The sequence below is a fragment of the Lineus longissimus genome, chromosome 2, assembly GCF_910592395.1.
Source record: "Lineus longissimus chromosome 2, tnLinLong1.2, whole genome shotgun sequence".
Taxonomy (NCBI): domain Eukaryota; kingdom Metazoa; phylum Nemertea; class Pilidiophora; order Heteronemertea; family Lineidae; genus Lineus; species Lineus longissimus.
In genome coordinates, this window is record NC_088309.1 from 24,464,489 (window position 1) to 25,003,303 (window position 538,815).

Genomic DNA, 538,815 nt, shown 5'->3' on the forward strand with positions numbered 1-538,815 from the left:
AAGTTCAAATGCACTGAACTGTATTTAATGGAGTACATACTCGACTTTGGAGAGCCTACTCCATGTCCTTCAAAATGTGTGTGACATCAATAAGGTTTGTAGTTTGAACAGAGTCGTTTTGTGGGGTATCTGTCGATTTTGATGTACCCATCTCAATCAACTGGGCATTTTTTGTGTCTGCTTCAGATTGTGAGGCGTCTTGAGACTTAGGATCTGGAAGATTGGGTCTCCAAAACGCCCACCATTTATCTATTAGGGGGACGTCGGGTTTCTCTTCAGTCTCTGTGTTTGTCGTGTCGAGAGTTGGAGAATGAGCATCTGAAGTCTTCTCTTCACGATCTTCAGGTGCCTGACTGCACCCCTGGTTTATCTGCCCTGTGTTGTCGATATCAACAGTGTGATGCTGGGACATGGGCTCCATGAATTCCTTTGGTGGGAGACAGACCATCAGTTCGCTGGCAAAGACCATCAGCATGATACAGCAACAGAAGCAAGCTGTTGCAATAAACTCGAGGAATATGCTGGTGTAGAATACGGCCTGGAATGAAGAAAAAATAGACAGATGCAGAATGCTATGCTGAGGTCAACCAGGGCTCTGAACTAGCTGCAGATGTGGTGGGTCTGCGGTATCAACTTTAACTTTAACTTTAGCTTATTGCATGTACTCGGTATGAGTTTGCTGAGATAACTTTAAGTTAAAGTTCCTACAAAGCTAATAATTTGTTTTAGACAACCAGGCCTTTGTGTGAACAAAAGTTTGGTCCTCGGGAGAATCAGTCTTGCCTTCCCTCGATGACGGATATAGAAACAAAAGGCTTCAAATGTACAACACATTTCCAGGACTTGGTCTCTCTGTCACAACCGTACGAGGCTTTACATGTGCTTACCCATTTGTTCTGATGTTTAGCAATGGCTAATCCTCGCAAGACAATCTGAAAAAGAAATGAATAATTGCAATATCGAAGATTGTTGCCATTTGGGGACCGACGAAACTTATGAAGACAAAGTCACAACCAGAAGGCAAGTCTAGGCGCGTAAATTTTTGGTTCTGGTTCGTCTCCGCTAGGCTCTTCATTTCTCAGATGCGCAAACCTCATGAAGACTATCATTTGTCTTACCTGTGCTATAGTCATGCCAACAGCAAGTGGGCACATCACCAGCATAGCAATGGCAATACCTTTCGAAGCAATCTTCGTTGTGGCGACACACCAGCGCGTCTGGTTGAACCCCGCAATACACCCAAGGATTCCAACGGTCAGGGAGACGACGAAAGCAACGCCGAATTCAAGCTCGCCGATGCCAGGGCTCAAAGGGACAGGGGTGACCATGAGATTGGTTATCGCTGCGACGATCAAGATGATCCCGGGGATTTTCGAGACGGGGCTTATGTGTCGCCGTGGTTCATTGTCTATGCCGGAGAGATGAGATCGGGCCCGCCAGCACGTGAATATGACCCGCCCCACTTGTCGTATTAGTGCGATGGTGGCTAGAAAGCACATGGCAGCCACGAGGACGAGGAGGATGTTGAGAATGTAAACCAGCTGAAAAAAAGAACGGTGGCAATAGGAAGAATCGTGTTAAACTATCAATTTTGCACTTTAGTTATCAAATGTTTAAGGTCCTGCTGATATGTTAGCCCACATTTTCCTATAGGCATGGTAGTAGCCCGTCTTTGAGCTAGATTCCAAAGGTAAGTCAGATTGCACCTGGCAGCAAAACTATTGTCAGTTTATTTGAAGAGCTCCGTCGAAAATTTAGCAGCGGCATCAACTGACTTGGAAAGGACTTGGCCGTAACAATAAATCGTACTGTACTGTCATTTTGTATTTCACTCACCCCATCTTTTGTGTGTCCAAAATTTATGTTACATAACCGGGGCACTATCTGAAGAGAAGAAAAGTGAGTGACTTAATAAGAATCGACCAATCGACACTTGTAAATGGGCCGATATGTTTGTATCGAAAAACAAGTTTCTTATCATCAATTTCCGAGGCCAAAATGTTGCAAACGAACCCTTAGACATTTCAGATAAATCTGGGAATGACCTTTAAAGGCCCTGTTCCACTCAGCGTTTTCCGCGGCGGTCACTGCGACGGGAACACTTCACTCGACCCAAGCTGTTATTTGGTCTTTCAGTTGCATGTATTGCTTTTGTCCTGTTGGCAGTGAATAGCGACCAAAATACCCCCTGGGACCGACGAATGTTGTTTTCCCGTGGCAGCGACCACACTGGAAAGCGACCTAGTGGAATCGTATCAGAGAAACTTACCTGAGCAACGGCCATACCAGCTACCAGGGATGACATAATAGCACACGTGATGCCGAATCCATTTTGTCGCCTGACATTTTTCTGCGGGAATCCGACCAAACAACCCAGAAGGCCTCCACTGGCATACACAAGGAAGGCTACGTAAAACTCTATGGCATATTTCCCGACGTGGACAGAAAAAGAAAGGCACAACATATTTATTGTGGCCGCCGTTATGAGAAGTCCGCCCGGTATCTTGGCACTTGGGCGGTAGAAGTCACTTTTGTATCTAAGTACCAAGACTTCGTTTTCGTTGGTTCCTTGTGATGGAGGGTTGATAAAGGAAGGCTGGCCATTCGCGAGTGCTTTGATATTTTCAGTTGTGGTTTGTGGCGGGTCGGCATCACCATTCTCCCCTGACTTCGAATCGTCGTCGCCATCGTTATTTCCTTCTGTTTCTGTTTCCTGTCCCACATCATCTGCGCCATCTTTATTAGTTGTATCTAAAATTACAAAGCGCCTTTTGATTTCGCACCAGAAAGGCCAATCGCATTGGAATACACAAATTACATTTTGTGCGCATGTCGGGGAAATTTCCCAACTTATACCCGCGATTTCCAGGCCCCGAAATCCGTATACATGTATATTGTAAGCTCGATAATTTCAAGATGGCTGCTGGGTTCGCCATCTTTGATTTCGAATCGCGAAGAATGAGAGTAGACTAGACTACTGATGGGCCGGAGATGGGCTTATGATTGATGATGCCAGCGAGTACGACGGTGGTGTAACAATTATGTACGAGGATGAGCGTCCATCAGAGTCCATTTTACATGCGCTTTCAAGTGTGTGCTATTGATGATCACGAGTTTCTATAAAAACCATACATCGTCATACAATAGGGAATGCCTAGTTTTCTTCGGTGAGTCCAGTAACGGAATCTACTACGTCAAACTCAACTATTAAAGGTGGATAATCACTCACCCTTTTTTGTATCCTCTGGATCCTCTTTCATCCCCAGTAACTCGCGTATCCGCAACATGATTGAAACTGCGTGTTATTCAACTATACCATTCTAATGATCTTAAAAATCAAACAAGGCCTGTGGATACATGATTGGGAATATATTTCTCTGACGTCTGTTGAGACACTTGACCATCTGGTAAAGTTTCTGAAATATGCGCGCTATGTTTTGATACACTTCGGGGGGAGTGCCAGATCAATTTGGTCTATACTCAATGGCACCTGCACTGGAACTGGATAGGCAATTCAGTGGCTCTGAATTGCCGTGATTACCTTAACTGGTCACTTTTATTCACGTTGACCTTATGACAATGGGATGGACAGCATCTGATTTTTTATTCTAAGAAGGTTCTTTTCAAACGCGCGATATGCCAACCTCTCATTGACTGAGTGCAAAAAGGCCTATACAAATTGTATTGAATCAAACCTTACTACTATATATGTTAATGTAGTATAAAGAATGATTTAAGGCTAGTCTTCATCATTTTCCACTCAATGTGATGTGTTTCTCTCTCCCGCAGTCATGTCAAGGTGTATTCCGTCAATCTCTTGTTGGAGAACGGTAGAAAGGGGAAACCTTTTCACCTGTTCTCCATTTCTGAGTGTTTCACGACAACAACCAGAGAGAGCTAGAGGGCCATGACCTTTCGATAGTTTTACACAACAAGAAATTATTGAATTAGAGTTCCATTTTCAAATAGTAGGCCTTTACAACCATCATTCTCTTCAGGTTATTTTCACGGGCCTATTCATTTGTGGTCACGAAAGGGTAGGCCTCTCTCGTCAATTTCCAATTTGACTTCGCCCGCTATTGTGCTGATAATTTTTTGAAACACCTTCAGAATATATTGATTTATTCGATGAGGCTCAGAAGTAATGCAACGTAGCTCGTCTCCCCGCCTGTCTCTCGATAACCGCGATACGACGAAGGCATCGCTATTTTCAAACCGTAATTTGATTGGCTACGAGTGCGTTTCATGGATACTTCGTCCAGTGAAGAAAAGAGAAAAGATCGCCACCAGCATCAAACGTCTCAAGGTAGGCCATGTGACAATCAAACTCATTTCAAACAAACCTCTTTTAGAGGATGGCCTTTGCTGAGACCCGGTTCGTTGTTCATATGGCGTTCGATGTTTGTCACGGTCATTTAAAACAACTTTAAAGAGTCGTCTCATCTTTTTCCTCATGACGCATTCCTTTGGCTTTATATTTCGTCTTTGATGGTAAACTCTAAGATGGTAAATTGATATTGGTTCTTGTACTTTGCATTCTTTATTTTCATGTATTATGTTTACAAAGTGTTTTCTTTTATGGTATATATTGATAAACGATGTCTTATGCGCTTGTGCATCATTATGTGCATCCAACAATGATATTCCCCTGAATCTAGCTGGAGTCTTCAAATAGAACTAGGAACTCCCTCCGTCTTTGTCGCGTCCCCTTTCCGCATCGATGTTTCGTCGGAAAATTCCCCCATGATTCCGGCGAAGGAAGCAGGTGTGACGTTTTTGAGTTTCTCTACCAAGCTACCAGGCTATATATCAAGTCGCCAAAGGTTATCGCTCTCTTTTGAGTGTGCCTTTATCGGTTTGACATTTTCTGCGTCTCTGGTCATAGTAGTGCGATAATGGATACAACAATAACAACATGTTTCTCGATATTGAGCTCTTTTGTGAACAGGAGCCTAAAAGCTAAAATCACGGAAATGCTGACGAATCTCATGCATCTGAAGATCATTTCAGATACATTCTTTTATTGTTTCACGCCACCTTTCTATGACCTGTTGACGATAACCCAGCCGTCGGGTCGGGCAAAACCGAAAACATTTCAGTGTTAGTAAATATAGGATCTCTTGAAAAGGTACCACGAAAAGCATGAAGCTACGTTAGTTTCATGATCTCAGCTATTTAGCAGAAATCAAGATGTTAATATTCAAAATCGAAAGTACACACTTGTATAATTGTTTTGTGTGTCATCTATGTATTAACAACGTATACGTCGCATCGCCAAACGATTTGGTGTACCTCCGCTGTCACGATGCAGAATGTTATTTAATTTGATAGTTGATCGATGCTTAAATTATTAGTAGGGGAATCCTAATTGTCTGATAGCGTACTTTTGATTGACATGAATGTGATTGGATGTTCGTCGACATGCGTAGCGCAGTGGCAATGACTGTGGTATTGTGTTCATGCATACACTAGCGTACAATTCCATACATGCAGGAAGAAAAGTCCATTGCTCTTATTCTTTCGTTATGCAGGGTACGTCTAGCTCTCGGGCACGTTTTTCGTGTATCGGTTTACACCGGTGGCATTGTCCACCCTAAGTGACGTTGAAAAGTATGACCATTGGACAAATCTTCCTACCTGTAACCAATAATATGCTTGCGACTCGCTTGTCTACCGTGATATACATCTAGCAACAGCAACAACACATTGAAAGTACCAGCTGCCCGTCACGAATGATGTACATCAGTGCAACGAAAATGACACCCAACGTTAAGAATCATCATTGCTTTCAGGCCTCTTCGTAATAACCAAAAAGCCAATTTCATTCAAGAGTGAAATAAGGTTTTCTTGTTTTGGGCCGACAAACAGGCCCTGGGGGTTAATGCAATAATGTGAGTGAATGAAGGACCATTGTGGCTCACATCAGCGCATCATCAAACTTGTGACAGGTTGTCAGGGTTTCTTGGCAATGTCACACTCCAACATCAAGAAGCGTCGGAGGCCATTGACGATATTTATGAGAGAGTCTTCTCCCCCGGATGAAACTAGCCCTTAATTTCATAATGAATCGATAGATATCCTTATTGTGAAAACCCTCCTGAAGCTGTGTCGTGTTTCAAACGCAAGACTTCTCACGTCCGCTAAAGAATTATTTTGTAACCACTGCGTGGGAGTGTATCATTTCCCCTTTTTGCAGATTTTCGAGGGCTTCCTTGGAAATAGCTACGGTGTTTCTCTCTTTGCACCAAAGCTAAGTTTCATTGAATAAACCTCCAGACAACAATTACACAGATAATGAACTAGTTATCACAGGCTTTGGTTCGAGAACACGGATATGACTGCGATGGGCGGGATCAGATCCGCATCGAAGACAATCGTCCGCCGCTGTGACCCGCACGCCATGTAAACGAGCCAAATTGTCTTTATTGTAAATTGTCTTTATTGGAACAGGTGGGTTTTTTCAAAGAAAACCAAGATGAATACCCAGTCTGAGATTGCGACTAACAAGTGCATGTAAATTGTACTATTGTTAGCTCCGAAGGCAAATGCGTCACATTGTCATATTATCCGAATTGGAGTCAATTCTTTCGGGTTCCTTCGGATTCCTGGTTTTCTAGAACCTTTTAAATGTCAAAAATCTAACCTGAAAACTCTCTTCGTCAAAAAAGAAAGGTGGGATCGGTCTTTTATGCAGCCTAACGATATTTTAATACATAAATACATGTATTGTACGTTCTAAAGAGAATAGCAGAAAACACTCTCAACATTTTTTCCTCTGTAGTCCTATAGGCATGTCAATTAGGTTTCAAAATACAGCTAATTTGGATAATGTTGATATATCAGTATTGACACTTGGTTCGTTAATAAGTGCATTATGTTCGAAGATAAAAATTAAGTGGCGCATATAGAATATAGATTCGCCTGGAGTATAAACGTCAGTCAGACTCGACATTTTTCATCCGACGTACAACTCGTAATCGGGCATAGAACTGAGATTATTGTCGTTTTTGTTTGTATTTCGATAAATTGATTTGGACTTCAACATTTTTCATCTTTCAGAGTCTGTTCAAAATTCTGAAAATTTTCAAAGTCAAGACTACAATGGCCTCTCTTACCTTGGGCAACTAAAACTTAGGTTACCGAAAGAACAATAATACGGTCTTCGCTCAGTAAACGTCACGTTTTGTCAGCTTTTTGTGACATGCTCATGTTGTCGGGTCATTGAACAACGAGCCGTAAACACATCCAAGAACTGTCAGATCCGATACTACGTGATTCCTGACATTGAGCAATTATCTTTCATCATCATGAGCAGGACACTGACGGCTAGACATGAATGGAAAAGTCTCGATATCCGCTGACAGAGAGTTTCAATGGAAGGCTGTCCCTTGCGCGATAACATCATCGAGCTGATTGTAGTGATCACATTCGCATCAACAGCCAACGGAAAAACTCTCCGAGTCCATCAACAACGAGAAATTGACCTAATGGAATTGGCACTTGGCATGAAAGGACATTATTAAGGGCATCGGAGAGGTCCTTCATCGCACTGCACCACTCAGAAGAAATCAGAAGTGACACTTTCGATTGTTTTCAGGAAATGCTAAGGCTCGTTGACGGAATAACTTGGATATTATGTGTTCGTCAAACATACGAAATCAGTCTACGTCGAAAGTGTTGACCATTGGCTTAATACCAAATTATTATTTTTTTGTATCACCCGCATTTTTACGATAACCTCTACCAGAAATGCCACTTTCACTGTTCAGAAAATGATTCCATGTTTATTAAAATGACTATGTATTACTATACCAGTCTCTGAGCATCTGAGTCTCTGAGCCTCTGAGTTCTCAACTGACCATTGGATTACTATCGAAAAGTTATCGAAACGAATATCCAATTCTTGCAATGTATTCACAGGTGACTATGTTGGATGCTTGAGAAAGCAGACTATTGACACAATTGGAAACAGGTTCCTGTCCCCAAGGCATCTAACCAGCCATGTAATGACACAAAGTAATTGGTGATTCAAGAGAGGAATTGAAATGCTCTTTGATCTAGGTTTCAATGCCCACTGTAAGAATATCTCAGTGACCAGTTAATAAAGGTAGGAAACACTGTATCAGTGGCCTGTTCAAGGTAGGAAATAATGTATCATTGACAGATAAAAGGTATGGGAAACAATGTATCAGTGACCAGTTTAAGGTGGGAAACAATGTATCAGTGACCAGTTTAAGGTAGGAAACAATGTATCAGTGACCAGCTTAAGGTAGGAAACAATGTATCAGTGACCAGTTTAAGGTAGGAAACAATGTATCAGTGACCAGTTTAAGGTAGGAAACAATGTACCAGTGACCAGTTTAAGGTAGGAAACAATGTAGAAAAAGGTAATACCTTGGTGCAAGATCAAACCACTCTTGGCGTCGGAGAAGCAAAATATGAACCTTCTATAGTCACGAAACGAGGCCATATAGAGAATTGGAAGGTCGAATGGGCAGGGCGGTTAGAGAGACCACGACTTTTCAATAGAAAGCATAGAAAAACGTCGTGTCAATCTGACTTTTAGCGTTTCCAAATACAGAGGGGGGGGGGGGGCCCTCCGAAACGAAAACACTCAAAAACATTACATCGGGAGTTCTTTCTGACCACAAGCGTTTTGTGTATATCAATATCCGAAGACCCTACAACATGACAAATAGGTTTATTCCCTTTAGCGGACACGTTATGCTAAATCACTCGTTTTAACGGGACGGACATTACCCACATGGTGTCATCATCTCCTGATTACACTCCTGGGTGCTGAGTTGATTAGAGGATCTTCCGCGTCTCAGAGACCCTCGTCTCACTAATTCAAACGTAACATCCAATCACTGATGATGCTCCCACGAAACTTGCCCCATAAAGATACATGTACAGCCTAAAGAAATAGCCATTAATGAAATGGATCGCCATCATGTAGTCACACAGTCACTTTAGGGTTCTATTTTGAGAATTTGATTGAAGTGAAGCTACGTGTAACTACACGTACGTACCCACCTCTTGACTGAAAAACAGAGTAACGTGGCGAATTGGTAAAGCGTGCCAATGTAATGTATCGGTGTAAAGCGTCTCGCAGAAGAAATATTTTCATTGCAGAAACATGCGATAACTATTGCATGCAGACAAACATCTCTCATCCGCAGTGATCCCGCAGGTGCCCTGAAAAAGTAACGGCCATCGCTCTATGCGATTTACCTGTCTTACCCGTCAGTCTAAAAGAAACCCACAAAAAAACACGCCAAAAAAAACTTTGGCGCGGTTGTTTGAAAACTTGTTGCCGGTAGCTTACACAGTATGTTGACTTGTCATTTTATGAACATTTATGTCTCCTATGAGACTTGATTAAAGAAACTGTAGACTGCTGAGAGACACAAAATTGAGAGGTAAGTATACATGTGTAACATCCTTACAATATCCAATTCTACAGGAGGGATTAATTGAAAACATAAAAATGTTACAAAATAGATTGATGGAGTAGGGCTTGTGTCATCGGCGCGGCGGTGCAAAATTGATGATATCATTGGGAACACTTAAACAGATTTTAATGAGGCTTTTCGTTCCGTTTCCTATTAGTATTATCCGGTGTATTGTCATAATTGAAATAAATGTCACTGTTTTCCGAAGAAGAAGTTCTGATAATTTTCCCAGTTCGACGGTAAATCACAGGATTTTGCAATTTGAAGGGTGATCTCACTCACCTGTATGGAAGTACAGTAGTTACATTTTGGACGTTTTCGAGGCTCATGATGCTTTTATTTCATTTTAGATAGTCGAACTGATCTAGTTTATCAATCCTTTATAAAAGCGGTGTCTAACGGCAAATTCCTTGGTGGGATTTTCCGATCAATCTCACCGCTACGCAATTGTGTGGCATTTTGGTGATATTACCGATCCGACTGAATCGAAGCATGCAGTTTCGAAGGGCTGGCAAATTGACGGAACAAGCAATGAGAAACTGCGGGGGAGTTTATTGGAGCACGCGGAGATATTGCCATGGCTTGTTAGGCAACAGTGATATCGAATTACCACCGATAGCCTCGCCGGCAAGTCTGATGCCAGGCTTAAAAATCCGTCATCAGTATTCTGCGTAGCAGGTCAAATCGCTGAAAGAACGAACAGCATCTTGGAATTCTATGACAGCACCGTCTCCAGCCCAGGCACAACTCGCAGCATGCCTGATTGACTGATCAGTGCAAAGATCTAGATGAAAACGAGTTCACAGTCATGTCAATAATTGTTCGGATGCGACTCGAGCATCGCTTTCCATTCGAGTACTTGTGGACGATCAATCATATTTGACATCGAATGGGACACCAATAAGTAATCAGGGATAACATCGGTCTCGAGATCATAGCCTCGCACCGGAACCGATTTGTAATATCATACTGCTGGTGAACACAAACCGTGTTTTATTTGTCAATTTCATCATGGCGGAGGGTATATCAAAACAGATATAGAATGATTGAATCAACCAAAATACATTGTATAATTTGGTCCATACTTTCTTGTCTCGGTTCATCCATCTGTCGCTGAATGGCCCATCGTATCATATTTATCTGCAGTCCGTTGTTGATGAGATGTGATGGAATTTCGGAATTGGTTTCCGTGTGATAAATCTCACATTTCATTCATACATGTATTTTCGATTGGTCTGTTCTCATCATAGTTTCCAATATTGACAACACCATTTCCATTACTTGTCATAAAGTGTCATCGAGGCTTGCGGGCGTTGTTCTCGAGTGCCTGCATTTGTTCATCCTCGCCCCGAGTGTTCCTTCAGGAACTCAAGTAAAATCGTTTGACTGGATCTAATTCTAAAATGGGCCCCAATGACACTGTTCCTGCGTATTCTTGCTGATGCAATCCCATCGCTTACATTGATGATTTAGTGAGCATTGCTTCAGTTGGGCGAGCATTATACTTGTAGAACGCCAAATCACTGACCATGTCGGATTTGGCCATTACTTTGTACTACATAGGTGGTGGGAATCAGTTGCCAGTTTATAAATGTGAACGAAATTCAAGATGGCTGCCAAGCTTCCTTGTTAGAAAGGTGATAAAGCTGATTTCCTCAAGGAAGCATCCTCTGATCAACCCTACAGCCACAAACTAAAGTGTCCTCACCAACAGGACAAAGCGACCAAAGCGTGATACACGAAAGCAATCATGTACCGCAGCTGGGCACACTCCGGTTGTCCATCTGTTTACCTCTTTATCACTTGCACAGGATTCTGCATTACTTTAGCTGTGGGGTTACTATCCCGAGTTATTTGATCAGCTGTCATTGTGTTGACTTCATTAGAAACGCTGCGGTACTCAACAGGTCAATGACCAAATACAATGCATCAGAGAAATTATTCTCTTTCCCCTTGGTATGTGATTGGTTTCCCCTTGAATGCTATATTTGACACAAGGAATCTGCATGAATTCTGGTCACACCATTTCCCTCATCATACGTTTTGTTTTGTCGCAACGAAGCTGTTCGTGTACATCACCTTATTTCTTCGTTTAAACAGCATGATTCCATTCCATTCCATTCTTTTCTACTGTCTTTGGTTTCTACGAAGAATTTCATCGAAGAGAACCCGCAGGTCTCGACATCACCCAGAACACAATTTTCCCGCTTCAAGTCCATAATCGGTTTGTAACTACTGAAAGCTTCCCTCTACTCCCTTCCTCATCATTAATGAAACAATCAAAACACAACAATGAGAAGATGAAGATTAACTGGAGGTAATTCAAGGGTATTAAGCTAAATCTCCCCCAACGTATGTCCGTCGTGATTGCCTTTAACCGTCTGACTGTCTGGCATATCGGGCTGACCACAGGTGGAAGCTACAAGTAGTCATTCAGCAAAATGACGCAAAAACTCGTTAGCCTGATCAAGTGAGTCAGGAGAGCATCAAAGTTGGCTGAACAGAAAATCAGAGTCAACCATACTTCTCCCGCTGTCTCGTCAGATGGGGAATAACTATAATTATTTTCCCCTTACGACTACATTCAGCTTGCACCGCCGGCGTTGTCAAGTAAGTAAATAACCAAACAACCTATCCCGCACCTGACAGCCATGACAGGTGAAAATTACTCCGAAACTGTGACTGTTTGCGGAGAATCATCATGATTGTGGTGTCCCCGGGGTTTCATGGCTCGTCGATTACTACGCTTCACTCTTCCAGGCGATTATGATCGATTGTGTTCATGGGGGGTGTTGGAAAACGGGTCCGTCTTGGGAAGAACAGTGAGCAATGCAGAAACATCTCGCATTCACTTGCACTTTTTGGGGGGCTACTTGTTTTTCACCGCATTAGCTGTTTCGCCTGACCACAATTTTGGTCAATCTTTGGCATGTTTGGTGAAGCCATCACTCCGCAACCACTTATTTTGGAGTTTGTTCCCGACCACATTTGGCAGTCTACATTGTATAACCACAATGGCGGCTCCTTGGAAGAAAAGAAGCAGATATTCCGATTGCCCTTTTCTTTTTTCAATTTCTTTTGATACCGCATTTGGCTTCCAACACAATTGACGCTGAGCTCCTTGGAAGAACAGAAGAACGTACAGCGTTGCACTTCGCGGCGTTAGCCTTTTTTCTTGTCATATTTGGCAGTTTTTAATCGCTTTGGCAGTTGAAATCTTTTTCATGTATTTCATGCGATGTCACCAAGTCAGCGTTCTCGACCTTCTCACTTCAACGCCGAACATTCCACACGACTTCGAAACACGAGCACACTTTACACACTACGCGTACATGTATATCTACACTGTACATCTACACTTACTTACACCGCTGGCGGCTGTTTCAGGAGGGTCTACAAGTCTCTTGTATGTATCAAATTAGGAGCAGATTAGTTTCGAAAGTGCCAGAAATATATGTTAAAAGTATTTTCATTACTTAGTCAAACAACGAAGTGGTGTTTTTCCGTTCAATTATCAGTCATATAGGATGAACGACGGCTTCTGTTGTAAGAACTTGTAACGTGTCATCGGAGAGATGATGGCATGATCCAAAGGAATGCCAGTGACAGACGAAGTGTGCGTTGTCCATGTCTGTTTATCTCAAAATACTAACTCTTTTGATACCTTCCGGTCAAGACATAAAGCTACTCACAAGCTACATGTGTCTGGAGACAAGATAGTAATGAAAATGTCATAAAGTATTTTGTAGTTGCTTTGGCATCTCCATACAGCGAGGGTCTCTACAACTCATGATAGCGTTGTGTTAAGACGAATCGTTGCTTGGAGTCTGACTCTATTTCCAGACCATTTTGGCCTCGAAAATATCACTACTGAAAGCAAATTGAAATGTATTTCTTCTTCTGATTAATTTGTGATGGAAGTTGTAAGGTACATGTATATATAAGTTCGTACGAGAGAGATCAGCTTCTGAGTGCTTAGCTACACTCTATGTAATATAGCTATGTGAAAGCTCTTCGAATTTCTATTTGTTTTTGGCACCAAAAAATTCCCATCTATTCTCGTTACGTTGACTTTACTCGGCACTTCGGAATTCACCGAATTTTTGCCAATTGGTGAAAATTTAAAGCGCATCTTTCTCAATTTATTCCATTCGAGCATCACATGCATTAATCCTACGAAATCGGCGATCAAATATTAATACAAAACATTTTAGCGAGCTGAGCATAGAAAAACATGTTGTAGTTTTTAAAATGACGACAACAACCCCTCGTCGCACTTGTAGATGTGCATACCATTCTTCGATGTATCGTAGATCATCGAAAACATGGTAAAACAGGGCTGGCAACCGTGATGCGATTGTCAGCAGCGCCATGATCATGATAATCAGTGTAACGGCAGCACTCGGTGATTTCTCCGACGAATCACTTCCACTGCGTCTAATCGCATCCAGAGGAAACCAAAGCCCCACTGTAGGAATGATGTAATAAACTAGATATGCAGAGAACTTTCCGTAATACACTCTGTAGACCCATACTTCGTCGAATCCTCTTGCTTCTGTTGGGGGTATGAACCTGTCCCCGCAGGGATCGAGAATGAATGCAGTGTCTTCCATGAGGATTAGAGGGCTATGATAAAGCACGTTACAAAGAACCAGTAGCAGTAGAGCTAGGTAGCTCCTCCGGATTGAGAACTCCCCTTGCTTTGTGCATTCGATGTAATATCTTTCCACTGCCAAGATAACGACAAGGTACATTGTGAGTGTCGTCATGAACCAATTCAGGGCATCGATGTATCTGTAATACACGCGATAGAATTGCATATAACTTTGAAGCACTGCAGAAACTTTGTATATCTCCGTTAAAGTAAATCGCGATAAAAACACTAGAAGTGACAATGCATCTGCAAGGAAAATGACCCTGAACAAAAATAAAGTCGAACATCTTCTTGTCAACTTCGAAATTATGACAAAACAATAAGAATTACCTATTATACCAAAGACGGCGAGAGTCAAGGTGAAAGGTACGGCAAAAATAAACATCAGCAGGTTTTCTGCAGATTTCATTGTATTCATCTGGATGGTGTAGTTGTAATAGTCACAGTGTATATGTTGGTAATAGAGTACTGTGTCATTTGCCATTTTGAAAGTTTTTCTCGGTATGCTCAGTACACGAATATATTTGCTTCAGAAAGGTCGTATAGAGTTATTGTTAACTATGAGCCTTTACTCGAAGATGCCTGCATTGAAATTCTGGTGATGCCTTCCTTTTGTTCACACCATCGTGGCGCGATCATTGCAATGAATCTTTGCCGAAATCGCCTCCCAGTGATGAAGTAAATGTAGAAGTTGACAAAGGAGTTCAGGCTTGTTATTGAGTTAATAGCTTTTGATATGTCATTGGTGATGATTCTGTTGATGTTTACCTGTACTCCGGGAATGAATTGGTCAACGACGGTGATGACGTCAAGGGTCAACGCCGGAAGCTGAAATATCAGAAACATAAACACGATGAGAATTACTCGGACTGTAATCCCTTTGGCGTCCTTTTCCTTTTTTCCACCACCTGATGTGAAGATGGTTGACTTCCTCATCGCCAGAATTAAAAGCGTGTTAAAAATGATGAGAATTAGTAGCGGTAATGCCAGATTGAAGACGTAGTATGAACCGAGGACGTGTAGAAACATATAGTAGCTATTATACTTTGCAAGGTTAGAATACGTCAAATGTGGTCTTCTTCTACCTGTGCACGGGTCCCATTTTAATTCGTAGCTAAAAGCGAACCATTTGGGGAAATTTAAGGCGAAATTTACACAAAGAATGAACAGCACTGCAAGCCGGGCATTGCGTTTGGTACAAATTATTGGCGCTCGAAAGGGATGGCATATTGCAATGTATCTTTCAATAGTGATGACTACTATGAGGTGAAACCCCACTCCGCTTGCACCCCATATGAACGAGTTGATGTATCTGAACCAGTACTGAAATGACTCAACGTAGGGTTCTAACAAACGGACACCAAGGTACGTATAAAATGAAATGATTGAGTGGTACAGTGAGAACAATATCAGCACGAATGAGTCCACAACTGCGATTGTCTTAAAGAGAAAACGTATAGAAGAAGGTCGCATCTCGCTTCCTAGAATCACAAAGGCAAATGCGTTACCAGCTAGACCCAAGACTGAAATAAGCAGTTGCACTGGCCCTTCGATTGTGAACCCCACCACTTGTGATGTCCTAAGTGGATGCGCAAAAACAGCGTAACCTTGGCATTGTACGTAGCCAGAGGTTGACAGATTGAGCGCCCTAGGTGATTCCTCGATCCCTATCATTCTCCTGTAATTGTACTAGCGATTGTCTGCGAGCTCAGTGTTTCCTTATCTGATCAAATGTTCTCAAAGGCTGAAGGACAGCTTACCAGTATCGCTCCGAGATATTTCGACAGCCGATCATTAAAATAACCAGCTGGTTAAAATTGATGACCGAGCTTTTCAAAGTGCAGCAGACCCCAGTTATGTCATCTCCCCTGAACACACAAACGCACTTTGAACAGTAAAGTTGCATAATGACAAGAGTAATATGAATAAGTTTTAAATGACATTCCAAAGCAGGATACGTGCACGCCTTTTAAAGACATTTTCAGCACATTAAAAGTCCGACCGCTCAAATCCATCGTTCAAAAGCCAAGAAATGAAATTAAATTGAAAGCTGATCTAATCTTAGAACTGACATAATCCTGGAGACATGGTTCGGTTTGATTATATATCCATCGTTGAATCATGTAGCCATATTTTGAAAATAAAATTGAAAGGAGGTCAAATCTCGTAAAGATTGCCGTTTTTGACACAGTTCATGTAACGGATGGACTCGCAGATCCTTAGCTTGGGCTGTAACTCCTTTTCATCAAAATGAATATTATAGGTCTAGATCAGCCTTTGTATTAAACCCAACGTAAGTTCTAAAACGCACTTTCGAAAAATCCCGAAACTTCCACCTTTTTGAAAATCTGTTCAGTTCCCAGGGAGTTTCTCACCAGTATAAAGGATTCGACAGAAGAAGCAAAAACATTCGGATCTTATAAATAATACGCGTACATATCGATGATCATTCGAGACCTCGTCTTCTGATGCTGATCAATCAGACTGACGTTACACAATGGGGTTTTCCATTGTTTGATCAGGCAATTTAGCATCAACTCTCTTGTCTATTTCGAGCATTCTATTAATGTTCAATGCTGAAAAGTTACCTTTATTTCTCTGTTGAACGTTCCGAAATAGAATCATGTAGCTCCCAGAATATCAGAGTATTGTAAACTACACGTGTATAAGTTCATAAGTTCAGATGTACAGAGGACAGTGCAACCAACTTACGGTAGCAACACAGAGGGAAAAATGTAATACAGAGAGTGTATGTACATGTAGTTTAAAATAGTCGAGTTGCATAACAAAATTGACAAACATCTCAAAGTAGTCATTTGGTGATGGCCTTTGAGTCAATGATTGACGTACAGCGCGAATTCCGCATCCCTGTCAAGGCATTTCCAGGAGGGTAATGGTAACGCAGGTAGTTAACCTTCAGGAAATGTAATTGCTTTCTAGGGGGATCCTTGTTCCGGATCAAGCACGGTTAAGTAGCCAATAAGGTATAGCAGCGACGATTGGGCCATGGGTGTCTTAGGGACCCGGAGGTGTCACATTATCTGATGGGAGTAACACAGTGAGCTTTTTCCGAAGCTACGTGAAACAGATTGTGTAAGTGTTGTTATACCTTTGGGTTGAGAATTCCAATACCAACTGATGGATTCAGTAGTCTCAAAGATTATCATCAGGGGGATTCTTGTTGCATGAGAAGGCTGTGTCGATTGAACTTTGTGTGTCAGCAGGGCTGGAGAGGCGGATTATCTATTGGGTGCTTTGCGAGCCGAAACGAATTACATCAGTGTTGTAATGCCGTTGTGTGAAGTTCGAGACTGCAAAGGTTATGAAGGCAACTCTTGGTTAAGAATTCGTGAATATGGTGTTTTTTTCCACCTTAACCTTGAAAATTGAATCAAACAATACCACAATAAGTATCTTTTCTTGAATACTAAGTCTTAGAGGTTTTTATCAATTAATAAAAAACCTCCTATAGTATCGAAGCATCTGTTAATTTCACTCCATTATCTCTTAATTGCCCGAAAGGCGGAACATTAAAATGTTCCGCCTTTCGGGCTATTTACTTTCAATGACATACCCTTGGCACTGATGCAACACACTCAAACCTTGATAAAGTGAATGCCACATATTGGAAATGGTAATAGAAGTCAATGTAAAGTTACTTAACCGCCGGAAAGTTAAGTACGTCATACAGAGGTAGCTACTTCATATATGATATCGGAGGCGGCACTCTGATGGCGGCAAATGGGTGTAGCCAAAACCTCTGAGAGGAAGAATGGGACCTTTTTAAACCATTAATGGATCGTCTTCTTCAGCGTTCGCTCTGCACTTGGAGGTTTTAGAGCGTTTTTACCTGCCACTTCGGTTAGGCATCAACTGGGTTTGTTGGTCAGAGGCTGATCCTGGTAAGGACCAGATGAGGAACCTCGGTCTTACGTTTCATTCGAAAGACACAGCATCTTCCAGTTTGCTGCAGACAGAGCTTTCTTAGATAAGATGACACCAAATAAATCTGATAACGCAAACGAAAACTATTTTAACAGCAGATTGTAAATCAATAAAACCAGCCAAACGATAATTCAACCTCCGATAAAACGTGCCGCAATGGGTCTTTAAAAATCGATCACCGGAGAAGAATTTGAATCACTTAAACAAGTAAAATCTATCTGGGATGATGATTTCTACGTCTGAGATCTCTCGATTTAAACTCTCCTTAAGATAAAATGTCTTATTCAGCAGCACTTACGTTGGATTATCATCTTTTAAAAGGGAACGTCTTCGTCCTTGCGCAGTTAAATCGATTGTTCCCTCTGAATCAATTCCATTGCCCATTACGTCTAACTTAAATGGCTTCTGAAGACTAATAAGCATCTAAGTTAGTTATTACAGTTGGTGATTTTAAAAGCCGTTTAAGTCAGCCATTGTTTTTTTCTCTGATTCGGTTGAGCCACAGGCGTTCTCCAGTCATGCCAACGGTTACAGACCTTATACATTTTCATTCGTGTTCTATGTGCAAATGTGCGTGTACGTCTAATATTCATTAAAGATTTGTATCGACTATGAAAAAGCACGCGAATTACCCGACGAATATCTGTTTCGGACGAAATTGCTTATCTGTAATAATTATGTCACACATGTACATGTACATTTACCTATCAGAGACTGTGCAATTTATTTTCTTGACAGATAATCAGTGGAACATGTCATGAATTCAATATACATAACAAGCTATCTCATTTTGATACTGGTTTTTAAATATCCGTTTTATAGGACAGATTGCATCATCAATCATCTCAACAAATTATGCAAGACAACAAGTAACAAGTCTAGACAAACATGACGAAGCGTTTTCGCATATCATATACCGCAGCTACATGTAGAATGGCAGAGTTTAAATGAGTTATCGCTTTTCGTTTGAATTTATGAGCTCATCACCGTCCAAGTACTATTTTGCTGCCTTGCATTGCTTAACAGAAATCGCCTGGCCATTAACGGGTAGGATCAGTTTGGCGGTGGGAGAGATGAATACTCAATTCCACACTGGTTTTGAAGCCAAAATTTATTTGGACCTGATTACTTCTCGAAATCATCGTCCATTCGACGAGCTCTGTACTGTCATGTCCGTGCGCTTGTCAATGATTAGAGCTTGTTGTGTCATTTGCGTGCTGCACCTATCATACGCAGACCCTCACACAGGGTGATTCTATCAGTCATACTTTTTTTTCATTAGCTCCACTTTGACATTAGAGATAGAAAAGATGAAAGATGGGTGATGGCAATAAATGTTGACATGTTGTTGGTGGGCATATTCAATTGCAGGAATCTGTTCACAATTAATTTTTGTTAACCTCTTTCCATAGAACCCTTCCTATCCTTCTGACATCAACCTCTGTCACCTCCTCGGTAACATTGTTAAGGATTTCGCATTGAATCCTAATTGATTCTGACATTGCTGCAAACAACGATTTCTGCAGAGTTGCAAAGATAATTCCTGACACTTCTCAACCCATAATCTGGTTAAGCGGTGGTTCGATATCTTCTCCCGATTTCTCGCGAAAAGTGATATATGATGGCCATTATGCCAGGCTAATTGTGTGGTGGTTGTATAGTGGCTATGATTTGCTTTGTTGCATCTGATATTGAAAAACCATTGCATTATAAGATTTGATCTATCCAGTATTCAAGCAAAATCTTCGCTTTGTTGGAACGGCATCTGACATGGGATTGCCATTGCCATAACTTTAATGTGATCAATCCGAGCAGAAATTTTTCGTTGCCGGAATGATGACATCTGATATTGGAATGCCTTTGCTGTAGCATTTTATAAAATACTGTAAAACTGCAAGAAGAACAAAAGCTGTCATGTAACTCGGACATGGAATTATGCACAAAAACCACGAATATCGATGCCGTTATCCGCTGTTGACGCCAGTGACCAAGTAGAAAATAGTCCATTGATCCAGTCGCTGCAAGCCATTCGAAAAAAATGATATGGACATCATTTCCGGTCAATATCAAACTGATTCTTTTGGGTAACATTTGTGGGTTTCGTCGATCATCACCATTACGATTAAGACGTCAGTCACATATAGATGCTTTGATATTACTCAGCGGTCGGGTCGCTTTTGATCTCCAAGTCGAGATAAAAGCTTCCGAAATAACTTTTTTCTCAAGTTGTTTAATGGCTTGATATCTTTAGCGCTTACAAAAAGAAAGGTTGCTTCTGTGTTGTTGGTCGTATATGTCTGCCGTCAAGCTCAATGTACAAGATTCTTCGACCATAACACCGACCTTCACGGAAACTGTTAATTCCCCGAGACAGCTTGTAAAGAGAAGCTCCTCGCTCTTTAATCACCGAACACGATCTCTTTTTGGGGATGTTTGGAGTAGATCGGGGTCGCAGCGTCAATGTTTGCCTTAGCATCAAGACGATATAAGAGTAAGCGGGGAATGTGGGGTGAATGGCAGTCACCGTCTTACTTATATCAGTCTTAAGGTCTAATAGCCTTCATATGTGCAGTATACCACTTTTAAAGCCCTATAGGATAATATGAAAAGTCAAGGACTTAGTGCGCCCCTCTTTAGGCAGGATCCCTTCACAGACCGTAGTCTATTCAGTGTCCGCTAGGGCGCAGAAATTCGGTCATTCATGGAACTCTGCCAATTTGCTCTCGCAATCGGTGTTTGGATTATGATTATGATTTTGCTTGTGAAACGCTGCTAAATACAAATGATTTTTTTAGTTATGTTGGCATTTTATATCGGGGTAGTTCAAGAATTTAAATCAATTTATAATAATTTATAATAATTAGGGCCTACAACTAACCAACGGCAATCAAATATGCGACTCCGAGGAGCTACCCGGTGACGAGTGTGCGAGATGGTTGGTGACGAGATTGGTAACTACCCCGCAAAATCGGCGCCATTTTGAAATCAGAAGTGCGACAAGAAAAAAATCTTTCTTGGTTTATGAATTGGATTGACCAAATAAGGAAAATATTTCCCCACGTGTATAGCTTACGCGCGCCGTAAAAGGAACAGTCAACACAGTTCCTGCATTGGAAGTTTAGTCCTCCATTCTTTATCGGAAAAGATCTCCAGCTATGGATGATGAAGTACCATTGGTCACAGCGTCATGACCTGCTTTAGCATCAAGCTGATATCTGGACAAGAGGGAAATTGCAGTTCGATGCAGGTTGTTGATAGTCGCCCATATAGGGCTTGGCCAATACACCAAATATCAGTATATAGCCATCATGACTGACCCGCAGGACAATGTCTTTATGAGATGGTCCACAAGAAGCCATTCGCCCGCTCTTCGAAGAAGATCTCTGGTGATGGAGTAGGTAGAGGTCATCACAGCGACTCAGTGTTCGCCAGTATCAAAACGAGTTGAGTGCAGGAGTTAATTAGCTGTTAATGGTCAATAATATTGTGAAGGGATGTAAATGGGCTTGGGGGAAGTATGTCAATTGACAAAGCTGCTATATTGAAATCAAGAAAACTGCAGCATTATCACTTGGCTTATTTGACAACGAGTCCGACTGAGCTGTCATAAAGTCATTGAATACAAAACCAGATTACTCAAATCTAAATTTCGGTTGGCAATAATTCTAAATTTTTCACTTTAAAATCATTGGATGTGTCTTTGGGGAGAGAAAGTTTCCATAATCCTGTTGAGAAACCTTAAATGTTTCATCGATTCCCAAATGTAGGCACACTGTCAACCGTGTTTATTTCAGAATCCGATCTGTGGTAATCAGCTTATATGTGATCTTGTTGCAAAGACATGCCCTTTACCCAAGAGAAAATAAAATTTAACAAAATACATGGAGGTTACAATGTTAAGGTAGCGGAAGAACGCTGTGTACAAGATCGAGGCACAGCTGAATAGAAAATCTGCACATAAGATAACTTATTGTATCCTCGTGTTGCAGTCGCTTCGATGCATTTTCCAGATCGAAGGATATTTTCTTTGCCAATACAGATTCCCACTACACCATTAAGTCACAGGCACGTCCCAATCAATCATTTACAGCAACCTGCAGAACATGATCATAAACACTGGCCATCAAAGAGTAAAAAGTTTATAATTTCTTTTGCAAGATTTGGCAGTTTGCCCTATACCAGTCACCCAATAGCAGTCACCCCTTCAGAGTCGTAATATGCAACCAATCCTTTGCTAGTCTCTCATTTTATCTCAAACTGTCCGTCAAGTGGTACTAAATTCTATCTGAACAGGTATTGAGGAATAGGCTGAACTCATTACGCTCTTGATGTAATCGTAAATTGGCTGGTTGTCCGGCAAGTGAAGAATGACAAAAGAAGATAAAGGCTCAAACAATTTATGCCTGCAGCAGATATGATGGACAATCCAGATACTGTTTGAGCGCTTGATTAGTGCACTCTGGTTAGTGCTACAATGTACAACGTGTAGTCCATAGTGATCATCTCCATACTTTGTCCTTTCAACAGCGATGCTCAAAGATTCACTGTTCAACGTCGAACATGTACGTTCAAATGCACCTAAATCAGACCCTAAACTAATGATTATCCGTTGGAAGCCTGGCATGATTAAGGCTGATTAATTTCCCTTTCCTTCGTAATTCTAGTCTAAATGGGCGGTTTGGTCGATATCATGTGACTGTCATTTAGATGAATGTTAGACGGAGATTCTTCTTCAATCGCTTCGCTGCTCGCATGAGACATTTAAGCTTTGTATGCACCAGCATCCCGACCGTCAAGGAAAACCCTTCCTCTTTATTGGAGTAATAATACATCAAAAGGAGTTAAGTTAAGTATAAGTAAGTAACTACGTCGATTGTCATTGATCACATTAAGTGGAATTTCGCAATATAAATACGCTTACACGTAAATATCATTATCATTATATCAATGAAACTGGAATTAGCGTCATCCATAAACACGTTTGAAGACGGCAATGAGGCGACACCTGCATATAGTCAGTGTCCCACATTGTGTGATTTACAATTTCCGCAACCCGGGTTGTTTCCTTTACATGTATGTCAACGGTATCTCTCTGTCTGTATTACTAATACATGACTGTGTTTAATGGAATACATTATGTTACCTTAGCCAAGGGTAATTTTTTTAGTAGGGATCCCATGGTACGGCCAGTATCTCCGGCCGAAAGATGTAGACCTATACTGATATTTTCTTTCGTCTAAATACAGTTTATCAATGATACGATGGTTTAACCTTTAATCAGATAAATAAGGAGATTTAATTCAATTTGCATTCACTGTATATGCATGTACTACATGGAAATATCAATTTCGAACTGTTAAATTTGAGATGGGATGGGAAACCAATTAAATCAAAACTGACATGTCAGCCATGCGTGGCCCGTTCGATAGCTGGTGTGATAGTGTCCTTTGTTATCAGGAAGCAACTTGAGTAATGATATAAGTCTGAGAGGACAACACATCATTGATCTCATGTAGACATCTTGAGAAGTTACTTAGCTAATGCACTTAAGCCGATCAAGCATGTATATGGATGGGTTCAGGTCGTATATATTTGAACGTCATCTCTAAGTACCATAGTGGCACTTTCCACAGTTTGTAGTTTGCTCGCTAGTGCATCATGCACATGATTCAGTATTACATGGCAGTGTTTTACACGTAACCTATATACATGTACGATATCACCGAATTCGTATCGCCTTTTTCAGGGTATTCGAAAACCCTGGATCAACAAACACTGGACTGGACTGGACTCAACGTCACTGCTCACCATCGCCTGCATCAACATGGCGACAACAATGTATTGAGAAACGACGGGGAAATGGGACATGGTATCCGTCTATGCTACACTGTGCATGATATGTGCATGCTATGTACATGAGTGTAGGCGATACACTACGATGAATTATCGATATTATCAGGCCGGTCCGGTGGCACACATCTGCCAATTTCATCATGTTAATGGCGTGTCAAGACCCACAAATCACTCAGATGTCTAGAGCAGGCACTTGTACATATTTCTGTTTACATAATACATAACTATACCTATTCTGTCGTCGCCAATTATCGTAAAAACTACGATAAAACCCGGGCGACTTTTCGGGTGACGCCATGTTCATGATGTTGATGATGGAATTAGGCGGGAAGAGATTCGGCAGGGTTGTGGGAATTGTATAACTTTAGAAAAATCCAGGTGGTGGAGGGCGCTGAGTCATAGTCCAGTCCAGTCCAGTCCAGTCCAGTGTTTGTTGATCCAGGGTTTTCGAATACCCCCTTTTTCATGTATGTTGTTTTGTATTACATATAGCCAATGCTAGCTTACCATCGGTATTAGGTTTCGGAGTCCATATTTATTCCATCTGATTGAATAGTAGAAGTCTGTAGAAAGATGAAAGACGCCGTACCCGAGGTAGGCATATGGATGATACCGCGAGGAGAACGTCTACGGGGGACACTTCCAGTCTTTGCTACCCAACCCATCTCGTCTGTGATCCCTCTCCGGTCAGCCGGCCCATCTGCCCCGCCCGCTTGACATTTCTCCCAGGAACCTGTTATATTCCGAACAATAACCAATATAGAAAGAACCTGGTTTATGCAAACAGTTTGCAATTACACTGTACAGCAGCTACTTGTGTGATATTGACTGACTGCTTATTTCGCCATGGTATCTGATTTATGATAGTCTGGGGAAGTGTTGGAAAGAAAATGGCCAATTTGAAGAGCAGGAAAAACAATCGTTATATTTTATCCAGAGATCTACAAGGCACATGGAACAAAACATAAAGAGTCTCTTTTTATCTCAATAGCGAGTAGCAGATCGAGAAAGGCTTCCGTATGACGTATCCGTATCGATTTGCGTATGAAGTACATTGTACATGTATACTAGTGGTATAAATAACTTATGGAAGTTTTGATAGACCTTTTTTCAAACTTTTCGCAACAGCACTGGTGTGTTGTTGCAGTTGCGGCTATTAAGCCCCAGGATCCCTAGCATCGCGACTTTTAATTCGCGGATCAAAACCTTTTCTCATGAAGATTTAAAAATGAAATTTGGCACATTTGAAGGGATACGCGTACATTTTGTACTTGAAAGAGTATAAAGAATTATCAAAATTCAACCAGAAGAAAAAAGTGCTGTGCGGAAAATGTCAGTTCCAATGCACAATGGCCATTTGCTTTGCACGAATACATAGGGCCTTGACAATAAATTCGTTACCATGGCTTCTGATCCTCCTGAGTCCCAAAATTACATATAAGAAAAAAAACCCGAGGAAATCGGCCATGTAGCTTTCGATTAGCGGCTAACGGGAGGCGGATATTTACTTCTGAAGTCGACTACAATTACCTTCATTTCTGATTTCAGCAAACTTGGTGACGTGATTCAAGTATAATTGCCTTACTCAAGATTTCTTGTGCCAGACAATTTACAGAGACTGTTTACATACTCTACCCAAATCAGGATCTTCTCAAGGACAAGTATTTCAATCTTTGATGATGTGATTATTGAAATGGCGAAAATAGAGTTTGGCACGACTGACACATCGGTCGTGACGGGATCTTATGATAGATCACGTTCACCTCTTATCCGGTACCGCGTATCAGTACGTTTACCCTTTCTTCACCAAGTCCATGTACCACATCTGGTCATTCTGATTTTGGAAACAGACGCAATGGCAATGTTCATTATACATGTAGCATGTGATCAGTTAAGAAACAAACGCAATGGAAATGATTGGTATAACTTATGATTAGTTTAGAACTTCTTCTGTAAGGGAAAATGACTTCACTAATATTTTTTTCACTTGTTTATTTTCTGCTCAAAATGAAGTAATATCATCAGTCTCAAAACCTTTTTGGCTTTGAAAATTGTTCAGAATTTCGAACTGACTCTCGTGAGTCGTCGTGCTACCGGGGTTCCACCGTAACTCTCCTCTTTTTTTCATCTTATTCCGTGTTGCGTCCTTTTTCGCGCTGATAACATTGTAACGCTGACGGCATGACGGCATGAATTCGCGATGAGGTTTATTCGAAGCCCCTACTGGTCACGTTTAATAGCGTGACATGCGGCATGATTGAATGGAGCGTGAGTCAATGAATCAATGGAAATGGTTACATGACATCGGAAATAGGACTCAATAAGGGGAAGCCTTTTTTGATGGATTGATGCGTATTGAACGAATTTTATATTGGACATCGTAAGGATCATTACCTACAGCAGCCATAGAATGTTTAAAGGTTCTCTAGACCACCTGTATGGTTTCGCCGTATGATCAAGACTGAGACCTACGCATCATCGTAATTACCAATCCGTATGTCTGAACCTTTTTCTCTCAAAATCTCAAACATTGTTCAAACTCTTCCCCTCGTAGGTTCGCCATCTGTTTCGATCTTTCGGCAAGGAAAATAGCTTCTGATAATACCATGCGTTCGGATAAAATAGGAATTAAATGTGCAGTACGTCCTTAGTACCGGTGTAACATCTGTGGTTGTTTCCCATGTGTCAGTGTTTCCAAACAATAGGCAGCTAGAGAGACCACGACTTTTCAATAGGGGGATACACAGAAAAACTTGTTAATCTATTTTTGAGCGTTCCCAGACAATGAGGGGAAACACTCAAAAACAGAAACACTCAAAAACATTACACCGGTATTCGCCGCGTCCTTCCATTGTGATGACAGCAATTGAAATTGGTGAAAAGTGCATGTTGATCTTTAATCCAGGTCAACCAGTAATTCCCATCAAGCATGGAAAGACCAGGTTAACTTAAGCATATTTATTTCTTTTCACAAACTAACTTTAATACTAAATTTGAAAACATGAAAAATAGCTTGTACATGTATACTGACCGATTGATTTGACCGGTGAAGCGTTTAACGTCGATGAAACGACAAAAACTAAATGCTACCGGGTCACACACTCAATATGGTTTCAACAAATATCAAAACAAATTACGCGGTGCACCCGATATTGTAAACAGAACGGTGACAGAATACTGATGGGCTCTGTGTTGACATACTAGCGGAGATCAAATAACCACTATAATCCCCATATCCCCCTCAATGGAATGTCGGTATTTTCATGCCACGATAATAGGATATTTTGGTTTCAGTTGTAATTTGTTTGTTCGTGATCACGGTGCGTGTGATGATCTGAATACCCCCGTAAAATGATATCGATCACTAATTTCCGATAGTAAAGGCCGTGCGAAATAAAAGGTTGGTTATTGCATCTTATTTTCAGGAAGGGGAGGGGAGGAAAGCTAGGGGGGGGGGGGGTCTCTCAAACATATTGTGGTGATATTTGTTTGAAGAGATCATTGTGGTTCTTATGATAAGCAATTGACAATAAGTGGTGCATGGAATCAATTAAGGTATGATCGTTCATTGTTTGTTGATGGTGATTGAATTTGAATTGTTAGCAAATAGAAAGCAATATGTGTCTGTTTGTATTGCTTTTCTGCAATAGCTTATGGTCAAATATCCGATATAGCTACGGAATGATTATTCTTTATCATAATGTCATTGCATCATATCATCATTTTGCATTCAAGTGCACGACGTGGTGGGATTAGAAAAGCTGGAAAATACAAATTCAAAGAGTAATCTGTACTTTGCGAGAAGCTCCTAGGCACTTCACCAAGATAAAATTTTTATCTGCTTAATCTTATGATTCGACATGACTCGACGGAAATTTGCAAGTTGTTGGCTATGACTACATGCCAATAAAGGTTCTGAAAAAAACGGAGAGTGCTTCAAATTGGTCATGTTGACACCTCCTTCAGAGGGGCTCGGCTCATCACTCTTACTCCTACTTACAATTCTGCCTTCAAAGCTATCTCTCATCCTCGGCAATAACCTCACGCTCCGGCTGCTTCCGTTAACAGGATTTTCAGCTCGCTCAAAGGAAGATTCAGACTCGACCGGAAACCCCAATCTCACTTTACAAGCGCGACAAAGACAATTGGCGACATGTGATGTTTTGTACATTGGAAACTGAGGAGTTCGTGTTTTACCGATTCAAATATCAAGGCAGGATGGGTGTTTGTAATTCATTCGCAACGCAAACGTAGTATCCCAAATTTATTCATTGAAATCATTTAGGAGATAGTGAGTATATTTACCGACTGACCCTCAAATCATTCATTTGTGTTCGAGTGGTCGGTTTGACAATATACACTGTATAGTCCCCCAACCATAAATATCATAGGGAATTCTTCCAGTTTCGCGAAAAGAATACGTAAACAATGTATTGCATGTAAACAGATGATTTTCCTCGCTAGAAGTACACACAATAATATGAACACAGGGGAAATCTTCAAGTCGGCTCTAATGCCCACGTATATACACGCATACATGTCTACACCTACGTTAGCTTACGCCCTATCTAGCTCATTACTTGGCAATCTTCTTTTTCGTTGCTAAACAATCGGACATGCATGCAGCCAGAGTGAGTTTTTAAATCGTTGCACAATTTTCGACATGTTTATGAAGGTATCTAACGCTCACGACGAGGTTGGATATACCACTTACCAGGACGGTATGAGCCAAGTACATTTTTTTTGTGGACAATTTGGGCGATAGTGCTTGTATTGCCTTCTTGGTCGTAGCATCGTCACTAAAATTCCATCAGCAAGCACAAATGCTAGAAATTCAATTACATTATTTGCAGTAATGCAATTTTACAAGGGATGAGTGACACATAGAAAACTTGATTGCCCAATTTACGTGATCAAGGGCGATCGTATCGTTGTGTCACTTCTTCTATTTCTTTAAATTCGAATCGGATCCATACTCATACTTTAGAAGTAAGTGTTGTTGGATGAGATAGAGTATGCATTTGGTGAGGATGCAGGGTGAGGTAGTGGAATGCTCTGGGACATAACTGGAGAAAGAAGCAAACACCCTTATGGCGTTTATTTGCCCACGCCGGTTTAGGCCTAACAACCACCCTGAAATGTGTTTCGTCGGGTTCGGTGTAATCAGGATTTGCCCAGGCGACCCTTTGATAAGATGTTTAACAATGGAAATTTAGGCCAGCAGGGCGAGCGGGCTTTGTTCACAGACAATAGTCCGTGATTAGGCATGAATTCGCTTGACTGTGAGGAAAGGAGCATAATAACGTAATGCTATCATGGTCTACAAAAATGGTGTTATGAACATTCTGGAGGGAGGGGTGGGGTAATGTTATTTCTCAAGGTAGCTGAAAGTGACGTGGCACAGTCATCGCATCATTCTCCATTATGATCCTACGACATAGCTGTTGCTGACAACCAAGGTCTTTGTGACGGCAACAGCCCTCGGTATTCGAGACCAAGGTTGAGAGGACAGTTGACTTTGAACAGAGATTAAATCTGGAGGATAACTTCGGATTATATCCTGCGACAAAGTGAGGCTCAAGGACCTGCAGTCGAAGCTGAATGACAGGTCATCAATGCCAGTCATCTGCAAGTAGCTTTCGTCGTAAGAAGGCGCGCGAATCGGGATGGGTAATCTTGTGTGGTTCTGCCGAGTCCTTGAGTGATCCTATCCTAGCCTTGGATTTTACCTTATCTTCTTGATAACAATCGTGATTAAAATGGCGGTGACACAATTGATGATTGTCAAAAGCCACGATCGATAATTCTCTTTTGCAGTCTGGCTTGGTATTGTTTGAAGTGATTACACCAAAGGAAGGATATCTACAATGTGGACGGGTGAATTCTTATCATCTGACAATTTACCCCATTATGTAGCAACTGAGAGGCCGGAATGACATTGAAATACAGATGCTACAAATAACGGTTGAATATCCTCGCCGTACACAAAAGCAAGTGGCAGGACAAAAAGTCTTAATTTCAATTTGACCGTATACAGGCAATGTGCGTAACTGACTGTTGGTAACAGATGGTCTTGAGACATTTTGATTTATGAAGAATCTGATATGAATTGATGAGCTTAAACCTTGTATTCTTGTTCTATCGACTTGTTTCTGTGATGGCAGCGCTGATGCTCTGTTTTTATTGCCAGTGAATGTGCTGGGGCTTTGTGACAGCTGCGCGGTATATATGCATACTATAATGGGGAGGTGTTCCATCAAGGCTTTATTGAAAATACGAGTATATTGATAAATATCACATACATATCACGCTGATAACGTCCCAATTCTGAACAATAAAAGGCGTTATAGACAATGTATAGTTGTATTCTGGGTTGAAGTCAGACTTTCTATATCAACCTTTAATTATTATTGTCTTGTAAGTAGAGTCGCTCAGTAGAATGTCTGAAACGGATCCAGAATACAATTACATATACCCCCTCGGGTACTGAATCGTGACTTTATATACATGTAGTATGCATGGTGACATAGATAAAAATCAGCAGCTTAGTTTTATATCTATTACCGGAAAAGTGAAACTATCAGAAACATTACCAGTGCAAACCTGTGTGCTACCTTATCACTTAATGCATTTCATCCGTGCATTTTTTATAACTTTGCAAATCTCGTCACTTCGAAAGAGCAAAATTCTCAGGTTGCCTCTTTCAATACAATTCTAAAGATGCCGATTACCGCTACTTCACTGAACCTTGAGAAGTGACAAGGATTATGATGAAATTGAGGTGAACACTACATAAAATGTTAAAATTCCCTCCGAATCATTCTCTCTGAATTTTATACATTTTGTCAACGCGTCGAATTATCTGTCACTACCTGAAGAATTTTTTTTTAAAGTCAAATATTTCATTTAATACGCGAATATCTGGTGTAGCACGGATTCCGGCTGCTATAGTTTGCAATTAATGAAGCTGCGAAATGGAGTTTCACATTCCAAAGAAGGTGTCTGACAGGTCTTTACAATATTTCTTCTATCTATCTGAACAACTTCACTTTTTCCTCAGTATCCTACTCAAGACTTTTACATGAAAGTGGCATGAATAACTATCTATCCTACTGTGCTATCATGTGCAATTATATCTGAAAGTGATGCAAAAAGTGATACTTGCTTTTAAAACCAAGCAAGGATTCACGCTGCAAAAGTTAAGTACTTGTCCTTGGAATATAATTGAACTAGAATTGCTATTGAGATGTCACATACTTGTGAAGTGATTTGATTATCTTACCTTGCAACATAGCATGACTTCGCATCATTCACTTCCAGCGAAATACCGACAGCTGTGTTTAAATTGGTGAGTTTATTTGCCGTCACGAATTCTGTCTTTAAAAAACCCAGCATTTATCGCATCACGCCTAACTTCGCCATCCCGGTCGGCACCTTACCTTCCAGAATGGAACCGGGCGGCGAATAGTTTTCTCGCGAGAATTCCGATCAATTTATTTTTATACATCATTTTTTTTATTCTAAGCTGTAGCAGACCACAAACGTTGGTTGTTAATACTGTCATGTTGATGATAATGCTACGTGTAACCTAAAAAGTAGAAGTATCCTTCTTGATATATTTGGAATTGCTTTTGAGAGTTGAATGATGCACTCGCCATATGTGTTCATTATCTCGCCTGGAAACGTAGCATGACTTGTCGTTATACAATCAACGAACTAATGACACCTGTCGTCCACCAAAATCAGCCGTCACAGATTTTTTTTATCGTGTTAGGGCTCCGCCACAGCAATTGCCATATAAAGAGTACAAATACTTGTCCCAAGCTTTGATCATCTCGCCTCACAAGACAATCATTACTGAATCAGCTAAATAGTGATAGCTGTCCGTCGTGACGAATTCCTGTCCTCACAAAAAAAACTCAATCGTGAAAGTGCCACGCCCTATTACCTGCCGTTAAAGAATCAAACACCAAGTTACGGCATACATCAAAGACTTGCTTGTTTTTAGAAGAACAAAAAATTACTTGAAAGGCATTAACTTTCAGCTAGTTTGTTCCAATATGTAATACGATTAGGAACCTAACGGATCCTGATCTCGTATTGCTATGTTTAACGATCCTGTCTCTAATACCCAATTTCCCCGTAGGCTAGGGTACGAATATTGAAGTCGGAGAGACTAGTATATGCAGAGTCGCTTCAAAACTTTGTCTACACTTTTGAATACATGTAGCATTAATAACAATAATGCATCATGCAGCTTTATAGCGCTTTGTTTTAGTTTGAACACTGTAAATGGTAGGCCATTCTTCGTATGTTCTTTGAATAACGTCAACTGCTGGCGTTTTAAAAATTAAGAAAAAGAGAAAAAAAATCTATCGCTCAGGGACCATGGCAAATATGAAGCACAAGACACATCACCAGATCAGGTTTAAAAAGTTGATGAAAATCTCGTTCGTTATGTCAAAGGGTATCAAATTTATGTAAGGGTGGAGGAAATTTGAAATGCATGGTTGAAGGATCGAATATCTTGCTAATTTCCAGTTGCGCAACGCAGGCAGGCAGGCTTTGAGGTTGTTTAGTATTTGCATTTTTTCAAAGGGGAACATGAGCCAGGGGTTTCTAATTGGTGATCTCCAGGTGCACGTATATTATCTTATATGCTCATTTTAGAGAAAGTGTCTGGTGGTATGACTTTGTGATAAAACTCTGACTCGAACGAGCGAGAATAGTGCCGATTGTCAGAAACTTAATCGGGCCAAAATTGACACTCGTGAATAGCCTACATTTATCTTTAAACTGAAGAGATACATTACCAGACTAGACATTTCCTATATTTTCAATTGTCCAGAATGATAAATGAATTCGAAATACGAGATTTCCGATTCTGGTGGCAATTGATCCAAACCGCAGAACGAAAATCAACAGTATCAAAACTGATCCAATATAGTCGTCTTGAGAAAGTTTTCAAATAAAAAATAAATAAATAATATTGTTCAAATCATGACTAGAACAACAAAGATGTTCTTTTTGAGACAAGGGAAAAGAATTGAAGTCTAATTGGTTGCTCTGCATTGAAATACATAGAGTCTGACTCGAAACAACGGTATAGTCACTGGATACATCGACGCGGCAGAACTACATCTTATTTTAGCGGGATGAATTCCATGCACGCGTTCCAGGCAATTTCCAAGTGATCGTGCTGAATTAGCAAACACGATTGAACTTTAGTGACTAAACGAAGTATCATCATGATAGATCGGTATAAAGAAATCGCGCTCTTTATGTTTTTGTCATTCATTTAGAATGAAATATTGCTACTACATGTGTTTATATTCTCTGTCATGGATTTTATCATCTAATGAAACGCGCCTGCAATCGCGAAAGTCCGACACACCGAGAGCGGATAAGCGTAGCAATGGACAGTGGAGGCATCAGTTGCAATTGTGCGTTCGTGGTGCGCACATCGCTTTATAGTGTCGGGTTGATTAGAATCTTCCTCGAAGAAGTTCGTTACAGAGGAGTTAACAATGACGATGATGCGAGTGATAGCAGAAATTTAATTGACTAATGTAACTTGTAATTCAATCTAAACGATTTGGAAGTATCGTTCGCTGATGTTCTTTTGACTTTTTGTGATTTATTTGCACCTTTTATGAAATCGTTAAGGTGTATGTTTCCAAGTTGAAGGCATTCATACGTCATGTACGTTGTGATTTTCAGAAGTCAAGCGAGGTAAGTCATAGGTTTCTTTCTTTCGTCCTATATGTATGTACAGTTCAGCATTCGACAGCACAAATCATGATGAAAAATATCCATTCATGAGCTGACGGAATCTAAGCAATTTCTGAATTTCCGCATCCACCGACTGAAATTATTTGGAGAGGTGCTTAGTTTTTGCCTCTCATTAAATTGATTGGCACGACCAACAACTCATTTCAAAAAGTATAGAGTATATGTACATTGTACATTGTATGATACTAGATCGGGATTGGTCTTAATGCAGGGTTATTTGACGACCGTTCCTTGACCAGACAAAGCTTTGACTTCGTCAGTTTTCTACGCATGCTGTCTTGGAGGGATACCTTGCCATAAAAAAGAGACCGTATTCCGAAAATACAGATCCGTCCGAAGGTGGAAAACTGTGTCGATTTTTACTGTCAATAATGACACTCGGTGATTATTACCTCGTGTAATCTGACATGAACTGTCATCATGTTCATACAGATTGATGGATCAGTCTTTATTACTTATGAATGAAATATCGTGCGCAACAGGGGATATTGAATTGGAACGTCCATAACATCTCTCGGAAACCGGACAAAGAAGATAAGTATTCATCTATTTTGTTGGGTGGCGATGATGACAGAAAGTCGATATCAATAACACCAAAGCGATCGGATTCGACCTGGAGCAAAGTTGGAACATGCCAGTGATTAGAGTCCGGCATGTATATACTCTGGTTTCACCGATATGAGACTGGTTCAAGATGAAAACTATGCACATGGTCGTTTGAAACATTTATTTTTAGGATTGCAGTCCATTACTTTAATTGTTCGCCATCCGCTTACGAGGAAACGCCCTGATGCTAAGTGTACAGAGTATATGACGGATGCTACATTACATGTACATGTATATACGGATAAGCGCATCCCCTGTGGTTAACTGTGCAGCGTAAACGTAGATCGCTTCATAGCTTCGAAGGTGAAAAACTATTGGACAAAACGAAGTAATATCAGTAAACATTGGCATAATTTTTTTTACACCAAATAAAAAACAGGTCAGCCATGTCAGCCATGTCGCTGTTTGTCAAGAGCCGACTTAGTCAGTGTGATTCCATCTTAACGAGCATGCGTACATGTATCGAGGCGTATGCCTTTATTTGCTTCCCGTCTAAAGCGACAAACCGTACTGTTATTAAAATCTTGATCGCAATGTCATTGGGCCATTTTCCGATAAATTAATCTGCTAAGAAGCCATACAACTGACTGATCATTTTCGATTTAATTTTAGATATGATTTAAAAACGATTGATGTTAAACGCGGTGTTATGACAAGACGCGACAGAATCATGCGGTACTTTATTGAAGCTGGCCCGTTGCTAGGAAATAGTGACTACTCGTGGCCACCTATCGGGAACTTTGAAACCAAAATACGTCAAAATATTAATTTTCATTTACACAGCTGTGCGTACTGTACGGTGTGGCCAAATTTGCCTGTATAATGTGCTAGTGCCAGGGATCCCACCGACGTATGCTTCATGAACATCAGCATTGAGTATTTCAAGATTGAAGCTCTATAATGGCCTGTTATTTTTGGAGCTTCCCTCTTGTTTTCAATCAGCGCACGCCTTTTTCAAACGTTGGCATGTGCTGTATACTGTATCTCGATCACAAGCGTAAGCGATACGGTACATAATAGACGATTGTGGACATTGCTTGGCTTCTATGACATATAATCATATAAACGATTCATGGGCTCAAAGGGGGAATTGATACATGACGAATGAGAGATTTGGCCGACATGGTTACAAATGATGCAATATCCTCCTGGTTATAGAGTCAGATTACTGGGAAAAAAGGTTTCGATATTCTTATGCCGTTGATGAAACCTTTTATCCTCTACCATCGGCCCATGCCGGCTCAGGCTATAAAAGTATCTTATTTAGAATAATATTGAAAATTGATCAGCAAAAAGTATGCCTCACGATACATTTTGGATCGTGTATACGACACGTAGCATGCATGCTATACTGCTCTTAATTAATCTCTTGGGTCTACCATTTCACCTCGCAAGAAGCTGATTTTTACAACATTTCTTTTTTCAAAGGGAAGTAATTCTCCCGGAGGTTGTACATGTTTTGCTAACATACGCCGTCCTTCAATTAAAATCTATTATGCGAGAGGTTCGCTTGAATGGTGTCGGGTAGCTTGTGATGAAATTTACATGACGTGAAACATCTAGGTGTTCAACGCTGTAGTCTCACTGTGTGCATTTCCAAAACTTAAAAACATACTTTTTTACACTTTGCCTTTGAGGTTTGACATATACAACTATGATATATATACAACGTAAAATCGTCTGGTCCGTCTCTATATACGTCAACATTGACAATCGCGGTGTACCAACGATCGGCCCAAATGATTGAGAAGGCGAGGAGCATATGTCGGGTCCCACGCCCATTTATTCTCAACGTGATCGCGGGGAAAATGAGAGTTTAATCGCTAGTGGTGTCGCTCATGCTGGCAGGCGTGCTAATGGCTCTGAGTGTCTGAACCAATTTGAGAGATCCTTTGTCACACTATCTCCTCAACTTGATAGGTCTACCAAATAACGCCATCATGGAACCTCAGAAAGTGGTTGCATCTTTCACCCGAGGCTTTCTATTTCCTTGGTCGCTCTTCGAGAGTTAGACTGCATGCTGGCGGCGAGCGGCGACTACTGTGATCAGTGTTCATATAGGTCTCCTCTATTTCTAGCATTTGCACTATCATTTTTAGCATCCATTGGTCTGTCAAAGAGCATATTGGTGCAGGGATGTTCCAAGGTTGCATACCTGCTCTTCAAGTTATCCCATCGTTATCTTAATTTTGATTGGCACATGCAGCCACGAAGGAAAATTCAGAAAATGGACTTGATTTTGAATTTCTTATGTGTCGTTGGAGAACTCACACTTTCCTCCCGAATTGACTCAATATTTAATGTGGAAAAAACATTGTTGAGAGCTGCGTCTGCAAACTACATTGAAATGTTTATAAAGAATACCGTAAATCCTGCGTGTTTACCTCAAAGGTAAGCAGTTAATCTTGGATTCGATATCGATGGCTCTTAGCTATCGCACACCTGTAGTCCTGAGGCTAGTATGGTATCGACCACGGCTAAAGGTGAGCATTTCAAAAAGAAATTCGAAGGAAGGAAATGTGTTTTTCCGAATACATGTTACTGAATTTATTCCAAGAATAGTCCAATATCGTCCGAGTTTTGGTTCCCCAAAATAAGTAATCTTCTTAAACGGATCCGCCCAGCATCAGCCTAGCCCATTTAAAAGACAAAAATGCAGGAGTTCTATAAGCCTTTTTGTTCGTGGTCCAAGCATAGTGGCTTAACTGAACTTTTACCAAGACCCCCTCCCCGAAGATGTGAAATCAAATGCTATCTTCTGGCTAGGAAAACCAGGCAAATAATTGTGCGAGCAAAAAGCATTTGGCTGAGCTCGCTAAACTTTTTCATCGCCTTGGCATTGCCTTTCGAGATGGATATTGAAAACAGCGGAAGCCTTATTGAATCTGCCCATGTTCCATCAACCAATTGATTTTTAATAGCAATAACTTGAAATTAATCCGACGACGGATTTCAGTTATTTTTGTCTTTAGATAACATTGGTGATACTGAATGGGAAATGTTTCAATACGCCTCCGATTAACTTGGAAGTCAATTTGCAGAGTGAATGGCTTCAGCTAAATTCTCCGCTTTTTGATTCAGTTAGTTTGTAGTTATATTGGGATACAAAATCTATTGAAAGAGGGAAGAAAGAAATTAACCAAAGCATAAGTTTTGTTTTCGAAGTTGGATCAAAAGATATGCCACGTTTGATATCAAGTCAGCATGATATTTAGAACATACACGTGAACATGAACGATGTTTTTATGTTAACCCATTTATTCCTTTTTACTGAGATCCCAACCCAACGAAAATGACAACAAACTGTTGTTTCCGTTCATTTCCGTTCAATCCTTTCGAAAAGAAAAGCATTTGGTTTGAGTACAGCGAGGCATCTCAGCCAACACGTCCCAGCATTACATACAACGTCTCTGTTCCAAGACATTCCGAGGCAATTTACACTGTGTTGCCTGATAAGATGGTTGATTGATTGTAAGCTAGCGCGATTGACCTGCCTTACGTTCTGAGCTGATCTTGATTCCATTGCATTCACCCGGTAAGGTTTACCACACCAAAGCATATCGGATGCTCCCCGGTAAACGTCACGCCTTGGCAGCACTAAAAAGTGCGCAAACCCCGTTAGAAATTTCCTGTTGAAAAAAATGCTGCGTGTTTGTTTCCTTAAGGTAAACGGTGTGCTTGTGGTGCATTCTAAGAAGATGGCTTGCCAGTCTATCTGTCAAAAGAACCTTAACTATATCTTCTCAGAGAAGCAAGGGGAAAGATTGATTGATTCAAGCAAGAAGCAAATTCAACCATGTTCACTTCTTTTTTGGCTTTGGGATTCAAACAGTAAAGGTGGCTTTGAATTGGATAGAGCAAATAGACTGCATTAATGTACGTCACATGGTAACAGGTTGACGTTGAGCCATCTATCCTTGTTCACTCATCATGCCTTCATGGTTTGTGGTTCGTTGAATGTGAAATTAGGTCAGTGTTGCCTACGGGTTAAGTACGCCAAGGTCATAAAATCCTTTACAGTAGAACCTCCCTTAACGGACACCTCTCTACTAAGGACAGCACTTGTCAGTCCCGAGGGTGTCCTTAATAGAGAGGTTCCACTTAAATCTTATATGTGCGTCGCGGATCGCATCAAGAAACATTCAGACTTGATAAGTTGACACCTGTCCGTGATGGCTATAGATTTAGGTCAACGTGACCTGGTTTTCAGGTGTAAGTAAGTAAAGGTTATATACAAATTTTAAAATATAGAAAACAGTAAGCTCACACCTGTATGACAAGTACACTTCGTGCTGAAATTTGCTTGTCTCCGCCTCTACATTCACTGAGTGTTTTGAAAAAAATTCTAGATTGACAGATTGTTATATGAAACAGTCACTTTCGAAAAGTGTGAACAAATAAAATTGCCATTATCACGAAACAGTTTTTGACTGCGGGATAGCAATTGAGCTGTTCAAAATTAAAAAACAGTTTGAGTTTTTGCTGAGACATAACATTTCATATTCATATTTCCCCGGCTTATTTTCAGGGTTCTGTTTTGACGCTTTTAAAAGAGGTATTGACTGTACCGGGGTATTGTTGTTGCATTCAAGGAATTTTATTAAACCAGCTGATAACATTTAATTAAAGCCACTACCAGCAAAAGATGGAACAAAATTTCTGTCGAGATTTTGAAGGTATCCGTTACGCACATGCACATTTAGGAATGGTATGCGCACGTGTTGCATGCGCAATTGGATACTCGGATTAATACTCCGATTCAGCGTCATTAAAAATAACTAAAAATTTGAACCATGCCATCAACCACGCTCGCTTCTGTTGGCGTAAGTCAAAATACACTATTTTGCAACCAAAACATGCTTGCCACTACGGTATTCACGGAAGACATGGGGGGGGGGAGCGGCATTTTTATACTACGAAAGAATGCCCATCAAAATCTACATTTCGGAGGAAACCGGATTATACCGTATGATAACCGAAGCGTGAAACAACCCACTTATCTTGCGCACTCGACCAAAGATCCGTCTTCGTTAATTGTTGACAGCCTTTATGGATATTCAGAATCCCGTGTCACTTGACGGATGAGATCAGTTACGCCAGTCAGGATCTCATGTCAAGTCAAGCCAAAGCGAGGACAGCGCGGTGTGGTGGATGGTGGGGGACCTTGACACAAGGGCGAAGACCGCGAGGTTGCTTTGGCAAACTCTTTAGACTGCCTGTTATAAAGATTGGGATTGGATTGACTCGGTGAGACCGTGGTGGGGAGGGGGTTTGGCGGCGAAGGTCACAGAACTGTCAAGCACTTCACGAGTGTGACTGTAGCTCAATGAATCGCGCGTAGTTCACTGTAAAAGCAGTTTTTCTTCTTCTGCCTTCATATTTTTGTTGACCATCATATCCTCAGGTCGTGCGCCGAGATAATATCAGCTATTCACCGCTAGTCTTCAGCGGTTCCCGATAGCTTTGGTTCCAATCACTAGTAATTTGGCTCCGGTCAAAGCTGTGTCTTTTCATCAAGTGACAGCAGAGTCTGCTCTGGTCGCCAGGTCCTCATTTGCAAGCAGTAATTACTTCCGCAAAACAGAGCGGGAGTACCGACTTACGCGACATGTCAAGCATGTGCACCAACAGTCGTGTATTCTAAAACACCTGGATTTTGGTGAGAAAATCAATAACCTTACATGTAGTTTTGTATCAATTCCTTAGATTTTAAAACTTGTAACGGTTTCTTTTTTTCTCTTGAAGAGAAAATCGCTGTGAAGGTCGTCAGATTATCGATTAAGGATGAGACCCATTGGAAATGGATTTAGATATTTACAGGAGCCGAATGAACCGTTCATAGCGTACAGTGCAATTACTGCATGTATATGCAGCCAACGAGTTGTTTTTTCTTCACATTCTCCACTGTACATTAAGCACCTCTATTGTGCATACAAGTCACACGAAGACTACTAACGCTTGCCAATAATCACCCTTGAACGTTTCCTGTTCTAACGAAGAGTGCGCTGTTGCTGCTTTCACCAACCGAAATTTTTGAAATATCTGAAATGTCCACATTCCAGACCCTGCGTAGTTTTTTTATAAAGCTGCTCTCACGTACGCATACAAAAATAATAGATTTTCTTATATAAACACCACTGCGGCCCCAAATGATATGCTTTCTTCTGACTAATTTTGTAGGTTTATGCCCAGTCGTTCGGCGATAATGGTATATAATTGTAGGCGTTAATAGTGCCCAAAGCAGCGGGTATAGGACAGGCAAATGGTCGCCTCCCTCGGCCATCCCTGCATGTCTCGAGGGAAAACAGTTAAATGGCAGGTTTCGTGAGGACTGTGATCATCAGTGGCACATCGTAAACCACTAATACGTTCTTATTCTTATTGGAAAACAGGTCCATTACGCCTAACTCCCAGCAAGCCTTAGGTCATTTTGTGTCAATAAAATGCTATTAACTGATTTACCCCACGATTTTACAATTCTCAATATCTGATGCTGGTCAGAAGATACCATCATGTCCGGGGAGCACTTGCATCCAAATCTCGGCTGCACAAATGACGGCATGAAGTCGACTGAGTTGCAGTTGTATATTAAGTCGAAGATCAAGTTGTTCGGGCAAACAAAGACCCCTCAGCAAAGGATTCTATTGAACGATCATAGCCTAAGACAAGTTTCTCTCGCTCTGAATTGATGAACAATAGCAATAGAGTAACTATTAATCAGTTGACATTGCTATCAAAGCAGTTAATCAGAACCCAGTCGACTTTTCAAATTACCGAAAATCATGACCTTGATTTATTCAAATCTACTCTCGTTAGGGAAATGAGCATCGAATCGGATGTTGTTACACCAAGTCACAAAGAAACTTTCCTAACTAGCTTGTGTCAAGTCTTCATATAGCTCCATCTCTGATGCTTATTGCCTTGATAGGAAGGAGCGTTCTAATAGTGTAAGACAGTTAATTGAAAATACCAACAACGGAGAGAGTCTACTAAATCCCCGAAGGCTGGCACTATCAATTTGATCTATGTGGCAAAAACTGCATGCATGCAACCGCGAGAAATAGATCATTCCATATCTTGGATTCATGGTTGTTAACACTAAAAGAAATTGGCATGTCGGAAGCTTCCATTTCTAAAGAACAGATTTAGGACAAAATGCATCATGTTCATTTATCAAGTAAACAGCCATATCGGTCGATATAAATAGCTGCTAGTTCCGCTGGGCGTCGGATTATATGTCACCGTTAGGGATTTATTTTCAGTGAGCACTGACCGTTATTCTTTAATGAAGAATTTATGTTCGTTATTATGATGGTTTGTTGGAGAAGTTCAAGAAGTCAGGGTATTCATCAAGCAGAATCAAGAAGAAAAAAAACAGATAGGAGAGAGACAATCACCATATGTCTTTCAGGACAGGCCGCTGCAGATTTAAAGCCAGCCTGAAGAGGATGAACATGGCCGAATTAGGAAGGTACATGTACCATGCAACGCACATTTAGATCAAACGCCAGATCATGTGCTGCCAACTCGATCCGGGACACCGAGAGGCTGGCCACATTGGTCAGTTGTCCAACCTCATGAGTTTATTCGGAACTATTTCACTACCATAACATATTTCACTTCAGATATTCAGATATTTGCGCTGGTTACTATGACCTACAGTTTCATTGGTCAGTGTCTGAATGGTAATCGACTCTAATTGCTGGATGATTGGTTCATAGGATCATGAATAAATATCACACTCCAATGTTAGCATCTAATCTGACGCGAGGCACTAGAGGCTGCATTTCCTTGCCCATATCACTTAATAAGCTGACAAAGAGCCGTTGTCCGACTCTAACCGAGGTGACAAGCGGATGTTATCACGTATTATGGTTCCACTGCTTCTGATCAGGGGCATTAGAGCGAAATAAGTACCGGGGAGATAAAACAATGTACGCCTGTCAATAGCCAATTCGTGTGCCAAGTGTGCCGTTTTGAAGCAATCTGCTTTTTTTGCGGATGACATCTCAATAACTGGCGACCATCACGTAAAAAAAGGGTATTTGCACTATAGAACGGCATTCATGCACCTGCATTCAAGTATCATTGTGTTTAAACAAGTAGTTTCTGTTGCTGCGACCTGCGATGTAGCCATGCCAATATGGGGACGATTCCCGAGATTTAACCAGTCGCTGTCGATAGAAATCGTTCGTTTCCTGACCGAATTTGGTGTAAAAAATGAATTCTAAATGTGGTTAAGTAATGGCAAACTGTTAGAAGGACCTCTTCAACCGACACAAATATGCTTAATATGATTAATTCTCGATTCACCAAGAGAAGCCAGAAATTCATGCGTTTTGCAACATCAAGAGGCCGGCCATTAATGTCGGCGTTATCGTTGCTATTGTCGCCGGTAATGTCCTGAAGCTATTGTTCATTACCCATTATTTCCAGCACGTCCATTGTTGATGGATTAGCAAAACAAAGAAATGGTGCAGCTCAAAGCTGACCAGCATGGAAAAGGCAAAATAACGAACTGTCACAAAGCTTAATTCATGTGTTTTTGAATAACCGGGCTCTGGTCTCTATGTCTTTTAATGTTTCAATCCAATCTAAAATCAGACTTCTTCAATGTTCCTGATACTTTGACATTTCTAAATCATATCGTGTCCATGAGCCCCATCGTTTGTATTGGCTCAGATAAAACTTACGCTTGAAATTGACCTTTGCTTCGGCCAGATCTTGGATGTCTTGCATTTTGCTATCGTATTATTCTTTGTCTGACATTTTATCTAAAAGGAATTTCATGATACGTTTTCAACTTAAATATGCGGTGTGTTAGCTAAAGAGCCTTTTTTCATTAGCAGGCAAATGTCCTGCCCGTCAGACCTTCTTTGATGGCGAATTGGATAAAACATGAGGGAGTGAGATACATATGACCTTTCGCTTCGGCTATAAGAACGGTCAAACTTTGTGTTCTAGAACACCTTATGTAAAATGATATTTAAAAATAGATAAGCTGCCGAGATGTGTGAATATGCTGCAAATACCATTTCCATATTGGATATTTCAAAAGATACTATTTTTATTCGGAAATAGAAGTTAGCGAAGTTTCTAAAACCATTGTCGAATTACAGTTAATTCTTAAACTCAGCGTAGAAATCTTGTAAGTACCACATCTCATCCAAGAAAAAACCAATAACCTTTATCATGCCCAACTAACACCTACATTTATAGATCGAGGATCGAGTTTTTCCTCCATAAAAGAAAACAACGCTTTAAAAGCGAATGGTGCTATCGGAAAGATGAACCAATAATACTTGTACGAGCGTCAAGTTCGTAGTGTAAGGTAATAGTACTATGTGGTGTAATGAAAATGCGCTGCTTAAAAACCCCTCTCCGAATCTAGAAAACCCAATTACTTATATTTTTAACAATTTCATTTCGCTTTGAAGATGTTGCAGAGACTCTGATACACACTTAATCAAGCTAATTGCCTTATGGCGGTGCATATAAGCTGCAAAGCTTTCGGTGGCATCTACGGAATGCTACATTATGGAATCGTATTGCTAACCACTCAGGTCATTTGTTCTGGGAAGCAGACCAAATCGCATAATTCTTTGATGGATATTATAAGTTTTTGTTCATTCTTGAAATCTTTTCCCGCTAGCTCTAACTGAAAATTACCCTGGGTACCCGACTCACGTATCACAGGCCTGCCTTTGCGAAAAAGTTTTCTCTCAAGATAATATTTGAAATGGGTAAAATGGTCATGAACTCGTCATTCATACATTTAATTCTTTATGGCAACGTGGATGGATTGCATGCCGGGTCGGGATTAGATGCAGTGAATAATGACCAAACTTGAAAAAGGGGGTTACCGTCGCTAAAGGAGACACCGGTATGCATGTAAACTATAACTCAAAAGAAAGGTTACAGAATAATGCATACCAAGTACTCGACTGGTGGCACGTAATGCAGTTGACTCTCTCTGTTATGAAAAATTGTCATGCTTCGACCGATGCTGATGGCGATGGACGAAATAAACAACGACTAAGGGCACGAGAACGCACAATTATGTTTGTCCTTCGACTCTAAAATCTCTTAAGTGCTTATTGCGTATTCAACCGAGAAACCATCGGCTTGCTAATGCGATTTTATGTCCTGATTAAACATCTCGGCATGTTGTGGAGCCACGGGTGATAATATCCATAATGCTGGATAGGTCATCCGTTATGGTAATGCTGTGTATTGTACTGGTTCCCTTAAAGCTCGCCAGGGTGACTATCGTTATTAACCTGGTGAGTTGTGTGTGGATGCAGGGCATCCTGCCACAAGTCAGGAAGGAGATTATATATCACTGTTTCTTGTCAAGACCAGGCGCCATTCAGATCAAATCGTAAACGTGGTTGTGCACGGAGTCAACAATATGCGATCGAAGACAGTTTCTGTTGGGAAGATTCGAGACTCCGGTGGAGATAATGGCCTCGGTCTTCGTCCGCCGAGTGATTACTGTGTCAAATCGTGATTTGGTGACTTTGACCGTTGGAGCACCGTATGAACCAACTGTTTGGCCATGCCTTAATGAATGATAGCGGTCACAGACGCTTATAATCCAGTAGGCTATACTCATTAGAAAGTGTGCTGGTGTATGATATATTCTTCATTTCCGGACAACCCAGTGTTTGTGACCACGAAGCCCCACAAAGTCAATGAATACTCTCCTCTTTCCATTACCGCCCTCTCCCTGTCATTGGGAAGATCGATTATCCGTTGTCTGTAGAAGTCTCACCGGTAGCAATATAATGTCATCATTCTGTCGTTATTCTCTCTCCGATGTCTAATTTGGACTTTAGACAGTTCATTTCCTCTGAAGATCGGACAGTGTGGTGAACCAGACACATCCGTCCGTTTTCCTTGGTTTTCATGACGCCATGTTTTTGTTGTTGTTACGAACCAACATAAACATCATGGAGTATTGAGAGAGACAGCTATGGGTGCATCCGAGACATACTTCGTCGGCAGTTGGTCCTAAACAACTTTAAGGCAAAATACAATGTTGACCTTAATACTTCATCTCATCTCTTCCCATCTTGTTTTTGTCACCGAAAAAGCCGTTAGATTTGATTTCGTAGGAAACATCCTTACTTCCATCGGGAGCTCTAAGGGATCATGAATGCACCAAGTGTCTAATGCTACCAGCCTCCAGACTGCGTCAAGTGTTTACGCGACTTCCATCAATGTCAAGACGCACTTAACGTACATGCATCGTCTCACATGTACAATGTAAGATGGGGATGAAGAATTGGTTGACGGCAAGGCTGTTTACTGTTATATTTTTGCTGAGACAACATACGTCATCTTGAAGCTAGGGGTTTTAATTCACGCAATTCTGATTTGCCCAGGTGGAAGCGAGCAGACTGTTAACGCTTACCCTTATTGTCTGGCCAAGATGGTAAACGTGTACGTGTACAGTTGATTCTTAGTAAAAAAATTATGCTCAAAAGCAGAAAAAAATCTATGAACATTCACAGCGTTGGCAGTGCTTAGCGACGACTCGTTCCACCTAGTCTAACGATATTCATGCTTCGACAGGTCAAATCACCCGTTTTAAGCAAATACCAGGTGTCAATTCAAATTTATTCGCTTCTTCAGCGACTAAGTTTCTGGAATGTGATTTTTTAAATTTTTTTTGCAAAACACCAGTGCTGTGGTTTATTATTTCCATCATGTCGTCTCTTGCTTGCTTTTGTTGCGGCGGGTCAATCCAGGGGCCCCATCTGAACCCTGAAATAATTGTATTGGTCGTGTTTGGTGTTGTTAATGGTTCTAGGAGATCAATCGATAGTTAGGTCAGTAATTGTGCGTCCATTCTGCGAGGCGAATGAGATAATGGTTGCATGAGCTGCGTCGTCTTGGGAAGTGGGTCTGATATATTGCCAATAGCGCTCAGACAACAGTTCCATTAGGTGCATATTAGGGACATCCTTCGGTCCATTAGGGCAAATGGACCGCTAAACTACTAACTGCGAGAGAAAGAAAAGTTGCTTTAATCAACCCAATTTTGGAAGAACATCGTCTTCGAATATGCACATTTGGCACCGTGAAGTGCAAGCTGAAGTCATATCGATTTCTATTCTGGGGGGGGGGGGATTGCAGTTGCAGGGACCTATATTGAGGACAGAAAACGTAGTTCCGGAAATGAGTCTGTTATTTGCATGCAGTAACGATTTTCATGGACAGTGGTGTTGTTGATGATGACGATGATGATATGATGATATGCTGATAGTGATGATGATGATGATGATGATGATGATGATGATGATGATGATGATGATGATGGTAGTGGTGGTATCACCCGTCCTGTCTCCAGACATCACACTAACATCTCAATCTTCATTATTCAGGAGTATATTAATCTAGAAGGCGCCATTGTATGCCAAAGATGTCCAAGGAGAGACAATAAAATGATTCAAGATTGCAACAAATCGCGCGATCTCGCACCTCAAAGCCTACACTCATCCTGAATACTGTCAATAAACAATGATATAAGCAATTGCCATGAATCGGATATGATTCCGTATGGATCATATGCATCATCATCATCATCATATATCAAGAAAATAACTTTATCGGCCAATATCAATCTGTTCCGGTCGTGCTTGGCGATATGTCTTAGATTGGCCATTTAATATCCTGTTGGTAGCAATAAAGTAGACGAGTGATTCTATTACTAATTCCGATTGCTCCACCTTGTGATTCTGTTACAAGAATTATTGATGCTGATTGTTATACTTTTATTCATTATTCATCATTACCGGCGTTGTGACCCTAAAATTGTACTTGTGCCGGAGCTCCACTAGCTACTGGCCACCAGAGTGTTGGATCGTTTATTAGCCCTGGCATACATTTAGCCACCCCCCCCCCTGTAAAAGGAACCATGGCTTTCAATCGCATCCCTCTTTGTCGCAGCCAGCAGTGAGGCCAGTAATGTAATATCTTTACACGAAGACCGAGATAGGCACAGTCCCTGAGACACAGCTGAGGTAACTGTACACGCTGAATGCAAATCATCTAAAGTTATTTCAATATTCTATAGGAAGACCTATTCTATATCTAATTCGTTGAGAAAGCGGTAGAACTCATACAACAGCACAGATGAGCCAGCTGTTGCGTTTGTCAGCCTAATTCAGTAATTATAGAATATCAGCCGAGTCCCAAACCGATTGTCACGAAAACGAACAAGCTGCATCGCGCGCATTGGTCGCTAGTTTGGTGTCGCCCGTATCTGATCAGAGACGGCTTTCGAATTCATCCACAAAACCGGAAAAAAAGAATTTAATGCCAGCTTTATCATCTTTATTATTAAGTCCATGCTATCAGTTAACAGTGGCTATCACGCACTGCGGTGATTAATCAACAAAACAATGAAATGGACTGCTCAAGCTGCTATGAAGGAAAGCAAGAATGACAGCAGTGTTTTTTTTAATCGAAAAAGGGAATTGATATTACAGTTTGTTTTTAGAGATGAGAGAGAGTCTAACTTGGGAAACACAAGGAAGTCGAGTAATCTTAAACTTTATGGCGATAACACTTATTTTCTTCATTGGGATTGAATCGCACTGAATCAAATAACATATGGGCGGGAAAGGATGGAATATTATGGCGAGACTACTCACTGTCATCTCTCCCACATATTCAGCTGGCTTTCGTGACAAATCCATGCACGGATTGTGACCCCGACAAAGAAATATAATTAGAACTCTAAATAAGCTTCACATGTACGTGCCGTATATATTGCAGGGGGCTTTTGTCCAAATGCCATCATAGATGATATACGGCACGTGCCAGTGAAATTCTAAACGGGCAGACAACCTTTACCTAATCCTTCACTCCGTATATAGATCGTCTAACTTTTTGCCATCTGTGTCGTATTTTCATTCGCTGTAAGAATCCATTTTCTGATAATAATGCAACATCCTGTGGCTTTTCCGTATAAGAACCTCAGTATCATCTTCTAACTTTAGCTTTGGTAATCACACTCTATGTGTGTCCATCGGTATTCGATACAGATTATGGCTTTGTGATCATATTTTCGGTCTTTTTCGTAGTACATAAGACGAAGAGTCATATAGCTTCACTTCTGCGGGTGCATCTTTTGTGTCTACAACAAAAGAATTTTTGATATTTTCTGCGACTCAGAAATATGAATCCGATAGCTCAAAGGAGTTTAATCAACCGGCACCAAAGCTGCGGCAGATCGTTCTTTTGATGAAAAAGAAGGCTTTGTCATGTTGGTGAAAACGCCCTTTTCATCCGGCCTATCAGTGTAGGCTGATGGTTTGCACTATCAGCGTTACTTCAAGCTGGTGATATTGAATAGAAAATATTTTCAATCTTCTCAAAAGCTTTTCACACTGCAGGTGCTTTTTGCGCTGTGTGTCTCTCTTTGAGCAACCGCCTTGTGATACTGTGTGATATGTCATTGAATGTGTTACTCGTAGTGCATGGCGTGTTTACCTATAAAACAACCAGTGTCTGTATTAACAACTAAGCCAATTTAATCTCGAACCGCAAGGAAAATCATGACGTGTTATTCTGAACAAACATGTTGATTCATAATGATGGTACTATAAAAGTCAACACAGCTGTCGATGATACTTGTGTATTGGCAGCCATAAAATGTTCGTGTCGTATCTACTAAAAATGGCAAGAACTTAATGATATGCAAGATTTTTCTGTTGTTTTTTAAAGTAGCTGGACGACAAACGAGAAATGAATCTCGGAAATGCATTTTATACGCTTCCTCGACTTGAGATCTCCGAGTAAGTAGATTATCTGTTAAGTGTTATGGTCATGTCAACGCGAAGGAAGCTCTACCCTCCTTCAGAGTTCAGACGCATTTCGAATTGTACAGTTTTTTTTCAGAGTTTGTAGTTCTACTTTGTAGATTTAGCTTAGAAAGCGAATCCAGTAATGAGTGTAGGGTAGTTTGAGAGTGTATATTCGGGTGATCCGCTCGTGCGGTCGTATGTACCAAACCTCGGTGGCCCAATGTCAATACGGACTCAGTGGTTGCGGATCGCTGGCATCTGCGAGTCCCACTCCAACCTCAGCTTTGAGGCTACATTGTAGTCCTCTACGTTGTAGAGTTGTCCAGCTAAATCTTCAATCTCAATTTAAATCCTCATTGCATCGAGCCATTTTTAGACTTGATTACCCTTAACTTCATCACTCAATTCTGATCTAGCAATATGATTGACGACGTCCCACTCGGCTACCAACTTGTCAACCGATGCAGGTACAATAGCATAGTCTCGATTGACTGGTGTCTCTCCTACTGACTGGTTACTTTCATCATTTATTAAGGCGTAGTCGAATGCATTCCATCATGGAATTAGCTGTGATAATCAACCATGACCAAACAAACAGACCTAATGGGTTTGCTTAGGCAAAAATCCGTAAACATTGTAGTGAATGATGGTTACTGTGACGGGAAGCTGATTCTGTATTCAGACGGGAACGTAATGGTGGTTTTTACTCTTACGTGATTAATGTTGTCTAAAATTTACGTGAGTTTAGCTAGAGTACGTAACCAATGTTCTTGTAAAAGAACGACCGTGGGTAGCCGTTTGGATGGAAGAGGTAATGCATAGGTTTCAAGGAAAAATCACAAAATGATGCCAAGCTGCTTCAGTAATAAAATGATATACTAAGTATACTGCATTAATGTACATGTATAATTAAAGAATGTAGCCGTCAAATGGTAAGATACACACCGAAAAAGTCCATTCCAAAATATCAAGGTAAAATAATATAAGGAAAAATAACAAGGTCCTCTCTTCAGGACTCGAACTCACGACCTCTGGTTTTATTTGCCAACACTTTTATCCACAAAGCCACTGGGCTGCTCGAAATGCCTGTCGTTTTATAGGCCTTTATAGAATGTGCAAACATTTGTGTGTAATCTTTGTTCAACATCTGTGAGCGGCTTCCAGTGGGCAACTGCAGGAAGAAAGTCATTTTTTCTTTGCTGTGCGTGATTATCTATGAGGAGTCTACGTTTTCTCTTAGCAATGTTCACCTTTGTCTTGGTGTCTTCTTCTATTACATGTACTTGAGAAAATTGCTGGTTCATCTATCAAAAATAAAGCATAATCGCCATTCATATAAGATATATTTGCTGGCAGCAGTTCACAAGAAAGCCCCCCTAGCTCAGACGGTTAGAGCGTTCGTATTCTCAGCCCGAGTTCGAGTCCCTTCTGTCCGAGTTCGAATCCCTGCAGAAGATTTTAATTTTTTTTTCTCTTCCAAAATTCTCCGAGACTGTCCGCATCGTCCTGTGGCTTGCTGGTTTGTGAAATCAAGCGCATCGAAGCATTGGAGGTCTATCATGTTTCAGGCCGTATTCAGAAGGACATTTCGATCGTTTGAATTTCTTACTACCGCCGAATGGGACGCTCTGGTTTTGTGCTTGCATTTCAGTTTTAATTGAAATGTTATTCAGCGATTCAGAATACAAGGACGCTCATCCGGGGCACCTCTTTTGTATACACATCGCCCGGGAGTATCGAACTGTTTAACTCCATCAGGTGGGAACACTACAGGAGTTTATGTTCAAACACCTCTTCGAAAGTAATCACTATCCATAAAACATGTCCCATTGGCAGAGATGCTCATATCACTATTGACTGGTACAGCCTAGGGGAGTACTGTCCCTGATGTCAAGAGTGATTACTCATTGACGTACGAGACACTATATCAAAGGAAGGCCTTAGGGGACATTGTCGTACCTGTTTAAAGGTGAGCTCCTCAAAGAAAAGACACGCTGTGAATCTTTCTAACTATATCTCACGAAAGGTCTAACAGTGTCATATTTGACATCGTCTCCGTCATGTCCGCAATTGGCAGAAGATCGCTAGCCGTTCTAGCCCAATTATAGTGTCTCGATGATCATCGCATAAGGCCTGCACTCTTAGGAATAAAGGTTTTTGAGCTTCTGCGCAGGGTATTCAGCCAACACAAATATGCAGCCCGTATCATTGCAATGGGTCGCAGCAAGAGTAAAGTATTGACAGGGGCTTAGACTGGGGTTGCAAATATCAGCAGATAAGGACCGCTTCTCCAAGGATTGCTTTTTTGCAGCATCGAAATACATGTACCTCGATTCTTATTCAGATTGAAGGAAAATGCTTAATCTAGCAAACCAGCGTTTGATAACTTTTGAAGCTGTAATTGATTGCTCTTCAATTTGAGCTCAAAATTAGCGAGTTATCTCAAAGACCCAGTAAGAGGATCGAAAATAAAATCATATACACCTTCAAGGAAAATGGCCAGCCTTTGCCTTCCTGGGTGTGTTTTTCCTCATAACAATCAATTTCTTAACCAGAACACCAATGCAGACAGTATTGTTTCCTTAAGCTGTTACTTATACAGTTAGGTCGTCGTTATCGGGTTAGAGGATAATATCGTGAAGCCTTCCCAATAGAGATGATAACCATTATTTCCTTCACGTTTATCGTTAACAGATTAGGCAAACAATGAACGGAGTAACATAAGCTGACCAACAGGATAAAGGGAATATCAACCAGTGTAAAACTAAGCTTGATGGTGATCATAGGCGACAAGCAAAGTGTTCAACCGTGATGAAGAAGTGTTATGTTCAAACTTTACCCGGCAAATGGATCCTGGATCGATTCGAAATAAGACTCCCTTATTGATGAGGCAGCACACCGCATGCGATCTTTATGAACTGCGTGTACTCTCCCGATCTATCAGCATACTGCAACATCTAAACCGTCAATATGGAAGACTTTTAACCACTATCCATTTCACTTGTCTCATAAGATGTCTGAAGATGAATAGAATATGCGATTGGATCAGAAATATCGCTAGTGAATCGATTCATCGGAAGACAAACTCAGAAATATTTGTGTGTAATCGATTTTGGAACAAAACATCTTTTAATGAGGTAAAGCGAGGCTTTTTGCAATGATTTGTTCTCGAGTACGCCGGTTTAAAGGTAGAGAATGCCACCCTGGGAAATCAGTGATGGTGACCAAGATGTGTGCCTTTGTTGTGAGACAAGTTGGAGTTGCATGTACAACTTTTTCATTTACATTCAATATTGACCATCATGCCCTCAAGGAATCATAAAGGCGATGGTCCAGGGCGTTCACCCAGCGATCCCCACAGCTTTGTCGTCCTTTATGCTCCTTATGGCCACGAAATACATTTCATAGTATGGTAGCGAGTACCTTTTACTTTAGTAAATTACAACACGATAGACATATTGACTAGACGTCGCGTGCGAAACACACTTGACATTTGATCCTTCAGCTAGAATGGCGACAAAGCCAATCAGTTTGAAAAACCTCTACCATTACCTTGTCGCATGACTTGGAAGCAATAAATGTAATAAGTTGACCACCACAGTCTAAGGGGCACTCTTTTTATTAGCATACATTATTATACACGAGTCAAGGTGTCGTAGGGAAGCCCAGGGGAATGTGACAAAATATGTTCGTTACCTGTCAAAAACCATACCCTTAACCATAAAGAAGTCCTCATGCCTCAAGCAATTATCAACGCATTCTATACGTGACGAAAATTACCTTTAAAAAGCGTAGGAGTCGTCTTGTTGATCGAAGGAGAATGCATTGTCTTCTAGATGATGTACATGTAGTTTGCTGCCCCTGAACAAAAAAGGTATTGGAAATGCCTTATACATGTACATCACTATCTGTTAGTAACTCCGATAATTCCTTCAACATGTTCTTTTTAACGCTTCGCCGCCTAACCAAATGCTTCGCAATTCAACCTTGGTCATGGCCACGCAATCGAACTATCTGAGGATATGATATGATATGTCTGAGAAAAGTACCATCATTAGGGGCGGTCATCTTGTCAATGACTTTAAGAGAAATTGTATGCTACACATGTCCTGGGCTTGATTGGTCCGTGGCACCATGGATAAATCAATTCGTCATTTGGAGTAAGTTAGTGGCCTAATATCAGATTAATTCGCCGTGTGTTTCAATTTAGCTTAGAGTAACCGGGCTGGTTACGCTAAGAATTTAGCCATGACGAGAATACATACGTGTAGTGTCGGTCATACCGGCAGGGGAGTAATGGACAATGTTTTGACATTTGGATCATTTGTAATGGCATACCACGTACAATATACCTGTTCATTCACCAGCAGGCGAAAATGTTTAGTCGACCTGAATAATTTGACATCCCATGGGATGGAAAGGGGCGAAGAAACTGAGACCATTCACTTCTTTTAAACCCCCAAATCACCAATTGAGGCGACCGTTTTTCTGGTCGTGATCAGAGAATCATTGAATTCATGAAGAACATAAGTCATAGTCGACCGACGTCCGTCCGGTTTCGCACCGTGACAATTGAGAGCTTCAGGTGCCAAAGTTACCGAATACCTGATATTTCCTCCTTGACACTGGAGTGATTCCTTGAAATTATGTAACATGCCCCTTTGTTATATTCTAGTTGACACTGGAGTCATTCCCTGACAATTCGTAACATGCATATTTTTCATGCTATTCTACTTGACATTTGAGTCATTACTTGACATTACGTAGCATGTCCCCAGTTGTCTCAACCAGGTCGCCTCTAATGTCAAATCTATCAGGCTCTCATTACAAACATTCTTACAGATTTAATCTACCGTTCTTGTGCGCCCGATAATCAGTCGCCGGATAACTAAAAGGTGAGATCAGCGAATCGATCTCACTGCTTACAGTCTGTAACGTGGCGAAATAATCTCAATCTGTAGCCGATCAAATTACGCCGTGTTTTCTTCATGGTCGACTGGTCTATTGAACATCCCGATGGCGAGAACCAATTTGATATTTCATTACTGTGTCAACCCCAGCCGTCAGAGACAAGCTGCTACAAGCGGTCCCTCCTCCGCTTATCAAATCTAACAAGAATATTCTGCTGCTAGAGCTGTAACATAATCGGTAGCAGTGTTAGATAATATACATTTTTTTTCTATTTTGATTAAGAAATATAATTTGCCTAATTGGTATCCACGGTTGAATTTCGTTGAAAATAAAAAGATTGTCTCGTCAGCGTATTGATACACGTATCAAATATAACGCGTAGACTTTTTTTACGAACATGATACATGATTGTGTAGAGTTTTGCGGAACATTGCACTTCATAATTGCCTCGCGCTATGAATAAAAAGGAAATGATTGCTTACATTCTGTCATGTTCGCATGCCCCGTGCGATTCAAGAAAAATCGCGTTTACAATTGCGATTGCGTCATACATCGTACATGCAACGGTGCGATATGACACCTAAATTTCGTCATATTTCAGGGAATTAAAAAAAAAATTCATGGAGGGTTTCTCTGAGACCTAGGACCTGAGAATGCGGTGGTAAAACTTAGTCCTCTTAATAAATGTTTCAAATCTGAATTTCTTTGTGTATTGCAGGAGACAAATCTGCCACGATTCATTATCTTCTACTGTTGGAATGAACCTCATGGGCTCCAACTGTTCTCATTCCGCTATGTCTTCTGGCTATTCCCTAATACTCTTGATTTCAGGTGAGAAAACAAGACTTTGATAAGACCAAACGAACGGTAGGCTCAAGGCCACATCGGACATATACTTTATCTCTTCAGCTGATGAAGAAACAGACAACCAGACAACCAATCAAGCACATCTCCAATTTTGAAATGTAGTTCAGAAACTTTTGAGTTCTTGCAAAATTCGTAATTCTTACCGAAGCAAGAATCTTTTTGTGCAGCTTGATGTTTCCGAACCACTTTTCATGATGAACATTAGCACAAATGAGTTTCCTGAGAGGCACTTTTTTCAGATTATGTGGCATAATCTGAGAAAGTTGTTGGCCCATCGATTTTTTTCCAAAAGGTTAAATTGGTGATAGAGGTGTGCATTTACGTTCTAAATTTCCTTTGTAGGATGATGTTCGCAAAATAAAGCAGAGGCAGCAAGATGAACGAGACTACGTTTGGTACAATTTCCGATGACGTCAACGCCACTGCAACCGGAAATGGAGTGGAACCGGTCTTCAGTCGATATAGCTGGACGGAGTTCTGTAAAATACACGCACCACTTGCAATATACGTCGACCAATGGGTGACGCCCATTTGGTACTTCATTGGAATATTTGGAAATATCTGTTCAGCGAAGGTGTGGATGGAGAAACGAATGTGCCATAACAATTCATCAGCAGTTTACCTAGTTGCGCTGTCAATATCTGACCTACTGGCGTTACTGTTGCACATTGTGCAGGAACTACAGTACGCTTGGGGCGTGAATACCTTGCATCATCCCGTGGTTTGTGAGGCATATTTCCTGATATACTTAGCACCGCAATACCTATCACCGCTTCTAGTTTTAGGATTCACAGTCGAGCGATGGATTGCTATATGTCACCCTTTTTCCCGGGAAAGATTCTGCACGGCAGCACGGGCCAAAAAAGTAGTTTTTGTCATGATTCTGTCCACAATGGCGTTAGGGAGTATTCAGGGGTACTTCTGGGTTTACGACACAAGTATGAACGCTTGTACAGTGAGGAGGGATCTTAACAATGGTGAAGGTTCCTTATATTCAATTTGGACATGGATAGTTGAAATGTTGATATTCGGTGTAGTGCCCCTCGTGGTCCTTCTCTTCAATATCTTAGTCATTTTAGAGATAAGAAAAATAACTAAGATGGCGCGGATTGTTGGTCCGGACAGCGGGTCCGGCAAAAGTGCCGCCAGTACCATGATGTTATTGGCCGTTTCCTTTTACCTAATATTCACGGTGCTACCTACTACCATAGTGTTCGTGTTGGAGAGTACAATACCATCTGGGAATGATACACTCACTGACGATCAGATACGAGTAGACCCGACCTGGCAGGCTTTCATCATGTACGTTACATCAAGGAAAATCATTGATGAAATATGCCTTTCACATTTCGCATGTAATATCTTTTTGTATTGTGTCACCGGGAAACTATTTCGGAAAGCACTCGTTGATGACGTCAGACAAATGTGCCTTTCTGATGAGGCAAAGACAAACTACGCTGAGGTGAATGGGGGCACAGTGGGTAGGACCACAATGATGACCAAGGTGTAAGATTTTAGGGAGAGATCACATTAATAGTCGTTGTACCAAAATTAAAACTAGACGCTGTCGTCGAAGGCGAAAGAGAGATAAGATGAGGTTCCATGCAGTCAATGCATGGCTGTGATAACACTTTTCTACATACTTTGAGTTAGTTTTGCATATGTCGTTGTTGATTGGACATAAAGTAATATTAAAGTACATGTAAGCAAGGCTAGTTTTGTGACTATCAGAGTTATAAAAATGGTATTAAGTGAAGAAGCATTAGTAACAATCTTTGACATTGACAACGGGGCCTCTGCAATGTCTGCATCGTGAATTTATCTGTTCCAATGTTTTCATTGGACCTGGGCCATCAAAAATGTCATTATCATGCCTTTCAGTGACGTAGTTGCCCTTTTCGTATGGCTTACTGACAGCTTAATTATTGTTACTCTAGCATTGTATCAAAACGATCAAAAGTACACGGTAAAAGTAGCATACGCCGGTGTAGAAGTTTAAAATGTCCTAGGATAAAATGTCCGGGAACAAAGGATTCTATTATGCGCTGAGCTATTGACGGTCATTGCCTCTATAGAACCATATGCCATAATCTGTCAGAATACAATAGGCCCGGACACTTTTTCCAGGGGGGACACTTTTTACTTTTACACCGGGTTCTATTTGTCATTGAAGCAGAACAATTTGTTTCCGTGTTGTGCCGAATTGATAACACATATACGTTTTCTGAATTACTAACTCGCTTCGATGCTCATCCTTCACAATAACTGCATGCTTTGATTGTATCAAAGTCTGGTCTACATTTGTATCATACTATCAAATAAAGAATTAAAGATTTTGATTAAGACGTTGTTAGGCATACAGTGAAATATGGTGACCCGGGTCATCAGTTCTGCCGTAACCGACAGCTCTAGATAAGGGCTGATGGAACCTTCGATTTGTGAGAGTAGAATGATTCACTTTCTCTATTGGCACATCGGGGAACTTTGTGTGAATGCTGAAGATTCATAGAGAGACAGCAGAACAATCCTGAATCTAGACTCGTCAGACAAGGAGAAGCGTTTGTCCGACTTTCCTTCTTTCAAGATGTTGAAGATAAATGTTGGTGTGCTATAAACACCAAAGTTGGCGGAAATTGCGCTGGATACTGGACATGTTGTTTCGACAGAGTTAACTCACATGCCCCACCACAACTCATGAGCTCCGGCGGAGGGACTTAGTCTGTGGTTGGACACATCCTTTGACGAAACAGATTTAGTCTGTAACGTTGGTGGTAGGGGCAGTGCAAGTCATTACTTTGCCGACACTTCCTTCAAGTGGTAATTGTGTTGCTTGTTATTTTGCTGTCAGTCAATTTTACAACCATGAGGTGATTAATGGAACAGCAATGACATGAACTATCAAGAAGATACCTTTCTATGATGGGGATGTATTCAAGTTAGTTTCAGGTAGGTTGGTGACAGTATTGCTTGTGATAACGTGACGTTTTTCGTTTAGCTACGATATTGTTATAGCGTAGTTTTGTGGAAGTTTTGTACTATGGCCATAAGGAACCACCCAAGTCCCTTGAAGATGCTATGTGAAATCTCAACATACAAGTGAATGTGCATTCGTTGGAATTCTCTCGAGAATACTGTTTATGTTATCTCGAAAAATGGGTACTACAGAGTGCAGTCGAGTCTGTCTTCGCCTCTAAGATAACGAGGATCTGCTGATATTCATGCGCCAGCTAAACGACTTATCAGTAAGAATAGCGGACATCTCATGACAAGGAAGTGTCAGATGATTTGTTTCGTCTGTTTCTTGTTTAAAAAAACCTGTCGGTTTTAAGGATATCTACAACGGTTGATGAGAAACTACCGATTGTAGCTCAATAGCAATCTATCTTGACTTGTGATAATTCTACCCAGGAACAACAACAGATATCATCTACCTTCTAAATGTTTTGGCAACAAGAATTCGTATACCGCGTCAGTCTTGACACTACACACATACCAGTTATACCAATAGCTTTCTACCAGTGACAAACACCTTTATAACATACAAGTATTTCATGGAGTTGATTCTATATTCTCATAATGCTAGCGAGCAAAGAATATTGAAATACTATAGCTTTAGAAGTATGATGTTTTATGGACTTGGGCCCCCAACCTGCGCACTCAAGTCATAGTATATAGCTTCTTTGTCGTTCTGTGTGCCAGAATTATGATTGGTTTTATATCATGTTGCAACCCACTTAGTTCTTTTTTGTCAAGCCAATGGATATCAGCAGTAAAGCGGAGTACATCAGTGTATATCTCATGTGTTCGCTCTTTGGTACGCAACGTAAACAGACGGCCTAAGCAACAACATCACTCATGTGTGTATCAAATCAACACTTATGCCGATAATCTTTTTTTAAAATATATTTTTGATTATGAATCTTTGAATTTGCGATCAAGGTTCACGCCATTCATCATTTCATCAGGAGACACTTTTGTCACTACACAAGTATTTCGTCGATCTCTACATAGGGCAATGTTTCGCCGAAGACCATATCTACATACTTAATAAGAAGGATTAAGAAATCTTTGAACCAAGCTAGTACAGAATTAAAGGCTTGCACATTTAACAAGCTTTGCTAAACCTGATCACCCCACCAGGCAATACACGTTTTATTGATAGTCGTAACTACTGGAACATTGTGCGAAACGAGTCGGAATTGTAATAATGTTTGCATGGTAGAAAACCATATGGAATACTGTTTGACCCATGCTATTAAAGTTTTGATATTTGGCGACAGTGCCTTGGAAATACATGTACATGTACCATAAACAAATACTTTGTATGCCCGTCTACAGTGTGTCCCAGTAACAAAAATAGTCATTCTTTCAACTCATACGATGGACATGTCATCGGTACACCTTAACCATTAATTTCAAGATAAGTGTGATATTTTGTGAATAGGGGAGAAGGATCTCATCTCTTAAAGGTTAATTTAAAAACACAATTTCAGTGTCAGCACAACTTGTACCAATGATCCTTTCCATCAGTAAATTGACATCAGTCTTCGTGATGAGTTTTTGCAGCAAAGTAATTTATCTGATTTGCCTCAGCGAAACGCCAGTGGCTAAAGCTAAATCTACATAGATTCCAACTGGTTAATCCAGTATCAAAATAGCTTTGCATTGGTCTAAATTTGATCATAAAAAAGGCAAACAAAGTTTCATATACTCCCATCAACATATTTACTAAGCGATATGAAAGGCCAACACGACTTATCTGCGTCATAAGTTTTTCTTTGAAAAGCTCTATGAGGTACATGTCCCTGTGGTAAATTTCCGGCCCTTATTTGATCTGACCAGATTATGCGATTTATTGCTCGTGTTTTTACTAATCATTGTAAATGTGTCATTGCATGAAAATGTGTTCATATGACATTATATTCACTACTATATATGTACATGAAGTACTATGATACAGCATGTCATACCGGTATTCCTTTTTCCTTACTAAATTCAATACCATTTTATCATCATGGTTACAAAATTATAAATCAATAGGGAAGAGGCCAAATTTTTCATTCTTGGGGGACGTGCAGTGTGATAACACGTTATCAATGGCAACACTTAGAACTGAATAATGGATTCCGTCGAAAATAGTTTGCTGGTACAGTCGCATCAAGGGATTCGACAACAACAACTCGTCTGGATCCAGATAGTGTTTTCGAAGATCTTTCATCGAATGGTTTACAATTAGTGTGGGTGGAATTAACAGCGGTTGGTGCTTCCTTTCGCACCGTGGGAATTGATGGCTGGATGCTTGGAGGTTGAAACGTGATTAGAACACTGACATCCTCCCCGCCAGTCTGACTGAACCGTCGCAATAGATACGCTCTTCAGCAGTTCATTTCCACAAGGATTGAAACAAGGCAGTTTTAATTACATCCACGGCATTTTGTGATTAGTAATGTAGTGCTCTTATACTGATGGAAACTGCCTTGTTAATCGTACACATTGGTTTTGATCTGGATAGAATCACCGGCATATCTCTTACCAACGAAAATAATGGTGGGACAAAAAGCAGTTTTGAAGTGATAGCGAACGCGATGGGCAAACGCTCTCGTTGAATGGGTCTTTACATTGTGTTACCCTACGTCACGTTTCTCTTTATATTTTTAGATCTGTCCATTTGGAGATGTCGACAAGATACCAGAGTACTGAACAATCAATACCAAGATGAACGGGCCGTCGTTTACCACGAACACGATCCTACGGGATCCCTTCCTCATCAAGCACCTGAACGAGAACCAATTTCGAGAAAACCTCCACAAAGGCTTTCTACAATTCACATTTCTGATTAAACAGGTCTATGGTCCGTTTACACCGGAACCTGTTTCAGAAGAGGAAGAGGAGGAAGAAGAACTGCCACCCAAACGCAAACTTAAACGTCTTTCAAAGGCCTGGGTTTCTCAAAGTAACGCGAGCAAGAGAACATCCAGCAGTATATCATTAAAGGAGAAACACTGGAAGGCGATGCTACTACTAAAATACAAAGGTGCTGATAGTAAGGGGAAGAAGGACAAACTTAAGGATGCAAAGAACTCGACAAAGGGTGCAAAAGGTCCGGTTAAACTACCAAGTATCAAGAAATCAAAACCTGAGGATGCAGCGGACAAGCAACGCGTTCGATACGTGTTTCGGTATTCGGAATCGTTGGATCGGTTCAAGCAGCAGAAATACGAGGATGTACTGCTCTCAATGGGTGTCAACCCAAACTCGGTTGATATTTCAAAAATAGACTTTACGGCAATTGATGACCCGGCGCTTTTGGAAGTCAATCTTGATTGGTGCAGAGTAGGAACTTTCGTTGAGGATGCTGCGCGCCCCGTGACATCATACCAATCACAGTACGGTGACGTCGCCGAGGCGGATAAGTTTTCGGTACTTTTCGGACAATCTCGGGCACCTTCGCGGAAAAGTGTCATCAGCCTTGTGAGCGAGAGGAGTAACTTGGGTCTAGAGACGCCTGTCAGGCAAGTGGGTTGCGTCCCACGTTTACCACCTATCGGAGAGAAGTAATATTTCTGCCTGAAGGGACGTTATCCGCCGAGCAAAATCTTTCTGAAAGTCCATATCATTTTTAGGGCTCTGGTCTAATAGCCCCTCTAACTGTTCACGCCATCTGAGGACTATTCTCATGAACATATCAGGCGGCGATGTGTGTAAGTGAAATATTATGTCTCAATCATAAAAAAACTCCTTGAATATTTTGACAATCGTGTCGTGCTAGCTAGTTATTAATTTTCGCCACGTCCGTGCCCGCACCTGAGACCTTTTTCGTGCATGTTATTTGTAGAGCACAGTTTATCTGCACCATTTTTTGGAGTATTTGTTATGAAATAGATTTCCTGAATAAAGATCTTTTTAAAGCTTTTTTAAAATGCCTAGCTAAAATGTCAAGACGGAGCTATGACAATTGCAAAAGACCGGACGGCACAGCTTCCACGAGTAATGCCAACAGCAATGTGTGGAACCACGGCGGATGGACAAGAGAAAGACATAGTCCCAACCTAAATCTATGTTTTGGGATACTAACCAGCTGGAAGAGTCAAATCAGTGCCCTCAGGTTAGAGAGAGGTATCCCAACCTGTAAGCTATATCATCATCCCACTTGAATTAGAAGACAAGCCAGGTCACATCCAAAAGCCCAGGCTTGGAATAAAAACCAAATGAAAGAGGCAAATCAATATCTTTTAACGGGAGAGAGGTACCCCAAAATTGTCGACCATCGGCATCAGACTGGGTCTTAGAAAGACAAGTTTACATTCAAAAGCTCTGGCTTTAAATGATAACCAGGTATAAGAGTCAAATCAATGTTGTCTCGGGGCTATAGATCAGGTACCCCCACTATATCATCATCGTTATTGGGTATAAGAAAGACAAACTAAAATCCGAAGTCTATTAACTGGGATGATAACAAGCTGTTTAGCATTCGCAGCGCCATCTCCTAAAAAACCCATTTGACAACGTTGTGCGAATGTCCGGCGACGAATTCACAATCTACTAAAGTTAATCAACTATCATCATCAGATTGGTCATGAAAGACAGTGTCACTTCCTTAGTCTACGGTATGAAATGAAAACAAGCAGCTGGAAGAGTCAATAATCAATGTTGTCGATTAGTGCCGCCAACAAGTCCACTATCATCAGCAGATGACAAATCTCACGCTTGGAATAATAACCAACTGGAAGAGTCAAACCAATATTGTCCTAGAAGGGAGAGGTCACAAACCTGTCAACATTCATCATCGGACTTAGTCTGAAAATGACAAAGTCACAACGTCGACCGATGGCTTGGGAAGGGTAACCAGCTGATAGAGTCAAATCAGTGTTGTCAAAGCGGAGAGATGTGACCAAACTACTCAACTATCATCATGCGACTTGGTCTGAGGAAGACAAATTCACATCGTCGACCTACGGGTTGGAATGATAACAAGCTCTCACAGTCAATGGGTGATAGAGTTACATTCCCTCAACTTTACTAATCAACTATCATCATTAAGCATGGTCTGAGAGACTAAGTTTAATGCTGAGCGATCGCAGCGTCATCTCCTGTGGAACTCATTTCACAACAACTTTGTGCGAATGGCCGTTTTGACCGGCGACGAACTGACTAAGAGTATAATACCAAAGCCAATCAACTATCGTCAGACTTGGTCTACGAAGACAAAGTAACAACTTGCATCTATGGCTTGTTACGAAGATCAGCTCGAAGAGTCACCAAATCAATGTTGTCGTAGTAGAGAAAGGTACTCCCAACTTCACAACTATCATCATCCGGCTTGGTCTTAGAACGACAACGTCACATCCAAAAGCCAGCTATGGCTTGGAAAGATAACCATCTGGTAGAGACAAATCAATGATGTACATGTAGTACCCCGAATAGCTCGTCAACTCTTATTATCAGACTTGGATCTGAGAAAGACAAGCTCTGTCGTGGACTGCTGTAAGAGTCACACGATGTTGTCTGATGGCTAGAGGTACCTAAAACTAATCAATTCTCATCATCAGACATGGTCGGAGAAAGACACGAGTCACAACCTGAACAGCTTATCAAATGCCGTGTTTCGTGTGGGGCGATTCCAGCGCCATCTCCTGTAGAAGCGACGACGTCTGTGAAATATAGTAATCATACTTGGTCTTACATTGTAGAAGACTGCAGTGAGTGTCACATCCTAAATATACGGCGTTGGAAAGATTAACCAGCTAGAAGAGTGATATCATGGTTGCCAAATTGGAAAGATCTTCACCCATCTAATCAACTACCATCAGCGGATCTACCCTAAGAAGGACAAAGTCGCATCCCAAAACTATGCCTTGGATTGTTTAACCAGCAGAAAGAGTCACATCACGATTGTCAAATCGGAGAATGGCGTTAGTGATCTATGGTGGAGGCAAGTTTAGTAGTGTTCGGACGTTACGGACGTGTCCGCATATTTGTACTGAACTCCAGATTGTTTCCCTCGGAGGGTGCGCGACGCTGCCTGCAGCAAGTACCTCGCTCTCGAGTTGCACATGACGCACATGCTTCGGCCTTACTTGACCCGTCAGCTTTAACTAATCAATAAGGAGAAGCTTGGAGGAATCCATGCCTTGCTATTAATGCACCTTGTAAATTTTGTTGGTCGAATAAATATTCATATTCATATTCATATTCATATTGGATACAGTTGCCAATTGAGTGACTTGTCCAGTTGTACATGCATTTACATGTATAATAGGCAGTCATCTTTCTTCAATGTCGACAAAAAGAAGTAATATGCGTATACATACATATATTATATACAAGCTTTCTAATAGAGCACAATGCAACATTGCCTTGGATTTTTGTGGTGCTCCTGCAGGGATAACGAGACGACCCCTTTCCCCCACATTATTCATAGGAAAGACTGGGTCTTGAACACAGAAAAAAACCCATGTCAAACTTGAGGTATAAAAATGTCTTTTCAACTCGAAAATTTGAAATGAAAAATACAATTTTTAGCCTTATCCATCTCTAAGATACCGGAGCCGCTTGATTTTCTTCTGTTTCCTCTTAGTGCTGCTCAAAAGGGGCGGCAAAACCAACCTTGTCCCTTCGGGTAAGCTATGCTGTATCCGTTTTATAGTGTCAGTTGCCGAGATTGTGTCTTCTGGCGTCTTGTGTTTCGGTTCGCGCATAATTTTTATATTTATCACCATTTTGTCTTTAGAAGAATCAAGATCTCTGACGATCTCAATGTTAGACACAGATGCATGACTGCTTGAAAATCTGTCATTTTCTTCAATACTTTCCTGGATATTTTCTAGGATCGATGAGACTCGGTTCTCGTGCGGGGTTGATTGAGGTTCATACGGTGTTTGCTTGCACACAAAAATGCTATTTTCCGGTATTACGTTCAGTTCAGTCGTTCTGACTCCATGGCGTTTTTGACGCCTTTTATTTTTACGAATGTTCATACGGGACAAGTTGTGTTTCCTGGTGTCCCAGTGTTTCTTTAAGTCATCTGGTTTTGGTGAAAGCGGGACAGGATCTGGGTGTTTCTCCATTGTGTCAACCTGCAACCGACGGCCTTCACTATTTCTAAGGGAAGCCGAAGTGAAAAACTGTTCCTCGAGTTTTTCTTGTTTGGTGTGTCTCTGTTGAGTCAGTTTTGCTTCATTTGAATGATCTACACCGATGGATTTTTGACTCTTCCTATTGCTCAAATTTGCCGCATGGCCCCTACTATCTAAAACCCCTTCTTCTTTGACATCCTCTTGCTCTGACGGCACCAGTGCAGTGATTACGCCTTTGAAGCTGGTCTGCCTATGTCGTCTATCCGCATGATGGACCTGACGCACCTTCAAATGTTTTTCAACTGCAGACATAGTAACAACACACTTCTCCTCTTCTGGCTTCTGCAATGTTTCCTCCTCCTCAACTCCTTTTTTCGAATCATCACCGTTTCTAGAATTGTCAGTGTCCACTTTCCTTGATGTATCCTTGTCATACCCGATGTCATCCTTTTGTCCAAGCACATAAGAGGTACCAACCTGCCAATGTTCTGCCTGATTTCCTTCACGCCAAGCCTGTTTACCGCGTTCAAATTCCTCCGGGTGCTTTCTCCCTCGTCCCTTCTTCGGCCGTTTCGGCTGATCTTTGTGACTGGCCATATTGTTTCTAGAACCAATATCCTTATCAATTCCCAATCTGTCCTTATAGAAGCCCATGCATGTATCGTTAGACCTTGAGAAATGCTCACGAAGCCACTGCACCCTCCGATCTCGGTTACTGAGCCGCGGTAAACTACTTGACCGAGTGATATGTTGCGCAGTCACCTGCAAATCATTCCCAAACTTGCCCGTACTTTGCATAGAATGTCTTTCAGAAGTCAACTGCTTTACCTTATCCGTGTAAGCAAGCATGGACTGTTTCAAGCGATTCACTTCCCGTTCTCGCTGGCGATGTCTTCCCTTGTCAGGGTCGTCATGATCACTGATCTTTGGTCGTGGTGCAGCCGTGATGGCGTATCCTTGATGCTCACCATCTCGAAGTGCGGCAACTCGACTTGCTACTGACTGCGCCATTTTAGTTCCGGTTGTCTTGCACTTTAACTGTCTAGGTCGGGGAATGTCAACACTCTCCGCGAATCAAATGAATGCTTTTCAACGGAGTGATTGGTTTCATGATTCTGTTTACTTTCAGCGGTCATTGGCCGTGCGAATAACAACTTCCTTATGTTTGTCCCCGAATTGCAGGTTAGCATCCCGTCTAGAAAAGGTTTATTCCTCAACGAAGATATTCGCCAGTTCGAATTGACATTTGATACGTTTCGTTTTTCGACCAAAACAGCCCGCGGGTCGGCTTTCTTGTACTTGGTAAATCCAGCGACGAATATGAGCTTAGTTGAATCTGCGTTGGCCAGGTTGTTTCAAGTGGAAAATATCCGTAAGGGAAAACGCGAGCTTTTTCCTTGCAGTTCTCACCACGGGGCCTTCTTGTCGTCAAAGCAGGAAAACCCTACTCAAAGCAGTTTTTAAGACGTTGGTCTACTCCTTTAGCTGCTTAACAGCTAGATTAAAGTTCCTGTTACTATAATTGATCGGTATGAAATCCTATATCCTATATCGTTAGTAATCGTCTTAGTTTTTCTTGACCCTGTGTATTGGAACAGTTAAACTTATCCCATCAAATGTTATGGCTGATTCGATCGGGCATTGATGAACTCTCTTAAACTTTGTCAAACTGAAAAAAAAACGATAACAGAATTATTAAGTGTTGCGCAGTTGTAACTAATTTGAACGGAACGAAGATAAGAGTAAGGTTATGCGTATGGTTCTCATCAAAAACTTACGCCAGCCGTGGATGACAAGTGCTGACAGTATGAAGCCCTGCAGTCAGAGGGCTGGCTCAACGGAACGGCTGGTGCCTATTTCGAATGTCGGTATCCTCTATCCTTCGTTTCAAGCGTACAGAAATGGCCCGATCGGAATGGTAACTGTTATGAATATATTGCCAAGATATTCAGTGCAATATACCGTCTTTATCTTAATCCTTTGGCTCTACCACAATTTTCTGCCCTAACATAAAAACGGTTACAAATCTCAATCCAATTAGTAATATTATTGTCAAAGTAATACGCTTATTCGGTCTGAGGTAGGCCTACCTGCGTAACCTCCTAATAACGTTGCGGTAAGCCTTCCAAAACAATATGGCAGCCAGTGTCAATACGTTGGTGTTTTTATTGGTGTATTTTCAAGACCTCAGAGCATACGGGAGCATAGCAATATCAGGTTCCAAAGATACTTCTTGGCGATACATGTTGTTAATTTGGAAAAATAGTTTTGATTCGCGAATTAGAAGTCGCGATGCCAGGCATCCTGGGGCTTGATAGCGGCAACTGCAACACCCCAGTGAGACAGTTGGCGGCGAAAGAACTATGATTTATTGCTGGCATAGGCCCTCCAAGTGGCAACCACACAACAAAAATTCTCAAAGTGTTCAACATGGCGATCAGAACCTTGTGTGAAATAAAATTCGCTCTATTTCACACAAGGTTCAGATCTCCACCGCTTGGCTATGAGACGCGAAGAAAATCTCCACCTCAACAGTAAAGCCTTGGTGGTTCAACGGTTAGAATGCTGGACTTTCGATCTGGTGGTCACGGGTTCGACTCCCCATGAATTCATTACATTTTTCTCTCTTTTTTCTCTTCATTGTGTTGTTTTTTTTATTAATTCTTGTACATATATTATCATCATTATGATTATTGTTAATAATATCATTATTGTTTTCATTATAATCGGTACATGTACTTTTTTCTCGTCTCATTATTAGTTGTTCTATGTCGTATTGAATTTTTGTGATCTTCTTTATAGGAGGAATAAATAAATATATAAATATACATTATGATTTCGAGGCACATGCATGCTTGCACAGTCTTAAAACTAACCCAAAAGGTGTATGTGAGATTTAGGTTTAATAGTACCTCAATGGGTTGGCACGATTACAGATGTAACGGTAAAGGCAGACCAGACTGGAAGTAATTTGTCATTGGTATCTTATTTCTCAGTTGTTAACTTTCATGTTTACACCAATTTTAAGTTCGTAAAGACATATGAATGAATAACAAGAATAAAAACGAAATCCACCTGAACCAAAGTGCTCAAGTAATATGTGAATAGACAGAGGGTCGTATTCATTACGACTGGAGGTATGCGAAGCTATAGGCTCCTGGCGAAGAGCAGAAGGTTTCGACTTCATCAGTTACCACGGTTATGAAACGTTATTTGTCTATCTTTCAATTGCCTTTCTGGAGAGACAGTGAGATTATTTCTTACCTGAAATTTGCACCATGATGGGTTTCATAGGAAAGAAGGACTTCACCTAGCGCCTGAACACCGGCGTTCCTCTGCAGGGACTTGGAAGAAACGGAACGGTAAAAGGCAGTAGCGAACAGTTCGACTTGAACTCCGAATTACTAATCCGTCGCAATTTTAAGTGTTCACCAATATAAATAAAGCACATGTACACCAAACAGGGAAGAAGCCAGAATACGTAGAAAATGATAATGCGAACACGTAGGCCCTTGGCATGCAATTAAGGTTGTTAGCACAATTAAAGGGATATGCCTTTTAGTTCTAGCACACTGGTGGCCTGGTGACGCACCAGAGGCTTTACATGAAGCTAATGATAAAGGTTCATGGTTTAAACTCCCCTGTAGAGCTTTCTTGGGCCATGGATCCATGCACTGATGGTTTAAATTGCCATCCCGCTAGGAGTGCTTACAATGATATCTTAATGATCAAAGCGGCACGCTTGAAAAAACCTCGGGCTTTGACAATCCATATTTTTTCGCTAGAAGGAATTTACTCAATGTGACGCGATAATTTATAATGTGGGACCAACATGACCAAGTATACTATCAATATGCAATTACCGTCTTAACATATCAACGTGGAGACATTGATTGGAGGGGTATCTATACTTCCCGATATCAAATGTCCAAGACACGTAGCGACTAGTATCAATCATACATTGTACTTGCATGACGAGACTTCTCCGCAATGGACTAGATCCAGGCTGTTTTAATACATACACTGCAACTGTGTGTATTATTAGAAGTCTCTCAAAGTTTCGACTGTCGCAAATACGTCAACAAGTCTATTTTGGTATGGTTTTAATCACGCGGGGACAAGGAATTGATACCGAACTTGAGGTGTTGTCTAACCAAATACCACTGTCGACATGTACAGGGGCAGCCGTCTTCTGAAGAAAGAAGCGTATGCATAGGTCCGCAAAGGAAAATAAATTGGAAGTGATTTGGCAATAACATTTTTTTATTTCGTCTCTAAGATAACATACCATTGTCAATTTTCTTTCCTGTTTCGTCTCTAAAGTCATCATACATGCAAAAAGCATAATACAAGAGATTTAGCACATTAACATCAGCCCATGCAGCGTATACTGGTATACATGTATGTACCCGACCGGGGTACTATCTCGCCCAATCTCGAATCATAATCATGTACAAATCATACATGCATTGACACTGTAAAAATCTAGATCTATTGGATCGAAGAAGCATTAACTAGGAAAATCATCACATTCCACGTTTGAGATCATCATTTGTCATTGTCCACACTGTTCTTTTAAGGCACATAGAAATTCGATGAGAGTACTCGTGCAGAGTAACCCGCCAACTGATTATGCACTGATCATGAAAAAGCCACGCTCTGCTATTTACCAACGATATATCATGGTGGATATATACATGTATAGTACGTTCAACAAAACAATCTTCGTCTTAAGCGCTGTTTTCAAAGAATAATACAATTGGAAGATGCCAACGCAATAATGAGGCAATTTTCTTCCATTTCGTGGGGTGGGTAAACACTTATGGAAGGTGCATCAGGCCAGCAAAGTATAATACTTCACCATTAGCTTTTTGGAAATTCTCTTCTGTGACATAGATTCACTCCGCCCTTGTCGCTTCAATCTTCGCACCACCCAAATGTCCACCTTTAAAAAGGTCGACCACATTGTTGTAGAAGTCTTGTTGGTTCATGTAAGTCACCTCTCCGTAGACCCTGGCGTGGCGCGAACTTTCTTCCATATAGGCGTTGGCACGGCCCTGGACAAACTGTAACCAGTCCTCGGTCACGTCCTCATACTGAAAAAGGCTTTGGAAGATTAAAACTCAGTTTTCCCACTTGGTGCAGCCGTTTTGATATTCGTGTGGAGACAACAGGAGATCACGACCATCGTGTAAACAGGCCACCTCACGACTTTCACCAGAAGAAATGCTTGGTGCCTTGAGACAAGTTATTCTCTTGGGTTTTAAGAGGAGAAGCCATTTTGACTTTTCGGAGAAGCACAACTCGGCGTCTGATATGAACGGAAAATATCCCCTGAATCGTACCCGATTGGAATTTTTACGATATGCAACTAATATGACTAAAATGTGTATTTTCGAGCAATACGATATAATTATTTTTTGTGTGCTTGTGCTGATCTCGAGTGCTGATGGAACTAATGGTGAGTTTTCGCAATTCCCCGAAACGCCAAAGCGTGTCATTGTTCGACATCTTGATCAGGAGCTCGAACAATGGGATAGGCGTTCGCGTTGGCGTTTCGGGGTCTTTGCGAAAACTTCCTAATACCTTGATGTTGACAAAGCCGGCAACTTTCAGCGCATCTTCATACTGTTCCTTGGTGGGCAGCTCGCGACAGAACACAGAATGAGCAAGCACATCTTTTTCGTCGTCGGTAAAGGGAAACTTTGCAAAGAAATCCTCTATAAACCTTTGAAAAAAGGGCACATGTCTTAAAAGACTGCTGACGAAAAAAATGCTAGTATTTAACAGAAAATGAAATATCGAAATCAATTCGAAATCAATTCGAAAGAATGAACGCAAAAATAAATATTGTTTTCACTTCCGCGAAGTCACCGGTACAGTATGCTTAAGGTACCTGTGTGATTCATCAAACATGTGCTTACAATCATAAACGTACGAGGTTTTGATGCAATACCATAAGTCCGTAAACTAATATACAATATACAAGATACGTCATACTTACATTTTACCTCCAGACTTTAAATTTTTACGACACACGTCGAATAAAGATGCCTTATCCGGAATGTGAAGAAAGACCAGCCAGCTAACCACGAAATCATACCCCATCTCGTCTGAAGGGACAAAGAAAACTGATACGCAAAGGTTGAGTATTGTGAATTTTTCACTTTAGGCCAAAAAGACCCCGACTGCCGCCTTGTGGCAAACAGCGACACAAAGCTTAGAAATGGAAATACATGTTCATGTTGGCCACGGTCAGCCCAGCTTCAATGGACCACCCTGTTCATCATCAAAATGCAATGTATACACAAACAAACGTTTCTCTGAAAATATATTTCTTTTCAAATTTTACATAAAAATTATGAAATCCCTCAGATCTTCCGGATTCTATATATTCTTTAATGGCCGTTGTCTTTATAGATTTCATATCCACGGCACATATCAACGATTTTTTTATTGGGTATGCTTACTGTACTTCATGCATTACGTACCAGGTAAATCTACCATTATGTCTCCACACTTATGCGTCACTCGGTCAGCAAGCCCACATCGCTTCGTTAGGTCTTCAGCCACTGCATTCAGGTCTTGCTGCAGGTCAAGGGCCATCACCTGGCAGTTTGTTACCTTTGCTAAATACCTTGCTGGGCCTCCAATTCCAGATCCAACATCAAGAACTCGACTTTCCTCCCTGAAAAAAAAGGGTCTAACATACATGAAGTTTAATAAGATAAATGACGCAGAAAAGAAATGACTAGCCTTCATGTCAACGTCATTAGCTGTTTAGTTTGTGAGCAGAGAGGACGAACACTAACACTTGATGTCCTCAGGGTGGGTATATAGAGGGCCTGAACATAATCCTCAGACACACATTCGACACTCACGTTATGCCTAAACTCTTGATGGCCTCATCTATAGCCTCGGTGCCATGGTAGTGATACTGATCGTATTTGGAGACGACGTCAACATCTAGCTTATCACCGGGACCGTATGACAACTGCAAAAGACAAAGGGATTTTATTAATACCACATACTTGCTCCTCATATAAACATTGACCATTCATGTCTTATATGAAGAAGGAGAATAATATTGTGGATGCAATAACGGTGTGGTCGGAAAACTGTCCAAGAACGGGTGTCATAGGACAAAGGATTTTGTAATGCGCTTTCAATGGCCGAGGTATTGAAGGTTTTTGGTTTCTATAGAACCATAAAGGAATAAACCAATTGCCTTACCTCAGCAAGATCTTTGTAAATTCTATGCACATCCTCATCTGAAGAAAGAAACCCAGAAATATCTTTGAACTGTAACTTGTGTTAAGGTAAGGGTTACCGTCGCATTTTTGCCACTTTCACAGACTTTTTTGTCTGTTACCATTGCCGTGAAAATAAAGTTATCGAAATGAATAAAACATTGCCTCACGATTGTGCAGCAGTAAGTGCCGAACGAGATGGCCATGGTCAATCAGTCACACTCGGTGTCCCCAGCCCCATGATTCCCAAACTTTCACTATCTTCCGTGGGTAAAATGACAAATTGCGCGTTCGAATCTATAAAATGAGACCTACATTTGAAGCAAAAAAAGGACATCCAATCACTTACATAATTTCATTTCCTTTATTCCCTTTTTTGTAGAATCCATATTTCCTGTTACTTGCGGAATCAAGTTCTAGACGTACACTTAGCTTGCGCTGCTGAAAACAAGATAATGAGTATATACTTATAAATCGTTATAGGTCACAAGAGATTACGAACTTAAGACCGGTATACAATATATGACGTGTCAGCGATGTCATCGACCGAGAGGTCAGATAATATAAGAAGGTTTTATTCTACCACCAAGAACATTAAACGACTTTTCGAAATAATTTTGTTGCCGATGCAGTCGCAGTTCTTCCATGGGATTGTTCAACTGCCGTCGAAACTGCAGATTCGAGTTTTGTGGTCTACTCGAGCGGTCTTGGCCTAATGCGAAAAAATAGTAGAGTCAATTTGGGCCCGGCTTTGCCCCCCCCCCCACCAAAAAGATACCTGCGGGCGCTACCTTTGACATCATTCTGTACGTAAACCTTTGAAAAAGAGTTTTCAAGAATTTGGACCAGTAGGCCTACATACAGCTAGCAGCAGTCTATGACCGCAATACCACATGGAGCTATAAAGCCACTATAACGATAGACAAGGCCATGTACCTTCCATGCTTTCAGCAATAACCATGAAACGGGCGCCAAAGGTAGACACACAAGATAGAGAAGCATATGCAACCAATGGTAAAAAAGATGCACCGCGAAAGCAGGCTCTTACTGCAATATGTATACAGGCTTGAAGAAGCATTTACCTCAGTTTTTACCATTACATCAAAAACCGTCCTTCTTTTCTGATATCACACACAGTTTCTCTTCAATAAATACAAATTTGACAATCACTGCAATTGCTGAACGTCACGAAATTGTGTCCTATTTATGTCTGTAGAAAGCACAGAGGCCTACAAGTCGGCGTGAGGCCTACGTATGCAATGGAAATAATGAAAATCCATTATATTGCTCATGTGTACCACCTATTGTTTATTGATCCGTGTAATCTAGGTCGTCTGCTATCGGCCTAAGTGCGATAATGCAGCGCCAACTTTGAACGCAGCAAAGACACTTATATACTTCGGGGTAAAGGGTTGAGATAGTAATTTTGAGCCCCTTTAGATCCTTATCTTGAGATCTCACCAATTTTAAGCCCAATGGTGTCGACATGGGTATCAAAATGAAGCTTTTTGCGAGTGCCGCCGGGTGAAACAGTTTTTAACCACCTGAAGTGCCCATGAAGCGCGCAGGAGGAGGTCAATGATACCACTTTTGCCGTCCCTAGGGGTCCCGGCGGGGTCTTTTTGGGGGTCCCATTTCTGAGGTACGTGTCATATGTGAAACTTACCGCGAAAAAAATTGAAATCGGCACTGACCCCGTATTACCCAAAAAACAACTGTTTTTCCCATCGCTCGATCGCTTCTTCACATTTTTTATATTTAACCCATGGCCTTAATTGTTGGGAGGTCAAAAACAACGATATCCCGCGATCTCCTATGAGAGTGTTCAGGCTTCAAGAGGCAGAGATACGTGTATATACTGGAGGATAGGTTTTTATTATCGAATACAGGTTACCTATCTTGGCTATCTATAAAAGACTGCAAACACTGAGAACAATGTAATATATGTCAATTAGCCACAAAGGATATAGGACGTCATATCACATTGTAAGGGGCCGTAAAGTTCCTTGCCCAAACAGGTTAAGTTGACCTTTCCTATATGAATGCGGTTTATGTTCATGTATATACGGACATGACGGCGAGTCACATATATGCAACTGCCCGCGATAGTATAGGCCTGTGTTACGCCACTTACGTGTTCTACACACCATAAGCACCATGTACATATTCTTATGAAACTTTGCATGATTGTAAGTTCATTTGAACGAGCTGTGACTTAGGACCGGTACGTATTCCCTTTGCATTATTTGCTTGATTCTTGCTTCCCAAGAAGACCGCGCGACCACATACCATGAAACGATTCAAGCTGAACAGCCACCTGTCGGCCTAAACAGGAATATTCCAATGTTGTGCACAGTACACTGCGGTCTGCTCTGGTTGAACCTGCATGTAACATTAGCAACATCCTAACGGCCGTTTGAAAGTCAGATTAATACATCGACAACACCGACATGCCCGAGAGCTGCATCATCGATTTGTTTGAAACGGTTTTGAGGACATCTAGGGATCATGTACACAGCTGGTTCAATACACCTGCGTGTTTATTCATGTAACACATGCACGTATTTGAAAGCCGGCCTCCATTAGAGTTACTAGTACAAACCGTGGATACAAATTCATCACTAATGCTTTCTCGTCAGTTTTTTCTCGATCCTTATATGGTAAATGTTGATAACCACTGAAGAGGACGGTAAGAAGCGGGGTTTGTGACAACATTTTTATTACATTATATTCATTGGCCACTTTTCGAAAGCAGAAATGTGAATTGTGAGAAGGTGTCTGTGAGCTCCGTGTCATTTGAGGTTCAATGGGATTTTGCAGTTGCCTTTAAACACTTTGGTATTCAGATCCGTGGTACTGTCAGCTTTATTTAACCATTGTTATCTCAATCTTTCTGAATGGTTTTTAGTTGCTTTTGCGACTGAACTCCTCTACATCAGAACATTCGCATGTAATTTGTGGATAAAGGCTTTCGTTAAATAGAAATAAGATCTCTAAGATACACTGTATAGAGATCAACAGTGTATGACGGTAATACACTGCTAACAATATTGTATGCGAATCAGGATAAGCATGCATCAAATGATTCATTTCATTTTGCTCCTGGGTATTTTGAGCAGGCCGGTGACGTCCATGACGGGGGTTGAAGATAAGCCGCGCTACTAATCCCGATGCGTCGACATAAGCCTAGACAAATTTGTGCCAGTGTGGTATAATTGATAAAGTCCAGGTTCGTTCCTACCAATTTTGGGATTTAAACAGGATTTCCCATCATGAAAATACATACTACATGCTGAATGTAAGTCGTGTAGACTGTTGGAGGAATCGGGAAAATCTTTAAAAATCGTGGATAACTCACTTTCACATACTTCGTACTCCGTTGCCCGTAGCTCTTCGTTAGAAAACCTGCCTGATGAGTACGTGGGCTACTTTTGTTGATAGCGCTCTTCAATTATCATTGTGCGAAGCCCCATTTTAATATTGCAATTCAGTGGTCGTTCAATGCATTTACTTCGCCAACACCTGACGGGGGCCAACCACTAAATAATGCATCCGAACGGCTATTAAAGAGCAGTAATTTACATGACAACATAGAAAACCTGTTCTAGATTTGTTGCGGTTTGTGTCGGAATGTGTGTATCACTACGGAGTCTATCGTTGTCCCCATATCGGAGATAGTGTCGGGAGGCCGTTCTTCCATTTTGATGCGGTAATACAGACATATATAATTACAACTTTTTGAGTGGCTATTTGGGAAGAAGGTTTGGCAGTAGGGCCCATTCGTCTAATCTCAGCCCCCGGTTCAGATGCCCGGAAAACGAATATTTCTATATCGCTGCTTGTTCTAATACTTGTTTTGGTTTGTTTCAGGTGATGGACGGAACAGCTTCTATCATCGCGATAGTGGCTACCATCCTCGCGGCTCTGCACCAGATAGGCGCAAGACGTGTCTTGCTCCTCCCAGGTCCGACAAAGGGGCATATTAGTCGCCTGGCATCTATCGGAGAAGGTTTGGCAAAGCGTGGACACCAAGTAGTCGTAGCCCTACACAAGGATTTCAAATGCCCAGAAAGTGCTCGGAAACTGGGGGTGTCTGTCCTGTATTACGGTCATCATGGTAAAATGAATCACGGTGCTGACAGCAATCACATCTACCATAACCACTTCCTCACAGAAACTCTCCATAACGAATTCCGCCAACTGGAGGGAGCGATTTGGGACAAGGCGTTTGAAGCGTGTACCTCGGTATTAAGTGATTTACCCCTATTCAAGAAATTCAAGGCTCTTAATCTCGATTTTGTCTTAGTAGACGGTCATTTCGCTTACAGGTGTTTGTACATTGTACCTCATAAACTCGGGGTCCCATACGGTAGTTTTACCGAGGCACTGCCCACGGACCTAGTTTCAACCTTAATGACAATTCCGTCCTTTCATCCGCACCAAATGTCCATGGACTGCAGATCGCCTGATATGGACTTTCACGGACGATTCAAAAATAGTGTGGAAATGATCTTGGGCGCGTTGTATATTTATTTCAAGACAGAAGATAATACTTACAGACAGTATTCACAGGACAAACCTTACGTTTCTCTCAGGGAATTGGCTGAAGGGACCCATCTGTGGATTCTCGACCTTGATCCCTTGCTGGACTTCGCATATCCCGCCATGCCTAATGTTGTTTACAGCGGTGGGATTAATTTGAAGGTACAGCCTTTGAGTCTGCCGCCCGATCTGGAAGAGTTTGCTAATAGTGCAGATGATGGTCTTATCGTCGTTACATTTGGAAGTGGACTCCAGAATGTCCCAAACCACCACGCCGACAAAATGGCGCAGGTTTTCGGGAAATTGACGCAAAAGGTTATTTGGCGCAATCAGGGAAAACCGAACGTGAAACTACCAAAAAATGTGAAACTCATGGACATGATTCCTCTTGAAGGTCTATTGCATCACCAAAAAACTAAGCTTTTTATCAGCCACTGTGGTCCCGGAGGCCAAAACCAGGCAATCTTTCATGGTGTTCCGATGCTTGCGTTTCCGGTAACTGGTGAACAGCTATACAACGCAATGCGTTTAGAAATCAAAGGCATCGGTATTAAGTTAGACTTCTTAAACTTCACGACTGGGGAGTTTGAGCGAAGTATTAGAGATATCATTGAGTACAATACGTCCTACTCTACAACTGCCAAATTTTATTCGCAAATGTTAAAAGATAGACCGTATGACGTCCATGATACTGTGATGTATTGGCTCGAACACGTGATGCAGTATGGCGGCGAACACCTGCGCAGTCAGACTGTTCAGCTCACTTGGTACCAGTTATTGCTCTTCGATGTTAGTTCTGTCCTTGCTGTGGCGGTGATTGTTATCTCAATCGCCACGTTTTTCTTGATCAGGATACTTTGTAGGTGTTGTTACCGGATGAAGGCATTGTTAGATCGTTTTGCGGATGAGAAAATAAAGATGGACTAATACATATGTAATCAGACGGGTTTCTTATTGTTCCGAATTGTTCTCAACAGAATGTGTCCCGGCGTTCTGGTTGTGACTTTGTCCTTGTGACATGACCATCGGAATTATACACACCACGGATTCTCTGTTATAGTTTACAGCAAAGATAGAACTGTTCGCTCAGAGTTCGACAAAAGGGGAAGGGTGTACAGGCATGACGCTGCAGGGTTCGCATTCCCACCGAAGCCACGTGGAAAGCCTCAGCAAACCTCACTGCTAATTGCCGCTCGCAAATTGCAAACCGATTCCGCATGAAATAAGGACGACGAAGGACTGTTTCTTTCGAAGACCTCAATTTGAATTCCATTCTATCCATTAGATGGCGTCGATGATGGTCATGCTTTAAATTCAACAAAATTCAGAGTAATCTTAGTAATTATAGAAAATGAATACAATGTGCTATCGTTATTGTCCTCTGGGTTGATAATCATAGGTTAAAGCTAAGTGTTCAATTCCCAAAAACAAGGAAAGGTTGGTAGTGTATACTATGATATGTCAATTAATGACGTCGGTGATAATTATGTAACTTGATAAATTTGGATAATATTGCATAACGGGTTAAACCCGCTTCTTAAAATTTATCAAAAGCTTTTGACGTCTGATGATCGACCTATTCACGGAATGGAGAACATCTATCTTACGAGAAAATCCTCCTATTTATCATACCCCATCAGTGATATCAAATTAATCAAAGATTCTTCGCCGTAATGTTATGATAAAGACAAAATGCAATTGTTTTATGAATGCAAAATTTGTATGTAATATCGTCCCATATTATTATCCCTCACATGTTTGCGAATGTGATTGATTGTTGGACGAAGTTTGAAGTGAGACACTCTGTATGTGTTTTCGTGTCAATCAATGAATCAAGACTTAAGTGTCTGAACGGTATCTTTCGATTGATATACCATCAAGTTCATTAAGAAGACTTGACTGAGTTAATTTTAGATGATAACGCTTACTTATTCTGTTTCGGATAGGTCAAGGTCAAAATCATCAGACAATAGGGTAGACTTTGATAGCCCATTTGCTCTGTATTAACTCTCTGATGTTCTTCTTGCTCTTTGAAAGGCCTGGCTATGATCTTATAGCGCATTGCATTTACTTGGGTCTCATATGCATCCGAGCGCTGATACAGCAGTAGACGAAACAGGAAAAACACTAAAAAACACGCGGTGTTTTGTAAATTGTTTAATTTTAATGGAAAATAAACTTCGGTAGAAAAGAAGCATACATGTAGATGATGAAATAATATTTACACAATCATATTTACGTAATAAAATGCATATCTGTGTACATGTTTATTTATCAACAGCCTACAGCGGTGTATTTGTCTGTTTTCGAATAGGGTATCGCATATGCCAAAGAATCTCTCAGAGAGTGACCAAAAGATACAGCATGCAGGAGATGATTCCGGTTTGCATAACTTGGCAGCGGCAACATGTCTTACTATTTGTAGTTTGTCATTCTCAAGGTTTAGTATAGCTCTATTGCATTGCTCTCTTAGGTAATGCACAACGCCATATACATGAATATCGATATGCTAAACGTGTCAGTTTAGCTACCATCCTTCAGTAAAACCATCGATCTTCATGGTGTATATTTATAGACAAGGTCACCTTCAGACTACTGGCGATCGCACGCGACTGACCCGTGATGGGCGTCAATCAATTACTTTTGGTTGATAACGATAGTAACTACGTGTCATCTGGCTGAGAAGAACTGGCAAAACAAGTGATCAGTTTTCCCACAATAATCGGTTAAAGAAGTAAATAAATTTAATGACATGTCCCGAGAATATTAACTTTGTAGCAAAACTGCACCAACATGATGTCAAACGTAACAATTTTGTACCGCTTGACCCTTGATACCAGCATTCACGTGCATGTACATTTAGTTGCACTACGTATAAATTATAGGTGATATACAAATGTCCATCCAGTCTGAACTATCACTTTTCAAAGGGCACATTGTATGTTTATCAACTTCAATATAGTTTGTACACCGCCGTAGTGTAGAGATTCGAAACAGTGATTCTAAAGATTTTGAATGATTTTAGAGGGAAATCCACCATCGGGATTTCGTCTGCATTGCAACACGTTTGCGTGGTCCTTTATAGCTGGCCACCACGTGTCTAGTTGACCGACAAGCGACTGGACTCGTAGGGGTGCCGCTAACAAGATACATCCCGTCACTGCAGACCATGGCCAGACGTTAGCGGAACCGACTGGATCGCAACTTCAACGTTAAACCATTACATAATTTCAATCACGGTGGATTCCCCGCTATGGTTTCTGAATTTACTATTGGTGATAGACTACATGTATTTCAACAATATTCTGATAGGTTTTTTTCACACACAATGATGTAATTGGTACGAAAACGGGTAGTACGTACATGTACATGTAGCAGCTATACCGGATATGTAACAAATGAATCGTTATCGCCAAGAAAATTCAGAAACCAACAACTTCACAATAAATAACATGAAAACAAAAGTTTTGTTTTTTAAATCGAATGACTTCGCAAAATTTGCATTGATATTTGCTTGCTTGCATCAGCGGGGCTCCGCATCGCTTACGAATTACGATGTACGAAAACAATTTAGTTGTATTCGACGAATTCGTTGTATTTGTGTATGAAATCTGTTCCACAAAAGAATTCGTTATTTGCAATCGTACATGTAGATCATGAAAGATGCGGAGTTTCACTGTTATGTTATACCCATCACGAAGAACCGTTGTCGAATTTGCCGTGAACAAGTAAATTGGAATTATGAAATCACATAGACCCTCTGTCGAACAGAGGGCCCGAAAACAGAAATAAAATTAGCTCAAGGTTTCAAGATTATCTCGGAATGATTCGTCAATCCCAAATACTTAATAATATTCAGCTCCCAAGTATTTTTTTCATCAGTATAGATTTCGAGTTTAATTTCATTTTCCTTCTGTTCGCAGCAATCGACCCCAGCCCAACTTACACTACAGGTGATGAGATCCTAAAGCTACACTTTATTTACAATCATCAGTTTTACTGATACTTTAGTACAAACATATTTTTCCCAGATTATCTGGACAGTTAATTCTGTGCTCAATATTATTTTATTTTGCCGCATTTGGTCATAACATGATTACCAAAACAATATGAATGGACATACTAGTATACTATAAACCGATGTATAAAGAACTTCAAAACAAACGGTTCGCGACGAACATCATAATTTACTTAAGGACAAGTTCATTGTTTTCAAACATTCATTAACCTTTTTTTCGAGCAGAAGTACTGTTCCTCTTCTGATTAATTTTACAGATAACAAATAACTATTTTAGCACAAGAGATATTTACTTAAAAGTTAGCTTCAGAAAGCGATAGAGTTCAGGACAAATATTAAGACCATTATTCTTGTCATATGATTGTGACAGACAATAATATTGATTGACATTATGACAAGATAGTGTCGGTTTCGGGCCAAAAATATCATGACTTGGCAAACGAGAGTCTATGATAAGATTCCTAACACTAATGCCACCGGTTATCTAAAGGTCAAATATTAAACGTTAAGTATACATTACCGTAGTATAATATTCAAGTATCGCGCATTTTATGCGACTTGTGACATTAACTTCAACCACTACTGCAGTTGTGATATATAATATGCTTATCCTGAATGACAAAGATTTCTTCAGCCCTCCCGACACCAAAACTACGATTAACCCTCTACAGCTCACCTTAACCCAACTATAAGCCACAGTGTACCGCGCTAGCGGATAATTCTACCATAGCTTAAGCTCACATCAAAACTATTTGCATTGATACGCGTGCTACATTATTGCTGCCATGCGAGATACAAATACTAGTACATCATATATAGTAAATAGTGTAAAATTGCATTGATATGTTGTGACTCGTGTCTTTTAAACAATGGTCTCCGATTCCAAGTTTGCAATATATTTATCTCGATTAAGAAAGTATGAACCAAGACATGCTCGTTGCGGAATCTTTGTTTTAAAATTTACGTGACTGCTTGCTTAAATCGGAATAAAGCAAGCCACCTTAAGTGAAACGTTCATTGCATTGACTGTGCTTCTTGAGCAACAGAGTCAGTCTACTGGCCGGCGGAAAGTGACTCTTGATTCCCCATCACATGGGAAAGTTCCGCAGTCCTCAAAGCCGCGCCAAAGAGAGTTCCAGATTACCAAATCATTCTCTAATAATCGTAGCGGACCCGCTCTTCTTCGATTTCTTGTTCACGTCGTCGGTCCGACCTAAACTTCCTTTCCCAGTAGCTGGCGGGCAACTTGGGGCAGTAGTTGGTCGAGCACATCAGACCATGGTGGCTGCAGTAGCATATATGGCACCCATCGGTGAATTTGTGACCTGGAACGACAAGAAGGAAGATGCATGAGTACAAGTGTCTTTATGACAACATATTTGCAAGTGACCCGCGGCAAGAAAGGGCGACGCCCAAGGCATGTCAAACGGAGGACGGTAGTATGGGCGGGATGAATTTTTTTTAGTGCAGGGCCTATGTTTGGACAGCATCTGAAAATGTTTCACTAACAGAAAGGGCGGCGAAGAGATGCTTACACATACATACGTGTACTATAACTTGTTACAACATTCTGACTGTACAAGGTGGTTTGAACCGGTTTGAACTAACTCGCGCGACATTCAAGAGTAAATTACTTTTAGTTTGGTTTTTTCAACGCTTATTCCCATTGATTGCATCGCACTGAGATGATCATTCGATAAAGGTGTTGGATACGATCAGGTCTCATGATGCTTCGAATAACTTCGTTCACATTTTAGGTCACGTTTTCGAAGCAAAGTTTAAGTGCATAAAACAATAAAACAATAAAACAATAGAAAGTATAACCCAAATTCAATAAGAGCAGCAGATAAAGAGTTCAGAGCAAATTTATCAATCATTTTATTGGCCTTAATACAATTATTAATATTATATGTTATGTAAACTCAGTAAGTGTGTCTGACCCATTCCCGGGCCCATCTCGCCTGACAAGGTTTGATGGGACAATAGGGCGAACTTAAGTTTGAACGAGGTCGTTCGCAAACCATCAATAATCTGCCTTAATGGGGCATTGCCACGGCCGGCCGCCTCCCGGCCTGTCAAGCGACTGAATACAATTGTGGCAATGCCTTTCTCAACAAGAGCAAGAGAGTTACAAAACTTCCTAAAAACCATGGCAGAAACGATAAATACAGAACCAATTTGATGACTCTGAAATGCAATTACACCAATTGTCGCACTGCTCTTTCCGTAGGCGTTCGGTTATCGTGTAATCATTTATAAAACGGCTCTGCGGGTGTGCCATGCGTCAGCCATGTCAGTCAGCGCGTATTCGTTGTCAAAACGATTTAGCGCCGTCATTATAGTAACGTTGTTGTTGTTGTTTAGCATTGTAAAGTGGAGAATACAACTTCTACAAAGAACTTCAAGTGGCGCTTAGACAGTATTTAGGGATAACTTGTTGCATGCCAATTTTGAATTTTGTTTTTGAAGCGTGTTGAAAGCAAATATAATGGAACTGTGTGTGAACTAAACTGTAGAGTCAACGACTTAAGTTCTAATGTTGTCACTCATGCGTTGGTGTGTCCTAGGAAATGGCCACTAAGTGATCAACTGGTGCCTCTTGTTTTCTTATTATTCTTCCTTCTCGGTCATGTACAGTATCAGACAAGATCAACTTCTTGACTTTGAGTTCCAGTGGTAAATGGAATGAAAAAGCGCTCCAATTCTACTAAGAAACATTAAAGAAATAACATATTCAACTTACCAGCCAAGCCGTGTTCTCTGCAAAGCAAGTTCGTCAACTTGATGGCTTTGACATCAATGACTTCATGGGTGACTTCTCCCGATGAGCTAGAGGTCTCGTAGCTGACGCCCAAATCGCAGTTCTTCACCGTGCAGAACTCCATCCCTCCTTCGCTGCAATGACACCTATTGCATCCATCCCTGTACGTCTCGCCTGGGACTCGGCCACCTGGACACATCAGGGTTGATGCTTCCTCGAGTTGACTCCTCAGGTCGCGTTTCTGGATGGGTGACCTGCAGGCCCGTCGTGCGCACACTGGTTCGACGCCGCGTCTCAAGGGGCATCCACACGTATTACAGCCTTCGTACCATATCTCCCCGGCGTTGTCACTATTGCATGTTGGCTGCACCTGTCCGCGGGTGTCAATGTTATGATTGTGGATTGGGTTGGGTAAGGCACGGCGACTTCTCATACTTCTTGCCTTTCCCTCCAGCAGCCGTTTCAAGTCCATTGCTTGACAATACCCGAAGACGACCAGGACCATTGCGATCAAATACAGCTTTCCGGACATCGTGAATATTTTCTGCTCTCGAGATGGATAAGAATGAAATGAAGTTTCCTCCTAAATCAGGAACAGGTGATTAGTCGGTGAAAATCGGAGTCTTGTCAAAAAGTTGAAAAATCGGACAAGTTAGAAACTGGCTCTGTCAGTGTTGACACTCCTGTGTTTACAATTTCGCGTGTTTACTAAATCTCGTTTGTTGATATTCTGAGGCTCATTCATTCATTCACGAGTTAAATACCTGACGTCTGCCTTACCGCGCAAAATAGTGACACCCCATTGGTTGATATTGTTGTGGATCACTTGACTACCAGAAAGGGGATTTGCTGTATGTCCCCCTCCTTGTGTAGGAATACTAACTTGGTCGAAAGAGCGACAAACACTTGCAAAACTCATGAGATTTCTCATAAAGTTATAAAGAATGATCTTTAAAACAATTATGTTTGCCATTTATTGTTTCCCCAAATACGAATCCCTCTGCCAGACACCCCTACACAACGATATAGTTGAATTTCGTTGACTCGTTTTGACCAATCAAAACTTACAGCGTAAATGGGTCAATTCTATTTACATACGCAGTCATGTGCTTTTCCGGCTAAGTTCATTCATGGAAAGAAAAAGCCTCTCAACAATATTCTTGAAACATTGCCAAAACTCAACACAGAACGCGCGTGACACAATCAAATAGTTTTTATAGTTTTTTTACGTCAGATATTTTACAATTTTTAAAAGAACGATTGATTGACTTTTTCCTTTCCGTCACTCAATAGGTCAAAGTTCAGTTTCTAAATCTTCCTCGTCAATCTTGTAAATCAATGCATTAAAATAGATGGACTATGAACAGCAGCTCAACAAGGAATTCTCACCGGATTGATCCGTTCAGGGTGTGTCTGTTCCCTACACCAAAATTCATAAACAAAATGCTGAATCACGATGAACATAAAAGAAGCAATACAATGTATGACGAAAATTATGAAAATGTCCCAAACGTTTTCTTCAAGGGTCAGAATCATAACTTTACAGTGAATTAACCTTCTATAATTTTCAAGCTTTGAAGCCCTACAATGTAGCTCGCACAGTTAACACAGATAGCAAGGGATCGTCAGAAAATAATTCTAACCGCCCTGAATTTGGACTGAGTCATTTGAGTGCAGGGCGGCCATCAAGCATCCTTCATCAGTCATCCCAAGAATGCGCGATATCATTGAAACGCGCGCCAAACACACCAGGGCCCAGTTGATCAAAAGCACAAAAGACACGTTATCCTTAACGGTTACGTTAAGTATCCTAATGGACGTTATCTCTTTCAGTTATCGCATTAGAATTTTCATGTTAATTAAGACTTAACGGCGCCGTTAAAGCTAACGTGATTTTGAACAACCCAGCCCAGGCCTGCTAGGTTTTTGCTTGAATGTACATATACATGTACGTACGCACCCAAGAAAACGCAACTTGAACGATTTCTTTTACAGTCGTCCATGCACTATAGCTCATGTTTTTTTATGACTTACAATTGGTACACAAAGCAGTCTTCATGAAGGGTTCTGCCAATGTTTTGACTGGAAGTTAATGAGGCATAAAATGTAACCGTGCAGTGAATATCACACACGATCCAGACGTCACTAACGATGTATTTTAGATATCAGTTCTGGCAGAGATCGACCAATGATCTGCATGGTGGAGGGTGTATTACTGTTAGTGGAATTCGCAGGCCAGGGACATTTAATTGTCAGTGATTTCGAAAACAATGCATATCTGTTTTTATCAGTTCGTCCATACACAAGTAGTTCTAAAACAAGTACATCTTTCAAAAGTATTCATCGCATGCTGACCACAGTTGTGATGTTGCGATGTTGTGATGTCCCAGAATTTCTAAAATTCCGGTTAGATTTATAGCCAATGTACGCAGTGTTTTGCGGTCATGACCTTCGTCGAAATAGTTTCCCTTACAAATGAGATTCCATTCTTGCCATGCATACCACTATACCGTCATGATTTATAAATGTTATATACTTTATTACAGGTAAATAAAGAAGAACGCCTTTATTACATCAGTTCACGAGTGTGGTTGTTTTCGTGGTGAAAACTTTAAAACATCACTTGGAGAAATACTGGGAGCCAAGTTGTTGTTCTGATTACAGTTTGCCGCTATCTGGCCCTCAAAAAATAAATGTTGATTGTTCACCGCCGAGGGCTTCGAGACACAACACATAGGTAATATTTACGTAACAAGTTAACCAGCCAATCATACGCTAGATTATTTATCTTGCCAAATATTGCCATGATTTAGTAGGAACATGCTAATCTAGCGTCGACACGGAAGGTGTTGAGTTCATTCAAGTCGTTGCTTCGCTCAATATAATGTACCTTATTCACGTCTGCGTTCGAATTCACTGGTATCGTAAAGCCTTTTGATAGCTATAAGCTATTCAGTCGTAAATATAGGATTCCTTCGTCATTGGCCCTATATGAGGCACACCTCCAAATCTAGGGGCACGACCTTATATTTCAATGTTTGTATGACAGCGATATTTCCCACGCTTATCCAATCAATGATTGAAGATTCTCGCTTTGAAAAAGTTTATAACTTTTATGGAGCTGGCTTTTACCCAACGAAAATACGACCAACACTGCATACGCAAATTATCAAATTGGAATATTGCTATCATTACCAGAGGGTAGATTTATGGGTTGTACAGTAAAAATCATTCAAAAACAGATCTTACAATAAGATTAGCAGATTAGCAAATGATGGGATGGCGGTCGAAACGGCAGCCTCAGCCAAGGGTGTATTTTGAGGCCATCATTGTTTACTACGTTCATCAAACCCGGAGTACTGAAAGCCCCATGCTGATATGGACCCCGTAGCATTTGAAGGGAGAATTGGTTTCAGCAGCATTATGTTTATTTGCTTATGACCTCGTGATTTTATCTTTAGAGTGCGAATGGTTCACAACGGGTTTTAGATAAATTTTCACCTTGATATTGCAAGCGATGGCGGTTGGTTGTTACTATAACAAAAACAAAGGGTTTGTCTCAATCACCGATTGAGCACAACTGGGCCCAGGCAACTCGACAAATCTACATTCGTTTGATGACCAATTTTTAGTTACTGGTCAGGTGGTGTTTTTTGGTGATAAAGTGTTAGATGTATCAGTCAAGATAACAATCGATATTGCTTTAACTCATCATCAAAATTACCCTGAACGAGAAGACCAAAAATATTGTAAACGTTCTCTTCAGTTATATTCACCTAAAATTTAATTGTATTTCATGTTTCAACTGCATGAAATAATCTGAGGAGCAGTTGTTCGAGAACTGTCCGTCGCAAAAGTTGGTTCGAAAAGTTTATGGTAAAATCTTTAAAAATGTCCTTTTACCAGTTTAATCACTAACAAAATTCTCCCACGGCGATGCAAGTATTTTCTTTCAGGCCTTTTTTCGCCTAAGAAATAATAGTGAAATAGGGTAAACAGTAAACGAACTCATTGACATTTAGATTATGCTTGTTCAAACTGAGAGTCATTGGATATCGATAGTCCTCTTTCAAACTTTTCAAATTCCGTTTTGCTGATGCAACCTTCATTCCCACTCTGAAGAAAATGAATAAGAAAGGCATTTAATTTATATCATGTTCCTCTCACGTGATTGGTCTCTGCACTAACCACCGCTTTCTTGTTTTTTCTCACGATGTATATGATTTTATGCCTCATTCTAAAATTTAGAGAAACTCCATAGGGGTAAAGAGGTATTCTGTTGTTGCCGACAGAGATATTTATTTTGAACATCTGAATATGGTGTAAATACCAGCTGAAGTAACATAAATTCAAAACTATTAACAAAAATTGAATTTTTGAGTAGTTGCTTAATGCTTCCTGGCCCACATTTCTTCGCTGCGTTCGGCAAGATGGCTTGAACATGGATCATGAAAAAAATGGATGTAGCCTAGTTTCTGCAAGAGGGTTTTTCATTTCTCAGTAAAAAATGTACTGGGTGCATAATTTATTTTGTGTCAACCGAAAAATGCGCAAAGGTCTTTCAAAAACTCGCAAACCTTAATTTCTAAGAGTAGAAGCTTTTCATTCACAATCCAGTACGCATGGTTTTTCTAAAATAAAAAGTTTTAACCTTTGTATAATTGGAAAGAGGCAGACGTTCATTTATCGAGACTCAAGACAAAGTCCCTTATCAACGTTCTCAGGTCAGGTTATGATAATAAAACTTGTTTCTCGAGAATACGGCATTCATTCTTTAAAAAAAGTTTTCTCTGGGGTGTGTGTTGTTGGGCACGATGCGTGATACCCCTGCCGCTCTGCGACTGGGCGCGGTCGGAGTGCTCATTAGCATTATCATGCAGGATGATGTCGAACTTCCCGAAAATTTGCCTTCACATAAATTATATCCTGGCATTCCCCCAAGTGCCTCTTCACCAAAGGTGTACATGACGTTCCTTTCTGTGAACTTGACGCTGACGAAAGATACTCCAGATTCAGTCCCCTCTAAAATTGTGTCGACAACAGTCTGAAGTGCCCGCTTAAAATTCGTAAACTTTAAAGGCAAAAAGTGAGAATAATTTAGATGTCACAAAACCCTCTTGGCACCAATGTTACTGGGTTAGGAGGGCTTCCCGTTCAAGCATTATTTTTTAGCTTTTCCGCTGAAAATTCGCACCTGGTGTTGGCAGCAAACCAGACCAAAGCCCTTGCGATTCAGTGCCAGTGGTTGACATAATCAGTCGTTCATTGGAGTAAACATGATAGCGGGGACATTATCGTGGCCTTTACCTAATATTCAACCAAGAGAAACTTCATGGCAGTGATTCTCCTGATGCTATATTTTTGCTGAATTACTCTCGGTCGTCGCAAATACTGCATTAGCGATTCGAAATCACCAAAAAGCAATTAGTTCAAGTATATGCGTGTAATGTTATCTTTTTTTAATCCGTGCGGTTTCAGCGGAATGTTTCGCGATATAATGAGCGGAAAATACCAGATGATGATTTTTTTCTGAAGTGAGCTTACATTCATCTGTTTGGCAACAAGAAGTAATGTGAAAGTCTGGCCTGATGCCAAGAGTGTGCGAGTTTGAACCCATCAAATATTTACAGTTACGTGAAACAGGGTCAACAAATATCAAAACAACGTATGTACATGTATATTTTCTTCGAGATTTGCGTCGAGAAATGGACATTCGCCAATTAATTGACGTCAGAAAGGCTAGTGTGAACCGGCCAGCATTTGTATCGTTTTTGGTATACTGTGCCAATAATGGTGTTTGTAAACATGAAGAAGATGAGTGTATCGCGCAGGAATTACTCACGCCGTAATAATACTTTCATTATTTACTTGAGTCAGCACCACATGAGAGAGGGAAATGAAAAATATTGTTATGAATATCATAAAATGAATTGTAGTTTCTTCCACTTTATACTTCGTTCGACCGCACTTAACGGGTTTCAATGTGGTACCTGGAGGTGCTGGAGGACATAGTCTATAATGAAACACTTAGAAAAAATATGGATTTGGGGCAGGTATTTCCGATTATTGAATGATATCGAGTTTTCCTTTAGAACTGCCCGCATAAGTCTTTGTACCAGATCTTGGCACCTAAGATGATCATCTATCAAAGGCGGCTGGGAGCGAAGTTGACCCTTGGCATTTGAAGACAGTGTCAGCGCAAAGAAAAAGGAATTCAAAGAGTGCTTGTCGTGCGCACAATAGTACTAAACCGCGTTCGGTCAAGTCGGGTGGAACTTTTCCATACACGCATAGTAGATTACCTTTATAAGTAAGTTCAAGCACCGTTTGTCCCCTATTCTCGACCGAATTTCTCATTCATAAAAAGTTTATGAATGGCAACGAACTCTTTAAGATCAGTCTGGGCATGCGTATTGCCTGGGTCACCCGTTCCCGCCAACTTGTTCCTGGCCATTTGCCAAGCTGTCTACGTAAATGGACCCTGTGACTTGAGCCTATTCTGTCTTCAAGATATGAAGTCTGTAGAGTGTCTGGCATTCCGCCACCGCCCCGTAAAAAAAACAACAACTTTGACAGTCAGAATGTTTATCAACATTAGGATGAAAACACAACATTTTCTGTTTTGATTTTGAAATTTGTTTTGATGAACCATATATTTGGTGTTTTGTGGTTGTAAATTTATAAAGAAAACAACTATAAAGTATTACATGTGGTATCGTTAAGACAGACTTGGAACGCGCGCGAGAATGTTAGTGTATACCGTGATATTCGTTCCGTTGCGGGCACACGAAAGGAAAACGCCTTCCTCTCGATTCTTAACCTTTGTTTGCCTGTCAGACGATGCAGACCACCAAATATTCATTCAAAAGCATCCGACTTTTTCTAATTAATGTAATTAAATTTGATTATTTTATTGAATTTTGAAAGACACTTGTTCCACCGACATGACTTATGGCATTCACCCGATGTTTTCAGCATTGAATCCAAGGTAAAAAACTAAGTAAGTGGTAAGAGGGCCCACTATGGATGGCAAAAGGGTCAGACAGACGGTCACCCCTTTAAAGCTTACCCAAGCAATCATCAGTAAAATTGCATTAAAAGTTCGATTAAGTATCCCATTCATGGACTTCGTGCTAGCGTACCAGACTAAGCACAAATACAAGCTTGTGATTACGAAGTCCCTCCTTGACAACTTTTAAATCTAGGAGTTTTTTCTAGGAACGCGGTAGGCCAACTTATTGTTTCCGCCACAATCGGATCAGGCGTGTGGTGCGTACGCATCCGATCATCGTGGGACACACGGAAAACTACTAAGTAATATATTTCTCCATAACTGTTGTGGATCCAATGCTAGCGATCAACCCATCAATCCTTTTCCACACGATTCCACGTTATATCAGCCGGTGTTAAATGCAAAACTGGGCTAACAAATGTTATGATATGACATTCCCTCGTAACCAAGTTGCACCCTGAAGGATGCTGCACTGGTAGTTGACATTTACGTTTCTAGGAATATCACCATTGACACAGAAGTTGGTGAATTGTGGTCAATATAGTATTTCAAGTGTGCAAGTACGGCGTTTTTACGAAAAACGAAATTTCGGACCCAGTGTTTAAATATAGGCCAGCTGAACCTGACAAGTAAGAAAATTGGAATTTTTTTGATAATTTGGGGTTTCTATTATATCTAATGCACCAATTGCAAAAGAAATAGATATATGTATGTACAGCTACATGTAGGGGCTTATATCAATGTTTTAAAGAAAGAGACCAATAATATACATTATCACTGAACGCGCCTCGCTGTCCCGTCCAAATTCTTGTTCATAATCATATTGACCGCTCACCCTTACGGGGTCACGGACCAGAGTCATTTTTGAAATGAAAGGCTTATCTGTCTGATGTCTGTGAGCGAAAGTGCACTGAGGTAATGCCTGTCATAGTCAGTCATCTGACTGTAATTTTTGTGACAGATCCAATCAATCTACTTTACATATATATATCTTATTATACGCAGGTAGGATTTTTTCAGGACGCGTGTAAATAGAAACTTGAATATGTGCCAGAGTATGAATTGTTATAAAAAAGGTATTAAAACGCAAAGCCACGACGCTGTAGTGTCTAATCAAGATGGATCATACTACGGTAAAACGGAAAAAAATGACTTTCATAATGCAGATATGTTGTATGACGAAGACGCTATTTAACAAACTTGCAAGTATACTCATGTTTTTTGCGAAAGAGAAAGGCAAGAGAACACGATTTAGATCTCACCTGAAATAAACAATAACTTTACACAAGGTCAAAGGACGTGTTTATGTTCATTATTGTTATCATCATCCTCATCATAATATTTTCTTCAACGTCATTTGTTTCTCTTTATAGCGAAAAAGTGATGCAACATTCAAAACAAATTGTATTCAGATTTTTCGCCCGAAAGAAATGTCCGTTGGATTCTGCGCGCACTGACATGACTGATGCCAAAGAGAAAGAACGGCATGTGAACGAGTTTATCTCGTTTTTTTAGAAATTTATTCTGATGATAATATGGACGTTGTATCCAAACATGGTTCAGTTTATTTTTACCCGATATGATATTATTTTAGGACTAGACAGTAACCGGGTGACCTATTTCTGCAGGACAAAACCTTAAATGCACTTTTCGTTCCCGCCCGCGCACAATTCACCTTGGCCCAAGTTGTGCAGGGTGGGGTAATCTCGGACGAAGGTGGCGTTATGAACTTGACTTAAGTAGTTTAATGCATACCACTCAGAAGCAGAGGCCGAGGTTGGGCAAAATGGCCGCCATGGATGTCTGTGTTTACAAACAAAGCAAAATGTAAATAGGAACCGACACTGTGGGGTTGTCAAGAAATGACTGCGATATCATTCAGGGCGTTTCTAACCCCTTTGTTGCTGGTTACTATAAATACAACTTATCCTAAACCGAACATTGTATAGACCATGGGTTTGGCCTGGTTCAAATTGAAGTGCATGTGTCCTTATTGCATCAGATTCGTCCTTAGTTGCCAAACGGCACTACGTGGGGGACCAGCTCGTAGCCTATTCAACTGGACTCCTACTATTGTTCGGGGCCAGACAGGGCTATTGGCGCTAAGTTAAGTGCCCCAGTTCTTAGCAAGCAAGAATCCTTTCACTCATATTACAATGTCTGACATGAGATGAGACATGAGATAAGAATCAGATCGGAAGCTGATCTAGACTCGGGTCGATGATTGCATTGTTTGAGGAATTGGGCTATTGGGGTGAATTCCATGGACTCTACAGGGTGCCAGTTTCTTTACTTTACTCTCGGGTTTCACACGAATCTATTTAAGGACAAAGTTCCCTTTTGTTGTGCATGGTGGTGACCTTAAGTTTGTCCATCTCAAAGACGGTGTCGACCCTTGATGTCTTATTTGACAATTCAACTATGCGATAGGTTTCAAAGGCTTTAGCCACTTCAAATAAGGGGTCAGATATTATTTGGGCGCAATGAATCTCATAAAAAAATGTCCACAAAATGGATAAAATTGGGTCGAATCGCAGAATGCATTATCGATCCTTGACGGTTATTTTCCAGACCAACACCTCGGCATGACAACACGTTCCTTAGCAACACCAAATAGAAACACAAATAACTGTAGAAAAGAACAATGATACTTCTTTCAACCAAAGTCGGTATATTGTAAGCAGAGGAATACTGTCTCCACTTCCAATCAAAAGTGTATATAAGTTAAGCCAGCAGCAGCAGCCGCCTTGCCGATTTTTGTCAACGCCACAGTTATATATTATCGCTATTTATGTCTGCTGCGTCCGTCAGCTGGCGCCTGAATTTTGGTCCCTGTGCCGATTTGATTGGGCAACACGAGCCGTGGCACTGACTTCTGTGGTACTGAGCGTGGTGCATAACCAGAGACCTGCCCATCACAAATATACTTGCTGATTTTGGTTTTAGCCGATAAAATTGGCTTTGCAAGGAAAATGGTTTTGTATGTTTCCGCTGGCGTCGGCAACAAGCTATTAATCCTTCCTCCTTCCTTTGTTTTCATGCCACGACGTAACAGTAGAAACTATTGAGTGATGGCCAAGCATGAGTATTGAAGGACTTGAATCTGTGCAGCAATAAGTGACAAGCTAAACTGTTCTTGTACTTCGATTATCGATTTACAGTGCCCAAATGCCTCGTTTCCAATGCTGCCATCTATCACGTACGACCGATTCCAAAATACATGTGGACATCATGTGGTCGTTCTGGTTGGCACACCAGATTCCTCTGTTTCCATCGGACAATAAAGTGACGAAGTTATGAAATCCTCTTCTTATATAGTTTTTAGATGGTAGATATAAAGGCATGAAGGACAGAGAAACATCTTATTATCTTTTGGCCTAACAACCTGCAAAAACAATAAGGTTCATAAATCGAAACTGACCAAAACGACTGTCTCAGAATGTGAACAACTGACAATTAATAATCTCCTACTTTCCTTTCTTACTATCATTCACCCAAAGCGCCAAAGACATGGAATGTTCATGTGATGATGCCATTAATACGCCACAACAACATGGCGGACCCCCAGAAAGTTACCCTTCTACATTACTGTAGTTTATTGGAATGTTCTCCATCGACTTATCACGTTAAAAAACAAAACAAACGCACGAGTGGCATGAATCTGATTGATTTTCATTTGGCCTTTATAGGTAGGTCTATGAGCAGGACAAGCAGAAATGACATACGTATCACAAAAACATACATGTATACACATGGATAGTACATGTATATTCATAAGAGTACAGTCATGCAGATGGTATTCAAATCTGTACTTATTTGCGTAATTCGCAGATAGTGTCTTTATCAAAAGGGACACTTAAACTTTCGTATTGCAGGTTCGAGGCTTTTATTGTGTAACATTAAATATCACAACAACCTATCTGGCGAGATCTAGCATAATGAGAACTTTCATTTCCCAAGCGTGATCGGAATAACTCTTGAAAACGGTTTTGGAATAACACGATGAGGCTCCGTATTCCTTTCCTACCACTTTTGATAGCCGCTGCTGTGTGTCACGGAAAGTCGTCTCAAGGTTTCGGCCACGTCACGAACGTGAACACCTCATCACAGTGGCTGCTATCCGGCAGTGGAAAAACACAAGTGTTGAAGCCTATTGAGACACGTAGAGAGACGGTAGAGTATGTTAGCCATGTTAAACGGCATCATTTGAGTGGTAGGCACCGGTTTCTAGAAGATGGTGAACATGATGATCAAGGATTTCATGCCAACCACAATGGATTTTTCTCGCATATGGGACACCGAAATAAGTGGACTGGGCGACTTCAACCGATTCCTGCGGCTGAGATATGCAGGGTTAAATCGGACACGGAAAAGCGTTACCACGATGGGTGCAACTGGTGTAGATGTTCAGGCATCGGTGAGGCAGCCTGCACAAAGAAGGCTTGCCCTATGGTACCCCATGGCCACTTACTTTCTCGACCTCGTGTCGTGTCTCCCACCGTAGCTTGCAAGCAGAGGCGTGACTTCAAACGAAGGTACTTTGATGGGTGTAACAAGTGCACTTGCGTTGGTTTGGGAGAAGCACGATGCACAAAGAAGGCTTGTTCGGAGGTGATCATGAACCCATATGCATTTGACACGACAAAGGCCAAGATCATGTGTCGTGGAAATGCGCAGCGGTTGAAGATGTATTACGATAGTCCATGTCGGAGGTGCTCCTGTGTGTCGAATTCAACTGCTTGGTGCTACGATATTCATCGTCGTCACTGTGTGAAGGACAAGGATGAAGGTGCTAAAGGATATCGTCTGCGCGCTGTGGAGAAGAAGATTATTCGAGTGAGACGCTCGTAATCATTCCTAAAGAGCATTGCTGGTCACTTGACGAGCTTGATCCAAGCTCCTAACCACGTGCAAGTTTTTGACAAGGCTCAGCTCGTCGACACTTTTCTTGTTAACTACTTGACTGCTGTAGCTCTCACAGCAGCTCTCATAGTGGTCATCGTCCGAGATGTTGCTTTAAACATGACAGCGTGATCGCTGTAATAGCTCTGGCTCAACGAACGCCTGCCTGCATGCAGTAGGATAATTATGTCAGAGTCATAGATTGCAAAGGATTGTGTATACTTTCAAATTGGACTCTCGTTTGTCATTGAACTGGTGCTGAACGTGATATGTTTGGTATTTCTTTGTGGCTTTCAGATTTGGCCGTGCTTACATTGTACAGGTAGATGCTATACATTAATTTTGAAATTGTATTGGACAAATAGAAATCATTCATTACTGGAACTATTGTTGAGGTTAGTGACGTGGATGATATCTCGATTAATGAACCAGTTTAACGTTTACTACTGTGCATGCCCAACGACGTTTTTTTAAAGACAAAGCTACTCTTCGGCAAAAACCCATGCAAAATCGTTAATTTAAAGGCAAAGCATTCTTCCAGACTTCACTTTAGATGTAGGAAAAAAAATGTGTAAAAGACCTTCGAAGTTTGCCAATTCCATAGGCTGCAGGCAATTGGTTCACTTGGCACTACCACTTGGCTTGTGCATTGCATCGCCTCGTTTTTGACACAGTTTAGGCATGTGTAGTGATAGCTGTGGACACGCCGTTTCCCCTCCACCCTTGCCCCAAGTGAACTTGCAGGAATGGCGACAGTTGATTATACACGGCATCTGTCAGATTGACTGACACCAGAGATCGAGCATTGACCTCTGTGCATGACAGGCAAAGAGTAAACGTGTTACATGAACGCAACCCCTAATGCGAACCCAAGTATGGTACCATAAGGTGGGGCAACACATATGCTTCATGTATGTGTGGGAGCATGTGGTAACAAATTATCCAAAATTTGCAACCAGGTGGTAACATCCCCGAAAAGATATGATTTTAAATATTCATGTATTATCTGCCAATGCAGTCATGTTCGTTTCATATTAGCGACTATATTTTCATGGACATGGTCAGAGTTAATGTGGGGGGTTCCCAGTTTCTCATCGGTGCGTGTTTCCTCTCTCGATACCCCGACTCAACCCTCTCCCTGGCGGTCAGCGAGAACAGAAACTACGATGAGCTGACGTCGTGTTATGTATTCGACAGGAACCCAGAGTTTTTTAACTCGATACTGGATTGCTATCGGCTTGGTCAATACCATATTCCACAAAATGGTTGTGCTATGAGCCTGAAGGTAAGTTTTACTCATTGCCAGACCCGTAAACCTTATCTTGAAATGACATTTCTCCAATGAGATTTGGTTCGGAAACTATAGATGCCTTTGGTTAATATAAACGCCTTTGGCAACATACAACCTGAATGTGGGGATTTTCGTGATACATGTAGATTTGCCAATTGTGACGTTCATAAGAGGTATGATGTGGTGATATTTTCTGTTCATTTCTGGTGTCAGTTCAACTGTTTTTAAAGGTTACCAGAGAGCCACTGCTGCATATCATACACCAAATCCCCCCTCATCTCCCTACTCAAACATGCATATGATCAGGAATGCGGCTGAATGAATGAGGATGTCAAAGCTGAAAGAAATGCACAAACTACATGTATCCCGATCATATTTCAGGCGGACTTTCGATATTGGAAGCTTCCCTTGGATGCCATTTCTCCATGTTGCATCCGCAAAATACTAGAAGCCGAAGAGGAGGCAGCTACTGTTACCATCTTGAAGGCAGAGATCGTTGGCCCACTGCAGCAGTGCAGGAAGGAGATGGAGTCATCCAAGGGATGGCAAAAAATCAAACTACAAACGTGGATGTTTATGGAATACCCAAGATACTCCGTGTTTGCCAAGGTATAAGAGTCTGGGTGGCTAGGGCAACGGTCAATGTTCATGTTAACCCTATACCCCCCTCCCCACAAACACACACCAAAACCAACGCTTTGTCGAAACTTTGCATCTCCATCGGGCCCTTTACCTTTTTGTGAATACAACAGCTCCTTTAGCTGGGAGAGTAGGGATGAAGTGTTTCCTTGTGGTCTCCCCTACTCATAGGTCCCCGGCATACGGAGACGCATACGCCGAGGTCAAACTCAAGATTGGAGAGCTGGCCATCCCCGAACATTGGCATCAAAACGGGACACACCCGGCACCAGGTTTGGCACCATGCATGTGTCTAGCTCTATCTATCCCGTTAAGCCAATGATCCTGCTTCTGTTTCAGATTTGGAGCATCATGTACGCCGTTCTCGTCCTTATCTCCTGCATCATTCTCGCCCTGCTCACAGACCATAAGGGAGGCTTGTACAATCCGGAGGAGCTCAGCGAAGTGAATCGTCACAGATGCCTGTACGAAGACTGGAGGAAATACGTAGGCAGCCAGGCAATTTATTGCAATTTCGTTGGAGTCGTCCCACTTCGGATACTGGACATATTTGTGAACCTTATCTTCACGGTCGATTTTGTCGTGCGGCTCGTCGTGTCCCCCAGCAAATGCAACTTCTTCAAGAATTTCATGAACTGGGTTGATATCCTGACCATCGTTTCGTTCTACGTTGCTTGGATTCTCATGGTCATAGGGAATGCTGTTTTGATTGAGGAAATGGGGACCGCTCTTCTGGAAATCGCTGGAGTTTGCTTCGCAATCCAAACGCTCCGTCTGATTAGGCTTCTGAAGATTTCTCGTTGGGTGCTTGGACTGCGAGTATTTGGGTTGATTCTAAAGCGTAGCGTGCACTGCTTACTTACAATCATTTGGTTATTGGTAATGGGCGCAGTGTTCTTTGCATTCGCTGCCTACATAGTTGATATAAATTCATCATCTAAAGGGGATGGTCTTCCCCGAGTTTACGAAGGATTGTACTTTGCCCTCATTACAATAACCACGGTCGGCTATGGTGATGTTCTGCCGACGACCATCGGGACCAGAATAGTAGCCACTGCCTGCGCCATATTTGGCATTATTCTGGCCGGTCTTTCCATCCCAATACTTGGTAGTAGCTTCAACCTCTACTTCGGTTATATCTCTCAGTATATGAAGGGTGAACAAAGCATTACCATAGATTGGCTCGGTTATGATGTCCCAGAAGAGGAGTGCGATCTAAGGCACTGCGATGAGATTGATGAAGAGGAGGAAGATTTCGGTACAAGCCAATGAGTGTGGGCGAGACTGCTGCACCATGCACATTGCCTGCGTTAGCAGCACAGACGCCAATGAGACGGGCTTACGGGCATACGGGCTGGGTCTCAATTAAAGAGCATCGCTTTAGTATCTAGAGCTTATTAACTTAGATAATGATTAGTAATTTAAAATATTGTTTCAATGGCTTGAAGATGTGACCTATCACATGCATGGCGCATTCTCAATATTTTCTCTTGCAGGGCAGGCAGGCGGTGTTCATCAGTAACATCGCGCCTTTTTTCGTCGCTGTTTCGTCGTTTTTCATGTTTTTTGGTTCGTCGTTGCGGAACTTCGCCTCACGGCCGCTAAGTTCCTCTGTACATTTTTACATATGATTTATTTTCTGATGGAACCCTTTCATTGTGAGAAGTATTCATATTTTTTCAACGATGAATAAATTACAAACGTAGACCATGACCATGTCTCCTCAAATGAGTTTTTTAAAAAATTGCAGACATTCGGCATTATTGTAGTTTCAACTGGGGACGGAAAAAGACGAGTTTCGTGATGAACCGAATTTCACCACTTGCAGTGTTATTGTAGGTAGGCCCATCATGTTGAATGTCATTAATAACGGCCTAGGTCAACTACCAATTGTATGTTTGTGTTGCGTGCGTTGGGTTGATATAACGGGTATTAAGATAATGATAGTTATCTTGTTTTTTTTCTGATCACATCGACTATAACACACATGCAAGGTGCTAACGACAGTAAGCAATCGGTTCATATGGATCACATGGGGGTTTCCTTCAGGACATTCTCCACTGCTTCTCGTGTGGTTTCGACAGCTAGAGCAGAGTGACAGAATTTCACTGGTACTAGAAATGCATAGGTCGGCACTGTTAAGAACTGTGCTCGCAGTAGCGTTAACTTGCATCGGACTAAATATCGTGTGGATTTTATGGAACAGAGACCAAATTGGAGGTAACTTTGACTCAGTATTCTTTTGATATTCACAACTTTTACCAGCGCCATTAGTGGTCTTCGTGTATAATGATGTTGTCATTTGCAGTTTCTAGACCGTATATGAATCAACATTACAGACGGATGCAATTGGCTGCGTATTCATGTGCGCCTTCGACCGTATAATGATGGTGATGATGATTAGCGAATAACTCTAGCGCAACATCTGGCATTGCTGTACCATGACAGATTCGTCCAGTAGCGTTTTTTTAGATAACATAAGTGATCTTGAGTCATATTTAAATCTTTGTTGTTTTTAACAGGTTGGAAATACAGATACAGAAGTTCCTACATACATGTAACGATGTTTAATGCAGATCTAGAGAAAGGGGTGGATAAAGTAAGTACTTCAAGTTGGTGTCGTACTTGTATTGCCAGGCCGAGAACGGGCGGGTTTTTTGGGGTCTGATGCACTGCCACGCCCTCCTCTTTCGCAGGCAACCAATACTTCTTTTGTAGGCACTGGAAGCGCGTAAAACGCAAGCTTGTGACGACAATTTCTCAATGTCCTTCCCGGGATGACAGACTGCTTCCGGGCAAGACAACTGGGTTTATTAGAGGGTATCTACCATTCTACTGACTCACTCGATGATCATGATAACCACCTAGGAAGCGATCAGTGTCACCAATAGTTTGTTATCGCCAACATTTCCAAATCCTGTAAAACTTTGCATTTTCACCCTTATGGTGTAACTTTGTCACCCCTTGTAATATCTACCAAAATGCAGATAAGATAGGTTATCAAACAAAATTTCTATTTGGATACATGACGTGTTGATAAAACTCCCCAATGACAATGTGCAGTGTTCGCACGATATTTTATTTTGAGTGGCAATGTTAGACTGTTTTAGGGGTATTGATTTAGCTGTTTTTTTCGCGGTGAAAGATTTAAGGATGAATGGAATAGCCGTATGCCTCGGACCACTAGAATTGAGATTATGGAGGTCATCAGTCTTTTTCTGAAACCCCGATGTTGAGTGACAGCAGATTTGCCTTTAATGCGGGCATCCGACAACTGTTATGCTCCCCTACCTGAAAGATGTTCGGCGGGATCGATAACCAAGGAGGTCGGTCTGCCACTAACGGATTGATAACTTGCACACATACTGATTTCCTCCTTGATTTCAGATAAACAACCACGAAATTCCGGATAGATCCAACGTCTTCAAAACACGACAGCGAGTCGTAAGTCATCATTGCCAGTTTGAGTCAAAGACAATGTTTCAGTGGCAGAACGCCTCGTGGCGTCCAGACGTCAAGAAATACAGTCACATATACATTGATGATGAGCACAAATTTCTCTATTGCAAGGTCCCTAAAGTCGCCTGTAGCAACATGCTTCGTCTTATGGTCGGGCTGCGGGGTATAAATGACTCGTTTAATTTACGACCAGCGGACTTCTGGCCAAAATCAACGGCGCTGTTAGGCCGGCTAAGCCTCGTACCTCTCGAAGAAGTGAGGCAGAAACTGCAGCATTACACGAAGTTCCTGATTGTGAGGGACCCTTTTGAGCGTCTTTATTCTGCTTACCGGAACAAACTGGGCCCGAAGGGCCAACCGCAATTTTTTAAAAGTTATGGGAGACCAATTTTAAAGAAATTCCACCGAGATTGGACACCGGAGAAAATCAAGGCAGGACAAGGCGTGTTATTTCATGAGTTCCTGCAGTCTGTCCTAGATGGTGCTGAGAATGAACACTGGAAAAATTATCATGATTTGTGTTTTCCATGTGAAATTAATTACAATATCATAGGAAAGTTTGAAACGTTAGAAGAAGATGTGAACTATTTTCTAAAACAGGTTGGTGGAGATGCTATAACATGGCCATCTCGGAATTCCAGGTACAAGATGCTGCCTACGTCAGAAGTAATGCGAGAAGGATTTAAAAATGTCACCTTTGATTTGGCTGCCAAGATCGCTAAACTATATCGAAATGACTTTGGGTACTTTGGTTATTCGCCGCAGACGACATTCAAACTCCTTTCTGATCAAGAATAGCTACAACTAGAAAGATAGGGGGCGTGTGTGCGTGCTTAAGTTAATTACCCGAAGACGTTTCAGGCGGAGGACGTTTCGACCGTGGCCACGGTGAAATAACGAAGGACATATTATGCGATATGAGCCGCGTGACACGGTTATGAGGAAAAACACCTTCAACACTCGTTATATCACGGGCCGGGGGCTTGTCAATATTTTGAGAGAGTAACGCAAATGATTGATGTATATGTATATTTGAAATTATTTATTTCACACGATACCTTGATAAACAAACTACAAACTTTGATATGCGTACCTATTTATATATATATACACATTGATTACAGCATAGCACCAGATATTGGACGAGTTGCCTTGTTTTGATATAATTCGGTAACACACTACTGCTCGTGTATTGCACCCGTAATGACCCCCCCCCCCCCCTCCCCCCCTCATGCATTCTTAGCAAACGGATAAACGACGACTGTCCATTGGTATGGTGAGAAAAAACAGTTTACATGTATCCACATTTGGTAGAGCTGACGTTATAGACGTGTTGGTCGGTTGCGAAATCACATCGCCATCGACATGCATGTGTGCATACACAATGTATTATCGGACTATCACTTCGACTCAGTCACTGGCCTTTTTGTTTCACTGAAATAAGAAGAAACATTGATTTAAAAAAACCTGCTCGTGTAGAGGTGTGATACGTCCTGGAAGAAGTAAGGCTCTGAAGAGTCATACCGAGAACAGATATCATGTGCAATAAATCATATCCTGATGGAATCTATCAGTAGTAAAAGTATGAACATTATACATGTATATCGGATGCTTTATTCCTAAAATATCATTGCTGGAAGAGCATAATTGCATTATAACGCTTTTGAAGTTTTCTAAGAAAACACGACCTGTGCAGTCCACTGTCGTCGGGTTATCTTACCTACGGTAGGATTCGTTTGGCCCCGGTCATCTACGCTCATGACGTTTGCCACGGCCACTGCCTCCAAAGGTGTGACAGGTTTATAAGGAAAAGTGCTACTTTTCGGTCGAAGTACAACTGTGGCACCACCTTTAGGCTGTCTTTCAGGATCCTGAAATGAAGTTCTTGTTACAGTTGAGGTTCTAGATGCCTTGGTTACCCGCCGATAGCATGAAGATTTCCTTTCAAAAGCTATTTCTCCATGAAAATGCGAACAAGCCATAGAAAGATGAGGCAGTGGACGTCGCAGCAAACTTGCGCTGTCGGCTCTAGAGATCTTAGTGTTTTAACCGTTTGCAACTTTGCAAACGTTGTACATTATTGTTTCAGATGAAGACTAGATGCAATAAGAATAAACGTAGACGTGAATACGTTTGCGTATAATTACTGACAGCCGGCACGGTACTGGTTGACGCTGCTATTCTGAAGACGGCGGTAGTATTTTCATGGGAGTGACATAAACGCGATAGTATCAGTGTCCAAACACGACTATACCCCAACGATCAAGGAATCGACGGAACAGTCTTGAATACCTACCACGCTCTCATAGCGATGCATCTTGGTCACTCGCTCCTTAGCGGGCTTCTCCCCACCTAACCAGTTACTGAGCCGTCTCTCAAGATCACTCAGTACCGGGTCACTCGTCTCCACGTCATAGAATGCGTCTTCACCAATGGTCACTCTCTCGGACACTCGGGATAAAGTGACCCGGTACTTATTGTCACCTCCCTGGACAAAACTAGACGAGTTGACTGGCGGCATGAAGCGGGAATGGGAAGAAGTCTCCTTTACTTGCTGTATGGCCTTGCTGCGTTTCTCCCGGGCTTCCTCCCGCTTTCGTATCCGGTAGAAAACTGTCCCAGGGCCGAAGAGATCTATCAGAGCACCTCTCGGCGGAAGCGTGAACGACTCCATTCTAGCTCTTCGCAACTCTCTCTGAGCATGACTAAGTCTATCGTCCCGAAGTTCCTTCCCCCGTTTAATGACGTATTTGAAAAGAGGGACAACATTCTCTAACGCCGGGTTCATTCTGCTTTGTGCTTTCAGCGCCATGGCGTGTTTTATTTGGTCTACTGTCTGCGGGTTCCGCCGCACTAGCAGCCTCTCCCAATGTTTCATTTCAAGCACCAATGCCTTTGTTCTTTGGTTGCATACGGCCGTTTGCATGAACGTGTCCATATCAAGAAGGACCTCCATATCACCTGAAATGAAACGAGCTCGATGGTTCATTGGAGCGAAGGAATAACAACTGTCAATCAGTGATGAAATGGTGGATGTCGTCCTGGGTGCCGACAAATGGTACCCAGGTTCGAGATCGACTGGACAATAAGCACCCTGGGTGCCATTACACTAGACAAACAGCACCCAGGTTCTTTTTGCCTGGCTTACGGATCTTAGGGACGAGGACGTTTCTTGCAATCTCGTTTTATCTCGCGCCGTGGTACTTGCGGCATTAGCAGTGACGCGTTTTTTTCTGTTTATTGTTCTTTTTATTTCGCGCACTGCTAATGCCGCAAGTCCTAAGATCCGTAAGCCAGGCAAAAAGAACCTGGGTGCTGTTTGTCTAGTGTAATGGCACCCAGGGTGCTTATTGTCCAGTAGATCTAGAACCTGGGTACCATTTTTCGGCACCCAGGACGACATCCACTCTTTCAACATCAGTGATTGCCTCATCCATGGATCAAACACACATGTGATGTTAGGAAAAGAGAACGGAAAATGTAGTGTCGAGATCATGCAGAGAGGTAGAAGAATGAGGGCCGTTGTAGAAGAGTTAAAGTAAAACATTCTCTCAAAGCTGGCCTTTGATCGTTTCTAAAATACACTCTGACAAGGATGAGGGAGGGATGAGGTAGAAGAATCAAAAATGGAAGTGAAAACTGCCACAGAAATAATCGAAGCAATACAGTTGAGTGCATGCGTTTTCCTCATCGAGGCACGGATGTAAACATCCGTGATGTAGGCGAACTTCTTGCGTTTCCATGCTGTGATGTCTTACCTACAGTCAGAATTCCAAGCTTGATAGATGCCATGCTGTGAGAAGGAGGAAGAATCCGGAGGACAGAGCAGTTAGGATCGCTGAGGAGTCCATGACGTTATTCTACCAGAGATATTCAATTTTGTCCTCACCAAAACGTATCTCTGATGACGGACATTAAACATTTTGGTTTGATGTTGCCCCCCCCCCCCCCCCCCCCATGCAGTGAGTCAGTATGGGTTTTTGATACCGATACAAAATATGCTTCTTACTAGTTTTTAAGAAACAGTCATAGTTAGCATTTAAATGAAACTTATCGATAGTTTCTGGGTAAATTAACAGTGATAGAAAACAGAATAGAGGACATCGCAACAAACAACGAAGATTATCCTTTAATTGTCAGGTATATGTATATTTAGATGAAATCAGAAACTGTTGGCACCGCAATCGCAGTAAAAGAGAAAATGTGATGTCCCGTATCGCCTTCATCACAACCGATTATCATGAAACATCTCTTAAAAAATACACAAATGTACAGTTCCTACAATTAATTTTGATTGGGTAACACGGTTTAATTAGATGCTATTTAGTATAGCTCACTGACTTGTCAATTAAATGCAACAGAAGGGGACATTTATCAGCAATGAATCTGTGTATTCGGCAGCTCAGCCTAGAATACAAGCTTGCTTTCATGGCCATCACCGCCGCTCGGTTATGCTTTACGACCAATCGGTCAAAAGTCCGCAAGTCCAAAACAAGAATTTGGCTTGTTTGGTAGCATTTGGTTGAATACATGTGAGAGCCTAACCCCATGAGAAGTTCAACGTCCCCTGTAAGGAGAGAAAAGTAAGACTAAGCATGCACTAAGACTAGAAAGAGTCAGACAGACAAGCATGCAGTGCGATGGAAGCTGCCCGATAGAAAGGGTAAAAACTAGTCCCAACTACATGTACTTCACAAGAGCCTGCCATAAGTTAACGAAGGTTACAACAATGAAATTGTTACAGAAACCGACGGTAGTCGTCGCTTATAAGTAAATCCTTGTACAACTCTCTGTAGACACTGCAACGTTCTTGTTCTTCAGTTCACGTTATGTTGTTTTCATTGAACTGTTCTTTACCGGAAGTTCCAAATCAACGTTGTGTACTTATAAACCCTTTTAAACTTTCGAAATTATATTTTGATGTTATACTTCAAATGATGCCAGAAGCCCGCCTTGTTCGTCTCTCTAGAGGGCAGGGAGTCCAGGGAGAGACAAACAATGTTCATTTTTTGCTGCAAAACAATTTGACAGGCTCCATTAAGATAAAAGAACCCCTCATATTTAAGTTTCAATTGAACAAGCGTTCACTCTGACGTCAGCAATAGGAACTTTTAAATGTAGAGAAAGGAAGAGAAAATGAAAAGTCTAATTGCCATTGCATTCATTGGAGTGACTTTTGTCACCGACTGTCTGGTTTCTTTGGCAATTACAATACCTAGCCGTCCAAATACCGTCAAAATACCCAATAACCCCACAGTCTGATTAATTTGATAAAATCTTGAATGATGTGTCAAAGTGTCTTTTGTGGGCAATCAATTAAGTTAACCTATCTTCACTTTTCATGACATACTTTAATTACCTCAATAAAGCGAGGAATTTCATTACACGCGCCACCTCCCAACCATAGAATTGCTTTTAATTAAATTTTCATCATATTGTAATATAAAATCCCTCCATGTCTGACCAAGTGAAATGCCAGAAGTTCATCAGCAACGTCCAGTTCTGCTTAATATTGTCGTGAAGGCGTTAAAATGCTTTAAATTGAACAAGTAAAGTACTCAGGAATTTAGCAAGTGCTTAATGGTCAACCGTTTCTTACCAATAATTTCATTTTTGCCCAGTAAACAGACATCCAACTGTCTCTTACTTCCAGATGCTGATTTTCGACTCTGAGCATGCGCTGCCGCGGAGTTCAACCGCGTTCGCTGGTATTCCGATTTTGTACGACCATTGCTGAAATTTAATAACATAAATATAATATATCGCTGTTTGTTGTCACTCGTAAAAAGGATTAAGTGTTACAAAAAAGCCTGGAAACATTATTTTAAAGGTACACCAGCATACTTGGACAGTTCTAAAATCATTTCTCATCCCATAGTTGAAAAGTTACTACTGTACATATGCTCAAGTGCTTTGTTTCGTGATTTTTCCCCCCTATTCTACACGCACAATCTTAGAAGTATATTCCTAAACAATATTCTTTTGTCTGTGTGATTTAACACCTTTGTGAAAGCGAAACAGATACCAGTAATCATGGCGGTGCCCAATCGATTTAAAATACTTGAGCAGTGACAGCGTTTCGGTGATAATAGACCCGTCCAATGTTTTGTGAATGGGCGTAGGCGTGCATTACACCCCTCTCTAACGTAAGAGGAGAAAGGATTTGGGCGAGTCTATTGTGGACCGTAATTGGTAATTTATTCGATCGGGCACCGTCATCTTTAGCTTATCGTGACGTTGTGTTTTCCAGTCATAGCAATTGCCTGTTGTGGACACTTATAGATTTTATTCGAAATCCTACCTGAGCAAATGATAGTAGGGACTGTAATAAAGCATGTAATGATAACTTATAACTAAATTAAATTTTAAACATTTCCTGAATACACCAGTATGTAATTTGTGCTGCCAAGCAGAACTTATATGACGAATGTACTTTGTTAATGTATGTATATGTGTATGAAGTAATTATGAACCAGGGTCATTCGCCACTTTCCTCAAGCAGCAAGTTGGGACTTCCGGTCAGTCTGACCGATCAGTAGACATGTAGTTATCTTCCTAGGTATCAGCCCTGGAAGCATGTTGATTGCCAAACTGCGACCGGTAGGACTACCTTGAGGAAAGCGTGTTGTACCAATGACAAAATTTGTCATTGGTACAACATTTAATGTTTCACACTCAATAGGTACCTAATAAAAAAATACTCAAGCAAAATAAATTCAAGTGAACCTAAGGTACATGTTCACACGGCATTACTTACTTTTCTGGAAATAAATCAGAATCCTTGATTTTGTTGATGGCGTTTTCCTCGTACAAATCTGGATACTGTAAGTGGTGCATTGTGGGATTGACTGTGACCTTGACCTCGCCACTAGAAATGAAAATATCGGAGCGTCATCTTTTCTGCACGGTGTATAGATTACAATAGATAAGGTAGTGATTTTGAAGGGTGCAATTCAAGGCACAATGGTGTATACAATGTAGGCATATGTATTTCATTGAAGTATATGACTCTGAAGATGTTTTATTACAACTTATATTTTGTGTAAAGTACATACATTGTATTTCATACATAAAGGACTAAATGGAAATTTTGAAAATTTAAATTTTGTGTTCATGTAGTAATCATTTACAACAAACCAATGTGCTTACATGTAGGCCTACTTGTTGTCGCCGAAAGCTCAATGACACTCGCTATCGCTGAAATTTCATAGTCCATGGTCAATTAGTTGTAGGTTGATGTCAAAAGTAAAATCTCACCTTAGAATGAAATATACATCAGTCACCGGCTCGCCTTGTTTGGCTATGACTGTCTCATATACGTACGTCTCCTTCCTAAATGCCATGGCTAACTGTTTCTTGTACCGAGGTGCCCAGTTCGAGAAGAACGGATTCGTGGCTATAAAGTTTGCCTTGTCCTCGAACTCCTCCTGCAGCACGGACTTGACCGACCGGTTATAGAGTGCCCGGTCTATGCAGATCAGATCTGTGTGCTCATCTACGACGATTGAGGCAGTACGGATACAGTCTTCACTGAGCAGGGCAACCTCGCCGAAAGCGTCTCCCGGACCTGTATCAAGAAAATATGGTTATGCTACTTGTTTTCGTTATACTCGCACTTTGATATGACACGCCGTTACATGTATACCTGTTGAAGGTGTATCCAATGTTGTATCTTCGGTGTGAGACACCCCTCCCATGCTGAAAAGCAGGTGGCTCACCTGGAACTTTTTTGGGAAGTCATACAGGTCTCTTGTACGATAGGCAGAACTTGGTTGTGTTACTATATATATTGGAGCATTACCTAAACTACAGACGAATGTGCCAAGTTTTGACCTGTCGGAACATCTTCTAACGTCATCATCAATGTCCGGTTGGACGAAATGCTGGGCCTGTTCGCCGTAAGATTCGTCGCCAACATCAGTTAATTTGGCATACTTGATGTAGATGGTTACTTTACCATGCAAGGTGATGTAAAAACTGCAAAAGATTTAGAACATGAATAAAATTACGTCGCTGATCACAGTGAAAGGGCTCGAAATAGAGCAAATGAGGTTCATATTTTGGATAGACGAAGTTTGTAGCTTTGCATTTCAACTTGGGAGACATCATCTTGAACTCCCATCACCCCCATTCCTCTTATGGTGCAATTTCGAGAGCAGGTTTCTTGACGACTGCGTGATTGGCATGCACAAGTATATACTACAATAATTGCACACTGAGTTGACAAATTCTCAAACTATACTTGAGCACCTTTTTACGTTGAAGGCTGTCTTCGAATATGTTGTATGTTATGACAAAGCAACGCTTCTTCCGGTTTACCGACACAAATGTCAGTTTCAGCGTATAAGCATAAGCTGACGACAATACCGAAAGGTGAAAATGAGGAAGTTCAGCTTTAAGTCGCATGACCTCCTTACATAGAATCTTCATGCAATGCAATTCCCAGCTTAAACTTTTAAACTTGGGATTTGATTTCATCAATATTACCTATAATTCCTTCATGCTTTGACATGTCATCCAATCAGCCAACAAGGTAAATATGTTTTATTGATTGATTTCAAATATGTACTTCTAGGTCTTGTTTGTTTGGCACTGGTCTAAGCTTTTAGGGCCTATTGGATGACAGAAAATACACACAAGTAACACGCATTCTTACTTAGTCGTCCACTGTTTGGAGAGATTTGCAGACGTCCGTTTGACAAAGGGCCCTTCTGCTAACTAACCTGAACTTTATCCAAACGAGGACGACACTCAATCGCTAATATTCACAAATTGATTTTCATTAGAGCAATTGCCATATAGCAGACATGGTAGAAAAAGCCAACCAGAGTGCTTTGCCTGGTCCTGTGCCCACTCGTCTGATTTTTCCTCATCAGTCATCAATAAACCTGTCCAAGAAATTGCTCAAAAAATTGAATTAGCATTGTAGTCGAGCTTGAGTTCAACCTGAGATATTCAAAGGTAAAAAATGCACAGCGACAAGTGAGCAGGCATGCCAGGTTGGTAATTGATACCAAAGAAATGACTCCCCATGCCGTTAACGGGCTTCTCTGCCATTCAGCACGACATGATTCTGAGATTGTACTTCCGGTTCCACCCGTGACAGCATGTTCCTTTCAGGGACCATGTTCCAATATGCAAATGTGATTGTAGACATGGAAAGGTTAGGTAATCATGTGAATTACATTGGCCGTTTGGTTGTTGAAACTGGAAATTGCAATCGGTGGGCCATGATAGACAGGAAGCACAACATGTAACCCTCCCCCGGCATTAGGTCTACTCTGCAAAAGTCTGCCTAGAAATGTGTTTTCCCCCCCCCCCCCGAGTATTTTGACCCCTTCCCCTATGTGTAATTCACTTATGGCTCTTTAAGTCAAAGACAAGTCCAACAGAACAATATAATCCGGAGGAAACGTCATAGAAACTGAGTAACATGACATATGGTTACTGATTACTTTTAGACGACGCCATAAGCAACAAGTTTCATATGCATGATCGAGAACAATGCACCGTCTTGACAACTATCGATAGTTGACTAGGAGATTGAGTTATATTCTTTTATCACGGACTATTTTCCTCCGATGCGTACTCATGATATAAACCACATGTTTTTATTGGTTATGGTATGATCGACTCGTTGTCAACGCTTTTAAATGTTCTCTCTGTTACTCGTCGCTGCATCGTGCAGGTCTGAAGTCATGCATTGTCTATTGGAGATGATTAAACGATATTTGGCACGGTAAAATCCGGGGTGACCTTGTCACCCCTGGCATTGAGAAATCCTTACGTACCAGTCGCCCTTTTCTCCCTGTTTTATGATGACATCATGCTGTTTCTTGCTGACGAACTGGCAATGTTTGATGACGTCGAGGAGTATTTCTGAAGAAGACAAAAACAGTACCGTCGTTAAAGAGATGATCAAGATGAATAATGCAGGTCTCCGATTATGATATCACTTAACGTTCTTGCCAACGACCATTAACGAATTCAAATGAGATTATGTGGATTATGATCAGTATGCTTTCATCTATATTTAATACATTGACTCGACGGAATTATAGTGACTTCCTAGCAACACACAAGTTATCGATGTCGTCGTAAAATATTAAAGCTAGCTTTTAAGAAGAATAAGCCAGGACCAGGATATTGTTTCTCTCTAGTCACCTAAATGGTTTTAATGAAAGGCCACGATACCAGCATCGATTGCTCTCATTAACATGTCATTAGTCCTGGAAATGTTTGGGATTACATCAGCCGGTATGATAGCTATATTCAAGGCGCCTCGCGGTTCTCCTCGGTTCTCCACGGATCTGAATCCAGGTTTTCTGTTCTACCGAATGAGAGCATACACAATCAGATGAGAGGAGAACTCTCTCGAATCAATTTCACACCGTGGGTCAACATTTAGGGTAACACAAAAGTAAAGATAAAACATTTCTTGAATTCATAATTGCTTTATGCTTCTTGGATCCCTTGTTTTTGTTTGGGTAACTCCGATCAGTTTACAGAGTTGTTCAACATGTGTATAATACCGTAGCTGGCTAAAACAAATAAAGGTACACTTTCTAGTATATCATCTTGGTGATGCTACTAGAGGCTTACGGTATCTTGATACTGAACCAAAGACGGCGGGATGAATAATCGCGCATTATTGCACAAAAACGATTAAAAAGACTTGCCAATTTACGGCAAAATAAAGACTGTAATTTAGGTCTTATGAGACGAAAGGAGTAGGAGATGACTCTACGTGTATTCCACGCGCTCAGTCTAGTTCGCGGTCGAAAACTAATGACACTCAGGTTATTAAGTCGTAAAAGAAATGCTAAGATTGTCATCGGTGTAGGACTGTCCTCAAATCTGTTTTCAGGCTAATAGCCTCACTTACATCTATATGTATATGTGAGCTCAGCCTTCAATCAAATATTTAGGTAAGACCAGTGGTCAAAATTTAGTACAGACCAGCGTAATAAAACAGCCTTATAGTAAAGCCATATACGTTGTTATTTCAGGGGTCATCGCCTAGCATTTCCCAATGATAACAGTTTTGGTGGAATATTGTAAGCGTCTTTAAACATGCTAAAAGGGATTTAACTTCGTTCAAATAAAGTGTTCCTTAGGTTAAATATTTTTGAGTTGGTCAGCACAGACAAAAATACTAACTGACCCCTTAGTTTTGCCATGCACTCACATTTTCACGCTGGCACGATTACTGCAGCCAGAGCTGACCTTACTGAAGTGAGACAGGTGTAAAATGGTCAGGAGAGTTTTACCAAAGGCCTGCTTTCAAATCAGCGTTTTCCCATTTCCACCCATGCAGCGGTTATTTGGGTATAACCTGGGCTAGTAGTTGTTTGAACTTAATTTTATCACTAACGGTGGCGTTAACGTTACATGTACTAAGCGTTATCTCCATTAGGCTTAAAACTTGAAGTTAAGTTAACGCACTTGTAAGAAATATTTACCGACCCCTCAGTGAGCACCATTAACCATGATGCTAACAAGTTGGCAAAGAACCAACTTCGTAGGAGTGATTGATCAGCAGCATCATAAAAAGTGGTTTGATCGTTCTCGTCTGGGTCTTTGACGGAAAAGTAGGCATGTCGTACTTTAACATTGATTGACATTCCATTTAACAATGTCATGGTCTGTTTTGTCCTTCCGTACCATCAAATCATGATAAGGTTGAGGTAAACAGCCATGAGAGAATCGAAAGGTGGAGGGAAAGATCCATGCATGAACGGCAGCAAGCTTAAAACTACGATGCTTTCAGCAAGATACGAGCTGAGATACACATTCATTCCCGTTCTTATTCCCAAACCCATGCAACTAGGAAACGAGGGATGAGGAAACAAACACGATTTCTAACCGATGTAAAAATTGCTTGCCTGTTTTGAGCTCTCGAAACAGATCTGCCTTCTTACGGAACCATTCGATGATCTGAATCACTTCGAACTGATGTCGCGCGCCTGGGGGTTTTGATATCAGTCGGATGACCCTCTCGTACAGTGCGTCTGTGGCCATTCCATCAGCAACTCTCGGCATTTGTCAGCTCATACTGTACACACCACGCCATCAAGATCAAAGATATCTTAACTGGGCCTTTACTTAAACTTTCAATACCTTATCCAGCCTTGAGAAACTATAGACACCCACCAACAAACATGACACTATGCGAAAGGTTGACACGAGCCACACGAAAATACCAGCATACAAATGTTGAATGGGTGTACAAGTTTATGATATACAACTGTGTTTGTGCAGCTGAACGATATTTCTTTGCTTGTGACATACTATGTTGTCAACCTCTATTCGAATAACGCCGATAAAGGTATTGAACGGCAATAAAGCATACATATATGAGCATTATATATATATATGGCTTTTGCCCTGTCAATAACGGTAAATGGTATGAACGCCAATTTAAAGCAATATGCCTATAATTATGAAAAAAGTCATCATACTCTGTTGTCAAGGCCAAAACAAGCCACACATTTCCTTCTTTCAGTTCGTCTGCCGTGGCTAATCAGCATTCCTTCGACCCGCGTCTAATATCGGACAATAGGTGGCATTAACCAAAATCCGCAGACGGATGTTGAAATATGTGAAATCACTATTATTTACGAGAAATGCATCAGAAGTCGCAGTGCTCATAGATAGAATAATTGACGTCCATTACAGACGTCTTGTCAGATTGACGTCAAAATGACAATCAGATTATAGATGTTCAATCATCCCTTCGTGATGTGACTGAGTGTTCCGTTGAGACGTTGGCCAGTGATGGGTGTCCAACTTCTGGCAATTGGATTTTTGTTGACCAGCTTGCATTCTACGTTCACAGCGTTTGTTAAATCGACAATTTACCGTTTCAATGAACACGAACATCGCCAATTAACCGGTAAAGTGTTCAATTATCCGCAAAAAGGGGCAGAAATGCCACCTTAAGGAATTAGCTTGATGTCGATCTACAACAAGCATAGAAGTAACCAAAAGCCGCGTTGTGTTACCGCGTTGCGATCACCGCTGGGCATACGGAACTCAGAAAAATTAGTGAAAAAGACCACATAAACAAATCGACTTACCATTATTCAGAGGGCTGATAATGTCCGATTTCTTTCGAAACCATGGTAGGAGAGGCAAAACTTCGAAGTCTGTCCTTAACGTTGATGGCTTGGAGATGACTTCCAGAACCCGATTATAGAAGTTAGGCGTATGATACATTTTGAATGTTAAAACGTTTTATGTTGACGTCGAATAAACTCAATCCAATCCTCCAGGAATTTGGGATTCAAGTCCGTATGAGAGCAAGGTCTTTCGATAGTTTTATTTAAACGATTCTAAAAATATAGTCCTGGAGAAACCCGCGTGCTAACAACGCAGACTCATCAGTAACAGTTCCTTAGAACTTCGCACGGATTCGTTGTGAAGATTCTCAGGTCGTTGACTCTCGTTGTCAAGTGAGTTCAACAGGCCCCTTCAGCCCACTATAAATATCATCGATAGTCCGTAGAGATTTAATCCATCAGTTATTAACTCGCTCTGTTTACCGAAAACGCCATCACGTGGCGTAAGTGCTTTGAGGAATCTGGCGGAGCTGAACGACACTATGACGTTTATTCTATTTACAGCTTTAGCTCGAGTTCCGTTCTAGTTAATGCTATGTCGTGCTTTCGTCCTTGCCTTTAATTAGCTCCTCTTGAAGTCTTCTATAGTCTGGTAGAAATAACATCATCCTATCGGACAATAAATGTAATACGAATCCATTAGATAAACCTGGGTATATAAACAGTAAAATACCAACAGATCGTTTTGTTGGCATTTCACTGTCCATTTGGTTTCGTCATTCAGCCTAACCAAACACCCCTTTTAGACCCTGTTATGGACGCTTATAGCACATACTACTCCTCGACCGTATCAGCATTAGATATTGAAAGAACTTACACTCCCAAAGCAGTGTCGGCCTTCAAACCCAAGTCTTTCCTCACATCCTACAAAATCGTCGACGCAACCATCGTTATAGACGAGATCTAAATAAATGAACCTTACTTGCTTTTGACAGTTGTTCTCAATGTACATATCAAATATTTGATCCGCTCAACTGCTGAATAATTAAGACGATAAATAACTTAGTTAAACAAACAGACAATCAGTGTCCCGATGGCCTTATCATGCCCCATGGCGAACATGAGCAAAATGTTTGGCTTTTAAGAAGAGAATCTGACTTTTTCCATGCTCCATGGTAGCTAATGATGACGTCCTTTATATTGATGGTTACTAGGTTTATAGTTGTCTCTTAAACGGGGATCTACAGGCAAGAACAGTAGAGGGGTCAATTGGTCTTCCGGTGACCAGGGGGAAATAACCCAGTCTGATTTCATGATGCTTAAAACGCCGCCTGTGAAGGCAGATTTGATATATCACGCCACATGTCAAGCACGATACCCGAGTTTTACGCCGGGTTGCCCGTAAACAAGAAACTTGTGCGTGATGAGCCGTTGAGCAACCTAAAACGCCGATTTGGATGAAGGCCTTCAGTGTTCAAAGGCAACATTTTTGTTTAGCATCATAAAATCAGGGATTCGTCCCGATTCCATCGTGTTCCACCAACTGGACGACTGACAGTGCGTGTACTGCGGTTGAATCACCACACTGATTTAATGGCATAGGCGCCGAGATCAAAGCGTCTACATGTATACTAGTATTAAGACGAGAGAATTGTAATGCTCTCCAACTTTATATAAGTGTACCGGTAGGATTTCTTCTTGTCAATTTAGAAGAGCTGCTTGGAATGTGACTCTACTGGATCTACTTCACGAGTTTTGCTTACAGAATGAAGCTAAGTCCTTTCAAAGATCCTGATATGAGGGACAGAAGGTCAGTGAAAATGAAAACAATCTTTATGAAAATATGAACGTTTTAATTACTGTAAAAGATTCACAGGGCAAAGGCAGAGTGCAGTGAACATACTTCACAAAGTAATGACAACGTATCTGTGGCGGATTCAATACACAGAGGGAAGGAAAGACTAACAATAATTTAAGCTAGAAATGTTTGTGTGTTCATGTTGTAAAATTGACGTAATTGGTGAATTTATTGCACCTTACTCTGGGCCAATTTCATCTCCCTCCTCTCCCCGCAAAACAAGACCAAGTGAAGAGTCCAACGTTTTGCTTCAATCCATAGGTAGTTACTAAGGACTTTATGATTCGAGGGACTATCTTTCTGTTTACACCACCACCCATGCACTATGTACATGTGAGCTAATGTACGCCGTGGTGGTATGGAGTAGATGACCACGGCGTACATTAGCTGTATATCGTGGACATAGTGCATGGGTTGTGGTGTAAACGGAAAGATAGTCCCTCGAATCATAGAGTCCTTAGCAAATGCCTGTGTTTCAATTAAGTTGATATTGATCACTGAAGCTGTACTTAGTTATGGAAATGCTGAAGTACTGACCCCACCAGACTATGGCCTTTTGCTGCCGCAGCCATTTTTTGCCAGGCACCATCTTGTGTTGACAACGGATACCAATATTGAAGTTCAGAGCTTATTTTCATCCGTTCAAAAGTGATGCCATCTATACTATCAAGATTAAGCTGATATACCAAGAGTGAGGGACACTCACAGTTCATTTACCTGAAGATTTTCATTATTTGAGGGAGGCGGGGGTTTATAAGTTCCGACTCTTAAGGCATATATACTGTTTAAAATGGATGGCTGCGTAAATTTTTTTATAAATGTTCATTACATTTACCATCTACAAGTGCAGGCACAGACATGTCATACCGGTCCATCTTATCAGCAATTTACAAAACTGTGGTTATCTAGATTGAGTATACATTGTAATCTAAACGGGAAATTTCATCCTCTAAATCTGACACATATTTCTATACCGGTACCACAATATGCATTGAATATTTAAATCCTAGACATTTAAGTTAGTTCTACATGTACAGTACATGTACTTTCCAGCTTTTGTCTCATTTGATAAATATATGGTTGCTTTGCTACAAGCAGCTTAGTTAAAGTCTTAAGTGATCCAGAGACTCCCAAGTTTGTTTGATTTACATCTTCAAGTATACAAGGTATTAAATGACATGCAAGACACACCACCTTTCATTCTCAAATGACCAACATTGTTACTGATAGACTCTGCGACCTCAACATCATTTTTCTATTTCCCTTGTTACCACTCAGTACCTTCATCACCTTCACCTTCAGGTGTACCTTGGTACTGGGAAATACTGTCGTTAGAGATGTTTCCTTCGCAAAGGCCAAATTGAAATACACTTTGGGTCCACAACCAGTGTCTTTAATTGATAGGATATGGTGTTCTGCTTGAAGAGGTGTCCACCAAGGTGTTCAACAGTAAACACACTGCAGAGCAAAATGACTGTACTTGAGTTTCTATAAGATTTTAAGATGAGTCTGGACGCAAAGCAGCTAAAAGCCATTACATGTATTGAAAAAAAGAGAAAATTATGGCAATATGAAACTTAGGATCTGGCCATCAAATTCTTTCAAAGTTCACCATCTCCCAAGATGCACTATTTGGACTGCCAAATCACAGATAATGTATTAACATGTGCAATGTTTTAATGAACACAACAAGCAAAGCTTTAAAGCCAATTCTTTTATATCATAATTGCTATCAGCTGCACTGCTTTCTGCGGTAGTCCTACAATGTAAGAACAGGAATGGAATTATCTATTCATGACACAGGATTGCTCTTTTCCACAAAGACAGCCATTTCCACAGTAAGGTTCTCCTGTCATCTTTACCCCTAGAACAAAATGTAATACAATTATGATTGCACCAACAATGTGAGACTGACGACCAGAAAAAGACTAGAGTGCAACAAAGTGTACTTGCAGGGCATGGTCATACATTGTACCAAGGGTCAGTACCGTAAATCACCAAAATTTGGCGCAAGTTTATTTTTGCAATTCGTGAACGTTTCTGCAACAAAAGAAACCTACACTTGTAATGATGCGAATCACATAATGGGTACTAACAGCATTGCCATTACCTGTTCTAAAGAAGCTTTATGTTTCTTATCTTGTGCCCCTTAAAAGGGGCATAAGATAAGAAACCCTGAGAGCTTGAAAACAGATTTTACTACAATCACATTCAGTGCTGATCAAAAGTCTCCATTCTCTGCATCTTGGGGAATTCACATCCTCTTCATACACCCTCACGTTTTTCGCTATGCTTTTTTGTATGTTCCTCAGCATTTTTTAAGAATTTTTTCCTGTCCTTTGTGTATTCTTCAGCTAAATCTGCACGTAAAGGATGTTCTGGTTCAGGATCATTCACAAGGGCAGCCAAGGCTTGAATTACTGAAAGAAAACAATTATAGTGATGGCATCTTCAGATTTTTCAAATTCACTGCAAGGAAACAGCAATAAATCAATAGCATTTTTTCAGATAATACGGTTACACTGACTAAAAACTCTGTAACAAAACCTCAGCTGCCGCCTCCATTTTGGGCTACATTTTAGCTCCACCCTTGCGGTGTTTGGCGAGACAACTAATACCGTCAGTTGGGTATGAATTTCTCAGGCCTAAAGGCAGTCTATTCCTGCAAGACTCTCAGATTTTCTCACCTTGATCTGTCTTGGTGGCAGGTTTCCAATTTTCAGGAGCTATAATTGGTAGACAAACTTGTCCCTTCTCATCTATATTAGGATGATATATTTTTGTTTTAAATGTCACTTTAGGTGGTTTGAATGGGTATTCTGCAGGAAATATTATCTCTATCCTGAAAGCTCCTTTGCTATATGGGGGCTGGTCCTGAAAAAAAAGGTTGAACTAAATTATAATAACGAATAATAAACCAATCACGGTATTCATCTGGTTTATTTGGAAGGTCACCAACCGACAATTTCAACAATACCTTTTTGGCACCAGTGGAACACCGACATGACCGACATCTCTCACCATCACAAGTGTCACAACATTACATTACAACAAAGCATGTTGGAGCGGAACCCAAATACTTACTGTTTGCAACATCCCCTCCCATTTTAAGATGTTAGATTCATCCACCTCTATCGCTCTGAAAACTTTGCCATCATTTTTTCTTATTTCTTCCAGTTCCTGAAAAGTTATAAGTTAGTGTAGAAATATTAGCCAACAGTAACAAATCTAAAAGAAGGCGAGGGGTGGGAAAGAGACTTAGAGAGAGTCCCAACTCTAAATTTTAAACAGCTTCCTTCAGCTCCCACTCCCAAGGGCGAGGCTCCAGCTGTTCAACGGATGAATGGACGAATAAGCAAAGCATAGAGTTTCTCGTCTAGTTAGTCGGCATACGATGCTACACTTCCTCCACATCCGTGTTCAGTGCAGTGTGTTAACGAATACATTTCGCATGACGACCATGTATAGACCTATACATACATCATGTAGATGTACCCGAGTCATCACGGAATACTCAACACACACATCACACCCATTTTTACAACGGACACACATTTTCATTCTTGCAAATTTCGGGTAAGTATCTCGTCGTATGTATGATAAAGATGTACATGTCATCAAAATTGATAATTATCGTTGTGTAGACGTTCATTTTGCAATTATATTCCTAACCTTTGCCAATCGCCGGGTTGCAGCCATCGTCGTATCTTAGTCATGTGACCGGCTGTGACTAAATCCTATACTTTCGAGTCAGATCGGCCACGACGGATCGCTCCGCCTGAAAAAAATTCCAGGCGAATGGCATGGGAGAATGGCGTTTTCAGGGGGGGGGGCATTGAGCTCGAATTTCCCAGTCGATTTATTACAGTAAAAATACAATGTCGGATTTCCTCGTACAGACATTGTATCGTTTCGTTTGTAGCCGACTGTCCGCCCACAGAGACGCCTATTGGAGACTTGGTGTAGTTTAATTATTTGATTCCTTATTCAGGCAGCGGTGGTCATGACGCACATTAGTCCAATAGAATAGTGAATAGCGGCTACTACGAATATTCAGATCACGTGATCAGGAAACAAGATGGCGGCGACTAGGCGATTGAACAAGGTGACGAATTTGATGGAAATAGTGCCTCAAATAACTTAGTCCATGCCCAATTCTCGATCTCATTCGTGCTGATTTGTTTTACCTTACTATGTACATCTAATGGCGTCAGTATGAATCTACATGTTTTTGACCTGAAAGAGGGAAACGTCACCGGCTTGTTTTTTCGCAATCTGATGACTGGTCTGATGTGCCTCTTGGCTCTTCCCTGTTACTCAACTTACTGTTAGGTCCTAGTGTGCGCTGTAGTACATGATGAATTTGGGAGCATTGATATTAATGCAACCTTCCCATAACCTTGATTCGTAAAAATAAAGGCATTTGATAAAAATTGTGCATTCTCTTTCAGGAAAGACAAGATCTTGATAAACACTCGGCCACAATTAAAGACATCACTGTTGATGAGAGTAATATATTGACATGGACAGCAACTCTACTCCCAGTACGTATATTTCACCTGTCTCTGTTTAGTACACTTAGAACTAGTTTTTTTTTATGGTTGGGGCGCTTTTTAAGTGTTTCTTGTGCATTATTTGCAATATAGTATTGAACAAAGTTTCTTTTAGATGAATGAATGATGATAAATCTGAGATGGGCAAAGCCTAAAAAGGCAGGTTGCAGTGCTGGAAATGCATTAGCTACTTGCGAAAAAGAGGGCAAAAGGAAAAAATGGACAAAAAGGCAGGGTGCTTGGCCTGCTTTACTCATTAGCTAAAGCACTAATTTGCATTTCTTCTTCCTCAGGAGTTCCCCCCTTACAACAAAGGAGCATTTAGAATAGAAATCAACTTTCCACCGGAGTATCCATTCAAACCACCTAAAGTGACATTCAAAACAAAAATATACCATCCTAACATAGATGAGAAGGGACAAGTTTGCCTGCCAATTATTTCAGCAGAAAATTGGAAACCTGCCACTAAGACAGATCAAGGTACGAAAAGTGTGCTCTGACTTATCCCACCTGTATTTTGCCAAAGGAAATATGCCTACTATACCAACTATAGACTAAAAAGAGCTCAGTCCAAGGTATCATACCTGTAAGTTTCAAGCTGATCAATTTTACTCTTTTCCCAATCCCATGCATTACAAATCGGGGTGGGAATGTCCCTTCGGTAAACAGCCCTTTTTAGTTTTACATTATATTTTTTTGTACACAATTCCCCTGTACCTTACAAGTAAGCTCTCGAAAACCATGTGTATGCAAACCTTATGTTTTTCTTTCTTTTCCAGTTCTTATGTCATTACTTGCACTCGTACAAGAACCTGAACCAACGCATCCACTACGTGGAGATTTAGCTGAAGAATACACGAAGGACAAGAAAAAATTCATGAAAAATGCTGAGGAACATACGAAAAAGCATGCAGAGAAGCGTTCAAGCTAATGCAAGCTAGAGTTTGGACTAAAATTTCAAACTTGGGACATGGTGTGGACAAAGTTTGAAAATGGAAGTAATGTGCCATTGCTAAGTCAGCAACAATGCCGTGGAATGTTTGACAAAGTGACTTAACATAAGACTTCTTTTAAGACTTGCTCGGTGGGGGCAATCCCTTTGAAATACTTTGGGAAGTTAGAACATGAATGCCGTTGTTTTATCCCTTAATTTTAAAATGCTAATGTTCTCGAATCAGATTTGATCACATTTCCAAGGTTGCGACCTAAACTTCATGTTGTCAGTATTTGTTGTGACCTTGAAATATTTAAATCTGAAAGGTAAAATATTGTTTGACACCTGTTGGCCAAAATATTGGCAAACATTGCATAAACAGTCATCAGTGAGTTGGGTATATTTAATTTCTGTGGTCTTTGATGCACTGGAGATGACGTGCTTCCAGGAATAATTTGTTGATCAATCTGTGGCGGATAATCTCTCACAGGATTATGCTTAGGCAAAGGGGATATCTACAGGAGGAATAGGGTTGATGTATAAGGGCTGAATTTCTATTTTATTGTTAGTGATGGTGGGGATGATGTTTTGATTGGCTGGTGAAGATGGGGAGAATATTTGAACACCGGGTCAGAACCATACATCGTGTTCCAAGTTGTTGCAAACTGTGGCGATGTTCCTATATGTCCTATGCATTCGTAACTGATAAACAGGAACATGTTGAAAAGCCTAATTGGTCATTCAAAAGTAAAAAAATGGATTTGTTAATTTGAAAATGTTCAATTGTGTAATACGTACTGTGTATAAATTCAGTTATGTAGACTGTTTTACAAAGAAGAAAAGTATTGGCGAATCTGCGTGCGTAATAACTTTACTTCAGGAGTATTTATTTCCTTAGCCACAAGAAAATGATATGAACTGGACCAGCGTATTAAGGCTAAAAATAATTTGAAGTTGTCACTGCATAGCCACTGTAGTTGATTAACCAACATCGAATTATACTGTTCATTTGGTTCTGTCCTGTCCCGTGGCTAGTATAAAACATCGGAGATAGTGTACGGCCTTCTCAATAAGAGCAGTGGGCAACTCTTTGGCTGCTGACAGACTTGTTCGTTTGGCAGGTGCCCTTGATCCAACAGCAAGGCTTGACCCCCGTTTGATGCTTTAGATGCTTGTATGTCCAACAATCTTCGTGTCCCTTTAAATGAATCTCCTCTTGGCCATGAGACAGATTAGACAGAACCAATTGGGAAGTAAAGTCCTCAGTTGTCTGTGTCTAGAAGCAGTTAAAAAAGCTGTATCTTGTATTGTAGTATGAATTGCATTCCTCGTTCATATCTTCTAATAAATTTATTGTTTTCAGCAATCATACCTGTCAATCTCACTTTCTACTGTTGATGAATGTGTAATGTGTCTCCAGGAGTGGCTGGATTTCTCCTACTCTCATTAGTCCCAATGATATAGTTATGGTGGACTGCTGGTGTGAACGTAGATTTAGTCCCCATGAGTTGGCCATCCACCACCTCGTGGTCCTCCCTTTAAATGTAGCCAGGGTATCGATAAAATGCTGGAGGCTTGGTGGTCGAGATGATTGTTCAGAGATTTGTAGCCTGAGAGGCCTAGATCTTGGACTATCTTTGCCACTAATTTGAATCTGCCGTTTGGATCGTTCTCATCTGAGATGTCCACTTCCCGAAACTCGTACTACAGTTAAGCCAGTATGTGATGACTTGGATGCGACTGTCACCAAGTCGGTCACAACGTCTCAGCGTCTACAATATGGCATTTTAGCCTGTGGGCCTTGTCGTCAAATTGTGACCACTTTTCCACAGGTCTCATGTCCTATGAAGCTTCCCTTTTCCCTGCCTATCCTGAGGCATCTGAAGTAATCTTTTCATTATAGTTGTCTTCAAGATATTCACAACTTGCATGCACAGTGCACAACCAGTGTTCCAGTAATACCCGCCAGTGCCATTTACGCGACTTTCATGGTTGAGGGGATGATTACAGGATTTCGTAATACCAGGGTAGTCTAGGTCAGTATCGAGCATCCCATCTTTAGTCGGGATGGTTCTAGGGAGGTTTCGATAACTGAAAATTCAGCTTTGTCCTGCATGGCAGCGACAGAAATGGCCAATGACGGCCGGTAGGACGTAGTTTTTCACTCTGGTAACAACAGATCAGATCAAAACCTTGTCATAGTCGAGTTTCTACAAAATTTCACATCAGTTAGATATTGAGGTACTCCGAAAATCGATAATCTGGAATCTAGGCGGCACATCTGGGTTCTCAAATAAAGCCGGTCAACTACTGTTACAGTTCAGTGACAAAAGGTCAGCCAAGTACCAATAGCTTTGGCCAGATCAGATAGCTTTGTCAAGTGTCAAGACAACATCGTAGCAAAGAATAGAAATAACTCGGACTGTGATTTGTTAACTCGTCAATTGTTATTTGATATCAGAACTATCTTTCAATAATACATTGTTTTCTCTCTGTAAGACGATAGTAGGCTCTACGTACACTATTATCCTAAAAATCTTATACCACGTGTAATGCGAGATTAACTGGGTAAGCCTACTTACTAAAATAATAATTATAACATATAAAATCAAAGCTAGCACCATATATATTACATGCATTTTGCATATTTATTAGCAACAAATATCACTTATTCCCGAAGGGGTTCCCCAGGCACACTCACTGCCACATCCTTTCAACTCGGCTTATCTGTCAAGGTTTTGTCCCCCAGGACCAGTATGTATATACGCCGGGGGTATCCAACCGCAGACTGTCTTCTTCACCCCATGTACATGTACACCCTTGAGACCATTGATCCTTCGGCCAGTGAGGTTTTAACACTAAAATATGACCATAACCATAATCCTGTGCCAGCCATGGCAAAAACCACATGCCACCTCTTCCCACCACACACTGCGCAGTTTGCCTCGCTCCGTCGGATCATGACGCCGTACCTGGACCATCAAAACCCATCTCGCAGTGTTTTAATGACTGATCATCTTACAATCGTATTATTCAATGAAAACCGGAGTGTCGAACTAAATTTACATACACATGATTGTATTATGTACAACGTACTTTTTCAAATCCATTCGTTCGAAGATCGTTAGGAGCAACTCAGTAGATACGAAATGTGTGAGGTGTCATAAAGTCCGGCGCGATCAAAGAATACCAAGTCTACAGTGTGTGTAGCTGTGGTGTGGGTCATACTATTGCCGATTGAATTATATACATGTAGTTAAATGCCATTATACAGTTCCTTGGTCTGTATTTGGTCATATCACTCCTTGACGCCCAGCTCCTCTCTCAGCACCCTGATCCTTGACTTGACCGTGTCCCAATCAATATAAGCGCCCTCGAGAAACCTCTCCCCTGACTTTCCAATCTGGTATTCATTGCGCCCGTGCAAGATGCGAATATTATCGAACACCACGATGTTCCCTGGAATGAGAAGGCTCATAGTATAAGGAGGCTGAGTCTAGTTAGCAAGACATTCAGTCCTTCGCAGGCTATTCGTTTGTCCACAATGTAGCGCGGGAAAATGTTATGAAAGCGCTTAATACACTGGTCAGTAGAAGCGCTGTATAGCCCTATGTATAAAACACGCCATTGATAGCTAGTCATTAGTGACGCCTGTTGCCGACACCCTTTAGCATGTATAATGATACAACCTCGTCGATCAAGGACGCATCGGAATGTGGCAATTCAGAATTGACAACCCATGTTGCAGAACTAGATCAATTTGGTGCCTATTTATCAACTAGGTCAATTGGGTAAATGAAACAGTAAATTGTGGTCCATTAATATAAAATGCCTTACTGTCATTCATGTTGAATATATTTTTTCCTGATCAAAGGGTACGTCAGGTCGTGCCCAGCTAAAAGCATGGGAAACTGTGCCAACTGCCAATCATGGTGAATTATTGTTTTTTGGCAGGATATGACATACCAGTGTTTACAATGAAAGAAAAGGCCTGACAGTTACTACATGACACCCTGCATCACTTAGGTTAATCAAAACTCATATAAAGCGAACTCCGCATTTTAAAGCTCGTTACGTCCCGAATGACCGTTGCCTGTCTTTTTCAATACCACAAAACAGATCCACCAAGAAAACACTGACTGGAAACAAATCAGCTTTCCGTCGCCAAGTGACGCCATCATTTGAGCAAACGCATTTACTCCTTTATTCAGTGCCAGATCCACTCGGGTCATATATACATGTATATCGTATCAACTCGTCATGAAAGTGGTATACGTGTACATGCACATGCAGTGTAGTATTAACACCACAAGATAAAACCACCGAGAAAACCTTGATTAAAACAAAGTCAGTTTGTCTTGTCTTAGCTCTGTCGATTACCTTCTTTCAGTGTTAGATCTACTCTGTTCTTCGGGTCGTACATGATTTCATCCAGCATTTTCATACCCTCGTACAATGGCTGCACCTTTTCCAGTGGGATATTCAGGAAGCTATCTCTCACTTGATTGTTGTAATGGATACCAAGAACATTGCCTTCGTAGTCCAATCTGTAGTTAAATATCAGTTTGAAAATCTTACCGTAAAGTTGAATATTGAAGAAGGCGAAGACGAAAAAGAATACTACTAGAATAAGATAGAAATGACATAATCATTTACATATCAGCGTGTGGTGGAAGACACCCAGTATATGAAGCATGATAACTTCTTGGTCGCATCATCCTGACTCCGGTGGTTTTATATTTCCTTTAAATGTACAAAAGAAGTATGAAGAAGGTTAAGCATGGTAAGTCCTGGAGATGAAGATATGGTTTGGCATAGACAGTATTGACACACCGTATACCTGTATTGCTCAAGGAGAGACTATCTCTTATTCCCTAGGCCACTTAGATCCCAGGAAGTGCTAGCTTGTCTATAGAGGAGGGACAAAAGCAGTGTTTCTTATAAATTTGAGAACGAACTCGAAGTGAATGAGCAACGCCTTTCGGGCTAACGTTATTTTGTTAATGTTGTGATAGGATTTTCTTTCTAAGTCATCATTGACGATATGCTTCACTTGAGTATGATTTTCGAATGAACTCTTTATTTACGATGCTTTTGACTTACTTAATAATTGGGTGTCTGTGAATCTTGTGATACTTATAATAGTCGACTCCCATGTCATAGAAATCAACTAATGTGTCTGTTAGCACCTTATACAAGTCCGGCCTCTTTTCACGAAGTTGCGTAGCAGCGAACGACGCGTCAGCAAACTGGTTTTCGCCTCCCTTTGATGTGTTACGAACACAGTGTAACATTTGAATCTGCAACGAAAATACACGAGTATAACATTATGCTACATGTAATTGCGAAAATGCTCTCCTGGAATCAGACCTTGCGAGAGGAAGGTAAATGCTTTCACACTTTCAAACTTGGCACTTATCCATCTTTCAACCAACCTGATCAACGCTAAACCTACTTTCACGCCGGTCATAGGCGATAAATCAAAAGCACAACCAATGTGCTTATGACCAAGTTTTGTTTCTAAATGTAACTCCAGCTCAGCCATTACACGATCAAGACTCTGTGGCTCCTCCACGTCAGTGTGCGGATGATAGGCCTACTTACCCCCGGTACGGAATTGTAAAAGGGCAGGTCGCAGTGTAATCCAAGCTTTTTGTTTGTATATGCAAGGTTGCTTGGATCCTGCTTGCTCTTCACAACAAACGTGTCACTGAAACATAAATTTACATCAAGCTAAATTTTCAGCTTATTTTTTTTTTCTAATCTCGACATACACGTACGGCAATGTACGGTCCACCCTTCCGAGGATTGGTAGAACGTGTATACCATTCCACAAGCATAGGCGATGTTGTAGAGACAGCCATAGATTTGTCAAATAGGCCCTATCACCCTAGACATAGATGTAGCACTTGCACCTACCCATAATTCGTCCTCCGAAGAAAGCACACACGAGCCCCAATCTGTTCCAATTGTCCTATCTCTCTTGGGGCATTTTGGATCATGGTCAGACCACATCTTTCCATCTCAAGCAGCCAGTCAAGAAACACGCGATCATTGTTTATTATCTAAAATGAGTGACAGACTAGGTATCAAAGTGGGTATTTTTGTGTAGGCACCACCTGTCACATGATATTTGCCAGAGCTTTGACAACATGGACCAAGGTTCAATCCCGCGGTTAATTGGGGGAGCATAATCAATAGCAAACCAGTTAATCAATGTCAACAGATCAATTAAAGGGCCAATCTACATGTCAACTATAAATATTATTTCGATTTTCACCGTATCCAGCAATTGTGATCCAATGGTCACTAATAGCAAATGGCAAATTGTTAGAGAAAGCCCACTTGTGAAAAAGGCTGAATTATGGGAATGTCTGATTTTGTCAATATGTATGTATCCGCACAAGAGGTATCCTGGTGGGCAGAACTGAAATAGCTGTCAAGAATCATTTTCCCGTGGGATTGGGTTCACGAGCGGAGTGATTATAGCCCTAACATGCTAAATGAACTCTGACCACAAAATGTGCCTCTGAGAGCGTCCAAACACGATTACTAGTGTTGATAGTTGGCACGTTGTTCAACACTGTGAAATACAATCCTTTTTCTTTTTGGAGGAGTTATACAGTCTTCATGGGAGCAATTTTTGTTCGAAAAACCACACGTCTCATTGAAATCATGAGCCGCCCATTTACTGCATGCCGCAGAAATTTCACTGGCGTTCGAAATTCTTCAACACATGGTACATGAGAGCCGAGCTTTAATAGAAATCTAATAAGATGAGACTTGTACATTTGCGCCCGCGTCTTAACTTACGTCCAAAAAGTCATATTTCCTCATTTTGTCTTTATGTTCAGCACCCCACATTTGATGTTTAACACCATACGTGTCAACGCGCCGGGACTGCGCTTCTTGGCTAAAACTCCTCTCCCTTAGAAATTCGGATGGATAGGGGCTGACATGGCCGTCGGGCCATGCGATCTCTATACCCTTGCCATCCTGTACGACCTGAAAGATGAAGCATAGCTACCGGTAGTTCGCACGGACGTGACAAGATGAATGGCACTTGTTGTAAACGTACGGTAGATAGATAATTAGTGAACGAGGCAATAGAATGCAGTCTAGTGCGAATACGACGATGGAAAACAACAGCTCTGAAGTGCAGCTGACATCAGGTAAAGTGGTACATTTAATATAACTCCTACCGTGTACCAAGAATACAGTAGGCAGTGCGCAGTAATGCAGATTGGGGCAATAATCGTACCAGGGCTATCACTGTACCAGCATTACCTCATACATGTGCGTGTGTATATATGTAGGCCTGTATCATCAATCTGGAATGACTGCCTGACAGCTGGTAGATTTGCATACATGTTTGTGGTGGCATGAGTTGACGGCCTACCTTAGCATGTGATGGCTTTATGTTGATGTCCAAGTCCATCATCAGCACTTGTCGAGAGAGTGTACTGGGATGCCAACACCGAGGGCATTGGCAGTTATCCCTCAGGTAGACGTACGGAAGCTGATACGTCTTCCCATCAGCATAGGTAATGCAAAGTCGCGAGTTGGAGTTGCTCATGGCTACATCTTGTACAAGATCACTGCTTCCAGTGGAAGCCGTCTCGTGCGTTTGCGAGTGTTGGCATCTAATTCCGCTGCCGTACGTCCCGTGGGCTCCGGATACTGCGTGTGATTCTGTCCTCAACGAAGCAACTGGTAGAGTCCTTAAGGTGTTTGTAGTAATCCGTCTTGAGGACTGTCGGAAAAGATTGCAAACGCTCCTTCCGCCAGAGCGGAGGAGAAGCAAGCCCTGAGTTGCCATGTTTCAAGCTGTTTTAGTGGTTGGTAGAATACCAGGCCTACTAATATACTGGTAGTGGTCGGCCTCTTGCGTCAAAACAAGTAATCAGGCCAACCTGAATGCACAGGCGATGTGGCATGATGAATTCCGTACAATAATATCTCGCGTATTGATTGTATAAACCCATAGAGTGTTTGACCTCAGTTCGTATTGGTAGCCTTTCAATACGAATATCAGGACTAAGTACTGTTAGATCCTAATGTCGCTTATTGTGAGAGCAAAACAGCGCCAATTCCAAACTCCAACTGAGCTGGTATCTGAAGCAGCGAAGACATCTATAAACGGCGGTAACGTGACGACTATGCCTAGCGACTTCGCTATACAAACATGCCAATTGCTGCATTGACAAGTTGCTACAGGACCAATTTCAGGCCTCCTGGGGGCGAAGCTATGCCTATCGAGAGATACGTAAAAAATCTTCGTCCAATTTCCTATTTTAGACTGATCAACACTCTTTTGTTGGAACTAAGATTCACTACAGTTTCAAGTTTGCCATGCTTGCCCACCGAAATGTATGCTCCAACTGAACAAGGGCACCAGGCCGTAAGAATTTATCGATGGCATAAACTTGAGTCTGGTGTATCTTGAAACGAACGTTTTGAATATTTGGTTTTTGTATCGGGCATATATGACGCTTAGCGAGTAGCCTTAAATTCAATAGTGCCACATTTTTAAAGTTGTATTTCCGTACTCTCGATAAGAAATCTGTTTGAAAATGTAAACAAATATCCGCAAAACTTTTAATCCTTCCTTAAACTGTCCGAGAAATCTGTACTTCTGTGTCGATGCCTTGACGTCCGTGATAAGAGATAGAATGTTGTTTGAAAATTTTTCTAAATTGCATTGTATCTTATACATTTGTATGCCGTAATAAAAAGTATTCCTAACACGTTTGTCAATAACTATAATGCATTTTATTGTTTTATTAATATTTAACATAACGATACCGATATGTTTACAAAATAAAGACATTCGTGCAGAACACTATCATCATGGCCTGCAGAAATTCGCAAGGTACATGTACTTGATGCCATGGGATATTCATTGTTTCCCCGGAACTATGAGGTTAAAGGGGGACTATAGACATGAGCGAGGATCGGGCTCTGAAAATTAGTTGTCTCAAGCTGACTCATTTGCAAATTAGAGAACTGGGTCTTGTTTTGGGCTTACATCAGTGAGTGCACCGATGTATACTGTAAGAAAGGAGACTAACCTATCGACAACTTCGTACAACTTAATCTGGCCCACCTGGCTCATTCCTGTAGTCCCCCTTCAAATCTATACTGGATGATAGTCCAATCTGCATATTAATAATAGTAATTACAATGGTTTGTTAACAACTATAAGCTGACACGTAATGTATATACAGCCTATAAAAAGCGTCGAGAATCATGATGACGACGTAGACTTGAAAGGCACAGTTACATGTACTATCCTAAAACAAAATAGACGCCCGAAAAACAGTTCTGTTACCGAACTAGAAATATTGGTGGTCCCACCACGAGTTTGTCTGGTGTGACAACCATTATGGTCGGTATCGCTCAAACTGAACCGTCCCCTGAAATATGTTTGTGACATCTTTTTAGCTGCTTTTTTCATTTTGGCCTTTTTGTTCCCCCGTGCATGGCCATGTGGAGTGGGTGTATTTACAACATAAGTTCAAGGTGTCCAATACACTGAACACAAATGTTGCTGCACGCATTTTCTGGTTTCAAAACTCGACATTGGAATTATAGTTGTAGAAGTTGATACCTTACTGTCGGTATTTTCGGCGAATTTGGATAGATGGAAGCATAGTTGAAAACATCGACTTCTGACTAACCATGGATCACATTGGATCATAATGATGTTATAAATCAAGAATTACATGCTGATTTAAAGCAGTTAAACAAACTGGAGGTATTTTTGACTCACTAAACGCAGCCGAGGTTGGGTGTAATGACATCTCCACCCAAGCTGTGTTTGGTGAGACAACCAATGACAATGAGGTATCAATATCTATTCTGAAACACCTCAAACCTGCTTCATTCATAATCTTCTGTTTTTGCCCCAAGGATGGTACTAATTTAATATGGTTTTTGTTTGATCAAAACCTCTGTGATCAAAACGAGGCTATGTATGTAATACACTATGCTAAAAATGAAATGTTGTAACCAAGGTGTTTTACGAATAGATCCGGTGGTCTCACATGATAAAAATCTCCCACTGAACCGAGCGGATCAGCTGAACGTTTAAGTCGTTATCAGTTCTGCCGTGCGACGGCGCTGTGTCTTCTCGCATCAAGAAATGACATCATGCCCGGAGGGTAGAAACCTGGGAATCGAAAATGCATAAAAACCTGAACAAGAAATATGAAATGTAAATTCAAGTGACTGAGACAGGTGGAATTAACGTGGATTGAGATGAATTCAGCGGAAGTGCACGTGAAGATGACCCGATGATCGTCGAGAGACTGTTTTTGTGTGGGGCAGCGGTATGCGCAGTGGAAGAGCGTTGGCAGCATGCTCGGGAGGTCATGGGTTTGATGTGACATTGGGCCGATTCACTACTTGCTTCACCTCTACGATGCTGTTCCCCTGTCATGTTTTGCTCCGGAGATTACTTGGATGATTGCGAATCGCCTAAAGTTATGAATGATGTGCCTGATATTACTGTGATGGTGATGAGAGAATGTAAATGATTGAATGATGTAACGATGGTCATGATTGATAGAATGATTGATGGATGGAGTAGTAATGGCCATGAAACACTTCAAACTCCGTTCTAAGAAGTCGCAGATCAGGCCCGTTTGCTCAATCGGTGTTAGCAGTAACGCTAGTTTACATGTAAGTCCCGGCCTAATGCAACTACTGTAAATGAAACTTACTGATGTAGATAATGCTTAGTTGAGCTAACGATGGCGTTTGTCTCCAGCGCCGATTGAGCAACCGGGTCTTGGCTTACAACTTTGACCTCTTGGAAATGAATTTATAGTTCACAATGTACATGCCTGCTGTGTCAAGCGAGCTGCAAGGGAATTTTTACAATATTATGTAACTCGGCAATCTCAATGATTTAGTGATGTGAAAATTTGTATTTAGGTTGGAAGGAGTTTGCAGGTTTTGTCAACCCGCCGTCTACCTGCAGGGAACAACACAGTCCACTCGCTTAATACAACATGCATGGATTGAAATGAAATTTGATAGCCAGTCGTGTACCAGGAAAAGATGGGCATAAATGAAGGGCTGGAGCATGCTTCAGACAACAACGGCTTACTTAACTGTGCGGTCATAGTATGAATGGATTGAGATGAACCTAGTTTTTTAAAAGATGGGTCAAACCAAGAATTAACAAGACTATTTATTAATTCTTGGTATAACGAGATGCTGAAACATGCTTCAGACACCAACGGCTCACTTAGATAGATATGAAGTCATTGACTGATATGAACCGTTGACGGTGATACCTATTCATCAAATGGGTAAAATGAGAGGCTGCAACGTTTTTTAGGCACCAACGACTCGCGTAACTTAACAATACGAGATTGTTATTCCTCTGAGTTTTGACCGATAAATATTCTATCCTATTAAAGTCATGAAGTGGCTTTCGAATATTTACAGCAACAGAATCGTGTTAAGAACATCTCCACTACATTATCACCACAAACGTACAAGGCATGCTGAATTTCATAATGTAAATCAACATTCCTGTTTGGATATCATGCTCATGGCATGCCTTATACAAGATGTTTACACCAAGGTTACAAAAAATATCAGTAATACGTGTAAACCCGCCACCAGGAAACACAAAACACGTCATGCGATACCGAGCAATGAAGTGCCTCGGACCAATCAGACGCTGTGGAAAGGGTAGAAATATGAAAGCAATACTTTATCCCAAGCAACCTGCAGGCACCATCTAGTCCAGTTATGCTAAAAAGTACAGAATTCTTTTTTGGATTGGCGTAATTTTCTTCTAACCTTTTGAGAACTGAGGCTGTCGTGCAATTTCTACTAAAGTTGTTAATTAGCGAGTTTCGATTTCTTGTATGACGTACATTTACGGTATAGTTGAGCTCAGGGTGGTTCAAAATCACAACTGTCACGTTATCCTTAACGGTTACGTTACATGTAAGTATACTTAAGGAAGTTATCTTTTTCAGTTAATCCAATTAGAATTTTGACGCTAAGACTTAACGGCTCCGTTAAAACTATGGTTTTGAACAACTCAGCCCTAATACGTTACAATCTGAACGCAGTGGTCTAGCCAAGTCATGAAAAAAGAAGTATATACCTAACAGGAAGACAAATTAACTGTGATTTAAAAACAATTACCGTACCTTGCAATATATAGGGGAGGTCTACATATACACTGTCACTCCACCTCACGTGAGAACGTCTCCTTTCCTCTATCTCATATTCTGAATTTAATCAGATCTCAACTCAACTCAATATATCATATTGGAAGGCAGCAGGTTTATAGATTCTACCTCCATCTTTATTTAATGAAATGATGACATGATGAACATGTCATCTCGACGAACTTAATTGAACGAAGGATTATGCACATATCGAAAAGATTATACCTTTGGAGATTGTTCTGAGCGACGAATCCACCATTGCGTTTTTGGCTTGCGATGGATGACAGACTTGCGATAGGGATGCCGTATCAGGTTGCTGTTCTAACGGAGATATATCATGTAACATGAAGCAGCTCTGGTCTGTATCGCTAGATTTCGGCTCTTTTATCGCAGATGTATCCCCCGCTTAATGTGTAGTGACCATACACATCACATCCGATCGAAACCCAAAAATCGTAAAGAAAATCGCAATGGTGAATTCCTTTATATACGCTTGCACATAGCTAGCCTCAGTCATAAAAAGGTTTTTACTTTTATATTATGAACAACATACCATGCAGGTTTAAGTTGCACTAAAATGGTCAAAATACTTGTCTTATGAACACGTGTTCTGTGCACCAGTGTTGCTCCGACATGGAAATAGCTTTTGGTCTGACACTATTCTTTTCCCAACGGACTACATGCTTGAAAACCTGAAAATGCCAATAAGAACTTATCATCTGCCAAAGCAACTTCATTAAACATGTAAAAAATGTCATCAGAATGTGTGTTAGTCACACATTTCGACATAAGCCAGACCAAGTATACTCGAAAAACGTTTCCTGCGTTTATGATCTACATGTATATGGAATGATACGTTATATTTAACAACACACATTTAACTCTAAACATATTATTTCCCGGTATGTTTTTCACTAACTTTTTACGACGAATCTATTATTGCCTTGAAAACTAAGCTTCACTTTATCTTTATGAGCGATAGGAACCACTTTCCTAACGCTCAACTTGGTTCACCATACGCGTGTAATTATTGTGCTTGGCAAGAACATCGTTGCTGGAATGCCCACTATTCCCGGGCGGCGTAATGGCCATTTCAACCAAATCTGGCGCATATGCACTGTATTTAGAAGTTGTCCGGCTGATTTCTGTGTTCATTGTGAGACTCACACTTGAATCAAAATCTCTGTGGCGAGGCACTTCGTCTACGCATGGACATCTACCGCAGATCCTCCGCATGCACTTAGCATTCGCATTGAAGAGTAGAAAAATATAAGAGTTTGTAACTGAATTTGTCGTGGTCACTGCGCCCAACAGTCCCCAGACTGTGGGCGTCATCATGGAGGCCCAGTCGCCATAGTTCATGATCATCTCAGCTACATAATATGGGGTACTGCAGATTATAAAGTTCAGAACAATAACTATGGTCATCTTGAGCGTTTTGACCTTAGCCTTTGGCAGGGAGGAGGATTGAGTACTTTGTAAATGCACTTTACCGGGCTTTATGCTCTGTTTCTTACACCCCTTCCCCTCTTTTACCTTCTCTGCTATTTTGAAAAATATTCTGATGTAGCATATGCCTATGATAAACAAGGGTAGAAAAAAGTTGACCACAAAAATGAACGTCAGGTAAGCTTGTCTATGTATTATTGGGTTGTCCTTGAACAGAGATCGGCATATTTCCTCCTCAATGATGACAGTCGCGTTGGATGTTTCGTTGGTCGTGTTGACTTCGACTTGGTAGGTCGAGAAGATGTAAAGCTGAGGCGTTGAGAAGACTCCGGCAAGACCCCATCCCACTCCAGCCATCTTCCATACCTGCAATAGAAAGCGCAGCTGCTCAAACCACGAGACGATATATACGGCTGCCAAAGATGAAATCACTTGACAATGAAAAAAGCGCCTTTCTGAAAAGTGTTGTATATGGAACGCCCAGCGCTAGCAGCGGTTATATCCACACTCAAATATCACACAATCTGGCGCAAGTAGCACGTTTTGGGATTTCTTATCAATGTTGAGAGGCCCGCAGAGACAATTTAATCTTTATCTTTGAGTCTTCTATACTGTCAAATGTGTTGTCACTTCAGCTAGTTCTTGGATGATAACAGATGAGACACAGACATACATGGGAAATAGTGATAGATGGGGAATAGTGACAGATGTTGCATTGGTCCTCAGTCATCTTATCGGGAATGAACTGGCGATGACTCTCCATATGCTTTCAATTTTCACAACTTCAAGTCCTATCAATAAACTGAGCAAAAATTCACTTCAAAGTCATTCAGATCATATGTTAAAACTCTTGTATCCAATAACAGTAACCATGTTTCTGGCATTCATTTCATTAACTGTTTTAACATGTTTCAAATGTAACGCAAGATAAAGGCAAATGATGACGTTTGAAAGCGTTTTCACTAACTGAATCCGACTCTTTTAGATGAGTAGTTTTTTTCCATTTTCACCAATTGAATTGATCTTGTGAGTCTTAAGTTAACAACAAAATAGCTTTAATATATGAATTAATGGGACTGGCACCTAGATCATAAAGGAATAAACATTATTGTATTAATATAAGATTGTCTCTTTCAGGGAGGATTTATCGTGACACTAGACAGACTGAAACAAAACACCATTCGTAGAGAAAATCAAAATATTACTTGAGGAGAATAGAATGGCCAACCTTTATGGCGATTTAAACGATGCTTTACCTAAAATTAAGAAGTCAATGATAATAATGATGATCTACCTTAATGTTTATTCCTATGAGATTGAATGCATTGAAATAATGATACTTACTGCGAATGGTTCCTTGAGTGGGGCCCGAATGGCCTGGTGGCGATCAATCCCGATGACAACAAGAATATAATTACTGGCCATGATAGAAAACGTCTGGAGGAACTTGAATATCTTACAGAAACCATTCCCAGCTAACCAGTTGGGATTTCCCATGAATTCCCAAATAATCTGTCCGAGGGATGCTAACCAGAGAACGAGGACATCCGAAACTGTCAGATGCATTATCATGGTATTGACCCGAGATTTCCTCCGAGTGTTGTACCACATCCAGAGACAGACCCCAAAACAGCCAATAGTTCCAATCACAACACAAACTATTAGTACGTTTATGCGCAGTCCTCGGTTCCATTCTAAGTCAGCAACGGAATGCGCCTGGGAGTGAGAATCGGGTTCTGAGTGCCTCGTCACAAGTTGTTGCGTTAACAAAAGTGGTGTCGTAATGTTGGTGTAATCGCTTGTCGTTAATTCCGCCATGGTGTTGGTACGTCATCAACGTCTGTCCGTTGATTCAGAGTATGGCGGCCATAGAGTACAGTTATAACTGCGGTTGCAGGCGCTTGCTTTTTGTCCTCCGCTGAGAGTGGCCCCCTACCTGAAACGATATAAACCAAGGTTTTTATCAATTAGGGTCATTTCTTTTGAAATCCCGCGATACATCTTAAAGAAAACATTTCGCTGACTCAATGAAATCGGGCATGATGAAAAGCATTGAAATCTTGAAACTAATGAACAGTATTGCTCATTAGCTCAAGTAAAAACCTCGGGAAACCTGAACCATTATTATCAAATGCATGATCTTTGGTACGTTTGGCTTCGGTGCGGTTTAAAGTCTCAAGCTACAAGAAGACGACAGTCGAAGGAAAAGGCGATATCAGTGACTGCATGCTGTAAACGCCGTATCTGTTGATATCGATAACATCGCACATGATCCCTATTATACCAAGTTTGTAGATTGAGTATCGCTGCTTTGTTCGAAAGAAGTTTGGGTTTTTCTGCAGAGTCGAAAACCTTAATATCTGCCATTGAGTTAAGCTTGGGTTGTAATACGGAGAAGAAATAACGCTTGATACGTCAATACAGGAAGGGGGGGGGGTAAGAAAATAGGCTTTCCTATCATCATCATCATCAAAGATATCATGCCCCAAATGTTACTGAAGTCAGAAAAGGGAGAGCGTGAGGGTTTAGCCTCGGCAGAAACCCAGTCATAGACGGTGTTCACTATAGAAGACAGCAATTCTTGTATCCAATCGCTTAAAAACATCCAATATATCGATCATAATTATTGACAACCAAGATTGGCAGGCCACGCTGCCACCCTGATCGTGGTCAATAAGAACGGCTGATTTACTAGCTGTCGGTCCTGCAGTTGAAGACCCGACTGTCATGGGGTGAGGTCATTTTTCTCTCTTGTCATGATTGTACAAACCCAGATAAAGTAGTTCCAAAAATTCCCGTTAGAGTTCGTTTTTAAGAGTATTAAATAGAATGACTCAGCCAATCACACGCAAGACTTCGTTCCAATTCACTTGTCATCAGAATTGGACATGATCCCGGTCTAATGCTTTGTGCGCTGCTGTGTGTATAACGTGGTAGGCCTGTAGTTTGCAGGTTATGGCATACATGGATTTCTTAATTTTGTGCGGTGTTTTCGTCCAATTTGTTTCGATTACGTCGTTGAATCGTGTTGATATGATAGGCATTTGATGTCCTCGTTAATCTTAGTGATATAGTGAACATGTTAGTTTGTTTTGGTGTTAGTCTGAGTGCTCTTTGGTGGGTATGGTATTGTGTTAAAGGACGCCAGAGATTGTAGAGTAAACAGGTATTCGTGCACTGGTTTCAACTAGGTGATGTAACATATAATACGGTGTGAATGGGTCGTTCTCTGTTGTAAAAAAAAGATATAAGATTTGCCACTTGTAGTTCCTTTCATAGCTAGCACGCCTTGGGTTGCTGGGGAATTATGCTTGAGGTGATGAAAGTTCAGACAGGCCATGTAGTTAATCTCACGTTTCAGGTGTGGCAAAGTTCTCTAGTGCATGAGTGACGGGAGAGCCAATACGTTCAGAATTACTGGTGATGCAGTCGGGCTAGAAGCTAGGTTTTACCCGTTGAACTATTGAAACAATTGCTGTCAATGCTGTCGACCACTACAAAGAAGTTCAAAGACACTACCTTGATATCATTTAGTTGAAACTTGTCCCCCGATATCTCCTGCTCCATTGATTTGGGAATTTGCAAAATGTATTGAATAACACAACGTTACGATGGAGAAATCCGACTAAATGACATGATTTGGAATATGAAATGATTGCCTTGAGTGAACCCCTTTACTATCTTGTTGATACGAAACAGATGGCCAGTAAAGTGACTATTTAAGTATGAGCTACAATAGATTTCAAAATGGATCGATTCAGAGTCCTTGGTAATGAGAGGTGGAATCAGATTATAAGTATTTGACAGCCTTCAACACATTATTAATCTTTTATGTCTAGGTTGAGACCTGTTTTCTGTAGGTCTTATGTTGACTGATCGATCGCAAATTAATCTGTTGATTCTGATATCACCTTCACGTCTGTCCAACATCGTAGGCACCATAGTGTAATGATAATCTGTATTTTGGCGGAGGAAATATCCTTCGATCAGCTTTGAGAAATGCTCAATTCATGGTCATCCAAGACTCATCAAATACAGAAGACGCTGATTCACGATATCTTATGAGAATCCTCTCAAGGTGAAAGCGCGGTAGATGGTGTGATTGTCACCACAATATTCGCAAATCATCCGATACAGACAATAGCCACGAGTCATAGAGTTAATTAAGCCGGTCTCTATCGCGAATCTCGTAATATCCCGATAAGCAAATATACCAACTCCTTGTAAGAGCAATCTGCAAACATGCCACCTTGCAGCCGACTTTTTTTCAAAGATTTGCTACTGGCACATCCTGTGACAAAACGCAAAAATCGACGTCAATTCAGGCTAATAATCGTAAAAGAGGAAGCACAGTGACACTCAGGTGACGTTTTAAACTGATGCTTAGCGGTTTAGTCTCTTTGCAGGAAAAAGTGTCGGTATGTACGTACTAGTTCTAAAGAAAGTAGATTAAAATAGTTATGATATAGTGCAAGTGTAGTGTAGTAGTATACCCTTATTATACCCTTATTATACCTTTTAATTCGAAGCCAATTGACACAATCTCTAATGAAGATCGCTAGCGGGGAACAGCGGCAACGGATTTATGAACATCAGATATATCATAACCGGGCGACGTCTGCCTGAACAGAAGCAATCGTACATGTACATCTATCTTGTAATCCTCAATACATGTCTTTCTTAGCTTTTTGTTGAAATAAAACGAAGCATTGCAGGACTGGTATACTCACTGCCTTGTTAACATAATTATTTGTTCAATGTAAGAAACTAGGCTTGTGATCCATGTGAAGAAAGATCCTTGATATCTTTGAAATCCATTAACGTCCAAGAAACAAATCAAACGCTTCACATGTATGATTCAAGTAATTTTGAATAAACGGTATCCTCTCTATTACACGTGAAACACTTTCGATCGTTTACCGGTTGCGCAATCTAAATATTGGGAATACTGAAACAAATCCAGTAGCATTGCCAGAAGTCACGCACCGAATGAGGATTGGTATCACCAACTGAGCGACAAGACGGACATCTTTATGGTCAGAGGTCCTGCGGATCCAACGATAGACTTGGTTACAGCCTGACCCATTGAAGACTTAGGGATGTCACCCATGGATCAATGACATTACTTGCATAGATCAATGGCTTGACCTGTAATTGGTTTTACTGCCCATAGCTTTCACTAGTTTCATCTGCACAGTCTTTTCTCAGCATTAGAGGGAATGTTAATTTCTCACCACATTCTACAACAAATTGGTTTTTTAAAATCGCCTTTGGCTATCATTAACTTTATTAGCACCCTAGGCATAGTCACCGTAACTGCCAATTCATCATGTGCCGCGATAATGTACACTTGATGGTTACTCTTTGTTGGCACTTATCTTAAGATTGGCCTGGGGAGTAATAGAGATGGACACAGCCCGCTAGTAGAGGATGGTAGGTGATTCTTGTGTTTTACCTAGAACATATCGGATTTTATAATCATCAGGTAACAGTTCTAACTTTGTTACATCGGATCGAAGATATTAAAGCAATCACCGTCATCCAATATCTTGCAAATCGACTGCCTTTAAAGATTCTATGCAAGAATGTAGTCGGGTTACAGGCCCCTTCATCGCATCTCGGTGCGGATTATAAACATAATGACCACGTTTAGCAGGGGAAGAGCTTGGAACGAAGCGAGTTGATAAAAAAGGAGTTTGCCTCACTTAGATATGTTATCGACAGCCACAGAAGCAATACGAACAGTTCACCTCCAGACCAAGGCTAGAGGAGGCCAAGCGTGTTCTTCATCCATATGTTTGCAAAATCGAAGCTAATTTTGGGGCCTGGAGCACTCTCATTATCAAAACCAGCGCCGAGTAAATCTTCGATTTCTTCATAAAAAATGGAAGACATGGTTTAGGTCGTGAAGTACAGCCCATAACTTTTTTAGGTCGCATGCGTGAATCTGACTGTAACCAACATGTTGATACCTTATTTCTGACACCTCAAAATGGCAAATATAAATAGCCTTAAGGTTCGATATACCGAGAACCAATATAGTCGTCACAGCAGAAAGGATGCCGTGTGATGAAGTTATATGTGGTACTAATCTGTTTATGAGAAAGCTCTACAAATCCCGATCATGCTGCGCCTGACACAAATGTGGAATGACACTTCCATTACGGGGTATCACCAGTGACAGAAGCACACGATCACGTCGATGCCGTCCTGTGACTCCATCAGCCCTGTCGCTCTAGAACATACCAAAAACTCAAAATGACCAATATCATCATCGGCTTTGATTCCACCATCGATAGTTGATCCATATAAGACCAGTTGTCAATCGAAATACCGTATATACGTTGATGAAAATCACATGATTTGCCATCTTCGAAAGTTTCCCAATTCCAGGGCAGAAGCGTTAATAATGCGTAACACCTTCTTGCCCTTTGCGTAAGCATCCCGTGAGGCTGTAATCCATAGAGTAACCGCTAAAATTATCCTATGGTAATATATTCATGAATTTGTCGATTTTCGGCCCTAGTTTTCCGAATGTTTCAGCCGCTAGACTGATTTCTGTAATTGTATAGGAATGTGATTTCTACAGGAAGTTTTGAGCGATCCTCGCTTAATGCAATTTGAATTATCTCGCCCTGGGTGAAGCCTTGTCCGATTTTTGTTTCCCAATAACTACCAAATGCTGCAGCACAAAAAACATAGCAACACAATATTACGATGGTGTTATTTTCTTGGAAAATTTTCCAACCCTGTAATACCAATCTAGACTACAGACATAACAAAAACTGAATCACACTTTTTTAATTGATATGTTTCTCTGTTTGATACCGATACCTAACTGTTAATGAAAACCTCATTGACCAACCGCTTGGTTTCAGCATATATGGTTTAGATGAAAGCCTCCTGCTGGCCTGAATTGGAACTACTCAGTCTAATGCCACCCATGATATCGCATTTTACCATTGCTTGCACTTGTATAAATGAACTAGTATCAGTAGGTCTGAAAATGACCTATGAAAGAGCAAATATGAATAGAAAGGATTTGGGTATGAATATGTATTGACGCACAAAGAGGCGGTATGATGAGGTTGTGACATTGATCAGTCCCCGCATTCCTAATCTCGATGCAGGCGACTGAAGCCATACATTTACGTCACGAAAGGTACGCAATGTATTGTCCAAATCCTGCTCTTTGCAGGATGAAACTGAGGCGTGTAGAAAAAGGAAATACTATAACACCCTGTCGGATAGTGATACCATCCCTCATCACCTTGATACGCTGATGGGGTCGGATACGATGAAGCCAACATAGTCAAGTCTGTATTCGGTAGATAAAATTACACGGTCAGCTTTGACGCTACATGTAGGTGGCTTGATTAATCAAACCTAGAGCACCTAAATGTTTAAATTGGTATTTGTGGCATCGCCAGTGCTGTCCTCTTCGCAGAGAATGATTTCCCCTTTAATGGACAAGGGGCTTATATCATTTTATTAACAGTGTAATTATCTCATTGATGGTGTTTTTGTACAACTGTGTTATTCATATCTTCACGCAAGATATATCGGTCGTGACTAGCTTGATGATATCAGTGGACGGCTGCAGCCTGCCCCACAAGCTGTTACGTACAGTACTCCAAGGGGCGTGATTCATACTTGACGGGAGGCTATTCAAAGTATAATTTGTTGGAGTCTTATCGAACTTATAACGAGCCAATATCCCATATGTTACAGTGGTCGATTTGATGTTAATGCATATCATATTCAGCTTCTGGTGATTATGAGTCTTTCGGCCAAGCATTTTGATGCCTGGTCTTGATAACTGATGAAGACAAATCTCAAGATATAGGTCACTAATCGCGCTTTAATTCTCATTCCATTTATTTTTCTTGAACCTCTTCTCTCTTATTTAAGAAACGTATTTGTTTCAGGATAGAACACCGGTCAATTCTTTTGAGAAACGTCAAGTGTCCTTCATCATTGACAAATAACATGCTCACTCGAAATATTTCTATCAATGAGAATAGGGTCACGAAAAAGAATCACACAAGTGAGAAGGATCGTTTGAGTTAATACATGCAGTTTTGCATGAGTGTGCACGTGACACAACGTCAATTCCTTAGACATAACCAAACGCCCATTAATAATAGATGTAGACGATTTCTTTAAAGGAAACTGGTATCCAGGATGTCCTTTGGTGGTCTTATATGCCGCCACCGTCATTTCCTGCGCCAGTACATTCATACCTCTGATATTTCCTCTTTGTCACGCTTGAGCAGGTGAAGAGGCAATGGACCCATCATTGTTATTGTGTTGAATAGGAAGTCCATGTATATTAGATCTGCTCGGAAGGACATGAACGGATAACAGAAAAGCAGATGCTATTCATTGGGGTCGTTCACACAAATATCGTTTTTATGAGTTTAGTTGAAGACGATCTCGACTCTTTTTGGTACATATCGCCCGACGCAATGGGAAGCTATTGCCAGATACGGGGGTGTATGGGGAATTGGCCAGTAGCCTAGTTATCGGAAATGTCGAATTGCATATACACCGAGCGATATGTGTATAAGATTGAACGAGTCAAGCCGTCTTACCTGCGATATGAATCCTTGTCAATTGTGGAATATAGCTCACCGTCAAGAATGTGCCATCAAAATTAGTTCATAATCCATAGACTCCTCGACTCATGGACCATATGTTATAGGCAATGAGGCATAATCATATGAAGACTCTCAAATCAGGATGCACTGAGACAGTGATACGAGCCACGAATAAACACACAATGACCCGAGTTCTTTCGAGAGGTTTACGCCTCTTTAGGTCGAATATCAACATACAATAGCTTATTCCACTTGTGTCCAATCTCTAGCGGTTTGAGTTGTTCGTTCTGTGACAAGTTAGGTATTCTACTAGCGCATCTCTGATTTCCACAGCCGATGACACCGCTTGAAGCACTACACATGTAGGTGGCTATTATTTAATAATTTAATAATTGGTACTTTCAGATCGAATGTCGGTACATCTGACTAGTGTTCGAGTCATAGAGCGCAACAATTGTACAGACATATGTTGCCACAGCTTCAGAGCTTCAGGGCCATTTACTTTGCACTTTCAAAGCTTATGTGTGCGAGGGGAGGAGCAGACAACAGACTTATGATTTAGAATACTACCATATATCTCAAATCTACTTATATTCTTTGAGACAATTCTCAGGAGTGACAGACACAGCAATTTAGGTTACTTGATGCTGGCTTATTGTCCTGTATTCCGCCATGGGTAATCAGTTCTGAAAGACGGTTCTTTAACAGTGTCAAAGTGAAAACTATTAGAGGCAATTTCAAACATGCTTTCAATGGCTTATTGAACTCTCAGCCACATCCTATCAATTAGTGCTTGGGAATTTGATAGAAAACATCAATGCCGATAAACCACTCTAATCAAATTTGACGGGTACACTTGTATGGACTCTCATCCGTCTACAGGGGATTAACTATAGTGTTCCATTATAATCAGTGTAAATAATGGATATTTTTATAAGCGCATCGATTTCTATTCGAAACCACAATAAAAACCTCCACACCACTTGAAAATGTGACATACGTTTTAAATTAGCTAAAAGTATTTTTTAAAGGACCGCAGTCAGATAGACAAGCTCCGTGTCAATTGAGTCCTTTCTAATGAAAGTGAAGTTTCGAACGTTTCTAACGACGCCATGGAATATCTGTTAGCAGCGGGTTTATGTATCCTGGGAACTCTGAGTAATATCTTTTAATGAATGTTGTCAGTTTGGGTGGCGTATTAATCGACTGATTGTTTTTGATTGATTGATTAATTCTGGATCTTCGTGCGCCTGCTGGTCTGTACAGCAATGAAGCTGCTCCCCAAGAGCAATGTTTTGCACTCCTTTGATTGTACTTCGAGGGATTCGCATTCAACTCGAGTTCCAATCAAAAGTCGGCCCGGGTTGTAATCTCGCATTCATTGGAGAGGCACCTCTGAGCTGTGTTTGAGCTGTCATTTTATACTTCAAATTCATCAGAGCATTACCTCAGCTTCATATCGATTTGAATTACATATCGTGAATGAACGATAGTAATTTCGGCTATATGAAGGATAAATGCATACCATTTTTAAATTATCGTGTTTTCAGCTCTTTACAACTTTATTTAGAGAATGCAGGCATATCGTATTATGCTCAAAGAGGATTTGAATGAACTCGAGAAACCTGTGACGCTTCGTACATGTATGATGATCTGTAATTTAAAGAATTGAACTATTGCTAACATGCGCTGTTTCTAACCAGAAGTTCGACACATGACATACCAAGTGTGGTATAGCGTTTCACATGTGCACCCATGCGTTGTTGAAATGATAACCGGCGTGTATCACCATCATTGAAAAATATCAATTTCACGAACCAATCTGGCATTTTGTAATAGTTACTATTCTGACAACTTCTTGGTACATGTACGTGCATAAAATAACTTGTGCAAAAAGACAAGACTTCCTATCGCAGTTGGATAGAAAGAAATAGTTGTTATCTGCAGATAAATATTTTACATTTAGCGGCCATCCACTTATGGATGACCCACCCCTCCTTCCTCCCGAGGGATTACGATTCTTTCAAAAATTACTGATCAACATTTATATATATTAGTTGAGGTCTAAAAACGTACATTTGTCACTGACCCCATCCCCACTATGGTGATGATAACAAATGACCATGTTGCACTTGATATACCATGCTGTATAAAATGTTGAGCAGGACTTTTGTCTACGATCAGGTGCTTTCAAACTTTCGTACAAGTCACTTTAGCCAGAATTTCAATTTTGGCACGTTTTATTTTCAGACGAAATATTTGTTCAAAGCCAGGAATGTATTTTCCTTTCAGTGCAGTAGACAAGTAAATTCGACTTGCTATACAATTCATGGAAATTCACAAACAAATGTAATGTGAACCTACCTTGAAATGAAAACGTGATGGATTCACCAGGAACAGAACAATGATGACTTGATTCGCCAAGAGTAGAATTACAAATCCTCATTTACAACATTGTAGCTGTAACAGCTTCAGGTCACACCATTATCAAATCAAATTTCGCTAGAAGAGGTCTTTTTTCGAGGGATGAGTCTCGCCTGATCGGATTGGGCCAGTTGATTTTTTAATCCAGTAAGCAAATGAGTGACGCTGTCTGTAAGTCCGCAGCTACTAACGGGGTTTCTTTTGTTCATGATGAGCCGGAATTATGACATCGGACCACATAATTACCACATCACCTGTTACATTTATGTTGTCATACGTTGTAGTCAGCGGCAGATGCATGTGTCGTATCCATGATAAATGGCGTTGCTGTGTTTCAAACAAGAACCAGTTCATTGCGTATGCGTCAAATAAACCACCGAAAATCCGGCAATGTGTGAACGGTATTATGCAAAACTGACACGTCTCTCAAGTACAACTTAGAAGCCTCTCTGGAACGGTATATGCAGAAATGTAACCTCTCCTCCTTGGAACAGTATGATATGCAGCTAATATGGTACCGCTGTGTGACAAAGACCAGTTCAACGCGTTTCCAAAGGAAAAACCCAATAATCCGGTAAGGCATGAACGATATAATTGAGAACCTCTCTTTAAAACAATTACAGAAATGAAAAGTCTCTGGAACGATATATGCAGGTTAGAGAATATTGTCTCTGGAACAATTACTAGAATGCATAAAGTACGTGTCTCTGCATGGAACGATTATACAGAACTGAGAAGTGTATGCTGGATAAAGAAGAGTCACTGGAACGATAAAGCAGAATTGAGAAGTCTCGCTGGAACCTATTCTCTTGGTTGGAGTATGTGACAGCGCGAGCTTTAAAAAAGCATCAATGACACTTACGTACAGAGCGCCTGCAACTCCAACAACATCTGGCGTGGTATAAACTATACAACATCGATGGCTGGATTCGACCCCCGGATTCAACCACTATTTAAAAGTCCTGAATTCGCTTTTGCAAGTGGTTAGTTAAAAGGAACAGATGGTTGTTTTTGAGGGCAGTATCATAAAGTATCATCGATTTTAAGAACAGGATAAATTTAGAATGCTGATGGTAGCCTATCGATGCAAGATATTTTAAAATCAGTGGTCAGGCCTATGACGCATGCAAGTCATAGGCCTGGTGGCTGACCTCTTAGAAAATAATTTACTCAGTCTATTGCGCCATTTATATACCAAGTTGTCCGATGGTCATGACATTCGGCTGGGCCGTTGTCTCTGTTTCGCAGTTCTTAATGAAGCGAACTGGGGTCGGTGAAACTGTAAAGGTGCACGCCTTTGACTTGGGGTTCACACCAAGGATAAAATGTAAGCTGGCTCAGCAAATTGGAAAAAAATCGAATGATCGATGACATTTGCATTGGCAATGCTCAAGCTTTAAACGGCTTCTGCATTTTGCCGGCAAGTATACATGTAGTGCTCAGTAAACGCCCCCGTTTTTTCTGTTATAGCTGTGTGGACAAACTTGAAACAAGAAAAGAGGAGAATTGCATATGACGTTAATGCAACAAGGCTGCCCGCCGTCAACCTGTCGTACATGCATGTTTGCTGCTTCCTTTACAGTAAACGCATTAAACCCTCTTATCTCCTCGAAGTCTTCTCGTCGGCCCATGACAATTGGCCGGCAAAGTTGACATTATTCTAACAGGCAGTATTTTTTGTGTCAGGTATACTTCGGTTCATCGACGACTCTGCCATTGGAGAAGGGTTACCACAGGCCACCACTCCTCGCAGCGACCGTGACCGGAAGCTACTAATGGTTTTTCAACCGTTCTTGTACGTATTATGTATTTTGAACGACTATCCAGCATCGCCATTAGAGCTTGATGGTCTGTGCGATATTTTTCTTGTTATTATTGCCAGAGGGAATAGTAATGTATATGATAGTTTACAAGCTATAGATCTAGTTCTGGTCTAAAATGCCTGGATAGAGTGGGACACTCTGGCCAAATGAGTTCTCAAGTAGCATTTGGCGATAACGACTACCTAATTCTCATTACTGTTGATTGGTTCGGTTTAGACTCTTAGAAAAAAGGTTTTAGAGCATATGCAAAACCTTTTAGGTTTTTTTTAGCCACACTATTAAACATACATTCCTTGGAGGTTTTCTGTCGCGCAATGAAATTTTTTTAACCTCATTTCACCGAAAGAAATCTCTAAAGTTTAGGAAAACCCTAAAAAGCTTGTCAAAAGTGGAAAGTGGTCCGCTGTGCAACTTTATTCAACGATACATGTATACAAAATAGGAAAACTTATGGAGAAAACAAATAATGTAAAAAAAACAACAACACTGAGAACACATCAATACTATTTATACAAGTGGTAACAGTCATGACAGTCTGCCCTTTCTGCAAACCTGATTCCGCCTGCGGCAATCCCAACCGATTTTATTTAACCTCGGGCAATTGAAAGGCAATCTGCCCAACTGGTGTAATATTGCTACTTCATGTAGCATCTTCAACTGAAACTGCCTCTTCGTGCCTCCTACTAAATGTTGACACGTCCCTCCTTAAGCTAACGCAAATATTTGCCAAAGCTAGTATTGGGCTAGAGATCATCTAATTTTCTTGTATTGCAGTTGCTCTGGGGACTACCTTTAGCACCTATGTTCCATTACACATCAGAGTCAACATTAAGGTATCAGGCTGTGCTTTTGAATGTGAAATTAGGCCTTGCTCATAATGGAAGGGTATCAACTATTGCAAAGGATGGAAGTGGAAGCCACTGGGCTTTACTTATCATTGATTCTCTCCATAATACATGTACTGTCTACTTTGGGGATAGCCTTTGTTGAGCCTTATATCAAGAAGATTACTGGGAGGAGAATATTGGTTGTCCCCTTGATATTGATAATAATGATAATAATAATACGAAACCCGAGCAGCTTAGCGGATGTCTCAAGATCTCGGGTCCGTACGGGAATCCTAACGCTGTACAACTCCCGATCGATTCCTATTACCTGCGGGTTAAGGATACCCACGTACCACTTGTCCTAGATCATGATATATTTACAATTACAATTTTTAGAGCATGTGCATTTCACCAGTTGTCTGCAGAAAGTTCATTTTCAGAAAAGGTGCAACTTCGAAGCAAAAACAGCCCGAGTGTGAGAGACGTACCACACCTGACTGCAGAACTGATTATTGACGGTACGCTCCACCAGTAACGAAATCGGAATGCCTTGAAACTTGAAGTGACAATCGAACTATCCTCACCAATAATGAAAATCGGTCGCGAATACCACCAGGGCTTACAGATAATCGAGATAGTGATTATCTTTAATATGTCGTCAATGTCATGTTCCCAGAAGAGCGTATCGAGACCCAATACGTCGATTTACCACTGCACATTTAATTTTGTGAAGGGATCTTTATTCACTATGCTATCATTCAATTACAGACTAATGGCCTACGGCGCCGAATATCAATGAAAAAAACACTGGAATACGTCCATCCGATGGATTTATTTTGGATGCTCGATGCGTTGGGAAATGATGTAACATTTTACGACATATGGATCACTAGTGCTGCTAGCATTTCTTTATTTCACGTACAATGTAGTTTGATGGTTAAGTGGACATTTGGAAAGACCTGTTTAACGCCAACCATTTCCTATCATGCTTCGGTCAGAGGAAGAGGTCACTGCAATCTACCGTAAAACCGGAACCGCTAAATTTTCGCGGGCGTTATGTTTTCGTAGATTCTCGTGGATTTCCACCACTAGGCAACTCCACTTCCATGCCTCTATACAGAAACAGGAACAATTTATCAATCCACCAAAGGCCAGGTGAATGGCAAATTACCTTCGGTGCATGGCTGTGAGGTAATTCATATCGTATCATACATGTATATAACTCAGACAAATCGCTCTCCTCTTTACCGATTTTAAGTGCATGGCATGATACGCAGTCATCAATAACGGTACTCCCGACAGTATTACTCAACGACAAGCAGCGCTATTTGAAGACGCCTTTTTGTCAGGTTGCGTGATTGGAAGACGGTTTCCTGTCTGGAGGAAGTAACAAGAATTTCCAGCGCAATCTCACACTGGAATCCCACCTAGTTAACAATTTAACGTGTTAACGTCTTACCTACCTACATGTATATCAGTGTGAGTGCCATTTTTAAAAAAGAGCTCATCTCATATAGTATCTCACTATCTAACTGTTTGTGTCAAAGAGGGCATATTAGCATACCAGTACATGTATTTTATAGTATAGTATGCCTATAGTCACAATGTAAAAGAGTTTACCAAGATCAACTGAAAAACCAAGAGGTGGTGATTCCAGACCAAAGCACTTTCGACGAGGACATCTCAAACAATTCGATGATCTGTGCGCCTTTTCTTCAAAAGTCAGGCAAATCTATCAATATCTATAATTTACAAGCAAGTCAAGTCTCCTATCTTACTAAGGCTGACTTACTGACTTATGACATGTTACCCCAAGTTAAGTAGAGTATAGTTCGCTAACAGGCTTCCTCTACTTCCGTCTGTCTTGATAAGATTTCGCAACTTGTATCATGGTCATCTCTATCGCATTTGCCTCCTCATCGCCAAATCATAATACCATGTGCGAAAAACCAACCAAAAACATAACATTTACACTTTCGAGACGAGTTGCAGCAAAGGACGATCCCCGAACCCGTTGGCGACCAGACTGTCACTTTCACAGCAATGACACCTAAAAGCACCCGGTGCAGTCACCTCAGTCCGCAATCGATTAGCTTTAATATTAAGGGACAGCTTGGCCATGAGATACGCTGCTTTTCATTCGGAAATGGTTGTGAACAGACCGTGACTTCTCCAAGCAGGATATCTAAAAAGTTATTAAACTGCAATACACAATGTACGAAAGTGGCATTATTTGTAACGCTACGCACCTCGCAGCACTAGCGGAAAGCATTATCGGAGGTCAGCATTATTGAGACGCCTGACAACACCTCAAAACTCTCCGATTCGGCTACATGTTTGCCACGGAGAAAACAAGGTGTGGCTAGATCTTGGAGTTACACAGAAATAGCTATAGATCGAGCTGTGCCGACATATGGCCGAATGTACAGCACTTTATACAATGCAAGACTTGTATAGAAAAATGTTGCGATGTATATCTCATTTAATCCAACCAACTGTCAACTGCTGTTACAGCAATGGACGGGGAAAGTGGGAATTCATTGTTAAAATCAACAAGGACATGCGCAGATGTGCGCTTCTTGCGAGAAAAAAACCTGTATTTTTAGAAATGACACGGGTTGTAGCGAGAGTGCGGTCACCAGATCGGCGAGTGTCCAAACAGACTGGGTTCCATGCCTGAGTATTTTCTGCTCTAGTTTGAGTTAATTTTCTTCCATTGATTTTGATCAAGATGCCAATACACTCAAATTGAATCAGGAAAATTCCCCTAATTGATTTGTACAGAAGATAGATGACATTACGATATGAGCTTAATTCGATTCACGACAGCTTATTTTTATTTAATACGATCGAATTCAATAGAGGTAGGTGCGATCGATCATTTTCAATTCACAAATGTAGTTTGATAAGTTTGTATCTCAAATTGACCACCGGCTTAAATGTTATTAACCTTTGAACGCTTCAAGAAAATCGCAATTGAAAATGAAGTGATTAATACATCAATATGGAAGCCCTTGCATTTTTCACAAGTTTTCTAGAAATCTGACCTTTCAGGGAAAAGCCGAACAATGTCAAATCAGGAAAATGTCGAGAAGAACCCGTTAAAAGAAGTCGGAAAAAAGCTTCCTACTACTGTACGCTGTCAGCTGCACTTAACTGAACTCCACATTGTTATCCGATGGTGAACATCGTTACTAATGCACTCCATCATGCAAAAAGTGATCATTGTCTTAGAACGTATAATATATACGCTGTACATTATGCAACGGAAATTAACGTTTAGTTGCTGAAGTTGATATTGTAGATTACGTTCAATGGTCCAGGAATGATTTCCGTGACCCATGCATACCGATAGGTTGTTGAGAAATCATTTATTAAGTAATAGAGACGACGTCCTGTGCTTAGCTAGAATGGAGGTCGACCAATGTCGTTCGGGATGCGAGGACCCCGAACGCCTCAAAGTGAAAAAAACCCAGCCAAGTTACAAAAATCAAATGCTGGTCACCGCTACAAGTCGCCGAGGAAAGGAAATTTGCTCGAAGATTGCTTAGCTTATAACCATCTCTGCCAACACTCTACCATTACGTCACCAGAAGAGCTGACTCGGATTATCATTCTAAAGATCTCATGTTTGATCTCTGTCGGAGTACCAACAGTAGCTCCTGTATTAAATAAGTCTGATTGAGGTTCACTCTGACATTGTATATATTCTTAACACCCGGTAGAAAGCCAGCCGAAGATGCTAATACTTACCGAGTCTGTTTGATTGGTGTGTCTGGGCGATTCTTCGAATGGTACATGGAAAGAAAGCAAAGGCGAATTACTAAGTAGTCCACCAGACCGCTCAGATACTAAACGAAGCATCGCCCTTCCATACGAAGTGCAAACCCAATATTAGATGATTCTATACATGGAATATTTTTAAGAGACTGTCACTCCGAACTAACGGCTTTCTCCCTCTCGGAATAGGATTAATCTGGAGAGAACACTCCTGGCTTTCAAAGCAATGACATGTCGGAAGAGAATACAACGCGATTATAATATGTAGGCCTTACTTGAAAAACTCTCTGAGAAAGTGATTATATCATTGTCCATTGATCCTCAGAAATAATGGCTTATACGTAAAGAAATACAGAGCTGTGAGCGTCTGTTTTAAAAAAAACCGCGTCCTGTTCGTTTGTATGGCTACGTATTGTGTTTCCTTAGCGTATCATGACTGCCAGGAGGAATTAGGGCTGCGCAATAGAAAGATGCTGTATACCATGTGCCTGTGTCACTTGGCGCAGAATCAGGGACAAGTAGAAAAATGCAACGTTTTTGGTGGCATCATTGTCTTGTCATCAAGAGCACACTTCACTGCCTCTTGCATAGTGCTTCCTCTTGGCTAATTAACTCCACAGGATTAGATACCCAGTAGAGCGTTGATTGCGTTGCTCTCTTATTTGCGGCGTTATTACCAACAAGGGAGTTCTTATTTTTTTATTGCAGATGTGCTAATAAGTCTTATCATCTACATACTATTCTCTCGGATACAAACGCATACGTGTGACAAAATGATATATACATACAGGCTAATACACAAGAACGTTACGAACATTACTGTGGTGAATATCATCACTATTATTGATGAAGGAAATAAAACGGTTGTCAGAGTTTTCATTTCAAATTATAGTCAGTCCGGTAGATCCGTGCAGAGTAAATAAAGTCCTCCATGAAATGATCATTTATTGGTGTACTATCTCTAGCGTCCGGCGGGTCCGGCCGATCGTTGTGGTTCTGATGATCCCTAGCCCCCCGGAGGACACCTGCAGACATTGACCCAGGGTGGTACTGCTCTACACCAACATTCCCTTTCCGTCCTCAACTCAACACCACGTTGTTTGCAGTCTGATTACAGGTAGCTGCCTCGCTAGGATCGATGAAGTGATTAACCATGACAACTTTTGTCAACAACCAGAGATATGTGCGATGGGTAATTGCTTCTTACTTTCTTTGTCACTGTCTTTCCGCGGTTGATTGTGCTATCATAGAAGTAGCAACCCACCAACACCGTTGTCGTAACCTGTTTCTAGGTACATGTATAGCTACAATTTCCGACCAAATGTCTGGGAATTGTGTTTTCTGTGACGGCTAGTAGAATCATGGTGTTGGACACTGCGCTTTTACTTCTCAAAGCACTGACAGACATCCCTAGCAATTGATAGAAATCTTTACTTGGTTGAAGCAATATATACTATAGTACAAATGACCTGAAAAACATCACCAAAAAGTGCGACTGTGAATATCATTTCGAGAAAAGCATACTCGAAACCAACAGATTTCTAGCATGATTATTGACAAAGCCCTCACATAGTGCTACTAAGCAACTTGAGCATTTTGCTCACAAAGATATTAAGTTATGAAAACATCAATGGCTTCCCGTCGACTATTTTTGAAGCCTTGCATGGCATTGTAAAAATCCTACGAAGATTTTCGAAGAATAATCACATCTGCATGCAGGAAATAAGTTAGAATCAACTCTTTATAAGGAACACCACTTGATGTTTCAGTGAAGACTCTCTTACGAATGAATCTAAATGAAAGAAAAGCCCGGAAACTTTTTGTGAAGCAAAGAGCTTAGCACCAGAAGCATTAACATCATTCACGTCTCTTAATCACATTACATGTTATCTGGAATGCCAAGGGTTTAACACGCACTTCCGCGAAAGGTTTTTCATTTCATATTCCAACAGTATCCAAGCCATGCGATCGAGTATCATCACTCATGACTATTTTCTGAGAAGCCTGTTATCAAAAACATATCAGCGAGCCGGCCGACAATATTTTGGTATTATGTATCCACCCTGTCATTATTTAGGAAGGAGACAGCATTTCAAACTCTCTCCCCCGACATCTTATCATTATTTATCCTTTATCGGACAAAATCGGAAATGACATATAAAATATAACATAAAAACCAATCATTTAACGAGGATATTGCCTGGAATAAAACATAGGGTTTAAACACTTGTTTGAACTCCATTCCAAGACGAAGTCAGCTATTTGACTATAGCGGCCAGTTTTTCTAGGATGACTTAATTGCGTTGTGTCATGATACATTCTAGCTAATGGCATCACATTCTAAATAGGAATATCGTATCAGCATTGACGGGCGAGTTAAGCAAAGTGAACTCTGACACTTTTAATTCACACGTAACTGCGAAAAATCTGATTTTTAGATTTTGAAAGTCCTGTAAACGCTTTTTTTGGCTGACACAAAAAGTAACCACGAAACCTAGTTGACGACAGTGAAGGATGGAAACGCATCAAAATATCTCGAAAACTGATATGTAATTATTACTTTTTGAACAAAATATATTGGGTATACCGCGAGTTACACTGGTTTAATGATGCTTGTATGGAACCAAAAAATACTCCTTTTGTTATGTAAACACAACACGTCCTAACCAGCGGTAATAACCGATGAATGATTCGTGTTGATGTCGCGTTTGAACCCTGGCTTGAATTCGAAGCAAGTCGACATTCTCGTAATTTCTTTAATAAATCGTCCAATGCGAACATCCGAAAATTGCGTAAAAATACTAAGAGTTGGTATTATACAGAGACAGTGACATGTTCGCGGCGACTCGGAAGAATAGCTGGCGCTGACCATTATTGGTCTTGGCTCTATACTACTGGCACGCATTTCCGATTTGTCTACATTTGGAAATCATCAACAATTTTGGAAATCATCTATAATTTTGGAAATTACATGTATCTATAATGTTTAGTGTTGATTCCGAGTCATGACGTCATTGCTGAAGCACTGAACGATCCAGGCCCTTTACAAAATCTCAAAATGGTTGACAAGAACAACAAAGGCGAATGACAAGGGAATCGCCTTAGTAAGATAGTGACAGCCCATTTTGTCTTGTCTTGTCATTACATGTAGGTTGCAAGGGGAATGTCTTAAACAAATGTCGGTCCGAGCTAATCTCATGACGAGAGATTGCCTCTTAAGAAGTTTTGATGTTTTGGTAGAAGAAGATTTGCAACAATGAATACTTAATCAGTTGCATTACAAAAATCACCTAATTGATGCTTAAGAAATTCAACTAATTTGACTCTGCCTTTTATAATCGATCTACTAACGACAGATAGATTACAATGATTTAAAGATCGGATAACTTCCCGCCTTAGATCTAAATTTGGCTGGTGAAGAAATGTTGGGTACTAGGTAATCATCTTATAGCGTTGGACTACAGCATTGATCGTAGTTCTATGGACGTGACGAATTAGGCTGTGACCTTCCGCTTCCGTCCTAACTGTTTGGTCTGCGGCTGGAACTCTAGATCAAACCCGCCATTGCCTTCATTTGCAAATACACCTTCGCGTTGAGTGCCTTCAGCATCATCCATCATTCACGTATTTCCGATTACTCAGCATCTAGCGGCTGGAAAGCCATCCGCTTGTGCCGAATGCCATGTATTTGTAACACAGTCCTTAGCACAATGCCCCACAACGACATGTCCAAAACTAATTCTGTATCATTATCATCATTTGCCTAACCTGAAATATATTGCATATGGACGAGCAAGTGACAGACATAATGAACGATTATTTGATAATCTGGCAATCTAATGCTACGGGTATAGAAAGTTAATAGCCCGGTGATTAATATGACGCGTTGGCAATGGCTCCGGGACAGAAACAGCTTAAGTCTGTTTGAGTTGTACTTTTTGCCGAGTAAAAGTAGCAATAAAACCATGGTTTCTGGTTGATCGATTACACCAACAACCAGTAGTTAGTAGCCCAAAGGATAAAGTAGCTTCTCAACACATGCAAGTGTAATATAATGGCGGATCGTGAGATGACAAAAACAAAGCGCTGTTATTGAATACGATAATGGTACAATATAAGCCATTGGCGTTAGCTAATTCTCGCAGGTGATGATTATTTACTGCTGTGGCATGTTTGACCAATGGTTACTGGTTCAAGCTTTCTACACTGTGACTGCTGCGTCTCCATGTATTTTCAGCAACCTAAGTAATAATCGGCGCACTGGTGACTATTTAGCCTTATCGGAACCAACTAATTCCTGCTGCTGTTCATGTCTGTACAGAACCATCGATAGCCTTATCTGTATTTAGCATTATTTACATAGAAAACATAGTATCACATTGAAGGTCAATGAAGTAACACTTACTATTACCAGAGACGTATAAGCTCGCCTTATTGCTATAATACGCAATCACTATCAGTAGTCAAATAATTATTATTGTTTCGCAGACGGTACATACGTCTTGGAATGAATTACGATTCCGTTTATCAGTGTTTGCGTGAAAATTTCGATATAAACCAAGTCAGAATTTGGTATTACAATACATGTAAGATTAATCACTTTATCAATAATTTTGGACGCGGTCAATTCATGTTTCGGCCTTTTCTCACATATCGGATGTAGGCTTACGTGTATTTCAGAACGAGTAGATGCGGAACAGTCTATGAACACATTTAGCAGGGAAAAATTATCCGAGGATACGTAGGACAGCGTGGTAAAACGAAGAATGGCAATGGAGAGGAAAGTTTTACCAACAGTTTATACAGCTCTGTTGCTTGTAGCGATTTCGGTAATTGCTGTACACACAGAGGACGTTTGTGCTGACTCGACATGCTTTTGTCACAAGGAAGATGGTGAATACATAGTTTCCTGCAACGGACTAAACGTCGCTTATTTCGAGGAGACCGTCAGAAGGGTTCCACTCCACGTGACGGAGTTTGAATTCGTACACAGTCAGTGGCAGGGCGAATACATGGAAATAAAGAACGGGACCTTTAGGGAATTCAGTAAGCTAACCAAATTGAACCTCCAAGACAGTCACGTTATGGATATCGACGCAGACGCGTTTAGTGGGTTGGGACGGCTGAAAACTCTTCGGCTTTCCGGGAACCAACTGAGTATGCGCTCATCTAGAAGTGCGGTGTCTGGTATTCATCCAGGGTCGTTCCGGTCGTTGAAGGTACTCTCGGCGCTGTACCTCGACAGAAACATCGATCTAATGACGCTTCCTGGTGATATTTGCGGGACTTGCACTTCGTTGAATAATTTGGACGTAAGTCACAACAAAATTTACGATCTGAACGAATCACTTCAAGGTTGCAAATACCTCATCGAGTTGGACTTGAGTTCCAACAAGTTTTCTGGCTTTTCGCGGGATACGTTTCGAGGGCTTGAAAATCTACGCATTTTAGATATATCGAGTAACCCCGATGCTGAGCTGACCCCGGACGTCTTCACGGACGTGTCTGGTGTATCTGATCTTTCAATGGGAGGAATAAGGCCTGGTATTCCAAGAAACATCTTGGCACCCTTGACTCGGCTACGGCTTCTGGACGTGACTGGCATCGGATTAAATTGTATTGACGCTAGCTGCACGTACGGTTTAGACATGGCGCCGGTCGCCAATGGCCTCACGGTACTAAATCTAACACGGAATGCCCTTTGGCAGCTCACCGGAGGAACTTTTAAAGCGTTCGCGACTCTACGCAGCCTCAGTTTAGATGAAATGGGGTTCAAATATATGGAAAGTACTTTTGATGGTCTAAATGAACTGAGAAGTCTAAGTATGGATGATAACCCTTTTGGCTTATCCGTCCCGTTGGCGGCATCGCTACCGAAGTTAGAGACACTGCGTTGTGTGGGTTGTACCACTAATTCCACCATGCTGAGCTCGGTCCTTCGGGGAATGCCGAACCTTGTCAGTCTGAATCTTGATGACAATGGTTTGACTCTAATAACACCTGAGTCTTTCCGAGGGGTACCAAAGGCAAGAATCAGTGTCAAGGATAACCCTTGGAAATGTAACTGCAGTATGTTTCCTGTGCAACAGTGGCTGAAACGGCGAGAAATCGAGATTGATATTGTCTGCGCTTACTCTCAGAAACAGATGGGAAAGAACCTGCGGGACTTGCGTCCAGGTGATTTCGAAGGCTGTACGATGCCAGTGATACGAGGGTGCTGTAATGAGGAGATTCTGACAACATACGGTACTAATCTGACCCTTTACTGCAGGATTGATGGCTTACCCAAAGCGACGATTGAATACAAACTACCCGATGGACGTTTGGTGCCTGGTGACAGATCTAGTATCAGCAATGACGGCCAGAGTATAAGAGTGAACTACCTAACTGAGGATGATACAGGAGTTTTCACATGTGATGCAACTAACGCTTTGGGAAGGTCAACGATGTACTATGATATCAAAGTGAGCGCGAGGAAAGACTGTCGGCTCCCTTTCGGCTGTGACTGTCAGGAACAATCAGCCACGTGTCCTTGGCTGCCCTACGACCTCGTAGCAAGAACTTTCCAAAATATTCCAAGTGATACAGAGAAGATTGACTTTATTGGCGACGTGCGTGAACTATCGTATGATTACTTCACCGAAATCCCCTGGTTGACACGGATCGCATTGGCTAGTTGCAACATATCCACTATGACCGAGGATACGTTTTATGGCTTGAACAGTCTACGTGACGTCTTGCTTGCGCATAACAAATTGAGCGAACTACCTGATAACATATTCAGCGGATTAAAGAAGCTGACCAGAGTAAATTTATCAAACAACGTCATTACCCGAATTGGCAACGGCGGCTTCTCAGGGTGCCCCAACCTCAAAATCCTCGATCTGAGTTCCAACCAAATAGAAACCGTACAATCTGGATCATTTGAGGGACTTGCCGTGTTGGTATCATTATCACTCAGTGGGAACAGGATCCGTAGTCTCTCGGCCGAAACATTCGTCGGACTTTCCAATCTGCATTGGCTGACATTGGCCAATAATCCCAACATTATGATTGACGAATATCCATTTAGTCACCTCGGGAACCTCATCATACTTGATATGCAAAATATAAGCAAGAGCGGTAGTTTTGAAAGAACTATATTTCACGGACTAACCTCTCTCAAATCCCTTTTCATGGGTTACAATGGGCTGCAGTGCATTGAATGTTTGGATTGGACACCTGTAGCTGGGAAGCTACATCTACTGAAACTCGAAGGCAATAACATTGAAACCATACGGGCAACTACTTTCAGTGAATTCTCAAGTCTGATCGGACTTTCAATTCGTAACGCTTCAGTCAAAACGATTGAAACTGGTGCATTTGAAGGACTGGGTTCGCTAAAGGACCTATCACTCGCGGAAAACCACTTATACACCATCGATGGCGAGCTTCTGAAAGGACTACATTCATTAAAGACACTCGAACTATTTTCTTCCAGAGTTAAGACCATAGAGGAAAACGCCTTTGAAAATCAGAAGAACATGAGTGCTCTGGACCTTCAAGGCAATGAACTCTCTGTTTTGCCAGGTGGAATATTTGAAACATTTCCAAAGGGTGTTAAAATCAGCCTTCAAGGGAACCCTTGGAGCTGCAACTGCAGCATGTACGATTTTAAGCACTGGCTACAGCGCAGTAAAATGAACGTGGATGTTATATGTCAGGAGTCCCTTGCGAATAAAAGTAGTCTTGTAGACTTAGCTGACGATCATCTTAAGGGCTGCAGAGAACCTGGTATTGAAAACTGTTGCATCGAAATCATTGAAAAATCCGTGGGAGATAATATTTCCATGGAATGCAAAGCGAGAGGAGTACCAAAACCAAGCATAAGCTATCACGTGATCAGCGGCGACCCTCTTCCAAGTCGAACTGTGTTCAGCCGTAACAACAGAACGGCCTTCGTCAGTAACGCCTTGAAGGAAAACAATGGTATCTTCGTTTGCAAGGTGGCTAACTTCAAGGGGATGCTCGAGTTCGTCTTTGACGTGAAGATCGAATCGGGGCCAAAGCCGACGCAAGGTCGTTTCTTTAATGCTGGTATTTTGGTGGGAGTACTTTTCGGTATTGTTGGTTTGTTGTCGCTGTTGATTGCAATTGGTTTGTTTTATAGAATCAAACGGACACATAATCAGTACTACAGGATGGCGTCCGAACCGGTGGATTTGTGATTAACAAACTTATGTCGAGATGCGGATATGTCTAGAACCTCCAACTGTTATACGAGCGAGTAGGCTTCCTGTGTCCGTAGTTTGAGAGCCTTGTCACACAAAATAGTTAAGGTTGCTATTCAGTGCCAGTTTCCATATGTTATACCCTAAAATGGGTATACTCTCAGTTAGCCATGTTATCACAGACCAATAAAATGGCAGAGTATGCTTGTTCCTGTAGGCTTTTTTCGATGATAGATGCATGCAAGAATCCATAAAGTCCTTATGAATTCTTGATACATGTAAATGAGGCTCCTGAATTCTATATGTGAACTCGTATTTTATAAAACTTACTGATATTCGAAACACAATCATGGCTGTCTTAAGCTTGTCATTGTCATTGTAGTTCTTCACCATGGAAACATGAAATGTCTTTGTTGACCAAACCGGATTATAATGTTCCGAGAGCAGCTAGTTCTGTCATCTGTCATCATGGTGGTGCTCGCCATCGTTAAAGAATCGAACAGCCCTAAACGGAAACATATTGGAAAAGATATATGCACCTTGACGAAATGACCTAGAATCTGCCCAAATAACACGTACAATGTATATGCTAAACGTTACTTATGTTGCTACAGCCAAGCCACTATGTAATCCTCAGACAAGATAAGGGCATACATCACCATAACGAACCCCCTGTTAGTGCAATTCATTAGGAAAAGATCACAATCTTCAGATTGGCCGTGCGTTCCTATTAGATAAATCAGTTTCGTCCACGCATGTCGTTATGAGCAGACAGAGAGGCTGATTTGTTATGTTTGTTGCAAGATCAAATAAGCACCCAAATGTCGATCATATCATGCCGTCCTCCTAAAGGCAAATCATGTCTGTGGTCGCTGGTCTATTAGCCGAGGCACGTAATCGTACGGTGTAAATGTCATGTCCGATGTCATGTTGTTCATGCACACACTCTCGTTTCACGTTTATAAAGTCATTTGATGTGTACGCAGAAACTACTCACAGCACTGAAAATCGTATCTGAGCCCAATTTGGTATATTTGACATCAGAGCCAAATGGAGTCCTTCACACTCTGCCATAGGATCTTCTAAACTAATTCATGGCATTACATGTTAAAATCAAATTCCGTCCATCCCTTACATTAAAATTTTCCTTTTTTCTCTGGGTATCAAAACGGCCTTGAAATCAAACATTCTATCTCCTATTAGTTATAAGAAGGTTGAACACTAAACTTAGCAATTGATTAGTAATTTCCCACGCAAATCATGGTTCATAATGACATTTAAATTGCTTCCGAATAACTAAATGCAACGCAATTTCAATCTTAGATAAGTTAGGGAACTCAAAGTGAAAAACTCAAAGTCATTTTAACGCGATCTACAAAAGCCCTTTCCATACTTGATCTATCGTGTACTTTTCGAAACATACGTCCATATATACTATAATAGATAAACTACTTATTGAAAGCATCCATTATTTGTTTACGCTTTAAAGAAATCTTACAAAACACCTAAGGCGGGCTTAGGTGAATGATAGCTTAATGCTTGTTGACGTCCTTCTACTAAAAGGCATGTCGAATTGTTATTCTTTAAAAGCACTTTCACTGATCCCAGCGTACAGTTTGCCATCCGGAGTATACTTAAATATCTTACGCGAGATAAAGAGATTCCAATATGAGTGAAATAAAAGCAATTGAATGAAACGATTGCACGACGAGCTACATTCTCGTCATAGAAAAGAAATGTTCTTAAATCATAATTTTATTTGAATGATTAATTCCATCATTCTGTCACCTACATCCGACCTGACCTAATCAAACTGTCTTCACAAATAATATGCCGGCGTCATAAAACTCTTTCCTGCTGAAAAGACGATTAAAATAGTTATGGTGGCAACTGTATCGAAACTTTATATTTCATCTCAACCGCCTCCTCAGGACAGTTCCCATTATATGATTTACTGGCGAAGAGCGCCAATCTCAACAGCAGCGACAACAAAGCGAGTGCTGCGCTCTTGGCGGAGGTTGATTCATCTGCGGCTTTTAAATGAAAAAGATGCCTGAAGTTTAAGTTATAGCAAATTCCAAATTGTTTCGAAGAACCGGGCCCATGGTGTGAATGGGTTTTACATTTCAGCTCCTGGGACACGTAATATCGTATGTTATCAAGTAGTTTTCTTCAATTTCAAAAATTAAAAAGATATTAGAATCGGTATCAAAACTTACGTTACGTGCATGTCTTGTAAACCTTAAGTACATGTAACTTAAACTTCTCGTGGCGTTTTGAGGAAACTACTCAGAATATGACATCAAGGAGAATATATTGAGAAAAAAGACTGTTCCTGGTGAACTCCATGAGTGTCACGTATCGCATACAAAGACTTAAAACGGTTTGATCTCACTTTGCTTGCTCATATCGACAGATCCCCATCGGCGAAGTAGACAATGCATATTCACCTGCTACCGTTTCAAGCAAGCATTAGAAAAGAAGAGGAAAACCATCACCAAAAGCTCAGTGCCAAGTCAAAAAGGACAGCTTGTGTGATATTTGATATAACGGAGTAACATACGATTTGGATTGGGAACTGCTCGTAACGTGTAGGGCCAAGATTATGAATTTTTATATTATTTTCATATTATGTATTATTATAATATCGGGTCGCATATTCTCGATAATATGCTTAGGTGAGAATTTCTTGTATGTCATGTTTAACTGCACCACTGCACTTGAACTATTCGCACTTCAGTTATGCTCTTCATTTTTTTAGTACGAGTAAATACATAGCGGTCTAACATGCACATTCCTCGGGATCTCTCAAAAGCTTCGATCGGTTTGTACCAATCGTTCACATGCTGTCCCCCGTTTAGTTGAGGCACATTAAGATGGAAAACATCTACCCAGTCACGCGCTCTAAATCCGCTAATCATTTTTGATATCAAAGACACATTTTTTAAATCTTAAATGGTTTGAGTCGGGAAAAATTGATTTTGATAAATCGAAAACGGCATTATTTTATACCATTCCTCAATATGATGAATCAATTCTTCCGCATGAATTTCTGTCGATTCAGTAGAGATGACAAAGAATTGCTTTTACAGATTTGGTTAAATACAGTCGTTTTCGATCCATTAAGATACTTTTGAACACAGTGGAGCACGTTCACTCTAATTGTCAGGAATGTTAAATCATGATTTAGATACAGAAAAAATCTCACTGAATGTACATGTATATTACCCCCGAGTGAATCAAAGATTTAAAAAAATCTTGACAAACAGAATACCTTAATGTAGATAAAGACTTCATCTTATCTTCATTTCTGACGAAGTGTTCATCTCCACAAAATAAAAAACCGATTTTCAATAACGTGATAGTCCTCGTGACCCGTATGCATAAACCAGTTTTGTCTCGCGACATTGCATGTATTTCATCTCCCACCAAAGCAATTGGTAAAACTATGCATTCCCCGGCTGTCACGTCTTGTCTGGTTGTTAGTAGAGTTATGAACCAATCTCTGCCAAATGGCTGTCCGGTATATATGAGATGCTCCAGCCAATGTTAGAACTTGTTTCTGCCCCCGACAAAGTGCTATTTTGACCATCGTAATGGCCACTGTTAGTGGTCAGTCGAGACCGGGACGTTCATAGCTACCAGAGTAGCATGAATATTTTATAGCTGATATACCCTTCGGTTTAGACGTATATAAGAAACTTTTGAGTAGACATAGATTTGGGAGAATCGTGCTAACGCGACAAAAATAAGCGATTGACTGCTTCGAGATATTTGTTACTACTTTACCGATTTTGTAAAACGAATTGAGGTGACCTTTTTACGATTTTGAAATCGTTTTGCTAATAATGAACTGAAGCACGTGACAATCCATCTCCGTTGTGACTGTATGTGGCTAGAGATACTGACGATTTATAAAACATACATGTAATTTTAAGTAATCCTGTGTGTCAAATCGCTTGCATGAGTTGAATTATTTATCTGAATTATAGCTGTTGCTATAGAAATTAATATTCAACCATAGTTATTAACAAGTCATCTATCATACTTTGTCAACATCGAGTTCCGAAGTTGTTGACTAGATGTAGCAGCCACTGTCAAGATTAGATAGGACAGAAATATCAATCATTCACAAGAACAAAATCACCAGAATTTACGATGCCTAAAAGCAATGCTCCCTTGTGGTTGTGTTATATTGGCGCTGATCTGTAACAAACAAGGGACTTCGCTCAGCTATACTTGTATGTCCATGAAGACACGGTTGTGTCGAAAGCTGGTCTCAACAAAATTGTCGGTCGATCTACAAAAAATGGTGTTATTCTCTACTTTCTTTCTTACAGAATACCTACCCACAGAACTAATGTGTGTCACGTCTCCTTTTTACCTTTTTTTGGACCATGCACGAGTCAAGCGGATTTAGTCCTAGTGTTTGAGGAGTCTGGCTTCCTGATCCTACCAGCAACTAACTTTCAAACTTGTAGGTTATCTTCTCCTAATCGCTTGGTTATTCGCAGAATGTCAGGAGTGGATTATCTTAAATCATCATACTCAATTCCCAAATGACAACTACAGTTAAGCCACGAATTTCCACCTAAAAAAAGCAACAACCCATGATAGTCCTAATAGATCTGCACTCAAAAAGTAGCTACAATTCGTTAATTGCTGATCGAAGATCGACAATAATATGCAGTCTTTTCGATAGAAATGCATGTAATGTTACTGACCTTAATTAGTAGAATTAACGTCCAACACTCATACTATCTCTTAAACTATAAAACTGTAAATCGGATATGTCAATGGTCTTTTGGGATAACAGTGTCTGATGCTACTAGCCTTTATGGAACCAAATCAATTGTAGATTCGTAAGCTTGCCGCCGGCTGGCATCTACTACGTAAAATAAGTGTATAACTGCTGACAGAATGAAGCATACATGCTTGGCGTTATTGGAGAGCGAATTTCATTACAAACACAAGTAAATGGATAAATATCTTCTGAAATGCCAATCTAGTGGTCAAATTAGAAAGTTAGGAAAAAATTGATATGGGTTGAAAAGTGACGCGGACAGGGGCGATAAGCTAACATTTCGTATGTGGCCTTACAAATTAGAATGATGAGGTAGAGAAAATGATCTTGTCGACAAGACACCTGTGAACGATATAACGATGTATTTACAAGAATCTCCCCAGAGTTCAGCTGCCGCTGAAGTACCTCTCAATATGTCGTCCCATATAGGTTAAAACGTGAGATAGGCGAAGTCTGACATACTAATTAGCCCTCGCAAGAATGGATAAAACAAGAGTGTCTCGGGAGATGCCATACCGATGCATGTTAGAATAATCTGACTTTGAGTTGATCATGTCTGGTGGTTCTTGGTGTGCCCCGAGTTCGACCTCTGTCACGAATGAGGTATCATTAAGGCGCAAAACTCTGGAATGATCTCTTTGACTACTCAGAATGTCAGGCCGCTGTGGTCTGTCATCAACAATACTTGACACAACAATGGATCAAACATTGTACAGCCTCTCAACGTGAGATCCTAGGGACTCAAAAATCAATTGGTTTGGCAAATTTGATCTTTGATATTTGATTGATTACCAAGCGGATTTTTCTCCTTTTTCTCTACACCCCTTCCTACCACACCAATGAAGTTAGTTGCACTGGCCCGGCTCTCACATGTAATCGTCCTGTGCCCAGGAAGTGGAAAGTTTCGTTGGTTAGCTAAGAAATGGTATTCATTAAGACCTGATAGTATAGAGCGTCTTCTGGTGCCGTTGGCGTCGTTTTATAATTGCTTCCATTGAACTGCGCCAACGGCTTTTGAAAAGTAAAACAATCGCTGAGGTTAACACCAACGTAGCGTTCCCACTGCGATGACAGCGGGGTGACACCCGAGTAGAATTGTGCCTTTGTTCGCAGTTGATTCGTGATGACAACATGACAAAAATCCTTGACAGCGCCAGTGAATAGCAAAGTCTTTCCAAAGAAGGCATTATTCATTAGTTTAAAGTAGTCTTCATCAAAAACCATTAATCTTATTTTTGGTGAAATCTATAGTTAATATAGTTGGGTTTTGCTTCTCATTTTTGTGTATTGTATGGCAAAGGCCACTTTTTAAGCCAACACACCCATCTGTTTCAACATGTTGGCTTGTCCCATGGGACAATGCACTACTCTAAGCTTTACTTAGCCGCAATGTGAGGTGAAGTAAGAGGAAACCAAAGCCAGCAGAAAAAAACCCTGCGTTATTGGCGAGAGAGTCGCCATCACTTTGACATGAGGACTAAGCGGGTATCACATCAATCGGCATGTCGACCACATTCGCTGGTATCAATTTCAAACATCTGTTTTGCCACTGCTCAGCTCCACAGCCCATTAAGTCACATAACGTTCCCCGCCACCTTCCCCCTTCACTTCGTGGCAGTATAATGTTCCTTTCAAAAGAAAGCACTTGATTCTTTGCCATCAAACCGAAACTCAAGTGATTGAAACAATCCGTCTCATAACTTTGCTTTTATAATAAAGGTATGTATCAGAATCATTCACATGACACGGCAATCTGCTTTTTCCATTAGCCTTGTTTGTTTATAACACCCGCCATCATTGTCTTGAAGTTTCCAGTACTCAAGGAAAAATTCGACCTCAGGGCATTTTTTTAACTAGCTCATTTGTAGTTTTTTATGATATCAATATCAACAACGCACTGATCTTCTGGTGGAAGAGAAAGACTTATGACTAGGGGGAAATAAGACTCTGACTGACACGAAGTTAAGAAGACTGTGATTGCCTCTTGCAGTGTAGTATCAAGTGAATATCATCAAAATGGAAGGATTGAATGACTCCATACGAAGGGTAATTAAAAGAGCTATTGTGCTAAGTACAAGTGCTCAAATAAAAGACTGATTGATTAAAAAGAATTAGACTCTGATAGATGTTGGCGATTCATTATTGCACAAGAAAGGAGTTAATCGATCTTTTTCTATAAAGGTCAGTTTTTTATGAGAGTTCCAATAACAGATCACTTCAGTATTGCAATGTGCCAGTGGGTAAATGTAGTTTAGTGTGCCACTAAGTATAACTCTGATGGTTATTCATGTCAGTGTCTGGCGATGTATGGCTATATACTGACCTAATTACACTGTCCACTGTCAAACTGATCAATCCAACCAAGGTAACATACGTTTCTGTTGCTTCTTTGTCAACTGTAATTTGATTTCCATAGAAAAGATTCAGGGACGTCCTCGTCGAACACGGTTGGCAAGCCAGAGGTAACGTGATCACGAGAATGTGTTCAAGTCCAAGGTGTCACAAGGGCATCCTGAAGCTACATGTACGCACGAATCTGGCCGTAGGTTTATGATGCTCGATCGTGTTATAGTACTCCATTGATTCATCCTAAGGTGTCAATAATAGCCCAGATTGACGAATGTGCATATTTGAAGCATGATGAACGAGTTTTGCCCTAAGGGCTAGCTTCAGCTGTCTCCACACCAGTTAATCACTATTCTGAGGGAGCATAATACTATACCTCCATTGATAAATCTATCAACCTTCAGGGTAGACATTACATCAATGTTAATCTGGTACGTTCTTGAACATGAATGGCGGCATTTTTCTGTAATTCCAAAGACGTAAAAAACCCAATGTGTCAACGAATGGATTATGTTTCTTTCAAGCCAGCGAGAAGCCGGAGGGTAACTTTTATGTTCTGGCATGAGAGTCAGCTTACACGATAGGAAAATTAAGTTGTGGTTGAAGGACAATTTGATAAAAAGCAGCATATTGAGATAAAACATAGAATACGGAGAGAAATTGATAGGATCACTTTGATTGGCACACAAGAAGCTTTCGAAGTACTCTACTTGGTCAACGAGGCAAACCTCAGAAATGCCCCTTCCTTGTATACCCAGGAGTGAATGCTGTACACTCTATGGTTTTATTCAAGACTAATTTGTGATGGTTGGGAAAATGCGTAAATATCATGGCCAGTGAATTATTGCCTAGTCATCCTCCAATAACCAGACGTGTTAGACGTTTCTGATTGATACAAGTCATTAACTCCCTTTATTATGGTTATGTGCAGCAGTACAACCTTAATTATCAGTAAGCCGATGATAAATGATATAGTTCATTGAATTAATTGATCAAAAAAGGATTTATAGACAATTATTAAATATTGGGAAAGAACTCAAGAAATGATCCTCACGTGGAGTTTTAGTTAATTGACCCACTGTGTAAGATCCTGGAGTAAGATCCTGGAGTGATTTCGTTCTGACTTGCTGGCATATTTGACGCGGATAAGATGCATGCTGTAATTGGACGGCCACGGGCCATTATAGAAATAAGAAACGCTGCAACTGTGAACAGAAACTATCGATCTATTCAGTAATTTTCATCAATGGGGTGTCGGTGTGGGAGAAATGAAGGCAGAATTGGCTGCTAATAAAGCAATAGATTATCCTCCGTTCGTCTTTACTTCCGGTATATTTACACTTTCACTCGCCTGTCCATCGTGCCTAACGAATTTGAATAAGACAATCTTCTTAAAACGAAGTTCTCTTTCAGTAGACTCTCTAACCTGGTGTGGTAATGCTTCATGCTCACTTTGGTGTGATAAAGACTGATACATGGATGGACAGACACCTGCTTGAAATTTCGAAGTCTGATGTGAGATAGCTTGGGACGTAGCTATTCAAATTGGCATGGCCTGACTTTACCAAGTTAAAAGAGTCACGAATTTTAAGTCCGTGATAAACTATATAAGTGTCCACCAAAAAGAAAGGCATTAACACTTTGAGGTCAAGCCGAGAAGGGTACTGGTAGGCCTACCCTTTGCTTTAGTTTTGTATCTAGTCATACGCTAGTTATGTAGCTTTAAAGAAACCATTGAACCGCACACAATGACAATACATGTACTCTGTTCTTGTACCATGTAAGGCTTTGTAAAGACGGAAACTCAATCGCAAAATGTTTCAAAGTGTATGAGCAACGAGACACCAGGATGGACCAATACCATCAAAGAAAGATGTGTTTGCTCAAGGCACTATGTTGTTTGAAACGAAAAAGACAAAACATTTAGGGGCCATTAAATATAGGACATTAATGGCCATAGTGGTTTGGTTGAAAACGCCGTGGATAGCCTTTGGTATTAAATTGGTGGCTTCTTTTAAAGGAATCGTTTGAATACAACTGATATGCTTGAAGTTTATTGAGGTAATATACGTGTCTTAAACCCCGATTACAAACGAAAAGGATGAGAATATTATGTATGTAATCTGAAATTTGATGATCAAACTGTTAACTAGCCTGCTTTTATAGCTCTTACCTTTATTTGCAGTTGTTTGAGGGCGGAGCGACAAGTTGAACAAATGTTTATTTACGAACAATCTGAAAAAAAAAAAAAAAAAGACATGAAAGTTAGATGATTGGCGTTTTCTTACACACTGTCCAATATATAGTATATTATTGGCCACGTTGTAGTTATCTCTGCCATGATAACCCCGACTCTTATGCGAACCAGAGTATACGCCAGATGACGTTTACGAGGTGAGATCTCTGAACAAATAGTATGTCACAAGGAAGGTAAACTAAAGGTAATGCAAAACACGGTAATAAATCAATCCTCTGATGGGCGCCATAATGACTAAACCAAAACCTAGAGACATATTGAGGCTTCCATCACTTAATGTCTGAAGCTACTTTTCAAGTTATTAGGGAGGAACATGGTACCTGATACTATGACAATTGAGATACAATGAACATGGAGAGTCAGTGCGGTTACATAGAAGGTGCACATGACTGAGATAGTCACATCTACATATTGAGCTGGATACAGGGTTTTGATTGGTCAATGACTTTGGCATTTTTGTTGTAGGTGCCTTGCTCTTGAAGTGGTGACTTGTGAAAAAATACCTCAAAATGGCCGAAAAGTGAGTTAGGCAATTATCGTAGGAGGGTGACGATATTCATTGTAAATGGTTTACTTGTAGTTTACATCTCATTAGCAAGTAATGTGTTTCAAACCCTGTACGACGGACAGAAAAACCACTCGACGAGGATCATTTTGAGCAGGAATTAAGAAATCTAATTAATGCTTTTAATAAGCTCTGTCACTGAATGAATATGTGGTCGCTACGTTTACTTAACCATATTAAGTGAGAGTGAAATATCTGGATTCGCATTATCAAGAATAAATAAAGACCAGTCTTTGTGAATTCTTGGTGTTATTTGATAATTCGCCAGACATTCCAAAAGCTAGTATCAGCTGAAAGAACGTAGGTCAACAATAATCAGTGCCGTTGGGTTTAGGCGAATAGCATTAGTTATCCACAGGATTTTTGACATTATCATCTCCATCACCATCGTATTCATACACGTATTAATATACGATTGGTATCTGCTCCCCAGTTTGAAAACACAAAAAGGATTCTTATTCAGTTTCTTTCCAACCAAGCTGCAATATATCGGTCTGTTATAAACAGGCAAGCCATTCATGATCAATCGCCTTTGAGTATGTTTCGGAACCTAGCACTCAACGTTCCATGGGAATCGTAACTGGATAATTTGACAACTTAATTGGAAACTACCTGACTACCAATCATACATTTGAAACTCTCCACTCGTTATGTATTTTATTCCAAATTGCTTCACGAATTTCAAAGCAACTACAAACTGTAAACCAAGAAATGTTCGTGCTTCTCTATATTCGCAATCGCAAAATTCCTAAAAAAAGTTTTAAAAGTACGATGTTTATTTTGGCGGATAATGTAATTAGTCTTTGATTAGTTTCCTAATTGAGTTTGATAAGTGGCTTTATTAGCAACCGCAACGCAACTGCAATTTTCTGATTTCAGCAACACACCCTTACAGTCATCAAGCTATCCATCTTCGCAAATTCACTTTATTTCCGACAGGAGCAACTGCTCTGACGAGACCTGAGCTCGCACCTGATCATTAGTCAGGCATTAAATACAAGCATCTCCTCATTAATCTCTCGCCCTTCATCGCCATGATAATTATGTATTTCACCTGCTTAATAGCTTTGACGACGAGTAGGCAACCAACAGGCGATTACACGAGCGTCTCCAGTAGCATACCAATGGTTATTAGTCCCCGGGATATAATCAACCCTGTCAAGTCATCAGGAAGACGTTATGAAAAACCGTTGATAAATTCATCAAAGATCTCGATGAAGAAGCTGACGACCATTATGAAGGTTCGGTCGAGTTGTACCTTTGAGTAGTTAGATTCTTTCTCGTTAAATGTACTCGACGCAATCGGGTGAAGGTGGTTGTGACACCGAACGATCTTTGGAACATCCTAAATCCCCCCCCCCCAAATAATGTGCTGCTGGCAATTTGGTTGCTTCGGCAAAGCGGTACGTGTGCTAATTGAGATGTCACTTGGGTAAAGATACGCATACTACACTCGCTGCGCGTGTAGTGACGGCGCTATAGTTGTAATAGAGTACGAAAATTATGACTGCAGACACATTGTTAGTGTCAAAGAATGATCCTACAAACATGGGTTTCGACACAAAACATATCTTACAAAAGATCATGAGAAATGGGCTTTGTAGTCAATTCATTGAGTTAATGAAGAAGGGATTTGAAATTTACCATCCTGAAGTATCTATCACGCTTCACTATTCCATCGAAAAGATTTTGCTATATTATTGGCGAGCTTATAATTGACACCCAAGAACTGATAACCAAGCAGTTATTTGTTCTAGATAATACCAATATTCTGTTTCATGATGGGCTAGAAATGAATATCTGGACCAAATGGTCCAGTCATCATTTTGTAAATACCCAATGCACAAGTCATCCGGAGAAAGTTCAGCGTACTCCTGACGAGAAGCTGGCAATGGAAACGTTTTTCTTCCTTATTGAAATTAATATTGCAGTTATTTTTGAGCGATCTAAAGCTGGAAGGCATCATGAATGATAGATGGACAAATTTCTATTGTACATTCCAGACGATTCTCGATTTCTCATCAGCTATAATAGAAACGATAAGGAATTAGCTTACGATCAGTGAATTAGGAAATGAATAGGCATTTAAATCGAAACTTCATCACCAGGAACACGACAAGGTTTTCTTATACGAAGGTTTTATCGATGTTTGAATCAGTTCTCATCTACCCAGTAATAATCTGAGTCTAGAAGATTAGAAAAGGAATTACGAAATCAGCCCCTCCAAATGATGATCCTGTTTATATCTTAATGCAGTTGGTCATCTCAGTTTTTTTAAAGGTATTCGCACTTTAGTAATAGCTTGTACTTTCTTGGACACGTTAGAAATTCGACCCGATGAACCATCCTTTCAAAAATCATACATTACCTCTCTGATGTGTATTGCAGGAGAAAACAACATCAAGCGATCACAAATCGATCATAATTTTCTGTGAAAAAAGTGAAAGGCTGTCGTGTAAATAAATGAGCGTCTGTTAGATGGACACAGATGTATGTCTTTTACTAGCATAGTTAATGTCTTTCAGGCCGGGCGTGAATTGTAATGAAACATCATTCATCTTGACTACGGTACCATATTTTCGAGCTTGCTAAGCCACTCTGCTTAGTATGCGGCGGTGATATCAATGCGAGTCATGATATTATACGAAATATGCTAGTAAAAGACGTACGTGAAAGTAACCAATGAAAAAATCTTAATACGTAACAGTGAAATCCCTTTAAGAATTTTTTTAAAGATTGGACCGGTACATATTATTTCTATATACCTTGTACAATTTTTTTACATAAAAAATGAATGTAGCCAGACTGACACTGCCGGGTGTGCCAACCCTTTGCTAAATATAGAATCTACTAGCTATATTAGATTAGATAAGACACTGCCCGATAATGTCCCTAGTCCATTATTGCTTTTTTAAAACGCTCATGGGCATTCGATCTGCAAAATTGAAATTAAGTTAATTATAGCCGCAAAGTTTGATCACTCTTACTCCTCGATGGATTTGTATAGCCGAAGACGTGTCTATCATATGATGACCTTTTTGTTATTTTTATCAGTGTTTCTTGTCATTTCTTCGAATTCAAAATAAAAATCTCGTCTATGAGTTCCAATTCCAATTATTAGATGACTCCCTACAGCAAATCCCATTAGATGTTTCAACAATAGATTCATAATTGCTTGGATTTCGTGAAAAGAGTGAGCGGCTTTTTACTTCAATACATTTGTTCTCCATCTATTTCATTAGACTTTTTTTTTCAGAAAGTGTTCGATATTTTTCTGATTTGGTTTCCAATTACATGAATTTCAAATATTTTTGCCTTTAATCGATCAGTGCATGTGGAACAATGGCTTTTAACGGCTTTTAACGGAGGCATATCAATATACTATCTACATGGCACTGGCCACATAACATATTGTATCTACAAGTCATTACATGGTTTATCATGGATATCATTTCTGGCCTGTCGGTTAAAAAATTACGGTTATCGTTTCTGTTTACACTCTTAGAAAGGAACACACACAGAAGCGTCTTCCCGTCGCCCGAGTGCACCCGAGATCCAACTTTACTTCACCTGACTAATAGTCCACGATGGCACTTACATTGTCGTCGTAACTAAGGGGAAATCGAGCACCTTCACCGTGACGTCACTGTGAAGATTTTTACCTCCGCGCAGCGCGTCGCCAATGCATCGACCCGCACAGAGATGATCGCCGCACGGGCATCCAGTCGGGATTGAGTTCGAAAAAGCGTGAGAGTGAAGTCGGATCTTAGATTTTTCCAATTCATGTGCATTTTGATAATGGTAAATATTGCTGAGAGTGGAAAGTGACTTGGCAGCGGGTAGCTTGGTAATAACGCCCAGTAATGCCGTATGAGGGTATTTAGCCGATGTAGAGCATGTTATCTCGCCCCATCTTTCTGATGGCGACTCTTGTTTTACTCTCACCACTCTGTATTCCCAACGGTAGCTGATAAAGACATGTGGCAGGTTTCCTCGGTTATTTGCAATGACACATTATTCCTTGATGACCGCCCTATGATTAATGATAGAGAGATCCGAGAACAATAATCGTCAACCACGACTCGAAACTCCAGCTGCTCTGATTCTTTGATTATACATTACATGTGTAACACTTATTATGATTTATCCCGGGGAACTTGTCTCTAATTTTTCAGTCTGGTGAGATATCTTGATGTATATATTCGATAACGTGCTGGGATGATATTAGGATGGATGAGGCGTTAGTTTCAATTACCGGTCTCATCTGTTCGTCGGTGTACATATTGTTATCTTTATCCATTTGGCGACGTAGGGTGTGATGATCTGCATGCGCTGGCTAATATAAGCGGATGGGTAAGGCCAGAAAAATGAAATCAAAAATGACTTTCTCTTCCCCGCCTCTCCGATTTAGGCCGCCAACTGAAAAAGTGTTATTTTGCATTTCATTGATATTACATGTCTTGTATGACTTAAAAATGTTTCACGTGATTTTTTTACCTACCTGCTAACGAGGTTAGTGGCTTCAAAAGCTGAACAACTTCTACGATCAACTCTGTTATTTCCATTCAGAGTTCTATTAAGTAAAACCAACGACAGAAGAGAGAAAAGGAACAGAGAAAAGTCGAGAGAGGCAAAAACTTCCGCGTGATTACAGGTCCAATCAAGAAACAGAGGACATTTTAATTCTTGTGTTTGAAGTTTGGGCAAATTTAGTAAATGTGCAACTCATTGTGCTCAGATAACTCGAGTTCAAGAAAGTATTCACTGAGTGATCTTGAAGTGGAAATGAAACCAACACTTCAATGGACCCATCAACGAACATTAGTTACTATGGAAATATCATGACGCGGAGGTCATTTTCAAGACTCTCTCAGCTTCTCCATTCAACATATGTTTTGAATTGTAAGTTATGGTATTTTGGATGCTTCAGAACGAAGAACCCTCCTTGGTCCTAGTTTGTTCTATTTCTGATTTTCAATGGGGGACCCTTAACGAACGGGAAACCATTCCGAAAGCCTCGATCCATCACAAGAAACCCTTATACGACAAGAAGCTGGAACAGAAGAGAAAGATGGATCGTAAATGTCAATTTCGGGACTCTCGACTTGACTTTCAAGCAACAAGGCAGATTACTTTAGCCATTTTAAGGATTAAAGCTGCTGAGTCGGAGCTACGTCCATTTCATATTTTCAGTGGGCACCACCGGCACAATGCCGGGACGGGGAAACTATTTCGAAGGACTCAAAGCTGCACTTACGCATGCGCATGTTAAAGGTTACCAGCAGTTTTTGAGAGATCGTTTGATCGTTTGATGACGAAATGACATTACAACTCTATATCGCAGGGGTCAATTTTAGGGGTTTAAGAACTTAACTTAATCCTGAACTTCCTATGAATTACTAATAGAAAAGAGTGATATGAGCTTGGCGCCAAATACGGCCATAACTACTTTTTGATTTCCGATCTGCGGGTGGAAGGAATGGAGACCGCTTCAAATCTACTCCGGAAATGTCGTGGTGATATCACTTTATGACATTAAAAGGATTATAATAGATCAAAGCGTGGACGATATTGGTGGTCTGGAGAAGGGAATGAAATTCAGGGCTAAATCACTGGATAACAGCCCCGTATAATTGTATCTTCGCCATAAGCATCACAAACATAGTGTGGGTCTTGGGCTTTAGGCTGTCTATACTCAAAAGGTATTTTGTTCAACCGCGCACTGTTTTGAAGAAGTCCGTGGTTCAACGACTATAATAATGTACATGTCAATCTATTCCGAAAATTCCCCGTAAAACAAGCTCTAAAAAATTTCTCCGTTTTCTCCGATTTTTTAAAGCCTACTGAAATACAAATACACAATAGGCACATACTTCGTACTTTGTCATTCGTCATTCGTAGCTTACCAAACCTGCCTATAACGAAGGAGTGGCGTTCCGATGGAGCTGCTGTTTTCCAAGAATGCAATAATGTATGTTTGTGTCAGTGCCGAGACAAGAAAGCTGCAACTGAGAAGGCGCACTGGCCGGCGACGACTGACTTCAATATCCTATTTACGTATTCAAGGTATGTATAGATAGCATGGACTCGTCGCTCGATCTTCCGAATAAAACAAATGGAAATGCCATTATACTGATAGAACTGTCTGGGACAAGCAATTCCCGAAGAGATGGGCCACTCTAGACTAACTTGAGTATAGCGCAATCCATTCTAACATTTGCAAAATGACCCGTGGGAGCGGAGGAAATGAGGATTGTATGTTAATGAAAACACTTCGATTCCTTGTATTGTTCTTAAATAGCAGTGTCAAAGATTTATCACGATTTTGCTGTAATTGAGATACATGTGAATACCGGTTAAATAATGCGTTGGGCAGCAAGACGTTTGGTTTGATGATTTCAGATATTCATTCCTCTTTCTGGTAAATGCTATTGCTTCAAAATCGTGACAAGTTAATCCATTCGAATCGTGTAGATCAAAAGCGGCACTAGTATTGAGTGTTACTGTCACAATGTAATACGACTACTCCGTGCTGACCTTTCAACCAAAAAAAAAACAATCCAAGCCAGTATCAACATTGATACTACCGAATTCGAGAATATACACCAACTTCATTTCTTGAAAATAACAGCCTAAGCTCGACCTTCAGCTGATAAACTGAAGTTGCATGTGTTTATGTACCCTACATGTCCAAAACACACCCAATCACTTAATGCATCTCAGTTGATTAAATTGATGTTATCCTAATGGCAAAATCATCATCTGGGGCTGTTAAAATTCTGACACCTCCTTCTTGTACTACGTCCAGAATAACACGTCATTAAACATGTTCAAAGAGGCCATCAACAAGCTTTGTAAATAATTAGTAATTGTTGAAGAAATGTAACATTTTACAATAACATAGACTGGAGTAGAAACTTAGAGCTACATGCTCTTAACATGAAATCTATTTGAATCTATCTGAGGAAGTTGGTACATTGATCTTATGAGTACTATGACTAAAGATTTGTAAGTTCTCTCTGCAAAATATAACATCCCTTCAGACATTAAGTATAATACGACAAAAAAATGCCGTCAAACGATGCTCTTACCTCGGTGGGGTATTAAAAAAGAGCATAGCTTTCCTGTTCTTTTCTCTTTAAGACGTTTGTAAGCCCCTTTGCAATCAGTATCTTTAAAAATACAGGATTCTCAAGTTAATGTAAGCAACGAAGAGAAAAAAATGTCTTGTTGAATCCGATATAATCAAGGTCGCGTTAGTGTTTAAGGCATGATTAAGGGGAAAGTCGTGATCAGATGCGCAGGCAGGATTCAGCTTTTCGACATTGTTTTTACAAAGGGATCATCCTTATCAATGTGTTTCACAATCCTAACAAAGTAAGGGAAAAGGGATAAAAAGCATAGTATAGTAAAGGTTCATGTTTATCTGGCGTTTGGTTTCTTTTCGATAATAGCTTGAGGCGCAGTGATCTAGACACACAATGAAACGTGGAGTATTGCCATTGCCATAGAAACTTGGAAATAATATTCACCTCTCAGGCAGGATAAAGGATATTCAAAACGTCGTTGTTACGAATGTTGTCAAAATATGTTTCTCAAGCTAAAAGCACATTCCTTTTTCTAAGAGGGTATCACTGTCGTTGACAATATTCACCAGGATGTATGTAACTTCATGTATACGATGTACTTACCATAAATGCATGATTTCTTTAACTCGTGATCTCATATTCCCCTTTTTATTCACCCAGAAGATGTAGTAAGAAGAAAGCAAGCTGCTACTTTCAACATCCATTATGCGTGGAAAAGCCAAACGTTCGAAAGAGATGTACAAGACATGATTGTCATTCATAGGAAGATAATGATTGTCAATCTCAGATAATAAGCCATGGACTCTTAGTTGGTCTCAAGTTTACCGATCGGAAGTTGACATTGCGGTGGTGTATCCCGAGTCCCGACTTTAATTGCCCGGAAGTTAACAGCCGGCCATGCCGTAGGGTGTCTTAGAGCGAGATGGGTTGGAATTTTCTTGACTTTGTGGACGACGTGGTGTGGCAAGGCCGAGACATACGATATTCTACTGGAGGTATATCATTTCCTATGACTCGGCGCTTCAACCGGCCGCCGAGAGCAGCTTTTACGAGTAAGCACTCCCCAAGGCCGGCATATTCACTCGTGGGTTCGTCGTATCGGGCCGCTTTCTCAGTGAAACACCTGCTTTTTGGTCGATGAGAAGAGAATACCTGAATATTGTCAATTCCGATGGTGTTCGTCTCAATCGACCACGCTAAATCAACGTCATATTGATTAGTGTTCTAACCTACACGCGAGGAATAATCTTGAATATATTCTGCATTAGCAAGGATTACCTCCTTGTTCATGACATCTCCTTATGGAGAATTAATTGCGATATGTTTGTAAGAAGTATTGGTTAATTGATTGATGACATGTTGATACGACGTTCGGCACTGAGTTGTCAAGTTCGAGTTCAGGGGTTTTCAATATCGTAGCACTTCGTAAGAGTGGCGAAACCTACGTAATGTCATTACGCTACTGCTCTCAATGTTGCATGCACTTTTTTCAAATAAGATCTATTCAAACATAGCAGTTGTTCTTCTTCTGTATCTCAGGCGCTTGACCGTTTGCACTTTCACTGATTACATGAGTGCATGATTTCGAGTGCTGATAAATCCACAATTCTTACGAGAAGGTCTCGATAGCTCGAGTGACCTCATCGCCTTTTCTCTTTGTATTGTTATTTGAAACAGAAATCGATAATGTAAGAGAAGACATGTCAAATGATACTCCCTCCGATAATCCGTTCACTTGAACACTATCAGCTGTTTTCACTAGACAAAACAAAAGTTATTTTTAGACCATTTCATTTTGTCAGAAAAGAAAAGACAGTTATCACATGCGCTGGTCGGTGTCTCTATTTGTTGCAAGGCTATCATCACCGTGATTAGGGATCCTATGGAAGCCCGTGGTAAAATGAACGGGATTGATACACGACCTGTAACATTTACAAAGTCAAGCATTTTCATATAGAAGATTTATGCCACTTTGCATCATCTATGACGATGGTGTGTACGTTTGTGTTATTACTTTTGAGATCGACTTTGACACAAAATACAGCAAATACATGTGCATGTACATGTACATGTACTAGGCGTGTTCTATTGCACAACCTACAGTTCAACAACACGGGTTCAGTGCCCTCATGTATCTCTTTCGCCACGAGATGGGTCGACGTCGTCCTATCTGGAAATGGAATCCGTTTATTTACTATCAGGGAGCATATTAGCGAACATTATCGTATTAGGGCCACACAGATAAACACCTGATAGGTAAACTAGATGACGAACACATTAGACAGGTGACCGCATGCTTGTCTTCGTGACGAACGCACTTTAAGGGAGATACAGGTATGTGGTATCGTGACCTTTGTTATTGGGTGATGATATGTTGTGATTCTGTTTATACTATTACTAGGACGGAGTAGCATAGGGCTTCGGCTTTACCATTTTGGAATTTGCATCCTCTGACACACGGTGTTTTGGAGGACAAGATTTGTGACGATCGTGAAATTCTATGTTTTAGGCTTGTTACCATCGTTTACTCGATTAGCAGGGTGCTATGCTGTGTTGTCAATTCATCTTGACCTTCAGTGGCCTTGAAGAAACTACAAAGAAGGAGAGAGCGGTTCAAAAAGGACCCCCATCCCGAGGATCACCAACGTGTTCTAGTAGTGTCGTTGCTTTGGATAATCAGAAGAAGGAGCCTCCGTATAATATGTCAACTGCTCAGAGATCTCACATGGACACAGGGTCGGATGCCACAGACAATATCAACACTACCCTGAACGGTCGGGTTGACCAAAGTGCACTAAGGTGAAATGCACAACACGGCAATACCTTTTCCAGTCTTTAGAAAGAACATCGACAAAACGACCTGCTATTACACCGATTGTCTCAAAAAGATTGATAACTGTTCACACACTCAGTAATTCTGTTGATAGTTTACAGTAAATGCACTCATCGCCTTATTGTTGCTAATGAGACCTCCTTTGCCTTTTAGAATAACTTCAAACACACTGCAATATGCAGTTTGAAGACGAGGTACATTGACGAAGTTGGTTGGTCTATGCCACAGGAAGGCGATATTTTGCCCAACACTTGAGTGATCTGTTGAACCTGATCACAATTACATGAACAGAGCAATATATCAAATAGATACGTCAAAGAGTGTACTAAGACGGCTATCTCGATGACAATTTTGGAATCTTAGTAATCTTAATTCATTTAATAAACATCATACCTATGGGTTTTTATGCACCGAAATGTGCTTCAAAATTGACATTTTAATCATTTTCGATATCCAAACAACCGTCACACGATGCCACAGCATCTTCTCTCGGGTTTCAATCACGAACGCACTCACTTTGATTACTCTGAGTGTATATTAGTATTAGCACTTTAATCTCTCTCTAATCAATCATTACCTCCATCATGTTGAAAATAAATTCGAACGATACACCAGACACCTCTGCACCCTAAGGAATTAGCTAACATTATCCAGTAGATACACGGAGTGCTATTAGGCGCCTGTTGAAATACTAGTAATGGTACTTTGCAGTGGATGCGATTGAAATTCGTAAGTCTCACATCGTAAATATGTTTTTAGTGTCAAAGACTTAAGAAAATTGGCACCATAAGATTTGCCTTCAAGCGACCTTCAAAACACGTTATCGCTGCTTAGCTGTGTCCATGACTAATATATTTTCATACCAAAAGCAATGAAATCAATTCCGATGGTGGATAGCTTTCAGTGGAATGATTGCCCATAAAGTTCGATACTTAATGAAGAAATATGATCAAAAGGGCCGTGGCTGTGTATCACGAGGTTGAAGAAATGCGGCACTGTAGGCTTAAGTTTGGTGGTTACGAAAGTCGACTTCTCCTCTTCCAGTATAGAGATTGGAGAATTGAAGGTACGGTCTTCAAGCTGGGCGTCCGGCATTCAAAATTCCCACTCGATTCCAAGTTAGAAACACCTGGAGGGGAATTATGTCTACAGCTAGCGAATCCCACTGTTTCCAAACTTAACGGATGAACACAATCTCATTGAAATTGCTACATGAAGCTCTAAATACACTGATGACATGATTAAAGCCGTTCCTAGTCCCTAATAGATTATTATTCGCTCTGATTATAGGCGTTCCGAAGAAATGCATCATTACACCACCGAAACTACTTAGATTCAGCCTAGGTAACTTCCAATACACTCTTATAACCATAACGGTCGTCAGCAAGCTAAAATATCAGCCATCATTCCAATTTCCTTCGGCCGGTAAAAACCCAAGCTTGATCCGGACCGACTATTCATCATTTCTGATATATGCGTTTGATAACCAATGATGAGAAATCACTTTGGCTAAGGTTAAGCACCTGGATAATCGCTAGGTGACAACTTTGCTATTGTAAGTGCGAACAGTGGGAACTATGTCTTGTCTTTCTCTACTACTGATGGCTTGTCTTGATATTAATCCTAGTGCAATATCCCAAAGGTATGGTATCAAATCATCAAACGCCAGCGAAGGCGCCTTATATTTTGCCAATACCCTTTTAGTATTAATATTGGGGGTTTTCTCGGTGATTCGGATTCAATCTCCCTCTCGGGTTGAGCACAATAGGACAAAGTTGCCTCATACCAAGAAGGCGATGATTTTTGTCATTACGAGATTAATATGATAGCGCCTCTTCGCGGTGGTCTATTTCACAGAAAAGGCCCACATACAGGTTCCTAATCAAGTAATACAAGTCACTGAATCTGAATTTTGCCTCTCACAACCTGGGATTTCGATTGTCGTAGCTACATGTACGAACATTCTTTATCGGGAAAAGCTACTTTTAAAAGTACTAATTCTCATATCATTAGTGGCTAGCTTTCGTTCCATCATTTTTTTAAAATTGTAAACATTCTGTTTTGTGTAAACAGGTTCCGACTGCCTGAGGTTGATGATAGAAGACTGGAAACTGGCTAAATAATTAAATCTGAGTGTCTCACATACACAATTTATTTAAGGACTCGCGGCACATTAAAGCGTACGTCTATATCAATTGATATGTACATGTATATACACGTTAGGAAATTTCATTATTATGTGAAAATGAAAATGAGTCAAGGTCGTAGTTTAAACCGCTAGTTTTCGTGGGCTTTTTTTCGCGAATGAACTCGATTCGTGAAAAACAAAATTGTTATAGTGAATAGCTAAGAGACTGGCGTTGAATGAGTCTTGTTTAAAAGAATCGTCTAAATGGACGTACGACACAGTGACATTCGTTGACAAGGGCCACATCATGATAAAGTGGTTTCTAACCGTCTTAGATATTTGTATTATCACTACAGCTACGATGATTATAATAGTGATACTGGTAAAAACAAATGTATCTTTATCAACCCATCATGTTCCCAGCTACTACATAGTCAACAAAAGGATTATGCACATATCATGCTGCAAATATACAAATGTTGAAACCTATTAATGCTATAAATGTTCTTTTGGATCACGTTTGATGTTTTAAGCCGATTGTCTAGGCAAGAACCAAACAAGTCTTCTTGAAAGCGAGATGATACATGTATGCCTGACATTTAGATGCCTCATGGATCATGCCGACTGCGAATCAATATGGCTTCCGGCTTACCCAAAGTTGAGTTTGGGCCAAGTGAAGCCAAGTGACCAGGGAAATCATTGATCATTCCCAGCAAAGTATCGTACGATATATGGCTTGCCAATCGCTGATTCTTTTTGCCAGTCGCAGAAACACCGAGAAGATTTGCTACGTGATGTCTTGAAGTCTGGTCAGCGAGGTAAATAAGCTATCGCTGTATCGTTAATGGAAGATTCGGCCACTGAAAGCGCTTACAAAGCGGATAACTGTCGAGTCAATTGATGGTTCCATGCCGATTCGTGTGTCATTAGTACGTTGCACATTCGGGTCAAGCTAATGGTTCGGCTTCGAACCATACAAGGAACAAAACGTCGATTGGTTGAACGTGCCTTCCGATCACCATCACAATTTCCGTAGTAGTCCTGCGGTAACCTCCGTACAGCTCTAGATGATTTGTAGGTTTTCTTATTGGCCATCCGGTCCTATGCCGGTGCATGCTGATTGGCTCTAATGGCAAGAACGAGATGAACCTTCTACTAGTCACCGCAAGGTTTTTTACATGAGAGCATGGCTGATAACCAATAAGTAGGAATAAGGTTGGTCAAAGAGCGCGGAAGTGATGGCCTTTTTAGATCAAGGAGAGTAGCAAAACTGTGTTTTTCTGCTGCTGAACGGAATCGTTCGATGAGACTAATCTTTTATTTTTGCGCTAACTCTTGGTTTCATGTCCGTGTGGATGATGCCTTTACTATATCCGCACGGATTAAGTGTTACAGGTAACATTATTTGCCCGCTATTTTCCATTGATGTCGCCTCTGCTGTTCGTTTTTAAGATTAGTAACCCAAGTGACAGTCTCGTGTGTCAGATGACACGCGGGCGTAGTTTTAACGTTCGGTGCTATTAGGTTTTACTGACGTCAAGAAGGGGAAAGTAGAAAGAACAAAGTAAAATGAAATACATGTCATGTTTAAAAAACATTCGGAACAAGTAGAGTTATTCAGTTTCGTTGTTATGGAAATGGCGCGTCAGGGGATGCCTTTCCGTGTTTTGTGTGTATCACCCGTTTAAGAGAACGGTGGTCGGGCAAACGCAGCCTTTGGAAGAGCAATGCTATACATGTTAGCTATTAGCTCAGCAAAACTTGCGTGTACTATCAATGTTCTCTTTTACGTTAATGTACCTGCCTTTTACGATGGGTTCATTTCAATGTCAGTAGAATACTAGTAGCACTTGCTTTTAAAACATATCTTCCCCGAAAGGTTACCAACCCAAATAAGAGTACATGAACGAAAACACAACAACAATAAATCGAGATACATGTAGTTTGGATTTCTCAAAACACAATCTAGCAATGCGTATTAGATGGAACTTTTCCGCTTTTATCTTTTTCGTATTGACAATCGTATCCAAAATAAATCATTTGCTATGAAACTCCGCTTGAAATATTAACCAATTCAATGCGATTTGGAGCTGACATTTGTACGGATTAGAAACCAAGTATGCTGAACTCCCAATTGTCAGTCCATCACTGTTTGATAATAAACAAAATGCATGTAAAATCTAGATTCATCCATTCCGCCATCTGATTGGCTGCTATGGAAATGACGTCATCGTGCCATCAGTCGAAAATTTTTCGTTTCCTTGGAGTTAATTGAAGCATGCCACGAGGAAGCCATATTTCGACAAAGCCATTTAGAATACTTGAATATGGTCTCCTGTCTATCAGAGCGAAGAATTGGCAAATATGGAATCCATACATATTGTAAATGGCCCATTACGATTCGTCCGTCTGATGTTAAAGACCAAATTGACATCCCGTATTAACCGAAAGAGAATGCGTTCTGGCACCATTGAAGAGAACAGATTCAAGAGATCCTGTAATAAGCATGGCTCATATCCTAGAGAGATGGTGATATAAAATATGATATAAAATCACAACCAATCATGCCAGCGTCAATTTCAACGTTGATTCTATTCAGCTTCCACATGATCAGTAGGGAGGTTTCGCAACCGCCCGGTTAGGCCCTTCTACGACGTTTATCTATTGTTCAGGTAAACTCACACAATAGATAAACGTCGTCGTAGGGCCTAAACGGGTGGTTGCGAAACCTCACTAATATAGATATCAGACGACGTCGACAGTTGGCTGTCAGCTAGGGAATTAAGTTATGAATAGGTCGTGTCATAACCCACGACCACGACCTGACGTAATTGACGGTGTGTTTACAGTCTAGAAGCGTATGTAACAAGGAGGAAGGGGATAGGCGGATACATTAGCCCAGCTAATTGATAAATGGACTGGACAACTCCTGGCAGTGAAGGTGAACACTCTGGGTATCTTCCAATAAAGTGGCAGATCCGTCGTCACGAACTAATTACAAGAAATCACCAGCCTTAGTGCCAGGTTTCATTTGCAAGAAAATCCATTAGAAAAAAATGCCCGCTGACCAACCCTCAAAAATCGTAAAGCGATTCCAATTAAGAAGATTTAAAAAAACGAATTTGCATATCTCTAACTTTGAGATTATGTTTGATTAAAAATTAGATTTAACAAGAACCAACCTTTGGAGAAAATCGGCCCAGTAGTTTTGAACAGCTGCTTAAAAAGACAATGAAAATTACTTCTGCAAGCCTTTAGCTCGTTCGTGTCTCATTTACAAGCTAGGTTTGATGACTAATAATTCGAAATGTTGAAAGGTCAAATAAACCTCAGCACGCTTATATGCAAGGGATAATAGGAAGACCATGTTCCCTCGCGATCACATCACATTTGATATACGGCATCCTCTCATTATTAACATGACCAAAGAAAGGCCAGCAGGAGACAGTCTCTGTGGTGACCAGTGTGCAGGAAATTATGGTACCAAAAATAGAATCTACTTTCTTTTGAAAACATTTTGGTCTTTAGTAAATTACCCCTTATAATCATAGTGGTCTCAGGCAATACGTCCTTTGGATCGCATTATTTCAGAGTGTGATTAACCAACAAAGTCGAATCACAAACGCAGATACATACCAAGATTCCAAATTATCAAATATTAGCAGGGTATTAGCCAGCCAATCAATACACCTTGTCTGGAATTGACCCTTCTAACACATTATAGCTACATGCTTGATATCAGGCCAATTGATCACTTCGAACCAGATTTCCCAAAGCTATTAGTCTAAATGAAATAATGTCCTCGATTCATTACTACACTATATGATATTTAGTACAGCTGAGAGATTCGCCACACCTAAAAGGCGAACAATAACTTCTCAACTTTACTTGACCTGTCTGCAATACTTGACATCACATAAAGCCAGCGTCCACAATGCCCCTCTCCAACAAGGCGTGCGAGCCATGTGAGCGTTCAGCTTATACGCTCTTTGTCATTCTCGTCTGATCTGTATTGCATGTGTGTTAATTGCAACCAACTCCAAAATGTGCCGTTCAGCACGAATCAGGAAATCGTTTCTTCTCCCTCACAATAGAGAACGATTCTCCTTCACACCATCAGCAGAAACAAGTGCACGGGTAACAGTATTAAGTGACATGCGTAAGCGATCTACTTAACCTTTAGTTACATAAGCGTTGCCCCACCAAGTGCGCTACATGCCACCGACGAACCTACAAAGCATACATGTCGATGCCGTAAACATAATATCAAACAAACGCAGATTTTATGTACAATATGTACAATATGCAATATAACAATCGTACCCGTACACGTCCACCAAGAATATTCTGACATGCAATGTATAGTCTAGTCAATAGCTACTCCAGCTTGGCAAACAATCACCTCGAAATAACTTCAATCCTGAATATCAATCAAATGTAATAAGATCACTGTCACGCATGTGGTTTCTATACAATCTCACTTGTTCTTTAACATGATACACCATATCTAAAGAGCATTCCCACATTCTCAATATATCACAATCTATGTTCAATATATCACTAAGATTCAGCAGAACAATCGATTCCAGCATGCCCAAGAAAATTTGATAAAACACCACACAAAATTCGGAAATTCATGTACCGGCCTCCGTGTCTACCATGCACTTATACATAGGAGCAACGATACAAACGTGTGTTCACCTTTCTCACTGGCATGGAACTGACATTGAATACATGAATTACGTTACAAGCGCACGCCATTACAAAGGGTGGTCACTTATGCAGTTGATTAAGGCATGACTGCGCAATTTTGTGAATGGGTCATTTCGATTAGATTACCGAGCTGATTAAGGACATCGTACATGAATATTCGGTCACCTTTTTACATACCAAAGTATACCGCATTTTTAGTGCAAATGGAGAGCTTATACTTATTTCATTTGTGCCATCGTAGTAAACAAAAAGTGCGAACGAAAAAATAATTTCTTGCTTTTTCAAAGTCTGACAGGAAGATCGCAGAAATGGGCAGCAAATAGCATTTTGAACTGAATTAAATCTGGGTCTGTTGTGCCTTTGTTGTGTGTCCTAGTAATATGATGCTGCGAGAGATAGCAGCTTATTTAGGTGTGAGAATATCAGCTACAGCTATCACATTTCACGCTAAAGGGATTAATGGTATACAATATCCACATGAAATCTGAACCGACCATTAAAATAATAAGTAAGCTAGGAATCTAATAAGCGCACTGACATTCACTTCGGTAGGCGTCAAATGGACGACCACTGCGCATGATACACTGACGCACCAAGAAATATCGGGCACATGCCTTACTCGTGATCCCCTCTAGGTTGAAATTAATGGCTGAGGCCACCATTTTCTAGGGATGGAGCGTATTATATAGTCAATCTATGCTTCAAATAGATTTCCTGTGCTTGAATGCAATGCATAGTGTGGATACGTTGTTTTGTTTGATTTCAACAAATTTAAACTTGCAACTAACATGAACATGTAGACAATGATGATCACCTTTTTCTCCAATTTTCGCTGATCGCGATATACACAGATCATCCACGGGATCACGTCATGACTAATGAGCCATATTTTCTCACAACCGTGACGGAAGAAAGGAATCGACAACTCCTGGAAATAATTGTAATAAATACTATGAATTACGTGATGAGAAGCAAGTTAGATCGATACAAGTGTGAGATACAACAAATAGTTTTCTTAGCGGCCCGGAAGCAAGCGATCTTAGGAGTTCGAAATATAATTTTCTTGCGGAGTGTTAAGAGGCATCTCAAAATCAATTAGTGAGACAGAAAATCTGACAAACGTTATTTTTTCGTGGGGTTTTCAATTTCGCGTTTCGCGAATAACCTCAATTCACGAAAAATTTACTAAACATCTTTCAAATGGACGATGTAATAGATTATTGGTTCTCCTCCAAAATTGAAAAAAGAACCAATTGTGAAAATTGTTATTTTGACGAGGGAATGGTTAAAATAGATATAAGCAATGTTCAGGTTGCAGTAAAAAGTAGGACAATGGAGTACATTTACGATCGCAGTTGCTGAGAATCGGGTCTGAGTATCGTCAAAAGACACCAAACGAGCCAGCCAGCACATTCTTGAAAACTGTTGTGACTGTTATGATCCTGTTCTTTAAAGACCCCCTTCACCTATTGAATTATTGTGTTTTATCAGGCAGTATCACTGGAGTGTAATGGCAAGAAGCTTCCTTCTGGCCATCTTACGAATGGCGATCACATAATGAAGATTACCGGAGCCTGCCACCAAAGTGACTTACGCATCGACCATGTTGACATCTAGCATCAGGTATCTCGTATAAAGATATCTTATGGCTCCACCTTATTGACATGATATTTTTTCATCAGTTTATGTGCTTTTCTGCATGCGAGATAGCGGAGAGAGAGCAGACTCATAGAAATTAGGACCTCGGTCGGTTGTCGAGACGTTGGGGAGGGGGGGTTAAGGCAGTTTTATCAATTATCATTACCCAAGTCAATAACAGTTTGGGCGTCAATTCTCTAAGAAGCAAGTTAGATCGATACAAGTGTGAGATACAACAAATAGTTTTCTTAGCGGCAGTTGATATTGGCAGTTGATCGCGATTGATGGTTTTCCTGCATATGGGGCGAGCATTTTCTTCAAACTTCATGCAATAACGAGAATCACGAAAACCAAGACTGACACTGCAACGAAAAGGACGAAGTGGTATTTCCTAAGGGCCACAAAGACATGCTAGAAATCAGACGAGCTAATGTCGCTTTCATGCTTGTGAATGCACCACGTATCTGTAAGAGCACGCAATCAAAATCCGAACAGGTATATTTCGAGCGCCAGCAATTGGTTGCCTAGCCATCAGATCACAGGACAATTTATAGTCCATAGAAACATAGTCTTATTTAATGTTTCCATCACGTGTTGTCTAGATTCTTGGTGATGAATTTATTAACGGCCCTATATGCTGTTGGCATTTGCTAGTTTGGTCAAGTTGAGGTTTCATATCGACACTAAATTTGGGAAGAAAGCGTTGCCTTTAACTTTGTATCCAGTTATTTGTGCCGCTACGGCAATAACGTTGTTGTTTATCTAAAAAGGGGAAAATGTGTCTCACGGAGGTGTCGAGGTCGACTCCATGGATAGTGGGCATGTTGCGGAATTCGTCTCAGCAGCGACCGATCCTCAGTCGCGAGGCAAGGCAGTGGGGCTCGTTTATTAGACTTTACGTCCATCTAATGCGAAGTACCCATTTTATGGTCTATTGTCATGTGATCCGATGGCTCGCCGACCAATTACTGGTGATGTAAATGGATCCTCTCAGCAGCGTATTTGTTCAGACCAATCCATCCCGGCCATCATCCATCCCATATCATTACTTTATGTTTTATCTGTGAACATGTCACAGCGTCTTTTAAAGATGCGATGATCTGCAATGTCATCCAAAGCCGAGTGAACGGTCTTGTTGCTCAAAGTGATTTTCAGTTAATATCTCCGTGACGTCCTTAGTACACATGTATCTACGGGGATGATAGCATAAGAAACTGAATGGCGCAGTATTATGTGGCGGAAACTGTTCTCCTAAACACTGACTGAATATGGTTTCCAGGTGGTCGGGTCACCAAGCGAAGGGGGTGATTGCCCTAACCGTCCAAGGAAACCATTGCTTTTGTTCAGTCATCATATCACATGTTCCAATGTCAGTTATATCCTGATGCAATTATTGGTGAACGTCCTTCTTCCAGTGCATTACGATTCATTACCGCTCGTGTCAACCGATAGTATGCGAACATTTTGAATATAGTGGTGCCGGTATGATATTGCAATGAATATTGTTGGATGACGCGATTGCTGATGGTCATGTCTGCTGAAAGTCAATGGGCAATGTTGGATTTATTTCTCTTGAAGACATTGACGAAGACAATCCAATGCATAAAGTGAAAGAGATTACAATTTAGAAAGTGTTACTTAGTGTTTACCAACTGATGCACCAACAAGAAAAGATGAAAGATGTAATATCGCTATATAGACCTCCTTTAACCCAAATGCCTATTTAGCTATCCTACAAGTGTACATGTACGTGTGTTAGGTACATTATACTAGGAGAAAGCTGATTTCGCGTTAAATCAAAACGCTGCCGTCAAGGACGATTACGCTTGATAAGATAATGACGCTAATATCCTCTTAGAGAAAGCCTGGAGCTTCGGTCATTCATAACGTCTTAGAGAAATCATTAGCTTCCACGATATCATGTTCACTGACTTGTTCTCCTCGCACTCATAGATTAATTACAGACAGTCTCTGTATCTCGAGCGTGACTTATTTCTTACGTTAATAGTCCGAACAGATGTTGCACTCACGCCGTTTCTGCTTTAATCAATCGCGACTGCCTAATCGGTGATGGTTGACCCGAAAATGAATAGTATAACAGCCACTTTGAAGATACCTGAACCAATAATTGATAGAAATATTGGTAATTCCACTGACACTGGAGGTCCGTGGTAATTTATAAAAAGCTGCCTTGGCTTACTTTCTCACCTTTTCCTGTCGTGGAGCCTTTGGTCCATCTGCGTGTGTGTCCCTGTGACCAAAAGAGCTACGCCGGCGGGATTCCCATCTCCTACCACGCCAACCAGGTCTAACCATGCCAGACAGGTCTTAGGCGAGGGCCCGACCGGGATCCAAACGTTTGAGATGACGCTTCGCTTTTGAATTATCCATTGTATATGCAATTTGATGATGGGAACTACTACTGCAGAGATGAAGGTAACTCGGCAGCAAACGGCTGAGTAATAATGCCCCTGATAACCCCGTCGGTCCTTTTTAATGAATTTGCCAGTGAAAAGATGAAACTGGTTCATTTCATTATCTATTTCATCATTTTGTAACAGAAGTAAAGAAGAGCTTTTGAAACATTTTTGAAACAACACAGAGCTCTTCCGAACGCTGAAGAAAAATAATCTACAAATAGAAATTCTTTAAACTTCACTGACAGAGGTTGGGTGCAAAGTTTTTGCCTATTATAAATTGATAACAAAGAATAATTAGCCCAAACTGTAACCTCGAAATAACACCAAACGACCCGGATGACCCCTCGGCTGACCAAAAAACTATAATGAGATTTGAATAAGGGACTGTGGATATTGTATTCTTTGGCGTTACATTGGATGAACGGAGAACCTAGTGCTAGTGCTATGGAATTGCCTGAGAATATTCTGGGTATTAAAATAGGATGGATATTTACGCTGTTGGCATTGCTCTTAACGCTACACACCAATCATTTATTAAACCCGATAAGGTATATAAAAAAATAATCACACTAAAAAGGCGTTCTCATGAATTAAAAAAGGCATTCAACTGCGGTAGATGACTTTTAATCAGTGAGAGAAGACATTCTCAAACAAGCCTCAACATGTCAAAGGAGAATATCATTGTCTGTGGTAGTTTTTTAGTTCTTATTTGTCATTAGCAAATGGAAGAAGGGCTCAAAGAGCTCTAGTGGAACCCTGTTGTAGGCAGCCTTGTCAACACACGCTTCATGGCGGCCGTTTTTGTATCTCACGCTGTCAAGATTTACTTCCTGATGAGGCGGAATAGTGACTAAAAGCACAGTTTCCTGATTTGCCGTAATAGCTTCTCGCCTCTACCTCAGTATACCCGTCAATCTACTCATTTCGCCGCTCCTCAACAATTTCCGTGAGGCGCCTTTTCTACGCCGACCCCGGTCTAGAAGAAACAAACGGGAGGAACAGAACAAGACTAGTGACTGATATACATGTAGATAGGCAACTCCGGAGATATACGTGTATTACGGATCATACACTGCTGGTCTTACCATAAATGAATATAGGCTTTGTTCACTTTTGGTATTAGAATGATACATAAAGCTATTATTTACTCATTTTCTCAGAGTGCATTACTTGCCCAGAATCACACGGTTCAGTGATATAAAGAACATCGAGCGGCCCTGGTCAACATAAAACAAAGTAAAGGGGTCAGCTCCAATTTGGGCTGACAACAAAAAAACTATAAGAACTGAGGAAATTGTCTTGCTTTAACCAGCGCATAATTGCTGGCAACTTTTTCATTGCTCTGTTTTCTGCATCTAACGGTACCGGTGAAACAGAAGGCTAACAAATAACATCTTACAAATAGCGCCAGAAAGAATTTGGTTTCCGCGATATTGCTGGAATTGCGCAATGTGATGAGATGACGAGGACAAAGTGCTGCTGCAAATTGGCTTCATGATGGATAACCGCGGCCGTCGGAAGCTGGTGGTATCTAAACGATTGTCCTATCTATTTTCTTGCAACAGGACAGGAAATAGCCATTTCGAAGTGGGATAGAAACTGGTGTGACTTCTGTTGATTGTGACACTTGTGTCTGTAACGAATGCGGCGAGGTTACTTTTCTGGTCCGGTATTGCGGTATGTAGATGAGCTAGTCATTCCGGTGGACTTGTCCAGCCGTTTTCGGTGTCCCGTTTTGCCTTTTTATTATCAACCGGGATTCATCCCTTTGCTGAGAGGAACGATCTAGCAGATTATCTATAACCAAGAATAATAACTGTCGCATACGAATACACTGCAAGCCGCATCATTTTTGAAAATGGCATCACTTCGCTAAGAAGAGAAAAAAATGGCGCAAATATTTAAAAAGAAAGGATTGAATTCCTTTCTCGTAATTCGACAAAAAATCCGTGAATTTTCATATTTTTCGAGAAATTTCGCGAATTGCAAAGTAAAGAGGCGCAAAAGTGGTGGTTTACAGTATCGGATTGAACTTGGTTACTGGAGTAATTGGTGCCTTTACCGTAACGTAACATGTGTTTGCTCATTAAGACGTACAGGTAACTGCCAGTCGTTCCCTTCTCTAAAAGACTTGGTATTAAAGTTTTCTTTTGGGCGAACAGCTCGTCTCCGAAAACTTAAAAATACTCTACGAAATCAATTACTCAGATGCAAAGACTCTTCCCCTTGGCGAGTGACATTCAATTCACTGCGAGCAGGTGTACAGATAGATTTGATATCGACTAATCCGGCGAACAACCAATGATTTCTTGTGAGGGGAAAGGGGATCCTTTCGTGACAACAGAATATAGAAAAGACACAAATATTGTAGTGGGATTCAGGAAGATACGAGAGTTTGAGAAGATTGCGTCGAGATTGGCAGAACTATACTGTAGCCTGTAGGGATTCGGGATTGGACCATTTTATAACGGGATGTCAAGACCGCGGTCCCTTCCTCCTCTGTTATGACGTCTACTTAAACATCAGGTACATTGGACAGCTCAGCTACTCAGTCACCACACACTTCACATTGCCACGGACTTCTGACTTCTAGAGAATTCCGTGACACTGCGGCTCTTTTCCAGCCGAATATCCTTTCTTGGTAAGTTTTTACCCACCGTGAACCAATTGCAGTAATCTAAGTTGACTTTGAGCGTAACTTTCGGGGAAATAAATTTAATTATATTCCAACTCCAGTCATGTCAGTGTAGTTAAACCTGACGTATGGCTTCTGAGGCGGGCCACTTTGGTCACGAGGCAAATGGTGATTATGAAATCTCTTCCAGGTTTGATCCCCAGTTGCAGTCTCCCCAAGGGAAGAACGTGACAGCCAAGCTGCTCGGTAACCGCTTTGTTATCATTTCTCAACAGAATTCTAGTCGCAGATTAACTTTATTTACGCCCAGGTGCATTCTCATTAGTACATAGGATTTAATTACAATTGCAATTATATACATGTATTGTTGATTCGTGACACTTGAAACTCATATCCTGCTCGAGCTTGAATGATACACATACAAATAGCATTTATCTAGCGCAAAATCCAATTAGAAAAATTGCTCAGCTGCCCTCAACAAAAACACTGTTCAAATAGTTTGGTTTTTAATCTTCTTTTGAACTCGCTGACGGTGGAGCTGTTGCGGGTGTTAGTGTCCAGCGAGTTCCATAATTTGCAGGCATAAACTGTAAAGCTTCTGCCACCAAATGTCTCAAGGCGATACCTGGGAGTCACCAACAACTCTTGGTTATCCGATCTCAGGGATCGCCCTGGGACATACGATGCGCGAAGATCCGACCGATTATGAAGATTTTGATAGAACAAACGCTATAAAACGGCGATATTGTTTACGTAAAACGATGTTCGTGTTTGGATGCCTTTATAACGGAAATGCTTGTAAGGCTTGTGATTCGATGGCGTTAGCGTTGGTAGAAAACAAACTCTCACGCGACTCACGACGAGTTGTCAAAAAAATCCGTATCACATATTGATAAATCACGGGAGCCTAATACGTCTTTGATTAATGTATCAGTAAACGAATCGTATTTCACACAGACACGTCAACATCCTTAATCTCGTATGAATTTGCTACCGCTATTTTTCCCAATTCAAGATGCATACGCTAGCCAATATTTGGGTGTATTGAATTTTCATCCTTTGGCTGTACGTGTACAAATCCGGTACGTTCCCTTGCTGTCCAACGTAGAAAAACACCCTGGTTGCATTTGGCGGGAGGTCGTAATTTGATTGTCACACATCATGCATCCGGGATTATACCTAACGGAGTGAAACCACCCCTAAACTTATAACTGATAAGTGCCCAAGCCTCATGGTCTTGTCATCAAACGTTTGATGCCTCGAGTGCGGCCTCCTGCTGGCGTATTAGCTAAAAGACCCCTCACAATAGGATGAGAAATGTTTGCTACAACATCAGTCAGGTGCCAAAATCTATTTCTATCAGTCGTGATGCTAGTGTCTGGGGAAATCATTATAAAACAAGCTAATGGATGCTCAGAGCGTAATTCCCTTCTTAAATGTATACCTCCTGCTTGGACTTCGAGACCAGACGGATGTAGCCGGTCAAAACGCTTTAAAAACCGTTTTGGGACTTTAGAAAACACTCGTGCCTTGAAAGCTATTTTTGAGGTTTTTCGGTCAGCGTAAATATCTAGCCCTCCTGTTTGTTACAATATCAGTAAGGTGCTAAATCCATTTCTATCAAGTCGTGGTGCTATAGTGTCTTGGGAAATCATACACGGCAGGCAAATGGTTCTTGGCGCGTAAACGGCGCAAACTCTCCATCAACGGCCATTAATTATGCAACAATCTGTGCTTTTTCCTCTTTTTCCGTTTCATTGTTGTCCTAAAAAACACATTTTTTATCGTCTCTATAGGGAGGAATAAATAAGTAAGTGTTTGCACGGCTGATGTAACGCCAGTGGTGATGCACTTTATAAACAGATATTTTTACTTTTTAAATCCTCAAGAGATTTCTGGGACACCCAACAGCAACAGACAGACGAATGTCGGTCAATATCATAGAGAAAGAAAACATCTCATCTATGGAACCGCAGCTGTGGTGACGATAGTCATTTCGAAACAGGTGAGCTATTTGGCTCTATGACAATATACATGAGGAGCGACCATCAAACGGTCTCGGTGCGTCGATAATTGAGCTGGTGGCGTCAGAAGTCATTCACACACGATATTTTTGCAAGCGTTTGAAATAAGAATTAAATTTCACGGGCGAAACTTTATCAAGTTTTTAACAAAATTACAATTCTTTAAATGTTGTTGATTTGCATCTTGTAGGATTTTACCCGTGTTTTTTAACACTGAATAACTTTCTGGAGAACAAATACATCGATGTAAAAAGACCAATTCAACTTTAAGTGTCAAGATAAAATTCAATACCTCTTTTTAAATCGATAGTTGCACTTTGAACATTTTCACTTGTAATTGTTGGTATTTGCGAAGTAAATCCTTTCAAAACGTAATCGATCGTGATTTTGTTTGTTCTCGGAAAATGCTCGACTCAGGCGGAAAAGTAACAGTATATTGGAATTGCACAATAGAAATCTAATTTTGGAAATTGCCGAGGGTTGTATGAGCAGTAACTTTCCGATTGACAGAAAATGCACCTTATCTTTGGTAGATTGCTTTGAACAGAAGTTGCTGAATAATGTTGTTGTTTTTTACATAAATAAGTCCATGCCATGAAGCGTACATTTCTCGCCATTGTGCCAGCAATGTCTCATTTTGCTGAGACCATTTTCTAACTGCGGCCGCATGGGTTAAGTACTTGCGTAAGAGACTTTTTCGCCAGCAAATTTTCACCCAACGGCTTCTAATGCTTTGAAAGCATTCAGTAAATCTTCCATTAGGATTCTTCCAGATTCTAAATCCATTTCAATTTTCCTATAAAATTTAAGCCATCATTTATCTCTGAATGGAGCTTTATTCCAAAGAGAATCGATTTTACTTAGCAGCGATACCAGTCAACAGTGATTTTGGAATATCAGAAATCAATTTTTTTTAATTTTTTTGGAATAATGGTGATAAGGTGAATTTCATTATGGCCAATTTTTTTATTAACATAAAAAAATTGGTTGTAGAAATATTTAAAAGAAAAAGTGACCTTTGAAGACATCGGCCCATTCGCACAGCGGGTCAAACCGCGGATATTTATTTCGAAAAAATTTCTCGCACTTGACGAGGGAAATTTGAATTTCATGCAGTCCTCGAACGACTAAGGATAGTGACTAAAGAAAATCACAGTGTCATGCTGATACGAACGCACCTTGATAGCAAAAGTGTAGAATAATGGTGTGACAACAAAAATGAGACGATCAAAATGAGAACACACAATGACAAGATAAAACTATTGGCATGTCGTGGTGTTTTCGCTTATTTGCTGCCTGATTTCATGTTATCTCTGGAAACTAAATAACACATTGATTTCGTTATTCCGTGCATCGATATGTGCTCATGCAGTAGTTCTGCGATACATTTTCGGGAAAGCTGGTTCTGTCAGTCGGTTCCGCAGGCAAAAAGCCGAAGGAATGTTCTGGATCATCTGAGAGAATTCGATTTGTGAGCAAATGTCACCGAGTTATTGTTTACGGAAACAAAAGATATAGAGGTCATAATATTGCTACCATACCTCGGAGGTACTCTCACGTAATTCGAAATTAAGAAAATTAGATTTAATGTCACCTCTAAGGACGTAGCTTACACCAGACCTACAGAAGTGCAGATTGATTCTGACGTATTTGTGGTATACCCTGTATACTATTACGAAATGAATAATTCAGTGGTAAATAACACCCTAATGGAGCATCTTTTGAAGGTGAATTTGTTTGTGAAAGCTAAATGTACATGTATTCAACTCGGGTACGGGGAAGCTGTATATATGAAGCTTTAATGGACCATCTCTCATCAAGTTGAAGCTTTTTTTTATAATGAACAATATACCTTTGTTTCCGCTCAGCATAAACCCTTTAACAATTGAAAAAATAACACTTGAAAAGTTCAAAGCTATCATAAATCATAAAGGAAAATGGTAATTGACAATTCAAAGCCAAAACTTCTGAAGTTGTTTTGTATAATTGCTGCATGGAGTGCTGTTGTATAATAGGGTTTGATTGGTAACTCGGTGGGTTACTGCCTTGTGTGTGATTGGATTGGTTATTTAATGAGTTCACCGGTGATCTTAACTGATTTAATTGATATTCAAACCAATTCAGGCAAGGTTACTCATAGCCAGTAAATTTCACTGTCGGATTTGTTATTGACATGTTGCAAAATTGGAAACTGTTGTTTATAAAGTCTTAATTGAAATAACTGCAGTCTTCGACATAATACCAATTATACCTCCATTTTGTTTTGTCTATAAAAACCTGAGATTCATTCAAATTGCTTTGAGCAACTAAAGGTAAAATGGGGTAGTTGTAGCACCGGGTTAATTGCAAGTAAATGCAAGTTCATCTGTGGCGTTATAAAATGTACAATTTTGGTTTTTTTTAGTTTCACAAATCGAGGATATTCGCGAAATATGAGTAATAAAACGCTCGCGAAAATTTGGCGGTTTAAAATATAGTCCATTTTCACCAGGCTTGTTTCATATTCACTGCACTACCTTCCTCAATCATGACTTCCACTTCCACCTTTCTCATAAGGCCTTTGGTTCTCAAACAAATGAGGATGAAGCCTGCTTTAGGAAAAGAGGTAAAACCTCAAAAAATAGAACTGGATAATCGAAAAAGTGTGGCCCGATTCTGAATAAGTCAAAATACAGTACAGGCTATTCCGATCTTATTTATGGCACCATAACAACGGCAAATAAAGTGAATAGCCTGTATTGGCAATATAATAACCTTTTTCATTAACGGAACTGTCTGGCGTTGTTTGATGTATAACAAAAGTGAAATTGCATTCACTACATTAACTATGGAAGAAGCTAGTTTACTATACGGAGAGTAGCGCTGCTGTTGGTTCGATACGCAATAGTCATGATTACATTCGGTTACGTGTCAACACTGATCAAGAACTTTGAAGTACTGGCTAAGACAATTATCATGAAAGTTTGAAATGGGAGCACTGAGCGCGATGAGGTGATCCCAGCATATGGCGTGTGCATTATCTAATCATGGTTTCATGACGTTTTATTGGTTTTTGCGTACAACTTTATAGTCATCGATGGCGTCATCAATCGTTTCAACTCATCATCAAACTCTGACATCTAATATTCGAAACCAGCTATTCTCAGAAACAAAAAAGAGTCTTAATCTGAAAGTTGGTAACTGAGTGGTGACAAGAATTAGGGAAGCCTGCCCGCCTTCTGCAACTTCAGAATGCGATTAGCGAAATATTGTGCCTCAATCACACAGCGTTCGCACGAGCTTTTATCTATCATTGGGGATACAAAACCTAACATGCTTACGACTGTTTTGGCTACATGTTGCTGTCGGTTTATTTTGCTTGAAAGCTTTTTTTCATGATAGCCTAACTGTGATGGAACAGAAATCATGAGAGCACTCTTCGAACATCGACCTTCACCCGACCAAAGTGCAAGGGTGAAAGACAATGTTAGGCGACTCATTAGGAATCAATAAACCTCCCTGGAAATTATCCGAGAAAGGAAAGGAAATTATCATTTTAGACCGACGAGTCGAAAGTTAATGGTATGAAGATGGGTCCAATTTTCGTGGGAATAAAATGTTCACCATTTTAAATGCAAAGTACACAAATACCAAACATTGTTTTCAATTGAAATTACGGAATCATCAAAGAACAAATTCAACAAAACTGAAAAATAGGCCGATTTCTCCATCCGGCGGAAGTCATTTTCCAGCGCCATTTAAAATTTTTGCATGGTGGGACAGTTTTCGTTTTTGAAGGTAAATACAATGATAGACACACAATTTAGATTTCATAGTTCAGAGAACTGGAAAAAACGGGATGTTACTTGGGTCAGAATATCCTCGCTCGCAGTACGCTGATGTGGGAATAGACCTAATACGAGTAACGGTTCTCCGTCGCGGATCTAAAGAAAGACGTACCCGTCTCGTTAGAACCAGCAACCATCAGTAAATTGTATTAGCCTCAGTGCTTTCCACAAAAAGTACTGTCGATGTAATACCAAGTTATCAAGAAACAACCTTACAATCAGACTCAAAGAAAATAGTCAAAAACGCACTTAATCAAAACGACCTACCTTGCTGCGACCTTAACGGGATGTCTTGGTAACGATATGCTGGTAGAAAATGTAAATCAGTTCGACTTCTGTCTCTTTGACAAACAGGAAGACTCAGCGAATCCCGGAAAGGCACTTCATTTATATCCGGCAAAGTCTTATTCAACACAGAAACTAACTCTTTGGATCAAGTGGCAAATTTGGTCTGACGTCTTTACGATCAATTTCTTCACCTAAGGCTTCAACATATCCGTTAATTCTCGGTTAAATCAGTCATAGATTTTATTGAAATAGCCGTCTAACTTTGTTCAAGTCCTGCGCGTTAACTGTCAGACTGCGTTTCATTCGATATCGAGGGCCAACCGTAAAATGGGCGAAAGAGAACTGCCCCCGAAGAAGCGAGCGAGCGGCGGTGCTTTGGACTCGCGAACATCGGTTGCTTCCACGTGCGTCACCGTTAATGGCAGGCTGATATGAGCTTTTACAACTTGGGCGGACGGGCGGGGCTTAGAGAACGTCACATGACCGTACATCATTCAGAAATAACGATGCTGCTTGCTTTTGCTCATGACCAGCGTTTATTGCTGATACACTTTAGGGATCGCGTAAAAAAACTTGCATTGTTTTTGAAAGCATCTGAAATTAGAAGGAAGGGAGAAATTTCTGACCAAAATGCCTGATACCTTTTTCAAGAGTGATGAAGTTTACAAATGTTATCGCGTATACAATATATGAGAGTTTAGATTACTCTCAGCACTGTTTAGATTAGCCACACACAATGTCTGTCCCTCTCTGTGGTCTTTGAAATGGCCTATCAAACATGCATTTGGACCGATGGACCGATTTATGAATGTGACACTGACCTTTTCAGTAGGCCTGCTGATGGTCCCCTGTTACTACTTTGTACTTCGTACTTAGTTCATAACCCAATTAATTTCTAGCACACCCACATACCAGCCCGTACATGTATAAATGACGTGACTGTCCTTGACCAAAATTGCTTTATGTACACTTTAGTTTCACCTATCAAAGTCGCTTCATCGGAAATATTTGTGTCACCACCCATTAAACGACTGTATGCATATATTCCCCCTTTTTCAATACCCATGGGTGAAACTATAGTGTGAGAGACATTTATTGCAACGAGTACGTTTCATCTCCGGTACCAAAACATCGGTAAGTGATTTAAAGATTTATCCTTCCCGGGTAATCTTCTGGTCTCAGTTTCGATTTAGACGTGAAATGGCGAAATGACAAAATGGCTGAGGCCAGACTGAATAGTTCCAACCTCCGCCATTCATTCCCGTGTAGGTTTTTAATCAAGCCAACATATTACAGCCAATGTTGTTAACATGGCAAAAAATCAGCAATAACATCCTACTTCATCGCAAATACCAAACTAAGCTGTCCCACTTCAAGTCTCTGCTTGTCATTTTCAAAAATATACTGCTTCAGGGTTCCATTTTCTTTCATCTCCTTTATGCGAGCTTCTATCCCTTTCCACTCATCGGGGGTCACTTTGTCCCAAAACGAATCGGATTTCTTCATCTCCGGGCGCAGTGGTCCGTCCTCATGAAGATAGTGCTCCATCGACGAGTAGAACAGGGTATCCAGTGGTACCACGATCTCGGGTTCCGAGAACTGGACGTCTTTAAGAATCTGAATCATCTCCTTGGGGTCTGGAAGTACGGTATCGAAGATGTCAACAACGCGAGGCGCCAAAGGATAGAACCAGTATCCCTTGGCAAACTGATGCGGGAAGGACGTGTTGACTATCAGGACCCCGCCTGGTTTCAGGACCCGGAATGCTTCCGCCATGGCCTTCCTGATGTTGGGGTGCTCTTTGGTTTGATCTAAGTGGTGGATTACCTGATTTATCATCATGCAGTCAAATGATTCATCAGGGAACGGAATGGTCGGGAGGGCATGCTGTCTTACCTCAAGAATCCGACCATCTGTGATATAGCGCTGAAGCTTCTCCTTGGCCTTGCCCAACATGCCCTCATTGGCGTCGAGTAGAGTCATCTTCCCGACACCGGCATCCAACATAGCTTTGGCGTAGTTTCCTGTCCCGCAGCCGGCATCTAGAAGATGCAGATCTTGCAGGGGTATCCCAAGTCTGGCGAGGAAGCCTCCGATGTAAAGATGAGAGGCAACGGCTGACCTGTTCTCATCGTATGCTTTCGATAAAACGTTGTAGTTGGCGTATAAACTCATGATCACAAACTCATTGTCACGCCTTCCCTGAAACTCAGTGACCGTCGAGTTACACAGCTGAGACGACTGTCTTAAAATAACCTGAATGACCTGATGTCTTTTCAAATCATCGACGATAGGCTGCCTTATCAATGATGATTCAAGCCTAGGTATGACTTTTTATCCACTGCGAACAATGGTTAACCTGTTCTATATTACGGGAAAAAGAGGCCATTGACAACCTATGAGGGTGTTGGTAATCTTCTCTGTCATGATGGGTAGTCAAATCCACTAATCCATTTCGACGGCATTCTGATGTGCACTTGCTATCCCTACATAACAAAACACTGTACTTTTCTTACTGTACAATGATACAGGCCTACTTCAGACCATTATCGGTACAGATGAAAACCCCTCAATCAAAGTCATCATATCTCCTGCAAGTGGCACTTAACTGATAAATCTCATTGGCCTTAAACCATTATTTACTTGACCAAGATCAAAATTTGGGTTTAGGATACAAAAGATCGGACGAGTCCATCGCTACCTGAAATTGATTCCCGCTGACGGTCTTTAGTTTAGCACTAACATGAATGTCCCACTTACGGGCCACAATAGACTCGCCCGAATCTTTTCTCAAGCGAATCTTAGAAAGGTGTAATGCACTCTTTACACCCCTCAATTTCACCAGTCACAAAAGATCGGGCGGATCTATTGTTAATCATGGAGAGTTCCCCTCTCTATCTGCGGCCAATCGGCCAAGGCACTGTCAACTGTTGACTTTGTTTTGTACTGGGGTGTTGTGCTAAGAAGATATCACGATGTTGCAAGTGCTGCTATCTAGAATATGGCGCTGGAATTCCCATTCCTATATGTAGCTGGTCGGCGACCTCTCATTCGCTGCTCTTGCTCATAGACGGAGACGGACAAACTGTGCTCTTCATTCCTAACAGGTTACACTGAAAACAATTGGGCAGTCAGGCAGACTGATGGATGGGAAAGTTTATTGAGTCAGAAGAACTGGTTAAAAACAAACATTTAATATTTCGAAAAGAAGTACACACAAATCGAGTTTATGTTAAATTATCTGAACCTTCCATCATAGTTATGTTATGATCATCCATATGACCAATTATGGATTTATACTTGATATGACCCATAATGCGTCTGACGAGCAGAATCTCTGTCTTTTATATCTTCACAGAATTGCAAGAAGGTATAGATCCATAGGGAAAGGTTCCCAAAACAGCAAGCAGTAGAGCCGCTTTTTCTCCCTCTGCATCATTGGTGTTATCTGTCTTTGAACCTGACGAACCATTATGTCATTGGACCTCAACATTATTATATCGATTTGTAAAAAAGTCAACTCCCGTCGTAAAAATTTACAACTCATCATGTTCATATCCCTCATCAGCCTCTGCGGTGACAGCAAGATAAGAAAGTCTGCCAAAGAATCCCCTTTTCGTATTCATAACTGTATTAAGTTCCTCGTTAATTGTATACTCCTTGTCTGTGAGTGGTTCGCCGCTGCGGCCTTGGTTGGAGCGCTGAAGAGAAATTGCTTACATGTTATGGATTTCGGAGGGCACTGCTTACAGAGAGAATTGAGAAAAAATTGGTACTGGCGCCTTTATAAGGATTTAAGTTCATTACAGTACAACTTAGTACTCCGCACACATGCAATATCGTAGTATGTATTACGTACGAACCAAAATTCGATGTTGGCTGAACGTTGGCCAAGTCGATAATAGGGAGTTATCGCAAAACCCCCGAAATGTCCACGTGGACGCTTATCGCATTGTTCGACTTCGTTATCAGGAGGTCAAACAATGAGATAGGCGTTCGCGTTGGCGTTTCAGGGGATTTGCGAAAACTCCCTAAACGAGTTGCGATGGTGTGGATGACCCTCGCAGTCTGGCCAACTTGATTAAAAGTGATTCACCGCCAACTTACCCTGCCGACCACCTTTTTGATAGCCAATCCGGTAATGTGGAATCTGAAGTAGAATATGGGTATCTTGGATGTGACTTTATCGCCGAAGGTCTCCACCTCGCAGTGGAGATGTTGAAAGTCGTGTGTATAAGTCATTCGCATGATCCAAGTCTGAAAAGAAAGGGTAGATGGTAATGTAGCTGACTTTTCTTCTCTATAAATGGCTTCCGCAATGGATTTAGAAGGTCATGTAGTGTTTAAGGTTGTAGCGATGAGTTACTTGACGAACGGAAAAAATGTCGCTTGATAAGTTCTCCACAACGCTCTTTGGCCATCGATTGCTATCAATATCAGGCTCAAAATCACATCTTCAAACTTGCAGGTTGGTCAGTTTTTTGTATCAGTTCATGCATTAGATAATTTATATTCAATGTATCCTACATGTAGCTTACCTCGCTCGTGTCAAATTCGTTTTTGTACTGATGATTAGCCAACCAAGAGAATGTGCAGTCCAAGTGTTCTATCTGTGAAAAAAAGAATAAATTTTTTTCCTAAATGAACTTATCACGGGATACATAAACACCACCATATTTACATTTTGGACACAGACTCGATGTATTATAACGGTCATTGTTTCTTATATTATGGTTCTACGTGGTATGATATACTTATACAGCTACATGTAGTTCAACGCAGAAGGTGCTATTTTGTTAACGAGCGTAAATATAAACAAACAATCAGTAGAAAAAGATCAGAAACGCCATTACAAACACCAGAAAACAGTCAACTGGAGAACTTTCAAGTGGTAATTCAATGGAACGAGGCCAATGTTGAAAAAGGGTATTTTCTCTTTTGATCGCCATTTGCCACTTTATGATAAGTTGGGACTTCGGTATTTGCCAATCAGAATACTTGTACTATTCGCGTTCGGCGCAGAAGGCATTGCCATAACTGAGTACCGGGGTTCAGATTGGCTATGACAGACACCTGACTGAAAGTCTAAGATTCCTCCATAATGAAAATTGCGAATGTGAAATGAATTAACACAATATTTTCACTTACCCCTTCTACCTGTTTTGTAACCTTTCCAAACCTTCCATTATCGCTGATGTAAAACACTTCCGATCGGTTGCTGTGTGGCTCGTCATCAAAGATTGCGTCAATGTTGGTGATGAAGCAGAGAAAAATCGGAACCAACAGACACCATAAAACGGCCATATTGTACAGTTCTCTGAAGCACCTAGGAATGAGTGTAAATGCTCAAGAAGGGCCTAGCACTCGCTAAATAATGACGTGGCCCTAAATGTTTTATTTTGAAAGGGGATAAGAGGGTCTACAACGCAGCAAGGGTTTTCCTAATCCCCAGTACTGTACGTGGTCAGATGGTTTTGTTGACTTTTTGAAATTTGGTTGAGGGTTTCGAAAATACATGCCTGTGAGCTAATGAGCTTACTGGATATAGGGCCACGGATTTTGATTATGGCTTAAGGGCCTAGTTATAATTCCGCGGGTATAATTCTCATCAAACGTTGGGACGTGTGAAATTATAACAGCATGATATGACCTGAAAACTTGAACGTTTACTATTCCGCGACTCGCGCGGTATTAAATCGTTTATTCAATTTTCAAGACGTGATAACTCCGGTCTCCTATGTCGGACATTTATTTCAAGCTGGCGTCTTTTAGACATTTGTACGAACAAAGTTCATATTGTGCCACGGGGATGAATTACTTAATATTCATTTTTGTGAATGGTAGGTGCTCACATCGATTACCATAGCACAATCTTTACAGTAAATGAAATGAAAAATAACCACAAATCCAGCGTCTGATGCACACATGCATAACTGTTCTAGGAACACACTGAATAAAACACTAGAACTAGTATTTCACTAACGTTGGTATTTAATACTGCAATGCATATACATTCATGAAATAAGATTATGCTTCATTAAACTGGTTAACAACAATATTTGCAAAAAAGATTATTTAAACAAAGGGAAAATTCTATCGATGCAAAGTTCTCCAAGAAGAAATAGATGCTCCTCTGCGTATTGCGAATATTCTGATCAATATTTTTTAGAATATTTATAGTCTTTATAATATTCGATGGTTGTTCGCTGCTTCTGCAGGTTGACGAAGTTTCAGTTGTCATCCGACTGAACTCCCGTTAATTGTGACTAACAAAACTAAAGTTCTGTCCTCGGCACGAAGGTTCGTCCTTCTCCGCACTCTACACTGAGGAAAGATAATTGTCCATGGAAACGGCTGGTGTCACTCAATACTGAAAGGGAAGGGGTTACTGTTAGTCAATTATGGTGTTACATACTTTTGTAACTGCTATTGTGAAAAAGCTTTGTGAATAGATAGTGCAAACAACGGTATTTGCCAACTACAAAATGAATTCACAATCTAAGGCGAAGCCTGATTCGATATGCACTTTTTTCACCAGATGTACACGTGCAGGCAAATGTCAAGAATCCTCGATATGTACTGTTGCGTCACAGCGAGTAATGTACATGGAAAAAGTTTTCCAGGTTTCAAAGCTTGTTCAGGCACTCTTTCGAAATCTCTGCAAAAGCTCCCCTTAATGTCACTAAGCGATTCACGCCAATGCAATGCGCATGCGCTATTTCTCTAATGCCAACGTCCTACCTACCAAAGCTCCGTTTGTGGTATTCTCGATACTGGTGTGGTGCAAGAGGTTCTTCGTTGGTCCTCTAAGTTAAAAATGAAGCATATTTGAAAGTCATTTGTATGTGGAGTTATTTTAATCCGGGTGATTTATTTGTTTGGATGAATATCTTTTTTTCAAAGCCAAAATGCTAAGGCAACAGCAGCTATGGCTCGAGTGCATGTATATGCTCGCATTCTCCATCTACTTACACTTGTAAGAGCGACAAGTTGGTATTTTACACATCATGAACCGACAAAAAGCCGGGGACTAACCATTAGGTGTTGGATCAAGTATTTTTGCAAATTCCAACCGGCAGACATACATGTACAAAACATTGCTTTGATAATACGGATACAAAAACAAAATAGAGCTTACTCACCAAAGCAGTAGTCTTTGAGATTTTCTTCCCTCTAACGAATATCCGGAAGAAGTCGAGTTTCACTTTTGATGTCTGACCGTCTTCGACCTGGACTGTGCATTCAAAATAGCCAGAATCTGCTGCGTGTACCAGCGTCATGCTCCAAGACTATAAAGAAGAGTAAAACCGAGGTATAGCAATGAACTATACTGCTCCGCTGATGAATCCTAGGCATTTTCATGGGATGAGATCGGGCCGGGCAGTTCATGGAGCTCTCTCAGGTTTTTAGAGTTGAGAAAAACAGTCGAACTCTTGATCGATAACATGAATACCTTTTAAGTTTTGTACAGAAAGGCCAAATGTAAATATACACATGAAGTTAATAATAAAAGCATTGACTACTCTCTATTTACCACTGCAAAGCCTGATTTTTCACCACTTTAGAAGCCAATACAGAATAAATTCAAATTTAAATTGAATTGTAGTGAAATTCTGAGATGATGAATGTAAATCATCATCAATAACCATTCACTAACAAAACCAGTGTGCTTATTAGGTATAAACGAATAAACATTCATTTCGCCTAACCTCTTTTGTGTCAGCTCCTGTGTCGTTGACCTGGACAGGTCGATAAGTGAAGGAACACTCCAACTCTCCCTGCAAAAAGACGAGACAAACTCAGATCCAGCATTCGCCATATATGTCTTACAACTTCCTGCACCAGCCATCATTTTCAATTCAATACGTACTCCAATCTCTTCAGTTCGCAGACAAGAAAGCTATCTTAATGAAGGCATTTTTCCTTTAATCCTTTGTCCCACGTATACTCCAACCAGTACACAATATCTTCACTACGGCATGTACAAATGTACCCTGATAACAGAGAGGTCCAAGAGGTCCAAGAGGTCACACCGGCTTCCGGCTCTTCACGACAGACCGAATGTGCGTTCAGCCATAAAAAAGTGCGCACTTCATCTATTGGCATATGAGTGGCGACGTAAATAGTCCCGCCATCAATAACCAGAGAAAATAACAGGATATGTATGGAGAACATTGTATACTTACATCTTCGCCAGGTTGCACGACTTCTGGTAAAATTCCTTTTGAAAATGTCCGATACTCGCCATTTGGTACCAAATCGAACGTGTGCGTTTCTATCACCTCTTTGTTTAAGTTGCTCTCAGCAAGGGGTAAAAGCAACAACACAGATGTCACCATCAAGTAGGTCAAATGTCCGGATATCAACATTTTGAGAACAATTGTAAAGAGGTGTGACAACTTTTCCCCCCTCTGCATTCAGCTCTACAAGTATACGTTGGCGAATATTTACATTTTCAGAGCCCCTTTCACGTTCCGACACGTAGGCCTTAATAACGGGAAAAAGCCTGACTGTAGGCAAATTAATACAAAGTAGGATTAGCTAGCTGAGGGCTAAACTGACAGGCGCAGTGTACTGTTGTATAGTTGAATTAATTGCAGATAAGTCAATACACAGTTTTAGCGGCGACATGTTGAAATTTGTTTTTTTTAAATCCGAGATAGTATTTTATCAGACTGAAATTGGTGTACGCTCCTCAACAAATACTTCATACTTAATGAGATCACACAAACTTGAAAAAAAGTTAATCTCAGCTTCATGTACCTGTGGCCGAAGATTGGAAAGTCATTGATTGATATAATTGCCTCTTTCCAAAACCATTTTTTTGTGTTACCTCTTAGGAGATCAGGATGATTACAACTGTCGGCAACATTCAACAAACACTAACTAACACGTGGTGCTTATTAATCATGTTCAATGGCCTTATTATTCATCTACATGTAGATTGGAAAGAGTTCTTCGTTGTCGTCTTCATCGGTGTTATACTGTAGTTTCGTGCCGTGTCTAAGTCATCCAAAGTCGTTTAGCCGTGCTAGAAAGGCCAAAGCCCACTATTTCTGGCCTCCTGAACTGCAAACAGTTAAAAGTTAGACATTTAGACACTCGGGCATAAAAACGTAACATAATTGGCATGATCATATAGCTTGATAAGCAACGCTTTGTTGGATTGAGCTTTATTTGCGAATAATTACCCCAAAAATGAGTGTGGGAGGCACTAATGCAAGCCAAAGCCTTTGCCCGATGTTCCTGTGATATTCTGTTCGGTCCAGGCTGTTTGGCTTCATTCCGAGACCTTGTCTCATTCCTCTTGCTTTTTAAGACAATAAAACTGAACCTTTATTTCTTCCATTTTCGGGAGCCGACGACAGACATGACAGATCTCCGGCTGAAATTGGCTCCCTCTCGCAGGATGTATGGTACCATATACCACAACCCCGATTTACAGACTGATCGACCAAGGTCGAAACTGTTTGGATCGAAACCAACAAGCAAGTAAAATGTGTGAATTAAAAGAATAAAAAATGGTTCATAATACGCATGTTAGCTTACCTTGCTCTTCGCAGTTCCTCTCGCAATATCTTTTGCAGTTACGCGGCGCTTTTTCCTTACATATATCACACTCACACTGCTCTGTAATTGCAATGCATATGCTTTTTTAATAGGTTTGAAAGTCGGCCACAATCGGCATGAAAAACATGTTTGAGGAGCATTCGCTTCCTTTACCCCTTCTATCTACGACCCTAATCTCCACACTAAACGTGCAAAGCAAAGCAACGCGGCGGAAAATTAACCAAAATGTCAAAACAAGCTCTTCGATGTGTAAAGAAAGGATATTCAGCAATTTCTCCCAAAAAGTTATATTCGCCGCCAATGACTCGATTTCCTCTTATGCACAGGTTTGATTTATAATTTCAAAGTCCTATTGTACATTATAACAGTAGTTATCAATATGGAAATGTTCTTCCCTTCATCGAAATCGATTTATTGTGATTCACGCTCAAAGTTGAAGTCAAAGTGGGAGCCGTACCATGTAACGCGCAACCTCCCCACAATCTGCTCACTTACTTTTAGCCTCAACCATGTCTATGACCATCGCGGACACCAATGCCCCGATCAAGAGGATTGCCAACATGTAACGAGGCATCTGCAAAGAGATGAAATAAAAACCCACCAGTCTAAATGCCTTTGTCGTCCTTGTGTAGCTGGTTGTAACGTGTACGACAAATGCATTACCCCTCGTTTTGGTCGCAGCTTTTGGTTTTGTGCTGTCGCAACGATAAGCGCCTGGCTGAGTGTAAAATTCAAAACCAGTGCGCGATGAACAATAACTCATCCGATTGCCGATTGAAGGAAATAAAGTGTTTGGCTCACAGCCAAACGTCAAGTTTGAAGCATTTTAGACTCTATGTCGGTAACGGTCCCTCACCTGTATCGCTGAGTAGCGGTCACTGCGTTTCGGCCAAACCCTCGTGAAGTTTCGTGAGATAACCAATATCTCCATTTCGGTATCAATCCCCAAAGCAAATTACAAATTTGATTTTACTTACCATCACTAGAGTTGCAGGCGAATGCGGCGTTGAATACGGAAATTGCTCGTTAAACAACAGAGAGTCTGGAAGACTGCAACTTTGGACCAAATCCGCTATTGTTTTATACTCATCGCTGACTGATTGTCAACTGTAATTATTCCAAGCTGTCGCGCGCTCAGTCCCCTATCATCCATGTCCGCGAAAAATTCGTGAATGATTTCTGACAGCTAGAAAGCGATATTAAACTAACTCGACCATTCTGCCTTTTCAAATCTGCAGCAAGTTGGTATTTGTTCCAAACTCCTGTGATAGATACGGGGTTGAATCAATTTCGTTTTCGTTATCACGCTAGACATGTCGCCGATCCAACACCTTAAATCAAATTTCAAAGCAAAGGGAAGGTTCCATGTTGATTGCATACAGCACACTTCTATTAAAACCTCGTCGGTTACACATAGCCACAAGAAAATAATCTTTCTAAAAAACAAGATACAACAAAACATGATATCAGTTCTTATCATTCTCAACTTCGCTTAGATATAAAACGTTTGACATGCAACCATCATTAGTTGGCCTCAACTTTCTTAAGATTCATTCCATCATGAAAGAATAGATAGACAATTTGTCAAAGTTATCGCCAATGATATTCGCAATTTCTGGTTTCAAGAGAAATGTATCGATTTTTCTTTATCGATGTTTGTTTCGTTCAAATCTTTCAGCTATAGTTCGTGAGCAATCTTTCCTAACCATCCTGCTGCAGTCATCGTAAGCTAGGGTTTTATGATATGGCTTGAATATATTTTGTCCTCGTTAGCCTTAATTGCCAAGTGTGCTTTATCGAAATGTTCATTTATAGTGAAGTTCAGCCAAATGGGAAACAAGATGGCCGAAACCAAGCAATCTGGAACTTCAAAAAAGAAGCGACGGGGCGAGGGAAGCTATGGTTGGAAAATGCGGAAGTTGTTTATCCATCTATGCATCACAAATTCACAAATGCACAAACCTAAAAAAATTAATTCGGATGATAGTCTGCTGATGATCACAAACTAGCAAACGAAACCTTATTTTGGCTCGGAAATATTAATCAGTGTAGGCTATATTAAGAAACAGCAGCATCCGTAGATTGTCAGTACGGAGCAGGTAAAAGATATTCCGTATTTTTTTGTGCATAGACCTAATCCGTGGGCACGGTAACATTAAGTATCACAGAAGTATTGTGATGGACATATAATTTTTGTTTTCTATTTCTCAGGGATCTATCGTTTTATGAGGAGGCGATCCCCACTGGCTTTCAGATGGCTCTTGAGACCATCCATCCATTTCTCACCATCTTCGCTTGCAACGTTCTCACCATCATCACTCTAAGACAGTAACAGTACGGAGGCGCATTGGAGACTACGTTTCATGGATTTAGGCTATCATTTTTCGTTTCAGAGTAGGCCCTAGACTGTCTAATCCATGCTCCAAACTAGGCCTGAGGCCTAACTAGTTGAAACTGCGACCTTCTTCTTCTTCTTCTTCTTCTTCAGCGTTCGCTCTGCACTTGGAGGGGTCATTCTCCTAGGAGTAATCCTCCTCCAAGGCGGGATGAGTGTATCCTGCGTGCCACTACGGTTAGGCGCCAATTGGGTTTATTGGCCCTAGTGGTCCGAGTTTGGCGAGAGAGATAGAGTCCACGCAAGCTACTCATGTTTCTCACTTGACGCAAGGGCCCAACGCGCCGCGTAGCGGCAAAAAAGCGAAGCTGGCGAAACATTTATAACGGGTCACCGTCACTTATTATTGGACTTATAGCGCATTTACGGGGTTGCAACTATTTTGCTTTATAGTGTCACCAGGAAAGAAAAGCATGCGACCTAACGCCGATCTATTTGTATAAAGTGATAATTGGAAGGTATATAGTAGGAAATATCAATAAAATAATCATTCCATGTCGTCTTTTGAGGGCATTTTTGATTGTAAAAAATATATGTGTACGTCACCGTAGTCTCTGCAATGATAATTTTATCAGAGCAGTCTCGCGCAAGTAGAAGTTCTTTACCTACTAGTTCTTCACTTATTAGTCTCAACGTCTGGCGCAAAGCCAGACGTTTTCCATTACGATTTCACTACGATGTTTGACAATAAGGAGCAGTGCGCGAGATATGCTAATGAGCAGACTTCCCTCGCTTGAGTTTCTGAAGAATGTTCCATATCGCGCTAAGCTCATCACTGCTGATTATGACAGGCGTGCAGCGGTAGGTATCTGCTCCCCAACTTCCACCCTAATACGGTACAATAAGTTACCATTTGATGAGAATGGGACAATGCCCTCACTGTGTATGGAGTCATAGGGATAAGAAGACATTATTCATTAGTGTTGGTACAAGTGATTTTGCCCAAAAAGCATGCGCATTCAAAAAACAAAATATGCAAGGTATCACGTATGTAACATGACCATGACGACGTGCAGAAAGTGCACTGGCCAGTGCATACCCTATGGCTATGTATAGTAAACATGGTAAACATGAACAACATCATTATTCATCGGCAGTTCATTTTACTCCGAGCTTTTCCTGAAACATATTGCCATGATGATTAGGCCTACCATGTACCATGACCAATAACGGCACTAGATCATGTAGATGTCAACAAGTTCACATGAACCGTATAATCCCGCATAATCCCGCATGGCGCATGTGGGGCATGCGTCTAAACCAAAGCCCCAAAATCACTTGTTTTGGTCTATTTCACTTGTGTTTCCCCCGTCTCCCAGTCCATAATACATTTACAGTTTACAATCCCCGATCATGGCCCAACAAAAGGTCATCGGTTGACTAAAGCCAAGGAACACAACTGTTCAATGGATTTATAGTTGAATGCGATCAAACTACATCTTTTCAATCGTGGATTGTAAATTTAACCCCATGGGCCTAGGGAAGGCCCTATAACAATACTTTCGACACAGTTATTATCTCCGCTGCCTCCACCATGTTACACACAGTGCTCACTGCTGATTCTAAAATGCGCCACCTAGTCAATTGCACTATCGTCATCACCTCATCATACTTCATTGACATTACAGGCACACATTGACATAGACCACTGTTGCAATCAACGACACAGTCGCTATCCAAGTAGCATTATAGAGGTAATTATCATTATCATACCTCATTAGCATGTGAACCAATCGCGTCGCGTCCTTTGCGATCACGGCAAAGCCTCATGGAATAATGTCTTTCAACGTTGAATAATTTTTCATATTCCATGCCTACAACTTCAATTTCTTCATAATCCATGGCTAGAAGTTCAATACTAATATAATATCCAAGATAAAGTTACAAGAAGTAGTCAATAGGGGTCTCTCACCTCTCACTGTATGTCCACACTATTCACGCTTGTACGAGGAATACATTCAATGCTGAATCTAACAACACCCAGTGCCCTTACTCTGTATATTAGTCACTGGAAGATGGCCCATTTCACTCCTTGCTTCTACTTCACCTATAGTCTCATTGCAAACGCCTCAGTTCTATGATATCACATTCACTTTCAGCTGTCATGCAACACAACAACTGTGCTATCTGCCATCGCACATCAACGAAGAAGTGCAGCCGCCCACATTCCACCTCACGTCTGTCTGACCAGCTGCAATCCTCGAGGACGCCCCACTGTACCACGATTTCACTACGATGTTTGACAAGAAGGAGCAGTGCGCGAGATAGGCTAATGAGCAGACTTCCCTCGCTTGAGTTTCGGAAGAATGTTCCATATCGCGCTAAGCTGACCACTGCTGACCATGACAGGCGTGCATTGGACTGGTACAGGTTGGAACTGAACATTGAATATGCTGGTGGTGACGCTTTCTGATGAGAAGTTGGTCGTGACTGATGCAGTATCCTTGGACTTGTCCACAGCATCGTTCAATCATTGCTCTCTGAGCTGCCTTGATTCTGTACCCAAATACTAAGACCAAATGCCTGTTGACTGTGCTTTAAGAGAGACTGGCGCCATGCCTAGAGATATGACTGACCCCTATTGGCAAATTTGTATGACTTTATCTTGCCTACCTAGCTGCTGCCTATAGTCTCCCTTTAACTGCGGAACACTTCAAAGTCGATAAAATGCCATGTTCCACCTTTTAATGTGTTCAGACTGCCATTTTCAAAATAATCAAGTCAGGACACTGCCTTCTAGTCTCATAATAAATTTTGCTTTCCTCAATATATAATAACATTTCTTCTTCTTCAATGCTTTCATCATTCCAAACTTCTCCTCCTCTGACTTTTACAGGGGTACAGTCATGGCAATCAAAACCCAAATACTGAGACCAAATGCCTGTTGACTGTGCTTTAAGAGAGACTGGCACCATGCCTAGTCTCTCTTAAAGCACAGTCAACAGACACCAACCCCCTCAGACTCAGAAACCACAAACGCCCAACCCTTCCTGCTACCCTAATACTTCTGGGTGGGGTCTTAGCTTGCCCTGGCATAGACACCAGATACAAGGAACCTCGGTTTTGAGTCTCATTCGAAGGACTGTGAAGAGCCAGGAATTTTAGTTCCTTGAAAGCCACGCCGGTTCATCCAGACACACGATCATGGGTTCTTCCCGGGATCGAACCCGGTCCCTATTGTGTGGTGGCCAGCAGTGTAAACCACTAGGCCATGCGACCAAAGAGTTTCTCACGATGACACATGAAATTTGTGTATGATGGAATCAATTATTGGCCTACGGCAGGCTGCTTCGACTTGGTGAACCCCGGTTTGAACAGTTACAGCCACGGCCGCTAAGGAATTAGTTTGATGTCTATAGCTACAGAAAAAACAAAATGGCAGCCAAAGCATTGCCGGTGCATGCAAAACCTTCTCGATTTGCTTTGCTAAAAATCGAAGATGATGAGGATGATGACAATGCTACAAGCTGCCAGCCTAATGAGAAAGAATATGGCAAAGGAAACCAGCAAGCTGGGGCTTCAAAAAAGAAGAAAAAGAAGCGAAAGGGCGAGGGAAGCCAGTCGGAAAATGCAGAGGTTGTCCATCCATCCATCACAATGAGTGCATTCGCCGATTCGGGCTCGGTCATAGGCCTACATTCGTGTGTACGCCGCACAGTGCATGCATGCCTGTTTTAAACATACTGACATTTCCAAATTAGATCCTCGCACCAGTTTGAGGTTGCTCTTTAAACATGTCAAAGCCAAAACAAACCTGAATATAGGCACATATCAGACAAAGGAATATGAAAAAAAATTTCGGCCATTTCATGATTTTCATTTGAAACGGCCCTTTTGAAAACCCAGTCGGTGGATATAGGCCTAGAGTGGTTTCAAACTTTCATACATACACACATATACATGTATTTACTGCGATAGGCTTGACATCACGTGGATATGTCGCTGTAAAATAACTGCAGTTCTGGAATTCAGTGCAACATAGGAGGACGTTCTCTTGACTCTTCGAATGAATTTTTATATCAATTTTCCAGCTTCGAAATCTTGCATTTGGTGGCAACAAACCCAAATCAGCAAAAAGCAACCAACAACAAAACCAACATGGGCCGCCAACTGCTGAACAGTGGGAACTATGGAAGAAGACGGATAGTGAGGTATGATGATTGCTTCTAATTTTGCGGCTGTCCCCCTCGCACAAGATGCTTATGACTATCAGTCAGCTACTGGTATCCATCTCAGCCGAGTAAGAAGTATTGATGAGTTATAAGCTGATAATGTTGTCATCTAAATGGCTTGATGTTGAGGATACCAGTTTTGTTTATTCGTTAACAAGTTGAGTGGCTTATGCAAACATTTGGGCTTTAGTTACAACCATACTTATTATCTAACATTATAGTTCACCAGCGAGACGTATGAAAAAGATCTGCAGGAAGCCCTACTTCAGAGCAAACTGGAGTTTGAAAAGGAAAAATTGGAGAGTTCCAAAACAGGAAACGATGTAGACAGTGGACCCCACTCTCGTGGAGACAGGAAAAAAAAGAAGCAAAAAGATAAGCCAGCGACAATGAGTCTTGAGGAATTTAAACTTCATGAAGAATCGAAATCAGAAGAAGTGGGAAAATCAAGGTCTCAAGGTATAAACAGAATGTCTTCAGTTCTGTTAGTTCGGTTCAGCATGCTTTGAATCGGTAAATTCCAATTTTTCTTTCACTATGACCAGGTGTATTGAAAAATGTGTTGTTTGTTGTCAGTCAAATCTGGGTCTGCAAAAGGAACAGTTGTGAATGACTCCCATCTTCTTTATCATGCATCTTGTGAAAAACATTTTATGTGATTGTCCTGAATCTGGTTAGATTGGGGGTTTGTCTTGATGGATGTCTAACATTTGATTGTTTTTCTTTCAGGTTTTGAAGAACCAAAAACACGAATTGCTGCTGAGGATGGTGATACAAAATTCTTTAACACCGTTGACTCTGATGCTTCAAAAATAATCTTAAAAGAAAAAATACAGGCTGAGTATACGAAGGTCAGTAGAAGTCTTATTGTTGTCTTTTATATTGCTCATTTTTCACCTACAAAAGTCAGGGAGCGACAGATTTGCTGTTGGCAACAGAAGGGTCAGAGTTGAGGGAGCTAAATATAAATCTGTATCTTAGAAAATTGAGATAATTGAAATTGAAAAAAATCTGGACTTGTTCCCAACAAATTCAAGTCTGATAGACTCTGATACATGTAGCAAACAGCTTTTAACAGCTGAATCCTTAAGAAAAGTCTGACTGCAGCAACCTTACACTTCAGTAGAGTATTAGGTGCAAGGATTTGAATGATCAGATTTCTCATTTGTTGCCTTCCCAGCAATACATAGCTGAAAATGCAAGGGCAGTGCACTACGAAAAAGAGATCAGCAAAAAGGATTAGGAGCTAGTGATGCTGAGAGCGACAATGAAAAATATGGATGAAGAATTGAAAGAGGTGAAGAAGAGGAATAAGCAATTATGCCATATCCTAGCACAGGGAGAAAGTGAGTAAATAAGTTATCTCTTAAGTGCTGACTCGTGTATTACTGAGTCTGCCTGTGACAATGTACATGAACACCTTCAAGTGACAGTCAGTCAGTGGACTTTATGCTACCCAGCTGAGAACTGACAAGGGGAGGATTGAAGATGAGGACCACCAAAAACCAGATTGAAAATGTCTGTGTTTCTTTCATTGCAGTGAGAGACAAAGCAGAAGTTTTGATGACTGTTGAACAGCTGACTCAAGTCAAAGATGAACTCACAGAACAGGTAGTTATGTTGCCAGAATTTGAGACGGGGGGGGTCTTCCTTGCATGTACATGTACATGTACATGAACATACAACAATGTCCTATCATTTCAGGTTATAGATTTAATGGCTGAACTTGAGAGGGAGAGATCCAAAGTCCATGCATTAAAGCACGAGTTGGAGAAATATGAGAAGCTCCATGATAAACATGAAAAACCAGAAAGTAGTGCAAGTAAAGGCAAGCAACATGTAAGTAGGCTTTTTGAATGACTGTTGGAAATACACTCTGCCAGTTCCGATATCGAACTGGAGCGTGTCGTGGCTCATCAACGTGTTCAAATGGTCAGGTTCGTCAGCATGATTGACCATGCAAGTAGTTTAGTGTTACTTTGTCAAAACTTAAATGAAGATGAGGTAGACTAGTCTATTTTTATGTGTGATGCTTGACATGTATAGAATTTAGTAAATATTTGTCGAATTCGATTTCTATAACATTTTACTTAATTTCTGAGTAATTTTCTGTTTCTACTTTTAAGGGATCTGGGAAACACAGGTGATATCCCAACAGATGAACTATGGAACAGTCAGATGGAGCCCAGAAAGCTTTTTAATCTGTTAATAGGAGTATCTTGTGAAAATTGGGAGTTTAAACCTTTCTCCTCTGGCGATATGAGATCTAATGGGTTTAAAGTAATCTGTGATATTCACAACTTCATTACAATCTTATATCTGCCTATCATCAAAATCATTTTCACTTCTTTGTATTAGTACTTCTGGCAGACGATGACGATCGCTGCAAACTTTGTTGAGGTCACAATTGTCGTGTTGATTCATTGTCAACGGTCATGTGGTGGTGAGTCCCCAAATCCCATCCCCGAACAGACCCTGTAGCGTTTAGAGTTTATTAAAATGTTTATTACGTCATCTCATCAATGACAATGCCAAACTTGGTATTCTTCAGACCATTTTTTTCTTCTTCCATTTAATGTGCTTGTGTTGCAAAGTGGACATTTGACCATTGGCTTTAGATTTTGATATACCTGTGGCTGGCTGTGGTTCCTGCTTTCATATCAAAGGTACATGTACAGTAGAACCTATCTGAAATACACCCTTGGGGCTGTAAATGCTCTCTTTATAGAGACCTCCGGAGAACAGAAGTCAGATTGAAGAGAATTTACCAATTCGGGAACGAAATGGTGGCCTTTTAGAGAGTGTGTTCTGCCAATATCGAAGATGTCGGCTGAGAGAGGTTCCACTGTTCGTCTTTTTCTACCTTGTGTCTGCATTTAAAAATTGTATTCTTTTACCCAGGCAGTTGTTCCAGAAAAGAAAGTACGTAAGAGTTGCTACAGGCAGACCCATATTCCAAAAATCGGGTGTTATGATGGTCACCTGAACTAAAAAATATTAATTTTTATACACTCTTTTCTGGGACGTCCTGTATCTCTAACAAATTTTCATGAATGATGGCTTTTATTTGGTAGTTGGACAGTCCAGGTAATTTTCAAAGGAAATGTAATTTCTTTTACAAATAAAACACCTGTCATATTAAGATATCATGTTGTCATCTTCTTTTGATGTTTCCCCCCTCGAGAAATGTGTGTTGGTTGCTCGTCCACACGGCAAGCAAGGTGTGGTGAATACCGCTATTCTGATATCTGATGGAGTGTTGCTCCATCTTGGTTGTGCTGTCTTCATTTTCTCGATCCTGTCTAACCTGTCGTCAGTGCCTCTTCAATACGACTACTGTCTTTTAGTGAGGTTGTGACTTTGTCTCCATGGTCATATTGCGGCCTTGTCTCGGAGCTTGTGGTCAAATTGAAAATTTGTAACCAAGCATGTAGCGTATGATGACCCAGATAAGTGACAAGGAAGTGCTGGTGAATCCTTATTGAAGGATTCGTAAAGGAGCTGGCCTATTGATCGCGGCACTGTCTTCAAGATTGGGTCCTCAACCTTTTGTTCGTGTGTTTTCATGAAAGAACAGGGACATACAACGCTTTGTTTTGTCGAGTTGTGACCTTGTCTCTTGGTTTATCATAATTCATTATGATTTACTTAGAATTACGCAGACCGGTAAAAGATATGCTGGCGAATCATCTTACTTGTATTTTAAAAAGCTTCTCGCTCCATCTGTCTTGGTAGAACCGGGAGACTTACATGTACACGATATGTGTGATACAACACAGTTTTTGTTGTACATCCGCTTGATCGAGTTCGAGTTGTGACCTTGTCTCTTGGTTAAGATGTGACTTCAGTTTCCACAGATGTCGCTAAACGCAGATGGGTGACAGTGCATCCTGTAAATATTCTGAAGGAATTTGTTGCTTTCTCTTTGTTTGCTGGTAATCTACTCTGAAGTTGTTCTCGTCTTCGAGATAAGACGTCCGTGCTTTTCAATCAACTCACGAATACCTTGAGCAGAAATAAAATTAGGAAGTGACTATTTGGCAAGCCCGGCTGGCCGAACAGGGTGGCTTTTTAGTGCTGTTTGGCAAGCGGCTCTCCAAACAGGACAAAAAAAGATGCCTGTTCGGCGAGCGGCTTGCCAAATAGACCCGGCCAATAAACTAACTGAACATTACGATCAAGGAATTATAGAATTTTTATTATTATATATCTTATGATTGATATGTACATCGATATTTGAATTTTTATTTCAAGCGCTTTAGCAGTAGTTTTAGAAACTGGTGTAAAGAAAAATGTAAGCTTAGACACTTTTGGAAACGCTCTGATCAGCCCCTTTGGCGTGTAGATAAGGTATATGTATCATCAAGAATTGATGAAGACAAAGTTATTTATTTTAGAGTTTCTCATATGTATATTCTTGGGTTGCATATGATAGCAATGGCCATATGAAATGGTTTTTATTAATCATGGCATGGGTGATCGGAGTAGATATATAGTTGACAGGAATAAGATTATGAGCTATTTCCAAACGAAAATGAAAGTAAAATGCTGGACTGTTGAAAAAGTTATAATCATTCCATCCTCCTCCAATGCTATGACGTCTTATTAAAGACTATTAAAAAGCCTTCCTCCGCAAATAAGCGTTAAGCCGATTCACAGTACATGTCACACACGTCGCCTTCCTTCATTCCCTCGATTGCACTGACGTAGTGCGGCGTAAAATCGCGAAGGTAATATGCGTGACATTCAAATGTGGATATAGTATATAGACGTTTGTATCGTTGATATCGTTTGTGATTAAATGTATCCCTTGAACAGTCTGGAGATATATGGATAATGTTCCATGTATCAATGGTTATCACCCATAACCACTCGTCGATTCTATCGATCAGGCCTTATTGACAGAAATACATGTGCTCTTGCACACCTCACCTGACCAGTAGTAGTGTCTGATGCTTACAATCAATGATACCGTGATAAAGATGGAAGGCCCACATGACGATGGTGCTGTGGTTATGAAATTACCAATATACATTGTATATATATCGAACAGTCTGGAACAGTGTAAGTGATGCATTGTAAGTCCCTTCAGAAGATATCAGGTGGATAATGATAATGACGAAGATAGTGATAATCATGATGATATGATGACAGTTATACATGTTATACGTGGCGATGGACGAGGGTCATGACGATGACGATGCATGATAACGATGATATATGTACAGCACGGTACCTTTCTATTTTGATGCGTGATGGCGATGATGATGATGTAATCAAATACTCTCGCTATATACATGACATTAAAGAAGAAAATAATACTTTTCAATAAAGCACAACAAACATCACAGAGTGCATTAAAGAAAGAGCTTGTTTTTTCAGAAAAATGTGTTCTAGCATCAATCATAACCGACATATTCATCTGTTTCATTGAGTATACATAGTATGTACAATAATATTCTATGAATAGTGCCCATTTCGCATTGCCCCGCAATGTCATCTGTCAATGCCACGCCCCCCCCCCCCCCCCCCCTTGGACCAAATTCACCGATTTCCGCCTCTTCGACAAAAAGGTGAACCAGTCAGGGTCGCCACAAGACCGTCCGCGTCAAATCAACGGTCTCCTGATCACTGAAGGTTGCCCCTTGCCCCGTTCATTGGTGCTTAGGTATCAAGAAACGCATCGGGAAGATCATCGCGGTCGAACACGCCGCCGCCGCCGCCAACAGGCAATTTAACGAAGCTTCTCATATAGCTCAAGAGGCAATGCTAGAGGTTTAGTCGTGTTTTTTCTCTGATTTCTGAATCCCGGTTAAATAATTGCTCTAGTATTACGTGGAATGTACTTTACATGCTTATAAATGTATGTATAAACTGGTCTAAGGAAAGAACTATGGATTGATACCTCTAGGAAGTCAATATGTATAACGTCATTAACTGCTGTCGTGTTCAATCTTGACGTTCTTTCCCAGCGGCACAAGCAGTAATATAGAGACCGTCGACGAAAGCAAAATAATGAAATAAGCATAGAAAAGACAGCGATCAATCAGCCTGGCCACTTCTTGCCAGTCTCTGTTTTTCTGACTGTACATTCGCTGTTCTTCCTGTCTCTTGATAATGATTGACAACCGCCGGAGAATTTCCTCCCCTTCCGTAACTTTTCGCGATTTCTTTTTCGGATCATGTTTACCCTGGTAGGTTCCGTTTCCTGGCAGTTTATGTTTCGTTGAGGTGTTTTCTCCGTTCTCGTACTCGATGAGGTTACACTCGGAGCTGGTTTCGCCGATGTAGTGCAGGTTGATCCCATTCATACTTTCCCGTAGAGGTGTCCTCATCGACGTAGGCGATGGTGAACGCCTTTCTGACCTGCTGTGTACGTTAGTGGGAATTTTGAAGAATTTACCGATACGAGCAGCGACACCTCGCAGCCAGTTTGGAACTTCGTTATCTTTCGTCTCACCCTGGTGGTGAAGGTTGGAGATAATCACCGCCAGCATGACTGAGAGTGACGTCATGAACATCACAACCGTTAAGTATACACCTGAAACAACAACAAGTAAATACGTTTTGAGTGCACGATGATTTTCGACAGGCAACCCATCCTTCCCCGTTAATATGATATCATGTTTCCAATAAACGACAGCACGATCAGCCTTCTTACGAGGAAATATCTAATTCTTGGCTACTGAAGAATCACCGCGACCTTGATGAGACCAGGGTATTTGAAAGACTCTGATGAGATTGAACTGCACCCTACGCCCTCTAGGAGCACGGTATTCTGATTATCTCCATGTGTCGTAGGTTTCAGGTTTCCAGTCTACGGACAGTGGATCGAGGCGATGTGGCAAATACAACTCGACCCTTCAGTAGTAAATCAACGCCTGTCTTTGCAGCTCGACAACATCTTCCCCAGCATTCGCTCGATGAGCGCTTTCTCGTTGTTGTAAACGTGAGTGAGAGGACGGTTGGGCGTCAATAACAGATAATTAGCCCAGTGACTCGATCTTCAGTGTTATCCTTAATCACCCAATCTATACTGCCTATTAATCCCTCAATGGAACGACGGGCTGTAAAAAAAGCATCTTAATCAACTTACCAATCAAGGGGACATAGAAAGACGTGGCCGGCATACTCTCGGCAATGAGCAACATGAAGACAGAGAAAGCCAGGAGTACAGTCAACCCCAATGTCACTTTTTCACCGCTATCAGGTGGCATCCAGAATCCAAGCAGTGTCAACGCTGACAGCATAATACAGGGTACTATAACATTATAAGTATAATAAAGCGTCCGTCTGCGCATGTGTAAAGTGAACGTAATATCTGGGTAAGGTTCAGGACAACAGGAATAAATGACGTAGTTGCGGACTACTTTTACATCAATGAGTTCCCATTCGCCGTTACTGACGTAATTTTTCAGGTCCACACCATTCGATCTGTTGAACACGTCCACTTGGGTTCCATCGTAAGCCCAGGAACCGAATTTAAGCAGACAGATCTGGTCGTCGAAGGGGAAGTACGTGATGTCTATACTACATGTGCTTCTGAGTTTGACAATAGGTGGCCAGAAGACACGTCCTTGGTTGTTTACCATCGCTAGCGCTGCCATGTAGCCATCTGTGTGGTCATCCGCACTGGAAAGAGAAATGAGACACCGTCAAAACAACGAGGCCTCGCTTCTCGAGACCTTTGCTTGTCAATCATTTGCCTTTGCGAAGGAGAAGGAGAAAAGGAATATTCAGGAGGAACTAACCATGCTACCGAGATGTCATTGGCAATAAGATGGGCATACGATGAAAAAAACCCTAACTATCGGGGATTACGGAATTGACGTTCTGATAGATAAGCCATTGGAAAATAGATTGGTTATTTGAGCCATGGCTGATGTCAATTTGTCTGGTAAAAACAATGGGGTCGGATCAAATTCGATTGCTTGGTGATTCCATTGGACATATGTTTTTTCTTCCAGTGGGAAATCCCTATATATGATCATGATCACCACGAAGAAGAGGCCTGCAGGCGGCAAAAACTTATGGGCATCGTTTTTCGGCGTCTCTGAATCACTCACGCCGTAAGTGGCTCACATATTCGCTTAGCGAGGATCTGAAGAACGTAAATATACTGGAAATATTAGAGAACAGAAAAAGCCAACTCCGCCGAGTAACTGCCATGCTACGTAATGCCCCTCGAAAGAGAGATAAATCATTATACATCATATACATGTATTCGGGTACTTCAAACTACCAAATAGGATTTAATATCACCAGCTAACCATTTGTCAGTCTCGTGCTAGTCAACAATTCTACTCAAATTCAACATTTATTGAAACGGAAATTCATATCTTGCATTATATAATTCACGTATTCTCCTCTATCTCGTGTCAATACTATTCAAATCGCAGAGGAATGCTAAGGTAATCAAATTTACAATTTATCTCTAGGGAAATGGTTCCATCTCAAGTTCAAATGCTTATCTCCATGCGAGTACGCCTGAGAAAAGGAGGTGGGAGCAAAAACTATATTCGGGGATCAAAATTCATACATGTATTCCTCAAGTGACATCTCTCTCTCAAAGGCTTTTATTGGAATGATACGGGTGGGTAAATACAAGAGCACTAAGAAAAGTGGAGTGTTATTGGCCATATGATATATTCTGATGACTATCTTGCCCTTCGAGGGTTAGTCCATCGAACGTTGGGATCAACACGCCTTACGTGTTATTCAAGTATCACCTCTTTCTCAATTTGAAAGGTTTTTATTGGAATGATACGGATGGGTACATATAAGGGTACTTGATAAAATGGAGTGCTATTGGCTATAATTTTTTATTAGTATATTGCGCGCTCACCAGGTTTATTCAATCAATGTTGGGGATCGAAACGTGTTGTGCATTCTTGATCAAGTGACGTCCTTTTTTTCGATTTCAAAGTTTCAATTGGAATAATTCGGATGGGTACAGATATATATGGGTACTTGCTAATTGAGTGTTATTGACGTTCTCACACATTGTGATTGCCCGCAAGTTTAGTCTTAAGGTTAATAGTAGACATATCGATCTGCCTAAGTCTATACGGCATCCGTCAACACAATTGCCCCTTCCGCTGGTTTAACTCAGCTGCATGTCGTAAACTGTTCGACGTTTACAGAATGGGTTTCTTTTTACGCCTCACGGGTCAGTCAGTGAACGGTAAAGCCACCATTTGTGTTTGGCACTTGTGGAGCCATTGGGCGGACATTGGTGGGGTTGGCAGTGAGTGGTTAGGAGCCTTGGAGGAAATGACTTAGTGCCGCGGAAAAGATAAACCAAGAAGCGTACTGTTAGGCACTCTCAGGCGACAATATAAAAGTAATACGATGAAAATAAAACTTGCAATCTGTAATAATCTAGTATGTTGAGAATTGGTTTTAAGGTCAACTGACGGAGCTAACTAAGTTTTGTGAAATATTTGCCAACAAAACCGCATTGTGTTGAGAAAACGAATTTAATTTGAAGCAATAGCTGAAAGTGATTCAGAAAAAGGTATCATTGGGCGCAATCGACATCCATAAGTCTATTTGCTTCAATGGACATCCTTGCAGCTAACCATTCCTTGACAAGGCATTAAAGTTAAGTCAGTTGACTCAGTATTGTTCCCTTGGGGTTACTCCCGTGAATTACCTTGCGGTGGAGGCGACCTTGTGATGTATCGCGCGGATAAAGTCTGTAATTTGGTAATTTCATGGAGGAATACGCTGATCAGTCATAATCATGGTTGGCGTCAAGGTATTCTCAGCAAATATCCATATAAATCAGCAGTTAGTCCCTAAAGGGTACGTCATTCACGTTCCATGTAGTTACTGGTAACTCGGGAAAATGAAAATACACAATGCCGTGGTGCAGTTATTGTTCATGCAAGTAAGCTGAAGCGTGGTACATGTATTTTTAAATCTGTCAAGACAGCAGCATTGTCGAAATTTATATTCAGTGCGTTTTGTCCTTGGATCAGGCTCTGTGGTTAAGAAAACGAAGGTCTATCAGCCTCAATCGTAGTCTCTGATTCTTTTTATTGGGCTAGCTTCCGCATACATCTATTGGGATCAAAGGCGATTCCTCTGTAATGCTAAGAGTGTTGATTAAGTTAAGCCACCATCTAACTTATGTTGTCAATCTTCCATGGCTTTCATAACAAGTCTTGCGGGTGTAACATCACACCGGGTGATTCGAATAATCGTCCCATCAGACTGGTCTAATCTCGCGGTCCTCCTTCGTAAGGTCAGTATCATTACGGAGTGTTATCATCACCCATCGATTACATTGAACGACAAGCTGTGCCACCGGTGGTAGAGGCAGATTATGGTCAACGAGGAGGCAAGACAACTACGCATCGCACTTTATTATTACTCAAGGATATCAACTTGAAATGATATGAAACTGAAAGAAACTAACAATTTAAAATCCAATTAGTCCATTTTTTCACAGACGTTCCTTCAGTCAAAGAATAAACTGACATGTTTTTTCCGTTTTCTCCTGATATATACATGTATCTCCAAGACGTTGCTCTACGGAAACACTAAATTATCTGCTCGATCGTTATTTTGGTAGAGTCTGTGAAAGTGAATGATATCGACCAGCTTGAAATAGCTAGGCAGTGTTACTACAGCTTGCGACAGGATCTACCAGCTATTGCTTGTCTGACAACGTCTTCATACTGACCTGTTATAAAGGACTATATCCGGTAACCAGAGTTTGTTGCAGGGTATACGTATTTTCTCGATATTATTAAACTTCTTTTTGTCCCATGTCAATTTTTCGTCGGTCCATTCCTAAAAATAGATTTAAGATACAGTGAGGTGGGACAAGGGTAGTCCCCAGGGAAAGGCAGCTCCTTCTCAGGGCCCATCTTCTCAAAAAAATAGGCAATGTGCGCGTACACTTTCGCATTCAAGCATAATACGCTTCTACAATGTACTCGTACAGATGATAAGTCCAAGATTGGCATTTTTGAGAGAATTGACATTTCTACTGAAGCAATCTGAAGCTGTGTATAATGGACCAGTAAATACTTTACCGAATAATTGATGTGCATTTTAGGTTTCTCTGAACAAAACCGAAAAGGTATCTATTTACACCAACGGCGTTTATCGCCTCACGAAAAGAGTATGGTAGGGTTTCCATGAAAGGGGGTTGTAGGAAAGAGTTGGGAGTGCAACTATCAGTGTTCGATTGTCGGGGGACAAAACACCTCTTGCTGGTCCCCTCTTCATACGGCCCTGGAATATATTAACAGCTTAAATAATCATCTAAACTGCAACATCATAAGACAGCATCGTTATCGTAACCTACTCGTATCGATCTTAGATTTTTAAAAATCCTTTGATTACTCCCAACGCGGTTTACAAAATCGTTTGAACAGAGGTGCACAAATTACTAAATAAATAGCTGCAAAGCCGCAATTTCCTCTCTTTAAGTTGATGACATTAATTGCTATGTATGATCAAAGTCAAGATAACTTTATTCTAGAGTAATCCTCACGTTGTTCTTATCCTGCTCTCGGCAGTGCTTAAAGACGGCCGTGAGACTGTCGCTGTGTTAATGTCACATACCGGAAGACTTGGATTATCACCGAAACGTGTCTTAAGTGTATCATATTGCAAGCGCGGGTGATAAATTGCTATTCTACTATCGGCGTTTGCTCTCTTTAATGATAGAGCTCACCGATAAATCATTGAAGTTGATAAATCTTATGTTGCGCGTAAGAAAATGATTAAGTTGTTCGGGTATCGAATGTAATTTCGTTGTTTCGGTGTACGTGTATGACAGTGTTACATACTTAAAATTGACAGAGAGGAGAGTGAGGTGTTGTAATGCCTCTATCGGCATCGTCCCTTCCCCTCCCAGAAAGGCATGTTCAAGATGACTGTTGAACTGCCCTGGAGGTCTACCCCTCCCCCAGCCCGAGATCAATGGATACACTCTAAGATAACGGTAGTTTAACGGCCGCCAAACCATATAGCGAAGCTTTAAACAACTGGCCGGTGGGCTTGGAATAATCATTCGGCCAAACAGCTGCAAGGTATACAAAATCCCTGATAAAGCATCTCAGAAAGGATACATTTTGTGTAAAATCGAAAGGCTGAGTGAAAGGTCACAAATAGAACTTCTGTATGTTTTTATAGTGCTGAACACTATGACACCGTACTCTTCCAATTTAATTGCCTCCTTAAGCACGACAAGAGTATGACAAGATAGCTTCAAGCATTAAAATATCACATTGCATTGTTTACTTTCTTCGCACATTGTTAGTGAGATGATGAAACGGTGTTCAAACACGTAGATAAGACTAAATGCGAGGGCCGACATCACGTGCAACTTTTTCAGCTTTCTACTTAAATCAATTCGCTCCGTCGTACTGTTTGCGCAACTATTGGTGATCAAAACCGCGACATCGATATGTGGGCTCTAACCAGTCTTTGCTCCGATTCGATATAGCACTTTGTTGATTCGTCATGAAAATCCATTATGCACTCTTTGTCTTTTTTTCCGAGACATACAGAACTTCTCTTTCGGTTTTTTGTAGTTGGTAACTGCTTGCATGCCATCATTCAGAAGCTGTCCTGTTTTGAGAGTAAACGAGTTACAACAGAAAGACCGCTTCTTCTATGAATTTTGTAGAAACATTTGACGGGTCTTTTACAATCTGAATGACGTCACTTACATGTACGACCCTTAGCGTTTCAGGATATGTTGCATTAGCATCATACGAAAGCAGCATATGTGATTCCGACGTGACCTTTGCCCTAACTCACATTGCTCATCAAAACCCCTCTCCAACGAACCTCCCACCTTATGAGTGATAAGAACCATTCGGTCACTGCGAATGACAGTATCAGTGGATAATTTCTATAGCACCTTCAAATAGTTTTAGTAATATCAACCGTGCCGAAGGAAAAATGCTTACCTGATGTGCCGAAAAAACGCTTACCTGGTCTAACCATATGTGTGTTGTCAGAACTTGATTTCGTTCATCCTACAATATAAAGCAAGAACATCAGACTTTTATTAATAAAAACAACGAATGGTTTCATCGGTCATCAACGAATGAATCAAAACTGTCCCAAAAACTGGCGTCTGAGATTTATCGTTTCCAATCAGACCTCTCTTTGTAATTGAGATCAGAACAGGATTTTTACAGGGCATTCGTCATTTGTTAAACATGGTTACCATAGCAATACATGCAATGTGGAATTCGACATTCAATGACATGACCGATAAATAATCGTGATGGGTTTTCTAAAACCAATATGAAAATAGACAAACCATAACGTAATTTTTTGATTAAATCGAGAATCGACAGGAAAATTAAAAATGAAATTATTGAGATTTTGGGTGAGATGTGATAAGCTGCCTTTAACGTTGATCAATAACACTAATCAGGCTGACAGGATGGATGAATCTATTTAGTTATCAAACGTTACAATAATCTTACGTTGGTGTCAATCACCATTAAGGCGGATACGTTTTAACATTGTCATGACCTTCGTGCTAATCATCTCATGTTGGGCAATTTCATTTGGCCCATTCGCAACAGCATTCAGGTATGAACGAAAATATCATTCCTAATGAAACCAAGACCTGGGGTTGCTATAGTGCATCAGCTTTGAAGAACCGGTCACCTGACGCTGTTTGTCCAATCAGGTTGGGAGAGATTCGCGATGGCCATGTAACAACTAAGGCATTTATTCACCTGGCTATCAACTCGCCCTACAAATTAGACGCCAAAGAATTGGACGGATTACATGACACCTAAAAAGTAAGCCGGCTTGGATTGACATCGCATCCGCATTAGTGTAGCTGTAAAAAGCAGGCAATACGAGTCGGAGTCTCCGTAACCACCTTAGGTGATGGCTGCATCACGAATGTAGGTTGTGTCCTAGTTGATCTCATTGCTTTTTTGGTGATGATGTGGATGTTGAAGAGGATAGTGATTTGCGTGCTCGCATTACCTCGGCCGCACGAAAAAAAACCAACGACCTGGGATTTCCAAATGCTGTTGGCATCGAGCAGCTTTACTTCATGTACCACCACAATATTCATACGGATGGTGATGATGATGATGATGATATCATATATAACGGAGGAATACCACGAAATTCCGGCTCGACAAGTTTTGATCTACTTTTTATGACTGCATCAGTCATTGCATGGATCAGGCTGGAGAGCGATTACCGTGGATGGACTTAGGTTGAAATGCAATTGTTAATAACAATAGTATCAACACTATCTCTCTTGCTTGCGACTCCTGGTATCAAAATTTCACTGCTAGGGTGGCCTCGGTTATTGAGTAAAGGAGTCCAAATCAATGGTTATCAGTAGTGCACATACCAATTTCTTCCTGAGCGGGCAGAGTACACAGAATCCACACGCAATGTCCCTTTATCACCTCGTTCATTCGAGCACAAGGTTAACGGGATTATACGTACCATCATATGCACGAACAATCAATGACTACTTACCACATCGAAAATCTGATTCAATGTGATCCCTAGATCGATGTTGACCGTTTGAGAAGCATTCTGGACCGGCCGCACAGAATTTTCGTAGTTCGTCATGATGTAGTACAGCAGCCTCTGTTCATCTGATAAAGCTCTGGTCGGGTCTGTTGTGTTGATAAGCCGTTGATATCCATGATACCCTGAAAATATATAAAAGGTGATATTCGATTTTTATCGATTGTGTAATGATCTTAATACAAAGTCCCACTTGCTGATCTATTGGCTGCCGCGCTCTCCCCATCAATGATGTCTGAGACAACCATGAGAGGTACTCCACAATTAGTTTGTCATAGTCATATTCAAACTGTCCTCATTAAAACAGGTCATGTATAGTAATTGTAGACCAGTGTAATCATAAAGGGGATGGATCTATCCCCTTGACCTTGATCAGCAGGAAACGATTCTCGTGCCGTACATGCGAGTAGTTTTTTCAGCTAGTTTCGACAAAACACTGATCGGTGACCCTGCTGCTTCTTAGATCTGATGGTAAAACCAAAACATAAGTTCAAAAAATGCCTGCCGCGCCGCATCATTGAAGATGCTGGTGATAACCAAAGTCTTTTTATCATCATATACTAAAACTAAAAAGGGAAAACAAATCGACAGACACTCCTATGTAGACGATAATTATTTGCAGGGTCTGCATGAAGGACTTCCCGAAGAGGCAATATCGTCGGTCTGATTATGGCTTATAATCCCTTGAAAGACTGCTTTATTGCCATTTACAGTGTTTTACTGCTAAATTCATTGCTTCTCAGAGCATTACATTCGATCGTATTCGTAAAATAGCACGTTTAATTGGCAAAAAAGTTTTCAAATGTGAGCACACTTTGAATGGGATGACAGTTCGTGGAAGACACTTTCAAGAGCCAGTTAGAAAATTCATGGAAAGGCTACGTTTTCACAATATTTTCTTTTTTTCCACCCGAGACTTTCGTAGTCACACTTTCAATCTGTTCTACAAATTGATACGAGTGTTAAAAACGTATGTTAATGAGACCATCCCTGATGACGAAAAATGAGGAGGACAAAAAATTGAATGCAGCCCAGCCATTATAAATGCAGACCTACAATGTAAAGCATATTGTCAACAACAGGTTCGCATTCGGCTATAAAAGATATAGGTTAGACAAGGACTTGTCAACAAACAAGTAGTATTGGATGCATAAAGGATATTTTAAGAAGATGATGAGTGCGGTACCACACTACTAGTACATGTATATTGTCGACTGCAACGCATTTCATACGGCACTTTTGTGCTCAACATACATTTGTAGGTATTGACGTTCACTCATTACCAAGATTCACCTTCCTGCAGCTGTACCACAGGAAAGCGTTTTGTATCACCAGCATGATTACGACGAGAATGAGCTGACGGCTTTTGGTAAACATTTTATACTAGCAATTATGACCACAAATTGTTTAACAATACTTAATCCTGTAATTCGTTTGTGCTGAAAGAGAAGCTCCCTTTATTAACAAACATACTTATTTCCTTTTTCTCTACACATGAATTCATGCATTGAAATCGGTCCCTCAATTACTTGTTAATCTGATCGAAATGACCCATTCACAGAAATGCTCATGCCTTAATCTATTACACATAAGTTAGCACCATATAGGCGATGACGTTACGTATGTACATGAAGTGTATGTATTCAATGTCTGTTTATGGCTGTTGGGCATGGTGAACACATGTCAGTGTGGTCGCTCCTGCATTATTCATGAATTTTGTGTGGTATTTCGTTCAGATCTTCTTGTGCAGGGACAGTCTTGCGTTGCCTCTATGATCTCGATGATATATTTGTAAAGCATGTTCAACTGCGTCGTTGAATCTTAGTGATATATTGAACATATTGGATTGTTCTGGTAAATCTTGATATTGAACATGTTCGGTTGTTAGTTATAAATTGGCCATGTTAGAGTGCTCTTTGGTAGGTATGATTTGTTATGGTAAAGGATATGTGACATTGTACAGTAAAGAGCATGTGTGACAGTGTAAGGCACACGTAGTGTACCGAGAACGCGCGTGCATGGCTAGCACACATTGGCCGACCCTTCCTTTAACAAAAGCAGGCTCAAAAGTAATTTTAGTTGACCAATCGACCCATGAAATTTAATTTAAAAAATAAACGTGTATTTATGTATTTTTCTTTGAGTTCTTTAGTTATTCAACAGCATGACGTAGACAATTTTCCAATCTTCCTCCATTCATTATCAACCCTTTAACCTGCATATCAAAACAAGATGAACCCAATTTAATATCTGTTGAATTTCACCTGCTGCTTCGGTCTACATTACGAGTTTTATTAATACTGGCGAAAATCTTCACTGCTCTACTCGATCCTCTCACATGCGAGTTGCCGTGATTGTTGGGTGGGTTCATTAAACCTTTCGCATGGGAGAACTAGCGATGTAATTGCGTGAAATACGACACCAGCCATTTGAGATTCCATTATGGATGCAACAGTTGGTCGTAAATCTGTCGGCGGGTCAGTGTACCTTTTTGATCAAAGAAAAAAATTGGTTAGTTACACCTGATGCACCTAATGAGATAGAATCGGCTAAAATTATCCTTGGTGCCCGAGAGGGGAACACCCGGTGCCAGAATAAATGCAACATAAACCTCCGGCCAGAAAAAAATGATTATAATCTGTGGTATCAGCTCACAACTAATTGAAGAAAGAGATGGCTGGGAACTGTTAAAGAAAGCATATCTTTTACGGTATGAAAATGCTTGCCATTGCTTAGAAGTCATGGATTTCCCAATGGGTTTTAAATTGGTGACTCAATGATAAGTGTACTTTCGTTTTGTGCAACAGGATTTCCTGAGATTCTCTTCAGAAAAAGCTATACTATTGCACACGCACGTTACCATCGTAACTTGGATATGAGTGAGAAGTCGACGGAGAAATTTAAATTTCTTTCGTTTTTTCCTATGCACCTTTAGCTTGTCTGCAAGGCAAAAGTACGATTATTTTGCCATTAGATGTGGAGCATCTCTGTGCCCTTTCTGTCAGTAGGGCAAATACCGCAATATAATTTTCTTACGTTTCCTCCAAATAGCAAAGAATTAAACGTATACATTACCAACAATTCTTAAACCTCTTATCTCTACGACTTTGGCATCAACTTGAATCCACAGATGATATATGAGTGCCAACGATTCAAATCTTCCCGATAGATGTTTATGGGAACTCTGTTGAAATGGAAATCATCTCTTATCTATGCATTGGATTTCTCAAACAATATGTACCATGACGAGTAATTGGTATAAGTTGTTGAGATGTGGGCTCAGAATATCGGGTCGTTCATGTCGGTTGTAAATATGGGTGAGGTATTTAAAGGAATGCGTTTTGTCGTACATATACCAGAATCAAAGTCTGACTGTAGATAGAACCCAGAATAGATGATTTTGCGAGATGATTATGATACCATACTAAGTAAGGGAAAGGAACAGGAAGAGACTTATGAAAAGAGGACCCTATTATATTATATTGGATGATAGTGCGTGGTTGTTGCAATGGAAGCTATGGTTGCGATAATAATGAAAGGATAACACAAAAAAACCCAGAGGATGTGCCCTACCTAAGACGTGTGCTGGGTTAGACACCAAAGAAAAAAATCTCTTCATCGTGACAGGAATGGTGAGAGTTTTTATCAGCAAAAAAATGTCAGCTAGCTCTGTATCTGTTCCTACCTTTGAAGTGTTACATGGTTTATTGTAGAACGATTCAAAGAAACAAGAAGCCAGTCGTTTCGCCCAAACACGCGACAAAGCGCAACGGGATTGCATGCATATGTACATTGTCGTTTCACCCTCGCGGTGTTTCAGTAGCCAACCAATATCAGTAAAGTTTTTTCCCCATTCTTTAAAGCATCACTTGATTTTGTGGTGGAGTTTGCCCAACCAGTATACACCAGCGTGACTGTTTAAAAGCGCTTTAGTATGTCCCGTTGCATGATCAGTCACGCGAATGACAAATGGGGGATTATCTCCCTGTCTGTTTAGTCATGTTTGTCCCCGTCAAATATCGCTGGCGGAAAAATCGTCACCCAATTATGGTCATGAATGCTCCATGTGCCAGTTATCGGTGAGCTAGTTGAACTCAATTGAATTGCATCCTTCATTAGTCTGAGATCTTAGTGAACATAATGCTCTAAATCTTCATCGTTTTCTCTTTTAGCACCAATCTTCATCGATCACAGAGGATCAAATTGATTAATTTTCGCTTTTACGATCACTGAGTGTGTGATTTCTTGAACTCTGGCCAGTCCCAGTGACTTAACCGTGACGTGTAGTATGGAACAGAAAGGTCAACATGACGGCCAATTTTACTAAATTCAAATACACGCCGAAGCACAGACGAGACAGTCTTCCGAGTCAAATCGGCGGCACTTCGATTATATCTCTGCAAGTTATGGATCGTGTCATCACTTGGAATCAGAAAGTCAAATGAATCTTTTTGCAGATCCACTGTACTGTGCACAATTAATCTCAGATCAATTCCGCATGCCGCACACGGCGACAGGAGCCGATGGCAAATGGACTTTAAGATAATGAAATTAGCATCAATCGACCTCCTGGCTTCCTGATCTTGTGTTGGGGCCTATACACGCAACCGCATCTTCGAGAAGATATTCCAAAAGAATCGGGCCACAGACATTTGCACTTATTTAGAACTATCATTTGTTCAGCTTAACAGTGAAAAATAACCTGCCATAATTGAGGATCAATACGTCTAGTCAGATCACGATGTTCAGTTCATTCCATTGTCGAATAAAACGCAGCCTATTCGTTAACGAGACAGCCCGTGATTCATCGACTCTTCCTGAAGTTCTTTTCCGTTCTAGAAATGTAAATAAGTTGACTCGCTTGCAAAATTCTGACAACTGTATCAAACAATTCCTCTGCTGGTATTGTATCCTGACCACCAGAGAATACAGAGAGTATAACCATTCCATTAACTTAATGCCAATTTGATATTTCAGTTAATGCATCAACATGAGTTTCTCGCAAGATTGATTGCCGTCAATTCTCGCGTGGAATCATTAAATTTGTCAAGATAAGTCAAGACCTCTCGTAAATCGGACGTTAACTTACCACTCAAAGGATTCGCTAATTTATATTTTGGCTGAAACATCAAGCATTTTGCAACAACGATCATAACGACTATTATGAGACAACGGGCTAGGTCCAACTGGTTTCAGCCGCTCAAAGCGCTTCCCCCTTTCCGAGATATATATCATAGGAAACTTTTCACCAGAGATTCTATAGTTTCAGCGATCGAAGAACGTTTCGGAATAATCAAGACATATGAGATATCATGTACATTTACACGGTCGGCCGATGCAATTTAACATGATCAAGCTACGCCGGTCATATAAGGAATGCGCCTCGAGAGACTCAAAATGTAAAGCAGGTGAATGATTTTGACCGACGCTGCCACTGTGATACTGTAAGGTTTGAGGAAGAGAATAAGGCGTTCCAAAGATACGCTTCGAGATTATACGTCTTCGAGAACTCATGTCTCGTTCTATATACATTTACATGTTGGAGAAACTTTGCCATTTTTATCTTGGAGTTATCACTTTTCTGATGGCACTTATCAAACAAACCACCGAAGTGACCCTGACAGACCACTCCATCCTAGTATGCCAATGACGAGTATCCTACCGGGTCCATTCCCAGTAGCCTTGAACCAAATTGGTTCCGTGTCTGCAAATGATAACCCTTGGTACTTCACATTTATCTTACTCATTGCTTCGGAACTACACATTAGTAATTATACATATCAAGCATTGGTCGATCTCTGGAGGTGGTTCCCAATAAAGCGATTGGCGATGATAACCAGTCAACTCAACACTGTCACCAGCCCACGCTGCTGCATGTCCACAGCGATCGAGCAAATTTTGAATTTATGCTCTGCTTGGTCAGATGTGATAGCCATAGCTAGGCTTGTACTTTTTCATTTTTAATCTTTTTTGCAATGATTTATGACTAGGTTGTTTGGTTAATAGACTATCATTATATACAAGCTCAAATGGCTACCAATGTTAGAATTACGTATATGACTGCTTTCGATGCTTTATTTGCAACTATTAAACATGGCTATTTTTGACATGACATCTGTAATGAAATTTCTTGCTATCCTGTTATTTGTTGCCTGTGTTTTAGGTCCCGCCAGGGCATGGTCGAAAGAGCTGTACCAACAGAACCCTCACGAGACACGCATTTTCATCATGTTTATATCTGAAATAATGGTTGCCTCTCAGCATGTTCAAACCATGAAATTGATCCAAATGACCTTTGGGGGCATTATATATTTATTTCAAAACAACTCACAAAAGAGAAATCTGCCGGGTAATCATGTGGCGCCGTCAAGTCAACCAAAAGATGGAAAAATCGATCAGGCTTGTTTTGAAGAATGCCAATTACATCCCATCATGATTTGACCTTGCTATGGAAAACGTTGAGTTTCTCGTCGAAAGGCGCTTCCTGAAAATTCAGGTTGTATTTTTACTTTTCTTATTAGAGGTTGGTTGCTAAATTGTTACCAAAATACAATGTAGTCAGAACTTTGAACAGAAGATATTTCAAAAAGAGGGTTTATAGTAAAATTTCACTAAACCTGGGAAATAAATGTAACAAACGTTTTTAGGCATTCAACAGCTGTCGCTCCTAAAGACTCCTGAAATGCTGTTCAATCAAGGATGGTACCCCAAATGTTCCCCTGCTAAAGCACTTGCGAGAAATACAAAAATACCCTGTGATGTGCATGTTTTGCCCGATTCTATACTGATATCGGCCAAGCAACTTGACAAACGTGATGTCATATTCCCTTCAAATAAAGAGCTGTGTTCAGAAAGACCAGTACAAACTCAGCAGTTGAGACAAAAAGAATGCTGACATCCTACAAGGCTATTCTTGCAGGGTCACGCCTTCATTGGACAGCAACTGGTTTCCAATGAAATAAGATAATCATCTCTTCTTTTCCAACCAAATCTGACTTGGTGCAGCCAGGTAGACACTGATAGTACCAACCCAATGAATATTTTCCACCACTTGCACGGATTGTGTCGCCATCGCGGCACGTTTCTCGCGGACAGAACGTTTTTATTATCAAGATGTCAGAACTGAAGAGATGGCTTGTATGAAAATGCCAAAGAATAAGGAAAAGATGCGACAAAAATGCCTTCCTGATATGTAAGGACATCCGCAATAATTACGAGTTCTACTCGGCGGGGAGATTCAAGCGCAGCAAGCCGAGACAGCGATGTGAACAGAGCAAGTTATGCACATCAGCGGCGAATAGAAGTTAAGTCATTTGTGTTGGCTGCACCACGTACATGTACGATAGGGCTTACCATGGTCTAGTCATAGCTCACGGCGTTCAGCAGCTCTGAGATTAAGATATGTCATTCCAGTGCAATAAATAATTTAACTTTAAAGTGATGTATCATCGTACATTGCGTACCACATGATGAAACTGAGTGATGTACCATCTTACCATTGCGATACGATACTCTGATATGGTTAGTTCCTTCTTCTTCTTCATCAGAGTCGTGAGACTGAATGATCTCGCCTGATATTTTCATCTTATTGTGAATTGGAAATGGGCAGTGGTAACCAATTGTGTTAAAGCCAGGACATGGCTGTAACACCTTCGACTGATTAAGCGCAATCATGTTTGGCCCGGCAGTGCGTCAGAACTTCCGCCACAGTTACTCGCAAACATGAGAAAATGGACTTTTCCTACGAGGTAAACCTGGCGATAAATTGAGGGAAGTGGAAAAGTATGATGATCGGCATGTGAAGGCTTCATTAAGCAGCCACTGCTGGAAATGACTTCTATCTAGTCCTGGTATTATACCAAGAGAGAGTACAGGCGAGTTTATGCTGTGAACCACTATCAGTAGTGTGGCTTCTCGACCTTTTTATACGAGACACGAACGACTTTTTTTCGTGTGATAATGAATTTACATTGTGAGAATGCTGAATTAGCGCAAGCCTCGCGAGCTCTTAGTTGAAAAAGTTGCAAACAATTGATGCCATCTATGTTTACATATATATCTGTCGAAAAGATCGACTCTTCATATTTCCCAATTCACAACCGTCTGATTATCACCATAATCCGCCAGTGATTGCTGTCAAAAGCGTCAACCTACTGGTCACACTATATGGCACGACTCCTTGGAGAATTCGCTCGGCGCAGTAGACAACGCGTTTGGTCTCCCGTAGGCGGTTAGCATCCTCAATCTCCGTTCTTGTTAGGTAGAACAGTTGAAGTGTTCTGATAAGCAGTGGATGGGTGACCATGCTATGTCATTACGAATGGGGGACATGGTTATCCACTCTTGCTGAGGAGTGTATTTTATTTTCCTCCGACCTTACCATGTCAAGTATTCATTGGACAGGGAGGTCTGAACACCATATATACATTTCCTGTATGGTCATCTTGAGATGACGGTAAATTGCCAATAAGTTGAAATGTTGTAGAAGCAGCGGCAATGATAATAGGCAGATTTTACAACCCTGCGAAGAGCTATAAACAACGAAGTACCAAGGTAGAATAAAACATTAGCTTAGTTAACTATTTCGATAGAGACATTATTTCTCTAAATAACTCAGTCTACATATGGGATTACATTGTAATTATCCCTAGATCCACACGGGTGAGCACAATAATCATGATAACATGTGTTTCATGAAGCTTGTCAAAGTTGTCAGTGTAATGACTAATGACTATCGTCTATCAGAGTTTTTTTATTAATCTACATTGCAGATTGAAGAATGCAATGTGGTCGCTAGTGCGAAAAACATATTAGGGGAGGAGTATTAAACTCCGCCACGGGGTGCATATTGATTTACTTTGTAGTCTGAGCACGCTTCGCAGCATATGAGCCTTTTGACCTAACGATACTCAAAGAAAACTCAAAACAAATCAATAGGACGCCGAACAAACCAATGCCAATGGTCTACTTTGTTTTGTCAAGAAATACACAGATCATGCCCCACCCTCTAGTCATAGGCGCTTTGATTATTAATAGAGGTAAGTTCTGCAACCCTTCGAGGAGATACGCACAACGAAGCACTACCTTGTCTTAATGTTGTCTTCTTTATCACCATCACTTTCGAAGCCAGTAGGACAAAACAAAATTTTTCGAACTTTTTAATCACGAAATGTGGCGTCCGTTCTTTACTTATTGGTAATACAGCACGACACTTCGTCGCCGATTGTATCGCTATTGCGTTTATTTTCTAATTTCGTGCGGAAACAAGAAAATGATCACTGAACCATTTTTTTCATTAGCTGATTGGAATTTGTCTCAAATATCTTGTACGCTTGGCTATTCGCAAATCAAATAATCCGAGTGATTTTGTTTTTGCTGGATTTTTCATCTTCTGATCATTTACCCTGTTGGCAGATTTATTAGGATGTTTACTGGTGGCAACCAATATAAATCACTGTCAAAACAAGTCTCTGGTGAAGATATGTGACCAGTTTATACATAAATTACCAAAAAGACAAACAGTGCTGTTGCAGCCCCCCTTCACCCACACACATAATATTTTATCTATATCATGCTCTCTGATATTAGAAAATCGCATGAACCGGCCTACTGAAACTGAAATCCTACATTCCTTTGCCAGTCCTTTTGATAAAATGCCAAAGATATGTGTACGTTTCCCTGAGAGGGCTGTCAAAAACAAAAGCATATAAGCTTAAGACAGAAGCGACTAGACATGTAGATGGCAATTTGATCGGATAGACATAGAACACCGAGCATAGGTTAGGTTTCAGAAAACAATACAAGATTGCATAAAAGTTTAAATCTATCACATTACATCGTAATGGCTTTCCATTTTGTGGTACCATTAGACAACTCGTTGTCGAAATGTACAGAAAATCAATTTAAGAGAGTTATCTGAGTTTTGAGTTCATTAACATTCCGCTAGAAGGTAGCTACTCGACAGGTGAGAATTTGCCCCATTCTCATTATCGATGTAAAATGTTCGGTCGAGTTCGCTTCTCATTAAAACTGCACCATGATGATATTGGTGTCATTATCAGATATCTTTGATCCATAAGTGCCATTGTTGAAAGTGTCACATCTAATTGCCTTGTCAATTCTACCGGTAGCATACTGAATGAGTTCCCCTCGGCACATCAATGTCATACACAGGGAGACTCGGGCTATTCTCCCTGAAACTGAGCAGGGCGAAGGTAGGAAAATCGTACTAGTTACCAGTACCATCCTTCGCTATATCAATTACGCTGAAGACGACAGGGATATAAACGTGTCTTTTTGTAGAACATGTGAGCTATTTTCAGATCATGACAGTGCTATTACAAGTCAGACAGACAGTTGTAAGAAACCTTCAAATAGCAATCAGAGATATACGCGAAAAAAACATTTAAACCTTGCAAATGGAAATAGGCCTCGATTTCAGCTGGTTGTTGGCTCCGCCAAATTACCAGTCTTATACCAAATCCAGCTGGAAATCGTACACAAGGGACCCCAACTCTAGCTGTATGTATCGCAAACTTCATTAAAGATGCAAGGTATACTTCCAAAATGATATATGACCTACCCGGGGCGAAGTGACACTCCAAAAGGTAGACTCTAATTGGCCCTGCCAGCACCGAACCAGACTGGATCATGGAGCACACGCGTGCGATTCAAGACGGCCCTCCGGATATCGCATTTGCCTATTCTAGATGAAGTTAGGTTAGTGGGTGATGAAATCTTTATCAAATCACTCGCTCGGAGAGGAACTGACGTTGATCGTTGAACGAGTGGTGCGTAAATTGTTAATTTAGACTCCGTGTAAGGTAATTCCATTATCGTAAGTTCCGTCTCCTGTTTAAAGCCTTATTTTGACGCAGTCGGGTACTGAAACTAAAGGAGGTGTGGGAGAACTTATTACTGAATATATTTCGTCACCAAGGTAAACAAATTACCGTGAGAGAAAAAAAATGTGGAAAGGAATACAAGAGAACACAATACTACATCAAACTTATGATTTAAATTGATATTAATTCTTTACTGTTCGAAGTTAGTTGTATGTGCTGAGCCGTTCTCAAACCCAAGACACTGTCTTACAGACGATTCTGGCAAGTCCATTACTCTTAACCAAGAAAGTTTTGCCTTGGTAAACAGAACGTCATGTTACTTGGATAGTGTTCATGTATTGAGTCAAATTGGGATCGTCTTCACTACACGTATAGCTAGAGAAAATATGTCATTCCTCGAATCAAGAAGATAAAATCTCATTATGGTAATAGAGCGCCTTCCACAAAGGAAAGCTATCCTCCAAGGGGTGATACCTGGTAAGAAGCCTTCAAATCAGTCCAGTTCAGTCATGTGAGAGGATAACAGAGAGTCTAGGACGTTACCTTCAAGCTTTAAGATAACTGGAACACCTTTCTGGTTAGGAACCACACAGTATTAAGGTGATAATTTCTGTTTGTTGTTTTTGTTTCTTCGAAGTTTTAATGGAGTATTGATTTCTTCAAAACATAAGGATGAGACGATAAGAACGTTTTCATACAAATGGAAAACCGCGTTACTGTAAACAACATTGTCTGAGATTTCCGTACGAGCTCGATATCCTTCCAGCAAACGTTCGATGCCTTGTTTGTTGTTAGTAAAACAATTCCACCGTCTTGATCGGGAGAAATTGACTGCTTCCTGTTTGCTGTTATCGTCAATTAGATTTCGTGATGTGTTCAACAATACACAGGTTGTACATGTTTGCATAAAAAGCGACTTCGGAACCACCGTTTAAAGTGATAGCATCCCCGGGCTTGTTCACCACAGCCTTCTGAGGATTGTGAATTTGTTCTTATAGGTCTGTCTCATTATAGAACGTTAGGGACGGACGGGAACCAAAATCAACGTCCATGGACGCGTAGTAGGATTAATCTAATAGGCCTTCACATGTCACGTGGAGCACGTTTGCGTTCCAAGTTCTGAATGGAGGCCGGCCATGTAACAATGATCTTTGCACTGGATAATTGCATTCAATGGCAATAGACCGCCCATATGGGAAGGTTCATGTAATTTTCCTTTATCATGCATCTAGCTTTATCCCTGTGGTGACATGATTAGACACGCATTGAAAATGGTCAATAAAATATCATTCCTTTGTCCGAAATTGAATTGATTATTGATAACATTTAATTGCCATGGTTTGTGTTGGCCAGCAGTCGCTTGGCCTCACGCTACTTTCATCATGGAGAGAATTAGGATGATTTTGTTCGCTGCTCCGCCGCCCATACCACCGCCCATACCACCGCCCATACCACCGCCCATACCACCGCCACCAGTTTTGCTTACACCAGCATTTCATAATTTAGAAGTGCGTCCGCCTCCGTTGCCTCAAAGACTTGATGAAGTTCTCACCAATCAACCAAATGGTCCATACGCTGGTAACGACGTCTTTACCAGATTTATAAACCACCAGATGGACTTTTGGTGTCTATCAGGTGAGACAGTGGCCTCTTTCCAGCACCTCGTAGAGGACATTACTCCCCTTCTGGAAAACAGGCCAGGACGGTACCGAGATCATTTGCTGTCGGTGGAGAACCGTTCACTACTTTTTTTCTATTGGATCAAGAAATATCCGGACATTGCTGCGATGAGTGCAATGTTTGATATCAGCAAGCAATCTGTTTGCAGGGAACTTTATTTTATGACAGATGTTTTGTGGACTTATTTTCAAGACGGTATAACATGGCCGACCGATGAAGAGTGGGAACAACTGCGGGGCAACTGGGATACTCTTCCAGATGCTGTTGGGGCGATAGATGGAACGGTACACGCAATCGAGATCCCAGAGACTGAGGATCCCCACCTGTTCTACAGTGGCCTTGTCCACAAATATTGTATCAGCACTCAGGTCATTATCGACAATTGTGGAATGAGTTGTGCTCCCCTTGAATAATCGGTATATGGAAGTGGCCCCTTTGTTACTGTGCTACTGTTGTGTGGGGTGCGGGTGCATTTGTGGAGGGGGGGGGGGGGGGGGGGGGGTATACGATACATGTACTAACTCAGCAATTTCTCTTGCAATAACTTCTCTTATCCTTCGTCGGAGTTGTTTTGCGGTTCGCCTAGCGTATAATGCCCTTGTGCGTTCCGGCAAACGGTTGACATTTTGCCGGATGTGGCCTAGAATGCGAACATAATTATTTCTATGTCGCTGGTACCCTTCCCGGAGAAGGGCCATCTCCTCCATGCGAACAAGCACTCTATCACACATGACTGTTCGTTCACTTCGACAACACTGTACTAAAAATCGCGCTAAAACTAGACCCATATCATAGTCATAACTTGTTACTGTTACTCAGCCACTGTCCAACAATGGACCGGTTTCTTTTGCATAGTAACTGCTTAGATAATAAAAAGGCACTCAATTTGGTTAATACGAGCCAACCAGGCTTTTATCAATAATTTATCGCTTGTCTATAACAAGGCCTATTCGGTAACATCGGTAACATCGATTTCCCTTCATTGACAGTTAACCAACGCTGGTTGTCAAAAAGCTATTGTATGTATAGGTGGGCGTTCCTAGTGTGCTTTGGTGACCACCAATCAGAAGAAGGACCTTACATATGTATTCATCACAGCAGCGCAGCCCTGGTGGTAATGCTCGTGTAACCAATAGCATCAAAGTTAACAAGCATGGTACGTTGAATTAGGTACTTCTTAGGTTCCCGTCTGTCCCTAACGTTCTATCATGAGACAGACCTATTAGGTCTGTCTCATAACAGAACGTTGGGGACGGACGGGAACCAAAATCAACGTCCATGGACGCGTAGTAGGATTGATCTAATAGGCCTTCACATGTCACGTGGAGTACGTTTGCGTTCCAAGTTCTGAATGGAGGCCGGCTATGTAACATTACTGGATAATTGCATTTAATGGCAATAGACCGCCCATATGGGAAGGTTCATGTAATTTTCCTTTATTATGCGTCTAGCCTTATCCCTGTGGTGACATGATTAGACACGCATTGAAAATGGTCAATAAAATATCATTCCTTTGTCCGAAATTGAATTGATTATTGATAACATTTAATTGCCATGGTTTGTGTTGGCCAGCAGTCGCTTGGCCTCACGCTACTTTCACCATGGAGAGAATTAGGATGTTTTTGTTCGCTGCTCCGCCGCCCATACCACCGCCACCAGTTTTGCTTACACCAGCATTTCATAATTTAGAAGTGCGTCCGCCTCCGTTGCCTCCAAGACTTGATGAAGTTCTCACCAATCAACCAAATGGTCCATACGGTGGTAACGACGGTTTACCAGGATTAGAAACCACCAGATGGACTTTTGGTATCTATCAGGTGAGACAGTGGCCTCTTTCCAGCACCTCGTAGAGGACATTACGCCCCTTCTGAAAAACAGGCCAGGACGGTACCGAGATCATTTGCTGTCGGTGGAGAACCGTTTACTACTTTTTTTCTATTGGATCAAGAAATATCCGGACATTGTTGCGATGAGTGCAATGTTTGATATCAGCAAGCAATCTGTTTGCAGGGAACTTTATTTTATGACAGATGTTTTGTGGACTTATTTTCAAGACGGTATAACATGGCCGACCGATGAAGAGTGGGAACAACTGCGGGGCAACTGGGATACTATTCCAGATGCTGTTGGGGCGATAGATGGAACGGTACACGCAATCGAGATCCCAGAGACTGAGGATCCCCCGCACCTGTTCTACAGTGGCCATGTCCACAAATATTGTATCAGCACTCAGGTCATTATCGACAATCGTGGAATGAGTTGTGCTCCCCTTGAATAATCGGTATATGGAAGTGGCCCCTTTGTTACTGTGCTACTGTTGTGTGGGGTGCGGGTGCGTTTGTGGAGGGAGTTATACGATACATGTACTAACTCAGCAATTTCTCTTGCAATAACTTCTCTTATCCTTCGTCTGAGTTGTTTTGCGGTTCGCCTAGCGGATAATGCCCTTGTGCGTTCCGGCAAACGGTTGACATTTTGCCGGATGTGGCCTAGAATGCGAACATAATTATTTCTATGTCGCTGGTACCCTTCCCGGAGAAGGGCCATCTCCTCCATGCCAACAAGCACTCTATCACACATGACTGTTCGTTCACTTCGACAGCACTGTACTAAAAACCGCGCTAAAACTAGACCCATATCATAGTCATAACTTGTTACTGTTACTCAGCCACAGTCCAACAATGGACCGGTTTCTTTTGCATAGTAACTGCTTAGATAATAAAAAGACACTCAATTTGGTTAATACGAGCCAAGCAGGCTTTTATCAATAATTGACCGCTTGTCTATAACAAAGCCTATTCGGTAACATCGGTAACATCGATTTCCCTTCATTGACAGTTAACCAACGCACGTTGTCAAAAAGCTATTGTATGTATAGGTGGGCGTTCCTAATGTGCTTTGGTGACCACCAATCAGAAGAACGACCTTACGTATGTATTCATCACAGCAGCGCAGCCCTGGTGGTAATGCTCGTGTAACCAATAGCATCAAAGTTAACAAGCATGGTACGTTGAATTAGGTACTTCTTAGGTTCCCGTCTGTCCCTAACGTTCTATCATGAGACAGACCTTATAAGACATATTTCGGGAGATTGTATTGGTGGCAGGGGGGACTGAGGACGAGTCAGGATGAGGAGGTTTTCATAAACTTTAAGGCCTCCATACACTGCATGACAAAAGTCATTTTGTGGCTTGTTTCCAAAAAAATGTTGCAATGTGTATACGATTGGAACTTTTGTTACGAAGTATCCATATGTCTAACCTTGTTGAAAGTTGTATAACGTTAACCACAAAAGTATTCGTCCTCGACATTTGTTTTCTTTCGACAAGTATCGACTTTTGCAAGACCATTTCACAACAGGAACAGCTGGTGCAACTTATCACTGAAGGAATCGCCAACACCTTCACCGTCAGCAAAGTGTATTATTGCGAAAAGATACCAATCTAGTTTGGCTTCAGGTTAGAATGCATAATGTGATACGAGTGTTTGACCTGAGTGGGCGACGACTCCTTGCCAACGTTCGAGTGTTTGTGCTTCGAATTTAGGAGTGCTTGGTAAATTTTATAGGCAATAACCAACAGTCACGATGCTTTTCAGGCGGAATGGTGCGAGATTAGAAGAGCTGATGGTATCGATCATGATGCATTCTAGTATGTTACCCTAGATGTCGCGGGTTCGATTACTTACTGGATCGATTCCTCGTGTGATACAGAGAGGGTGACATATTACATTTTCAAACAGCGCAAGTTCTCTCCGGGGTTTCGATTGTGGTCCCATTATACAGGACTTGTTCAGTGTCAGCTCAACCTCAAGCTAATGATCAACTTATTATAATCATATCTATTATAGCATGACATATTAATCAAATCAGAGTCTGAACTAATAAAGTCCTAGTTGGTGCTCATCAGCTCATCAGCTCATCAGCTCCCTTCAATCTTTGGAAAACTGCCATTCAAGACGTTACTTAATCAGTTCATTGGACATCCGAATAGTCAATTGATGGATATTCATCTCGCCAGAAATATCTAAATAGAAAGTGTCGTCGACACATCCAATCTTACGTACAGCGCAGGAGTTCCCAAAGACGTCCCAGTCCAATTTTCAAAGGATTTATTTGGCCTATTTATAGTTACACCACTGCTGAATACACTTTTTTGCATATCGATTTCAAATCTGAACTGATTTCTCTCATCTCACCGAGCAATTTGGAAACACTTAACGATGGTCTGTAGCATTTTGTGATTATTCGAGTTCGACACGTAGTTTAAAACCCTGATATCACGAGCTGCGTGATACATATGCAGCAACAGCGATGGTATTACAAATCATTAAAACTACCAAAGAGCTACCATGACAGCAGACTATCTAATTTCCTTTTTCTCTGATATTGTTCTCTGATCATTTCTCTGATGGATAAGTCGAGCAACTGGTAGAAAACATTGCTAAAGATGCTGATGGAACATTTTGTCCGGTAAGACAAGGACAATGGAAACCATATCGAAGACGGTACTTAATAAAGTAGATTCGAAAACAATTTGTAAGACAGACTGTTAAATAATCGATTTCAACACTTTTTGATATTTCTTTATACTTGTATATCGTATATTAGTATATCGGCTTGTCTTTACGCTAGCAGAAGGATATTATTTCAAACAAGCGACTCTGAGGTTTTTGAATAACGAAGCAGGCTTTTTATAGTACGTGACAAATTGACAATTATAGCGTTCGAATAACAGTGGTGGTTTCATAATCGTAGTGGGCTGGCCGGGAACTCATTACCACCAGTCTGAATCACAGCAGTTATGTTCCCACACGCAGATTGAGTTCGAATTAGCAAGTTTGTAAGAAATAAGGCAAATTACTAAGATCAGTTATAAGCAAACTGTCCCCAATAGCCGCCTATGTTGTAAAGAACGCAATCGATAAGGACGAGATTTTGTCTCAACTTGGCTATATCTTGCTTTCCTGTCAAGCAGAACTAAATTACTCTTGACACATCTTGATATGCATGGACAAGGTTATAGTGCCGAAGGACGCTGTATATTTTATTCTGGGAACCTATCGCATAAGAACCAAAAAATGTCTGGCTTGTTTGTGGACGACGAAGGACGATTTACGGCACTGTCATGTGGATATGGCGATAAACGACCAGCGGCCATTGATTACTGTCGATGTTGATATTAATGTGAACTTAGTCTCCGCATTCTGGTTGTGACTCTGTCCTGAGAGCAATTTAGAACAAATGCAAACTTGGTTGTCTAGACCATACTTCCCCTCGAGCATCTCTATGTGAGACATCCGAGCTTGACCGGTGTCATCCCTCTCACGCAATGATTAACCACACGAGATAACTTGAGAAGTAAATAACAATGATGGAAGTGATTGGTTTACGGTGACCGACTACGTTACGATGGCTGGTCAATGCTGATCACCATGATAAGGACAGTTTTGGCACGCTTGATGAGCTTCTAATGGCCTACAAGTTATCATCGAAATCTTATAGTTCAGGCTTATGCGTTTCAAATTTTCAAATCTACACATTTTGAAGATTGAAGAGGTAAGTTTATAAGATTTGGAGGGAAGGGCATGTTGGAATTGCTATGCGATAGTTAACGAGATTTAAAGGGGACGGCACGTTACAGTATTGCTATACATCTATTTAGTATAGATGTATACATGCACAAGTACATCATATTAGAAACAGACAGAAGTATGCAATCATGGTGAAAGCTGCATCGAGTCATTGTGTTCCAGTTTACATCACCCTGGTGTCTCTATTTTCAAAAGTTTATCCGCTGATCTAAGGAGACGAGTCGGAAAGGAATTCGTTTTACACGAGAACCGAATCGTGACGGACATTACGGATAAAGTATCATCACTTGGACTTAACGAGCCTTCCCCATTCGGCCAACCGCCCTTTAATACGTAATCATCGCAACTTCTTTGTTATCATGTCACAATGTAGTTTGCACCGTGATTGCTGCGACGCGAAGGTGATCATGAAATTGCTTGAACGCATTTCAGTTGATTGGTGAAGCTGGTAATCAGGTTTCTAGTTCAGTGCTCCCAAGTTCCTTCGTGATAACTAATCATTCAATAATAGGATCAGAGTCACCCACACGCAGTGGGGACATTTTGTAACCCAGGACAGGAGGAAATGGAGAAATCGTAGAGAACATTTAAGCGGGGTTTAAGAAAGTAAGTACAAGAAAGACAATCTGAAAGTAAAGAAATGTTGTCCACTTGACACCGCCTTTGCCTCAGCAGTAGTTCAAAAACAGATCAAGAGATTGAAACCTAACAGATGGTTAGATAAGAAGTGTCCAATAAATAAGTATTCTGTTGTATGACGTTAAGACAGGCGCCATTTTTACGGCTGTCTGTGATGCATTATTCTGTTTGACTGGCATATTTTTACGTCTGACGACTGTTGGGCTGTACGAATTTTGATGGCTACATCATTACCATCGAAAATAAATGACAAAGGTCAGTGTTCCAATCTGGATTACAAACACATGAAACTTGACACATGAACGATACACAGCCAAGTTGAAGTTACCTGTGAAATCCTTTCTGATGCGACCGAGTGATGGGCTTGATCTTGAACTCTCAGAAAGGATTTTCCGGTATATATATGGCTGAATCACCTGATAGGTGCCTGAATTTATTAGGAGTGTAAGATTCACGAAACGTCATGTAACTGAGATCAGGTTCATCATCGCTTTTCATGAATTGTCTACATACCTATCATACGAGTGATATTTTGCTCTGATAATTCTGTCTAGACAATGAAGTATAACACAATTGAACACGCGCCCTTCGCTTTGTCTCAAAATTAAGCAAATTAAACGATAAGAGTGTCTCGGAGCGCCTGCAGCTGTTTGGTTTCTGTCACTCTGAACAAGACATTTGCAAAGCTTCGAACTTTTGCTCCCTGAGGCGAAATCGATAAATTCAACGACGATACATCTCTATCGACCGCGCCTACATCCTCAATAACAGTTTTGGGGATAATCAAAACTGGACTGTAAACCTCGGCAGTTCACGGGATTGATTAGAAGAGCGTACATCAAACACTGTCAATGAATTTGGAGAGCACCCGTCCAAGAAAATTGAGAAGCATCCTGGTCTGGCGAATGCCCGTAAAAGGTTTCCCGACAAGTGATTTGGTAATTGAAGCTATGTTGACTCGGGGTACTTTGCGCTCATCTTCAAACTTAGGACAATCGACAAGATAATGGGTACTGGTTTCGTTTACGTTGTGGTAACTACCAGTATGACATGTACGGGGGAATCGATTACGTGATCGCGCATGGGGAAAGAAAATTGTTTAATGAAAGACTATACCCATTGTGTAGTCATTGTATTGTGGTTCTAAAAGCAGTAATTTTCCACGTAACAGTCTGACCAGTTGCAAAATGACATTCGGGCACATATTGTTTATACAGCAAGAAGTGATGTAAAGAATCTGATTTCCTCAAAGGGTCACCTAATGAATAGATTGATAGCATAATATTTATAGTGTATTTCTCTGCGTGAGAAAACATTTTGTTTTGACCAAAGTATATATGTTTGGCCCTCTTATATAACTTTAATGCCACTGCTATTCAGAAAGGCGTTGCATATACATGTAGGTGAAGATGCACAGTACGTTACACAAGTGCAAGTCAAACACAGCATTTTGACATCAGGTAATACACAATCGGCCGACGTGGGAAATTGATATGAAGCCTAGCAACTTCTATGAGAGCAAAAGTTGACTAAAGGTGATAGACGGGACCAAAATTTTGATGGTACATGGGGTTAACAATGAAATTTGTCCTCCTTGAATAGAAATAATCAATTTTAGGGATTTTCAGTTAATAGCTGAAAAACAAGATCTCCACAGCATCGTTCTTTGCCATATCTTGGCATGTTCTGTGAAACGAAAGAATCCCGTTGGGCACAGCTAGGGATTTGATGACAATGTTCATCACTATATCCATTCTTTGACATGCTTGATCTACGAGTCTCGAGAATAAGATGTGATTATCAGGTTGTCGGGGGAGATAAACAATTTTGATAATTATGAGCACTAAAACAAGACGTACAGCAGAACTCCAAGCAATCTGGCGGAATATTTCAAGTAATGAAATTCTGCCTTGCCTTTATTTTCATGTTTATTACATGTTATGATCAGCTATAAGTTTGAGTTGGTCGCATGCAGCGTATACTAAACTTTGGATTCGAACCAATACTCAATCATTATATAAATGAGGTAGCATACGCTTAGAAGTGAAAAGAGTTAGTACTCTCATTCATTATTCATGGACTACCTCGTGGCTTCCAGACCAGGCATAGTCTTTACTCGAAATCAACAACAATTCTTCCAATATATAGATGGTGATTCTCCAGAGAGTTCAAAATCATGCCACACAATTCTAACCATAAATTCATAAGAATTATTCATGCTGGTAGCCATCTTCAATTACCTTAAACGTCAGCTGTAAACCCCGCGGTCAATGTTTTGCATTATAAAGTGAAATGCTTTCCTAATGGATTTCGTTTCGAAGAAAAACGCAACTGTTGCCGTGATTGCAATCTGCAACTGGTGTCACCATTAAAAACAAAATTTAGCTCAGGCTATATAGACAACGAGTGATGTTACATCGGAATCCTGTTCTGCCATTCAAATATTGCCGATGGTCATACAGCGTCACAACGGAAACTCTCACATCGCCCATGCACGCTATAGGTAAACTATGAAGAATTAATTGTTCCAAATACATACCGCCCACACCATGATGGTTGATGGTGTAAGCCTTCGTCTTTCATTTCAACCTCACACTGGTTTAGAAAGTATCGGTGTTTTCCTCATTTTGTTTAGCTATCATTATCACCATTATGTATCGCAGCCGCGTGGCCATTGGGGCCAACCAGCAGCAAGCGGTTCTGTCCCCAACAGGCTGGGTTAGGCCGCCGGTCTTCGCCACTATTTTTGTCGTCCGATCAGATCAAAACTGCAACATTTAGGATGATATTTTCTTCGTTCTTTGTATGATATATCGGCCTACCTCTATTTTCTCTTATCACGCTGGCTGGCCAGCTCTCAGACCTCAATCCAGGTATAAAACCTTAAAACGATTGTTCATTTCGTCCGTCTGACAAAAAACATTCACCATAACACCATTAATTAGATATCTGTACATCAACCATAATATTCTGAACACGATCTCCGTGGCACATGTATTTCGATAAATTGCCTATTATCATGAATATTTTCTTTGACCTCATCTTGATCTAATTACAAAAGGAGATTTGTTCTGTTCAGTGAGGTGAAAGTGTTCCCCAACAATAACACTGTGCGATCAATATTTAATACTCTGTTATTGCTGTTGTCTCAGTCCAACACATCGATCACGGAAAAACAGAATATTCGCGATCGGACAAAGGATGAAACTCTAGTTCCCTGATTTATGGCGCTGGTCATGGGGCATTGCGACAACTCGATAAAACGTTATCTTCGTTTATTTAACATGGAGCCTCCAAAGCCTCCAAATCTATGGCCAAAGAGAAAAACTAACTATCACCATCACGGGTCCTTTTTTGCAAACACAATTTTTATATTATTGATGAAAGTAGCAGCGCTTTTCACGGACCATGTCTGTAACGTGTCTGTTCGAAAGCGCACAACAACTGTCGCCATTAAAGATCTCCACTGAGTACCATCACTACATCAGGGAAACAGTTGATGGATAGTTATCATGGTTTTGCCTGAACCAAAATAGTTTTACATGAAATACTCGGTCAAACCACAATTGTCTTGATAATTATATCTACTGACATTGAAAATTTGAAACTCCTCATGTGACCATTATATGAACCAAGGCTGCAGCGACTGATCAAAACCATCCATCATCTGCACACTATTAATCCCAACCTAAGAAGGTGGCTTGGGTTCATGCAATTAACTTATATTTCCGACAGATCTAGTCCGCCGAAGTGTTGACGCGTCCGATTGCTTTTCATCTTATTTTATTATTGATTAGCTCGGCGAAAAAAGGTGACACATTGGCTCAATACATTTCTTTCTAAAATTTCCAAGGTTTGTTAGATTCTCTAAACCATAAAGCTTTTTCATTTTACCGAAAAAGGGGTGCATATATTTGTGTTGGCAAAAAAACATTATTTTAAGGTTTTTCAAAACCCAAAAGAACCTCTATTTCTAAGAGTACGATGCAGAGATCTTGGCAGCCATGCCTGCGCGAAGATATATCGGTCAAGTATCTGCCTCAGTTAATGACTCCAAACACTTAACGCACCCGTTAAGAAGCCGGGCAATGAGTTTCTATCCACGCCGAATTTGTGATAAATAGCTCCCATTTGATATATGCAAGTTCTAGTTCAGAATTTGACGCGCTGACGAAATGAGGCATATTATACCTTTTACATATTTGTACATGAACGTTGTATATGAGAATGATAGAGTTTTAAGCAAAAAATACCAAAACAACGGTCCAGCCTTCAGGCTCGTGAGTGAAAATTTATTATATCAAATTGGGGAAATCTTTGCAATGGTTACCATTTTGTGCTTTTTCGGGGAAGACGTGTATTCATAACTTAACTTGCATTCTACATATACAGAAATTTGACTAGATCACTGTTCCAAAAAACTCAACACTCAGTTATTATTCTGATACAGGAAATAACTTACCATAATCATTCGGATAGTTGTGAAACGCGCCAACCAAGTCCAGCAGCATGTATCCGATCGGTACAAAAACATATAAAATCCGCGTCCATTTAATTCCCATTATAATCACATTCATTTTCCTGGCAACCCAAAGCTTTGCCGAACTAGCCTGTACCCGCTGCTAGCTGTACTCCCATCCTGAAGAATTGTCAACTCCGCTTGTTTCACGCCGACACGACGTTTTCATCGGTCTACATTGCTGCGTTGCTGACTGAATACGCACACCCACAGCATAAACCAGCAGGGAAGAATTGGGTATCCTTTAGCAAACTCGCAAGTGCCAATGTTTCACAATTAAACTCACGGATAATATCTGATGGGCACCAGTTGATGGAACTTGAAGAGCTCCGCCGACGGTTTCGCTATAGACGTATGCTAATTAAGTGCTTTAACGTACAGCAGTAGTGCCATCTCTGGCGCTATCAATCTCCGTCGGCAACAAATATTGCTTTTCGAAAGGCTCGGATCTGCTGCAGCACTATTGGGATTCACCAAAAAAAATACAAATTAGAAATTTTTTGAGCACGAGTATGTGTGATCCCCATGCCACCGGAGAGTCTTCAAATTATGACTGGCTCTGTTGGCTAGACAAGTTAAAGTACATTTACACCGCTTGGAGTCTGATTTCACAGTGAGCTGCCACAAGGGGCCGTATTTCAACATTATGACAAGGTTTTTATAAATTTTGTTCAAGACAGGCTCTGAGGATGATGAAAATGATGATTCTCAACCAATCATCCACATAAACTGTGTCCTGCGATTAGTAGATCAGCGTAGGTTCAATTGTTTTTTGCAAAGAATAATCTTCAATGACAATATGGTTACGTCTTGTTTATCTGGCGAATCCACACAAAAACGAAATGTCGACTTTTTTCACATTTCGATCAATCTGATTTTGATCAATCAGCAAAGCATTCAAATATATACCTATATCCTCTACTACCATCTCAAGTTCCAGTTTTGTGTGGCCTTTCAGATCATACCCCTCACCATAGCATAAGTTTTCTTTGTTTCGAATGAAACATCCCCATGGCTTGTTGTTGCAATCGACGCGTTATAGCATTTGTATTGGTCCTCCTTCGGGCAACATGCCATTTATCTGTTTCACCTTCGTTGCACCTTGGCGCTGCCCACAAGGTGTCCTTTGATTACCAACCAAGTTCCCCGGGGTCATAGGCAATAAATGACGATACAACACCCACGAAGATCTATTTGATCATACGAGGAAAACGATCCGAGGATTCGGGGCGAGGAATCATCTTAAATATTGCAGGAGGATTGTAACCCAAGGATTTTAAAGCCAGCAAGTGTTTTAGTAGTAAGATGCAAGTGGCGTTGTCAGTTGTAATTGGTTGTTTATGGTCACACTTTTCCTGTATCTATTGCATGCTCCTATTGCTGCCCGACTTCGCAAATAGCCTCAAGCAGGAATAGTTTGATCCGCTGAAATAACTTGATCGACAAACATTCATCTCACGATTGGAGTAAGTCAAAGAAGTTGAGTTCGTTATGTTCTCATTACCATAGATCTGTCCCAAGTGAACTATTGTCTCCCATAGCAGCTCTATGACGAAGGATTATCTCTCTCTGCACAATTACAAGACAATCACTGCGTACGTCAGTATCAGTCAGTCGGCTGACTCAACATCAATCAGAGACCAAGCTCGTCGAGGTGGTTGAGGAATATTGGCTTACGGTAAGGACAATCCGGTGGCATCTCATGGAAAGGAAGCTTACCCTCAGACACGTCCGATGCGTAGTTCATTTGAACTTATTAAGTCTACATGGCAACTATGAATGCTCTTAATGCCTGCACTAAATTTTCTTTGGTAACAATATGGAGATATGGCTGGATGACATAAGACAAGTTTGTGCAAAACGCTTCTCGAAACCATTAACAAAGCAGTTGCCCAGTAGACATTTTGATGCTAATCGTACCCAATCGGTACCCAAGCGATGACCATACTAGCGCGTGGAATAGACTTAACAATGGCCCAACCTATTCTTTTCTTAAATGACTTTTAGAGGGTTTGATGCACTCCTTACACCCCTTAAATGTTGCAGTCATAAAAGATTGGGCGGGCCTATTGTTATCAAAAGTCTATTCCACACGCTTGTATGGTCAATCCATTCATCACTGTGATCACATTTCGTTATAAAACAGCTTTTGATGACTTCGTCAAATACTAGCATTGTATAAATACGTCTATATTTTCTTGGTAAATGGTATGAATATAGGACGAATGTACACTATACACAACAAATATATTTGTTCTATACACGTACTGTAAAGAAGTTATCTTGTGTATAAGGTGCTTTCACACGTCATTCTACAACAAACATGGCCACGGTGAACTCGACGCCTCCGACTTATTTACGCCTCCGCATCGTTGACAGATGGCGTACAACACTTGGTAACAAGGCTATAGCTAAAACCATGATCCGTTCATTCATCTATATTTGTTCACCGTCTTCACAGAGCATCGATATGACTCCAAATATTTGTTGAGTTACAACCTGGAAATTGCTGTTGACATGTTTCGACGAATCGGAATCATAGTGAAGAATTGAAGCAGGACAAACACAATCTGCGAAGTGAGATGGCTGTTGAATTGAGCTTGAAGACACGTTACGAATCGCGCCTTATTCAAAAGCAACTAAATGTACACATTCGGTTATGTGTTAAAAGCGAATGGGTTCCCGAGGCAAACTTCAGAGTGCGTTTGAATGAAATTTTTTTCAGAGAAAGAAAGATGTTCTTCGTTTCATAACAACGTTGGAATACGAGTTTGAGTTATTAAAATAATCTTTAATTGAAATATTCTGTTCTCTTGTGTTCATTTTATGGCGGCTTCTTCTAACCTTGTTGGACACTGAAGCTTTCTCTTCAAATTCCTAAACGCACGTTCATATTCGGGCGCATGTCCAGCAGTTAACTCAGCCATGTAATCCAATAGTCCCAGGTACAATATTGCTCTGTAGAACAATTCATTTTCAGACTATCAGCTGAAATAGTGGCGGCAATGGGTTTTTAGACCACATAAAGATATCAAGTATGTATGCCAATATCCATTAACAACGTGGCTAAGTGTCGCAAGTAGAAATGGACAGGATCCTTTGGCTGAAACACTATTATATGCAACGCTCTTCAAATTTTCTGGTGGTAATATGACCCAAATAGGTTTTTGATATTATCAGCTCCGCAATCGGCTGGCGCCAATAGACATGGCAAAAAATAAGTGTGCAGATCGAACATTAATTATTAGATTGATGAGCAGTGTGAATTAGCAAAGGTCTGAAACTGTTAAAAATAAAAGAATCCATTAAAAACATGACCAGATCAATTATCAGATACTGGAAAAGGCTACATTCAGAAAATGCGTGCATTTTCATCGCCTATACTACTGGAACTATCAAACAAACACAAACGACATGAAAGTATATGCACATGTACACAAGCTAATATCCAGCCTTTGGTCCACATCAACGTATAGTTAGTAACATAAAAGGCCGGGAGAATGAAGTACGATTACAACTCCACACTTCCACACGTTCTCCATCTGGGGATATTCCGGTACACAGAATGCAGCCATTTCTTAAGGCAAAAGGGACACCTACATGTACATGTACCAACCGTGAGTTCAAATAATTACGTAATGCTCGAAATAGTGTTCATTACATCTTGTAAGCTGTAGAAAGTACGATGCATAGATGATTATTGCTGCATCCGGTCAAGTTTGGGCGATTGGTCATGTTTGGGCGACGCATCATCCCCGTCAAACGCGGGATTCATAACATCATTTGTGGCGATTATAGGAGTCAGTTTCCCATTCTGTTGGATGAAAGAATCCTTTCCGTACTGCGTGGTTCGTTGGAATCCAAATCCGCCGCGACTTTTTCGGCGGATCGAAATGGACGTTTGGCATCCTGTCTCTTGAATGGTTCGCCTGTTCTCAATGAGAAATAGGTCAGTCTCCGCGCCTATACCATGCTCAGTGAAGTCTGTGCCGAGTTTCTCGTCTTCGGGGCTCAGGCGGAGCCCAAATGTCTTGTCGATTGTCTGCAATGGAACAATATTCGAGGCTATATTTAAATGATCCGTCGCCAATGTAATGAAACAAGGATATAAGTTTTTAAAAAGCTCGTCGGGCACTATCATTCAAGTAATTTGCGGCAAATCTTTACAACCAACATCACGCCATTTACAGCCAACATCACTCCAGGATATCGCTGGTATACATGCATCACTTATCAAGGCTTCGTTTATCTTATAATTTTGACTATTTGATATTATACATTGATTGGTGTTTAAGTTGGTCAACTTCAACACATTCTTTACAAAGTAAACTGGAAGTTACCACTTACAAAGAGGAGTATGAACGATAACCCCGCACTCCATGCTATGATGGCTACACAAGCCAGTGCTTGCACCCCGAGCAGCCTGAATCCCCCGCCATGTAAGAGCCCCTTCTGGCCATGGGTTGTGTCCTCCAACGGGTCTATATCACCGAAGATACCAACTGCGAGCATTCCCTGTGAGAAATGCAGAGTATGGATAAAAACTGATGTTCAGCCATAAGAAATGTTGAGAATACATGACTTTTGAGGGTTTTATGTTTTGTCCTGTCCGCGGGATGTCGTTAGCAGATAGAAAGAGGCACAGTGTATTCGATCGATAGCCGAATTATCTAAATCAGTCATTAGCTTTCCAATGGCCTCTGACATGTTGTTTATGATCTCATATCACCAGCTTCCTCGCACACGCATTTACTAGTCTGATATCCGGGGTTTAGAAGATGGACGGAAGAGGAGGAAGACTTTGACACATGTATTTAAAGATATGAGGCAGGTTCTTGCAATGAATTGCATTGAAATGAAATCAATTTTCTAAGAAATTGAAAAATCTGTCACCATCGGCAAGCCACTCATCCAAGTTACCTGGTCTCAGGATACCTACCCATATACCGCCTGTGCCATGAATGGCCACTGCGCCCACAGGATCGTCGATTCGGAGCTTGTCCATGGTGACTAACGCAAAAATAGAAACGGCGCCACCGATTGCACCGATAACAAACGACTCCCAAGGTCGTATGATGGCGCAGGGTGCTGAAACCAGTCTTTAGATATAACTTCTGCAGCATCGTGTTCTAATACCGTGCATGTGATCTTGACTATGCATTGCATTCAATCACAAAGCAGTGATGCTGTTTTTGCCAAACAATTTCTGTACATGCAAACTACAATGTACTGTACATCTTGGAATTGTAATTCTAACACTCTGACACTGATATCTGCTTCACTATCACTGACAATTGCTAACATATAGCCTACCCATAGGCCACCGAACCCATGCAGTGCACTTGCACCTACAGGGTCATCGATATGGAGGAAGTCCAAGAATCGAGTGCCGAGGCATCCCACAAGGCCTCCGATACCGCCAATCGGAATTGCTTCATAGGGCCGAACCACAGCACACGACGCTGAAACCGACAGAAGTATCATGTGATAGTCATTAGGTAATCAAACAGCCTGTCCACCTCGGCCTCCCATCTGATATTTTCGTCCCTACAGCATTCGAAAACCCTGTCAGTTTTGGTGTGTTATAAGGGCGGTTAAGGGGCTTAACGAGAACTAAAACGCTTTGAACTTAGAGTTGTTCGAGGAGTTTTTTTTTTGTTGTAATTTGACGTATTTTTTTATTCGTTGCCACGACAACAGCAAAGAATCTTTTTTAAAGAAAGATATGAAACTGGCACATTCTTGATAAATCATGACTATCACGTATACCACTGTCGTCTCCCCATATACGATGGTCGGCGACCGAATAGTCCTATTTGAAATGTTCTACCCGTGCACTCAGCATACATACCCATCAAATACTTAATGCAAACTCGTAATGCAATTAAGACAAGTTGCAAACAAATTCGTTTTTGAAATCATGATAAGACGACTTGATGAGCGAAAGTTTGGATTGGGATACGGCAAGGTTTTTGCAGATGTAGGCAATCACAACTGCAGTATAATATAACATAGTGTTGAGATAATGAGACAATACGCATTTAGATCAAATGTACGCGTATACTGACTTGGACGAACTACTTCCAAAACCCATTCTCTTCTTTATCGTTGAAGTACCTTATTTTTTGGTGAATTATTTGCATTGTTAACCTCCAAAACCAACCCCAGAATAAGGAGGGAATATGATTTTAGCTTGGTTCAGGATAAGATAACGATTAGATTATGGTTCAAGCCATGCATATTCATTGCTTACCTGTGACTGCCACAAGTCCACCAAGGACAGAATTCACGAGGTCAGGTATGTGATATTTTCTTTTGTTTACAATAAAGCTGAAAATGACGAACTTGGAATAGAAAACCCTCTTGATAGAAATAAACATTGAAGTGTTAATCAACCCTTCTCATGTACACCGATATAGCTGTTTTGAATAACTGAGAGACAAGCCATTTTATCCCCGCAACATGACTGAAGACTTAGTACAGGCAGGCTGAACGTAGAAGAAGAAGAACCATTGACAATCAAATCAATGGAAATGATTATACGATGACCGAAATGATAAAGACAGACTTGATGGTAGCGTGACCAGGGTAGCCAGCCCTTAACCAGCGGGCGATGATGACCTAAAGGCATTCCTTACCTGTAAATGATTCCAACAGCCCCACCAGCCATCGATGCATTGATCGTAGTAACAGCTGACCTTGCAAATGGAAGCAAGAAACACGAGATAGCAACATCAATGGGAGGTGCACAGAGGTGATATTAATTAGGAACACGATCGCGAAAATGATATTAATAATAGTAACAAATATCTGTGATGCTATTGTCCCACACGACTGAAATTGTTACACATGAGTAACACTTTCGGGCAACAATACCGATGAAAGATGGGGGAAATAATAAAGAAGACATATCGATGTGCCCGTTAATATGGTTGCTTTATGTTGATCCGTATCAATATAAGTTTGGTCAATAAGGTCAGCGGGAATGCCCTATAGTTGAGGCTCAGCTATCAACTCAAGGTTGTATCTAAGGTCAGCAGCAACGAATCGAACTTAAGCTTATTGTTATAGGAAACATGCTGAATACATCGAACACTTTCCATCCTTACGTGTCCTGCTAATGGGCAGCAAATGCCAATGATATCGAAGCAGACATCGTGACCAAATTTTCTTTCCCAACTTGCCAAAACCGTACAACCTAACAAAAGGTCTTGCGATATGAAAGGCAAGACGATAACATATCACGCTGTAACAGTTTCTTCACTGGCCGCAAGCTTTAAACAAAGGCTTAATGGCCAAGATGACATTTGATCGCGATGAAACAGTACTTACTTGGCTGCAAGCTTCCACTTCCCACCGGAGATACCAAATGTGCTGCCGCAGTTAAAACCAAGCCATCCCCACCTGCAACGAAACGGATGATACACCACTAGTTTTGAAACCTTTATTTGTCCCAACACGTATACTTCATATATTCGGTTCATATAAACCTTGAGGCAAAGTGGTGCATGTACACCAGTGAATCCCTAGATGGTGGTATTACACTGGTACTGGTGAAATATACACCAAGTAAAATCGCTTGGTCTTGTTACTTCGGTCGGTTTTATCATGTCCCTCGAGAAGAGAAAAAATATCGTGTTTTTAAGATGAAGGCTTAAACAAGAATCAAATGTAACTGGACTGTTTGTTGTTTAAATGGCCGGTGTGACAGCGGATATAGTCCCCCTGGAGTCATAGTCCGGTAGCATTGTATTTGATCAATTAAGCAGCATGATCTATTGTACCGCTAACCCTAACCAAAACATTTAGCAATGCGGGCTATTGTTACACGGACTATCAGCCCTAGGACTACTATCCCTTGCACACCGGTGTGTGTATTTCCAAACCAATAAGTACATACTAACCATAGCATAAACATGCCAACAAGACAGTTCGTGGCATTACCGAGCGGAGGTGCCAGTTTTCCATTGTCATATCTGCCCATCCGTGGCTTCAACAAAAGAGCAGCCACGAGAGCGGACACCCCTCCAAGCAAGTGTACCGCTCCGGAACCCGCAATATCAATGCATTTTAGGTAAGGAGGGTCATTGGGGCTATTCAACCAACCCTTCGCCCCCCATATCCAGTGTGCAGGAATACAGTACACAACAGTATTGAAGAAGGAAAATATAATGTACGAGGTCAATTTCGTTCTTTCCGCCATTGCGCCTGAAACAATTGTAGTTGCAGTCGTGGCGAATGAGAGTTGAAAAATATAATTTGCATAAAGCAGACCCATTTTGTCACCGCCGTCTTGAACGTCAACGAAGAAATGGCCAACTCCGCAAAACGGATTGTTCCAGTAAGGGTCCTCCCCGAAACTTAGTCCGAAACCGAACATCCAAAAGGTTATGCCGCCGAAGATGACGTCCACTGCGTTCTTCACCATGATGTTGACTTCGTTCTTTCCGGAAACGACTCCAGCTTCGAGGAGGCCGAATCCTGAAATGAGTTTTAAGTTCTAATAGTCACCTCAGCCACTTCACAGCACTTTTTACGATCAAACTCTTGTCTGACATTGTGCAGTGCAGACACCTGCAGAGAAAAATCGCTGGCAATAAAGGATCTTACTACAAAGGGTCCTCAGGTCGGATGTGCAGTGTAGAAGGTCTTGCGGAGGTGACATATTAAGTTGGCCGATTGTCATTGCCCCCAGTATGGTAACAAAGAGATAACACTTGAGCAGAGCTTTGTTGAACGGAAAATGCTTTAAATCAACTTTCCACCATCTCGGCGAGATTTTGGCGAGATTTTGCAAATGACGTGTGCTCCTAGAACGTGGGGTTTGTTAGCACAATGATGAGAGAAGATCCTGTAGGTCTCTATACGATGTTGATACATGTATAATGTAAGTAGATTGGTTACCTACCTGATTGCATGGTGAAAATGATGAAGGAGCTTGTGAGGATCCAGGTTGCATCGTCCCACGTTATTGGTCCCGTGTCTATCTTTGGAGTGGTATGAACTGGACTCCTGGTGGGGATTGCCCCACTGCTAGAAGCTGCGACCGTAGATGCATCATCTCGGTTGGAATGTGTGAAGGTCCCGTAGTCACTGTCGGCTCCCGTGAGGTCTGACATGAACAACCCTGTTATATTCTCAGCCATCCTGACCTGAAGCTTATTGGAGTTAACTGATTTTTATGAAGAAAATTAGATTTGCGCAGTTTAGTATCCCCACTGAAATCCCTTTATTTCCACAGCCATGTTGAATTTGCCACACCACCTCCTCCTACTGCAGAGCGACAGCCTCGTTGCACTTCCTCTGATGACAACTCCACTCTATCTTGATATTGAGAAAAAGTAGTAGTTATGTTGTCGACGTCCTAGTAAAAACAATGGCGAGGTATTTTCTCTCTGTTACAATCGAAGCTATCCGCTGCAACCAGAAAGTTGGGCAACCCGGGACCCTGCACCAGATCGATGTGCATTGATCAAGTTTGTTGATTTATCTGTACTTAGACAGATCGATGATGGATCTTACCTCAGTTGCTTTGATATTGCCAACCAGGCTGTCACATAATTGCATAAAGCAACCAGGGAGAGTAATCTGGTAATACTGGCCCGCGCTATTATACTCACACTGATGAGAGACACACGTGACCTTATCAAATCAATCATTAAGTCGTGGAAAGTGATCATTATCATGCTTCGTGCAGGTATCACAAGAATGAGCTACTAACCAACGCTTCGAGACTTACTGAGTGGCCGGAGATCTTCGCATCCGATTCGTACCTGGTTTATTGAATAGAATGAACTATTTTGTAGACAATGATGTTACAGATTCAATCTTTATTGGAGCATCCTATCGGTTATGGCTTCTTTGCTAATTTGAACTTTGGACTTTTATATCATCTACATGTACTACAATGTACAAATTAATTTCAAATATCTATACAGACAGCTTGATAACCGATTGAGGCTTGCAAACAAGACCTCAAATGCATGTTCATTGATAAATTTATTGCGTATAATCAACGATGATTGAGAAAGAAATGATGCGAAGCGATTCATAGAACTTAATTGGTCTGCTAAAACATAGGTTACGTGCTTTATCACAATATTGGACAACAGTGAAGAAATTAAAAAGCCCTTGTCGGAGACAAACTGAAATTCATATCAGCGATCACGATATCACTGCGTTTGCTCCGACTTCAATTCTTTGTTAGTAGTATTTTTGACAGTGGATTGATTTTCGCCAAAGATGATGACGGGTTTGTCTATACGTTGATACAATGTAGGTGTAACTAATAACGGATTAAATACTACAGACATAGCCAAGGCGTGTTAGATGCATGCGTTGATTACTTAGTACATAGTGTTAATAATAATGACTTGTTTATTACCTAAGAACTAGCGATACTATGACTCTAGAAGGAATACATGGTGATAATCATCGACCTCACATCCTTGGGTCGGACTGTCTAGCGAAAGTCCCCTACTCAGGTTATCCAGAGATGCTATTGTCGCTAGTGGCGCTGGGGACTTGGGGGGCTGCATACCCTCCTCGTTTCCGCTGGAACTGCCATGGCTCAATCGTGCTACAGGGCGCTCATAGGCATGGGTACTGCCAATTGAGTTCTCCATAGAGTGAGACGTGTCATACCTTGGCCTTAGGATAGGCTCCATTGAGTTAGACTCTTCGTATTTCGGCCTGAGGATGGGTGTTATTGGTAAGTCATCCTGATCATTGTAAATAGTCTCCCGAGTTTCATCCAAGATGATCGAGTCCACCACTGCGGGCAAAATAACGAGAGGGTCTTGTCCGTATGGCCAGGCGTCAAACTCGAGTTTAGGTGTAGTCTGTGATTCATTGTCACAGGTCAATGTTACGCCAGATTTCGTGTACCGCATACTCACATTGCGCCGCCTGCGCGGTATTTTCGATTTTGTCTTTCTCTCGTGGCACAACGTGAACACACGGTAAAGCTGCAGAAGAGTCACCAACCAGTTTTTGCAAGTGAAAAATATATTCATATAACTAAGAACTTTGTACCTGACAATAAGAGTCATCCGTAGGACGAGGAATGGTATATCTTGCATAATGCACGTTGTAATTATTGCCCAGATTTCTGTCTCAAAGCAGTAGCAATGTGGTATTTGGCATTTTGCTGTCTTCTTGAATTGCCTCACTGATGTTATTACAAGAGAGAATTGTAGTACACTGACAGACCAGCATCCTAAAATCCAAACCGTCAAGTTCATATTGGTCATTACAGCTTCCTCTTTAAATGCCTCAAACAATTCTAAAATATCCGCCGCCATTCCGATATAGACCAATAGCAGTTGAGATAACTGGTCACGTGTTATCTTTCCTTTTGGCAACATCCATCGACCAACGATGAGAATGAGCAGAAGTAACTGTTCTAAAACTTTGGCCCAGCCCTCTGGTGAAAAACTCACGGGAATCAACCACTGAAAGTAGAAATGAAATTATTTAATAACAAATACTATAAGGAGGGCGCTATACGAGATTTTTTTCCATACATAGTTGTTGACACCAAATTGTTGTCATCACCATTCTAATCTGTCGCTGACCGTAAGCATTGATTCTCACTGTCAAACTGATCCAATACCTCCATCCAATCATCATCCCACAACAGTATGCGGACACTGGATGCATCAGATCATACATGAAACATTCACTTCCCAATTTAATTTCTGCTGTAAAATGGTTAGGTTTAGGGTAAGTATAACCATGATCATTATAGTAAAGGACATTAAGATCATAGAGCGTACACCTGCTTGTCTCGATTTTGGTAATTTCTGTCTACCATGATTACGTCTCAGGATTATAGCGAATTGCCAAATACAATCCGGACTACTCGGAATATTATCTCAGAATGTGATATACATGTACAACATGATCAAATCGCTTAGCTTTTCTCACTTTTAAAGGGATTACATGAAATACACCATCTGAGCTAGCAGCTAACTGGCGGATCTCTTCTGTTAATCATTTCAACTTGCCAACCCGTGTGAGACCAGTTGTGTAAATTGCATCATAACATACTTCGGTTAAGCTAGGTCTCATCACTTCGTTTCTACTAGATTAAATCAACGCTGCCTTTTCCTGCAAAAATATCCCCAAGGGTACTGCAGTTAGACCTCTAAGTGTCGTTCATAAGGCAATAAATATTCTGTGGTCGATATCTACACATGATACAGACATTGTGGCGTGGATGTCATTGGAGGTTTGACCCTCCCTCAGTAGAAGTGGCAGTCAGTAATGTGCATCAAAATGTAAAGACTAGAAGCAGATTGCTCCCGTTGTGCGACGTGTGTGAGAAATATTGAATGCAGCTCTTCGCAAGGTTTGCGAAACGTGCCTTTCAACCCAGGTTTTCGCTGCCAGATGCAACGTACGTACATTAGTGAACAACAGATTATATAATACATTACCCCTTCTATATTTAGAGCCTGAGCTTGATGATTGCCGTCTGGCGAGGTGAATTGGTCGGAATGATTTGTACCATTGAGGTGGCTGAGGCGGAGATCGTACAGGTCCAGTTCCACGAACCACATGGCTGGTATCACACTGCTTAGGTAGAGGAACACACTGGGACAAAACCTGAAAGAGCAATTCGGACACGTTGACACTTCGACAAATGCTCCAGGGATTGAGACCTGGTGAACCTTCAGATATCATTGCTGACTAAAAGACATGAAAGTCGAAGTTTTTTGTCTGCTCTGACTTCTTGTTACTTTTGGGATGATTCAGAGAACTGGTAGAGCAAAGATAATCCCGGCAACTCCTGAAGGAATAAATAGGGGAACATGTTAAGCCCTCCTTCACATATTCTGGCAGCCGTTGTGATTCAGGAGCTTTGGCTCAACGGGCCAAGTGACTGGCATCACTCTGGCGAGGTAGAAACAAAAGCATGAGGGACATGAAAATGTGAAAACCGAGATAGGACAATCACGCAAGTTCTGCTGCCTATGAAAGAGTCTGCAGATTATCAGTGGAAGGAAAACACTTGATAAGAGTCGTCATCATCAATGCCTTGCTGAAGGTACAAATGATGTTGAAGCTGGCTATTGCTCATCAGGTGAGCACATGGGCCATCTTGAAATATCTTTATCTAAGCTTATTCACGTTGGCTTAATTTGCATCTAGAGTTACCAAATCAGTCGTGTTTCAAGCCATCGTTGGACTATGCCAACAGCCTTTCGTAGCTTTACTATCTCTTCTTTTTCAGTCATAACAGCCGCTGGCCAGTGGCTGGTTTGCCGTCTTAGAACTACTATTATATGCCAAGCAATATAAAGAGGTCGTAAGAAGGTTTCAGGTTTCCAGATATGTCAATGTCAAGAACCATCTCAAGTGCCCTTTTAGATGATTGACAGGTTTAATGCTGATTTATGAAGTAATGTTAATACAGCCCCCTGTGTTGTGTAGCTTCCAACTATATCAAATGTACCATATCATATATTCATGTACATAAGAGCAAAACATGACACTGACTAGTGTCGGATGATGATCAAATCTATTTTGATATCTTTTTAAAAATGGAAATGATACATTTATATCCAACATGCTCCTTGTAGATGCGTTATTTTTGTTAAACCATTGTTATAAAACACGCATTATATTAGGAAATAATATAAGGTTAGACTACATTGGTATTTCAAACGTCTTAATTCCAATTGAACCTCTCTTAAGTGACACGATATTTGATGGGACATATTATATGGGTTGTGGAAAGTCAGACATGCGCCATCGAGCTTCTAAATGCCAAGGGTTCCGTAAAATGATATAATGTAGCGATCCTCTATTTCGGTACATGATTAGCCTAAAATCCCAGGATGTACAATGATATCTCTATTTAGTATGCAGGGACGATCAGAAGGACACGTAACTGGAATCAGCCAGCAGGCATGGGGACCAAATATGTTATATGTACATCACCAAATTTGGAACGAACGTGGATGCCACCTTGAAAATTGAGGTAAAGTCGACAACAACGTGATCAATATCTTCTTGCACTTCGTTTATTTACTGAGAATTCTGAAGAAACAAGAGTCAACTCAATAAACGGCCATAAAAAATCACATCACGACATTTGCTTCGAAGAGAGGAAATTGCCACCACTAAAGTTATTTTACGAACGTCATCAGCATGGCAGAAGCGACCTCCCTCAGAGTAACAGAACAGTCGGAAGATATTTCGTATTTTTTTTATCTTTGGCTTATACCACTAGCAATTGGTATCCCAGGCAATATTTTTGCTGTCGTTGTTGCTAATCGTAAACACAACAAAAACATGTCCCCAAGCATCTACATGACAGCGATGGGTGTGGCAGATGGGTTGCTTTTACTAGAAAGAAGTACAACGATCGTATTCAACAAGGTTGTTCTTGAATATTGGCTGCTTGCAGAGCCTTTATGGTGGTTCAGGTGAGTGGTCAACCGAATTTCAAACATCCACCACCTTTCTAAAACAGCACGTATTTCAAAAGGTGATATTGTAGAACCGAAGAAAATGTCTCCTTCTTCATTCCTTTAGGTTGGCGATGTACTTGCTGTACACGAGCAGCATTTTGTCGGGGCTGTTCCTTGCGGGAATGTCCGTTGATCGTCTAATTGCTGTCAGATTCCCGATGGACGCTGAGAGGTTATGCACCCCTTCTAGAGCAAAGAAGCTAATAGTTGGCATGACATGTTTTATTTCGATTGCAAATATCCACATCTTTTACGTATTGGATTATTTCAAGGACGATGGGTTAGGTTTGTATGCAACAAGTTCTTAAGCGATGAAATGATGATTTTCAAACAAAGAATTAAGTATATTGTGATAACTGATACTTAATGTATGAATAGCGCAGTGCATTATTGCTCGTCATTGGTGTTCACTCTATGCGTCACGGATACCATGCGCCTTGGGGGAAGTGTGGGTTAGCATATAAAATCACATGTAGCTCAGGACTTTTCGAAGACAGAATAGCCAATGGCAAGCTTTCCCTGCAACTGGGTCAATGGAACTAACGGCATAAGGCACGTGTGAAGCAGTTAAAAACATATTTTAATTGGGAATGATTGTTAGGGTACATAATGTATGCACCTGACATACAAGTACCTCGGATATCGTGTTTTTGCGTGCATATCGTGTTAAATCGTGCATTTAAGTAGAACATGACGCATACCCTATGCACTGATATACATTGTACCATCAATATTTCAGGACTATATGTAGCGAAGCTATCAGTCCCTGGGTACCCTGAGCTCGAACTTCTAATATCCACATTCCATATGGTTGCTGGCACTATTCTGCCATTCCTCATGATTTTCACGTGTAACATACTGATCATCCTTACTCTTAAACAAGCTGCAAAACATCGTAGGAAAATGGAAAGTCAGCCATCGAAAGGAACGGATTCTCAACATCTCACGCGCATGCTCATCTTCGTCAGTTTTGCTTACGTCCTTATAACGTTGCCATACAGACTCCACCACATGTTGATGAAGATTCCCGAAATTGGATACGATCTTTCTGTAGTCCAGTTGAGGAAACGGTATGTCCTCGAAATCTGGGGCCTTCATGTAATTTGGCTTTTTAATTACAGCGTGAATTTCTACTTGTATTGTCTCGGTGGAGGTAAAAAATATCGAAATGATGCAAAACATGTTTTGAAAGACTTGATTCGTTTTTAAGTTAAGCCAATTGTAAACGACCGTTTTGATAATCTCTTCGGTATTGCGAGGTAAGTAGTCTTGGATAATGAATCATGTTAGCACTATTGATAGTGTGAATTTGAATGTCTGTTATTGATAAGCAGGTATACGAGTAGGCGAATTTAGTTGATTCATTGATAATACACCACATTGGTCCTGAAATACGGTTTGCCGTCTACTGTTTTATGCCAAGCAATATAAAGAGGTCGTACGAAGGTTTCAGGTTTCCAGATATGTCAATGTCAAGAACCATCTCAAGTGCCCCTTTAGATGATTGACAGGTTATAATGCTGATTCATGAAGTAATGTTAATACAGCCCCCCCCCCCCGTGTTGTGTAGCTTCCAACTATATCAAGTGTACCATATTATTTATACATAAGAGCAAAATATGACACTGATAAATGTCGGATGATGATCAAATCTAATTTTGATATCTTTTTAAAAATGGAAATGATACATTTATATCCCACATAAGTTTAGACTGCACTGGTACTCTATTTCAAACGCCTGAACTCCAATTGAACCTCTCTTAACTGACACGATATTTGACTGGGACATATTATATGGTTTGTGGAAAGTCAGACATGTGCCATCGAGCTTCTAAATGCCAAGGGTTCCGTAAAATGATATAATGTAGCGATCCTCTATTTCGGTACATGATTAGCCTAAAATCCCAGGATGTACAATGATATCTCTATTTAGTATGCAGGGACGATCAGAAGGTGACGTAGCCATCAGGCATGGGGACCAAATATGTAATATGTACATTACCAAATTTGGAACGAACGTGGATAAGTCGACAACAACGTGATCAATATCTTCTCGCACTACATTTATTTAGAATTCTGACGAAACAAGAGTCAACTCAATTAACGGCCGCAAAAAAATCCTATCGCGACATTTGCTTCGAAGAGAGGAAATTGCCACCACTAATGTTATTTTACGAAGGTCATCAGCATGGCAGAAGCGACCTCCCTCAGAGTAACAGAACAGTCGGAAGATATTTCGTATTTTTTTTATCTCTGGCTTATACCACTAGCAATTGGTATCCCAGGCAATATTTTTGCTGTCGTTGTCGCGAATCGTAAACACAACAAAAACATGTCCCCAAGCATCTACATGACAGCGATGGGTGTGGCAGATGGGTTGCTTTTACTAGAAAGAAGTACAACGATCGTATTCAACAAGGTTGTTCTTGAATATTGGCTGCTTGCAGAGCCTTTATGGTGGTTCAGGTGAGTGGTCAACCGAATTTCAAACATCCATCACTTTCCTAAAACAGCACGTATTTCAAAAGGTGATATTGTAGAACCGAAGAAAATGTCTTCTTCTTCATTCCTTTAGGTTGGCGATGTACTTGCTGTACACGAGCAGCATTTTGTCCGGGCTGTTCCTTGCGGGAATGTCCGTTGATCGTCTAATTGCTGTCAGATTCCCGATGGACGCTCAGAGGTTATGCACCCCTTCAAGAGCAAAGAAGCTAATAGTTGGCATGACATGTTTTATTTCGATTGCAAATATCCACATCTTTTACGTATTTCATTATTTCAAGGACGATGGGTTAGGTTTGTATGCAACAAGTTCTTAAGCGATCTGAACTGATGATTTTCAAACAAGGAATCTATATCATAATACTATAAGGCGGCTCGATAAAGTGCCATTTCGGGGTAGTGTTTCGTTTTGAAATTTTGCACGTTTGCAGGTGATATGTTATCCTGATGCAACGTTATGTTTATTTCGGAAATTTACTTCAGCGGAGCAGTAATGAGGGATTTTTAATCGGGCACTGTCAATTCTCCTTACCACTCACAGAAGCCAAGCCATTGCTGTTTAGTTATACAGGGGATTAATCAATTACCTGCACTCCCTGTGGGGTGACTAACACTACCTGTTGAACAGCTGGCTGTAGGGAGATGATTGGAACAGCCTGTACCTGTTGACCTGCTGAACCAAGGTTAATGTTATTTTCAATCCACGATTGCAGGTCACCTGATCTTCGAGATTTCGCGGGGAAAGAAATTGTGAACAAACGTATGTCTCCAGTTCAAATGTAAACAAAATGTATTTTTGGTACTTTTGGTTGCTTGACTTAGGTTTTCCCGCAGTAAGGAGCTGGGGTCTAATTGGTGGGCTATTGTCTATGGGTGCTGTGTTAGCCAGAGCTAGCCCTTGATTATGAAGGGATTTTCAAATGAAGGTTACCATGGTCTGTTATGTGCTCACCACAGCTTTCAATACTTGATGTATCTTAAGAGGCACTCTGAACTTGGCATGGCCTTATCAAGGAGCTGCTCACGGTGCTGAACTTCTAGCTTGCCTGTCGAGTAAGTGCCTTGCCCGAGACCTTGCTACATGTAGGAGGAGCACACATTTTAAAGTTATAGTAGTGACTGATAGTGCAATTGGTTCGAGCCATTTGGAGGCCGACATTAGATTTTCATTGCAATTCAATCTATTCAAGGTATAGCCCATTTGAACCTGCCTGCGCTACGGGTACAATGCTAGTATAACTATAAAAAGCCTAATCTTCTTAGCTGGCATCGTAGTGAATCTCGAAGATAATTAAATGTAAATTTGTAGGGGTGATTATCCATTTCACAATTGGTTACCATAGATGCATTTCTCAAAGCTGACATACATGTATAAAAACCGTAACGGCCAAGTTAGAGAACATTACGCAGGTCCGCCATGTTTTGAACGACCGATCAGATATGATAGACTACCAGCAGGCCGCATTGGCGCTACCGCATTCACCATCAGTGCACTGGATGTGAAGCACACACATCTTACTTTCGAGTGGCCATTACTACCATTCTTTGAAATCGAATACCACCTCATCAGACAGTTCCTCAACACACGCTTGGTTTTAATAATAGCAAAGCGGGAAATTGTTTTGCATCTTTAAAACTCGAAAAATGGCTGCGTGCTCCTATAATCATCACATGGTGACATGTTCATCTCCTGATCGTGTATCTTATGAATTCACTTTGCCAATATTGTAAAAGGGCCAATTTTAAAGGCCATTTCGAAACTGAAAATGGTACAGATGCCACAAAAGACGCCATTCTGTCAAGTCTGTACGTGAAATAAAAAACTGCAAAATATGTCCATCGACAACAACGGCTTCATGGCGTAGTGAGTAAGAAGGCAGTGATCAAGTGGCGAGGGTTCCGAGTTCGAACCTGCTCGAGGGGTATTTTTCAATTGTTTGCATGAGAGCGTCTCTGTGACCAGTCTCGTTAAGTATATTGTGATAACTGATACTTAATGTATGAATAGCGCAGCGCATGATTGCTCGTCATTGGGGTTCACTCTATGCGTCACGGATACCATGCGCCTTGGGGGAAGTGTGGGTAAGGCTGACGTTACATAGGCCTCATTCGTTCACTTCCCACATGTCACGTTCCCCTCAATGCGTTCGTTCCTCACTGAATGCATGCCACAAGGCCGTGCATTCACCGAGGAACGTTAAGTAAAGCTGGAACGTGACATGCGGGAAGTGAACGAATGAGGCCTATGTAACGTCAGCCTTAGCATATAAAATCACATGTAGCTCAGGACTTTTCGAAGGCAGAATAGCCAATGGCAAGCTTTCCCTACAACTGGGTCAATGGAACCAACGGCATAAGGCACGGGTGAAACAGTTAAAAACATATTTTAATTGGGATGATTGTGTTTGAATATGGTACATATGTACCTGGGATACAAATACCTCGGATATCGTGTTATTGCGTTTCAAAATCGTGCGTTTAGTAAATGAACTAGAACATGACGCGTACCCCATGCACTGATATACATTGTACTACCAATATTTCAGGAATATATGCAGTGCAGCTATCAGTCCCTGGGTACCCTAAGCTCGAACTTCTAATATCCACATTCCATATGGTTGCTGGCACTATTCTACCATTCGTCATAATCTTCACGTGTAACATACTGATCATCCTTACTCTTAAACAAGCTGTAAAACATCGTAGGAAAATGGAAAGTCAGCCATCGAAAGGAACGGATTCTCAACATCTCACGCGCATGCTCATCTTCGTCAGTTTTGCTTACGTCATTATAACGTTGCCATACAGATTTTACTTCATGTTGATGAAGATTCCCGAAATTGGATACGATCTTTCTGTAGTCCAGTTGAGGAAACGGTATGTCCTCGAAATCTGGAGCCTTCATGTCATTTGGCTTTTTAATTACAGCGTGAATTTCTACTTGTATTGTCTCGGTGGAGGTAAAAAGTATCGAAATGATGCAAAACAGGTTTTGAAAGACTTGATTCGTTTTTAAGTTAAGCCAATTGTAAACGAAATCTCTTCGGTATTGCGAAGTAAGTAGTCTTGGATAATGAAGCATATTAGCACTATTGATAGTGTGAATTTGAATGTCTGTTATTGATAAGCAGGTATATGGGTAGGCGAATTTAGTTGATTCATTGATAATACACCACATTGGTCCTGAAATACTTTCATTCATATCAAAAATTAAAAATACCTGTCTATGAATAAAGTCATTGTTCAACTAAAAGGTATTTAAAGATATCAATAGAAACGACAATATGATCCATGGATTGAAGAATTATAGTAACTCTTGAAGATACCAGTTACATGCATTCACAACATTAATTGAAGGTTTGAACTGAGTACTTATACGGTGGATTTCCAGGAAAACCAAGTCATTTTGAATTTGATGACCACCATATGTGCTACAGACGCACTTAAGATGGATACTTGTGACAAATATTCAACTGCGTGCACGATTGATGAACTTACGAAGGATGGTATCATATCCTGTTGATTTTTAGTGATCCTAGGTAATGTGAACGAGTCTTCGCGGATTCGGTATATGGATAATTATCAAACGACCTACTTTTCTATGTCAATCCCTCTATCACCGAATACTTAAGACTAGATAGTACGTTGTCATCAATATCGATACTTGCAAGTAATAAGCAATCATGGATGAGGTTACAACACTGCACTCGCTGACAAAACCAGAAGACCTATCGTACTTTTTCTACATCCAGACCGTACCAATAGCAATCGGAATCCCGGGAAATATATTGGCAATTATTGTTGCCAACCGTAAGAACAACAAGCAGTTGTCTCCGAGTATTTACATAACAGCCATGGGCGTGGCGGATACAGTCTTGTTACTTGAACGAATTGGATCCATACTGGTCAACACGGTATTTTTCGAACTTGATTTGATTGCAGAACCGGCCTGGTGGTTCAGGTAGGTGGTAACGTTCGTTCGCTAATGCTAGCTCCAAAAATTATATCATAGAAGACAACAACAATTTGTTTTTGGTTCTGTCGATTCAGACCATTTGCAGACCAACATGGTCTTCTCCGTAACGGCGTAAAGTTCCATTTCTGAATATTTCTCATTGCCCACAGTTATCGCTAAGCGAACGCTAGAAACCAAAAGTGAGATGTTTTTCTGTCTTCCCTTCTTGAAAAGTCTTGGTCTCTCCAGCAGTCTATTGTATGAAAATCAGCCGAAGTGAATCAGATCAACAGGTTATGTGCGCCGTTAACACAGACGTTTAGGGCCCGATGTCGATCCGCTGTTACTCCGATGTCGGTTTTGTGCGTCGTGTATTAAACGGCACGCATGTATTGGGGGATAAAATGATATTCCACCATCTCGGAGTCCATTTTCGGCCTAATCGAATGTGTTTTTTTCCGGAGGGGTAGCCAGATGGGGTCTGGAATGTGCTTTTCCTCTCTATAACACATTTTAGTTCGATTGCCAGCTTTTTATTTACTATATGTTATACCACTTTGTAGGGTAACACTGTACGTGCTCTACACGAGCAGCATCCTGTCAGGTTTGTTCCTAGCGGGAATGTCCGTTGATCGTTTGATTGCTGTCAGATTCCCCATGGACGCTCAGAGGTTGTGCACCACTTCAAGAGCCCGAAAACTGGTATTTGGTCTCACGGTTTTCATATCGTTGGTGAATCTACACCTTTTTTACGTCGTGCGGTATTTCAAGGATAAAGAGCTAGGTACGTCACGATGTTCATATTAGCTTCATTAGACACGAACAATTAGTTCAACAGTACCCATCAATGACAGTGTGACTACTTATTAATTTGGGTAAAATGTATTTGCGACACTCCTGTCTAGCATTTTCCTGGAGTTTAGTCATAACGTTATGATTAAACTCCAGGAAAATGCTATACGGATTAATTGCAATTTACTCTTGTCTATACAATCATGTAATGATGCTTGGCATTTTATTCACCAACTTACAAGAAAGTGCATTCTTAATGCAAGCATTGATATTCCATGACGTGTATTGTTAAATAAACTTAAAATAAACTGTTCATCACTTTTCAGGAATTTATGCCGTCTTGATAGAGGCTCCAGAGTACAAGGTCGTCGAACTTTTGGTCTCATCATTTCATATGGTTGTCGGCACTATTCTACCTTTCCTCATTATTTTCATCTGCAACATCATCATCATCGTCACTCTACGAAATGCAGCCAATGATCGTCGAATATTTGAAAATAATCCGAAGAAAAACTCGGGATCTCAACATCTCACGCGCATGCTCATCTTCGTCAGTTTTGCTTACATCATCATAACGTTGCCATATCGGTTGTACCACCTCCTGATGAGAATCCCAGGTGTTGGCTACGACTTATCTGTGTTATACTGGAGAAGACGATATATTACCGAAGCCTGGACATTCCTTGCGATTTGGTTGTTTAATTACAGCGTGAACTTCTATCTATATTGTCTTGGAGGAGGAAGAAAATATCGAGACGACGCAAAACAGGTTTTGAAAGGAAAGTTTTGCAGCTAGATCGAAGAGATAATAATTGTGAAACTGGGGCTACTCATTCTTCTGCGTTAGCGAGAAGGCAGCCGAGCTGCGTAGCCTTAATTAATGACCGCGACACATTTTAAGAAAAGGTTATTTGAATAATACGATATCTGAACAAACATAGCCACTGAACTCTCTTTGGACCACGAATGTCTATTCCTCTGACACTAAATCTTATCATATGGGTACTTAAAGCCTTTTATTCAGGTTGCTTACATGTAAGTTAGGCCAATCTGATTCTGAGTATATTGATCAAGTCGGTCTTTGGTGCATTTGCATGTAGAGCTCATCCAGCGAACTTAGTCATGTGCTTGAATGAAACAAGGATTTTTATTTTTACGACACCGTTGACTCTATATTCATATCGTATATGCATGTATAATAGAATACGATGACATGCCTATTTGCAGCGAGCAACTATTTTTATGTGTTCTTCTTATTACGAACTCCAGTCATGTCAGTGATATACAGTCAATGTAGTATTGATTTAGATCTGACGAAGCTTTGGTGACAACAGATGAAGTGGAGTCTGTTTATCCTGGGAAAACGCTCAAAAAGGTACATGTCTTCACTAGCATTAATTGTGTTATATGCGTTACAAAGCCAGAGAGGAATACATGATGCCATTACGGTTATCCTATAAAAATCAATTCACCCTCCGTTGAAATGGAACTTTGACACATTTCTACCGAAGGTCGACTTTCGATTATTTGCCGACTAACTAACTATTGACAACAGATGATTCAGAAGTGGAGTCTGTTTATCCTGGGAAAACGCTCAAAAAGGTACATGTCTTCACTAGCATTAATTGTGTTATATGCGTAACAAGGCCAGAGAGGAACCAATGATGCCATTACGGTTATCCTATAAAACTCAATTCACCCTCCGTTGAAATGGAACTTTGACACATTTCTACCGAAGGTCGACTTTCGATTATTTGCTGACCAACTGGTATAACCTCATGAAACCTAACAGCTGATCAACGAATTTGTTCACCAGTCACCACGGTGACATCGTTACGTACATTGTGATGTGTACATATCATGATGTAGCTGTTGATTAGACAAAATGACGGCAATGGCAGAGTCAACTTCATTACTGCATTCAGTACTTGAAAAGGATGACCTATCATATTTTTACTACATCTGGCTGGTCCCCCTTGTGTTCGGATTACCAGGAAATGTTTTGGCTATCATCATTGCAAATCGAAGGAACAACAGGCACTTGTCACCATGTATCTACATGACGGCGATGGGTGTGGCCGATTTGGTTCTTGTCCTGGAAAGGATCGGGCTAATCATATTCACGAAGGCTTTACTGGAGCACAACGTAGCCATTGATCTTTCGTGGTATTTCAAGTAGGTTTTATCAGTATTTTAACACTTCTTTTAAGTCTAGTTCATTCCAACTTTATTACTTTTAAAGAGCACAGTGACATGACTCATTTATTTTATTTATCCCAGGGTGACAGTTTACGTTCTTCATACTAGCAGCATCCTGTCTGGTCTGTTCCTCTCGGGGTTGTCCATAGATCGTCTGATTGCTGTCAGATTCCCCATGCATGCTCAGAGGTTATGCACAACTTCAAGGGCAAAGACAAGTATCATTTTGATTACTGTAATACTTTCTCTCGCAAACATACACTTGCTGTACATGGTGACCTACTTCAAAGATAAACTGCTAGGTAAGTGACAACAATCATGGTAAAGTCCTTTTCAATCATAATATGAAGGCCTGGTATAAAGCCTTTACTATAATGGGAAACTGCTGACCGACCCCTACTTCCCACCTCAAAATTAGACCTGGGCGATCACATATTATGTATTTAAACTCGCTGCTGAGATGGAACCACACGATATGCTTCTCTTTTAAAGGATGCGTTGAAAAGTGATACCATCATTGTGTGATTTGGTTTTTGGAAAGGAAAATTCAAAATCAATGAGCGAAAATTGGATCCATTTAACCATGACACTAGTTTCTATGTATACCGTTTCAGGCATCTACGTATGGGTGTTATCCACTCCTGGATATCCTGTCTTCGAAGAAGTTGTAACAGGTTTCCATATGATCTTTGGGACAATTCTTCCATTCTTTATCATTTTCTCGTGTAATGTAGTTATAATCATCACTCTTAGGCAAGCATCAAACGAGAGAAGGAAGATGGACTCTAACCAACAAAAAAATAAAGATTCTCAGCATCTTACACGCATGCTCCTCTTTGTCAGTTTTGCTTACGTCATCATAACGCTGCCGTACAGACTGACACATATGCTGATAAAAATTCCAGCGATATCGAACACCTTCGATATGACAACGTTACTAGGAAGAACCGAGTATGTTGTTCTACTGTGGGGCATGGGAAATATTTGGATGTGCAATTACTGCATCAACTTCTATTTGTATTGTCTTGGAGGAGGTAGAAGGTATCGAACTGACGCAAAACAGCTTTTCAGAGAGTTTTTCCGATGTTAAATATTATAATTACGCTATTGTGACGATACCTACTCCAGGTCAAACACGGCTGCCGTATCAGCCTGTATCACGGGTAATTTGCTAGTTCATGTACATGTATGTCTAAAAAGTAAATGCTTTGGAAGTGATGTTTCAGACAAAGTTACACACAAGAGTTAGACATGAACAACCAACACGGAACGCTTCATGAAAACCGGTGTTCTATTTTCGTAACAACACAGCTGACTATTTATATTGTAAACCATGAGATTTGTATGCGTATTTGGCGTCAAATGTCAGTTATATTTAGTCAAACCTACACTAGTTTCAACAGTTATGCCTTGTTTTGATGGCTAGCTGGTGGATTCCTGTGCTATCTCGATCTGTGGGTCATGCAGCAGACTTCCCGAGGAAACCCTACTACCTGAATTTGATTAGTCCACACGTTCAATCAGTCTCCATCATTACTATTACACTGTGTTGTGGCTATGAATTAGCTTGCAGAAATGGTAGAGTCAACGTCATTGCTCTATTTAACACGAGAAAAGGATGACCTTTCGTACTTTTTCTACATCTGGCTTGTACCGTTGGTGTTTGGATTACCAGGAAATGTTTTGGCTATCATCATTGCAAATCGCAAGAAGAACAGGCACTTGTCACCGTGTATCTACATGACGGCGATGGGTGTGGCCGATTCAGTTCTTGTCCTGGAAAGGATCGGGCTAATCATATTCACGAAGGCTTTACTGGAGCACAACGTAGCCGTTGACCTTTCATGGTATTTCAAGTAGGTTTCAGGTCTTTGAAAGTTATAGTTATTACAGTAGACGGTTATGAATAAAACGATAGTGAACTCATGTTAGGTAAATAAGCAAATAATTTAGGTGATCTGAGATTATCGATATTTTTGGTTAACTCGGTGAACGGCTTCAATCTCTATCACGTTCATAAACATATTTCTTAATTTATTTTTCAATTCCTCAGGGTGACATTGTACGTGCTTTACACAAGCAGCATCCTGTCTGGTCTGTTCCTAGCGGGGATGTCCGTTGATCGTCTGATTGCTGTCAGATTCCCGATGGATGCTCGGAGGTTATGTACCGATTCAAGGGCGAAAAAAGCGATCACTTCGATTTCCATAATAATTTCCTTGGGAAATCTTCATTTGCTATACGTTGTGGCCTACTTTAAAGATGAAAGCTTAGGTATGTTAACAAAATCTTTTATCAATAAAGCACCGACCATGCGACAATTTTAGATGCTCCAGCTCCACTTTTATCACATCGCTTGTATAGTGTTCCGTAGCACAAGATTGACTAACTTAGCCGTGGCATGACAGTAGCATCTACTGTTGGATGTGGGTGTATACGTACGTATCTCGTGGAAATTACACATAAGTCACAATCTAACCACACTTTGTGATGATTAATTTCAGGAATGTACGCTATAGTGTTATCGACCCCAGGATATCCTGTTTTGGAACTAGTTGTTTCAATTTTCCACATGATTGTTGGGACAATTCTTCCATTCATTGTTATTTTCATCTGTAATCTCTTAATCATAATAACATTGAAACAGGCATCAAAAACTCGTAGAATGATGGACACCAATCAACATAAAAATACAGATTCCAATCATCTAACGCGCATGCTCCTCTTCGTTAGTTTTGCTTACGTTATCATAACGCTGCCATACAGATTGAACCATATGTTATTAAAGATTCCTGCAATTGACAGCAACTACGACCTCACAGTATTTTATTGGAGAAAACAATACGTTACTCAGGTGTGGATTTTGGCAACGATTTGGGTTTGTAATTACTGCGTGAACTTTTATCTTTATTGTCTCGGAGGAGGGAAAAAGTATCGAAATGAGGTAAAGCAGATTTTCAGAAGATTGCGCATTTGTTGAACGTGTTAATTGAACGCTGCGAAACGCACATGTCAAGTACTAAACCGTATTTTTGTAGTGACTTACGGTGTCATATCATTCTTTAACCAGCCTGTATCACGGGTAATTTGCTAGTTCATATACATGTACATTGTATGTCTAAAAAGTAAATGCTTTGGAAGTGATGTTTCAGACAAAGTTACACACAAGAGTTAGACATGAACAACCAACACGGAACGCATCATGAAAACCGTTGTTCTATTTTCGTAACAACACAGCTGACTACTTATAATATTGTAAATCATAAGATTTGTATGCGTATTTGCGTCATATGTCAGTTATATTTAGTCAAACCTACACCAAGTTTAAGCAAAATTATTAAATCTCACCATCTATTCATAACTGGAATAACGATGTAGCTCTAGTTTCAATAGTCATGCCTTGTTTTGATGGCTAGCTGGTGGATTCCTGTGCTATCTCGATCTGTGGGTCATGCAGCAGACTTCCCGAGGAAACCCTGAAATCTGTCTCCATCATTACTATTACACTGTGTTGTGGCTATGAATTAGCTTGCAGAAATGGTAGAGTCAACGTCATTACTCTATTTAACACGAGAAAAGGATGACCTTTCGTATTTTTTGTATATCTGGCTGGTCCCCCTTGTGTTCGGATTACCAGGAAATGTTTTGGCTATCATCATTGCAAATCGCAAGAAGAACAGGCACTTGTCACCATGTATCTACATGACGGCGATGGGTGTGGCCGATTCGGTTCTTGTCCTGGAAAGGATCGGGCTAATCATATTCACGAAGGCTTTACTGGAGTACAACATAGCCGTTGACCTTTCATGGTATTTCAAGTAGGTTTCAGGTCTTTGAAAGTTATAGTTATTACAGAAACGGTTATGAATAAAGCGATAGTGAACTCGTGTAACTGGAGCAGATAATTTAGGTGATCTAAGATTATCGATATTTTTGGTTAACTCGGCTTCAATCTCTATCGCTTTCATGAGTACCATGTGTTTTCAATATTTTTGAATTTATTTTTCAATTTCTCAGGGTGACATTGTACGTGCTTTACACAAGCAGCATCTTGTCTGGTCTGTTCCTGGCGGGGATGTCCGTTGATCGTCTGATCGCTGTCAGATTCCCAATGGACGCTCAACGGCTGTGTACCACTACAAGAGCCAAAAAGCTTGTGGGCACGCTTGCCGTGACGATTCTGATAGCAAATTTCCATTTGTTTTACGTAGTGAACTACTTTAAGGATGAGGCTCTGGGTACGTACCTCCGACTATCAAATCCCTCACTGGATTTATTCACCCTGATTATATCGCCTCATCAGCACAATCACACACTCTGAGGTACTGTGGACTCAATTCAGAAAGAAGGTTAACACCCTTTACTCACCGAAAATGCCATGTGCGTCTATTTACACGTACACTCTGTATATCTTGGCACTGCCCTTTGTTATCAATACATCGGGCTCAAATTTCTTCAATGCATTCACTTTCACTTAAGCTTTACGTTAGATAAGGATCATATACAAAAAATGCACAATTACGTATATGTCGGCCTACATCGAAGAGAGAAATATGTAGCTACATGAATCTAATGCGTTACGGTTGCTAAAACGTAAGCTTTACGGCCATAGTGCACATTGAAAAATCATACCATGAATACCTCTCTTAACGTTACTACAGGTTTTGGGTCCGTAAGTTTTTATCAATGTGGAATGTATTGTAACACTACAAAGTATTATCGAAATGTAATAAAATCTAATCCAGTTGTGAAATAAAATTCCCTTCCATTTCCTTTGCAGGCATCTACGCCATAGTGTTATCAACTGAAGATCACCCAGTCTTAGACCTGGTTGTCTCAAATTTTCATATGATTGTCGGAACAATTCTTCCTTTCATTATAATCTTCATGTGTAATGTTGCAATCATCGTCGCTCTCAGACACGCATCAAACGAGCGCAATAAGCTGGACAGACATCAACAGAAAAACACAGATTCCCAACACCTCACGCGCATGCTCATCTTCGTCAGTTTGGCTTACGTCACTATGACACTACCATACAGGCTGAACCACATGCTTTTGAAGATTCCTGCCATTGAAAATATTTATGATTTAGCAATATTTTATTGGAGAAGAAAATACGTGCTCCAGATATGGATTCTGGCAACGATTTGGAAGTGTAATTTCTGCATTAATTTTTATCTTTATTGTCTTGGAGGAGGAAGAAAGTATCGAAACGACGCACAACAGGTGTTCAAAGAAGTGGTCAGGTGTTAATGTTTCTATCTAAAAACCTTTAAAATTGGCCAGGTTCATCTCTTGGCATCATTGCTTGATTATGAGATTTATTGTAAGTCTTCGGTATTTGAAATGATTGGTCATCAGTAGGCAAAACTATTAAGCTCGGGTTCAGTGGTCCTGGACGATAGTGTTTAGTTCAGTAATTAAGCAATGCCTTTTCTTCTTTTCCACGTCGGATTCTGCCCATCGTTGTTGGTTTACTGCATGGTAATGTTTTCGCCATTCCAATTGCTAATCGAAAAGACACATGCAGTCGTTGCCATGCATCTACATGAAGGTAATGGGTTTCGCAAATACGAGAACAGAACTGACCATTGATTTGGATTTATGGATTCTAGATGAAGAAATCATCGAAAAAAACTGTCTGACAATTCGTTGACTGTGATCTTTTATTAATCTGATGACGAAGCCAATTTCCATTCGCTAACAAAACCCCATTTATCTCCATTACAGGATTCTTCGCCATCGACGTTGTATTATGTGCGCACTTCTTAAGGGGAAAAAAATCAAGTAATGTCTTATTGGACTTTGTGTTGGAACAGTTTTACCGGTCCTCATCAGTCGTGACTTTTTCACCGGCTAACACTGACCACCTCCTATATGTGTTTAAGTCTTCAATCTTGCTGACAGTTACATAATGTATTTCAGAAGAGACCGAATAGTAAATGGTAGGTCACTCCATAAGCTCGCCAATTGTCCTGCCACTGGTAACGACGTTGTCTTTACATCACAGTATATTTACGAGTAATATCTGATAGCGTAATCATTATATATGTGTACTTTAGCAGTAACACAATCAGCATGTCCAAAGCCTTATGCTGTGTCCAACACTGGCCACCTTCTCAACGCCCGAGGTCCCAAATCAACCATACACTGCCTCTGGAAGTTGTTTAACTTTTGTCGGAGTGATCAATCAGGCCCACCTTTACCGTGATCGTCTATTGGAAAAATCAATCTGTCTATCCAATAATCTGTCCTAACTGTCTATTAGCCGGCCAGCAATGTCGGACCATGGAATTCCTGATGAACTAAGCACTAATTGGTGAATGGCAGCTATGTTTAATATGATGCAGATACGTTTCCCAGGGACTATAATAGCCAGGCTTATGAACTTTTGCATTGGTCACGTTGGGCAAGTAAAACTTTTCCAAACGGAGCTAAATGTACTGTGCTTCTGGAAAAATAGAGTCGTCGTATCAATCAGTTGGTATTCATAACGCAAAAGCAATCGACACGACCGTATTGCGTGGCAGTAGATTCTCGGTAACAATAGACCAGTCCGACATTTGTGACCCGCTCTACCAAAACTAGGCGCTTGTCGCATCTGAACTTGACAGGTTGATACGGACTTGTTGTTCATTTCCCTATTGTAGACTTTTTGTGAAATGTGACCAAATCAGTTTGTAATAGATTTCACAAAAGGTCTACAATAGGGAAATGAACAACAAGTCCGTATCAACCTGTCGAGTTCAGATGCGACAAGCGCCTAGTTTTGGTAGAGTGGGTCACATATTTTGTCTCTTGCGGAATGGACGAAATTTCAGCCCTCTATGTATAGTTCGTTTGAGAAAAGATTTGGGCGGGCGAGTCTATTATTGTAGCTCGTAACAGGTATATACAGATTTATTCGATCGGGCACCGCGGACACAGCAAGTCATCCGCGACGTACTTACACCAGAAATGAATGAACAAACGACAGATTAATATACCAATTACGACCGCCGGAAATTGACAATAGACTCGCCGGAATCCTTTGTGAGCTTGTGAAATTGAGGGGCGAAGTAAATAATCATAAAGTACCCTTCAACCCTTCGCACCTCGATCAATTTCAGAAGCCCACAAACGATTCCGACAAGTCTATTGTAAATATCCGGCGGCCCGTATTTATCGGTATATAAATTTCAATCACCACACTGGAAATAATGTGTTGTCGTCGGATAATTGGTCTCTGACATTCGTACTGGTGACCAATATACAATTCTATAGTTCGTCCGGAGTCTGCTTGCAGCCTCATACATCAACTGAAGCTGGGAACGTTCCCATGCGTATTCGTTTCATATGATTAACATGACGTGAACTTCATGTTCCTCGGTTTGGTCATGGTAGCGGCAACTAGGAAAAATTATTAGGGCCAGACCTTTGACTCCATTAAGCTAAAATCGTGTCCTTTCATGCCTGGTCTTTCATGCTAAGCTGATAATAAGAGTTTACGTTTCACTTGATTGCTGCTGCTGCTGAAGTTTCTCTCAGATACAGGGTACATAAAAGAATTATGCAGAATAAGAGGTCAACACGACTGATTTTAGAGGTCCATATCATCATTTTTTTACAGAGATTGGTGGTATGTCGCATACGAAGCTAGCATAAACGCTACTCCAGTTGAGCTATGGAAAAAAAGAAACATCTCGGAACGCAATTTTGTTTATTTTCGATTAAAACGCGCCAAATTTTGGAGAAACTACAAGGAGAACTCGTTATGATACCTTACACAAGTAATGGACAATAAAGCGATGCATCCATAATCCCAAGTTTAGTCAGCCGGGAGATTGGCAATATAGAAACTTACTATAGCTTGGTCAGCAAAGGCAATACAACCTACATCCTTATGGCCTTCGCTGGCGCCAAGATTTTATCTCATACACTAAATTTTGCAAATGGGCAGCTGAATTGAAACCAAAGGTGACAGTGACAATAAATCGTAAAGGAATGACACACGTTATAGCCTGCATATTCGCCAAGTGTAATAAACCAACCGCAGAGTTAAATAATCAATTGCTCTCCGTAATTATCATTGATGTTTACTTGAGACGAAGTGGCCGTTATTTGGACATTACTTGGTTGCTGGTGTAATGACTGTCATAAGTGGCGAGTTGTAATAAATGGTCAGCTACCGATGCGTCGTTAAGATTGGATTGAAGGTTTGAGCCAATAATTGTAGATCATTTGATGCTCAATTTCAAATAAAATGGGATTTAAAGCTACATGTATGCTTATGTTACTTTTTTCAAAACATGTAGGAGAACATTAATGCATGTGCACCAAACCACTTGTGTGTCGACATACATGTAGGGAATCATTGTAAAGTGCCTGATGGGCCGATGCGAACTCCTAAACCATTGCCTGACATCATCATCACGATGTCGAACAATGGAGTTGGGGTCGCGTTCGTGTCCGGTGCCTCTGCGAAAACTCCCTTTTCTTTCATGAAGCCAGTATGGCTCTCGTTTCCTCCTCGGTCATTTAGGGTGGTTGGCAGCGCATCACGGCCATACACGTTAAAAATCGTTTCTTGAATAATAAAATAATCAGGTGAGACTGCAGCGAAATTGCAGATCACCTCGAGTGGTAATTCCGTGCAATGCGGTGTTACTAGTATCAGAGGTAACAGCATGTAGGACATCTTGCCTTTTGATGCATCAACACGCAACACGTCCATCAACCGCAGTATGGCTACTGACAGTTCAAAATACAGCAATAATTTCCTGACCAATGTTTTTTCGCAAAACAGTAAATTCTATTGCGGAGCATACATTAATCTCGATTAGGTTTTATGTGCGCCGTTGATACACACGTGTATTTCGCCTGATGTCGATGTCAATTTTGTCTCTATCTTTTGATATTGGCAAAGAGGCCATTTTACAAGACGAAATTACGGTACACGTTATCCAATAAGGATAGTTAATAGTGGCCTTCACCTCCCAAACATCGCATCTTTCAAAAAAAGTGTTATCAATTTTTATATTCAGCATTAAGTGCCACCAGAGAAATATTCAGTGCTCTACCACAAATTAGTGTATTTGTATTAGATTAGTCTACTCATATCCCCACTATTGCATGTTTTATCAAATTAGAGGAGTTGATGCCGATTCCGGATGAACAAAATTAGTATCCGGACCCGGCTACATAACCTTCACTACGGGACAAGAAAACGCCCCCACGGACTATCTTTCTAAAATAGTGATCTGACATGCCCCAGGGTTAATCATAGGGATGGCAGTGGACCGATATGAGCTGCATTAGGCCTACTATATTACTAAATTACAGGATACCATGGGTGATATGAATAAAAACTAGTGAATGCTTTTACTTATATTTTGTACAGAAATGCCTAGTGTAAATGTACGTGAAGTTTTAAGTAAAAGCATTTCCTAGTCTTTATTCATACCACCCATGTCTGTTGCACTTTGAATCGTGACGATTCCAGGTTCTATTCATAAAATACATGTATCAGTCCGGAAAGTGTACTCGGCTTGTACATTTAGAGCTGCGAACATGTATAGATTTGATTTATGAAACCACACAAAAACGCTGCAACTGAAATATACCACAGAGTACTTAATAGGTGAAAGGTATGCATTAGAAATGCACTCGAAAACTCATCAAATGCTTATTAGTCTATTGCAATGGCCAACATTGGTTCTTGCGATGGAGTAATATCGCATTGAGGGTCGCTCGAAATCATTGCTCTCTCGATAATAAGGCTCCTGGCTGACCAAACATGTGTCGCTTTTGTGAGTGAGTTGATGCAGTGAGGCTGATAATGTTGCATTCGTATATTCATTTATCATGGAAATTGCATCAACGCATAGAGCATTTTGGTGTTCTTTTTGTTTTGAAATAGTTGGTTCGGACTTATTGATCGCCGCACGTATGCCGGGACATCGTGTATTGACTTTATTGGAGAACTTTTTGAGATGTTTAAACGGACGTTTATCGAACGTGATGATTTTAAATGCTGCCCGCGCTCATGGGATGTATGTGTGCAGTTTGCCTTATTTCTTCCATCTAACGTCTCTTAGCTTATACTTTTCTCTTAAATGATAAAAATCGAGCATCAATACTGAGCTTCTTGGTTTATGAATCGACTTCATTGTTTCAGTTGCAGGACGTCACTCTCTGAGCAAACACTAGCCTGTATGCGGCTGAAATCTGTCAAGCGTTGATGCTATCGATGCTAATTAACTGAATATATATGGGTTTGTAAGTTATAACTTAGTTTGAGTTTATTCAAATGTCGCCAAACAACATGTGTTCAAATACAATTTAAATTTAACGTCCAAAATACTGCCCCAGCTGTGGCATTAAATTTCAAATATTTTATATAATTTTCATATATTGTAGGCCTGTACAAGCGAAACAAAATGCAGCTGCCTAATGGACACTCCGGAATCCAAGGGAAATGTTAAGAGGGACGCGCACTTTGAGAGAGAGAGCAAATTGCAATAAATTATATCGTACCAAGCTCAAGTTACTTTCCTTCCGCAGGTTCTGGCTAATACTTGTTTTAGTGGCGGCCCTGCCATTGCAACAACTAATAATGCACAATTTCCGGCTTTACGCCAACAATTCTCAAGAGCGCATCCCTGTGTACATTGCTGTTCATGCCTGTCATATCTTTTGTAAAGCTATCACAACATCTTCTTGACATAAAACTATGTGGGTGAATTCTCACCAATAGCCGTTTTTCATTCACATCATGTTCTCTAATGGAACTGCTTACCGAAGCCAAACGTGGGAATGTTTGCTAAATACATAACTTAATGCGGACTGGTGCTCAGTTAATTTTGATGGGGATTTAGGGGTCAGGGAAGATGTTTTTGCGTAATTCGGAGAGGCACGTTTTACCAGAAAATAAACGAAGACGCGCCACAGGGTCAAGCCCAACAGTAATCACCATGAACAATGTCTAACGAGCTGTTCTCTAGGATGGCTCATCGTTGACCACGCAGCCAATCTTGATATATTTTATTATCAACATTAAGTTTGAGTCGATCCGTGCAAATTTTGCTCATGTGCATGTAACAGGTACATACACAGGTGTTAATACTGGTAGATAATATTTTGGCGCCTGAGACTGAAAAAGTGTTCCACGCAGATACCCTTAATAAGTCAACTATGAGGAAGACTGAGGAAGAAACCCAATCCGTTTTATTCCCGGATTTTATCGAGCTAAAACAGAAGCGCACTATCCAATTTGATTGCCTTCTGTTAATGTCTGAAAAAATAGGACAAGTCAATTTCAGGCTCGACTAATCGGCTATTAGCTGATGAAACATATTCCTATTTTACCCGGCCCTCCCACACATTCTCATCTCGTATGTTACTCAACAAACATTGAATTCAAAAAAAATGAACTGGAAGATATTGCAAAAATGACGAATTTAAGGACCAATTGTAGAAAAGTATCAAAATCAACATGCCTCAAAGCGGCAGAGCCGGACAGCGTGACGAGTGTTCAAGGTCAAGAGCAAAATCCCCGGGGATGGTGATAACTGCGGCAATCTTCAAGATAAGCCAACGGACACAGCCAAATTGCCCATGTCCGTCCTTAAATGAGACAAGTGACGAGGACTTTTCCTTCCACCTGTCAGATAGGCCCTGTAATCTCTCACTGTGGTGTCATTGTTTGCCGACCTTACTATAGTTAGTGCAACCACCCATTAATTCAGGAGAAATGACTGCCCATGAGTTGAACCAAATAATGCGCTATTCTGACAGCTTGTTTCTAATTAGAAATATTGCACTTTCTTTCTTCATGCAAGCCGAATGTTTGTTATTTGCTCCGACGAGTGACTATTTCAGACTACAAGAATTATGCAGACGTCATTTTTCTCTCATGACTTTGAACACAATGTAATCAACTATCCGGCAGCTTGTGGTGCGTGAAGGCGCATAAAAAAAAACGACAGCTATACATCCATTCCAATTGTTCTACTGTCTAAGATTTATCAGGGCAAATACTTGCAATATCAAACCCCGTCAAGCAGCTTTCATGGCGGTCGATAGGCATACGAAACAAAATATGAAAAACACCGCTGCGAGCAGGGTTCGAACCTGCGCGGGGAGACCCCATTGGATTTCGAGTCCAACGCCTTAACCTCTCGGCCATCGCAGCTGGTTGAGCCTTTACTGGCAGTACAGCTGGATTGCGAACAGCCAACGACAAAAATTGTTCATCATGATAATTTGTACACTCTTGCTACAATAGGTCCAGCCATTCGCAATAAGTAAATTGCATTATTCAACTGAGGTAAGCCACAAATGACTATTTGGTACGCTATTAGAGAGTATTACAGCACTACTAAAACTTTTCGTTTTGAGAGCCCGTCTTTGCCTACAATATAATGGTAAATTCACTGTACATGGATCATAAAGCATAATCTCAGAAAGTTCAAACGCAGGCAATTCAGAGTAAAGGAAATATCATCGATTGCCATTTCCACACAGTATTGTCGCAACCATTATTTAATGATGAAATAGTGTATTTTTTAGTGACAGCCGAAGACTAGCCGCGATGAAAATTGGCGATCTATTGGATTAAGAAACCAGCAGAAATTAATGATCGGTCAAGGGTTGGTGTAATGTAAAACATTAATAAGAGTAGTGAAATCTCGGAATATGAAGCTGTATATGCATTACTGCAATGGCAATGGTAAAAAGCAGTATTCGCTTTGGCGATGAAATGTCACCGTGTGATGGTTTCCACTCGTGAATGCGATTGCGAGAACGACACACGCGTCAGGGCTTTGTTATGTGAGTATACGCCTCAGTGCACCAAAACAATAAAAAACAAAAGCTTTCGCGATTTTGCATGCGCTGTGTGATTTACAGGCAAAATCGCATTGAGTGGAAACGTACATCATCCCAAAGCTGAATACTTACTTCGAAGCACGACATTATAGGCGTCCGCGATAACCAATACTAAACGCGGACGCCGGCTGTTGAAAAGTTTCATGACTTTTGCTAATATTCGAAGAATGGTAGGCGATTATTATACGGCGAAATGCACCCCATATATCATAATTGGTCCCATCGTGCAACGTAGCCTGTACTTTTCTGACAAGAAATGTTGTGAAACTCACCATTTTTTGTGTCTTTACACCACAGAGACACACCTTACACATAAATTGTAATGTTACAATTACCCTCCCATTTTCAATGGGAAGTTTTATATATACGAACAAAATATCAACAGCCATTTAGATAAGACTTACCACTTCCATTCACCATGTTTGAGTTTCAAAGTGAAGTAGGCTTCAATGAGCAGGATGACCAAGGGAACGAGAAGGACGAAATAAACCAATTCATGATTCTGCGTATGCACTCGAAACATGCACACTAATGCATGCAAGATGAACATAATCCGAGCAAGGATTGCCTTGGCTAAAAGTAAATTGAACTTTGCCATGTTGGTCAGCGGCTACTGTTCTCCTGGTTTGACCACGATCCCTGCAACTGTTCCTTCCGGCCACTTCAGAAACACTGTCACCATCCTCCTCCAACGAATCGATAGAAAAGTTCCATGACTATTGCGGTACTTTAACTGCTGTGGGAAGTGAAATACGATAAGTTGCTGGGCTGACTGGATGGGCCTTAGTCCGGAGTCAGTTTACCGCACTGTGCGGTATTATTGATTGTGAAATACTGTTTCATCAGCAGAATTCAGTTCGTGTATATATGCTATAGATATTATAATGAATCTAAACCTTGACTCCGGGTGGAATAACCGTGACGTCAGCCTCGCAATAATCACGTCACATCAACTACTACTACGACTACATGTATGTGTCATCGGTGCTCACTGGTCTCCATCTGGCTGCTTTTTTATATTGTTTGCATAAATAGTTTCGGTTTTCCTCGAACATTTCGTTGACTTTAGAGTCTACGATGTAACTGTTTGTTTAACTGACTGTTCTGAGAGTTCGACTCACGATCTAACTCCCGTAACCTGTTTTCAATATAATCATAAAAAAACAGACATACGCATTGATAATTTACATATTCTGTAAGTCATAGTGCTCAGTGCGCATTAGAATCTTGATAAACCAATAAAACAATGAACATCTGTTTTTTTCTTTAAAATATGCATTATTTAGTGGCCTTTACTCGTAATTGGTAATGTCAAATAGCTGCAACATAACCGCCAAATTGTTGCTTGGTTACTACATGTTGCAAGGATGTGTGCATAGCTCATATCCGGCCAATATTAAACATTCCTAAGAAAGGCATTGCGTGCATGGACTTAATACTAGAATCCGCATACACGCAGTTGCCAGTGTCGTACATTTGGTGTGTTCGGCAAATTGTGAAAAATAAACTTTAAAGACCGTTGGCTATAGAGACGACTTAACATGTGTCATTTTACAAAACGACTCTCAGAACATTTGATTCCCTGGACGTTTTTTTCAGCGGACTACGATTCTTTTCTCACTGCCATATTCCAATTTGATGGATGAGTTACTCAATGCACAAATGGCTAATTAGTTACCGGATGAAAACTGTTCAACCAACTTGCCAATGAACAGACTCGTCGTATCAAAGCGCGATATGATTCACCCAGGTCAGGAGGCTTAATTGGACACACTAAAATACAGTATAAAAAAAGTGAAATGCTGTTTATATTCTTACCAATAAACGCAACCATTATCAAAATTAGTACTAAAAACGTAATTATGAAAAAAATTATATTCCTTGTGGGGATAACGAATTGGCGATGGAATACCAGAAATTGATAGGACTTAACGCATTTGGTGCCAACTGAAACAAATTATGCAGATGTCACTAAGTTGTTGATGAGATTGCTATCAGGGATGTGTACGAGTTGACATTTTGATATTTAAAACCTGATGCAACAACACCGTACACGTTAAAATTAGGTGCATACGCGAGAAACTGTAAGGCTATATTTGATTTGAACATGAAGTTAAAATAGCTTGTTCTGAAACATGAATTATAATCAGATTAGAGTGTGTGAGGAGGCAGAAAATTGCGTTAGAGGATAGAACTTTTCAGATTGACAGTCTTTTAGTGTCCCTGGTTGGGAGACTCACTTGTCAGAATATTCGCTTGTTGTGACCAATTTATATGCCTCAAGTATAGATGGGAGACTGTACGTTTCTGGAGTCGAACAGAAGTGTAACGGCGATTGAGCGTTGCTGGAAACACGGATTTTGGACTTAGTGGAACACCTTAAATTTCTATGTTGTTTCTTGCTTGAAACTGATGAAAAAGTAAACGTCAGTTCGATTGTTTACATGTGCTTAACATTCACCATGGTAAAACTTAACAAATTGCTATGTTGCTTGAAACTTATGAAAAATAAACATCGAGTCATTTTAAAATACATTTTTCACTTGTAACCTTAACAATGAGCATGCCAACAACGCTCGATTACTCAAAGACGACGGCATCCGTCGAAAACACTGGCCTCTTAGATATTCTTCTTTCTCTTCAACATATCAGCGGTATTTTCTTAGCCCCCATCATAGCCATTGTTGGGTGTACCAACAACATTCTAGTGTTTATTGTGCTATCCCTACCGCAATACCGGAAACACGTCAGCTGTCTCTACCTCAGAGTTCTGGCAATCGTGGATAGTGTTACGCTTCTTGCTATAGCTGCAATCATGACAAAAGACGCTACGCCTACATTGATTGCTAAGCTCGGGGACCCATTTTGCATGATACTGGGCTTTGTCATCAACTTCACTCCGGAGCTTTCATCATGGATAATTGTGGCTATAACCTCCACACGCTTTATCGCCGTCGTGTTTCCGCTAAAAGCTGCAACATGGACGACATCCAAATCGGCTAAGATCTACCTCATCAGTTTAGTGGTCGTTTTCACCGGATTTGCAACACCTGACCTGATATATACGCGGGTACCCCGTGGACTAACCGGTGGACATCCCTTTGAATGTGTCATGTTGTCTCCACTGTACGTCTACAAAACCTATGAGCTGGTCCATTCAATCGTCTCATTCATAATTCCTTTTTTCTTGCTCCTCCTACTCAACTTGTCAATTTTTGTCAGTCTTGGTAAGAGGAAGAAACTGATGATACGGGCTGTTAATAAAGAGGCAAAAGTACAAGAAGACTCAAACATAATGATGATGGTAATGGCCGTAACCTTCGTATATCTAATTGCTGTTCTGCCATACGTAGTTCATTTTCTCATTTTCGATTCCTTTATCGGTGGCGCTATCCTCGACGAATATAGAACCCGCCAAGGTATCATAACCTACATGATATCCGGACTGTTATATGCGGTAAATTGTTCAATCAACTTTTTCCTGTATTTCATTTCCTGCAAACGGTTTCGCAAGGATTTCGCAGCTGTGATATTTTGCAGGCAATGTAACTCAAATAAGTGATTTCTGACTCGGTCATACGAGTACAATTGTCATTTTGTCATTTTGTCATTTTGTACTACCGCAAGAAATATGGTTGGAAAAATCGTACGTGAACACAAGTATTCTTGTTCTCCATTGCCAAACAAGAAAAACATAATGAATTTTGTTATTTATAGCTTAATGCGAGATATGTTTATCCATAATGACTTCAGTAGATGTGGGAACTAAGATGAAAATAAATTGTTCGGCAGCAACACGATCAATTAAGAATAGATATTCAAAGCCAATTACAGAGTACCAGCATAAATATTTCTTTATAGTGCATGTAAAGTGGTGTGTGATATTACACGTTCAATAATTATCCTCGAAACAACAAGTGATAGTTTGTTGCAGTTCAGCACTCGGCGTTAAGTATGCGCAACTGCAGTTATTAGGCAGGCGCGTACACAAAACGTACCATCTCCGCCAGGATTTTCGCACGGTGCTTTCCTGCTCATCGGTTTACTAATTCAGATAGCAGTTGTCGCGCTATGCTAGGAAGGAGACACGCAAACTGGGCAGTGTCCGAGCATGCCGATGTCTATGCCGGGACCCCCTACTTATCAACCTGAATTAAAATGGCGTCAACCCCTCTTGGCTATAATACTCTTCTACACAGTGACCTCGTGGATATTTTTTTCTCACTTCAATATGTCACCAGCCGATACGTAGCACCTGCCATAGCCGTTTTTGGGTGTGTAAACAATGTGCTCGTTCTGATTGTGTTATCTCTTCCCCAATATAGAAAACATGTCTGCTGTCTCTACCTTAGGATTCTTGCAGGTTTCGATAGTATCACACTCCTAACAATCGCTCTTATAATGGCAGAGAATGCCACATCTACATTAATTGCCATCTTAGGTGACCCATTCTGTGCGATACTCAGTTTAATCACAAACTTTTCACCCGAGTGTTCATCTTGGATTATTGTAGCAATCACTTGCACTCGATTCATAGCCGTAGTGTTTCCACTAAGAGCTGCAGCTTGGACGACGTTCAAATCAGCAAAGGTCTACATCTTTACTTTGTTGTTCCTTTTGGTCGGATTTTCTACACCCGATTTAGTTTACAGACGGGCGTCTCGCTTAAAGCACGGAGAACTTGGCTCTTATTGTGTCCTTTTAGCCTCAACTGTATTTTATAAAAGTTACGAGCTGGCCCATATGATTACCTCTTTCTTGTTACCGTTTTTTGTTCTACTTTTCTTTAATGTGGCCATTTTTATCAGTATTGGACGGAGGAAGGCAGTTGGAATTGAGATACGGTCAGCACAAAGGGGAGCAAAGGAGGATAAGAACGTAATGATGATGGTAATGGCAGTTACAGTCACATATATAATTTTAGTTCTCCCATACGTCGTTAACTCTCTACTGTTTCACTCAGTAAGTGGTGATATCCTCCAAGGTATTATAACCTACGTCGGTTTACTCTCGTATAGTCTTAATTGTTCAATAAACTTTCTTCTTTATTTCATCACATGCAAGAGATTCCGCCGAGATTTTGCCACGATCATTTTTTGCAGGCATCTTCGACTAGGTGGCAATTCGCCAAACACAAACATGGAATTTCTTAGCAAATCCAAATAAGTCATCAACATTTATATGTTATTAGGTGACAGATATCCCCGCCTTAATCCAAAAGGTAAGACGGTTAAGATGATGCAGTTGAAGAAAGAAATTCGCATTAAAATTCCGTGCATGTACCCCTGTGATAGTTGCGTGTTCGGTCAAACGGCTTCCCAAGAGTGGGTTTTGGTAGGTACTGAATGAAACAATGTTAAAACCGAAAGATAGTTGTGAAATTCATGCTAATGCACGTTATATCACCATATTCTAGTGGCCATACATGTAACTAAATGTATATACAACTACTAGTAGACATGTTGCATGGAGATGTAGATGGTATGTGCATATGTACGGTAACACTCGTATTCTCAACTGGCATTGCAAAATTAGAAAAGCATTGGGTTATTTGTATACTCTCATATGAGATATCTTTATCCTATAATAACTTCAATCAATGTTCTATCTTGGATTGAAATGAACTGTATGACTGCAATGATGAGAACAAATCTTCTTTTCATAAGGTACCAGCATCAACAGTCGTGATATAGTGCATGGGAGTGGCAGGTTATTTCAACCGACTCAAGGCTTATTTTCGGAATTTTGACATGTATTTCTCGCAATGTGAGAATACGTGTCTGCAGGAAGGTGTATACACGTTCGGGGATGTCCGAATGGTGTTTTCCTGCTTTTAATAGAAGGTTGCGTGATTCAATCTACAGGTATCGGTTTAGTAATGTTTAGTAATGCAGTAGTGTGGCGGTCTGCTAAAAAGTGGACAGGCAGACTGGGAAGCTTCTGACTCTGAGCACATCCGATGTCCATGACTGATTATCGTCGCATTCCCATCACTTTTACCAACAAATGAAAATGGCTTCTACCTCTTATAGCCATACCACTCTTTTGCAATCTAGGCTGGACAGTGAGCTCGTGGATATTCTTGTCTCACTTCAATATGTCACCAGCCGATACATAATACCTATCATAGCTATCGTTGGGTGTACAAACAACGTTCTCGTACTCATCGTACTATCACAACCCCACTACAAGAAACATGTGAGTTGTCTCTACCTCAGGATTCTAGCAGTTGTGGACAGTATCGAGCTCTTGGTTCTAATTATTATAACAATTAGGGAAGACGCGGTTGCATTTATTGCTTCTTTGGGTGACCCGTTTTGCGCGATATTCACATTTTCATCCAGCTTCATTCCAAAGCTGTCCTCCTGGATAATAGTAGCAATTACTTGTACTCGATTCATAGCCGTAGTGTTTCCGCTAAGAGCTGCTGCTTGGACGACGTTCAAATCGGCAAATATCTACATCGTGACTTTATTGGTGTTACTAATAGGATCTAACTCGCCTGACTTTATATATAGTCGGGCGTCCCAAAGTGAATGGGGCGTGACTTGCGTCATGTTGGTCTCATTTGCTGGCGCAGAAAAGTACGCGTTAGTCCATACACTTGCCGCTTTCTTGGTACCATTTTTCTTTCTTCTTTTCCTAAACGCTTCAATATTTATGAGTCTCGGTCAGAGAAAGAAAAGAACAATGGAGATACGGTCAGCTAATAAAGAAACGAAGGAGGACACGAACATAATGATGATGGTAATGGCGGTAACGGTAACATATCTCATCCTTGTCGTCCCCTATTCTGTCAACTTTCTACTGTTTAGCTCATTTCTCGGTGGAGGCATTATCAAGAATTACTTCGTCCAGGGTATCCTATCTTACATCGGTATGCTATCATATGCAATCAATTGTTCAATAAACTTTCTGCTTTACTTCATCACATGTAAACAATTTCGCAAGGATTTCATGGCATCTATATTATGCAAGCAGATTCGACGAAATGTGAGCACTCGTTCCACTTGAATGATATATTTGCTTTAAAAGTATGTGTTTCCGTATCACCTTTGGCCAAAGAAGGGCCAATGTGGTAAAGGGCATGTGAAACCGGTTGGATAGGAACGTAATAATGATGGTAATGAGCGCAGCAATTGCATATTATCTAACTCTTTCTGTTCCATATGCTGCTAAATATTCTACTGCTCAGCTGTCTTGGTGGTACAATAATCGATGAGCATGAACTTCTCCAGAAACTCCTGTCGTGTATTTGCAGTGTCATCTCTCGCTCTCAACTATTCCATTTGTAATAACCTGCAAACACTTTCGCAATAATTTTACGACGATTGTATTTTATTCAAGCTATGTATCATTTTCGCTGATACATCGAATAACTAGAGGACAAAGAGAATTTAAGCAATTTGATTAATTTATTCACTAAGATGTCAATAGGGAAACGGTACAATAGTCAATACGATTGTAAAATATAATCACAGCTACAATGTAACTTGACAAACACTGCCCATGTATCATCCGAGTCAGTGCCGTAACTTCATGTACATTTACATGTATGTAATATATACAAGAAAAGGAAATAGTATGTCCATACATTTACGTGAATACTCTTATTATAGTTCGACATTGCAAAACTAAAAAAGAATTGTGTTATTTTTATAGTTTAATATGAGATCTACAAGTATTTTACCCATGAATACATTCTATCAATGTTCAACCTCAGATCAAAATAAATTGTATGAAAGCAATGATGAGAATAATATATCTTTAACGAATTACAGGATATCAGCATCAACATGGGTTGATAGTGCAATGTAGAGTGGTGTGTAATATCCAACATAAAAGGCTATTCCTCGGAAAACTGACATTTCTCGCAATTCCAAATTCTTGATGTGAGAATGCGTGTCTTCAGTAAGGCTTGCACACGTGCGGAGATGCCCGAATGGTGCTTTCCTGCTTTTGGTTGGTGGTTGCATGATTCCGAAGCTTAACAGAATCTATATACATCTGTTTAGCCATCGCGGTATTGCCGCACTCTGCTTAGAAGTTGACACGCCAACTGGAAAGTTTCGGAGCACATCCGATCCGATGTCCACGCACTCAACGTTTCCAAACGAAAGAAAATGGCTTCAACCTCTTACAGCCATACCACTCTTTTACAAACTAGGCTGGACAGTGACCTAGTTTATATTCTTGTCTCACTTCAATATGTCACCAGCCGATACGTACTACCTATCATAGCTATCGTTGGGTGTACAAACAACGTTCTCGTTCTCATCGTACTATCACAACCCCACTACAAGAAACATGTGAGTTGTCTCTACCTCAGGATTCTAGCGGTCGTGGACAGTATCCAGCTTTTGGTTCTAATTATCATAACACTAAGGGAGGAAGCTGTGGCGTTCATAGCCTGGTTGGGTGACCCGTTTTGTGCGATATTCACATTTTTAACCAGCTTCATTCCAAAGCTGTCCTCCTGGATAGTTGTAGCAATCACTTCCACTCGATTCATAGCCGTAGTGTTTCCGCTGAAGGCTGCTGCTTGGACGACGTTCAAATCGGCGAAGATCTACATCATGACTTTATTGGTGTTACTACTAGGATCTAATTCACCTGACTTCATGTATAGTCGGGCGTCCCACCGTGAAGGGCGGGGGATGACTTGCGTAATGTTTTTCCCATTTGGTGGCGCCAAAAAGTACGCGTTAGTCCATACACTTGCCGCCTTCTTCGTACCATTCTTCTTTCTTCTTTTCCTAAACGCTTCAATATTTATGAGTCTTGGTCAGCGAAAGAAAAGAACAATGGAGATACGGTCAGCTAATAAAGAAACGAAGGAGGACACCAACATAATGATGATGGTAATGGCGGTAACGGTAACATATCTCATCCTTGTCGTCCCCTATTCTGTCAACTTTCTGCTCTTTAGCTCATTTCTCGGTGGAGGCATTATCAAGAATTATTTCGTCCAGGGTATCCTATCTTACATCGGTATGCTATCACATGCTATGAATTGTTCAATAAACTTTCTGCTTTACTTCATTACATGTAAACGATTTCGCAAGGATTTCATGACATTTATATTTTGCAGGGAGATTCGATAGTACTTATACGGAAATACGTGAATAATATATTTGCTTTAAACGTTTGTGAGGCAAAGTATAATTGCACTGCGATACTTAGTTTAGAAGCACCTTTCAATATTCATCAGCGAGTTTGAGATAAAAACCTCCCGGTGTCCGAAACTAAGGGAGTTTTCGCAAAGCTTCCGAACGTCAACGCGAACGCCTAACCAATTGTTCGACATAATTATCAGGAGGTCGAACATTTGGATAGGCGTTAACGTTGGCGTTTTTGGGGGTTTACGAAAACTTCATTATAAGATCTACCCCAAAACACCGACGCGCACGTCTGTCTGATGATTCGACATCGTTATCAGGATGTAGTAACAAGGGGACAAGCGTTCGTGTCGGCAGTTCGGGGCGTTGCGAAACCTCTCCCTCGGCCTTGGAAAGGTAAATGAGTCGCAGTGTCTTCTACAGGGATCTATCGAATGTGAGCCTCTTCCCTGTGGAGATTCGGTGTCGCTCCACTTTCCTCGATGAGTCATTGGCGTTCTCAGATCCAACAGCTCTGAACACCGTAAAGTCAACCGACATGACCGAGATTGTAAAACCTTTTTGACTGTACTTGAATTTGTTCAAATGCCCCATGGTTAGAAATTGCTCTATTGGTCCGTTGCTGGGTGAGCAACGTGCCATTGTCATGGGCGGCGCCGGGGACAATGCCGACATTCACATTCGGTCATAAAGAGCGACTGCACGTGTACGAAGGCCTTTTGTACCTGATAGGCCCATGGTATAATGTACGCTTCTCAGCCGGTTTAATGGCGTGGACACAGTGTACGCATATCAGTGACATGCAAATATCTTTCTCTGCTGATGCAGAGAGTATCGAAGTGTTATTTAAAGTTTTAATGTGAGATACCTCTGTGATTTATTTCAATGAGATACGTCATCAGACCAAAATAAGTTGTTTTGCAGCTATTCGCGGCTGAAAAGATATTGTATTGTTATTGTATTCTGTTCATTAACAGACTGCAAAAAGCGATGGCGACGAAACGTTGGAGACGAGTGAGGACCAAGACGCATCCCCGGAGCAAAACGAGTTATCAGGTTATTTCCAAGTGTATCCGATATGAGAATAACTCTACTGTACGAAAGGGTGTCAGCTCAATTCGAATCATTTGTTCAGTGTTGGCGACTTATGGCCGGGCGGCGGTTGGTGGACTATAGGCGAATGTTTCAAATTTGTCACCGAGTAGTAAAACCGACCTTTGCTCAAATATGAACACGTAACAAGCTACAAGTCTACCGAGCTAAGAACTGATACCCTCTATAACTCTCAACGTTAGTTAAATGTACATTTGTGTGTATGATTCCGACGTACAGATCAAACATTGACGTACATTTGTACACCAATGGAGTAGTTGCTTATCAACACAAATCTTAAAGAAATGTCATTGAGGTCCATTTTCCAACTGAATTATTATGGCATCTACCTCTGTTACCGCCAGCTACCATAACAAAGCTACACAATCGGACCCAAACAAGCTCCTAGATATTTTTTTCTCACTTCAATATGTCAGCAGTCATTTTCTGGCCCCAATATTAGCAGCCGTTGGCTGTATAAACAACATTCTAGTGCTTATTGTACTATCCCTACCGCAATACAAAAAACACGTAAGTTGCCTCCATCTTAGGATTTTAGCGGTCGTGGACAGTATCACGCTCTTAGTCTTAGCTATCGCAATGAGGAAAGATGCATCAGCGTTGGTTGCCAAATTAGGCGACCCGGTCTGCGCCATCTTCGGCTTTATCACAGGCATTTCTCCAGAGATGTCCTCTTGGATCATTGTAGCAATCACTTGCACTCGATTCATAGCCGTAGTGTTTCCGCTAAAAGCGGCAGCTTGGACGACATTCAGATCAGCGAAGATCTACATCGTCACGTTAGTAGTCGTTTTGATAGGATTTAATTCCCCAAACTTATTATATGTTCGCGCAAGCGGACATGATGGAAAACATGGATCGAAATGTGTCATGATGATTCCACCCGAAGTTGGTGAAAACCTGGAGCTGGCCCATTCACTTGCAGCCTTCTTAGTACCATTCTTCTTTCTTCTCCTCCTAAACGTTTCAATATTCATCAGTATGTGTCAGAGAAAAAATCGAGCGATAGAGATACGTTCGGCGAAGAGTGACACAAACGATAGGAATGTAATGGTGATGGTAATGGCTGTGACAGCAACATATCTTATTCTTGTTTTCCCCTATTCTGTGAACTTTATGCTTTTTAGCTCATCTCTCGGCATCATCAATGATATGGCTGTAAAGGGTATCCTAATTTACATTGGTATGCTGTCGTATGCTGTAAATTGTTCAATAAACTTTCTTCTTTACTTTATTACTTGTAAACGATTTCGCAAGGATTTCGCTACGGTTATATTGTGCAGACATTTGGCAAAGCATTGATGCACGTACACACATACAAAATGAATAAAAATGAAAGCTAGCACTAGCACACAATCATAACGTTACATTGGAATACGACATGATTTTCTGTTTCTGCTGAGTTCTTTTAACATCATCGACTTTCCATTGATAGATTATATTTCGATATCATAAAAAAGCAAGATTCAGCAAATCGCTTGTCGAATATTTATATCTATATACTATCAAAACAAATGTCTTTGGAAAATTCGACATTGGTCATTTTAGTTATCAACGCTGAATAGTCATCATATTTTCTGTTCAATGATTATTTCTCTTGCTTATTACAGCGAGTGATGATCGCGTGTTATTATTAGTTCTGTGATTTTCTTAAACTGACTTCAATAAGAATAGAACATTGGACTGAAATACATTTTGTTGCATCAACGCGCATTGGACATACTAGATTAATTTGTTCAGTAATCAGGAGAAATGTGTTAAGTGGGATCATGAGGCTAGACATGAAGGATGTCACATCCATGGGGCCAAGAAAAGTATCAGGTTCTCGCCAAGTCTTATGAGGTTTTTGATATACGATCAAATAAGGTTCCCTGCAGGAAAGAGTGTCGTCTCCATCCGAGTCATCTATACAGTGGTGCAATGAAACCTCTGACGAATGGTGGACTAGGCGATATAACCTATATCGTAGGTATTTCAGCATCCAAAGATGACACGGAGTACACTAGGGTATCTCTAACCGCTAGATGACTACATCATTATGTACTCTATCAGATGTCAATGCTGTCTTGTACCTGTATTGCACCCGCGCCAGAAAGTCCGATGTCGACTCTCACCAATCGCGCTGCTGCTTGAAAAGGCTTACAAATCTGAAAACCAGGACTTTGATGTCCATTTCTCAAACTGAATGATTATGGCATCTACCTCTACTGCCTCTAGCGACCCTAAAGCTTTACAATCTGACCAAGACATCAGCCTCTTACATATTTTTTTCTTACTGCAATATGTTAGCAGTCATTTCTTGGCCCCAATATTAGCAGCCGTTGGCTGTATAAACAACATGCTAGTGCTCATTGTATTATCCCTACCACAGTACAAAAAACACGTGAGTTGCCTCTATCTTAGGATTTTAGCGGTCGTTGACAGTATTGAGCTGTTAGTGCTAACTATTATAATGAGGGAAGACGCATCAGCGTTAGTTGCCAAATTAGGCCACCCGTTCTGCGCTATCTTCGGCTTTATCACTAATATTGCTCCGGAGATGTCCTCTTGGATAATTGTAGCAATCACTTCCACCCGATTCATAGCCGTAGTGTTTCCCCTAAGAGCTGCTGCTTGGACGACATTCAGATCGGCAAGGATATACATCATCTCGTTGTTTGTCTTTTTAACAGGATTCAGCTTACCTGGCATCATATATGCTCGTGCATCCCGAGGAGAGGACGGTAAACGTGGCTTAAAATGTGTCATGTTGATTTCACGAGAAGTTAACGAAAACTTGGAGCTTGCCCATACACTTGCATCCTTCTTAATACCATTTTTCTTTCTTCTCATCCTAAACGTTACAATATTCATCAGTATTGGACAGAGAAAGAAAAGAGCGATGGAGATCCGTTCAGCAAAGAGTTTCACAAAGGAGGATAGGAATGTAATGATGATGGTAATGGCTGTGACACTCACATATCTTATTCTTGTTTTCCCCTACTCTGTGAACATTATACTGTTCAACTCATCTCTCGGTGGAGGCATCATCAAGGATATGGCTGTAAAGGGTATCCTTATTTACATTGGTATGCTGTCATATGCTGTAAATTGTTCAGTAAACTTTCTCCTTTACTTTATTACATGTAAACGATTTCGCGAGGATTTTGCCGCTTTTATATTTTGCATGCACTTGACAAAGCACTAACAGACATACAGGAATAAAATGTACATACATGCAAGGTACCATTTACACACAATCATAAAGCATGCAGCATTGGAACACGATCCAGTAGAACGAAATGCTGATTTCCTGTTCCTGTTTTGTTCCCCTGGCATCATCGATGACTTCATGCAGCTATGCAGGGAGAAAACCATATTGCCTCCAACTTTGGTATGGATCCTCAACAGACGCTTCTCATTCAGCTACAGTATATAAATATCATTCGTATTTTCTTTCTCTTGTTTATACAGGGAGCGATGGAATGTTATTTATAGTACTAATGAACGATATGTCTATGATTGATTTCAATCAAGATACACCATCAGACTTAAATAACTTGCATAATATTGTATTCTGTGATCGAGCAGGCTGTGAGATGGTGACGCTGGAGACGGGAGGCGCGCAACTCACATCCATGCAGAAGAACGAGTACTTAGGTTCGGCTCGATTCGAGTCATCTGTGCGGTGTTGGATATACACGGGCGGCGAATTGTGGACTTGGCGAGTGCAAAACAATGTTATATCAAATTTGGCACCGCGTAGTAAAACCGTCCTTTGTCAGAAGGTGAACACAAAACAAGCTACACGCCTAGCTAGCTAAAGACTGGTACACTCTATAACTCTCAACGTAGGTTAAATGTACATTCGTATGTATGATTCCTGTGTGCAGCAATGGCGTAGTTGCTAAAGAAGTGTTATTGAGGGCCATTTTTCCAACTGAATGAATATGACATCTACCTCTCCTGCCGCTAGCGACCCTGTAGCTATCCAATCGGACCCAAACAACATCTTAGATATTTTTTTCTCACTTCAATATGTCAGCAGTCATTTTCTGGCCCCAATATTAGCAGCCGTTGGCTGTATAAACAACATTCTAGTGCTTATTGTACTATCCCTACCACAGTACAAAAAACACGTAAGTTGCCTCTATCTTAGGATTTTGGCGGTCGTTGACAGTATTACGCTCTTAGTCCTAATTATCGCAATGAGGAACGATGCATCAGCGTTGGTTGCCAAATTAGGCGACCCGGCCTGCGCCATCTTCGGCTTTATCACAGGCATTTCTCCAGAGATGTCCTCTTGGATAATTGTAGCAATCACTTGCACTCGATTCATAGCCGTAGTGTTTCCGCTAAAAGCGGCAGCTTGGACGACATTCAGATCAGCAAAGATCTACATCGTCACGTTAGTAGTCGTTTTAATTGGATTTAGTTCCCAAGACTTGTTATACGGTCGCGTATCTAGAGGACAGGATGGGAGACTTGGATTGAAATGTGTTATGTTGATTCCACCCGAAGTTAAGGAAAACCTGCAGCTGGCCCATTCACTTGCAGCCTTCTTAGTACCATTCTTCTTTCTTCTCCTCCTAAACGTTTCAATATTCATCAGTATGTGCCAGAGAAAGAATCGAGCGATGGAAATACGTTCAGCCAAGAGTGACACAAACGAGGATAGGAACGTTATGATGATGGTAATGGCCGTAACAGTAACTTATCTTATTCTTGTTTTCCCCTATTCTGTGAACTTTATGCTTTTTAGCTCATCTCTCGGTGGAGGCATCATCAAGGATATGGCTGTAAAGGGTATCTTAATTTACATTGGTATGCTGTCATATGCTGTAAATTGTTCAATAAACTTCCTTCTTTACTTCATTACTTGTAAGCGATTTCGCAAGGATTTCGCTACGGTTATATTGTGCAGACATTTGACAAAGCATTAAAACGCACAGACCTGTACCAAATGTATACGCATGCAAGCAATACGCAACACTAAAGTTCGACATGACTTCCAGTATCTGTTCGGTTCTCTTTTCGATAAAATAAAATAGTATGGTACAAGCAAATCGCTAGTCGAAAATTGAAATCTACTCATAAATCTGCCTTTGACGAATTTGACATTAGTCATTTTAGTTATCGAAGTAGAATAGTCATCATATGTTCTGTTCGTGATTGTTTCCCTTGCACAATACAGAGAGTGATGACCGAGTGTTATAAATAGTTCCGATGCGAGATTATTCTGCAATTGATTTCGACGAGAATATGACAGCAGACTGAAATACGTGGTTTTGCATCAACGCGTATTGGATAAGATTGATTTTTTTAGTAATCGAGAGAAATGTGTTCAGTGAGATCAAGAGTCCAGACACGAGGGATGTCACATCGATGGTTCTCTACAAGTGGTATGAAGTTTTCGATGTACGATCAAATAAGGTTTCTGCAGGAAAGATTGCCGGCCCCATCCGAGTCATCTGTACGGTTTCGGTGCTATGAAATAAATCTCCAGGCAGCCATCCACGTCATGGGTATTTACAGTACACTAAGGTGACGGTATACTAGGGTATATTCTACTACCAAATGACTACATTATAATGTACTCTATTAACTGTCAATCCTGTCGTGTACGTGTTGTGTTACCGCACCAGAAAGTCCGATGTCGACTCTCACCAATCGCTCTGTTGCTTGAAAAGGCTTACAAATCTGAAAACCAAGACTTTGATATCCATTTCTCAAACTGAATTATTATGGCATCTACTTCTACTGCCGCTAGCGACCCTAAAGCTTTACAATCGGACCAAGACATCAGCCTCTTAGATATTTTTTGCTCACTCCAATATGTTAGCAGTCATTTCTTGGCCCCAATATTAGCAGCCGTTGGCTGTATAAACAACATGCTAGTGCTCATTGTGCTATCACTACCACAGTACAAAAAACACGTGAGTTGCCTCTATCTTAGGATTTTAGCGGTCGTTGACAGTATTGAGCTCTTAGTGCTAACTATTATAATGAGGGAAGATGGATCAGCGTTAGTTGCCAATTTAGGTGACCCGATCTGCGCTATATTCGGCTTTATCACAAACATTTGTCCAGAGATGTCCTCTTGGATTATTGTAGCAATCACTTCCACTCGATTCATAGCCGTAGTGTTTCCGCTAAGAGCTGCTGCTTGGACGACATTCAAATCGGCAAAGATATACATCGCCACGTTAGTAGTCTTTTTGATAGGGTTTAGTTGCCCAGACTTCATATATCGCCGGACATTCCGCGTAAATGATGGGGAACATGGATTAGATTGCGACATTTTGACTTCACCCGAATTTTCCGAAAGCTATGAACTAACCCATACACTTGCATCCTTCTTAGTACCATTTTTCTTTCTTCTCGTCCTAAACGTTTCAATATTCATCAGCATTGGCCAGAGAAAGAAAAGCGCGATGAAGATCCGTTCAGCTAATAGTGACGCGAAGAAGGATAGGAACGTTATGCTGATGGTTATGGCAGTTACAGTCACATATCTAATCCTTGTTGTTCCGTTTGCGGTTAATTTTCTACTTTTTACCTCATTTCACGGTGGAGGCATAATCAGAGATCAGGTAGTCCGGGGTATCCTTACTTACATCGGCATGCTATCATATGGTGTCAATTGCTCGATTAACTTTCTTCTTTACTTCATAACGTGTAAACGATTTCGCAAGGATTTCGCCACAATCATATTTTGCAGACTTTTGATAAAAAGTTAACACATCACCGGATTATTCACCATAAGTGTAGGCTACTTGCTGGTATTTTCAATATTTCAAGACTGGTGCCAGGTAGAACAATATTTTCGATTCAGTCGATAGAGCTAGAGCTGTCTGGCGAATAAAGCTTCCTTGGATGAACATGATAGTACATGTTCGGCCCCAAGGGCCGGAATGTAGCCGAAGTCTCTCGCCCTACAATAGCAGCATTCTTTGATACCATTTTTCTTCTGTAATTCTAAAGTTTACCATCTATTTTATATCTGCCATGCTCAGAGGAAGACAAAGGCGATTTGGATAGGCTGATGTGGCTTTCAAATGTCTAACCCTTGTACTGTTGTCCCCTACAATGTAAACTCGGTCATAAGTGCCGAGTGAAAGCCCCTGAAGTTAATGATGGTACTGCCCTTGTCCTTTTTTAAGTGGATGGTCCTGAAACGGACTGTTCGTTCTTTCGACGTTGCCATGTGTATGATATATACAATAATGTATGTGTCCTTTTATTTGTCTGTATATGTTATCGACTTCATATGCATATACGTGTAACATATACGGCCTGTGTCAGCGTTTTTGGTGTAATAACATCTTTGTTATTCTTGGTAACTCCTCATAATTTGTTCCCACCCACAGTGGACCAAATATGGATATACGTGCATACATTGCATTCGTGCATCTCTGATATATCAAATTTGGAAGAATTACTAAATACATGTACATGAACATGTAAGCTAAAAGAAGATGTTTTGGGTAATATTTATAGTAGCTCGAGATATGTCTATAAATGATTCAGTAGGAATACGGCATACGATTGAAATAAGTTCCTTTCAACTATTTGCACTCAAATGGCTGAAGAACAGGAATAACTCAAATTAAGTATTGATAAGTATTGACCTTGGTAATACGGTAGCTTTGGAAGGCTCAGCCAAAACTCAAGCACAATCAGTTTGGCTTCTCACTAAACCGTGCATCGTTCAAATAGATGAGGAGGGAGTGTTACTTTTGAACCATGTAAAAGCTATTGGCAACAAGAGCATCGTTCTCAAAGTTGGTGCATTGAGTTGAGAATTCGTGTCATCTAACAGCTATTGGCTGCGAGTACATCGTACTGTTTCCAAAATTCCTGCAAGGTGTCGCAAACCCGTGCCATCTTTAAAATATTGGCTACAAATGCATTATTGTTCCAAAAGCTATTGCATTCTTGAAGTGGCGAATTCATGTCATCGATAGCTGGGCTACCTAGTGCATCGTTTCAAAAGTTGCTGAGTGGATCAAAAGTGGCAAATTCGTGTCATTTTAAAGCCATTGACTACTAAAAGGTGATATTCTAATAAAGCAGGTTGAAATAATCTTGGTCTATGCTTCATGAAGTCCAAGTATCCAACCTTACCAGCAACCAATGAAATGCGTCACCAACAAGGCGCAGGCATTTTTTGTTGTTGTTCGTAAGAAAGCATGCTACGACATGTCCATTACTAATTATGTTATTGTCCAAGCCCGATTGTCACAAAGCCTCCGCCCAATTTTCAATCTAAATGGCAATGGCATCTGCGTTTAATAGCTTCATCACACCTATAGCATCCGACATAGACGGCACCCTCTTAGATATTTTTCTCTCACTTCAATATGTCACCAGTCACTACATATCACCAATCTTAGCAACAGTTGGTTGCATAAACAACGTGCTCGTACTCATTGTGCTATCCTTACCACAATACCAGAAACATGTAAGTTGTCTCTATCTTAGGATTCTAGCAGTAGTGGACAGTACCGAGCTCTTAGTTCTAGCTGTTGCCATGAGGAGGAACGACATAAAATTACATGCTCGGTTTGGTGACCCGTTGTGTGCTTTATTTGGCTTTCTCACCAATTTCTTACCACAGATTTCCTCTTGGATAATTGTAGCAATCACCTCCATGCGATTCATTGCCGTGTTGTTTCCATTAAAAGCTGCAGCCTGGACAACTTTTAGAATAGCAAAGATCTACATATTTTGTTTCTTGGTCATTCTGATAGGATTCGGGTTACCTGACTTCATATACAGTCGGGCAAACTACGGAACGGACGGACAAAGTGGGTTGGAATGTGATATGTTGACCTCAGCCGAGGTTTCAGCAAATTATGAGCTGGCCCATACGCTAGCAGCATTCTTCATACCATTTTTCTTTCTACTTTTCTTAAACCTTTCCATCTGCATCCGTCTTGCTTATAGGCAGACAAAGGCAATGGAGATACGTTCAGCTAATAGCGACACAAAGGAGGATAGGAACGTTATGATGATGGTCATGGCGGTAACAGTCACGTATCTAATCCTTGTTGTTCCCTATTCGGTTAATTTTCTACTCTTTAGCACTTTTCTTGGTGGAGGCATTCTAAAAAATGAGGTGGTGCAGGGTATCCTTACTTACATTGGTCTGCTATCATATTCTGTCAACTGCTCAATCAACTTTTTTCTTTACTTCATTACATGTAAACGATTTCGCAAGGATTTCGCCACAATTATATTTTGCAGACTTTCGATAAAACGTTAACACATATACTATTGGATGTTTCCATGTAACTGGTATGCAATCTCTATAGCAAGTGAAAGATTTGCAACGATTTCGCTACAAAAATATTTGGAAGAATTCAAGAAAACGCTTGGAACATAACATTATTTTAAAACATATATAACTATGCTGTCTTAATCACCAGTCCACAGGAATCGTTTGTCCTGAAGAAGGTTTGCTAAGGCACTGTTGAAAGGCATGAAGAAATCTTGCAATATTTTCCGCGTTTTCGAATCCATTCCTTGTTTTAGCAATTTCGGCGAGGTATACTTCATAGATGCAAAATCAAGGCGGTGCATAGCTGCCAACGTCTCCAGATCAGAATCCGAAAGATTCCCTGAAAAAAGTAGACTCGTCGTAGACACGGTGATTGCATGTGACCATGTCTGTCACGTGAAGAGTGTTCTGGACTGAATGCATCATTAGTTTTCATGCTTGCTTTTCATTACCAATAAGTGTTAGCATTGTCTGAGTACAATACCATATGTACGGCAGCTTTAACTCTCCGTCATATTCAATGGACATGTCATTGATTCCTTTTGGTCGTTTAAGAGACGTCCCGTATCACCGGCGGGCTTGTGTTTTTCTTATGATCAGTACGGGTTATCAGTCTGGTAAGATGGACGCCATGCTAAATAGAACCCCAAAAAAACAGGGAAACATCATCATCTAGGACTCATTATAGTAAGATCGTAGCTGCTTTTCAGAAACTATCTGCCAGATATTTGGTAAATTTTGCCACTTACTTCCTCCAAGGAATTTGAAAGCCTCGTCTAGGATCTTTTGGCGTTTTTCTACTTCTGCGTACTCTTCCGTCTTAATGAAATAAAACTGCTCCCTGGGGAAGATCTTCATCCAGTGAGAAAGACCAATGATATATGCAAAATCTAGTAGATTCACCTGCAACAATTGCACGAGGGGATAAAAGACAATGACATGTAGATCACATGAGTAGAGAATGATTTAATGGCGAATTTAGCCCCCCAAATACTCCCTCAGATGCCCGAAAAACCCATTTTAGGCGTCATTATGTTCTTTTCTGGGAGGGGGTCAAGAAACCTCATCGTTCCCAAGATTAAAACTTGTATTTCACTCTGTGTACAGCTATGCCCCTCCCTCATGCACAGTTATGAACCCGCCACTGAACACACCACTAGAGACATATCAATTCATAAATGTAGTAGATCAAAATGGTAGCATTTCGTACGCACCTTTATCATTGTCATACTATAAGGAGGCTGCCTATGACAGTAGAAAATACCTCGCGTACGTATACAGTCCTGGTATGGAGTAACAGCGTTCTTGACAAGCATCGACCATCGAGTGGTAGTTTTCCCTCTGCTTGTCATGAACAAGCGTTCGGCACCATACGTAGAGAATGCACTGAAACATGAGAAGAAAATGTAGGAGAGTCTGATGTACAAATGTAGAGGCCTGCAAAACAACTGCTGTGCATATGGAGCGAACGGCTGACAGCCGATGCAGCAGTCAAAAACTTCCTCGCCTGTAACAAGTCCCCGTCCCTATTAACACCTGTTTGGTCGGTATATGGCAGATTTGGCTATTAACTATTCTTGACACATGATTGGCTACCATTAATGTGACGTTATCAATATGTCTGAGCGCTCAGGTTATATAGATGAGTCAAGCATAAATGCATTAACTCCCGGAAACGGACCATATATTCTGTAATTTTCTATTGGTGATAAATGTAATAGTTCAACATATAGGCAATCATTTGTACCGGTAATTCTATACTTACGCATCAACTGGGTTTCTCATGATAACAATGAACTTGGCCTTAGGGTTGACTTCATAGAGCGCCTGCGCCCTCAGCATGTTGTAATAGTCATGATATTGCGGTCGTTTTGTTACGCTGGGTGGCATGTGATAGACAAACTTTCTTGTAGGACTACGAGCAACTAGATGGATAAGGAAGAGGTGGAACCAGTGAAAAGGACGAACCAAAGATGCATTGGGCCAGCTCTAGCAACATATTCGAAATTCGATTGTCGGACAAATGATCGTCAGCATTGGAAATGTTATTGGCGATATCTGTCATGGTCGACATATAGATGTGTTTCTTTTATATAAACCTGACCAACTCACGTATGATAGCATGCTTGCTCACATGGCCTTGCACATACGAAAGGATGCCAAACTTGCGACTCTGCCCGGTGATTGACTCCTCTGAAATGTGATATAAAGGTTGTACTGTCTATGTTTACCGTACGAACACTATTATTAGGTATTAAATGTAATATACAATCAACTGTCTACTTTGGCACTACCAGCTGACTCATCACGCTCATTACCAACATGTAGCTGTCAACATTTGTACCAAACACCTTCATTCACACATTACCTTAACTGCTAACTTTCGTACCAGACTCCTTCGCACACAATTTATACTCACTGTCAATTTTCTTACCAGACTCATTCAAACACGTTAACTTCACTAACCCATGTCTCTTGAAGCGTATAAAGCTGGTAACGTATGTATGTGCATTGCCATTAACTGTTTGCAGTACTACAGAGTCCAGTCGTCGAATTGTCGAAATTTTCAACAAATTTGTTTTTAATGAAATAATTCAACTTACTTGTACCATCCCTTTGATAGTGATTATTTTGCAACTCTGTGGTAAAGACCAACTGTGGATGACCGGTCAGCCGGTAGAACAGGTCCGAGCTCGCGCATCTTCTGAAGCCGAAGACGTAGCCTGCTGGTTGACAGTTAAGCCCGTCATCACTCATCCAACATGCTGATGGACTGTCAGTTTTGGAGGGCGGCTGAAATTGAAAAGATTCTCTCTGGGATCGTGTTTCCATCTCACGAGTCAAATATCAATGTGTTCTTTCTTTCGATGTGATCGGAATTGATGAGTTTTCAAAACATGTTATTCTCTGAGAGGATTTTTGTTGGCTTTTGCAACAATGAACTTGCAATGGCCGCTTCAAACCATCACACACAGTATCATTGCTTAGAACTGGCTATGTATAGACCAGAACCAGTGTTGCTTAAAAACTGGGTTGATTGTATTCCATGAACAATTTTCCAAGGGTCGGATTATATAAATGTTGCATCTTTTTCTATATTTTGTTCTCACACCAATGAGTACATGTATAGCGCAAATAGTTAGAAGATTATAAACCTATTGATATTTAAATCTTCACAGTCAACATATATTTTTGTTGTTGTTTCGTTATCGCTGACCAAGTGAATTTACCTTTTCTTACCGGACAACATGATTGGTATAGGGGGTGATTTAGGAATAGGCCTACCAAAATGTCAATAGTCCTTTTGTTACCCTACTGAACCATACCATAGCATGCAAAGCTAATGTTCAAACATTTGGCTAATCCTTCAGGCCTGCACCGGTATCAAAACAGAAAGTCAATTTATATAAAATGGAGCACTAGACTAAGTGCTAATGGAACTGCACCTAAAAAACGTTGGATCTGTCGTGTATCTCATTAAAAGGTGATACTTGGATGGAACATTTTGACCCCGTTATCCTTGTCCAAACCTGCCTACCTTAGTAAATGCTTTGTTCTCATTGTTGTCCCGAATGATGTCTGTGACAATTTTCCTCGAGGCCAGCGGACCCCTCTTTAGCTGCGTGAAGATACTTTGTGTACGTGGTGACTTGTCCCAAGTACCATTTCCAATCTTCTCGAGGCATGACGCCATATTATCCATGAAAACCTTATAAGCCGAGTAGGCATCATCTGTTTCTGTTGCCTGTTTGATATCAAGTGTTATCCCATCAGAGACTACAGCTTGTTCCGGTGTTGGGCTTGGGTAGTCCGGGCCCTCTGGAGATTCCGTTGACTGCGTCCAACTGCTAGACTCATCAAGTTCTTCGATCACCTTGTTCAGTTGCTCCCTATACTCATTCGCCTTTTTCAAAATAGCTGAAGAATTCGTCTCACTAACTAACGAACCGTTGACAGTCCATTTGATAAACTCCTGGTACCGTATATCCGGGGGAATATCCGAGGACTTGGATATCCCCCGTTGCCATAACTCTTGCAGCCGTCGCCAGGCTCGTCCTAAAATACTTGATGCTTCTTTACTGCCATCATATTCATCAATCACCCAATAGTCAGCAAGGTTGTCATCATCATAATCCCCTTCGTAGATAACGTCATTCAAACCGGCAAGGATGTCCCTCAGAGCCGTGGTGTTTGCCTTGCCGTTAGACCTTTGATGGGCTGGGAGAGCGCCGTCCGCCAACAAGTAGTCGGGATCCTCTCGCCAGTGGAGCATATTTTCGTAATTTTTGTATTCCGTTTCATAGTCCCCATCGTATATGACATCATTCAACTCCTTCAGAGCATGTTTTATGGAACTGCCGTCCTCAGTTTGCTTATTCGTTCGAATCCTTACCGATGCCTTCGCCCCCTTGACTACCTTAAAGTTAGGCGCCAGGTGACCTGAATCTCGGAATACCTCGTTGAATTTAAGGTTCAGCATGTAAAGACAAAGGATAATTACGAGCTGGACTGAGACAGCAATATACAGTGTCCTCTTTTGAAGTATGCTGCAGGCTGCCATCCTGGTAAGGGGGACGTTTTCGAAATTGCTCTGCCCATGACGAAGGAACCTAAATTTACTCACGTTTCGTAATTTTGACCAAGTATAGGCTTACATGAACTTTCTTTATTGCTAATCTCAAAGTAGATTTAATGCCTTATACCTATTCACTTTAGGCCAATTTACAAGTACGTAGGCGTTTACAGGGCCTATATGGTCGTAAAAATACCTGCTTTTCATGCCGCGACAGGATCCCGAGACGCTTCGCTGGTGAGACCCGTTGCCAGTGTCTCTAGCTCAAGGGGGCAGGGAGAGGCCCCCCCCCCCCCCACCCCACTATATGGGACAGGGAGAGCACCCAACTACACACACACAACCACACTTCCTCCACGAGGACAAAGTCACAACCAGCAAGGAGGGAGGACATTGTTATCTTCAAGGAGTGGCTACGAGGTGGCGTAGGCGTCGATCATCACGACACTCCGTCAGCATGACTGACCATTGCTGTAAAATCGGTCGAAATCTGGCCCGGCTTTTTGGCATGTAGATCGGATGCTGCGTTCCCGGTAGTACCCCTGGTAGTACTACATGTACAATGATGACGCTTTCCATACTGGACTGTTATATAATTCGTTTTATTTCAGATCTCGATCGAGATGTTGTTTTTTTTTTCTCTATGTACGCCAGCCGTTCTCGTAATATCATCAAGCTTACTTTCAGAACAATGTCATGACAATTTGTGTAATGGTTCGTCCAGGCCAACAAGAGTTGTAATGCATAAAACAATTACCTGATAACTGTCATGCCCGGGGCCTAATTTGCGCCAAGGAGTTGTAGCAGACCAGGCCAAGTCGTACATTGTAATTGGCGAAAATTATGACAACTGGCAAATGATTTGGAGAATTAAGGCGCGCGATGTGTACTAGTTTGTAACACAATTTTGTCCGATGATTTTGTGTTCTGACCTCCGACAATGGAACAATGCTGATGTCGTCGATATATCATCTATTCACAGCAGTACGGAATACAGCTTAGTCGTACATGTAAAGGTAATATGCTTTGTGCTAGTTTTCTGTACATTTGCAGGCCTACAAAAATGCTTGCGTAATTCCAAGAGCCTATTTCGAGTCGCACTTTCGATCGTCTCTGATATTATAGTCCAGGCGATAAGGGCCAAAAAACAACAAAATCGTGCAAAATGGTATGAAAGCATCAAATTTGATACACTGGCAGGTTGAATTGATATGTAGAGGGCCCTAAATTTCAAAACGGAATCCCGTATATTATTACCTTATCCAGGGACCATGTTGTTTTCCACCATAACTGCTGTATAACTATGCAAGTATAACAGTCATTTTACGAAATATGCTGGATAATGATCTCATGCCAAATTTGCCAATAAAACAATGGTCTGATGATTAATGAAATTGCATTTATGCAATTACCAGATATTTGTGTGCCATGGGTGTGCTATATTCTAGGAAAATTTGCCTTATAGCACCCTATTGATAAAGAACGTGAAACGGTCAAGCATTTCCTTCTGCGAACGTTTACGTAATTTATCAAATTCTCCCGGCCGATTTGTCATCCAGACTCTCCGTGGTTTGGTCCCGTTTTGACACCTGGACATTCTGTATGTCCCTACCCTTGGTTTGAACCGGCGTGGTCGTGGCCATCGTTTGGTCCAAGATAATATGACTAATTGAAATGTGTTTTCCTCTAGCACACACGCTTGACAGTTACGTGACCTCGAAGTTTTATTTGTCCGCTATCATTATCATCATGAAACACGTCAACAGTTGACCATCGCTTTAGTTACGAACCATTGTCCCTTAGTAATGGACGCTAATGTTTGACCGATTCATCACCATTTCACTGTCGAATTAAGTAATTTCCTGAAATTATTGCGGAACTACTTATGACACATTTGAAAGGAGGGCTGGAGGACCAGGGTCGGACTGGCAGTGACCGCCTATAGGCCTACCATAATAGTGTTTGTGAAAACGACTAATAGCACCGGGGAACGACGACTATATATATTTGGAGAATTCCTTCAAAATCTGAACTTGTATTTAAGTCTGTCCGAGGTCGTCGATATGAAATACATCCCGGCGATGAGAGTTTCGTCCATGCTGGCTTACCACTGATCTGAGTAACGTTTCCATACATGTTTATACTTTGATAGTTACGCAAGTGATCCCGTCATGTTCCTGTCAAGCTTCCGTCTGGTTCGCGTCAATAGCGAGGTTATTTTAGGCCCGAAAGGCTGATGGCTACAGTATGAGAGCTATGGGTCAGCCATGAGTAAAATTTCAACAGATGACATCGAGCTGCTGATGGTGATCAGTGATTCACAGTACTGGCAGTCACACGGACATCCTGATGTCCCATTCATCTCTTATATCTATGCCTTCCTCTATTTTATAGGCATATATGTATGCATGATGGTGATGATCAACCGAGAGCCACCAATGGTGAAAACAATACTGGATGACAGTGTAACTGTAGAGTATAATTTGTCCTGCAATTACACCATTCCAGTTGTCCAATTACTATTGTATATTTCTCTTTCTGCCCACTGGTACAGACTAATATCCACATTAACTATTGAATGAGGCCAAATAAAACAAAATACTATTTTGATAGTCAGCTAAAGCCTCGATTTTAGATTATTTTCACCAAATGACGCGGTCACGTTGTACATCCAATGAGGCACAGTACGTCCATGATTTAGATTTTTAAAGCGTGTACCCAAGTTTCACCAATTTAAGGCCACTTTTGGTATCGCCCTTAATACGTATACGTATACACTCACTCCATCAATATTTGCATGAAGGGGAATGAGCGATCATTTGATGACGAATATAGGTACAGATTATGTGACCCAGAACATAAAATTGATTTAGGTCTGAGTATAGAGTCTAATGCTTACATTTATCGGAATCTACATGGAACAATCGCCATGTTTTTGATGGAGTCAAAGTTCTCGTGATATAAACATAGATTTTTTGTTCTGGGCGTGACATTCTAAACAACCAGGAAATTGGCTTGCTTTACTCCGACGGGACTTTGATCATTTTCAGGTCTTGGCACCGGACTGGTCATGAGATTGATCAGGTTTGAGAAAAACGCTGAAATTAGGAAGCAAGACCGGTAAGTACTCCATCAATCAGATTTTGTTGTTTTCAGGATTTTGGTTGAGAATACCTTCCGTTTTCAATGCAAACGAAACTATCGTGTTCAGTCTGTTTGTGGGCAGTTTTGGATGTGTATCATGTTGGCTTGCTCAGTGAGTATCATACATTGAAGTTCTTGGCCGTCGTTAAACCCTACTACGCCTCCTTTCAAAAGGCCCAGTAATAGTTGACCCTCATTTCGCTACGATATAGAAAATCACATGGCCATTTTGGTTTTTCTGTGTATATCTCAATTTCTCATGATTCGTCAATTGCATAACTTGTGATGGATTTCGTATCATGCTTAGCTCACCATTTCCTGATCAAACACAATCATTTTAGGGGCATGAAACAGTTGTTTTGACTGGAATGCAAATTACTAGGAAACAATTTCAAATTTTATAATGCCGTTGCGATAGGTTCAGCAAACATATCATCCAACTTGTATGCCAAGGGTCATTATTTGAAATGTAACTTTTCGTACTTAGAGTTAATTGTTATTTGTTGCATATGCCTAGGGCTGAAGCATATTACTTGGCGCTGTGCCCTATTGTCACCAGGCCATAACATATAGAGTGGCCATAACATTACGTGTCGCAAATGAATTCTAACGCTCTGCCACAAAAACACACAGGATTGGCCCATCGAATTTATCTGACTCTTTGCTCATCCAGCGAGAGTGGATCACAGTGTGTAGCATATGATGTTGTCTTCATAAACGATTGTCAGTAATGATTTTTATGTTAAAAAAGTTACTATACAAAATTCCAATTGACAACATAATTTTGCAAATAAAATTATAAGAGTCAGTTCTACTATCAAAGCTTTCCTTTTTTTAGAACCGTGGCCTAAAAATGATAATTCGTCTTATGATATCTGATAAATGAAATAAGTGGAGGCTTCCCGGAATAGACCTCTGTGAAAGGGAGCAATTAAGTGGCAATTTCTGGTTTGAGGTAATTAGCTAATGTTCTTGTGACATATGGCATATGATGATATACATAGTATGCTCAATTCAGCTTTTGATAACCAGCTATACTCAAGTCATTGCAAAAGGTACGAGTACGTTGTTGTATGAAATATTGAAACCGAGGTAAGAACATTCTACAACTTTCTAATTACCGACACTTGTGCCTATACAAGAATGTTGGCCTATTCTTTGGAAGAACAATGCATCGTTCATCACTTACAAGCTTTATGATAACCATAATCAACTAAAACAAAAAAGGCGATTTCGATTCAGTATATAAAGTCAACATAATCATCCATTGTATCATTTACTCATTTATATCAAATTCACATAAACCTAAGCGCTAGAAAATAACATAATACATTCAATAGAAATGGCATTATTGATAAGTCAACCCAGACGATGCATACTTACAAGGCATACTTACATGTATATGGATTAGATAAAAGAGAGAAAGTGGCAAAACGACATTTGATTGACCCAAATCCACAGTATATAGATTATGATATTGATCAACTGACCAAACTTGTGAATTGATACCCATTATCAATCCGTTATCTAAAACATATGAAAAATTAAGTATCCCATGTCAAGAGTTTTACTTAGGCTTAGATTTTATTTGTTTTTGTGATATTGTATATCCCGTGGCTTCGTAGTAGTATGACATTGTGATCTCTCTGAGGTGGTTAGTTAGATTTTAGTCCATTGCCTTTAAAATAAGAGATGCATGATAAGCTGCCCAACTTGTAGCTCAGAGGCGGTCTTATATCAATGTTACAAGAGTAACTGGCATACAAGGTGATTAATATGGTAATATAGCTGTCTGGACGTATATTTAGATTAATTGCAGAAATTGTAGTTAAACATGAGACGGAGTTAATTTCCACGTATTTCCTTTCCGATAACCTTTGTCCCATTGCTCGGGATTGAGTAGATGCATATTATTTATAGCATCATCATGCCTGCACTTACATGCATGTTCAGTTGCCGAAATTAAGGCAGTCATGCCATAATTTCGATATTGCCATTTCTTTCCGGTGGAAATTTGTGGAAATCTCGCCTACATTTCGGGCCAAATTAAGATAGAACATTATGCACTGTATAAGAATCAATCATGAGACCTCACTGACAACACATAAAAATATCAGAAACCAATGCATGTACTGTCATTACTGTCATTACTCATTGATGGACGAAAGCTTGATCTGATGCATAATTTGATACCTCTTCAGCCAGGCATCTTTTTACACTGGTAAGATTTGTAACAACCATTAAAGTAATGAGTTTTAGCTAAAGCTCATAAAACAGTTCATGAATTGCGTGTGCCATCGCAACGTTTTTTGATAATTTGATGCGTAATAAGGAGTCCGATTGCTCATTGAGATTTAGGCTAATTGTTTTCATTATTTCTGCCAATTTTCCTAGCAAACCGGTGAACAGATTTTCGTGTCTGAATTAGTCCATGCTGAGATATTCAAATCGCCTTTGGAGAACACATAAACAGTCATTAGAACCTGAACTCTTTCCAATATATCACACAATTGGACATAACGTTCGTCACGCTATGATAGTCGACCCCCTCTTTTCAATGGGGTCCTTCAATCGTACTATAATGGAGTGAATACAGAACCGTGCAAACAATATAACAATACCGATTTTAATATCTAGGCAGAATGGCCAGGGTTGTACAAATGTAGTACTACATAATATTCTCTAACTTGGAAGCCTTGGATATGTTTTTGAACGTTTTTATAAAGTTCTTTGGCCTACACTCTCAAGTGGAGGAAACTAAAGTATTATGGTTTAATTCCTTGTTTTGATAAGTTCAACTGGAAATAAAAAGAACTTGAGATTTTTACTGTGATTAGTTAGCAAATGTCTTGTAATCAGAAAGGAACACAGCACGGTGCACAGTTTGTTTGGATAAACAAGTTGTCAGATTTGGACTTGAAGGTAAAGCCGTTGGACTCACAGGACTATGCTTTTGCGGCAGGAAAGGTAAGCTTTTCATAATTTTCATATTCCCTCACCTCTATATATTCGCCTCTATCCTACTCCATATTGATCCAGTGTCATTTTTACAGTACTCACTTTTGTGATGTAACTTAAAATGCTGCCGTAAGGGGATCACGAGTGGTAAAAGCTCCTTAAAGAAACTTGCATTGATAAAAGCCAATTAAGCCTAATTTCATTATTCATTGCCTTGTCAAACTTAACCCCAGAGGATGTTTATCTCACCTGTGGAATAAAACATAATTTAAATGAGTCAGTCACTTCCTGGGCTACTCGAGGCACACCCAGCCATGATGACCGAGATCTTGAGTCTTCCTTGGAAAATTCAATCCAGTTCTCAAATAGGGGAATAGTGGGAAGTTGTTGACACACCTGAGTGGAAAGACTTTCGAGGAAGGGCCTACTCAGACCAACACTTTTGGATTATTATTTGATATATTACTCAGATATCAACCAAAAGCTTTGTGGCTCAGTTCAGGTCTGAACTAGCCAATATCAACTTAGAAAGGCTGGATTTATCACGTTTGCATGCAGTCTCTCTAATGCTCAAGTCCAACAAAACATCAGGTAAGGAGGTGATTTCAAATTCCTTTGGTAATCAGGAGGCAACAGCAAGGCTTGTCAGTGAGATGATCGCGTTGCCGTAGCAATCTGAATAACACGGTGTCCTACTTTTGTTGAATTGGTAAATTTGCATCGTCCATCCATAATAAGGTTGTCAATGATGTCCTCAACGTCTATTTATGTCAGAAGCTTCATTACAAACCCTGAATCAATAGAACATGAATTCAATATTCTTCACACGCCCATGTTTCGTATCTGATAATGCAACCTGTTCGTAAATGCTTTATTAATGACACACCCCAGTGATTGTAAGGTTAAATGGAAGAGGGTCCTTTGACATTATATTTCGAACCGGAGATACGAACCACTGATTGTGTTGCTTGCTCGACCATGTTTCCATCTATGAATCTTTGCTTTGGGGCTTGGAGATAATCAAAGTTCGTCAAGCATGATTTGCATCATGTATAGAGAAAATACACCGATGTGGTTTGTTCGGTTGATAGAAAAATGGCAAATTTCGTATAAACCGATTGTGTGCGCACTACAGAGCAACCCGGTGGTTTGATGATTTATCTCAATGTTTAGTGCATATGATTGAATTGTCCATGTTACCAGATTGACTCATTTTATTTTCGTAAATGTACCAATTAGCGTACGTTTCGTCCGTTTTTTCTTGTGATACAAAGATGTTTCGAGGCACTTTCCAGGGTTGGCAAACAACAATGTTGTGCAGTTGAAATGAAATAGATTTTAAAGTGTATTTTTAAAGTGTATTAAGTGGTGCTTCCTCTCATTCCTTAAAGTACATCGTTGCTCGAGAATCACCTTTGGCCCAAACAATTGTTGTATCAAGCAAAGCAGTGTATTTTTTCATTGAGAGAGATACCATGTTCTGTTTACCTGCCAATTCCGGTGGCTTATCATGTTTCACAAGCACCTGGATATGTTCTTCGTTACGATCATCATTTGCATTGTATTGTGTAGCCGACTGTGTGTACCTATTCTTGTTGTTGGCCTATAAAGGCTTCATTGGCTTAACATTGTCAATGATGTCAGTTAAGCCTGTATTTCGTTAGGCCTAATGTGTTTTGCCTGTCCGTTATTCCATCTTTGCTTGCTGAATGGATTTGCTTAGTCTTATTCCAAAGAGTTGACAAGACTTCAAGTCTGCAGTAATCAGGTTGTTTTTGTTAAATGATTTTTACAGGCTTGCACAATATCAATGAAAACCACATCAAGATAAAAAATGTTCTTTGTCAGTTGATGCCGACAATTCTGTGAATGAGAGTTAAAAAGTTGGAAAACAGCCATGATTGTGTTATTCTAGAACTTTGACCTTCTTGTTTTGAGGTTTGATTCTATGAATGGAGGTTAGGCAACCCCTTGTATCGTAGCTTGACATTGAGAATGAGGGCTTCAGCTAAATGTCTGACTTATAAAGCATCTGCCCCTCAAAGTGTGCGCAGTTCAACGCCTCCAAGACTCCAATCAGCAACCACACATGCAAACTAACTGAAGACTTACATGTACATCGAGTTACTATGGTATTATATAATTATCATAAAAATTCACGCTTGAAAAATACAGCCATGATACAAAGAAAGTAGTCTAGTTGCCTCAAGTTTCCTCTAATAATTAATGTTTGGGTAGTGAGGGTATAATGACTCTTAATGAATGCCATGAATTGCATTGTTTTTAGCACGTCAATTTCTTTTTAAATTAGTACGATTTGCATCTAGTTATTCAAGGAATGAATGTCTTGTAAATAAAGAGAATATGCAATTGCGACAACTATTGTTTAATAGTTCCAGCAACTTGCTATCCAAATGTTGGAGAAAATTTAGGCTCTAGTGGCGAATGTTGCATAAATTGATCAATACGTTTATTTGCCCTTGGCATTTTAGTCCTATGGATCCCCATGGAAGCTCTTCCGTGGAGGTCGATGTTATCAATACTTGCCCTGATAACCGTTTCATCAGACAATAGAACAATGGGGAGTTAGGCCTAGGTGGGAGCTGGCTGACAATAGGCCATATATTGGCCTAGGCCTGTATTCTGTTAACTGTGTGGTAAGGAGCAGTTATACTTAATACTGGGTGCAAACTAATTTTATGAAGATACTTTATAACCAATGTTAAATTGTTTGTCAAATGTCAGCATTTCTTTTGTTGTCAGTACGATCAGTAACGGTGCAGACTCGCAGTGACGAATTAATTAATCAATTACAGATAATTAGACAATTATGCTGTGATAACAAGTTTAAGAATAATCTTGAAATACGGCACTAAAGATACAAAAAATGATGTAATGGTTATGTCTGTTTAGGTTATTAAGTTCTTTATATAAGAGATGACCTTATGATGTTCGAATCTTATCTCGTTGTTGATGTTGTGTTTATTTCATTGTTCTTTTTGGCTTGTTTTCGGCTTGTTTTCAATTGTCTTCTCAGTTCTTCTCTCCTTGAAACATTAAAAACTGTCCAACCAACTTGCTCTTCTTGTTCTCTAAGGGAAGTCCAACCTGGACTCGTTCTGGATAGAAAGAACAGGAAGCTTTGCTACTACGATTTTTATTTTCATTTCATCACTACCACTGTTCCTCTCAATCCACATTTGGATGAGTGATGAAATTTTGTGTTTGGAGAAATTAGTTTTCTTGCGGTTGGAATTCTTTTATAGAATTTAAATGTGTTTTGCTTATATCAATGACTTCCTTAATCATGCACTGAATTTAAATTATGCAAAATAGAAGTATTCTTAGAGTTTCACTCCTCGATGTTATGATCTACATATCCTGGAACCCTGGTAATTTCTCTTCTGGAGAATCTCAACTATGATGATTGGTGATTTCGAAGCACACCTTCTCTTCCACCTGTAGTTTAATACCTGTGGGAAAATTTAAAGGATCAGTACACGAAATGTGCCAAATAACACATTGAGTTTAGTTTTCTGCAACACTTTCTAATATTTCTAAATTCAGTATGTGCTGCCACCTCAAGCACATGACTGTGGGACATGATGATGATGACGATGATAATGATGATGATGTTGAAGATTTAGTTAGGCAATGTTCGATGTTATAAAGTATATGGGTCAAACTATATAATACGAAATCCCTCACAAATTGTTCATGCTTTTTAAGCCTTTTGACTTTGGAGATACCCCCTGTTGCCAATCAAGGCATCAATGAATTCCTTAAGTACTGGCTGCGGGCTCATTCCAAGAAGGTATTCTTGTTCCTGGCTATCCCTTCACTGTTTATCATGTTATGGTGCTTACAAGCGTGGATGCTGGAGCGTTTCCAGAAACTTCTTAAGGATTGCTAAGTAGTGTCTGAAAGTGAAGGGTAAGTGTGTTTAGGAAATTTACTTTGCTAATGATACAATACGTCCCTTATAAATATCATCATCATCATTTACATCATAATCATCTCCATCATTATCTCCATTGTTAACAGCACTAAAAACTGTAAAATGTTCATGCCTTTAAGCGAAAATTTGTAACAAAAGCTAAGTAATTTGTGATTTTATTTTTGTGGAATAAGAAAGTGCTTTTATTAGTTTTTCCCAACAAAAAACCCTTTTTTCGCGATTTCTTTTTGAGGGAATCGTGATTACATGTATTTGCAAAATCCGCAAATAAAATGCCAGCAAAAATATTGCGGTTTTACCGTATTGTATTTTTATATCACAGGGCTTATTCTTCCCCTGCGTCTGATGTGTGTTCATCCCAGAAGTACACCTTTGACATGCGAAAATAACTAAATATTTTTGATTGGAATAACCGAAAGAAATTTTGTAATCGGCAAAAATAAAATCGTGATTTTTTTTTTTTGGGGGGGGAGGGGAAATTGGAGGCTTCATCTCAAAGTATATGTATTTACCATGCCAATCATTTCCAAGTAGCAAGAGCACCTGATTCTTGCAATGTTAACACATGGATTCAGAGCTGATCAGCAAGTCATATTTAATAAGCATTGAAGGGTCTATCCAAACACTCAGGTGTATGATGATCTATATTAAGAGCTGCAGGCATATGCTTCCCCTTAAGTGAACCTCGTATCGTTAGTGAGGCCTACATGTACCATCCTTTGGCTTCTTTCAGAATATTAATAACGTGTTCTCATGAAAGGTAGGCCTATAGTTTTTTGACCAGGTCAGCTTAATATCCAGCTGGCTCGAGTTCGGCTTTGTCGAACGATCTTGGAACTTGGGACAACTCCGGTAGGTAACGAGATGACAGCAGACTTTTGAACACCACACTAACATTTGTGATAGGTTATTGGTGTTAGAGTGCCTCCCGGTTTCTTTCGAATGAAAGCTTGACCTGTTACTTGTACTCAACACTCCTCCACTCGTGTCCGACTCATCTGTCAGAAGAGGGGAATTGGAGTCCCATCGCCAGACTGTTCCTCAAAAATCATGGCGACAGGATGATACAAGGGCCTGGCATTACTGAGTAACGATCTGCACCAAATTATTTTTTGGAAAATAATTTGCCTATACCATTTCGGATTTATAATTCATGCGTATAATGGTATTTTTGCAAAACTTTCTCTCGACTTAAGTCTTATAAATTCCACATGTTGGGTCCCTAAAGGCCAATGTCTGCCACCAATGTATGGCCTTTTCGTCAATCAACCTTTCGAGTTTCACCGATCTACCATGCTTTATCAATTTCAAAACAAATGTTCACCATGATCAAGGCGAAACATGACTTCATGACTATCATACATCTTGGTGTCACCAACCCATTATTTTTAAGAATATGGAACATTTCGATAGTCTACAGTTTCTTGATGATTCAGAAATTGTCTCAGATCAGTGAAACTAAAGTAATTATGTTGACTTGACTCTCCCTGGTGGTGTTTTGCTGACGCATAATATTTCCAGACATGAGGTCTAAACAACTAATAAATTAGCTTAATGCATTCCTGGCAATTTCAAACAATTTTTTGATGTTGTGGATGGATCAATATGTATCATGTCTCGCTGTGTTGTTTGTCAACCGGATTAGCAAATCCATGCAAAATGTAGCACCTTCGGGCATACTCATTAATGCTGGTGAGTGTTGAGTGTTGAGCTACACCCGGCCCTTGAGAATCAACTCCCCTGCTTGCCAGGTCTCAGGCGGCTCTCAACTTGGCGAACTGGCCCGTCCTAGGATATGGGAGCAACTTTTTTCAATGATGTTGGAAAAACAGTGTTGTTGGAGTCTTCCTGCGAAATTACACTCTGTTCGTACTGCTAGTGCTAGGGACTTGAAAGTGTAGGGTCCTCATAAGAGACATTTAGGTAAGTCGAGGAAGTAAAACAAATCTGTTCCAATTGACTGAAAGAAATATAACCACCAGAGCTAAAAAAATAAGATTTTGATCTTTACATGATGACGGCTCATTGCACGCCCCATGCAATGTCCTATAAAGGCCTGATCAAAAGATAAACAAAGTCAAATAACTCTGTGATTTAAGTGAGACTAAAATGTTCTGAAAGTTGTTGCTGTTTTGTACCATTAGGCATTATTCTTAAAGGTGTTCTGTTGTTTTATGAATCATTTTGTGGTGAGGGACCCTTTGTCCCGTGAAACCCTTTGGTGGACATTAATTTTGTTTGTCACTTTGGATATTTAAGAACAATTTCCTGTTTTTTATTGATTTGTGCGAAAACGTACGGGCTGCTTGGACTCTTAAGTTAGTTCCACCAATATCAGATTGGATTCATAGTTAACACTAAGGATCCTAAAGGGTAAGTCTTTTTTACGGGTATTTCTAGATGTTACAGTTTTGAAGATAGCTTTGGTGCCACATTTATCTTTCTGTCTATCGTGCCCACCAATTTAACAGATAAAGAAGCCAAGACACAGACAATAATTTAGCCAAGTTTAGATTCGGATTTCCTACACTCGACCTGGTACCTTGGAGTTCCTTGAAATGTATAAATGCAGCTTCCCTTGTGAGTCATGCAAGTATGTTTGTAGTGAAATACCTCTATCCCTACCGTGTTTCCTTCAGTAAATAACGGTATACCTATTCCAGCAACCTGAAGTCTGATGTTAGCTCTAAAAACAAGCCAGCATTTGGACAGCAATCCAATGTACTTTTGCCGACCAGCTATAAAATGCCCGAAAACGATGGATTGAAATCACTGAACCTGTGATCATGATCATGCAACAAAAAATTGCTTGTTGGCGGGATAAGAATCGGTACTTGCAGAAGACAGGAGGTCTCTTCGTCAGACGTCGAAAATAGGGTGATTTGATTAGTTGTTGCTCTCTTACTTTAGCCTAGCAAAATGGACTCTGGAACGAAACCAGCTGGATCCATTCAAGCTAGCTTGATCTCATTTATTCTTTCAGAAAGATTCTCGCCCACAAGTGCTGATGTGAGTAGGGTCTGCGGGTGTGGGTGTATGGTCATTTATTTTTTCAACCACCCTGTATAAGTCGAATCTGAAATCGGATCCACTTTAGATGTAGATCTGGATTGAGTTCACATTATGTAACATAAATATAAGAAGATCCACACAGTCTAACACTTCATGCACTTCTTTATCTTAGCATGACCCTCTGAACTCTAGCTAATTGTAGCACACTTAAAAAAATGCGAACTAAATTAACAAAGAACTCCAGGATATGTCTCCTCACAGACTATTCAAAAGGAAGAATGACCTCAAAAATATCGCTTTGGTGTTAAGTAATAGATCCAATTTCAAATAAATATAGATTTAATGTCAATTAATTTATGAGTTTATCCAAAGGTTAATAGAATGTTTCTTTGGTGGCAGAGGTTTTCCTCGATTGCAATCTGAACTTGGTTGGAAACTTGGTCAAGGCAAAAGTTCATTGTGGAAAGTGAACGCTGTGACTACAGTTGCTGGTTGAATCCCTCTCATTGGTTTCAGTGTCAACCAATTTTTCTCTCCCCATGTTAATAGTAGGTGATACATGTAGCATAAAATTGTACGAACCTTTCCTCATGAAGCTTCAGTGAATGAAAACCCTGACCTATGAATTACGATTGCTGGTACAAGTTGCTTATAAAGGCTGCTTTGACGCCATCAGAGAAACTTATGCCATTTTGGGCTTTGAAATTTCCGTCATTGACCCACATTGACCCTCAATTTGTTGTCGGCAAAGTTTGGTGATTCGACAACGACGTGGCACACCTTGTCGGCAATGTCAAGGTGTTTCTTTAGGAGATATGTTCATGTCTTGATAGAAGTATCTTTTAATCTTTAGAACCCTGATGCCACTTTGATAGGTGAAACTTAGTCAGAAGTATTGCGTACTCTGTCAGCGTAAACTAAATTATTTTTGGGTTGCATCCAACAGAGTTATTATTACCCTACATAACTGAGTCCGGAGGTCGAGGTTTAACTATTCACAACTCGTGTATCATTGTAGAGTACATTCTAATTATTGCCCTGTCAAATTATTTCATTGCAATTTGTGTACAGAACAGATGAACTCAGAGTCTGTTGAAATGTCAAATTGAGTATGTTTCGTATTCGATAGTAGCCATCAACGGCTACGTGTAGATTTTGGATACCGGAAGTTGATAACGCAATTTGGTGCTGACTAATGCAACTATCACCCATGACAGAATGAAGGTTAGAACAGGCATGGGAAAGCTGAATTTATTCCAAGCTGTTACAATTACTTTTCAATCAACCTTAACCTCAAGCCTCATAAAACAACCTTTTTTGCTAATGAACAAAATGCTCAGAAAAAGCAAATCCTAATGTAAACCAATAACTCTCAGTTTCAAATAAATTGTAATTCTTTTCCAACCTGCAGTAAGGCACGAAGACATGCAGCAGTTGCTCAGTGGAAATTCTGACTCGAATTATTAAAATGTGCCATACGGATATTACATGACTGCACCGCTAACTAGGGGAGTCTGCCTTCAGGAGGAACATCTGTCGTGTTCGGTGCAGGAGGTCCTCTATAGCCCCAAAACCAACGGTATTGGCCATTGGCATTATAAGAGGAATGAGAGTTGCTGTGCTCGATGAAATTGGTTTTGGAAAAAGCAGTTTATAAATCACCCATCAGCTACACAAATAGTTTTACCAACACATCTTTGGTTCTACCGATTTGAAGTCTGAACACATTACGTATGGTATTGTTTCACAATGTTCCATCGCGATCGGGTATTACTCTGCCCTGGGCATTGTATACCCCATGCATATTTGCATGAGAAGAAACAACAGGATCTCGCCATTGTCAAATGGGTGGGAGTGTGGTTAAGACTATTCTTGTCTCATGCCAAACCATACCAAATAGTACTCCAACTTACCGGTCCCCATGCATAGAATGATGTTCAATCATTAAGATTTACCGGAGCATCATTAAGATTCACCGGAGCAATTCAAAATGTTCAATATATCACTAAGATTTCGTAGGACGAAATCCAACATATCACCTAAATTCAACGACACATCATAGTCATCATAGGCACGACAGGCGTAAAACCATGCATGCACAAGAACGTCGGACAGAAATATCACACAGAATTCGGAAATTCATGTGATGCACACCTGTACACAGGAGGCATACCACGTACACAGGAGCGACCACACAAATCATTTGTTCCTCTTCCCTTTAGTCAGGAACTAATATTGAATGCACGCATTTATACATTGTACGTTACATCATCGCCCACGGTGTATGCAAATCGGGTTATGGTGGCTACACATGCTGAATTCATTGAAATGTGACAGTGGTCATGAGGGCAGTTATTGAGGTATTGCCCGAGCGATTCTAATGCCTTTGTGTTGACAGTTAAGTAACCATGGCTTTAATCCGTACATGCAATGATTATGTTCGAGCCATTGTAATGAGCTGGGACTGCGTTTTATTCAGAATGCTCGTAATATCTGATGTAATAGAGCGTCCCTCCTCCCGTATCATAACATAGATTTGTTATTTAATCAGTCAACCAATAAGACGCAAGTGAACGATTGCTTTTTAAGAGCACCTAACACAGCTGCCCAGATTTGGGAAAAAAGCAGCATTTTCTCATAGTATGACCCTGCAACAGCAGCCAAAGGCCCTGTCACCAAAGGGTTTGCAGCATGTAGCTCCAAGTCCCTCGCTTGGCTATATTTCTCACTCTTTTATTCGTGATGGCTGTCTACTTTGCAGATGGTCCTATCCCGATGAACTATTGCTGTGAGAAAAATGAAAAGTAATAGGTCCCACTTTCATATACGATGCAGCTAGCCTCACATAAAATACATCATTTAGACTGATGTGGGACCAAACATTGTTTTGCTGCATTTACATTTGTGGTGGTTTTTAAGTGGCCATGAAAGGGGTAATCATCTCATCATTTATATTTGTAACTTGGTGCAGTGATGGTTATTGGTATTATACTATTGGATAACGTCATCTCGTTGTGAATACATCATTTCAGTTGTCTTTTGATTAATCTCGAAATATTTAGCTTTCCTGGTAATGATTCCAAAAAGCTATCTGTTAAGGCTAACAGGCCCTTGTGATTGGAATAATATGGTGAGGTGTGCTATTCGAGCTTACAAATTTTTATGGAGCAATTTCTATGTCAACTGTGCCACCACATCCGTCCAGGCGTTCAGGTTCTGTGCTGGCTGTGTCAGCACCTCTCTTGCGACTCCAGCACTCCCTGCATCACAGGATACAACATCCATTCAATATGTCCGGAATCGTCCCCTTTGCCGTTTGCCTCAAGGATCCTCCGGTGCTTCTGCATCACTCAGTGCAGGAATTCGATTCATGTTTAACGTAACAGCAATAGTCGAGGAGCGTTTATACGTTTTTATTTGTCTTGTCCTCTTTCTAGGTGTACAAGGGAGAAGAAAAAATATTACGTTCTGTAGGCATTTCTTCGATCTACCTGCTTACTAATAGATTATCATCAATCTTGCCAACAAATTGAATACACATGTCTGACTCCCCCGTAGCTTTCAGAGAAAAAAGAAACCTCAGTCTGCGGCTCAATTTTGCCAATAAATATTTCTTGAAATGGCACCTTGACGTGGAAGTTTTATCAGCCTCTCTGAAAGCAAGGTGAGGCGGAGTTTAAGTCAATTTCATCGCAGGCTGTATTCAACATGATTATATGCATTAAAAGTACTGTAAATTTCAGTCAACTTGAAAACATACCAATTAAAATGAGAGAAGGAATTGGGATTGCTTTTAGTTCAACTGGACCTCGGTAGGCCATATACTACTAGTATCCAGTACTCAGTACAGCTTGTTTAAGTCAATTCAAGATGAAATGCACTGATACGTACATTTGCGTACATTTGCTGGAAATGTCGTTCTGAACCTGAACCATTGCCAATCTATAGTAGTAATGTCGGCAGTAACACAAAGCGGCCATTAGCGTATCTTAATTTGTAGCAACTATCGACTCAGACGTTCACCTTGTTAACGATAATATCTTATGTTTTTTTCCACGTGTTGCGGTTACCAGTGGAAATACCACTGAGTCAACTTCAGGTAGTGTTTGGGAGTTCAGTTGTGTTTGATGACATTTGATCACCTGTGGGTTCAAACGGCATTGGCAAACAGTCACCATCAGTTTCAGTCAAAAGCATTAAATCTGAGGTTAAGTTTCAAATCATGGACAGTCCCTCACGTTTTAGACACTTGATGCACGGAGAGGGTAACAGTCGATAAACATAGATTGTGACCTCGAAATCTCAATAATCTAGTTAGTACTGTCTTCCAGTGCCTATGGCGTCCCAAGAGAGAAGGTCTAGAAACTAGCTTGATTCATTAACACAGGAAGAATTTCTAACTTACGCCATTTAGCTACCAGCATCTGGTTAAATTCAGTTTGTAGCGGTTTATCAAAGATGTGCAATGTGAATGAATCTTCATTACACCTTGATTGTATTGCTTAGCCTAATGCTTTGAAAGTGAATTGAGGAATTCGAGTTAAAATTAAGTTCATGTCTGAGAAGCTGCCAACTGTCTGCTTGAAGTATGTGAAAGAAAACGTTTAACGACTATTCTTTAGTGTGGCGAGAGAACTCCATTTATTGCTGCAGCAAAGCACAAAAACTTCGCCTGAACCGTTTGCACAACTTCCAAGTTGGCAGCGGCGGATTTGAATTATTTTAACAAAAATACCAATGCCTGGTATCATTTCCTATACATCAATCTTAATCTAGTCAATAGCCGATCACAGCTTTACTCATAGGTGGGTTAATGACCGCATCTCTGCATCGTGTTGCTTTACATGAAGGATGTTCAAATGATACCGACTACTACCGGCAGCATGATTGATAAAGCAAGTTGAAGATAATTCGAAGCGGTGAAAATTCCTTGAATTTCTTTCCGGGTTTTCAAACCCAGCTTCTGAGCATGAAGATAATGCAGGTATACAATCATGCAAATAGAGGTATGCATCTTCAAATCCATCGGTGAAGCTTTAGAGGATGCCAAGATTTGACCAGCACACAGAAACATAATGGTGAATTTTTGTATAGGGCCTACCGGTAATGCTTCTTTCCTGACCAAGTTCTGTCTCAGAGTTCTGTACCACACTCACCTTAGCTCAACCTGTGAGTTACTACATGTAAGCAGCGAACAGATCAGCATTCGAACCTTGTATCCAAATGCTCCACGTTAAAGAGAAAAGATAATACTTTTTACACACGTATTGAAAATGATATATTATGCGGGTCAGTAATGTTTCTTTACACAAAACTTATTTATTCATATACATGTACAGTAAAACTTAGATGGGAAGCGACAAGCACTTGCTGCACCACTGATCAGAAAGTGGTTGCAATTCGTATTTGGGCTTATTTAACCACCACCACAAACTCATCTTTCGCATTGTAATATAATTCCAATTGTGCAGGCGTCATTGTTATCGTTATTGTCTGTGATAATCTGCCCATTGTCGACACATTTTATCCTATCAAAATGCATTCAAATGCACTTGATAGTTGTGGACACCCCTGTGGGTAGGAAAACTGTATGATATTACAGCCTCTTGTCGGAAGCTCTAAGTCAACAAACTTGTCATTGTTATACTAATAGCCACAAGCTAATTTCTTGTAAGAGCTACTGGGTATGGAATGTCCAATGTTAGTTCTTCCTGTCTGGCTGACTCAGGGGCGTGTTCGCCCCTTGAATAAATATCATCCGAAAGGGGTATTCCGTGAATCAGAGTGTACGTGGTAACATAGGAGGAATCGTCTCGGATTGACTTGTACAGTCCTTTGGAGTGTTCTTCTTCCTGGTTCACGAAACTCATGAGCTAATTGTGTTCAATTTCGTGATAACTTAAACAAAAATCAATTATGAAAGTGGATCACGTCTTACTTACAGGATTGGACTAGTTCTGTACTGACAATTAAGTGTCTCGATAAAGATTGTGACTTTGTGTCCAATTCGGTGATCTTAAATTGTGTTCTCTCTACTTCATGACTGATTGTGAGACCTACATGCAGCTGGAGAAATACTGGTAAGTTAATCAATCCTCAGTTTAGAGAGTATATTTCAAGGTTTACAATCATGGAACTATATGTATGAAGAACAATCGATTTGGAAAAATAGTGGGTCAGCTTGAAGTTACATTCTTTATAGGGGTACTGCAAGTCGACCAGATAAAAAGGTCAATGTCTTTTCGAAGTGTTTGTATGGTACACATAAGGCACGTTCATGCTTGTATGACGAACTTTTTTATCCAGAGGTCAACCTTGTTCACTAAGTCCATTGTAATTGATAATAACCACCAATTGTGTTCCCTATCTTCAGTCAATTTTATCTCCCGGCCTTACTCTGACAACAAGATACGTTCTTGTTCAGCCCAAACAGCCCTTTAATGAATTCATTTTACCTCAAAGAGGAATCTTACCATGGGCAATGTATCCCAACTACTGTACGAGTACAATTTCTGTCATTCTCCCTGGTCTCACCTACGAAAGTGATACATGCATGACTCGCATCGGATTACCCAAATCGGTGACTCAAGTATTATCAGAATATGAACTGTTGAGGACATTTGGTAGACTCACCAGTGATGATGTTTGACTGATATCATTTGCCAGAAGAAATTACAGACCGACTTGATATTCTACCTTGGTGCTTCTTACTAAATGTGTCGATTTAATGCATTAGTCACTTGGCTATTTTTCCCAGGCCATCACAACAGTGTAATAACTCCTGATCTTTGGTGATAGAAAGTAATCGACCCTTACTCGATAATATCACGCCTTAGTCACACAGCATATCATAAAAGACATTGATGATGCTAGTCGGCAATCACGGAACAAGGCTTCTTGATCCTGCCGTTGATTGCAAGGGATGCGAACTTCTATGAGTACGTGTTACAGTGAGACCTTAACCTAATCGCAATGTACAAGCCGATGTGTCCAATACAAGTTGTCATTTAGCATGTTGCTAGAATTCATCATGACGACCATAATTACCACTCTCCGGTGGTATATAATGAGTCATCCTTTCAGTTTTATTTTTCATCAACTTTAAACCCTTGATACATTGGGAGACAAACATTTATGGGACACCATTTATATTTGTGATGTTGCTCTCTGTTATATGGTGGGAACTAGACGTACAGTCACTGAGTATACTCAATCAAACGTGATGTAAAACATATGTACTTGGTGTCAAATGACCCAATATCATTTGCTAACGATGCATTATTCATATTCTCTCAAGAGGCATTCTGCTATTGATTTCTACATGTTTGCTGGTGAGAGGAATGAATATACCAAATTGGTGTTCATGTGAAATATTATCATTTAGAGCAGAGGAGGGGGCCTCTCTAACGATTTTTTTGCCAAGTCTTTTCTTTTGCTCGCTTTAAACTATGATAACTAAAGATAGTCGACTGTTGAATTTTTTCAATTTTCAAAATGCATGTACAAATTTAAATCATACAATACATCGCTCATACTGACATAGTGCCGTAACATTCTCAACATTTCTTCTCAGCTTTTTGTACTGATTATACTCACTTTTAAGATAAATGATGTCAGTCCGTAGTTTGATCTCACACAACCGATTGCGAGAATGGCAATTATCATATACCAAAGCATACCATTTTTGTTATCTTCACACAGTGGACCCAGTATATTTGGTATTCTCTTTGTGCGAACTGTTTGTCTTCATGAGCTGAGTTTGCAGTTGGGTAATCACTGGTGGCAAATCACTGTTATTCTATGATGTATTATAGATGACCTGCTATTCTTGGTCATTATTGTGTTTTTTCCTCCAATAGTTCGTGCTTTGCTAATGAGGCAGTCGTTGATTTATCGCTGGGTGTCTGTCTTCGAGTATCAGACAAAAAGGGTGCTCTGCAACATAGTATCAGACAAAAAGGGTGCTCTGCAACATTTGTGTGCTAATACCATGAGCATACTGCGTTGATCGGCGCTTTGGCCCTATGCTATTATCAGAATATCTCTGGTCTTTCTGATTTTAGGTGACGACTAGACTGCTACTGTTATGAATAGGTCAACTGCCATGAATAACAGAACATATCTCCATAACTATACATTTTTTGAGGTTTATTTTGTTCTTAACAGTATTAAATGGTCTGGCAGTCGTTCCTCTTTAGGTGGATTCCTTAACCTTCAACCAACCGTCCGCCTCCATCTTACCACTTACTTTTACTTTCTGAGCTATATATTTCAGCTGAGCGCTAGGCCTTGCAGCCTCTTGTTATCGGTAATGGTTAAAACGTTTGTCATTTCTTCTACTTCCAGATGCTGATTTAGAGGCAAAGAAGTCACAACGAAGAAAAAAAGAACATTTTTCTGAGTTTTTTAATTGGTTATTGATCATATTTTACGGATAAAACGATAGACCTGAGGAACTATCAGCATTTTAGCAGTATACGATTAGTCTATTCTGAGAAAATTAATATTGATATTGTGCGCGTGCATAAGTGTATGGGCGAATATTGTCCTTATCTAAGCCAGTGACAGATATATAATGCATAGATTGTATGTCAATACAGAACGCTAGGTTAATATCCAACCTTGATATCAACATTGCAATATCGTTAGATGCCGATCAATCTGCTCGTATATAAACGTGAAGTTTTGTATCACTTGGAGTCAACTTTGATACAGGTTTGACTTTGATATATTGTTTCAGGATTACTTCGGATTCACCCATATCCCTGAGTTATTCTTCTTTGGTTTAACTCAAGATTACTGCAATACCTGAAGACCTTTTTATACGAGGCTGATGTTTACCTACCTTTGCCTCGTGAAGTATACTACTACTAGCATGCTAGTATGAAGCTAGTAAGCATAGCTAGCTGCTAAACTGGCCTACTACTCACTTACATCGGACTAGATGTACAACTACGTGTTTTAAACCTTATCGTATGTTGCACGACTTGTACTTGTCGGATACTTGAGAATTCGATTTTAGGAGGAAATTGGTCATTTCACTACTTGAGACTGCATATTGGATATTCATTGCATATTTCGACGCACGTCTCGGCAGTTTGTAGAGTTTCATCTTGATATGTATCATTCGAATAGTGCAAAACAGGAATAATATTTCTAGACATTCGAAAATTGGACCATTTCCTCAAGGCTAATCGATAGTGAGGGCGTGGATGAAAAATTCATACTAAGAAGCAATTCTACCCAGGATTCAAAGGAATATATTTCAGAGGAGAAATCCCTGGGAGCGTTTACTACTGGGCCAGAAGTGGGAGTTTACTTATCGATTACTGGAAGCCGTATTGAGTCATTTAGGAGTTAGGGATACCTCGAACCTTACCATGGAGTATTCTCTGAGGTAGCATTTGGAGGATTCAGACCAACTTTCTACCGACAACACATTCCATAAGAATCAACTATGCATTCAAAACGGAGAGATGTTCTCTGGAACTTAGAGGTCATGACGTTGACCCTCCTGAGTCTGGTTGCCAGTTCATTGCTGACGGACCCAGTGTTGAAACTTCCATTCCAAAGTAAGTCATCCATTTCAGGTTAATTGCAATAGGGTTTTCGTCTTTAGTGCTGAGTAAATTTGCGTTCAACAACAAAAGTAGAAATTTTAGCAATTAGCACAGGAAGCTGTACGAACTTGTCTTCATCACTCGGCATTGGCTCTGAAGCCCAAACAACGTAATTTGGGTAACTTCACATCAGTATTTGCGTAAGCTTTCAAGGTACATGTATTACCTCACGAACTCAAAATGCTGCAGATAAGTCTTTGGGAACAGATTGCTAGAGGACACTGTCCCTTTAAATCCATTTCCAGCAAGTACTGCAGGATTTTCTGCATGAAATGAGCTGTCAGTCATGTTATGAAAAGGCAGGCATCCATCTCTAGAAATAGGTGGTCAAATAAATTCCAGCGTTGGTGCCTTACCTGAATTACCAAAGAATGTTGTTTTAACACCTAGGGCGTGCAACCCCTGGGCTAAAAATAGGATGCCTGGACCTCTGGTATCTTGTCCAGTCTGCTGCAAGTGTCAGGTAGATTTCTGGTCCGACATGGATTCGGACGTACTTAGAAAACTTCCTTTCTAAGAGGTCACAGGTCAGACCAGTCGCTTTTTGGTCTCTTCCAGCGTGTGAAAGAAAGACTTCTCAACCTAAAACATTCTACTGAACCTGCCATGCATTCTGTAGCAACGTACATAAGCCACAAAATGTAACCAATGAATGTGTAGTGGGATCGAACTCAGGTATGGGGCCGCCTTCTAGGCAGCTTGTTAACCAGATTCTCGTTAATAAGATCCGCTCTACCTGGATATCCTCTTGGTTCTGAAACACAGATGAAAAATAACAAGTTGAATAAAAAACCTATAGACTTGTTGCCGAGATTTTATCGATTATCTGGGCTGATGTGATGGTATGATGCTGGATGCCTTTTTTCTTATCTGCAAGCAATTTCTAAGGAATAAGATTCTTCTAGATGAGTGTCTGTTGGTCTTAGAACCTTTTTTGACTTGCAGCATCGTATCTTTACAGTGACTTGCCTGTAATATTGCTGCCATCCTTTGCGTTGTTCCTCAATTAGTTAGATTCAAAACATGATGTTCAAGATATATTTTGATATCATATAATAAAATCCATGCCCAGCTGCATAATCATGATCCAAGTAAGATTCAGCTCCAATGGTTTTGCTACACTTGCCTAAACCACAACCTCTGCTTTGCCCAGGTGCAAATTTAAGGCTGTTTACTTGTGGTCAAATTCTTTATTTGAGGCATTCCTCGTTATTTATCCGATGGAACTTGAGATGAACAATTGTTTGGGGGGGGGGGGATTTGCGATGTGAGACTCAGATTTGGAGAAATTGGTAATCTTGATTTTTTTTCTAAATTTCATTTTTCGGTTCTTTAGACTTAAAAAGAAGTCGCTTTTGAACCTGACTACTTTCACTCCTAGAATATGTCGGGTTCTGCCGCGCTTGAGAATGAATTGCCAGGAGCTCTTTCTTCGGGGTAGGACAGGGGCAGCGGAATGCCATTTTTTGCCTCAAGGCTAAATGATGTGTATTGTGGGCTTTGCACCTCATCCTACTCCTGCAACCTGCACAAGTCTTAAGATGGCAAACTAATGGTAGCCTGGATAACCTTTAAGATTTTGATATCTACACAATTCATGTCTCTTTTTACCTGTTGAAAGTGTACAATTATCTTTTTAGGTCATATTCCAGCTACTGGTGACCTTTTTCAATCTCATTATTTATCTAATTTGATGGGTCATCCTTCCTGCATTGCTGTGTGTGTCAAATTATTTCTTTTTTATTCTGGTGGTTTGCCAATGATAATACCACAGGCGAAAACATGTAGTACCATACTCATGTAGATTTGATGGATAAGTACAAGAAACTACTTTTGTGAAACACCTTTCTCAGCCACTATAGTTTCTTTCAGTGCGCAGCAGAGTTTAGGCTGACAGCCTCTAGTTAATTGTCTTTTGAGCAAGTCGTGAAGCTGTTCTCAGGCAAGCATTGGTCTCCCGAGAGTTGCAGTCGCATGCTTGTACACATGGACGGTTCAATCCTCACCTTGGCCTATAATACAATCACAATTGGTCATATTATCTTCCAACTTGACAGGTGAATGAAATCAAGATGACCTCACCTACAAAATCAATAACTTTGCACCATATAAATATTGATTTGAAAAAGATATCTCCTCTTATAAGAGAGACGGCATCCACGGCCTGGTGGTTAATCGATAGGCCCTTGACATGTACTTCGTTCAATAAATGATCATTCAGCACTGGCAACACCAGCACGCCACTTCTTTGGGCAAGTCATTTTACTTTGAGTACCACTGCAATCGACACCTATAAGTTCTAAGAAAAAGAGATGTTTGTACTTTTTTCGATAAAAATTTGCCACAGACTCAGCTGCTACTAAATGTATTGATATTCATCAATGAATGGACATCTTGAAGTGAGCGTCAGGCATGTCAGGCAAATAATTATATGCCTGGCCTTGCAAGTACCATGTACAAAAAAGCAACAGTACTTTTGTAGTAAACTTAAAAATAATGAGGCGTCGAAACATTAATGATTGGTTGGCTCTTATTGCATTCCTTTCGTTAGTCAAGTGTAACATTCATCAGCAAGCTGACTTAATGGATTTCTGCTCCATCCCCTGTTTGCCCTATTCCTCCCGTTGACATGACAGTGATGCCAATTATTATCATAATTTCAGCAGGAATTGGTTGTTCAGGGCTTCTTGTATTAAATGTTTTTCCATGAAAAGTATTGAATCTGATTTTTTACACTCTTTTGCTACATGTTTGTAGGCACAGCCATCCTTGAGGAAAACAGCCGCTACTTTAGGACACTTGTGCTCGATGTAAAGAGTGAATCATTGTATGTGGGAGCAGCGTAAGTTGACATTCATACTTCACGTACATGTACATATACTTTCAAATTTGTATATTTTGATATAATTGGCCAACAGTTGAGAAGCCCGGTTGATCAAGAAAATTGAGTCGCTAACTTGATGTTATGTTTGACTTGGCATTCTCCTTCAGTTGTTTCTAGTTCTTAACACCAAGTTAGGAACCAGCATGTTTTTTCACAACCAGACTCGGCGCCCAAGCACGAAGTTGCCCCTTAGAAAAGCGCCATCCCTATACTTCAGGGAGAGTGAGGAAATGAAATCAGGAAGACATGACTGACAGACTGTGCTATTTGATTGAAGATTAGAATAATATTCAGTGGAACTTGTATTTTTTCTCTAAAACATAAGAGGTGTTTTGAACACGATTGTATGAAATGTTTTCCCTGATACCTATCGACTTCAACAAGTTGGCAAAATGCTTTTACATTTAGGCGGATTTAAATTAAATTGCCGACATGATTTGTTGCTTGTGCTATTTCGTTCATTCTACCAGCCTAACATGGTTGCTTCATGTTCGTATCCGATACCAATTCCAGGCTATTCCTGATTGAAGTTTTTCTGGTCAGTTTCTGTAAAAAATTAGATACAACTCACCTGTGGGGTATACTTTACTGGTAATCATTATCAAGCTGGGGATGATAGATCTGGGTTCAGAACAGGTGATTCACTCTCTTAAAGATAGAACATAGGAATACTCTGATGCACAGAAATTCAATGAATAAATGCACTCTATTTATTGATTCTTTCAGGGAGAATATCTATCGCATCAATCTAAAAAGTCTTGGTGAAATACCAGTTGTAAGTAGATGTAAGAATAATGCTTTTGGGGGTATTGTTTCAAGCCCTTTGGTAAAATTGTATCATGATAATTCGTACAATTCCGTTATCGAAGCAATGAAATAGCTTCCCTTCATGCAAAATTAAGCAGTTCTAATAGTAGAATGAATAGTTATTCCACTGACTATAACATTTGCATGATGTTATTGGATGATAACCAATGAACTATTGCATTAGATCACCCTTCGCAACATTACTGAACAAATGAGCTGGTTATTATCTGGAACATTGTTCCCCAGTAGTTGAATACATTCCCCGACGAGTTTGAAACAACGAAAATATCCTAACTCATTGTTTTCCAATTCCTTTGCAGAGGTCTGCTGAACTTAAGACAGACAAAGATGTGGAAAAAATCTGTAAACAGCTTGTTGGTGATAAATTAGTAAGTTTTGCTAGAAAGACAAGGCCAACTTTGCAGCCAACCAGTGGTCTATGGCCAAAGAAAGCCAAGACCAGTGACCGTGTTGCATTTTAGTACGCGTATCAGAGAAAGGCTTCTACTGGAAAACTAAATTTGGCAGCCAAGCGTTAACTTCAGCCATGCTTCCTTTAAAGCAGTTCGAACCATAAAATATATTTTCAAGCCAAATGTCTCAACTTTTCCAATGTTACTGGCACATGTACTGCATCCAGTTTTGTATAGTGTCTCATCCATAATTGTATGAGGATATCACATGCCTGTTTTGCATTGATAGGACAGTCTTCAACTTTCCATGATGGCATTTAGATTTTCTCTCATCTCACCTTATCACCTGACACAAACTTGTCTTTCCTTTTTCAGGATGGTCAATGTCGTAATCATATCAGCGTGATTATACCTCGGGATGATGGTTCAATAATAGCTTGTGGCAATGGAGCAAGATCAATTCAGACGAATCACTATACGTTAGATGTAAGCATTCATGTAAATCCCGCAGTTTCAACATCACAAGGGTATAAGGAGGGGAGCTGCTAGGCCCCATGTTGCTCCTTATCTCCCTTTTCTTGCTTTCCCCATCATGGAAATCGATAGCAATTAACGAAATTTATCATTTTGAATCAAAAGTTTAGAAAAAGAAGATGTTTGTAACTTTCCTTGGTCTCTCATTTGATTCATCTAAAGATGATATGCACCATCAGCTGCTGCTCATACTTCACGCTACTTCTTTTTCAGACCAAAACGTTACAAGTGAGTAACAACACCAAGCAGTATGGAGGTCTCAAATGTGATGTGCCGTCTCTTGAAGGCAACTCCTCTGTAGCATTAGTTGGTAAGTAATGCAACGCTCAATGTGAACCTAACTATTTTGTTTGTCCAGGATACAGCACATCACCATGATGACCTAAGATGTCATAATGGTTCACCACGAATTCACCTAATTTATAGCCCCTTTGGGGAGGGTTCGTCCGCAGATCATCCCAGCGAATGAGGTGAGTTTAATCACTCATGTCATTCAGAAAGTCTACATATAGATCTAGGCATATTGTATTCTATGAAAGAAAACTGATTTTTCATGCCCTTAGAGGAATAGCTAAAAGAATTGGAAGTTTGGCATGGACGTTCGAACTTTCGCCTTAGGGATTCATTAAAATCTGCTGTTAATTCATTAGGCTGATTTACACGTTTGGCAAAATTACACTTTAGAATGACTTCCTGTAGGATTTGGTCATTATTGACACATCAATAATCACAACTCTGTATTTTCATTTTCTATTTTGTCTGGCTTTTTCAAATCATTTACCAAATATATTCCTTTGACTTCATGCAAATGAAAAATATTTTTAAAGCAATCCTACTTAAAAGGCCTCATTCCCTGAGGGCAGGTACACTATTCATTCCCTTAATACCTCCTACCTCTGGATATTTTTGTAAATTGTAGGCCTACAATTTGTGCTAGTGACTTTTTAGCTTGATTTTAAACCTTTAAACATCCAAACAAAGCAAACATTCTTAGTTTTGAAAATATGGACGTCTGGCTGTTGACCATTTCTAAGTAAGCTGTTTGAATGAAATATCAGTCCAGTGAACTTAAATATTTGCTTCTATGGTACAGTGGCAGTGATGAACACGAGGGTAAACCATCCCCAAGTGATTTCTATCACTGCGACAGCGATCTCATTTCAGCACCTGTCGCAGGGTCTCCCGCATGTTAGTCACTGGATTGTAAATGAGGGGATCACTCAAACTTATGATAATTTTATATGCTTACTACGAACACCAATTGAAATAGGGAACAAGTTCCCGTAAATGCATCATTTTAACCATATGTCAATTCTTTACTTTTTGCAGACCAGGGGAATCCTTGGGACTATCCAGCTCTATATTTGGCAACCGATAAGATCATCCGACCAGCACTTAAAGATGAGGGAGGAAACGCAAAGTTAGACCAGATTCAAACACACATGGATTCAAAGTGGCTGAACAGTAAGTCGTGTTTATTTTCATTTATAAGTTCCTCTCTATTTAGGACACCGCTGGGACGAGAGAGATGTTCTGATTACAATGGTCCAAATTTGGGACCAAAGTCACTGTCCCTAATAGAAAGTGTGTCCTTCTGCTTAGAAAGGAGTCCGCTAAGGGAGATTCCAGGGTATTTCATGTAATTCCAATTAATATAACCGACCAATCATTTTTTTCAGACCCAAGCTTTGTTGGATCCTACCTGGAGAAGGACCATGTCTACTTTTGGTTCAGAGAAGTTAAATACAGATTATCGAGCTTCACTGCTGATATTTTCTCAAGAGTTGCAAGAATTTGTGTCGTAAGGTTCTTTTCAATTCTACATAATGCAGCCTTCTTCAGTAATGCAATAGCCTTTTTATAAGACGGTGAAGTGTTTTCAACTTTTTCTTCAGTTACTGTAATACAATAAGACCTTTGTAAAAATATTGCTGAACAAGATAAAGCGCCAACCAATCAGTGTTTTCAAATTCACTCTTCCTTGTTTTCTAATCTAATTTAAGACATGTATACATTGTAGATTGCTTTACCCCTGTAACTTATCAAATTACGACAATAGAACCTCTCTATTAAGGGCACCTCAGGATTGATAAGTGCAAATCTCCTCAATAGAGCTTGCTTTCCTCGCGTGTACTGTTGTTTTCCAAAACTTTGACATATTCCTATTTCAGAATGATAAAGGTGGTTCACAACGAAGTATATTAAAGGGACTATGGACATCATACTTCAAAGGGACATTAAACTGTTCTATACCTGGTGGACATCCGTATTACTTTACCGAATTACGTAAGTAGATGCTTATCAACTGCAATATTTCTAAATATTGATGAGAACATTTGTACTTCCTCCAAGAAAGGCCAGCCAGGTCGATATATCCTTGTTGGGAATTTGTCGTGAAGGTTGGACTCTAGTTTTCACCCAAGAAAACAAATTGGTGAATAGTCACATGCCAGTGTCAGTTTTCCTGTTTACGAAGAAGAAACGGGATTTCCCTTTTTTTCGGCCATATTTTGCATGATTCACGTATTGCACTGTTGCTAGTAATCCTTACTTGTTTTTCATTGCAGAAGACATTGTGAAGATAAATGATACAATCCATGCGATATTCACCACACCGTTGTAAGTAGTGTTAAATGCTTCCCCGTAATCCGGTTGCACAAGATCGCTCCGATGGAACTTTTACGTTCGCTCAAAGCTCTTATATGCCTTTTAGTAGGTGTCCCGAACTTGGTATAATCAGACTATCACAATCTACACAGAATGTGTTAAAGCCAAGCAGTACCCCTGCTTCCTTCATTGGCGACTTAAATCCAATGCTGCTGATAAAGGCTAGTTGCCCGTTTTCTCAGAGAAATTAAAGCTGAGTTGCATATCAGAAACCTTGTGCCGAGGGCCTGATTTCCTGATGGATATTGTGATGACTGTCTTTCCAACCTTTCCGGTTCAACTGTTCCTAAAACCATCCCGTCTCTTAGACCCTCACTGTTGTTCATTTCAGGACTGGACCTTATGGCTCAGCAGTGTGCACGTTCAGCCAGTCTGAAATTGACAAGATGTTCCTTAGTGGTAAATTCATGGATGCTGAAAATCATTATGAGCTTTACCAACCTACCGGTGACCCTAAACCAGGACAAAAGGTAAGTTATCAATCAATTTGTGTCAGTTATAATTCATCCTCCCGGTAAGCCTATAGTTGCAGCTTGATAGAAAGTTTTTGATGCAGTCTATCCATGAAAGAACATAAATTTCAACATATAGGTCTTGGGTGCCTTGGTTAAAGGTCCCCACTACGAGCTGAACCGCTTTGTAAATGACCTTTTGTCCAATTAGAAATTTGTATCAGGTCATCGCTCTGTGAACTACCGGTACATTTGTCAGTCCCAGGGTTATTGTATAGGCCGGGTCTATTTGGCAAGCCGCTCGCCGAACAGGCATCTTTTTTTGTCCTGTTTGGAGAGCTGCAGGCCAAACAGCACTAAAAAGTCACCCTGTTCGGCCAGCCGGGCTTGCCAAACAGGTAAAAAATCTACCCTGTTTGGCGAGCTGGAGACTTTACTTTAATATTAATGAGTTCGGCTCTCCATTCAGGACAAGAAAAAGTCGCTGTTTGGTAAGCCGGGCTTGCCAAGTAGTCACTTCCTATTGTATAGAGTGCTTTAGCTTCTCTAAATTGTATCAATTTCTTTCAGTGCGCAAACGACTCCTTCGTTTGGACTGATTCAAATACCGGGGATCTAAAGAAGTATATGGACAGTGTTCTGATGCACGATGCCGTCCAGCATGATTATAAGAAACCAGCGTACTACGAGGCCAACGCTGTCTTCAGAAAGTTGGCGGTGGAGACGTTCCAAAAAAGACCTGATCTTAGAGTTTATTACATTGCAACAAGTAAGTGGTGGCAGCAGTCAATAGAATTATCAAGTGAAACGACATCAAAGAACCTGCCCGCCTGGCCAAATCTAATGTTGGTCAGTATAGCCAATTACAAAGACTGTATACGATGATTATTCTGCATGTTGATGCTGATAACATCATTCTACGATGATTTCATTACGTTTTTGGGTTTCTGTATGTAAAGTACATTTCCTTCATCTCCACCCAAATAGGAAAAATACATGTATGTCATAATCAGTAGCTTTCAAAAGCTGGTGATTGAAATTGCTTCCTTCCTACCTCAGCTAAAATCGAAGAGTCAATATTTGGACTGAGTTTTATCCAAACCATTTTAGTTGAAAGTTTAATAGGGAGTCCTTTTTTCAGCGCAAGGCCAAATTCATAAAGTTGTAACGTGGACGAATGACAAGGGTTCAATAGAGTCACATCTCTTGATGGTATTTCAACCAAACGAACAACTCTTCATTTGGGATATGAAGCTCTATGTAAGTATTGAAGAGACGTGGGATATTTCATTTAAACTTTCAATTGAAACTGAGAGAAATGTGCGTTACTTTGTCAGTTGCACTACCTAGTCATTATCAGTTGTCTATACGATGTTGCAATGTCATTTTCTGAATTGTCTATTCTCAGCCCAAGGCACTCTTAACTAATTTCAACTGTCTTCTCCAGGGTGATAACCTGTTCTTAGCCACAGAATCTAAAGTAATCTACCAGCCTACGAGGCAGTGTGATAGTTACATGGACTGCTTCTCCTGTAGTAGGGATCCTCATTGCGGGTGGAATCCTTATGCCCTTGTAGCCAAACTATGCCAGCCGTACGATGGGAGCGCTGCTCTGATACAGAACGTTGGAACAGATGACTTTTCCACATGCAATGGTAAGTATCAGTAAAGTGAACACTCCCTTGTCGAAATAAAGGAAGACATTAGAGAGCTAGCATTTAAGTCACAATTCGAAATATATCTTCTGGGAAGTTCTATCAGCGTATAAACTTGAATGGACAAATCTGGACAGAACCAGGCCAAGGATGACATCATAATATTAGTTGATTAGAAACCTCAGGCAGGATTCAACAGGAAAGCAGGATCATCACAATAACCTGATGAGGTTAGAAGTTCTCCCATATAATATTGATGTTGGTCAATTTCTCTCTTCAGCAACTCAACTTCACCACAAGACGATACAATTGCCAGGAGAAATGATCCACCTTCCATGTGTTGGTCGATTTGGCGTAACAGGCCCGGTGCAGTGGATTAAGGATGGACAGGCCGTCAAAATCGACTTCAAGAAGAGGTTCATTACAAAAGAGGACGGATTGGTAATCAATGACGGACAGGAGGAGGACAAAGGGTTCTATACTTGTCAAGTTAACAATGAAATCAAACTAATTACATACGATGTTACCATCAATAACGGTAAGTTGAATGGGTGAACTGTCTTGTTAAATATAAATAGGTAAATATATATTTATTTGAACCAATTTGAGCTTTTAATTGTTTCTATATTACTGGGCTGTTTTTATGTATTCAAACTTCCAAGACTATTCATACCTCCTCAATTGATAATAATTTGTGGCATTGATCAACAGCTGGGTACCATTTTATCATAATTCATCCATTCTTCAGGTGGCTGCATAAAAGGAACGGCAAATGAAAAATTAATGTGCGCGTATATTGGTGGATTCAGAAAGTGGTGTCAGGAGTTCGATTCTTATCAGACAATGATGAATCATTGGCAAAATATAGCAGTAAGTATCAACGAGGATCAATAGGGTATGGACCTGTACAGATCAGTCTCATACCATTGCCGATTTCACTTATCAAGAAATCACTTGCTGAGATTTATTTCCTCAAATACACTTTTATCAGAGATGTCTTCCTCAAAAAGGTTGATTAAAGATTGAGCTGCAGCATTGGACATTGTGTGCTGTATGTGGAACTGCCGGTATGTTACATCACGATCACCAAGCATATGCTTGCAATCACTAAACGTGTCGGGCTCAGTTGTCATGGGACTCTTCTCTTTCAAGGTCGGCTGAGGTAATCACATCATGTCTATTCATTTCGGGCTGAAATTGGAGGCCTTCCTAACCAAGTTTTATTTGCTTAACAAGTTTTTTGAAGACCTCAAATAAGAAGGCATTGCCCTTCAAAAGCTTGGAGTGATCAGAGTTGTCCCAAGGTAAAGATGTTTAAAAAACTTTCTCCATTTTCCCATTTCAGAGAAACTGCTCAAAATGTACAGATAATGATAAAATAGACAATGCTCATTGTAGCGCTGCCAGATCAAAAACGTCACGGTAGCTGGGATTGTGGACGAGCCTAATAGGCTGGAGATGGATTTGAAATAATCAAAACACACGCACATTGTGATAACGGAGGATCTCAAACCTGGCATTGCTGTTAGTAGCTGAGTATATATAGTGACTCCGAAGTTGAGCTGAAACATAGACCTGCAGCTGTTGACGTTGATGAACGTCACAACATTGTGAGAACTTGCTATTTATTCAAGGACACTTCGTGGTGAAGAAATCGCAACTGGCCATCGTGTTGTGGTCAGTAAGTTCAGTTTATTCTGATATGTTGAGTAGAGGTGTTGCGATGGATCATTCGATGCGGATAGTGACATTATTGTGAATGGAGGATAGAAGCAGTAGGTCTGTGATGGGTCTGAATACAGTTCCTCTTCCCCTCGTAGGGTAGATATGATGTTAGAGGGCCAAGAGACTTATAGAGGCCATGCAGATGGCGTTATCACAGCAAAAGACCCAAGTGGTGATTCCTGTTCTTGACGGCAAAACAATGACAGTAATGAAATGTGGCGATGTTTATCGACACGTCTCAAAATTTGTTGGTAACATCAGCAGGGCCTCTATAAACAAGTAGAGAGGAACATGAATGACTATAATATAAAAAGAAAGAAACTTGCCCTGATCTTTGCTTTCAAAAACGCTTCCAGGACATTGAATGACAATAAAAACTGGTGAAAGAACGTACATGTACTGTAACCAGTCACTGAATAATAGCTCAGTCACTGCCAGGGTAACGTTAAACCTGTGTATGGTGCTGTCTTTGTAGGTCTACCAGTTACTTCGACAATGATATGCGAATGTCTGGATGCATCTTGTTGATAAATGGTTAAAGTTTTCTTTTCCCGCTATTTCAAATAGTTCCTACATGACCCACAGGTAAGTTGTGGTTAAACCACATCATAGCTATAATGTCTACATGTATGTTGACTGAAACAGGGATTCCTGAGGTACGCGTGTTTGATCCCTATCCTTTATCCAAAATTGTTTGTAGGAGGACAAAGTCATAACCGCATAGGATCACTTTAACAAGCTGCTACGTTCTGGAGAAGAATGTAGTCAACAGGGCCGATGCAGTGGCTGTAATTCTTGGCCATCTCATCAGTATTTTAAATGCTTTTTTGCAAACATGTTTCTGTCACGCGATGTCAAACCCAATCAATGATCTTTTTGTATATACAATGTAATTTTAATTGTAAATACTTTAATTGTACATACATGTAGGCCTATAAGACAAAGTTGCTGCTGCGCTCAGTTTTGGTCGTAAGTGGCCAAGAACTGCAAGCCAGGTTATTCTCTCCTCATACTTTATTTCAAGTTTGAGGATCATGATTATTGACGACCTGTTTACAATAATGAGGAGTATTGGGGCCAATCAGAGGGGGTGGGTGAAATCTACCGATCACTTTTAATAAACTGGCTCAGTTATGGTGCTGATGAGGTCAAATTCGAATAGAAAATGATTTTAAGTAATTTTGTAAGTAAGATTATGGAAAGTGATAATGCTTCTTCTTATTGTTATCCAAGTATTATCAAAGTCTCAGAGCAGCCGATGGAGGATACATTATTGGTGCAACGTGGATCAGAGGTGATGCTGGTTTGGCGCCGACTTATGTAAATTGCATCGCTCTAGTCTCCTTTAGAAGGTATTGCAGGTTTGGGGAAACTACCTAAAGAGAACAGGCAAATCATGGACGTTTTGTCGTACTTCGTGGCAACGTGTCAAAATTACACTTTGTCTTTGTGTAACCAAAATTGTTGAACATTGTGATGATTTGTCACGATTGAACAAATCATTAACAATCAAGACATACAAATAGATTCTTAGTGCCTTCTTTAACAGTTGAGGAAAAACAAAACATCTAAGAAATACGCATGAGGACTATCCATTAACAGTGATACATGTATGTCACAGTCGCGACAATTTGATGTACCGAAGGCCTTGGGCAAGGTCCTTTTGGGATTAAAAAATATCAAAAGTGTAATTTGTGTTTTGATATTCGACTATCTCACTGTGCAACTTTGACGTATTTTGAGTATTCATTTTGGTTGTCTTTTAACATCAATTTCCAGTACTGGCCTCGATCGATGTCAGGACAACATTCATGACATTACATGTAGTTTCTATTTGGAACAATAGTCAATTGGCTACACTGATGCACCAATAGTAACAGAGAACTTCTCAATACCATACTGATAATCATTAGTGTATAAGTTGGAATATTGATCAGAACTCAGATGCCTTTTTGGACGATTATTTTGTACATTTTGATAACTGATATAATTTATAATCGAGGTGTGCTATCAAGCTGTAATTTTTTGGGCAAATAATCATTATTTAATCACAAAAAATGTAATTTGAGAAAATAAACATTTTCTTATTAGGAAGAAGAGTTGCTCTTGACGTTTTTCACTGTTGTTGTGTTCATATGATTCGATTGATAGGGCACAAACAGCTGGTTTCCTCGAGAAATTGTCTTCGATTGTGACTTTGCTTTTGGCATAAGGTCACTCCAAAACTGCCGCCGCGTTGTCTGACTGTATCACCATTGGACCCAACCTTTGCTTCCGAAGAGGAGACTTAAGGATTGACAGTCACTGCCGGGAGGTCGACATGTTCCGCAGTTGATCACTGAATGGAACATTATTGTCGTTGACGTCTGTGCTGCACAAAGCTACCTTAGATGCGACTTCTTCTTTTTTCTGCGTTCGATGCTGGTTGCCATCATACTCTTAATTCGCTAGTTGTCATGAAGTCGGCTGTTTTGGCAAGTTCCTCCCATGATCCCCACAGCTTGGTTTTGAGGGCTGCTCGCTCAGGCCAAGTCTTCCATCGTTGGGCCGAGAATTTCGGGCAGTCCTGTAGTATGTGGACTGGTGTTTTGTTTGCTATGCCGCACTTGCACGCTGCTGAGTCCACCAAGTCAACTCTTTAAGTGGGCGCGAAGACCACAGTGTCCAGTTCTGAGGCGATAGATGATTGTAGCCTCCCTTCTGTCTAGGAGTATATATGAGACCACCAAGCTTGGGGTTGTACCCTCCTTGTTCCTGTCGCCAGACATTGCGACCGTTTCTCTTCAGTAGGGTCTTTGCTTCCCTGTATGAAATAAAGATAGGGGGTTGGCATTTGGTGCTCCCTTTTTTTGTGAGAGTGTCGGCTCTCTCATTTCCAGGAATCCCACAGTGTCCTGGCATCCACTGAATTATGGTTGCGTGGTGCTCCGACAGTTTGAACATGATGTCGCTGATCAGTTCTCTAGATCTACGACTGTCTTTGATAACATGCTTGGGATCTGTCTTCATCTTGCCTCTCAAGGATTTGCCTCTTATCAAGGCATTTCGGCTATGTTTAAAGGGAGTACGATTCAATGAAGTTCAGAATGGACCGTCCTTGACCTGTAGATAATTATCCAATTATCCTGCTTCCAGCTATCCAACTCCTGTGCTGATCTGTTGATTGCTGTATCTAAATCGTCCAAGGGATGCGCACACCAAGACAAATGCCTCAAATAGACACAGGTTTCTTCAAATAGGAGGAAGAACAGCTGTAGCATTGTCTTTGGTGATTGAGGCCAATAGATGTGACTCTCGTAGGGATTGGAGAATGTGACACTGCCTTTGTTTGGTCATTAGATCATGCGGTATGCTCCCGATTGTGACACTGTCCTTTAGGTCACAGGTGAGTCCTGCATCCCATTTACACTACAGTTTTTGGTGTGCCTGAAGCTTGGAGCACACAGGGGTCCCGAAAGGGGTAATTTCAAGAAGATCACCAGAAGAAATTTTTTTTCGGAATATTGAAAATAAATGTTTATTAGCACACGCAATCACAGCAAACAAGGGAAAACAATATCAACAAATCTAAATTCTTTTGAAAATGCATAGGGGTTCCTAATAAGGGTATGACATCAAAATATAGTTATGTGGAGGGGCTGGGCTTACTTTAGTAATCTAAGTATTGTTACTGAAACTAGTTTGATTATCAACACTGCAGAGACTAGGCACTTAGTTCTATAACTAATCCATTTCAATTTTTGTAAAGTTACATGTATCACAGCCAGGGTAATGAATATAATGTATGTTGCATTTCAATTTGATTCATAAATCCACCTAGGACGATTAAATGTATCATGAATTTTAAACTTAGTGAACATTCTCGGTCAGACCAGAGATCTTATAAATAAAACTCCTTAAAAAACTGCATACAAGATGCATACATTACTCCAGTAAAAGACACTAATATAATAAACAAATGCAAATATCTTGTTGTAAACAAATGACTCATGCCACACCTCGTTTTAGTAAGCGTAAGCACTTAAGGAAATTTTTTTATTTACATTGAGACAGAATCTGCCATGGTTTTTTGGACGAAATGTTTTTTTTCATGAAAGCCTTTGAAATTACGCTCGCTGGACATAAAATGTTTTTCCAAGTTCTTGCAGCTCCTTGGCATACATTGCTTGTTCCTTGTCCAAGAGGTTCTTCAAGGCAGCTTTTCTGACCTGAAACAGTGAGATATAATGAGCATTGGAAGTCATGAAAATGTGACATCTCTCTGTGAGGATCTAAACTGTTTTACAGTTCATGGTGACCAATGGAATTCCAGCCACATTTGAACTAACTTGTAGAGCTAAGGACATGATATGGATACCAGTTCGACTGATTTGTTTGTCACACTTACACTTACACGTCAGACATGACTGATCACCAAAGAACTATTGTAATGTTGAACTTGAAGCACACAAATATCTAAGCAGTGTGTCAACAGGGCTGAAGTTGATTCCATTGCCAAGGTCGTAATGTACAACACTGATTAGAGTAGATCATAGATTCTCTAATCCTTATGACTGTGCAAGGGCAGGCTATAAAGATCGTACACAGGGGTATTGTGTAACCTGATGAGTGATGGATACTAAATCCTCACAATATGGCGTAGATCCGAAATGGACCATGATGCTCTAAATCATGGATGAATATGAAGATGATAATTAGGGTTATTTACAGCATTAACGGTAGTGTTGACCAGTTTTAGTTCAGTTTTGGAAATTTTGTTGTTATATTTCATTCTGCAGGCCTCATTGCGAGATACTGATTCATCCCAGTCTGATTTCAAATTGATTTGCTGCTCTCTGAAAGAAAAGAAAAACAACAATATACAAATATGCATAGGGACCTACTTCTGGGGACCTTGCAATTACAGTAGAACCTCTCTATTAAGGACACCCTCAGGACTGACTAGTTGTGTCCTTAATAGAGAGGTGTCCTGATTAGAGAGATCGAATTGAATGGAAACAACTAATTTGGAACCAAAACTAGTGCCCTTAATAGAGAGGTGTTCGCTAGGGGAGGTTCTACTGCATGATAAACCCATTGACAATATCATAATTATGACATATTCACAATTTCATCATATTCAACACAAAGCCTTTTAGTAATATCCAGTTTAGACCAGTTTGTGAATACCCCTTTTGGTCTCACCAGTTGTCTCTCATCAATACTGCAGCGACTATAGGCCTGTATAATATACTTACAGTCGGACGGTATTTTCTCTGTTTGCCATCAGTTCAGCAGTCTGAAAAAGGGAAATGACAGCCATGATTGATTTGCCAAACATCGACAGCGGAATCTAGCATTGCTTTATGCTTAGGCCTAGGGAGCCAGGATTTAGAGTCCCGTCTAAATATTTCATTAGCTAGCACTAGCAGCTAGGCCTATAGCAGATGAATATCATTAGCTATTTCATCACAACCAAAGCCAATGGGCCTGGAGAGGAGCATCTAAGTTAGGCCTATAAATTGAAAATGACAATTAGGCCTGGGGTAGGCTACGTCAATACAGTAATACTCAATTACTGAATTAGTCAATAGCCTAGGTTAAAATGTGGCAAGAATGCATACCTGTATTCGTTTTTGTTGTCTGTTCAATGTTTGGATTAGGCTGCCTTTCCTCACATTTGTCTCGTACCGAAGAGTAGTTTCCAAACTCATCTTGAAATAGCTGAAGAAAGGCGATTTGGAAGACAAAAATACACAAAATATTGGAAATGTATCCAACTTCCGGCTAGTTTCTATGGGCCGAAGAGCACCCTCAATGACGCTTTATGGGCATCCGTGTAATCATATAGTGCTCAAGCTTATTTCAGAAACCTTTCAATGTTAAAGGATTTCAAATCGTTTCACACTTCGATAACATATCACTAAATAATTTTGATTTGTAAATAAACCACTAGAATGATTGAAAATGGATATAGTGCTATGAATATTTATTGTATCAGTCCGCGGTTGTTATGACTAGAGTATCATAACTTCCCGATAGATGGCAGACCAGGCGACGCCATTTTGTTTCCCATATTTGGCACACGCGTCATAATTTATTCATACGAATGAGGTTGTGGGAATCCCCAATTCGTCTCTCGCATGTCTCAGTGAGTGCAAGCCGAGAGGCAACAGGCAAACGAGGTTTACAGAGATAATCAACACTAGGTACCTTGTCTCCAGGTACTTTAGCCAGAGTTCACACTGGATGAGCTACCTGGAGCTGCACTGTCTGTCAGCACTATCGGCGGTGTGCACTGACGTCATCCACGCCTGTAAATTTGCCTGCGGCTTCGTGATATATAATTGCGCTGATTTGCCTGCGGCTTCGTGATATACAATTGCTCTGTTTGTATTCACCTGAGTTAATCTGCAAATCTGCAGTCGTAAACGTTTTGCTGAAAGGAATTGTTCGCTGATGTAGGTGATCAAGTTCGGTATTGTCGGTAGTGTATGACGTCACTTCTGTGCCGCCTGCATTGGTACTACCGTCATTCACCTTGCATGCATGCCGTTCAATTTCCGGCTGAGTTTCTTCACCGACCGTCATCGTTGAAATATGCTGACTGATAAGTCGTCCGAATGAAGATTTGCCTCTCAGGCCCGAACGTTCTACCGGTACCATCGGCATCTCGGTTTGTTAACGCCTGTAGCCTGTGCTTAATGTACATCACCAATGCACGTAGGCCTATACTATATTCTGTTCACCAATGACAAATGTCAAATGAAAAGCGGCCATTTCGGCTTCGGTCCCTGATGCAATGGATGGCGTGTACGCCGTGGTTGGTATAAAAAATGCAGAATGGGGCATTGAATGGCGAATGGCAAATTCTCAAAATCAAGACCACATCACAACACCCAGACATATTATTTCATTTCACGCAAATTGCCCCAACCCCATAGTGGCCATAGTATGCCAACACCCTAAAACAATCCACGCCACGGGTCAGGTATTATGCTAGTATCCCTACTTTCAGTCAAATCCAATGACAAACAGGGCCGCAAGGCCGCCATCTTGAAAATCCAACGAAGTTCTATTAAGCCCGCTACACATGCATGACATGAGGGACTTCTCACCAACTTAGTTGGTTTTAAAATTAAGAACAGGTGGACAGGTGACTGGAAGTCGAGAGTCGTTCACCCACTCACATGAAAGACATAATCGCAGCAATATTTAGGTCCTGCACTATTTTTAGGCCAAAACCTTGATCAAGGCTGAGTGCAAATATCTATTATTTCTGGTGGGGAAATCTTAGATCTAGAAACATGGCTGCCAATGATTTTGTTGTGTACAATGAGAGTAAGAAAAAGAAAATTTTATCTATTATTATTGTAAAAAGTATCAGTGAAAAGAGGAAAAGGAGAAATGGGATAAATAGGAGGTTTTGGGACAGTGGATTATGAGAAGGTACAGCCTTGCCGCCTATGGCGGACTCTATAAAGATAAAGAGTCAAAATATGGCCCAACTATGTTGTTGACTGAATCACACAGGGAAATTTTACCCCACACTCCTTATAGGCCTATATAAACAAAAAATTCCTTATATAAACAAAAGATGCCATCGAGAAATTGAACAAGTCGGTAGTGCAGCCAGCAACTCCAACCAATCAGGCAAAGTATAGGTTACCTGGTCTGCGTTGCAAACACACAAAAGATTTGAGTTGGCCGATTCCTGTTATGAATTAAAATTCCGTCTACGTTGGGGAGAAATCCTCGTGTGTAGCGGGCTTTACTCCTAAACTGTTGAACAATGTCAACCAATTTCCATGTGACATGTACACTCTTCAATAACCCTGAAATTTAGTCAAATTTATAATCAAAATGATATAGTTAGATGGTAACGGTTATTTTCTTTTGTGTCATTGAGCCAAGAAGAATAATATTATTCAATGGAATCAAAACTGGTGAAACTAGTCAGAAACTGTTCTCCCCATATCCACTGCAAATGACATGCATTACATTACCCGAGGTGAGCACATGGTCCCTGGACCATTTAATTTCTACCAGTTTTCATTGCAAGAATCTGTTTTAGGAAAAACTAGCAACTAGCTGATTAACACCCTATACCATTTCTATAGACCCAATCCATAATAATCAAATAAAAAGGTAATTCATTCATGGCTTGTGGCCAATCCCAATGGCCATTACCAATCTGGCTTGACCCATTACATCTGACACCTTTGTTTGGTTATCTTAGGCAACAACAGACTCTGTCAACCTTGAAAGAAAGTTTGGGCATGTTACATAAAACCACTACCTGTCACATTTTATATTCCAATGCTTGGTTCAAGCATGCAGTGTAGGCAGAACATTCGTTCTGGTAGGGTTTACAATGGTTCTTCCAAAGAGAACTATTTTCAATTTTGACTTATTTCAACATTCTGAAGTAGCAAAATTATTTGCGTTCAGCATCAATGTTCTTAAAGGTGGGTATCTCCGTGACTGAATCTTGACATTATCTCGTTTTACAGGCAAAAGAGATTTTGGAAGAAAGCACAACTTTCCTTTGTTTTTTTTTTGGGCGGGAAAATGCATTGCCTTATGACCCAATATGCAGGTTTCAATACAGAGATCACTCACAGATCTCTGAGAACACTTTTTACAACTTCTGAACAGGTTGTTCGTTTGAGAGAGAGAGACAAAGATAGTCAAATAGATGTTGCACTTTTTGTTCTGACATACTTTTCAAGGTCACAGGGGTCAAATGGCATAAATTAGCCATTATAGTGTTATGGCACGTTTTTTAACCACAAAAGCTATGAACTTGAAACCTGGCACCATAAAACAAATATTTTGGCAAAAGATGAAAAAGATCGTCAAATTCTTATTGGAGGTACATGTACATGTATTTTGCGAATGGAAAGATGGAAACTATAATATCAACGATCTTTTGGTGTGGCTAGTGACTGTCAAGTGTGTTATTTGGACAAAAGAAATAAAGGAAAGATGTACCTTAATCCAGCATCGTTATCTTTTTATTTCTCAAACTTGGTGGTTGTGACAGTACATGGGACAAGAGGATATCTTCATAGTCTCAGACAGTGGGAAAATCAATGAATATTTTGGCCCAACTGGCATTCATTTGACTAAAACAGAGATACTCCTGGCTAAAGAAATGGCTAAAGGAAAATAATCACTGAGTTGTCTCCGTGTTTTCAATAAAATTTTTATGGTGACTACTCAAAGATACGATTTTTATCTGACCTCCTTTTCAAGGTCACAGGGGTCAAATGGGGTCAATTTACTTTTAGTATTCTGGGTGTAAATTGTACATGTAGATATGCTTCTCAAAACTTCAAGAGATGAAAAACAATACAAAAGAAATAAAGAAGTGCACATATGTCTGGGGAAACCCTGAATGAAAATGAGAAATTTATTTCAGCCATTATTTTTAGGTGCTCATTTCATGACTTCTTGTAGAATTACTCTTATTATGTATCTGTCCGAATTTATCTTTACAGATGCTGCAAACCCTCTCCGCAATTGCAACTGAAGAATCTAGTAGGATTTGCAAGGGTATGTATACCATGCCTAATCGGTCAATAGAGTGCCAAGTTTTCAACTTGCTCAATATACAAAAATTGTATACGCATGCACAACATGACTCCACAACCTCTATAACATCCTGATTTGGGCCAGGGTGTCCTGTATCTCTCTTACAACATAGTCCCCTCTGAGTGAAAAGCTATTCAAATTTATCACCACTGAATTGTGTTCAGTGAAAGCGTGGAAATTAAATTATTTTCCAATAAGCAGAATGGAGAGAGAGACCTTCCCTCTCAGAACCCTTTTTTATCAGACTTTTGCTGTTTCTAAGAAGGGGAAAACAGCTTGCTCAAATTATTTATGGAATCTGGCCATCACAGAACTTTTTCATGGTGTCAATTTCTTGGCCAGAACAGAAGAATCTCATCAATCTTGTCATGAGTCAGGAGGCCATGTTGAAAGCTGTGATGCAATCTGATTGGTTCCTCACATGGATGTACCATGAACTAGCTCACATTTATATCCATAAATTCTTGGAATAAGGTCAACCTCTGCCAAAGGAAGGCAAATCATGTAAAAATTGAAAGATATAATTCAACCATCATTTTTAGCTCACCTCTGCTAAGCTCACCTCTTAGCAGAGGTGAGCTTATCCCATACCGTGGCGTCCGTCGTCCGTCGTCGTCGTCGTCGTCGTCGTCGTCGTCGTCGTCCGTCGTCCGTCGTCCGTTAGCAGGGCACGTTTCGTAACTGTTAGAGCTATTGAGTTGAAACTTGGTACACATGTACCCTTATGTAATGACACCTTGGAGACCAAGTTTCGGTCCGATTCGTTTCATGGTTTGGCCACCAGGGGGCTAAACGTTAAAAGTGAAAATATGCAATATCTCCCTTAATAGTAGTCGGGAAATTTTGAAAAAAATATGGTAGGTACTTCTAGCAAAGGTGCATCATATATCCTCCGGGTTTTTGATTTGACCTCCTTTTCAAGGTCACAGAGGTCAAATGGTGTAAATTGGCCGTTAGGATGTAACGATGGCACGTTTCTAAACTGCAATGACTATTGATACCAAATTTGGTACACATTTACCCCTTAGTCAGGTGATCTCAGGGACCGAAGTTTGGTCCAATATGATTCACCACTTGACCACCAGGGGGCAAAATCCAAAAACCTTAAAAATGTGATTATTCCTTAACTTCTTGCCCGATTGCCACCAATTTGATATCATGGGTACATCTAACCACCATACAGTATATGTCACACAGGTTTTTAATTTGACCTTCTTGTCAAGGTCACAGAGGTCAAATGGCGTAAATTCGCTGTCAGGCCGTAACTATGGCACGTTTCTTAACTGCAATGACTATTGATCACAAATTAAGTACACATGTACCCCTTGGTCAGGTGATCTTAGGTACCGAAGTTTGGTGCGATCTGATTTGCCGTTTAGCCTCCAGGGAGGGGGCCAAATCCTAAATTCTTCAAAATGCCATTATTCCTAGTAATGACTTGCCCGATTGGCACCAATTTTATATCATAGGTACATCTAATTCTAACAACCATTCAATGTGTCACCCGGGTCTTCTTTGATTTGACCTACTTTTCAAGGTCACAGAGGTCGAATGTACTGTAAATTGGCCATTTTGGGGAAATTGTAATTGCTTGGACCTACATCAAACCTAACACTACATGACACAATACCATGCTCTTTATCCATCTTTCCTCCACATGAGGTGAGCACAATGGCCCTGGCCATTTCATTAGGAATTTAGTAGAAGTAATGATTATACAGTACAGCATTGCTGTAATTACGCATTTGTGCTGATTTGTCATTTCAGATGACACAACCTTGTCCGCAATTGCATTCGAAGATTCTCGTTTGATTTCCAAGAAGAAGGGTAGGTATACTAGTCTGAGTGGTCAATAGAGGTGTCACTGTCAAATCTGTGTTATCGTTGGTAAAATAAACATGTAACTTGACCCCCACAGGGCCTCAAGGCAGTGAAAAAAATTACAGACTAATAATCTGCGAGATATAACGAAAAAGACTGAAACGATTTATTTTGGCGTAAAGAATGCAAATTAGGAAACACATCTAACTGTTATCCCCATTGCAACTTTATTATGTGCACTCTTCTAAGAGATCAAAGATCAAGATATCAAAACTTTCAACTTATTTATATTTTTCATATTCAAAATATAACATTTTTATCCCATGAAATGTTTATAAAATGCAATAATTCGGTACATACATCATGTAGCCACTACGTAATCATATTTTGGCCATGTAATTAAAAGAAAGTAAAATAAATTGACAGTGACACTCCTATCTGCAAATTGGCCGGTTATTCAAAAGTTGACACTATAGTAAAATGTTATGTTGGTGTGTGTGTGTGTGCGTGTGTGTGAGATGGGATTGAAAAGGGTGTGGGAGGTCTTGGGGGAGGAGGGACTCTTGTTGCTGTAGTGAGTGCTGGAAGTGTGACTGATCAATGTTGTGATAGTTTTGTAGCTATTGTCATTATTCTAGTTGTTAGAGTAGTTATCGTAGTTATCTAGCTAGTCTAGTTGTTAGAGTAGTTATCGTAGTTATCTAGCTAGTATAGTTTTTATTCTTTTGGTTTCGTGTTTCCTGCTTATCATCTATTTTAACCTATTCAGCTTTCAGTTGTCCAGGCCAGGCCAGGTGACCAATGACGATGATAGATCGGGTTCGATTCAAGCTATACGCTTGGTGTATTTGGTTATCGTGACTGGCGACTTGAGTCTAACTCATCTCTCGTCCAAAGCGCGGTGGCTGGGTCCCAGGCATGCTTGCCACTTTGTTCCACGGTCCTCATCTAAGTTTCGACGGTGATGACATGGACTTAGGTTCAAGGAACGTGATCCCCTTGAGTCATTGTGGTTGATTGATGGGGGCAATAGACGGTGGCGTGTCGCTAGTCATTCAATTGGTCCCCTTGTTTTAGAGTGTTGGCGGGATAAGTCTTACGACTGTTAACAATAGTAAGCAATAGCCGGCCGGTGACCCCCTACCTGATCTCGAGGGGGATGGAATGACTGGGGAATAGGCCTGTTGTTAACCTGCGGAATTTCGTCGGACGAAATGTCAGGCGTGTCCGTGTGGGACTTGTGCTAAACCAGTTTAGTACATATGACGAAGACATTGGGCTCTTTGAATAACAACAGTGTCCTTGACCTCCTTGTGCCTCACAAAGCTAATAATATACACCCCCTGAAATCGACAAGATGGCGATGAAGAAGGAGAGCCGGCCTCCAGCTTGTCAGCCGAGAAGACACTGGATGGACCACAAGGATATGTTGCTGCCAATGTTGGAGCCATACAGGGTAAGCATCACTTAGTCCTCAGTTACATCTGGATTAAAAGAAACATTACAAAGATGTTAAAATTACTCCAAAAAAAGTGAAATGTGTAGTATGGGCGTTAATACGTATCAAAACAGAGGGCATGCACACTAGCTTGTTCCTGTCTTGATTATCTTCTAATTACAAGAAAGAGCAGGGACATTCATCCCTGAAAGGCACGTTACTACAATACGCGGCAAGGATTGTACTTTTCAAATCGAATTGCATGCGCATTAGGCAAGTGTGGTGCAGCCATTTCAAAAGTGGTGTAGCCAATTCGTGTTCCGGAGAGTGCTCTCTGGAAAACAGTTTTAAATCAGATTCAGTGTGAACGCAGCATGCAGTAGAAACTCGCAGAAATTAGATAAACCCCTCAACAAAAAATATGATTCTTTTTAGGCAGCCCGAGCCAACATTGTACAAGGGCCACAAGGACAAGTGCCACAAGGACAAGTGCCACAAGGACAAGGGACACAAGGACAAGGGACACAAGGACAAGGGACACAAGGAAAAGGGACACAAGGAAAAGGGACACAAAAGACGATGTTGCAGTCTACAGGGTGAGCATCACTTAGTCCTGGTTGATATTATATCTCCTCATGAAACAAACTTTCCAACCAGTCGTTAAGGAGGGAAAAAAAAATCATTTTTCATGTCTCCGCAACCTGGTGGCCAAGTTATGAACTTTTATCCCCGAGTGAGACCATCTAAACGAGAGTGCTAAAGTAACAGCAAAATGGGCATCTTGATTAGTTGGACAAATCATGAGTTACATCTTATGTATGGTTATTAGCAATATCAGACATAAGCATGGATATAAAAAGGAGGGTTTAAAGGAGGATGCAAGCATTGGTAACTTTACTCTTTTATTCAAAATCCTCACTTACATTGTCACATGCTTGCAGTGACATCGTGGTCATTGTTATGTTATCAGTCAAAACCAAACAAACGTCGAGCGTTCTAACCTTTATAGAGGTAGCCAACTTGAGAATTTTCTTCGTAGAACAAAGTTGGTTTTAAAGCTGAAATTTCGATCTGAACATTGACGACCAAAGAATAGAAGTCAATCAAAGAAAAATGATTAAAAAAGAAGTAGAACTTGAAGGGCGTCATTGAAATTGATGTCAACTTATACTTAGGAATCATCCCAAATAGACTAAAGCCAAAAGAATTTGTTTCTTTCCTGTGAACCCTCTACCCCCTTATTATTACTAAAAACTGAAGACTCTGTCTTCAACAAATGAAATTGGCCAGGAATCATGACGATTTATGCCTGTCAAAGAGTGTGGCTGATCAGCATTTTTCCACAGGAAAAAAACCGTCAACCAAAGACGTTTAAGAAAATGAAACGACCAGGGCCATTGTACTGACCTGTCGACATGGAACAAAATGGACTCGTACATGATGGGTGCTTTGAATTCATTGATGATTTTTTTACCTTTGCCCCCTGGTGGCCACATTTGGAATCAAATCTAGACTGTAGTTTGTCGTTTGGGTGGGAAAATTTGCCAAGAGGCATCTTTTCCCCTTAGTAATTAATGTGGTGGCAATACGCTGAATAAAAATGGCCCTCTCCACATCGAACTTTGGTTAAGAGATGTGCTATAGTGACATTCATTGACAACAGGGACATATAGAGCCCCAACTGATGCCAGTGCATAAGATTAAAATTGCAACATTGTTGATATCTCAAGATGTTGAAGTTGAAGTCCTGATGAAAGAAAGGCAAATTGATAGGACAGATTATGTTAATTTTGAACTAACATCAATGTATAGTTACGCCGCTCGTTAAAAATTCCAAGGAAGGCCAATCGAAATGTTGCTCCAAGAATAGCTTGTCAACCGAAGTCGACTCCATTTGGCAAAGCACAAAAAACAGAAAATTTAGAAAAAAACCTGACCACTTTCATTGAAAACAGTAAAGCCGGAAAGTTTGGCAAAAACAAAACTTGACACTGAAAGTGATGACCATCTCCCCAAATGAATAAAAAATATTTAGTTTCTTTTGGCTTCAATCTATGTAGAGAATACCGTGTATTGAATAAATGTTTTTACTGTTTTCTAGGCTATGCAGATGACTGGAGATGATGGCTGTTGAGTTGACCCAATGACTTCCACCACGATCTACGATGCGTACTGAAGCAAGAACGACTCTCAAAGACCCAGAAAGCAACAGATGCCAACACTTCGCCCCATGATAAGATACCTTTATACCCATCCATCGACAATTTGGGGAAGACGGCCTTATTGACCTCCATGGGGATCTTCCTGGCAGATGTTGTATGAGGAAGGATTCAAAGCGTATACAGTAAGATAAAGTGGTGTACATAAAATTCAATATTATGATTCGCCCTAAAGCTGTTTACCAGTAAAAATTTCCTTTGCTCTGGGTTGTGTTTAATGGCATTCTGAAGATTGCGTCTGAAAAAAAGGCTGAGCTAATCTTCATTGCATTCCTGCAGTTAGGCACTACTGAACTAAAACCTCTTGAAAAAGCGTGGTCATAAATGTCTTTGGACAGACAAGCAGTAATTCCATCGAAATGGCTCAAGATTTAATGTTGGTAAACAATGGATTGACCTTGATATTTTGTTTTCCAGCCATGCTTGGATGAGGGCCTGAGAGTCGTGTAGATTCAATGGATGGAATCGTCTCGCTCAGGGATATCGGCGGTGGACACTTACATCGTGTGTCATTCGAATAGACTTTAATGACAATCGAAATGATGCTCTAAGGGGACTCTGATGACTCTAAGGACATAGAGCCCTTCTCGTTATGTAATGTGATGCCATATCCAGCAGCCACCATGGAGCCAGCTCATCTGTTACATATGGAAGGATGCCATCTCATACGGTAATAATATTTAAAAATATATTTCTAATTTCTATGTCATTGCTTTGGTGTAGCCTTAAGCCTTATTTAGGGATTGTGAACAATTAAAAACGTTGTAAAAGAGATAACTTCTTAGATTGATCAGACCTCTGATATTGAGAAGTTTGCAGCTTATATCTGACCTCAAGAAAGGAAAGGTTTGTGTCTGTTGTTGATCTAAGCAGTGCTGAGAGTCCTGATGGTGTTTTTGGAAAGTTCACCACATTTGTAAAAATTACCAGAAATTTGAGAATTTGAAGTAATTTGATCCTTCCTTTGAAGTTTTCTCAAAATTTTCAGTGTTGTACATGATCCCTTTTGATCTTAAGAAATGTAGAAAAAACAATGCACCTTCACCGCATCATTTCTAATTGTCTGCAGACCGGTGAACCTGCCACTGCCAGCAATGAGAAGATAAGGGATTCTTCCGCTAACACAATAACGATATAACTATTTTTAGAGTTATCGCATCAAATCATGTATTTCAGGTTTAGAAAACATATGCTACTTCACCGCCAACGTTATTTTTGGCTCCCCATAGGGGTCTATACAATACCACAGCGTCTGTCATCTGTATCCTGTTTCAAAAACAGTGGCACATTTCTTAACTGCTAGAGCTATGAACTTGAAACTTTGTACACAGGACCCCTTGGTCAGGTGACCTCTGACAATGAATTTCGGTCCGATCTGATTCTTAACTTGGCCACCAGAGGGAACCTAAAAAGTGTGATATCTCTCTTATGAGTGACTCGCTTTTGATAAAAATTTTATGGCAGGGTGTCCTAGCAAGGATACATCACATATCATACAGGTTTTTGATTGACCTGATTTTTAAGGTCACAGAGGTCAAATGGCGTAAATTGGCCGTTTGAGTGTAACTATGGCACGTTTCTTAACCGCAAAAGCTATGAACTTGAAATTTGTTACAAACGACTCCCTACGTCGTATAATCGCTGACACCGAATATGGTCTGATCTGATTCTCGACTTGGCCACCAGGGGACCAAAACTAAAAAAGGTAAAAGGTGCAATATCTCGCTTATTAGTGATTTGTTTTCGATGATATTTTTATGGCAGGTTCTCCTAGTATTAGGATACATCACATATCCTATGGGTGTTTGATCTGACCTAGTTTTCAAGGTCACAGAATTGGCCGTTTGAGTGTACCGCTAAAGCTATGAACTTGAAATTTGGTACACATGACTCCCTATCACATGTAACCTCTGACACTAATTTTTGATCCGATCTGATTCTTGACTTGGCCACCAGGAGGCCGAAACAAAAAAGGTAACAAGTGCAATATCTCGCTTATTAGTGACTTGTTTTCGATGATTTTTTTTGTGGTAGGTACTCCAAGCAACGATACATCACATGTCATACCGACTTTGGTTTGACTTATACCATGTAGCATGTTTCTTAACCAGGATGAATTCCTAACAACCAAATATCTAGACGATGAGCACAATGGCCCCTGGCCGTTTCATTTTCCAATTGTAATTACACCAAACAAAACCATAAAAAATGGTAGCGTTAGTGTTAGCGGAATGATCTCTTATCGTCTCTAATGTAATTTCAAGGCCTAACACAACCTTTGTTTAATGTGGCTGTGTCACTGCTGCTGCCATATGCGGTCCTTCAGTGCTTGCTCCGTAGACTGTGCAGGCCTTTCAATTGCATTGTTTTCATACCATTTGACGATATAAGAGGCCGCCACATGTCCCCCTAAGTAGGTCTGAAAAAACTCAAAATGCAGGAAGGTAAAGTTTTCAAATCACTCTCCAGAAAGGGAACCACTTTGCTGGCCATAGAAATTTTTCTGGATTTACGATGAAAACTGTAGTTGAAATTGATACTCACCTGCAAGCTATAGCCATCATGGAGCGTCCGTCATCTTTCGTAGTCGCTGTCCGTCAGCAGGCCACGTTTTATAACTGCCAGGTCCATGAACCGGTCCATAAGCTTCGCACTGAGCAAGATCTCCTTCCAGACCTTTCAGTCGGGCTTTGATTTGATTGACCTCCTTGTCAAGGTCACCAAGGTCAAAGTTCAGAGATAAACACTTTTGTCCATCAGCAGGGCGAGTTTCGTAACCACTGAAACTATGCACAATAGGAAAGATCGCCTACCCCAGCAAATTTTTGGTCTGATATGGTTCTTAGGCTTACATGTCTGGCATTCAAACTTGAGGAAACCCCTCTCTAGCCATGAAAATCATCAATTGGCCACTGATGGCAAACTTTGATTACCTCTACTTCTTGACGTCACATGTCAAATAATGACCCTTCACTATAGAAACCCAGGTGAGCACATGGACCATTTCATGCAGTGTTGGAGATATTCATTTGTGAGGTTAAGGTTTGAATGGTAACAAAAAACAACGACTTTATTGACATATGATTATAGTCGCCTAAGGTATAGAATATTGCTCAAAAGTTCTTCCGTCAGGCCCAACACTCCCGTGGCAGTCCATTGCTTCAATTCATCCTAATTAGATCTCCTAAGTGACTGCTACAAATAGTGGGAATTCGTGCAGCTGGACAATTAGCCAAGGGGCATTGCTGTAACGAAACTGTAAGGGCATTTTCTGCCACCGTCCACTGCGTCTGGAGTGTATCACGCCCGGCCCTGGGTCCACTCATTGTTTGAGGGCAGTTGGCTTGAAAATGATGAATCACGCTGAGTATGAAATCAACTGGCTACTTCATGTACTTCTGTTTTGAATCAGAGTGCAAGACGATCATTACCAGGTCAATCGATATGGTTTGGACCACCCAGCATCAAAATAACTTATAATCTGTTGGCTGATACTGATGTGTTCTCAGTATTAGCAACCAGATTTTCTGAGATTGGCTCATTTGATGATATTGGGGAAAGAGGAGCAGCTCATTGGTGATGTAACATGGAAAATTTGAATGCCCCCCTCCCCCCTCCTCCCATCTGCAATTCATTATAGGGCAACTCTCTGAGTAACCCATGCATTTGGCTGAGACTGCATACAATTCCCCAATCATCAAATCTAGTCATAAGTTTTGCGTTAGCCTACATGTTACATTAAAATATTGACTGGTAACGAAATGGATGTCAATAAAGTTGGTGCTTTATCATTTCTGTACTAAGCTTAACCTCACTATTGTGGAAACTAATGCGTTCCAATGCATCATATATTTTGCTGATGATGGTGTGCACCCACAATTATAAGATTATATTATGTTTCTTTTCAGGAGATGAGCCATCCTACAGAAGGGAGGAGGATGTTGCTGAGCCAGCGCATCTCTAGCTCCCGTCGCCGTCAAGGAGGTTGGATTTTTGTCACCGTAGGCCTTACCCTTTTATTGCAATATCTGATTGAAAGGTGATTTGATAAAAATCCTGATATTCTATTTTCCGATTGCTAGAGGGCAATTATTTGCCTTCTTTCGGGCAATGACAAACTCTAGCCATGGCTCAAAACCGTACACATTTAAAGACGATTTTAAAAATTGGGGGAGGGTAGAATAAGGTAACCAGGGGAACCAGGGCATGTCACAAGCCCAGAAATTATTTTCAAGCAAGATTAATAAGAAAAATTAAAATGTGGAGGGGATATTCTGGCTAACAGGACAGCCAACAGGGTAAGTTGGTACCCAAACAAAACATTCGCAATAGCCTTGGGTACAGTGGGACCCTACCGGCTGCTTCAGATTTGTTTCAAGCGAAAAATATCTTTCACCGAATCATCAGATATTGTATTTGGTTATGTCCATCACATGAGACATGGGGTTCACATGACATTCGCTTTGCTCTAACCCCAGGCAAAGCGAATGAACATGTGTGTCTTGATGGAACTGTAGGCCTTTTTACTGTTTCTTGATCTCCTCAGTACCACAGAATCCACCAGCATTTAAACACCACCTGGGCCCAGGCGCCAAAGATCCTTCGTAATATTGGCTGGCTCAGTTGCTCAGTGTCTTTACCTTCATACTTGAGACAACTGACCAACAACACAAATCTAGTGAATTTTTATTTCCTCGTCACTTTTTAATCAATACCCGTGAACAAAAAAATCACTGGATGGAAAACATCTTTTCACCAATTTAACTGATATTTGATAAGCTTTGTCAATAAAACTATTGTTTTAAAATAGTCGATGTTAAAATATTAAGATATTAAACTATTAAAATAGAAATGTGTCAATAAAACTATTGTTTTATTGAAACTTATCAGAATAAGACTGGTTCTTGATCCTACCTATAGCGGTCTCACAGGAAAGAATCTTAGTCTTTTTCTTTGTTTCGATTCAAGAAGGCTTTCATTGCAAGAGCATAATTATCATGTTCTGCTGGCTATGAAATTGAAAGATATCAATTTGCCCATCAAGAAAATTTGTATTGGACTTGGTACTGAATGATTTGAGAAAAGTGTAACGTCAATATATTTGTAAGACGTTTTATGTTGTCATGTATGTAATTATATTTGTAATGCATGTAAATCTTGTAAGTAAAATAAAAGAGATCTAAGACTCAACTTGCAAAAAACCTGGCAGACCAACATCCAGTCTTGCTAGGTCAAGCTACCTCTTTTGTCATGCAAATACATGTCACCTCTGCTCCTTTCATCATGCTAATTGGCAGCCTCTGTCCAGTTCCTGGCCATGAGAAATGTGGTTCTTTTGTTATTCAAATTGGGCCCTTAACCCATGTAGTCATCATGGATTAATGAGAGCAGTGACCTAACCTATTGTTCGCTGAATATGGCTCAACTTAAGTCATACACAATAGGTTTTAATACATTTACAATAGCTAAAACTTGTATAGAATGTATACGAACATGATGAATGCTTGCAGAGGTTGGAATTGTTGAGTCATCTAGTGTAAGATCTCTATTCAGCAGTGTCTTTTTTGGACATTTTAAAGGAGGAGAACATGTGTGATAGTACAATTATCTCAATGTCTCGTCCTTTAATGGGCATTGGAGCTGCACAGTGACTATGATCGATGTAATGTACATGTATGAAGTCATTATAGTCGTAAGCGCTGTGCTTGTCATCTGTGTGATGGAGTTGACGACTCCCTCCGATTGCGTAGGTTTTCTCCCGTTGAAACGGTTTTCCTCCTACACTGACTTTCCAAGTTGCCATGTGAGGATAATTCTTGGAATATGGGTCAATAAATAATTTTCAAAAGAAGATGATTTAAATTTGCTTTTTTTCTTTACTAGCCTGGTGGTGCTCCGACATAGTATTGTTTTAAATACTGTCATGCATTTGAACCAACAAACTGGTGCCCCGATGATGAGATGTTCAGCATATACATTGAATGGGTTATCACTTGTATGAATCCAAATCGATCAGATGACCACAACCGTTGTATGGTTTACATTGAAATCACATTGAATGGTTTACGATCATTAGTATGAATCCATATTTCTCAAATCACAAATCACTTTCACATTGAATGGTTTTTCACCAGTATCACTGAATTCATATCGCCAAGTTCAGATGGCGACAATCATTTGAGTTCACATTGAATGGTTTATCTCGTCAAGATGCTACAGGTCCTGAAAAGCAATAAACAATCAAAGACATTTGTGAAGGACTCTATGATTTGAGGGACTATCTTTCACTTTACACCACCCATGCACTGTGTACAAAATATGTAGCTGATCATCAGTGGCGGGATCTAGGGGTCATTGCGCCCGGGTGTGCTTTGAACAGATGTCTGTACGGATGGGGGATCATCTCAAACAGCATACTTGATTACGTAGTAAACAGTATTATGTTTTTTAAAATACTTTTTCTTTATTTCTTACCAACATATGTCATACATGTATATTTTGAATAACTTATAAGTAAGACTTCACCTTATGAAAACATGAAAACATAACATATGGACGATAGAGTATCTATTAGATGGTTAATGGGTTTGGCACAAAGAAATAAAGAAATACTGAGGGACTGCATTACGGACGTTTAGCATCTAATAGATATGCTTGCATCAGAAATATAAAGGAAATATAATGAAAACATAACAAGTGGATGATAGAGAATCTATCAGATGGTCTGGCATCATGCCTAAGTAAGTTTCTCTGAAACTATGCACAATCAACAGACACCACTATACCCCCTCACACTCAGAAACCACAAACGCCCACCCCTTCCTGCTACCTTAATACTTCTGGGTTGTTCCAGAGCATGCTGTGCATGACCGATTCCATCCCCGAGCCATCTTTAATCCACGCAAGGAGTCCATTGACATGATTGAGAGGGCAGTCGAAACGTCTTCTGTCCGGTTTTACAGCTATAAATTGTTCCGTCATTTTGTCTGGAGATGGCGCTGCAGTAGTCTGAATTCCAGTGTCTGACATCCAAGATGGCGAAAATTTCATTTCCGGTTTCTCCAAAAATGTGAAGTTTTGTTTATTTTCTGCCAAATCTCAGCGATGGATAGCATTCCGCGGGTGATACGAATTTCAACTGACGATGGGAATGATATGGATTGGAACGTGCAGTCTTGTCAGGTGGCGTTTAAAGATGCTTTGGTCAGTTTTACGTTTCAAATATTCCACAATCACTCCCATCCATGCCCCTGTACATTTCCATGTGCATTTCTGTGTACATAATCATGTAGAGCAGTGGGCCTACTTGCCATTTTGTCAACCAATGTTGAAATAAGTTAATGTATTTTAATAGCCCCCTCGTCAGCAATGTATACACCAACTGAAAGACGCCATGTTTCCAAGAGCCATCCTCTTGCGCGTATTTGTAGGCTTTATTTAATCATAAAATCTCATCAAATATTTTACATTTGCTGTCGTTCTTTTTTAGGAGGTTATATCCCAAGTGTTACCTGGGACAGCAGTGACCGCATTTGAGTGTAAGTATCACTTACTCATCCCTGTGGAAGCGCTATCAAATTTTGTTTTCAAACTTGCAAATTGTGGGCTGATTTAAGGAGTACGCCTCAGATTTATCAACAATAGCTTTTCCTGCCAAAGGCTTCTGAATCTGATCGGGTTGTTCAAAACAATCGAGGTTTACAATATTTTCTTGATTGCTGTCCATTTTAAAATTGCATTGTTTTGCAGATGAAGATGAAGATGGCGACAGGATTACTGTTCGCAGCCAGGAAGATATGGAGGCAATGATGTCATTTGTAAGTGGCAACCTCCTTCCGAACATTTCACTGAATTCCAAGACCATGTCAATTATTATAACCAGAATTGTTATGTTACATCAACAGTTACACCACATTTATTTCAGCATGGCACCATTTTAAGTGACTGTTTGAGCAGAGGCCAGCTGGCACCACCACTAGTAGTTTTCCCAAGAGGTAAATCTATTTCTGCTTCTTTTCATTTGTTCTATTTTGAAAAGAAACATTTAATTGTGTGATGAATTTGTAGAGCTACACTGAAATCCAATGAAAATGTGTCAAAGTACTGATAAGCGTCTCTCCCTGAGGTTACAGCACATTAATTGGCGAAAAATACAGACCCTCTTGGAACTCCCTAATGGAATTTTAGGGTACATTAGCGTACACTCCAAAGAAGCCCAATATTCAAAATTTTCTTTCTCTTTCTTTTGCAGTTGGAAAAACAGTTGGAATGAGGAACAAGTTCAATCTGAAAGTCAAGACTCACTCAGCAAGTAATGGCACCAAAAAACACCACTCAAAAAGTCAATCAGCAGTGATGGTGGTTGAAGACGACCCCCCTCCAATGGAGATGGATCCCCTGCCACCAGAAGAGCCAATGATCATAAGAAGGTAAAGGTAGTAAATATTTACAAGACGATAACTCGTCTGCAAGAGAAACTTGATGGATACGGCCTTAGAGCTGTAACTGCTTGGATCTATAGAGGCAATATCATTGTCAATCATTGACATTTCAAATTTGGATATCCTTTTGAATTAGATGAAAAAAGTTCATCATATTCAAACCTTCTCTCTTCTCATTTTTCAGTGACAAGAAACCAATAGAGGACATCCAAAATATTTTAGCCAAAGGGACGATATCATCTGCCAATGATTTACTCCTACTGGAGGTGCTAGGGACGGGAAATGGTGGAACTGTGTATAGGTAGGCTGGGATGATTCGTTCTTTTAGATTACTAAGCTACTGTCCTTGGGCAAATTCTTGAGAGAGTTTCAATCGCTGCATTTTCCCTCTACTGGTCTAGTTCTGAAACAAAATTTCAAGACGCATTATTTGATCTCTTCTATTCCAGAGCACTTCATCGTCCCACAGGGAAGCTCATGGCAGTGAAAGTCATAGCGTTGGATGTAAGTGTGGAGGTCCAACAACAAATCATCTCAGAGTTAGACATTTTACATAAGGTGGGTGCGATCGCGAGAGGCCGTTTTATGTTTTCCCGGTATTCTTTTAAGTATTCACACTTATTCTCATTATACTTACATGTAGAAATGTATCAATTGACACTTTTTATATTTATTTTCAGTGCAATTCCCCTCAGATTATAGGATTCCATCATGCATTTTTCATAGAGAGTCGAATATTAATGTGTACCGAGTACATGGACGGAGGCTCCCTGGACAAGTACGGCCAGATCCCTGAACACATTCTCGGGCGGATAGCTGTGGCAGTAGTCAAAGGCCTGCAGTATCTGTGGGGGAAGAAAATCATGCATCGTGGTGAGTGCTCAGTAAGTTCTTTATTGAAACATACCAGGTAGCTGTTTAATCTGCCTCAGCACAGAAACAGTGATAGTGATTGTAATGTCTCATGTCCCTTGCCGATTTGTTCCAGAGCTTGACTTTTTTTTCCAAAAATGGAGCAGTGATTCACCTATCTTGTTTTTCAGATGTAAAACCATCCAATATTCTTGTCAATACCTCTGGTGAGGTGAAACTGTGCGATTTTGGTGTCAGCGTACAGGTAAGTCTCGTGTTTCCTGAAAATGTAGTCCTTGTGCCATATTGGTATACCAGTATATAAAACAAAGACCTATTGCTTCACAAACTTGGAAATTTTGTCGTCTAACACAGCTGACAACAAAACCGAAATCTGACCTTGGATATTTGGCCTATTAGATTTGTTTAACCTAGCTGTTTACAGTACTGATTATTTTAGTGCAAATGAAAGTCTAAAAGGAGAACTAGAATTATCGGATTTGGACTTCTTGTGTAGGTGCTACCTCAATGTACCATGTAGATCATGCCTCGAAATTGATCACTTCTTTACTTGCATTCCAGCTGGAGCATTCTATAGCCAAGTCTTATGTCGGAACCAATTCATACATGGCAGTAAGTACAATTTTGTAAGGGCTTCCGCCTTCGGATTTGGCTCAGTAGCACAATCTGCTCAAATACCTCTAAACATACACGTTCATGTTACAAAGGCTGAATACGACACCAGTGACAGTGATTCTTTCTGTAACTTACATGTAGTTGAGAGATGGCTTGATATCATTTGAAAAATCCTGCAGATCCGTGCATTTGTGTATTTGAGCATCAATGTAGATATTTTCAGTCACAGTAAAGTATTTGTCAAGTCAGGTTCTCATCATTTCAGCCTGAAAGACTGAAAGGAGAAGACTACAGTGTTCATTCCGAAGTATGGAGCCTGGGTGTGTCTCTGTTTGAGGTTAGTGCAATGTACATTGTCGGTGATACAGTTGAATAATAAATAAGATTAGTGGTAATTTAGTTGCCGGTATTGAGTATTCTGCTGCTTAGACCAGAACTGGCATGATCATGGCACCAAAAGTCGGTCGAGATCTGTGATCAGTGCATGATATTATGAGAATTATGTCTATTCTGTGTATGCGTTGATCAGATCAATTCCTCGTGCGACAACTTTTTGATGTAAAAAGCCCAAAGAAACTTCCAATATGTTCAAATTCTTCCAGGTCTATTTGTGTTTGTTGCATAGCTGAGTTCTTCTTCGTTTCAGATGGCAACTGGGCGATTTCCATATGAATATAGAAAAGTAAGTATTTGCCTGTACATACTGGTACTTTGGTTACAGATTTGATCTCAACATTGGTGGCAGAAGTCCCAACTCTGGTGGACCAAGAGCAAGCAGATGTATCCTGTCGACTTCATAACCAGACTTCATATCTAAGCAAGTTTCAGTTTTGCCCTTGGTCCCTCATTACAACCAGAATTTTGGAGAGACGAGTTACTTGAGTAAACTGGTGGCCCTGTGCATTAGAAAATATAATTCTGAGTGGCTGTGAGAACTCTGGAATATGAACCCAAAAGATGATACCGGCAGTCTTCCTATGATTCCATTTTGTCTCTATAATTGAAGATTTTCTAATAACTGGCCTCATCGCCTTTTCAGCCAATGGAACTACTTAACAAAGTTGTCACCGAGGTAGGATTCACTGTTTCACGGTACACTCCTTCAATTCGACTGTTGCAGTGAAATCATCATCTTCCTAACTAACGAAGCCGGCAATCAACTATGAGAATTTTAAAGAGAAATCCTGGAACACTGCACTGTACATCTTTCATATAGAATAACGTGGTAGTTGATTTCTCCTGCAATGATTTTAAGTACTGTACTGCAACATTGAATATGTTTACATTTTTGAAAGGGAATCGAAGTGATCGTACTGCTTTCTACTTTCAGTCCCCTCCCAAGCTTCCAACAGGCATTTTCACTGATGCCTTTGTCCATTTCACAGCACAATGGTGAGTTGATTTACCCCTGGTGGACTCCCCTATCCCATTGTGTATAAAATCAGCACATGTATGGCTTTATCTGTCCTGTTCACTTACAAAACTGATCCTCATTACATTGTGAGGTTCTTTATTGGGTACTGAAAGTTGAATCATAGAAAAAAGAGACGGGAGACCAGGCCAGGAGATGATGGACAGCTCAGTCAAACACTACAATGAGGGTGCATTCAGTGGTTAGATATTTTCTTCTGTACTATTTATTAGTGCAGTCATTTTTCACACAAGCTCATGTGGGATATTGAATATACATGTATAATCTCTTATTTTTAGTATGCAGAAGTCTCCCTTTTCTAGACCAGCTCCAGAGACTCTTATGGTGAGGCTTTGTTTTTTCTAAGAACATAAACTACGCATCATTAGGCTTTGGTTACCTTACTTCAGTCTTTAGGGATGGTTACTCTAAAAGTTATAGTACAGGTTTATTGTATGATATAAGCTCCAGAAGAAGGCAATCATCCTGAAATCTTTCAATTGTATCAGAATATCAGTTGAGCCCTTCTGACAGGTCTCCATCTACACACCTACTTGTAAATGAAGACCTGGCTAGAGTTTTACAACGGCTGTTCATGGTTCGAAGCAAAGACTTCTTGACCTCAATTCGTTTGATACTGTATCGGCTATCTTTGTTTCAGGAGCATCCTTTCATAGTCAACAACGATGACGGCAATATGCAGAGTGTGGCATTGTGGGTAAAGTCTAAACTTCAAGCCCCAAGCTAGGAACTACGGGATATGGAAAATGTGTCAGCTTGGAATGTTCATTGATACACAGTTGAAGGACGTGTTATCAAAGTGCTTTTATGAATGTGAAACTTTTGCTGCTAAAGATAAGCTTATCAACCTTCAGGGGATCTGAAGTTCATATTCACTGAGGAGTTTTCCGATGGTGAACATAGAGGGAGGGGGTGGGGGGTGGTCAACATTGGTTTGTTAAATGGTGCCAAATGTAAGATCCATCCTCCCATACCACATGTAGATCTCGGGATCTTATCTGAAATGCACAAAAGTAAAACACACTCTCACTTTTTGGGAGAAGTGTCCTGCTATGGGAGGATATTTGATTCAGTTTTGAATATGAAGGTGTCAAACAATTTCTCCGTTTTACACATGTTTGAATGAGATTGTGGCAGTTATTGGATCACATGAATAAAAATCATCAAGCGGCTGTGGCTATTAATTTGATTGTAAAATTCATGCATGTTGACTATTTATAGTTGAAGGCTGATTAATCTTGTTAGATATTTGACCATTGTTTGAGAGTGATTAAATTGTTTCGACCCAACTGGGCATGTGATCTTGGAACTTGGAACTGGAAGCAGTCTTAATTCTGTGAATCATTGGTACAGAAGTAAGATTTGCGGTTTGTATTTTCATTGTTATAAACACCATGATTATGCTATTTTTAAATTGTCTTTTGACTGTTTTTCTGCATCGTAAGGTTCAATATAGGAGTCTTAAGGCATCAAACACGTGTCAGGAATAGGCACGATGTCATGGCTATCTGGTTGTAGAACATATGTATTGATTTTCTGAAACCTGAGTCGGAGTCGTTTCCGCCATGAACATAATTTACAACAGTCTACATGTATTTTGCACGCTGTGGGAATGAAAACCCTTGCATCCTGTTTCTCCTATAATAAAGGGTGGAAACGCAAACAAATCATCCTAATAATGACAGTCCTGCAAGGCTAGATATTCTGTGGTATTCATCATCTGTCTTATGAAGACAAATTCACAACATAAAGGAACCTAAAGGCTGGGATGAGATCACATTACTATTCAATTTAATTTTGATGGCTGACGGTTTATCCTCAAGACTCCGTTCATCTTCCGTGGGACATGACATAGAAAATAAATATCCAATCACAAAAGCCCTTTATTATTCTACATTCACAAAAAATATACAGATTTTATAGATCCTTTATACAAACAAAACGAAGTAAAGTCGGTGGACGGATACTGGACAGTCTTCTTCCAGAAAAGACAATTTCTTTCGAGGTCCAAGATATAACTGCCCACTGAAAGACTGTAAATGAATGTGACTTACTGATCTGTTCTGATTCCAGAGCTATTCAACTCCCCAGTCCAATCGCCAAAGCACGATTGATTCTATCTTCAGACATTCAGATGTGGTATAGATGGCAGCTTATTCACAGTAACACCAAAACTGCTGTAGAGTTAATAAAACTAACATTTGTGTCTCACTCTGTCGCATGGTCGCAATACGCCCAGAATGTCGATGGTACAGCCGGTAGAATGTGTTACTTGTGGTAAAGAGACACTGTCACAACCAACTTTCTTGCACAGAAGTTTTAAAAAGAAAGTTTAAGGAATGCTTCTCTACGCCTCCTTTGTATTAACTTCCCGTCGTTCCTACTCGAAATAAACCGCATATACCACCGCGACGGCAAACAAATCCTTATTCTCATATTCCCCCATGGCGTAAGTGTCGAACGCGTCGTTCCACAAGCACCTACTAGTCATCTCAATACCCTGATCCGCCTTCTGCCCAATGATGACCTTACATACCAACTTATACCGCGGGAAACCAATCTCTTTCACCTTATTCCGGATACTCTCAGAAAGCTGCTGCGACATTTGGCTACAAAGTGTAGGATTATAAGTCTCCCCCGTCAAGTACCGCTCCAATGTCTCACTTATAACCTTTGAGACTCGAGTAGGGTTGAATTTCTCCTCCCTGTGGGGTTCTAGTCGGTACGTGTTCTCCAGCTTTACGAGTTGAATATGTCCAGGACCCACGCTGGTTCTGCTGGAAAGGCTCGGACGACCCATGCCTGACGGCCGGCGTCCGACGGAGAACGCCACCGATGCCAGCCGAGACATCCTCCTAAACTTGCTGAAGGCGTTCTCCTGACCTCCTCCAGGGAACTGTGATTGGCGACGTAACTTGTCCATTCCGGGGTCGGTTTTCTGGCAATGAAAAAGGAGATATGATTAATAGAGAGAGATAGCCTTGTGAAGGCGATTGAAGTGATTTTCCATAGATCAGTTGGATGCGTAATCTTCCTCTGCGCTGGGGAGAGAGAGCCATTATTACAGCATTGAGAGAGATTTAGCAAGTTCATTAAGCACGAGTGCTCACAGTATTGACAGTGATACCGCCCATTCGCCGTATTCCTGTCAATTCGATAGAGTGTACTGTGAGGGATGGATATGATTCTGCTGACGAGTATCTAGAAATACATGCACTATTAAGGAGTGTTTTGCTGCGCTCATTAACATGCGAAACACCTTCCTAAAATGCCATCAAAAGAATTCATGTTTGCACTGTCGGTGAAATCGATAGAGACTACCACACTGACAGTGCATTAATGTCGCTAATAAATATTTAATCAACCTGTTTAAACTTGATTGTTCTAGCTAATCGTTATTATTGACTTTATATGGTCCGTCACATCCTCCGCTCGCCGGACGGTGCGTTGTCATGGAGGGATCCCATCTCTCAGTCCACCGAGCACCGGCCGGGCTTGTGCGACTGGAGTATGTCATTTAAGCATGGTCACACCCTGCCCGACCTGGGGAGATGGTGGGGAGGGGGTAAGCAGGACGACCTGAAGTTGTCATAGGAAAAGGCTTCAATTTTCATATTTTGCGAGATGCGCGAACCTGACCTTCAAATATCTTCAGCCGTCGAATGTTTTACTGAGCATATTGTTGCAACAACCACATAGTGAAACAAAAACAACTTCACAAAAATTGAGAGTTCCAAGTCACAGCTGTGATTTACAAAGATAAATCTCACCTCAATAATGATCTTGTTGACTACAGACATGTTTTTAATTCGGTAAGTTTAATCCAAATGATAGTTCAAAATATTACAAATCATTCATACGCCTCCGTGTATCCACATAAATACAACACCACTACTATAAAACTCCTTTGTTAGAAAATTCTAGTATTTCACCCTTACAACCAAACCGCAAGCAGTGTTTAGCAATCGACAAACGAATGCTGCAGCGCTATATATCACCCGGTGAATGGCGTAATTATTGATCTCACCAAACATGAGAGATTCATTTTATTTATCCAACTTAACGTATGCCAACGAATATTATTAACACCATTATAGCATTACCCCTGAGGTTTATCAGCTTGTCATTGTCTGACATCAATCCAAGGATTAAACAGGTTTTTCTCAGGGCTATCGTGTTTTTGAATGTTGCATCAATAATCTCTTTTTACTTTTTAGGTCGCGTTCCGTGGTTTCAGGAATTCATACCAAGTTGGAGGTTTTGGTCGTCTCCCTGCCTGATATCCTGACCGCTCTTCGCCATAATAAAAAAATACTCGATACCACCACGTATACGTATGTACTGTACATGTAATATGAACCAACTCTATCACAATAAGTGATGAACAAACAATATTTCTCAGCTCTTGCTGCACATCCTTGTATCGGTTCTTGTAGTTTACTTTTATTGGATATAGTCCTGCCTATTGTCACAAGGTGTGAAAATAAAGATTATCGATATACATTACAGTATTTTTATCTTTCAGATATGTAATCGGATAGTTTTCATGCCAATAAAGCGTAAACGCAAATGAGACAAACACAGAATACATTTTCTCCTTATTTTGGGCTTGAGATTGTTTTTCCTACTCTGACTACATGTACATATATATGATGACTAGCTTTTAGACTATTTTTTAGCGCTTTTCGCAGAAATAGACGCCGCTTTTTCATCAACCACTAGGCTATGTATTTTTTGATCAGTCATCTGCGCAAAATATGTAACGGTATTGACATTGTGGCCGAAGCTCTTTTGCTACAAATGTACATGTAGTTAGTCTATATAATTGAGTTCAATGTTCGATGAAGTACATGTAATTAGCTGATTAGTTCCAGGGTAATCCCAGGCCTCCATATCAATTTACCTGTTGGTTAATTTGAAAGATTGCATCTGTGGCGAAACAGCGAAGGCTTGTAAGAACAACCATTCTGAACTTCCCGGCAAGGGAACTTATACTCTACAGCACTCTGTGCAGCGGCGAAGTCAAAAACCTTTGATATATTAGTCCTACATGTACTTTGTTGTATCACTGTGCAGGTATTAGATTTTCATCGCACGTACACCAGAATACTAGCCGAGTTGACTTGTCGCACCTCAAGCAGAGAAAGTTAAGAGATCGATGATAGTTAATAATATCAAAGGTGCTATACATCCAGAGTAAAATGCTGTCCCAGGATTTTCACTTGTATAAACAAGCCCAACCTTGACAAATCTACCCATGGTATAAGGCCTAAAATGTTCTACATTTATGTTAAATACAGTTTTTACAATAACAAATAGAAAATCTCAAGCGGCCTATCAATTATTATTTGCTAATAGTCATCTTCTGTATGTTGGCAACCTGGCGTAGCAATCACAAAGCGTACACAAACCATGACGAATTTGAATATCGTGGGATCGTTATAATTACAATATATGTCGTGTTGAGAAAGTGACTCTATGTGAGCATTATGTACTTCAACTGAGTGATAAATGACTGGAAAATAATATTTTAGGGTCAAGATGAAAAATGGTTAATCGCCAACCTAAATAAGGGGTTTCCAGACAATAACCCATATTCAGAGTACATCATGTCCCTCAGCAAGGGTCCTTCTTGCATGGTCTAGAGGTTAAGGTTTCGGTCTCATAATACTAGCAATAGACAGGTTTCGCCACCGAAACAACGAGGTATGGACTACGTGTACAAAGGTCTGTCGTGTCATCAGTAGTTCCCGTCATGCACATAATACTCCCGGCACAACCTTCGCCCAATTATTCGGACAGGGACTAATTTGGTACGTACTCATACCCGAAACCCTTGACCATGAAGCACATTCGGGCATGATGCCATTCAAGATAGACTAGCAACAATATCATAAGGAAGACTCCCCTCTTGTACTGCAGGGAGTGGAGCGAGAGCTAGCTAAAAAAGACTGCAAACTTCGTTGTCACAATTAACCAGGAATGCCCGGCTATTCACTGTGGCAAACGTACATGTAATAACGACACAATTCAAGACATTGCTACAAACATTAAGGGCAAGTTTCGAAACCCTTAAGAACGGCGAAGGTCTAATGGTGTCATCAAGTTCTGTGCTAAGTCATACATTGTACACATGTATGCGACATTGGTAATCATCTTTTATACTTAGTTGGAGGAGCGATCGGAACTTTTCAAAAAAATCGTCCACACGGTACATGTACTTTGTACCTGAAAAAATACGACATTTTATATACTTTGTGACAAAAGCAACAGAACCCGTATACTGTGACACCTACCTTATTGGTTCAGATGGTTCTCATCCGATATCAATCCACTAATTCGACCTTTATTAGTTACCAATAATCTTTGGAGTATGCGTCAGTTTTGTCTTCAGCGGATCGCTCTGTAGTTTTACTCGTGACCATGGAGTCGCCTGAAGGACTGATTCATACCCAAATCATCCGTGAAAGACTTCATGAAAAGCTCAGATGAACCGGATCAAGCGATAGAAAGCGTCAAGTAAACGTTGTAAAGAATATCAATGTTGTATGAAATATTGCATGTCGTTATTCACATTGTAGTCTATGTTTCGTGTCGGGTTTTCAAACACTCATTCGGCCATCCGTAATCTCAACAGGCCCTGTCGACCGAGTACGACAAAATTATTGTCTTGGCAGTATGGGAGCATAAGGCTGAGGGAAATGAATTTGATGTTTATAGTCGTTAACAAATAACAAGTAACAAATCATAGCGCAACTCTCTCAAATCCAACAATAGGGTTGGACGTTCTTCTCCCAAAGTTATTGAAGCATGTGCACCGGTGGAATTTTTCATGATACGGCTCCCAGCGACGAAAATCGCTGGTCAGCATCTACGAAAATAGCAGGTGTCTGACCATCTCTAATATGTTCCGATCATAGAAACGGACGGGACAATCTATGTTTGCTATTGTTGGCCTCGGAATATGAGGATATTCATGCAAGATTATTTTATCGCCCGGAGAGATTTTATTATCCAAATAATGAAACAGTCATTGTCGACCAACACAGGAGGAATCTTTATCGGACTAGTCACAATGGGAACAACTACCAGAGGCCTCCGGGTGCCACAAATGTGATCGAAATAGTGAGGTCGATAACCCGGGAAAGTTGAAAGACGGATTGCGTCATTTTCTCTGTTTCCCCCTACATGTATGTATGAAAAATCATGGTCTCTCTAGTTGTCTAATAGAGACGCTGAAATATTGGGAGCAACCAAAATATTACTTCACATGTTACACCGGCCCTGAAGTCACTGTGCAGACGGCGTGGTTGTTACACGGGACGGCTGTTTCTATTAGTTTTTGTCATCAGCGATTTGTAATTGATTAAGCCAACCATGCTTCTGCACACGAGAAACTATAGGCGACCATTTCTTGAAAACCAAGAGATCGCAGTCACCTTTCGTTTTGGTTGATTAATAACGATATTTTTGTTTTGTGTCGAATGACGAACCAGAGGACACATTTCGCGCATCGAGTGGTGCCATCTCCTGTGGGTTGATGTACCTAAACGTCACCACGAAGACAGTAATGCAGTCGTCGCATCAAGACAACATTCAGACGGGGAACTATCTATTCTCGAAGAACACAAAACGATATCTCAAGTAAGGATGTTACTGGCATCGTTGTAGTAAATGAAAGTTACGAATGATCGTTATAGAATATGATAACATGTTGCTGTCCTCGTTAACCGTGGTGGAACTGCATGTGATCTTAAACGTCCCCAAAGGAAATAAGACAACAAGAATATACAGGTTCTCGGCAGTTTTTGTCTACATCTCGAATCATATAGAATACGGTTAGTAATATTTATAAATGATGCATGTTTATCCTAAATAAGACTGGATGGAACACACCTGTGTCACTAACAGTACGAGTAATGTTTTACTCAAATCAACTGTCAACATCAACATGTCTCAATGTGTCGGGTAGCTAAACCTATCACAAGGCCATTGATTAGGCAAATGTCAAGCGGTCTAGAGTTTGTGTTTGTTAATTTTGATACGTGCTAATTACGTGTATACATGTACGCGGACTCAAAGCTGCGAACGACATTGGGCCTAGCTGGATGCAATGCCTTTGTGGATCAACATGGCATGAAATTCCAGCTGACAATAGGTTTTCGCGGCAAAATTAATATTCTCACTCGAGCGTGACCTACTCGCGAAATTCGCGAATTAAAAATAACCTGCACGCAAAATGTGTCTATTCTGCACTATTCATGGTCATTGCATAGTTGACATCAGTTGACATTTCTTGACACTTTAATTCCAATTGCCAAAGAAATTAACGACAATCTCGTCGGGTACAGAGTGCATGGCCGATATTCCTGCACCAACAACTATTACAGCCATCCTTGAACTGCTTTCCAATATCAGTCGCGGCTCTGCAGAGGTCCGACGGAAGATTGGGCGGCTGTAGCTGTCTTCTTGGAATTACGGGACAGGCCTTTCTGTTACAGACCGACTGACCAATATCAAAGCACCGACACATATTGCATCCATCGAAGTACATTTTGAAAATGTTCTCATTCTTTTTGCAGGCGACTGACGCTGGAATTGGTTTTACTCTTACGAATTGTCCTGATCTATCCGCGGAAAGGTCATCTTTTGCTACATATTTCTTGGTCGTTTCCGTGATGCCTTTAATCACATTTTCTGGTTCTACATCATTCTCAAACGTTTCTAAGATCCCCTCGCCCTTACCTTCTGGTTCGATTGAGATCCTTGCCCCGCTCTCACCTTCCATTCCTTCTTCCACCTCTGATGTAACTGTCGTAGGCTGTGTCATCGGTCTCTGTGTGGTCCGTATCCCGAGTTCTTCCGGAGTGTCGTGAGTTTTTGGTTGTTCATGTACAGGGGCAACAGTTGTTGAGAACCAATTCTGTAGACCGAGGTCCTCCGGTGTGTCGTGCGTCCTCGGTTGTTCTACCTCTAGTAAAACTGTTGTCTCAGTTTTTGGTGTGGTTCGTATCCCAAGCTCTTCCAGAGTGTCGTGAGTTTTTGGTTGTCTATGTACAGGGGCTACTGTTGTTGAGAACCAATTATGTAGACCGAGCTCCTCCGGTGTGTCGTGCGTCCTCGGTTGTTCTACCTCTAGTGAAACTATTGTCTCAGTTTTTGGTGTGGTTCGTATCCCAAGCTCTTCCAGAGTGTCGTGAGTTTTTGGTTGTTCATGTACAGAGGCTACAGTTGTTGAGAACCAATTATGTAGACCGAGCTCCTCCGGTGTGTCATGGGTCCTCGGTTGTTCTACCTCTGATGAAGCTGTTGTCTCAGTTTTTGGTGTGGTTCGTATCCCGAGCTCTTCCAGAGTGTCGTGAGTTTTTGGTTGTTCATGTACAGGGGCAACAGTTGTTGTGAACCAATTATGTAGACCGAGCTCCTCCGGTGTGTCATGGGTCCTCGGTTGTTCTACCTCTGATGAAGCTGTTGTCTCAGTTTTTTGTGTGGTTCGTATCCCGAGCTCTTCCAGAGTGTCGTGAGTTTTTGGTTGTTCATGTACAGGGGCAACAGTTGTTGTGAACCAATTCTGTAGACCGAGCTCCTCCGGTGTGTCATGGGTCCTCGGTTGTTCTACCTCTGATGAAGCTGTTGTCTCAGTTTTTGGTGTGGTTCGTATCCCAAGCTCTTCCAGAGTGTCGTGAGTTTTTGGTTGTTCATGTACAGGGGCTACAGTTGTTGAGAACCAATTCTGTAGACCGAGCTCCTCCGGTGTGTCGTGCGTCCTCGGTTCTTTTGGTGCAGCTGTCGTAGGATTTGTAGAAGGTCTGGATGTGACCAGGATAACGGGACAGCCCTTTCGCGTACATGCTGATTGTCCAATATCAAAGCATCTACACCTATTGCATCCATCAAAATACGTCTTTGTAATGTCCTCGTAAGTTTTGCAGACTTCCGACGCTGGAATCGGAGTAACTCTCACGAATTGTTCTGGTACCTCTGAGGAAATGTTCTCGACTGTTGCCTCAGGGACAGCAGGTGAACCAGACACCCCCTTATTCTCACTTTCTCCATTTGATTCAGCTGCTGTTGGAGTGGGCCAAGTTTCAGGCGTTGTTTGTATGTCGAGCTCTTCATGTGTATCGCCGTCTGTATCTCCTTCATTCCGTTGTTCAACAGATTGCCGCAAGCCACAATCTCGCAATGTGCAGATCCATCGTCCGTGAAATTTACAAACACACGTGTTACACCCATCAAAATAACTGTCGCCAGGTTTGCACTTGCCATATCCAAATCGTCTCGGGCCAGCCGTTGTTTGGAACCAATTCTCTTCACCGAGCTCCTCGGGAGTGTCGTGAGTCCAAGATTGCTCTGTTGCTGGTGACACTGTCGTAGAATAGGCATTGACACTTTGGCACAGACAAAGGGCCGCAATGCCAGTTATCAAAATCTCCTTCGCTCCAAACATCATTTTCGTCCAGTTCTGACGATTTTTGCTGAGTATATTGTTATGACGAAAGCGGACGACATTTATGGAGCAGCAATCGAACCTTGCACTGATAATCACATAGTGTCAATATCAATAAAATTAGACCATGACTGGACCAACCTCTCACCTACGAGTATTACGCCCGCGGCGTTCTTTTGTTCACACATAAACGAAAAAAGCAAAGGGAACAAGATTATTTCTTTTCTGTCTGGGAAAGTACAACCCATCAAAACAAGGAATTTTTGAATCAGAGATAAACATAAAAAAGGACAGTCATATCGCGGACCAATCATCTATCGCCGAATCTGTCCAGTGCAGATCATTCGATATGACTTTTCATATCAAACACTTCAGTTTTCGACGAAATCATTGATTATCGTCTGCCAAACCATTGTTCTATTCCATGTACTGTTCTAATTTTGGTCAGGTGGGTTTGTAAATCCATTTGGAAATAAGATAATCAGTCCTACATTATTCCTGCTAGCAACCCGTAACACGTGCCTTATTGTTGGTATAGATGACACGCGGGCTTCTCTTGGCCCATGGTCATGACGCGTTTGATCTACATCCATATTCATGACATTGTGCCGAACATTCCTTTATATGCGATCGGGTGTGAAAATGATTAAGTGTCAAACAAATCTGATTAATTGTTGCGAACACATAAAATGGTTGTCAAGAACGAGACAACTGAAATGATGGGGTTGCAAAAATAACATCAGGAAATGATTGAGCAACCAAACTAATTTCACAGTTTGTACGGGGTGACCGTGCCCGTACTGTAAACTCGGCTCTGTTCCGTTTTTCAAGTAGCGCAGATATTCCGTCATGCCGCCAACGACGTCGATGTACACGTCCGATCTCCATTTCACCGGGAGATTGGCAACGAGTCAGGTTGACTTGTATTTAGCAACGGTTTTTTGGTGCTGATTGATTAGGGAGTTTTCGCAAAGCCCCCGAAACGTCGAACATTGATACAGATGTTCACGTTCACGATTCAAAGATTGGCAAAGCTCCCTGGTCAAGTGTTTCGGTCCCTCCATGCAGCGAGGGATGTTCACCTCCCTGTTCCATTGACTGTCCCAAAAAATATGCAAGAAATTAGATCTAAAATTAGTCCAAGCCGACTAATCGTTTTCTGGGAGAGGTGTATGAACTATTTGGCGTCTTCTGTAAGTCGTCGAATGCCAATAGCTTATTGAACAATTAAGGGTTCGCCAAGCATGCATTGTTGGGATTATGCCATTCCTAGTCAATAGCCGTGACGTAATTTCGTCCCTTACTGGCACAATAGAACTAGGGTGTTGCCCGAAATGTGACTGTACATGTGGAGTACATGCCTCTTGTGCGTATTACCAAGTAGGGGACAGTCTGCTATAGTTTGGCAATCTTTCGGGCTATTGGGCATACAGAGAAAGACTATCAGTAAAGGTAAGAGAATTTTATTAATTTCGTGTATGTTATGGATTTTGTAAAGGATATTGTCGTTGTGGCATATTGATCGGGAGAGGGACGAAATGAATTATTCAAACATGTCCAGATTGACATATCGAGTGCATTCACTGTATAAGTGCAGTACATGGCGATTTGGAATTTTGTAATCTAGTTGATTTAGGTATAGGAAGTAAAAAGTAAGTTCGTTCTGATGTGACATAGGCTATCTTTATTGGGTCGGCCATGAATCAGGTATATCAATCACTATCGCCATAAACATGACATATGAATAGGATACTTGTGGATATAGATAAGTCGCTCCAATATTATATCAAACTTCCATTCCCCGCCCCAGGCTGTCCGCCCTCTCTGTGTTGTACTTGTTGCATTTGTCTGTGGTCATCCTCCCCGGAGGACGACTCTGAGACATTTCCGTCTCTGAGACATTTCTACAGCAGCAGCGATAATTATCGTCGGTCGTAGGTCTGTGCTCTACTCTTCTTTTTATGTTACTGTCCCTAAAAAAACGTCCCGCCTTGGATAAAGATCGCAATCAGTGGTCCTCAACATGACTGTTGATTACACAAATTGCAAAAGGGGCGCTCAACGTAAATGTATATCCAACTACCATAACTTCGTTGGTCGTCTAATCCAAGGTACTGACGTCATGGATAAATGATTTCTATCTTTTTTCCGTTCCACACCATTTGTCACCCTTTCTTTGAAAACTGACCCCCGTATGACCGTCCAGCATGACGCCAACTCTAACATTTCCGTCCATCCCAAATTCAATTCAAGGCATCAAATTAAAAAAAAAATAACCAAAAATATAATTTTGATCGGCTTACCGTTCGGCCTTCTTCCACATTATCAGTTTCAAATGTTCGCGACAAAGAACATTGGCAGAAGCCAATTAAATTCTTCTTCCTATTCGTGTACGTTTCTCATCCAAGCTCACTGTGACTTTTTAGACAACATTTTTATATTGTCATTGTGAAATAAGGGCGTTTTTGACGGAGATGGGCGTTTGATGAAATTAGTCATTATTTTGTTGCCGTTTACTTAAAAGCTTGAGAATCAAGGGCGTCTATAGGCCCTTACACGTTGGCCCGAAGGCCTACATGCTACGCATTTACGTACATGCTTAATGCTACCAAACAATTACACAGTATTATGGGATTTAAATACTTGTATGTTTGAGGTACATGTACTCCTTAAATTGCTAAGAAATCATTTGAAAGCCATTGTGAGAGTAGGTTGTGTTCCGATCAGATCATCTGTAAGTAAAATGGACTTCTTTGAAAAAACTTGCAATGGTAGAACTTCCTGGGTTCCAACCATCATCCAGAGTTCAAATGTGCCTGACAGGGATTATGGATTCCTACATATTGTCTAGAGCCAAGGGCCGGGATGGATAGCTTAGTTATGGCGCAAGAATGCAGTCCAACTTTGTTCTTCACTCCCTTGTCTAATCCATGACGTCTTTTCTATTTTCAGGGACATTTAGGAAATTATTACCACCATGAAGTTCAGTTACCGTCTCTGGGGTCTTTCCCTGTTAGCTGCCATTTATTTCGGTGAGTTTTCGAAAAACTTCAATTTCGTAACTAAATTATATTTCGAGCATGCCAATGCCAAGCCGAGTCAATTTGTTGACATTCCAGTAATTGCATATAAATGTGAGTCCCACTCTGTTCAACTCTAGTATGATCTTGTCCATGGAGTACAAGTGTAAATCATGATAAAATCTGATGAAATGTTAAAAGAAAGTTTGTTATTTTTCAGTTGCCGCCCAAGATATGGGCCTTCCAGGTCCTCAGGGTCCACCCGGAGTAACAGGTCCTGAGGGTCCGAAAGGAGAGGTAGGCCCAGAAGGACCACAGGGGGCAAAGGGAGAGCAGGGTGTTGAAGGAGTACAGGGGCCTCAGGGCGTGGAAGGAATGAAGGGCGACCAAGGCCAACTGGGAGATCAGGGATTAGCTGGAGATACTGGGGTGACTGGTGCGGATGGTATAAAGGGAGATGGTGGACCTGTCGGTGTGACGGGACAACAGGGTGATGTGGGACCCAAAGGTGTTGCCGGACCTGTTGGTATTACCGGCGCGAGTGGAGCCCAAGGTTCAAGAGGACCCCAGGGAGACCAGGGACCTATTGGAGTGACTGGAACACAAGGCGCCAAGGGAGATATTGGACCAGAGGGCCCCCAAGGAGCTCAGGGAGAAAAGGGAGACATTGGACCTGCTTATTCAGGTATGTAGCTAAATTCATAGTTGAAATACATGTAGCCTTCATCTTATTAAAATGTAACTGTGTGGTTGGCCATCAGATAGTAACCGCAGTCTCCGGTTTTTGAACGTCAGGATTGCAACCTCTCTAGAATAGTTAATCTGCTCCTTATTGAACTACATGTAATTCTATTTGTCAATCAATCTGTTCTATGTAATCACATTTACCTCTTATTTCAGATGTCGATGAGTGCGCAACCAACAATGGCGGATGTGACTCTGTCTGCATCAACACCTTTGGAAGTTATCACTGCGCATGTAACAGCGGATTTGAGCTCGATAACGACAAAGTCACTTGCGTCAGTAAGTATTGTTTGCTGACATTTTATCTTGACATGGCGTTTTCAGGTGCAGACATACTAGTAATTTAAGGGCATAACCATAAACAACTTGATTTATGCTGCTTGGTACCATTCTATGGTATTACATATCCGGAAGCCATGAAGCTAGATCACCAGTTCGGGTTGCATGTTCGTTTTTCTGGCCCTGCGCTGGTTGTTGACGGTGGTAGCAAGCGTTTAGAACCCGTGATTTACTTAAGATGTTAAGAACAAGGCCTCTATTTTATCGATTTTCATCTCATCTTTCACCTCATTCTGTTTTTCTCCTTGTAGACATCAACGAATGCAGCACAAGCAATGGCATGTGTCAACACGTTTGTGAAGACGATGGAGGATCATACACCTGCAAGTGCAGCGCTGGTTACACCCTGGCGACAGACTCTCACACCTGCGAAGGTAAGCATTCCCAGGGCTATTCTATGAAGGTTGTCAAGTTTTTGTACACAAGAAATAATGTCTAAACAAAATGAAGTGTGTTCTTGCGGCCATAAAGACTTGTGTGTCTATGTTCCTAAACCGAATGCGGAGGCAGGTAGATAACACTAAAGGCCTGTTTCCACAAGAGCGTGTTTTTTCGGTAAAACAACGCTCGGCTCCTTCGGGTGTCTCGTCATTCAAATGTGGAGGGGTTTGAGCAGACGTGAAAGTATCCTCATGATGACGGCAAACAATCTGCAGTCTGTAATAGTACACCGGTTTCAAAGACTGATTAAGTCTGTATAACTGCTACATTTATTATTTCTTGCTGTAGATATCGATGAGTGTGCCATCTCCGTGAATGGCCGAGCCGACTGTGGTGCTGATGAGCTCTGCGTGAACACATACGGTGGTTATGCTTGTGTCGGAGGAGGAAGTTGCACTGGATCAAATACTGGAACAACCGGTAAGTAGGCCTTAATGTGCTAACGTAACCTGTTAATCAATCGGACACGAGATGAGCAAATGGGCTGACCATATCCCATGCTACGCATTCTGAAAGTGCCCTCTGGACAGAAGAGTTACATGCTGTGTCAATTCTCAAATCTCTGCGACTAGTTGTCCATTTGTGATACCATATTAGCAATTCGGAATTACTTTAGGATGCAATCACTGTGAGGCGGTGGTGATTACGCTGCAACTTGCATGGAAATAACGATACTTCTTTGATTTCATATATTTTGTCTCTTGCAGCTGCCCAGACCGGTGGTGTGACCGACTTGTTGAGCGACAGGACCGTGATTGGCTTCATCGTGTGGCTGGCTCTCCTCACCATAATCCTCCTCCTCATCTCCCTCTGCCTATGCATCCAACGCCAAAAACAACGCAAGGAGGAAAAATACTACTACGATAACGTCCTTAGGCGAGGAGACGATACTTGGGACAAGCAGTACTCCGTCTCATTACCCCGCCTCCAGGAATCTAGACCAAGCAGTTATAGGGGAGACTATTATTAATAACGGTTAACTATGAACATTGGGCACCAGATTAATTAACTTGCGGGTGCAAGGTTTCCAAAACAACCAAAAATGTTACACCGACATGAAATCATGTCATACCATGTTTCAAATGAGGGGGCATGCGTTCGATGTCTTAGACTGCTAATGTTTTACGCAAGACTACGTCTACATGACGACAAGGACACGCAGCTTACGTTTTGTATTCTCTACGTTAGAATGTATACCAGAGGGTGGCTATTGAATGTCTTTCTGACATGTTAATTTTTTAAACATGGCGTGTAAATAAACTGGGACAATAGACATCAAAATTCGATCCATTAGTCTTATAAAACATTATAAAAAGGCATCTTATTTGAAAGCAAATATTATATATCGGTTATCCGCCGTTTCTGAAAATCACCAGCTGGTTATTCATAACCCGAACCATACTTGTCATCCACAGACTTTAATCCCATCAAGACTGAGTTCACTCAACCGAAGAATTTCCTGTCAAAAATTAATTTTTGACTGGCATACTTCCGCCGCTGGTAGAATGACAACGTCTCCGTGGAGCGAGCAGATCTCATTTGAAACTGCGGGCGGTTAATTATTTTTAAGATGAAAATTCCGATTTTTAATTATATTACTTTTTGCAATTCTTGGATTAAAGATCTGAGTTGACGTTAAAGTAGTTTTCAAGACTTTAGGGTTCATGTTTTTCATTATCCCCAAACTAGCCGATTTTTAGTATTTTTTAATATCTGAAAGTCATGTTCCTTTTTTCACATATGAAATGACGTCGGCTGGATTTCGGCATCACTATTAGTGGGCGCAGATATGCAAGATGCTTTTTTTATTGTTCTAATGACTGTTTGCTGATAGTATACTGTTAAGGCTGATTAAAGAGAGCGGTTATTCGTGTTGCCTGTTACTACGGTCACAATGCCCATTCTGTTGACGGGAGTTCTGATGCTGTTTACACGGGAGGCCATCTTAGGGGTTGTTCTAAATATTGGTCATCATACATGCGGCTTCAGACCTTCCAACATCCGAATGAAATGATATCATTTTGCCCATTGCGGTCACAAACCACTTTGTATATACTTAACTCTACATGTATAAATGTTACTGACTGAGATTTATAGTCAACTAGGAATTTAATGTGATAAAATAGAAACTTATTGGAAAATGAAGATGAAATTTTGTATATTTTTATTGTGCTGAACCTTTTGTTGTGCGATGAAACACCCTTCGTTCATTTTGTTTTAGGAAGGGTTGGTCATCGATGCCTCGCATTCACATTTAGCCTTTCCTTCGTTGCTAATGATTGCATACAATGTCACATTCCGCACAATAACTGCACTTATAATGTAAATGTAGTAGAGTTACACAATCTACTTATCACCATAGGTTCAAGAGGAGTTCTTTGCGACTGTGGCATCAGACGATAGACTGTTGCTTATGATGGCGTCCCAAAACGATCCAATGCTCATATATTAACCTGCCAAAATGACGGCACCAATGTATGCACTCACCGGTCTGAAAATTGGTGCATTGAGCTATTGCTATCTTCCAGCACGAAGTCTATGCATGTGTCAGACGTCCATGCGTTTTATCAGTACGATGCACTATCTTGTAAATGTGGATTGTCATTTTCAGTCTCCGTTGATCGTCTTCTCAAAATACCTTGTTTTTTTCCTGATCTGGGTATCTTTAAAACTGTGATATATATTGTGTAACCGTACTGCATGACTAGAGTTTGTACTTCATACATTCCACACCACCGTTTACTATATTTGTAACTATCGAATGTGTTTTGCAATTGTAAATAACTTGCATTCTGTATGTGTAAAATCATAGTCTTTGAATATAAAGTTAGACAAAAAATTTCGTTGTCGGTCGATTCATTTTGGCGTCGAAAATGAGGGATTGTTACTCGACCAGCAAAGAGATTGTCACTGGCGATGAAATCAGACGCCGCGCAAGACTAGAAATTAAGTTTCTACCGAAGCAACTTCTGGATTTTTGACAGAACAGGATGAGTTGATGGAACCTTTCATCTGCCATATTTCGCCATCAGTTCTGGGTTGTGACCTTTTCATGGAGAGGATCACACTTGTGCACTATCCATTTGCCTCTGCGGTGTGATAAAACTGGTTGACAATGCGTGCAGGTGAGTATTCACTGTGTTGACCTTTACCCTGGCCTGTTACTCCAAGTTGAGCATAGGCCTCCCACGAGATTCCATCCTCCACTCCCCCCGTAGTCCTCTCAACATGAATCCAGGTCATTCCTCTCCGACAGGTATAGCAGTAAAACATGCTTTGGACAAGCCCTGGTCATCACTCACTTTCAAAATACCAATCTGTCTGATTAATCTATCGTAAGCGTCAAAAACCGAGATGGCGCTCGGTGACAAGCGACATCTCGAGGCGGTGTGACGTTTCTGCGTGCATTGCTTCAGGTAGAATGTACCATGCCACCCACCCATCAACGATGGAAGCTTGAGCAGTGTTCTTCAAGTGAAGAAGACTGAAATCGATCAGTCTTGACATGGATAAGCTGATAGAGACGTCATTAATATTTTGAAAGGTAGGTTCCTCTTCTCTTAAAATTGACATTATCGTTCCTTGCTCGTGAACGGATGATGAAATTCAGCTTTTTGCTCTTTCATTCGTCATCATTGCATAAGTTAAAACTACAAAGATTGAGTTGAGACTGGGCGTCTGCGAGGACATTGTTAGCTACATGAACAATATTGGGCGTTTATGATGCAATGTACAATGTAAGAGGAAACCGGAGACCCTCAAGGAAACCTACCTTGTCAATGCCGGTGTGACAGCGGATATAGTCCCCCTGGAGTCATAGTCCGGTAGCATTGTATTTGATCAATTAAGCAGCATGATCTATTGTACCGCTAACCCTAACCAAAACATTTAGCAATGCGGGCTATTGTTACACGGACTATCAGCCCTAGGACTACTATCCCTTGCACACCGGCCGATTGAGCAGCATTGGAAAGCTGTCATCATCAGGGGATATGTGATTACGGCACTGACTCTTGACATTTGTTAAATTGCATGATTTCCATTTGTGATATTGTCATATCTTCTTCAATTAGTCGGAGAGTGGCTCCGTTACCCCTTTCTCGTCAGCAGCACAATATGTTTTCCCAACGTTTGATATGTAGAAACTGGCATCCAACATCAAGTCCGGTGTAGAAGTGAAATAAGTCCCCCTGGAAAACGTGTCCAGCCTTATTGTAATCTGACAAATCATGGTCTATGATTCAAAATATTCCATGACCGCCAATTATAGCTCAGAGGTTAAAACGCATAACAGAATCCTTTGTTCCCCGGACATTCTTTCCTGTGGTAATATAAACCTAATTTTAGAGTCTCTTGTAGCTTTAGTCTTCCACCTCGCCCTCAAGGCGATTCTTCATACCCAGAAGTAAAACATTGCTAAAAATTCTAAAATACCTTGGTTAAAATGTAGCACTGTTTACAGAGTATAATTCTCCTTGGTGATTATAATATAAGACGAAGGATACATTTACTTCAGTAAGCAACATTGGTATAAATAAGTCCAATCAGGTCGTGACCCACCACGACAAAACGAGTCGCATGTCGCACAGAAGATGAGCCTTAAATGATTCCAGGACATAATAGAAGAAATTGTTGTGCTCAGATGTCACAAAAGGCAGACAACAGTGAAATCAACAACCAGTCCGTCTCAACCTGTCAAGCTCGGGCGACATGCAACTTGTTCCGTCATGGCGGGTCACACATGGTCATGCATGAAGCCCATCAATAGGCCTCTGCGTCAGCTGCAGTATTTATCAGCAGCCTATTTGCAAGACAGATATGTATTTCCAATAAAATGAATCAAATGGTCCTACATGTAACAGGTGGTGGCCGTGCATTCAGTGTAACGTGTATGGTTGTTCTCAATGAGGGGAAACATTCAGGAACGGAAATGCTAAAAATGTCACATCGGTTTAGCACCCGCGCATATTTTCCTCATAGTTCAGAAAGGCAATAGAAAACTTAACCATATTGATTGCATCCAATTCATCGTATTAAACAATGTTACATTTCTCATTAAAATGCCCATTGTAGCGTTAGCTTTAAATGCGTAGGGACTACCCTGCATTGGATAATTAGTAAACCATGGGTAGAGAATATTAACAATCAGAATTGCCCTTTATCTGTATCACAGGATGTCGACAGAAATTGTCACCTCGAATATACATTTGATATGATATCAATATCCACATTGATTTCCCTTGTGATTTCCAGTTGGTTGGTGTTTATAATTGTACTTGCGATATTCGGAAATTGAAAAAGATCCTGCAGCAAGGTGCAATCCCTGGTGAGGTCCTATAGTGGAGCGGGCGTGTCGATTGTCGCAGAAAACGGTAACGAGTAAAAATTGAGATCGACTTTCTGGTTGAAGAAGAATTGAGAATGTGTGCTTTGGGAATACATGTACAGAAAGCATATCCACATATGACAGGCCTAAGGATGACATTTCAGATGTGAGAATTGCAAATTATTCGGATTTGCAGGATCAGGTGATTCCATGGTTGGTTACTCTTGGGTTACTCTAAGGGTGATTTTCGTCTTTGGATTTAAGTTGTGTATCATCAACATCGAATATTAGCTGAGAGATTAGGCCAACTAATAAGATGAAGTACTTGCATTTTCTTTTTTGCGTTTTTCCACCAAACAATATTATAGCAATTAGAGCCAATATCGATTCAAACGTGGTACTTGGTCGTATCAGACATTGATATTGAGCCCCAGCCTCGAGAACACCAACACTGTAACGCTTATGGGAACCTATCGGATTCCATTAAGTTGGACACTGGAAGAAGAAATGTCAGGTGATGAAGTCTACGGTTCAATTTGGTTTCGGCGTAAAGGTCAGGTTCAAGTTGGATGTATACATGTAAATCAGTTAGAATTATTACACTAGCAAACTTTAACTTCATCCTGGTTTGCGTTGTTATATGTATCTGCATATAAGAATTGATCCAATTCGATAACACTTTCTCACAAAAAACATAATTCCTCGTACATGTACATGAATATCAATAATCATTGTCACCAATACGAATTCTAACAAATTAAAATCTAAAGATCTGGTACTCCTGCCCACACCGTAGCATATTATTGAAATGTTAATAAACTTCCCCGAGAATGTTATTTACCACGAGATAATATGTCGACAAGGAACAAATTGACTGCCATCAATTATGAAATGTTATTATGAAATCGATTTTTCTCACAATTGTGACCATCGAATTCAATTTAACAGAATGTCAATATTGGAATACCAAAGGTCATTTACCTTATTAAGCAGAAACAGGACGAAATACCGTAGACATATCCGAATATTTACTGGAATTATCACCGTTATGTCTAAGGGGTCACCATTTTAATCGACCAGGGGCAGTCGGGAGGCGATCTTATTACAAATGTACATACATGTATATTGTGGCATACCCTCCGACAATTCAAAATGAAGAATGTTACACCGATTACGTGTCCGGCTTTTGAAGAAAAGTCGCGGTACTGGCATCGAACTATGTTATTTGGAATACAAGGTTGTGACGTCCAAAACAAAGTATTTACAAAGATGCAAAGAAAATCCACTCGTCGAGTTACAGGGTATTGAACCACCAACGTCATCAGACTCCTAAATGTCAGAGGCTGTACTTTTTCCATAAATTCTATGACCGCGTAGAGTAAGACGGTCAAAGATATATTTGGATTTTACACATACATGTAATGTGAGTACATGCATCACCGTTGGTGTCTAATATAAGGCTAATTACACAAAATGATATATTAGATGGAACGGTGTTTCTTGGACTCTTATCCTTCAAGGGCAGCTAAATATAAAAATAGCCAATAACGTACGCCTATTCAGTAAGCAGGCTCTTTGCTAATTAGTGGTCAGGGCTCACCGTTATCAAACATTGATAAGAAAAGAAAAGACTAGTATGTATTTCTTTTTTGCAATTATGTACGTAGACAAGTATTGATTTGTAGACAAATGAGATAAACACTCACTGAGAAGGTTATTGTATAAGCAACGATTTCTTTCATCAATTCATCGACACGTTTGTCATGTGTATGCCATAAAAACCTACGAAAGTTGTGATTGTACATAGCACGCGAAAAGCAGATTGATCTAACCACTGACCATGAAAATAATCAAACGCCATAGCAAGTCGTGATTTGACACTCACTTTGAGATGTCTAGTTGATAGAACTGTGCCAGAGAACGTTTAATAAACCCAAAGGCGTCAGTATTCAACGTCGTGTTTAAAAATCTTATTGGTTTGAGGCACCTGAAGGTAAAAGGAAGTCAACACTGAATCGGCCAAAGGTGAGCAATTTGCGGGAATCTTTTCAAGTGTAGAGGTGGGTAAAGTATAATGGCAGGTGTGGACGTTGCACTCGATCAAATAGACTCGGATAGCTACAGTCAACCTCACGAGGCAATGCCACTTGATTTTTGATGATTTCACACAGACGATACAGAGCATTTTAAACAAAATGTTATATCATCCATCTGAAACTTCAAGTCCAGACTATCCAAAAATACCTACTTTGCAGGAAAGGAATCTTCAAACACTGTTAAAAACTGCCTCGTGCGATACTTCTCGGGACAAATCTCACTTCTTACTGCGCATGCACTCCCGTAATTCTCGAATCACATCAAACAAAACTGTCAAAAATCTTTATCATATCAGATGACAGGAATGACATTTTGCCATTACGAACATGATCATATTGATACATATCAGTTATACGTTTTTTACAGGGTGTATCAAAATAAATGCTCTACTTCATCTCACAAGAACGGCTGGAAAATAATATGAGCAGGCTTTCGGCTAAAGCATTATACCGAGAAGAGAAAAAAATTACTTGCGTTGTTATCTTTTTCTTCAGACTCTATCCCTGTTTTGATGCAAATGTACCAAAAACACATTTGCAACTTTGACAAGTCTGGAAATGCATGTAGGTGCACAATGCGCTGTGATGAACAATGCATCTTCAATCTCTCTTTAAGTGCCGTTGTCTGCTTGATAAGATTATACAATGTAGATGTACATGTAATGGCTTTTTAGAATCAGCTTCAAATTGAAGGTGACTTGGTCGAAACCTTGCACCTGACTTACCAGGTGCCGCAAAAACTGATTTTCAATGTGTATCATTCTTTTCAATACACCCTGTATATGCAACTCTAACGTACGTTGTGTTTATACAAGCAGCTCAGCCTTTTTCTTTACTCGCCCACTGACATAGGGTTTGCTGCGCTCATATCTTGTTACAAAAAGTTACTGCCTTTGGAAGGCTTTGTTGTTAAAAGAGTTTTAAGACTAGTTTTATGCCAGGATTATGATAAAGAGAATCTACATCTAGCATGTTAGAGAACTTTCTAAAAGTCTTATATATACCATGTATGTAGCTGACGATGTCGCAATTAGCGGAAATCATTGCCAAAGTACTGCTGAATCAAACATCAGGTGTATAATACAGGTTACCTTCTACACATGATCTGAACAAATATGTACGCCGGTGTGCCATCGCTTTGATATTTCTTTGCCCTTTCTTGAATAGCCATAACCTACATTCACATCATTTTGAGCAACATTTGCCACGATCGATCAAACCTAATTATTGCATGTAAAAGATTTTCCGATATCTTTTTTTCGAACTAACTATTTCTGAAACGGTTGCTGGACAGTGTTTATATGTATCCAGTCAATGGTGAAAGATAGTTGTTATTAGGGGACTAATAATGATCTCGACATTGAGTTTTATCATTCATGAAACCACAAGAAAAGGCTGGGAGAAGTAATTGCATTTCATCGGATCAATTATTTAACCAGATACATGACGTGTATACAAATATATACATATGTTGTTGTTCGACATTTCGCGTATCGGAGATCTCGGAAGAACCATTTTCATTTCCCCTCTGAAAATAGATCGTTTCGCCAAGAAGTGGTACATGTTGGCCTTTGACTTCAGACGGGATCACTGCCGTAGATCGAGAGGTCTAAGGTATCGTTGAAAGAAACAAAAGTCAGACAAATGCCACTGACTCGTTAATCTATTACATAAAACTAGCCCCAAATATGCCCTGAGAACATGCAGGAAGATTTGCCTCAAACCAACCTGACCAAACCTGATAACGCCACCAATACACATGTACATTGCAAATGCGATTCCTGAGTGTCGGAAATATATCAGAAAGCTCACTAATAGGGCCCCTAAATCATTCACCATGAAGACCAGATGTGTTAATGGTACAGAAGACTTGCCCCAATGATATTGCAATTTATAACATTAAAATCGGTTCCTCGGCTGTCTGTTTCTAATTGGCAACTCTGACATGTCTGATACTGCTTATAAAATTCCCAAATGATCTTAATACTGTCTGGTTGGACCATCAGACGGCTCGCTTCGCACGCAATGCTTCGCTCGTCTCGCTCCTAACGATCATGTGACAAAGGGCAAAAAGCATTAAGTCAGTCACTGATACGGCAGAAGGTATCCAAGGCCATCAAATAATCAGACAAAGCTCTTCGAAATCGCCTTTTTAAGGACTAGAGACCAATTAATGTGCGATTCGCACGCTATGTACACATTTGAGACGTAGTATTGCTTTTCTGAAACGGTTTTATTTAATTATTGCTGAATAAAACGCATTTTGGTTTGAAGCCTGATTTACGCCGTTGTCTATTCCAGTTTGTAGACGAACGATGCCAAAATTAAACTCTTTTTTTTCAGAAATTTTCGCGAATCGCGAAAATTAAGTGGCGAAAAAATTGGGTCCGTGACGCTGTAGACGCATTACATGTAATTTCAGTTTAACTTTTTATTTCGGTCATGTTAACACCGTGACCAAGCACTTACATGAACATTCGTGTCAATACTCTTTAGGTAAATCAAATTACGCTGCAGAGCGTGGATTTTCCAGCGTCGAAGGCTGCTGCACTGAAAAAATAATAAAAAATCATTGTGAAAACAAGAGGAAAACAGCTTAGCTTCAAAAGCTGGGAGTTAACTTCAAAAGCTGGTTTATATTTAATGAATTTGCTTGGAGAAGGAATCAACAGTTCTATCAACAGTGATCATCAGCCACCCAGAGCAAACCCCGGGGTAGCTATTCCATCTAATGATACCGCTGAACAGCATACTGTCTCGCAAAGTTTGCCCGCAAACCCAGACTATATCAAAGAGAAAAATACAAACCGATGTTTTCCTTTCCCGATTCGACTCGTACTTGAAGACGCAGACGGGACATGAAAGGACGGCCAATTTCCGTCGTTTCGTTACTTTCAATTTGAGATCGATTGGGCTTTGAATGCGATTTCAGTTTGATGTTGCTCGACTCCGGTGGAAGTCTGGGTTTGTCATGCGGCTCGTGGTTTTTCGCGGTACTCACGAGATTATCATTTACCTTCTGGATGGGTTGCTATTGATCCTTCGTGTGTTCATTTTGTCATCGTCATGGATGCGCGCATGGGTCCTCTGACGTCATTGTCATGTACTTGTTGTTGTGATGAAAAGTTTAACCCACATTTACGTTCACGTTGGATGAAAGTGAATTTTTACGAAAATCTGATCCACCTGGATTGGCAAATAGGGCTACAGGTAAGAATACATGTATGTACAGAAGCATCCAAATAGTCCCTACACACGTATCGGTTTAATAGTCTCACGGATAATGGCTCCTAAATTGGTTTATCGAAAGAAAACATAGAAAGCTCTTAGTCTTGTTAGATACTCATGATCCGATATCGGCTAGAAGAAGCCATATTCTGCTATTAATGGAAAGTATACGGCTTCTCATAATCGTCCTCAGGAAATGAGTTGTTTCTAAAAATGACAATGACAATGAACGTGTGACTAATACGAGGTTATGGTGTTGGGTTGAGCGTGACATCGTGGTGTACTTACGCGCGTGGACGTGTTTGACAATAGTTTTATTATCGATTCGATTGGTAGAAAGAATTGTTCTTATCAATTCGACATTATGGCATCTTACCAATATTGATGGAGTTCTATCCCCAACTTGGTAACAGTGTCAAGATGTACGTTAGTGGTGAACACAGAACATGAGCGTTTATGAACCGCATTGAAAGCTGCATATCATACCATGCACTTCAATCCAATTTACCAAGAACGCAGAGATACTGCAGTTAAATAGATGGTTGTCAAACTTGTCGCAAACTGAACTACCCCGATGTCGTGTTAGAATCCGCAAATGCCCCCGGCTTGAACAACTACTGGTTGAACGTAGCCTGTTAGAACACCTGGAACAAGAATATCACAACCAATGATATTTGCAACCCTAACACTGCAGGGCCAAACCACCACAACCCAACACTGTGCAGCCCATGGGTTTACCATGAAGAAAACCATTCTGACACAATCGCCAATTCACCGCAGCCGTCTCCTAATTGGCTTAGCATGAAGAAACCGCTCTGATAGAAAAAAGACTGCATCATTCAGCTGCAGTCATTTTCATTGAGTATTTTGACTTTGTGGGCAATTGCGTGTGATGGGTGACATAAAATGATTGACGCGTGATTAATGGGAGAGTTTCGTTACCGTACACACCAGTGAATAAAGGTATTCGAGATGAAAACAGAATATTGTCGATATGTTTTTCCAATAAAACGGCACATTAAAACAGACACGTCATGTATAACAGGACTATCGGAAATAAACTTTTCCTGTTATGATACAGATTGTTGCCTGATACAGAATCTAATACCAATGTACCGTTGAGCGAATTCCGTGGAGGACATTTGCCCTTTCATTTCAGTTAGTCGTTCGCCCATTAACATCTGTCATTCTGTAAGCATCTGCCTTGTAACGAAACTTCGGAAACTTTAATCATTTTCCCAATAATTTAATCGAAATCCCCAATCTAGCGAATACCGTTGTGTACTTCATACACGTGAAAAAAAAAGTAAATAGTCATGTCGACCACTGTAAATATTTGCCTCCTTCTCTCTTGGGCGTATTTTGCCGATGATCGTGTTCCCACCATGATTCTGAAAATTCGTTAGCAACCGGCCAATTACCTTGGGATCCAGCAGGTTGCCCTGTATGATCAGTATCGAAATTGGTTCTCCATCCCCAACCTCATTATATCAACTCACTGATGAAGAAAAATGATCTTTCCTTGTGGGTTGCGACCTTGGTCTCCGAACCATGTAATGACATGGACCACCCGGCCGGAAACACCATACACGCTGGAGGAGAAAGGTGTACGAACACCGGATATTACCAAAATGAGCCTTCCAGATCTCTTAGTATTCAATTATGAACCACTGCACGTAGACATGCTTACAATCAACAGTGTCAACGGTCTGGAGAGGGGAATGTTGAATGCGAAAAGAAAATCATGGAGCGGCCAGGAGAAATTCAAGTACAGCCATAGTCTTCTTGTCTATCAAAATGATCACAACTAGGGACCTTGTTTGAATGCCAAAGACGAAGTGAGGAACGACATGTTACTACACCTGAACATATTCAAAAAGCTATCGCTGCGAGCAGGGTTTGCACCTACGCGCGGGAGACGTCATTGGATTTCGAGTCCATCGCCCCCGCAGGTCCTGGCTTCCGAATGGAGCATACGTGCCGGGCCATTATTTCATTAGTTGATTACCTTTAGTAATTATACTGGTGCAGCCGGCCATGTAATATCGGCAGTTATGATATACTGCTAGTAATATTGATCATTTGGGCGAGGAGACATTGTTTGGAATCATGATCTCACTCTCGCTGTCGTAGGTCAGGCATCAACAACAATCTTTGAACAGAATGGTATTGAAAACGGCTGTTTAATCCCGGCGGTCGAATCTCCGAATTGTACTTTTAACGAACACAACATGTCGTTACGATATATTGAAACCCCTTTCCTTTATCGTGCATTTTATAGGTGATATACGGAGATTTCTGTACAGCACAATGCTAATGATGCTCATTCTATAACACCAGAGGTACTCCGTCCGTAACTTCAACACATTCGTTTCTGGGAGTCCGGGTCGGTGGAGTCGATCCAAAACCTTTGTCCCGATCCAGATGCATATTCCTCGCTCACTTCGACCACATTACGAGCATTCTCTATTACTTCAAAGTTAGCGCAATCTACATGTACTTGCTCTTTGGTATTCGGATGAGCTATCATAGACGGTTGACTTAAGTAGAGACTGGGGAATTAGACAAGAGCACAAGGCTGGCCAACTTGCCAGGCAACCTGCCCTGGATGGGGCTATAGGCTGAATGGCTGAAATGCGAACATCACAAGATAACAGCTATAAAACTGTGAACTCATTGGTAAGTTTACTTTCGAATCCTGTGTTACTTTGACAATATGACATCATATGCACTAAATCTTCCGGGAAATTAACCAACCGGTTGTTCTGCAGTACGACGAACATACTCAGTGCACGGACACTTTTTAATTTTTGCTAGCCATATGACGAACCCGTGGTATATCTTGTTGGAGACGCCAAAAACACAGTAGCATTGTTGAGAACCTTCTCCTTTCGCAGGATAGGTCAGGACTCGGCAGGCGGGAAGGCCTACCGGATTCTCGGCAAGCTTTTCGGAAAGATCTTGTCGGGCGAAGAGGAGACGTAGAATGTAAAACGCAGTGGCTATTCTTACGTAACCGTTTAGGTACGACAAAGTCCTTCCTATTCGCTTATTGCATATACCGCACTTTAGGCGCCAACTCATGTATATTCGCCGATGATCGTTAGCATCTCCCATGGGAGAGCCTTCTCGACTATACGTCTGGCAACCACTTTTCGCGCGAGTTAACGACTGAATTAGGGACTCCCCAGGTGGCTTTTGATGAGAAGGTCAGTTGTTACATGTATCTCAAGCAGTTGTTAAATGTTGAGCTTTTCGTTTCATCATTTACACACCGGCAGCGTTTGTTCTGTAGATGCTTTCTCTCATGGACTATATCCAGTACAACATTCAAACTGCAGCTGGTAAAAATATTGTCAATAACCCTCAGAGGCTTCCTTATAGAAAACAAGCTTACTGTGCTCATTTTCCTACCATCACGACCAAAGAACGTATTCTTCAAAACGATGGAGTAACGCAGAGCTGATCAATTATCTATTCTTGGACAATGTTGACTTCATATGGCTTTGATAGATGATCTCGATTATCTGGTTACATGACAACGCCTGGCAAATCTAAGGTTCCTGCATCATAAGATGTATGGTACAATGTAAGTTCCCGCTGATGAGTATCATTATGAACATAGATTCAGTGGGATTGGCGTTTACATGTACATGTATATTTACATGTAGGTTGATTTGTTCTTCGTAATCTTGTGGCAAGCATCGATGCTTGGTATCTGATTGCCTGAGATAATTGTGACGTCATCATACTTATTTGCTAAGTATCTCTCTTGACGATCGTGCTGACCCACGTATATAATCTTTTCAATACACTACCCTCTCGTATGACGTACATGTAGGGGCGAAAAAGCCATTGATATCAGGATGTGTCGTGATCTACCCAAATACGGAAGGTTTATTCTGACCCAAAGAACTCCTTCAGCTTTTAAACGTGGTGATTACATCCAATAACAAATTTAAAGGATTATAAACAAGAAGCAAGTATGAGTTTATTTTGCCTAAAATCACCTCCATTGGCATGTAATAAGGACGACGAAACATGTTTTCAGTCCGATGACGACTTTTAGCAGAGTGCAATGTATATCAATAGGCACGTGGCGAAGTGATAAAGCAAGGAACTTCCAAGGGAAATTTAAAAACATGATTTCAAGCGCTTTAAATTAAACTAATGGAGAACGCTCTGTATGTATGTGGGTTATCGTTATTAAACCATCATGGCCACCTGTGCGGCATGAAGCTCGGTAGACCAACAAGAGGCCCTCAACCTGTAGGTACCGTCTGGCAACTGACAGCTCTGTGGCCAAACAATTGGCTTGACTTGTTATTGCGGAAGCCAGATAGACAGGAGTCGCATCAACTCGCTTCAATATTAGATCCCCCGGTATGCAAATCGTTGATCAAAGACGACATCTCTGACGGATGGAAACTGGCTAACTGTTCGCGGGAGACAGCCATTGTCTGAACATGAAATGTCATTTCACAGAATAGTGTAATGCATGTGAAGAGCAGTGCCTGTCAGTAAAAGACTGTTTCGACCTTTCATGTGTTCTGGGATGACATCAACAACTAGCTCATCAGCAAATAAAACCTGGTAGACGGGCAGTTACAACAGCCACGTTGGAGAATTTTCATCCGGGACTACTTTCGTAAAGGAATATTTGCAAATTGCTCATAAAATTGCTTTTGGTGCATGATTGCATTTTAATTGCTTGGAAAGGATTAAATTATGCTGTGTCCTTGCATAGGATGCAGTTTACTACTATGATCATCAAACAGGGTACGAATTATTAATCAATTTGTTTACAACATCAAAGTTTATGTGCACATCAAAGTGGCCGCCGATGCTTTGTCACTCTTTTAAAGAGACAGTCAAAGAATTAAGAATTAAGAATTAAATCAACTTGTGGAATATTTTGTTTTAAATAGAATGGTTCGTCGTTAAAGTTTCATAACAGCTGTGATTGATTCCTTCCTAAATCCGCCTGTGGATTCTGCTATCATCCATTTTCCGTCCGCGAATTAATCACAAAGATAGAATGCAACACACGAGACCGTCGCGGTTCTTGTAATATTAACACACGCACTATAAATGGGGGGGGGGGGGCGTAGGGGTGTGTGGGGTGACCGTCCCTTCCTTGTGGGTTGAGAGTACAGTCAAGACGGAATGGAAGAACACGGGCTGGTTTCCGAGGAAAACAACTTTAAAAATAATCGCCAGATTCTGTTGCGCGCCCACACGTACAGCAGCTTTCCCCGTAATATTCGCCCGTCACGGTTAGGTCTGTTTTAAATTTTCATTAAGATATCTGATGACAAAGAGGATATTCTAGAAAATACTTTAGAAGACAAAAAGGCCATGCGCTGATGGGAAAGGAGGGGTTGCCTGTTTTGCCATTTTGAGTAAAATTGACACATTATGCTTTTGTGATACATATACCCTTTTGAGCGTTTTGAGCTGCAGATCTAAAATAAGCCGGCAAAGTAAACCAATTAGCTTCAATTGATTTACACAATATTGGAATCAAATCAAGCTAAGTGTATTAATCAACAAACCATTAGGCAATAACCTATCAGTCTCCGAGCAAAGTGTTTTCTACTCGGTTATATTCTGGTGACAAATGGCCATAAAAGAATTAGTACGAGACTCGTCGTTTTATCTAATTTCACGAGTCCGGACGCCCTTCTATACATGAAGGAGTATGTGTATATCGAATATTTATGTACGAATTTCGATAAACTAACTCATCATTATTTTTGTTATACAACACCTGAAAACGAAAATGCTCATATTCGCAAGTAATGACATCAACAAAAATGATATTGAAATAATTTGTATATTACCGCCTCAAATTAAATTATCAGCGGCACTTTACATGTTGATGTATAAAAACAGACCAATTTACCTAAAGCATTAACAATTTCAAAACGGTTTGTGTTTAAAAAGATTTCAAAAGTCCTGTTGAAACTATCCCCCTTCTCTCAATGGAAAACTTGATGATCACACGTCCCTGATTATCACAAGGCCAGGGGATGAGCGCTGCTGTATAACGTCTACGGTCAGCAATTTCCTGCCATGATAGTGACCGGAAGTTGAGAATGGCTGAGTAGTCCGCATGTTTCGCAGCATAGAAACACATTTCGGTCATATGAGTATTGTTTGTTATTATTGCATAAAATTAAGCAGGAAGTATCCTGTAACTAAGGTCATTGACGATGACAGGCCAGGAAGGTGAAGGGATGACTCAAAGTGCAACTGGCAAGCAATATCATCCATGATCGAACACTACTGTGTTCACACCGTACGGCATCCCGCAATGCATCGCATTGCACATGAGCAGTACATGACGTTTTTTTGCCCTTTTATACGAAGCAATCGGTGGTATTTATAAATGTTGACGGCTGGTTATCCATCCATTTGCGAGGTCCCAAGATCTACAAGGAGACGGTTGGTCACCTATCCGTTACTGGGGTCGCAATGGCAAGTCAGGAAGGTGATGGCTGGGTATACATCCGTTAAGTCAGGAATGATAGGGTTGGTTATATCAATAACAAGTCTGAAAGGAGACGGCCATATTCTTAAAACGCCGGTGCAAAATGTTCAATAATGATCGCGAGCTTCCTTGTTTTGTAGCCATTCTGCCAAGTAGCCTGCATTGTACCGCTCACTACACTAAGTTATCTTGTGATCAATAGTACTTGACATGCTATCACAACCTCTCCATTTATATCCTAGCCTACTCGACAATTGTGACATGCTTCCATCAATCTTTATAAGCCTTATCAGCCATCTCTTCACAATACCTCTAACGCTCGAAAAAAAACTCCGTTTAAGACAGTTCACCAAAACGACACCATACACGTCGTATCAGCTAAAGAGTATTGATTTCAAGTATTAAGACAACTGCATTTCGAACACCTGTTGAGTCTGACACTTTCTTCCTGATCTGCTGGTGGTACATGTATTTGACGTGAAATGGTAACAAGGCCCCGCAGATATTGGCTTCTTTGCCTGAGCACGTGCCCCTAGTAGTATGAGGGACATTTGGAGTCCAATTTGGATCATCCATGCTGTTTAAGGTGATGTGATATTGAGGTGTGCAATAAATACCTGCACACAAATTAACACGAACAACCAAGGTCACCCCAGTCGAAATAATGAAGTGCTTTTTAATGATTTCCTTGCTTCCGCCTGTTCACGGCGAATAATGCACCATTAGTTTAGGAAAGACACCCATCTAGTCTTGTGTTGTCAGTGTGCAATATGCTCAAACCGAAAATATAGCTGCGCATTATCTGGTAAAGTCATTTTGAAATGATTGAGCAATCGAGCATTCATCAAAGTACGACTTCCCCATCACTTACGGTTATAACTCTATGACATTGCCATCAGGTTCAGCCGGTTAAACACTGTGCGTGGGTCAGAGAGATGGATTGCTGGGGGCTCTTCATAGGCAACATCATCATTATTACAAAATCTGATATAAATACTCGTGCTACTCACCGCTACCCAGATTTGAGTTATGAGACTCTCGTCGTCACTTTCATTCTCTAGTCCCAGGCTGGGCGCTAGGCGAGCAGTGTGGGTAACTAGACGGGGGAAACCAAGCAGCCACATCGGAAAGAGCTGCACGAGGCGGACGCCTGAACTAGCGTGGTTCGAACATTTGACCTCCCTTTCACGAGGCGGATGCCTGAACCACAACGCTATTGGGATGACAAATTGACCATAAATATTTTGACATTGCTCAGCTTTCAGACAACATGTACATGTATATGCAGAGGCGACGGAGGGAATGCGCCTGGGAGTTTAGAATATCGGTATCAGTGTACCGTATTATATTCTTCTTCTGTGGAATCCCAACAAATGTATGTTTCACCTTAGTTATTTTGGTCTGCTAGAAGGCTTGGTACGGTAAGGTTTATCTCTCGAAGATCAAGGTTTACCTCAAAGACGGACTCGGTATTCCCGATACCCATCCTTCATTCCGCTTCAAGAGAAGCTTTGGCTGCAAAATCTACATGTATACATACATGTATTACCATCAAGCCTGTAACCGGTAACCATACGTTATCTCTTTCCGCGCTCAACCTTTTGATGTTTAGAAATAGCCTGGCGACATTGTTCGTTATCGACTTTTCCTTTTAAAGGTCCATATACGCGCGTCAACGGGAGACAATCGAAAATATATGGGAGCTGTGGTTTAGAGTTTTACAAAGGCGGGGGAAACTTTGAAAACAAAAAAAGTTAGTAGGTTCTAGCCTGGCCACACTGACTTTTTCAGATGATACAAAGAGAACAAAACAATTGGCGAAAAAAGGTAGCCGCCGTAGCAAATGCCCCGTGTGAGGATCGAACTCACGACCTTCAGATTATGAGACTGACGCGCTGCTCATGCTCTGAAGAAAAAGCTTAAATACATAAACCCTTACACTCGCAACAAAAAAAAGGATCTCACGAAACGAACCAATGAGTGATTGTTCACCAGTATTTTGCGCGTCAATGGCTTTTTGCAGATAGAAGTTTGCCCTGTCAAAATATGGTTACCCAGTTGGCAACTCAGCCGCGAAATTAAATAATGCATTGATGAGTAAAAAGTAATTAGCTGTCTGTGAACCGAAATACCTTCAAAACGCATGAGACACAAAAAACACAACTGACCGCACAGATCGGTAAGCATGGATGCAGGATGAGGGATTCATGTCATACGCGTGACAGAGACCCGATGAGTTTGTTCCTGGTTCACCTCCTTACGCCATCAAAGAGGTCGATGATCGTTTAAAAAAAATGTCTCCAAGTCGGGCAAAATCTTTTGAACCTTTTTGCTAGAACAGTGTCGCAAACTTTCAAAGTTATGGACACCGTAAGGGGGGGGGGTGCTTAATCCACCCCTAAAGCAGACCAGCTGAGTAGATTGCATTTCCTTTATTCATCTAATAAGAAAATAACAACGATTGAGATAAAATACGCCTTGGCACATGTCACAACCGGTAGGCGTAGCCAAAGCTACATGTCTTCATATTTCATCAACTTAACAACCAACGGCATCTCAGCAGACTTGCGGAGTAGTTTTCATGTGAATTCCTTTATCCATTTAAAGCAAGAAAATATCAAAGAGTGAGATGAAATACGCATTGGCATATGTCACATCCGGAAGGCGTCTCCATGACCCTAAAAGCAATTCTTTATACTTCTTTATAACTTCTCAACATACGCTGTCACATTACAAGCAAAATGTTTCTGCATTGTCTCTTTCAGGATTCAGCGACGAATGGAATATTCCGTTCCATCCCCTGACGCCTCCAGTGAAACAACGAATCAATAGTGAGCGCAGTTGATGCAGCGACGGGCAAGGACAGGCAAGTGACATAAGGTAATGGCGTTAAATTGATACTGCCCATGGCAATCGTCAGGCGAACAGTTACTATAACTGTTAGATACTTATACCGCTTTGGAGTACTAATTGGTCAGACTCGTGTTACGGACTAAGTAATTGTCATTGGTTGCTGTTAAGTATTTCGGGATCCACAGTTTGGCAAAGAGATATCTTCAGTTGGGTCTTCCCCGAATGGAATACTAAAGATTAAAGATAAAGACATCAGTTTTGTCAGGAGTATTTCACATCTATATCGAAAGGACTGTTTCTCATGGATAACTGAGGTGTCTCTTATTTATTGGTTTACAAGGTAGGTCTTTGCCACTTTCTTTGTCGCCAATTATTTTCTTAAGAAGGTACTGTCTTTCTCGCAGAATATGCTTATTTTGGTTAAAGATTGTATCAACACATATTAATCGGTACATTTTTGACGTTTTTCGCGATAACAAGATGCATTAGCAACGAAACAATCAGTGCCATATGTACCAGTGATATTCGTAATAAAATTGACTAGGACGATGTCTTAGTTATCCATGTGTTTTATGACGACAATGCCAGACCCACAGTCGATAAGCTAAAACTATTTGCTTGTACATTTACGCTGTTCGGATATCGTCGTCTCACCCTCCCCATGCAATGGTGACAAAGTTAATCTATTTTTCGTCGAAAGATTAGTACAGTTTTAACGTTCACTTACCGTAAGCTACACGTATTGCTAATTTTGCCACATAAGGGTAACCTTGCCACACGTTAAGGTATCTCCTAAACTACTTTCACTGGGTATTATTAAGAGAATCACAATGTAACAAACCTCATTTCATCGAATGGAAGTACTTTTTGATAATACAATGTACTCTCGTTGTTGATATATTGAGGGGTGGCAAAGATAGCATCTTTACGAGCTTGTAATTTAGAGCTTTTTATCAATAAGGGTTACAAGTACATTGTAGATGCAACTGAGTCTAAGCCGGAATTGCGGATGTAATCCGTAAATTGGGGATGGGTTAGAAAAGGTCATATCTGATAGCTCGGAGATATAGTGGGACGCTTGGATGAACGATGTTATTCATTTCCATCATCTCCGGTAAAATTAAGCTAAAAATAGACGCCACTGTCATGTATCTAGCGGGCTTTATAAACTGTTAGGCCCAAAAACGTATTCGGTAAAGACATTTTTTAAATCGAATGAATTTTACAGTGGTTTACGCTTAGATCTTGCGCCAGAAATCGATTCGATAAATGTTTGATAAAGTTATTTCAAAATATCAAAGTCTCATGTAAGAGTGGAATTAGACAAAGGTATGGATCACATATACTGTATTTGGTGCAACCTAAAGTGTTTTGATCAATACCTGTTGTAGGCGACTCATTGTTGGCTATCAAGTTGTTATATGAATGTTTATTTTTGTTCATGACACACGTGATCGTAAAAATAATACGCCGATCCCAATATACTCACTTGACAGATTACAGTATCAGCCCTCAAGTTATGGCCGATTTGGATTGTCCAATAGTTATCAGTTTTTTCATGATCTCTTCACAAGTACGAATTCCCACATGTTTGGTAATAATTGGTTCATATTCCCCATTCAAATATTAAAGAGTTTATTCATGTAGACTCAATCATGGGGTGGAATTTGAGGTGGTTAGTGAGGGGTGGTGGCGCTGAGAAACAGAACAATGTCATTCATTAATCTCCATATGCTGTACACATTGACATGGCAATGATATGCTATTACATGTCATGTCATGCCATCTCATTCATAAACACGTACATATACAGTACCTTGCCCTCGCCTTCTGGCAAATCTCTTGACTAATCGTAACCATTTCCGCAAGTGACAGCATCATATTCCGACTTGCAATCTTTCGATCTGGTGCACGGGAGATTAAATGTCAGATGAATGATAATAATAGTATTGGTATGAAAAACACAGCCCAAGGTCCATCTATTCGGTTATAAGAGAATAACTGACTGGGAGCAGTGCAGGTGGTTACACGAACATGCTGACGAGTATTTCTAAGGACCCCAGGCCCTAGGTCACCGATTGATGTCGTGATAGAAGAATATTTTCCTCGGTTTCCCCTCGATTTCTCTTTTGATTGGCAGACAGGCCAGGGAGCAGGTTGCAGGGAGATGAGCATGGCGTTTCTCCACATCGTTTTCATTCTTGTCAACAAGAAGCGATGAAGCGAGACCACATCAGAGAGATTTATGTCTCTTCCATTGGGCGAAATCTTTGACATACATTTGTACATGTACTCTACCCTCGTCACACGGCCTTAAAATTGTCAATACTATAAGATATTAACGAGATATCACACTAATACTGGTATGACCCTCTGTGCCAGTGCTTTCACTGCCAATGCACTGGATATTAGTGCCCTCAGTGGCAGCCATCACTGTGGTCTGAGCCCTCTTCGTCCTCAACAGCCAATTTTCATCTTGGCAAGCATCAAAAGCGTGTAACTATTGGCTGCTGAGGGACGGCTGAATTCTTGTTGTCACAATATATATACAGGTACATTGCATAGGTGGGTATTTTGGAAGGGCATACTTTCCCATGACAAACAGTGTTCCCAGAGAGGTAAAAGTTGTTTTTCCGATGTTCTAGCTTGCTTTGAGGTACCTGGATGACATTTATCTCGCACGCCTTTTCTAAGGAAGGGACATTTTTATCACTGTATCTGATGTCTTTGTCACTTGCGAATCAAGTTACAAAAACATCACGACATTATTGTTTGAGTGACGCAAAGCGTAACATATCTGTCCTGGTGGCACAACAATATTTCCGGACTGAAGTCTTAGGTATACGTAGTACAGTAAAAGAAGCCAATGCTATACAGAACTACTACCAGAAGTAAAGCTGTGGAAAGAAAGCAATACATGTACTTCATTACGCAGGATCGTTCTGAATCCCATGGAGCGTTAATCATCTTTGAATCCTTCCTCATTAAGTCCCCGGGAGACACTTTCATCTGATTCATATGCGAAAAGTACATGAACCACTGATGGTGGTTCCTTTCCTACCTCTGCCTACAGATTTTCGTAACTGGTGGAGTCCAGTGTGTCCTTTAGGCTGTTTAGTGGAGACTTGGACTTGGTTTTGAGGTTGGCGAAAGCTATCATTCCATCAGCCTCGTCCCTCAATTCAGCTGGCTTGAGGAGCGTTACTGATATACAATAGATCATTCTGGTTTTGGCTTAGTGTATGGTTTGCTTCCTTCCTTCGCCACCTGATCTGCCCGTCGTTTCCTGGTACTCCTACGTGAGCTAGACAAGTCGGTGGACTACTCGCCGACTTAAAACAATGATGTGTAGAATAAGTGGATGGTGACATCACCCAACCTTCACCGAAAAAAGTGCATCGCGACTTCAGTGAAAATATGCATATCAGGATATTGATCTGTGAAGTGATTGAAATCGATCGGATAAATCAAATTGGATAAGCATTAATTTGTTTTCATTTGCAACAATGACATTCAACAACCGAAACTCAGTTGATCACTTGATTCATTTGACGTGATTTGCTTTGAATCGAGTGAATGTCAGCCGGGATCATTTTCTAACTCATTCACGCTTTACATTTCAAATTTCTAGACACTAAAGACGCACCTGTATCACTTACTCGAGACACTTCTACTTATTTAAACGTCAAGTTACTGCTCTGACCTGCTCGTGCTATCATTCTGATGGCATATTCGATATCATAGCCGAGCCTGCAACCCGAGTAATCGAGCGTTGAACTCTTTAATTTGTAAGGGAGTATATCGTAGACTATTCATTAAGGGCTCTTTGAGAATACGCTTCTAATCAACATTGCCGTCACCACCCTGAACGAGACTTTTGATCCGGTGCTCGAGTTTAATTAAGAGTTAGTTGAACCCGAGATAGTCGAATTTTAATCATGATTACCTGGCTATGTTGAGCGATTACAGTCCGAGCATTCTGTCTCTCGTTTGCAGGCTTTCACTGACATCGTTCCTCTAAACATGTTTAAATATTTGTGTCACCAACATAACCTATAGGATGATATTTGTCTTTAGCATAAAATTACGTAATGTTAAAATTATGTAATGTTTAAATCCAGTAATTAGAAAAACTCTTTATTGCGAATGCACATCTTAGTACATATCAGTGTTAAGATTAGTTCATCAACTGGAGTGCAAAACATTATGTAATGTTTATAGCCAGATGAAAGCTCAAAGAGACATTACCTGTACCGGCTACCACTTATCAACACGTTTAAAGTTTATCCAGCACAAGGATTTTGACCGGATTGTTCAAATTCCCAGTTTTAGACGGATTTCTTGATCACATGTTGTGTCCTTTGGCAATCTTGGCAATGGTCAAGTCCTTACATTGTTCTCGGCTAGATATTCGGAAAAATCCATGTAATTTAAGATGGGAATGCATTTATGTACCAAAGCTTCGTTGATGCTCTGAAAGAGCATTAACACAAGCGGTTTCAATTTTTATGTTTACAGCCATCTCCTCTATCACACTGTTATATGAACGAGTCAGCAGTTGATTTTTTTATCTGTCGGTTTTCTGAATCGCATTGTATGCGTCATCACTGGCAGCCACGGTCCCCGATGTGAGAAATGTTATGAGATTTGAAATACTGTCATCAAAATCAAGCTACAATATCACGCTGAACTCACGTGACGAGTCTGCCAGCAATTGGGGCGCAGAGATAAATCAACATAATATTGCAGTTCACAACAACCCGGGCAATGAATATATCACCGATAGATCTTTTTTTGTCTGGATACTGGATTTTTTTAATCGTATACACTCAGCTGCAGTTGTATTTATCCGGTTGTACTAAGGTAAAAATTGCATATGTCCATGTTTGCTATCCACCAGCTTTTTCAGATGGTAATTGAGTTGAATACAGAGTTGTAATTGTAGACATCGATGAACAGGCTGTTCAAGAGGTACTGGATCCATAACAATGTAGCATATTAATCAACACTGCATAATGGACAACAAAAACGTAACCGTTGGCAATGAATATCGCCGATAGATATCTTCCTTATCAGGAAAATGAGATATTTTTCATAGACGTAGTATCGATCCATAAAGGCACCTGCAACCGTACATTTTATGGATAGGTAGCCACAGAGGTGTGATGGAAAATGGGTGTGATTGGAAGTAGAGGTTTGACAGTGCTACAAAACATGTAATGTACATGTATATTATCGAGATCATTGATATCGAGTATTTGTACATGTATATTTTTTACTTAACAAGTTCATGTACATGTATGTATGCAGAAAATTTCGCCTTCGTTTAATTTTCGCGCATTTTCGCGAAACTATTTGAAAAAATAAGATTACGAAATTTCCGGCAGTTTTTCCAATAGAATTTACATGCAATTTTTATTTTCGCGAATTGAGATTTTTCGCGCGATCCGCGAAAATAAAACGGCCAAGAAAATTGGGGAACTTAAGTACGGTAGTCAATATCAATGTCAACCAGAACTGCGTCAAATAATTGTTCATTACATGTCTGTATACAATCTCAACGTCAGGCATACGAACGTGCAATTAATTATCCAGTCTTTAAATTCTCTAAAATTTTTAATTTCTCTCTAATTGCCTCAGTTAACATTGACTATTAAGCTTGGCTTTCTAGTATACAAGCACGTTAATCATGTAATCGCATGACAGTGTCGATCAGCTACATGACCTATCTTATGCTTGATAACGTTCACATTTTCCTGATCATTTTACGCGATCGTAACTCCGGGAGATCTGATGTGTTATCTTAACATACGTTGACGATCTTTCCTGTGGTTCCGGCTCGGATAATGCAAACTTCCCGCGCAAAGACAACTGGAGGTATGGAAACATACAACGAGTAAGTTCTGTCATGTCTGTCACGCGACGCACCCGGGCTGAATACATTGCCTCTGGTTACGATGGTATGGGATCAAACATTGGAAACCCATGGAGGATATGGGCCGATATCGAATGATTTAAACGTAGGAGAGACAGCGTTTCACACTCATCGCCTATTCTGATATTGTCTGAATTCTTGTGGTTTTAACCTTTGCGAGTGATGCGAATTGGTACAGCTTTTCATCAGTCGCAGCTGTCAATGCTCATCATTATTCTAGTATTGTTAACATTCTTGTGATTTTAACCTTTTGCAATCGATTGCTGCACTTTCGTAAATTTAGTCACATAACAGGTTTTCATAAAGTCCAGATCTACTGCACTTATAACCGGTTGCAAACAGTTACTCAGTACAGTGGAATACGCCATGTAGATGGTACATGTATATATATTGTGCATGTACATGGGTACTCACTGTTGGCATAGACTCCACACCAAAACTAAACTGTCAGTCGAGATCACTGCAGCTATCGCCCATTCTTTTCAATAAAACATTTAGAAAAATACAGCGATCCACGGAAATATCTTTTTATGGTAACACCATATCCGTCAATATATCCGATTTTTACTATAGATCCGCCCGCAAACATACTGAAGAAAATCGCAAATAGCAAATAAATAGCAAAGTTTTTCGATTTTATCATGACGTTTTCAATGACATTTACAATATAATGCAATGGATTATTTACAAAAGGGAAAGCGAAAATCTAACTGTCAACAAGCTCTGCTTGAATCGCAGTGACATTGCGTGGTTACATGTATCAACTTTAACTAAATGCTGTAACCTGTCCTCAGTCTTGCAGATTTGTGCTGGGAAACATACACTACGCTATACCGTATATTAGAGATGTTTCCAATGCCACCACGGCCTTATATACAGTACACGTGTCTACAACAGTGTATAGAAGAAGTTCGTATTGTCACTTAAGTCATGCATTTAGCATAGGCAAGTTGGAATAGCGTATCGGAGATACCACTGTTACTCTTCTTCTTGTTGTTAAAAGAAAACGGAACATTTTCACAGCCAACAAAAATGTTCTTTTGTCGATTAATTACTTGGCAGGACGAAGAATCTCATTTCTGCATTCCAACCATTATTTCTGTACCCTGTTGTTATAAAAATAGCGAAGTGGGTGTACGATCCACATGATTTTTTTAAAAAGTAGTGCGAAACAACTGATGACTGGTCGTCATGTTCAACATACATGTACATGCGCGAGAACTGTCACTGACAGATGGAAAGTGGCTAATTGAGCGAATGTAACTTGAAGAGCCATCGACACAGTGTGTAAATAGTATTCGCCAATATTGAATATGCTAAATTGCTACTTCATCGGGAACAGAACTCTGTGCAATTGTATCAAGTTCGCATTGTTGTACACGAAGGGGGAGTGCAGTTCTTCCAAGTATCAGAAGACTGCTCTTTGTGACGTGTAAGAAAGAAGGCGGTGTTTGATGTAGCCGGTATACACTAATAGTCTTTGGCACAGTACACTGCAAAAAACATTTTATTCATTAACCTTATGCGCAGGTTGCAGCAAGTGATTTTCATCAACAATTGAAACACTCACTAATATTTTTCTACAGAAAGTATTGGATTTAACGGAGAAGTCGCGATTCCATGTTATAAAAAGTGATCATGATAAAAACCTCGTGCGCAATTCACTTGCAAGTAGGTCGGAAATGTCTTTACTTGGTGAAAACGATTTTCCGTGGGAAAAAGTGTTCATCGTTGACAGTAACGCTTACCCTCGGAGAATTTAATTAAAATTGAAATCAATAGGAGAACATTGTGAGTTTAAAATAGCATTTTGATTAAAATAGGTTTTTTTTCATGTTTCATTGTTTGATCAGGTGAGTCCGTCTTGCGTCTTCGAATTGAAGAAATGATGAAAATAAGAATTTTTATAGAACAGCTATGCCTCAGATATTTGTACTTGCTCAAACCGCCATTCAATTGGCAGCATTTAAGAATGTAACCTTTTTGATTTCAACAAAATCAAGAAATATATTTTCTTTGGTGCCATAATAAATCACGGATGGAACTAATTTTCTTTCAAGTAGTGTTCTCATCTAGAATTTAAGTGTAGGCCATGTATACTTCGTTACACCGTGACTATACACGTAAAATGTCATTTTCACCATCTTATTTTTTTAAGTGCGTTAATTTATCGCTTAATGGAGACAAAAGCAAAGTCATTAGCCCGTGCATTATACTTAATACTGCACGATAATGGGCACGAACGAAGCTCATTTCGTTATACCGTGACTGACATATCATTTTCATTATGATGCTCGATGCTTTAATGTATAGCTCAATGGAGAGAAAAGCAAAGTCATTAGTCGATACATCATACTTCATGCTGCTTAATGGGCATGAACGAAGCTCATTTTAGATGTGTGCTATTGTAACATTGCCTGTAACACGATGTCGCGTCAGAGATATTGTCATACCTGTAGAATTTGTAATGAACATGTAAACGCAATTCATTGCCGACTTCATAAGCATACAATATAATTTAAATGTAATGTGCTGTAAGCTTCGTCAAACTAACCGGCGAAATGCGAAACGCATTTCTAACGGAGGGAGGTTCTGATCTCCTCACGCGGATGTCGGTGGTAATGGTTTACGCGACTTGTGTTTCATACGTTTTTTTTACGAGGAATGGCAGAATGTATTGTTGTGAAAATCACCTCCTTCTTCAAACTCTCAAAATGTTTTCGATCTCAAGACGCTCTATTCAATTTTATTAGCTCACAGCGATACATATTATATTTCAAACCGTTTATTATATATATATAGGACTACTGCCTTTAACCGCCGGTCCAGCATTAGGGTAAAAATCAATCCATACACTAGGCTAAAGTAGTGTGGCCAATCAGCAATCCAGTTACCTTATAGATTGATGCAAGTACAGTATAGATTGGAGATTTAGTCAATACTTGATTGAAGCGAAAATAGAGTATACTGATACATTCTCCTCATGTTTTGAAATTGAATACTTCTCTTAGTATTCAGAAAATCGAAATTGACTGCTAAAATCAATTTGGTTACGGCTATTGTATATTATTAGGGTCTATATATTGGATAACTTAATCTTGTCAATGGTGGGTACAGGTAAACCTTGGATGGTTTAATCACTTCAAATGCGTTGTATCTGAACGTGTAACTATGTCTGTATTAGAGGTGATAGACCTATGCAAGAGATGGAGGAATGACTTGTCTCTTCCTCGACTGTAGTAACATCATATTGAGCCACTCAACAATTACCTGGTTTTCCACGTCTGGAGCATGTAACATGATACAGAGTACATCATAGTAATAGTAAATTGATCCACCTTTGGTTGAGGACCTGAGATGGTATTTGGTCTGGGAAAACACCAGGAACTCTCACATAGCTTATAAGACCCTGTCATATAGGTTTTTGGGAGATCTGTGTCACACTGTTTTTTTAATGTATATCTTCCTCCTGCCAGGTGGGGAACCTGCCCAATCATTATTATTTAATAGATTTCTTGAATGTGAGATGTTTCGATTTGGCTATATATCTATTCATCAGGCAATTCAAAATGTGTACAAATAGTACTCGTACAATGTAATGTTACCAAGCATGTATGGGGGAAGGCAATATTGATTATCATCGAATAGTACTCTAACAAGTCTCGTCTAATTATCTGGAGTTGTCTGGTAAATTCCATCATTTTTTTCAACACAAAGCGATTAGGAGTTAGGAGAACTCCTATTGACAAAAAGCTTTTCGAAATGTACTTACCATTTCTAGGCCTATTATTCACATGCAAGTCAGTCGTGCAAAATGAGTGTGTAATATGTAAGTGCAGAAAATAACATATGGTGTGTTACCCATGATGTTTTACTGTACAAAAAGAGAATCCCAACATGTTCAACATACATGTATCACTTATACTCGCCAGAACCATTCAATATGTTCAATATATCACTAAGATTTACAAGGACATTCAATATTTCCAGTTGAACATGCTTTAAAAATATATAAAAGCCACCATAATCCAAAGAAAACTATGCATACACAAGAACATCTATTCTAAAATACCTTGGTACCGTAAAGTCAACTTTTAAATGGAAAATGCATAAGCCTCGTTCTGAGAGTGGAGTGTTTTGGACACGCAACCAAGATGCTCTACCAAAGTTCCCTCGGGTTGCACCAAAATACCTCCAAAAACGGAAATGCGTGCATACCACTTTTACATAGGAGCGACAACACACACTTGTGTTCACCTTGCTCGAAAGTCAGAAAATGACATTGAATGCACGCATTATGTTACATAATAACCAAGGTGTGAATACAGATTGTTACAATGATTAAAAGTAAAACTGCGGCGTGGAGTGTGCTTTGTGTGAGGATCGATCTCACGGCCTTCAGTTTATGAGACTGACGCGCTACCAACTCCGCTGATGAGGCGGCTTGTCTGATACAGTCATGATACCGATAAGGATAAAGCGGGCAACACCCCTTCTATCTTATAAAAGAGTGTTATCATATACATGTAATAGCGCTTGGGTTAATTAAGCGTATCGATATCTCTAGAAGTCTTCATATATACATGTAAGCCTTCTTTCTCCATAAAACGAGAAAACTGCATTAAGATGATTCTTGCGAGCGATGTTTTGAGAATAAGCTATTTCAAGTATCATTACGAGTGTGCAGGGATATGAAAAACATTAAAAAATGGATAATTGTTGACCATCTGTTTAAGGTCTGTCCTGATATATACCAAATGACGGGCGAACTATCAGCCTCAATGAGTTTAATGGATTAGAGGAGTTAGGTACTCCTTTTAGAAGTTAAATGTCACTGTCTTAGCTTTGCAATTCTAAGTGTTTCAACGCCATGACTCCTGCGGCTGAGTACTTCAACTGAATCAGATTTCAGCTCGTTGCGGCCTGTTCGGGATATCGTATTCACCACAACATACGCTATTATAAATAATTTGCGCATTCTGGCTGTAAATGTCATGAATCCAATAGGGGAAGCTCTGAAATGATTGACTGCTAGCGGACCGTTTTGTGTCTCACCTACTATTTGTTCGTACAGACTGCCTCCGAGATTTGAGCTGTCAGACTATAATGAAATGTAGTCATGATCTCATCAGTATATTGATGTATATATTACGTTATTGGGAAACGTGCCGGGCTGCCAATGATTTCTTACGACACGTGCCTTTGAGACTTGGCAACGGTTTAGTAGCTCCTGTCCTTGGGGACAAAAGCAGCAAACACAATAACGTATTCGTCTTATTTGGCTCTAGTGCTGGATAGCAGCAAAAAGGATGTCGAGTTCCTAACATCCAACGTCCTAATGTGTTTTCCCATGAGTATCATCAGTAGACGTGATCTGAATTCAGGTCAGTTGTTGAAAATAACAAAAATAATCTTCTCCACAAAAGATACAAATACGTCACACACGCATGTCCTGCTCATCTCATATTTCGTCATATCGATATTAGTCAGCGCCAGAAGCTATGACATGAAAATGATACGTGTGTTATAGCAGAAGTAAATCCCCGAAGCAGCACTTTGATGAACAAACTCTGCTATCTTTCTACCAACTCCTACGGAGTCATTCTGCCTTTGACTGTGTATAAATATCAATACGCAAGAAACAGCGGTCATTAGAGACGTAGTACTATTTATAGATTCAGTGGAGAAAGCAATAACTTTGTCCTTCTTTCATGTGCACGCGGATTTAGTGACGCGGAGCACGAATTTAGAAAAACACGACAAAAATACACCCGTTTAACTGGATCTCACATGAAAAGCCTCTGGCGACTCCTTGTTAGCCCAAGACTTTCAATACACAAGACAACATTATCTCAAATATCAAGGAGTGATGTACCTTAAGGGTATCCCCACTACCAGAAGGAGCCTTTTTAATGGTAGGGTCTCGAATCATTCAAAATTGCAGAACATTTTTCTCCTTTTTGTGTCGTGAAGGACACTACAGTTTTCCTAAAATGTCACTCAGCAGGTTCTTAAATACGTACATGTATACGCATATATTGAAAGGCGCACGTTTTCCAAATGAAGACATATGCCTTTGGCAAGATTTATCTGAATTAAGACTGCTAATTTAAATTCACCTATATTCTAAACCAAGTTAGGGATGATCAAATGGATGTACTAAGATCAAACGAACGAAAAGATGTAAGTGAAAGGCCATTAGAATAATATATCTATACAATGACTGTCATGTTGTCACAGCCGAAAGCAGCCCCTGGTCCTTTGTTGCCTTTGGTGTTTCGTCTGTAAACATCGGTAATCAATCAACAGGTAAAAAGTTCCGCAGAATCCGATACGGTTTCTTCAGTCCACGGTGTGTGGCATGTTGCTGATTACCATGGTAGAGTCTTCTACGCAGGGAAAATCTGGTGATGTCTGTCCAGTAGACATCACAAGTTGATTTGTAAATCATTCGAAGAAACCCTGGGAATTATCCCGTCTTCTCGCATGTGAACCGAAAGAATAAGACCCATATGACAGGTTGTTTGCTCTCCGGTGGTCGGTGTCGCTCAATCATCATGGGTGACTTCACCTTTGCAGCTACGATCAAACATTGCACTATTACGGATGAAGATCTCATCACCGTTGCAGCTACCGATTGCTTCGTTTTAAGTGGATTGTTATGAATTACTAAACCTTCTCAGACAGCTCCAAAGAACAAGACTGGAGCATGCTTTATCACCGTTGGGGGGGGGGGGGGGGGATGAAGCATTGGCTGTTTCTACCCGGCGATGAAGAAAAAGACATAAAAAGTAGAATGAGTTCCAATATGTCTTCTCAACGATCGCTGCTCTCGTAAAAAGCTCCCATTTACAGCAGTTTTCTCCAAATTCGTTCAGTTTAGACTTGTGAGCCTTTCCATTCATTCCATTATCATCTGATCCTGCTTTTTTCGCCTACCAAACAAATTCAGATGGTTGGTTATTAGTCAAGAGAAGCGACGAGAATGAGGTCGGTATGGCGGAAAAAGTATCACACGTCATTGCCTGAAAAAACTAGTGTTTTTTCAGACTGAGAGAGAGCTTGGTGATCCATTAGGCAGACAATGTAGCTAGCCTCTCAAGTATTTCGGTTAAAAGGTTAGATAGCTTTTTGCTATAGAATATTGTGTCACACACTGATGACAAGAACTTTTTTATCATTAATCAATGGGATCGAATTGACACTGATCATGTTACCAAGCCATGTTGGATCACTGGTAATGTCCCCTGCTTTTAAACTTTGCTACTAACATCGGCTCCGGTTCGGATCTTAGAGACGTGTCTATTGTCATCATTGTCATTCTCATCATCTCCATTAAACCCCAGCGACTTTTTTTATTTTGCTTGTTTATTCTGGCAAGAAGCGACTCGACATAGTGCATGATTATGGAGGTCTTATCGCCCATAACGGTAATCTGGTCTCCCCTTTGGTTGAAGACCGTGGAAGCATCCTCGGTGAAACGACACCGCCATTCGGAACCAGCTCTCAATTTTTTTGCTTTCAGGTGACAGTTTATCATTTGACGCATGACATAGGTTAGCAAAGAAGGCATGGGCCTTGCTAAGTAAGTGGCTGCAATGAGCTCCTTGTCGAAGCTTGAACAAAATATTCAAAAGTTGTATAGACGAAAGTGGCGGGTCAGCTTTCTGTACATGTAACCTCTCAGACATACTTTGAGGCAGAGAGATGTACTACTTTGCGGTCAATAATATCGAAAGGGATAAAATGCGATTGGTGGTGTCGCCTCTGAAAAAACTATTTCTTTCTCCAAATGTGGAGTTTTGCCGTCGGCGGATCCTCGAGCTAAACAATAAAAACGCCTGGCCTAATAGCATTCAGTAGAGCATATGTGCCAGATGCTGGGTTCATGCATGCCTGCAGAGACTATTATTAAAACCTGATCGGTTTAGACGCCCTCACCCTCCCCGAAAAAAACAATGGGTACGGCAACCGGATGTCTGGTCTCAAGCCAATCGTTTTCTATGCTGGAGAAGCAGATGTCCCTCACACCAGGAGGCAAACCACCATAGTCTCCACCCCTTCCCTGGAGAGTGCACCCGATAACCATTGCGCTGTATGACCCGGGGGAATTCATCGGAGTAACCATTGGAAACTGGCGCTGAAAAACAGTACTTATCTCATTTCTAGAAATGTGAAAAATAGTAGGATCACATAACCAGCATTTAGAAATACACACCAGCCTCACATGATATCGAAGGTATCAGCAGAATATATGTGGCAAGGGACAGTTCTCATCACATCACAATGCACTCTCAAAAATAAAGGTTTTGTAGAAAAGGGGCAAAGAAAAACGTAATGGAACCGCTTTTTGTCAATAGATTGGTGCACCCTGAAAATGTATCCTTCCCAATTATAAGGTGACGGTTAAGGTATGGTTATTAAGAGACAAAATACCTCAATATCTCAGAAATGAAGCCTACTTTAATTTCTGCCATTCGCACTGAGGTTGTGAAGTTTGTAACTAGCCGCACCACAAACCATTGTTTATTCTGTGTCGTTCGATCTTGCGTGTGTCTCTATAGCTAGTGTACACAGTTACCATGTTTACCGTCTCTTCCAAAATCAATTGGTGATATGGCATACATGTAGGATCGTTTGTTCCGCTCTTCATGAAATCGCTCACGAAGTCTGCACTCGGTACAAAACTCTTCAAATAGCCCTACGCTTGCCAATGGCGACCACTTCTCCAAAACAAACGTAATATCGCTCGAGCACCGGTTATTACCTTTGGAAGGTAACTAAAAGCTTCAGCGCTCCTCATCCTCAATCACATACCATCAGACATGTCTTCTTAGTATCTACCTAAATGCTCCCATCGCTACTTTCATGGATCGTGAAAAAATCCGATTGGGGATAATGCTAAGACTCCTGAGGTTTGACTGACTACTAATAGAGGAAGGACTTCAAAGGTCTGACAGTAGCATACGTCAATTCGTTAATTGTGTGGTACTTTGCCGTTTAGTCAAAGGCCTTTGACGGGAAAAGTCATTCTCGTGAGAGCCTTCATCTCGGCGTTTTGTTGGTGGATGCGTTATTACATGATTGCAAATTACTGGGAATCAATGTCACATGATTCATTGACTTGTATTTGTATTGTGGGGTAAAAAATCTGATTAGAAACATGTTTTGTACGCTGGTTGATGACCAGCCATTTTATCGCAAATCTATCGGACAAATATGACAAGTTGTGAATTCAGCTGTTTCGAATGTGAATTGCATTCGACCGACAACATAAATGCAGGGGCAGGGGCACACAGTTATTTTACAGCATATTCCTTGTGACCCTCTGTTGTTTATGCCAGGGATTCTAGTTCTTAGCTATCCATCACCATGTCTTGTAACTTGTTGACTAAAAGCAAATTAAGAGCGGATCATGGCAGGACCGCAAATCGTTGGTTAAGTCACTGTCCTACCATGTTCGGAGAACCACATGAATTAATTGTCGACTAACGAAATGGTTCGACGCTGTTTTTACGGCAAACACCTTGGTTACAATAGTTCATCTTTATAATGGATTATGTAATATATATTGGTTGCATTAAGCAGGTGGATTAATGCCTAAGAATCAATGATGATTATGATGTGTTTTAATGTTGACATGGATACCTCACTGTCGGAGTCGATTATCTCACGAAACACCGGGAGGGTGAAGCATGAGCTATCATTCCGCCCCTCGTGGTGTTCGGCGAGAGAACCAAACCAATTCGGCATCAATTCCTTAAACAATGGCCAGGTATCTATCCATAGTAAATATGCAGTCTGTCTGACATTCTTTTTGGGAATAAACACGATAAGGCTGTCTAGAAATATACACTTTGTATCGAGAGAACCAACGTCATCTTGCAAATGTCACCAACTCCGTAGGCGTAAGAGAGATCAGTCTCTGCTTGAATAAAGGTATTCTTTACGGCGCTAATCCATGCAGCAATATACGAGATCGTATTACTCAACGTATGGTTGCTTCGTGTCTTTCAGACTTGAGCGAGTGACGGAACATTCCATCCCCATTGCCCCCGGTGAAGGTAGATAGGATAGGTTTAGAAGAGGAAGCAGTCGGTCTAATGGTATCACGAGGAAAGCGACGAAAAGATTCATGGGAACATCACTAATGGCTTCAAAGTCGCATGGCTACCGACAAACAGTACCGGTAAGACATCACTTTTAGCACGTCGGCTTCTCTCCTTCAGTGTTAATGCCACATGCGCTGGTCATAAACTAGACATCACAGAAAATTCTACATGCAGTGTGATTTGCACGTAGAAACACATTCATGACACCGTTAAGTCAAAACGACACTGGTTTGCAACGGCCATATACATGTAGTAGATCTGTCTCATCCGGTACAGAAAACTTGGAGTTTTTTAAAATACACCCTGTATCATATGACAAACTCTACCCTTGCTATATTAAGCAGTGGATTTTATTGGAAGAGTGTAATATTTCTCCACGAGGATTACAGTCGACTAATAGCCAATTATTGGGGGTATGTCGTTCTGGATATTTACACTAAGACATCAAAGGAATTCTTTTGTGGGAAAGGATAATGAAGAGACAGTCCTGGTTTAAGAGTCTGGTTGCAAGTATCAGCGCTTCCTTGCCTTTAAAGACCAAGTTCGTTCGTTAAAGATTTTAAATTTGTACATAAATCTGATATTTTCTAATGTGCATGTACACGTTCTGCATTGCTATGGTGTACATTAATATAAAAACAGCATACATGACAAACCACACAGCGCTACACAGCTCGCTTGTCTGTAAGTACCATCATGATGCCATCAAGTTTTTGCTGACCACATAAACGTACGGGCCCGGTTGTTCAAAACAAGACAGTCACTAACTTCGCGTTAACTTAAACTTGGCGTTAAGTCTAACCGGCATAACTAAAGGAAATAACGCCAAGTTAAATATGTTGCCAGGTTAGTGACTATAAACACGTAACTTGTTTTGAAAAACCGGGCCCAATAATGGAATGACGAGTCATGTTACAACGACATCTCGCCCATCGTCTTCCGGAACTAATTTACACTTTTCTCAACATGGCTACTATACATAGCATGGGTGACAACATATCGGAATTGTCTCAGGTTACTCGCACGATCAAATTCTTTTTCTTGTTGTCACACTGAACTTGATGTGAAATTAGGGATTATTTTCGTCATTTGATAGAACGACAGGCCTCGCCTATCGTAAAGGTAGCGAGGTAAAAAGATATTCATTTCAAAGCGGTGCATGTAAAACCAAATTTGATTGGCGTTTCTAAGTACAAGTCCACAACCTGAATCGATCTGAGAAAGTCGAAAAGTTCTATTTCATACATCTATCTTGGGAAGATATAAGCACAGACATGCACTGTTAACCATAGTTAGTCATAAAAGGAAAAAGAGGCATTTTCAACAATTTCCAGTTGTCCAATCTGAAAAGGAATAAAAACTCCTGCTGAAAATACCCAGTGTGGCAGCAAAAACTATGCTGGAGGGAATGGGGTCGGGTGAGGACGGGCAACATAAAGGAGCATATCACGACGTAGGCATTATCATGAGGTCCATATCATCCTCGATGGTGAAACAGTTTCACTCTCACTAAATACAGTAACAAACACAGTTCAAACAGTAATTAAGGAGTATCAAACCCCAAACTACACCAGCAACTTTTCAATTACTTTTCTAAAACATTCAGCGACAAAGAACTTTTGAAATGTTGTAGAACTGTTGCAACTGATTTTTTTACAAAACGTTTTCGAAAGGCTGCTTGTGTAGCCAGGAATGTTTGTCGTAGAAAGTCGCACGTCTAGCCAGGAATGCTTTGACGACATTTGCCAGGTTCGCCCTGGGGAACATTCGCATTCGTCTCCCTCATTTCATTACTGAACCTGGTGATGATCATTCAATTTTTTGTCCTGATGCCAGAGGTGAATTTTTGCGACAAATCATTTTTGCGACACGTTCAAAAAGGCTCAAGGCGCATCTACATTCTACAGGAGGAAAGTAACTACTCTCCGGGGTAAATTTAGTTTCGTGGGCGAAGCGAAAGGGAGTTCGTATTACCTTTAAAAGTCAATGATACTCAGAAAGACTTACACTTAAAAGTCTCACAAAACTGAAGATCTAAAGCCGGATAGATTGCTTTTGCTTTGCCATGCAAGGAACGAAGACAACGCACAAAGGAAGTTCTGAAAGATGTTCAGCTTTGTTTGTATCTTAAGGAGGGGTGATTATGAATTAAAGTATTCGTTGAAAGCTTCCTTGCAAACGCGTAAAGCAGTGGAGACCCTGGGAGAACTTTGGCACAACTTATAACTAGCTTATTTCTCATCAATAGAGGTGATTATCAGCAACAACCTTGCTATGAGCAACAAGGTTCTTTCTGGTGAATTAGGCGATATTATCACATCGGAATAAGCGGGATGAGATGCAGATGATTAACCAATATTGAATGATTAGTTAGTTAGCGTCCCTTGTAAAATTACCTGTCATGTCTGTCTGGAGAAGGACGACACGCCTATACGTGATGTATACGAATCATTGCTTCTGACCGAGCGGCGTGGTTTTGAGTACATTTTACCATTATAGATGTTAATTGGGTTATTGAGTTCGTGGTAAGAAAGGCCGAGTGGCACAACATTAGTTGACCAACAAACCCTCGACATGCAGTTTAATATCATCTCGTATTCGCCCTTTTTTGGGCTGAATGACAGAAAGATATAGCGCATCCGCGACAAAGAAATGTTTCACAACGCCAAATGCTTTTTTGGGTAAGCCGTGTCTTTCCCCGGCGAGAAACCCAAACCGCCGTTTCGCCCAGAGCTATTCATAACAAATTCTCGACAGTCTGGTGATATTTCAGCAACAATGGCTCTGCCATTGTGAGGTCCATAAAGAATATGGCTGTGACATTTTCATTTTTATGAATTAGTTTTAAGTAATTGAAACCTGTTAGCGTGACTGCAGTGGCATCAGTGGTTCAACCAAAATCTATTGTTTTTGTTACAAAATAATTGATAGAACACCTGTGGGAATCGATAGCATGATGAGGCAATTGATATTATCAAGCGAGAAAACACCATTGCTGGCCTGGAAGTTCACAATCAACTGCTATTATCATTGGAGGGTCTATTTTCCGAGCCATTAGCAAAGAGGATATCAAAGGTCATAGACAAACAGTACATTGGAATATATTTGTACAGTAAAACTAATATTAGAAGGATGCAATATACGCAATTTGCCATGTTGGGAGAAATTTGTACGGTTAGCGAGACTATATTCTATAGAACGTATCGCATGGACTGATAAACATTGTAACTTGACCGAAACTAGAAGTAATAGCGGCATATTCGATATTGCCATCCAAAATCTGAATTAGTAGAACAATCAGAGAGTTGGTTTAAACGGTTTCCCTTTCAGACTGATTGCGCTGTCTGTTTATTTCCCACTTCATTCCGGTGTGATGAGTATAGTTTTACATAACATAGATTATAATCATGTCAACAAAACGCGTCTTTTTTATCTTTTCAGGACGCTTAGAGGACCTCTGCTTACCCCGTGTTATATCGGATGACGTAAAACTTATAGGAGCCAACTGAGACCCATAGTGTTAAGGTACCTATAACTCTGTGATTGTTTTTTCGGAATCATAAACCATCCCCAAAAGGCAATTACACCAGTTCTACTTGACGTCTTCTGAGATATACATGTACATGCACATGCACCTGCATTGTTGATGACTTGACTCCTCCGAGGCCGAGACGCTGTTAACTGCACAAAGCTAGGGGGTCGAGTGGAGGTCTTTGAGTAACAAATGCACAGTTTATAGGTGACTGGAAGTGTTTGATTCAGGGATAGATATATTCCTCGTGCAAGCATGAATGCTTCCGATGTACTTTTACTGGGAAGTAGGAGAGACCCTATCGGTGACTCCTTGTACCTCAACCTGACCTGCTACCTATTGTCCCCATCATGCTTATTTGACCACCAGGGTGATCTAGCTCAGGGAAATTACATCCTGCTTCCTCCATCCATTGACAATTTATAAACAACTTTGTATCACTACCATCGTGTTGATTATTTCTCCGATACCATTTGCCGTATTTAGATTGGCGGCCTCACTAACGGATTTTTATCTTTCTAATTACAGAATCGACATGCCCGTACCATCCTCATTCTACAACGAGCAGTTACAGCAGCCCGTTATAACACACCTCTGCATTCTACAGTCGTGATTATATACTTCGATATAAAATTACGACACTTCTCCAACATAATTATAGTTGGGTCAATTCATTGCAATATAATCGTGAGAAGAAAGGATTACATTTGTAAATGTCATAACCTTGCACCTGCATTATACCTGATACTTCGGATATATAATCGACACTACAGCCTTTGACCGAATGAAGAGTATTTTGCTATTGATACAAATCATGTAATGTTGTCATAAAATTGCTTCATTGATGATTGGTGATATAAAACTGCTATTGAGTGGATATGGGAAAACACTGGACACGATTATTTATGCTTTATAGGTCGTTTGTGTCTACAGATAACCTCCGCTGACCGAAAATTCATTTTGCCAGGAACTAGGAGTAACATGAAGAACAGCCCAAAGTGATATGGGCAACAGGACTAACGCATTCATCAAAGATACAGGATGTTTTCGTATTTGGACGACATGACAGCCCAACAGACATAATCGAGTGTTTTCAATAGATATTTCGCGTTTTTCTTTAGCTTTTAGATATATTAGTTAGTTTTCTTTTTCTTTTTCTTTTTCTTTTTAATCGCCATTTTTAGTATAACATTCGATGCATACATCGTTCGGAATGTTTTCTACAGTGAATGTCAAGCTACGTCCTAACCAGGTTCAGTCCTTTAGGTCGTCGTTTTTACAGTCGGATTTTTCACACAGCGATGGACGTGTGCCCAAGGGAGTGTTCTGGGGTGGTATTATTCAAATCTTTGTAGGATGTGGATTGATAGCAAATGCAGTCATGATAAACTTGTATTCGGCCTGGGGGTACTTTATTGGAGGCGGTTACTGGGCCTCGGTCTCAATAATCGTGGCTGGATCTCTTGGTGTTCAGTCGTTTAGATACCCAAGCAATAAAGCGAAAAAATGGACTAGGATTTTATCAATGATTAATATATGCATCTTGTATATATTCATATTGTGCCTTGCAGTAATTGGTATAACTATAGACTCGAACGAGGCAAATGCTTCCACAAAACTGACACTTCATTACACGTACACTGGGTTGGGGTTAGTAGGAATATTTGTGGCTATCATAACTTTGCAGAACCCAAAACCACACCAGCGTTCACGGAGTCACGAGGTGCCACCGACCAAAGACGATTCTTTGGACACTTCGGAGGAGCATCTTCCGACTAATCACAATTATCACACTCCTCCAGATCCCTACGCGAACTTTGTAGTGGCGCCATCTAAATCCACGAAATGCTGACGACAGGATACGTTTCAGCTTCAGGGAATGGCATTTGGTGGTGATGATCATTCCGGAGGGAGTATTTATTAACTGGTAACGTGATTTTAAATGCCAGCAAATCATATTTTAGGAGTTGATATCGTTTCAAACCGTAAACAAAGGATTTTGTGTTGTGGTAATGCACTGCAGTATCTACGTGAGGGTCCGTTGCAAGGGAATTATGAATCGTTTAATACAGTGATCAGAGTTTATTTCTCGACTGATCGGGATGTCTGGAATCTCTTTTTGGAGGCTGATTGAGATGTATATGATAAAAGCGACGGGCCCATTGTGAACATGTGAGATGACCTTATAATCTTGATGTACGCCCCTCAGTACTTCTTTTGCCATGTTTTACAATGACAGTTTATGACAGAATACCTTTCTCGCCGAAGAAAGGCAACGACTTTGCGGGAGACTCCAACATAATACGTGACAGATCTCACTTTTTATACTCTGTGTGCTATATAATGTTTTGTAATGACTTGAAATTGGTTAATGAACAATGCATTTATTCTTTTTATCCATCTATACATTGACTTTGACGGGTCGCGAAGCTATATTGTACAAAATACACGGATACTTTTCAAATTATTACCTAACACTTTCTCTTGGCGACGCATGTATGTTGCACTATGCTTATACTGAAATTTGCCTCTTAATTTCGGTGTCTACTAGTGTGAAAGTTGGGAACCTTGTTCACCATCATGATACTGGCATTATCAATACACCTCTCAAAAACTTATGGCAGCGTGACGGCATAGGCGCAGAAATCAACAAATAGGCAACTTTCAATTCAGGACCGCTGCAAAGCCGCGCTTAGCGTAAATCATGTTCAGAATTGCAAGAGTTTCCGTTAGTCATTAGTTTGGTCTTGAAATCGGAGGTGGAGCAGTTTCGAGCACTCAGCTGTGAGGTTCCCTATATCTTTTGAATCCGCATCCAACTGGGCATCTGGTTTAATTTGCCATCCATAATGCGTACACTGGTATGATGAGGTGATAACACGTTTCTTGTTTTGCCCCTAAGATTTGGACCGGTAAAAGATTGAAATAGAACACAGTAGAATGAGGACAAACGTGGTAGAAGTACTACATGCTATGAGCAGTTTTGTTTTTTTTATTGCATGAAAGCATGTTTTAAGACAATGCAATTTCATCATTCTCATTAAAATAGATCATCAACAATATCATCGTCATGGGTCATCGACGCGTTGTCATGGTTGTGATCATCGGCACATCATAATCATTAGAACCATCATCATTATCATCATCGTCGTCACTGACATCATATTCATCATCTTCATCCTCTTCCTTGTCATTCTAATCGTACTCACCATAATCGTCATCGGCATTATTATCCTCATCATCATCGTCATCATAATCATAATCATCATCATCGTCATTCACATTATAACCATCATTGTCGTCGTCGTCGTCTTCGTCGTCTTCGTCATCATCATCATCATCATCATCGTCATCATCATCATCAGCAGCAGCAGCGTCACCTTCATCATCATCATCGTCATCGTCATCGTCGTCATCATCATCATTATCATCATTATCATCATCATCATCATCATCATCATAATCATCATCATCATCATCATCATGATTAGTATCAACACTGCTCATAAACGTTTTATTGGGGTTTACGTCTGATATCAACTGCTTCATCGGAAATGTAGCCTACGTCTGGTATTGATTGTTACCTAATAAGTTATTTATACGCCTATTTCGTTACGCTATTAAAGGATGTGTGGTATCGAGAAATCTTTATATTCTAAAGGGACCGCTAAATATAACAGCGATTAGTTATGTGATAATATGTGTGATCGAGGTACACTGTACTGTATGTGTCACATCTAACGCGGAAAACACTTGGATTTGTAATACGAGCCAATATCGAGAGCATTATGTTTTTATGCTTTCAATAAGCATTGTATTTCTGGCTATTGTATCTGTTAATTGTTTATGCCGGACTAAAATGAATCGGCCCTTTTGACACATATTTGCTTTGTCCTTGTATCATTAACATGTAAATACTACAGTTTTGATTATAATGTACCATTAACTCCGAGTCCATTCATTGCGTGTTGATTATGTGGACGGATGTTTTCATATGCCACCGGAATATTTTTTTTCTTTGAAGGAGGAGGTGATGATGTCGATACCAAGATTGACCTCCGCCGGCCAAAACTGAAACTGGATCTCTTTTCTCGATATTTTCGTTCCCTCTTGTGAAGTCGACGAGACGTTGGTGCATTTTTTCTGTGCACAAGGCAGAAGGATGGTTGTTGCAGCATTGAAACTTTTGAGTTCTCGTATAATGCATTTTGAACTACGTCCGTTTATAGTCACCCAACTTTTAACACAAGCCGTATATACAACTCCTCCTACATTGTACCATAAATCGATAACTTAGCACTATTGTAGTATTGTTCATATTTGTTTTGATGCATATCTGAAAAATCTAATATATTTTATTAAGTCCATGCACGGAAACACGGAGCATTTGGAGTGCACAGCATCCGGCAACCCTTGATCTCATGAGCATGCTGAACGAACTGCCCGACCCCTAGATCCTGCTGACAGCATCCCATCTTCCTTTAAAAGACACATCAAAGGACGACAGTACGTCACACCACTAAAAAGTCATTTGAGAAACTACGCACACCAGTATCGAAAAGTGGCTCAAAGCCCGATGTTACAGTCCGTTTTATTATTAATCTACGTTTATTTAGCTGATCACAATAGCCTGTGATGTCGTGTATCTAGTGTTGTTTCTGTTAGCACATCCTCTGATTATTGTTCAGACGCGGTTCACGTCATTGAAGCTGTAAATCGCCCTTCTGCTAGAAAAGAGTCCGACCTGCACGGATATCTAATCCTCCGATGTTCGTGTCGGTTTCTGTTTGTAGGAGCAGTGATAATTAGCGAAAAAGTCTGACTTTTTGTTACATTTAGTAAAGAGGAAAGAAAGATGCGCATGTGGTGTTATGTAGAAACAAAAGGGATCAGTCAACTGCTCAGAAATTGCCAGACGCGTTCACACCAGTCCTGTAAAGTAAAGACCACGTAATCAACACGCTTTCTCATTTCTGTTGGAAATCATTTGGGCTGTACATGTATGTTACATTTACAAAGAAGTTGTTTGGACATTTTCACCAAATATCTTTGCAGCAAATTGAGAAATCCACGTCCACTGAATTCCCGACATTTAACCTTTTACCCATGCGATCGATTTTTGTGAGATACCCAAAAGGTCATTGTCATTGAAAGTGCGCTAGAAAATCAGTCTACACTCTGGCCGCGCCATGGCTTTGCAGAACCTACAAGCCCGTGGTTGTCTGAAGATAAAGGTTTTCGGATTAAGCTACGATGACAAATTATCAAATAACATTCGATGCTCAGTCGAAAGTTTTCTGAGTATTCAAGGATCATGTGTTCTCAGGAAATCTTTACCATGCACTTGGAATATGACATTGGCCATTACTGATCAGATCCAATAGCAGATTAATCATTGTCAAGTGAACTGACACTTTAACTTAAATGATACAATGTAAATACGTATTGAATATAATCTTCAACAATGCTTTACAAATACTCGTTCAAGAATAAATGGTAAGTTTCAGCGAAATATCGTGCATACTAACCTATACGCCAATGTTTATTTCTATTTCTCTGGGCCATAAGAAAATACTATAAACACGAACGACCTTGACCTTTAAGAAGAATGCAGCCACAACAGCGAACGACGATGGTGGTACCACGTCAATATGACGACTCATGCACGTCTGTATCATAAAAATAATGATAAGGACGGCAACACACTCTAATCCGTCGAAGTGATAAAGGATTAAGCTTTTTACCTCATCACGACATAAGAAAAAGCCACCATCACTCATATTCGGCCACTTCTAGCTTTGTGCTGATAGCTTTTGCACTCGAAACCGCGAATTGAAAGATGTATTAAATTGGGTAAACATGAATTGTTCTTTGGACAAGTTAGATATGTCAGCTTTTTCTTACGAAGTACATGTATGAATGACACAAACGTCATATCCCCATGGCAAGAAGAGACAAAAATACTCTACGACGAATGGTAGGAGTCTTTTTTGTTAGTTTTCATTCAAACGAAGAGGTGACCGAACATGTTGTGCTCCGTTATAGAATGAACATGGTGCGTATCATGGTTAGGAGATTTCAAGTGTTCTCATGCGGACTGCAAGTGATTTACCTACTACGTGTGCATCATCAGTTGCCATATCCATATATTCAAGTCCTCCGAACCCGCCCTAGCCATCTTCAAGGACACGGCAGATTATACGTTTGTACATTCCGTCTTTTTCTTCAGCGTTCGGAATTTTCGAGATGCACGATAGACAGTCAGACCGTTTTTGGTAACGACGCCGGGTGTGCTAGAACGTTCCACCAGATTTTTGTGGTCAGGGTGGTGTCCTTTAGCCAGTAAGCTCTAAACCCCTTTTTGGTTTGGCCAATATGGGACTACGGGATTTTGATGGGGAATTCCCTTGGACTGTATATAAAAGGAACCTATCCTGGCGAACGTTCTTCCTAACAGGTCCTCGCTTTGTTTTCTAGATGCAGTGACATAGCCCCTTCGTAATCATGTCGCCAATATCCAGATACAGGACCAGTCAAGACTGATCAACAAGTCCTACCTCGTCAGTCGCATGGCCATCTGCGAAGCAACCCCACAACGCATGTTCTGGTAATAAAAAGGACTATTCTGCGTGTATTTAAAAAGCGCTTTATAATTAAGTAATAAATACTGATGACATTTAAAAAATGTAGTCTAGTGCCGTTTAATTCCAAGCCTCGAGCCATTTACAACATTGCTCCTGTGAGAAATAGGAATCGGGCTTCACACCATCGCAACATACTGAAATGAACAAAACGTAACAGTCACAATTACAAAACATCGAAATCAAAACAGCTGCAGGGAAAACAATGAAAAACGACGAATAATTACTGCACAAAGGATTCCAATCAAATGAAATTTACATCAAGTAAACTGCGGAGACACTTTTTCACGCAGATTCAATTTTCGGGAAAAGTGATAGAAGGGAGTTGGGGAGCATAAGGTGCCCTCTTTTCTTCTTTTTTCATTTCTTGAGGCGCCTCTCCCCAAAAAGAAAATAAGTGTACTAACTTTTACTCTCAGATGCCCGGAAAACGCATTTTAGTCACATAATTTCTTTTAAATCGGCCCCAGCCTATCGTTTGCGGTACCCTCTCTGAATTGTCACGTGCTGCGGCCTCTATAAATCTGAGGTTGTAATTTGGTCTACTCACATTGGCGTCCAACGCATTTGGTTTGGTAGCAGGTTTCCCAACCAGGAAACTCATCCTTACAGTAAGCCCTACAGTTTGCATCTTGAACATCGCTCCATTTGGCTGCTTGGGCAGCTGCTGAAGACAAAGCAAGTAACGGTGGTCATCATTCACACTCAGAAGCTGACGATATACGATATAGGAGTAGTTCCGATTTCAATTGATTGCCTTTCTGGCGGTCTTTGTTGATTGATGTGATACCGAGGACCACTACACGCTGCGATCAAAACGACTTATTTTTTGTTGCACATCTTGTGGCCAAGGCATTTCTGAATATTTGACAGAGTTGATGACACCAGAATTATTCCATTCGACTGTCTGTGATGACACAGACCAATAATAGCAACCACAATATGCACAGTCGACCAGTGCACGACCAGTGCACATTACCATAAGACAATTAGGGACAACGTCACAACTGCTGCGTGGTATCTTCAGCATGCCAAAGTCACCAAGTCTTCGTTTTCCGCCACCTGGTTGTGACATTGTCCGAAGTCTCCGGTGTTTCAACAGTTAGTTAGTTCAAACGACGAGCGTTCAACCCGAATCAGATCTCCTCAAGAAGGTACATTGTACATTTGTATATCGAATTCGTTAGGTATTCGTCTCGGGCAGAATTTCCCCATATGGATACGATCGTGTGTAATTTCATTAAAAATACTTCATAAAAGTGTAGTTTAGATACATTTTCTCAACTTACCGACGAGGAAGATAGCGAGCACGAGAATTGTGTACTTCATAATGAAAACTGGCGTTAACTTCCTTGTGGAAACGAGGATAAAGACAGTCACGTTTGTGAGTTGATGCAGCTGCAAGAAGAGTGGTAATCTTCCCTTGCCGGCGCTTTTAAATGTGCGTCATGTGAAAGCAAATATTCGTCAACCGATGCTTTCTTTGTTTTAATACGTGCTGTTTGTTGACTGGGTGGAAAGGTCAGTCATATAAAGGTTATACGAGACTTGTGAGATTTTTGCGACCGCGGCGTGGCGGCGTGGACGTAATATATCGTGCGCACTTAGTATAGACAGACGTACAGAGAGATTTTCTGTCAGTTTTGATAAGATGACCGTGGTCAAGGGTTTATTTCTCTGACCCAGCGGTTTTGAATCGATTTCGGAAAACATACCAGTTCTTGTCATTTTCCCTTTCAACACACAGCGGGTATACTGTACCCTTAAAACGGCTAGAGTTATAGTTTGTTTGTAGTCAGGTTCTGTTTGACAATACATGTATACACGTATAAAGATCGTGAGAATTGGGCTAGTTCGTTGGCTGTGAAAACATCAAAATGATGAATAGTCACGATTCCTTCAATCCAATTTTCTTGATGCGTTATCAGGCTTTTTCACCGAATGTCTCGTGTCAAGTTCACACGTCAAGTTCACACGGCAAGTTCACACGGTGGATGTAAGACTCCTGGGGCAGTCCATTGCGTCATCCTAACTGGATCTATACCGTGCGACAGGACGAGGCAGATCCAATGCGTCCGGAGTTCAGTGGATGTCCGCAGGCCGCGCCGGACATCGACTGGATACAGCTTGACATCATTCATGTGCATGATGTTGGTATCCGAGGTTGTGCAGGTGGACATCAAGGTGATAAAGGTGATATCAACCTTGCCACCGACTATACTTGGTAATACGGGTATAAGTTTGAATGTCCCAGGATAGTCGGGGGAACTAAGGATTCATATCATGCGCTTTAATCTCTAGCTATTGACGGGCATGGCTTCGACAGAACTCCACAGAATACAATTGGGTCAGACACTTGTTCCAGGGGAACACTCGGCATTTTTCTCTACTTCTACACCGGTTGATACTGGTGATAAACCACTCAAAGGAACTCATCTGAGAGATGGATTCATACTGGATATGATCGCAAATTATTTCAGTCATCAGAGGATTGACGGATTCATGCTAAAGCAAGTTAAACTATTCAATGTGAATTCTGCTTTATCTCCATTATTACTTCATCCCTTAGATATGACCACATTAACTTCAAGAGTTCGCATTAAATGGTTTATCACCAGTATGAATCCTGGCCAACAGAAGCCCAAGGCTGCTGGGAACAACCGGACCCCCTTCTTTAAAATCCTACAGGGTTCATCCCTTTTTTAAAATCCTAAAAACTTCCCAACACTGTAAACTTCCTTAGTCAACACGTGCGCATTCGTACTTCCCGCGTTGGTAACTTATGAACTAATGGTGGCGTTACCTGTTATTACTAGAACTCCGACATCCCTCGATGTGTATATTGAGGATATAACAAATCGCCAGTACCTGCCACCTGGGCGTAATCTGATTGGTCAAGCCGCCGGAAGTGCATCACCAGATATATTTTGCTCACACTTGTGACTTTAGAATGGGTAAACATCGTTATTCTGCACGATTGTGACATTTTTACGAAACTGAATGAATTCGATCCACTTAAATACACAATGCTTATCAGTTAGTGTACAAGAGCTTGTTTTCAGTGGTGCAAAATTCGTATTATGGGCGAATCCCGTGTGCTTTACCGAATGCACTGAGCTGGGTGTACATGTATGTATGTATGTAGGCGGTAGGCCCGACATGTAGGCCCTATGCGTGTCATTATTATCGCACTGTCATTATAATTTGCCTTTTTAATTTTATCCACTTCATGATCTTTTCACCAGCTTCATTCGAATCAGTTTGACAGTGACTTGGCCTTGTCTAATGTCCCTTTTTTTATTTCAGCTGTATCAAGTGGAGTATCGTTCTTACTGGCCACAACACTCTCTGTGTTGTTATTTGCTGGTATGCAGATGTACCGATCACAGCTAGCTGGTCAAGACTACATGACTATCGTTGGTGGATTCCTTGGCTCAAATTTGTTCATCCTTCTTCTCACTGCTGTGGGCAACTTTGAAACTGCAACATTTGGAGCTGGATTCCAGACAAAATTATTCCCAGAAGGTGAGGTCACAGTCAAATCAATCATAAAATGCACAGTTTGCAAAAACAGCCTTCGAAGTACATGGCCTACATGTACCGAAGTACATGGCCTACCAGGTACATATACGTTGCCAGTGGAGCATCTGTCTTACTCTTACAGACCATGTGATACCACAGAAACCCTTATTCCAGAACGAAGTGACTTATGCAGGCTGTTTATGAGATTATCCTCATTGTTTCGTCTTTTTCCTTTACAGTAATAGCCTGTCTACTTATCGCATTATTTGCATCAGGATTGGTACATAGAGTCTGTGTCACAACATGGTGAGTTCGAATGAAGTCAAACATCAACCTCAGATGCATATGATTTGTAAAAGAAGCCAAGGAATTTGAAAGTTAATGAAGTTGTTGTAATTTTTCATTGGTGTTCTCAGTGTTATGTGAGGCTCAAGATTCTGACTAGAAGTGTTCAAATGCCTACATGGACAGGCCCCAGCCCTAACAGAACTGATGCCGCGCCGGCATACCACCCAACACCAAATGTATAATAAATACTACTTTGAGGAATTGCCTAACTGGATTCAAAATCTTGAAATTTTGTTTGTGCTTTTGCAGCTGCCGTCCTGATTCACTAACGAGTGTCGTGACAAAAAATGCTCTGGTAAATGAACTAATTATTTTGCATTCCCTTTCAGCTTCATCTTTTCCATCGTGGCCTTGTACTACATCAACAGAATATCTCTGAGCAAATATTCAGCCCCTGTTCCGGTAGTAGGAGGTCCTACTCCATCCAAAAATAAGAAGAAGAGGAATTAAATACTTTGGATATAGGGACATTAATCAATTACATAGTCATGATGGATGGGTGTATTTCCTGCTTGCAAATACACTATTTTCTTTCTTCGTTGGCTTTTTTTTTCAAGTACTGAGTACTTGGTTATTTGGTTCCCTTGTTGAAAGAAAACGCATGAATAATAAACTGGAAATTTGTCTGAAATTATGTCATGTGAAGCCAACTTAAATCAATATGGCAAAGATATATGGTTTATTACTATGATTTGCTCTTTGTCCTAGCAAAAAGATACCAATGAAGCATGTTTCAGTCTCATGTCATCCATATTGTAAAACTATTTTTACTGAAAATACATATATGAAAGAAGTAGAATTTGACTATATTTCATACACCCTTTGTTACTAACTGTTGCTGCCCATGCCAGTGCATAGTTGAGCTTTTCGGCCAGGGTTAACTCTGTATCACACGTTCTGTTCATTGTGGACATAATGGGTGATATGAATAAAGTCTAGCAATTGCTTTTACTTCAGTTTTGTACAGAAAGGCCCAGTGTAAATGTACAGGAAGTTTTAGATAAAAGCATTTGCTAGTCTTTATTCATATCACCCAATGTATATTGAGCCACACAGTTGAAGTGGTCTTCCCCTGGCATTCTGTTTGTGACTTTGTCCTCGATGCAACAGACCGATTTGGGATCCTTGGACATTGAGGGTGTAAAATGCACTGGACTACTACCTGTTCCTTCAAAATTGAACCTCACGGAGCACCCCATACCACTGGTGTGGTAGAAACGCATTGAAAATCGTCTTCGATTGACTGTGACTAAGAAAAGCTTCTTTGTGTTTAATTATAAATAATAATATGTATTCGCCTCAAATTGGTCTTGTTCTAGAGCAATAAGTCGCAACACAGCCAAAATATCATCTTGACCCTCAATATTATAAGATCACTAAATCACTCGCAAAATCTCGATAGTGGTGACGCAAACCCATGAGAGTCGGGATGCCAAAAGATTGGTAACGAGCTAGGTCTTTTATAAGATACACAACGCCCCTTGGTGCATGTCTCCAAAGTGTGTCGGGAGTGTCCTCTTCACAAGTCTCCCAGTCGGGCAGTTCTCGAGGACATGTACTGAGATTTGACTAAGAAGTATATAAAGGCATTGGTAAATAATTGATGAGCCAGTGACAAAAGGTTATCGCAGATACCATGGCGCCGCATATTCCGTCCGAAATAATATAATTGCATTATTTGATACGTACTTTTTAATTAACCACTTCACAAGTTGTATATGAAGTCTATCAATTTGAAACTTTGTGAGCTCTTCGAAAATTTTTTTTAGATACCCGATAGGCTGTATACTGACTTGGCAGGGTTCGCGAGCAACTTGATGAAGTGACTAAATAATGGGAGTCGGATCAATAACTATATATCCGCCCCTTTCATTACATACCGGCATACAAAATTATACGTAGCATTGTTGGCGCTAAACCATTCCATTAGAGATTTTCCGACCGTGGAACCCACCTCGGTGCGAGCAAACAGCATGAAACGATCACAGATGCTTGCTTTATCTTTGTGCTTGTTACTTTTTAAATTGGCAAGATCATCGTCGACAACTGCGTCATCTGAACCGGAGGCGAAGGTTGAAATGGAATCTAGTTCTAAGGGTAGTACGACTACGTCCCAGCCCGAATCCGAGGCTGAAGGGAGATTGTTAACTGCAAAACCAAAAAGTGAGGATGCTGCAGAGGTCGAGAACGGGCCTACGCCTAGTCCGGAAAGTGAGGCAATGCCGGAGGCTGAAAGCGGAAAGACGGCAAGCCCTGAAAGCGAAGGAATTAAGCCGGGGGCTGGAAGCGGGACGACAGCGAGCCCGGAAGGTGAGGCAAAGCCAGAGACAGAAGGCGAACCGACACCAACGCCAGACAGTGAGGGCAAGCCAGAGACAGAAAGCGGGACGACAACAAAGCCTGAGCGTGAGGCAAAGTCAGAGGCTGAAGGCGAAACGACAATAAAGCCAGAAGGCGAGGCGAAACCAGAGGCTGAAGGCGGAACGAAAATAAAGCTAGAGGCTGAAGGTGGAACGACAATAAAGCCAGAAAGTGAGGCGAAACCAGAGGCTGAAGGAACGACTTCAAAGCCAGAAAGAGAGGGCACGCCTGGGGCAGAAGACGAGACGCTGACAACAATAAAGCCAGAAAGTGATAGAAATCCAGGTGCTGAAGGCGGGACAACAAATTCGGAGAGTGGTGGACCGGCAAGAGCCGAAGATGCAACTGCCGAAACAGAAGTTGTAGGCACCGCTGGATCAGAAGAGGTTACGCCTGAAGCCGAGAAGCCGTTGTCTGATATAGCAATTTTGCTGCCTACATTTGGCCTCGTGATTCTCATCATAACTGGTAAGTGAAAAAAGCATACTACTCAGTATATTTCTAAGATGTTTCACTTTCCATAAATTGTCTTAGAAACTGTTAATCATGTTAAGGAGGAATAATGTAAATTTTGTGCTTTTGAAGAGCCGGTCCCAAGGCCAAGAGTCACCCATGGGGATGATGAAGAATTTAGCTATAGCTAGAGGTGTGTAGCTTCGGTTATTGTTATACATCGCCTGACGATCGACAAAACATGAATTGCTTTTGATTAGCTAATTGTTATATTCCAATGGGATTATGCGAGATCAAAAAAGGTTGATTGGTCCAATGAGGCAATCAGGTTGATTACATTCTTGATACTATACAGGCATGAACGGCTACATGTACTCGTCAAATACTAGCGTTTTGACAAGAAAAACAAAGTTTCAGACGAAAAATCTCGTTTTGGTGCCCGGTCAAATCAGTACTCGTTACAGCACTCTGATTATGATGTCATCCCATGAGGTCGTTGAATATAATAGGCCTATATGAATATAAATGCCATGCGTCCAGAAGCAAAAACGAAAATATCGAGTGTACTTTCTCCTAATTTATGGCAATCTGGCGTCCCCAACATTAGCTCTGATTTACCACGCCCATGATGTCATCTTTTGTGCAAGTAAAATGTGTTTTGCATCAGATAATACTGCTGTCCATTATCAGCGGTGTCTCGATAATTACTCCCAATTAGTCCGCCCAAGCGATGATAGTTGTCAAGTGAGAACAGGGGGTATCGTCAATTTCTCTCCCAATAACTCGTCCATATCGTTGCAGAATTGAATCATGAGCTGAATGATTTTGACATCCCAATCAATCGAGCGAGGAGAAACTATCTCAAGCAACGAAAGATACTATATATAAGTGATATTTCAGTCGATAAATTGCAGTTGAGCTGTTAAGAAATAGCAAAATTCTGTTGCATGGTGGTGAATCACAGCTCAAGCATTTCAATGGAAACAAAACTGAAAAACCTACTGTGTTTATCATTTGAAAGGGTACTAGACATAAACAGCCTACAATGTCCTCGATATAACGATACCTTGGTCAAAGTAGGAAGTGCAAAACCCATAATTTGAGACCCATGACAAGTCCAAAAGCAAAAGCTCTCCTATATATACATAATACATGTATGTTGTTTTTGTGTAAAGCGACCTTCTGCAGACCACTTCAAACAAGTCTCTTCAAATGCTTAATATTTTCCGAACGGTTTGACCTTGCAGACCCATCTTACCAGGCCGGCTTGTCTCATTCCAGGTCTCCTGTTGCTGTCCATCATCAACCACAACAGGTCCTGTCGAACATTCTGCAACCTCCACAGAGTTTATCAAGAACCAAATCTAACACCGCGCAGCGAGCCTATTACCACAAATGATGAAGTGATTGAGTTGACAAAAATCAATGGCGAAATTCTACCCAATAAAGCTTTCCAATCGCAGAAACTGTTAAACTTATTCCCATTGGAAGATGAACCTTTGCTGAGCGATTTTGATTTAGAAGTTCTGGATGGCCTTCACACCTTCTACAACAAACCAATGGAACTTTTAATCATTGCTGCCCCTGCGCTGGTCTCTCTCTCATTGTGTCCAGTCGCCTTGTATCTCTACAACCCATTGGTCACAATATTTTGGCCCTTTCCGAAGTTCACAGCTCAACCTAACATAAACGACGCCATTGCGTGTTTCCTCGCCCCCGCTGGTCTGGTCTACGCGACATCATTCGGCTTTGCCTTTCAATCAGCTTTGGCGAAACAGAGCGAGATAGTGAGGAAGTTATCACACGAAGTTGGAATGTTGGACCAAATTGTCACCCTGACCGCCAAGCTTTCTCTTCCGAAGAAGATGCAGTTGGAAATCTACCGGGCGATCAAGGCCGAGGCTATGTTCATGGGGCTGCAGTTACAGCGAAAGCAACCAACTGATTTCATAAACAAGCCCAAGGAGAACGTAAAAGGTATACATGCCGTTGAGTCAGTGTTGCGTACAAATGAACGTCAGTAACCTTTCATGTGGACAGTGGAGTCACACATCTAAGTGTCACTAAATCTATCAGCTATTACGGAGAGTGTATTTTTTACTTTCAGCATCGGTAATTTAGACTCCCGGGGCAGTCCATCGCGTCATCCTAAATGTCCAAGAGTGAGGGACGAGGCCGATCTACTGTCCGTCGGGAGAGTAGGCCTACGGTGATTACGCTCCAGCTTAATAGGCTTTCTCATTTTTTTTTTATCTGAGAAGACAGATCTGCTCATTGATAAAGTGCTTCTTGGATCTTTTTTCAGTGCGCATTTGGAAGATCGTGGATATTTTGAAGAGCATCAAGAGCCGAAATGAATTTGATGGCCACGTGAATCAAGTGATGGTGAGAGAGATCATTGCCCACATCATGTGCTTAAACAGCATATGCTCCGACAGGCTTGGTATTCTGCACGTCCGGATTCATTGGCTCAAGTTAGTACAATTCATTTTAGACTTTTTTGCCTTCGGAACGATGACAGTTTGAGCAATTGAGATAACCTACATAATGTTTCCTTGGCCCTTCAGATGGCAGCACCAGCGTTGATGCAAAGTGTCAGCCGGTGACGAATCGAAGTCGACCCCAGGAAGCATGTCAAAATTATTTTGAAGCCAAAATAAATGACGAACAATTTTCGTTCCAATATGCTATTCATTATATTATAAATGATCCTGAGCATACATTGTAACTGCTTCGAATAATAAAACACTACCATGCTTAATCTTCTAGGTGGACGTTCCTGGAGACCCTGGGTTTCTTTTCCTTCTTTGGCGTCCTTCTCCTCGACACGAAATCCCAGTCGATGAATCTAGCGATGTGTATCATCACCGTGTTCTCCATCAGCCTCCTCTGTTACGTGGTGTCGGATTTTGACTCGCCTTTCAGCGGGTTCTTCAGGATCGAGTTGGACGTGCTTTTGGACGTGGTGGACAGGATCGCTGGCACATTCAATCATGCTAATATGGGGGAGGAGGTTCACTGGACTTATCCCGACATTGCGGTTAATGGCTGCGTTGGCTGTTTTTCTAAGTGATAGTGTATGACACCTGTCAGTCCTGCAGCCAGTTTTAAAATTGTAATTGCCTATTATTGATTATTACTAACATTGGATATTTGACCAGTTTGTGTCTGGATCAAACAGTCGGGCATCATATGGCGCGCCAATTATATAAGGCTACGACTACGGCTACGGGCGGTGTAGGAGCTGAAGAGTTAAGGGACCTTTGCTCATTCTGAGGGCGTACCATGCACATTCTGTCAGTCAAATAAAATTCGTTTAAGTGTCAGTGATAGAAATTTCTTCAATGGAATGTATTAATGTTGTCGTAATTTTATTTTGAAAAATAGACAATATAAAAACTATGTAGATAGTCAATGACGCATTTTTCGTTTGTTTTTTCTTGGCCAATTTTGAGCAATGAAAGCTCCAACCCGTGGTTTTCACTGTTACATCGGTCAGGTGCTCGTCGTTACTTTCTGATGACGGCCCCACGACGTCAGTCTGTATGGTAGTTTCTAATAGAGTTGTTGGCTATGAGAGAGCCGTTAACTGTCATAATCGTGGGATGTTAGTATGTTTCCGCCAACGGGGTTTGGACCGACTCGTTGTCGTATATAGCATGCGCATACTGTCAGGAATATCCAACAACTCTGTTGCTAGGTAGGAACAACCAATCGAGTTATCTGGATTGAAAGGCTAAACCAAGGACGTTAAAACTATAGAACCTCCTCGTTCACAAGTAACGAGCTACCTAGATAAGTTAGCTTCCATGGAGTCATTTCCCTAAAACGCAAAATAGAAATTTCCCGCCTTGATAAGAACCCTCTATTGATATGTCCTATTCTGTTGATATCTCACAACTCACAATAGAGATGAGTCGATAGTAGGACACCGCTAGAGCGCGCACAAAGATATCGTCCCCGGCGGCTGTGAATAATACACCGTCGCCACGTTATTCTACTCAAGCTTTATCAAAGAATATTCTGCCCATATTTATTGAGCGACAACACAGAGTTGTGGATCAGGATTGGGCATGTTAGGCTAGGAATTGGACGCGTCTGTTATGGGTAGGCCTAGCATTTGGAAGGCGGCCAGCTCGTAGAGCTAACCGAGCGTAGATCTTGGTGGTGTGCCTTGGACGTATTCCCCAGCGGTGAGGAACAGGAAAGAATATCTTGAAGTGTTTGCCGATTTGGTACGTACGGTAAGTCGTATTGTAGCCCAGATTTTTTATATTCTTTTTTCCTCTGACCAGTTGCTGCAAGGAGGATTTGACTTTACTGTGGTATAACGGCAATATGTGTTAACCACCAAGTCTTTGTAGACCGTCAAGATTTCTAATGCTAACATGCGCCCAATCAATGTACTTCTATCATACACTACTACTGATGCTTCTACATCTACAGCTAACCTTGCTATCAACAGAAAATCAATTACTAGCACATTGATACCTGCAACTGGTCGCTCCATTTCATTATCCAATGAGTCTTGCTGATATCGAGTGGTCTATTGTCGTAAAAACAGGGTTATGTGTATAAAGCCTTTACCTTTTGGTGTTTTGCGTAAAATAAGGCATGTTTCTACTGGCTAGTTTAACGCTAATAGTGTTACCACACATTGCATGAGAAAGACAAAACCGACGCCAAATTCGTGTTTAAAGAAAGAGAATTTATCAATCACTACAATAGCTGATATTTGTCAAATATTATAAAACTGTTCGAATAGCGATTACCTTATGTTAAGACGTCAAGCTTATGACATTTACTCATAAGCTTGATATTTGTTATATATAGGCCTATAGGCCTGCTTGTGATAGAGCTTAACTAATAGTATCGTCGCTTAAGATAGACCTTACCACTTTTTGGGCTACCTCATTTTGACGAGAAGTCGTTGTGCAGTGATTTTGTGTAATGTTGGTATTGTGTACCTGAACTGAACATTCTCCATGAAGACACCTGCGGCAAAATGAAAATAGCCCCTGGCCTTGGATTTCCTGAATTGAGAATGTACTGACATTGAATTTGTATTGACATTGAATATGAGATCCACTTCACGATGTGTGTTTTTAACGCGAGGGCATAGAATATGAAGCTGTGATTTAAATAAAACTTTGCCGATGTTCCAGTTCGCCTGAAGCCGTTCGGTTATGTTTGACATGCCAGTGCAATATTCCATGTGCAGACCTATTACATGTACCTGACTTTGATTTAACGATTGCTCTATCAGCATATGAGATGATTTTGAAATGATTAAACAGAAAATGATCTATTAAGAAGTTTGGTTGGAAGCTTATAGTGTCTTTTGTGAAGTCTTTACCTCCTGACAGAGTATGGTCATCGTTTTTTGCCAACAATATCATGGTGCACTAATCGTTATGCAAGGTCACCCTACAGCACATTAGCACCTGAATTTCAAAAGTCCAGCCCATGAGCTGACACTAATCATCAATTCATTGGTATTAGTAGGACCGGTGAAGACGATCTTCATGCATGTGCCCGTGCACTACATTTCATCTTTCCTCCAGCGATGTCCTTCCTTTTTGCTGTCTCGAGCGGGGTTTCTAAACCTATCATAATGATACCCATTACCTATCCGTGTATATAGTAATTCATTTTACCGATAGCCACCGGTTTATTCAATGGGAGAATATATTCAATCTACTATAAATCTAGTAAATAAGCTCGTTATATCGATATTGGTAAAATTCCCGCTTCAGAAAAGATAAACTTCAGCCTACATTGTATAAAAAATCAATTCAGGCTTACATCTCATAGGTCCACCCCAGACCTATAGTGATATACTGCCTTTCTAAATCATTGTTGACGATATCAGTTGTTAAAGGATCAGTAGGCTTACCTAAGGGATTTTTGTGCTTGACAATTGAGATTTGTGCACAGTGTGTCAGTGCAAGTCCTTTAAATGGCCTTAGCCCCAGGCTGTTTAGGGTCGTTGATATATTTCTGATGAAGTTTTACCATAACCTGATTTTAAGCTTGCGCAAAGGAGTAATACAGTTAAAACAGTTTTCATTGGAGGCCTTTGCAATTTGCCTGGAATGGTACACTGGAAATCTTAGCTGAATCAAGAAATCAAGCATTGGCAACATGAATGTTGGCAATAAGTTTTTGATGTAGGGCATACCATGTATACAATGTTGTATACACAATATGCACTTGTTGCGACTTGTCATATTCGTAGTTACCTTTTGCTATTTGTGACATTCATGAGAAAAGCAAATATTATCATTATATCAAACTTTCACTGCCACCAAACAAAGGCGTCCATTGAGTATTGCCCGAGCCAACAGTTAGTCACGCCTGGTAGGCTATCAATGCCTTTGACAATACCGGCACCCGAAGCTTTGCATCAAAGGTTAACATAATTTACGAGCTCACAATATCGAATCAAAAGCTATTGCTCTCACTCCTCTTTGGATCAATCGTTATCGGTTATCGGTTATCATACGAGGCTATTAATTAATTTGACCTAAACCACACCCGAAGGTACCAATCTCTCATCGAGCTGAGCGTAGTATTTAAATCCATTTGATCTTGACTTTCCAGGTCCAGCAATGGACGACGTGGAGCATGAGATAACGACGCCTCCAAATAGCGAGGAGGAGGAAGCACCACAGATGAACGAGGGGCAGGAACCTGAGGAACTAGTACTGGTCGAGAATGGGGTTGCCGCCGTGGAACAGCAAGAGGAGGAAGAGCCGGAGGAGGCGGCTCCAGCAAAGCCGTGCCAACGATGCTCCAAAACGGAGAAAGTATTCGAGTTGTCGCTCTGCAAACACGAAGTATGCAAACGATGTCTGCCAGCTAATATTGCAAACTCCATGGAGAGCGACATCGATGATGAACGGAGACTAGAACTGGCCGAGGCCGACTGTCCGCTTTGTCAGAAACGTACGATCTTTCCCGAAGAGGATGTCGCCTCATTTCCCCCACCTTTTCAGAATTTCTCGCCCGTCAAAGAGGTGTTCGACCTTGAGCATGTCCACATGTGCGCGAATTGTTCAGCTGCCAGTGGAACAGAAACAGAGGCTACTGGCCGCTGTATTGACTGCAGGCTGTATGTCTGTGAACCTTGCTCAGCTCCCGACCAACATGGCAGCGGGGAAGGACAACGTCATCGGATTTTTACTCTTGATGAGATAAAATCCGGTGGCTCGTTTGAAGACGTTGAGGTTATCAAAAAGGTTGATCCCACACATTGTAATGCGCACAAGGGATGCAAAATTGAGCGCTGGTGCTGTACATGCGCATTGGGTATCTGTGAATCCTGCCTGAGACAGCACCGTGATCACGTGATATTCGAACTTTCGTTCTTCATCAAGGAGATGGAGAATTACATCAAACACGAAGGTCAAAGAACTGCGGAGACTCAGGAATCACTCGCTCAGGCTATTTCGGATGCTCAGAAAAACAAGGAAACGAGGATGCAGGACTTCCAAAGTATGGCAGAAAAAATCCTGTCAATCGCTGAGGCCCGGAAGGCGAGGATTGACGAGGACACGGGAGCGCTCATGCTACAGCTCAAAACTCTGAAAGATGTCTATGAAAACGAGACTGGACACTGTGAGTCAAATGTTGTGAAGAAGAACACGGTTTTGGGTGCTTTTCAGCGAATTAACCAGACGTTGCTTGGCAACGGGAGTGGTATCACAGACGACCGAATTATCAGGATGTACCAGTTCCTCAGGGCGAATGAGCAGACGATAGACCGAGAACTAAAGGAGATCAACAGCCTTTCGCATGATGTCAGAGACAAATTTGGACGATCATGGAGATTTGAGGAGAACGTACCACTCATGATCAGTGGTGGAGATAACGTGGTCGGGAGGATCGCTGAGCCCGACACTGCTGTACCAATCTTCAAAACACTGACGCCATCGAAGTTTAGACCAGCTGACTCTGTCGTGTACCAGCAAAGACCAGTGCAGGAGCCGACGACATATAGGCCAGCAGATCCTATCGTATACCAGCAAAGACCAGTGCAAGAGCCAATTCCGTCCAGGTCCTTAAAGTCACCTTCACCCTCTCACCGACGCTCCAAAGAGAACCTAACTGGCATTCCAAAACAAGGGCAGACGGCAAGTCGACCAAGAGCAGATGATGACCTGCGCAGAAGCTACACGATCCACCCAGCGCCATCTCGTGGTAGTGACAATAAGGGAAAGAAAGGTCATCCTAAGGGAACAGGCCCTGTATCCCCAAAGTTACCCCGACGGAGACAGCAGGAGGATGCTCTTCGGGCCTCTTACACAGTCTCACGGCAACCGCCCGTCAAGACAAAGTCAGCAGAAGATGATAACCATACCGTGTTTCTTAAAGGTACGCTAGCAAATAGTTTGAGTTACTAGTATGCTGTCTAAATACCCTACATCGAAGAGGCGCTTGGAAGAGTTGTTCGGCATAGTTACATTGATCAGCTCGTCATCAGATTGCAACTATTGCTGATTGGTTACCTTAAAAAATCGTAAATCTTCGTCAATGATATTGAGGAACCGGTACTCGATCGTTAGAAGGAAGATCTTGGCAGCTCATCATGGCGATAGCCTGCATCTGTATCTTTGTTTAATTTTGATGTTCTTTGTTTCCAGTTTTGATCCTGGGAGACCAGGTGGTGGGAAAGACTCGACTACTCCACAAGCTGATGCACATGGAAGAGGACAAGGACCCAAGAGCAACACTGGGCCTCGACTGTGGAGCAAGGAAACTGGTCGTCTCAGAAGATCTAGTGATGTTCTCACTCTGGGAGCTGGCTGGCAAAGACTCGTACAGAGATTCGCTGAGCCTGTGAGTGAAATGCTATCCTTCTTCCCAGTCGTACACATTCATTACTCCTAGCTTCCAGCCACACATCAGTTCTTCCTTCCTTCAACGAATACGTTTTACGAAGAGTATGTGGGTCTCGTTTCTCCATATGGGATGGCAAAACTGTCCATTGGCAAGACTACATGCTCCTCTTACAATGGGCATTTAGCTTGAGATCAACCAGCATCCCGAGCAGGATTACAGTGGTGCATTGTCTGAGTCAAAAGTAAACCCTGATTTAGATTAAGGTTATTATCAATGAGCTATAATTGACATTGTAACCAATGCAATAGACATCATGGTTAAAGTATCGTTCCCTTTAGGTATACGAAAGATATCCAAATGTTGCTGATAGTCTATGATGTGGCCCGGCGGAAGACATATGAAGATGCCGAGCTGTGGCTACGGGAAGCCAGGAAAACCATCCCAGAACGTATCCCTATCGTTCTAATAGGAAACACAGAGCTCATTCACAACCACCCGGAGTGGATCAGAAAGAGACAGGTTGACGTACTCGAGGCAGAAGACTGGGCAGGTAAGATTGGAGCCACCGAATTTTCCATCGTACATATAACTAGGCTCCATTTACTAAAAATATTCACTTCATAAGAACTTTTATGTTATATTCTTTCTCCCTTCAGCCCGCCATGGTTTGTATTTCGCAGAAATTTCCGTCCGAGATTCCGCCAAGAAGCTGGAGAAGACATTTAGGCGGATAATGATAGGTAGGTTACCAGTGTGCACCATCTTTGTCTCCATTCTCCTCATCGTCATTCTCCAAAAGCAACTGTTTTTCTCAAGTGGCGACATCTGTAGACAGTTAGGGCACCAAGAATGGTCTCGGATGCTTTATCCGATGTCGCCCGACAACGGAAAAGATCGTATTAGTCTCCATTCGCGATCGACTATGAGCAACGATGACAGGTTTTCTTTCTTCGATGAGCTCATTGCTGCATTTGTTCTCATTGCTACAATAGGCTCATTGCTGTAACGTGCACAATCATTTATGCATAGCTGTTTTCACTTCTTTCACCAGATATCCTGAAGAACGAAATTGGCTCAAACGGGACTCGTCAACTAGACTACCTCGGACGAAAATTCCGAATGACTGGTGCAAGAGATGATAGTGTGTGCAGGGTCCAGTGAGAACAGATTGGTACAGACGAAACTGACAGATGCGCCGTTGTTCTCCTTGATTGCAAGGATGTTTCCCTCCCCGCCGCATTCTTGGGGGATTGTGGTAGCCTCCGTTGCTGTTGAGGTGAAAGTGAAGTGAAAGTTTTCTTCAGATTTTTTCTACTAAAAGTCTTCATGTAGAGGAAATCTAACACTTTACATTCTATTAGAAACATGGATAAACCCACTTTACATTCGTTTTACGGTAGATATCCATAAATACTGTCAACCGCCATAAATACTGTCAACTACTAAAAGTCTTCATGTAGAGGAAATCTAACACTTTACATTCTATTAGAAACATGGATAAACCCACTTTACATTCGTTTTACGGTAGATATCCGTAAATACTGTCAACCGCCGTACGTTATCAAAGTAGGTTAGCACACTATTTTGCTATTGTATAACTATCAGATATTTATTTGCTTGAATGACTGTTTAATACATATTTTGACCTTAGGTATACCATATCAACTTGCATTGGTATTAGTCGTTTAGAAATGAAAATAATATATATTTTGAAGATATGTATTATGACCAAATAAAATCTTCTTTGAATGAGATTGTTTTTAATTTCATTGCTAGCATAAAGCTACAGTTCAGCGATTCGTCCAGAGGTAGTTTGCACTACAAGTATTCCAATGACTTGAGATGCCAACTGGGTATATGTGTATAAAAAGTGTTGTCCTCACTACATGTACATGCTATCAAAGGAGTTATGATATAATACAGTTTACATAACTTTCATGGCGTGACAAGAGTACTGTCTTCAGTAAACTCGGAATAAATACGATTTTTATAAATTAGATGATTAAATAAGATATATTTGCCGATTCCACTTCGTCTTATAATAATGATACCAATAATAATCATAATAATCATACGTTTATAAAGCGCCTTACCAAAGCCTGATCAAGGCGCTCTCCTCCAAAAATGGTCCTGAAACACAAAGTCTGTTTCGTCACACATGTCGCGGGAGTGGTAAGGACTGGTGACTTTCGGCATAGCCATTCCATGAGACAGTCTGTTTCTTTGTCACATATTAGCTTCCGTCTGTCAAGGACTCATAGAAGGTGTGTAAAAGTCCGTGCTTCTATGATTAGCTTTGGATAACGATGTCGATAACGTGTCACTTGAGGAGTATCATATACTGCTCTCATATCTCTCCAAGTCTGTCACGAGGCGAAGTCGAAGTCAAGTGCTTATCTACCCAACAGGAAAATACAATGCCTAAAATCCAATCTGGACATTCAAATGATCTCCGTCGTACCTTCAGCGTTCGAACCCAGGGGTCGTTCCTAGATTTGTGATCGATCTAACTCTATCATGTTATAAGCATTCTGGCACGATGCATTGGAAATAGCCATCGTATTTTGACGACTGAAAGAAAAAAAACCAACTAAATAAGGCATGTTAGAAAGAAGCATTAACAGTTATAACTGTACCATAGTATTCTACGGGAGCTAGCATGATGGGCGAGCTAGTTATTGAAAATATATGTTAAATCATATAAACTTATACCTTTTCCACTTAGTACACCTTTACTTAATTAAATGAGCAAAATAAACGACGACCAGGAAGACCTCATACCACTAGATTTTACAAACAACTCTTCTGATGTACGTCAGTTGCACTGAAATTTTTCTTGACCCTCCCTTTCGATCTCCCTTCTCTGATCTCGTAAAAGAGAATGTAGATGTGTATAATATGGCATATACGTGAACCGTCCTATTTGTCGTTCACCCGACACTGCGGGATCATGCGTGATGACGTGGTAGGAACTCGAAAAGCAGCAGATTCATTGAACTGTTTGGGCCATGGTAGTTTCACCTACCTCAACTCTTTTACACGGCAATCCTTTTGTTCTTTTACATAAATGTTTCTTGATGCAATTGGCGAAGTTCCTCATACACGAAAAATCATCGTTGGAACATTTAGGGCAATCTGGGCGATTGCTTAAACGCCTACAGGCTTTGCACGAGGTATGCTGGCAGTCGCCTTGGCATGGTTGTGACGTCTCTGCGTTTTCCCTGAAGATGAAAAATGAGAAATAATTTTACTTTCCTTTTTTGTGCTCTCTTACTAGCACACTTTCTTACTTCAATTGTACAAAGCTACACACATGAACAACTGAAGATTAGAGTACATAGGCTACATTATTAGTACCAGTGCAGGATACTATTGCTGATGGAGTCACAGACAACATTTAATTAGCATTGTTCTTGGTATTGCAGTGATAGTGTACTGTACAATGCAAAACAACTTACACAGCTGAACATATTGCTTTAGGGTTCTTAGTGCAGTATTCAGGTGTACACAGTGGTTTGCAATGGAGTCCTTTCGGCTGGTCAGCTTGCAACAGAGATGTCCCTATCACTGAAATAGACAAATAGTGTTTTTAACCGACAGTACGATGGAAAGATGTGATTCGCATCCAGACATGTGTACAACAGCGAGTGATCCGTGTAGGGTCTGCCAATGAGCCACCTCAAATGATATGGAAGAAGAAGTGTCTGCAATCAAACAGAGTGCAGGAACCACGACATTTTGAAGGTCGATTCCACCAGACATAATAGCTTCATGGTTATTTGGTCGATATTAATCAATCACTGAGCGGTAGACTCATGGTTGTTTGAAAGCTTCTCCTGCTGGTCTCGTGCCATTCTGATAGTAAGTTGTAATGAAAGGATGACCGGGCGTTTTACCATTGGCTGTTCTTCAAGAAAATGACGCTACTCAAGTGCTTTATGCAAATCAGAATCCTTATCTTTACCCAAATAACGAGGATGCTTAACGGTAACGGAAGAACAAACGCAATCGCAACTAACTTTAAAATTGCCATGATTAAATTATCACTTCTACATCAGCCTTGGTTTTTACAGCATTTAATCGTTATTGAAATAAACACTTCATTTGCAATAAAGAAAAGTTCCGTTATAAATCGTTTCGGCCTTAGATTGCAATTATTTCAATGATGAAATGGATTTTTTGGTTGCGTCTGTACTTAATGATGTGATTTATCTCCTTGATATTTCTCTGTGGTCAACAAGTGCAAATTCGCAATGTATCAATGAACGCATTGTCCATTGATAAATCAGCAGCAAATTCTGTTCATCTGTTGATAAGATTCAACAACATACAGAAATGGATTTTTTGGTTGCGTCTGTACTTAATGATGTGATTTATCTCCTTGATATTTCTCTGTGGTCAACAAGTGCAAATTCGCAATGTATCAATGAACGCATTGTCCATTGATAAATCAGCAGCAAATTCTGTTCATCTGTTGATAAGATTCAACAACATACAGTCATGCAGTGTTGAACTTCACTAGTTGTTATTGCTCAATGTGGTTCAAAGAAGAAACAGCACTTCCAGACAGCCATTTCGTTGAAAAAGCTACGTACATATATGTATATCAACCACTTTACATTATCTTTTGACCGATTGACTCCTTCCAGTTGAAAAGAAATTGGATTCACAGAACCAGTATGATTTTATCATCGACGACCTGTCAGTCGAAAATTCTGATTTTGGACTATTTTGAGAGAAAACCTCGTCTGAAGAGTAGAGATTTAGCGTGAAAGCCATCAGCAAAGCTGACATAGCTATTTTCGAAGGCTATCGGACTTCTAAGCCGCTTCGCTCCACCCAGGAAGTTCATACAACTTTTTCAACTTTTTCTCTATTGCTCAAACATTTCCCGTTTTTTCTCTCCCTTCATCATGATATGCGACAATGGCATACCGTTGACGGAGCAGGGACACATAATCATCACAATGGGTGGCATCAACACTATTTTGTACGCAAAGATCAATTGGCTCGATCAAACGCTTTCCGAAATTAACGTGCCACTTCAAAGTCAGCCGATCCGAATCGAAGGCCCTTGTTTTTCGCGACAAACATAGAAGCATATTTCTGATTTAAGTACTTAAGAACCCAACCCACCAAGTGTACAAGTTCATCACACTCGCGGTTGGCCTTTGATAAAGATGTGCCTTAGCAAAGATATTTATATAATTTGACGGATGCATAATCCGTTCCCTGACGGTGTCTTCAGAAGTTCTCGGAAGCGCGAACGTGTCAAGATGACCTCTCATTTGAAGGAAGAATGTTCACAAAAGATGTTTTGAGCAGCCAGATTGGATCGAATTGCTTTAATTTTTCGGAAGGTGTTATTAATCTTGGACCACTCGACTTTACATGGTTGATCAACATGCACTTGACTAAGATTGGTGAAGTCACAGTCACACAGCGGAGCATGTACGCTGTTCGTATTCACTGTCACTCGTGGCTCAGGCGAACAGACTCTGACGAACCCCCGCTCCGGCTCTGACCAATGATACGCAAAGCCTCTTCGAATATTTCAAGTTATTTCTTGGAACTAATTGTAAAAGTAAAAGTAAATGCTATATGATATCACTACTAGGTTCCATACATGTAGTCGAGGTTATTCAGTGCATGCTACTCCTGTCGCTGTTGATGCTGATTTATTAATTGGTTTGATTAGTTGATTCCGAGAAGGCGGGCGAAAAGGCTTCTCTGCGCAGCGGTTGTACAAGCAACAGGATTAACTAACGTCAATTGATTTTGTTTCCCGTGTGCCTCTGTCCCACTCCTATTAGGTCGGTTGATATTTAGGCAGAAACTACACCTACATGTACAATGGTCACGTACATCAAGCTTGATTGGTTCCGATTTATCAACGTGATTCACGATTTTACTGAAATTTATGTTAATGAAAACATTTTACCTTTAAGGTTGCAAATCCATAAGTGCAATTGCCACTGGAAGCCTTTCCTCTAATCAAATTTGATAACTTAAATGATTTCATGAAAAAATGTATTCACAACGGCTATCGTCAATTTTATACTCGTTTAATGGATCAACAATAGCCTTTTTAGTTGTAACAATTCATACCCAGACAAACAATCCAAGGTTCATACAATTATTCACTTGTCTGATTTAGTAGTCTATTGAAATACAGAAAAAGTTTTCCTTTTTTTCCCTCAATACATAAATAGAAAGCATCACCTTGAAATGTAGATTAGTAGCTTGTCTGACCGTTTGTTTTTGAAAACAATTACATTGTATCAGATCTGAGGTTGGCTGCACAAGAGCTACGGTACCAAAACTAATATCTAATTTATTTGTTCAACACTTCTTAACCGAAAATGCCTTTCTCCTTGTTAATTCGTTTCACGCCTTATGCCTTTGTTCAAGGACAATACTGCGGAAAATGACTAACGACTTGTGATTGATACGGACGCACTAGCTAATGTATAGAGATGTTTCAACAAGTTAGATACTTCAAACCAGCGAGGCAGAGCAGTTTTTAGGGACAGTTAACAACGCTGGCCTTCAAATGTCATCGAAAATGCAATAGCGCTGTAGTAACGAAAGGACAAGTTCTGTTTAGGGTTTGAGAGATGAAGAATTATAGCAATGCTCATGTCATCATTCTAAGTGGCCAGTGTGGGTGGAAGGTAAGGACGTGTAGGCATTGAGCATCATGCTCGCCGATGTTAGATAAAGACTGTGATGAATTAAGATGAAATGGCCTTACCTCTTTCACATCGTCCAACTGGATTCTTGTACACGCCGTATCTATTGGCATCCACACTGTTTGGCTGGCACACCATCCCTCGGTCACACTTTCCAAACATCTGATAATCTCCACCGCACAAGTCCCCCTCCAACTTTGCGCAAGTCGGACAGCAGTTGCAAACATCTAACGTGTAGCCTCCCCGGCAGTTTAATCGCTGCTTCCGCGAGGGTCTGCAGCGCTCCTCCTGGCATCGAGGACAAATTAGGTCCGTATTGGTTTCCGACGAATCCGTTTGCTTGATGCGCCTATCCGCTTTGGTCGTCATGAGTTGTGAAGTCTTTGCGGCGACGAAGGCATGCAGTATGATGGACGGTAGGACAATCAGATAGGTCAGCAACATTGTGAAGAAACTTTGTACCAGACGCAAGTTACAGAGTAAAGATTTGTACAATCAATAATGATATTGACAAGAGAAGTTACTGATTAACTTTCAGTTGCTCGGTGTTTGCTGGATGGTTCAACAGTTGTAATGCAAGTTGAAGTGTTTACACACAGTGAAGCAAAGACTGTTAGGTGTGACTCAAAGTGTTCCACATGGTTCCTCAGGATTGACTTGTCCATGACTTGTTTGGAGTTTATGACGGTAAATCCATCGGACTGCACGATGTACTGAGAAGGGGTGCCAGGTGGTGATTCGCATCCGAAGTCCTATGGGTACTGATCTTTCAAAGAATATCACATCATTTGGATCATTAATTGCTCGATTTTCCCCGATATATAACTTGTATGTTCCAGGCACTATTACCGAAAGCAAACAAAAAGGATATCCATTGTTTGTTAAGAGGTTATTGCCTGATTACCTCGAAGAACGAATGAAGTGTCATAGAATCAGCCTCTGTAATTTCAATGAACTGTAGTATATAGAGACGAATGATTGTTGATGTTAAGCATTCAGTTGAAACACTATGCAAAGGAGGTTCAAGGCAGACAAATTGTTATCGACTAAATCTATGGATCAGACAGACATTGTCTGGGGTTGGGATAAGTACATCACCGAGTTCAAACTTCTTTGTATTTCCGTCGAGTGGATATCACCTCTACATGTACCAACTGCTTGTGCCCAGTGGCACAGGGACTGAGGAATTATACTTTACACTGATGTTGCATTTGTCAACGTTTCCCATATTTCGATGCTTCCCTTATTGCTTATTGTTCCCATTCACGGAAATAAGGCGACTACTACAGATATCAACACAAAACAAGCTGCTTCAACAACTTTCCGGCTTTTTATTAGCAAAGTGTAGTTACAAATCTCAAGTTCTACATAAAGCAATTAAATCGGAAATTATATATATTAGAGTTATTGTACAATACATATGCTTAAAGTGATATGGACTTTTAACGATAGGTAACATGTCTTGGTCTAATTAATTACAGAATATGTTTCCTGAAAGTTTCCGAATCGAATGAGGGCTGGTTTATCACTGGGAAAAACACTGCCCCTAATTCTTTCAAAGGCAGGTTTTATGTGTGTATCTTAAAATTGTACACATAAGACAGGAACATCAAAGGCGCACAAGCAAATACGATAATATACGCAATGTTTATAATACACTATGACGCCATCTGGTGTGGGCACAACCTTAATTTCACAACACGATATGTACATGTACATGTACCTTAGGCGTTTCAAAACTAGTACGCATTCATTTTTATCTGACTTGGGTAGATCATTGTCTGTAGACGGAGTCGTAACGACATCAACGAGAACCTGAACAGCGGTAAAGCACTGAATGACGCTGGCATTGTGTCATTCCACCAGCAATCAACCCGTTCGAATCCAATTCGACATTAAGACATACATGTAAAAGACTTTCCAAGTCTTTCATGACGGAATGTCGGCAAATATGACTACACTGGTAATAAGAGCAGCCAGGAAGAACAATAGCAAGAGAATTCTGTCCAAGACCAATGCGACCATCTGCCACTCATGTCGGCAAGCATGACTCACGTGTTCCTTTTGAAGTTTCCTAAATATTGCAGTCTTTAACTCGCTCACTTCCTGTAATACTTTTTTAAGGTTGTTCACCACATCGTCTGCGCGCCTCTCATCATTTGGTATGTTGGTCCGCGGAGGGATGGTGTAGTTCTCATAGTTTGTTAGCTCAACGGGCGTTAGCTGGTTGCCCATGTTCGCAATGACAGTCCCATTCATTCTGTTGTTTTGTTCGGATTGGTGTGTATTTTTCTCGTACACATCTTTGGCCTGTAAGAAAAACCGCCAGATCAATCCACTGCTTAGAGTAGTTCAAGATTAGTACCGAGAGTAGCTCTTCGTACATACTGCAGTCATTGGGGACATTCCAGTCACTGCGCTACAACATTTCCTTTAATGAGTACATGCTTTATATTTGATTAAGTATCTGGTAGCCCACTAGCAATCGATGATGTTGTGAAAAAAAAGTATCGGTTGCCTCCAATAACACTGTCAACGATCTGTGCATTTGCGAACGTTTCGCGAAAGCTTTGCGACAAGCTCCAAGTCCGATAGGTTATCGCAAATATTGACAGATAAGCTCGCTGGATCTATGTTTGGTTATTGCAAGGTGGGATAGGGTTGCGATGTATTCAGCTCGCTATTTTGATTGAAATCTGCCTGCAAATGAAAACAATTAATTTCTGCGAAAAACTATAAAAGCCTTCTATGTTCACGTCAAATTCAGAAGATAATTCAGAAGAAAATCGAAGTGTTTGCTATAGTCATCCTCTTGCAAACAGGACCTACAACATGACTCCTCCCTACGCATGTTTCCGAGCTGGAAGTAAGTAGTTATTGAGTGAAATGGCCGGATATGTCAGGATGGAAGCTAGTGCACTGGCCCTACTTGTTACATGCATATAATGCAAAATCACTTCAGCTTCAACTAAAATGGAGACAACATTGTGATGAAGCTAAAATCGGTACCTCTTTCATAACTTGTTGGCATCGCGACCCAAGGCACACGGGTTTGGCTAGCCATGTAAGGACAACCTTACGGAAACTGGCGGGCACCCTCGCACCATGTTCCCCATTGAAGTGAAGGTTGAGGACGACGACAGTTAGCGTAGTGGACAAGGAAAGTAGAAATATCGCAGCACCGAAGAATTTGCCTGAAAATAAGAAAGTTGGACGTCATTGTGGTAAACATTTTTCATATTGTGTATCGGTCTATGTGACAGCAACTTCTAGCGATGGGCGGGGTAGCTCTGGTCCTATGCTAGAGCTAGAGGAGGTGTATTCCGAAGTGGTAAATTTATGAAAGTCTATCAAGGCTTCCGGTGCAGCCACTGTACTCCGGTTTGTACTTTTGATACGTTTATCTGCCTCCTCCGCCAATGTCATTACCTCAATGGATTAAAGTAACACGTATACCCAAATGTCACTCCCATCAAGTAGGAGAAACAACTGAAAATGTACATGAATCAATTTTTTTCCTACCTATCACAGGCACTACCTCTGAGGTAGGTGGCATACTCTCAGCTATCAGTAACAAAAACACAGTCATGGCAAGAAGGACCGTCACTCCAAGAGATACCTTCTCCCCAGATTCAGGCGGGAGGTAGAAAACAAGAATCGCCACGCCCATGATAAAGATACAGGGCATCACTAAGTTATACACGTAGAAAAGCGGGAGTCTTTTTATGGTAATGTAAAATGTCAGGTCAGGGTAGGGCTCTGGACAGCAGCTGTAGATTATGACATTCCGTTTGAAGGTCAAGGAGTCCAGGACCCATTCACCATTCGGAATGAACGGTGTAGAGTCTGCGGGGTCCTTTTCTTTTGGCCAGAGGTTGACTTTAAAGCCGTCGTACGTCCACGAGCCGAGAATGAGCGGGCATCTTTGTTTGTCAAATGGGAAGTAGGCAATGTCGACTTTGCACGTGGTTTTGACGAGGGCTGGCGTGAGCCACATCATGTGGCCTTCATTAGAGATGATAACGTTGGTCTTGCTGAAGATTTCATTCGGTTTCATGTTTTCGTCGACGCTGAAACGAATGTGAGGTGATGATTATGAAGTTTATAGTTTTTTGGAACTTGACAGTATTTTGTGTAGCGTCATGTTTGATCGGAGCGAGGTCGAAGCTGAGCAAGAACCATTAGCGGCGATTTTTCACACAAGTAAAATGTCGTTGGCGTGATTTAGGTTGCGATTGATGTTGTCTTAAACCAAGTAGCTCGATTTATAGTACCCCGAAAGCCAGGTCAATAATTCTGTGAAGAGTTTAATAAGATTCTCGCTGCTTAGCTTTCTGTGCAATCTTAGAAAGAATCTTTCAAGAATCTCGTAAAAGTTAATCAAAATGTATTCCGGTTTTAAACCAGAATCCTATAGCAGTCACAGAGGAATTTTGGCGAGATTTCCGTTCTGGGAATCCAGGCCTGCCTGCCCTGGCCTGTTGATGGCTTCTCAGTGTCGTTAACACTTTAAATATGTAATCACATTGCAGTCTTTTTCGGACAGCTGCATTGGGAGGGAGTTATTAGTTAAGAGCAATGTACAGTGCCCTGTTTTGCAACGAAATAACTATGTGAATGTCATGACTGTCGATCTGCCCACACCAGAAATATCTGAAGCATCTTTCCATAGAATTAAAGGTGTGTAAATACCATCAAAATTCCTCACATGACGAGATGATCTCATCCTGGCCATACCCTACACCTGAACATAGTGTACGTACGTTTTCATCGATCTGTCTGTGCAGGCCTACGCCGAATGCATACGTACAAATATACAACACTGCAGTGCATTGCATTGATCTTTGTTGCTTGGCACTTCAGGCCCAGTTTGTTCCATGAAGTGTTTGGACATGTTTGAGGTAGTGCAAAGGATGACAGTTTTCAAAAGCCTCAGGCCATTTATGATTGATATTTCATATTCAGCTCAATCAAACTTTATAGCATGCATTGAGGTACAGGGATGCAATCTAGAGTCGATTGTTTCTTCCATTTGCCCTTCTGATATCTAGGGCCAGGTTTTAGAATACCACAAAATAAACAATATCAAAATGCATCGTTCGTTTTGATACAGTTTGTTAAGCCATTGACAGTTCCTACCAATTAACAAGGATAAGCGATTTAAAGTTTAGGCCACTGATGAATACATTGAGGCCATAAAACCGCTGGGATTTCCAGCAAATAGTTCAAATTTGATGTATTTAAATTCAGTAGCAACCAATTTGAATTAATCTTCGTCGTAGTCGTCATCACTTAAGACGTCGAAGGACTAGGTCCGTTTAGGTCGCTGCGATCTGCGACGCAGCCTTGACAACTTGGCGACCTGCTTATGGCAATGTAAACCACCAATCGCCTGCCGCATTCCAACCAAAATAATCATGTTGACACTGGCTCTGTCGCAGGTTGCAGCGATTAAATCCCTCGTTTGTGTAGCGCCTACTCGGCTACTTGCTACTTGAGCGTCCATTAACCTGGATCGTTGCTTAAAGTTATCAGTATCTGTGATCGTCATATTATAGACAAGCTCCAGAGGTAGACCAGGAAGTAATAAAGGTCAATTCACCGCATTTAGTTAGAAACCATCCGAAGTCCGACAGCGTAAAGTTACGACCCAATTAAAAATTGACCAACTTGTAACAAAAAAGAGATGTCACTTGGCCCGTAACTATAGAGCTGAATGTAAACAAAATACAACACTCATCGATCGTTGATGGGATGCATGAAATATCGGTAAGCACCCACAGTTTGCAATTAGACCCGTTAATGAACAACAGCGCTATTGGTTACGCGTTCCATTTTCTGCCACGTTTACTCAACTTCTCAAGCACCAAGGTGACTTATTTGCTGGACAACATTACGATTATTCATGACGATTAAGCGACCTTATTAGAATTTCATTCCCCAAATATCTTTAACAGTCATTTAACGATGTAAAGTCAATCAAGGCTACCATGCATTATTGATGACCAGCCCTTCAGATATTATTATCCATGATCATATGTTGGCCCGCTAGTTACCGGTATGGTACATCGAAATATACTAGTATAATCGTTTAATCGCAACACTTCCCTCCAACCACGCTAGCACATACTTTGAAACGTTATTTTTACGATCGCCGTGGGAAACACCATAGTAGAATCACAAATTTACGTAGATACAATTTAAATCAGTTTTATTCAGGATAGACATAACATATCTTTATATCATGCCAAATTGAAAAAGGCAAGTGTAGAGCGATTATCTAACTTCAATTGCTTTGAGAAAATAACTTCGATTTGTTTTTGTCTTTCAGTATGCCCCAACCAAGATCTAATGCGTTGCACAGTGCAGTGCATTGCAATCCATGGTGAGGTAAATATAAAACTGCAATGCACTGTAGTGTGTATTGCACTGGCACATGGTTGGAGCGTGTGCAAAGAGGAGTACATGGTTTTAGTTCTCACCTATTGTATAGTACGATATCGGGTGTCCAGACCCGATCAGACGGTATCCTGATGTTTGGTATTCCCCCGTATTCTGACGAATTCCATACCATACTGGTGTCCACCCATATCTGGAAGTAAATCGGGGATTCAGTCAATAACTGTATGTCGTTGAATGAAAATAATATTATTGGGATGATGAGTTTGCATCTTTATAAAGCAGAAACATAAAAAGCCCCTCTCCTACCTGAGATGACGCTTTTCCTGATAATATTTTTCGTTGAAGTGCTCGAGCAGGCAGGACAAATTAGAGTGGCAATCAGACCACCGTTATGATGAACGAACTAATCAGGCTAAAATACATTAACGCCTGCTAGTCAGGTATCAATGCAACGCCCTTCCATTTCATTAGTAGGGCGCCACAATATGACTCAAATCCCTTCCCCTCATCCCCATCCCCATGATCAACAGAGTCCAAGTTATCCACATGCATATTCTTCTGTACTTACGAATCTGAACCACACGCCCATTTCGAGATGTTGCCTCCTTTCATCCTGAAGTGACAAACGATGAACTTACTTTCATGACTTGGCCACAGAAGTGATTTGGTCACCGAGTCTATGATGGCTTTTTTACATTATATCTCGGCCACTGGCCCTGGTGATCACAAGCTATCTTGATGAACAAATAATAACACTTCATCACAATATCAATATCATTTTGATTGGTCAATGACTTAGGCATTTTTATTATAGGTGCCTTGCTCCTGGAGGGTTGACCTCAAGATGGCTGAAAAGTGAGTCAGGCATTTATCACGGAACTCGTGCCTGATTGACGTCACCAAAAAACGTACTGTCACTGATAGGTCTCCAGGGAGATGAAGTGGGATATGATCATTCCTCAATACCATCTCGGCTGCCGCTTCTCTGATAGACTTGTCAGCCACTACCACACAAACTCAATGATATCAGTCATGCAAAGATATTCAATTAGTATCACTCACCAAGTCTCTGAACTGGTTAATAGCAATGCCCACTGAGACATTGACAGTATCACTGAAGATTTTGCTCGGGCGCACGGCGGTGTCATAGCCATCAAGAAGTTTCTTAACCAGCCGTGTCTCCTCATCTGAGGCAAAGGTACCTGCAATAAAAAAATGCCACAAGATTACCTCCAGCTTACGGATCATATGAAGCATAATCAATGACCTGATTGAATCGTCTTCGTAATTGCATCAGCAGGCTATCCTGGTCGAGGACGCAAAGTGTTGGAGGAAACTACATGTAAGCCACGAAAACAAAACAAAATATCATTTGGTATCAAAGGCCGGGACCGTTCCACAGCATACATGTATGTTGCATTTTGCTAATGGACAGCGTATTATGTTTTCCACTTGTCGTTAAGAACGTATTCTGGGCGCTAGGATCCCGAAGACCGCATAACGAAGTTATGAAATTGCGGGTCACCTCTACACGTCGCCATAAAAAAATGCCCGTCGTTGCAAGTCAGTGTAATTGGTCAGGAGTTGGTGATGAACGATATTCTGAAGAAATTTGACCAAAAAAATAGGTTCAACAGTTATTTTTAGAGGCAATATTTCGAAAAACACTTATGACGCTCGACTACCATGTCACTGGAATATAGTTATTCATAATAAGAAATGCCTGACGGTATGGCACTTAACGCAAGTCCACGCATGCGAAAAGACCCTCCAATCTATATAAGTGTAATGAACTGCATGTAGGCGTACCATTTTCCCAGCTTCAGGTTTACCCTATTGGCCTTTGAAGCAGCGAATATAGTAAATCAATCACTTCATCCGAAACGAACTAACTATACGGTTCCAGCATGTCTGAATCTAAGGATTTGGAGTGTAACTTTGGAATATTTGAAGATTCATTGATCCTACTGGCTGTTGAGGAAATATGGCACAATAGTTGTAGAAACTTAGGTAAACTTTCATCGGCCTCCTTAGAATTACCAGGAAAAAAAATCAATATCTACTACTTTTCTGCTTCCATAATTTATACCTTACCCTTAGTCACATCTAATCACCGGTATTCCACAAAAGTGTTTTCGTGTGCGGTGAAAATGTTACAGATCTGTGTGATGCAATTTGTCATTTTATGCACAAGGCAATTCTTCAGTCTACGAAGCAGTATGAGTAGCATGAGCACTTATGGTATTGGTCCGAGACACCTCTTCACTGCCAAAACAGCACAAAGTAACGGGAATTTAAGCGAAGGTTAAAACGCAATGTCAAGATTTCTTCACTTGCACTTTAGTTGCGTTTGAGTTTTTCAAGTACTCTCGAAATAGTGAAAGAGCGGAAACACACCAAAACACACCCAGCAACCCTGTCCCATTGAAACGCAATTCAACATCTCTTCACCCAGATATTTTGATTATGAAATTACTTACACGAAGGTAACCCATCGCATGTCTATAGTACAGTTCGCGTATTCCGCATTGTTTGGAGGGTAACAATACTGCAAAGACTGAATCGAGCAGAACACTTGGATTTACGATACATATCCTCTATGTAGTTGTGCCGAGTTGATTCTTATTGATATCAAAGAGCCCCTTTTCTCGGATAATATATGAATTTTTCTAGCAAGAGGAACGTGATATCGGCCAAGTCCCAACGTAGGCCGAGGGTGATGTTGCATGTCGAAGGATAGAAAAATTCACACTGGCTCATCAAAGACTGACAACGTCAAAAGCCTGCATCACCAAATAATACAAAGAGATATACAATGTAGTGAGATGATACAATATCGTTGAAGCAAATGTCGATTCCTTTTTGTTCCTTGGCTATATTGATCGCTGCCTTATACAGGTACGATGCCCTAGGCAATCACCCTAGATGATCGATCACCTGTGCCTGTAGCGTCAAGTGTCCTTTTAGTGCTTCATGTTATCCTTGCGACAGGTTTCGTTTTCTCAAATTTCTGTTAAAGAAATCATTGTGGAAGCTGCTTTTACCGGATATCAAGAATAGGCAGACCCCGCATCCAGATCTAGACTTCAAGCACGAATGGTAGAAATATTAGCATGGAACTTCTGGATCTGGCAAACACTGAGACAACCACTATCTAGAATCAATCGCACGACAAGCTTTGCTATGGAACCTGCAGGGGATAAGAAAAAAATGACCAAGGAACAGTTGGCGATGGAACCTCGAGTGTGACGTGAAAACCAAGGGTCACGCGCATGAATAGGAGAATCACCAGCAGATACAGAAGGCGGTGGAGAAATGTCGTTGGCAGGCAATGCTTTCAGATGAACGAAGGGGTTCAATACGGAAGTAACTACTGTCCCATTGTTCGTTTGAAGAACAAACACGACTGAAATAATCATTACCGCGAGAAAATGCCGACTAAACCGGAACAGTGGACGGTGAAGTGATGCCAAGCTTTAGGGAGAGTTGTATGAAAATGAGATCAAAGCAATTGTATAAGAACAACAACTTATAACTCCCTGAAAAAGCAGGTATTCTCGTAGTGTTCAGCTGTATTACAAACACTGAGCGTTTTTTTATCAGCCAAGTGTGTTTGTTGACAAAAAGCAGCAGCACTCTGGTGTAAAACAATATCTTGCTCAATTTATTGATTAATCAGAATAGGTCAAAGAGTAGTGGAGACAACGAAACCACTACACGGACTACAAAAGTGGCGGATGTTGAATCAATCGATACACTAATTGTCTTTTCATCATGAAGAAAGGAAGAACTTAAGTAACATTTGCTATTCTGTAAAGTTGTGATCGATGGGCGGTTATTGTTGATAGCAACACAATGACTAGTGTTTGAGTCAGTTTTTATTTGTTATGCGCGTTCAAGTGGGATGTTCTGCAGGATAGCAAGGAGCTATCCACAACGACAGCGGGGAGATCACTTTAGAACTTGTCGAAAGCAACACTTCGATCGGGTAGAACAAGAAGCACCAATTGCCCAGAAAATGTCGTTGTGGACCTGTAGCAATGCAGCCATCAGCTGCGAAGCAATTCCGTTCTCGAGGCCTTTTTGATAGAAGGTTAAGATTAGAAACAGATCAAGTACTCCAGAACCTCAACGTCAAGTGATGGCTTCTTTAAAAACTTTTCAACTTGTGTGGTAATACACCGAATGACCAGATCATCATCATCTTTATGATAACAACAAAATTCAAAACGTACCAAAACCAAAAACATTGACTAAAATACTGCAAACTGACTATATGGTGTGCTCATCAGCTGTCTCTGAAGCGGACATATCGAGTTAAAAGGTCTCAAAACAAACAACATTTGTGCATGACTATTTTGTATTCTAGATATGTAATCAGAGCAGGTTGTGCTGATTATTCTACTTCTTGCTAATTGAACATGGCCATGACGATTAATGATGGCGATTAACCACTATGAAATTTTGGCAACCATGGTTTTAAATGATATATGGCATTACATCATATTTGCGATGAAGTAGTTGGATGTTTATCTAAAGCGTAGTTTATTACATTTGTGGATTGGAGGGTGTTTGCCGGATTGACAAAAACGTGTAGTGTCACATCGAAATAGTCAAGTTTAACTGAGCAGAAAATGTAACTACTACAGATACGTCTTGATAGGAGAGGAGTGCATGTATCATATTTTTTCAAGTAAACGGTTTTTTTAATTATCAAATGAGCCTACGGACCATTCGGGTATTTTTATGAAATATAAAAATGCTACTTACGTTGAACCTCCAATAGACTACTATTTACAAAACTCAAGAGCTGCATCAAAAGGTTCTTGACAGAGCCACCACAAATGAAAGAATAGCAAACTAAATGTGACCCGTCACAGCAAAACCAGGCGCATGTCGCACAGAAGATGAGCCAAAGTGACACCAGGAGATAATGGAAGAAATTGATGTGCTCATATTTCACAAAAGGCAGACAATAGAGAATTGAACAAACAGTCCGTCTCAACCTGCCAAGCTCAGAGCGACATGCGCCTAGTTTTGCTGTGACGGGTCACAAATATGAAAGAATATCAACCTAAATTTTCACATCATGAACGTGCTTACCCATCAGAAGGAACGTCAACAGGCCCAGTGTATATATCCATTTGATATCCATGGGTATATCGGAATAATATCACTAAGATATACATGTACATATACGCATAGTACGATTTTGATACACCTGTCCAATAACCTCATGGAATAAGCTGGTAATCCACTGGATTGTCGTTTTCAAAATATTCGTCAATACTACAAAAACTTAATATTGCTAATAATCCACGTCGAATATAACAATACTGAAATTATTAAATCCTTCTTAGTTTTGCTGGTGATTCTACGGACTGCTCCAACCATTTTGACCGTCTGGCGCTATCGACCTGTGACAGAAGGTGGCATGTGTTCGCCCCCGTTCACCACCACTGAGCTGAATCCTTTATGATGACACTGATGGATAACAGATGGCGCACTGGATCGAGTCAATTAGTGTAATTGCAGGATGTTCAGCAGCATCCGTTTGCATGAAGTACCATGATTTTGACATGGTTATTCTGAAGCACCAACATTACTGATACGATGTACCAACTACATGTCCTATAGGACAGGATAATAATTGTTGAATGTATTATTAATATAATGACACCCCAACTACTGGTATATATAATCAAAATAAAGTTATCTTTGCCAAGCCAAATAAGTAATTTAGCGAGGCAATTTTATATTTTCTTCCTTCGGACAGTTGCATTTGATATATATATCTTCTTTCTTCATTGGCGTGTCAGATGAACATCAATAACAAATACGTGATGTCCTCGTGAATACTGGCAGCCTATCCTTTCTGTACTATAAAAGTAGGACCATACATTTCGGAGGTCCACAAAAGGGTACCAGTAGGACTAAGTAGGCCCTTGTCCCGCATTTATTGTGACGTGTCATGCACAATCTGCAAAGCGCCGTTTCCCATACCGCCCTGGAACATTGACTAACAAAACATTAGAAATACCCGCTGGTGTGGCTTGCAGATCTTTAGCCAATGACTGTGACGACCTGTGCACACAATGACATTTAAATAACACTGTCCATCGAGTATAAATAGCCAATCATAATGCATGCAATAATATACGGCACCCCAAGAGGCCTCTTCAAATGGCACCCTATACCGGTATTCACGAGGACGACCTGTACAATACAAAAGCTCGCCAAAGAACTGGCTGGTGGAATTTGTTTTCTCACTTAATACTTTGAGATTCGATCCTCTCTAGAGCGGGGCATGGATGTGGCTTAAGACTCCTTTCTTAATGATACATCTTTATTAGAAAGAATTTCAAAGTATTCGGGCAGATATTTAGCAAGATACATCAAGGTCGGAAGCAAACCGTTATTGATTGTTATTTTGAGCTCCTGTATAATACATGTACATTGTATCAGCGTGTTACATTGTCATTACTTGTTTTATTTCTCCTTGGTGTTGTGGTATCCACTATCCCATTAGTACATGAATAGCCATCGGTCAATGCATTTGCTACAATGAACTTTAGCATGCCATATAATCTATAAACGCATATTGCCAGAGAATCTTAACAGACGGTTCATTTTCATTGTTACAGGAAATCGATGATTGGTTATAAGGTGCGGATCATCATGCGAGTTTTTAGTTTCGGTTGCAGCAACATCACGTGAAGTCGCTCATGAATTAAATGCATCTTCGCGATGGAGTTGAGTGAAATAGGGGTGGACATGTTCGGGGAATGGAGCCATTTCTTTTGACCATCACTGTATTTTACGTCATTGTAGTTAGCACCCCTTTTCAACATGTCCATTGAAGAATGTACCTTTATCCATCATTGTCCATGTTTTATATTGGAACAAGTGTGTGCACAGCCTAATCGAAGCGTTCCTTGCTAATTTGATAAATGGTCATTGGATGACCACTATGCCGTAGATACGGGTCCTTGGAAATCGCAATGCCGAATCGAACATGATTGATTGAGGTAGATAGGCGAAATTGTAAATATTTAATGATATCATGAGTTTATGCACTATCCCGACGTTCTAAATCCGGGATTTTAGATTTGATGCATGCCTCTTCTTGATCAGAATGAGCTTATGCAAAAAAGATGGATGGGACGGTGCGAGACCAAGTACCATGTCGTTTTTTGACAGCTTGCTGTTGTTGACAGCAGCAGGTATAAAAGGTGGCATATCCTGCAGTGTGCAATAAGAGCCAATTAAAGTAACTATGATTTGTTTCTGCTATAGGTTTTCTAAAATACAATGCTAGCCAATTAATTTCCGATCAAGATATCTCAGGCTGTCGAATTCATTCCGTGGTCATTCCTCTTGAATTCTGGATCTTTTGAACTATTTTCTATGCAAAATCATCGTAATTCTTCGCAATACATTTGGGCCACGAATCACATATACTTACTAAAATATAATAATGGTATGGGTCGATAGCTGTTTTGATCTGGATTGAAGTGCCCCAAAGAACCATTAACGCGCCCCTTATTTGATCAATGTACATTGTAAACTAAGTCATGTAAGAGTAAATATGAAATGTTCTATCAGCCATACTGCACGAAGTATAGTATAAATCCAATCATAAACCTTATCATTCTGCGCAGAGTCTGGTCAATACCGTGATGATCATACACCGTACCTCTGACCATAAGGTCACCTAGGCAATATGAGTATCGGGTATTCGTGCTCTTGGTGAGCTTAAGCACTGCCAAGATAACGACAATATAACATCCGGAGCCAGATGAAGATGACAATAATGTGGCAACATCATTTGCACTAATGAAACCTAATAATTTATGAGTTTTCCGTAAAAATATACGAACATCCAGCCAGATAAAAGTCTAAAAGATCCTTAGCCATTATTAGATTTACCAATCAGTTGACTCTTTTCTTCATAAAGATTAATTACCGAAAGGGTCATGATGAGCCTTTGCTGTAGATTCTCCCTTCAATCGATTGCTCATGGCAACTGCTTGACTCTCTTTATCGAATACTGCATCTTTGTTCATGAAAAAATACCGAGTGTGTTGGAAATATTAATCCAGATAGGTTTCAAACTGCTGATCACACTATGAATATTGAAAATAGTATATGTACAATTTTTTTTTAAAAATCGAAAACTTCTGAACCATTTTCAACATCTACGATGTCATCCAGAGTTTTAAAAACCTAACGTGTACGTAAGCTATGACGTCTGTTTGAACACATTCTTAATAACAAAATATTTTACAAATACAGAAACAGTTTATTTTGTACATTTAATGTTACAGTAATAATTTTGCATAAATATTTACAAGCATAACTTTAACGTCATTTTTACACAATCATATGATACAGCCGAAATATCTACATGTAATGGACGACCAACCGCATACTCCATTGTGTGTCTGTCACCCAACGAAGTCATACATGCTCCGAATATACGTATTACGTTAAACGGTAACAGTATTATTACGAAGTAAAGGTCGCCCCTAGTTGATGCCTACATCGCTATAGTCACTGACAAGACCGCAAAGGCTAAACATGTTATCCTCGCTATGAGCCGATTCAAACATTTCAATCTATATCACACGAAATATTTACGTACTTAGGTCTCTGGATCCGGTGGTGCAGTTGGGATACCCGCAAATATAGCAATACTAGTAATTGTCGCGATTGTAAAGAAAACGATCAGTAGAACTCTGTCCATGACTAAAGCAATCATCTGCCACTCCGCCCTGCATAGATCTCTATAGTCACTGCGGTCAATCCGCTGGGTGAGACTTTCCTTGACTGACCGAAGCGTGTTCGATATCTCGCTGTAGACCTTCGCGTGGATCTTGAAGTACCAGTCCGTAGTGTTCTCGGCATCTATGTTGTGTTCCAGGGACGCACCCTCGGGCATCCCGCCGTTTACACCGTAAAAGAAGGTGCTATCGTTGGGAGCGCTGTTGGCGTGGAAGTTGGTCAGAACGACACTACCTGCCCTTTGTTTGTTACTCATCATTGCTTTTTGCTGAAATAGACAAGATGAAAGAAATGAAGTAACGCCAAACAAATTTTCAACAATATGGGTGTGAGGGGAGTGGTGATTACTAATTTGTTTACCACTTACTTGTTTGCACATGTTTGCTGAACCTACATATACACGAGCTATTATCGGCATCGTTGGTGCTATGCAGACGATTGCTTTGTTTACCGTCAATTTGAAAAAATCGAAGTTTTTCGAACTGTGCCCAAGTAACATTACAGTACAAAATGAATATTCGGCTGACTGTGCTCCACGTATCTGGCAGTTTAGCATCCGATAACAAATAAAACATTACTATCGATACTATATTTACTGTCTCCCCCGATGACGGTTATTGCTGCTTCGTCAGAGCCCACGCCTTAATTAATTGCAGCCTGAACTGTATGCATACACTTTCATTTGACATCATACTTGTGCATGAATGAGAGCCAGCAAATATTAGAACTGCCGTTAACAAACTCTACTTTGACTGTCGGTCATCTGTGATGAACTTAATCAATGACCCATAAGACACGATGGAGTATCACCATTAATTTTCTAATTAATTGCCGAAGGGTAATATTTACTGCGGCATGATAAATATGGCAATGTGTACACTTAATATGCTCGATGAACAGTATACGTGATGAAATCACCGCAAGGGTAGCGTGAACAGGTTACAAAAATGTGCATCGCCTGCTCTGTAGTAAGTAGTTCCTATCATGATTTATCCCCTGTATCATAATTTCTAAGACTAACTCAAAAAAAGCATGACTCTAACCGAGCAGTTACGTATTAAGTCAATATTTTCCATCGGTATATCAGCTAATGAAAATACTTTCATTTCTCAGCCGGCGTCGCAGGTTAGGTAACAAAGCCCAAAATACACATTCACAGTTTCAACTATAGCCTGCCACGTTGTCCACTTGTAGTTTAAGGACAGCTTGAGAAGTGTAGACCTAAAGCTGTCAGCAAATAAGCGGTTTCATGTACAACACGTCCCGTTGATTAATTATTTACTGGTTAATTCTTGACGACAAATATTTGCAGTTGGCTCAATAACCATGGAAATATCGCAATTAAATTTGTAGCCATGCATTCGCCCGTAATATTTTTTTAATTTCGACCAATAATTGACTGTTGGCACTGTTGGTCGTGCCTTTTAAAGTTCATGCCTTTAAAGGTTCATGGTGGGAAAAGGCGCTGGCATCCCAGATAAGAGCAACCAACTTTCAGTATGATGGCTGCAGCCAATGACCACCGATACATGACATCAGGCCATCAAGAATATGTGTGTCTGATTATCTCGCGCAAAGCCAAAGCTTACATACGTTTAGCAACAAGAGCAGAGAAAACTGCGTTTGTTGGAAAGTTTTAAATCGAGATGTAGTCGAAATCTTAGACTGAGATAGTGACATCAGATATCAGATGACCGAATAAAGGTTTCAACCAACCACTTTAAAGTTGACTAATATCCGTTGGCAGAACTTTTCCATAAAGATGTAACGAGCCACATAGACCAATACGACTTTCCTCAGCCATTCAGGGGCCTCCTTCCCGTGTTCACCGTTGAAGTGGAAGTTGAGGACGACCACGGTTACGGCAGTGGACAGCGATAACAGGATGATGGTGGCTCCGAAGAATTTTCCTGAAACGATTATGGAAGCCCTAGATAGTAAATAGTCGGGCATTCGACATCATTATAAAATTCGCAAGCTTGACTGGTGAATTTGTGTAAGCACTGAGGGTTGGTTTTCCTACATGCACTTCCCATTTTCATTCGCAGTGTGACAACATATAGTGAAGCTAGCAGTAATTTAGCAGAGTGCTGTTCCAGTTTACCTTTATGAACTTTGCAACCTGAAGCTGACGGCAGGGTCTCATTGGACTCACCTATCACTGGCACAACCTCAGAGGTCGGCGGCATAGTCTCGGCAATCAACAGCAGGAACACAGTCATGGCAAGCAACACGGTCACACCCAGAGACACCTTCTCCCCGGTCTCCGGTGGTAAATAGAAGACCATGATGGCGGTGATGGTTATTAGCACACATGGAATGATGAGGTTATAAACATAGAACAGGGACATCCTATGTATGACTAGATACCAGGTCAGATCGGGGAAAGGTTCCGGGCAGCAGATGTAGTAAAGAACACTCCGCTTCGTTCTGATTGAATGCAGCTCCCATTCCCCGTTTGCCATGAACTTGGAGCTGTCGTAGGCTGGGTCGGCGAAGTGGACATCTAACTGTAAGCCATCATAAGACCAGGAGCCCATCTTGAGCGGGCAGACTTGGTAGTCGAACGGGAAATAGGTGACATCTACCTGGAGAAAGAATCGGACAGGTGTAAGAGTAATCAGTGTTCCTGGAATAGGTCTCCTGCTCTATTGTTCAATGAACGGTAAATATTCATTGAAACCAACGGGCACAGCAAGGCTAAGGGTACAATGAAACCTTTGATATGTAGACACCATTTCTGGGAACAAAAGTCATTTCGCCCCTGCATTTTAAAATTAAGCATCTACTTTTAGTCTTATTGCAACTCTTAAATTGTCTCTATAAAAAACCCTGCAGAGTGGATTATCATAGGCTAAATCAACGAGTCACGTAGAGCTGGACAGATTTATTTGAGCAATCTTCACCACATGCGGAGGCTTGCGATGATTGTTGTCTCAATTGCGTATACAAATCCTTCTAGAATCGAAGTAAACCAATGCTAGCTATCATGATACCGCAAACCAATTTACAATTACTTTTACTATTGAGTTTCATAAGTTACCATGACGGTGATGATGATGATGATGATGATGATGATGATGATGATGATGATGATGTTATGAGCCTTTATAAAAGGATAACAAAACGATCTCTCGCGACATTATGATGGTGTTGTTCATCTTTATCGATGATGTTTCTGCCAGATGCAAAGGGATATTGTCAAAAATGATTATGATGATAATGATGATGATGATATCCGCATATAATTGGATTTTTCTTATCGGTTGATTCGGCCGTCTCCATATGGCGATGAGGGAATCGATATTCTGGTGATCTAGGGGGCCGTATACCTACCTTGCAAGTTGCCTTGACTAGAGCTGGTGTCAGCCAAGCCACCCGACCATTTGAATTGATGATTGCATTAGTGTCGCTGAAAATTTCATTTGGCTTCCTCTCCTCGTCAACACTGTAAGGATGCAAATTTAAATATGACTGAAGTAAAGTGACTACGGGCTTTCGTCTTGTGACTGGTTTCACGACCCTGTGTTGGCTAGTTCCGATGTGGCCTGTTGGTTAGCCGTCAGCTAGTTGAATGTTCTTGTCGGGTGCAAAGTGCCTTCTCGTGCCTTGTGTGTGGCATCAGTGATAGAAGTTCCAGAGTAAAGAGTGCTCCATAAGCGGGCATGCCCACAATCAGTAGGGAAGACAGTGAAATCACGAATTCTGAGCCCATTTACAGTTTGCCACCGTTGCGACGCACATATGGGCAACATTGATTTCGTGTTATAATCACTCTGCCAGTTTTCCATGGTCTTTTTGTTGATACATACCTATTGAAAAGCACAATATCAGGTCGCCAAATTCGACTTGATTGAAGTCTTATCGCGGTGACATTATTATATTCTGAAGGCTTCCATTGGAGATGATGGTCATTCCAAAACTGAAAGAGAAGATGGTAAATGCGATTACATGATTGAATAAGATCTACATGGACAATTTGATCAAAAAGTTTTATTTTTTAAAAACAACGTTAAACTCGTATGCACAGCGCCTAGACCACGACAGTCATTCGATCACACAGTATATTCAGTGGGATTTTTTTAGATTTGACAATGTTCGTGTAATTAACAAGAGACACACAACGACCCTCCATTTCTACACCTTTAAAAGCTGCTTTTTCCCAATATGACACGCCCAATTGAAATGAAAGTCGTGACGTGGTAAATCTGCCAACTTACGCTTCTGTTCATGAAACGAGGGAACGTGGCCAGTGTATTTACACGATATTTAAGTTGTTCACCAGCCATCTCGCATTTATTTTAAGAGCATCGGTTGCTTTGCATTAGGTGCAGCAAAGGGGTCGGTTGGTGACCAGCTGAGACACAGAGCCCTCATGTATAGCACCAAGGTTGTGAAACACAAAACAATTCAAAACAAGTAATCGAGCAGCTCTGTCTTAAAAATTCTGATCTGACATGACAGACATTTTTTAACAATAACTCACAAATTGAAACCATATGCTAATGACTAAATGCTGATGTGGTTCATCCTGAAAAAAACAGAAGATAATATTTATTACCAAGTTATCGAAAGCACAATTAGTAAAGTAACATATCGTTTTATTACAATAACGAATACATAGTATATGCTGGAAATGTTGGACACGTGTATACATACATGTATTGTTTCAAAGTCCCATGACATAATGTTTAAAGATGCAAGCATATCAGCTTTAAGTAGCATTGTCCGACAGCCCAGACCAAAAAATGAACAGATGATTTGTTATGATGTACTACAATGTATGTATCATGCTCGTGAACCAATATCACGTCATATTTTTACGCCTGTACAAATGGTTCTTCCTGAATCAATATGGAATATAGCAAAGTGATCTAAAGTCACGGAAACACGACCACATCGGTTAAGCCTTTCGCAATTACGTTGATGGCCATTTTGATAAATGAAATACCCTTTTAATTGGATATTAGCATGTCAGATGGGAACTGCTTCCCTGTATCAACAAATCTGACAAGTCAATCACAGTAGAATGGACAATGAGTATAGTTCTGGGGTGATAGTGACATTTGCCTGAAACTTGGATGAGCACTGTAGGAATCACCTAACCGAATTGTTCAAATATGCTTGCAGATATATCTGTAAATGCTCAATGTGGGTATTAGTTTGGACATCGCTGTGATGCACGATCATAATCGCAGGTCGTAGCGACCAAAATCGCTGGCTTGCATGTCCGTTCGCTTACCAAATCCCTAAACTGATTTGCTGTAATTCTCACAGAGACATTGAGCGTATCTCGAAACTGCCTTACTGGCCTGACAGCACGATCATACCCGTCTAACAGCTTCTTCAACAGCCTGTTTTCATCATTGAACGCACTGCAGCCTGGAAGAGTATATATTCAAAAGGTTAAATGTAGGTTGCGCAATAGGGCCGTTTACACGGTACCAAATCACTCAGGTAAGACCAGATCATATCATGATTGACCGTTGCGTCAGAAATATCTACCGCGTTTGGACGGCACAAAAATAAAGTAGATGGAAAAAATAGACTACAGGGATCAGGCTAAACTGTACTGGAAAATGGTTATCAACAGACACATACGACGCACTTATAGTCCTCAGTGTGTCATACAGGACGATTTACCGTGTCAATCTTTATATTAGTTAAGGGTGGTTCAAGATTTCAACAACACTCATTATTGCGATACTTCTAAAGGAATATCGAAATACATATCGGAAAGAAGTGACCTCGACAGAGCAGAGTTTTATTTCAAGCGTAGATGACAAATGGTATAGATATACAAATGTATACGAGGGATGGTTAGTAGTGCTAATCGGATGGACACTGGTTGCTAAACGGATAGACACTGGTAGGTAAGGGGATGTCAGAACAGCCTCTGAATCAGAAAAAGGGACACGACAAGATTAAGAAGATCTCATGTTTAAATTTTGAACATTGTTGTCTGGCACTTTGATTTACACGCAACTCAGAAGCGCGTGGTATGGAAAATATTACTCATGTAGGCAAAACTTAAGCATTCGACACATATTATTACATGTAGACCACTCAGAAAGGGTCGATGCAGCACTGATAATTTGTAAGCATAGTACCGCATAGGCCTGATATTTCATGAAAACCGTATTGGCTTCAAGTTGACTTTCAGTATTGATTAACATCTGGTGAGGTACTACACTTTAGACTGTGTACATAACGTTGACGTTGGACTATCTAGATTCTTTGAATTCCGTACTGTGTAGTAGACAAGTACCCATTTGCGCATTCACTCAGGTATCGACTTCTTTTGAAATATATGCGCTCGGTATTTGTTCTACCTGGGCAGAAGTACGAACTGTTCTTTGTTTGTCCTTTGAAGTACGAAATTTGGTCCAGGACCTTGAAACTATCATAATATATAAAAACAAATGGCCGGGTCTATTTGGCAAGCCGCTCGCCGAACAGGCATCTTTTTTTGTCCTGTTTGGAGAGCCGCTTGCCAAACAGCACTAAAAAGCCACCCTGTTCGGCCAGCCGGGCTTGCCAAACAGGTAAGAAATCTACCCTGTTTGGCGAGCTGGAGACTTTACTTTAATATTAATGAGTTCGGCTCTCCATTCAGGACAAGAAAAAGTCGCTGTTTGGTAAGCCTGTAACATCTGTGGTTGTTTCCCATGTGTCAGTGTTTCCAAACAATAGGCAGCTAGAGAGACCACGACTTTTCAATAGGGGGGATACACAGAAAAACTTGTCAATCTATTTTTGAGCGTTCCCAAACAATGAGGGGAAACACTCAAAAACAGAAACACTCAAAAACAGAAACACTCAAAAACATTACACCGGGCTTGCCAAGTAGTCACTTCCAAAACAAATTGGGCTCCCATTACGTTCATTCGCCCTTGCCGGTTTATTTAGTGGGTATTTACGCAATTACAAATTTCGAAATCTTAACGAACGGCGTCGGCCTTAGAGTAAATTAGACATCGCCCTCCCGACATCACGCAAATACAGTTTTCAACCGCAATCTCGAATTTTCGACGGTCAACACCCAAGACCCATGGTTCTATGGTTACTTCAGCTAAATATATTGTCAACTTATTCATGGTACTTTATACGATAACTGTTTTAGAGGTGGCCTGTCGTGCCCATTTTTGTGTTTACCGCATATACATGTATATACACCAATGTACATAAATGTGTAGTCAATATCTATCATGAAATGTCACTTACCTATGCCCAGACTAGCTGCAATTACCGCGATCTTAACGAAGTGATGTCCAAATGTCATGGTCCCATCATAAAGTCAATGTTATCATTCCTCGATATTAGAAATAGGAGCGTAATACGAATCATAGTAGTTTTCAATCACAAACTGTACGAATTCATTGCTGTGAACGCCAGTTTCTGGGTAGGGGCCTCTTGCGTGTGATTGTGGAACTCTATGTATTTAGAGATTTGATCGTGCAGTATCGATAGGCAAGCCCTCTTACCAGAGTTGTCGGTAGTTATGAAGCTGACAAGACGGGATTTGCTGTGCCATAGCCACGAAAACAGAGCAAAAAAGAGCACCTTAGATGTGTTTTATAGGAACTGATCGCTGAGGTCTCCCATTTTGAACATTTTGAAATTAGATGCTCTAGTCAGAAATGCGATTTCTGAGCTTTCCTGACAAGATGAGAATAGCTGATGTCAGCCTACGAGTCCAACTGTCCACAAACAATTGATTCAGTAATTGACAGCCAACTTCATAGGTTTTTGTTAGTTATATCCGACTCCAAGGGGTTCAGGTTGCTGCCTTTGTAAACCCGACCACGATGTTGTCGCCAATTTTCAACCCAACTCGTCAATCTGCTGTTCAAAATGATCTACATGTACTCTGCGGGGAAGGAGAAAACGAGTTTAATTAACGTCACTTGTCGGCATGTTTGGCACTGAAGAGGATTTCGTAAATCCTCTTCAATGTTAACCTTTCTGTCAAGAGCAGGTGCCAAACATGCCAACAAGTGACGTTAATTAAACTCGTTTTTATCCAAATACATTGGCACTGCCGATAATTAAATTGATATTAAAAGCATTTATTTCTTTCAAAGTAAATATAATTTTTTACAGAAATCGCCAAGGGACAAGGACATTAACAGTAACAAAAGATATCTACACGATCTACACGCCTTCACCTCGAACTACACTAATACAAAACACAACACAAATATTGCAGCAACGTACAGGACAAGACGTCATTTAATTTGGACCGTTCGAACAGCTCTTCGTTGCCTTAGATGCAAAATAGCTTTATCAATCTTTCGCTTGGAAATCAAAGCTACGATCACGAAAACAGAGTGTTCGATGATGAAGTTATTTCTAGTGCATCCATGTCACTCACGCTCGGCTGAGTCGCTATGGTTAAGTTTCTATAGACGGCCACGGACGTTTATATAGGTCATCATCACTCGGAGACTGTAACTTTGAATTCCGAGCCTATAAATTCAAACGCTTACGTGCACACGGATGAGCTACTACTTTCACAAACCAAAGAACGATATCCTTGATCGGACCAGGTTCTAGCCAATGAAAAAGAAGAATGTCTTATAATGTATATTTAGTCTCAACGAGATGGTTTGCAAAGAAGGCAATGACGAATATGAAGTAGAGGACCGGGTAGAGGACCCGCATGGTCATGTCGAGGCTATCCCCACAGCGCATGTGCTTTGCGTCCGCTTCCGTCGTAACCTAAAAAAGATCAGTCTAGATTAGCATCTCATTGAAACTTATCGGTGATGGCAGGGAAGTTTCCATTCCAAATAATTTGTGCAGGCATTATAGTGAGGGCTATTTATGAACTACGAGTTTTGAGTGTGCAAACTTGGATATCAGATTCATGGAAGTTTTTCCATCAGCAAATGCTGTTGTTGTATGCCTGGCCTTCCGATGGGATAATACGGATAATGTGTTAGAAATGGGCACAATGACTCGATACTCACCCCATCCGGTCTATGGCATAGCTTGGCAACAACACAGTACACAGCCAAAGTCACGACAAGGAAGGCAAAGTAGATGGCAATCCAGAAATCGTATGCTGTCAGGTCATTCGTATTTGGCAAGGTCAAGGTCATGTTGATCTTCAAGGCCAATGAATGCGTGCACATGAGCATTGCGATGACTGTCAAATAGAGAGCGCGAGGAAGCAGAAGCACGTGACCAAGGTAGAAATTTGCGTAAAGGAAGGCCATTAGGAGGGCTGACGGGATGAACAGTTGCTTAGTTATCTGGCCGACGTTTCGCTTCAGTTTGAATTGGATTAATAGACTGGGGTATGTCGCTGAAAACGGGAAAGAAATATGAAGTAAATTCAACGACCTCCGTTGGCTCTAGGGTATTGGGGCAAAATGACAAGAGAAACATTAACGAGAAAGGTATGATTATTCTGATTGAAAATATTTTCAGCATATGAACGCATGTCTGCATCGAACTGAAAAAGCAAAGCATGCCCAATTCTTTCAAAAATGTTATGGTATCAGTGAACAACTCTAACGTACTTTGCGCCTCACAAGAGCAGTTGAATGTGTTGTCGGTGATGTTAGTCTCTCTTATGGTAAATGTGTTGGATTTCAATGCCTCCTGGATAAAGGTAGAAGGTTCTATCATGCTCTCCAGCACGACGTCACCAGTTGTATATTGAACTGGAATGGTAGAAGAAAAAAACTCTCAGGGGAACGATCCGGAATCGTCATAACTAGGACTTGAGATAAAAGAGCCTCGTCTGAGATTTAACTTTAAGGTATGGCAAGGAACTGAATCAGATAGTATCATCTAAAAATATTTCACCTCAAAAATTTCGTATAACATTGATATTAGACATTAATATTCATACAATGCACTACTTACACAATTCTACTGTTATTCCGCATGTCTGTGTATCAAATGGAAATTTACTGTACAGCATGTAACATTTACTCTTTACAGTCACCCTGAAAAAAGATGTAAGAACATTAAGTGGCAATGGCTAATGCTTTTAAGAACTAAGATGAAGGCATCGGATGATGTCATTGGTCATCAATTCCGGGCTATCCGTACTCGTTCTACGATGGAAGCGTCTTAATCGTCCGCTCTCGTCACACAATGGCAAAATCTAAGGGAATTACTCTTTAAAATGTACAAGAGCGTAGAATGGTAAGTTTTGTTGATCGAGCAGTGTTGATGAACCACCAGCTTCATGTTAATGAATAGAAGTGAAAGAGGGCGCATGCGTCACGGCTTACCTCGATTCGTGTTTCACCATCCCACTGCTGTAGACCTGCAACTTCTCCTGGTTATCTGCAAGCAAAGTGACCGTACTGCCCGGGAGGTAGATCCCGGGATGCCAGATGCGATCACGGTCTTCCTTCCCTACGAAAAGGCTTATACGATCCTCTTTGTCTTGAGTCCAGGCTAACCGAGTGTCGTTCCAAGAATCATGAATGTATGCATCATATATCATTTCCTGAACAAAAATAGTGCATCTCGTTATAATCATTGAAAGGAACTCAGGATTGACAATATTTTGACCGATAGCATATCTGTTTGTCCTGAGAAGGAATCCGTTTGTGTTAGAACGACCAGACAAGTGTTCTTATTGGGTTAGACAGATGATATGTATGCCAGTGGATGAACCCGGACTGGATGCAAGTTTCCGTCGGTATTCATCGATTTCAGGGCTAACTGTACATCGTGCGTCTGGTTCAGCATTGGCAACCAGAGCCACATGCTCATGCAGTTTTGTTAAAAACAATGATCAAGATGGCATCAAATTTGATCCAACTGGACAAGTCTTTGACATCGCAAGAATGCTCGTATGGTGCTCATTCGTACGGTATCCTAGTGACATAAACCTCTTCGGAGGAACCCGAATGGCAGTGACAGGATGAATATAGGCCTATGGAATCATAGCCAAGACCTACTTGATTTTTTTCATCGATAACCATGTGGTCGATGAAAAGTCCAAAGGCCACCCGGGTTGGATCTGGAAAACGAACAGACACCACGATAAAAGAATGGAGAAATACTGACACAGTGCATCACATTTTGGTTCCATGACACACAGAGTACCAACAACTACTTATTTGCAATCAGATGGATCCCAGAGTATTTCAACAAGTGGTGTTGACATAATAACATTAAGGTTTCAGTGACATTTGGCTTCTCTAACCTCCATCGACATTGGGTCGTTCATTCTTGTCGTAGCTCCCTGACGTCAACTCTTGAATCAGTACACGGGACGGTCTGCAATGGGGAGAAATCACTCGTCAAGGTGACATGCAATGTGAATAAAGTTATTTCAGTGCAGAACAAAATCAAATCAAAATGATTACTTCACAAATCATCGCATGTACTGCACAGTGCTAAGCTTGAACTATCATTACAATCTTTCCATTTTTAGTGGAATCTCCAACTACGTTTTTTTTCCATGTGCCCCTCACCCAAGTACAGGCACGCAAATGCATTCTTGCACACGATGGTCAAGTGTTCGCATCTCTTCAATTAAACTTACCTCTTCGCAGCTTCGCATATGTCTAAGATGATAGCGACAAGAACACTCACTGTGCACACTCTGACAATCATCTGAAAGTGGAAAGGGTTAATACTCCAGCCACTTTGGTATCAGAGGAGTAGGAGGAGGAGGAAGTGACACTACCCCGTTGGCCATTAATCTTGTTCCCAGTTAAGGACTGTAGCAGAATTAACAGACCTTGACAGAACTACACTGCACATCTATGGAAGATGTAAGCTACCCACGTACGCAATGTGCTATGATCATCGTATATTAGAAGGAACCCGTTGAGAGAAATTTCAAGGCCGCAAGGAAAAATACAACACAGCACGTTCCAATGGATGATTGCATATCGGTGTTGTGTGCCACTGCTGAAGTTTGCGCAGCATGATCCTCTTTGAGTTCAGATACCTTTACAAAGAGATGCTCGACCCTGACTTAGACTGGCAAGATCTAGTGGTGAATTCCGGGCGTCGGTGTAAAGAATGCTTTGTAATTGGCCCTAAAAAGATGAGTTAGTTATACAGGGTGTTAAAGAAGTTACGTACACTGATCGGAGTTACTGGTGTAATAAGATGGATCCAAAATGGACTACGACATGTGCATTCCGTGTCCGGGCAAGACTGTATACGCATTTCTCTTTGAATTGCTTGATTATCATTGTTTTCATGTCAGAATTGGGAAATAAATCAGAACTGAGAAATAAACAAAGGGAGATGGGGAGCCTTGTATGTAAAAGCTTACCACAAACATAGCTTTTATCACAGTTTACCACAAAGGCACACTCACGTTATCATATGGCCCATGATGGCAAAAAGCACCTCATCAGTACATTGATCGATGTTGTTTTTGTACTGACATCTTAGTTTGGAACATGTTTTTGGAATGCCTTTCGTTCAACCTTCTAAGGTTAGCCGATTATACTGTCACTTACATGTACAGTAGATGAAAAAGGACTAACTTTTTTCTTTCATTGATGCTCTTTTGCTAACTGACAGAATGCGTTAAAGACTGACAGATGTCGTGAAAGGTAATGCACCACGCGATGGGGTCTTATTCAAGAACCAGCAATGAAAACTGTCAGCATCATCAAATCAAGTTCGCCAATAGCAACATCTATAGGGTGTTAAATTGATGATACGGAACTTTACAAGGAGGTGTTTGGCAGTTGCACGTACATGCGTGGTTCAGGGCAAGTGCGACGTATGCGCTATACGCTTAAAGTGTTCGAGACGATACCATGAGAAAATGAGAAAAAAACACACAATGATGTGTTGTCCACTATTCACTAAACAATGGGGAGGGGCACAGAAAAGGGGAAAGGGGAGATGTTCGACATTGAAAAAGATAGGTGCCATAAAACATTTTTATATCAATCGGAGCGGTAAAGGTAGCATGCTAATTCATGTTAGTGATAACATGATCCCATTAAAGCGATGAGTGAAAATATAAAAACGATGCTTCATGCACTCTTTGTACGTACCGTTCAGTCTAGCCTACAGTCTGTGAAGTGTCTTCTCTCAGGCTCACTGCTGTTGGTGGTATCCTTTGAAATCGAACACCGGTACAAAGAAAAGAGCAGGTGGAACACGTACAACACCACAAGTACGTCATGTTCTACAGCTATTCCGTAGACGAAGCTCACCATCTATTTTCTAACTTCTGATCCTTGTTGATCAGTTTCGCGTTGAGCTGCCCGACCGCATGGGAAATGCACAGGTATCCTTGCCGAGGCCTACTGCATTGACTGATGAGCTATTAATTAGCTTTAACATCTTTTGTCGTGTGATACAAGCTAAAATTGCTCATAAGGCCACAATAAACTGAACAATTTGCAATTCTGGTAACCATCTCATGTCAATCCCCAGGTGCCATGTATTTCGCATGCTGAAAACTGAAAATCGCCAATCATTGTAGGAAACGGACTTCTATTCTTCAATTGATTAGAAGCGAGCATCAACTTGAATTACTTTTTGCCAACACATTGCAGCAATAAGTCCAATCGTTTTGATCATAGTAGCTACCTTTCCCGGTTACCTTTGCTAGTTTTCTAAGCTTCACGAGAGCGCAGGATCAGAAACACCAGCAGCACCAACACGACCTTACCTCGACAAGCAACTCTGTTTTAAATTCTACAGAATTAACAGTACAGCTACTTAAAACCTGCGTCAAATGCTACACTCTATCTTAATTACATTAACATGTTGATGACTATGATAGTCAAAGAGTACATGGTAGAAACTATATGATATATCCAAAGATGTAATGCAGTGATGCGTTGCTAAGTGAAAGAGTTTACTTCTGGTGGTTACGTGCACAAGGTGAGCAACAAAATAATGTGCACAGAATTGCTCTCTCAATGCTATGGATCTAACATGTAGTCATGTTTTTTTAACCAAAGACAACATAAACTGATTAGAGACTAACATGCAAGAGCAACAGTCTTTGAGAGCAGCTTACCTGTCGGCATGGCGGAGCAAAGGCCGAGGTTACCATCAGTGCACTCTCGATGCATGCAAACTATTGCTGTATGTCGACTTTAACGCTCGTAGACAAGGTTAAGATTTTAAGTGAGTGGTAAGTACATCTCTCAGCGAGAGATCATTATCATCTTTCGATTTCAATCTTATTTTTACGATTTTGTATTGGTAGAAAGATCGTAGCCACCGGCGTATGATGTAAGGTTAGAGTATAGTCCGGTAAAAAGGCCTACAACCAATTCCAGCTGATCTGAAATTGATTCATACGGCTTGCCGCCAGGAAAGAAATTTTCATATCAGGCAATTCGTGAAGACGTTCTGCCAAAGGTAATCAGCGAGACAAAAATCGAGTTGCATGACGCCTTCAGTGGTTGTGATGTTTACTACATATTCTATGCTATATAGTGGCTGTTATCTATCTTCGGACAGTAGTGTATTTTCTCAGGGTTTGTACTTTTTGAGACATGTGCATGTTATCCGGCTTAGTTTTTTGTCTTCTCGATCCGTTATTACAGATGATGTCATGGACTTTGCAGCCTTCTTGCTGTTCAACATTGTACTGATATCCATCAGAAGATGCCAGGCCAAGCAAAGGTATTGTGAATTTCATATCGACGTAGCTAAAATTCCATATCGTTTTTCAATAGCACGATAATTTTCAGAATATATCCCGAAATATGAACTGAAACAACATTACACTGGTCTACCGCGTGGCACAACAGTAGATTAGTGTCTTCGCTTAATTTTGTATACTTGATTTGATGTGCAACCCAGAGTCTGAGGTTAGCTCTTTTTCTTAATAGTTTGTTTCCAAGTTTTCTGAATGTCCCCCACCTGTTTTTCAGGAGTGATGAAGAACTGGTGAAAGAAATCACGTCTGGGGCATACGACAAACTAGAACGTCCAAATACAGGCCAGCTCGATGGTAGGTAGCTGCTGCTATTATAGTGGAGCCCTAGTTACAGAAACACGTAACAGAATACGTGGGAACAAGAATGGAGTGTGTGACCGTAACGTGAAAGCACCGGTATTTCCGAAAGGTTCATCACACTGTACAACAAAACTAACTCGACTTTGATCTACTACTGCTCTCACTACTACTGCCCCAATTGTTTTATGCAAATGGTCACTCTCGGAAAAATCATTTCATTGTTTTGTAGCTGAAGTCGTCGTTAGCCTTCGTATCGAGATTCGTGCCCTCCAGGAAGTTGACGAAAGGAACCAGGTACTGTATTAAATTCTACTGCAATGTATTAGCAGTTTTTTTACACGTATCGGCAGTGTATTTATGAAATCTTGGTATAAAGCATTCATCATTATAAACTGAAATTCCCCCTTTTGCCGGCTTGGCTGGAGTCAGTTAAACAGGTGGTGTATCAAATGTTGCTACAAAATACGTTGTAACGCAGCGATATGAATAATGATTTAACATCAAGACAATCAAATATGTTCATAAACTAATCATTTTAAGGCGTTATTCAAGGTAAAAGCAATACAAATGGATATTCGAATTAACTTTCCCTTCAGGAGATTGCTTTGGACGTCTGCTTCCGATCAACCTGGTACGACAATCGCCTACGGTTCCCATTTGATGAACTGAAAGATGAGGTGTCAGTGCAGAAGGAAAACTACAGCAATATTTGGTATCCGGGTATATTCTTCCCTTCGGCAACCTCTGTACAGAATAGCCATACCAAAGACACATATCTGAAAATAAATGCAAATGGAAAAGTGTGGTTACAGGAGAGGTAGGAAAATAAGTGTAGCTGATAGAATCGATACTTGTTGATGCTTTAATAATTTTGCAGCACCTTCCAAGGGAATCCCTTACATGTCCTATCAGGTCGTCTTCATATCTTTGATCACGTAAAGACGGGGATACATGTACAAGGCTCTTTTTTTAGTTTCACTTCATCTCATCATAATCATTAGGCTGACGACGTTTTTTTGTTTAACATAATTCAAAAAGTAATTAAGACTTACATTCGTTATCAAAAGGGCTAACTCTTTTAATCTAAATCATAAAGTGTCATCATCATTTCAGGATACAACTGACTCTAAGATGCAATTTTAACTACACATCATTTCCATTTGACAAACAAGAGTGTCAAATCAAGGCACAGCCGTGTGAGTAACATGGTGAAGACATGTTTTCATTATGACTCTATCTGGATAGTTTTACTGAGCTCAAACTCTGGAGATCCGTACACAGCAGACTGCAGTGTCCAGGACAACAAAAGTCCACTGAGCAGAACTTGGTGCTTTATTCATGGCTCAAAGTGATGATACTTTACTCTTAACAGGCACAATTGCTATAAATTGTAAACCATAAATGTACGTACAACTGTATTTTTCTTTACAGTTCTTTACACAGTAAACAAAGTCTTGTTGGCTCCTCTTGCCGACCCAGAAGCATTTGAAGTACGACGACATTCTGATGACGGCCACAAAAAATTCAACATAACCGAATTAGCAGTTCGACCATGTTCTGCAAATTTTTCATCCGGTAATTTGTAATTTTGTTTCATCGGCAAAGGCCGCGTACTTGGGCTTACCTTTATCTCCATCCAGCCAATCGAATATGCCTAGAACTTTAAACTGCTGCTTCTAAAACCAACAGTGCGATATTTGACATATAGCTTGCATTTTGGCAGGTGAGTTGATGTTGGCTAGGATCAGCAACGATAATGGGGCCTATGTACCTTGCCAAACTGTAGGAATGCCACCTAGTGTGACACTAAAACAAAGAAGACTGCTTTTTCATCTTTCGTTACTTGAATTTCATGTTCTGTTTCAGTTGACCGCCACTGTCTTGCATTCCACATGAGGTTCAAGCGTATACTCTCCCAGTGCATCTTATATAGCTTCATCCCTCCTGGGCTGCTCACCGTACTAGGCTACATGACATTCTTTCTGAGTCACCCCGTATCTAACATCAGGGCCTTACTACTGACTATCATCGCACTCCTTGTCTGTGTCCATTCCGCTGGCGTCTACCTCAGTTTGGACATACCTGATCTTCCATACTTAACTGCATTCGATGTATGGCTAGCAATATGCATTGTGTTGATTTCACTTGCATTCGGAACGTTTTTCATTGTTGGAAGGCTGTGTGCTAAACCACATGGGGTAAGTTAAAGTCCGAAGTGATCATTGCAAGAAGGAAGCATAACGTAGTGGTTTTATGTTCCACACGAGATGGTGCAGCGAACAATCAACTTCGATGAACAGGCCTGGGGGGGGAAAACAGCGATTGAAAAAAAAATCATTTCTGTTCCAAAACTATATCGGGCAGCAAATTGGATGGTTCAGTAGCAATGCAAGTAATACCACGTGTGGTTACTTGGGCATGTGATTCCTGTTGTCCACTGATGCAGCATTTTACTAATAGCAGTTCTTGTAATCGTTTTTGTTGTTTTTTGCAGTTGGAACTCCCGATGGATACTAAACGTGTGCGGTGTGGACTAATGTTGGACTTTGTCTTGCGAATTATCTACCCTTTCCTCACGACTGCTGCATTTTTAGGTTATTTCTTCATGTTTATTCATATGACATGAAACATCCAGATCTAAACGCTGTTCCCTCTTATCGAACTCTTGAATTAGATATAACACTTACCCTTTATTAACGTCCTTGCATGAGGAACAAAAAGACTATAAAACGAATCATATGGCCGAATCATTACTCCATTTTTACAATAAATTGTAAATGACTATCAATATTGTAAATGGTAGGTAATATTTTCAGCACTATACCTGATTATGGATGTATCTGGCAATGTTACATTGATCATTGGGTTACAACAATGCAGTCACTAAATAATTGGTGGATATGTAACCAGAGGGAGAAGCAACCTGTATTATAGTATAAAACATTGATCCAAAAAGGAATTAGCTAGAGATTATCTGGTGAGAAGTCAGCTAACGTTCTTGCCTTCTCTTATATTTGAACCACGCTTACATCAATTAACAACAACCGTGCTCAACCTCAACCAACCACAGCTGGGAGATGATGCACCTTCTTCCATGTATATCGGATCCTGAAGATAGAATTCATTGAGTATTCGAATGTTCTAGCATGGCATCACTTTACTCTTTTTCTCCCTCTTGACGAAAGTTTAACACAATGTGAAGTAAAACCAACGAATGTGTCTCAATGTGAATTACGCCAGCGATTGCAGCTGTACAGCAAAATACCCACCACCCTCGATATGTGGTAGCGCGCAGTCTCCCGAAGGCCTCGTCACCAGAAAAGGCTCCTTCTGCATGTTCAAGTGAAAAATAATCACCATCGATATAAACTTATTAACCGATATTGTGGCTATGCCTCTTATGGGAAAATGGGGTTAACAACGATTGCTGTCGTCGATTTGACGCATTCCAGTACCGTGGGCCCCAGGGATTTTGTAATTTAACCGTTTAATTGAGATCGTTATAGTAGCATCAAAGTAGCTCGCTTGGTTGTTAAGCTGCAGGAAGGCAACTCACCAAAGATGCATCGTACATGATACCATGTAGATTGTGGTCCGTAGGATTCATCCAGTGATTAATATCTTGAGCAAAACCTAGGGTCCCCACAAAATAATAATCTATGTCGTTTTTTATTTCACGTTTTCACGAACGGATGCATTACAGTGTAGATGACAACCTCAGGGGTCCATATCATTCCTATAAAAGTACTAAGAAAAAACGTTTTTTAATACCAGCCGTACTGTTACATTCTTGTTAAAAGGACGAAAGATACATTGACAGTGATATCGGTCAGTGTAAATCCAAAACATGTACGTTTGCAGCATACACCAAATGACCAAGGTCAAATTAGATCCCGGAATCTAATATTCCTCGAGTTCAAATGAATATTTGAAGCATCCAGATGCTAATTACATAGAATTTGTCCACAGCCCATGAGGCAGTGCCCGTATCACCAATGGTGTGGGCACCTTAAATCATCCAGGAGATTCTGCATTTGCCCGACACCAGGTTATAGCATAGGGTGACTCCGGTTTTTAAATAAAGGCTGGTGCATCCCGGGGGTTGTAGGCCAGAAGAGGCGCAGACTCTAGCGAATGGACTACTGCCGCACACGCTATTGGGACCGTTCGCTTATCCCGCGCCAATGAAGCTAGCACTCGGCGCAAACTGGGTTCCGTACGCTCGGTAATATTTGGTCGGCATGCTTGTGGGAGTAAGGTTAGGATGTGGATGCGACTTTTGTTGGCGGTGCTGGTAGCTGGACGAGCTGTTCAGAGTGTCGTCAGTGTCAAGTATGTGGTCGTGGAGACGAAGCAAGGGAAGATTAAAGGGGTGCGAGAGGATAACGACTATGGCTTAGGTAAGTTTTTCTCTTTTCCATTAAATATTTTTTCATACTTTCTTCTATCTAAAAGAAATCAATGGTCGTGATCAACTTTAGATGTGCAATCTTTCTGATAAAAATGTCTAGTAAAACTCATTAGAAATTCTGTTTAGGTCTTAGCTGAATGACATGACGTTTTATAGGTGCTTCAGCTAAATCACATGACCTTTTATATGTGTTCCATAAGACGATGAAACTCTGGTTGCTACAATTGTCCTTTTTAAAGTGTTTAGTGCACCATGTTAATGTACATCAAAATGCATTGGCTCGGTTTACTCCAGTGTGATGACTGGACGGTGGCGTTAGGCCCTCGAATCAGTTGCTACAGATCCTGCATTATTAGAAGTGCACAGGCCACTAATATCATCTACACGTAATACATGTACTGCACTATGAAGTCTGTACCAGTTGAAGAATGTTTATCACAACTCAATTTCATTATTGAGTTTCACTGAATTGAGTTCCTCCTCTTACCTTTCTTTGTTGGATGAACTCGTTTCTATCCAAGGATAGACAGGTATCATGGAGTGATACAAAAATCAAGGTGTGCTATGCTGATGCATCATCATGAATAAAGGAAACTACGTGACATCACTAACAATCGGGAGTTTGTACGCCCTGCTCTTTAAGGATACATTGTACCAACGTTAACACAGGGAACGGCGGGAGTCGTCAGAAAAAAAACGCCATATACATAGTGTTGCGTTTAGTCGTTTATAATAGCACGATATGATCACATGAAAATTTATCATTGAAGTTCGACTAATATTTCTATATATTAATGATGAATACCACATGTAATACTTTTTTATATCTGTGGAATCAAAAATTAATAAATTGTTGAAAAAATTTCATTAAGAAAACGCTGCAAGCAGGGTTCGAACCTGCGCGGGGAGACCCCATTGGATTTCGAATCCAACGCCTTAACCTCTCGGCCATTGCAGCCAGTTGGAGGCGTAACATGAGTTCATGAAGCTTACACTTAGAGCGATCTAAGCTTGAGTTTGACATCTGCAAATTTGGCAACTGTAGGCAAACCACACAGTTCGAGGCTCAATTGCACAATCCCTGAGAAATTCCTCAAAAAAGGTCATCACTACCAAAATATTCTATAGCTAACCCTTACCAAAACATCTCTTTGAAAGCATTTGTCAGGGATTCAAACAATCAAGCCCAGTTTGAAATTATTGTAATTTAAACCTTGCCGAAAATCTTAAATTCAATTTCAAACTGCATATCATTTTCAGCGAACGAACTCGGTATTTAAGAGAAGTGTGTTTCTACACTTAGTATGTATTAAACGCATTGGTGCCCAATAAGATAACAATTTACATGAAAAGGAACAAATTGGTTTTGTCAAGTTGTTCCTCGGGTCGGCATGTCTCTTGCATTTGTATTGCTGATCAAAGAAACACGCACAAGGTAATATTGTCTTAAGTGTGATTAGGAACAAATGCCACGACACTTCCGTATCACTAATTTAGTGGCATGCCTAATCCTCTGTAACTTGACAAATTCGCCTTAAAGCTGACGGGTCTAATAAACCCTCTCCAGTAAAGCCAAAGCCGAGCACTTGATCTGGAATGTTCAAAACGAAGTATTTGCCAAATAAAATGTAGACTTGAAAAATTAAAAAAAAAAAAAAAAAAAAAAAAATCGTAATCACCTGATGAGTTCGGCTCGCTGAACAATTGTCTTTTTGAAGATCACAGATCAGTCTAATTTAAATGGTCTAGATTACAATCTAGTTTGTACGTTTAACTCATTTGCGCTTAGAAACGCTGCCCATTGTTGACAGCGTACGAAGGGTGATCAGTAAGCTTTGACTGGACAAGAGTGTGTTCATTTCATGAAGGGTTGTTACTGTCATTTGATCGTGTCATCTTTTTAGATCAAGTAACAACACAAGTTGACAGTTATCTGGGCGTGCCGTATGGGAAAGCTGAAAGATTCGAGGTAAATTCCTTCAGAAATTGAACAGCCTACGATATTCTTAAGTTTGATAATGTTTCATTTGCACCGACATGAGTTCGATTCAGCCACCACTAACCTACTATTTCTGGGACCTACAGCGTAGATTGATTAAACCTTGCTTCACTGTTCTTGTTGAACATTGCGAAAATGTAAGAAATCATTTTTGACTAAGTTTTGGGTATGTTGTCAATTTTACAGTTGACACGTTTGGATGTTAAAACTGAACAAGTGAATCGGAAGGAAAATCAAAATTATGGTTCTCATCGAAGGAAAAACAGCATCGATCTAATCTGAATGTATGTCTGGTAGTACCCCCGGCATCATTGCATACTTATCAATTTCTTCGTTTACTCGAATCCTCTCGCACTTCTCTTGATGTAACATTTTCTTCTAGCGGGCCAAGTATCATCCCTTCTGGTTCGATGTCAAGGACGCTTTAGAGCCTGGACCAATGTGCCCTCAAGACCCTGACCCCCTATACGTACCGGTGAGGAGCCCACCGTCCCTGAATATGAGCGAAGAATGTCTTTATCTAAACATCTTCGCGCCGTATCAGGTAACTAAATTTGTCTGTGCATATATTGCATGGCCATGTCGAAAATCCAACTTAGCTGAAAGTGCAACATGATTTTAAAATACAACCTGGTATTAAGCAAGCTATTGTACACACAATGCTAATATGCATCGCACGGTAAACCCCTTATGCGTCTTGGGTTGGTGCATCTTTAAAGACGATCAAACGTCTTCAAAGTCCTTCCCGGTTTTGTTGATCGGATATCCCGTTTCTTTTTCCATACTGTTACCATAACCAGCTCAAGCTCGATTTGTCTTTCCAATTGTTGTGCAATTCAGCACGGTGTTTTATAGTTCTTGTGTATGAATGAGATGGAAGTCAATACTGTCATGAAGAACATTACAGTATAGTGCATCAAGCTCTCCTGATGATTCCGATCCGTGACTCCACTTATTAACGAGCAATCCTGGTCACAGACCCCAGAGAACTCAATGCATGTCAAGATTATTAGAGAGGACCCGATCGATTTTCGGGTTGTTACTGACGGGGTTGTCCGATTTATTTGGTAGCATGGCATATTCATCCTATGTGCTAACAGTAGGAGAGCGGGGCAATGAGTCTTAATGAAATAGCTTAGTATTGATCAAAGACTGAGTTTCACGACTCTTCCGTGGTGAGGCAGTGAGTTTAATATTTGCATCATTGCACCTTAAGAAGAGTGACTCAGACAATATGTATAGTTCTTCTTCTGTGGGAGGCAAATCTGCTCCCTAATTGTAGTCACATTATAGAGTCCTACTTGAGCAACTGGGACTAATTTCATTGGAGGCAATATTAAAATGGCCAGCAAATACGACGTCGTAACATTTTTGTGTCTCTGTACGGGCAACATTGGGACTGATGTATATGAAGAACATGGTAGAACCATCGTTCCGATACAACTTCTTATCGGCATGCATGGGCAAAGGCCAGTTGCTTCGCAGTCTGTCGGTGCGTCGTTGAACTGATCAGTGTGGCTAAGGATGCAGTGGTCCCGACAACGTGTCAAGATAGAAAGTTCATTATACTGTCTCAGTGGCGCTTCTCAGCCTCCTGGGGCCCGTGTCCTGGAACTTTAGGTGTCAAGACATGGGTCGACTTTGAACAGTTGCTGTAAATAATAATTTCAATCTTATGCCAATTTTCAATGAAAACTAATATGTCATACGATTATTATTTCTGACTTGAAGGGAAGCGGAGCCAATTACCCGGTCATGATGTACATCCATGGTGGAAGTTACGTCGACGGTTCGGGGGCAAATTACGATGGGTCAGTCCTCGCCCAATACGGCGTCGTCGTTGTCACCATAAACTACAGGTTGGGACTTTTAGGTAAGGCTCGTAAAAGGCATACCATCGCATCAAATGAGCCAATGACTTCGTGAATGTTTACCCTTGGTTGTTCAATTCGAATCTTGTCAACGTTTCGACGGGACACACTGTTTCTTCATGACAGCACGTACAAAGTTAAATTAGTGATGTACATGTATATCAGACTAAATCATGGTAGCAGAACCTTACAGGAACTGTTTCCATACCATATGCGTTATGTATGCAAGGACACTGTCAGTCATTCTTCGTATTTGCTTCTTGCATTAACTGTGCTCATCTGGTTTCTTTCTATTTCTCCCCACAAGGTTTCCTAAGCTCTGGCAGCGATGCCCTACCAGGGAACTACGGCTTCACGGACCAGGTCCTCGCCCTCCAGTGGATACAGGAAAACATAGAGGTGTTCGGCGGTGACCCGAATAAGGTGACCATCTTCGGGAACAGTGCTGGCGGATGGTTCGTCGGGCTTCATCTTCTGACGCAACAATCAAAAGGTGTGTTTACTGTCGCATTCGAAACTGCCTGAACTTAAAAGCCAGTTAGTCATTCAACAGGGGCACTAAGGGCTGCTACATTTGTATCAAAATGAAACATTTGCATTTTTCACAACACATACGAAAAGCTTCGAACGACGGCGTATGACGTATACATGCATGTAAATCTTTCGAGGTCGGGTTTTGAAGCGTTCCCCCATTCCTTGAGTACAACCTAGTATGATTTACGAGTGTCACGTAAATGTCCTCGCACGCTGGACTTGATGACACCACATACCTTCGTTCTTCATAGTTCGTTAGGATTGCTAAAGACATTGCTTAATGCGTCCATAATTAGACGAAGGGGAATTGACAAAGGGGATATTGTGTGCCATGCCTTTGTCGTTTAGGTCTATTTCACGGTGCAATTATCCAAAGTGCCCCGATACTCCCTGTGAGATTCAACCGCAGCGTCAACACTGCCGCCCAGTCCAGCTCAACCTTCAAGGAAGCCTCGACCCTGCTTGGTTGCGACCATGACAGTGCCGAAGACCGTATAATGTGCATCAAGGAAAAGTCATGGGAGATCATAGTTGACCAAACCAACATGGTGAGATGTTACATTCACTCAATAGTACTGTAGTAACCGCAAATAAATATCCATTGATTAACTTTTTTGCATGCTCTAACCTTTTATTCGTATCTGAACAATGAGTAAAAAAATTAAACAAGACGCTCTTGAACGAGATGTGAATGCATCTTTCTCAAGACTAATAGGTTTTTTATGTTTGACGGACATTGTTTCTTCGGTGATGATTGCTTTATTCCGAACAAGACAGGTCCTGGTCACTGGTACACCCACTGATTGTTTTGGCGCTGATGCTGGTACTCGAGATATTGGTGTTCTTTCTTTTCCTGTTGCAGATGTGGTATGAGGTGCGGCCAACAATAGATGGAGATATCATTAAGAAATCTCTCGAGAACTTGCTCGAGGCTGGTAAGGTGAATCGAGTACCGGTTATCATCGGACTGACCAAACATGAAGAGATGAGATTTCTTGCTGCAATGGAACTAATGGGAGGTGCGTATACTTGTCGTGATGAGCGGCCAACCACATATGTACCTTTTAGCGGAACTGGGAAATCCTTGCCCGTGTTAAACATTTAATCCCTATGATTCCTTGCGGTACATTGGCCATCAACGGGTACTCCATATCTTCCTCTTCTTTGCCAGCTTCTTCAGTTCCTTCCTGTTCTGTCCCCCAGGCTCACATTTGCTAGGGTACTGGGCTGCCAGGTTTATTTAATGGCGTCCCTCTGTTCGATTTACTTGTGGATTCCAACCGATGGCTTCTGATGTTTACCGATGTTTAAAATTTGCTAACATTACTTCATTTAAGATAAATCTGTGAAAAACCGCGACTCATTTAGGAAGATTCTGACAGATTCTGTTTACAAGTGGAACCACAGAGTCAACGTACCGGAGCAGGTTCTAGACGTTATTGAGTTTGAGTATCTCGATTGGGCTAATCCAGATGATCCAATAAGAATTAGGGAGGGACTGGAACAGGTGAGTCGTCTACTTCAAGTAAATGCCGTCATGGCGTCAAAATGTTGTTGTCTTAGAACGACGAAATAGTGAGTTCTGGCTTTAGATGCAATAATGTTTTCATTCAGGCCTGTAGCTAGGCGTTTTGTCATGGGGTCTAAAAATCGACTAACATCTGCATAAAGAAACGCTGGTGACGGTGATTCCTGAGGGCATTGTCTCCCACCCTTCTTGCTTCTTGCACTCTGAGAACTTAAATGCGTGAGTAAAGCCTGCTGTGCACTCCACTTTCTAGAGTCATCTTGTTCGTTACAGGCCCTAACAGATAAGAGAATGGTAGTGCCTACACTTCGCACGGCTACCCTTCTCAGCGCAGCGAACATCCCGACCTACCTCTACCAAGTACACCATCCTATCTCCATGAACCTCAAGAACCAGCCTTGGAAGTGGTGGCCCTGGCTGGGAAACTATACCTACCACGAATCTGACCTTGCGTTGGTGTTTGGCTTACCCTTCACGGGGAAGGCACTGGTACGAGTCTGGCACAAAGGCGCATACATGAATGAAGACAGGGTCCTCAGCAAACACATGATGGAGTTGTGGACGCAGTTTGCGAAGGAAGGGTGAGTGATCATGGAAAGTTTCGCATAGTTTGTTGATTCGCTGCAAAATGCGGCAGACGAACAAAATACCGTATTTCATATAAAACTTCAAAATCCAATGCATTCAAAATACTTACTTAAGCTTAATCGGACAAAGCATATTAAACCACGAACGCAGGTATACAATATACCTTTCATTCTCTCTGTTCTAGAAAACCAATGACAACGAGCGTAATGAAAGCCCAAGGGGTTGGCAATTGGGAAAAATATCACCCAAAACATGGGAACTATATCTACCTTTGTTACAATAACCTGACTATGGCACGGAAACTTCGGGCAAAGAGTGTCAGATTCTGGGAGAATCTAGTACCTGCCTTGCAAAAGAAGATGGGCTTGCTTCAAGACGCGGAGGCTACGAGATCTCAGTTGAGGGTATATTCAGCAGTGTTGTGGTTCCTCGTAGGAGTGTGTGGCCTACTGGTTACTGCCGTTATCATACTAGCTGTTAAACTTTCGCAGGCTAAGGGTGTCCGTCAAGGTGAGAGTTTGTGAGCGCTCCTCTAGCGAGAGTGGTCGAATAGCGTCCATGTTGGCAATATGGCTTGAGTAACTCTTACGTATTAAGCAGACATCTCTGATGTATTTCATCCGCTTGTCCCGTTTTCATCAACTCTATTGCATAATTGCCGAAGCTACTTTTGTCACAACTGGTTAAAACCGTTATGGCTATGATATTTTTTAATTAAAAGCGAGCAAGAGTCATATTTGACTCAATTATCTATATTACATATACTTGTCAGTGATTACATTTTACATTTTGAGTACCAGTGTTAAACATACGTGACGCTTTTTCATTTTTTCTCTCCGTTGTATAAGGCGTAAAAAATAAATTATTGTATTGACACAAACTGTATAATTTTTTTCTGCAACTACCTGCGATGACGCAAAGTATTGTATTATGCTACCAACGGGGCTCGAACCTTTGATTTTCCCATCGGTACGCTATACGGAATTCCAGACCTAACTTCTGAACCCCGAGCAACCTAAAATGTATGTCTTATGTACAGTGCCAGTGGAGTATTACATGTCCATGTAGCTAGAGACGAAGACGGTTCAAAGCATGGGGGCCTCTCTTTGGAGGAGACACTGCATTACGAGAACAATATATAAAAAGATAAAACGAAAAAGACGCCCACGCCAAGTATATATATTTCATCTTTTTTTTCTCGATACAATATGCCGAGGTTATCTGATACATGTACATTTGCAAATTTCACACCTTTTGGTATAAAATCTGTTACAGATCAGTCAACAACGAGTAAATTGTAAATCCGAACATAATTTCGTCTTTTCGACCAATCTTACCGAGCGGGTAGAAACTATCGCGTAACCTTCGTTCACTTAAATATACGGACTCTCGGTTGGTTTTTCTGCCACACGAAATATAGAGATATTTTTCGGGAAAATTTCATAAATATTTCTCATGGATTTAATGAGACGAACTTATCGGACGTATTATGCAGAGGTCGAAATCAGGCGATTAGTAGTTGTAATTAGCACTGCAAACCTTCTCTCGACCTCAAAGCGCCATATACACATCTTATTACAATAAAAATACTAACTACATGTACTGTACATACACCCACAACTTTTCTATATCTTTTTCGGATCGTCTACACCTACATTTAGTTCAATCATGCTATCTAACTGTTTACGATTCCAGCCAAACTAGTTAATATCCAGCTTGAAAAATTTTATTATGTACAGATAAAATACAATGTACAGCATTATACAGTGTTTAGATGTAAATACGTCATTCATATTTTTTTCTTCTTTGCCATACCAGATTCATTTGCGTCAACACTCACATTATGACATCCACGGAAAACCCATTTACCTGATGCATGTTGTACTCCTGAAACTTATACCCACTGTCCTTGAGAGTACGTTATTTTCCCCGTAAGCAATCACACATTAGTGTCCTCGGCTTCTATATTCCGTGACGGGCGTTTCCTCATATTTGCGTGGATATCAAACGACTTTGCTCGTCCCCGCTTGCTGTCCCAGCTTTCCATTTCCTCTACGTTCTGGGGGAGCGGCCTTCCCAGGGTCTCTGGTAGCAGGAGGGCGAGAAGTCCTACCAGCACGGAGAGACATCCAAATATGACCCCAGGTAGCCAGAACACCTTTCGCATCTTAAACGAAGAACAGTGATTTATTTAAGATTTATTTATTAACATACATGTATGGACTGATGATTGCATTACCCGTGAACCAGTACAATAGACGATCATTTGTGGTGATGAAGGTGCATCCTTGGTATTCGGAACCATTGTGGATTGGCACTTCAAAGCAATTATACTAGTACAATGTACGTACTTACCAGCAATGATGAAAATGGTGCCAGCATTCCGGCAACTCGAGCTGCAACCGAACACACACCCATACTTGTATTCCTGGAAAAAGAAATTCGAGGATGTTCGAAACGCCATGTTAAAGATAACCAAAAAGCGACAATTTCGCGACAGTTATGGATACAAGGATTTCAAAAATAAGTATCGAGCCACAACGTCAGCCACATGATAGACCCAATGAAAGCACGGCATATAATGAAGGGATTACGATGACGTTGGTGATGATGATAAAGTTTCACTAAGTTGATGATGATGTCGATGACGACGACAACTACGATGACGATGATGATATAGATGATGACAGATTGCATTGAAGTTCTTATCTTACCTCACATTGGTAGGGAACAACTCGCCGGCGTAGAGGAAGACCTCGCCGAAAGATGCTGATATTCCGAATTTACCGATCATGTTGAAGCAGATAACAAGGCCGGTCAGGTCAGTCCCACTGGCTGAAAGAAGTGATTTTATCGATTCATTCGCACCTCGGAGAGAGAATACAAGCCAGGGGGGTGTAATTGTTACTTGGTATAAGCAAATGTCACTGAAAAGCACAACCAGTCATGCCAGTTGAGGCAGTCATAAGCTAAAATGTCACTCATCAAGCAGGTATAATGATATTCAAGCATATAAATATCCTCTTTGCAAGTATTACACGTAGCCTCCATATTGTACAGTCACTATGCAGTACATTATATATTGCGTTCTCGCAATGTTATCGAACAGAAATATTTCACTTTTAAAGATTGAATGTTATCATGACCAACCTGTTTTAGCAGGGATTGCTATAGATATTACAAGACCGACGCCTGCGATAGTATGATATATACAAAGAGGAATTCGCCGCCCGAAACTGCAAAAAAGCAAGACGTGTCAACTATCGATTTAGGACAATTAACCGGAGTAAGGTGCAAACTATTAAAAATATCGTAGGCCAATATTAGTATGTGACTTGATCTCTAAGCTCTTAACATATCGCCGTAACAACTTTCTTCTTTTACCAGGACAAGGAAATTAGTTAATAAGCACAACTACGCTTTGACTGAAAAAACAGTGATAAGTCTAGATAAGATAAGACTTATCACTGTTTTGTAGTCAAGAATATATTATATTCTTGACTACAGGACTGCAGACATTATCAACTGGTGTATCAACAGGTGTATGAGTCAAATTGACCTTTTTTGTCTTATTTCTGGATGATTGCTGCACGAATCACTCGAAGCTCTCGAATAACAGTATCTTTTAGATTTTCAATGGTGGTGTGTGGATACAGTTAACTTTAGTTATTATGTGGCAAGATATCTAGAAGGCATACCGTTTTAAAACGAAATAACTTTGACCGTAAGCTATCATTTCTACCAATCCACTGACGAAGTAGTTCATGTATCTATTTCCGGCAAGGTCAGCGGTACTCAAGGACAAACCGAAGTACACTAAACTATTCACGAACCTGAAAATATAAATATCATTACCTATCACCCAATTTATGCTCCATTTCGGTGATAAGAATTGACAAAACAACATATGCATTTTCCGGCCTGCTGCGTGATGCTGCAGGCGAGTATCTTCCAAAGGACCACAAATGCTCAAGAATATACTGGTGTTATGCAAACACGCATCATAATAAATTATTTACAACAAGCCTTTGTGTGTACAAAACTGAATTAAAAGCATTCATCAGTGCAGAAATTTCTCTAAGTTCGCGAACGCCTATCCTATTGTTCGACATCAAACAATGGGGTATTTGACGCTTCGTGGGCTTTGTGATCCTTCTATATACACGTACAATGGTTTTCACAGGTATTAAGAGTGAATGCGAGTCAACAAAGCGAATATTATGAACAGCTAAACACCTTTGGTGATGACGTAACGCACTGCAGGATTGTATTTAATGTCAGTTCCTGGCTCGAGGGCAAGGCGAACACATACTATGTGTGTGTGGTCACTCCAATGTAAAAGTGGTAGGCCTCCAGTTTACAGGTTCACTTCATGGATTTCCGAATTTTCTGGCCAGGTCATCATGTGACTGTGATATACGGTGATATGCTGGACATTTTAGGTTGTCCTCGTGAATCTTAATGATATATTGAACATTATGGATTGTTTTTTCTGAATCTTAGCGATATCCTGAATATGCTGGGAATGCTCTTTGGTAGGTTAAGGGACATGTGAGATTGTAATGTAAACAGCATGTACATGTGCGACCGTAATCTAGATTGATATTCAAAATTGAAGGTGGGTTTCTACATTACTACTATTAGTAATGAGAGAAGTGAGACATCACCAAGGGTAAGTATAACACCTGTGCTTGTTGTCGCTTTACACTCATAAGGCCTACATACGTCCGTGGGCCACACGACATCAAATACAAGTATTCACGATTCCCGACATAAAAGGCTGGTGTACGCATGTCAACTCACCAAAGGGCGCACATGATAGCAAGATAGAGCCGCAACTTTGGGTGACGAAATATTGTAAGGATATTGTCTCGCCTCTTCTGTCCCTCTTTGGGCTCGGGTTTCTTTTTACAGCAGTTGAATAAAGCCTTCACATCAAACTTCTTCTTCTGATTGTCTTCTTTCTTATCTTCTGTGTTCTCTATCTCTGTTTTCTCTTCGTCTTTGCTGGACACGTCTCCGTCTTCCATGGAGTTGAGGATTGGACTCCCTGCCAGAGCTGTATGTATTTGAAAGAATTGCGTAAGATAAGGATGACCTTTGTCTCCAAACACACGTTTAATTTCATACAATGCTGATTTTTAGGAACAATTTTGAATGGCGGTGCCGGTACCATATTATCAAGTCTGCTGAGACCCTAGGCTTACACACTCGCAAATCCTAGATTTTATTATGTACTCGGATCGTACGGACATAAAGTCCTTAGAACATTGCGGTCATGACGATGTATCCTTCTCCATCAGTTGGCATGAATCAACCATTTGAATACCAAGATGTGTAATACTGTGTTAACACTATTTAGCCGGTTATTTCAGGCCTGATGATGCCATACAGTAGCGAACAGCCTAGGACCAGGGAATTAAAGGTGACTTCTCACTCTGCTTGAAAGAAGTGCATGTTTGATAATATGATAGAGTGGGCATATCAGGAAACGGCTAAATAGTACTCTTTCATTGACACTTTCTTTCAATTACAACATGGGATATGGCCTACCTGATTTTCCAGTAAACGGGTGTGCAGGGTAGTCCTTCAGACCATTGAACTTAGCAATCTTTCGCAACTGTTCCTCCGCTTCTTTTTCTTTGTTGTTGGCCACTTGCCATGGCACGGATTCTGGATATATCCTGAAAAAAATCGGTAAATCAAAACAAAAGAATGCAAGCAAATTACATCAAAGACAGCATGGGAACAACAGACTCGACATAGAGTTCGAAATGTTCTAGATTTATTCCAGATCTAGCTATTACTGAATGATTCAGAAACAATTCATTCGTGTCCGTCTGCAAACGTCGAAAATCCAAAAACGTTTTATAAGATTATCAGCTAAGATCTTATTCTGTTTCGCGTGCATGTGCTCGGTCATTCGTAACAAGATTCTGGTAAAAACATTGCAACGCTTGTACATGCGCATGAACATGTACACAAAACTGAACAAGGTTTCAGCTATGAATCTTAAAGATGCTTATCATGATTTTCGACTTGGAGGTATAGCGTGAAGCAATAAACCTGTAGTAATCTAAGTCAGAAATACTCACCAGAATCCGACAACAGTGACAACCATGGGCAAGGATATCGCCAGTTGGAACATCCTCCAGTCTCTGACCGCATATCCTATACCTGCCTGGATCATCATGGCTACGGCCCAGAACGTCTGAACGATGATACCGGCGAAGGTTCGTTGATCAGCTGGGAAGATCTCACAGCAGAGAACAAACCCGGACAGCACAATTCCCTTAAAGAAGAGACAGCATTAAAAGTGAGTGCAGATGCTCTTAAACAACTTGACCAGAACGAAGATCAAGTGCAAGAGACCATCGATCCGCGGTGTTAGTTATAACCATGAGGTGCACTCTGGTTATTTTCGTCGATCGTAAGATATACATGTACAGCACCGGCGAAATGTTTTGGAGAACATGCTACGTTTCTTAAACTAAGATATCAAAATGCGAAATAACATGGAAAATGATAAGCTTTTGCACCGAAACGGTTCCATACATTTTCAACGCGTAAGCTTAATTGTCAGCATTAGTTGAACTATGCACGATTAATGTGTACGTGACAATGCTTTTGATTTTGTAATTTTCAAAATGATAAATAAATGGCTGGTATGGGAGATATATGATTCTAGATTACAGATTTCGATGCATCAATTTCCAATTTCTGTAATTGCAGTGGCGATACTCTAGACTCGGTAAAGTCCATTATTTTTATATTCAATGATATGAATACCGCCAAGTAGGCGGTGCATGTACGCAAACGATCGGTTTGAAATGCATACGCTTTTGTGTACATTGTATTTACTTGTACCACAAGTAACTAGAAATAAACATTGTCCCTGTACAGTAACCAGATGTACTAAAGTGATGAATATTGACATTGACAGTGTGTTGGTACAAAGGATGTTTTCAGATGATTTCTAATGACTACGTCAGCTTACCTGTTGCAAAGCCCCTGTGAGAAATCGAAAGAAGGTGAACACGTAGTAATCGTTTATGAAGACCTGTATGGTCCCAATGATGACCATAGCCCAATTCACGCCAATGAACACTGGTTTCCTGCCGAAGTTATCGGACAAAGTGGTGAACACCATTGCTCCTGCCATGACGCCGAGAACGAAAAATGTCTGGGTCATGTCCTTCATGTATTCTCTTTCGCACACAAGTTCCCACTGAAAAACAAGATTTGAACGGTTAATAACCGTGTGTATGTAGTGATAGAGCAAATGCTCGAACGAGTTGGATGGTGGAGAAAGATGTTCCTTTGTTCAGTAATGTTGCGACATGCATCGCCTGATATCTTTAAAAAAACAAATGGTTGGCCGAAAACCTTTCATTTTATTTCCACCTTCTTGCCCAGAAGATCTAGCCCAGTGTTCTGTTTTTGGTTATCCCCATATTATTTCATAGTTTCCATACCATAAACAGCTACATGTAGCGTGACCATTATTTTTCCGAAGTAGGATTTAGGGAAGTATATGTACACGTCAACCTGTTCTCAATACATATCTTTGGCTAACAGGAAAATAATTCAGTTATAATGTTCGGGGAGGGAATTGTACTGATGTTCATCTGTTGGATGCAAAATTATTAGCGTCCAATGCTTGATCGTTGTTTCAAGAATAATTTTGCGAAACTTACCTCCATAACAATCGTATTCTTATAATCCGTGATATATGTGAATCCATCGTTACAAGGCACCGAGACATTGTTGTAGACCACGCCATTTAAAGTTTGATTTCCAAAGATGTGACACTTGTCTCGCACTTGCTTTCCTTCGTCATTTCTGACCATTGGGATACTTGTGTTCGCCTCGCCAGGGGGCACCTTACAGTGGTAGTCTGGCACGCCACCTGGAGGAATAAATACAACAGCTCTTTGAGAGATCACATTCCTCTAGCACGGTAAAAGTTGCTTACATTGTCTTCTAACTTTAGATTTGCATACATGAAGTAAAGGATGGTTGTAGAACGTCTAACTTGTTGTGTAGCAAAACTCCTTAATAGATTTTGATTAGCAAAGTATTGTTAAAGCCCTTCGTGTTCATTTTTTCGTGTGACTCAGGTAGAGATAAAACTAAACATTGCCGAGCGATGAAAGATCTATGTTGTTATATCGCTACGTTCAACGGTACGCGCATGCGTACATTAATTGTTTGGGCGAAATGTTAGAGTAGTGTTGACCAACCAACTTCAACAGTAAACTCGTCCAGACTGCAATATTGCAATGGTATTGAACAGGCTTGGACATTGACTTGTAACTACCATCAACACATGATCAGCTTCAGACATCATGTCACGTGTTTAGGATTGCGGAATTAATTAGAACTTGAAGAGCAGAACATTGTCTCCGGAGTACTTTCAGACAATTACTGAAGTGGGTACAGCCATAGCGTAATGGAGGCATTAATTGGAGAGAGCAATTGTAATGCTTATCAAGATTAATAGGGCCTTTGCAGAAGAGGGAAATACGCCATTATATTATTCAGACCAGAATGTTGAATGACACTACGACAAGGTCAATGGCAAAAATAAATCTGCTTTCAATGTTTTGAGAGCTATAATTGGCGCAACAAATATGAATAATAACTACTGTTGTGACCTAATGGGGTGCAAAATCGGCATGATAGAATCAGATATCTGGTACAGAAGTCTTAACCAAAGTACTATATCTATATAGAGAGGATTTCTTTAAATTTTAGATGCCGACACCTATCAACGTGATTAAAAGGTTTGCTATGAGATGTTCTTCCCTTGGCTTGGCTATTTCCTAGTTACATTTGTGCGCAAAGGTTTGCGTGTGTATATCATGATAATAAGTCCAAAGAAAACGACAGTAATTAGGATGTTCATGCAACATGCAATATTCGCCGGTCGAATCATAGTCACTGAACTACTCCTTAATCAAGATTGAACCCAGTTAGTTCAAATCATTTTATGATGACGATTGCACAGTTGTATGGTAGTCCTCTCCACAGCCGATGCAAGTCGAATACACCATGATTACGTGTATGTCACCAACACAGTACTTGGCTGATTAATTACATATTAAGGCTAATTGACCTAGTACGAGTAAAGCTAAATACATGTATATGATAATGTGACCAAAATAATAAGTCAGCTAAGAGGATAGACGGATGATAATGGTCAAAATCAATGTTTTTCTTTATATAATTGTTCATGGTAAGAGCTAAAATTTGCCCATTTCTCTTCTGCAGACATAAACGATGATATTCGCACAGAACTAATACATGTTTTACTCACGGCTCTTCTTTCAAACACTCCGATGTCGTAAAAGTACGCTTGTATCATGCACAAATGACTCGACTGGTTTTTTTATATAAAAACAAAACACCTGCCAAACCCACCCGGTCACATAGCGCCCATAAGATCACATGACAGAGCCATTATCGAAGAGTAGCAATCCGTGTAATTCGCTTTTTGTATAAGATGCGTTAACTATCAGAGATAAAAAGCACAAATTATAGGTTGATTATAATAATATCATAGTATTTAGGCCATGCTGGATGAAGGAACGAGTAACATCGAATAAACCATTGTAAGCTCAAACAATTAAAAGCCAAATAGTACTGATGACTATATACCAAGATTGTTTTTCAATAACATTTTGGCGCGTTTTTATTGGCTTTATACATACTAACGGCATTCGGAAATCAGCGCTTGTCCACCTAAATAACAAAGGAAGCCGCCATTATTCATGTGTGCAGCAGGGTATGCTTGTAGCACGAGTGATTCAAAATGATCCAAGTTATTATGTTACCGGTATTTCGGATGTTTTCGAAATATCATTTTTCAAAGAGTACATTTATTTGGGAAATCTGTGACAAAAAGTATAATGCATTGACACTGCACGTTTGATAACTGCAGAGTGTCGAGATCGTTAGAATGCTCACAGTATTTCATACTCCAGTCCTCGTCAATGATCGCAAAAGCCTTACGTGTACTTATCCGTTGTGTTATTCTGTATTTTGACATAATATGCATGATGGAAAGGGTTACAGCAATTCATATATTTTGTGTTAAACGCCTCATTAGAACCAACATTTAGTAATAATGGCAATGAATAGTCGACAATTATGCTACCTGATATATTCGCCAACCTATTTCTATGACATTATTCCCACCGATTGGACTTGGGAGCATAAATCAAGGTCTGCATGCCGGTTACATACCTCCAATCGCTAATTTCAGAATCTCCCAACACCGAACATAATATTGTCAAGATAAAACCAAAGAAAACAAACTGCCGTTGTCCACCCTTGCCCTTTCAGACGCAAGAACCCACCACAGCGAATGAGGACAATCATAAAATGTTCGGCAAATGAAAACTTACTTATCATGCGTATTCTGCCCAGAAAGCACGGCAATAACTGATCATGGCTTGTGGTTTAGATTATAGCGTATTCCAGCTGAGAGAAAGTGTTGATAAGGAAACATTGGTTTGAGGAAACGACGTTGTCGCAGTTATCTAATACTCCCCGAAGCTAGCATTGGTAACAGAGAACCTTACTATTGACATGTTAGTCCAGGATGTCCCCTATCACCTCACACCAACCACGAACCCCCTGGATCTCGTTTTTTTCCCACCATGGTAATTTTAAAACGAACAAGTAGGGCGATAGTTGACAATACACGACTAGAGTTCTGGCGGTCTCGGCACAACCCTTGCGAAATTCTTAGAAGCTTTGTCATCATTGCTTTAATACGTTGTAGCTTTAGTCTGTTGCTTCACAGGTGTGAGAAGTTAAGCCTCCCGCTTGTAAATGGTCTAGATAGGCATTGGCCTAGTCAAGTCACGAGGTGTGGCGCCCATTTTGTAATTGAAAGTTCGCCGTAGGCCCCAGTCAAAGCATTTAGTCACTAAGTCAGCGTCATTAGTAACGTTTTCATTAAGCACATTATTCCCATGTCTGGTTGAAGGGCAATGGTATAAAGCAGTTTGACCCATTAGTGATAATGGCAACAGCCGTAAATATAATATACAGTGATCATGCATGCTTGCAATTTATGAAACCAGTACAAATATTTCGGTCTTAACATGCATTGCATATCTTACGTACTTTAAAGTCATTTCTAAGTGGTCGCACATCAGACTTATGACTTGAATTCTGATCACAGGCCTGATCTTTGACCCAATAATAAGACTTGGACGTACTTGCAAATTTGGTTAAAGTTTATTTGATTTCAAACAGCGGGTAAACCAATTGCTGATCGTAAATAAGTGTGCTAGAAAGCAACCCGGCAAAGGCAGCGAGGGTATTCAATCATGCACTAAAATTCACAAGGGGATCATGTCAAACATTGTAAAAGTTTAGAAAACTTGTCAAATTCATTAGAATTTGATAACTTGAGGTAGTTCGCCCATCCCTACGACCTAATAAATTAAGTTTCCAAATTTTACAATGTTTTTAATTGCACACAATCCACTCATGCACGACGCCTACGATATAACTCACCAAGGAACACGATGGCCAACACATGCCAACATGCCGGAAATGTGGTGCTGACACTGAGGACGACATAGATGACAACATGCCAGCGGCTAAATCTTCCCAGCAAGGCCAAAGCTTCATCCACTTCCATTGCCATCCTTGCAGCTGCTTAGGTCCGTAACTGTTAACAGCGTAATCGGAACCAATGCCCGAGGTCGAGTCTCGGAAAAAACGATCATGAAGTCCACCGCACTCCGCCGGCGCTCGTCCAATTGTTTGACCGAGACAATTCGCTATCCGATCGGCGAATCTTCATATATAGCTTCCCATTGGCTTTTGACAAGCAACCGCCGGCTTGACCGTTTATTGTAATTGGGGCATTTGGTAAGTATTGGAGGTTGGGAATGGTTAGTAACTAGGTTAATAAATATATGATGCCATGGTAAGCTTAAGCTGTTTGAACCGCTATCATGCCTATTATGACTGCGCGCTGTGAGCTGTCGCCGTCCGGGAACCTGATATTTGTGAAGTCAGGTCATCTGGCTATTGCAAGCCTCCGTCTCTTTTTCCGGACAAGAGTTGCCCATGGTCTTAATGTCACAATTGTTAATTTGGAAATGAAGTTTTGAATCTTTGAGTCGAGGTTGTATTACGATGTAGTTTTGTCATTAAATTGTAAAGTCGAGTTTTGAATTTCGAGATCACGCTCAAAATTTCGAAGTTAACTTTTGAATTCCGATTTCGAGTTTCGAAGAGCAACATTTTTAGTAACAAGGTATGCTTTTCAATTTCGTAGTCAAGTTTTGAATTCTTAATTTCAGAACAGCCCTCTTGGCTTTCATATGCATTTTTTTTCTTTTATCGTTGGTGAGGCTTAGCAACAACTACAGTCAAGGAAACACTAAAGTAGAGGTTATGTACGCCCAAATACTTGAGAACAATATATTATCCACTTGTTGGGAACGATTGGTAAATTAACCGTAAATGATCACCAAATCTCAGTTAATGGATAGTTTCCTCTACGACCACTCTTAAACCACTTGTTTTTTTCGTAGTCTAATACTGTTGTTTGTAATGTATCTGCATACACAAGGTAGGCCAATAGTTAAAATTGCAGCGTATTGTTTAATAGGTAGATAATTGAAGCTCTTGACCGACAAAGTGAACAGGACTACCGTGGATGGAGCAACTGGGGCGTCGCCTGTGAGATTGGGAAAGATAGAGCTCCAACGAAAATGTTTTTCCAAACTTTTGTCGTAAAACTGAATCTTCTTATTCGAAACTTGCCTAATGGTCACAGCATTCTTGTTCTCTTCATGCACTTTTTTACTCATTCATGTACATATGGTACTATTGGTATTAACGATAAGACGAAATAACAGTCCATCGACGATTTAATCAAATATTCGTTCCATACATGTTTGGTTTTAAAAAATATTTTTTTGAAATGCTTATTATGTATACTTGAATATATAAAGCAATACAAAAACTGTACAGAAAATAATAATGTACATAGTTGTTCTTCTGTATGAAACCTTGCGGTAGTGTTCTAAGATGAGAATAGTGATTTGATCATGTCGCGTTTAACTATACAGAGCTGCGCACGGTTTTCGGTATACTTTAAGTAAAATGGTACAATTGCAGCCTCAGTACAGTTATAGCCAATACAGTGCTAAATACCTGTTAGTGCAAAATATTGCACACAGAGGCTATACATGTAACTGCACCGGGGCTATTGTACCACCTTGACTAACTTGATATTGCATCGTACATATTCAGTCTTCCCCAACATTCCCTCCAGCAGAAATAATGATGATGTCTAGTCCAAATGTTTAAGCTTCGAGTAAGTCACAATTATTTCAAGGTCTAGCTATAAAGTAGCTCTGTTACATGTAGAGCGAATGCATCCCATGGTGAGTGTATTTAATAAATGCATGAGAGAGTCCAATCGTGTCCGTATGGTGGCTGGGAAAGGACATCACATGATTTTTTTTCAACCTGAAATTTTTTTTTTCAACATGAAGAATTTTTCTTTCAACATGAAGATTTTTTTTTTCAACACGAAGAATTCTTTTTTCAACATGAAGAATTTTTTTCATCATGATTAGGCAGACGCAGGCTATTCCTTCCGAGGCATGTCACTACCCCTGACTGCTGAACTACGGCGTCTCTCCCGCCTAGTGTTCCGCATACTCGCGTGAACATCGAAAGATTTCGCGCGTCCTCTCCTCCTGTTCCATGTCTTCATCTCCTCCACGGACTGTGGTAGCGCCCTGCCTTGGGTTTCTGGTAAGAGGAGCGTCAGGACACCCACCACGACGGACAGGGCAGCGAATATGCACCCAGGGAGCCAGTACACTTTCTTCACCTGAAAGATCGAATTAAAAGAGAGGGTATAGTCAATGCGGACACACTTCAAGTCATGTTTCCGAATGTCCAAAGTGCCCGGCAAACGACTAGAGATTTTATCCCTCGTTTTCAATGGTCATCGCAGGTACCAACGACAAGAATCGATGATTGCTGCGAAGGCTGCAACCTATAGCTGTCTAACCAGCAGACAAGCGATCGTTTTATCACTCATCTTAGAGATGATTGCCACAGCTCACAGCGACAAAAATTGCTCATTTGCGGGGTGCTTTAATGTGTTACAGTTGGCTACTTTACCATGAAGTTCAAATGTATATTGTTAAACTATGTATTGTGTAAAGTAGGCGTAACTTCCGTATAGGACAGTCTAGGCTGACCGTGTGAATGTAATAACTCTTAATGCCAGATTTACTGTCCAGACAGGGATTTTAGGGCTTCATTAAGTTATTAAATTCGGTTGTTTAATAGCCGTAAATTGTGGTCGTGTAAAAGGGCACTTATCACCGTTTATAAAATTCCTGAGAAGCCTTTCTCAGTAGTAGTCTAAAACATAAGTCTCGTCGTTAGGGTATAACATTCCTTTGGTCACGTTTTGGCTCCAAATGTGATTATTTGGGAATTTAATAATAAAGACATAGGAGTCCGTGACGAGCTAATGGGTACAAGTCGTTTAAGGGACCATTTTGAGTTACATTTTACATGTTTTATGCAATTATTCCCTGTCTGCTAGACGATATAAGGTCGCTCTGTGATCATGTTTGGGAGTTCCGGAATAGCAAGCGAATAGGCTACATCCTTGGTTTGGACACCCAGCTATAGGAACCTATTCTGCTGCTCCAGCTCATTGACACGTCTGTATCAACCATCTTGTATGAACTCTGTCTTGTCAACTACATGTACATCTCGAACGGACGTCGAAATAAATTGGTAACTTTATATAATCATACTCTGTATGGATTTGTATACTATGCATGGAATTACACACACAACTGTTGACTCATTGTACTTCCATCGTCTTTGAGGATAGCAAGATCTACGGCCTATAACGTTTCTGCTGCATCCAGGATGCTGCAACTGGGACTCCGCTATAAATGCATGGACAAGCATTACATTCACATGTCAGAATTGAAATTCGCTATAGAATACGTCGATATTAGTGATAGAATTTCAATCCTTTAGCTCCGGAATAGGTATCAAGACCTTAACGGGAGAACGTTTTGGTGATAACCCTCTAGAGTTTTCAAGCACGTGTTTTCGGGGCATAAAGGTTTATCTACATCCAATCACATGGGTCCAGATGCACGGTCAGTCGTCATACCTACCAGAAGAGACGAAAACGGAGCCACCATACCCCCGATGCGAGCACAAACAGAACAGACACCGATGCAGGTACTCCTGATATTGACGGGGAAGAGCTCACCGGCGTAAAGGAAGATGATAGCGAAAGAATTGGATATGCAGAATCTACCGAGCATGTTGAATGCTGTACTCACTGGAGCTAGGTCGACCCCACCTGAGGAAAAGAAAGTTTAAGACATTGCCTTATACAATGTACTAACCCTGGTTGAACACCTCATCTGCGTTTTACCACGAATTCATAAAGACTGGTCTTTATGAATTATTGGTTATACTAATGTGTTTCAAGATAGACCGGGGCAAAAGACAGTGTAAGTCGGATGATAACCTCAACCTTTTTTCAGGCAATAAACCCCACATTTAAAATGAACCATGTTGCCGTATTTTATAGTCCGAAGTAGGCTATGCAAGAAAAAAATATAACCACTGAATAATGTAACAATGTTCAATTAGGAAATTGGTGCAGTGGAGCTTCTAACTCATTAAACGTGACAGTAAATTGAATGCTGAAATTCTAACAGCGCATACGCTTTGACATATTGGTATCGGACGCATACCGATATTTGTAGACCTGCAAGCAATTGGATCGGGAAGCGACATGACGCTTTAGAACCCTTCAAACTACTTTTAAACCGACAGATTGCTTACCTGCCTTAGGTGGGATAAAGACGGAGATCGCGAGACATATTCCAGCAAGTACGTGATATGCACAAAGCGGCTTTCTCCGTCCGAATCTGAAAGTTATGGGATTTTGATATCAGCATGACGTTTTCATTTTTGTCACGCCATGAAAAACATACATCTTTGTAAAACATTCACGAACGTTCATGAATTACGACGTAAAAGCGAAGGGAAATAAGTTATCGGCGTAAAATGAAATGTAGCACCCGCCCCCTTAAATTTCACTCGGTCATATACGCTATTGTTCAGTGATTCGTGATGCCTAAGGAGACAGTAGTATCCTTACTCAAACTTCTACTACAACTGGTGTATTATATCCTGCACACCGCCAACACGCTTCATCAGTAAAGATCCAATGTATTCATGGTTAACCTAGCACTTGATCACTTCAGAACCGTAGTGTCAAACGCACTGTGTAATGCCTTGATTTAAACAAATGTGCGTATTTCGTGTTCGACTCGATCCGGCACAATTCCTTGATCGACTCAATCGACTGGCGGCAGAAAAGATAAATGGACCGGAACCAGGTCACCTAGAACACAAAATACGCCTCATTGTAAGAGAGCCAAGAGACACAAGGTTTATGCCACTTCTCCGGTGTTGCTATCTTTAATGTACAAGCATAAGGCTGTTATTTCAGAACAATGTCAACCTACCTTTTTATGACGAAGTAGCAGGTGGTATAGGCGAATGCTTCCACTACGCCACCAATTGCGAAGTTGACATATCGACTCCCTGCGAGATCTCCTGTGCTAAGGGACATCCCGAAATATACCAAGCTGTTCACGAACCTGGCCGTGAAAAAAATCACATGATTATAAATGCATTCCTGTCTTCGATTCCATAAGTTGCCATCCAAATGCGAAAAAGCTAGATGCGACTGACGACTAAGCATTACCATTGATTAGCAAGAACAAAATTGAAAACGGGGCTGTTGTCCTCCCGAAAACCCACGACCACGACCTCACCTACCGTGCGTACACCGGAACACATCAGTAAGTTTAGGGTGGACGCGCTGGATTTGGTAACTACTGCCAGTGCTCTTGTTTTGTTTAATGATTTGCACCGACCGTCTTTTCGATCAGCGTTCAAACCCACGGGGAAAAACGATTTCAGCTTCGTTACTACTCAATCTCTCAACACAGCATTTTCCTTCATACATGTAAGAGGACTTTCTTCACAACGCAAAGTAGAAACCCGCTTGTTTTTGACTTACCAAAGTGCACCCATGACAAGGAGATTCATCCTGAGTTGGGGAAACCTGATGACTGTCAACAAGGTGTCCTTCTCGGCCTTTGGCTTATCATCCTTTGGTTTCCTCCTCAGCAATCGATCCTTGAAGCTCTGTTTTTCTTTAGGCTTTTCTTCAGTTTTGCTTTCATCAGCTACAACTGCAGTATCTCCCGTTTCTTCGTCGACTTTACCAAGAGATAACAACCGCGGGTCAATGTTCAAACCTGAATTAGGTAGGTAATGAGATACATATAAAAAATCTAATGAAAATCTTTCCAAAGAAAAATGTATTAAATATGGTACAGAGAATACTTGCTAGCCGTCTCTCTCAGTCCTTTGAATGATAAAGATGTTTACCTTGTTGATCACATACCCACGTCATTGCGTTTAGAAGTGGAAATCTCCGAACATGACTCTGTTGCCTTATTGCGCGGAGGACGAGCACTGTCTTTCTGATCTCGTCGATACAAGCTACCCAGACAAGTCCATCAGGCAAACCTACCAATGGAGTTTTCGGTCAGCGGATGCTCAGGATAATCTTTTACCCCATTAAACCTAGCGATCTTTCTCAATTGCTTCTCTGCTTCCTTCTCTTTTTGATTAGCAGCTTGCCAACTCATCGACTCGGGACAAACCCTGGTGTGGATAAAAGATCAGCAAGGAAAGAAAAAATAAAAGGAATTTGTAGACTTTCGAGCTTAAACCGTAGGCTGATCTGAATGACCATGCTACGTTATAATGTACTGTACCATGTCCTGCAATGTAACTCGTCGCATTAATCAAATTGCTAGTGGAACGATTCGAGCTACCTTAGAGAACACTACACAGACTAAACGTATACCTAGCTCCTGATCGCGAGGGGGGGGGTTGTTCTTCACAAAAGCAGAAAAGACATCATTCACGATGACGTATATGATGCGTAGATACGTACCACCATCCACCCAGAGTAATTATCATGGGAAGAGTAATAGCAAGCTGGAAGTCCCTCCAGTCACGTAGAGCGTACGCTATACCAGCTTGTATCACCATGGAACCACCCCAGAAGACTTGAACTATTATTCCGGCGAACGTCCTCTGGTTGGCGGCAAATATCTCAACGCAGAGTACAAATCCAGACAGAGTAATTCCCTGGAATTGATAGGATACCCAAAATTATTAACATTGTCTCATGACAAATATCGTATAAAAAAGTTATTTCGACATGAAGTTTGTTCAAATGTGGTAATTGATTTTTTTTTTCAAAAGGGTAGACTACTACAAGAGTGTTAACTACGTTGATATATATTGTGTTGAATTGAATGGAAATGATAGCTTGTCAACTTTAAGCGAAACATGATCATTGTATGACATGAATAGTGATAAATACCTGCTGCAATGCTCCAGCAATGAACCTGAGGAAGAGGAATAGGTAGTAATCCTTGGCGAATGCGGTGGCCGTGCCAACCACAAGAAGACACCAGTTGACTCCAAGGAATACTGGTTTCCTTCCAAACATGTCGGCAAGTGTTGTGAATATAATGGCACCAGCCATGACGCCCAGGACAAATATGGTCTGTGAGAGGTCCTTCAGGTAATCCCTGGTACATACCAGCTCCCACTGAAATGTTAGTAATGATACAGTAAACTTGATGCTTTTAGAACAGACATTTGACAATATACTTAGTAATGTGATCCCCTTTGAACAAAGCAACTATACGTATTTTTCGAGAACGTTGTCCACGGTTGACTCTTTTGACCTGAGCCCTCAGTAAAAAAAGCTTTGTGTTTTTGTGTTTGTTTCAATCTGAATCTGTGTCTCAGTTTTTTTTTTCACATGAGCAAAATATTCTAAAGTAACAGTATTACTCGGCATTTAGTGTTTTTCTCCTGTCATAGGAGCAACGTATTCCTCAAAAATCTATTCTGACGGTTGTGGAAATGGTACCCCAACTTCCTGAACCTTTAATTATATCCTCATTTACTCTTATTTGTTCAAAATCACAACCAGAATAGCCAGGATGTGGTACCTATAAACTTAAAGACGGTATCAATTTTGTAATTATGTCTTCATCCTTGCAATCTGAGATCTATTACTACTAGCTAAACACACATCTTATTTTTTTAAATCACCTTTCAATTAACTACATATGATCTTACCTCCATGACAATAGTGCTCGTGAAGTCGGTGTGATACGTGTACCCATCCGTGCATGGGATGGTCGCATTGGTGCTGTACGAAATGTTTCCATTGGACGATTCATTGACGAACTGGTTACACTGGTCTCGCTTCGGTTCGCCGGTGCGTTGGTCCTTGACGAACGGAATCGTGTCGTTGATGATATCATCTGGGACTTGGCAATGAAAATCTCGAGGAACTCCACCTGGAATACGAAGAACACTGACCCTAATTGGCTTTGCCCAAGGATATCGATTTTTTAGGTGATCAGTTGATGCTGCAATAAACTTTGTTGAAAAATGGTTTCCGAGCTGTTGCTCAGCTTTTTTTGCCAACACAAATATGCTCTTCCTCAAGTCTTTCAAGTAAAACGAAACACTCTTCTAAAGGATTCTTTAGCATCGGACAAAACTCTATACGCACTTGTTTTTAGTTTCCCTAAAAAAGGTTTAAGGGATGCATTGTTTGTTTGCCGAGAAAAATCTGGATCACCAGTTAGTTGGCGAACAGGTAGAACCAACAAGGTGATAATGAATAATGCGTTATTAAAGTGCTCTCATGCCAGCGCCAAACAGTAGTTTCAATGTCCTATCTTAGGGAAACAATAGGAGGTATTTCGGAAGTATGTCTGACTATCGCGCCTCCTTACATTTTAATCTATCCATATGCTGTTCAGTTGATTAATACGGTCATGATATCCGAAAGGCCTATTCGCTATAAATGTACATTTGTGCGCATGACCCGAGCTGTACGTAGTGAGTACAATAATTGTAAAAACAGGTGGAATTTCGTGCAGCGTGAGTATATACATGTTAGTGCGATGCGAAAAGTACAATAAGGTACAAAGATTACAATTTTTTTTTATTACGAACAGGCCAGCCAGGTAATTTACATCTATCATTTCATTTAGCTCGAATATCCTGTAGTCTCTTCTGTCCCTCATCATTAATATCTCTTTAAGTATTTTCGCAATGTCGTCGTTAGTTTGGACTACATACAGCTGCCTAATCTTGTCTACCTTGAGTAGGTTCTGCTTATTACATGTAATGCGAAGTTGTCCACAAATCACATTTACGATTCTCCCCACATTTGATAGGTTCGGCTCTAGGAAGGACCATGTTCACCACTGTGATGTTAATTTGTGTCCTCTTGAGCAAGACGTTTAACCTGATTTGCTCCTGTCATTATCCAGGAGTAGGTTCCTAGGTTCCTCTTATCCAGCGGCCAAGATGGCAGACACTAATGTTAGTGCTAGCGCTTTGTAGCAGCAACTCCGACCTGTATTATACACCTCCACTTCTGGAGCATGAGGCCTAAAGTAGACATTAGACATGTATCGCTTTGAGCAACTGAAATCAGTTAGTGCTATAAGTCTCATAATTAAAAGGAAAAAAAAGTGTCACAATTTATTATTTGTGTACATGTAGCAATCGCCACGCACAGTGTAAGGCTGCTTAAGCTTACTCACCGATAAAGATGATGGATAAAGCCTGCCAAGATGAGGGGAAAACAGAACATATTCCAATAAGGGTCCACACCAGAATATGCCATTTGCTTCTTTCGCCACATTTCTCAATGGCTACATTTACAGGATCTGAAACATCCATTTATAATGTAGTATGGAGCCCCGCAATTCTTTCCGTCGATTTCTCTCGAGGTATACACTGCTATCAGTCCAATTCGCGTACCCAATGACCGTACTATATACATCGATTGACACCCTCAAAAGTGAAGTGCAACGTCAAACTTATGATTATCATAGATTTCGCTCTTCACTGACCTTATCACTAAAGAGGTTCAGATAATGAATAATCAAATGATAAACAGATATCTGTTTACATTTTAAGCTTTACTTTGTCAATCAATTTAACCATTATACACGATAGACTATGAGAAGAGTATGCGTTATATCGCCACAAATGGCGATACAATGCAGAAGTGGTGATACAATATTGCACGACGCTACCGTCAATATTTTCATGCCTATCCATTTTTGCGATTCGTGAATATTTGGTAAAAACAATTTCGCGATTTGTACTTACATTTTTTTTATTTTTCCATTCAAAATATGTCCTTTTCTCATTTGCTATGTTTATTTTGGCGAATCGAGTTTAATCGCGAAAATAAACGTATGCGAAAATTTCGTGGTTCAGTCATCCGTTCTTGTGTCCACTAATTGTATCAATGATATTCAGGGGAAGCTTTACGCCACGTAATATATGATACATGTTATGTCGGATTATTTAGATATAATTGTTATGTGTGATGAACGTACATGATGAGGCGCCGCGATATATACATGAGCGGCGCCATACAAATATCGTTTTATTATTTATTATTATTATTACAGAAAAGATATGAAATTTGTGCATATCTAGGATCGACATATATAAATAAATCGTGTAAATTGCATCACGGTGGTTGACGATTTGTAATATATCCGCCCACAACCCTCCACACCTCAAAAAAATAGGAACGTCTTTTTTATCCACCAGATGAACACAAGAGTTACGAATAGAGTAATTGCATTGGCGTCCAATGGCCGGGATGGTAGGACCGCTACAACAGACGAGCCTGTTGTGACTGTTCTCATTTTATCATTACGGGTACTCACCAATAAAAACAATAGCCAACATCTGCCAACAAGATGGCAACACCGAAGTCATTCCTATCATCACAAACATCAGAAAATGCCATCGACTACAGTCACCGCACAGGGCAACTGCTTCGTCCACTTCCATTGCCATTTTGAATAAAAATCATACACAAAATGTAAATTTGAATCAAACTCTTTACGGTAGTAATAGTTCCAACAGGCATAGTTACCGGGGCACTATAGTCATTTCAAGAAATCTGGGCTGAACTGTAGGCAAAACAACATCTTTCAGCACCTTGTCGATCATCCACTTCAGCAACAACAAACGTATCAGGCTGTGTTACACATTGGACTACATGTATATTAGCATGAGTGTCATTGTTCTTTAATAGAGTTACATCTTAGTTGCTGGTTACTCGAAGGTTACATGTTAGAGTGACTAAAATAAATGATACAACTCTCTGTGACAAGCTACTTATCATGTGTGGACAAGGAGAACGAGGAATGCCACCCTTGTAGGTCTGCCAGGCAACTATTAAGCGTGAAGTCGATTAACAAAATAATGTAGGCCTACTGGTATTGCCTACTTCAGTGGATGCTACAAGAACCCCAAAACATGGGTCACCGTTCACGATAATTTCTGAACTGCCAATAGCTACCTACAGGAACCTGATACGACAATGCGAATGCATGTGCACTCTGTGCAATGTTTTTCTGTCGGATACTTAACACATCTAGGCCGATTGTAAAAACCTATCCGTAATCATCAAGTTTTTGGGGTAGTTGTAAAACAAGAAACACAGAAACGAAACAGAAACACAGAAACACAGAAACGAAACGCAGAAACCAGTCTTGTGGCGAATTCTGGTCTGCAAACTCCATCTTGTTGCCATGGTTGTGGCCGCGAACGCGGGTGTAACTAAAATCGGTATTCAGTCGGAATGGAAGGAGGAATGCTCATTTCCCAATACCCCTTTTAGCCTCATCAACGTGTGCGCAGATTGGCAGCATCCGGCCTTGATCGTGCCAATACACTACATGTATGTACTACACGGCGTAAATAGAAAATAGTCCTTCGAATAGCGAGTCCTGTTCTTTTGTACATTCCATGGCCTGTGCACGACACTAGGCTGAACTTCCCTACTGCAACCTCATTAACATAAACATATATTTAAAGGGACTATTTAAAGGCAGCAGCTGGGCAGGCAAGATTGAGTTACTCCAAGTCCAAGTCTAGTGCCCCCCCCCCCCCCACTTTACTCTATTCTAGTCGCCAAAATTGGTCTCTCACGTCTCACATAACGTCGAAATGATTCACCCATGTACTGGTACCGTACCTTGCATTTAGTGCTGCATCAGACGGGATTTGTAGGATGATCCTGGTACTTCATGTAAATTGAACACTACAAGGCAAGATGTTGCACTGCACCTTCATTTAAAATAACATGCTGTAGGAATCGAATCGAACCTACCAAAGTACTACACCACCACCTCAAAAGACTTCACATATCGTGCCGCCCCCTCCCCCCCCCCCCCCCCCCCCCCCCCCAAAGTTGCTCCATGTATCCCCTCAACAACTCTATTGCATTCCGGCTGGCCGCAACCCACCAACCTCAGATTTTACTTTTAAACGACAATAACAACGGATTGGGCAAGGAAAGTATCGGCGTGCCGCTTGATTCCAACCTTTTTGAAAACCCGTTTGATTTTCGTTTCTGCGTTTCGTTTCTGCGTTTCTGTGTTTCTGTTTCGTTTCTGTGTTTCTTGTTTTACAACTACCCAAGTTTTTGCTTGTTCAAGGTTGCCTGTTCGTTCATTTATCATAGGATTGACTTACATAGGACTAAGAACACAAAGTTCAATTAGAGCCGTGTGGTGCCTTGATGCTTTTCCCTTCACAAGTTGTGGTGTCTGTTATCTATGAACAGCAAAAACTAACATCAGCAACAGTGGTGGCTAAGTAACTAGCACGATTACTTAGCATGATATATACTAGAATTTAAATTATCAGTCCAAATCTTACTTAACAAAAAGTATAGCCAAAACGTGCAAACAAGAAGGAAAGACACAAATTAACCCAAAGGCTGGTATCGCAATTCCATGCCAACGACTACGGTCGCCTAGCAAGGCTAACGCCTCATCGACATCCAGTCAAATATACACATCCATGTTGAAGGTCATCACAATTGTCACATCGCAAAACAGATTTTTATGCGAAGTAGCAGTCATCACTAGTCTGGGTCATATTATTAGTTAGGCCACGAATTAGTTATCTTTCAGTTACTGTTGTCCCGAATCTTAGCATGATTTGTGTGCTTGTGGTTTTAACTTAGAGTAACCAGACTGACTCTTAAGGTTTTTCCCACTGGCAAACATGACAAGCTGAGCTTGCACATGAACCCCCAGCGGCCGGGAGAAAAGACCGATCGAGCCGACCAGAAACAAACAACTCACATTTGGAACTAGTCATGATCATACATGGATTGACCCCTCCCCGTCCCATCGACTGGTCAACTTCACTACATAAAGTTCATCGGCACGCTCTTGTGAAAAGATAAAACAAAAGGAAGAGACTACTTGGCAAGCCCGGCTTACCAAACAGCGACTTTTTCTTGTCCTGAATGGAGAGCCGAACTCATTAATATTAAAGTAAAGTCTCCATGCAGCTCGCCAAACAGGGTAGATTTTTTACCTGTTTGGCAAGCCCGGCTGGCCGAACAGGGTGGCTTTTTAGTGCTGTTTGGCAAGCGGCTCTCCAAACAGGACAAAAAAAGATGCCTGTTCGGCGAGCGGCTTGCCAAATACACCCGGCCAGAACAAAAATATTCCTCCTTTACCGGAGTCTTTCCCCAATCCTCTCAGCAGGTTTTTTCCGTTGGCCCATTATCAGTTCTTCATAAACAGAGACCCGTTGTTTGTAATGGATTGTGCTCAAAACCCGTAGCAAGAATTTCGTAATTACTTGGATATATACATCAAAGTATCACTTTTCGAGTAGGCTATTAAAGTGATACTCGATCACTATCACGTGGCCAACGTGTAGCTCACCCGGTACCTCAAGGTATTATATGGGTCCCGAGTATACATGTCAGGAATGCCGCGCACGCCACAAGGCCGCGAAAGTGAGCAGGTGAACTTAACGCTCGGTATGATGTTACCATCAATTTCCCTGCCTGACTGCGTGGCTTTATTCGTGTGGAATCGGAGAGAAGAAAAGGAGCTTCACCTTGGTTTATGTCATATCTAAAATGATTATGTCGTGTTGGATGTACTGTCCCCTACTGATCTGTCCCCTCCTGATTGTTGAGTAAAGCTCCCTGTATGTGCAGGTACAGTTTGGTAGGTACGAAGGTGCGATGGTTTATCGTAAGCTTTCATTGGATTGTATAATGTGTAGATGCGTAGATGGCATAAAACGCACTCGGGATAGCCGGTGCAATGGGAAGGGCAAAGTACATGCGTTACCCCATGGCCGTTACCACTTCACATCAGATAATAATATAAGAAGTCCAAATTTATAAGAATTTTTCCGATATGTTCTTCTACTTACCAACGAAAACAATCGCCAACATCTGCCAGCACGAGGGAAACGCAGTTGTCATTCCTCCCAAAAGGAATATCAGCATATGCCATTTACTCCGGTCGCCACAAAGGGCGACAGCTTCGTCAACGTCCATTGCTAATAGAAAACAAGTAATCGATGAAAGCGATTAACTATATTCCAAACCACTCTTAATTCCGAATGCTTGAAGAAAGGCAATCTAGTCCGAATGCTCAGAAGAAAAGCAATATCGTTCAAATACTTTAAAGAATCCGGAAAGCAATATTATGACTGCCGAATGCTCAGGAGCTACTAACTGTTTTGAGGTTACCCTATGACAAAGGTAGAATGGGAGTGGGATAATTGCTCACCAGGTAAACAATGAGATTCACATTTTTGTTGTTTTTTCATACACTATTTTTTCATATTCATCGTTTTACTTTGACTTTCACTTTGATTTTCACTTTCGGTTGGGGCAAAGAAGGCGGTCTTAATTAGTTGTCGATAATCCAGACAAAAACTCCGACTGAAATTGCAAGCGTGTGCCTACCATCATTTAACACCAGATCACAGAGAATGACCCGAACAGGTGCGGATATAAATTATTTTGGTTCAGCTCAGAAACCTGCATCCAGGAATTCGCAGCAATTATACTTTGAAGAACAGCAACATATTACTTTTAAACACAACGTCGACCTCTGCCACAGGGTGATGCAGTCGCCGATTAGTTTTGGATCATTCGGCTAAATGTGTCAGCTGATATGAAAACATACCCATTTTCTTGGGCAAAACGTGATAGACTGAACAAAATGACAAACGTAACAGGGAAACCAGTCTATCAACTTGATTCATTTCATCGCTGGACTGATAAAATCACGTTACAACATTTTTCCTTCAGAATTGTTTGCACTTGCGTCCTGCAAATCCTGGTAGAACATAACAAAAACTAAACTTTAATGAGTTTCGTTCTGCATACAATAGCATTCCGCAATGATGAGGTCACTGCAGCTGCTGCCCTCTATTTCCCCATAACTGAATTACAGGCAATGTCGGACAAACATTGCCTTCGACGGAGCGTCGCCACGTACTCTTTTCCGCTTGCCATCAGCTGTCCAACGTAGGAAGATCCTTGTATGGCTGTTTGGTGGCATACGGCAGACATGTCCAATCAACATCCTGCGCCTCCTTCTTACCACAGTGGTCATTGGTTGATTGCTGATAGTGTTAGGCCAGTAGATATTCAAGATGTTACGTAGGCATTTGTTTCGAAAAGTTTCAAGCTTGTGTGTGAGATTGCTCGTCACCTTCTAGCATTCGGCACTATACAGGAGAACACTGAGTACGTTACTCTGGTAGATCTTGAGTTTTCTCGCGGTGCTGATCTCCTTGCTCCGCCAGAAAGGTCCCCCCCCACCCCACCCCTATATTATCTGGTCGTCTTTTCTCTATCTTCAAACAAGTAGGCTACTTCTCCACGGGTCCATTTTTGGGTGTAGAGTCTTTTTCAGCTTTGGCTTGGCCATATTATTATATTCATACAAATTGGTTCACACAGGTCATAATGTACGTGCACTTGCAGTCATAGCAGACGACAATTTACCCGGGATTACACAGCTAACTCAAGTCAATTTAATTGCTTTACTTTAGAACTTATTATTTCCACAATCGTAAGAAGAAATATATGCTTCATGAAATTGGAGGCTTGCATTGGAACTAACTTTTTCCCCCTTGTCCGTCATTAAAGTCATTCAAGTGTGTTGGTCAAGCATGACTATCTCCTTTGTCCCTCCACCATAAGGCCTAGTTTCCCTTTATGACATCACTATTTCGGACATCAGCGCCCCATTTCTGGAAAGGTGTATATTTAAGCTACTCGGTTAGCGGTGGCCTTTGGAACCAGTGCGGGTCTAACCATTGTACGTTCTAATGTCATATAATGTAAGTTGGCCTACTAATTGAATCTGCCTTATATACTATTCACTGCTAAAGCCCGCCGTACACGATCAATAGATTTCTATCTCTCCGTGTGCAAAACCGCCGCACACAATACAATTCTTCCAACGAAATATTTTGTTCAATTGTTCGTAAAATTATAATGGAAGGAAATATATCGTATTCCGTCGTAAACGATTCACTACATGTATCATTCTTTTTGTTCAAATGTTCTTCCAGCTGACGATCGGAACAGGCAGGATGATGATCAAACTGAGCAAAATCGTGGGACTTCTGAACAGGACAGTATCAAACCATGGCACGAGGTGGGGAATCACAAATATAGGTAAAAGACAGCTTCACGCGGCCGCAAGGGCGGCTGCCAATCGGCAAGCCAGGGTTGAGCTGGCGGTGGCACACAGGCAGATGGACAGGTAAGTGGTCTTATTCGTTGCTGTCAAACCAACGTGACTGGGCACGTCTTTTTTGTATGGAATGCAAGTCCGGTACAATAACAATGGATTTCTGACTACAGACTAGAAATACAATCACTGTGATCCCTGTCATACGTTGATATCCCTGAGCATAACCTCGTGAAAAGGATCAATTTGTATTGGCAGCTTTAGTAACTTTTGATTCCATTCTTCACTGGTACATGGGATGATCAAGTCATAAACCCATGACTTTTGTTTGCATGCATTTGATGACTTTGTAATGGCAACTATACATGCTTCCCGAAATTGGTGGCTTGCATTGGAACTAACTTTTTCCCCCTTGTCCGTCATTAAAGGCATTCAAGTGTGTTGGTCAACCATGACTATCTCCTTTGTCCCTCCACAATAAGGCCTAGTTTTCCCTTATGACATCACTATTTCGGACACTCAGCGCCCCATTTCTGGAAAGGTGTATAGTAACTTTGATTCCATTCTTCTCTGAACATGGGATAACCAAATCATTAACCCATGAACTTTGTTTGCATGTATTTCAGTTTGGGATTCAGTGAAGGTGTATGCAATCATCTCACAATGATGGCACCAGCTACCGACAGAGATGGTGAAGTCATGCTGGTTTGCGCTCACGAAACGCATTGGAGTAAGGTGATAAATTAGCACACTCATGTTATTTGCATGTTGGCTGTTTTTTTAGACTTGACAATATATCACTACTTTATTGACTGACAGCAAAAATATATAAGGCGTTTGATGCACTTCTTGTCTTTACAATGTATAAGACAAACCAAGCAAAGCGCACAGGAATATACATGTCATGTGAATCAAAATTCAGTTCATACATTTTTACGTGCTGCAAAAGTGAACCCTTGCTGGCAACAAGAACTTAGCTAAAACGCAGTGAGTGCCCATCACTAATGGGTTGCTTACATGGAGAAATTGTGAATTTTCAGCGTGTTTCGGCCAAGTTCTTGTCGCCTGAAACTTTCAGTTTTTCAGCTTCGTCAGGCTAGCTCTCATATGGTGTTTAATGAGAAAAACCAAAATTATTGGAAATTGGTTCCAGAGTGGTCAGTTACATGTATGTTCAGAAGTGACATTTTTCACATAAATTGGCCAAAATGTCGTTGAATGATGTCCCATTCCAGGTCACGGCGTCGTCTTTAGTTGGCCTCGATGAAGACATGTCTGTCGTTGAGGACTTCATAGGTGGCCAGAAGGTTGACGTGGCAGCGGCCACTATTCACAGTGGTATCAGGAAAGTAAGGAAGGAATTAAAGTGTGTCATGCATGCCCACCTTCCATATGCCACTACGCTAGGTATGTACCCATACTCATAAAACATCATGATAATGAATTGAACTTTCATGAAGACCCAAATCGATGACAAGCCGGTGAGTTTTGCTTGAGATGGGAGCAGTGTTAGTTTTCCTATAAAAACTCTAGACTCACCGATCTAACACTGGTTCATTATCTCCCGGACATTGCGCATTGAACAGGTCAAGGCCCCTTTATACCTAATTGGCTCAGGGCCTATCTGCCTTTGCTGTGAAATAATCGACACAAAAAACGCCAAGGTCAGGTCATGATGTCATAACCATAAAAAAATGTTAGACTTGTTGTCATCCCCCTATTGGCCATCGCGATCGAACAATGTTGAATGGCATCGAACGACAAAAGGCATTATATCTATGGGGGCTTGGCTTGCATATTCCAAAATGGTGTTAGAACAGTGAGTCCAGAGTATGTATATCCATCAGCTGTTGTCTAACGTCTTTGCAGGCAATATCAAGGAATCGCGGCTGTTAATGATACATCAGAACATGCTACGCTTCTACAAGGGTGTTGCTTATGATGAAAATTACGACGGCTGGGCCGAGTGCGTGACGGAGGGACAGCGGCTTGGAGAGTGTCTCGGGAAGGACAATGACATACTGATGATGTGCAACCATGGTGCAATTACTACTGGAGGGAGGGTGGCAGCTGCTTTCGACAAGATGTACTACTTGGAGAGGGCAGCTATGTTCCAGGTGAGTTAAAGGCAAGATGCTGCTAGTCTGGTAGTCTTGAGAAATCGACAATAAAGGAATCCCTCTACGAAGGGACTCCTGGCCATCCAAGGTAAAGAAGCCATATAAACCTTTCTAGAATTGGGGCGGTGAGTGTCCGAAATGGTGATGTCATAAGGGGAAACTAGGCCTTATGGTGGAGGGACAAAGGAGATAGTCATGGTTGACCAACACACTTGAATGCCTTTAATGACGGACAAGGGGGAAAAAAGTTAGTTACAATACAAGCCACCAATTTTGGGTAGCATGTATACCTCGTGTCTCCATAGCCAAGCCATCACAACAGTATGTATCACAAAAGTATTTGCTATGTCAATGAGCGTGTATAGGACAACGAGTTTTAATCCTCTTTCTACATGTAACAACAGTGTTTTAGTGATATTTTACTCGTCCTCATTAAGTTGTCTTTAGTCTGGCGGGTAGAACCTAAGAATTGTTCACCCCTGTTGAACAAAGGATTGAACCGGTGGCACAGTTCCGTTGCACATTTTAGCTCATACACTTATCAAGTAGCATTTCACCTTACAGGTGATGGCTCTCTCAACTAATCGTGAGCTACGAATGATCCCCGAAGACATCTGCCGGAAGACGTATGAACTGTCTCGGCATGGAATGGAACGCTACATAGATGCACATTTCACTGGTGTGATGAACGTGGTAACCAGTGTCACACCAGATGTCTTGGATTGAATTTTTGATGGCTGTACTAAAGGAAAAAGCAAACTAATGAATGGGACAACATCCAAACATATTGTATTTACTACGCTCAACTACATGTAGTCCAAATAAATAATTTGTGATCTTGATTGGATCCCTTTACTTGTAAATGGAGTCATTTGATAATAAGATCATGATATCAAAAGGTCTTGAAAATCTTATTAATTACAGGTTTGACGCTAGAGCTGCATACTGTTAAGTGAATGTACATGTACTAGATGTACATGTAAAGACGGTTACGCAAGATAACAACCTGAAGATAAGTTCGATATCACATAGACCTTATCAAAGTGGGCATTGCTTTGAAAATATAATCACATTGATAAAGTCTTACTTAGCATGTCGTTTGAACGTCAAACTACAAAAATACACTGCACGTGTAAATGCGTGTACTGTGTAGTTCCACCAATAAAATAGACTGGTTGATCAAATGCTACGAAATCGAAAAAAGCCAAGCCGAAACTTTGTGTCCATTAAAACTGAACATGTTAAACGATATCGAACGAACATGTGCATGATATTTCGATTAATAACTGGTCTTTGATCGGTGAAGTTAGAGTATATTAAAATCAACACGGTGTATGTACCCAACGGTAGAGTTTTTAGCGAACCTTAATGGAACTTACATCGACATGTATGATATCGTTGTCCCTGTAAAGAGGCCATTTTCGTATCATTACAAACCGAATAACCTACATTGTAGATCAGCGAAAAGAGAAATCGTGAACAATTATTTCTATTGGAAAAACCGAAAGAAATGTTGTGATATGATACCAAAACATTTTTTTCAGAAAATTTCGCGATAAAACAGCGCGAGGAAATGGCGGTTTCCAGCATACTCTATCGATCAGCAACTGACTGACAGGGTTGTTATCATTTTCATCAAACTAACGTAATTACTGAAAACAGACAGACACCATCTTCAAAAGTGAGGTCAGTCAGAAAGCATGGTCAGAGTCAAAACTTCTCGCTCATTTAGGCTTACCAGTTATGATACTTTGGTTTGAATCATTCTGGTTCTTCGGCATCTTTAAAAGCTTACTTAAATTACCTTATTTTAATAGCCAAGCACCAAGGCAAACCTGACAGAAATCCAACGTCTGACCGTTCATAATATGAAGGTGTAAAAAACATAATAATGCAGGTCAGCCGCAACTCTTTCAACTCGACCTTCATAACCTTACATCAGTAGTTCGTGGTAGTTGCGTCACGACTGATGTTGCTACCGATAATTTCAGAACTTAACTTCCACGTTGGTTGGTTCTTCTGTGTCACCTTCCCTGAGTTCAAAGGCAGCATTTGTGTACTCGGCATCGTATTTTTGCTCATATGTTTTGTATATTCGGTTAGATTTCGGAGACGTTGTCCCAATCTGACTACCTCCGTTCATATGAATCCCTGTACCGTTCGTTTTCGGCGCGCATGTTAAATCATGGTCCAACATCTGTGGTCTCGTTCTCGTCATATCGACGCTGTTGCGGCAAGCGAACCCTGACTTGGTGCCACGCCTTTCTCTGATACGATAAGTACGTTGAAAGCCAAAACCACCAGTGCTCTTTCGTCTCACGGATACCGTCCGATCATCGTGGTCACCGTTCTCAGCATGTATGGGTGAGTTGCTTGGGTTTTCGACGAAAAGTAGGTCAGTCTCTTGACCAATACCGTGCTCAACGAAATCAGTCCCGAGTATCTCCTCTTCCACCGACATTCGAAGCCCGATTGTTTTGTCAATGATCTGAAAGTTAACGAAGAATCAGCAAGTAGGCCATGCAGTCCGGATTATAGTTATGGTGTATTAAGATCGCTTGAAGATAAACTTTTTGCAGAAAATAGTTCACTTCTTGAGAAATCAAATTCTTTAGTGAAATATTGAAAGTAAAAAACAACAATTTTAATGAAGTTCTTTCACTTCTCTATAGGCCGCCGGGCGGGTCCCCGGAATTTATCAAGATAAACTGAAAAAGCATCTACTGCATCTACTTACAAACAGTAGTGTAAATGAGATGACTGCTGACCAGGCTGCAATGCTGACCACAGCAAGTGTCTGAACCCCAAGCAGTCTCCAACCTCCCCCGTGGAACAGGCCCTTCTGACCACCCGTCCTGTCCTCCAGGGGATCGATGTCAACGAAGAATCCAACTGCTAGAAGGCCCTGGAACAGCAAATACTTATTAAGGACGCACGTCAACATTATCTTGAGGCCAAAGCATGAATACGAGTCGTCTTTTGGACAGCATAAAACGCCTGATCGCGCATCAGCTGCAGGAACCGGCATGTTCCAACTTGCGTCAGGACCCACTTAGTACATGTACTTCTTCTCTTGAGGGGTACCTTGTCATTTAACAAATAGGAGGCAGATTAACCTTTGAGGCCGCAGAAATACCATTCGAGATGACACACATTAAGTTTCAATGTGTTACATGTACATGAAATCTAGCACCCGATTAGAAAATTAAAGACAAATCTACGAGTGAAACTAGTTGGTTATGCGTATTGAGTAGGAAGTTTAATTTAGCAAAACAAAGCCACTGCCTCGTCGGTAATTCGTCACTAGGGAGACTATAGGCATGTTCAGATTCAAGCAACACAATACAATCCTCCACCTCAAATCGAACCTACCACCATTCCTCCAACTGCATGAACAGCAACAGCCCCAACAGGGTCATCTATTTTCAAGCCATCCATCACAGCAGCGCCCGCCACCGACCCCAGACCGCCTATCGCGCCAATGACCAGCGCTTCCCATGACCGAATGAGGGCGCACGGAGCTAAAAACACACATCAAACTGCCGTAAGCAAAGTGCCAAATGTGAATTCATGTTCTTCCTTTTAGAAGCTGAGAGCAACCAGAGAGAGTTCAAAACTCCTATTTCTTGTGGATACACTAAATACACTATACGTTTCTATAAAAGTGATCATATATAACCACTGACGTCTATGCACTACGGCATGCGTTCTGTTGTTTCATGACACACACCCGTTTTGAAACTGTCTCAAAATGCTTTCAAGCTTATAAAAGGATTTGGTTAGTCTGGCGCCGATGTTTCCGAATGCTTCTCTACCTACCAGTGTGCCTCCTATACCATGCACCGCTATCGCCCCCACTGGATCGTCCACGTGGAGCTTGTCTAAAAGGCGCTGGCCTGTGCATACAATAAGCGATGCAATGATGCCAAGGAGTATGGCTTCCCATGATCTGATCACTGCACACGAGGCTGAAATCGACACACGGCATATTGTCAAACGGCACCACCAGATTCCGTGCAAGATAACGCCACAATCGCTACGCAATTGGTACAAACGCAAAAGTTGATTGTCTTCCTCTGGAAATGTTACCGTAGTGACCGTAGTGGGAGTACGTCCAATCGGTATAAAAATGTTCGGCATCATGTTAACCACTTACATAATGTATGTACATGTATATTTGATTCAAGTTTCCGTTAAGTCTGCGATAATGAAGAATTCTACATACCTGTGACTGCGACAAGAGCGCCAAGGACGGAGTTTACCAAATCTGGTATCATAAACTTCCTTTTATTCGCAATATAGCTGAAGAAGAGATGAAATAATGGTAATATGTCTCGAAACGTAACGTGATAAATGCAGCAGATAAATACGGAAGCCGAGACCGTCTAACATGAATTTTGAGAAAAGCATAACGCTGGACGGGAGGACATCGTTCTCCTTCAGGATTGTTATCATTATCTTTGTTTTAAAACAAGTAATTATGGTTCTAACATAGCAAACTTGATGAGGAAATAGTGTCAAGTTAGTCTACTATTACGAAAGGGTGTGACTTACTAGATAATAAATAGCTATTTTCGTCGCTCTCCGTCTATGTATATTTAACCATGCTCTGTCCCGGTACTAATCAGCAAACACTTGTTAATAGTATTGACTACTCCAGACCTCATATTCCCAGTCCACACCAGAGCTAGATGCTTTCAATGAAGCTAACCAGACGTATAATGTCGTCATATCTCCAATTGACTGATATTTCACTGAGCGCAGATCGATAAAAATGGGCAGATCTGGCTTGAGAATGCAATTAAAAGAATCCTATGTTACCTATATAGAAGACCCATGGATCCACCGGCCATGGACGCGTTTACAGTCGTTACAGCAGATCTAGAAGATAAAGAAGGATAATTACGCATACGCGCGCGGTATACTCTTTCGATAAAACTGTATAGGAAAAACTTTACCTGGGCTATCCGGTATTCGCACCAGAGGTTAGAAAATGGAAAATTACTTTTTTTAGGTATATATAATACATTAAATATATATATATATACTTACTTGGCAGCGAGTTTCCACTTTCCGCCCGATATACCAAACGTGCTTCCACAATTGAAACCGAGCCAACCCCACCTAGAAATAGCATAAATGTGTTAAGCTTATTTGTCTCTGTTGCTGGACATAAAAGTACCGCTCATTAATGGTCACAGTAGCATCAAACAATGGTGTTTCTTTCTCGGCCTTGTTATATCATGTAATGATTTTGAATAAGTAAACCATTGGCCTAATCATATGGAGTTACCATGGTAACATACATATCGCACAGACTGTGTAAACTATCCTCCTTAATTTAGACCACACTGGTCAATATCACTTCCAAAAAACATACTCATTGTGCTGTGTTTTTTGGATGGGAAGTCACTTTAGCTTCAGTCACGGAATACTTCTATAAGGTAGGCCTATATAGCGGCTCTTGCGTAACAATTAAAAGATTGTAAGTGACATTCGCAGCCGTCCCATCCAATCACTTTGTTCACTTCGGTGAAATAAATTTGCCTAGAACTGAGAAGGCCCAGATAATTATCAACTATAAATAAGCCGATCAGGATAAAGGTAAATGAAGGCGAATTACCCTTATTTCCGTTTCTGTGACCTTGGGCGAGGAACAATGAGAGGAATGTTCAATAAAAGGTACATAAAGTAGCTTTATTCTATTGCTTGTCATGAACTATGATGAATAATATTGTTTTCATTATTCTACGTTGATGATCGGGCCCGTTTGCTCAACTGGCTTTAGCAGTAACATTAGCGTTAATTAAGTCATAATTCTACCACTGCAAATGGAATTTACTGAAAGTGATAACGCTTCTTCACAGCTGCAAGATATTCATAACTTATGCGTTTAGCGTTTGAAACTGTTTCCCATTACATGTATTTTGTTCTGATTAAGTTCATAAGCATAACACAAGGGAGAAGAACTATAACTTACCATAGCATGAACATGCCGACAAGGCAGTTCGTAGGGTTGCCAAGCGGAGGGGCCTCGCCACCGTTGTCATAGCGTCCATGTCGCGGTTTCAGTATTATAGCTGCCACCAAGGCTGAGACACCTCCAACGAGGTGGACAGGTCCCGCACCAGCAATATCAAGGACGCCAAGTTCTTTTAAAAATCCATACTTGCCCCACACCCAATGAGCTGGCATGCAATACACCAAAGTATTGAAGAATGAAAATACTATATAGGCAGAAAGTTTTGTTCTTTCTGCCATTGCACCGGAAACAATGGTGGTAGCAGTTGTAGCAAATGATAACTGGAATATATAGTTAGCATAAGTGTATCCCATGTCTTCGTGATCGTCTTCGATGTCGACGAAGAAGTGGCCCACCCCACAAAATGCGTTGGTCAACGGGCCTTCCCCGAAACTTAGGGCGTATCCAAACATCCAGAAAGTTAACCCGCCGAATATCACATCAACAGCATTCTTGACCATAATGTTGACTTCATTTTTTCCTGAGACGACACCTGCTTCTAGTAACCCGAAACCTGGAAGATGACAGAAGGCGAACTTAAGTCAAGTTGCCCTTAGCTAGCTTCGATACGAGGTATCCCTTTTTGTAAAGCGAGCCCTATAAAACGCCAATGCTATGAATTGATAAAATGTCCTCTTCATCTCGCATCTCATTCAAAATACAGCTTTTGATACGAGGAAAAACCTCTAACGCCTTTTCATTTGCTGAAAAACCTCTACGGGTGCATATTTTTGTGGGCAGAAAACCATTGAAGATCTTTCAAGAGCTCAAAACCTTTATTTATAAGAGTTAAAGAAGGATTACCAACCTGATTGCATAGTAAAAATCACAAAGGAACTTGTAAGGATCCAGGTTGCATCGTCCCATGTTATGAGTCGATCTGAAACTGCTGTGCTTGATACGTTGTTCTGAGTTAAATTCGACAGTTCCGACAAGGAAGCATTCCTGAATTCGTCAGTAAAATTAGTGGCTGCATTCAAGATATCCGAAACAGTAGACTCCATCTTAACTTTCCTTCAAGTTGGTGTGATCTCTTCGAATTTGCGAAATCCAATTAAAATCGTGAAATTCCCGACCATACGCCGAGGGCCCACGGCTCATCAAATTTCCAAAGAAGACGACTGGCACGAACCTAATCGAAGATGAGGTATTTTTCAACAGTTGAGAGAAGATATATGCGGTCAACAATAGACATATCCACCTATCACACTAGGGTCAAAAATAATGAGAAATACTGCCCGCAATTTAGTCACTTGATCCCCTTTTCAATAGTCGACAAGGCTCCATTAGCATGTTTTTAACGTGCAAAGTAGTTCCAAGACAGGATGATTTTGCGCAAATTTTGGTGCGGCCACTGATGCTAGAAGTCTTTGATATTAAACGTTGCAATGGTGTCACCAAAGGTTATATTGACCGCTGATTTAGTCCACTCAACGTGTCCATCTATCGGCCGAGCAAATGGCATAACTGCAGTAATCTATCCATTGGACAAGATGCGTTGTAGTGATCTAATCGTTACCATGTGTTACATCTATAACGATGGTGTCAATAATTACGTTTACGTTTGTAAACTCTAGGGGACATTCATGTACTTATTGAATTATGTAAATTGGTTTCGATGTGGTCTCGGTCCAAACTAAGACTTTTCTAATGACGTACCATGTATAAGTCATAATATGGTAACAAGACAATTATCGAATTTTTCATGTGATAGGAACCCATATATATCCAATTATGATAGAAACATTTCGACTTACGGGAATTAACCATCATTCAGCTCTGGTTACTCTGAGTTCAGCTTTAGCTGCAGCAAGCTACATTGTAAACGAAACTGCTCGAACAATATTTGAATGTTCTGTATAATCATAAAGGAATATAACCATCTATTTGAAACTTCAGAAATGCTAAAAACTTCTCTTTATCAAATGGGCGCCAACTACCGTGTGGCTACTTTGAACATGTATGATAACCGCGCAGGGCTGTGTAGGCAAGGTGCCTACATCTCGTCGAATATCATCACACGTCCATGAAGGACCTTCAGAGGAAAATTACAACAGTCAGCATATCACTGATCGTAGGCTTTCAAATGAAGAACATACACTTACCTCGCAATTATACGACATTTCATCGAAAAATCACTTTAAGGTTACATTATCATTGATAAAATTCACAATTTTCTATGATAGGCTTGAGTTCTGATGACACCTGATGTCGGAATTCTGCTTTGCTCCTCAAATATGGCATGAATGTCCAAATCCCATCGTAATTATTAAGGATTGTTTGAGGACAATATGATTAGCATGGTAGGCTTAATTAACGAGCATAGGTATGAACTCTGCCTGTGTAAATTATACAATTATGCAACGGATGGTCCAATAATCGGTGTGATAATTGGTTTGCACTGGTGAATCGACTCAAGTCGTTACGTGACCTGATCAACAGATGTTGGGCCGGATTGATAGGAAAAGACAGACAAAAAACACCATTCACAGTCCCGTCATTGTAGAAATTAGACGAATCCAAGCTTGATTTTCATCATTGATTATCGGTTTTGTCGTGTCGTCACGTTAAAATATAAATTGCCTAATTCAGCTTTCGGAGAAAGTTAGATATCTGCCCATCTTAACTCCCAACCACGTCATATATCTTCTGCAAAAATGCCTGGTAAATCTGCCCGACTCAAAATCTGAGCCAGTGATATAAAATTATCCTAACTTTTCGATTTTTAGCATGTCTAATGGACTATTCATCTTGCGTCAGGTTTATTTGGCAATCTCGAGGACGACCTAATGGTAATGATCGTTTGTCAACATTTCGTTTCACTGACACTCATATTGCTCCAATTATTGACGAAATATGCAGCTTTTTTCTCCAATATTGTACATTGTGTGGCTTAATTAAAAGCAGGCGCAGTGATTTCTGCCAATAAATGACACTGCCACAAAACGTACCTACGATACAATGTATATTCTTTGATCTATGTTATCATGCTACAATTATTTGCCTAACAGCCTGCAAATGATACTGTGAGATCGATTGTCCATCAGCAGATAAATGGCATTTAGCGAGGTCCACCATGTAAACGACCTTGTAAATAGCTAATGGGTGTGACCTGTCAATATATTGAGGGCCAAGAAGACATTAATTGGAGAGGTGAAAGTCACTATTTCGAACATGATCTTTCAGGTGCGGTCTCGGAGGAGAGTTGAAATACGTCAGCTTGAAGTTCTTTTCTACTCGGAATGTGATACCTCGTCACCATTTGCTTGTG

The 538,815-nt window shown here is 40.7% G+C and overlaps 40 protein-coding genes, 5 long non-coding RNA genes and 2 other non-coding genes across 73 annotated transcripts; 20 read left to right on the forward strand and 27 right to left on the reverse strand.

The window, feature by feature from the left end:
• Nucleotides 1-14,917: 14,917 nt before the first annotated feature.
• Nucleotides 14,918-24,308, reverse strand: LOC135483030 (uncharacterized; the record flags this gene model as incomplete). The annotated part of the gene is made up of 5 exons (XM_064763529.1): nucleotides 14,918-14,937; nucleotides 15,195-15,349; nucleotides 15,656-15,787; nucleotides 18,353-18,477; nucleotides 24,234-24,308. Coding segments are annotated over 5 exons (507 nt in total), but the record flags the coding sequence as incomplete, so codon positions are not given.
• A 33,370-nt stretch (nucleotides 24,309-57,678) lies between these two features.
• Nucleotides 57,679-61,782, forward strand: LOC135483824 (uncharacterized). Its single transcript, XM_064764874.1, has 2 exons — nucleotides 57,679-57,845; nucleotides 60,558-61,782. Exon 2 carries the CDS (start codon nucleotides 60,615-60,617, stop codon nucleotides 61,455-61,457), a length of 843 nt encoding a protein of 280 aa, XP_064620944.1. The 5' UTR covers nucleotides 57,679-57,845; nucleotides 60,558-60,614; the 3' UTR covers nucleotides 61,458-61,782.
• A 2,442-nt stretch (nucleotides 61,783-64,224) lies between these two features.
• On the reverse strand, nucleotides 64,225-68,471 carry LOC135483826 (uncharacterized). Its single transcript, XM_064764875.1, has 2 exons — nucleotides 68,240-68,471; nucleotides 64,225-66,644 (listed from the first exon to the last, which is right to left on the reverse strand). Exon 2 carries the CDS (start codon nucleotides 65,984-65,986, stop codon nucleotides 64,424-64,426), a length of 1,563 nt encoding a protein of 520 aa, XP_064620945.1. The 5' UTR covers nucleotides 65,987-66,644; nucleotides 68,240-68,471; the 3' UTR covers nucleotides 64,225-64,423.
• Nucleotides 68,472-69,220: 749 nt separating this feature from the next.
• Nucleotides 69,221-75,677, reverse strand: LOC135483171 (phosphoethanolamine N-methyltransferase-like). 4 transcript variants are annotated; one of them, XM_064763803.1, is made up of 8 exons: nucleotides 75,584-75,677; nucleotides 72,575-72,666; nucleotides 72,209-72,246; nucleotides 71,857-71,969; nucleotides 71,467-71,663; nucleotides 70,980-71,088; nucleotides 70,562-70,703; nucleotides 69,221-70,071 (listed from the first exon to the last, which is right to left on the reverse strand). In XM_064763803.1, exons 2-8 carry the CDS (start codon nucleotides 72,612-72,614, stop codon nucleotides 69,874-69,876), a joined length of 837 nt encoding a protein of 278 aa, XP_064619873.1. In that variant the 5' UTR covers nucleotides 72,615-72,666; nucleotides 75,584-75,677; the 3' UTR covers nucleotides 69,221-69,873. The 4 variants fall into 4 exon arrangements, with proteins under 4 accessions (XP_064619873.1, XP_064619876.1, XP_064619875.1 ...); XM_064763806.1 differs by lacking the exon at nucleotides 75,584-75,677 and adding an exon at nucleotides 74,515-74,533; XM_064763805.1 differs by lacking the exon at nucleotides 75,584-75,677 and adding an exon at nucleotides 73,308-73,490 and having other exon boundaries at nucleotides 72,575-72,663.
• On the forward strand, nucleotides 74,283-77,705 carry LOC135483170 (UDP-glucuronosyltransferase 1A9-like). 6 transcript variants are annotated; one of them, XM_064763799.1, is made up of 2 exons: nucleotides 74,283-74,449; nucleotides 76,096-77,705. In XM_064763799.1, the coding sequence occupies exon 2, from the start codon at nucleotides 76,099-76,101 to the stop codon at nucleotides 77,692-77,694; it is 1,596 nt and encodes a 531-aa protein (XP_064619869.1). In that variant the 5' UTR covers nucleotides 74,283-74,449; nucleotides 76,096-76,098; the 3' UTR covers nucleotides 77,695-77,705. The 6 variants fall into 6 exon arrangements, with proteins under 6 accessions (XP_064619869.1, XP_064619866.1, XP_064619868.1 ...); XM_064763796.1 differs by lacking the exon at nucleotides 74,283-74,449 and adding an exon at nucleotides 74,803-74,885; XM_064763798.1 differs by lacking the exon at nucleotides 74,283-74,449 and adding an exon at nucleotides 74,804-74,926.
• A 1,204-nt stretch (nucleotides 77,706-78,909) lies between these two features.
• On the reverse strand, nucleotides 78,910-84,265 carry LOC135483172 (uncharacterized). The gene is made up of 2 exons (XM_064763807.1): nucleotides 83,529-84,265; nucleotides 78,910-82,110 (listed from the first exon to the last, which is right to left on the reverse strand). Exons 1-2 carry the CDS (start codon nucleotides 84,076-84,078, stop codon nucleotides 81,941-81,943), a joined length of 720 nt encoding a protein of 239 aa, XP_064619877.1. The 5' UTR covers nucleotides 84,079-84,265; the 3' UTR covers nucleotides 78,910-81,940.
• A 12,252-nt stretch (nucleotides 84,266-96,517) lies between these two features.
• LOC135483031 (potassium voltage-gated channel protein egl-36-like) lies at nucleotides 96,518-98,662 on the forward strand. The gene is made up of 3 exons (XM_064763530.1): nucleotides 96,518-96,745; nucleotides 97,133-97,360; nucleotides 97,730-98,662. The coding sequence occupies exons 1-3, from the start codon at nucleotides 96,518-96,520 to the stop codon at nucleotides 98,660-98,662; spliced, it is 1,389 nt and encodes a 462-aa protein (XP_064619600.1).
• Nucleotides 98,663-99,341: 679 nt separating this feature from the next.
• Nucleotides 99,342-102,072, forward strand: LOC135483174 (carbohydrate sulfotransferase 11-like). Its single transcript, XM_064763810.1, has 3 exons — nucleotides 99,342-99,610; nucleotides 99,913-99,989; nucleotides 100,778-102,072. Exons 1-3 carry the CDS (start codon nucleotides 99,511-99,513, stop codon nucleotides 101,645-101,647), a joined length of 1,047 nt encoding a protein of 348 aa, XP_064619880.1. The 5' UTR covers nucleotides 99,342-99,510; the 3' UTR covers nucleotides 101,648-102,072.
• LOC135483173 (uncharacterized) lies at nucleotides 102,071-114,860 on the reverse strand. Of its 2 annotated transcripts, XM_064763809.1 has the most exons (10): nucleotides 114,788-114,860; nucleotides 113,929-114,579; nucleotides 110,641-110,728; nucleotides 108,651-108,826; nucleotides 108,107-108,416; nucleotides 107,607-107,717; nucleotides 106,449-106,582; nucleotides 103,146-103,810; nucleotides 102,570-102,720; nucleotides 102,071-102,283 (listed from the first exon to the last, which is right to left on the reverse strand). In XM_064763809.1, the coding sequence occupies exons 2-10, from the start codon at nucleotides 114,065-114,067 to the stop codon at nucleotides 102,264-102,266; spliced, it is 1,794 nt and encodes a 597-aa protein (XP_064619879.1). In that variant the 5' UTR covers nucleotides 114,068-114,579; nucleotides 114,788-114,860; the 3' UTR covers nucleotides 102,071-102,263. The 2 variants fall into 2 exon arrangements, with proteins under 2 accessions (XP_064619879.1, XP_064619878.1); XM_064763808.1 differs by lacking the exons at nucleotides 113,929-114,579; nucleotides 114,788-114,860 and adding an exon at nucleotides 112,735-113,017.
• An 882-nt stretch (nucleotides 114,861-115,742) lies between these two features.
• LOC135483176 (ubiquitin-conjugating enzyme E2 L3-like) lies at nucleotides 115,743-119,627 on the reverse strand. The gene is made up of 4 exons (XM_064763812.1): nucleotides 119,441-119,627; nucleotides 118,853-118,948; nucleotides 118,456-118,642; nucleotides 115,743-118,188 (listed from the first exon to the last, which is right to left on the reverse strand). Exons 1-4 carry the CDS (start codon nucleotides 119,465-119,467, stop codon nucleotides 118,034-118,036), a joined length of 465 nt encoding a protein of 154 aa, XP_064619882.1. The 5' UTR covers nucleotides 119,468-119,627; the 3' UTR covers nucleotides 115,743-118,033.
• A 128-nt stretch (nucleotides 119,628-119,755) lies between these two features.
• LOC135483179 (ubiquitin-conjugating enzyme E2 L3-like) lies at nucleotides 119,756-122,621 on the forward strand. The gene is made up of 4 exons (XM_064763813.1): nucleotides 119,756-119,873; nucleotides 120,220-120,312; nucleotides 120,615-120,801; nucleotides 121,101-122,621. The coding sequence occupies exons 1-4, from the start codon at nucleotides 119,847-119,849 to the stop codon at nucleotides 121,250-121,252; spliced, it is 459 nt and encodes a 152-aa protein (XP_064619883.1). The 5' UTR covers nucleotides 119,756-119,846; the 3' UTR covers nucleotides 121,253-122,621.
• Nucleotides 122,622-123,682: 1,061 nt separating this feature from the next.
• Nucleotides 123,683-129,177, reverse strand: LOC135483175 (gamma-butyrobetaine dioxygenase-like). Its single transcript, XM_064763811.1, has 7 exons — nucleotides 128,655-129,177; nucleotides 128,069-128,260; nucleotides 127,175-127,320; nucleotides 126,860-126,965; nucleotides 126,359-126,555; nucleotides 125,636-125,802; nucleotides 123,683-124,714 (listed from the first exon to the last, which is right to left on the reverse strand). The coding sequence occupies exons 1-7, from the start codon at nucleotides 129,072-129,074 to the stop codon at nucleotides 124,554-124,556; spliced, it is 1,389 nt and encodes a 462-aa protein (XP_064619881.1). The 5' UTR covers nucleotides 129,075-129,177; the 3' UTR covers nucleotides 123,683-124,553.
• An 827-nt stretch (nucleotides 129,178-130,004) lies between these two features.
• LOC135483180 (gonadotropin-releasing hormone receptor-like) lies at nucleotides 130,005-200,525 on the reverse strand. Of its 9 annotated transcripts, none has more exons than XR_010446302.1 (6): nucleotides 200,111-200,525; nucleotides 169,889-169,950; nucleotides 136,246-136,837; nucleotides 134,620-135,267; nucleotides 131,980-134,144; nucleotides 130,005-131,426 (listed from the first exon to the last, which is right to left on the reverse strand). XR_010446302.1 is itself a non-coding variant. In XM_064763820.1 (6 exons), exons 3-6 carry the CDS (start codon nucleotides 136,717-136,719, stop codon nucleotides 131,406-131,408), a joined length of 1,245 nt encoding a protein of 414 aa, XP_064619890.1. In that variant the 5' UTR covers nucleotides 136,720-136,837; nucleotides 169,889-169,950; nucleotides 200,111-200,525; the 3' UTR covers nucleotides 130,005-131,405. The 9 variants fall into 9 exon arrangements, 8 of the variants coding, with proteins under 8 accessions (XP_064619890.1, XP_064619891.1, XP_064619892.1 ...); XM_064763820.1 differs by having other exon boundaries at nucleotides 134,043-134,144; XM_064763821.1 differs by having other exon boundaries at nucleotides 130,005-132,119; nucleotides 134,043-134,144.
• A 941-nt stretch (nucleotides 200,526-201,466) lies between these two features.
• LOC135483032 (demethylmenaquinone methyltransferase-like) lies at nucleotides 201,467-202,306 on the reverse strand. The gene has a single exon (XM_064763531.1). It carries the CDS (start codon nucleotides 202,304-202,306, stop codon nucleotides 201,467-201,469), a length of 840 nt encoding a protein of 279 aa, XP_064619601.1.
• A 1,078-nt stretch (nucleotides 202,307-203,384) lies between these two features.
• LOC135483829 (uncharacterized) lies at nucleotides 203,385-205,607 on the reverse strand. The gene is made up of 3 exons (XR_010446388.1): nucleotides 204,670-205,607; nucleotides 204,239-204,388; nucleotides 203,385-203,832 (listed from the first exon to the last, which is right to left on the reverse strand). It is a non-coding gene; the product is annotated as an uncharacterized LOC135483829 (long non-coding RNA).
• Nucleotides 205,608-205,855: 248 nt separating this feature from the next.
• LOC135483827 (uncharacterized) lies at nucleotides 205,856-208,601 on the reverse strand. Its single transcript, XM_064764876.1, has 5 exons — nucleotides 208,318-208,601; nucleotides 207,841-207,909; nucleotides 207,274-207,420; nucleotides 206,877-206,937; nucleotides 205,856-206,501 (listed from the first exon to the last, which is right to left on the reverse strand). Exons 1-5 carry the CDS (start codon nucleotides 208,546-208,548, stop codon nucleotides 206,407-206,409), a joined length of 603 nt encoding a protein of 200 aa, XP_064620946.1. The 5' UTR covers nucleotides 208,549-208,601; the 3' UTR covers nucleotides 205,856-206,406.
• A 424-nt stretch (nucleotides 208,602-209,025) lies between these two features.
• LOC135483828 (uncharacterized) lies at nucleotides 209,026-210,789 on the reverse strand. The gene is made up of 4 exons (XR_010446387.1): nucleotides 210,679-210,789; nucleotides 210,197-210,275; nucleotides 209,681-209,761; nucleotides 209,026-209,200 (listed from the first exon to the last, which is right to left on the reverse strand). It is a non-coding gene; the product is annotated as an uncharacterized LOC135483828 (long non-coding RNA).
• Nucleotides 210,790-215,391: 4,602 nt separating this feature from the next.
• LOC135483181 (G kinase-anchoring protein 1-like) lies at nucleotides 215,392-219,412 on the forward strand. Its single transcript, XM_064763823.1, is given in 8 exon segments — nucleotides 215,392-215,672; nucleotides 216,128-216,247; nucleotides 216,490-216,727; nucleotides 216,998-217,119; nucleotides 217,449-217,614; nucleotides 217,809-217,879; nucleotides 217,973-218,107; nucleotides 218,395-219,412. Coding segments are annotated over 8 exon segments (1,074 nt in total). The 5' UTR covers nucleotides 215,392-215,471; the 3' UTR covers nucleotides 218,416-219,412.
• Nucleotides 219,413-221,787: 2,375 nt separating this feature from the next.
• LOC135483830 (neuronal acetylcholine receptor subunit alpha-10-like) lies at nucleotides 221,788-254,410 on the reverse strand. Its single transcript, XM_064764878.1, has 6 exons — nucleotides 254,030-254,410; nucleotides 230,759-230,937; nucleotides 229,228-229,272; nucleotides 226,959-227,068; nucleotides 223,365-223,900; nucleotides 221,788-222,809 (listed from the first exon to the last, which is right to left on the reverse strand). Exons 1-6 carry the CDS (start codon nucleotides 254,142-254,144, stop codon nucleotides 222,202-222,204), a joined length of 1,593 nt encoding a protein of 530 aa, XP_064620948.1. The 5' UTR covers nucleotides 254,145-254,410; the 3' UTR covers nucleotides 221,788-222,201.
• Nucleotides 254,411-256,556: 2,146 nt separating this feature from the next.
• LOC135483033 (putative ammonium transporter 3) lies at nucleotides 256,557-263,232 on the reverse strand. The gene is made up of 8 exons (XM_064763533.1): nucleotides 262,995-263,232; nucleotides 261,991-262,567; nucleotides 261,419-261,490; nucleotides 260,725-260,784; nucleotides 260,340-260,416; nucleotides 259,400-259,548; nucleotides 258,434-258,601; nucleotides 256,557-258,128 (listed from the first exon to the last, which is right to left on the reverse strand). Exons 1-8 carry the CDS (start codon nucleotides 263,230-263,232, stop codon nucleotides 257,784-257,786), a joined length of 1,686 nt encoding a protein of 561 aa, XP_064619603.1. The 3' UTR covers nucleotides 256,557-257,783.
• Nucleotides 263,233-263,938: 706 nt separating this feature from the next.
• Nucleotides 263,939-291,665, reverse strand: LOC135483831 (transmembrane protein 26-like). The gene is made up of 3 exons (XM_064764879.1): nucleotides 291,289-291,665; nucleotides 266,527-266,695; nucleotides 263,939-265,539 (listed from the first exon to the last, which is right to left on the reverse strand). The coding sequence occupies exons 1-3, from the start codon at nucleotides 291,480-291,482 to the stop codon at nucleotides 264,487-264,489; spliced, it is 1,416 nt and encodes a 471-aa protein (XP_064620949.1). The 5' UTR covers nucleotides 291,483-291,665; the 3' UTR covers nucleotides 263,939-264,486.
• LOC135483182 (thyrotropin-releasing hormone receptor-like) lies at nucleotides 270,331-277,368 on the forward strand. Its single transcript, XM_064763824.1, has 5 exons — nucleotides 270,331-271,032; nucleotides 271,142-271,362; nucleotides 273,615-275,029; nucleotides 275,587-275,807; nucleotides 276,142-277,368. The coding sequence occupies exons 3-5, from the start codon at nucleotides 274,752-274,754 to the stop codon at nucleotides 276,609-276,611; spliced, it is 969 nt and encodes a 322-aa protein (XP_064619894.1). The 5' UTR covers nucleotides 270,331-271,032; nucleotides 271,142-271,362; nucleotides 273,615-274,751; the 3' UTR covers nucleotides 276,612-277,368.
• On the forward strand, nucleotides 277,385-279,990 carry LOC135483183 (probable G-protein coupled receptor 139). Its single transcript, XM_064763826.1, has 3 exons — nucleotides 277,385-277,990; nucleotides 278,096-278,316; nucleotides 278,629-279,990. The coding sequence occupies exons 1-3, from the start codon at nucleotides 277,701-277,703 to the stop codon at nucleotides 279,102-279,104; spliced, it is 987 nt and encodes a 328-aa protein (XP_064619896.1). The 5' UTR covers nucleotides 277,385-277,700; the 3' UTR covers nucleotides 279,105-279,990.
• On the reverse strand, nucleotides 290,108-290,189 carry Trnas-cga (transfer RNA serine (anticodon CGA)). The gene has a single exon. It is a non-coding gene; the product is annotated as a tRNA-Ser (tRNA).
• Nucleotides 291,666-293,441: 1,776 nt separating the features above from the next.
• LOC135483034 (C-C chemokine receptor type 9-like) lies at nucleotides 293,442-302,753 on the forward strand. Its single transcript, XM_064763534.1, has 3 exons — nucleotides 293,442-294,010; nucleotides 301,434-302,175; nucleotides 302,727-302,753. Exons 1-3 carry the CDS (start codon nucleotides 293,442-293,444, stop codon nucleotides 302,751-302,753), a joined length of 1,338 nt encoding a protein of 445 aa, XP_064619604.1.
• A 7,576-nt stretch (nucleotides 302,754-310,329) lies between these two features.
• LOC135483035 (uncharacterized) lies at nucleotides 310,330-314,939 on the reverse strand. The gene is made up of 7 exons (XM_064763535.1): nucleotides 313,917-314,939; nucleotides 312,982-313,171; nucleotides 312,491-312,571; nucleotides 312,144-312,303; nucleotides 311,593-311,764; nucleotides 311,128-311,281; nucleotides 310,330-310,718 (listed from the first exon to the last, which is right to left on the reverse strand). Exons 1-7 carry the CDS (start codon nucleotides 314,937-314,939, stop codon nucleotides 310,516-310,518), a joined length of 1,983 nt encoding a protein of 660 aa, XP_064619605.1. The 3' UTR covers nucleotides 310,330-310,515.
• An 894-nt stretch (nucleotides 314,940-315,833) lies between these two features.
• On the forward strand, nucleotides 315,834-350,871 carry LOC135483184 (semaphorin-2A-like). 4 transcript variants are annotated; one of them, XM_064763828.1, is made up of 19 exons: nucleotides 315,834-315,967; nucleotides 318,002-318,071; nucleotides 336,370-337,595; nucleotides 340,401-340,485; nucleotides 341,254-341,302; nucleotides 341,655-341,723; nucleotides 342,123-342,233; nucleotides 342,495-342,591; nucleotides 343,611-343,745; nucleotides 343,961-344,082; nucleotides 344,453-344,567; nucleotides 344,849-344,900; nucleotides 345,280-345,418; nucleotides 345,971-346,169; nucleotides 346,542-346,660; nucleotides 346,848-347,055; nucleotides 347,336-347,593; nucleotides 347,804-347,925; nucleotides 348,401-350,871. In XM_064763828.1, exons 3-19 carry the CDS (start codon nucleotides 337,481-337,483, stop codon nucleotides 348,479-348,481), a joined length of 2,076 nt encoding a protein of 691 aa, XP_064619898.1. In that variant the 5' UTR covers nucleotides 315,834-315,967; nucleotides 318,002-318,071; nucleotides 336,370-337,480; the 3' UTR covers nucleotides 348,482-350,871. The 4 variants fall into 4 exon arrangements, with proteins under 4 accessions (XP_064619898.1, XP_064619897.1, XP_064619899.1 ...); XM_064763827.1 differs by lacking the exon at nucleotides 315,834-315,967 and having other exon boundaries at nucleotides 317,552-318,071; XM_064763829.1 differs by lacking the exons at nucleotides 315,834-315,967; nucleotides 318,002-318,071 and adding an exon at nucleotides 320,785-321,062.
• Nucleotides 350,872-352,275: 1,404 nt separating this feature from the next.
• LOC135483832 (cilia- and flagella-associated protein 141-like) lies at nucleotides 352,276-354,584 on the reverse strand. Its single transcript, XM_064764880.1, has 4 exons — nucleotides 354,384-354,584; nucleotides 354,018-354,058; nucleotides 353,489-353,615; nucleotides 352,276-352,988 (listed from the first exon to the last, which is right to left on the reverse strand). The coding sequence occupies exons 1-4, from the start codon at nucleotides 354,471-354,473 to the stop codon at nucleotides 352,887-352,889; spliced, it is 360 nt and encodes a 119-aa protein (XP_064620950.1). The 5' UTR covers nucleotides 354,474-354,584; the 3' UTR covers nucleotides 352,276-352,886.
• A 742-nt stretch (nucleotides 354,585-355,326) lies between these two features.
• LOC135483834 (uncharacterized) lies at nucleotides 355,327-369,660 on the forward strand. 2 transcript variants are annotated; one of them, XR_010446389.1, is made up of 8 exons: nucleotides 355,327-355,435; nucleotides 358,263-358,317; nucleotides 360,124-360,183; nucleotides 360,947-361,633; nucleotides 362,051-362,211; nucleotides 363,717-363,959; nucleotides 364,252-364,504; nucleotides 367,743-369,660. It is a non-coding gene; the product is annotated as an uncharacterized LOC135483834 (long non-coding RNA). The 2 variants fall into 2 exon arrangements; XR_010446390.1 differs by having other exon boundaries at nucleotides 355,355-355,418.
• Nucleotides 369,661-370,735: 1,075 nt separating this feature from the next.
• LOC135483185 (dual specificity mitogen-activated protein kinase kinase 5-like) lies at nucleotides 370,736-377,110 on the forward strand. The gene is made up of 16 exons (XM_064763831.1): nucleotides 370,736-371,037; nucleotides 371,324-371,372; nucleotides 371,584-371,651; nucleotides 371,759-371,828; nucleotides 372,086-372,263; nucleotides 372,460-372,576; nucleotides 372,725-372,833; nucleotides 372,956-373,148; nucleotides 373,319-373,392; nucleotides 373,710-373,760; nucleotides 374,029-374,100; nucleotides 374,410-374,445; nucleotides 374,803-374,835; nucleotides 375,094-375,155; nucleotides 375,474-375,519; nucleotides 375,836-377,110. Exons 1-16 carry the CDS (start codon nucleotides 370,939-370,941, stop codon nucleotides 375,920-375,922), a joined length of 1,344 nt encoding a protein of 447 aa, XP_064619901.1. The 5' UTR covers nucleotides 370,736-370,938; the 3' UTR covers nucleotides 375,923-377,110.
• A 9,913-nt stretch (nucleotides 377,111-387,023) lies between these two features.
• LOC135483835 (collagen alpha-1(III) chain-like) lies at nucleotides 387,024-393,022 on the forward strand. 2 transcript variants are annotated; one of them, XM_064764882.1, is made up of 7 exons: nucleotides 387,024-387,097; nucleotides 388,598-388,677; nucleotides 388,886-389,350; nucleotides 389,566-389,688; nucleotides 390,000-390,122; nucleotides 390,478-390,609; nucleotides 390,897-393,022. In XM_064764882.1, the coding sequence occupies exons 2-7, from the start codon at nucleotides 388,623-388,625 to the stop codon at nucleotides 391,157-391,159; spliced, it is 1,161 nt and encodes a 386-aa protein (XP_064620952.1). In that variant the 5' UTR covers nucleotides 387,024-387,097; nucleotides 388,598-388,622; the 3' UTR covers nucleotides 391,160-393,022. The 2 variants fall into 2 exon arrangements, with proteins under 2 accessions (XP_064620952.1, XP_064620953.1); XM_064764883.1 differs by lacking the exon at nucleotides 387,024-387,097 and adding an exon at nucleotides 388,358-388,379.
• A 607-nt stretch (nucleotides 393,023-393,629) lies between these two features.
• On the forward strand, nucleotides 393,630-433,704 carry LOC135483186 (uncharacterized). Of its 2 annotated transcripts, none has more exons than XR_010446303.1 (5): nucleotides 393,630-393,733; nucleotides 410,098-410,525; nucleotides 426,138-426,309; nucleotides 429,674-429,757; nucleotides 430,293-433,704. It is a non-coding gene; the product is annotated as an uncharacterized LOC135483186 (long non-coding RNA). The 2 variants fall into 2 exon arrangements; XR_010446304.1 differs by having other exon boundaries at nucleotides 410,098-410,212.
• Nucleotides 433,705-436,396: 2,692 nt separating this feature from the next.
• Nucleotides 436,397-437,845, reverse strand: LOC135483837 (uncharacterized). Its single transcript, XR_010446391.1, has 3 exons — nucleotides 437,695-437,845; nucleotides 436,956-437,072; nucleotides 436,397-436,542 (listed from the first exon to the last, which is right to left on the reverse strand). It is a non-coding gene; the product is annotated as an uncharacterized LOC135483837 (long non-coding RNA).
• Nucleotides 437,846-439,303: 1,458 nt separating this feature from the next.
• Nucleotides 439,304-441,071, forward strand: LOC135483838 (keratinocyte-associated protein 2-like). 2 transcript variants are annotated; one of them, XM_064764884.1, is made up of 4 exons: nucleotides 439,304-439,359; nucleotides 439,712-439,930; nucleotides 440,167-440,233; nucleotides 440,605-441,071. In XM_064764884.1, exons 1-4 carry the CDS (start codon nucleotides 439,356-439,358, stop codon nucleotides 440,723-440,725), a joined length of 411 nt encoding a protein of 136 aa, XP_064620954.1. In that variant the 5' UTR covers nucleotides 439,304-439,355; the 3' UTR covers nucleotides 440,726-441,071. The 2 variants fall into 2 exon arrangements, with proteins under 2 accessions (XP_064620954.1, XP_064620955.1); XM_064764885.1 differs by lacking the exon at nucleotides 439,304-439,359 and adding an exon at nucleotides 439,458-439,534.
• A 3,520-nt stretch (nucleotides 441,072-444,591) lies between these two features.
• LOC135483036 (uncharacterized) lies at nucleotides 444,592-446,300 on the forward strand (the record flags this gene model as incomplete). The annotated part of the gene is made up of 3 exons (XM_064763536.1): nucleotides 444,592-445,066; nucleotides 445,395-445,563; nucleotides 445,859-446,300. Coding segments are annotated over 3 exons (948 nt in total), but the record flags the coding sequence as incomplete, so codon positions are not given.
• A 770-nt stretch (nucleotides 446,301-447,070) lies between these two features.
• Nucleotides 447,071-453,685, forward strand: LOC135483187 (uncharacterized). Of its 2 annotated transcripts, none has more exons than XM_064763832.1 (6): nucleotides 447,071-447,333; nucleotides 449,693-451,465; nucleotides 451,735-451,930; nucleotides 452,272-452,483; nucleotides 452,590-452,673; nucleotides 452,985-453,685. In XM_064763832.1, the coding sequence occupies exons 2-6, from the start codon at nucleotides 449,701-449,703 to the stop codon at nucleotides 453,092-453,094; spliced, it is 2,367 nt and encodes a 788-aa protein (XP_064619902.1). In that variant the 5' UTR covers nucleotides 447,071-447,333; nucleotides 449,693-449,700; the 3' UTR covers nucleotides 453,095-453,685. The 2 variants fall into 2 exon arrangements, with proteins under 2 accessions (XP_064619902.1, XP_064619903.1); XM_064763833.1 differs by having other exon boundaries at nucleotides 447,071-447,324.
• A 195-nt stretch (nucleotides 453,686-453,880) lies between these two features.
• LOC135483037 (cysteine-rich motor neuron 1 protein-like) lies at nucleotides 453,881-459,069 on the reverse strand. The gene is made up of 4 exons (XM_064763537.1): nucleotides 458,688-459,069; nucleotides 455,392-455,500; nucleotides 454,959-455,154; nucleotides 453,881-454,504 (listed from the first exon to the last, which is right to left on the reverse strand). The coding sequence occupies exons 1-4, from the start codon at nucleotides 459,067-459,069 to the stop codon at nucleotides 454,454-454,456; spliced, it is 738 nt and encodes a 245-aa protein (XP_064619607.1). The 3' UTR covers nucleotides 453,881-454,453.
• Nucleotides 459,070-459,987: 918 nt separating this feature from the next.
• Nucleotides 459,988-470,897, reverse strand: LOC135483189 (neuronal acetylcholine receptor subunit alpha-10-like). Its single transcript, XM_064763834.1, has 7 exons — nucleotides 470,131-470,897; nucleotides 466,090-466,229; nucleotides 465,596-465,640; nucleotides 465,108-465,217; nucleotides 462,148-462,695; nucleotides 461,635-461,819; nucleotides 459,988-460,935 (listed from the first exon to the last, which is right to left on the reverse strand). The coding sequence occupies exons 1-7, from the start codon at nucleotides 470,180-470,182 to the stop codon at nucleotides 460,555-460,557; spliced, it is 1,461 nt and encodes a 486-aa protein (XP_064619904.1). The 5' UTR covers nucleotides 470,183-470,897; the 3' UTR covers nucleotides 459,988-460,554.
• Nucleotides 470,898-473,346: 2,449 nt separating this feature from the next.
• LOC135483201 (neuronal acetylcholine receptor subunit alpha-10-like) lies at nucleotides 473,347-481,206 on the reverse strand. Its single transcript, XM_064763858.1, has 8 exons — nucleotides 481,036-481,206; nucleotides 479,054-479,193; nucleotides 478,298-478,342; nucleotides 477,624-477,733; nucleotides 477,144-477,259; nucleotides 475,967-476,395; nucleotides 475,528-475,721; nucleotides 473,347-474,079 (listed from the first exon to the last, which is right to left on the reverse strand). The coding sequence occupies exons 1-8, from the start codon at nucleotides 481,091-481,093 to the stop codon at nucleotides 473,672-473,674; spliced, it is 1,500 nt and encodes a 499-aa protein (XP_064619928.1). The 5' UTR covers nucleotides 481,094-481,206; the 3' UTR covers nucleotides 473,347-473,671.
• A 682-nt stretch (nucleotides 481,207-481,888) lies between these two features.
• Nucleotides 481,889-487,806, reverse strand: LOC135483207 (glycine receptor subunit alpha-2-like). Its single transcript, XM_064763866.1, has 9 exons — nucleotides 487,790-487,806; nucleotides 485,330-485,400; nucleotides 484,988-485,061; nucleotides 484,740-484,801; nucleotides 484,062-484,282; nucleotides 483,688-483,770; nucleotides 483,339-483,482; nucleotides 482,784-483,121; nucleotides 481,889-482,532 (listed from the first exon to the last, which is right to left on the reverse strand). Exons 2-9 carry the CDS (start codon nucleotides 485,398-485,400, stop codon nucleotides 482,389-482,391), a joined length of 1,137 nt encoding a protein of 378 aa, XP_064619936.1. The 5' UTR covers nucleotides 487,790-487,806; the 3' UTR covers nucleotides 481,889-482,388.
• Nucleotides 487,784-492,534, forward strand: LOC135483208 (acetylcholine-gated ion channel acc-4-like). 2 transcript variants are annotated; one of them, XM_064763867.1, is made up of 9 exons: nucleotides 487,784-487,906; nucleotides 488,325-488,403; nucleotides 488,655-488,734; nucleotides 488,970-489,034; nucleotides 489,337-489,557; nucleotides 489,854-489,936; nucleotides 490,172-490,315; nucleotides 490,607-490,938; nucleotides 491,235-492,534. In XM_064763867.1, exons 2-9 carry the CDS (start codon nucleotides 488,333-488,335, stop codon nucleotides 491,364-491,366), a joined length of 1,128 nt encoding a protein of 375 aa, XP_064619937.1. In that variant the 5' UTR covers nucleotides 487,784-487,906; nucleotides 488,325-488,332; the 3' UTR covers nucleotides 491,367-492,534. The 2 variants fall into 2 exon arrangements, with proteins under 2 accessions (XP_064619937.1, XP_064619939.1); XM_064763869.1 differs by lacking the exon at nucleotides 490,607-490,938 and having other exon boundaries at nucleotides 491,235-491,352.
• A 220-nt stretch (nucleotides 492,535-492,754) lies between these two features.
• Nucleotides 492,755-500,551, forward strand: LOC135483192 (cholinesterase 2-like). The gene is made up of 10 exons (XM_064763839.1): nucleotides 492,755-493,140; nucleotides 495,056-495,120; nucleotides 495,533-495,694; nucleotides 496,882-497,023; nucleotides 497,329-497,514; nucleotides 497,904-498,103; nucleotides 498,418-498,574; nucleotides 498,893-499,062; nucleotides 499,357-499,664; nucleotides 499,856-500,551. Exons 1-10 carry the CDS (start codon nucleotides 493,005-493,007, stop codon nucleotides 500,193-500,195), a joined length of 1,866 nt encoding a protein of 621 aa, XP_064619909.1. The 5' UTR covers nucleotides 492,755-493,004; the 3' UTR covers nucleotides 500,196-500,551.
• Nucleotides 494,028-494,109, reverse strand: Trnas-cga (transfer RNA serine (anticodon CGA)). Its single transcript has one exon. It is a non-coding gene; the product is annotated as a tRNA-Ser (tRNA).
• LOC135483195 (organic cation transporter protein-like) lies at nucleotides 500,518-511,488 on the reverse strand. The gene is made up of 11 exons (XM_064763843.1): nucleotides 511,204-511,488; nucleotides 507,369-507,580; nucleotides 506,669-506,899; nucleotides 505,767-505,963; nucleotides 505,225-505,355; nucleotides 504,475-504,730; nucleotides 503,370-503,504; nucleotides 502,822-502,907; nucleotides 502,386-502,506; nucleotides 502,027-502,099; nucleotides 500,518-501,838 (listed from the first exon to the last, which is right to left on the reverse strand). Exons 1-11 carry the CDS (start codon nucleotides 511,334-511,336, stop codon nucleotides 501,611-501,613), a joined length of 1,803 nt encoding a protein of 600 aa, XP_064619913.1. The 5' UTR covers nucleotides 511,337-511,488; the 3' UTR covers nucleotides 500,518-501,610.
• A 977-nt stretch (nucleotides 511,489-512,465) lies between these two features.
• On the reverse strand, nucleotides 512,466-525,663 carry LOC135483194 (organic cation transporter protein-like). Its single transcript, XM_064763842.1, has 11 exons — nucleotides 525,659-525,663; nucleotides 525,118-525,246; nucleotides 518,953-519,176; nucleotides 518,183-518,413; nucleotides 517,748-517,944; nucleotides 517,319-517,452; nucleotides 516,800-517,040; nucleotides 516,240-516,374; nucleotides 515,551-515,636; nucleotides 514,869-515,059; nucleotides 512,466-513,547 (listed from the first exon to the last, which is right to left on the reverse strand). Exons 2-11 carry the CDS (start codon nucleotides 525,242-525,244, stop codon nucleotides 513,299-513,301), a joined length of 1,815 nt encoding a protein of 604 aa, XP_064619912.1. The 5' UTR covers nucleotides 525,245-525,246; nucleotides 525,659-525,663; the 3' UTR covers nucleotides 512,466-513,298.
• Nucleotides 525,664-527,114: 1,451 nt separating this feature from the next.
• Nucleotides 527,115-530,420, forward strand: LOC135483209 (putative aldolase class 2 protein PA3430). Its single transcript, XM_064763870.1, has 6 exons — nucleotides 527,115-527,188; nucleotides 527,281-527,474; nucleotides 528,029-528,137; nucleotides 528,638-528,809; nucleotides 529,272-529,519; nucleotides 530,087-530,420. Exons 2-6 carry the CDS (start codon nucleotides 527,302-527,304, stop codon nucleotides 530,246-530,248), a joined length of 864 nt encoding a protein of 287 aa, XP_064619940.1. The 5' UTR covers nucleotides 527,115-527,188; nucleotides 527,281-527,301; the 3' UTR covers nucleotides 530,249-530,420.
• A 743-nt stretch (nucleotides 530,421-531,163) lies between these two features.
• On the reverse strand, nucleotides 531,164-536,548 carry LOC135483213 (putative ammonium transporter 2). Its single transcript, XM_064763874.1, has 8 exons — nucleotides 536,353-536,548; nucleotides 535,503-536,058; nucleotides 534,575-534,646; nucleotides 534,344-534,403; nucleotides 533,748-533,824; nucleotides 532,895-533,043; nucleotides 532,260-532,427; nucleotides 531,164-532,010 (listed from the first exon to the last, which is right to left on the reverse strand). The coding sequence occupies exons 1-8, from the start codon at nucleotides 536,546-536,548 to the stop codon at nucleotides 531,510-531,512; spliced, it is 1,779 nt and encodes a 592-aa protein (XP_064619944.1). The 3' UTR covers nucleotides 531,164-531,509.
• Between the last annotated feature and the right edge of the window lie 2,267 nt (nucleotides 536,549-538,815).

Coding starts and splice junctions, on each gene's coding strand:
- LOC135483175 (XM_064763811.1), bottom strand. CDS start 129,074: ATGGCAACTCAGGGCTTGCTTCTCCTCCGCTCTGGCGGAAGGAGCGTT. Junction 125,803..126,358: donor CACAGACACCCAATTATTAA/GTAAGTCAAAAG, acceptor ATTTAACTACAG/ATTGGACTACGAAGGCAATG. Junction 124,715..125,635: donor AGATCTAACACTGAAAGAAG/GTAATCGACAGA, acceptor TTCTCATTCCAG/GGAACATCGTGGTGTTCGAT.
- LOC135483831 (XM_064764879.1), bottom strand. CDS start 291,482: ATGGCAAAGTTCAATTTACTTTTAGCCAAGGCAATCCTTGCTCGGATT. Junction 266,696..291,288: donor AAACATGGTGAATGGAAGTG/GTAAGTCTTATC, acceptor TTGCTCTTTCAG/GTTTTGTCCCAGTGTGTTCC. Junction 265,540..266,526: donor AGGCTCTAAATATAGAAGGG/GTAATGTATTAT, acceptor TTCTACTTTCAG/TGGTTGATTCCCGTGAGTTT.
- LOC135483170 (XM_064763796.1), top strand. CDS start 74,850: ATGCTTTCTCGTCAGTTTTTTCTCGATCCTTATATG. Junction 74,886..76,095: donor TTTTTCTCGATCCTTATATG/GTAAATGTTGAT, acceptor GGTTTGTTTCAG/GTGATGGACGGAACAGCTTC.
- LOC135483830 (XM_064764878.1), bottom strand. CDS start 254,144: ATGAATGTGATTATAATGGGAATTAAATGGACGCGGATTTTATATGTT. Junction 230,938..254,029: donor CAACTATCCGAATGATTATG/GTAAGTTATTTC, acceptor ATATATTTTCAG/GGTATCATGGATATCAACGG. Junction 223,901..226,958: donor GATATAGTCCTTTATAACAG/GTCAGTATGAAG, acceptor TTCTCTTTCCAG/TGCGGATGACCACACAGATG.
- LOC135483827 (XM_064764876.1), bottom strand. CDS start 208,548: ATGCAGAGGGGGGAAAAGTTGTCACACCTCTTTACAATTGTTCTCAAA. Junction 207,910..208,317: donor TCGTGCAACCTGGCGAAGAT/GTAAGTATACAA, acceptor GTCTTTTTGCAG/GGAGAGTTGGAGTGTTCCTT. Junction 206,502..206,876: donor ATACCACAAACGGAGCTTTG/GTAGGTAGGACG, acceptor CTTCCCTTTCAG/TATTGAGTGACACCAGCCGT.
- LOC135483824 (XM_064764874.1), top strand. CDS start 60,615: ATGAACGGGCCGTCGTTTACCACGAACACGATCCTACGGGATCCCTTC.
- LOC135483176 (XM_064763812.1), bottom strand. CDS start 119,467: ATGGCTGCAACCCGGCGATTGGCAAAG. Junction 118,949..119,440: donor CAACCCGGCGATTGGCAAAG/GTTAGGAATATA, acceptor ATAACTTTTCAG/GAACTGGAAGAAATAAGAAA. Junction 118,643..118,852: donor GGGAGGGGATGTTGCAAACA/GTAAGTATTTGG, acceptor CTTTTTTTTCAG/GACCAGCCCCCATATAGCAA.
- LOC135483034 (XM_064763534.1), top strand. CDS start 293,442: ATGAGCATGCCAACAACGCTCGATTACTCAAAGACGACGGCATCCGTC. Junction 294,011..301,433: donor TGTGTCATGTTGTCTCCACT/GTACGTCTACAA, acceptor CAACTGAATTAT/TATGGCATCTACCTCTGTTA. Junction 302,176..302,726: donor ATAGGAATGTAATGGTGATG/GTAATGGCTGTG, acceptor TGCTTATTACAG/CGAGTGATGATCGCGTGTTA.
- LOC135483207 (XM_064763866.1), bottom strand. CDS start 485,400: ATGATTGTCAGAGTGTGCACAGTGAGTGTTCTTGTCGCTATCATCTTA. Junction 485,062..485,329: donor ATATGCGAAGCTGCGAAGAG/GTAAGTTTAATT, acceptor TCCCCATTGCAG/ACCGTCCCGTGTACTGATTC. Junction 482,533..482,783: donor TATGCCATAGACCGGATGGG/GTGAGTATCGAG, acceptor GATCTTTTTTAG/GTTACGACGGAAGCGGACGC.
- LOC135483180 (XM_064763814.1), bottom strand. CDS start 136,719: ATGGCGGAATTAACGACAAGCGATTACACCAACATTACGACACCACTT. Junction 135,268..136,245: donor CACTCAAGGAACCATTCGCA/GTAAGTATCATT, acceptor TTTCTATTGCAG/GTATGGAAGATGGCTGGAGT.
- LOC135483037 (XM_064763537.1), bottom strand. CDS start 459,069: ATGTTGCTGACCTATCTGATTGTCCTACCGTCCATCATACTGCATGCC. Junction 455,155..455,391: donor AAAGCAATATGTTCAGCTGT/GTAAGTTGTTTT, acceptor TTTCATCTTCAG/GGAAAACGCAGAGACGTCAC. Junction 454,505..454,958: donor TGCCGTGTAAAAGAGTTGAG/GTAGGTGAAACT, acceptor TTTTTCTTTCAG/TCGTCAAAATACGATGGCTA.
- LOC135483195 (XM_064763843.1), bottom strand. CDS start 511,336: ATGGCAATGGAAGTGGATGAAGCTTTGGCCTTGCTGGGAAGATTTAGC. Junction 505,356..505,766: donor GTCACTGTTGTCGGATTCTG/GTGAGTATTTCT, acceptor GATTTTTTTCAG/GATATATCCAGAATCCGTGC. Junction 502,507..502,821: donor AGCAATCCCTGCTAAAACAG/GTTGGTCATGAT, acceptor CACTTCTTTCAG/CCAGTGGGACTGACCTGACC.
- LOC135483032 (XM_064763531.1), bottom strand. CDS start 202,306: ATGAGTTTATACGCCAACTACAACGTTTTATCGAAAGCATACGATGAG.
- LOC135483209 (XM_064763870.1), top strand. CDS start 527,302: ATGATGATCAAACTGAGCAAAATCGTGGGACTTCTGAACAGGACAGTA. Junction 528,810..529,271: donor TCCATATGCCACTACGCTAG/GTATGTACCCAT, acceptor ACGTCTTTGCAG/GCAATATCAAGGAATCGCGG. Junction 529,520..530,086: donor AGAGGGCAGCTATGTTCCAG/GTGAGTTAAAGG, acceptor TTCACCTTACAG/GTGATGGCTCTCTCAACTAA.
- LOC135483182 (XM_064763824.1), top strand. CDS start 274,752: ATGGATGAGGTTACAACACTGCACTCGCTGACAAAACCAGAAGACCTA. Junction 275,030..275,586: donor GAACCGGCCTGGTGGTTCAG/GTAGGTGGTAAC, acceptor ACCACTTTGTAG/GGTAACACTGTACGTGCTCT. Junction 275,808..276,141: donor TTTCAAGGATAAAGAGCTAG/GTACGTCACGAT, acceptor ATCACTTTTCAG/GAATTTATGCCGTCTTGATA.
- LOC135483173 (XM_064763808.1), bottom strand. CDS start 112,891: ATGCCGAGAGTTGCTGATGGAATGGCCACAGACGCACTGTACGAGAGG. Junction 110,729..112,734: donor GTTTCGAGAGCTCAAAACAG/GCAAGCAATTTT, acceptor TGTCTTCTTCAG/AAATACTCCTCGACGTCATC. Junction 102,284..102,569: donor CCAAACGAATCCTACCGTAG/GTAAGATAACCC, acceptor TTCTTATTTCAG/TGAAACAAAAAGGCCAGTGA.
- LOC135483835 (XM_064764882.1), top strand. CDS start 388,623: ATGAAGTTCAGTTACCGTCTCTGGGGTCTTTCCCTGTTAGCTGCCATT. Junction 388,678..388,885: donor GTTAGCTGCCATTTATTTCG/GTGAGTTTTCGA, acceptor GTTATTTTTCAG/TTGCCGCCCAAGATATGGGC. Junction 390,123..390,477: donor AGACTCTCACACCTGCGAAG/GTAAGCATTCCC, acceptor TTCTTGCTGTAG/ATATCGATGAGTGTGCCATC.
- LOC135483838 (XM_064764884.1), top strand. Junction 439,931..440,166: donor GACAAAATTATTCCCAGAAG/GTGAGGTCACAG, acceptor TTTCCTTTACAG/TAATAGCCTGTCTACTTATC. Junction 440,234..440,604: donor AGAGTCTGTGTCACAACATG/GTGAGTTCGAAT, acceptor ATTCCCTTTCAG/CTTCATCTTTTCCATCGTGG.
- LOC135483031 (XM_064763530.1), top strand. CDS start 96,518: ATGGTCAGAGTTAATGTGGGGGGTTCCCAGTTTCTCATCGGTGCGTGT. Junction 96,746..97,132: donor GTTGTGCTATGAGCCTGAAG/GTAAGTTTTACT, acceptor ATCATATTTCAG/GCGGACTTTCGATATTGGAA. Junction 97,361..97,729: donor GATACTCCGTGTTTGCCAAG/GTATAAGAGTCT, acceptor CTTCTGTTTCAG/ATTTGGAGCATCATGTACGC.
- LOC135483183 (XM_064763826.1), top strand. CDS start 277,701: ATGACGGCAATGGCAGAGTCAACTTCATTACTGCATTCAGTACTTGAA. Junction 277,991..278,095: donor GATCTTTCGTGGTATTTCAA/GTAGGTTTTATC, acceptor TATTTATCCCAG/GGTGACAGTTTACGTTCTTC. Junction 278,317..278,628: donor CTTCAAAGATAAACTGCTAG/GTAAGTGACAAC, acceptor ATACCGTTTCAG/GCATCTACGTATGGGTGTTA.
- LOC135483035 (XM_064763535.1), bottom strand. CDS start 314,939: ATGGCAGCCTGCAGCATACTTCAAAAGAGGACACTGTATATTGCTGTC. Junction 313,172..313,916: donor AGAACAAAGCATTTACTAAG/GTAGGCAGGTTT, acceptor TTTCAATTTCAG/CCGCCCTCCAAAACTGACAG. Junction 310,719..311,127: donor TTTCAAATTCCTTGGAGGAA/GTAAGTGGCAAA, acceptor TACTTTTTTCAG/GGAATCTTTCGGATTCTGAT.
- LOC135483832 (XM_064764880.1), bottom strand. CDS start 354,473: ATGAGTTTGGAAACTACTCTTCGGTACGAGACAAATGTGAGGAAAGGC. Junction 354,059..354,383: donor GACAACAAAAACGAATACAG/GTATGCATTCTT, acceptor TCCCTTTTTCAG/ACTGCTGAACTGATGGCAAA. Junction 352,989..353,488: donor TCAACACTACCGTTAATGCT/GTAAATAACCCT, acceptor TCACTGTTTCAG/GTCAGAAAAGCTGCCTTGAA.
- LOC135483194 (XM_064763842.1), bottom strand. CDS start 525,244: ATGGACGTTGACGAAGCTGTCGCCCTTTGTGGCGACCGGAGTAAATGG. Junction 517,453..517,747: donor ATTACTCTGGGTGGATGGTG/GTACGTATCTAC, acceptor TATCCACACCAG/GGTTTGTCCCGAGTCGATGA. Junction 513,548..514,868: donor CTCCGTTTTCGTCTCTTCTG/GTAGGTATGACG, acceptor TCGATCTTTCAG/GTGAAGAAAGTGTACTGGCT.
- LOC135483208 (XM_064763867.1), top strand. CDS start 488,333: ATGGACTTTGCAGCCTTCTTGCTGTTCAACATTGTACTGATATCCATC. Junction 489,937..490,171: donor TCAAATCAAGGCACAGCCGT/GTGAGTAACATG, acceptor TTTTCTTTACAG/TTCTTTACACAGTAAACAAA. Junction 490,939..491,234: donor TGTGTGCTAAACCACATGGG/GTAAGTTAAAGT, acceptor TGTTTTTTGCAG/TTGGAACTCCCGATGGATAC.
- LOC135483187 (XM_064763832.1), top strand. CDS start 449,701: ATGGACGACGTGGAGCATGAGATAACGACGCCTCCAAATAGCGAGGAG. Junction 451,466..451,734: donor CCATACCGTGTTTCTTAAAG/GTACGCTAGCAA, acceptor CTTTGTTTCCAG/TTTTGATCCTGGGAGACCAG. Junction 451,931..452,271: donor TACAGAGATTCGCTGAGCCT/GTGAGTGAAATG, acceptor CGTTCCCTTTAG/GTATACGAAAGATATCCAAA.
- LOC135483033 (XM_064763533.1), bottom strand. CDS start 263,232: ATGGCTGAGAATATAACAGGGTTGTTCATGTCAGACCTCACGGGAGCC. Junction 262,568..262,994: donor CATTTTCACCATGCAATCAG/GTAGGTAACCAA, acceptor AACTCATTTCAG/GATTCGGCCTCCTCGAAGCT. Junction 260,785..261,418: donor AAGTGGAAGCTTGCAGCCAA/GTAAGTACTGTT, acceptor TCCATTTGCAAG/GTCAGCTGTTACTACGATCA.
- LOC135483189 (XM_064763834.1), bottom strand. CDS start 470,182: ATGGATATCAAATGGATATATACACTGGGCCTGTTGACGTTCCTTCTG. Junction 466,230..470,130: donor GTTGACGTTCCTTCTGATGG/GTAAGCACGTTC, acceptor TTTTTATTGCAG/GTACCTTTGCCTCAGATGAG. Junction 461,820..462,147: donor AGAGGTAGTGCCTGTGATAG/GTAGGAAAAAAA, acceptor TCTTATTTTCAG/GCAAATTCTTCGGTGCTGCG.
- LOC135483172 (XM_064763807.1), bottom strand. CDS start 84,078: ATGTCCGGAAAGCTGTATTTGATCGCAATGGTCCTGGTCGTCTTCGGG. Junction 82,111..83,528: donor CAGAGAACACGGCTTGGCTG/GTAAGTTGAATA, acceptor TTGTCGTTCCAG/GTCACAAATTCACCGATGGG.
- LOC135483174 (XM_064763810.1), top strand. CDS start 99,511: ATGCATAGGTCGGCACTGTTAAGAACTGTGCTCGCAGTAGCGTTAACT. Junction 99,611..99,912: donor GAACAGAGACCAAATTGGAG/GTAACTTTGACT, acceptor TGTTTTTAACAG/GTTGGAAATACAGATACAGA. Junction 99,990..100,777: donor TAGAGAAAGGGGTGGATAAA/GTAAGTACTTCA, acceptor CCTTGATTTCAG/ATAAACAACCACGAAATTCC.
- LOC135483213 (XM_064763874.1), bottom strand. CDS start 536,548: ATGGAGTCTACTGTTTCGGATATCTTGAATGCAGCCACTAATTTTACT. Junction 534,647..535,502: donor GTCGGCATGTTCATGCTATG/GTAAGTTATAGT, acceptor TGCTATTTCTAG/GTGGGGTTGGCTCGGTTTCA. Junction 532,428..532,894: donor ATGCAGTTGGAGGAATGGTG/GTAGGTTCGATT, acceptor TTGCTGTTCCAG/GGCCTTCTAGCAGTTGGATT.
- LOC135483192 (XM_064763839.1), top strand. CDS start 493,005: ATGTGGATGCGACTTTTGTTGGCGGTGCTGGTAGCTGGACGAGCTGTT. Junction 499,063..499,356: donor TTAGGGAGGGACTGGAACAG/GTGAGTCGTCTA, acceptor TGTTCGTTACAG/GCCCTAACAGATAAGAGAAT. Junction 499,665..499,855: donor ACGCAGTTTGCGAAGGAAGG/GTGAGTGATCAT, acceptor TCTCTGTTCTAG/AAAACCAATGACAACGAGCG.
- LOC135483171 (XM_064763803.1), bottom strand. CDS start 72,614: ATGGATTCTACAAAAAAGGGAATAAAGGAAATGAAATTAT. Junction 71,664..71,856: donor ATCAAGAGTTTAGGCATAAC/GTGAGTGTCGAA, acceptor CTTTTTTTTCAG/GGAGGAAAGTCGAGTTCTTG. Junction 71,089..71,466: donor CATAATGGTAGATTTACCTG/GTACGTAATGCA, acceptor TTGTCCCTTCAG/ACGAGATGGGGTATGATTTC.
- LOC135483201 (XM_064763858.1), bottom strand. CDS start 481,093: ATGACATTTGGACATCACTTCGTTAAGATCGCGGTAATTGCAGCTAGT. Junction 479,194..481,035: donor TGCAGCTAGTCTGGGCATAG/GTAAGTGACATT, acceptor ATACTCTTCCAG/GCTGCAGTGCGTTCAATGAT. Junction 478,343..479,053: donor CAAATCAGTTTAGGGATTTG/GTAAGCGAACGG, acceptor TGTTTTTTTCAG/GATGAACCACATCAGCATTT.
- LOC135483184 (XM_064763828.1), top strand. CDS start 337,481: ATGCATTCAAAACGGAGAGATGTTCTCTGGAACTTAGAGGTCATGACG. Junction 342,234..342,494: donor CGAATCACTATACGTTAGAT/GTAAGCATTCAT, acceptor CTTCTTTTTCAG/ACCAAAACGTTACAAGTGAG. Junction 344,568..344,848: donor GTATTACTTTACCGAATTAC/GTAAGTAGATGC, acceptor TTTTCATTGCAG/AAGACATTGTGAAGATAAAT.
- LOC135483185 (XM_064763831.1), top strand. CDS start 370,939: ATGGATAGCATTCCGCGGGTGATACGAATTTCAACTGACGATGGGAAT. Junction 371,038..371,323: donor TGGCGTTTAAAGATGCTTTG/GTCAGTTTTACG, acceptor GTTCTTTTTTAG/GAGGTTATATCCCAAGTGTT. Junction 375,156..375,473: donor GTCCATTTCACAGCACAATG/GTGAGTTGATTT, acceptor TCTTATTTTTAG/TATGCAGAAGTCTCCCTTTT.
- LOC135483179 (XM_064763813.1), top strand. CDS start 119,847: ATGGCGGCGACTAGGCGATTGAACAAG. Junction 119,874..120,219: donor CGACTAGGCGATTGAACAAG/GTGACGAATTTG, acceptor ATTCTCTTTCAG/GAAAGACAAGATCTTGATAA. Junction 120,802..121,100: donor TGCCACTAAGACAGATCAAG/GTACGAAAAGTG, acceptor TTTCTTTTCCAG/TTCTTATGTCATTACTTGCA.
- LOC135483826 (XM_064764875.1), bottom strand. CDS start 65,986: ATGGCGCAGTCAGTAGCAAGTCGAGTTGCCGCACTTCGAGATGGTGAG.